Source organism: Rhinolophus sinicus, chromosome 14 (genome assembly GCF_057876585.1).
Source record: "Rhinolophus sinicus isolate RSI-liver-muscle chromosome 14, RSI-T2T, whole genome shotgun sequence".
Lineage (NCBI taxonomy): Eukaryota > Metazoa > Chordata > Mammalia > Chiroptera > Rhinolophidae > Rhinolophus > Rhinolophus sinicus.
The window spans coordinates 185,594,740-186,163,942 of record NC_142514.1 but is presented as its reverse complement, the minus strand read 5'-3'; the positions used below and the strand labels follow the sequence as shown (position 1 = coordinate 186,163,942).

The following is a 569,203-nucleotide window of genomic DNA, read 5'->3' as shown; positions in this document are numbered from 1 at the left end:
CCCTGGGATGTCCTGCCTGACAGCAGTGTCTGTTTGCCTGGGGCTTTGGCCGCCGGACAGTCTGACAACGCGGTGTGGGCCACGCCATATCCATTTTGACCTCTGGAAGCGACAAGTCAGTCATTTTGACAAGTCAGTCAAATGACCAGGTGGAGCTGGCGATGGAAGGTCAGCCCAGTGGCAGTGCATGGTCGACCCCAGTAGAAACTGTGATGCCAGACTCAGGGAGCTTACCTGTTGGGGTACCGCCCATGTGTATTGTCAGTCGTTGCCAGGGGAGCCTGTCCTGGTGTCAGGGAGACATCGGGTATTCCGTGTCTGGACCCCTGCAATCTGCCCCACCCGTCTCTGCCCCTGGCTGGTTTTCAGCCTTATCCTTTCCTGGAATAAACTGTAACCATGAGTAGAAGAGCTCTCCCTGAGCTCCGTGAGCGCTTCTTGCAAATCACTGACACTGAGGGTGCTCTGGAGGACCCCCGAGCTTGCCACTGGTGTCAGAGGTGAGGGCTGTCTTGTGGGGACTGTGCTAAACTCGCAAGGACCCATCCCTCCCCTTGTAAGCCAGCGTGTGCTGACACCCGCGGGTCCGTGGGCAGCGTCCCGTCAGCTATGCCTTCTTCCTTCCCCTCATGTGGGCGTTAGACCAGGCGCTGACCACAGTGAGGCTGGGACCCATGGGCCAACAAGCAGATACATACAGCGTTCCGGATGGCGTAGTTACCAGAACTGACCCGAGGGGTGTGAGCATGAGCGCAGGGCCCAGAGGGGTCTCTCTGGGAAGGGAGAGGGGGGCAGCCCCTCCAGGCAGAGGGAACAGCCTGGGCAAGGCCTCAAGGCACAGAAAGCGGCCCTGGGCACGTTCTGGGAGCCCAGAGAGCCCCGGGGTGGGGCTGACCGCTGAAGGGGTGGTAGAGGAAGCCTGGGACCCGAGTTGCACTTTGGAGGTGACAGAGGGGTCAGCAGGAGAGTCGGCCGGCTTGGGCAGCAAGCACAGGGACTTGGTGGGCGGGTGGTGGGGAGGACGGGTCTGGAGGGAGGGCGCCCAGGGTTTGCCAATGGCTCTGAACTGCGGGGTGAAAAGAGGATGAGGCTGACCCCTTGGGTTTGGCCTTGAGCGGCTGGTGGATGGAGAGCCTGCTGAGGTGTGAAGGCCCGGCCAGGACAGGTCGGGGACGCACTCAGCTCAGTTCTCAGGCTGTGTGGTCCCAGGTGCTTCCTGGGCACCAGGTGAGGTGGAGTGAAGGCGTCCAGAGGACAGCGAGTCGGGCGTCCTGGCGGCCAGGCAGCCGGGGGATAAGCTGACTGGAGGTGCGGGCAGGGTGGGGAGGTCACGTCCGCCACGGGAGGCAGCAGGTGAGGGGCCCCTGGGATGACCCAGTGTCACATGGGGCAAAAGGACAGTGGCTGGAAGCGAGAGAGGATCGTGGGAGCAGTGGGGACGGCGACCTGAGAGGAGGGCGGAGGAATGTGGGGGGGCCACTCTTCGACTGTCTCTGTGGAAGAGACCAGACGCGGGGCTGGGAGGGAGGGGGAACTGAGGCGGCCTCTCCTGCACCTGTGGGGCTGCTCATTCTCTGCTGGAGGGGAGTCCGCACAGCGCGGGGTACTGAGCGCCACCCTGGCTGCCGCCCGCCAGAAGCCAGTCGCACCTCCTGGTCGTGACCACCAGCAACGTCTCCAGACCGTGCAAACGTCCCCTGGGGGCGTGCGGGGGGGTGGCCCCGACTGAGGACCACCGTATTAAGGGAAAGATGGTTGGACGTTCTGCTGTGTTTAAGCCGGCTGGTGGCCACAGGGGCATTTATTTGAGAGGCAAGAATGGATGGCTGAGGAAGAACGGGTGAGCAGGTGAAGGCAGGAGGGAACGTTACTGCCCTGGGTGAGGGCGCCATGTGGCCAGCAGACCTAGAGGCACTGCCCCTGTCACCCGGATGCATGGGACCGAGGGGGCCGGCCACCTAGCTGAAAGCTTCTCTCCCATCTGTGCCCACCTCCCTGAGACTAGGCCTGGGAAATAAGATCACACGAGTGACATGCCAGCCCGTCCTCCTCACACCCCACCCAACCCCTGCCACATCCATCCATCAGCTCTCAGTAAACGCCCCCAGCCTCAGCCCCTCCTAAAGCCTGGAAGATAGTCCCAGGGCTTCTGGGCAAGCGGTGACTGTCCCCCCTGTCCCCGTCTCCACAGGACATGCCAGGGTCTCCTGCTCAAGGTCACCACAGTCAAAATCACCCCACCCCACGTTCAGGTAACAGTCCTCTGGTTCCACTTCTGGGGATGTCTTGCCCATTCTTGCTGGCAGGTCCTGCCTCATGCCCCCTCGGGACCAAGGCTGGGGACCGGACCCCCAGGTCCCTAGCATGGCACAGCAGTGCCTCCCTCACACCCAGCCTGGCTCTCGCCTGTCTGGGAGGAGTCGGGAGGCTGAGGAGAGGCCCAGGGCCTCTAATTCTCTCACTTGTCAGTCTGGAGCAACCCTTCCAGTAGAATTTTCAGGAAGTGTCCCATCTGCCAGGTTTGGTGCCACTGGCCACACATGGCTGTTGACCCCTTAAAATGTAGCCCATGTGACTGAAGAACTGAACTTTTCATTGTATTTCATTTTAATTTGAATATAAGTAGCCAGAGGCAGCTAGGGCTACCGTACGGGACCTTCCATTAGTGAGGTCACCGTCCACTCAGAAAACGGAGCTGAGAAGAGTTTCCAGTTGGTTCTCCTGTTCCTTCCTTCCACCAGTCACCTGTCACTGGCCACACCCTCGCCGGGGCTGCCCACAGTGCGGTAATAAATAAACAAGATGACGCTCCACAAGGCAGATGCTGTGGACTGACCGGGTGTAGGCTGGCGGGGAAGGTCAGGGTCGTGTCTCCCAGGAGGTCACCCGGGAGCTCGGAGCTGAGAAGCCCGAGGCTGGGATCCCCCCCCCGGCCCCCCTCCCGGCGGAGGGAGCCGCTCCCAGAAAAGCCCAGAGGTGGAGACTGGCAGGGACCTTGAGGGGCAGAAGGTCCAAGCATGGGGACTGAGGTGGGAGGGTCGGGAGGCAGGCACAGATGCGCCCCATCCCCCCAAGGATGTGGTGAGGAATTCAGATTTTACTTACATGGGGACAAGGCTTTGCGGCAGGCAGTGCCACGTGGTGTGTGGGTGTGCATTTCAGCTTGTCTGACTCCAAAGGAAAGAATGGATCGGAGGGTGTGATGGGCTAGCTCGCATCCCCCCAGAACTCATGGCCACCAGGAACCTCTTTTGGAAATCGGGTCTTTGCAGACGTAATTACTTAAGGGACTTGAGATAAAATGATCCCGGGTTAGGGTGGACTCTGAATCCAGTGACAGGTGTCCTCATAAGGAGAGTCAGGACGCGGGGAGAAGGCCAAGTGCAGACACTGGAGGGACGCGTCTACACAAGGTGGACGCCACGGAACCCAGGGGTTGCCGGCAGCCCCAGAAGCTGGGGCAGAGGTTGGAACAGAGCCGCAGGCTTGATGGTGGACTTCTGGCCTCCAGACGGTGAGAGACTAGGTTTCTGTTGTTGGAAGCCACCCGGTTTGTGATCATTTGTTACGGCAGCCCCGGACGCTCATACAAAGAGCCAGGAAGACCCTCAAAAAGCTGTTTCCACATCCAAATGCTGGGGTGAGAGAAAGAATCAGTCTGAGGGCCCATTCCGAGGGTAAAACTCACAGATGAGGGGAACTTCTGGTTTTTTCACACAGCGAGGCGGCCGTGGGGTCTTCGGGGACTTGGGGTGGGCGTGGGTTTGGAGTGGGAGACGCGGCATCCCACCATGTCCTGTTGGGTTGAGATGCCCAACAGACATCCTGCTGGTGCTGGATGGAGCCGGAAGGTGCCTTGGAGCCAGCTGCTCTCGTCAGGTCACCCACTGCCCCAGTGACACGCCTTCACCCTGTCCCGTCTGGGAAGAGCCCCATAGGGTGAGCCACGGCCCCTGTTTGGAGGAACCAGGCTCAGCTCGGAAAGCTCCCGCCATGGTGTGGACAGAACCAGCTCAGAGATCCGAGTCCAGAAGCCGGTCTTCTCCTGTGCTGAGGGAAGGGGCAGCAGGTGGCCTGAGGCGTGGTGTCCCAGACCTCAAGTTCCTTCCACCGTCCCCAGTGGGGCCTGCAGCCTCCTATCTGCAGAAAGGCTCAGTGTGCTCCTCAGGCCTAGGGACAGACGTGACTCCCGTTGGTGGAAGCTATCAGTCACACTTTATGGAGTTACGCCATGAAATCATGTGTTTCTTGGCTGTTTTATGGGTGTCACCGAGGAAGAGTGGCAGTAATGGTCCTCATCCACCTCCACCCGACCTCTTAAATCCTCCTCTTCTGCTCCAGTAAAGTCTCCTCCGTCTGCGACAGTCACCAGCCTGGGTTGTTTCAGGGACATTGCACTCCCAACTGGTCTAGGCCCCTGGAGCCGGAAGGCGTGGGTTTGAATCCCAGTCCTTCACTGTCATCTTGGGCGAGTTACGTGGCAGCTCCTGCCTCAGTTTCTTCCTCTGTAAAATGGGGGCTAGGACAGGGGGTCGTTGTGAGGGTGTCAGTATGAGTAAGCATCTAGAACCCCTGTGGACACACAGAGCCCCAGAAATGGGGCCATCCTGGGAGGTCACGGGCAGACTGGGCAGCGAGTTCCCATGGACCACTGTCATTTCTGTGAACACATAGAAATGAAATCAGGCTGTTTAATACCCCTGCAGCCTTGGGGACAGGTGCTGTTGCCGTCCCCTTTTATAGATGGGGAAACAGGCCTGGTGGGTGTCACACCTGCCACCACAAATGTCTCAGTCAGCTCAGACCACCATAACAAAATACCGGGGGCTTAAACAACAGACATTGATTTCTCACAGTTCTGGACGCCAGAAATCCGAGATGGACACTGAGTGGGCTCCCGGTGAGGGCTCCCTTCCTGGTTTGCAGACGGCTGCCTTCTCACTGCCCTCAGGTGATGGAGAGAGGACAGGCACGCTCTGGTGTCTCTCCGTATGAGGTCCCCACCCTCATGCCCTCATGTAACCTTAATCACCTCCATAAAGGTTCCGTCTCCAAATAGTCACCTTAGGGGTTGGGGCTTCAACATAGGAATTTGGGGGACACAAACATTCAGTCCATAATAACAAACTTTGCACTTGGCCTGGGGGCAAGACAGGCGTGAATGAAAAAGCCCAGGTAGTTATTTCGGAGCAGATGGGGAAGAAGGCCCCCGGTAGAGTCTCCAGGTAAGGAGGTAGGGGTGCCAGGGAGGGGCCTCACCCCTCTGTGCTCGCCGGCGGCAGCATTGCTGTAGAACACGCAGCTCTCCGGGTTTCTGCAAAGCCGATGGGGTTACCCGTTCTGCCTAATTAAGTGCTTCACGGACAGCCACCCAAATCTGCGTTTCTCCCAGCCCAGCAGAGGCTTCCTAGGGGCAGAGCAATTACGTTTCATTCCGATGAGGCCCCAGCAGGGTAATGATGCTTCTGCTGTGGGAAAGCTAGGAACTGGCAAGTCTGTGGGGAGATCCTCCCCGCGTCTCAGTTAGGTTGGCTCACGTTTATTCGGGTGGCTAATATTGATTCCAGCTTCTGAGGTACCAGGCGCTGTGGGAAGAGCGTAAGTGGCATTCTCCTGAAGTCCCAGAACCACCCCTATTTCACCTATGGGGAAACTGAGGCACCGAGAGGCGAGTGTGGGGTGAGTGCACCTTTGCCCTGCTCAGCTAGTAAATGCCAGAACTGTGGCCTGCTCCCACCAAGCATGGATACCAGAGCACCGGGCAGTGAAGCCACACGTCTGCTGTGGAACAGCCCGGGCTCAGGTGCTCAGTGGGGCAGGTGGCATCCAGACCTCAGCCACACCAAGTCGAGATGTCTGCACAAGTGCCCACGGTGGTTCAGAGTCTTCAGCGTCCTTCCCCTGCCACGTAGAAGAAGGAGTGATGATGGAGGCGGGGGATACAGGCTCCCTGGGGCCCACACCCCGTGTTGACTGTGATGGAAGGCCCCCAGGCCCTTGGACCGGTGGGTCCTGGAGACCTCAAGTTATCAGCCACTCCTTTCGCCCCAGCCCTGAAGCCCCGCCTCCAACCCCATTTTCACTGTGGTATTACTCTCGTTTCTCACACTTAAAGATGCCCTGAGGTCATGCAATGCCCGAGGGTGACTTTACAAGTGGTCCAACCAGACAATGCCCTGACCTTGAGGGCTTGGTAGTTTCTGAAGTTGCTGGGGCAGCTTGTTCGTTGTCCATCCTGGTCGCTGAAGGCCCCGACCCCTGGACCCGAGCAAGCCCAGCAGGCAGGCTGGATGCTATTGTGCCATCTGTCACTCAGTCGCTCCCCGCATCTTTAGGGAGAGCTGCCTTCCTGGGAGAGGAAGGGCCGCTCCTCCGGGCACGCTCGCCCAGGGTGGTCCTGGCTGCCGCGGTGTCAGGGCTGTACCCAGTTTCCAGCTCTGTTAACTGAGGCCTAGGGCATCAGGAAGAGTGAGTTTTAAAGGAGCCACAAAATAACCAGAAGCTTAAATGAGAATTTTGAGGGTGACATTCAAGACTGGAGCAGAATGTCTGTGAAAGATGAGGACAGAAAACGTGAATCGAGGGGCCCCAGTGGGGTCCCTGGGCTGGGTATCCCCTTGGAGCCCTCTCTCCTGCTAAAAGAATGGCAGTGTCTCTCTGTGGTCAGCTGAAGAGTGGTCCCCAAGACGTCGTTCCCCCCAACCTGTCACTATGTGACCTGCCATGGCAGAAGGCACTTTGCAGATGTGATGACATTTTGGATCTTGAGATGGGGACATTACCTGGGATTATACAGATGGGCCCAATGGCATCACCAGAGTCCTAAGGGGGAGATGTGATTACGGAAGAGGGGCAGGCAGAGCTTGGGGGCAGTGGCCACAAACCAAGGAACACTGGTGGCCCCCGGGAGCTGGAAGAGGCAAGGAAGGACCCTCCTCTAGCGCCTCCAGAAGGAGCCAGACTTGCCCACACCTGGTTTCAGCCCGGTGAGACCGTGTCAGATCTACGGAAATGTAAGCCGAGTTTGTGTTGTTTTAAGCCACTGAATTTGTGGCAATCTGTTAAAGCCGCAGTGAGAATCTAGTACACTCCCCTCTGGGTTGTAAAGCTTAAGATTAATACACAGGAAGTGCTTAGAACAGGCCCTGGGCTGGGGGCTAGGGGCTTCCTCCTCTGAGGCATGGCCGTGGAGAAAGCTGGGGGTCCTGGAAGGGGTTCCCAGGCTGCAGGCGGGGAGAAGGTGGAGGGTGATGGATAATGGGCAAGTGGTGAATAGCGGCGGCAGTGATTCACCCCCATCCGTCTCCTGGCTGCCTGCGGGGTGTCGCCGGCCCCCACAAAGCTCACCACCCTGGACACACCTCTCCAGATTGGGCGATCCGTTCCTTTTTACCTTGCAGGTCCTGGAGAGCCGGCCTCGGGGACACTGCCAGCCCTTTCCGAGGGTGTCCCTGCCCAGTTTTCCAGTCCTGGGTTTATTTTAACCACGCGCAATGAAAAGTGTTCTGCGTGGTGTCAGCGTTTCGATGTGGGCTGATGTCGCCCGGGGTTTGGTGTCACCCTGCGAGTCAGTGTCCTTTACCCCGGATTCCTGTGTTCATAAGCCGCAGGCCTGGTCAGTGTGCTCTGAGCAGCCAGACTTGTGTCCCGTGACCTAGTCCCTGAGTCCCAGGCCTGCACCTCACCTGCAGGGCAGGCACAGCCTGGGGTGGGGTTGCTGGCCGGGCCCCCGCTGCACGGCACCCTGGAGAGTTCGGCGGGATGCGAGTGCCAGCTAACGTGGGACTTTGGTCCTGAGGTCCGAGAACATTTCTCCCTCCCAGTGGTTTCATTCTTACCTTGCGCAGTGGCCTCCTCCGTGCATCATGCAGGTAACACTGAGCTACAATCACCCCGTCATCTGCCAAATCAAACTTAAACGTGCCTGACCTGGTAGGCGTTCATATTCTGTGAAGTCTCTTTGAAGCTTTGGCCACGTGAGCTAGCGGCGGAGCCCACCTTGACAGTGAAACCTTCCCTCTTTACTCCTGCGCCGTCTTCTCCCAGCATTCATTCTGAACCGCCCCGGGGTCCGTGGGTCCTGGAAACCTGTGAGGGCTACTGTTGCCTCTGGTTCTAGCTGCAGCCCTCACCTTGCCCCTGGGAAGCCCAGAACCAAATCTGCGTCTTCACCAGAGTGGCTGTGTCATTTGTTCTGACATTCCCTCGTTTTGGCAGTCGCTCTGACTTAGGGTCTCCTAGCTCCAGCTTTTTAACATTCTCTTCTTTCACAGCAGAGTTTGGCAAACGATGGCTAATGGGCCAAATTCAACCCCACTAACTGTTTTGGTGCATCCTGCAAGCTAAGAAAGGATTTTACAGTTGTGCAGGATTATGAAAAGAGAAAGAGGGAGAGAGAATATGTGGCTCTAAACTCTGGCTCTGCAGGTCACATTTGCCACCCTTTTTCCTGAGGGCACCAGTGATACCGACTTTCCCTCCAGGTGGGCGTTCAGGAGGCCAGCTGCTCACCTGTGGGCCACGTTAGGGGCCGGCTTGGCAGAGGCTCACCTGGGACACAGCCGGGCCCTGGGCCTCCCCAGGCCTGGAAATGCATCCCAACATGCATTGCAAAGCCCCAGCCCCACCCCCTCCTCGGATCTAACCTCTTTACCTGGAAGGACTTGTCCAGGACCCAGAGCTAGGCACTGGGTCCCCGTCCTGGGCCCTCCCCACCCCCATGGCCTGGTCCTGCTGCCGCCCCTTCTTCCTGCACCTCTGCTCCCGCCCCCCCACCAGCCTCTCACCTTGGACACACTGGTATTTGAATATTAACCCTCTGCTTCGCTCCCCACCCCCTGGCCTGGGGAGGGCCTCCTCTCAGGGACCCCCAGGCTGGTGGTCCCCAAGTATCTGAGGGCGTTGGCCCCGTGTGGGGTCACCAAGGGCCTGCCTGCCACTGTGGATGGGGCGGGGCCTCAATAAATATTTGTTGGAGCAGAAACGATTGATCAAAGGGTCTGCTAAGTTGAACCTTATCAGACTGCCAATATTTCATCGTTTCTGACCTAGAAAAATGGCACTTTCCATGGCTGCACCCAGAGAAAGGCTGAAGGGCTGGAGTCTGGGGAGGGGGCCCTGGTTGGTCACCAAGACAAAGGCTGGGCCAGGGAAGGACGGACAGCACTGCATGTATCCGTTTCTTAGGGCTACTTTCATCGAGGGCCACAAACTGGGGGCTTCAGACAACAGAAAGATATGGTCATCGTCTGGATGCTGGAAATCTGAGATCAAGGTGTCATGGGGGCCACACTCCCACTGAGGCGTGTGGGGAGGGTCCCTCCTGCCTCCTCCAGCTTCTGGGGGCCGCTGGTGCTCCACGACACCCTTCGTTTACAGCTGCATCTCTCCAGTCCCTGCCTCTGCTGTCACACGGTGTCACATGGTGTCTGTGTCCCAATGTCCCCCCCAAGCCAGTATGACCTCATCTTAACTTACATCGTAATCACATCTGCAAGGATCCTATTTCCAAATACGGCCACATTCACAGACGCCAGGGCTTGGGGCTGCTTCATCAGCCTGCTGGGGGACACATCGCCACCCTAGCACGGCCACACAGCGCCAGACCTTTCACAACCCTTTCAGGTTGATGCGCTTTGTTTCAAAAAAGAAAAATACAGGGAAAAGACCCCACCTGCAACCTCTTGGAGAACAGGTGTCATTATCCACTGCGATGGAAGGTACATCTCCTGTGAGCGCCAGCAGGCCACTGTGTGGCACACACACCACTGACAAGTCTCACACGTGTGCCCGGTGACACACGCGAGAAGATTCCTAGTGTTCACGGCACCAAGCGAGACTCCGTTCACATGCAGTGACCAGGAGACGGGGGTGTGTTCATATAGTCGTCGTGTCAGCGGGGGACCAGTCCGTGCGTGTCAGCCACGCACTTCCACTCGGCTCCGTGCAGTGAAAATGGAAGCCGGAGCCTGAGGCCAGGGAACCGGGTGTGGGATTCTGCAGAGGGCACCCCGGAAGCAAGCCTGGGAGTGACCTAAGGGGCGAGGGGGGCACACCTCAGGATGTCCTGAGGGCAGGAGTGAGGGGCGGGCGCCCAGGGCTGTGGCAGCCCCAGGATCGGAGGCCCTGGCTGCTCTCAGCAGCACCCTGCAGCCTACCGGCCTCCCCTGCTCTGGGCTTAGCCAGTGCTCGGTGAGAAGGCAGCCTTCCAAACCCTGGGTACTCGCGCCTGAAGCCCTACCTGGACATATCTGTGCACAGCTTACTGGGTGGCTGGCCCGCTGGTCCTACGGCAGTCTTGACTTGTGCCACCAATCAGCGCTGGGGCTATGGGTGGCTTCCTTTGTTCTGTGTGTTGCCCTCATCGGCCTGACCTTGCCTGTTCTTGCACTCAGAGCCCGTGAGCTCCGGCAGCCAGCTGTGGGGCACCTTCACAGCCCTTATTAAAATGCACACCTTTACAGGTGACACTCGAGGCTCCTCCCATCCCAGCACCGAGCCCTGTGGTCCCAGGCGGGAGTAACAAAGGGCTTCCCCGTCACCCCACCTCTCCACCCTGGCACCCGTGTCACACCCAGCTGCCACCTCCTGCTCAGGTTATGAGCAGGACGCTGTCCTACTGAGGCACAGCCGCAGTATTCACGCCCCCCCCCCGCCCCCCACAGTGAGCTTCCATCGTTAGCAGCGTGCAGGTAAATTTGGAACGAGGCTTTTCTTCCCTTTCAACAGCAGCCCAGTTTCATGCTCCTTAGTGCCTTGGGAGAACAACTGAAAATGGCCCTTTTTTTTCTCCAGTCTCAGTAGAAGTGAAGACAGTTTTCTAAATTCCCCATTCATCCTGGAAGGCCCATTCTGAGTGCCCAGTGACTAGAAATTTTGCCTTCCAAAGCGAAAGGAATGCAGGATTCCCAGCTGCCACCTCCCCGAGAACACCCTCCTGCTTGCCCCCTGGCCAGTGGGTCCCCTCTCTCTGTGTATTTTTAACCTTTCCAAAACTAGGGCTGACATAAAGGACGGGAAGATAAACAAATGTGGAAACAGCCTTCAGGCTGGCAACCCTGTCCCTCTCCCATGTCGCTCTGCCCTAGACCACAGCCCAGGGGCCAGGGGATCCGTGAAGGATGGATCCGGGTGGTGGGGTGGTAACCAAGGGTCCGCGGCTGCTGGGGACCAACGCAGGGAAGATAGGTGCCCAGGCGGGAGGCAGCGAGGGGTTCCGGTTGGACTGTTGAGTGGGGGGTGATGATGCCGGTGTGGACCTCCCTGGCCTGCCTCCCTGTGCCCTGGGAGAGCAGGACCAAAGCCAACCAGTGCCTGTGAACTTGCCCTTTGCAACATGAGTCAGTTTTCCATCGAGCCCTCTCTGCACTGCTTTAGCACCAGCCTGGGAAATGGCACTTCCCACTTCATTTGGGAACCTTGAGCTCTCATCTAAAGGACGCCGCTCCCATCAAATTCTGAAGCCTCGCGTTTGTGCACAAGCAGCTTTGGGGTTGTAAAAATTTGGAAACCCTCAGTTTGCCTCCTAATCACCGTGGCAACAGGCTCAGCTGCCTCCCTAGGGTGCCCAGGGGTTCCGTTCAGAAGGAGCGCTCCTCTTAAAGGACCGCATGGGTTTCTCAGAGTCGGGGATTGTAAGTTGGGAAAGACTTGAGTAATTCTCGGCATGAGTCCTGTGGATCCCATGGGTCCTCGGGTCCTCGCATGCTGTCCCTGGGATCTGGGCACAGCTCCAAATCGCAAAGCCTGAGGAAGCTGGAAGGGTAGCCCTGGAGCCCCATGAAGGCCAGCACAGCGTCGTGTTTTCTGCTCCAGGTAGAAATTTTCCAGACCTGTTCCATCCACTGCTGCCAGTCAGCAGCTCTGGCTGGCAGTGACATTTACTTCTAATTACTCTAAAGTGGGGAATTACGTACTGCTTCACGAATGCAGCCTGCTTGGGAAGCCATCCTCCTTGGGGTGGCAGATGGGAACAGAGGGGTCCGTCCGAGGGGAGGGTGGGCCTGTTTGAAGCCTCTGCATTTGCACTTGAGCAGCCTGAGGCTGTGAGAGGTGCAGGGACCCGCCTGAGGTCACAGCGCATGACTTGTGCCACCCGACAGACCCCTGGCCATGTGCAGAGGGCCTCATAATAGCTGGCTCGGACGTGAATTCCTTCTTCGTGCAGCAGGAAGGGTCTTGCACGGCCATCTGTATAAGAGGCGACCGCGTCCGCCGTCCACATCTAAGAAGGGGCCTGCTGACCGAATTGCAAGGCCATCGAAGCTCCCTCTCAGGCCCCTGTTGGCCCATAACTGTTTATTTTTGTAATTGTGGCAAAATACATATCACATAAAATTTACTATTTGAGTTATTTAAAGGTGAACAGTTCAGTTCAGTGCATGTAAAGTGCTGTGCAGCCGTCCCCCCACCTTTTAGCTGCAGAGCGTTTTGATCACCCCAAAAGGAAACCCTGTCCCCACTAGCGGTCCCCCTTTACCCCCCCCCCCCACTCCTGGCAACCACCAGTCTACTTCCCGTCTCTGTGGACTTACCTGTTTTGGACATTCTTACACATGGACTCGTACAGTTTGTGTCCTTTTGTGTCTGGCTTCCCTCGCTTAGCAGAATGTTGTCACGGGTCATCCACATTGTAAGCTGTGTCCGCGCTCCGTCCTTTTTGAGGGCCAAGTAATATTCTACTTTGTGCGGAGACCACGTTTGGTTTATCCGTTCAGCCACTGATGGGCACTTGGGCTGTTTCCCACTTTGGGCCACTGTGAACAGTGCAGCTACGAACCTGTGTGAACAAGTAATTAGACACCGGTTTTCAGTTCTTCAGGGGCTGATACCCTGGGGGTGGAATTACGGCTGTCGTTGTCATCCGGTAGTAACTGTGATTAACTGACTGAGAAGTGCCACACTGTTTCCATGGCCTGTGGCTGGGTTTCCACACCCCCCGGTGGCGCCTCTCATAGGGTCTCTGGCCTGAATAGATGCAGCCGCCTTCTGGAACTCTCGGCCCCTCTGAAGCAGAGTCCTCCAGGTTTCTCTTCTTTCATCCTGCAAATACCTGCCTTTTAAGATGGTCTGAGTATCCTTCCATTTTGTTTTCTTTTGTTTGGCAAACACTCTGAGTCTCACCTCTGCCTGGGGCATAGGAGGATTGAGAAGTGAGCAGACAACCACCCTGCTCAGGAGGAGAGGTGAGCAAACAGAAGCACCCTCCTGGCGTTTCCTCTGCGGGGCCAGGTCCTCACGTGACCTGACCGTGTTTGCCTGGATGAGCCTCCCGTGTCCTCAGGGTTTTCTCGATTGCGTCCCACTGATCACAGCATTCTCTCTGAGCAGTGGCATTAATTAGCATCCGTTTGTGTTTCCAGTCTCTCGTCATCCCAAACCTCGCAGCATCCTTCCAGAGAATTCCTGGGGACTGCTTTGGGAGGGCTATTTGCAGCCATGGGGTGAGCCTTCACGTAACAGTCCGTTAGCTGAGAGGTTTGCCATGGGAGATCAAGCGCTATGCACTGCTGTAAACAGACGAGATTAAACGGGATCGACTCAATTGTGAACAGGTCTCTGCAGGCCCCTGGTGTTCGTCCCCAGCCCAGGTGGGTTGTGCAGGGAGCAGAGTCCTGCAGAGAGAGGGCGGGGCAGAGTGATGCCCGTCGCTGACCAAGGGCAGACATGGCCGCCAGGAAGAGAGAGGGCAGCCTCACGGGCTCTGCTGCCAAGCTCAGGGGGAGAGTGCGCCTGGCCCATCCTGTAAGGCCCTTACATCACCCCATTCTACAGATGAAGAAACTGAGGCTAAAGAAAGGTTGGAGACTCGCCCGAGCTCCCAGTACTCAGAGAAACAGAGCTGTGATTGAAGAGCTGCCTCCCAAGTCCGTGGATTCCTCCCCAGGAGCTGAGGTTTTCAGAGAGAATTTGTCACTGTCCCCAGATGGCCTCGAGGGGTCCCCCTCTCAAGACCTGTCTGAGTAAGCAGGTGCTCATGCAGCTGTCAGCGGCTGCAAAACTAGCTCTCTTTACAAAGAGAAGCAAGCAAAAGACCCTTGCACATTAGGGTAAGATTTCCAGCCAAAGCATCTGGGAAATTTACTTTGTTTCTGTGGACAGTGCGGTGGGAAGTGGTCAGGAGACCTGGTGCTGCCTGCCCTGTGTGACCCTGGGTGAGTCACTTGCCCTCTCTGATCAGAATCGAGCAGAGAACAAGCAGCTGCTCACCCTGCCCCATGAGGACAGAACTGGAAATAGATTCTTCTTTCTAAGGGGGCAGGTGGAAGGGGCAAAACCACTGTCCGACAGAAGGAACCCTCCATGACTTCCTCCTGGCCTCTCACCCTTGATCCTGACCCTCGCTCTCCAGAGTGACGTGTGGACTTTCATACTGGACTGGCCACACCAGAATCAGGCAGAGCTGCTGCTTCCCAACAAAGTAGGCTGGCCAGCGCCTGGTCACAGGTGGCGGTGGCAGGTTGAGCGGGCGGGCCTGAGGGGCAGGGAGTCCACAGTTGCCATTTCCCCTTGAACAGGCCAGGTACAGAGACACCAGCCCTTCTCCAGGCCAAGCCATTCGGTCCCCTGGTGTCTGTAGGCTTTTTCTGAGAAGTCTCTGGACCAGTGGGCCCAGGGAGGGAATGCTGGCCAGCAGGTCCCAGAGCCGTGGGGGGAGGACACAAATGGGAGCACCGGAAGGGGGTCCTATGGTGACCAGGTCCTCGGGTCCTGAGCATCTGCCGAGTGGTTCCCTCTGACCTTCCAGGGAGGCCTGGCCCAGAGTTTAGCCCAGAAACCACCTTATCCAAGAAAGCACCCCAGGGCCCTTGGTGTGTGACCTGGGTTACTTGTGTTCAGGTTGGAGGAAGACACATGTCCCGTTGGTGCCAGGAGCTGAGACTGGAGGGTCCCAGCGGAAGGTCTCCCTTTGCCGGGCCTCAGATCCCTGTGTGGGTTTGGGGTCCCCACTGACTCCAGCTCCTCACTAGCCCCAGCCCCGCCCACTCCACCCAGGCACCTTGTCCGCGAGCTCAGTGTGGACATTGTGGCTTCGTGGTGCGGACAAGAAGTTGTGAGCAGAGGCTGAGCCACACCCTCACCAGGCATGAGAACCTTCCAAGAACAAAGCCCTCCGAGATACTGTCCAGCCTCCTCCCTCCCCGCAGCTCCTGCTGCTGCCTGACCCAGTAACGGGGATCAGGCTGTGGCGGGGGGGGGGAGGCCGAGGCGCTAAGAACAGATGTCTGCTCCACTTGACTCCGCACTTGGGCACCTCATAGCCCTGGGCTGGATCCTTGAGCCTGGGCCCTCAAGGACATGGCAATCCTGGGGGTACCCAGGGTATCGTGGGCGGTCGGGGTGCAGTGTGGTCGGCATGAGGATGTTTGCAGACAGGTCAGTGGAAGAATGGAGCAGCCAGGGCTCTAGAAGCTCCAGCTCCAAGCACGGCCCCACACCAGCTGCCTCAGCATCTCCTGGGAGCCTGTTAGAAATGCAGGGCTCCGCTCCACCCCGATCCTGCTCGCTCAGACTGAATTCTAACAAGGTCCCAGGCGATTTGCCTGTATGTTAAGGTTGTAAATGCAAGCTAGGATTTTCAGAGTGGGTAGGAGTGAGTGTCTTAGATGGAAAAGGTGTGGGGGAGGGTGTTCAGGAGAGTCAGTATAGCATGTGCAAAGGCCCTGAAGCAGGAAGTAGCTAGACTCTCTAAAGCCCAGCTATTTCCTGGCAGTGGAGCTCTGAGAAGTAGTCCCAATTCAATATGGTCTGTTTGGGGACCCTCCAGCCCTCTGTTGGTTTTTTCTCAGAATTCCTGAATGATGATGTTCACAGCACCTTCTTATCCCAGGGAGAGAGAAAACAATCAATTATTTCCAAGGCCTTGTTTAAATCTTTCATTTCCTCCTGATGGCTTTCACAAAGCATGCTTCCTGCAGGGGAAGTCGGGGGAGGCGAAGTCACTGAAGCAATGGCTACGTTTCTCCTAAATCCAGCTCGAAGCAGGAATGTGGCTTTGGTGCCAGGCTTACAGCGCGACTGCCGCGGTGGCCGTGGGCCAGAGCCTGCCTGCCTGCTGTCGTGGGGCTGACCGCCATCAAATTACCCCAGGTTCCCTTTGCTCTGGCTCCAGGAGAAAAATGTCAAGAAATGGGTTGGAAGTCTGCATCTGTAGCTCAATGTTTGTGCATTGAATCCAGGGGACCGACCGTTGGGGCCAGTTTTGTATCCCTCACCGCCATCCGCCCCTTTGGGAGAAAGTATGATATGGAAAAGTTCCCGATATGTCTATGCTTTCACTGAGCAGTAATTGGAGTGGAAATTGCTAAAAATAAGATCAGTGTAGGCCGAGGGCCATTAAGAACTCCGCAGGAGTTCACGCTGGGCCTGGCTCTTTGGTCCCAACGTGCTAATAGCCGAGGGTGAGAGACGAGATGCATTAGGAAAACTCGTTTGACCTAAAAAGGAGTGCTTGTCCGGGGGCCCCTTCAGGGCTCCGTGGCAGGCACACAGAAGCACCCCCGGGCTGTGCCAGCTCGGCTCCTGCCTGCCCTTGTGGCTTGGCTTCTCACCATGGTGTTCCCACCCCCAAGATGTGCGACCATGTGACAGGGCCACCCTGAGCAAGCACATCTTCCCAAAGAATCATCCTTATATAAGACTTGGAGTGGCCGGGAGGGCATTTTTATGTACAAAGAAAAGTGGCTCGGTTGGCAAGTGCTTAATTAAATGAATTCTTGAGTGTCAGTTTCTTGGAGAGCTGCTGCAGGCCCCGCCCCTGGCTGTCCGGCCCCGCCCCTAGATGCCCGGCCCCGCCCCGCCCCTGGATGCCCCGCCCCGCCCCATGGCCCATCTGGACTCCTGCTGAATCAAGGGTTTGCTGCTGCAGGTGGTGCGGGCAGCTCATCCCCGAAACCACGGAGCCTGCTCTGAAGCCCCATTGCCTCCCACTCTTGTATACACACGCACTTCCCTAGGCCCGCCACCCTCTGTGTCACATTGTGGACAGGGATTAGGCAACCGGGCCCGAGCCAGACCTCCTGGTTTGAATCCCACCTGTACCTGTGCCAGCACGTACGTCCCTTAGGCTCTCTGGACCTCACTTTGTCATCTGTACAGTGGGGATGATGATGGCGTGACCCACCTCAGGGGCTGTTGTGAGAACTCAGGGGTCAGTATATAAGGCACATGGACCTGCTTTGTACCTGTGTTAATATTGCTGTACTTTGTATCTGTGTATGTGTCCATGTGTAATAGCTAATATGTCATATACAAGGTCACATCATCTTCCTTACATAGTGCCCGCTCATTACCCTCCCAGGCTGAGGGTCCCTGTCCACACGTTGGGCGCACTCATGGTGCCCACCCCACCCCAGCCCAGGCCACCCTGTGGGCCCAGGGCGCTCCTGGACTTACTGTGCAAACCATCCAGAGGGCAGAGGGGCCCGCGGTGCCTGAGCATCTGTGTGCAGACAGGGCAGAGGTGCTGGGACGGTGCAGGGGCCAAGGGGCAGGCGGGTGGTGGCACCACCTGGTGGACCACGTGCTTGAGCCCCTGGCCCTCTCCCTGAGCCTCGTGAGATCATGTGCACCTTTCAGTAACAGCCCATTGCTCCGTCCTGGGGAAGTGACCGCTGCCCTCAGGCCAGGCAGAACGTGCTCTGGGGACCCCACCCATCCCCACGAGCCTTAGGTCAGCCAAGGTCACAGTTGCGTGTCTGCTAGAGTCACTCTTGTCTGGCTGCAGTTGAGCCCCCCCCCCCCCAGTCATGGATGGGAGAGCTGTAGGGTGACCTTTATGAAGGAGGGAGCAGAAGGGAGACTGTACGTGAGAGCAGGGACACTGCAGAGAGGTCCCTCGGGCTGGGAGGTCGGGGGCCGCACTCCTTCACTCTGGCTCCGCCTCCTCCTGGGCACCTGCACTGCCCGTGCCCTTAGATTTTATTTGTGTATTGCACGGTACCACAGTTAAAATATTTGCATAAGTAAATTAACTGGGTCATTTGGCTTTCCTGCCCCTCTCTGCTGGGCGCTGACCACCACCTTCTCAGCATTGCTGCAGCCTCCAGCGTCCGGGTGGGTCATTGGGTGTCCCCTGGGAGGATAGGCTCCCTGTGAGCAGAGGACACCCCCTCACCTGCCAGTCAGGCTGCCAAGGGGGTGATGAGGGATGCAGCCGGCACCCGCCCTGAGCTGCCCTGAGTTCTTCCAGTGAAAGCACCAAAGCTTAAAGGGGGAGGGCATGTCTGGCTTAGCATGGAGAAGGCATCTCCCATGGATCTCAGCTCTGCCTTACTAGCTGTGTGGCCTTAAGGAAGTTTCTCAACCTCTCTGTTCCCTGGTGTCATTATCATCATTACTATGACTCATCTGCTCAAGAACGATTTGTGCTCCCACTGAGTAAAGGCTCTGCTGGACTCTGGGTTTACAGCAGTGACAAAAATAGAAATATTTCCCATTGCTAATGAGCTTATCGTTTAAGGAGAGAAAATAAATAAGGAGGGAACACTGTCTACAAATTGTGAGAATGCCACACTCGGGCAGCTGGCGGGAAGGGGGCTCCCTGTACGGAACAGTGAAGGGTGTGGCTATGTGGATAGTGGTGAGCTCAGGGTGACGCCAACAGCCCCCCTTTTCTCTCCTCCCCTCCCCCCCCCGCCTGTGTGGCCTGAGCTTGGGCTCACTTGTCCTGGCCTGGACTCATCTGATGGACATTGCCCATCAGTGACAGGGTCTGTCCCACGCTCCCATGACCTGGAGACATCAGGGAGGTACTGGCCTGAGCCAAGGGACACTTTGAGGGGACAGCAGGGCCCTTGGGAGCCACTGCCTGTCCCATCTCCCAGATGTTTCACTACCTGTGTTCGCATCACTAAGCAGGGCTCACTTTGCCGGCTTCCCAACTTGACATGAAAGAAACACTTCCATGTAGGTTGTTTGATGGCCCACTTCTTTGGCTCAGCACTATGCTTTTGAGGTTTATCCTGATAGCTATGTTTCCCCGTCTGTAGAGGCTCCATCGTTGGACCGGACAGGTCCTTAGTCCCTCATCCAGAGCCCATGGGGCCAGGTGCATTTCAGAACAAAGGTGACACATCGCGCATGTACTTATTTTAGATTATACTATAAACTAAATTTTGTAAAACCTTAAATTCTGTGTATTTTGTGTGATCCCTACCGAGTGGCACCATGCAATCATGCCCAATGATTTTTCTGCATCCAGTGTCAGGATAGTCACGCTAAGTGGGACAAAACAGATGCCTAATGCCCTTGCATCTGCTCCGGCCAGGTTTCACCACCAGTCAAATTACCCCCAAAAAAGGGAGAAACGCATTTTGCTTTTCGAGCCTTTGTGATTTGGGACTTTGGGGCACGGCATCGTGCTGCTGACAGACAGTGGCGGCCCTCTGGGTTTTGTGGCCGTCAACGGCACACGTCTGAGTGCTCATGCACGTGTCTGCCGACATCCGTCGAGGGACATAGAGAACAGGTGCTAGCTCACGGGACCTCTGAATATTCAGCTTTCTCAGGTGGTGGCAGAAAGCTTCCCGCAGTGACCCTCCTGCCACACTAGCAATCAGCATGGCACCTGCAGTTTTGCCAGTCTAGGAACATTGAGTGACTTTGCACTGCTGTGTCCACTTACGTGGCCTGATTGCTAAGGACTCGACCGTCTTTCCAAATGTTTATAGACGGTGTGGTGCTCCTTTTCTGTGAAATGCTTGTTTTCATCTTTTGCCCAGTTTCCTGTGGGGTTATCTTTTATTTACTGATTTGCGGTCCTTACGTAGTCTGTTGACTAACCCTTAGCTTGCTTTCTCAAATCTTTTTGTGACAAGCAATTCTTGATGTAATTGTAGATGAATTTGATCAAACTTTGCCTTTAGGATTTATGCCCTTTTTGTGTCTTATTTAAGACATTCTCTTCTACCAAGAGGTCCTAAAGGTATTTTCCAGGGTTACTTTCCAGGAATTTAATAAGTTTGGCTTTCGTGTATAAGTCTTTAACCCAGGAAATCATTTTATTTTGTATGTGTGTGGTGTGAGGTAGGGATCCAGTTTCATTTTCCTCCCATGTGGATAGCCCATGCTTCCAGCACCACGGTGTGTAGAAAATAATTTTCCCCAGGTTCCACGGCACTGACTTGGTCATCAGCCAAGCCAACCACATGGGTGCAGGCCATTGTCTGCTGTCACCGTCTCTCTCAGCATCGTCTTAACTGCGTCTGAGAAAGGTTCCCCTCCCCCACTCCACTCACCTTGCCCATCTTCAGGGTTATTTCAGCTATTCACTTTTCCATATACATTTTTTTTAATTAGTTTCAGGTGTAGAAAACAATGTACTAGTTAGACATTTCACCCCTCACAAAGTGATAACCCCACCCCCAATCTACTACCCCTCTGACATTGTATATAGCTGTTACAATTCCATTGACTCTATTCCCTCTGCTGTATTCCATATCTCATGACTACATGTGTATTTAATTATAGTTGACATTCAATATTATTCAGCTTCAGGTGTGCAGCGCAGTGGTGAGACATCTACACAAGTCCATGAAGTGGTCTCCTTAATAAGACAAGTCCATATACATTTTTAAATCAGCTTATCAAGTTACACACACACACACACACACACACACACACACACACACACGTCCCTGTTGATTAGACTTGCACTGACCCATTTGGGGGAGAATTAACACAACTGCATATTGTTTTCCCACCCAAAAACATGATCTATTTCTCTGTTTATTTAGGTCATCTGTAACGTCTTTCAAACAGATTTTATAATTGTCACCATCAAAATCTTCTGCGTTTTTTTAGATTTATTCCTAGGTAGTTTAAATTTTGTTGTTTCATGGTGTTTCTTTCAAAATGTCTTTTGCTGATTGTTGCTGGAATGTAGAAATCAGCTGACTTAGATATATTGATTTTTTTTTTTTTTAAATCAGCCACCTTGCTAAACTCTCTCACGAATTCTCATCTTTTGTCTGTTGGTTATGTCTTGTATTCTTTTTGTTCTCTACTAGCAAGGACTTGCCCTCAATAAAATGTTGAATAAAAGTGGTGATAGGGCCTGCCCGGTGGCTCAGGCGGTTAGAGCTCCATGCTCCTAACTCCGAAGGCTGCCGTTTCCATTCCCACATGGGCCAGTGGGCTCTCAACCACAAGGTTGCCAGTTCAACTCCTCGAGTCCCGCAAGGGATGGTGGGCAGCGCCCCCTGCAACTAAGATTGAACACGGCACCTTGAGCTGAGCTGCCTCCTGGATGGCTCAGTTGGTTGGAGCGTGGGCTCTCAACCACAAGGTTGCCAGTTCAATTCCTCGACTCCCGCAAGGGATGGTGGGCTCTGCCCCCTGCAACTAGAAAACGGCAACTGGACCTGGAGCTGAGCTGCACCCTCCACAACTAAGACTGAAAGGACAACAACTTGACTTGGATAAAAAGTCCTGGAAGTACACGCTATTCCCCAATAAAGTCCTGTTCCCCTTCCCCAATAATTAATAAATAAATAAATAAATAAATAAATAAATAAATAAATAAATAAATAAAATAAAATGAAATTAATGATGCGTTTAAAAAAAAAAGTGGTGATAATGGTCACACTTGTCTTGCTCCTGATCTTACAGAAATGCTTTCCAAATTTCTTTTGATTTCAGTATTTTTTTCAACATGCAGTCTCTCAGGTTAAGTAAAGCTTTCCATTCTCTTCCTAGTGTGCCGAGGGGTTTTGACTTAATTGCAAATGGATATCACAGTTTATCAAGGGCTTTTGTACATCACTTGGGAATTTCATGTGGTTTTTCTCTTTTGCTAATTAATTATGTTGATTTTCTAGTAGAGTCGTCCTAGGTTCCTAGCATTACGCAACTTATAATGTAGTAATCTTTTTAATATGTTGCTAAATTCCATTTGCTAATATTTCATTGAGGATTTTTGCATCTAAGTTCATGAATGAGATTTGCCTATAATTCTGCTTTCTTATACTATTCTTTTCTGATCTGAGAACTGACCTTATGCCAGTCTCACAAAGCAAACTGGGAAGCGTTCTCTCTTTTTCCTCTGGAAGACATTTTTGGGGTTAGGATTATTTGTTCCTTCCATGACAGGTCGACCCCGCTCAGAAAGCATCTGGGCCTCCTGTGTTCCTTCCTTGTGGAAGGAGTCGTATCTCCTGGTGCAGTTTCTTTCATGCTTACAGGGCTTTCCGGTTTTAATTTCTTCTTCAGTCACTGTGCGAGCTGTGGTTCCATTCTAAACTCCTTCCCAGTTATTCAAGGCCCCCAAGCCTGTATATCCAGCCTCTTCCTCCTCTGCCTCAAACACCCAACAGTCTACCTAACAAATCTGCATAGTCTACACGTCATTCATCCAACACACATTAAATGTCTGATGGAACCTTTCTGCCCCTCACCCACAGCTGGAAGTGGGCTCGCTGGCCCTCCCTGGGACCCTGGCCGCAGTGCATCTCCCTGCTGGCTTTGGACTCCACTGGGGGGGGGGGGGGGGCGGATCACTGCTGGGTTCCAGGCAGGCCCTGCCTGTGCCCAGCACGTGGCAGGAGTTCTGAAGGGTATCCAGAGGGTCAGCTGTGCAGCGGGAGTGCATGGGCTTCGGGGACAGCTGCCCTCAGGCCCTCCTGGATGGGGTGCCAGGAGGTGACATCTACTGCAGGACCTACAGGGGGAATGGGGACTTTGCCAGATGAAGGAGACTCTCGTCCCCACTGGTGCTGCACAGGCTGCCACTCATGTGGCTCTTCCAACAAGCCCTGAGCTCACAGCGTGGTCAGGAGAAAACTTTCTCTCAAGCTCCTTCCAGCTTCCTGTGCTGACTAAGGATTGCAGCCCTCCCATTTCCCAGGCTCGAGTCCCTGGAGTCGTGGGGACCTGGGCCCCTGCACTGTGCTGTGGAGGGAACGAGCTCAGAGGAGGCGGAGGGCCAGAGTGGAGAGCGAACAGGAGACAGGGCAGGGGCCGGAGCCCTTGTGCCTGTTACGTGCCCCAGCCCGTCCACCCCACCTGAGCCTGGAGGGAGGAACATCACACATGGGCACCAGGTGTGTTTCGGGCTCAGCTCTCTTCAGAGGGCCTGGGGATGTCAGTCTGGCCTTCTGAATGGACAGAAAATACCAATGTAGACACACCTCAGTCATGGGGATAAAAACAGCTTAGATCAGTACACGGCCATAGAAAGACTGAAATGAAGTAAACAGCATCCGAACAGGCTGCAGTGGCTGAATGGTAGCCCCTCAATTTCATGTCTACCCAGAACCTGTGATGTGACCTCATTTAGAGAAAAGGTCTTGGCAGGTGTCCTTAAGTGGAGGACCCCGAGACAAAAGCATCCTGGGCTACCCAGGAGGGTCCTACATCCAGTCAGCAGTTGGCGTCCTTAGAAGAGACAGGAGAGGGACACAGAGAAGGCAACGCGACCACTGAGGCAGAGACTGGGGTGGTGCGGCCACATGCCCAGGGACGCCTAGAGCCCCCTGAAGCCAGAAGGGGCAGGAAGGAGGCTCTCTTGGGGCCTCTGGAGGGAGCACGGCCCTGTGACACCTGGATTTCTGACTTCTGGTCTCCAGAACTTAGTGGAAATAAATACCTGTTGTTTTAAGCCTCCAGTTAGAGGCAATTTGTTACGGCCGCCCCAAGACACCGATATACAGGGCTGTCTCTGGCAGTGGCGTTGCGTGACTTGGCTTCATATCAGTGACATGTCCTGAGACAAGCCTCACCCTCCACTGCCCCGGATCCCTCCTGTCCTCGACACCGCTGGTCATTCCCTTTAGACTCATGACCAGCTTTGAGCGTAGGCGTGGCTTCCCATTTTACAGGTGGGAAAACTGAGGCTCAGTGCATTTCGGTGGCCAGAATTACAGTAAATGAGTGGCAGGGCCAGGATTTGAACCCAAGACAGTCGGTTGGATAGTGGCGGCTCCTGGGACAACTGAGATGGTAGATCCTAGGGTCACGACAACCTCTGAGCACCCTCCCCCACCCCACCCCTTCCCAGTAGGTCCTCATAAAGCTATTTTCACTTGTCCCTTCACAGATGAGTCTGGTCTCCCCCAGAAAGACCCTCAGTGAAAGGGCCATGCCCTCCCCCGGGTACACCATCCGGTGGCAGCCTCAATACATGTGGCAGAGGTCAGCAGTTAGTGTCGCATGTAGGCTGCACGGCGGGGAGAGGACAGACACCCCTGTCCACTGCCCCCAGGATGAACCCCGGTGCCCGCAGTGGCCCCATGTCTCCTCCAGTCTTCTCTCAGCTGCACCAACCGCACCCCAGGCCCTTCACCTGCAGGCCTCTGCCCATGCCGTGCCCTCTGCCCGACACACCATCCCCAGCCCCCTGTTAGCCTTCAGGTTACAGCTTGGACGCCACTTCCTCTGAGAAGCATCCGTGATTTTCTTAGCGTGGGTGAGGGCCCAGCTCCAGACGCCCCCCCAGCCCCTCAGGGCCCTGGGCGTGCTATCAGAGGACCCATGACCCCAGGCCAAGACGAACTGTCTGGGGGTCCAGACGGTACCTTGCAGGAGGTGCAGAGGGAATGCGGGAGTGGAGAAGCAGCGGGGTGGGTGGGGTGGGAATGCCCGGCCCCTGTGAAGCACCGGCCCAGCTGGCCCGGGCAGTGCCTGCCAGACCCCCGCACCCACATGTGATTCTGCTCTGGGCATTTCTCGTTTCAGCTCTGCGGTGCTTTGGGCATAGCGAGGCCGGGGGTCGCATACCAGGACCCAGGCTGTGTCTGTGGACTGTGGTGTTTCCCATGGGCCCAGAACCTTAAAACGCCTGGGGGGGCAGGGACCTGGGAGGTTCTCCCCCTCGCCCTGCCCGACTGCAGCCCATCCCTCAGAAGCACCTGAAAGTGCCCCCCCACCCACCCACGTGGCCTGTGGTTTTTCTGAAACCACCTGGCAGACATGCCACTTCCTTTTGGTTCCCAGTAACAAGGTGGGCTGGAGGGAAATGCAGTGGGTCCGAGGCCTGCAGGCACCCCTCAGGCCTCTACAGATGTGTGGCGAGCACCTGCTGTGTGCCAGGTGCTTCTCAGAGCTCGCTGGGGAGCACACTCACTTGGGGGTGAAGGACATGGGGTGGCCGTAACTAAAGACCACACGTTAGCTTAAAACAACACAAATGTATCCTCTCCATCCGGAGACCAGAATTCCAAACTCGAGGTGTCGGGAGGGTTGGTTGTCTCGGAGGCTGCAGGCGATGGTCATTCCTGCCTCTTCTGGCTTCTGGGGGCTCCAGGAGTCCCTGGGCTGGGGGCCACATCCCCCCAACCTCTGCCTCCGTCATCACACGGGCTTCTCCCCTTCATGTCTGTGCGTTCTCCCTTCGTACAGGGGCACCACTCATTAGACTGGGGGCCCACCCTACTCCAGCGTGACCTCAGCGTCACAGATCACATCTGCAGAGACCGTATGTCCACATAAGGTCCCATTCTGAGGTTCTGGGTGCACATGTCTCACGGGGGACACCACTTAACCCAGTACAGGGAGGCCCCTTGGCCCAGGAAAGGCCTATGGTTGTCATCTTTTCCTCACCTCTCCCTCACTAGGGGGTGTAAGCTGGGTGCCTTCCTGGAGCTGTGGTTCGGGGGCTGCTGGGCTGCAGAGCAAGTGGCCCCGGGCGGAGGGAGGGCACCGAGCCAGGTGAGTGTGGCTCCCTCTGGGCCACGGAAGCCCCATCTCCTGGATAAAAGCTCGTCTTTAAAACAAGCCTCAGTCACATTATAAATAAATGTATGGAATTCCACGTTGCTGCAGATGGCACTATGTATTTTTAACAAGCGCAAGCAGACTCAGGAGGCTGGGAGGGAGCCTGGGGAGGGTGGAGCTGGCACCGGGGCGTCAGGGGTGGCCAGGCTGCAGCCCTCCACCCGCCCGCAGGGGCCAGGAAGGATCCCTGCTCAGAACCCGGGGCCAGGGTGACGACGGCCTGCAGTTTTGGCACAGAGCAAGCGTCTGGGCGCCCTGGCCGTGGGAGGATGGAGGGGGGCCCCGGAGGCTGCAGAAACCATGGCTGTGGCAGCCAGGCACTTCCTGAGCCCCGCCTGTCACTGCTGCTGAGCGTTCAGCCCATGGAGGGGCCTGCCGCCCGCATCCCCAGCCGCACCGGAAGCAAGAAGTGTCAGATGAGTGTGGCCACGTGCGGCCTCCGTAAGGAAATGGGCTCCAGGAAGAGAACCCCCCTCCCCAGGCTGGAAGCCCTTCTTGGTCATCATGTGTTCAAGTTCACTTTTTAAATTCTTACTGAAAGGGAAATGAGCCATTTTGCAGTGTGCAATCAGTGGCCTTTTGTGAGTCCACGGTAACGTGCAGTCACCCCTCTAACAAGTCCCCAGACGTTTTCATGACCCCAAACTATAACCCTGTACTTACCAGTTGTCATTGCCCAGTGCCTCCCCGACAGCCTGGCACCCGCTCGTGGATTTTCCGTCTCTGTGGGTTTGCCTGTCCTGGGCGTTTTGTGCCCATGGAATCAATGTGATGTGTGGCCTTTTGCGTGGGCACTTTCTCTGAGCACGTTGTACAGGGTCACCCACATCTGTAGCGTGTTGGGGCTTCACGCCTCTTTATGGCTGAGTAATATCCTGCTGCGTGGATGGACGTTCGTGTTTTGTTCGTCTGTCCATCCATCGAGGGACCTTTGATGGGTGTGGAGCTCATCTTTAAAAAGGACCTATTTTTCTATTGGCACAAACCACCCGTGGCCCTGAATGTTCTCCCTGTCTTCGTGGACAGGGAGGCGGGGCCCGTGAGGACAAGGGGATTCAGGTGGGACAGTGGCCATGGCCAGGGCAGTCTGGGGAGGGCGCAGTGTGGCCGCTGTCTCCCTGGGAGATCCATCCTGGCCCCTCCTTGTCTGGTGGCCCTGGGCTAGGTGGCTACAGAGCAGCCCTTGGTCACTGTCCCCACAAGTGGGTCTACGCCATGCCTGACACCACAGGCCCTGTGTCTTTTTCACTCATCATTGCGTCAGAGAGGCCCAGAATGGTGTCCGGTGTGTACTTGCTGAATGAGTGAATGAATGAATGAACAAATGCAGGAACAAGCGATAATAGCTGCACAGACCCCTCAGCCCCGGCCTGCCCAACTGACACCCGCAGCACGCCAGCTCTTGGTCTCGGCCCCTCACCCTTCTTACGTGGGCAGTGGCTTAGGGCTTCGAGGCCCTGGGGGCCTGCCCACGACCAGGAGGTGGACGGGCCGTCCTACAGACGCCTGTCATGGGCACAGGTGCGGCCCGTTTGCACTTTGGTCGTCCTGTTCTTTTCTTCTTGCAGCCGGAGCCGGGAGAATGCACACTCCCGTCTGTCACACAGAGATGTAGGCTCTTGGCCTGTCGGGCATCTTGTGAAAGAAGTTCCCGTTCAAACGGCCCTTTTGTCTATGGAGGATTGGAGAGGGGACCCCAGTGCCCCCCCACAATCTCCACCTGTCTCCTGGGGTCCATTCCCAGCTAATGTCCTGTTGAACCACCCGGGCACCTCCCAACAGCCAGGGGCACCAGCCGGCAGACTCAAGGGACAACATTTTCCTTTTGTCGCCCAAGAAGGTGGTATATTTCACATGGCCACAAAGACCCCCACACCAGGCTTCCTGGCACTTAATGTCCATCACTCATTCATGCATTCATTCGTTCACCGAGCTAGTTGTGGACGACGGCCACATGGGATATTGGAGGAAGTGCTTTCTGAGCACTTTGGTGTTTGCCAGCTTTCTTCCTCGGAAATTCCGTGAGGCAGTTCTAATTAGACCTGCCCAGCAGAGGAAACAGGAGCTCAGGTTGGTGAAACGGCAATGGTGAACCTCCAGGACCCCTTTGGGGTTCATTAGCTTTCCGAGAACCAAAGAGCCTAGAAAAGACATTTTAAGGCTCTAGAATTCTCTAAAATGGTAATGGAGTCATTTAAATTACTAAATATTTAATAACGGGACACAAACGTCATTCGCGGTTAAATCAAATTTTCATCGTAAACTAATTCAAAGGTTAGATGGTCTCACACTTGGCCAGAGGCTCAGGGAGGCACGTGACCACTGAGCGTCTGGCCCATCCTCAGTCCGGCCGCCCCAGCCCACGCACCTGCAGGAGCAGAAGTACACAGGTGTCTTCCAAACGTTTTCCAGCCAAAGAATCGCACTGGCTGGGAGTATATGCATCCGTGTTTGAAATGGCATCTAGAGATCACCAGAGCAGCAGACGGGGCCTCGGGCCTGCCCTGAGCGGGGGGGGGGGGGGGGGGCTCCACCCATCGTCCTGGGCAAGAGCCGTGTGCAGTGTGGGGTGAGGCCCCCACCCCCTCATGGCGCCGCCCCAGGGAGCTGCTGGCTTCTGGCGGGAGTCTTTCTTCCTTTTAGTGGTGAGTGTTCACTGAATGACTTCTGCGTGGCAGCCTTGGTGGCAAGCTTGGGGGCAAATGGCCTGAAGCCTCCCCGGCCACCCCATGTGAGCTGGAGGTGCCTGGGCTTCACGGTGTGGGAGGCTGCAGCCCCGAAGGGCGGGGGTGGGCGGCAGGACTGGCCGACCACGTGTGTGACTCATGTGTGGCACCTGCAGGCATGTAGGGAGTGCTTGGCACACAAATGTCAGCTGGTAGTTGGATGATGGGGGAAATGTGGGGCCAGGGAAAGGGCGTGAGGCTGTCCGGGAGCCTCGGCCTGGGTGCCGATAGCTTGCAGCTGAAGAGGGTCGATTCCCAGCTGCGGGGCTATCCCCAGCTGCTGGAGAACGCGGGCTGTGCCCACATGCGCACGTGTGACACACACGCTGTCACGCTCCACCAGGCACAGCGCTCTGCTCTGTCATCGGCCCAGGCCTGGTCCACGTCGAGTCAGCAGAGGCCAGTGCCCCACGGTCCCACTTTTCACGAGGCAGCTGAATAGCAGGGTGGCCTGCAGACAACGGGAGCGGCCGCCCACCCACATCCCAGCAGACTTGCACTGGTGTCCCATGGCCTGTGCGCAGGGCCGAGGTGGAGGATGAAGTCCAACCCCACAGTGGGGGGCAGAGGGACAAGCCACGAGCACAGGACAGTGTCTTAGGGAGAGAACATGTGATGGGACCGAAGGAAGGTCAGCTCTGATGAGGTCTGTGGTGGACTGAATGGCGTCCCCCTAACTTCCTGCGTTGCAGCCCTAACCCCGATGGGAGGGCATTTGGAGGTGGGGCGTTTGGGTGGGTGGGGGGGGCCAGAGCCCTCTCTCTGCCCCGTGAGGTCACGGGGGAAACCGCTGTCTCCGGAAAGAGAGCTCTCACCAGGGACCTGGCCGTGCTGACACCTGACCTTGGCCTCCCAGCCTCCGGATGGCGAGGCAGTAAATTCCATGTTTTAAGTCCCCGGTCTGTGGTATCGTGTTGTGGCCTGAGGCTGGACATCTGAGCGAACTGCCTTCGGAGACCCCGGCATAGCTCTCCGCAGAACACTGCGTGGCCATGAGTAACGATGCCAGAAATCGGGGTGTCCTGGCCAAGACAGCCATGCCGCGTCCTAAGTGATAAGAGCAGGAGGGAGGGGTCACAGACTCGAGAGTGACCGCATTTTATGAAAAAGGACACCTATGTGTTTCGGTGTTCATACAAGTACCAGAGATGCACAGGGAAATTCTGAATAATACGCGTTTGCCGTCGCCCCTGGGAACGGGCCTGAGACTGGGGGAGGCGAAAGGTGGGACTTCTGCTTCTCTGCATTCCTTGTGTAGTCAGTAGCAGTGCATTCTGGGACAACGTTTTTAAGCACCGCCCACTCTGGAAGGTGGGGCTCTCACCTGTCCCAGATATTGGTCACCTGCAGGACACCCGCCCACGATCGGCATTGGCTGCAAGCTGTGCTTCCCTCGCCATTCTCCTAGGAGAAGCAGCCCAGAGAAAGAAAGGAGAGGAAGGACATTCCTTTTTCAAAGTTTCAGATGTCTTGTGACCAGTCTTGCCAGTTGGTTTCCATGGAGATGTTGCTGCAGCCCAGGGATCGACGCTGACGGTACACGCACGCTCCCCCCACGTGCCACTTGGCTGGCCACACAGGTGCCGCCACCAGATCCCCATGGAGCTCCGGGAGCCCACGCGGCCCGCGTGAGCGGGCAGCAAGCCTCAGGGCCACCTGTGCGCTGGTTCCGGCTCTGCCTTAAGAGCAGCAAAACCAATAAATGAACGCAGCGGCGTCCTGCCAGCATTCCCACCCCCTGGCACCTCCCTCGCATCCACCTGCCACATCTGCCTGCAGGGGTCTCCCTACGATGCAAAGCTCATTGTGCCCCCATTTCCAAATATGCCCCAGATGCTCCCGTGGGGTGAGCTCTCTTGCCTCTGGGGTTCGGCCCTTCCTGGCCGACCTGGGCACTGGCCAGGCCTGATGGTCTCATGCTCAGAGAAGCCTCCCCTGACCGCCCTCCGTTAGAATGACCCCCACTGGGGCACACATCCCCAGGGCAGCACTTGTGCCCTCCAAGAACCTGCACCACACTGAGGTTACTTGTTCATTCGTTGTTGCCAGAGGCTGGGAGCTCCACAGGGCAAGGGTCAAATCCTGTCTCCCTCTGGGAGGTGCTCGTAGTTCAAATAGCTGTTGGATGGATGTTGGATGGATGGATGGATGGGTTGATGGATAGAATCTGTCCCTGTTCTTAGAAACAAAGAACAGAGACCGATTCTGGCTGACTCTTTTTAATGACAGTTGGGGGGTATTGTAAGGCAGTGTGGCCTGGGAATCAAAGCCGTGGGGACCCCGGGCAGCTCGGCAGAATGGCCGCTTTCCCGGCCCCTCCTCACGCTACCCCAGCTTCTCTCTGCTGGTCGTTTCCCTTGTCACTGGCCCTGAAATCTCTGATTCCAAAAGCAGCCAGGCCATCTGGCTCTACCAGTCATCTCTGCCCCATCGGCAGTGCCCTTTGCACCAGGTCCTGGCACCGGCCCGTGGCCAGCCCCTGGAAGAGCCCCCGCCCGGGCCAGGAACCTCTCTGGGGTCAGTCATGCTGCCTGTGCACAGTGCACGGTGCTGTTTCCCTAAGCTGGGGGGCGGGTGCTGTGGCCTGAGCGGTCCCATCTGTCACATGCAACATCCACTGCAACCTCTACGGCACCCAGATCAAGCCTTGGCACCGACGCTGCCGGGGTCGTTGCAGTGGAGCCTGGGGCCGGCCTGTCCCCTGTGCTGCCCCTCAGGCCAGGTGCCAGCTCTCGCAGGGAGAGTGACTGGTCTCAGATGTGACCAGGTGACGAGCACTCCAGGAAATGACAGGCAGGTAAGGGGTGGGGGCAGTATTAGCAGTAGGTCAGGGGACTTCGGTGTGAAGAGTGGGGGCGCCGTGCGGACCGGGGAGAACGTCGGGCCAGCCCCCGGGCAGCTGGAGGACAGTGGGGAGGCCCGTGGGCTGGCTGAGTGAGCAGGGAGAGCGGCAGGTGGTGAGGAAGAGGTGTGGCCACGACCTCATACGCCTGCGTGTGGGGTTGGCTTTTACTCCCAGTGGAATGGTTCGTGCCGTGGGCAGGAAGACCTTCGGCCACTGGGTTGCGAATAAACTGCAGAGGGGCGAAGGCAGCCGTGGGGAACCAGTTAGGAGGTCCCTGCCTGGATCCGAGCATGAGGGGCCTGACAATGGGCATGTCGGTGGGCAGACTCAGGGGACTTTGAAGGCGGTGCCCAGCTGGTTTGCTCGTGGCTCGGGGTGGGGGAGTGAGAGGAGAGGACTCCAGCCTTTTTCCTGAGCAGCTCAGAAGAGAGGGAGCTAGGCCTGGGGACCTGGGGATGCGGTTACCAGAGCATCTGTGCCCTGCACCGTCTGGTGAGGCCTCCTGGCACTGCCCCGTCTGTAGCGCAGAAGTTAGCCGGCCCTTGCAATAGCGTGAGCTAATGAAAGTGAAGCCTGCCGGTATTTGCCAAGCAGTCACTAGGTTGTCAGCACTGGATGTGACTTAAGTGGTTCCGCCCACACAGCTACCGGGTGCTCTGAGTACTGACGTCCAGCTGGCCCTTGTCCCTCGCGGCCTGCCAGCCCCCAGCCCTCCCGTGTTCCTGCCTGCAAGCCTTCCTCCCACCCCTGCGTCAGTCAGGGAGACACTGCTGGACCACCCAGAGTCCACTTGGGGTCCCCTGTACATGGAGCACCACGCACCCCTCCCCTGGGACCAGGCAGACTCCCCCCGAATCTCCCACTGTGCCCGTCAGCCAGCCAGCCAGGTTCACGCCCAGCACCAGCCCCGGCTGTCAGGTCACTTCCTGGCACCAGGCTTCATCCTGTCCATACAGTGGCAGCTTGGGCAGAGTGAGGTCCTGCGTGTGCGAGCTCTGTAAATGGTTCCCCAAGTGTCCCCTGTTTGTTCAACACAGAGACCCCACTCACAGACCCAGCGATTCAGACTGTGCGGGGAACGGGGCCAGGGTTCCCCACTTTTCCAGACTCCCCCAGCTGGTTCTGCAGATTGCCAGATTCCTGCCCGGCATCACAGCAGCGCCTCTGAGCGTCCGTTCTTTGGCTGTGATGCTGGGTGACGCCCTTCCAGAGACTCACACTGCGTCAGAAGCCACTTGCAACATCCGACCTCAGACTGGGTGTCCTGAGCCCCATGTCATCTGGGAGCCACATTTGACTAAGCAGGAATTCAGGGACACGTTTGCCCAGGCCCCAGACAGCCCTGCCTGCACCACCTCGTCAGGCCAAAGTGGGCTCCTCTGTATTGTCACATGTTGTCTGCTGCGTGTACACGGAGGCCACGGGGCTCCCAGATGAGAAGCAAAAGCGAACGGGTCCTCTCTGATAAGCATCTGAGCAGACAGAGTTTTGCCCCGGCGCCCCTTGTGCTGTTCAGACCCGTGTTACTAAGCTGATTGGATCTGGGGCCGGGCTTTGCTGCTCCACACACAGTCAGTCGGCACTAATGGAATTAGGGGGCTCGGAGGGACAGCGTGCTGGCAGGGGGCATTTAGGCGGTCCTCCCGCTGACTTCTTCCCCTGGCCCGGCCCGGCGTCACACAGACACTTGGCCCCTCAGAAGGGTGGTGTTTCCTTCTGTGCTCTGCTCGAGTCTCCGGGAGTCTCATGAAGCAGGCACAGGCCCCCCTTGATGGCGCCCATCTCCATCTGCTCTCTCCTTCGGCCGAGGCCTCCCCAACTCCCCACTCTGGCTGGGAGGGGAGGCTGGATCTGGCCAAGGATCTGTCCCCACTCAGCAACCAGAGAGCCGCAGGGCCTCTGTGGGCCTGTGGGGCAGGCCAGACCTGGGGCAGACATTGCAGCCTCGCCCACGGCACCAGGTGCTTCTCTGGACTCGAGGTGAAACGGAAGCCCAGAGAGGTCGAGCAGCTTCCCAGGTGTCACACAGCTCAGAGCAAGAATGGAGACAGGCTCCTTCCATGAAAGTGCAGGCTCACTATGCCCCCACGTGCTGGCCTGGGCGCCAGTCTCCAAATTTGTCCTTTCTTCTCAATTAGCTTAAAAGATACAGTGAAGATATGGTGTCGGTTAGAATTGAAACAGTAAAATACGATAAAATACATAAAAACAAAGTCCCAAACAACCCTAAAGTGAAGCAGAATATGTTCTCCACGTGGAAAGACTGCCGCTTTGGAGAACACTTTCCTAGTCTGGTGGAAAGGCTGACCACACTTGTGCTTTATTTCCGTGACCACAAAAGCTTTTCCTCTCTGACTCCCCCAGTCCCTGCCCACCCCCTGAGTCCTCGCGGGTGGCCCTGCTACGGCAAACGGAGCCTATTATATCTCCAATCCAGGCACTTCCTGTCTCCATCCAGCATCTTCCGTCCCCGGTTACGTCACTGAGGCTGTCTAACCAGGACACTATGTCCTGATGGCAGAAGGACCGGAGCTTCGAGGGTCCCCTGGCCATGCTGGGCTCCATGACAAGCAGAGCAGTGGAAGGGGAGGGCCCTGGGGTCACAGGGAGGACAGGGAGCCAGCACACCCGCCCCCACAGCCCTGCCGGCCTCCGGTGGCTCAAGCCCCACAGGCCTAGGGGTCTCGCTGTTTCTGCCTGTCCCAGCCTTGGCCGAGTCCAGGTTCTCTGTGGCTTTCTCCCTCAGGGAAGCCAGGCCGGGCAGCCACTGGTGGGGACAGAGGCTGGAAGCAAACTCGGAAGAGGCTTCGTATGTCTCCACGTGAGCCCCTGCCAAGGAGCCGTCCTGGTCCTGACAGAGACCGGCTCCCTTGCCTTCCCTTGCGAGCCCCATGGGCGCGTCCAGCTGCCTGGCGTCTTCCAGCTGGTGACAATGAGCAGACCCCAGATTGCCCAGGGTGAGGCTGTGTCACCAGCAGCACGTCAGAGACTCAATTCCATTGTGAAAGTGGGTGATGGATGCGGTTGAGTGTTCTGGAGGCCCACGAGGTGTGTGATAATGCGGGGGCGTTCGGAGACGGCCTGCCGGTGGGCGCGTGGGCGCCGGGGCCGCTGTAGGGTGCGGGGCTGAGCGGAGGGGTACTCAAGCACAGAAGGGAGCCAGCCATCTCACACATCACCCCCACCAGCCGTCCCCACCAGCCCCCACCCCTGTTAGCAACCGAAAGGGGAGGAGCTGGTCTGCGAAGACCCTTCTGTCTGCCCTCAGCCGTGACCTTCACAGCTTGCTCTTGGCTTTTGTGGACGTCGCTGTGCCGCTGTCTGAGGTTCCCTGGTGGCAGTAACAGGTGACCCCACACGTGGTGGCCTACACATCGCACATTTATTATCTTGCAGTTCTCGAGATGGGGAGAACGGGGCTTACAAAATCAAGGCATCGCAGGGCTGTGTTCCTTCTCGAAGCTTGAGGGGAGAATCCATCCTTTGCCTCTTCCGCCCACCTGCCAGAGGCCCCCCGCACTCCTTGGCTCGTGGCCCTGTGTCACCCCAGCCTCTGTGTCATTGTCACATCTCCCTCTCTGACTCTGACCTTCCTACCTCCCTCTTACAAGGACACTTGTGGTTTTAGAGCCCAGAACATCCAGGATGACCTTGCATCTCCAGATCCTTGACTCGGTCACATCCACACCGTCCCTCTTGTCCTGTAAGGTCACGTAGCCTCAAGTCCCGGGGATGAGGACATGGGCAGCTTGGGGCGGGGCAGGGGGAGGCATTATTACTGATGCTGGCCTGCAGAGGACAGGATCGGGGCTGCCCATGGCCCTGGCCTCCAGCCCTGGAGACGCCACCAGGGCCCAGGGAGCCCCGCTCCTCCACAGCCTCTCAGATCTGTCTGTTGTGCAGCCTGGGGCCTTGCGGCACAGGGGCCTGCCAGCCCCCTTTCCCAGAGAGGATGGAGGGGAGGGACACGCTGGGACCACAGGCTTTCCCGGCTGCACTCACCTTCCCACCAGCTCAGGCTCAGTGCCTCTGAGTCGTTTGGTTCTGCCCTGCCAAGCCCGGCCAGGCCCTCCTCCCCAGGGAGGCCTTCTAAGTTCCCTCTGTTTCACCTCCTGTCAGGAAGTGAGGGCCCCCGCCCCCTGCAGCTCCCCACGTGGCCGCCTCCCACAGCCCCACCCCCTCCGCTATGCTCTGCTCTCCCAGCCCTGCCAGCTCTATCCAGGGGCTGGGCTCTCCCAGGAGCCTGGTCAGACCTCCACGAGGTTCACGTCTCTGGGCTCCAGAGTCCAGGGAAACCCTTTTGTCAGGGTCACTGGGTTTTAGGGGAGGAGATTGTGGGGGAGCCGTCGGCACAGAGGGAGCCCAATAGGTCTCAGCCAGTGCTTGCTCTCCCGCCCCCAAAATTCCACCCGCACCCCAGAATCCCGGGTGCCCCTCCTTCCCCAGTGCTGGTGCCCTTTCCCCCTGACCCTCACCCTTATTACGAAGTACGTGTGACTATCCTTCCTGCCACAGATGACAGTGTCTGTCTCGTTCTCCGCCATGTCCCCACAAGCACACGACTGGTGCCGACAGACTCAAGGAAAAGTATGCAGGTGACATCGGAGGGTCCTGGCCCAGGGGGCAGGCTGGGGAGATTGCTGTCACCTTGCACTCGAAGCCTGTGGGTATTTGTAGGCAGGTCTCCTCTGCCTGGCACAGTCAGGGGCTGGTTGTAAGGTTTGGCCACGAGAGCTGTGGTACCCAGTGTAAGCTTCCCCTAGGGCACGAGGTGTCGCCTAGACCTTCCACACAGGACCATCAATTGACTCAGTGGCAGATCCTTGTCACCACCACACAGCACGGGTGAAGGGCCAGCATGGGCTGCCACACGGGGATGGAGGGTCTTTGTGACAGGTGGCCAGTGCCACTCAAGCACCGTGCCACGAGCAGGGCGATGGCATTTGAGTTTACAGCCCTGGGCTGGGCACCGAGCCTACAGAGACCAGCTCCTTCCCTGCAGGCCTCTGCAGGGAACTTTCCTGTCTTACAAACATGGGCCTGGGTCCCCAGGGGCCCCGTTGAGGAAGACGTGTTTAAACCCCTGCCCCAACCTTGAGCACAGGGGAGCCAGGTCCCACCCCGCCGTCCTCTCCAGGCCGCTCCAGCAGCCACAGACACTCATGGGGGCGATCCTGGAGCCAGGTCCCACCGCCTGCCCGTCACGGGACCCCACGCCGGGGCCCTCCCTCTGGTTTGTCAGGAAGTCGCACCCTTGTTTTTTATTTAGCTGCTCGGTCATGGCTAACACGCTCACGGGCTTCAAATGCAGCTCTTGAAAAGTATGACGGCTCCAGCACAGCCGGCAGAGTGAGCCGGGCTGGGGTGGCATCCCCGCCCTCAGCATCCTCACATACATACCAGGCCTGGCTGGGGCGCAGGTTCAAGAAGGCCTGCTTTCTGTAAGTCGGAGTCAGGCCAAGGATGCTCAGGCTCACCTGTAGGCAGCAAAGGGCTCACACTCACCTGCATTCACACTCACCTGCATTCACTCTCACCTGCACTCACACTCACCTGTCTTTTGGCCCCCGTTTATGATGCACCTTAGAGTCTGGGAGATTGGGTGACCTTCCTGAGCCCAGAAGGCTGCCGGGGGGCTGAGCCATGCCTGTCCAACCCCAGCCTGAGGGCGGGTGGCTGTCCCCAGGGACCGGCACAGAGCTGTACCTGCAGTGGGGTCCCCCTCACCCACAGCCTGTTTCAGTCACTCCCCTGATCCTGGGTCTGCTGAGACTGTCACCACCCAGCCCAGAGTTCAGGTGTCTGAGATATTGACAGCACCGTCATTGTGCTTTAAAATGTCAGTGTCACCAAAGGCATGGCTTTGAGTCACTCTTCCTTCTTCTAACTGGTGGGGATTGCTAGTCCCCTGGGAGCTCTGGGTTCTGCGGTGTCATGTCTGTGTCACAGTTTCCAGACTGAGGGGAGAGGGTGGCGCCAGGCCCCCGGGGTTCTCGGGGATGTGGGAAATGGGGCCGGGGGTGGGCGTGGAGGACGTCCCTGGGAGGGCAGGAGGAAGGCGCAGCCATGGGTCTGAGACCTTGCAGGCATGGCAGTTCCCTAGTAGTGTTTTCGGGCACCCGACACGTCCCGCAGGGTATCTTGAGACCTGTGTATAATGAGCAGCCTTCGTTTCCAAGGCTGCATGACTATTGTCATTTCCAGGAGGCTGACCCTCACTGGGCGTTCACCGGCTGCAGGCTCTGTCTCCAGTGTGACAGTGACCACACCCGTGCCTCTGGGATGGCAGCTCCGCTGCCCGACTTCCCAGGGGAGGACAGAGAGGCCTAAGGGGACGATGGCTCACAGGGGTGTCCTCAGGGACCTGTGCTGGGCCTCACAGCGTCTTAGGCAGCCCCACCTTATAAACGGGAAAACTGAGGCCCTGGGAAGGCCCCTCGTTCAAGCCTCTGCTAAGGTCAGAGTTAGGACTGGGGGTGGGGTTTCTTGGCTCTGAGGTGCAGGGGCCGACTCGGCCACCCTCTTTCCCTGGCAGCCAGGGCTCACCACTCCGTTGCCTGAAGCTGCCCTGTCCCCCAGCCCCCAGCCCGCCACCCCTCAGTGGGGCTCCCCTCCTGTCCTGAGCTGGGTCACAGCGCCCGGAAGGACAAAGGGCACCTGAGAAGTACTGAGTCACAGACGCACTCGCGGTGGGCACGGTGGGCACGGCCGGCTCGCCGATCACGGACGCCACTGGTCTGCTTCCCAGAGTGCACGCCCCGGGGACACAGTGCCACTTGCTCTCCAGGGTTCGACCTCAGTGCCTGAGGTCAGCAATGACTGAGCACTGACACGTGTCAGGCTGCGTGTGCAGAGCCCTGGGGACAATGCCCAGAAAGGAACTCAGGGCCCAGCTCTGAGGAGCCGAGCCCCTGGGAACTCACTTCCCAGCCCCCAGACCTCTCCGCCTGTCACCCAGCCGCGGGTCAGGGCTTCTCGGAACACACGTCAGGAAGTGCTCTGCAGCCCCACGTGTGTATATTTGCACGCTGTAAATCGTGCACACCTTATAACACGTGAGTGGAGTCACTGTGACAGTTGTCACACTTCTGGGTTCCCGCCCCAGTGGGTTGTCCTGTGTCTCCACTTTGGGGCTGACTCTGTGTCTGTGGCTGTGTTTGCAGTGTGACGCGACCTCTGCTGATGGATGTCCATCTGCCCACAAGGGCCTTGGCCGCAGAGTCTCTGTCCCTCCCCCATTTGCTGCGCAGTCCTGGCTCCCAGCACAGGGCAGGGACAGCGGCGGGGATGGAGCATGGGGCTGGCTCTGCGGTGGGGTCCTGGGGAAACTTGTTCTGCCTGGGAGTACAGCTGGGGCAGTGGCGGGGGCCCACGAAGATCAGGATTTGCTGAGATGAGGGTTTTGAAACAGAAAGTGCCCTTTGTGTTTGCTGCTGTCTATCATCAAAAGAGGTGTGGCCTGCGCCCCCTACAACTCAGGATGTCGCAGCAACAGGGAAAGAAAGGAATGGAAAAGGCGGGGAGGGAATTCACTGACTAGTGAGGTGTCGGGGTGTGTGTGCTCTCAGGCTGCCAGCCACACGAGCTGGAGAGCAGCTATCATTTCTGGGTTCTCCCGCGCACCAGGCATTGTGGTAGCTTTGTAATGTAAGTGTCCTGGGGATACAACCGCCCAATTCAGACCTGTGAACTGAGACCCTGAGACGAAGCTCGTGTCTACAGGATGCCTGTGTCCTCTGCGCTTGCCGCCTTGCAGGCAGGACACTGGATGGATCCCTCAGATCCAGCCCCCAGGCTGGGGCCCAGGACTGGGTGCCTAGTGGGGGAAGGGATGGTGACCTTCAGGCCAAGCCCTCCTTGTGGGCAGAGGGGCAATCAAGGCATCAGAAAGCCCCTGTCAGAGAGCAAAGTGGGAACATGGGAGGAGCCACGGGCCAGGAGTCAAATGTTGGATGGATGGAAGGATGGATAGATGGATGGATGGATGGATGATGGATGGATGGAAGGATGGATGGATGGATGGATGGATGGATGGATGGATGGAAGGATGGATGGATGGATGGAAGGATGGATGGATGGATGGATGGATGGATGGAAGGATGGAAGGATGGATGGATGGATGGATGGATGGATGGAAGGATGGATGGATGGATGGAAGGATGGATGGAAGGATGGATGGATGGGAGACGTTAGGTGACCAGTCAACAGTTGCAATATCAGGATCGGGACAGAGGTGGGCATCAAGCTGTCCTGTTCTCCTTCCTCCAAAGAACCCACACCCTGTGGTGTGAGCCCCCCAGCAGGATATGTATGGAACACCCAGCCTTGTACACCAGCACCTTCCCAAAAGGCCGGACAGCCTGGGATGGGTGACAATGTCCCAGCAGAAAGGCCCCAAACAAAGCTCGTGCTAGAGATTGATGATCCGGGGTAAACTGAGACAGGACCTTGAAGGATTGGGCAGGGGGCCGCTGTGAGCGCCGTGGGCCGTGAAGTCACAGACAGGAGGGGCTGGCTGGGTTCTCCAGCAGCGCCAAGCTGGGGGCATGGCTGTGCCGGGGGACTGTGCCAGGGGACTGGACTTGTCAGACTGTCGAGGTCTGGGCTGGGGGCTGAGGTGTGAGACAGGGCAGAGCCTAGGGAGGGCTGGTAGCTGGGAAAAGCCCGGCAGGGTGGAGTCAGCAGCGGGGAGGGTGCAGAGACCAAGGCTCTGCCAGACACCCTACAATGCTGGCCCAGGCGCTGCAGCAGCCTCCTGTCACCAGGGTGGGCGTGTGTCCCCAAGTTCTGTGACTGAGAAGGACTTTGCGGACACTAAGACAAAAATGCAAAAAAAAAAAAACACAGTCCTTCCTGAACTGATGTGAGGGGTTAAGGGCAGAAGTATCACAGTCCTATTTCCTGCCCTCAAGGCACATGCGGCAGGGCTGGCAAGGGACCAGGGCTCAGCCCTGAGTCCCAGAATTTTGAAACTGGATTCGGTGAACGTTGAAAGGGCCCTGAGGAGGTCATGTTCATGTCTCGGTGCCGCTCTCATGTGTTTTCTCCGCACGGAGGGCCCCTTGCCCGGAACTGACGCAGGGCAGCCCCTCTGGTGGTCTCCTGGGGAAAGCTCTATACAGAGAGCTTTGTGAGGTACGATTGACGTACAGTAAATTTCACATGTTTAAAGTGTCCAGTTTAAGTGTCCAGGGTGTGTGTACGCCCTCGTGAGACCATCACCAAGTTCAAGACAATCAATTCATCCATTGCCCCAAAGGCTTCCCGTGCTCCTGGGGGACCCCACCTCCTGCTCCCCCCATCCCCACAGCACCTGTCACTCAGCTTTCAGCTGCTACAGAACAATCGGCATTTCCTAGAATTTCCCATAAATGAACTCACACTCTGCTCTTTTTTGGTCCGGTTTCTTTCACTCAGTGTCATTATTTCACAGTGTGTGTATATCGACCCTTCGTTCCTTTGTGTTTGAGAGCTGCCGGCTGTGGGTGTGCAGTGATGGGGTTGACCCCTCCCCTGTTCCACGCGAAGGTGCTGCGTGCGAACACTCTCACAGGTGTGCAGTGGTGTCTCCTTGCGGTTTGAATTTGCGTTTCTCTTATGACTCATGGTGCTAAGTGTCTTTTGGTGTCCTTATGGGCCATCACTATGTCTTCTGTGAAACCAGAACTAGAAAGCAGTGGGAAACACTTGTGTGGTCTCCTTATCTCTCTCTCTGTCTCTCTCTCTGTCTCTCTCTCTCTCTGTCTCTCTCTCTCTCTCCCCCCCCCCTCCTCTTCTCTGGCTTGGGGTCCACTCACAGGACCTACGTCTTCCATTGTGTGACAAGCAAGGTCTTTGTCCCTGGAATCACACTGATTGCTCCAAAAGCGGAGCTGCATTTCAGGCCCTGGTGGGTGTGGGGCCCTGCGGCTTAGTGTCACTGGTTTCTGGGTCATCTCGGCAGCCTGCTCCCCTCTCCAGGACTCCCCATGTCCCTCGGCTGAGGGCGCCCCTTCGGCACTCCCTCTCAAGAAGCCAGCCCGGCCAAAGTGATGGGGGAAGGGGGCGCTGCCTGAGCAGCATCAGCCTGCCAGCTGAGCAGGAGCCAGCCCTGCCCACAGAGAAACGCAGGGAGCAGGCTGTTCGGAGCCCCTTCCAGGGCGAAGCCCCCATGGGAACCTGGTGATGGGACAGGGTCCTGGTCCCCAGAAGCACACGGGGGGTGCCCTCGACCATGACTTCTAATGAGAGCCACGGCCACCTAGAGAGCGTTCCCCAGGGAGGCGCTGGGATCTGAGGCTCTACCATGAGGAATTTGAAATGCAGTTTTTAAAAATCTCATCCTCTAGGACAGAAGCACTGGGCCCCTCGTGAACCTAAGATCTAAAAGAGTGACGGACTTCAAAGGGCAGGGCCAGGGAGGCTCTGGATCCATTCTTACTCAGGGCTCTTCCAGCTGCGGGAGCTAGAAACCCCCTCACCATCCAGCGGAACCATACGAAGCTGTCATTTTTATAGGTCACAAAACAATCAGATAGAGGCCGCTCGTAAGATCCAAACAAGAGCTAAAGCGTCATGGGCAACTGACGTGCAGGTGACTAAACAATGTGGGTGTTGATCCCCCAGGTCCACAGCGGGGCTTCTCCCCACCCCCATCTGTCTCCCTGTCTCTTTTGTCTCCTCTCTATCTTTCTATCTCTCTCTCTCTCTCTCTCTCCTTCTCTCTGTCTTTCTGTCTCTCTGTGTCTCTGTGTCTTGATCTCTCTATCTCTGTCTCCCCTCACTGACTTGCCACCGTCCTGCTGCTGGCCTGTCTCCCCCACTGCTGAGAAGCTCCCTTCCTGCTCAGTGTTCCAGCCCAGGAAAGACAGGAGACTGTCTTCCCCAGGAGATGTGGCAGAAAAACCCAGGCAGGATTCTGATTGGCCTGACTTGGGTCACATGACCGTCCCTAACTCAATCACTGTGGCCTGGGAAGTGGGAAGCTCTGATTGGCTAGGATTGGGTCATGTGGGTGCTCCCACGACTAGAGAGGGTGTGTCTTCCCATTGACAGTATCCAGGGACCACCTGGGGAGCCCGCAGAAAGAAAAGGTCTGTAGTTACCAGCAGAAGAGAGATGGGAGCTGCTGGACAAACAGAACCCAGGCCCCTGTCACCACCATCACCACCACCTGGACCTCTTCTCCCTCCCGGGGTCTCACCCCTGTGTCAGCCCATGATCCACCCCTGCCAAAGGCAGGGACCTGGGCATTTCCTCCTGTGCCCTCACACACATCCACCCTCTGTAGCTCTGGGACCAATGAGACCAAATTCACTGCCACGCTGTGTCTGGAAACCAGGGCAGGGGACGTTCCAACCAGGGAACGAGCAGAGGAAAACCCAGATGCAGCCCCTGAGCGCCACCACCCAGGAACCCCACAGCCGTCCATCACGCAGGCTACAGCGCTTGGCCCTGATGTCTGCTCAGAGGATAGGGATGTTAAGTCTGGCCTTGTTTCCTCGGGTGCCATCACTCTAAGTTGAAAGGAGGGAATGGGGAGCCCGTGCGCTGTGTGCTCCAAGCTGGTGAAAGGGCCAGTTGGTGGCTTCAAACATCCTCGGAATGGGAGCCACTGCTGGCCATGGCTTCCGGTCACTTATCACCCAGCTCTACTCTAGACACACAGCTGGGCTTCCCAGATGGCTCGTGAGCAGCTGCGGTGTGGTGTCAGGGGCAGGAGTCCCCAGTCAGGAAGGCAGGAGGGGGCTCTCCAGAGAGGGTGCATAAGAACGAAAGCCTGGAAGGCCACACCTGCAAACCGGCTCGATCTGCTTAGTTTAATTAAGAACCAGCACACCCAGATGGCCCACACCTAGCCTGCTCGCTCTGCCCGGTACCCACTGCTTCCCCGAAAAGAACAAACCCCTCTCCATCCAGGAGAAGTGGGCAGGCTGGCAAAAACCTGCTGCCCACACCGGGAGGAGGTGCTGAGTGGGTTCATCCAGGAGGAACAATCGCTGTCTTCACAGCCAACCGGCGTTGGGGAAATTCAAGTGTTCGCTCCAGCAGAAGGTTCTACCCAGGATAAGAAGTCCCCCAGTTCCGCGGAGCTCTGCGGGTTTCAGCCGCCTCCAAGAACCCATTACATGCATTCCTTGGAATCATTTTGAGTATTTTTTCTAGGTTAGTAAACTGAGAGCTCCCAGTGAAGAGCTTCAGGGAGCCAAGGGGGAGGGCAGGGCTGTTCGTGCCTCCTTCTTGGCACTCCTTTTTCCTGAGTTCTCTCCTGAAGCTCAGGGCCAGGGGATTTTCAAAGAGGGAGTCAGGACCCATCCTGGGCTGGAGACAGCTCTTCCCGCAGGACGCCTACCGCCCTCCTCAGGACGCATGTGCCGTGGAAATGGAAGCAGCTGCAGTGCCCATGGAAACTGATTTCTAGGTGCCACCTGTTGGCAGGTCTCCTCTGTCCCCTCAGCAGAAACCGTCCCAGCCAGGAAGGATGGGGTGTCCCTGCCCCCGTCCCTGGAATGCACCCCCAGCCTGCAGTTCACCTGGACCCTCTCACTCTTGTCTCATTGTTCACTCTTTTGTGGGCTTCTCCTCATGAGTCTCAGCTTGAATAGCCTGTCCATGTTGAGCTGCTTGGGTTGGAAAACACACGCTCGCATCTGCAGCCTCCCTGCCAAGCAGAGCTTGGTACCCGAGCCTACGTGGGCTGCCCTAGCAAAACCACAGAATCTCTAAAAACAGGCACGTCCTGAGGTTCTGGGGGTCAGGACCTAACATAAGAATGGGGGGGGGCACAATTCAGCCCATAGGAGTACCCAGCCCGGCTTTTTATCAGTTGCAGCCAAGTATGTTTGACATAGGGGTGGGGGGATGGACAGCGCCCTTGCTGACGGAAGTGGCACTCAGCAGCCCCTCAGAACATTCTAGCAGCATTCTGCTATCAGTGATGGGAAGCAGTACGTCTGGCTCACCAAGCAACCCACCGACGCCAGGCAGGTTCTTCGATCATGCTTAGCAGACATGTGGCCGAGTAGAGCTTTCTGTCCAGGTGCTTAAGGAGGGACGTCCAAGGCTTGCGGCTTTCCTGCTCAAATCAGTTATTCAGATGGACGCACCCAGAGGTCTCCAGAGAGGCAGTAGAGAGGATTGCCAAGCGGTCGTGATAGAGACTAAATGGATTACTTGTTACCAGCCCACGTCTGGTCTCACAGCGTCTGTATAAGCGGGGATAGCGGCTAGGTGTGTGCTACTCACAAACGCTGTCTGGGAAGCGGGGCCAGGGTGAGGACGGCCTCTCAGTACACCAGCCAGCTCTCCCTTTTCCAAGACCCATGATCGCCTGTGTCTGTCAGTTGTGATTTCGGACCTCAGAGTGAGTCTAAGTGAATAGTCCTGGCATTCATTCTGGCATTCGGGCCGTGGGAGCCACCTCACACCCAGTGAGCCTGGGGGGTGGGGCTGTGAGTCTTCTCAGCCTTGGGCTGGGAGTAGGGGGTGACCAGTCCCTAACATGGGACAGCTGGCCATGCCGCTTTTGCACTCCCACTCGGGGTCAGCTCTAACAGCACCGTGAGAAACAAGGTCGTGTGGAGTGAAGGCAGGGAGCATGATTTTGTCTGAGTAAGAGCAATGCTACAAAATGGAAGAGTGTGGACGTCTCAGGAATGGTTGTGGGGTTCATTGTGGTACTGCTCTTTACTTGTGTTGGTGTCTGCAATTTTTCATAGAAAAAGGAAACCTAGACTTTTTTTTTTTAAACGCCTGCTTCTGCTACTTCTATTTGTGGCCATTGATAGCGAAACAAACACTGGCTTTACCTTCCGTAGGCAACAACCGAAACTCAGACAAAATGTACGAAACAATAGATTTCGAAGCCTGGGTACCGGGCCACAAGTGACAGTGATTGCTGAAAGATGGGAAACAAATGAGATGAGCCCTGCGGCTGCCCTGGCAGCCTGCATCGAGCGTTTCCAGGCTCAGCACAGGGAGACAGAACCCAAGAAGAGTCTAGAAAGACCCTAGCATAGAAGAAGTGGAATTGAGGGTCTGGGGAGACCACAGCAGCTACAGTTTGCAGGATGACGTGCCAGAGAGGAAACAGCTGCACAAAGGGACCCCATGAGTACTCTGCGTGCTGATCCGTGCATGTATGTGAGGAAACCACCGAAGCTGGAGGAAGTATCACCAGAGGATTAGAGAACCGTGCCTGGAACTCACAGAGTGGGGAGCTAGTGTCTCTTCCCACCCACCAGGCTGAACAAAAAACAGAACAGATCAAAGAACCCTCGTAACTCATGGAGCCTGGGGAAGGGCACTCAGAAGAGTCTTGCGTCCATGCTGGAGAAGACGTAGCCTCAGGCTAATCAAGGCCCCAGTCTCACCTAATGAATCTGAAAGCCAAGACCTGAAAGAGTCAGACTCTTCCCAGGTAACTTAGCTACACCCAGAACAAAGCTCAGGAATATTTATAAGAATACAGAAGTATCCAGCACCCAACAAAGTGAAATTTGCAACGTCTAGCATTCGGAGACTCCCAGGCATGCAAAGAGACAGGAAAATACAACTCACAAGGAGGAGAAAAATCTGTTACTCAAGACTGATGAGGGATTGACACACTAGCATTTGCAGTGTCAGATACTGGAGAATATTAATATTGGATATTAAGGAATATTAAAATCAGATATTAAAGAATCATTATAGCTGTATTCCATAGCTCAGAAAGTTAATAGAGACATGGAAGATATTTTTTAACTCACTGAATAAATGGTTAAGATGTCAAATTTTATGTAATATGTTTGACCACAATTAAAAAATTTTTAAAACTTTAACTTAAATCAAACTTCCAGGGATGAAAACTGCAATGTCTGAGATGAAAAGTACAAAGGATGGGATTAACGGAGAATCAGACATTGCAGAAGAGAAGAGTGGTGACCTTGAAGAAGCAGCATTAGAAATTATCCCAAAGGAAACAGAGAGAAAAAGGAATCTTTTTTTTTTTTTAAAGATTTAATTGGGGAACAGGACTTTATTGGGGAAAGTGTGTACTTCCAGGATTTTTTCCAAGTCCAGTTGTTGTCCTTTCAATCTTAGTTGTGGAGGGTGCAGTTCAGCTCCAGGTCCAGTTGCCGTTGCTAGTTGCAGGGGGCACAGCCCACCATCCCTTGCGGGACTCGAGGAATTGAACTGGCAACCTTGTGGTTGAGAGCCCACTGGCCCATGTGGGAACCGAACCGGCAGCCTTCGGAGTTAGGAGCATGGAGCTCTAACCACCTGAGCCACCGGGCCGGCCTGGAATCACTTTCTTTTTTTCTTTTTTTTAAATAAAAAGAAAGCAGAGCATCAGTTGGACAATTTCCAGACCTATCGTGTCAGTATGAGTCCCTGAAGTGAAGATGGTTGTGGTGGAGAGAGTGGCAAACAAAAAAACTCTTAAAGAAATAATGACAGAAACTTTTCTGAAGTTAAGCTATGAAGTCACAGGTCCAAGAAACTCAATGAATCCCAAGCATGAGACACACTGGGAAAAAATGATACACCAAGGCACATGGTTTTCAGATTGCTCAAAACCAGAGATAAAGATAAAAATCTTAAAAGCCACCAGAGGGGGAAAACAATGCATCACATACGAAGAACAGAGACGAGGGTGAAAGCAGATGCATAGTCAGAAACAATGCCAATGAGAAGATGGGGGAATGTCTTTAAAGTTCTAAAAGGAAAGGAAAAAACAGATTAGTTAAAAAAAAAAAAAAAAATGAAGGTAAGGGGCGGCCGGATGGCTCAGTTGGTTAGAGTGCGAGCTCTTAACAACAAGGTTGCTGGTTCAATTCCCACATAGGATGGTGGGCTGTGCCCCCTGCAACTAAAGATTGAAAAACGGCGACTGGACTTGGAGCTGAGCTGCGCCCTCCACAACTTGATTGAAGGACAACGACTTGGAGCTGATGGGCCCTGGAGACACACAATGTTCCCCAATATTTGCCAATAAAAATTTTTTAAAAAGAGAAACCAAGGTGAAATAGAGCCTTCTTCAACATACAAAGGCTGTAGCACTTCGTCACTGGCAGGCCACACTGTAAGAAATGTTCAAGGATGTTTCAGGAAAAGGGAGAGTGACACGAGATGGAAATACTCAAAGGAATGAAGGACGCCAGAAATGGTAACTGTGGACATATAGCAAGACATTTCCTTACTAATTAGATCCCTTTAAAAGTCCTTGGTTTTAAACAGAAAGAACAAAGTAGTTTGGGGTTATAACATGGGAAGGTAACACGTGTGCTAAATGTATCACAAAGGCCGAAAGGCAAGGAACGTAAGTGTAGTGTGAAGGTTCTCTTGACGTGGTGGAGTATCACTTGGTTGCAAGGGAAGGGTGTATGCCATAAACCCTGCTGCTACAATGACAAAACAAAGAACTGCAGCTAATAAGCTGACAAAGGAGACGAAAGGGAATCATAAAAATGCTCAATCAAAAGAAGAAAAAAAGGAAACAGAGGACAAAATACATGTGGGACAAGCAAATGGAAGAGAAACAGTTAAATCTAGCCAATCAATAATCACATTAAATGTAAATGGTATTAAACATCCCCAATTAAACGCAGAATTCTCAAGTTGGATGAAAAGGCGAGCTCCTTGCCTCCAGGAATTATAACGACACAAATACACATATGTTAAGAAGGTGGAAAGGATATACCACCTTAACGCTAACCAAGGAAAACGAATGCCTGTGTGAGTGTCAAGGTCGATTTCTGGACAAAGATTGTTACCAGAATGAAAGAATGTCATTTCATAGTGGTAAAAGGGTTTGTTCTGTACAAGGACGTAAGAACCCTCACGTTTATGCACCTAATAACAGAGTTTCAAAATACAGGAAGGAAACCTGACAAAGTCACAAATTACATTCAGACACTTCAACGTCCCTCTTTCAGTAACTGTCAGAACAAATAGAAAATCGTAAGAAAACTGAAAATTTGAGCACCACCACCAACCAGCTTGGCTTAATTGGCATTTATAGAACTCTCTGTGCTTTCTTTTCAAGTGCGTTTGGAACCGTCGTCAAGATAAACCCTATTCTGGTTCATAAAACAAGTCTCAATAAACTCAAAATTATTCAAGTCATACAAATGTGTTCTCTAACCACAGTGGACTCATATTATGAGCCAATGAGAGAAAGATCTCTGGAAAATCCCCAACTACTTGGAAACTAAAGAATATTGTTCTAAATACTGGTCAAAGTAGAAATCAACTGGGGAATTAGAAAGTATTTGAGCGAAACAAAAATGCAAGCACAACGTATCAAAATGTGTAATGTAAAGCACAAAATGCCTCCGTGAGAAGAGAAAGCACTCAAATCAGTGCCCTCAGCTTCCACTCTCAGAAGCGAACAGAAGCAGAGTACATTAAAGCCCAAGTGAGCAGGAAAAAGGAAACGAAGATCGCAACCATCAAGGAAATCGAGAATGGAAAAATAATAGGGCAAATGATGTCACCAAATGCTCTTTGAGAACATAAATAAAATTGGTGTCAATGAGCTCTAGCCAGGCTTATCCAGGAAAAAGGGGGCATCCCCTACCAGTAGCAGAAATGAGAGTGGGGACATCACTACACATCCTTTCTCCACTGAGTGGCCTTTGCGCTTGGTCAAAACCCAGCAGCTCCCAGGGCACGGGGCCGGGTCTGAGCCCGCTTACCGATGTGGCCATCTCGGCAGTGGTGTCGTGTTGCTGCATCTCCGTAGTGAGTCTTTACTTGAGTCCTTTCTCCAACTTAGTTCTTCTTTCTCCAAGTGTTTTCGGCTGTTCCAGATGTTTTGCCTTTCCATCTGAACTTAACCCTCAGCTGTCTCCTCAAATCCTGCAGGGACGTGGGCTGGGAGTGCTCCAACCACAGGCCAGGTCAAGGAGAACTGACGTCTCCAAAGACGGTGTCGCGTCTCCCACGTGACTGGGGGGGTCTCTGCACTGGGTCAGGTCTCACTGCTCTCGGCAGCGTTTTTCCTGTCCAGGTCTTGCCCATCTTTGGCCACGTTTACCCCTAACCATTTTGTATTCTTTGAAAATATTACACAGGTATTCTTTTAAGTGTCTCTTTGTGGTGGTTTGTCGCTATACAGAATTACAACTGCTGCGGGGCCAGTGGTCTCTGCCGGATCCCATAGGTCACTGGGGGTACAGCCCTGTGTGTGCACTGCAGCCGAGGTGGGGAGCGACCAGGCTATTCTGTCTCCCGACTTTTTACATCAGATTATCTGCCCCTCGGGCAGGGTTGGGGCAGGCGAGGGGCGCTATCTTACTTTTGGGGGAGACGTGATGTGGGCAGGTGCACCCAGGAGGGTGTTAGATAATCCACGGAGCCCCCAGGCAGGGGCGCGGCGTCCTGCTGGGGTGATTTCCCGCGTAAATGATTTGAAATGAGAGAAGCAAGGAGCCCAGCGTGTCCACGCGTCGCTCTCAGTGCAGGGAGAGTGAAGTGATGTGCTGCCTGGAACTCGCTGTACTTCATGCGCTACTTTTCTGTAAACTTAAAACTGATCTAGAAAATAGTCCATTGTATTTAAGAAAAAAGCAGTCACTCGTCTGTACTGAGATGCACAGACTCGGGGGCCGAGTCCGAGGGGAAGCTGTGTGCCTTTGTTCCCGTTTACCTTCACATCCCCCAGGGAACCAGGGCCCTCTGTGTTCTCATCATGTCTGTCTGCCCGTCTCCCACTCGGGACAGCGGTGGCCAGTCTGTGTCGCGTTCGGCTCACTCACCCACGCCTAGCTAGCACGTAGCTCGCTGCAGAACTGCGGGGGTCTCCAGGAGAGAGGTTGTGACCCAGGCACACACCCAGAGCCCAGCCCTGGGCTAAGTACTTTCCAGAAGGTTCTCATGACCCATCTCATATCCCGGGGAGGGGCAGAGGGGGCACGGATATTGTTCACCAAGGCACAGAGGGTAAGTCACTTGTCTCAGGTTGCCCAGCTGAGGGTGGCAGAGCTGGGATTTGAAACAGGCAGGCTGCTCAAGCCCGAGCTCTGAACCCCTGCCCAGGCAGCAGCTTTCTGACAGTGACAGGAGTCCACTGTGCTGTGCTGGGCATGTGTGCAGAGTGAGGCCGATGCTGGCTCAGAGGCGACCCCTGCCGCACCTGCCCGCCAGGAGCCCCCGTGCCGTTGTCCAGAGGGCAGGAATGAACGTCCCCCCGACACTGAGCTAGCGAGGCTGGGTGTGAGGCCTACCCTTGGGAGCCGCTGCACGGCGGGCTTTGGATGGAAACGCCCCTCCAGGGACCCCAGAAAGACCCAGGCCCCCTTGGCAGCGGCCACGCCCATGCCGTGTGAGTGCCAGAGGGACTGGACGCCCGGCCCCCACCCCAGCGGTTCTGCCTCACTTCCCAGCTCCATGTGACGTTTCTTTGCTTAAAAGATGAAGGATGATCACAGTCCCTGGTGGCTTTTATTCTCAATTGTATTTAATATACTTGCCAAGACTGTCATTTTGAAGGGGGAACATGTTCAAATAGTAGCAGTGACTCAGACCCCAGCATGGCGCCCTTGTCAGCTGGCCTGCACCCCTCGGCTGTGGGTGAGGGGCACCGGGACGTCCTCGCCCCACCCTGGGGGCGCCCGCAGCAGGGAGCCCAGTGCCGGGTCCAGGCTGGGCTCTGCTTCCTGGGAACCACTGTTCAGTGGGGTGACCCCGGAAAACTGCTTGCCTATCAGGGAATTTCCAGGCCTGGCTCTCTCAGTCTCTAGGGATCTCAGGCCAGGGGGCCCGTGCTGGGGGGGAGGGGCGAGTGGGGCTTTCCGCTTGTTTTTCAGACCTATAATGAGTGGCGGGCATGGCCAAGCGCGTGGGATCCAGGGTGGGGCATGGCCGTGAAAGCAGGGGCTCCCCATCACACCTGCGCTCCCCCACCAGCTCCCCACACCTTGCCGCTGCCTGGCCTCTCCCCCAGACGTGCTTGTCAGCACTGAGCCTCCTGGGGCCACCTTGGGCCTCAAAGCCAGGGCCGATGCCTCAGTCCAGGATGCTCTCACCCACTGCTCCTCCAGAACACGCTTCCAGAAGCTTCCACGCACAGCCCCTGCCATGTCAGTCCCTCTTTTCAGGGTTAGAAGCAGGGACTTGAGGGTGAGCGGGCCTGGGTTCAGCCCTTGCTTGGGAACTCACTATGTGATAACATGTTTGTTTGCACGCATGCTTTTTGTTTGTAATTCATGAGAGCATGAGACCAGCTGGCGGCTCGGCCCCCAGCCCCTCGCACAGACCTGCGTGCAGGAAGCAAACAGTAAATGTGGGGTGAAGGAAGAACGCTTTCAGTGCAGTGCTTGGTGTGCAGTGAGCACGGGAAACGTGGACGCTGGGAGTCACAGCCCTGCTCCCACGTCACAGGCCTTGGCTGTGTGAGAATAGCAGCAGGGGCCACATGAGTGCTTATGGCAGCTTTCTTCATGATTGTCAAAACCTGGAAGCAACCAAGATGTCCTCCAGGAGGGGAATGGATGCCCAATGATAAAAAGATACGAGCTATCCAGCCATAAGAAGACATGGAGGAAATGTAAATGCATGTTACCAAGTGAGAGAAGCCAGTCTGAAAAGGCCACACACTGTGTGATTCCCACTCTCTGACATTCTGGAAAAGGCAAAACTATGGAAACAGTAAAAGGATCAAGGGTTGCCAGGAGTTGGGGAGATGAGGGGTGACTAGACGGAGCCCAGAGGATTCTTGGAGCAGTGAAACTATTCTGTATAATACAAGGGTAGAGACTGTCCTTATACAGTTGTGCAAACCCACAGAATGTATAGCACCAAGAGCGGACCCTCACGTAAACCGTGGACTTGCGTTAATAATAATGTTTCAGTGTTGATTCATCAATTGTAACAAATGTAGCGCAAGACGTGCATAACGGGACCAAGTGTGATGGGGGAGGGGCGTATGGGAACTCTGCTTGATTTTCCTATGTACCTAAACATGTGCCCAAATATAAAATTGTAATTAAAGTAAGATGTCATCAGGCACATCCGCTCAAGCTCCTATTCCTGGCAGAGCGTAGGATTCTTAGGGAACCCATCACCCAGAGGGAAAAAAAGAGCAGTTCCAGAACTTTCTGCAGAACTTCACAGGGGGTAATTATCAGTGTGTCCCTGACCTTTGCTTCTGTCTGAGGAGGATTCCCTTTGGATCCTCTCAGAGCCGAGGTCCCAGGAGGAAAGTGGGGCGTTTTAGAAGTGCTGGTGGGTTAGGGAGGTGTCTGTAATTTCTAATGAGGATTGGAGGGGGGGTTACAGATTTGGTGTTTCCTCTCCCCAGGCAGCTTGGGGGAGGTGCCGTGGACCCAGGAGTTCCTGGCATGCTAGCACAGGCTGCTAATGCCATCTGCTTCTCTCCCAAGGAGAAGTCATTCTGAGGCTGTCACCCACGCTAGGAACTTCCTGCAGCCAGCAGGCCCCATCCTCTCAGTGGCCCCACCCTGTTTCAGGTTCTCTTTCACAACTTTATTCAAGTTGCAATTTCCCTGCCCACACTGGCTTGCTGTCCACCCGGCCCACCACCTCTTCCTCTGTGGCACACGGCTCGGCACCGATGCCCAGAGGCCCATGCCCTGCAGTGAGGTGCCCCAGCTGTGGCCCTGGAATGGGAATGTGGCCTGTTCTAAACCTCCATGAGCCACCTCCAACTCTCCCTCCAGCCATCCCGTGGATGCAGACAGGTCCCAAACCCAGAAGCTCTGTGTTGAAAGTGGCAGCACCTGGAGCCCTGAGTCACCTCTTGGAAGCGAGCTGCCACTTCTTGGGGCCTCAGCTGGATGAGAACTAACTGCCAATGTGACTGAGCTCTTCTTCGCCGGGGGCTCTGGGTTTAGCAGTCGGTGTTAAGTAATACGTCATCCTGACTGTGAACCCATGTCACCCGGATAATCGCTTGACACCAGGAGAGTAGTGGCAAAAGGGACCTTTCACATTGCCCAGTTCAGCCCACTCGTCTCCCCCGGGGAGGGGACATGTCTTGCCAAATTCTCAAAGCCATGTGTAAAAGGCCCCAGTTCACTGCCCTTCCCCACACGTCACATGGGCTTGACGTCCAGTGACAAAAGAGTCAGGAGGGGAGCTTGGGTGAGAGGTCAGGATGAGAAAGAGAATGGTAGGAGATCATCGTGGCTGAACTGTATCCCCCCAAAATTCATATACTGAAGCCATACCCCCAGTTCCTCAGAACGTGACCATATTTGGAGATGGGGCCTTTACAGAGGTGATTAAGGTGAAATGAGGTCACACGGGTGGGGCCCTAACCCAGTGAGACCAGTGTCCTCATAAGCAGAGATCAGGACACAGACACACATAGAGGGACGACCGTGTGGGGACACGGGGAGAAGACGGCCGTCTACACGCTGAGGAGAGAGGCCTCAGAACCAGCCCTGCCGACACCTGGCTCTTGGACTCCAGCCTCCAGGGCTGGGGACAGTGAGTGTCTGTGGTTCAAGCCGCCCCGTGTGTGTCTTTGTTAGAGTAGCCCAGGCAGAGGCAGGGGGACCCCAGATCATCCAGGTGGACTTGGCTGGCCCGTCTTGCTTGTCTTGTGTTACGAGTGGTGCAGCACATCCAGTGGAGAACCTTTGGGCCACAGGTTTAACTGATGCCCAGCGAGGAGCCATGGCTGCTGCCCAAGGTGACCCACTCTTTGCCCAGCGGCCGTCTCCACCCTCATCGGCCCAGGTGGAAAGTGACAAATTGGCTTCAGGGCCACATGCCTGGAGATAGGTGCCTCGGAAATGAGGCATCACATCCCCTTGGAGAGTTAATCATTTGCTTTGGGGATTAATTTTTCAGTTGTTGCCTTTGAGTTGAAGCACTTGATAAATTACTTGTCATAATGTGGGACATGCAGGAGCTAAATTGAGCTATAAATCTCCCCAAGCTTGGTGTTAAAAGCCGAGCCTCAGCCCACGTTCACTCCGGGGGGGCTCACACGCTCTTGGCGGGGAGACCAGCAGATCAATGATGGCTCTCGGGGCCCCAGAGGGCCAGAACCCAGGCCGTCCTAAGGCCTGGCCTGGCCTGGAGGCCCTGCCAGTGGGTTTGAGTACATTCTGTTGTCCAGGAAAGGCCAGCCCACTGCTCGCTTGTCTGTGTGTCTGTCCCCAGTCAGAACTCTGCTCTCTGGACACGCCCTTCTCCCCTCCCAGCCGTCTGCTCATCCAGGACCTGTCACCGTCCAAAGCTGAAGTCGAGGCCACTCTCCCTATAATCACCCTGTCCTCGGGCTTCTTTCCCCACAAAATGTGACCTCAAATGCTGCCCCGAATTATTCATTTCACCTGGGTTTGTCTGCTGCGTCCAGTAGCTGTGCAGACCCCACGAGGGAAAGCCCGTGCACCATGGACTCCTTGTGCTGGGAAGGTTCCCAGCACAGGTGTGGTGAGTGGAGGGTCCCCGGGGTCGCTCGGCCATCTGCCAGCCTCCATGCAGCACTGACTGGGGTCCCAAGACCCAGCTCCCATCTGGTCACGTTCTCAGTAGGAGAACTTGGAGTCCAGTGCCCGAGCCCCACCCCTGGCACTTAGCATCCTGCATGCCAAGAGCCAGGTGGATGAGCACCGTGACATGTCCCCAGTTCCCCCACGTGCCCCTGTGGTTCTCAGGTGACCCTGGGAGGTCAGGGCCCACTGAGGGCATGTGCTCATTTTACAGTGAACCACAGACACGCCACCAGTGGTCGTCATAGCACCGGGCTCTGTTCACGCTACTGCTTAGGGGAGGCGAGGTTATTCGAGTTCAAACCGGAATCGATCGAAAGAAATAATAATATATATGGAACCCAGGCAGGGGCCCAAAAGCATGATGGTGGTACCCAAATGCTAAAGTTTGGCGGAAATTGCTTTGTGGAAACATGATTACTACCAAAACTGGGCCTAAATCAGGGACAGCACCCTAAATGGAGTATGTTTGGAGCATTCTGTCCACAAACTTAAAGTAAGAGGTGGTAACCCCCTTGCCTGTCTGCGTCCCTCAGGGTCGGACTGGCCATGGTGGGCTCAAGGTTGGGCGTGAAGCAGCCCTGGGGTTACGGTGCCGGCTGGAGGGCTGGGGGCTGGAGACAGCCTCAGGATTTCCTCCCCAGGCCGCAGGACAGAACCTGCAATGCCTTGGGGCTTGAAAGAGCCAGTTGTAGACAAAGAAAAGGGAAGGTTTCTTTGTTGTTCCCCAACAAGAACACTTGATACCCGCAAACACTGGAGTGAGTACAAGTCAGAAATGCCAGCCCAGCAGCTTTATCAGTCGCCGGCTGAAGCCCCCGGGAGTGAGGCTGGGGACACAGCCGGGTCCTCGGAGGCTGAGGTCGGGGAGGGTGGTGGCAGGAGGAAGGGCTGGCACTGCGACCCTCTCCCCTGAACCCCCAGGCCGTCCAGGACCCTCCCGGGCAGCGGCTGGTCTTCTGAATGGTGTGGGTTTGTGTCCACACAGGTCTCCACATAGGACTGAGTGACTGGGCCTTTCATTCTCCTGTCCAGCCACAAATATTCCCCGGTGCCTCTGGCCTGCCCATGGCGGCCCTGAATGGTTAGGGCTGGGGCACTGGGGGCGCTGAGTGCAAGACCCCCGTTTCTGCCCACTGCGGGCCCTCCTGGAGCTCACCTGCCCTGAGGCCAGGGAAGGCTTGGAGCTGAGGGGGATCCCAGGGCTGGGAGTTCCTCCAGGCCCTGGTGAGGGCCGTCACCTTTGTTCAATTCTCAGGCTGTATTCAGTGCCTCCTGTCCCCACCCTCACCCGTCAGGGCCTCCGCATGCGATTGGCCCTGTCCCACAGCCACTACAGGCCCCTGGATCCGCTGCTCAGGGACCCCCATGCTGTCCTTGCACCCCTCTACCACCCTGCAGCCCAGCCTGCTCTGTGAGGGAGCCACTTGCAGCAGTGCCTCTGGGAGGGGACAGATCCCTGCTGCCAACACCACTTCGGCCCCTCCTAGAGCCCCTCCCCCATGGCATTCAGGCAAAAGGAGTTTCTGGAGACGTGGTGGGGCCTGAGCGCCTCTTGTCCTGGGATGGTGGGCGAGAGCAGGTGTCTGTGCACAGCTGGCCTCCGAGCGGGTGCCCCCTTCCCACCCGTGGGCCCGCCGGGGTGGGTCAGTCTCCAGTCTTTGGTGAATGCTGCATTTCCCGTCATGGACCCCCCATTTCTCCACACTTTACCGGGGTCCTGCTCCTAAAGACAGCAGGTATTCTCCACTGCTGGGGCTGCAAGTCTGCGTGGACCTTAGGGCACAGCAGCCGTAGGGAGAGACCGGTGAAGGGGGCAGGGCACAGGTCCTGGCAGAGAGCCCCCCTCCTGGGCTGAGGGGTGGTCCCGGGGAGGGAGCTGTGGCCGTGGATGGCTGGGGAAGGTCGCGGTCTGAGTCTGAGGCTTGTCCCAGGAAGACCGTAGCTCGCCCTGGACTGGGTCCGCTCGGGCACGGAGCTCAGGCGTCTGCTTTCAGTGCCTTAAATTCTCCGTTTTCATTGTGATTGTCTGTTAAACCATTACGGGGACTAAGTGTCCCTTTCACAGAGATTGTTTGTGCTTGGAAGACTGTCATCTGGAACAAGCACTGTCTTTCAAGTCCGGCATGCGAGCTGGAGTCACTGAATTGTTTTTCTTTTCCAAGTGGCCCGTTTCTTCCTCAGGGCTGAGAGATGGCGGTAGTGGGACGTGGCCTTAGGCCCGATGTGGGAATTGCTGTGGCGGGATTCCACCAGAAGGTTCCATAGCTGGAGGGAGTTCAGGGCCTGCTCCGCTGGGGCCACAGGAGCCGTGGACACTGCTTGCTTCACCAACCAGGGGGGCCGTAGAGGCCAGCAGAGCAGGGGGCACGCAGCCTGCTCGGGGACCAACCAGCCGGGCCCAGGGAGCAGCTCGGGTAGGGTCAGGCAGAGTGAGAACCCCAACATGGGCTGCAGGGAGGGGCTGTTCCCAAGGATGGTGCAGGAGGAGGCAGGGCACCTGGGCAGATGACAGCTGGGGCATGATAGGAAACAAATGTTTGTCTTTGTCCTCAGTCCCTGGCACAGAGCTCCCCAAACCCTGATATTTACTGTCTTTTGGGTGCTAATGAGATAACTCAGGGGGGACCTAGTAGCTTCAGGATGGGGGCTGGTCAACAGTAAAACCAACTTTCAGCCCCACCCCCACCTCCCTCTGGGTCTGATGGGGGAGGGGAGCTGGAGGTCCAGTTCACTCCCATTGGCCAGTCGGCCAGTCATTCACGCGATCGATCTTAGGTGCCTGCAGAATGAAACTCTCTTTGAAACTCGGTGGTAGCAAGGGTGGGGAGACGGGGTGCTGGGGTGCTCACCCTCTATACCTCGCCCTGTGCATCTCTTTTACTTGGCTCTTCCTGAGTCGTGTCCTTTAGAATAAACTGATAATTGTAAGTAAAGCACTTTGTTGAATTCTGTGAACTATCCTAGCAAATTATCAAACCCGGGACATAGGTCTTGGGAACCCCATTCCTGGCCGGTTGGTCAGAAGTACGGTGGCTTGGACCTGCGATGTCAGAAGTGGGGCAGCCTTGTGGGACGGAACCGTTCACCTGTGGGGTCTGCGCTGCTGCCAGCATTGAAGTGTAGCCCCCCCCCAAGCTGGTATGGGACAGATTGGTGTTGGAATGACGGATTTGGTGTCAGACAGAAACTCACCACGCTAGCTGTGTACTGGGTATTGAACACCGTGTGTGGACTGCATGCGTCACCCCATCTAGTCACCTGGCAGCCTTGAGGCGACGGTCACGCAGCCACTCGGTAGGAAACTGACACCTAGAGGTTAGGACTCACCTCTGTGGTGGGCTTCCAGGCAGATGCTGTCACAGGGGAGCGGGCAGGGGCTTCCCAGGTGCGTCTCTGCGGGCCACCTGCGTGTGCCCACCTCCTGGCCAGTAAAGGCTGCAGGTGAGCAGAGGCCGGCCTGGGTCTCGGGAGAAGTGGAGGCCGGGCGGCGGGAGTGGCCAGCTCCTTATGATGAGATGCACAGAAAAAAGCTGACTAACCCCGTGGGGCGACACTAGACAGCCAGGTGAGTCGTTCAGACAAAAGGAGACGTGGCCCAGGGCGGGGCTGTGGTCGCTGACCAGGAGACAAAGCACCATTCATCAGGCGGGTATGTGGACAGGTGGTGTGGGTCACCCCCAGGCTCTCCTCGCCCTCCACCCTCCTGGCTGTGGTCCACGCTTGGCCTTTTCTGCGCATGAACTGGAGTGTGCTGGGCACGCTCCCCCGGCCGCGGGGCCGCCCCGTCCGAATGCAGACCCGGCAGCTCCACAGCACCGGCCGGCGGCCACACGGCCTGGGATGCCTGTGACTGCTCTCCCTGGTCTGTGTTCTCAGAAGGACCCAGTCCCAGCAGGGCTTCTGGGCAGGGGCACGGGCAACAGCAGTGCCGGGGCGTAGCTGGGGCCCTCCCGTGGTCGCCCCACAGGCTCCCCTCCCCACCTCGCAGCTCGAGGGTTCCCCTTCTAGACTTGGAAGCCGGTGGGGGTTCGTGTTCCAGGGAGCATCCGGTGATTGCTTAGAGTGGACGTGTGGGAGAGGACTGTCACAGACACTGCTAAGGGGGGCTGCAGGCTCAGGAGTCCTGCCGGTCTGGGGCTCGCTGGAGGCCGCCTGTGAGTCTGTAGGAGTGTCCGGGGCGGCTGTAACAAAGGGCCACCACCTGGTGGCTTCAGACCATGGAAATCCATTCTCTCGTAGTCTGGAGGCCGAGAGCTCCGAAATCAAAGTGCCCGAGGCCACACTCCCTCCAAGAGCCCGGGGAGGGACCTGCCCGCCTCTTCTGATTTCCGGGGGCCCAGGCCTCCTGTCTTCTGGCCACTTCCCTCCAGTCTGTGCCTTAACACCGCCTCCTCTGTCTGTGTCTCTTCTGAGGACACTGTCACTAGATTCAGGGCCCACCCAAGTCATCTACAGTCATCTCAGCGCCAGAGCTTTCACTTAAACACATCTGCAAAGACCCTATTTCCAGATAAGGTCACCTTCATAGGTTCCAGGCTTAATGTACTATAAGGGAGCAATTAGGAATGGTGTCACCCTTCTCACCCCAACTTCACAGAAGACAGTGGGGCCCACAGTCTGAGCACAGCAGGGCTGGCCTTGGTGTCTCTGGTGCCACAACCCGGTCGTGCCCTTCTGCCACCCAGCAGAGCCATTCCCCAAGGCCAAGGTGGCCTCCTGCCAGTCTCATTCTCGTTCTTGCCAAAATGGACGAGACCAGCCCTGCCCTCGGGAGGAGGGGTATAAAACAAGCATGTCCACAATTCACTGCTGTGGATGAATTGTGTCCCCCCGAATTCATATGGCAGAGTCCTAACCCCCCAGATACAGCTTTGTTTGGATGTGATTTCAGACATGGTTAGTTAAGATGAGGTCGTTGCGTGAGCCCTGGCAGGGAGAACGCCACACGGATACGAGGGCAGAAGAGGAGGCACCAAGGAGTGGCAAGGGTCACTGCCAGGGAAGAGGCGGGGGACCAGTCAGCCACGCTGTTAGAACTGTGTGTAAAGTAAGAGCACAGACGCCAAGGGAGACATGGGCTCGGTCGCTCTGCAAGCAAAGCGTGGCCACGTGGGCTTGTGACACTGGCTGGACCCTCAGGAGCTCCCTTGGCTGACGGCGGAGGAACTCATTATGGGGGGTGTGGGGCCCTGAAACGGCACCCAGGAGGCCCCACACTCAGGTGGATGGTTATCACCACGTGAGCTCAGTCTCTCTGCGTGGGAGCCAGGCCTCGCCCTGGAGGCTGGCTCTGCCCATGGGGCAATTCTGATGAGGTGCTGTCAGATCTCGTCCCCACGGGTCCCCTCCATTGCTGGAATGGAAGTGACTTGTTTTCCTGCTCCTTATTTGTTTCCTGCTTTGGAAACATCACCCTGGATCCCTCCTTCTGTCCTGGCTCCATACTGACCGGGGCCAGGACGCTGATCGGATTGTTTTACAGGGACGGCAGGGGCCACCTCCCAAGTATCCACTCAGGGCCGGGCCGGCTCCTCCAGACCCCATGTGAGCCATCCGCTGTGACCGTGCCCCATCCTGGGCCTGGCTCGGATCACAGCTGAGCCGTCTCTGGGAAGGACCTGGCGAGGCCATTTGGAGGATGGACGTTCCCAGGGTCCCTGTGGGCTCCGCTGGCTGTGTGTGCTGGCAGAGTTGCCAAATCTCATGGCGCGGGGGTCACACCAGACCCCAGCCCGTGTGCAGGCCTCAACCCCGTGGAGCTGACGGTGACACCTGACCCCACTCTTCCCCCACCTCCATGCTCCCTGCTGTCCCCGCCGTGGGTGTGCTGGACCCGGGACCAGGTGGCTGAGCAAGAGCAAGCCTGAAGCTCCAAGTCAATGAGCTTCACCGTGACTCAGCCACGTTGAACCCTTTCCGGAATCTGTGGAGCCGATGGCTTGCCCTCTAAATTTAAGTCCTAACCTGAGAATGACATGGGGCAAGTGCCCATCCAGTGGCCCTGGACACAGGCTGTCGGCTACACCAGCCCTGCTCCCCCCACCCCATCCCTGCTGCCAAGGGTGCCACCAGGGTCCCCGGAGCTGGCCGTGGCCTCTGCAGGACCAGGCAGTAGCAGTACGTGAGTGTCCTTGGGCGACCACAATAAATGACCACAAGCTGGGCAGCTTAAAACAACAGGAGTTTATTGTCTCACAGTCCTGGAGGCCACATGTCCAGATCAGTTTCCCTGGGCTGAAATCAAGGGGTTGCAGGACCACACTGCCTCCAGGGGCCCCAGGGGAAGGTGCTTCCTGCCTCCCAGCTTCTGGGGCTCCAGGTGCTCGTGGGCTGTGGCCACACCTCCCAGCCTTCGCCTCTATCTTGACACGGCCTCCTCCCCCTGTGTCTCTTACAAGGACACCTGTCATTGGATTTAGGTCCTGCCTTCAATTCGGGGTCATCTTAAGATCCTTACCTTAGGTGGTTACATCTGCAAAGACTCGTCTTCCAAGTATAGTCTCATTCACAGGTTCCAGAGTTAGGGTGTGGACATGTGCTGGGGGGCACCTTCCTCGGCCCATCAGGCCTGAATTCTGGCTGGTGTTGGGGAGACCCTTGCAGGGGCTCCAGAGGAGGGATGCTTGAGACAACAGGGGCAGACTGTCCCGCCGCTGAGGCTGTGGACTTTGGACGGGCAGGAAGCCCAGGAAGCCTGCTGCTTCCTCTGCTGGACTCCTGCGACCATCCCAGCTTCATTCTCCCTCCTCAGGTCCCGCCACTTACTCGTTCTGCTGTCGCCCTGTCTGCTCTGCAAATCCTCCCGCTCTGCCCACCACCCACAGGACGAGGTCCCAGGCTCCTTACCCATCAGCCTCCATGAGTCCTTGCTGCCCTGGTGCCACCGTTCCGGCCTTGCTCAGGCTGTCCCCTTCACTCAGAATGCTTCCCCACCCTCCCCAGCACGGCCCCCGCCTCCCTGCCAGGCCCCCTCTGACCCTCTGTGTCTGCATCGCCTTCCCCTGGCATCAGGCCGTTTGGGCACATCTCTCGTCTGTGTGCTCCCTGTACCAGGCTGAAAGCAGGTCTTTCCTGGGCCAGCTGGCACTCACTTAGCAAATGTATTCAGTGGGGCGTGCCCAAGCCCAGCTGTGCCAGCCTATTCCTGGGGCCTGAAGAGAAGGGAACTGCGTCCACACAGGGCCATCGCTTGGCTCGCCCAGTGGGAAAGACTGGCCCCGGCTTAGACTTCATTTTCCCCCACGTGTCCTAGAAGGCTGGATTTCTTCTCCTGGCAGAGGAGAGGACTTGGACCCAGCCTTCCAGAAGAGCGAGGGTTTGTTAGGGGTTCTGACTCCTTATCAGGGGTGCGGGCCTAATGGTGTGAGAGAGCAAGCCCCAGGGGCGTGGGCACGTGCACCCTCGGAGCGGGGCAGAACCTTACGGAGTGTAGCAGTGAGGACTGACTTCCACGTCAGAGGTAACTGCAGGAAACAGCAGCTTTAGAACAGGTGGCAGGTGATTTGCTGTTTAACGCAAGAGATCGGTAGGCATTGCTTCAGCAGGTCGGGGAGCCACACTTAAGTCCTCTGGCCATCACCCCAGTGGCACAAGATGGCTGCTGAAGGTCCAGCCCTAGCATCCACATTCCAGGCAAGAAGGCCAAAGGAAGTGACAGACTGGCACCCATGTTAGAAAAGCTGAACTTTCCTAGAAATTCCCGGGAGATTCCCATGTGCATCTCATTGGCTACACGTCTCCCCCCAGTTTCACGGGCGGCCAGGAAATTGTTTATTTTAGAATCTGGAAGTGCTGCTGCCCCAAACAACATCAGGATTGTAGCAGGATGGAAGCAGCAGAGGGTAGCTGTTGGTTGGACGCCTGGCAGTGCCTGCCCCACCGGGCTCCTGGCGACATTTTCCAACTGTGTCCCTCAGCACCCCAGGGCCTGGGTGCCCCCGAGGGAAGGAGAAGAGACCGACACTCCAGCGCCCGCCTTAGCCTCCTCCGGGGAGCAGCACAGAGCCCGGCACATGAAGGGGCCCAGGGGACGCCATGTTTGTCTCCTTGGAGGAGAAGGTGTCCCCCGCTTTGTTGTGCCCATGGCTCCCTGGCAGCAGAAGTCAGAGTGGGATCGGGGTGCCTGGCCCCCAAGCCACCCTGAGACGCATCAGCGAGCCTCAACCCCAAGCAGTCATGGGGGGCGCTGGGTATGGGTAGTGGGTCCTGTGTCCACCGTCAGACACAGCCTGTGGGCTTGAGACTGGCTTCTTGGCCCTCAGTCTCCCAGGAGGTGGCAGTTGGGCTCCTGGGCAGCTCGGGGCCTGGGAGGTGACAGCCCCGGCCACAGGCAGCACCTCGCCCCCAGGCCCGCCGCCGTGGAGCCGGCCTCCAGCCGCAGAAGCAGCCCACACGCTGACGCAGCTTGGTTTTATTTTAGACCAAGCCTCATGCTCAGCACCGTCCAACAGACTGAACTTTAACAGAAAAAGAAACAGCAGGACGAGCCCAGCCGCACCCTGGCACTTACAGCTGGCCCAGCCCCCCACCCCCTGCTTCCGGCCACGTGGGGCTGGCTCAGCGCCAAGCTGGGCAGAGGCAGCGGGGGCCCGGGAGGGGTGGTGATGTCTGCTGGCCTGTACCTGGGGTTGCCGTGTGTGTCCTCGTGGCCCGGGAGGGTGTGTGTCTGCAGTCGGGCCCCGCCTTCGCCCAGCCCACCTCGGTCATGTGACCCTTTCCTGGGGACCCCAGCCAGTATCTGTGTCCTCCCCTGGCTGTGCAGGGGCCCTGAGCTGCCCACCTGCACCTCCTGACAGCACAGGGAACTCCCACAGCCCTGCTGTGTGGACAACCCAGCTGCGCTGGCCCAGGCTCCCCCAGTCGGCCCTCCTCCTGCTCAGCTGTGCCCCTGAGAAACAGGGCATTATGCTCGTGCATTATGTCTTTCCCAGTGTCTGGCTCAGTGCCCTTACAGAGGTGGCCTAACCGACACCAGAGGGACCAGTGAACGGAAGGATGGGTGGGTGGGTGGACGGACGGATGGAAGGATGGACGGACAGACGGACCGATGGATGGATGGATCAGTGGATGGATGGATGGATAGATGTGTGGACAGATGGGTGGGTAGATGGACAGATGGAAGGATGAACAGACAGGCTAGTGGATAGATGGACGGATGGATGGATAATTGGTGGGAGGGAGACAGGAATTGCATCTATAGGAACTTCCTCTGGCTGTGAGCACAGCTCTGTGCCCTGAAGCTGGCCTGCCCTCCTGTGCCAGCCTGCCCCATTCAGCGTGGATGGGACAGGTGTCTGTAACAGCCGGGACCACCCTGCTCAGGGCACTGGAATTACGTCCCCTCTGTCAGTGTGTTTTCAGCCAGGGACACTTATCCACGTGTCGTCCTCTCCCTGGCCCCTTGCGTGGGTACCCGGCACCCCTTTCTGTAGGTGTAACACCTGGCGGTGTCGGCCCTGGTTAGTCTGGAGCCCGGGAGCAGCAGCCCCCGCCCCCATCTTCTCCTCCCGACTCAGCCTGAGCGTCACCTGGTCATTCCTGTTCAGCTGCACGTACTATACCTGACAGGAGGAAATGACACTCCACAGTGAGCGCCCCAATGTCAGGCCCTCCCAGCAGTCTTAGGACGAGGTCCTCGCTCGTCCAGCTGACATTTGTCGGAAGCCAGTCTGGCACAGTGGTGACAGCATGGACCCCAGAGCCAGACGCTGGGTCGAATCCTGGCCTGGCCCCTCTATATCGGCTTCCAGCCGTGAACAGGGACAGTAACAGGACCTGCCTCCCTGATCCAGCGAGGATCCAGTCCTGCCCTCGTGGGTAACGCCCGGCACTCTTATCCTTCCTTCCCAAAGAGACAGAGCCGGGCAGGAGTCCGGGAGGCGGGCAGGCCGTGCACTGGGCTCCCACAGAAAGTTCGTGGGGTCCGATGCAGTGAAATATTACTCAGCTGTAAAGAGGGACAGAGCAGTGACACACACTGCAGTGGGGAACGAACCTCCAAAGATTAGGCCAAGTAAAAGGAGACAGATACGAAAGCTCGGCCCCCGAGGGAGGAGGCAGACGGGGGCTCACACCAGGCACCCACACCCTCTCTGGGGGGCCTAAGTCGAGGGGTCCTGAGGGCAGTAGTGGAGCTTTCTGAAGAGTCTGGTCTCTGAAGGAAAGCGCTGTGTCACGCATGTGGTCTCGGTGCCCCCTGCCCTGCCCCAGGCCATGCCGGAGGGAGAGGAAGCCAGGCCAGGCTGAGGAGGGGTCGGGAGCATCACATGGAGAAGCATTGGGGGACCTGGGGCGTCTGGTCTGCAGCCCAGGAGACTGCGTGGCTGGCACACCCCTCTGAGGGGAACAGGGTGCTGCTGGAGTGGGGGGCAGCATGGGGTGGGGCAGGGAGGTGAGCTGGGGCCCACATGGGCTCACACAGGAAGGAGGGAATCCCCATCACCACGGCTGATCTGAAGGTGGGGGTCCTCTTGTCCCAGGGGGCCAGCCTCCCTGGGAGACCACAGCCAGCCTCTGGGGCAACAGCTTGTCCCTGGACCAGATGCCCTCTCTTCCTCCTCCCTCCACCCCTCACTGACCCCACACCCGGGCTGGCACACACCAAGGCTGGGTGTGGACATTTATTTCGTAATGTTCTCAAGCTGGGCCGAGACAGAGACCCCTTCCACACAGGAACCCGGCTGGGGCCCAAGGGGAGGCAGCCAAGGCCCCTTCCTGAGAGGGACCAGTGGGCCAGCTGTCTGTGCCCAGGCTGTGGAGATACGGTGGGGACTTCATCGGAAGAACAGGGGGCCCCTGAGGGCAGAGGAGAGGCTTCCGGAAGCAGCACGTCCCCACCTTCGTGCCGACAAAACCAAAGGACCTCACCCTGGGGGCTGGGGCACGGAGCCCGGGCCCACATCCTGGCCGGTGGCTGCTGGCCCTGCCCTGGGCTGAGTGTGTGCTCACCCGGCAGCAGTGAAGCCCCCCCCTCCTGGCCCCGTCCTGGGGACCTGTGTGCTCTCGCTCCGTCTCCACCAACGCCTTCACTTCGCCAGATGCTGCTCCCTCTGGCACTTATCTCAGTACGTCTGATGCTCTGGGAGAAGGATGAGGAGGGGCACAGCCCTCTGCCCTGCAGACCCGCGGCTGGGCTCCCAGATGGGGGCGAGCGGGCCTGGGAGCTGGGTGGTGCTGTGCCTAGCTTCCGGGTCTGGGGTCAGTGGCTTTGCTGAGTTCAGGGCTGGTGGCAGAGCTCACCACAGCAGTGTGAGAAAATGGCTGGATGTTGGCAGGACACGCCAGCGCTCTGGCCTCAACCCCGCAAGGCCATAGCCAACCAGGAGGCATTTCTCACAGGCGGGGGGTTATCTGCAGAGGGCCCAGGTCGGTATCCTGGAGCCCTGCACTGAGATGGTGCTGCCGGGCGTGCCAGAGGCTCCAAGCAGCATCCCTTTGCCATGGAAACTTCTAGCGTCGTGGAGTCTGCTGGATGACGAGGTCGAGGGGCAGGGTGGCCGGCACTGCAGCCTGGAACTTGCTGGAGACCATCCACACTCCCGCCGTGGCCCCCACTCAATGCGGGAGCCTCACAGAGGGCTCTGGATGGGCTGGGGACACATGCTCAAATGTGGCGCGTCTTAACCTCTGCGTCCCAGAAGGGGCGACGGCGCACCATGCTGGGCGTGCGTGCGTGCGTGCGTGCGTGCGAGCAACAGCAGTCACTGCCCTTTGGAGGGCAGATTCTGACACGTCCCAGACCCCCGAGCCCCCAGAAGCATCGCTGTCTGCCAGGCCCGTGCGTTTCGTGGGATTTTTCTCAGCGACTTGATGCTCTGTGTGGCTGCTGCTGGCACAGCATTCCCAGGACTTCACGACATAAGCATGTAAAGGCCTTAGCACAGGACACACCCTGGCTGCCCACTGAACAGTCTCTCTTGCTGTTACTTTGCGAGTCAACTCTCCACATGGGCCAGGCCTCCTCTGTCACCCCAGGGATTAAGCTTGGGCCCTGACGACTCACGTGGGGCTTTGACACTGGCCCGCCCTGGCTGTGCAGAGCAAGGACAGTGAGGAAGGGGCCAGCTTTGGGAAAGGCGGGGATAAAGGTTGCTGTCACGTAAAGCCACCCTGGCTTGTCATTCCGGCCTCCGTGTAACACTTTTCCGCTGCTTTGAACAGAAATGATGGCTGTTCACCTGGAGAATGACAGCATCAGTGGCTGAGAGCACCCCCAAAGCCCCCGTGTGTGCCCGGTTCAGCCCCAGCTGGAGGGCTTTACCACCGACATAGGAAGTGATGAACGCCTGCCCAGGGCGGGCTGCTGGCAGAGGGGGACGCTGCTGGAACAGCGAGAGGGCGGAAGAGCTGGAGACGAGCCTGCTCAGATTAGAAAGGCCAGCCTGCGAGCCCACACCAGCTGAGAAGAGCTTCGGGGCGTGTGGGGTGCGGGGGCCCCTCCTTAGCTCAGCAGAGCCTACGCTAATGTCACACTGTCCTCACTGCATTGTCCCCGTGCAGTGGAGCTGCCGGGTCTCAAAGCCCCCCGTCCAATGTCACTCGCTTGGAAAGTGGGGAGCTGGGACTTGAACCCAGGCAGCCCGAGCCCCGGCGTTTTTCCACAGTTCCAGAGAGAACCGCTTGACCAGTATGCATTGAGCACCTGCCTGCTTTTTTGCAGGAAAGACCAGGGACCCACATGTGTGACCCTGATGCACGCTGAGAGTGAGGCCAGCGCCTGACGCCCTCTGTGTCCCCACAGCCACACAGCCAGCCCGGTGACCGTCAAGTGCCTCACTGCTGGGGGTGGGAGGTGAGCAGGAAGAAAGCCACCACCCCTCTGTGCCCCCACCAGGGTGGGGGGCTCGTGGGTTTGCCGGTGCAGGGAAGCCCTCGGCTTGTGACCTGCTGGCGTGAGCACCTTTGAGGGGGGGTGCAGAGTGGAGCTGCAGGGCTGGAGGGAGCCCCAATGAAGGCAGCCCACCCACTGTGCATGTTGCCAGGAGCAACCGAGGCTGTGAGCCAGGAGCTGCAGCATTTGGGGGCCAAAGCGCCTGGCAGGAGCCGCGGGAGTGAGGCCTCCTGTTGGGCTTAAGCTGGGGGCTAATTTGGAGCTGGGGATGGTGGCTTTTTCTCTGCTCTCTGCCCCTCTGATGCCTTGTAGCTGTGGGAACAACCACGCTCGTTGGTGACAAGGGCAGACTAAGGGCATCCGTGAAAGAACTTGGTGTGAGCAGGTGGCCGGCCAACCTGTCCAAGGAGCTGGAGCTGGCTGAGGGGCCTGCTGTCACCGACCCAGGTCTCCAGGGACTAATGTCCCTGGGAAGGGTGTGAGTTGGCACAGGCACGCCATCAGAGAGCTTTCTAATCAGCAGAGATAAGATCGGGGTGTGACTGAACCGTGGCTGGAGAAGAGCTAAGAATTAATTACGACCCGTCCTTCAGCTGTGTTCACATAGCTCCCAGGGCCATGTAGCGGCTGCCTGCGGGGGGACAGCAGCGCCCGGGTCACAGAGGCGGGAATGTTCCCCTTTGGTCCCTTTTGAGTCGTGTCCCGTGTGTATTTTTTACGTAGTAAATGAGCTTTGGGAGATTTGATTAGCCGTCAGTCAGACAGCAGCGTGATGCCGTGCGTTTGGACTGGCTTCGTCCTGGAGCCCAGCAAGCAGCGGGAGAGCCGTCGCCAAGGGGCAGAAACCATGGGTGATGATGACAACAGCAACAGGAGACAGTAGAGGAGCCTGGGGCACGTGGAGTTAGAGACCTCAGGAAGCTGGATCCTAGGTTGCAGTGGGGAAAGCAGGAAGGGGCAGCGACCTCATAGGACCCCCCAGGCTGTGACCTCGCAGCTCCTGCTTCCTCCGGAGGTGGAGGTAACCTGGGGCCAGGCCAGGGCTTGTACCCTAGTCATGGGAGGGTGCCCTGAAGACACACGGAGAAACCTGGGGGAGGGGCGCATGGCCACTCGCTGCTGCTCTGTCTGTGATGGTGGAAGATGGGAAGTTCCACCAGGCCCTGAAGGACACGGCTGAGCACACCTGGAGCGGCCCCCACTGCAGGACCAGGGCTGTGGCCGGACAGAGGGACATCTCTGTGCCACCACGACGCCATCTCCAGGTGCATTGTTAAGTAGAAAAGACCGGGGTGAGAAAAGTCATTAGTACACCACCATCTGTGCAAGGAAGCTGGGGAGTGGGCACACACACATTCACACAGGCTTACACATGCGTACGTGCACATATACTCACACGGGCATGCACACACAGGGGCTTACACACGCAGGCACACACATACACACTTGCACATAAACAGGCATACACACACCTGCACTTACACACATGCACACACACAGGTATTTGCTCATCTCTGCTTTTCAATGGAAAGATAATCCACACACAAAAGTTTCCTTTACTGTTGTCTTGGGACTAGGGTACAGTAAGAGAAAGGCTTTCCTGAATATAAATTTTGTAGGTTAGATTTTTGAAATTGCGTAAATAATTCACATGATTACAAAACAATTAAATCAACATTTTTCTTAAATCTCTAAAAATCAAAAGCAAAATAATTTAAATGAACATAGTACAAATTAAAATGCTGACATTAACAGGGGCTGCCGGATGGCTCAGGCGGTTAAAACATGAGCTTTTGGCGGCAGGGTTGCCGGTTCAATTCCCTCATGGGATGGTGGGCTGCGCCCCCAACAACTTGATGGAAAACAGCGACTGGACGTGGAGCTGAGCTGTGCCCTCCACAACTAACAACTAGATTGAAGGACAATGACTTGACTTGGAGCTGATGGGCCCTGGAGAAACACACTGTTCCCCAATTTTTAAAAAAAAAATTTTTTAATAAATAAATGGCATTAACAGAGAAATTATTTCAAGTGAGAATCTGTGTATCACTACAAACCAAAAAGAAATCTTAAGTTCTTTTCAGTAGTTTATGATTAGAAATGCTACTGGTGTCGTAAGCCTGAAAGTACCCGATACTGGTAATGATGGTTGATTAACAGCTGATGGTTAAGAGGATGAGCGAATGAGACATTACCTGAATGTCCGTCATTAGAAACCCAGATTTTTAGCAAAAAGAAGAAGATACAACTATAAAATCAAAGAGGTAAAAACCCTGCTATTCTAAGTTTCAGCAGAAATTATCAGTATAAACTCACGAGGAGCCCACATCGTGTCTCCCCAGCAAGCAGGAAAAGCATTGAAGATGCAGTCCCGTAAGAAGGGCTCAGGAGTGAGCATCAGGGGACGCCCCTGAGCAAACATGGACCCGGGAACCATGCGGAGAGCAGCCCAGAGCTTCCAGTGGTGCCAGGAAGTCAGGAAGTGGTGACAACACAAAAGAGCGGGGGCAGCGCCCAGTGGCTGAAGCTGGCACATTTGAGTGACAAAATAAACACAATCATATTGGGTTACAGTCCGAAGTATACATACAATACATGTCTGTGAGTTCTACCAATAGAAACAACCGAGTAAATAGGGAGGAGGAGAGACAGATCTTCCCCACGGAGATCCTACAATTTATGTGGCTGCCTCGCCCTCAGAAAAAGGGTCATAACTGCCCAGCCCTGGGTGTGCCTGTGTGAAGTGACTTCCTTCCAAAGAGGACAGTTGGGATTCAGAGGACAGAGGGACATGATACACAAAACCGAGGGGGTGTGGTGACTTTGTCTCTTCAGCAAATGAATGAATTGCAAGTGGACAAAAGAGGAACGAGGAAACCTGTAATTTAAAAGACAGAAGGCACAAGCCAACCAGATGGAACGCCGAGATCTCGCTCAGCTCATGGTTCCAAGAAGCCAGCTGTGCGCTTGGGGACAGTGAGGAGACAGTGGGGGAAATCTCAGCCATGACGGGTATTTGATATGATATGAGGAAGTAGTTGCCTTTAGGTGTCATCATGGGATGGTGGTTATGTGTTTAGTGTGAGGCTTGTCTTTTAATAACAGCCATGCTGAGCTGCTTTGGGGCAGGGTAATAGGAAGCTGGACTCTGCTTCACGGAATGGGGAGCAGGGGGTGGCATGGAGGCGTGAAGACGCCTGAGTTAGTGATTGGTGGTGCTGGCTTACCAGGCTGCAGGGCTTCAGTACAATCGTCTCGCTGCTCTTGTATCCTTATGGGGCATTTTGCCCTAATAAAAAATTGTAGAAATGAGCTTCTTTTAATGAATGGATTTCATTTTTTAGCCAATTTAATTTACTGAAGCAAATGGAAGGCAAAGTACAGAGAGTTCCCATATATGCCTCACCCTCCCCACCCTCCCATTTCCCGTTTCTTAACAGCTTGCTCTTGGGTCCTACATTTGTCAGAATGGATAAACCAACATTGCTACCTTATTGTTAACTCCAGTCCACAGTTTATACTAGGGCTCCCGCTTGGTGGTGTACATTCTGTGGGTTTAGACACATGTCTCAGTATACGTACCCACCATGACAGTATCACACAGAATAGTTCACGGCTTAAAAATCCGGTGACCCACCTGCTCATCCTTCCCTCCCCCCAACCCTGGCAGCCACTGATCTTTCTCTTGTCGCCATAATTTTGCCTTTTGCAGAATAACATAGTTGGCACCATACAGTATGTGGCCTTTTCAGACTGGCTTCATTCACTGAGCAAGATGCATGTCTTTTTGTGCCTTGATAAGCTTGTTTCTTTTCATCACTGAATAGTATTTCTTCGTTTGGATGGATCACTTTCCTATTAAAAACATCTGGGTGTGTCCGAGTTCTGTTAATTATGGATTGAGCTGCCATAGACATCCACGTGCAGGTTTTTGTCTGGACATCGGTTTTCAGCTTATTTAGGTAAATACCAAGGAGCGTGACTGCTGCATTGTGTGGTGAGTCTGTTTGGCTTTGTGAGAAACTGCCAGACTATCTCCCAAACTGCACCCTTATGCATTCCCACCAGCTGTGTATGAGAATTCCTGTTGCTCCACGTCCTCGCCAGCATTTGACAATGTCAGTGTTTTGGATTTTGGCTATTCTAACAGGTGTGTGTAGAGGTATGTTATTGTGCTTTTAGTTTGCAATCCCCAAATCACTTATGATGTGGTGCACATTTGTATATGCTTATGTGACATCTGTAAGTCTTCTTTGGTGAGATGTCTTTTCATATATTTTGCCCATTGTTTAATTGGGGTTTTTTTTCTTATTGTTGCGTTTTAACAGTTCTTTATGTATTGTGGGTGCCAGTTTATCTGATAAGTGTTTTGTGAAGATTTTCCCCCAGTCCATGATTTCTCCTAGTCTCTTGACACAGGACATTTTGCAGAGCAGTGTTTAATTTTCATGAAGTGTACTTATCAAGTTTTTTCTTTTATGGGTTGTGGTTTTGCTATTGTATCTAAGAAGTCACTGCCAAACTCAAGGTAACCTAGATGTTCTCTTACATTAAGTTTTAGGAGTTTTATAGTTTCACATTTTACATTTAGGTCCATGATCCATTTTGGGTTAATTTTTGTGAAAGGTATAAGGTCTGTGTCTAGATTTTTTTTTTTTTTGCATGTGGGTGTCCTGTTTTTCCAGCACCATCTGTTGAAAAGACTATCTTTTCTCCACTGAATTGCCTTTGCTCCTTTGTCAAAGAGCAGTTGACTGTATTTGTGTGGTTCTATTTCTGGGCTCTCTGTTCTGTCCCGTTGATCTATTTGTCTATTCTTCCTCCACTACTTGATTACTGCAGCTTTCCAGGAAGTCCTAAAGTTGGATAACGTCAGTCATCTGACTTTGTTCTCCTTCAATAATATGTTGGCTATTTTGGGTCTTCTACCTGTCCATATAAAGTTTAGTAAAGTATTGTAAAGTTTATAAAGTATTCGTAAAATAACTGGCTGAGATAGAATTCAGCTTGCTTGGGGTCACTCTTAAATATGAGCAGCCTGCCCTGGAGCACCAGGCATTGGAAGAATCAGTGTCAGAGCAGGAGCCCTAAACAAATGTACCGTGAAAAAATCGAGGAAACAAATTTAAAAAAAAAATAGTGTCCATATACGCAGTGAGACAAAAGAAGAGAGGACATCCTTGAGGTAAGAACAGAAATGCTCTTTTTTAAAGCAGAGAACAAAATAAGACCACTTGAATTTAAAAGCATCGCAGCAGATGCCAAGATTTTGATAAATACATTGAAAGGTAAAATTGAAAGGAATCGCCCAGAAAGAGAAAGACGTGAAAATTTGAAGATGAAAGGTAATGCAATTAGAGGACCAGTCCAGAAGGTCCGCCATGTGCCAAATAAGGATGCCTCAAAGAGAAAATGCAAGAAAGGAAATGTTCAAGACATAATTGAAGGAAACGTTTTAGAACTAGGACATGAGGTTCCTGATGGAAAAGAAGTCACAAGTACCCAGTATAAGAGATGAAAACAGAGCCACACCAACACACATCAACAAATTTCAGAAAGCTCGAATGAAGAAATCATCTTCAGGTTCTCCAGTTTGGAGGACAGTCGGCAGCGGAGGGGGCTGGGGGTGTCTGTACAAAGTATTGAAACATGAATGATACCAGATTGCTCAATAACAAACCCAGAAACTAAAATAAATTAAGCACAACATTCAAATTTTGAGAGGAAAGTTATGTGCACCCTAGCATTTTGTGGCCTGGCATGTCATCTGTCTTGGTGGAAGTCCCATATGCACTTGGAGAGAACATACATTCTGTAGCTGTTGGGTATAGTGTTCTGTACGTATCAATTAGGTCAAGGTGTTTGCTCAGACCATCTGTCTTTATTCAATTTTTTGTCCAGCTGTTCTATCGGTTCCTGCTATGTTTGCAGAGTTGTCTATTTCTTTAATTCTGTTGAATTTTGCTTTATTATGTTGAGGCTCAGTTATTAGGTACATAAATATTTACTACTGTTATGTCCTCCTTATAAATTACCCCTTGTATAATTATGAAACGTCCCTCTTTATTTCTGGTAATGCCCTTTTCCTGAAGTCTTTTTTTAATGACTTTATTGAGATATAGTTCACATACCATAAAACTCAACCTTTCAGAGTATACAATCCAGAGGGTTTCAGTGTATTCACAGTTGTGCAACCACGGGCACAGTGTAATTTTAGAACATTTTGTCACTCCAAAAAGAAATCTCGTACCCGTTACAATCATGCCCATTCCTCCCACCCCACATTTTTGCCATTATGAATAATGCCGCTATGAACTTTTGTGTACAGGGATTTCTGTGAACAAATGTTTTCACTTCTCTTGAATATACCCAGGAGTGGAGTTCTGGGTCACGTCATAATTCTATGTTTAACATTTTGAGGAAATGCCGAACTGTTTTCCAAAGTGATTGAAGTTTCTTTTGTCAGATATTAATATAGCATTCTACCCGTGGAGTATCTTTCCCCATTTATCTACTTTCAACTTGTCTGCATCTTTGTATTTAAAATACACAGACAACATAGTTAGGTCTTTCTTTTTAATCCACTTTTATAATATCTGCTCTTTAACTGGAGTGTTATCCCATTAACACTTAATATAATTATTGATGCTGTTTAATGTAGATCTACCAGGTTATTTGTTTTCTGTTTATCTCTTCTGTTTTCCTCTCCTCCGCTTTTCTGCTTTATCTTGGATTATTTGAGTATTTTTAGAACTTCATTTTAATTTATCGGCTTTTAGCTGTACTTCCTTACATTCTTTGTACTGGTGGCTCTGGGATTATAAATCCTTAACTGCTCACAGTCTACTTAGAATTCTTATTGCACACTTCACATGAGCTATAAAAACTTTGCAACTCTATGGATATATCTACCTCACTCCTGCCTTCCTTTATGCAGCAATTGTTGTAGGTATTACATCTACTTACACTGTAAACCCCACAAAACAGTATTATTTTACCTCAAACAGTTATATCTATTTTTTAATAAGAGAAAAAATAATCTTTTATATTTTACCTAAGTTTTTTTTTACCATTTCTGATATCCATTATGTCTTCTGAAGACTTAGTACCATTCCCCTCCAGCTTGAGGACTTTCCTTTCTCATTTGTTATAGTGCAGGTCTGCTGGCGATATATTCTCTTGGTTTTTGTTTATCTATCAATGTCTATTTTGCTTTCACTCTTTAAAGATATTTTCACTGGATATAGAATTCTAGGTTGTTGTTTTAAGATGGTCTTCCACACGCTTCTTATCTCCATAGTTTCTAATGTGAAGTCCACAGTCATTCAAATATTTTTTCTGACCCATTTTCTTTCTCTATTCTGGGACTCGAATGTTCTCACTTTGTGGGATTCTAAGTATCCTTATGTTAGATCGTTTGACATTGTCCCACAAATCCTTAAGTCTTGGTTCACTTTTGAAAATCTTTTCTCTCTGTTTTACATATTGAATAAGCTCTACTGATGCATTTTCAAGTTCACTCTTTACTCATTCATATCCATTCAGTTATTAAGCCCATCCAGTGCATTTTTAAATTTTACATATTGTATTTTAGTTCTAAAATTTCCACTTAATTCTTTTTACATTTCTCTTTTGTTCTTTTTTTTTTTTTTTTTTTTGCTGAGATTTCCTATCTTTTATGCGTTATGAGTATATTTTCCTTAACCTAATTGAATATTGTTGTAAGAGCTGCTTAGAAGTCCTTGTCTGAGAATTTCATCATTGAGGTCATCTCTGGGTTCATCAAGTAAGTTTGTGTTGTAGTCTGAATATTGTGACTGTTGTATCGTGGCCACTCTGGAGTCTGTTACATTTCTTGGATAAGTGTCGATCCAAGACTGACATTTTCGCTGATAATTACCTTGGTTAGACTCAAATCGCAAACTGTCTGGCTTGCAGTAGCAACAGCTCAAATTTCAGTTCCGGCATTTTAGCCTTATCAGCAAGCTGTTTTGAGCAGCCCTGTGCTTGTACAGTTCAGATATCCACCAGAGATTTGGGGGAAGTTTGCACACAGAACATGAAACTACTCTTCTCTGGTTCTCTTTTCTGGGATTCTTCCCCACTTTGGCAGCTGTGGCCACCTTCAGCTCTGTCCTCTGATTTCTCAAGCCCAGAAAAGTTGGAGTTTTCTATCATCAGGTGACCTACACCACACTCTGTCCATGGCCCAAAGCTTCCAATTTCCCCTCCTGTCCAAAATCTGCCTTCCTTTGTTCATCCTCCAGAGCTTTCAGGGAACTGTGTTTGTTTGGGTTTAGGGGTGCAGGGGTATATTTTGTCCAGACTTTATAGTTGTTACCTGTAGAAGGGTCAGTCCTAAGAGCTTACTTTACCTTACCCTCCAACCTCAAATTTTGTACCCAGCCAAACTACCATTTAAGTATGTAAATAAAGCCGTTTTTCAAATAGGCAATGTCTCTAATAATAATAATAATAATAATAATATCCCAAAGTCCTTTTATTGGGAAACTACTGGAGAATAGCCTCTACCAATATAATGAGGTTTTGAACCAAATATATATATACATGGAGTCTAGGAGTCAGGAGATCCAACACAAGAAAAAAATCAGAAGGAATCCTGAGGGTGACAGCAATGGGGACACGGGCCTGGAGAACACAGAGCCACATTGTCCAGAGCAGAGTCTTCAGGAGCAATTTCTTCAAGAAGGCAAACAAAATACCCAATGTATTTGAAGATTTTTGAAAGAGACTTACATAATTAGGAAGTGTTTGGATTTGAATTACTGTTAAGTACACAGAAAATTAAACCAATAAACAAGCAACAGGAAATTATTTCACTCCAGGGAAAACAAAATGTATGGGGAAAAGAGAGTAATCATAGTATACTATGTCGTTTAGCTATGAATAGATATTGCATAGTAATGATGTAAATCTAGAATGTTGATATAGTTAAAATTATGATAGAACTGTAACTGGGGGATGGAAGCATTGGAAAAATGGTGGGGGGGAGGGGGGATGAAATAAAAAGCAAAATTAGTGGCTCGCAACTGAGGGTGACTTGACTCCCAGAGGACATTTGGGGCAATGCTTGGAAACACTTTTGGTTGTCACATTTAGGAGGAAGGGGATGTTGTCGTAAATGGGTGGAACCCAAGGATACTGCTAAACATCCTATAATGCACACCCACAGCAGAGCATTCATTGTTCCAAATTTGCAATAGTGCCGCTGTTGAGAAACCCTGAGCTAAGTCATCATTTTCCATAGCGGTGTGTCAGTAGATAATATCTACAATGTAAGCAAACATCAAGTAGCAATAGTATAAGCAGGTTTAGGGACGCAGTGATAAGTACCAAAAGAATGGCTGAAGGCTTTGGGAGTGACAAGTGGGGTGAGGTGGTAGGTCCTGTTGGTTTTGTCCCAAGCCTGTAGAATTCTTTAAACCACGGGCACATACAAGTTTGATATTTTAAATAACAAGTGGAAGAAGAGAATTATTTAGAAAGGTACAAAAGTGTGCTGAGGACAGCCTGTACCCCCACTGTTCACAGAAGTTCCCTGAATCGTGGTGGGGGCCAGGCTTGGGTTTTTGCCCTCTGTCAGCACATGGCCCATGGTTTCCTCCCTCCGTAACCACTCCACATCTGTATGGAAGGACGATGCATGGAGAAGTATGGTACTCCTTCACACAGAGAACTGGATCTGTGCCTTGTGAACAGTTTCTCTATTGCAAGGCTGTAACCCCAGGTGCCCCAGCACTTGGCTCAGCCTTCCGTAAATGTGGCAGGTGATCGAGGCACACACCTCCTCCTGGTGGCAGCATGCCAGAATTGCAGGTCCAGGTTTTTTGAGGGACACCGGAACCCCGTGAATGTTCAAGATGCCAACCTGGGCAGCTGAGGAAACAGCAAGCATTTCATCTAGTCAATCTCTGAGGTTTCCATCGCCACATGAGCAGTTTCCAGCATCGGTTTTAAGGACAGTGGCTGGTCCCAAAGCCCCATTGCAGGCTAAATACACTGAATTTTCAGTTTGTTTAAAGGCTGGGCAATTCAAAGCTCTGCTCTTTGCTGCTATGTCCCGCCCACACTAGGAAGGAGAATGTAGCTGAGTGTTCCCATCCCGCCTCAGTCAGTCCTGCTCTTGTCTACTCAAGGTTGCGGTGTGTCACCTTGTGCCTTTGCCTGCTCTTCCCATGGAAGGATATTTATAGGTATCGCAGCACACGCCAGTTGGCACCTCTGTGCCCACCTGCACACCAGCAGCTGATCCGCGAAAACCTACACTGCCTGCGGCCCTGACCTTGGCATGGTTTTTGCTTTTGGGGAAAGACTCCATTCAAAGCTTATTTACTTTGCAAAGCAGGATGAGAATTTAAGGTGGGCGTGCTGAGGGGAGGATGAGGGGGAGAGGAGGAGGGTGAGGCCCGTGGTCAGAGCGGGCTCTGTGGCGGGGCTGTCGCCCCCTATGTGGGCTGGAGAGGCTGGTCCTCTGTCCAGGAATCAGCACCACCCTGTCTTCACGGGGAAGGGGAGGCAGCGGGAGTGTGGCTCCCAGCTGTGCGTGCCCCGCCCAGGGACACATGACACTCCTGAGGCAGGTGCTCCCCTGCAGGTAAGGAAGGGGGGAACTTGGACCCTGCCCCAGCACCCCATCCTGGAGGGTACCCCTCTTCCTGCAGAAGGGGCTCCCTCAGGACAGAGGACAGAGGAGGAGGAAGACAGGACCTGAGTCCAGTGGTGGCAATGGGGGAGCCTAGAAAGACAGCGTCTTCTTAGTGAGCTCAGCGAGCCACGTTCCGGGTGCAGTGAGGGCCCCACTGAAAGGGGACGGTTTCTGATAGGACCTCTGTGGGGTGGGGGAGGGGAGGCATTCTGTACAAACACATCCTTGGGCCAAAGGGCTCCTGCCAGTGCAGCCTGTCCCCACCCGGGCTCCTGCTTTCATTTGCCCTCGGTATTCCCTCTCCCTGCCGCCAGAATCCCACCCGCGACACTCACCCCGGCTTTGGTGCTGGATCTGCGGCAGCGGCGTCGGGCTGTGGCTCTCGCCAGCTGGAGTGCGTGCCCCACCTCTGTAGGTCTGGGGGTACCACAGCCCCAGGACCTGCGCCTTCAGCCCCTTTAACCAAACCAGTCATTCTGAGTCACCTGCTGGCTCCACCCCGCCTGCCTGGGGGCAAGAGATGTCACTGCACAGGCTGGAGGATAGTGGGCTGATCGGCAGAGGCCCCAGGGAGGGGCTGGGGCAGGTTCCTGGCAAGTGGGCACGGCTGCAGTTTGTCACATGAGGTGTCAGCTTCAGGTAGTGGCCGCCTGTCTGGCCAGGAAAGTGGCCTGGGTTTGAAGGAGAGGGAGGCAGAATGAGCCCATATACCCGGCTGTGTGAGAAAGGAGTCGTGTCACTGTCACCACGCTCACAGAGGCCCCAGCCCTGCAGGGCCTGGGAGGGAGTGGTTTCCAAGAAGGAGGGACACTGCTGCTGAGGCCGCAGGTGTCAAGGCCACCCGCTCGAGCAAGGCAAGGATGTTGTAGCAAAGCACCGGCTGGGCGGCTTACACAAGACACTCACTCCCAGTCCTGGGAGCCGGAAGTCAGGCGCGGGGGTGGCAGGGCTGGGTCCCCCAAGGCGAGGCCGTGAGGCAGCGTCTGGTCTGGGCACTCCCCGGCTCCCAGGGTTGCTGGCGCTCTGCCGCTCCTCGGCCTGTAGAGCCATCAGCCCGTCTCTGCTTCATCTTCTCATGGCGTTTCCGTGGACGTGTCCTTTATAAGGACACAGTCATTTAGGGTCAGGCACCCTAGCGACCTCACCTTAACTTGGCCATCTGCAAGGACCCCATTTCTAAACAGTCGCATCCTAAGGTGATGTCAGCATATGAATCTGGGGGGACGCAGCACGGCCCCTAACAGGTGTGTCTGGGGACGTGAGGAGACCCCCCAGGGCAGGTTGGGGGGCAGGATCCAGCCAGCCCTGGACTTAGTCCTGATGACCGACCCTTGAGGGCGGTTGGAGTGGAGGTTATGGGGCATTGGCGGGGGGGGGGGTGATCAGAGGAAAGGGCTGGTGTGGGCAGTGGGTCGGGATGGATCCTCTGTGCCCGGCCAGGCAGGCAGCTGGGTCACCGGGCACCATCGCTCCTGAGACCAGGACCCTGGCACCCCCCAGCCCCCAGCCCCAGTGTCCTGGGCGGCACAGGCTGTGCAGTGCAGTCAGGTTCCCTGTCAGGGCTGCTTCCTGCCGGGTCCTGCTGTGTGCTCTCAGCGTCTGCGTTGGCAGATCTCAGGGGCCCAAGGGGAGTCCGATGGCCAAGACTCCTGACCCCCCGCTCAGCCCCAGGCCGAGCCAGTCAAGCCCCTTTGTCATCAGGTTTTCTGAGAAGGCCAAGTAGCGTTTCCAGGGACTGTCAAGCATGTTTCCTCGAGCTCTCACCAGCACTTCCTGCCACGGCTGGGGTCATGCCCACAGGGCTGGGAGTGAGACATCGCTTCCCATGCCCATCACCCCTGGTCAGTCATCAGGAGCTCAGTGGGGGACAGCGGCTTCTCAGAAAGGCTGGGCCAGGGCCCCTCAGATATGGAGGTGCCAGGCTTGGGACAAGGAAGCTGCACGGGGGGGGCAGCCCTGGGATGAGGTAACCCAGGAGGCAGGACCTGCGTCACCCACATTTCATGGGCCAGGCAGCGGGAGCACAGAGAGGTTGTGTGGTCACCCAGCACGTAGGGGATGCCGTCACGTGAGCTGGGGCCTGAAGGACGGGGATGGTGCTGGAGTCACTGAGGTCCTGAGAATCCACCACTAGCAACTCTTTCCTTTGGGAGAACCTTTCACAAAACAGTCCCTACATCACCGTTTCTGATACTTCAGACAAAAGGGATTCTCCAGTCGCTTGTGCCCAGCTTCTCCCCAGTGTGGCCCAGGCCCGGGTATCGGAGGGCAGCATCCAGCTGCCAAAACACGAAGACACAGAAGGTTCCAGAGAACCTGGGTTCTAGGGAGTCAGGCCCAAGGCTGCGGGGTCAGCAGGCCGCAGTGGGGCTGGTTGCGCAATGGCTGGACTGAGGTCAGAGGCCAGAGGTCAGGTCCCCAGTGGGCCTCCCTGCTGAGTGCCCTCCTGCCCCCCAGCCACGAGAGCCTGACTCCCCCATTTACCAGCGACTCGGCCTCGTGTCTCCCCGAGCGTCAGAATGCTGTGTGGCAGGATTAAATAAGGTGACACTGGCTTTCTTTGAGCCCCGCCCTGCCCTTGAGACCGTCCTGAGTCAGGCAGCTGGTCCCCACCTGACGACAGCAGGGTCACGTCCTCGCCTGTCCCCACAGCCTCGCACAGGGCTGACCGGGAAGGCTCTGCAGATGGGCCTCTGGAGGCTGTTTGCTGCTGGGTCATCTCCCCAGGGCCTCAGGCCGCTCCCTGTGCTGTGCTCCCCGTGTCTGCGTGGTACCCCACACTCACAGCTGCTCGGGGAGGGGGGGATCCTGGCGGTGCCTTGTCCCAGCATTCCCTGTCCCCCCCCCGTGGAGCCACCGGTGGTTCCAGCCCTGGTCCTGGTCTCCCCACCTCTCCGGCCCCCCGCACCCTACTGCCCACCGTGCCCAGCACAGTCTGCCCTCCGGCTGCAGGGCCTGAGTGTGCCCCACGCGAGTCCTCCCGCCGGGCACCGAGCCTGGAAGAGCCATCAGAACAGACCCGCTCACCTGTGGGGAGCGGCCACCTTGTGCTTCTCACTGGGGTCTGATTAGACAGGGGTTCGGTGTGTGGAAGTGCACCGAGCCTGTGACACTGTCTGTGGGTACGCTGGACTTGAACCGTTTTTAAGGAATCCACAGCCGGAGAAAGTACAACAAGAGGGACTGGTACTGCTGCGTCTTCATTCCTTACAATCGGGGTGGTTTCCTTTCTTCAGAGACGGTGCCTGGAGTGTCATGAACTGGGAGCTGTGGGGGCGGCAGGTCCAGAGCCCCCTGGAGATGGTCTGTCCTGTGGGCCAAACACCTGTAACCGAGGGAGGCTGGGCTCAGGGTGAAGCGCTCTTCTCCCCAGTCTCTGTGCCCCTGCCCCCGCTCCCTCGTTGTTGCTCTGATTTAATGGTGGGGGTGGGGTGGGATGGGGGACAGAGCAGGTCTGCAGCTGGACAAGCTTTGTGAGCTGCAAGGGGCGAGGCACTGGGCTTCGAGGACCAGCCCCGCCCCTACCTGCAGATGTCACCTTGGGTCCATTTCTGCTTCTGTACCATGTGCATTCGTTACAGGGGGTACGAATGGAGGTGAAGGGGAGGGAACAGGATCCGAAAGGTGCTGAGAACTCCCAAACGCCACTGCGGAGGCAGCGTGGGGGTTCCCTGCAGCACAGTGCGCTCCCCCCACACCCCACACCATGAGCAGGGCAGAGGACTCACTGCTCTTGGCGCCTTGTTTCATGCCTTCTCTGGGGTCCAAGGTGGGAGAGGGGGAGGGTGGGTGCACCCAGAGGAAATAGGCCGTGTCAGTGTGATATGCAGCCCGAAATATGTGAGAAGCAATTAAGTGTGTGTTTCCTCCTGACTATGAAAAGAGAAAGCTTTTCACACGTAGCTGGTGGCCAGGACAATGCCCCTGGGTCTGCCCAAGTGAGCACCTAAGAACGCATGGGTGCCCGCGCAGCTGCCACAGAGCGCAAGCTGGCTCAGTGGGACAGTGCCCTGTGCCAGGGGAGTTGCCCGGGCCCCTCCCAGGCTCCCTAGCCGCCTAACCATGGTGACACTGCCAGCGGTTTCCTTCCAATTTCTTGCCAGTTTCCCTGAGAGCACCTTTGGTTCCAAAACCACGCAAGTCTCAGATGGCAGCCTGCCCTTGCCCCTTGGAGGGCGCTGCGTCTCCTGTGTCACGTGTGCACTTCACGGGGTGCTGCGTCTCCTGTCTGGGCTGATGACCCTTGGGGGGCGCTGCGTCTCGTCAGGGGTGCACTTCAGGGGCCGCTGCGTGTCCTGTCTCATGGCCGCCGTCTTCCTGCAGGTTAACAGTGAGAACGTGGTGAAGGTGGGCCACCGGCAGGTGGTGAACATGATCCGGCAGGGAGGGAATCACCTCGTCCTCAAGGTGGTCACAGTGACCAGGAATCTCGACCCAGACGACACCGCCAGGAAGAAAGGTGCCTGCTCCATGCCGCCCACCCCTCCCCCACTGGCCCAGCCATGAGCCCTGGCCTGGGAGGGAAGGGCTGGGGGTGGGTTTGGGTGTTTTCAGGTGTGTCCCCCATCTCCTCCCACTGGGGCGTCCGGGCCCCCTGAGAGCAGGAAAAGAAGCCAGAAGGGAGGTTAGGAGATGACTGTGGAGCTTGCCCATGGAGCAGTGGTGGCCTCAGGCAAGGGCTGTGCTCAGCAGAGGGGGACCTGGGGGGCTCCTGCTCCAACCTGACTGCATTGGTGACTGGCGATGGGTCTCGGCCACACTCAGCCTGTACCCATAGAAGGGCGAGGTCCACCCGTCCTCTCTACAGAGCTTGCTGCACCCCCGCGGTGACTCCGGCCCACCCTCCTTCCTGAGGGGTCGTAGCTGGGGGATACAGGAGCAGGGAGCAGGCACCCCCAGGTCCCCTTGGCAGGGAAGAGACTGGAGTAGCAGTTAGTTCTTCCAGCATCCCCGCATTTGTTTAACAAGAGCAAGGGTGGCCCCTCCCACCCAGCCCATCAGGAGCCCTCAGCCTGAGCTTGGGAGAGAGAGCAGGTGGCACAGCCAGGGAGGGCTGCCTGGAGGAGGGGCCGTGAGCTGTGGACAGGGGAGCCTGTGGGTGAAGGAGTGAGGAGAGCTGCTTGAGGGGCTGCAGGAGGGCAGCTCCCAGGCTTTGCTCAAAAGGGCCGAGGGACGCCTCGGAGGCCTGGGCGGCACAGGCTGCCGGATCCATCAGTCCCCACTGGTCGTTGGCACTGGACCAGCCCCCTCTGCAGGGTCCACACCGACAAGAGGGCAGGGACCCCGAGTGCCTGGTGTGGCCGGGGGCCTGTCCAGGTCCATCTGAGCTCCCTGCTTGGTCCCAAGCCATCACGGCCTGAGTGGAAGCAGCAGACACTGCCAGCTTCCCCACATCTGTCTGCCTTCCAGGCAGAGCCCCACCAGCCCGGGCCGCCCGCCGCCCAGGTGGTCCTGGAAGGTGGGTTGGGGTGGGTGGCATTGCAGCCAGGGTCGGCCTCACACTTGTCTCTCCTGTCTGCCTACAGCTCCCCCTCCCCCCAAGCGCGCCCCGACCACAGCGCTCACGCTGCGCTCCAAGTCCATGACGTCGGAGCTGGAGGAGCTCGGTAAGAGTCCCCGGCCGGGAAGCTCCCCCCCAACCCGCATGGCCCTGTGCACACTCGCCTGCCCCCCTCCCAGGCCCCACTTTGCTCTCTCCATGGGCACCTGCCAGCTTCGGGTGGGGCTACTAGTTTTGCCTCTTTCTCTTCTTGGTTCATCTAACATTGTTTTGTTTTCAATTTTTGGGCCTCTCACTAGTGGATAAAGGTAAGCTGCCCCATGGTGTCCCCCAGACAGCCCCCCCCCACTGACGAGGGCACCCCTTTGAAGCCCACCTCACCAGCCCTCCCTGCACACAGCTCAGACCAACTAGCAACGCCTGGGGCCTGGGGGACTTGACGCCAGTAGCGGAGCGATTGGCGGGCTTGGTGGGCCGCTCACCGAGCTTAGGGAGCTCCTGGCACCTTCTCGAAAGGTCTGCCAGGAGTAGAAGCACTCCGGCCATCGGACCCCATCGTGGGGGTGAGGACACGATCAGAGCAGCGTGGCCCTGGGTCCAGTGGCCCATGTGTCTGTTAAAGAGGGATGATGCCCCCGGAGCTGGTCAAATGTCATATTGGGGGGTCGCCATGGAGCCCAGGGACACTTTGGGAAGGACGATGACTGTGACCCACACAGAGGTGACGAGTGGGTTGAAATGCTTGCTCCACTGAGAGCACGAGAGTGCTGGTTAGGCCAGGGGGTTGGGCACCAATGAGCTCAGTGCCGGGCAGGTCACCTGGCACTCGCCCTGAGCCCAACACCCACGGTCAGGCCCAGCCGGCCCCAGGGGTTGGAATCTGGGCACCCCTAATGGGTGTTTGCCTAGCCTGAGTTCCCACCTGGTCCCGCCTTCACTGGGAGGTTTGGCCCTCCCCTCCTCCACCCCCCCAAAAAGGTACGGGGTGGCCTTTCTTCCTGCAGCTCCTCTGGGAGGATTCTCATACTCTCTGTCCACAGTGGACACGGTGGAGTGGGCAGCCGGCCCTCCCCCGCAGGCTGCCTCCTGGCAAGCACCCCTCACCATCACTATTCTGGGGCTGAATCTGCGGGTAGGCGCCCAGGCCCAGGCCTTCTAGGAAAGAGCACCCCTGCTGTGGTGCAGCCCAACCGCCAGAGTCAGCGCTTCCCCGCCAGCCCCTCTCCTGCTGGCCCGTCCTTGACAAGACTCACCAGGAAAACGCCACTGTCCCCCTGCGCCTGGTGTGGTACCTGATGGGGTGACAGTGAATTACTGCACGTCCTCTTCTGAAATGAGACAGCTTGGGCCACACTAGCTCCCTGAAGGGCCAGCGGCGAGCATCCCCGAGGGGAACTGGTGGGCAGCTCACCTTTAAAGGGGGGCTCCAGTGGGGTCGGCTTGGACAAGCAGGTGCTGCCCGGTCGGTCCCCAGAGTCCTCAGCCTCCGTCAGGCCCTCTCGCCGTGCGGGGCCTTCTTAGTTGGAAATCACCCTTCAGCTCGCACTTGCCCTAGTGGGATCCACTTCCCACTTGGCGGGGTGCTGGGAGGGGCGGGGGCCGAGAGGGAAGAAAAGCCCAGGGGAGCAGAATTAACCAGCCAGGCATGTGGGAAACGGAAGGTCCCTGGGAGGTGGCTTCCCGGGAAAGCATAGATGGTACCTCCTGCTCCCAGACGCCCCACTTACCTGTCACACTGAGGGCCGGGGTGGTCCAGCCCCAGGACACATGTGGGTGAGCGCTGCCAGCATGGGACTCACGCTCCCCTTTCTGTTTGCAAGCCTCCGTCCGGAAGAAGAAGGGTAAGAGGACAGCCCCGTGTCTGCTTCCTGCCCACACACACCCTGTGGAAGAGACACCTCTGTGCCGTCCGCGTGGCGTCTCGAATGTGCCGTGACCTTGTATTGTCTCTCCCTGTGCCGGCTCCTGCGAAGGGGCCCCAGCGCCAGGACACGTCCCCTTTCAGTCTGTTGCGTCTGCTTCACTTCTCCCGTCTGTGGTCCCCCCAACATGTTCTGCGTTTCCCACCCAGACGTGTCCTCATCATCATGACGGAAGCCCACGGGCTGGTCAGGGTGCAGGCAGGCGGCGCCCCTGGCGTGTGGATGGGGGCCTGACCGCTGGCCCCTCTGCCGTGGGCGGGGTGGTCCCTGGAATTCCCAGAAAGCCCCTCGCTCTGCAGGAGGCCTGCGGGAGCCGTGTCCTTGAGCTTGAGCCAGGAGGGAGCTGTCAGGCCACGCCTGTCCCTGCCCCTCCCCGGGGCCGCTGGGGTGGGAGGGCCGTTGTCACTGCGCTGTGAGCAGCAAAGGCCAGCCCCCCCTGTGCCTCCCACACACTCGGGCTCCTCCTTCAGCAGCACCCACATTTTGGGGTGTTTCTTGCCTGGCTGCTCGAGACAACTATCCCAACAGTGAAAAGAAACACTTTCAAGTCAAAACTGCTTTTCCAGTGGGGGGCGGTGGGAGCGGTCCCTGCCCCCCACCCTGGGCACTGACGCTAAAGCACAGCGCAGTGTCCAAAACACTGACACTTGGGTCCAGCGCGGCGACATCTGGGGCCAAGCCGTGGGTCCATGAGCACCGAGGCAGGAGCGCCTCCTGTCGCCCCCGATGGTGTCCCCAGGTGCAGGCTGGTCCTGGTGGCCTTTCCTCTCAATGGTCCTGGGCCCCCAAATCCCCAGGGGCTGCCAGGGCACTCCCAGCATCAGCCATGTGGTGGGTACCCAGGACCCAGAAAATGCCCTAAGATTCGGCTCCTCTCTGAGCCCCCCTTCAGTCCCAGCCAACCCCCAGGTGGCAGGAATGGCCCCTCTGTCCGTTCCACGGGCTTCCAGGACTCATTCCTGTAACAGAGCTGGCCCAGAAAGCCCGTTGGCAAGGAGAGCCTCAGGGGCCTGCGGCCTGCCCTCGGCCACCCCCCCACCTTCCCCCGGGGACACCTCCAGCAGCCAGATACCCCAAACTGGGTCCAGGGCACAACCCACACAGCAGACAGGCAGAGTCCTGAGAGGCCCATATTCCCTGACCCCCGCTGGAACTGGAGGCGGGTCCGTGGGCAAGGAGACCCCCAGTTCCTGCAGGGGCACGCGGCAGGGCCCGGGGGCTGTGGGGTCCAGTGCCCCGCAGCACATAGTAGGTGTGCAGTAACTCTCCAGGCCCTGTTACGCTGCCTCCACCAGTATCTCCTGGAGGATTGGCCTAACATCCTAAGAAGCGTTCATCACACTCCAGAAAAGCCGTGTGGAATTGGAGAAAATTGGCCTTTATAGATGTGCTGGTTGAAGAGTATCCCCCAAAGTTCATGTCCACCCAGAACCTGTGAAAGAGACCTTATTTGGAAAAAGCTCTTTGCGGATGTCATCAGAATGAGGTCATACTGGAGTAGGTTGGGCCCTGACCCGATGACGGGTGTCCTCACAAGAGGAGAGGAAACCACAGACACACAGGAGAGGCACGCAGAGGCCACGTGAAGACAGACAGGCTGGAGGGATGCACACAGAAGCCGGAGAGGCAGGAAGCACCTCCCCTGGAGCCTCCTGACCCCTTGGTTTCAGAATCCCAGCCTCCGGACTATGTGAGAAGGAACTTGTCTCTCTAAAGCACCCAGTTAGTCATGATACGCGGCAGTTCTGGGCAACAGATGCAGCCGTACAACGGCCTCAGATCGCCGCTGGGAGCTGCCTCTTGCTTCCTGACAGCAGGCAAGTGACAACGTCCGTGAGTTTTCATTTCCTCGTCTCAAGCCCCTCCGCTGAGTCCTGGAGCACCCTGAGGACCTTCTCTAGTCCCCAGACCAGTGCTCTCGGGCCTGAGGGGGAACAGGACACGACAGCCACATGCCCTGGGCGGCTCGGGGCGGACGCCAGGCCGGCGGTGGTGGACCAGCATCATTGTGGCCTCCAGGCCACCAGCACCTCTGGCTGCAGCCCAGGCCCGTCCCTGGGAGGACGTGAGACTTCTCAGAGCCCGAGGGCCGGGCCCTGCTGGGCTCCCAGCACCACTCCCCACCGCATGGCTGCCTCCTGGGACGATGAGCCGCGGGCCGGCTGCCCAAGTGCTGCTTCCGCGTGCGGCCTGGCGTGACATCTGCTGCTGTTGACGCGTGTTTTCCTCTGGGAAGCTGTGCTTCGGGGGGAATCCCGCTCCGAGCCCTCTCACCCCGACGTCGGCGCACTGGGTGACGGTGTTTACCTCGGCCTGCGGGGGAGGGTGAACCACGAGCTGGGGGACTCGGGTGATGGGCAAGACACTGCCCTGCTCTGGTTCCCGAGAGACCTGGCCGCATGCGACCCAGCCGCACTGGACAGACCCCCCACCTCCCCCAGAGGGCGTTCGTCCCAATGCCAGGCCGTTTGCAGCTCAGGGACAGTGGGCATCCCGCCTGTCTTCCAGATGCGGGTAACTTCTAGAGCATTTTCATCAACTCACTACCCGATTGTAAGATTTGGCAGTTCTCACGTGTGTCTGCAGGGTTGTTTTCAGTCCCTGCGTCCCTCGTTTAAAGACTGCAGGGGGCTGGATCACTAATGCTCTCTACCCAGAGTCCCTGAATAGAGACCCAGCTCCGGGCTTTTATAAACGAGTCATAATGACCCTCACAAGCCTAGAATGAGAAGCAGGAAGCCACAGGGCAATGCTTTTCTTAAAAGCCAGCAAACACTCTCAGGGGCAGGGCTGAGCAGAGCCTCAGTCCGGCCACCAGGCTCCCTTTGAGCCAAGAGTGGGACAGGACCCAGGCCCCCATGGGGAAGCGATGCGGGGTGTCCCTCTTTTCATTTGAATCACACAGACCACACTCACTGAAAAGGGAACACGAGCAACATTACTCCCCCTACAAACGAGTGCCCTTGTATGCTTTGCTTCACAAGAACATTTGGGTGGGGTGGAGGCAGGAGGGCCAGGGCCTAAACCAAGGAGACAGGCTATCCACGTCCAAGATGGCCCCGGCTTAAGGCACACACCCTCAGCTACACCCCAAACCTGCCCCTCCATGCAGTGTGACTGGTGCAGACACTGCCCCGCTTTATGCACCGCCCCCTGCTTTCCAATCAGCTGCCCCTGGCAGACCACTCTGACAGTAACTGCCGCCCAGGACTCAGCATCCTGGCCCGAGGTGGGGGCGCCGAGACTGGGGAACCCAACTCTCACCCACACTCCCACCTGGTCCCAGACCTGAAGCATCTCTGAGCCCCAGCTGTTCTCTCCGCAAAATGGGACTCGCCCCCTGCCCGGCCCCACAGCCGGGTTCTTGTCAGGATGAGACGTGGGACAAAGGCCTTACAATGTCCACCAGGCTGGGACCCTTGTGATTACCCACCATGCCTCTGCCTCGCCTGGCACGCCCATCTTGTGAGCCAAGTGGTCAGGGTGCCTGCCACATGCCCCAGGGCCAGAGTCACAGGCTGCTGCCTGCTCATTCCAGGCATGAGAAGGTTCCAGGTGGCACTCTGGGATGCCACCCAAGGGGCCCTCGGCGTGCCAGTGGGGGGTGAATCACCCCATCTGCTCGGGGAGGTTTAGCACCAAAGACACGGACTCTGAGTGCCCAGCTGGAAACGAGCCTCTGGAAGATCCAGCCAGTTGAACTCCGTCACAGGAGAGCGTCCCATCGGGGCCCCTCGCCGATTGGAAGGCCCAGACGTGGCCACACAGCAGAGCTGTCCATCTGCAGTGCCTCTCCCGGGTATCTTCCCGGGCGTCAGTCACTCTGTTCCCTCCAGGTGGGTCCAAGTTCCCGGACGCCCCAGGGGAGCCAGGCTGGGCTGCGCCTGGGGACAAACTCCCAGCACCCAGGAGACCCCACTCCCTGCCCTGCGCTCGGCTGAAGCAAGGCCGGCAGCCACTTCAAGGGGCTCGGCTTCCAGGGACGGGCCATGGGGACCCTTGGGTCCCCCTCACCTTACCAAGCAGGTCAACAGAGTGCCACTTGAGCCACTGCCGTGAGAGGACCCCAAGCCGTGCAGCGGTCAAGGGGAGCGAGGCCTGGCTGATGGGGTGGGGCAGGGAGCTGGGGTAGTGACCACAGCTGGAGGTGTCCCCACTGCAAGTGACAGCAGAGAGGTGGGTGTTTCTAACCAATTCCCTGAGAGGCGGAAAGGGCCAGGAGAGCTGTGACCAGCAGCACGGGGAGGAAGCCGGCGTGGGGGGTCTGCTCATCTTTAGCCCTGAAGGATCTGAGTGTAACACGTGTGTCACAGGGGAGCGCCTTCTGGATGCGCCTTCTGAGTAACAGCATTTCCTGGGCAGGTGAACTGGGACTTTGGCATTTCAGACTTTGCGGGTCACACGCGCTCTGTTGCACATTCTCTTTCCTGTCCTTTCAATGTCCGTTAAAAATGCAAACAGTGTCCTCAGACCGAGGACCAAACAAGAACAGGTGTGGCCCACGGCCGCAGTTTGCCAACCCCTGGAGCAGGACGGGACTGGAGGCAGCTCTCGTTAGGGATTCGGCAGGAAATCGCTTCCACGGATGTCAGTCCTACCTGTGGGTGCCCCACGAGGTTGGGGTGGCCCTGGAGGGCGCCTGCCTGGTCCCCAGCCCGGCTCACCCCCTCCCCATCCCGAGTTCCTCTTGTTGGTACCTCTGGTCTTGGTGACTCAGAGGCTGCTGTGGCTCTGGGGGCTCCTCCGGGGAGTCACAAGTGGCCGTCACGGTTCTTGGGACACCTTTCGGCCCAGAGCTCTTGGGCGCTGATGGCCTCTCCTGCCAGCCTTGCAGCAGGGCGTCTGGGCGACACCCCAGAGGCCTGGCCCTTTCTGACAGCGTGAGCTTCACAGGGAGTCACCAGACCCCGAAATGGGTCAAGGCTGCCTAGAAGTAGTCCTCACGCTTGAGGACAGAATGTTCTGGATGACCCGGGGGCCAGGGGAAGGGAGCACTGTGCTTGCAAGGTCCTAAGTGGATATTCCTGCTGAAACCTGGTGGCACCTCAGCGGAGGGGTCGGAGGCGGGTACGTGGCCAGCCCCCCTGAGGACTCGCTCTGGGGGTCTCCGTTTCAGCAGCTCCCACGGGCCCTCCGGTACCTGGACTTGGGCGTCCTACAGACACAGCCAGGGTGTTGGGTGGCTCGAGGCACGGCTTCCGTTTTCACATTCTCAAACGAATGTAATGTTTCCGATTTCAATTTTTAAAACAAATTTTCTCAATTTGTAGGGATCACTAATAACTAACACTTGGCTTTCTTTGTCACAAAGAAATGAGAATATTCTACTACTGGGGGAATGGTGGGGACTTGGCCACACAGCCCAGGCTCGATGTCCGCCGGGCTACTTCACACCCACGCCGCCTAGTGGCCTCCAGCTTTGGGTGCTGGGCCGTTAGGCCCTGGCACCTGCGTCTGGTCACAAAGGGATCACACCTCTGAGCTCTTAAGTCCAAGCGTTGGCTTAGTGGACACTTAATTGAGTGCCATCAGTATGAATGCAATGACTCCACGGACGACACGACTTTTAGGGCGTTCCAGGCCTCAGTGGCTGAGGGCCATCTTGTCCACGTATCTCCTCCTGGGCTGAGGGTTTGGGGAACGGGATCGTGTCGCTGTGAATGCATGTGACACAGAAGCATGCGTGCTCCACCCACGGTGCCCAGCACCCGTCCGCATGATTTTGGAGGCTGGGCTGTTAAATGCCAGGTTAACACACAGGAGGCCCTTTGGCATTTTCTGATTGACTGTGTTCTGGGGGCTTTGGTCACTGATGCCTGTTTCTGTCATCGTGTTCACGCTGCAGATAAGCCCGAGGAGATAGTCCCCGCCCCCAAGCCATCCCGCACGGCAGAGAACATGGCCATGGAGTCCAGGGTGGCCACCATCAAGCAGCGGCCCACCAGCCGGTGCTTTCCACCCGTCTCGGACATGAACGTGAGTGGCTGTGCCCTGGGGACCGGGGAAGTAGGCAGGACTCCCCGCTCAGCTGCACGGAGATGGCCGTCCTTGTAGTTTGGGGTCACACACCCTGTGCTGTCCGTACGCGGAGCCCAAATCCGGGCCCCACAAGAGGAGGAGGGTGCATCTTTCCGGGGTCTCAGGCCACAGCTGTTCCTTGGGGCTGGGAGCACAGGCACAGCTCAGGCCCCAGTGGGACACCTGGGTGCCCCATGGAAGCCACATGACAGGTGCCCACTGCCCGCCCAGTGCTTCTGTGCCGCCCTGTGGGCCTGGCCGCTGTGGGTGGGGCTGGTCCAGGCGCATCTCACCCCAGCCCTCTGGTTTGCAGTCCGTGTACGAACGCCAGGGGATCGCCGTGATGACGCCCACCGTTCCCGGGAGCCCGAAAGGCCCATTTCTGGGCCTCCCTCGAGGTACGATGCGAAGGCAGAAATCAATAGGTAAGAAGCGTGGCCACCCGCAGAGGTTGCCCTTGGCTCTCAGAGCCCACCCTAACCATCCCCCAGGCTCGCCCACTAGATGGCGGGCACCCTGCCAGCCTCCCCCGCCAGGGAGCCCTCTGTATGTCTCGGCGGTCTGAAATGTTTCTTCCCCCCGGACACAACATCCAGGGCGGCTTCTCCCGCCTTGCAAGCCAAGCTGTCCGAGAGAAGCCAGGGGAGGGGCCACAGGGCGGGAGGGAGACGGTGGGACGGGTGGTCCAGGACGCCCCCTCCTTGCGCTTCCGGTCAGAGTGGCAGCTGGAGTGAGTCCTATGTCACTGTGTCCCCCACCCCCTGCATTGCCAGCCACCACCTTTTGTAGGGTGAGCTCAGTGGACACACTTCTGAGGGTGGTTGGGTCAGGTTGTCGAATTCTAATAGAGTTGTCCTTACCGTGTGTCGTAGAAAACTCGTTACCTCTCCTGTTAATGTCACTGATCCCTACTGACTGTTAAGGCAGGGTAACCGTGACCCTCACGCAGTCCCCTTGTGAGATTACCCAGCACTGTCTTTACCATGGAAACTCTGAGAGGTCAAGGCCACTGCCAGACACCAGTGGACCCTTGCCATGTAGACAGAGGCGTGTGAGTGGCAGCCGCCCCGGGAGCCTGTCTGCCCTGGAGGACATCACTCTGTATGTTGTGGAAACGCCTCCTGGCACTGCTTCTTGGAGGCGTGGCTTCCTGGTCACTAGTTTGAGGCAGTAACTGAATAATCCGTGATTGCGGGGCTGCGTCTACTGTTCCCAAGACTCTCCCTTCCTGGTGCTCGGCCACGCCGAGTAGCACAGACGCCGTGTTGTGTCACTGGCTCTTTAACTGGTTAATAACAATTGATTTCCTCCTGTCAGACAGCAGAATCTTTCTATCAGGTTAGTGAACCTTATGGTTTGGAATCTATAATTGGAATGTAACCCAGTTTACTCTATAAGGTGTATTCTTAAATCATTACTCCTTGGGAACGTAGCTGTCAGGCAACCAACATGTGAAATGGTCAGGGATGGCCTGTCAGCAGCCCATCTTTGCAATGCCGCAATGCCCTCCTCCCACAAGGAGTAGCTGGATTTGGAATACCCTTATCGAATGGGAATTCTCATTGGAATAAGTTGTAGTTGCCTCTAGGAGTCTTTTTGATTCAAAGTGATTCCTTTGTCACCTCCCTGAAATACCTGCATGCTTCCGACGGGACATACGTGACTTCACGTCTGTCAGCGTCCGTGTCTGAGTGTTGCTCCCCATCTCCTGGAGTGCGTTCTGTTGATGCTTTTATATCTTGGACTGTTAGAAACAGTCCAAAAAGGTCACCTACTCAACACACACACAGAACTGCTGGGGCCGACGTAGCTGGGACGCCCGCCTGGCACACCCACTGTCACCACCACAGGCCCTCGTCTGGCATCCACGGGTTGCATTGGCTCATGTCCTGGAACACGACTTGACTTCATGCCACACCAGCCGGGCTCTGGCCCTGGTTCACCATGGCTGTGGTAATGGCCGCAGCCCTCAGCCCAGCCCACAGGCTCTTAGCTCCCTCCCCCCAATAATTCTGGCATCCTCCTGAGGGCCCAGAGAGCTCCAGAACCCTCAAGCCCTCAGGTGGCCTGCAGAAGTCAGGCCACAAAATGGGTTCCCGCCACATGGGCGAGACCACCCCAGGGTGACGGGTGGCAGGCTGAAGGGTGGCAGGCCTCCCTGCACACCTGGGCAGGACGACGGCACTCTGATGCTCCTTGCACTGCACACAGTGGCACCTGTCATGTCACATCAGCCAACGCAGCAGTGCCCTCAACCCGTGCGCCCTTTGCCTTGTTTAGATGGGCAGCGTGGCAGCCTCAGCCCCCAGACCCTGAAACACCCCCAGGGGCCCTGACAACCCTAAAAGGACGGATGGATGCTTCCTGATTCCTCCCAGCTCCCGCCCCCACACGTGCACACACACACGGACACACGCACGCTCATGCACGCACGCACACACGTGGCCCGAGGAGGCGGGGTGCCCGGCGCTCTGGGCAGCACAAGCGGAACACGTCAGCAGCACGCACTCCACATCTGGTGCCTTTCCCCTTCGTTCTTCCCTTTTCCCTGTTCCCTTTTCCCTTTTCCCTTTCCCGGCTTGGAACCTCTTGGCATTGTGCAGTGCGGCCTGTGCTGCGTCCCGTGAGCAAGCGTGCATCGTGGTCATCTCTGGTGTGCACAACCCGAGGCGCAGAGCGGGGTGCTCGTCACGGTCCTGGTTCCAGACTGACCTGTCTTGTCCTTGCAGGAATCACGGAGGAAGAGCGGCAGTTCCTGGCTCCTCCGATGCTGAAGTTCACCAGAAGCCTGTCCATGCCGGACACCTCCGAGGACATCCCGCCCCCCCCGCAGTCCGTGCCCCCGTCCCCACCACCGCCCTCTCCCACTGCCTACAACTGCCCCAAGTCCCCGACTCCGCGAGTCTACGGGACGATTAAGCCCACGTTCACTCAGAATCCCGCCGCCAAGGTGTCCGCCGCGGCGCGCTCTGACACGGTGGCCACCATGATGAGGGAGAAGGGGATGTACTACCGCAGGGAGCTGGACCGCTACTCGCTGGACTCCGACGACCTGTACAGCCGCGCCCCCACGGCCCCAGCCAACGTCCGCAGCAGGCGGGGCCAGATGCCCGAAAACCCGTACTCGGAGGTGGGCAAGATCGCGAGCAAGGCCGTGTACGTGCCCGCCAAGCCCGCGCGGCGGAAGGGCGTGCTGGTGAAGCAGTCCAACGTGGAGGACAGCCCCGAGAAGACGTGCTCCATCGCCATCCCCACCATCATCGTCAAGGAGCCCTCCACCAGCAGCAGCGGCAAGAGCAGCCAGGGCAGCAGCGTGGAGACCGACCCGCAGGCCCCGGAGCCGCCGGGCCAGCTGCGGCCCGATGACGGCCTCACCGTCAGCAGCCCCTTCGCCGCTGCCATCGCCGGGGCCGTGCGCGACCGGGAGAAGCGGCTTGAAGCCAGGAGGAACTCGCCGGCCTTCCTCTCCACAGACCTGGGCGACGAGGACGTGGGTCTGGGGCCGCCTGCCCCCCGAATGCGGCCCTCGAAGTTCACCGAGGAGGGCGGCTTCGGCGAGGAGGAGGGCACCGAGCAGCTGTCGTCGCCCACGACACCCGGGGCGCCGCCCAGGGAGTCTGAGAGCCATTTTGTGGGTGGTGGCGATGCCGGAGCTCAGGGTGATGCCGGCAGGCCACCAAATTCCACGTCCAAAGCCAAGGGGCCTGAGAGCAGCCCTGCAGTGCCCCCCAAGAGCGGTGGCGTGGCTGGCCCCGAGAACTACGTCCACCCACTCACGGGGAGGCCGCTGGACCCCAGCTCCCCGCTGGCCCTGGCACTTTCCGCGAGGGACCGAGCCATGAAGGAGTCCCAGCTGGGCCCCAAGGGGGAGGCCCCCAAGGCCGACCTCAACAAACCTCTCTATATCGATACCAAAATGCGGCCCAGCGTGGAGGCCGGCTTCCTTACGGGCACGAGGCAGAACACACGGGGGCCCCTGAGGCGGCAAGAGACCGAGAACAAGTACGAGAGCGACCTGGGCAAGGACCGGAGGGGCGATGACAAGAAGAACATGCTGATCAACATCGTGGACACGTCCCAGCAGAAGTCGGCCGGTCTGCTGATGGTTCACACTGTGGACGCTGCCAAGCCGGAAGACTTCCTGGAGGAAGAGGATGAGAAAGCGGATGTGGAAATGAAGCCGGACAACTCGCCGCCTGAGGTGCCAGAAAGTGTTCCCAAAACCGAAGGTGCTTTACAGATCTCCGCCGGCCCCGAGCCCGCCACCACCACCGCCGGCAGGACCATGGTGACGGCGGGCTCCATGGAGGAGGCGGTGATCTTGCCATTCCGCATCCCTCCCCCCCCTCTGGCCTCCGTGGACCTGGATGAGGATTTTGTTTTTACAGAGCCATTGCCTCCTCCCCTGGAGTTCGCAAACAGTTTTGATATCCCTGACGACCGCCTTGCTTCTGTCCCCGCTCTCACAGACTTGGTCAAGCAGAAAAAAAATGACGCCTCCCCGTCCCCTTCGTTGAACTCCAGCCAACCAACCAACTCTGCAGACAGCAAGAAGCCGGCTGGCCTTTCCAACTGTCTGCCCGCCTCATTCCTGCCACCGCCCGAAAGCTTTGACACCGTCACGGACTCCGGGATCGAGGAGGTGGACAGCCGGAGCAGCAGCGACCACCACCTGGAGACCACCAGCACCATCTCCACGGTGTCCAGCATCTCCACGCTGTCCTCTGAAGGCGGGGAGAATGTGGATACCTGCACCGTCTATGCAGATGGACAGGCACTGATGGCTGACAAGCCCCCTGTCCCTCCCAAGCCGAAGATGAAGCCCCTCATCCCCAAGAGCAATGCACTTCACCAGGACGCGCTCATGGAAGAGGACGTGGACAGCTTTGTCATCCCCCCACCCGCACCCCCACCGCCACCTGGCAGTGCCCAGCCCTTGACCGTGAAGGGGATCCAGCCAAGGACCTCCAAGTTGTGGGGCGACGTCCCGGAGGTCAAGAGTCCCATTCTCTCAGGCCCAAAAGCAAACGTGATCAGCGAATTGAACTCGATCCTGCAGCAAATGAACCGAGATAAATCGGCCAAGCCGGGGGAAGGACTAGACTCGCCGACGGGGACCAAGCCGGCTGGCCTCGCTCCAAGGTAAGTCCCGCACTTGGTCAGACGCAGCCTCTCCACGCCGGGCATCCCTCTGCCCCGTCTGGGCAGTGTGACCAGGAAATGCCTGGGGAGCAGCCACAGCGGCCGTGAAGAGGGGGTTCATGGAGCCTCTTGCGTCGCGCTTCTTTCTCGTTCTCCTGGACTCTGGTGCAGCTGAGCACAGACCCCAGCCCTCCTGGCAGGACGGGCACTCCCAAGTGCAGACTCATGGTCAAGTGCAGCTGTGCAAGCCAGCCCCACGTGGGCTTCCAGAGTGTGGCTCTGATGTCTCCCGTCCTGTGTCCTCCACATCTCAGCCAGGACCCCCCGAAGGGCCTCTGGAGGCCGGCAGGAGCCAAAACCAAGTCCCGCCGCGGTGGTCCGGGAGGGCAGCCATGCCGGCTGGGCTGGGAGCGGGTGGTGGTGTGGCGGGGATGTGAACGTGTGCGTGGGCCTTCTTCCTCCTCCCCTCGGTCACTGGTTGAGGGCTGGGGAGGTGCTGGCTTCTGGCTTCACCAGTGAATTCCGGGCAAACGTCATGGGAGGAATGCTTCCATGTCCGCGGGTCGCCAATCAGTAACCCCCAGTTTAGGTTATTGCTCTTGGAACTGAGGGTAGACTAGGAGGGGTCATTTCTAAACCCGACCAGCAGGCTCTGCCGAGGTGGCCACACTCGACAAGCCCCTCGACCGTCTGCTACAGCTTCTGGGGAATTCTCACCAGAGCTTTTTCGCTCCCTGATTCTTCCTGGTTGTCGGTTTTCTAACCCGTGACACGCACCATTTGGCTGGTCCCAGACAGCAGTGTTCGTCAGTTTCTCCCACGATGTTTACGCTCCGGTGTCACCGCCCTGACTAATGACGTCCAGGCCCCGCACAAACACCCAAGTCCATTAATCAGTGACATCACTGTACGGTCGGTTCTTGAGACATGGCCGGGCACCAGTTTTCCCAGTGAGCCTCCGTGCGGATGTAAACCAGTTACTTGGACGGCTCCCCAGGGAAATGCCGATAGGCCAGCCTCGGGAGGGAGAAGCAAGTTGAGATACCGGCTCCTAATAGGTCACCCACCACTAAGTGTGACGTTCAGACAGTAACTCCACTTGCAGGGGAAGTCCTTAAAGGGCCCATTTCCGGTGGACGTATGTACGCACATACCCACACAGATCACGTACTCACACGTCTCACGGAAATCTGAACGCACTGGATTAGCCCTTTCTCCTTATGTAATAATATACTTCTTTAGTTGTAGTGAAGGTACAACAATTAAGATGCTTTATGTCAAGTGTTTCATGTTTTACAAAATGCTTCCACACGCTGACTCACCTTCATGACAGCTGGGGAGCAGGGGAGCAGGTACTGAGTATCCCCATTTTTCAGGGATACAGAGAGAGGCCAAGTGGCTTGTCCCTGGGCCATACCAGCAGGAGACCCGGCCAGGACACAGGCAGTTTTCTGACTGGCGCGTCCCCTCGTTAGCAATACCCGAATATGAATCTTGCTGAAGGGGGTGATTCTAGGGCTGTTGAGGCCTGAGGGGCAGCTGGCACCGAGCTGTGCTCCCCTGAGCAACCCCATCAGCAGGAGTGCACCCCGGGGCCTCTCTGAACAGCGTCTGGGTTTCTCTCCATCTCTACTCCTCCCGACTGGATGAGCTCCCGGGGGCTCTAGAAGAGTGGGTTTCCGAGGCACACGTCCCTCTAGGGCTTCCCTGCCCTCATCCCCAAGGTGGGCGGGACCTCAGAGCCCGCATCACCTGGCAGCATCCTGTTGGATCCTTCAGAGCAGCTGCAGAACCACCTCCAACTCATGCACGGTTGCTGCGAACAGCCACCTGGTCCGTTCTGTTACTTAAAACCCAGTCCAGCCGACATCTGTTAAGCACTCACTCCATGGGCACCATCGAGGCAGGGCCTGTAGCTGTTCACACTGCGCAGAGGAGCGAGCTGGGAGCCAGCGGTCAGGCCCTCGGCCGGAGCTCAGGTGCTCAGCCGGAGGACATAGGCCAGCCCTCCACCCGGGAGCTGTCAGGCTTCCGCTGCCGGCCTCTGGCTGCACCAGGGACGAACCTGGAGGGGCAGCTCCCTGACTGTGCCACAGCGCTGAGCTCACCGGGGGCAGGGCTGATAGCAGGCAAGGTCAGTCACCAGGCAGTCATGGCCAACTAGGAATAGGATGGCCCTGAAGCCCCAGGACAGAGGAAGGCCGCTGACCGCGGGAAATGACTGCCTTGGCTTTTCTGACCTCACAGCCTCACCAGACTAAGCCCTGTATGGATAGGGGCTGCAGCCACGTGGCGTACTGGATAAGCCAGGGTGGGCCTACTGGGCAGAGCTACCCAGTTGTGACACAGCTCGTCCTCATGTGAACAGGCAGCAACCTGCGTGTTCCCTCCCCCACAGACACACCCGCAGGGACGAGCCTCTCCAGTGCCCTGATGGGCTGGCTAGTTACCCATTTGGAGAGCAGATTAAGCCCAGAACTCTCAGCCTGGGCCCCCTGCCTGGGCGGCTCCCTGCCATTTTTAAATGCATCAAAATTAAGAGCTGTGCCTGGCCCTGGGCAAAACAAAGCACAAAATTGGATGAAGAGAATTCCTACTGAGGGAAGAGAAATGAGGTTTTCTAGGGAAAACTGAAAAGTGGCCCTGCTCTTTGAAGATACACAAGCAGCACTGCCGAAATCCCACTGCCCTGGAAAGACTTTTTGGTCGCCTAAGAAAGGGACAGTTTTCAGAGCTGCCCACAGCTGTTCGATCACTAAAGGGACTGGAGCACCACTGAAACTGCCCCTTGTAAAGTCGCTTTCTCCCTCGGGTTCTCGCTTAACACAACTGGGTGAGACCACGCCCACTCATTGCGGGAACTGGGTCTGATGGGAAGAAGAGAGAGACCAGACCAGTGCTTACCTGGGGACCTTTGATTAACTTGGCCGTGACTGAGCTGCTGCTGCTGATGGCTGTTCCCGGAAATTGGAACGACATGAGATGTGGAGGTGATTACAAATACAGTGACAAAAAGAGGACGGAGCCGTGCGCTTTCCACACAGTGTTAGAGGCATCTCCTCAGGCCTGGTGTGGAAACACCCGCTAAGATGGGAGCCGCCGGGCACTCCTGGGCACAGTGCTCCCAGGAAGCTATCTCAGCTTTGAAGAGAGCGTCAGACTAGAGCCACGTGAAGGAAGCTATGGTCTGAGGGGAGCGCAAGTCTCTGTGATGAGCTGGCTGGTTCTCCCATTTGGTGGAACCCCAAAGCGAACCCATAGGGTTCCCCACCACATCCGTGCCACTGGCTGGAGGCTCCAGCCCAGGACCGGGCACTCTGCAGGCCCTGGCCCTTTGAAGCTTGGAGCCAGGACAACGACTGTCGGTGTCGGCGACAGCACACTCAACGTGTGCACAGGCGTGATCGGCGATTACAAGATTTCCTTTCAAAGCCCTTTGGTCAGGAACCTGCAACACCTGTGGTTTTCACAGCATCGGAGGTGTCAGTGACCGGCGGCATTCTCGTGTTAGAGCACTCGATGTCTTCCTCAAAGGTGCAGTGCTGGGGAGCCAACGAGACACTCGGTCCTTGGGCCTGGAACCAGCCCAGCCCGTGGCCTGAGTTCATAGGTCAGTTCTTCAGGGGCCCAGTGCCCAACCTGGGGTGGACGACAGGAGGGGTGCCCAGCTGTTAGGCACATTTTACTCAGCAGGGAGTTACTGGTCTGACAATTAACTTCACGAACTCATCGTAGGAAAAAGTGCTACTCACCTCATTGCTCAATATCACTACGGTCACCTTCGAAGGACTCCCCTTGGGAAGCTGTGCACCAACGCCAGCACCTAGTCCACCCTTCAAAGCAATTTTGAACTTTTTCTAGAATGGCCATCAGAGCTGTCGTTGTGTTACCCTTTACGTCCTGAATGTCATCAAAATGTCTTCCTTTCAATATGTCCTTTATCTTCAGGTCATTGGGGGAAAGAAAGAAGTCATTGGGGGCCAGATCAGGTGAGTAGGGAGGGTGTTCCAATACAGTTATTTGTTTACTGGCTAAAAACTCCCTCACAGACAGTGCCGTGTGAGCTGGTGCATTGTCTTGATGCAAGAGCCATGAATTGTTGACGAAAAGTTCAGGTGGTCTAACTTTTTCACACAGCCTTCTCAGCACTTCCAAATAGTAAACTTGGTTAACTGTGTGTCCAGTTGGTACAAATTCGTAATGAAGAATCCCTCTGACATCAAAAAAGGTTAGCAACATTGACTCTTGGACTGACGGAACATTTTTGGTCATGGAGAATTGGCTGACTTCCATTGTGCACTTTGATGCTTTGTTTCAGGGTCGTATTGGTACACCCATGTTTTACCGTTGGTGATAACACGGCCCAAAACATCATCTTGCCTCTCCAAAAGGTCGTGGCAAACTTCTCTCTCCTTTGTTTTTGTTCATCGGTGAGCTCCTTCGGGACCATTTTTGCACATACCTTTCTCATGCTAAGATTTTCCTGTTTTTCTATCGATGTTTACTTGCTCTGCTGTGCTTCTCACAGTCAGCCAACAATTTTGACACACTATTTGATGAATTTTTGCAATGTTTTCATCAATTCTGCACGTTACTGGCCGCCCTGACTTCTCTTCATCAGTGACACGTTCTCTCCCCTCAGACAAATGTTTAATCCATTTGTACACAGCCGTTTTCTTCATGGCATTATCCCCATAAACTTGGACTAACAAGTCCCTGATTTCATTTCCACTCTTGCCAACTTTAACAAGAAACTTAATGTCTGTTCGTTGCTCTAATTCAAGCTCAGACATTCTCGCGATGGGACACAAAAACACGCAACAACAATAATGAATGCCACTCAGCAAGACAGCGCCACATGTCGACACGAACACAGCTGTGAGGCACTGATATACCAAGGTTATGAAACCTCACCGAGCTGTTTGTACAGTGCTGCCCAAGTAAGCGCACGGTGGCAAGTTTGTGAACTTAACTGTCAGCCTCGTATGTGCCAGGCCCCTGCCATCCCCAGGATTAATTGCTGAACAAGAATATATGCAAGGTCTGTCCTCCCGTGGGGCGCTGCCTTCTTGAGGGAGGAAATGGACAACAAATGACAAACGAGACAAACACGAAGCGTGCCGAGAGCTGCAGAGGAACAAGGACAAGTCAGGCTGACCATGTGCCAGGAAGAAGACACTCAAGGAAGTGACATCTGAACAGACCTGAAACACAAGAACCCAGCAATGCAGAAAACCAGACCTGGAGCACATCGAGCGCAAAGCCCAGAGGCCAGAAAGTGCTTCCGTGCTGAAGAGACTGTGGCCGGACGGGAGGCTGGCTGCCGCGGGGCCAGGCACAAGACCAGGGCCTGCGCTCCGTGGACAAGCCAGGAACCCACCAAAACATGGCGGCGTGCCTGACTCACCCATTTGGCACAAAGCAATGGGGCCACGACCCAGGACACTAGGCATCATTTTCACAGCACGATAAAACTGTTCCTTGTCACACGTGTGTGGGGGTGGAAAGGCACCATCACGTTCACTCTGTCTGGGGGCACAGAGCAGAGACACTGTAAGCATGTGGTATCGTCCTTTGGCTTCCATCCAGAGGGCATGGTTGGGTCCCCCAGGAGCCCCTCTAGGTCACCTCTGAGTCCACAGGTGAATTGAGTCCACCGGTGACTCGCCTGCACCTCTCGGAGGCACAGATGGGCTGGGGGGAGCGTCATCCCATGGACCCCCATGTCCCAGAGGCCCCTGAGGGGTCCGGGCTGCCTGGGGGTGTGAGCACAGCCAGTTCTCAGGAAAGTCACTCTCCGGCCTCTGGCTGCCCTCCCGAGGCCCCCCCCCACCTTGCTGGTACCTCCAGCTCTTCCCCCGTCTCCACAGTATAAACCTGAAGGCCTCTTGATTGTGATGTGAATCGTTGGGAGTTGTTAAAGACCACCTCTGCCCAGCGGGGCCCAGAGCAGACTTCACATAGTACAAGTGGCATTCTGCGACCTCAAGCCTAACAGTGGCTTTATCATTTCAGGCCCCGATGGAAATGTTACGGTAATGTCAGTGAATGTAGATAATTAGAGGGATCGTGGAATTCACTTTTAGTGTGTTTCCTCGTGGACTGGTACTCGAAGGGGTTATTCTAGTCCGGCCTCAGCGTTTTATCATTGCTCATCAAACAGCCGATTTCAGGTCCGATTCTCATATTCTCACTTCCCAGTCTGGACCGTAGGACCATTCAGCAAAAGCGATTCCGGGGTGAACACTTCTCCCCGAAAACTGGGCAGCTTCTGGATCTGCTCAGATGTGAACATTCCCGCGGGAGGACCCGTGTGCCCCCGCACTCCCAGGTCTGGCGGTAACGTCGGTCAGGCCGGGAAATGAGCTTAGTAATATCCACCCTCCACCCATTCAATGGTTCCTGATGAACAGCGTGTGGGCCAGGCCCTGGGGGCTGCAGACAGAGCAGTGTCCCGCATGGGCTCACAGCCCGGAGGCAACTGTGAGGGCTCAGTGGGTAGACGCCAGCATAGAACAAGTGCCTGCACGGGCCTTGGGCGGCTTGTTGACGACAGTGCCCCTCCCCCTTCTGTCTCTTAACGCCCCACCTATGGAGATGCTGTAAAGACAGAATAACTTAAGAGGGCAGTTTGGACATAAGTGCCATTTTATGTGCAAGACAGCAGTTCATCACAGAGACTAGTTACTAAAATGCAGAGGTGCGACTGCGCGGGCTGAGGAGACTCGTGCTGTCGGGGTTCGGATCCCGGGCCCCAGCTCATGAGGGACAGAATAAACAGACAGAGCAGCCTCTGGCCCAAACCCGGTCATCCTTCAAGAGCCAAACTGAGTTTGTAAACATGATGGCAAGACCACTTGAAAATTACGCCACCCGTTAACTTGTGCTGACTGGTGAATAATGCGTCTCTGAGTGTCAATAGCTGATTTTTGTTCTAATTCCGTGCTGCCACATGGATTGGATTTAAAAGGCAGGAGAGAGTGATCATCCAAGAGAGGGTGTGTGTGTGCGTGCGCGAGTGTGTATGCGTCTGTTCTAAATCAGGACAGCAGATTCCGAGTGTTCCACCCAGGAACCCAGTGGTTGCCTAGCAACGTAATGATCTCGGCAGCCAGGAGGACCCGTGAAGAATATGAGTGTGATTAACCCGGAGTAAATCAAGCGACCGAGGAGGAGGGCAGGACAGGCCGGCCCAGGGCAGGCCTCCTTCTGCTTCGCAAACTGCGGCTTTTGCACAGCGACATCCAGCGGGAATGTGGACAGGCCCCAAGCTCGGGCCAGTTCGGACGGCCCCCATTAGCAGCTGCTGGGCTCTGTCTGGTGGTGTAGACTCGAAGCAGAGTAAGCACAGGTGGAGGCCCTCCCCAGCAGGAACGCTGGCTCACCCTTCCAAAGCTGCAGAAGGTAAAGGCGGCTCCGCCAGGGCCAGGGTACCAGCTGGTGGTCAGAGGGCTTTGAGCAGCGGCCATCATCACTCCCATGATGCTGTTTTTTCCTAACAACTTTTTCCTGGATACTTTTCTTCACTATATTCACAGTATCCCCGACCGGAAAGGGCATGGTCTTGACATTCCCGTTCTAAATAGGAAAGGGATGCCCGTATTGGTTTTCTATGTGGGCAGTTTGGGGACTGCCCGCTGTCCCTCCCTCCTTGGCCGGGAGGGGACCAGCATGGATAGCTTCTCAGCCGGTGTCCGTATGTACCACCGCTCGTATTCCATCCATCGAAATATGCGTCTTTTTAAATTAATTTTTCAGTGTTGTCTCAAGCCATTCCATTTTGTCCTTTTCATTTGCTCCCATGATGGGTGTTAACAGAAGAGGGTCGTGCTGAACAGACGTAAGTGCCGCCTGCAGGAGTGCTCTTGACCTCTAGTGTGCTGTCTCTCCTTCCCGCTGCCCACCGATGTGTTTGGAGAGCCTTCTCTCGGCTTCTGACAACAAACACAGCCCTGCAGAGCCTGCCTTTGAACCGTCCCAGCTCCCCAGGAATGGTTGGGGTTTTTCCAAAGGAGGGTGGCGCTGTCACCGGTCTGGGGCTCAAAGGAGCCCACTGTTAAGTGCTGCCCAGTTTAAAACAGCCGCTGTCCCCCTGGAGGGCTCCCCAGGGTCACCGGCACAGTCAGCATGCAAGGTCACCGTTAGAGAAAGCACATGGGACTGTGAGTGCGAGGCAGGACTCGGCTGGGCAGACGTGCTCTCGCAGGCTGTGTAACCACTGTACAGAAGGCCTCTGTCCCCAAAGGGCCTCAGCCCTCATTAACAACTCAGGACACCTCTAAGTGGAGTGGCTTTACACTTAGGATTTTACTTCAACTATCTCAGCTTAACTACCAAAGGGGAACAAATGAGCCTTCCCCGAAACAGATGTTGCGCACAGCTGTGCGGCAGACGGGGCTTTGGAGGACACTGCACTGCAGACCCTACGTTTTAGCTTCTCCCCAGTCGGCCCTGGGGTGGGTCTTCTGGTCCTTCCTGGGCACCAGTGCGCAGGCTTCTTGCCCTGGCTGTGTCCACAGCCCACCTCTCTCGCACCTGATACTAGAGGAGCAGCCCCTGCCTGAGCAGCCCCGGAGCCGGAGCCCAGCCGGGCGCGTTCTGATTCTCAATAACTGAGCCCAGCAGCAGTGGAATCGTTCCTCAGTCTCACCTGGGGCTGCCTCTGGACCTTTACCTGGTGGTGTAACCAAGACGACCACGAGCCAATACCCCACCCCCATTCTGGACGGGGCTCTCTTGTAACAGATGCCACCCTGGCCCCTCAGACCCCCAGAAAACTGTATATGGACGCTCTGTGGGTGGATGGGTGTCCCCGGCCCAGTGTGCAGCCACCTGGCCATGTTGCACTGCTGCTCCTTATGACACGATCAAAGCGTGAATCCTGCACAGGTCCCTCTGCAGATCTGCTGCTTCCTCACGTGGCATGTTCCATACATGAAGGGACAATGTCTACCGTCAAGTGGGGGTGTGTCACAAGGCTTAGGGGCACCCAGGTAACCAGTTGGTGGTTTCACCCCATTGCTTATCAGTGGCAGAGAAAACTAACAGCCACAAAAGACAGGACAGACCAGGAGCAGGCAGACGGGGCCGTCTCCAGCTCACTCCTCTCCTGACCTTGTCCCTCAGACTCTGCAGCTGACACAGCCACCCCGCGGTCTCTCCACTGGGGGCAGGGGGAGCCCATCTTGGACATAGAGACATGGCGACCCACAGGCTAAAACGTGCCACACTGCTAGTTGGCGGATGCAGGATTCCAACACAGCCCTCAAGTCCAGATTCGGAGGAAGGACCCCTGGTAGGATGGATCCTTCCAGAAGGGGGCAGATCTGTCCACATTCATGTGGGTGAGCCCCAAAGGCCAGACACACCCCTACTCTTGCCCCTCCCCAGTGGCTGTGGCTTTGTCAGGTTGTAGGATGGCCATGCCTTCAGTCTGGGGACAGCAGAGACGAGCACGTGCCAGGGCCCAAAGGAGCGGGTGTCGTCCTCTCAGTGTGGCTGGAAAGCCTGCCGTGGGCCCTGGCCAAAAGCTGTGAGGGTGCTGGATATAAAAAGGCCATCTCCGCGCAGCTGAGTACGAAGACCAGAGATTTGTCTGGCACTGAGGCGACCTCCTGCCTCAGAGCCATCCAGCCATCTCACTGCGGCCAGGAGGGGTTGAACCTAGAGCTGAGTATGTCCCCCCTCCAGCCCCAAGAGCAGGAGGGACACAAGGACTCCCGTGGCCACCACTGGCAGAGTGGGATTGCTTTCAGGTTTTCGGTAAGGATTATGCATCCCGAGCCCCTCACACGATCTTCGGTGGGGCTCCAGAAAGCTGTGTGACCCAGCTCATTCTGGACCGCAATGGCCCAGCCGACGCTGGACAGCGTCACTGAGGAGCCGGCCCTGCTTTTACGCTGGGTCAGTACAGGCTGAACTTGGGCGAATCCCTCCTTGTTCTCTGGTGGTGTGGGTTTCTTCAAACCCTGAGTGCCCCAAGTAGCTGTGGGGCTCCCACTTCCTGAAACAGGGCCAGCCCTCGCGGCACCCCGCCCTGGACGGTCTTTTTCAGCCGCAAAGCTGAGGCCTGACAGGCAGTTAAGAGGGCCAGCTCTCCTCCTATGTGCTGACTCGGAGGCCAGAGGTGTCCTTTCCTCCAACATATTGCTGATGTCACCAGACACGCCACCAGGTGCAGGACTCCCTTCTGGCCCCGTCTTCAAGTGAGCCCTTAAGCACCTCTCCGGCCACACTCACTGCCCCTCGTGCTCTGCCTGCACAGGCCGACCCGTCCAGCGCCCCAGCCTGGGGTCGGGTGGGTGGGCTGCCGTGTGATTTGGTGTCTCCTCACACTCCGCCTGCCTCCTGCCCGTCTCCCTGTCCCAGTCCTGGCATGGCACATCACATGCTCACTGCCAGCGCAGCTGTCACTCGACGCTCGCTCTTGTGTGCTTTGGGTGTCTGCCTCCTGCTGACCTGCTCTGTCACCTGGCTTGTGACAGTTTTCTCTCTTGTTGCTGTTTCAGAAGCCCAGAGGTCCTGAGCACCGTCTCAGGTACACGGAGCACGACGGTTACCTTCACCGTTCGCCCTGGGACCTCCCAGCCCATCACCCTGCAGAGCCGGCCCCCTGACTATGACAGTAGGACCTCAGGAACAAGACGTGCCCCAAGCCCTGTGGTCTCGCCAACAGAGATGAGCAAAGAGATTCTGCCTGGGCCCCTGTGTGCTGCCGTCGCATCTCCTGCCCCCTCTCTCTCCGATGTCTTCAGCCTTCCGAGCCAGCCCCCTTCCGGGGACCTGTTTGGCTTGAACCCAGCGGGACGTAGCAGGTCACCATCTCCCTCGATACTGCAACAGCCAATCTCAAATAAGCCTTTTACAACTAAACCTGTCCACCTGTGGACTAAACCAGATGTGGCGGATTGGCTGGAAAGTCTAAACTTGGGTGAACATAAGGAGACCTTCATGGACAATGAGATCGATGGCAGTCATTTACCAAACCTGCAGAAGGAAGACCTAATAGATCTCGGGGTGACTCGAGTCGGACACAGAATGAACATAGAAAGGGCTTTGAAACAGCTGCTGGACAGATAAGGGTGGCTGCTCTTGACCTTCACAGACTTCTTGTTATAAGTAGAGATGGGCTTACACTGAAATGTTTGGAAGGCCAAGCAAGGTCTGGGAGCTCCACCCCCATTCCACGGGTGTCTCCTGGGACCCAAAGAAATGCTGGGTGTGCCCATGACGTGGCTGAACGAAGGCCCTGAAACTCGCCTACTCTCTCTCTGGGGGCGGGTTTCTTGGGCTGTTCTGTCCACCGGGACAAGGGGGGGAGCTTTTCTAACTTGGGAAGAAATTCACAGCTTGCCTCCCAGCATGCAGGTGACCTCACTTTGGCAGGCCCCGGAGACTCCCGTCCATGAGCTCGGGGCCCTGGCTCTTGCAGGCAGACACCATGTACTCCAGATACCTCCTGAGACCTCCCTCCTCCGCTCTCGGGGCAGCTGCGGCTCCCCAGGCCCCGCACGGGCCCGCCTCAGGCTGGGGCCCCTCGGATGGCGCTCAGCGCTCACGCTCTTTCTTCCCTGTCCTTTGCTGTGCAGTGGGACACCCCCACGTGTTTGTCCGGTGCCCTTTCCGGGCCTGAATTGTAGAGGAACTGTTTCCCTGTAGGAACTGTTGGGCCGCCCCTTCCTGCGATGTGCGTCCACGGTTCTTGGCCACGAGGGTCTTGGCAGTGGTGGGAGTTTGAATGGGATCGTGCCAGCTTTGCTTAGCTTTCTTTCTTTATTTCTGCAAATCTCTTAGCATAATTCCAAAGTGGCCAAACAGATGTCACGTGGAGTTAGTCAAAGCACAAAGTCACGATTCCAAGCAGGAGAGGAGACCTGGCCATGGGAACCAACCAGCATGCAGCTGCCTGGGTCCTAAGTCTCCTCGAGGACGAGAGCAGCTGTCTGCCAGGAGTGTCCTTCCAGGACTGAGGACGGGGCTCCCCACCAGTCCGAATCGGTTTAAAATCGAAAGTGTGTTCAATGCTGCGCAGATCAGAGCAGGCGAGCTCCCGTTCCGACACGAAGGACGAGACACCAGGTTGGCGTGGCGGTCTGTGCCACTGCCAGCCGGCTGCTCTCTCTGCCGGGAGCTGGGTGGGCACAGTGACCTCCGTTCCAAGTCCGGCCAAGGGTAAGTCAGCACCTCAGCCTCTCTGAGCAGCCCTTTTGCTCCGAGGCCAGGGAAGGTGGTACTTCAGGGGTCTTCCCCTTTCCCTCTAGCGTCCAGGAACTCCCCAGCTTGTCTTACTAGTACAGCAGGTTTTTGGAGAACCCAGCGGGTATGGCAGGACCCGAACTTGAGAAGAAAAGGTGGGCCGCAGAGCAGATAAATGGAGACAAAGCAGGGAGGTCTCCTGTACAGCTAGTCGGGCCTCTCTAGCCAGGCTTTCTGGAGCCCTGCCCCATTCTTTTCCCTGGAGTGCCCTGTCTCCTGTACCAATACCTCTAATTTCCCAGGGAGGTCACCAATTGCACATGGGCCGCAAAACATCCAGTCACGCTTCCAGCACATTCTGTCACATTTGGAAGAAACTAGAATGTCAGATTTTTGGCTTTTATTATGATTTCAGAACTAGCCTAGCCCATCTCTAATTATAAAAACATGATTTTTTTTCCCTTTTTTTCTTTATGCTCACAATCAAAGTGTCTGATTAGGTCTGGAACAGCTCTAGAATGAACACGTAAAATTTAGCAATTTAAAATCTCTCTTTCCTGCAAGTTTAAATAGTTGTACAGATAGTTTATAAGCACAATATTTTAAGGAGAAAAAAACAGTGGCTGGTCTACTAGGCAGCCTTTGTGCCACTTCAGTGCTAGAAAGTTAAAGAAAAACAACTTTTGTGATTTAATAATACTATTTCTGTGGAATAATTCTAAAAGTATGACCTTTTTAAATCAACCTTATTTGGACACACCTGAACCTGAACCAGCAGAGCTGTGTTATATTTTATATCTTTGCTAGAACTTCATCACTGAAGGACAGTTATTTCCTCAAAAGTGGTTACAACTCACAATGCAGCAGTTTCTCCAAAACATACACACAACACACACACACACACACAAATTTCCCAGCCACATGCCCCTGAATTGAAAACTGAGTTTCGGACCTTTCTCTCTGTCCCAAAACCTTTTACACATCAATCTTTGTCTTTGATCCAATCCAGCCTGAAATCAATTGAATATTAAGGCGCGGTACTTCCATGTCCTTTCAATTTTTGCATCACGAGATGAATATTACTCTAAAGAAACGTCAAGCCAAGATGCAGTCGGTGGCCCACCGAGGCTGCCCGGTAGCTCGGAACACGTCACAATGGTGGTTTGGCCATTATTCGTCTTCCATTTGGTAACAGGCAAAAGCTCGTCAGTTCACCACTGCACCATGGTGGCGTTCTTCTCCTTTCCCTCCCGTTGGCGTTACCTCTATGCTCAGTGTCAGGCGAACGGCTAAGTAGAATGGGAGTCAAGGAAACCACTGGGAGATCGTAACCGATTGCAATGGTGGCTTTAGGTTTCCTGAGCGTAGGTAGCCAGTCGGTGCGAGCTGGCTAACTCCCCTTCCTCATACGTCAAGTCACCTGCGGCCGACCAGGCTCCAGCAGGCTGAAAGACCACAGGGCTGATGAGGTCGTTGATTTTCACATTGTCTTATAGCACCGGAACAGAACCCATCAGACCCTGCCTGACCAACAAAATACACATGGCCAAAATGGGCCAGTCCGCTCCACCTGTGGATTTCATTACACAAAGCAATAGTTCCCCATCTGAACCGCCACCCACTCACTGTTCTCCTCCTCGGGACACGTTAGGACAAGGCCCTAGTCCACAAACCCTCTTTAATGGTGGAACAAATGTTAAACTGCTCACATAAAGACCATGTTAATACTACTCCAGGTTTTCAGATCAACTTTTGTTATATACTGTAATTTAAATAAATTGCATTTCATTCCTACTTTCTGTAATATTGTGTATACAAACCAAAATCTCTCGAGATGTAAATTATGTATACCGGCCAAGATACCTTCTCCAGGGTGTCTGTGCATTTTAAGGTAACACATAATATAAAAATGACTCAATGTGACTGTTGATTTGCCGAACTTTACATGTCACAAAGTGAATTATTTGTGGTACTTTAGTTAATAAAATGGTGATTTTTTTTTTTCCTGAGTTATTGAGCAAGCAAGCATTACCCAGTTGATCTGGCAATGACTTTTTTTGTGTGGGCCACAAATAACTGATTTTTTCCCATTAGCAAATTTTTTTTTTTGTTTTTTAGAAACTAATGTTTCACACTATAGTTTTTGTAATGTGTTCGCATTATCTATGTTTCTGTTACTTTTGTGCTTTTATTTTTTGACTTTATTAAAGACAGAAAACAAGCTCCTGTAATTTGCACTTTCTCCCAATCCTTAAATCTCTTGTATGGCAACCAAAATTACTGTAAAAAAAAATAAATATACTATTGCACTAAGGTTGTGGTTCTGATTGCAAACAGTGATAACTGAATTAAACAAAAAGTTGCCAAACTTGCAATCTAATGTAGGTTATTTGAACATCATAGCCTCTTTACCTCTGTCAAATTGACCAGGTGATCTTTCCGCAAAGAGTAAAAATTCCCCTTTCATTGAGCTGATTTGCATTGGTTCCATTTTCCTTCACGGATTCCCAATGTGTGGGGTGGAAACAGGCGGCTTAGCGCAGAACGTGGCTGTCTGTGAATACTGCTGTCAGAGGGTAGCTGAAGCTTGGTTTGCCTTTGGTTTGGGGATGGAGGCAGGGGAGTCATGGAGGGTGAGCCAAGTTGGCTCTTTCTCCGGGGAGTACAGGTCTCCCACACACCCACAACTTGTCTTCTTGCTGTCAGGCCATGAGGGTGCAGAACCGGGCAGCCTGCCTGGCCGAGGTAAAGCTAACGGTGTCTTGATAAGCAAGTGCGCACTGAGGCTAGGGGCAAGAGAACGCGTGTCTTTTGGAAAAGAGCTGAGTCGGGAAGACATGGGCTCCCCTCCCGCTGCAGGAAGGCGTATTTTAAACTTCAAATTGAACCCCTTCTTTGGCCTCTTCAGTGAAAACTTGTCATTAGTTGCCAACAATCTCTTCTATTGGGTACATTCTCCATTTAAACAGCAGCCACTATGTTTCAATGTTCATGAAAAATTCCAATCCTCACACCTTTTGTAGTTCCCCTCAGGTGCCTCCCCCACCATCCAGTGGTTTCTCCCACATCTTAACACCCCCGCCAGCTTCACCTCCCAATGATTTCCCTCTAGAGCTCTTTTCCTAGATAAATGCATCAGTTTGTCTTGTTAAGATACAAATATTGTTGGAGACTTTTTTCTTTTACTTGTACTTTGAGGCATTTTGATAACCGGGGAACTGGAATGTCATTCCGTATTTGTAGACATCCACGTACACACCCAGGTGGGTGGAAATCCCACAGTGGCTGGGTGAGCACAGCCACTGCGTGGACACAGGACGGCCTGCACGTGCTTTGCGGGGAAGCGGGTAATTTCCAACCTTGTTTCTCAGACTTCAGCAGCTCTGATCCCTTTGGTTTTTTAATCCACGCTGTATCAGTGATTTTGTTTATTGTTCCTGTAAATGTTTCTACGTTTCACAGTCTTTACCGTTTTATGTTTAAAATTACAACAATCACTGTCCACTGCTTCTACTCTGGAACTCTTTGTCTATAGCAATTCTGGAACTTTAATATGAGCCTTCAAATAAATACAGAAACAAAAAAAAACAGAAAAAAATAAAGTGTGTGCCTTGGGTGTTTTGAACCTGATCTGCATAAAACCATATTGTATTCAAATGCTGTATATTTAATGAAAGGATAAATATATCTTCAATGTATTGATGTAGCTGATAAAATAGTTATAGTGCCTTGTTTTCTGAACTGAGAAGCCCATATCAATGCACAACGTAAAGTCAAAAACAACTCGAGAAATGAAATGTTGAGAAGACCTAGACGTGGTCCTGGAGCCTTTCTCATCACAGGACTGTGGAATAAACAGTCATTTAAGTTAAAAAATAAAAAGAAAATTGAAATAAGATTGTGTTATCAGTTACTTTTCCGTTACAAATGCTCTCTATCATTTTCAGTATTTTCATTTAGTTCAGATACAAAACGTGTTTGAGATTTCCACCGAAAAGCCAAAGGGCGTTCCGTCCCAGCCTCCTGGGCTTTCAGACCGGCCTCGCCTTGTGTTGTCTCGCCCCCTGGTGGTCCTTGCTGGTAATGCTGACTCAAGTCAGCAGTACTGATCATTTTCACATTTTGTTAAAAATCAAGTATTTATTTTTAGTGATTGAGGCCACTCATCCCAGAACGATTTCCATTTTTCGTAAGTTAAAGGAGTGGCAATACAGTGTGTTTTCCTTTTAAGAAAGAAAACGATGTAAGAAGAACACCAGTCTAACTCTCATCTCCACGCGGTCATGCTCCATTCACTGGAAGTTAAATGTCAGTCTCCCTGAGCAGCCTGTGGCATCGTACATGCGTCTGGAGTGCAGTCAGTGTGTCAGGAACTGCCGCTCTGCCTGTGGGACTAGACCTCTCACAGCGGTAGTGCAGGTCTGGGACGGCTCCGCCAGCTCAGAGCAGTGGCTGCCCCATCTTGGGACCCCTCCACCAGCAGGCCACTGACCTACCCAGGGGGCAGACGCCACGTGCTATTCCATCGGCACGTCTTTGGGCTCCTCTGCTAACCACACATCTCGGGAAGCAGGAGCTACACCCTGCGCCTGCTGGCCACACAGACAATCGCCAGGGCCCCGTTTGCCAAGCCAAAGCCAAGTGCATATCCGATGTGTTCATTTCAGGCAACAAGTGCTGCTAATAATCTGAGAATCAAACGCGGTGCTTTGGGAGAGCCTGGGGTTTCTTGAGGGCCCCCATTCCAATGCTTCTGCCTCTGCTGGGAATACATACGTGTCCAGGAGTCACAGGTGAGCCAGACTACTGACCGTGGCCATGAGGTAAGACAGACGGGCGGCCAAGCCCTGGGCCTGTGTGGGATGCAGAGCAGGGAGCTGGCTGGCGGGTCCCCAGTGCAGCCAGGTTAGTGTGACAGTGGGGCCGGCTGATCCCTTGCCTGCGCTGGTGCTCTGACGTGCCGAGCCCTCCTGCCACCGCCCACTCCTCGTCTTCCTCACCAAGTGACTTCAATGTGTTCTATGAACCCCAGAATCCAGAGCAGCAGGAGAACACAGCCCCCAAAGATCCAGGCAGGTCTCATTTCTGTGTGTGGTCCCAGGCGCTAGTAGTACAGGCTGGAAATAACAGTAAATCTATGGGGTGCTCTTCCGCCAGGCGCCACTCAGAGCGCTGCACCCACTAGTGTTGCACAGTCCCGTGAAGTAGAAACGAATAGCCCCCATTTTACAGATGAGGAAACCAAGTCTTGCCAAGGTCCACAGCGAGTGTAGAACCAGGATTTACTGTAGAACGTCCGTGGCCAAGTCCATCTGTCAGAAAGAAAAGCCCCAGCAGACGCCCCGCAAATCCTGCTGGTGTCAGGATCTACCAGGTGACAAGGACACATCCCTCTCTGCTCCCCTCCAGTCATTTGTCCCCTCCAGGCCAGGGCCTAGGAGGCCAGGCAAGGCAGCAGCTCCTCCCAGCAGAACCACCTCAGGTGGTGAAAAACGGAGGCAGGCCGGTCGCCATACTTCCCCCGACCAGAGCGAGCCAGGACCTAGGGACCCCAGGGTGTCAGAGCAGACTTGATACTTGTAAAAGGCCCCACGGCTTTGAGATGTGTGACACGTGGCACCTGCTTTAAATGTCCCAAGAATCCCACAAGGTAAGTATCACACAGGTGATCATCCCCTTTACTGATGAGGAAACAAGCTCAGAGAAACAAGCTGCCGTCTCCCGCGGCCCACGGGCAGCTGCAGACAGTCCACACTGCGGGAGCACGGCTGCCACGGGCACATCCTCCCCAGGCCTCCCAGGCGCGGAGCTACCCACAGTCCTCCCAACGCACCCCCTGTGGTCTATCAGCCAGAGCCGTGGCCGCTGCAGCAGGATTCCTGGGTGCCAGCTCCTGAGCCCAACAGCAGTGGGTTTCCTCCTACACCCTAACTGCCTTCTGCGCTAGAATTGGGAGGCCCCTTCCTCTTCCCTCACTATCACTGTCAGTGGCCGAGGAGAAAGGCCACACGAGTGAGAGATGAGGTAAGGAGTCACGTGGCTGCAGGATGAGTTTGAAAATGATTCTAACAGCCCCACAGCTTTGAGACTTTCCATAAAGCCAAAGGCAGGGAGAGCGGCAGCCTCCCGCGTCGCCCTTGGAGCCTGCCATCTGGGCAAGCTGAAAGTCCAAGCAAGTCTGTCAATGTGATCACAAAGGCCCCGATAAAGGGGCCTGGGAACAGGCCTGGCAACCGCATGGCCGGAAGCCTTTAGCAGCCGCAGGCGTGCCAGGACGGCCAGCGCCACTCGCCCACAGGCACTGGGAACCAGCCTTTCCTGGTAGCAGCCAAGAGGACTAGGTGGAGTGTGGTGGCTCTTTCTGGGAGGAGGGAAGGAGACCATAAAGAGACACTGGGTGTACATGAAGCGCAGGCCGTGCTGTCGTTGCAGCAGCGACCCAGAAACAGCCCTGCCGATCCCAGTTGGGGTCCACCTCGTCCTGAGCACTTTGACACCCACTCACCCCTCCAAGCTTTTCGTCCTTGCTCACCTTGCTCCAGCCACACTCCCACCTGGGGGCCTCCTCTCCCTTCTCCTGGTATCTGGAATGTTCTTCCCTTGTGTCTGCATGGCTTCCTGGACCACTGGATTTAGAGCCGAGCTCACCCCAATCAGATGCTCACATCTCCCGTGTGTGTGTGTGTGTGTGTGTGTGTGTGTGTGTGTGTGTCACTTATCACTACCTCATGTTGGCTTATGAATGTGCTTACTGATGACCCACACACACACCTCTGGAAGATAAGCCCCCCGAGGACAAGAGCTCTGCCTACGTCACACTCTGCTGCCCCCGCACACACGGCCTGCAGAGCAGCCCCTCCTTCATCCACGGGCGCCATGGCCACCCTTTAGCCTCAGCCCCACTGCAGCTCCTGCAGCTTCCACCTGGTCCTCGAGGGACAGAGATGTCCCTAGAGCCTCCAGGGACCCCTCCTGGGCACAGCCTGCCCCTGTACTGACCTCCTTGTGCCCTGGCCTGGAAAGTTGCTGGGAATCCTCCCCTTGTGCCATCCATTCCTCTGCGGCTCTAACCGTCTGTGGCCACTGCTCCCTCCTCCATGAAACCAGGCACCGCTGCTATGCAGAGCTGCACACCTCACAGGTTCTGCCCCAGGAGGTGCTGCTGGAGCAGGACCTGGAGCCATTCCCGGGGGGGGGGGGGGGGGGGGGGGGGGCAGCTCCCCAGGGAGCCGGCGGTTCCCAGGTGGGAAGGAAACGCTTCCCAAATTCCTCTCCAGCGGCCAGTGGCCTGAGCAAGCCGTGTCCGGGGCAGGGCCTGGGCTCGGCCTCTCCTGGCCTCTCCTGGCCTCTCCCTCGCCCGCCCGGCCGCCCGCTGCCACAGAACCGTGGGGGCTCAGGGGGTTGCGGGGAGGCGGGCGCTGGGGCACGTGGGGCCTCCACGAGGCTGGGCTGGGACGGCAGCGACGCTCCCAGGACTGGCGTTCGGGGTAACTTACCTCAATTCCCAGCTGCTGCAACAGGGCCCTCGGGCCTCTGCGAGCAGCTGTACGGACGACAGAGGTGCGCTCGCGAGGGCGCGGCCTTCCCCGCCTTGTCACCCGCCGCCCGGCGCCTTCGCCAGGGCCCTGAAGGCATAAGGCCGGGAACCAGGGCGCACGTGACCCAGGGACCTGCCGGGCGTGGCGGGGCCTCGCGCTCGCAGCCTCCGGCGCCATCTTGGCCGCGGCCCGCACCCCTGCTGGCCCTGGGCACTGCCAACGCCAGGACTAGGCCCCTGCGCCATTTCGGACTCGGTCAACGCCCAAAGGCACAGTCGGCGTGGCCGTGCCAACGACCCAGCACCAGGCGGAACCCACAGCCTGCGCTCACCTCCACCGCGCGCTCCCACTTAGCGCTCGAGCACGCAGGGAATGCTGGGCCCGCTGGTCACGTGCCCCGCATAGACCAATCGTGAATGGCCAAGAAGCCTAGTCGTCACGTGACCCACGTGGCCCAATCCTGACCGGGATAGGGGTGCAAACCCATGACTGGCCCGGATGGAGCAGACAGGGCAGATTTGGGCCAATCCCTGGGGCCAGGAGGCGGTCCATGGACTAGGCCCCGCCCACCTGCATCTGTGGCTCACCGGTGGGTGTCGCGGGTTTCACTGGGCCACGGGTGTTCCCAGGAAGCTGGCCATCGAGGAAACGGTGGGAACTCCGCCCTGGGTCCCTTTCCTTGCAGAAGCCATGGTCTCAGCTGGGACCCGGCCGTGGGGACCGTGGGAAGCAGGCTCCACAAGGCCGTGTCCGCCTCCAACCTGCTGCCACGCCCGTTCCTCAGTCGTCCCACGGGGGTGGGGGGCTCCGTGGGCCCGAGGTCTCTCGCCTCTGTCGTGCGGCCCCGCAGCGAAGCGATTTCGCTTTCCCACAGGGGGGCACACGCTGGAGGGTCATCGTCCTAGTAGTTGTTCTGCGGCGTTTTGTCGCCTCCCACGCACGTTAAGTGCACACTGAGCAACGGAGACTTACCCGCGGTCCTGCCAGCGACCTGTTTCAGCATCTCGGCCTACAGAACGCTTTCCTCTTTTAACACCCACCTTCTCTTACCGCGAGTGGAATCGTAACGCATTTGCTCCGTCTCCAGCTTTGCTTCCCTTCATGCCCGGTCTTCGTGGCGGTGCCCCCAGCTCTTCACGGTCATGGCGGTGTGACACCCCACTGAGCGGCATTTCTTGACGGGCCTCTTCGTTGGGCATTAAGGGTAATTTCCGACTTCCCTATTACAGCCTTGCCTTGCGTCCAGCTCGCTGAGGGCGTGGTCTCAGGTCGCCACCGTGCGGCTGGCACACGCCTCAGCCCTGGGGACAGACAGACACGGGCAGCTCCTGTGCAGACGGGTCGGGAGCATATCAGTAAGACTGTGAGAAATAGAGTCTGGGGTCCAGTCTCAGGCCACTCGTGCCACATCCCAGCTCAGGGGCTTGTTGGCTATACGGCCGGGACAGCTTAATGCTGCTGGGAATATCACTCTTCTCCCTGAGCGCAGACCGATTTAAATTGTAGTTGGATACTGTCTTTGGCTGCAAATAACACAAACCCCACTTAAGAGCAGCTTAAACAAATGGTGCTTTATTCCTTTCATGTGATACCAAAATGTAAGCTCCAGCAGTGCAGGAATTGTGTCTGTCTTGTTTGCTGCCCCAGCACCTAGAACAGAATGTTCTCAAATAAGTATATGGTGGAGAAGTGGATGGAAGACAGGACACTACGTGGGGGGTCCCTGGCTGTGGTCTGACAGCTCAATATTGTCAAATCTGAGATTCTCCAGCCCTGCCCTCAAACTCATCAGCCTCAGGGCAACAAAAGGCTGCTGCCACTCCACACACCACATTCTCTTCCAAGGCAGGAAGAAGAGGGGAAGACCATGTCAGCCGTGTCTGTCCCCCTTTAACAAGGAAGCCAACACTTTCCCAGAAACGTCTACCAACGTATCATCAACCATAATGGTGCCTATAGCCATCCCTAGAAACGAGGCAGACTGGGACGAGGCGCCGTTAGCCTGGCAGTGCTGCCAGGAACAAAATTGGGGCTGTGTTAAAAGGCAGAAGGTAAGTGGAGAATGGGTGGGTAAGTGACAGATGCAGTCACAAGTGTCTGGGTAGTGTCCTCCCTGAGCATTTTCAAGTGCACAATCCAGTGGCATTAAATTTACTCCCAATGTTGTACAACCATCACCCCAAACAGAAACCCCATCCCCATTAGCACTCACTCCCATTTCCCCACTGTGCCCCGCCCCAGGCCACCGCTAACCTACTTTCTGTCTGTACGGATTGGCCTATTCTGGGCATTTCATACAGAGTCCTCCAATAGGTGGCCTTTTGGGTCTGGTTTCTTTCACTTGGCAGAATGTTTTCAAGTGTCCTCCATGTTGTAGCTGCAACCCTCTGATGGCTGAATAATATTCTATGATATGGCTAGATCACACTTTGTTTAGCCATTTGTCACTCGATGGACATGGGGTTGTCGCCACCTTCTGGTGATTGTGAGTAGTGCTGCTATGCACGTGGGCAGACAGGTATTTATTTGAGTCCCAGTCTTGTTCTTTTGGGCATATACCCTGTGAGAGGAATTGCTGGGTCACATGGTAGCTCTCTGTTGAACTTGTGGAGGAAGCACCAGACTGATTCCGTGATGGCTGTGCCATTTTACATTCCCAGTAGCAGCACGTGAGGTCCCCCTGGAGACTTTTGCGGGCTCCCATTTCTGTAGGCTGCACCTCCCTGGGGGACAGGTCTGAAGCTGGAAGGAGCTGAGCTCTATCTCACATTTCCACGTAAGGCCCAGGCCCCTGGGGACAGGTGAGGGTTCAAAGACTGCATGTCCAACCAGCCCCGGTGCCGCTGGTGACTCAGGTCTGCAGGCTGCCTCTCACCCCGCTGAGGTCAGCGGGACTGTCTGTGAGCAGGCAGATGACCAGGCTTCCTCCAGGGCATCCAGGTTCAGCAGGAAGTAGCAAAACACAGCGAGCTTTATTCATCTGAGAACTTTGTGAAGGAGAAACAAACTGTTCTGGAACATGGAGACTGCCAACCTGAGAGGGCTACACAGCTCAGGGTCATGCATGTTGTTACAGGACGGCTTAGAAAGAGAATGCTTGGTTCTTCCAGTGGGGGTGTCCAGATGCCAGGGGACTGGCTCAAATGGTTACCTTACACCATTTCGGGAAGACGCTTTGGCTTCATTGAAGGTTATCAGAGGCACTCACGATAAATAAGCCACGTTTCGCTTCCTTTCATGAAATAAGCTAGATTAGGTTTTGCTTACACGGCTGAACTGGCTTTGTCTGGCCGGAATCTTCAAGCCAGATCTGCATTTTAACAGAAGGAAGCCTGGGAATCCAATCTGTGTAGCTAACACACTCCCAGCTGGGTCTTGAGGGAAGTTTGAGAAACTGCCTCATGCAACCATTATCCACAGTCGACCAGGGCGGGCGAGGGGTGGGTGACAGACAACCATGCTAAGGCCACCACTCTCCAGAAGGCAGCCGGAGCACAGGTGGCTTCCACCGCAGGGGCAGTTTGTGTATCTGCTGTCTGGAATCACCGGTCAGGATGGTCCCCTAGCTCCATCAGTCCACAGTTTATAGAAGGGGACGCTCTAAGGCAGTGGTTCCCAGAGACCAGCAGCATCAGGGTCATCTGGGACCTCGTTAGAGATACAAGTTCTGGGTCAACAAGCCTTCCAGGTGACCCCCACTCCTGCTGAAGTCTGAGAGCCCCTCCTCTTAAGCAACCCCCAACCCTCCAGCTGTAGAGCATTTGGGGACAGCTAAAGTGCCACCGTGTCCCATGTGGCACTGCGTACATGCCCCACTCTCCTAGAGGCCGTGGTCCTGCAGGTCACCATGCTGTATGTGTGGACACCTCTGAGGGCAGCTCCTGTGGCCATGCTGAATGCCAAGAGGGAGGGCACTGTTGCCTGAGGCCACTTCCTCCCTGTGCCCAGGAGCCGGAGGCTTTGCCCTGGGTGACCCACCTGCCGAGCCTCACTGTCCAGGGGGACAAACACATCTGGGACGCAGCCGCCCAGTTCCGCCCACACCAGCAACCAGTCAACGAACCCAGCAACGACTGGGCTCCTCTGTGTTCTCATCTGAAATATGAGCTGGCGGCTGCTGTGCCCCAAGACCTTTGTGGGGATAAACGGGGGCCTGCGTGGGAAATTGCTTGGCAGCACAAAAGGGAAGGCACAAATACAGGTTGGACTATGTTTTTAATCAAGAGGTGAAAATACATGTAGTACAGAATTCAGAAATTACCAGGAAAGTGTGTCTCCTGCCCTCCCCTGCCCCCCGGGGCTCCCCAGACCCCGGGCCTCTCCTAAAGCTCATGCCTGTTTCAGATTCCTTGTGGCTCTTTCCTGGCCTGTGCAGACATCTACAAGCATATGCGTAGGAATCATTTAAAAACCCAAATACAGCTCACACTACCCAGTGTTCAGTATTAGACTAGCTCTTTTAAAAGTTGTTATGAAATCAACCGGGCACACCTCAAGTCCAGGGAAGAAGGAACACCCATGGCCACCACCCAGCTTAAGACATCCAACGTCACAGGTGCACTGAAATCCCTCCCACCCCTCCTGACTCCAGAGGTTGCCGCGGCCCTGAACTTGGTGTTTATCATTTCTGTGCATGTTTTTATACATTCACTGCTGCTGTGTGCCCGTGCACAGTATGTAGTTGTATTGCGCCATTTTAAAACCTTATATAATGCACGACAAATTAACAATCCTCGTGAAGAGAACAGCGCCCAGCACTCAGTCCCCACTCAGTTCAGCGTTGGCTGCCGTCATCGTGGATGGTACGATAATACTGGCGTCCGTGTTCTGCAGCTGGCTTGTTCGGCTCAGTATCACCTTCAAGAGTCATCGAAGGTGACAGATGTGGCTCTAAATCATTCGTGTTCACGGTTGAATCGTATTTCATTCTATGAATATATCAAACGTATTTATCCATTCAGCTGTTGATTGATCTTTAGATTATTTCCAGTTTTGTTTTTCTTTTGCTCTAAAAACAATGTGTTGAAAAACAGTGTTGAAAAGCATAAGCATTCCCTTATGACTGGCTAAGTGAAAGGAGCCAGTCATAAATTACCACATAGTGGAGGATTCCATTTATATGAAATTTCCAGAAGAGACTAATCCATAGACACGGAAAGTAGGTTAGTGAGTGGCTGCCGAGGCTGGGGGAGGGGAGGACAGCGTGTGACTGCTAACAGGTATGGGGTTGCTTTCTGGGGTGATGGGAATGTTCTGGAATTAGGTAGTGGGGATGTTTGCATAACTCTGCACTAAGAGCCACTGAATTGTACACTCTTAACAGGTGAATTATATGGCGGGCAAATTAGATTTCAGTACAACCAGGTTTTTTTGTTTTGTTTTGTTTTTAGAAAAAACCCTTTTCTAAATGTAACGAGGGATTCCAGATTGGATCCTGAGACAGAAAAAGGGCGTTCATGGGAAATTTTATGAAATCCAAATAGCCTGTCATTTAGGTACAGTGTGGTGCCAATGTTAATTTCTCAGTCTTAATAAGTGGACTCTGGGTAAGTCCGGTTACTCTTAGGGGAAACCGGTTAGAGGTATACAAGAATTCTCTGTATTAAACTCACAACTTTCCTATGAATCTAAAATAATTTGAAGATTAAAAGTTTCTTGGGGGAAAAAAAAGCAGTGCGCTGTGAATGCCACTTGTGTGAGGGCCCCAGGGGGGCCTGGGACCGCTGAGTGGTAGGGCGTGTATGTGCGTCTCCCACACTGCTGGCTCCCACGCGGCCGATCGCGGCTGCTCCCAGGGGCGCGTGTTCTCTGTAAGCTGCCCGTTCCTTTGCGCCGATGGAGTCACTGTATCTAACAGACCCAGGGATGGACATTCAGGTTCTGTCCTCGATCACACATCCAGGCTCGATCCTTGCAAGTATTTAAGGATTGTCTACGTTAAAGGGTATTTTGTACATTTTGATAAATGTTTGCAGGGGCACGCCGGACAGCATAGCAACATTTTCTAAGAGAGAGCCCATGCCTGTGCTTTGCTGGATTCAAATAAGAAATTAAATTGTCTCCAATGGTTACATTTTGCTTCCTTAAAAATTCCCCCAAACTCAGTGGCCTAAAGTAGCAATAAACATTGATTATCTCACGCTGTTTCTGGGGTCAGGAATTTGGAGCAGCTCAGCTGAGCGGTCTGGTTCAGTCTCTCGTGAAATTTCAATAGGGGTGTTGGCTGGTATTTGTTGGGGATGGAGGGTTCGTTTCCAGGGTGACACATCCACAGGCTGTTGGCAGGAGGCCCCACTCGTGCCACCCTGACCTCTCCATAGGGCTGTTGGAGCTTCCTTACGACAGGCTGCTGGCTTCTCTCAGAGCAAATGATCTAAGAGAGCAAGACAGAAACTGCAGTGTCTCAGGACCCACGTTTGGAAGTGCCACGGCTCTTTTCACAGTATCGTGTGGTTGTGGAGGTTGGCCCTATTCCGTGTGGGAGGGAGCTCACAGGGTGCTCCCTGTGAGGAGGCAAGGACCACTGGAAGCCATCTTTAGGTGGGCTGTGACAACATCACAGTTTAACGATGGAGGTGGGAGTAGAGGAAATCTTTAAGTCGATACTAATATATAGGGGGAGGGTGACAGTCTGTAAGAGGCTACAGGAGGGTTGACCTCCCGTTTAATAAAGAGCATCTACACAAAACCTACAGGTAACACTCTACTTAATGGTGAAAGACGGAACGCTTTCCTCCTAAGACGGGAACAAGGGTGTCTGCTCTTACGCAGCCTGGTGTCTGGCAGATGTCGTGGCCCATGCGGTACAGCAAGAAAAGGAGAGAAAAGGCACACAGATCAGATGGAAGAAATAGAACTGTCCCGTTTTGAAGAGGATCCGATTGTCTATGTAGAAAATACCAAGAAACCTACCCAGAAAAAGCTTTCGAAAACTTACAGGGAGCTCAGCAAGGTTTCAGGACACAAGCTAAACGCACAACAATCAGCTGCACTTCTGCAGACTAGTAATGAATATGTGTACACTGAAAATGACAATGCGGGTCACAATGGCTAAAATATGTGAACTACTTAGATGTAGACCTAACAAAACACACAAAGACTGGGACCCTGAAAACTACAACATGCGGATGAAATAAATGAAAGAACATCTAAATAAATGGAGAGAAATACCATGTTTATGTATGGAAGTCTCTACATAGTGAAAATGTCAACTGTCCTCAAATTGATATACAGGTTTAACGCATTTCTCATTGAAATCCCAGCAAGATTTTCTGCAGATACAAACAAGATTATTCTAAAACGTATAAGGGAAAGCAAGGGAACTGTAATAGCTAAAACAATTTTGAAAAAGAAGAAACGAGTGGGAGAAGTCAGTCTACCCAATTTCAACACTTCCACAGCCACAGTAATCAAGACTGTGCTATTGGTGGAAAGACAGACACACAGACGACTGGCACAGAGGAGAGAACCCAGAGACAGACTGACTTTTGATGAAGGTGCAAACGCAGTTCCACAGAGGCATGACTGCCTTTCCAACCAATGGTGCCGGAGCAAGTGGCCATCAATAGACTAAAAATGAATTTTGACCTCAGTCTGACCCCTTATGCAAAAATTAACTCAAAATGGATGACAGGCTTAAATGTAAAACGCAAAACTATAAAATCTAAACAAAAAATAGAGGAGTAAAGTCTTTAGGATCTAGGGCTAGCCAGAGTTCTTAAACTTGACACCAAAATCGCAATCTGAAAAAAGGAACAACTGGTCAATTGGACTTGACCACAATTTAAAACATTTGCTCTCTAGTAGCTCCGGTCAAGATGAAAACACAAGCTACAGACCGGGAGAGAATATTTACAAACCAAGGATGCGACGAAGGACTACTGTCTACAGCATATCAGGAAATCTCAACACTCAACAGTAAAAAAAATGATCCAACTAGACGTGGGCAAGAGACATGGACATGTCACAGAAGAGGACACACAGATGACAATGTCAGGCGCTCAGTGGAGTCACTAACCACCAGGGAAAGGCAAATCCAAAGCTCAGTGAGATGCCTCTGAGCCTCAGAATCAGCGGGAAGTTCCCGCTGTGCCATCAGCAGGAAACTGCCTTTCTCTGCAAATGTCATCAAATGAAACTAGTTTTGGAACTTAACCCTTTCTGTTCCAAGGGTCATTACCTTCCCCCCTGTGTGCTCTCACAGGGAGAAAAGCCTCACTTCATTTATTGAAAGCTGGGGGGGGGGGGGGGGCCCACATTACTATTTATGTGTTGTTGTTTTTAAACCCACTTTCCATTGGTGGGAATGAGGCTGGAGTTGATACTGGTGGGGGGTCTCAGCCAAGCTCCGACCATTTATATCCCTCAGAATGCGAAGGAAAGTCTGGACTGTCACAGCTGGCCACACGCAAAGCAACTCCCGGGCCTTATGAAAACATGAAAATATAACCAAACACGACTGTCCCAACACAATGGAGAGGACCTCCGGTCTCTGCCTGCCCATCACACGTCCCCCCTCCTGCTAAGGCCACCTTGCTTTTCTTGGCAGGAGCCCCTCCACCTCCACACTCAGGCCCCCCTTTTATGAGTGGCCCACACACCAGGCCTGGTCAGTCAGTGTATTCCATCCCCGGCTAGAGATTCATTTGGGAATGGGCACACGACCAAAGTCAAATCAATAAGGCCACATTCTGAGGTGTGTGCTGGGACCGTTGGGCTGAGAGGTACTCTTGCCAATGGGGCTGCCGTGCCGTGAGGACATGAGCCGGGCCACTAGAAACTGCTTGTCCCTGTCTTAGAATACAGCAGCACGGAGCAAAGCAGACCTATGAGAGAGAGAGAGAGACACCAAGGCCTGAGGACACCAGAGAGAGCCTGGATCCAGCCCTACCTGACACCGCAGTGTACCTCTGGCTTTCCAGTTCATGAGCCAATACATTACCTTCTTTGCTTCAGCCCGTTTCCCTGGAATTCTGGGACTTGCCTTCTGTCTGGTGCAGGAGGTTGAGCCCCCCGCCGTGTGCGTCAGCCTGAGGCTGCAGCGATGCTCGCAGGAGAGGAGCAGTGAATGTGATGACGGTCAGATGCCAGACGGCCGGCCCCGCTCCACCAGGGCCACTGAGCACCAGCTTAGCTGCCACTTGTTAGGTGACACAGATGGCCATTTGTAGGGTCTCCCACAGCAGCCATCTTGGTTATGCCACTGAGCGAGCGTATCCTAGCCGACATCTGGGCTACACGTCACCCCCTACTCTGCCACCCAGCTACATCCTGAGTCCCAGTGACATCAGAAACACTACACAACCGTACACGCATGTCATTATAAATGTACGATGTCATTATAAATGTACGATGTCATTATAAATGTACGATGTCATTATAAATGTACGAAGTACTCCTGGAACTAATACGCGATTATAGCAAAGTTGCAAGATACGAGTCTGACGTACAAACGTCAGCAATGAACAGGTAGAGTATGAGATTATTTATAAAATAAAACCCCAACAGTATCTTGGCCGCCACGTGCCCCATACGACACCCCCGGGGTCCTGCAGGGCCTCCCAATAGGACCGTTCCGTCTTTGGGCTTTGCAAACCTTCCACGTCAGTGCCCGAAGGATCCTTCCAGAAAACAGGTCGGATCGCGTCGGGGCTCAAAAGTCTCAAGAACGCTTCGCCACACTTGGACTACCACACACCTTCTTTGTTGGCCTAAAGCCCTTTCTGATCTGGCCCTGCCTGTATCTAGCCTCAGCGGTTCCCATCCTCGCCCTGCCCCTGAGGTTTCGGGGACACCCAATTCCTGGTCCACACAGTCTCTGCCCTGCTTCTCCCGGTTTCCTTGGAAACTCAGCTCAAGCCTGACGTCACCCCGGAACCTTACTGGCTCTGCCCACACACCTGTCCTCCTCTGGCTGCCCATGGCACCTGTGTCTTTCACACGGTACCAAGGTCTCCTGTTCCTACACCCACAGACCTCAGGATTGAGACTCCCTCTCTTTTTAAACCGTTCACTCTCAGTGTACAATTTAACGGCAGTGTGTTCAGTGTTGTGCAGCCACCAGCTCTAGGTCTAGAACATTCCCATCGCCCCGCAGCCATGAGCAGTCACTCCACCCCCAGCCCCCAGCCCCTGGCAACCACTAGCAGAGAGGCAAGGATGTAGGAAATGATTTGCTGAGAGGGCAACCAAGCTGTGCTGTGTTGATGGCACCACCTCGGGGCTCATCTGGGGAATGTCTCGCGTCACCTCTTGCCCTGCTCATTCTCTCCACGCCCTTTAGGGGATCCTGGCAAGCCTGCCATCTCCACTGCCTTTCACTGCTGTCAATCTCCTTTAGGCAAAATCTTGACCAGATATCACACATCATGGTTTTCCCACCCACATCGGAGGACTGGACACACACGTCACTATACCTCTTTGCCAAAAGGCAGATGTCATCTCCCACCCGAGGCAATGTCCCGCTCAGGCCCCAGCCTTCATCAGTCCTGTTCCAGCTGTTCCAGCTGTGCACTGCGCTGGGGCTAAGCCTCAAGTCCTGGGCCCGTGTGCCCAGCAACCCCGCGGCTCCAGGTCCCATGTCCTGCAAACAGAGGGCCTCGTGGCAATGAGGACTTGGGGTGTCTGCCTGACTGCCTCTTCTGTTTTGGCCCCTGAACGTGCTCTTTACCTCCCGACCAGCCAAACTTGACACTTACAAGATGTTGGTTACAGTTTATCTAACATTTGTGGTGCTTTCTAGCAAGAGGGTTTTCATAATGTCTAGTCCCAAATACAGTCGTACCTCGGTTTTCGAACGTAACATGTTCCAGAAGACCGTTTGAGTTCTGAAACATACGAAAACAGCCGACAGCTCGGCCTCAGGATCTTGCACTCAGCGGAAGCCACGTGACATGTTAGACTTCTGAGGCGTGTTTGAAAACTGAAGCACTTACTTCTGGGTTACGGCGTTCGTAAACTGAAATGTTCGTCAACGGAGACGTTCGAAAACTGAGGCACTGTATTTCCACAATTGAAAGTCCTCGTTTGAGTTTTCACCGTGCGCATATAGGATGCCACTCATGCATTTGTAAGACAGGAAACAAACATGACAAAAAGGAGAGAAGGGAGGACAGCAGGGGCCAATCACTGGAGCTAAAATTAAACATAAGCAACAAAAATATGCATTTTCACTTATTAGATTGTCCGATTTAAGACTTTTAAAATACTCGAACTCGGCAAGTGTGAGAAGAAACACGCTCTCCTGTGTAAGCTAGGGCAGACCTTTTGAGAGGGAAATTTCATATTCAGTGACCCAGGGAGCCCGTCCCCCACCTTTCCCAGCTTCTAGAGGCTCCCACGTTCTGTGGCGCGTGGCCCCTCCCTCCACTTGCAGGACCAGCCAGGGTGGGTCTGTCCTGCCACTCCATCACTTGGATCCCTTCTCCGGCCTCCCTTCCACTTTGAAGCCCTCTTGGGATGACACTGGGCCCTTGGGGAATCCCAAATAGTCTCCCTGGTTGGTGACCTGACACCCCCTGCCATGTAGGGTGACACAGTCCCAGGTTCCCGGGACCTTTGGGAGGTAGCTGTTCTGCCCACTGAGGGTTACCAGCCCACTCGGAAGGCAGTGTTACAGTATTTCCCAGGAAGTTTAAGTAACACCAAGTATTGACAGACATTAAATCTCGAGGGGGCTTCCATTAGTGGGAAATCTCACAGCTCACCAACGACAATTCCCCCAGGTGGCATTAAACATTAACTGAATAAGCAATATTACAACAATGGTAGTGGGTAGGAAAGAAACTTAACGTGTTTCCCCGAAAATAAGACCTAGCCAGACCATCAGCTCTAATGCGTCTTTTGGAGCAAACATCAACATAAAACCCGGTGTTGTGTTGTGTTGTGTTGTGTTGACCTAGTCTTATAGTAAAATAAGACCAGGTCTTATGTTAATTTTTGCTCCAAAAGACGCATTAGAGCTGATGGTCTGTCTAGGTCTTATTTTCACGGAAACATGGTAGCATTCAGCCTATCTTTATTTGTCAACATTCCTTTCCATGTGTCATTTTCACAGTCTTCCCAGGGGAGAACAAACAGGTCAGAAGAAATAACCAAAAGGATAACGGGAAAAGAACAAAAGCAGAATTTAAATCACGGGACTGAGATTGTAAGATTAGGGCAGCCTAGTGTTTTCAAGGAAAATAAGTATGAATCCCTGAAACGCACTGTTGAAATACAGTTTAGTCCGTCAGCTCACTAAAGCGCATCCAGGCAAAACATTTCCAAAAAATCAAGTGGGAACGACTGCTGCAAGTACCTAACCAGGAAGGGGAGGTTAGATTTATTCTTTCTCAGAGGGAGACGCCGAGCCTAACGTCAGCCAAGCAGTGCCAGGTATCAAAATGTGCGCCCCACGCGTGTCCAACGGGCCTCTGGAGAAGCGGAACGGGGCTCCTTCTGAGCTGGGCTCCCTGATGTGCCCACCCGTCTCCGGGGTCACACCTATCGGTCATATCCTCGGATGTGGCACCACTCCCCCGTGGGAATAAAACACAATGACACGCTCATTCCCTGCATCCAGGCTCAGGTAGCACTGGCCCTTCCAGAAGCAAATGCACTTGCCCGACCAGGCACACCCCACTGCAGGGGCACATACGAGCTGCCCAGAGGCTGCCCCCTGCAGGCCACAGTCACCTCCCCATCTGGAGCGTCAGCAGAGAAGCTGTCCCCTGGATCGCCCTCACACCAGAGGGGCCCAGGGATGATGGTGACCTCCACACAGGAGGTGGAGGGTCGAGTTTAAAACCACCAATCTGAAAGGAAAGTGGGTAAGATTAAGAGGGGGTGACTGAGGTGACAGGCCGCCTGGCCATGCTTGGTCAGTAGCACACACACAGATGCGGCCAAAATGTGTCCGTCCCTGTTGAGCTTCTGGCACGCCCTCATCCCACCGTGGTCACAGGCAGGGCCCGAGCAGGCACTGAGCCAGCAAGGGCTTCCTGTCCCATCCTGTACCCACCCCACCATGGGGAAGCTCCTTGCCCCAATTCCTCAGGACCAGCGTCGCCCACAGGAGGCTGCAATGGCACCCGCTGGGCAGCACCTGCTCCCACCCGCGTAACTGCAGGACACTCCCGACTTGCATCCCGGGGCCTCCTGTTGGGCCCCCACACCTCAAGCATGGGGCGTGTGCCATTGTCGTGGGAGGCGCGCAGGGGTGCTCTCAGGCATGGCATCCTGTGCGCACAGATGGCACAGTGTCGTATAGGGAGGGTGCAGTGTCCGGGGGACACCGGGGATCTGTTGTCCCCAGGCTTGAAGGGGCCCCGGGTGGGGCACAAGTCAGCACAGCCAGAAGGCTCGTGGGGGGTCCTGGCAGGCAGGGGATGACCCCAGGGAACCCAGGCCCCCTGCCCTGATCCCCGCTGCTGTAGACGAGCCCAGGTGGCCACGGAGCCACCGGTCAGCTCCCGCCAGCATGGGGAGCAGGCCTGCAGAGGCAGAGGGGCCACAGCCAGTGCCGACTTGATTCCTGAATTTGAAGGGGACAGCGCCTCTGTCACCCTGGCTGACCCCTGCCTGAGTCGCTGTGGACACTCCCTCAGCTTTACCTTGACAAGGATGCAGCCACACCTACCTGAGTATGTAGGCCGCCCCCAGGCAAGGGCCAAAGCCAGGGGGCCAAAGCCAGGCCCAGAGGGGCCCAGCTCGCCTGGGAGGGTCGGCTCGGCCCCGGGAGCTGCGAGACCACCCACAGGACACAGCTAGCAGGGTGTCGAGAAGAACCCCCCAGGATCAGGAAGAGCAGTGGCCGCAGCTGGGACTTGGGGTGTGTCCCTGTCCCTACAATTACCTGTGGTGGCCGTGGGTGACCCCTAGCTCCTGTGAAGGGAAGGGCAGTCATTTGGAGTGTCTGTGATCTGCACTGTCCCATACCTTCTGGGGACGGGGAGAGCAGCTTTTCCAGAAGCCTCCACATCCTCGCTCTGCCACACGACGCCCATGAGAAGCCTGCCCCTCACCATGGAAACTGGGACAACACCTGGTCCCTCCGGCGTCTGGGGGGCTCCAAAGCAGGAACCTGCCATGACCAGGAGCGGCGACCACTCAGCCCGTGGCGGCCCTGCCAGCGCCCCCCATCCCGCATCTGCTTCCTGCTCGTCTAACCAGCCAGCGGGTGGCCCGCCCAGGGCAGGTCCAGGAGCCGGGGTGCAGGCCTCCGAGCCCACCAAAGCCCCTGCTCAGAGCTGCTATTTCCCTCCATGTTCCTTCCTGCATCCCAAGGAAAACACTGCTTTTGGCTCCAGTGCAACCACCTGGGGATTTAGTTTGAGGATGGTAACTCAGAAATGACTTTAATACTTTTTTCCCCCTTCTTCCTCTCCTCCCCCTCCAGTTCGAGCCGTTGTTTCTCAGTCTAGTTGTGTAGGACGCAGCTCCTTGGCCCATGGGATTATGAGCCTTGCGCTCCCCTCCCCGCCCCCCCGGGCTGAGGCAGTGGGTCGCCGGTCATTGGTCAGCTGCTCACAGCATCTCATGGCAGCTCTCGTCTGCCGGCCACTCACCGCGTCACACGGCAGCACATGGCAGCACACAGCAGCCCACCGCAGCCCACACCGACCTCCGGCTGCTCAGGGCAGCCCAGCTGCAGGGAGCCGTTGTTCACAATCTTAGCTGCAGAGGGCGCAGCTCACTGGCCCATGTGGGAATCGGCGGCCTTGGCGTTAGGAGCGCGGCGCTCCTACCACCTGAGCCACTGGGCCGGCCCTCAGAAATGATTTTAAATAGAGCATTTCCTATTCTGCGTGGAACACTTGTCCAAAAAACTGACGATGTGTGAGAGTAATACATTCCACCTCATAAAGATCGCCTTTTAGGGAGCATGCCGTTAGTGGGCTCCGTTAGTTGGTCGTAGCTCACAGAGGGGAGATGCTACCACTGGGGTCGGGGGCCAGCAAGCAGCGTGGGGCTGCCAGTAAAGCCGCCTTCTACCTCGTCAACCAAAGGCCAGAGCGGGTGAGCAGCCAGTGGATCAAAAAGATTTTATTTTGAATATTTAATTTAAAAAATCATACCTATGACGTGTGCTACAGAAATTTACATACGGTGATTGCATATAAACCCGACCAAATTGTGGGAAAGCGAGGATGACACAACTGCCCCTCAGGGAAGAAAACGCCCGCCAGTCACTGTCCCAGACGCCGGGAGAACCGCTCCTGCTCGCTTCCTGTTTTCAGCAAGTCAGTCACATCTTACTGTCACTCAACATGATGCTTTGGCAAAACAGCACGGCTCCCTCGCTGGGAAGGCGTTCCTGGCAGTTTACGAGAAGGAAGGCACCTGTGTCCGGCAGCAAAGTGGCCTATTTTCCGTCCAACAGATACGTGTCCGAGTGACATCAGCCACGTGTAGGCCCCCAAATCCCGGAGACGGAGAAAACAGCGGGGGCAGCCTTGAAGGGACTGGGTGACACTGCACGCGGGGCAGGGGCTCAGCAGCCCCGGGTGGCAGGGGCGTCAGGGGAGCTGAGGGACCGACAAGAAGGGACACGCAGGACAAAGCGCAGGGTCGCTGCTGAACTCGTCTGTGGGATTTCAGAGAATGAAAGCTTCCCACCTGGCGTTAAAGCTCGCCTACCTTCTAGCAATTTCCTCGATTCGGACTGTCGTGCCCTTCCCTCCTCCTCCCAACACTGAGACTCGAGGGACTTCCTTCCGGGGACAGTGATCCTGGCCTAACAGCCACAAGGCCGTCGTCGGAGCGGCAGGATGAAGTGAAAGATGGTGAGTTTGTCACGGGCCCCCCCGCTGGCCACGGGGTGCACTCAGGAGAACTAAGCGTCCCTGAAGTGGCTCCACGTGACACTCAATTTGGCAACAAAAGAAAACACCTTAAATGCATAAAAACAATTCCCCAAGTCCTCCTAAGGAACACGATTACAATATATTAGCAAATTCTGTGGCATAAACATTTTCAAAAGCATCGGCGAGAGTATTAAATACAAACGCAGGACGTGCACGCCCCTCCCCGCCCAGAGGGCCGCGGCGCCCGGCGCCTACTGCCGCAGCTCCACGTAGTTGGCCGGGAAGAGGCCGAACCTGCCCTTGCACAGGCCGCGCCACCAGCCGTCATCGATCATCTCGATGTTGGTGATGACATCGTCAGGGTCGAAGGAGATTTCATCATCGCCCGCTAAGGAAGAGGCACAGAGAGACGGTGACCTTCAGCATGTCCTGCCCTGCCAGGAGGAGGCCCACCGGCCCACAGGAGCCAGCGGCATCCACCACAAGCTGGTCTGCGCTGGGGCAAGGGCATAGTCTGCCACACACCCAGCGGTACGGCCAAGATGCCGCAGAGCCCTTCCCATGCTTCGAGCACTGAGCCCACCCTCTCTCAGGCCTGAAACGGTGTGCGGGGCAGGGAAGTGAGCGTGCCCACTCCTGACAGCCAGGCTTCTCGCTGCAGACGGGCACTGCGGAAGAAGCCGAGGCTGGCATGGGGAGAGCAGGGCAACTGGTGATGTTTGAAAAATGATGTCGCCCCCTAAATCTCCCAGAATCCACTCACGTATAAATAAATGTACATGTACGTACATACATGGGGTGGGGGGTGCCAGCCACCAAGACAGGAGGCAGGACGGGAGTGGAGAAGCACCCCAGCAGGGCTGGGGCTGCCAGTCTGAGGTGAAAGGACGTAGGGAGGCCACCAGCCTCATCAGCTGCAAAGGGAGAAACGGGGCCTGTGCGGGAGCGTTTGGCCGACACCCGTGGACCAGGTGACAGTGCATAGCACTGTGTGGGACGGAAGGAGGGGTGACAGGTGTCGTGGGCCCCGGTGCTGCAGGGTGCAGAGGACAAAGCATGTCTGGGGCCTCCCTGCCAGGAGAGCAGGGCCTCAGCTGGGCCGTGGGTCACCCCAGAGTGACAGGTGCCAAGGACCTGAAGGGCAGGCAGAGGCTACGGGCTACTGCAGGTGGACGGGACCAGGGGTGACAGGGAAATGCAGGGAACTGGCCCAAACGGGACAAGAGGTGGTGTTGGGACAGCCAATAAAATGTGACCAGTCTGTAGATGTGTTTCAATGGTGACTTTCTCACCTGGAGGCTGCAGTGTCCTTTTACGGGGCACAGTGTCCTGTTTGGGGGAATTCTCACTAGGGTCTTAGGGGGCATTGGGCATCCCTACAACTGTAGCTGCAGATGGTTCAGAAAATGACCAAAGGTAACGGGTGTGTGTACGTGCATGTATACGTGTGTGTGCGTGTGTGTCTACAGAGAGAGGGGACTTCTGTAACTCTGAAATTATTTCAAAATAAATTATTTTTTTTTAATTGTAAGTTATCATTTAAAAAACTGTAGTAACGCTCTAAGTCAGATGCTTACGCGACGAGCTCCTGGGAAAGGAGCGTTAAGGTGGGAAACGGCGCTGAGCCCCCTCGCCCGTGCCGCCGTGGGTCCCTCACCTGCTTGGTAGTCATAGAGCGCGATGGCTGTGATCCCGAGGTCATTTTCATACTCATCATAGGTGTTCTCCTCTAAAGAGAAACCGACACAAGACCTGAGACGTCGACAGAGTTGCATGCAGCCGTTCTCACTGTCAGAGCCCTGCCCACGGGCGGGTCAGGAAGCGTCAGGAGACACGTGGCTGGGAGCGCTGGGAGCTACTGGGGACAGTGGGCTGTGGGGCGTCAGGCACCTTCCAGCCACAGGACTCCAGGTGTAAGGAGCACACCCGTTCCCAGCGCTGACACCCCCCGGTGACACCGTTATCGTGACAGGTATCGAGACAGCTTCCAGGGTGTGGTTTTTAAATTTTTAAGGTGTAGCACTTTCAGGAAGGGCATATCATGGAAAGTAAATGGCCAGCGGGAGGCAGAGCTGATCAGACGCCTCCCGCCCCCTCGGGGAAAAGGTCCTGGCTCTGCTGATCCCAGTTCTCCTGTTACTCCCGGTGGGTGAGGGGCCTGGTTAAGTCTGGCGGAACACATTACAGGAAAGCTTGCCTTTGAAAATAAGAGGCCGAGTGTACTGTTCACCCACCTAGACTACCTGTGAGGATTCAGAGGGCACGGAAACCACCTTTGAGGACGCCAGGACCCTCGGGCCGCCTAGGGCTGGGCTCTCTGCTCTGGAACATGCTCAACAGCAGAAGCCCCTTCCTCCTTCACACCCACGTCTACCCAGCACCCCCAACACAAGCAGGGAGCTTCCTGGAACCCCCACAGGAGGCCGTACCAAGCCCCCTGAGGTCTAGGGGGGCAGGTTAGTCAACGGGGACGTGAGACCATGTTTACAGAGGAACTTAACGGGCACCCCTCCCCCGGGATCAGCGCAGGAGACCCCCATACCTCCTTGGTAGTGGCCCGGGGCCTCCGTGGTTTCGTAGACAGCCTCGGGGGCGTAGGCCAGGCCCTGCTGGCTGCCAGCCTCTCGGTAGTCGGTGGGACCCTGGCTGTACTCAGGCTCAGGCTGGCTCACGGGGCCTCTGCTGCTCGGCTCGGCCTTGAACGGGACCGCATCCTGGGGGAAGAGTCAGGGAGACTGTTCACGTGACCTGTGCTGGGTCTCTGACACATGGACCTCTAAGGCCCAGGCGGGACTGAGAAAACAGGCTCAGGAGCCACTATCAGCTCGGATTCTAATCGTGCACAGTACTGTCGGGAAGACCATGCGCACTTCCTCCTGAAAAACCCCTCCTCACACCCCAACACCCCGAAGTCCTGCAGGAACTAGGCCCACACGCCTGCCAGGAACCAATGCCTGCGTCACAGCGGCCGTTTCCAGGCCCCCCAAAGCAGCGGAGGGCCAGCCGGCCAGCCCTCCTTCCTCTCACAGCAGCTTCACAGCGTCACCCTTCGCGCTGCCTGCCCAGAGCAGCCCAGCGCGCAGGCGGCAGGACTGTCCTAACCGAACCCCCAAGTGGAGGGTGTGACCAACGGGCTACCTACAAGTGCAGAGGAAATCCACAGCACTGACCGCTCACCATGACTTCTGAGCCCTAACCGAAGTTCTGAGCTATCTGTCATCAACAGTGGCTTCAGGCAGCCTTTTTGACCAGAGTCCATCTGAAGGCACCCCGGTGGCTCGGACAAAGCGAGGCCTACACGGAGAGGCCCCAGTAAGAGCCAGTGTCAGGCACAGGCTTCTCACGGAGGCCAGAGAGCAAGGGGACGCCACCTCCGGGCCAATGAACGGTTAAACTGCTAGGAAGTGACAGGCCCCTGAGTCTCCTCTGGGCGAAGGGAAGACTGGACGTTAGAAGCCAGTCATGGCGTGGGGCGACATCAAAAGGACCATGGTGTGGGGACATCGCCCTCCTCCACCTTCTGGCAACAGCCCTGCCCTCTGCACATCACGTGACCCGCCAGGGCTGCCGATCACAGGACGCACCTCCCTCCACGCTAAGGACAGCATGTCATCCGGACTTCTCAAAGGAACAGCTTCTCAGTGACTGGCCCAGCAGTGGAACATGACGAGGACGGACGGCTCAAGGCCGCCCTTTCCACTGGATGAGAGCTACCAGGCCACGTCCACACCTGCCCAGCAGGCCGGAGGACACAGCTGCCACACAGAGGACGCAGCAGCTCAAGGAGAAGACCCCAGTGGTGACGAGGCCGCGGCCCCCCCCTCGCAGGCCCCCCAGGCCCCCTGCCCCGGCCCCGAGCTCTCCACAGCCCCCGTCCCTCTTATGGCTCAGGTGAGCTGAGTTAGTTTTCGTCCCTTGTGACTCAACGACCTCTGAGTGATGACATCCAGGTGAAAGAAGACAGGTGTGTGAACCAGGACAGTGGCTGCGGGGACAGAGAGGGGACAGGATTCAGGTCTCGACCGGGCGTGGTTATAGACGGTGGTGGCAGAGGGGCTCCTGGGAGAGGCAGGTGCACATACAGCCCGTGCAGGAGGCTAGAGACTGAGGTGGAGTGAGGGAGGGAGGGTGGGAGGCCGCTGGTCACAAGGCTCTGACGACAGGACAGAAGAGAAAGGGCCGAGGACAGTCTCCGGGCGAAGGAGACGAGGGAGCTGGAGGGGCAGCCAGTGAAGGGAGGTCTCATGGGAAAGCAGCAGCTCAGTGCTGGGTGTGGGTTCTAGAAGGGAGTGTGGTCAGTGTCACAACAGCAGAGGAAGAGAGACCAGAAATCGTGACCCCGTGGCATCAGGAGACCTCACTGGGGGACAGCAGCTGGGGGAAGTGGGGGGGCCCAGCTGGGGGCCGCGGGGGGTGAGAGGCGTGCCGTGCGCTCCCCAACACCGAGGGCCACTCTCCAGGCCGCCCTCTCAGGACAGGCAAAGCAGAGCGGTGCAGGGGATCCCTCTGTCCACGCGGCACGAGCTGGGAAGCGTGTCTGCGGAGTCGGAATGGTGACACCAACCTCATAGATGGGGCTCGAAGGCGGCCTCTCCTGGGCGGGCTGTGGAGTGGGGGACGCAGGTGGGGTTTGCTTCTGGGCTCTGGCTTGCTCCTGTAACAGAAAGACAAGCAGCCGTCAGAACACTGCCGGGTCCCCTGGATCACTGACAGTGGCCAGGAGATGGGCACCCCGATCAGGGCACATTCACTCCCAGAGGAAAGAGCAGATCCCCGCATGGAGCTGAAGTACCCGGGGGTATAAGTGTAACTGCTTTGCGTGAAGGTCATGCCGTCAGCCAAGCGCTGCCAACAGAGCCTCAGGGGCCCACAGGCCTCCTGCCACCACCATGTAAACAGATTTATGTGGCTCAGTCAGAAGGCAAGCGTGCTGTCACCAAGCTGTGACTGTGTCCCCCCATTCCTGACTCGGCTGATTTAGATGAGATCTGGGGCTTTGAGCTGATGCTGTAATGCACCGAGGCTTTGGGGACCTTTCAAGTGGGGTGAATGTATTTTGCACATAGGAGAATGTATTTTGCACATAGGACGGACGGACATGAACCTTTGGGGGCCAGAGGCAGACTGTGGTGGACAGAATACTGGCCCCTCAAAGATGTCGACGACCCAATCCCAGATCCTGTGAGTACGTGACCTCACGTGGCAAAAGGGAATGCAGACGAGAGGAAGTGAAGCTCAGGAAAAGTGCTGATGAACGCAGAGGCGGGAAGGGGCCACAGCCGGGACTGGGGGCGCCTCTAGCGACTGGGAAGGCAGGGAACGGACTATCCCTAGAGCCTCCGCAGGAACGCGACATCTGTCAGAACCACGTGTTGTTTTAACCAAGTTGTGGTCATGAGATGCAGCAGCCACATGGTTCTGGAGCTGACGGCCAGAGGGTTGGCTTCTCCTCCATGTTACAGTTGGGGAAACTAAGGTGCAAGAGCGGTGAGTGGCGCGCCCGGGACACCCACCAGGGAGCAGCAGCAGGCCCCTTGGCCAAGCTGCCTCGGGAACAGGGACTACGGAAGTGCTGTCTCGTAATGAACATCATCGGGCACAGCTCTCCACCCGGGGGACCCTGCCTGATGGCACCACCAGCAGTCACAAATCTGTCATCACTCGGAACCATCAAACACGGGAGGCAGGAGAGTGTTTTCCTGAAGGGCCTGCGCCAGGACGGGGCGGGGGTGGGGGGGCTTCCAGAGAGGCCGCCCGTTTACACCTGAGTCACCTGGACAAGAGTCTGTGACAGCCCCGGCTGGTACGGAGACACTCCTTCTTGGGGGCAGGCTACCGAGCCTGAGTCACGCCCATGGGGCCCATGTTGGTGTCCCACATGCCAGGGCTACTCAGACGTGTGCCACTGGCAATCCTACTTGTGGAGCGTCTTCCCACAACCACGAGGGTCCTGGGTAAGCAGTGCTCTGCTGGGCGGGGAGACGCTGGTGACAGGCTGGAAACAGGACAACACAGCAGAAGGGACAGCAAGGGAAGCGTGCAAGGAAAGTGGCTGGATAGTGACCGAAGCCGCCTTCTCAAGCAGCCGATCCTGTGCATCGTTTGGATGCTGAAGGGACTTGGGGGCAGGGGTTCCAACACCAAGGTACAGAATGAGGAACACATCAAAAACACGACCAGGATTTCAGGAAAACGTGACTTAGAGTGTCTATCTGTGTGTTAAACAACAAAGAAACACCAACAAACATCTTACTAAAGACCACAAAGGACAGAGATCTTTAAGTTTCTAGCAATTTAAGGACTGATAAATGGTAACTATACAAATTCATTATTCCAACTTCTGTGCGCGTAACCAGTCACGAGCCAGCCCAGATGACAGGTGTGCCACGCAGCCCAGGGGTGCGGTGTGGCTACCCATGCAGGTGCGTGCACGTGCCCTCTGCGGTGCCCGCACCCCACATCGCCTACGACACGCTTCTCAGAGCGCGTCGCTGTGGTTAAGCGGCACAAGAGTGTACATCCGGGCTTATTTCATTCACTTCCTGCCTGTTGCACTTTAGTTTTCTCAACCCTCCACTCTCCTCAATGGCGTTTTCAGAGGCTCAGCCACTGACTGATCTGGGGAACGAAACGCCCACCAGGTTAAGTAGGGCTTTCCAGTTTACCAAACAACTGCGTGTCGTTATTTCAGATTCTATGTCTTAACTACCCCAGCGAGAGTTGTGCAAGTGTTTCCACCCACATTTTACAGATCAGTGAGCTGACCTGCCACCAATAGTGGCTGCCCAGTTAGTAGGAAAGCGTGAGAACCAGAGCCATCAGCTATCAGCAATCCAGACCATCAGGGAAGCTCCAGGAAGGCCAAAGCCCACGCTGTCCTGCGTACTTCCTCCTCTCCCACCCTACGTTCTCTAGTGGACAACAGTACGGAGCCCTACGAAGCAGTAGCTGGCCAGGTGACAGGAGCAAGGGCTGCAAAGGAGACCACGCTGCTTCTAATGGGGACCTCTCTTCTGTCCCCAACTTCCTCTGGGAAAGAGCGCGGGCTGCAAGGCGACGGGGGAGGACAGGGGCTGCTGGAGACACCGGGACAGGAGCTCAGTGCAGGGAGAGGGCAACAGCGAGAGCCAGACACGAAGGCTGACAGCTGGGAAAGACGCGCGGGCCACGGCACACAGAACAGCAAGCTCAGCTGTCTACTAGTACCTGGTGGCCCCCAGACTCGATAGCGCGGCTACAAGTTCAAGGTTCTAAGAGCACAGCCTTAAGCGGGAGTTCAAAGTGCTTCCTAGTGAAACCCTTGGGCCCACAGAGAGAGGAGCCCAAGCCGAGGCCCAGGGCAGGCGCACGCACGCTCACAGGAGCCCGGCCCGCCGCCTCTCACTCACCTCCAGCTGCCGACGGGCCTCCTCCTGCTCCCGCCGCTCCTTCGCCATCCTCTGCGCCCTCTCCGCTTCCGCCTTCCGCCTGTCTTCTTGTTCTTTCTCCTTCGCGAGGTTTTCAAAGTTAGCTCTGATGTTGCTGGTTTTGCTGTTGACTAGAGGGGAGGGGAGGAGAGATTTCCATCTGACATCAACACCACCGTCTCCCCGGACCAACGCCACTCACGGGGTGACCACCCGTGGGAACAACAGCAAAGGGAGACGTCCCCGGATGCCGGCCCAGCCCAGCCACCACAAACCAGCCCTGTGCCTTTCTGTCCACTGCAGTCAGGGGGATGGACGAATAGCACGAGCCTGGTATTCGGGGCACTTTTATATTCCAAACGGCGCTGTATTCACCACCACCACACACTCAGGAAAACCAACCCAACTTCCCGTAGTGATGCCCTTGATACGACAGCAGAAAGTACTGACGCTGACCGAATCCCAGCCCTTCAGCACCTGGCTCTGGATCTTTACAGTGACAAATGGGAGGGCACACACACTACTGCTGCTCAGCGGGGACCCTCGGCACTTGGCACAAGGAAAACCGTGTGGACGGTCTGAGCAGCAAGTTGAACTCACGGACTCATGTCCGCTTGTTTCTGTGGCAGATATTTTTTCCAAAATGAACGAACAGAAAAGCCACAGCAGTAACTGCTGTCAATGGGACAATTCAGTTTTCAAGCCCCATCTGGAAAACGTGGACCTGCCACCATGAGCATGGCCATCTCCCAATTTTACTTAAAGACTTTCTGATACGATTGGCGGTAACCTTAATGAATGTAGTTTTTTGGATACTGTATAATGAACTGAAATTCACCATTGGGCGATCACAGAAGTCAGTGATCCAGTATTTCCCGAATGACCAGTACGGGTTACAAACCACGCTGTGAGGGAACCACTCAGGCACTGCCTGGGTGACCTCAAAGGAGAGCGCCCACAGGACCCAAGGAGCCTATGGTGACACCCTTCTCTTTCGCAGCGGCAGATCGGGATGAGTCCGTATTTTCTTCCTGAACAACCTGATTTGTCACAGCAACAACAGCTGTCAAAATCCAACTGTCTCGTATGAAGGACATTTACAGAAATGCAAAACGGTACCATCCTCCTCCGTGTTCTGTTTTGAAAATGTAGTTCTTTCCTCGTGAACAGTGTTAACACGTGACGGTTTTATCACTTTGAATTAATAGAACTTGAGCACCTTCTGTTTACATCCTAGTCCATTAAAGACGAGCAGACACAACCCACGGCCACAGCTTCTCTCTGGGCTCCTCTATGCCCCACGCAAGCCCCTGTCCTGACCACTGAGTCTGAGCACCGCTGCCCTGGGCACCCAGCTGACAACGGTGACTTTCTTCCTACTTTCGGTTTATCACCACTTTCAATCACGGGTAACGTTTTCTCCGGCTAACCATACCGTGGAGGGCAGGGCCCCGTGATGGGACTGTGTGCCCCGCAGGCGCCTTTACACGCAGCCGTCCCCTCAAGGTCGGACCACAAGCAGCCTGGCGCTGGGCCCATGAGTGGGGACAGGAGAGCTCGTCCCCGTCAGCGCGGGCGTCAGGGCACAGGCATCCGGTCCTGGCCGCGGCTGACAGGCGCACTGGCTGGCGGGGACTGTAGGGCACAGGACCCTCACAGAACCTGGTCCCCGGCAGTCAGGAGGCGACTGCGGATGTGCCAGGGACCAGCTCTGCTTCGGGAAGCACCCCCCAGAACAGACCCTACCGCCAGGGAGCTGCCACACGCTGTGTCTGAAAGGCGCGCTGACCCTCCGCGACACCTTCCATCAAAAGGGTCACCAAGACTCTCCTGAAGCTACGCTCCCATCAATGCTCCACCTCGCCCGCTCCCATCTGCCAATGACCCTCTGTCGTCGGCGTTTTCCCGGGAACAACCCCCAGCATGGAATTTCCTCCTGGGAAAACCGTAGTGTTGTTGGGGGTCTGCTAGGACTTACCTGCTTCCACGGGGACCGTCTTCTGGTAAGTGGAGGTTACCTTGGTGACATCCTCAAAGGTGGAAGCATTCTACCAAGATAGGAAAGGCAGATCAGGGGGGCGCTTTCTCTCCTCTTCACACGCCGTGACCCATACCTCCCGCCCAGAGGCAGGTGGTTCCCTCTATCATGGTTAACAGGAGCCACACTAACCGCCACACACAGGCCTCTCAACCTCCTGCCCGAGGCCACCTCCCAGGGACCCCACGCTCCTCGTGTCCCCCCCCGGGGTCTCCCTACACATCCCCAAGATGCTCTGGTCTCTTCCAACTTAAAGCAGCACCCCCCCATTTGGGCAACCACTGCGCAGCTTACCTGGAGCACAGGGTGAAGGAGGCCGAAAGCGGCCGACTCCGTGGCTCCAATCCCCACACAGCCCAGACCCCTCCAAGCTCCCCCTCCAGGCCTCCAAAAACGCCCTCTCCAGGACTCGAAGGGCCACCGCATCACTCACCCAGACATGACCACACCCGCAGAACCAATGCAGGGTGACCCCTCAGACCAGCACCGCCGGCCCCGCGGGTGCCCCCATCTCACTGGGCGCCCTTCCCAGTCTCCTGCCACCAGCCCCCACTCCACACCTGTACACACACCTGTCTGGCTGCACTGTCCTCACCTACATGTCTGACCGGCAGCACCACAGCCCATCTTCCAGCAACCAGACCTCGCCGCACCCACACCTGCTCCTCTACCGCCCCCCTGCGGTGGCCCTGCCTTTCTCCCCTTCACCCATAAAGCCCGCCGGCCACGCCACCCATGCTGCTGAGGTCAGGGCTTCATTTCCACTGCTCCAACCCCGGCCTGAGCCGTCACCGCACCCAGTTAAACCACAGAAGCCACCTTCCAACTGGGGCCCCAGCCTCACAGGTCTGCTCTCCCCCAATCCAATGCCACACTACAGCCAGGAGCTTCTAAATTGGGTCCCATTCATGTCACTTGCCTACCAAACCTTTGCGGGCCACTCAGAGCTCGCTATGAAGTGGAAACCTCACAGGGTCTGGTCTGCAGGCTCCGGGGAGGGATCCCTAGCAGCGCCTCACTCCTGCCGTCCTCTGCAGTGCACCCCTAACAAGCTTCTCTTAGACCTTCATATCTGCAATGCCCCCCACCCGTCCCACCATGAGCCTCTGCTCCCATCTCCCAGCCCCACTTCTCTGGCAACCTCCCCCCACCCCCCACAATTGAACTCACACTCACTTCCTGAGGATCTTCCCAGACTGAGCCGGAGCCCCGTGCCCTGCCACATGCTCCCGGGGCCCACACAGGGTCAAGTGGGGGTGTCCCTGAATGACAGCTGTCTGTGTGGGCAGCTCCGAACCCAATGGGAGCGGAGCTCCATGAGGACCAGCTCTGCTGTCCGTGACCTTGGGCCAGGCAGAGGACTGAGCAGGGGCCTGCGTCTCTGTTCAGCTGAAATGACAGGAGATGGAAGCCACACCCACTCCCAAGTCTGATACTCGGACATGGCTGCACTGGAGTCTAGAACAATCATCTGACGTGCTGAAGACCAGCCGATTGGGACACTGGGACCAGTCGGAAGTGACAAGCCCAGCAGAGGAGCCCCTGCTGAAGGAAACAAGTGTTTCCACGGAGCAGCTGCAAGAGGCAGCCGAGGGGTTAGGACCCGGCTTCTAGGCGGACGCTATCCAAGGACGCAAATGTGCTGGGTCTGCGCGCGTCCATCGTGTGTGGTACTGAGCTCTCCGGACATGGCCAGTGTGGCCAGGAACTTCCTCTCCAACATGGTTTACAGCTTACGACTTTGAATTCAAATAGCCACGGGTCCTAGAGGCTCCTGTGTTGACCCTTGAGCAGAAGTGCCTGGCTTGCAATGGCGGCCCCGCCCCCACCACTGGGCCTGCCTGGCAGGGACTGACTGAAATGGGACAGGAATAGGACCTGCCTCACAGAGGCCGGCACACGTGGAAGCTACCTCAGCACCACGGCGATGACACAGCCCCGGGCGGCACGCCTACCTTGTCCATGCGATCCTTCTGTACCCCGTACTTCCCGCCGAAGCCTCTGGCATAGTCTGGAAGGTGGCACAACACAGCACTTACGTCTCAGGCTGAGGCAAGCACGGCGCCAACGGCACACGCATGCACACAGTCCACAAACAGCCCTGAAGACGCCCCCCGAGCCAGAAGAAATGACAAGCCCCAAATGCTGCGCGAGTGTGTGCTTGCAGGTCGGACAGGGCGTTTCGTTTCTCCTGGCAGCCCTCAGGCGGTGAGGCAGGAGAGGCGTGTGCATGCTTTCCGCGTCCTCCAGGGGGTTCGGGGGGGGGGGGGGGGCAGCATGAGCCAAGGGGACGCGCGCGGGCCCCGCAGCGAGCCACTTCCCAGCACAGTCTTCCCCCAGCCCCGGCCTCGGCCTGCCCTCCCCCCACCCTGCCTCTGTGGGGCGCTAAAAAGGGGGCTCAACCAGGTTTTCTCTTGCTTTTTCAAAAAACAATTCCACAGGAAATTCTACCAGCCAAATACTTATGTGGTAGCCACACAGATCTATCTACGTGACAGTCACTGTCACGCAGAGTTAACGCCACGTGGGGCCGAGGCCATCGCCACGCGGTCTCCTTCCCCCGCCCGAACACTGATGCGTGTCTCTGACACTGTGACCGAAAGCCTGAATTCTGCCCTGTACTCGTTTTCCCATCACGTGTCCAGGTTCTAAAACCCAAGTCCAAATTTTGACAGTAATTGTAATAAATAGTTGCTCTAAGGAAAATTGCGTTTGCCATTTGGACAATCAACCAATATATACACCCTGAAACATCTGTCTCCTTCTAGCTTGTGTACATACTACTTGGCTCTGTGTGAACTATACATAGACGGTGTCACCGAAAAACAAAATAAACAAAAAACAAAAACACCCCTCACTCTGAGCCAAAAAAACAAAAAAAAAAAACCACCACCACAAATCACACACAGAAACCACATGGAACACGCCTGCCACCGAGCCTGCGGTGGGAGCCCGTGGTCTGGGTGAACCGAACACATTCTCCTTGTCTCGGAGGCAATAAGGCGGCTTCCTCAGTTACTCACAGAAGTCACGGTCACAGCAAGAGCTCCTGTAGGAGGCTGCTAGGACACCCCACGCCAGAAACTAGTCACGTTACGAGGTTGGGACAACATAACCTGGAAACTACGATCACGTTTTACCACAGATCCCAAAGGTTACAGGGAGAATGGGGGCAGAAGGGCTGCGAGTCAGTATCGCTGCACATAGAGCTGGGCCTAAAATGCCCATGTGCCCCAACAAGGGACAGTGGGTGGCTCGGAGGGCTGAGCCCTGAAGTCTGTGCTGGAAGTGGCTGCACTGCAGGGGTGGGACGCGGGGTGGGGGTGGGGGGCTGATGAGCACTGTGCCTTGCTGGGACTCGTGCTTGGCCAGTCTCTCCTTGTAATCAAACCCCACAGCACTGGAGTCCTGCCTCTCGGACTGAACACCAAATCTGCCTCCGAAACCAGTCTTATAATCTGAAAATCCACAAGTGACAGTGGAGAAAACACCGAGAGAGGAAACACAGTTTGGTTAAAATCGCATGAGCTGGTTTAGAGAAAGCAGAAGCTCTCCCGAGGTCGGTGCTGAAGAGCCAGCTCCCAGGGTCATGGTCCAAAGTGACTTCAAAAGATTCCAGAATAAACTTAACATCTGAACACTTCAGCCCAGATCTGTATTTGAAATGACTCAGTAAAGCCACTCCACGTTCGAGGTCTTTCTAGGGCCCTACCACGCTGCAGACAAGAGAATGCGTCTCTGTGCACGTGAAGAGACATCACACGCGGTCTTACACAGCAGCATCACGAGCCCCACTCCTGACTGTGCTGGGTAAAGGCTGGGGGGACGTCTGGGTCCCACGTGACATCTTCCCCCCAAGGGACCAGGTTCCGTTATGGTGAGCAAGTACTTCCGGGTAGAGAGAAAGGTCTCCTTTCACCAACTGCTGCACTTGATCAACAAGAGTTCACGGGCTGGGGACACTGTCGCCCCTTCAGCTGAACAAGGGCAGGAAACAGCAGTCCCAGAACGCACCGGCGGGACTGGCTTCCTAAGGAGGTGACCACCCCGCCTTTCCACCAGCAGCTCTCCCGCTCGGGAGGGGATGGTGAATCCTACACTGGCTGAAGGGTTTTCTCAAAACTGTGGGAGGCCCAGGACATCCCCAAACATTAGGACAAAACACTGCACAGAAATACAGCGAGAACACAGCATGTCAAGACCAGTGACTGACAACCAGCCAACCTCCGAAAGGGCCCCGAGAACAAGTGTGAACATGGACGTACCTTTCTGGGAGTCATGCAGCTGCAGCTTCTCCTGGTGGTCCCAGCCCAGGGCACACTTGTCTTGTCTGTCTGTCTGCACACCAAACTTGCCTCCGAACCCTTTCACATAGTCTACACGGACGAGACAAGGCCATGACCCAGGGTTAGTGGCAGCGCGGGTAACAGGCAGAAGGCAGGTTGTCAATGCAGCGAATACGGACCACTGGCTACCTGTGTCCTCTCTCTCAGATCTTTGCTAAAACTCTGGATGATGTTAAAAGGACTTCCTACAGGATGTCCGGGAGAAAACCTCACCTCTAATCTGTTTTGTGAGGAAACACAGGTGGGGCCCCACCTCAGAAGCTCCAAGGCATGCGGCTTCAGCCAGCACTAATGGGCCACCACGGCGTCACCATTTACAAACAGACGTGCGACCCACGGCTGTCAGCACAAGCGACACTCCTGGGCTGCTGCATGCCCCCAAACGTGTGAGGATTTGTCTCTTATTTAACAGCTGTGTTTTGGGATTTGCTGTTTGAAACTGAATATTTAATTAGAGAGAGACAGCCTGTCTGGGGTTGCTGGCGAGTTCCGGCTTCCATTTCTGCTCTGGTTACCACCCCGCCCCGTAAAGCTGCCGGCCGGGGAGTAAGAGCGAAGCACCTTTCTGGGACTCGTGCTTCTCCGTTTTGCCTTGATATTCAAAGCCGACGGCGCTTTTGTCCACCTTGTCTTTGTCGACGCCGTACTTGCCCCCGAAGCCTCTGGAGTAATCTGCAAACCAGAAGAGCACGTTTACACGGCAGCGACAAAACCCGTGCGCACGCGCGGTCTCAGCAGGCCCTGGGACGTCTAGCACTCAGCTGAGCAAAACGGAACAGAACTGTCTTAGGCTCACGATACAGTCACTGAGGAACACGGAAACCCGCAGAGGTACGACCTCTGAGGAACACCAGAAACACGAAGAGCAGCAGCCATGGCAGATTAACAGCTGAGCGCCCTTTGCCTGAAGACGGCACCAAATACTGGGTCATTACGGAGTCTGAGGTCAGGAGCCGTCAGTGTGGCTCAAAGGTGACGGTGCCTCTAGAACGAAAGCGAGCAGAAGCGTGCCCGCCCGGGAGCGCCTTCAAAGAAACAGGAGAGACATGGAGCATCTTCCAGAAACAGCAGTGCTGCTCAGCGCTAAGTCATTTAAATAGTTCCCGTGACACTAAAGCACAGACACGTTAATGAAACAGGATGCGAAGATCAAGTCCTTCCCGGAGGGCCTGGGGCTGAGGAGGGGACTGAGGCGCCAGGGCACACTGGCTGGGCTCCGGGCTTCCCAGAGGTCACGGGGACGGGGATGGACAGCGGGACCTGACACGCGGTGCGCGACTGGGCAAAGGAGTACAGGTTCCAGTAAAGCAGGTGAAGCCAGCGAAGACAGAGCAACCAGGGTTTAAAGTAACCCCGCGCAGCAGGCAGAGGGTGCAAACCAAGTGCCAAGAAAGGGCCGTGTGGCCTACGGGCCGGTGTGCCGGCAAGTGACAGCAAGTGACGTCCGCAGCACATCAGGCTGAGCGGTCCCTCGGGCCCACCGGCCTTTCCAGGGGAAATGCCAAGCCAGTGGTGTTTCCAGAGTTGGTTTTGGTTTGTTTTTAAAAGAAACCTGGGTTTTTCCAATATGCAAGCTATTTTTCAATGTTGACAATTATTTTTTTAAAATTTAAATGTGCAGGCGGACGAAACAAACACTGCAAAGGACCAACAAACGTGACCTCTGTAGTGGGTGGCGAATCTTGCAGACATCCTCCACGACACCCCTCCCAGGGCCAAATGGACCAAGGCTCAAAACTGATCGCCCAGAGGACCGCGCCGTGAAGGGAAGCGTCAGCAGGCTCGAGGGACAGTGGCCCATCGACATTTTAAATTCGGTGTCTTTGAACTCAGCAATGCCGTTTCTAGGAACGTGTCATTTGAATATTCGCTTATGTATGTAAGACACAGGTACAAAAACATCCTCTGCACTTGAAACACTAAAGAACTGGAAATAACCTATATTCTACATTCAAAAGAGGAATGATTAAATGGATTACAGAATTGTCACACAATGGAGGACCGAGCCATCATTAGAAATGACAAACCCGCCACACTGACCTGAAAAGAACTCGGGCGTCCAAACATCTTAAGTTCAAAATACTTCAGGTTAAGTGTAAGTGGTAAGTAACCCTATCCGTACCACGGGAGAAATTCCTAGGTGTTTGTGTGTGAATGAGCGACGCGACGGGAAGGGGCACCCATGGGTGAGTGCAGGAGCCGCGTGGACTGGACTGACCTCTCTGCGACTCGTGCTTCTCCGTCTTGCCCTGGTAGTCGAAGCCCACGGCGCTCTTGTCCACCCGGTCAGCCTGCACGCCATACTTGCCGCCGAAGCCACTCGAGTAGTCTGCGGGGACAGGGCGGCAGGCGGTGAGGGAGCCCGATGACAGACACGCCGTGGCTTTGGTGAAACTAAGTCGGCATGCGTCTCACCAAGACACCAAGCACACACGTTAAGACACACGAGAAGCCACCCACTGTCACACAGGAGTGACACAGGACACCAGGCCATCAGGGGGCACCTCTGTCACGACCGCAGGATGAAGCTGCACTCCCACTTGGGAAACTAACATTCGGATGAAGGTCAGTGGGTAAAGAAAGCTACGCAGCGAGACTTTCCAGAAAAGGCCCCACCCCTCCCACACGCCCATGCCGGGCTGACGGGGCCAGAGTGCTCACAGACTGAGCGCTTGTCCCTGGGTCACGCAATGACACACAGAGTCAGGAGTAAAGAAAGAAGCTTACAAAACAAACAAAAATATACCTCAAGTGCTTTGAGGAAGGGATATGCTTGCATTTTCAAAAATGGCTTTCTGAGACCAACGTGACCTAACAAAGGCCAGCCAACATCATGTAAAGACTGGGGGGACATATTGGCCTGCTTTCTAACCCGGGGGGATGTTAGCTTTTAACCAACCAAGTCAGAGCATGAGCTTTGCGGGGGCAATACAGCTCGGAGGAAGGGAAGGCGGCTTCTGCAGCCACGTCGGAGGTACCACGATGACAGCAGAAGCCAGAGCTTCACGAGCTGGTGACGGGGATGCACTGTCACTACACCAGGTGACCCAGACACTTACGGAGGGGCAGAGTCCTCCGTGATACCCCGTCACCATCTGCCTGCTCCGCATCTTACCTTTCTGGGAGGCGTGCTTCTCGGTTTTCCCCTGGTATTCGAAGCCTACAGCAGACTGCAGGGACAAGATAAGTGAAATGCATTTTTAAACGCCTCCACAACACGGACGCAATTCTTAAAGACACAGACCACATTATCTTTCTCACTTTGGTTTCCCGAGCCAGGTGCAGGGTCTAATGAACACCAAGAACGCTGGCTTTGGAAGCTGCAGGCCACACCCCATCTAACAAAGCCCGGGCTGCCCAGGGGAGGCCGCGTCCCAGCCAGCCTGTGCCAGTTATGCTCGTGGGTCTCAGCCACCTCCATCCTCCAGGTCGATCCCCTACGGCCAAAGAGACACTCGCTTTTCAGATGACATTAGTGGACCCAACGCTGTGGGGGTGTCCTCGAGCACAGCTCCAGGGGATGGGCCCTGTCACCCCACTTTACAGACAGGGAAGTGTGAACCACGGCTGGCCAGCAGGTAGCCAGGCCAGAAGGTGGACTGAGGTCAGACTCCAAACCCAGGCTCTTGACTGAGTCAGGCCGAGGCCCAGCCGCCACACAGCATCTAGGCGTAAGCGCAGCACTGGAAATGGCGTGTGCGCCACGCTCTGCCGTATGGGCTCTGAACCTCGCTCCGTCACAGTGACAGCCATGCAGGAGGGTGGACAGAAATGGCCTCCGCTGGCACATTCCTGGGCATATCTAAGCTGTGCCTGGTCCGTCTGATGAGCAGATACCGACACGGCGACTCTGCAGCCAACACGGAGAAGGCCTTCCTACTGTCCTGTCCTCGTGTCTTAGAGCAGTCACCTCGGAGCAGCTCAGAGACAGGGCCACCTTCGTGCCCCCTCCAGAGGCCCAGAGGACACACCGGGCAGCACATCAAGGCTGGCAGTCGGCTCTGAGCTACAGGGAGTGGTCCCCTGCTGGTCCCCAGGGCACATCACTCACCTGGTCAACTCTGTCCAGCTGGACCCCGAACTTGCCCCCGAAGCCGCGGACGGAGTCGACCTGCGAGCAGTGCTTGGAAAGGCTGGCCTGGTACTCATGGCCGACGGCAGACTGCACAGGACAGACAGACAGTCAGGCGCCCGCTGCGGTGCAGGGTCTGCAGGGTGCTCCTTCAACACCCTCAGCACGAAGTCGGCAAGGGGCTGCTGATTCCCGGGACACCGCCCCACCCCGGCCTGTGCAGGCAGTCACTGCGCTCCCGCGGCCTTGGTCCCAGGAGGCCACCCAAGAACCCTGGCCACGTGGGGCTTCTAACACGACTGGGTGTGAAGAAAGGACCAGGAGGCCAATCCCCGCCCAGAAACCACAGAACCAGCAGCCGGCAACACAACACCAAAGGTCCGTTCACAGGATAACAGTTGGCGATCTGGCTACTCGGCCAAAGTGAGACATTTTCATACCACGTGACCCAGGAATCGGGACCAAGAATACTTACTTTGCTAACAAACTGAAATAGACATGTGCTTTCGTTACAATATGTATTCAGAGTCAACACCTACTGAGCATATGCCCCACCCAGGAATGGAGCGGGCCTGTCACCCATGGGCTCATCCAATGTCCCAACTCTGTCATCCCCACTGGCAGACGGAAGCAGGTTCAGCCACCTTCTGCTCAAGGTGTCATGTCTACCGAACAGTAAACCCTGGGCTTCCCACACTCTTCCCGCCAGACGGAGTGAGCCCCCCGGCATGTGGGCCACACCCACACCTCAGCCCTTTGTGAGTCAAGCTTTTGGGAACCCAGCCACATCTGTCATTCACGCAATGTCTACGGCCGCGTCGGTGATTCGACCATCCGGGTCAGTAGTCACGTCAGAGACCCGAGGGCCCACAAGCTGAAAATAGTCCTACCCAAACTCAGGGGCCCTCGGCCCTGCCCAGCCTCACGGGACCCCCGCTGGCTCCCGGGTCAGAGTGGACAGTGGTCACGGACCCCTCCAGGGCAGTGAGGACATGACTGACACGTGACCCAGCGCGGGGCGTGGAGAAGGCACATGCAAACCTTTGGTCTCACTCAGCAAGTCACCACCGCCTGGGAAGTGCCCCCCACCCCCCACCACAGCTGCCTCCTACAGTTAGGGGCCTGCGGGCCCCACCATAAACACGCTTCCGGTCTGTTCATCTCCAACTTCACCGCCTGGGTTTGGGGTCAGAGTAAAGCAGGGTCAACACGCAACTCAGTGTCCATTCTTCCCGTGTCCCAGGGAAAAAGCAGGTTTTACTCTGAACTTCGGAGCTGTGTTACTTTCTTTTCTTCCCGGGTTCCAACGTCTGTAGCCAACTGCCGATGTGTGGGGCCCCACGGCGTCTGAAAACCTCTGTGGCGGACACTGCCCACCATGGCCTCCAGGGTCACATGTGAAAAACATCAACAAAGCAACACCCACAGGCGGTGTGCCAAAGGGCTCCCAGCACGACTAATCCGAAAGAACTTGGAAGAAAATGGTTCCATAACTATGGCCAGAGTGACAGCTTGGCAATTCTTCCAGCTTTTTGATTGACACAGATTACCCCCAAATTGCCTGTGACCTTATACTGACAACACTCCGTCTATAACTAGACAGTCAGCACGGGGCAGGGCGCTGAATGGACTCTGGGTCTCGGATGTGGCTGACACGAGGGAGGGTGCCCACGCCATGCAGCACGGCCACCTCTGGTCCTGGAGGCTGCAAGTGCCCAGACTGCAGTGCAGACAGGACCTGACAGCGGCTCCGCCTCCTGTCCACATGCCCCTCACAAACAGGCGTTCGCCGAGGTGGGTTTGTTCTGGAAGTCTCCATCACACTGTCCTCAAGTCTCAACAGACCTCCGGGTTGTTTTCAATTTCTGGACAGGACAAGTTAGATAACTTAAGCCACTTATGTTTGGGTTTGAATCTTAGCTATTTCTGACAACAGGTTGGTCCAACCGTGCTCACAGAGTTGACAGCTAACCTTCCCTCATGCGCTGAGGCACTGAGGGACTAACCTTTGGGGAGCACGGCCCAACTCGCCCACTGGGAAGGACAGAGCACGTCTCTGAGCCGTCTAGGTACCAATGACGCATCGGCCAGAGACAGCAGCTCTGGGCACCCAAGAGATGTCCATTCAGAGCCGTCACGGTGCCAGGCCGGGGACGATGAGTCTCAGCCCCTAAGAGCCTCCATGGAGAGGACAGCACGATGTGGCAGCACGGATGAGAGAGAGAAGCCGAGGGTGGCAGGAGTGGGCACAGGGAGAGGCAGCCGCAGGCTCGTGGGAGGGCGGAGGGGGAAAAGGGGACCCTTCAGAGAAGCTCGGGACTAGACAGGCCCAAGGCGAGGTGCTACGAGTGACATGGTCCCAGCACCAACAGAGAAGCAGGAAGTCACAGCGCTGTGGCTGCTGTTCTCCAGCTCTTCCTTGATAGATTTTCCCCAACGTGCCATCTTTCCAACCCGGAGTTGGGGGTGCAAACTTCTACTGAATTTCTCTTTAACTCCCCACAATCCCGCGAGCACAAGCTTCACTGGGGTGGGAAAGGCTTCCACTTACTTGGTTCTCTCACTGCCCTAAACACAGGGAGTTTTGTCTGTTTGCACCACTAAAAGCTACCATATTTTTTTTTAGAATGCAAAGATAATTCTGCCCCCCCCCTTTCCCTGTTTCAGTGTTAAGACGTCTCCACGAGTGACAGCCACACTGTGAAAAGTCCCTGTCTCTTTCCTGCAGCTCGCTTTTTATCTGATTCCAGCTCCGGGCTAATTCTGGACACAGTCTGTGGTGCCCACAGGCCCCCACATATCTCCTGTGTGGTGACAGTGTGGGGCAGTGCAGTGTGACGCAGACGTGACAGCTCAGACGCTGAATCCGATCCATGCGCGAGGGGCCAGGTGTGGAATTACAGACCAGAACCCAACACCAGCGGATACTTGCACACAGAAGGCAGGCAGACCTCTGCTGGGTCAGAACCTCCCTGCGCGGCTCAGGGACATTCGCAGAATGCAAAGGTCAGCCTGACTGGGAAGCTAACCCACAACAGTCCACTGTCTTCGCTCCAGGAGAGGGGGCGGGGAGAGGGATTCAGGCCTGTACGTCAAAGGCTGATGCATTCAGCCAGCACTTCCATTGCTGTTGTACTTGGACTTGGTTGGGGGGCAGTGACGTCACGCCGAGTACCGGGCTGCTCTCTGAAGGTCAGTAAATACGTGGAGGCTGCATGTTCACACCCATGACGTGGAACATGGGGCCCACAGACCTGGTTCTGGTCCGTGGATGGGCACGCGCAAGTCGGGCAGTGCTGACACCAACACTGCTGACACCACATGCTTCTGGAGTCCCGTCCTGGTCCCAGCGCTGGCCCCGGGGCTGACCTCCCGCTCTGGGCCTCCCTGCGCATCCGCCGCGCTCCAGCATCTGAGGGTCTTACACAGGCGTCTACACAGCAGGAGTATTTCACGAGCGTGGCCAATCAGCAGAGGACCAGTCTGGGCAAATCTCGCCCTCAACCAATCAGCTCAAAGCTTAACCTGAGGAACAGGCTGGCGTGGCTCCTGTGCTGACCGCGGGCGAGCGCAGGGCACGCGGGAGCCTGCAGCGAAGCGCACTTACTTTGTCCATTCTGTCCCGCTCCACGCCGAACTTCCCTCCGTAGCCGTGCGAGGCTTTCGGCCCTGTCTGCAGCTCCCTCTCCTTGAGGGTCTGGTGTTCCTGGAAAACGTTCTCTCGCAGCTTGTGCACGCTGGAGGCAGGAAAGGAAACGGGCAAAGCTGTCAGACACCTGCGCCGCCCTTCCTTCCGGCTCAGGGAAGGACAGGAGACGGCATCTTGGTACATGTGCAGGTGGCGCCATCTGGGGCCCCCCAAACTCTGCCTTCCCCGCACTTTCTCACGGTCCTGCCAGCTGGCCCACCTGTTCCTGTTCTCAGAGGCAAATGCAAGTCCATTTAGGGGACACAGATCTGAATCCGCACAGTGAGGCCCCCAGGTCACCCTAAGACAGCTGCCTTGACATGTGAACTCCCCGTATTTATTTCACATGGAGAAAAGCGTCTCCATCTTATTATATAACCGAGTTAGGAGAGCTGGCTCTGTCAATGTCACCCCTGAGGCAGAGGGGGAAACAAAGTCAGACGTCCCTTCCCCAGGTATTGCTAGGACACCGGTCGAAACATTTGATCAGCTTCTCCTTACCTGGAGTACTCCAGCTTTTTATATACTCAAAGGCTTTCAGGATCTACAACCTAAAGGCCATGATTTGCTTTAAACACCTGGGATAGTGAAAGCGATCCCAAATGTGGCTAAACGCTGGCAGGCCAGGAAGCCTCTACAGCCGTCACCACCAGGAGACCCCGGGGAGCCCAGGGGACACCTTCAGTATCTGCATAACAATCCCAGAAGTGCTGCCAGGAAGCAAGACCAACTGGGAGACCGCCCAACCCCCACAAGCAGGGGACACCACTCCCCAAATCCTGGAGGGCCCACAGGTCCCAGGAACGGTCCCATTCCCCTTGTGGGCTCTGAATTCCAGCCAACCCAGAAGCTGCCTGCTTACACCAGAGTTCTTTTGTTCTCCAATCTGCCCTCTCCTGCATGTGTCCAGGCCATGGGGACAGAAATGACAAAGGGAACGGGTGATTGAACCAGTTTGGGAGTTAGCCCAACGCCACAGCCAATAACCCAGGCAGCGCTAGACCCCCGGCGGCCCCCAGGCCCAGCTCCTCTCTGCAGACCCAGGGCCCTTTACGGCCTCCAGTGGCTTCTGTGCTGGGTGGGGGCGCAGGGGGTGGGGGGCTCAAACACTTGTGTCTGAAATGGCCACACTGCAGACTCCCCTTCTCTGGATGACTTCCTGTAACGCTCTCAGACGAGAACAGCCTCTTCCTCCCGGGGCCGAGGAAGGTCCCCTGGTCAGTGACGGCGCCCTCACGATTGGGAAACGGGAGGGGACGCCCGAATCCAGGTGGCCGAAAAAAAGTCTGAGCACATTTTCTAAGTCCCTCTTATCTACACTTCCTGACAAGAGGACAAACTACCCCAGAAATGGCAGTTTACGACACTGCCAAGGCAGGGACAATGCCACACTTCTCAGTTCTCCTATTCAGGGCCTTTTGTGAGGACACAATGCTGGGAATTCAGCTCACAGTACCCAATGGACAATGATAACATCACAAAACTGTAATAAAATAATAAAAATTAAGGAGGGGTGTTTAAAGTCGAAGGTAGTCAAACACATCTCCTATGTCAGAAACGGCCCCATGTAGGAAGAGTTTAGGTGAGTACGTCCTTGATAAAAACCACAACATTGAAAAGCAGACGCTCTAGAATTCTAAGCACACATACACATGTATGTGCGCGCACACACACACACACACGTCTCATGCTCATCGGTAAGACTGTTAGGATACAGACACGTATGCACACACACAAGCATACACATCGTGTCCTGTCTCCACCTACTGCACAACTATCAGGTCATCAGATAAAACAAAGGCAATTCCAACATGCCAGGCCATCCCATGGACCAGCCAGACATATAAATGTATTTCTTCATCTTTCAGAACACCCTTTTCACACCGATACTGAGAAAGCCTCTTACTTGATGTGTTCCTGGTGTCCAGAGCCTTGCACGGTTTTGGCCCCCCATCTTTGTTCCTTTTCACTTACATCATTCTGAAAGGAAAAGTCAGTGATGAGTCAATTCCACAGCCCGCCTGTAACACAAACAGTGACCCCCAACAAAACGCCCGGAAAGTCACTGTCAGGAGAACCAGCACCGAGGAGGCTGGTGCTCGTACCACAAAGTCAGGGTCGGTCTCCCAGTCATCAGCGCCCCCGTCGTCCTGCGTGATGGTCACGGCGTGGCCTGCCGACGCTTTCCACATCTGAAAGAGCAGCCAGAGGGTTACGGAGACCTGGGGAGCCGTCCTCAGACGCCAGCAGATGTGTCCTTTGGCCCAAAGTACCCACACTCTAAGACAACACAGGGAGAGCTGGGGAGCTTACGATCAAACGGTCATCAAAATGCCGGTGCTTGAATGACATGGCAGGAACAAAAGAAACGTCCTGTTCAAGTTTTAACACTGTTGGCACCAGAAACACACCAGAAATACTCTGGCTTCAGCTCAAGAAAATGTTCTGGAAAATAGCTGATGTGTGCACTTACTTCATTTATTAGAAATACATCCCTAGTCCACTAAGTCTTATGACAAAAGTGTGGTCCATGAGAAAAGCACCCATTTTGGGTTGTCCAACACACGAATGCAGTAAATGTCACCAAAGGTAAAACTTCCTGTTACATGTACTTCATCATTTTTTTTTTAAAAGCACCCATTTTGACTTCAAATACTTACTGGAACTGTAACAGTGACTTTTTTAACTCAGACTGACAATTCAGTGGGTATTTCAAGGAATTAATTAAAGGGTTGCTTTACCATCTGTGTAGGGAAACACCCAGTATGTCACATGCCAACTTTTCCTGTGTCAGACAATTCTCCACATGGGCCACCACCTTGCTCCCTCAGCACCTGAACTCTGCAAGGTTTTACCTGGTACAGAGAACAGTGACACAGATTGACACCTGAGCAAGCGCATTCTGCGCGAAACCGCAAGGGTAAAATCCAACCTTTAAGTGTCTCAAGAGAAAACCACGTATGAGAATGGGTTCGGCTTCCACAGAAGTACTAATCCATTTTCACACAGGTCGGGAAGCAACTGAAAGATCCGTTTAATTCAATCAACCAGAAGCTCCAGCCAGGTGTCTGAAGGGAGGACGTCCAAGTCTCACCCGGGACGGCGCCACACTGGTGCTTTTGTGCTTGAATTAAGACAGGACAAAAGCTCCTCACAGCTTGAGACTCTCCCATCTAGATACGCCCCCTCCAGCTCTGTTGGGTCTCAAGTCCAAATTCAAGGTGGTATCGAACGTGAATCAGGGCACAGTGCTCTCAGATTTCCAGATTCGACTCCTACCACAGTCACCTGGGTGGACCGTCTGCGGCTGGGTGGAGCAGGGCCAGCAATGCCCCTTCCGGGCCACCTCGAACCTCATTCCCTCTGTCTAGGTGTCCCAAAGCAAGAACGTCCCAGATGTGATCTGCTACTGACACAATTTTAGAGAGCAAACAGACTTCCAATCTCAACCTGGGAAGCACTGCCAGCCAGTCTCGCCCCAGTGAGCCCAAACGAACGCCACCAACGAAGCAACAGCTGCCTGAAAGTGAACTGACTGCCCACAGCCTCTGCCTCCCCAAGCCACGTCTGCCCCAGACAGGCTCACATCCCCCACGGCAAAGGTGAAAGCAGATGTCTTTGCCTGATACTTTTTCAGATTCATCAGGAAGACAGGAGCAGAGCCCAAGCTTCCCGGATCTTTCTGGATGCCTGCTTCACCAGTGGGCGGGGTGAGCAGACCGGCAGGCCTCGTGGCTCCTCCCGCCTTCCACAGAGCAGGTGGAGGAGGCCAGGCCGCTCCTCTGGGAGGACAGAGGTGCTTCCTGTTCCTCCAGCCGAGTTTTCTGGAACCCCCTCATTTTTCTAAAGCACAGGCAGAAATTTCCTCCCAGAAAATGACTGCCCCTATCTCTGCCAACCCAGTGGGAGAACACCCCCCCCCCCCCCCCCGCCCTCGTATAGGGAGGGGTTCACCCTGACCATCCAAAGGGAGAGAACAAACCTTTCTTTCCGGCTGAAGATGAAACGCTGTTCACAAAAGTCTGTTTAAAACACAGCAATCCAATGAGGGATTTCCAGGCATTTGGGAATGATTCTGTCTGTAAAAAGATTAAGGGCGAACAGCTCAGAAGATGTCTGTTGACAGGTGCTCTGGGCAAATCCTTACGTGTGGAGATCCCTTTAGAATACCTCTGAAACCTTCCCAAACAACCAGGTTTTATAAAGAAATCTGAGAGGAGGATGGGCAATTGGCATTTCACTCACCAAAAAGCTCAACCGCTTTTCAGACACATTGAGAGACTACAGAAAATCAGAAGTTTCAAAGTTTTACAACCGTATGAAGTGTCTTCTTAACGCAAACAGAAATTATTGCCTGAATTGGTGGCACACACATTCCCTGTTTGCTACCATCCCGGTAAATTTCCATTTTTGGTTCATTCTAATTCATGACATTGCTAAAAATAATAAAATTCTAATACTGTGAGTTTTAAAAAACAATAATGTAAGGAAAAGACTCCGTGAAGGGGTCATAATGTATGTGTGTGGGGGAGGGGGGAAGGGGCAGATGCGATTACTGCCCGAGATCAAGACGCAGCTCCCGAAGCCACAAGCTCCCCATGCCACCAACGCACGACCTCTCCCACAGGACGACACCCCAGCCTCGCCTGCAGGCTCTACTGCTGGACAGTGCACAGCAGACGACTCAAATCCCCTTGTTCCTGGGACAGCCGTCACAGGCTGGAGCCCCTTAGGTCGGCAGCAGCTTGTCAGGAATTCGGAACTGGACGGAAGGATCTCTATTGGCCCTTCCTGTGCGCAACTACCCAACAGCTCCCCAACCCACTGTTCGCGCCTTCCATCCATCCCCTCAGGCCGCTCAGTGCTCTCACTTGTGCAGGTTGCTCAGTACAAGTCTGGGTACGGCAGTCATCGCTGTAATCAGCATCTATAAAGCTACCCAAGAGCCACCAGTGATAGGCTCAAATCTAACATCACTTATTATCCTCTCAATATTTTAAATCAAAAAAAAGATAATACCCCTAGCTGCCATTAATAGTGCATTGATAGTAAACCTTCCTTGCAAACGTCACCCGTACAAATCAAGCTGCACAAGTGTGAAGTAATCCTGCACTTCCACATAAACAGAGTGAAAAAGTCCTCCAGCCAGGAATGCATCAAGTGCAGAACTGACTTTCCATTAAGCTCACTATCTGGGGTAGCAGAAAACCAACAGCCAGAGCACGAGGCCATTCCCTACACCAGTCACTCAGAGGAAACGCCTCCCTGTGCCCCGCTCAGTTTACTCAAAGTACCTGCCTGCACCCTGACAACTGAAAGGCAGGACCTCTGACAGGCACTTCCCAGCTCCAGACTGGCCCAGGACACAGGCTGTCGCAATACCAGGCAGGCGGTCCCAGCGCTCAGTGACTCACTCAGCCGTGCACTTTGAGCACCTACCATGTTTCCCTGAAAATACGACCCAGCCAGACAACCAGCTCTAATGGAGCAAAAATTAATATAAGACCCGGTCTAATATTAATTTTTGCTCCAAAAGACGCATTAGAGCTGGTTGTCTGGCTGGGTCGTATTTTCGGGGAAACAGGGTACTGCACACAGCCTGGACCAACGGTCTGACTCACCAATTCCCATCACTTCAAAGTGATTTAAAGATAAGTTCATCGAAATGCTTTAACTAAGTCAGCTGTAGTCGGGGGTAAACTCCAGTTACTGGGGGAGAGCATCAAAACACCACCCTGCACGACCCTGGCTCTTCCTACTGGGGTCTGAAAGTCGCCTTTGGGGCGCTTCCTTGCTCCTTGCTCCCGGAGTGTGTGGCGCAGGTTCCTCCCCAGGACTGCCTCAGGGCCTGGTGACTCACCGCGGTCTAACACAGGAATGGGGGTAGGGGCAGGACCCACAGCCCTTCCAGCCCTAGGCCGGCCCGGCTACTACGCTGGATCACGAGGTCTGGATCCAGCTGGATCTAGCCCCCTGACAAAGCCAGAGAGGGGGAGGGAGCAAGTGAACTCAGAGCCCAATGCGTCACCCCGGAGCGAGCGATCATTCCCAGCGGCTCCAGAGCTGTGACCAGAGGAAGATGGAGGTTCCCCGGGAGGCCGACAGGTCCTCAGATCCCAGTGGGAGGAAGCCTGTCCCCTCTTCACCTGAGATGCTCCAGCAGGAGAGCAAGCTCCCATCGGAACATTCAGGCGACAGAAACACAACAGAAAAACCAAAAGCACCTTTCTGGTGACTTCCAACACACCCAGTGGAGGGGCTGTTCCAAATTTAGAGCCGCTCAACGAGCTGCAGCTCCGCGTGTCCATGCATTTCCATTGACCTGATTGCAAAACCTCCCTGTAGGTGTGGCCCCTCCCAGGCGGACGGCGACCCCTCCGTCTCCAGTGCCACTCGATCCGAAACCGACCCTTAGAGGCCCCAGCACCTTCCCCCTCGGCTTTCCACGCCTTTCCCCTAAACCCCGGGGTGCTGGGCCCCGTCCCCCGCCCCGTCCCAGAACCCCCTCCCCGTGGGCCCGTCCCCCACCTCCGCCCGCTCAGACCTCCGGCCTCTTCCCCGGTGGACACTAAGCCTCTCCCCATCTGACCCCGCTCCTCCCCGCTTCCTCCAGCAGACCCGCCCCTGCCTGCGGGCGCCGGCCCCCTCCCTCCGACCCCGCTCCTTCCCTCGGAACCCCGCTCCTTCCCTCCGACCCCGGCCCCCTCCCCGCGCCCCCGGCCCCCTCCCCGCGCCCCCGTCCCCCTCCCCGCGCCCCCGTCCCCCTCCCCGCGCCCCCGGCCCCCTCCCCGCGCCCCCGGCCCCCTCCCCGCGCCCCCAGCCCCCTCCCTCCGACCCCGGCCCCCTTCCCCGCGCCCCCGGCCCCCTCCCCGCGCCCCCGGCCCCCTCCCCGCGCCCCCGGCCCCCTCCCCGCGCCCCCGGCCCCCTCCCCGCGCCCCCGGCCCCCTCCCCGCGCCCCCGGCCCCCTCCCCGCGCCCCGAGACCCATCCCCGCGCCCCCAGCCCCCTCCCTCCGACCCCGGCCCCCTCCCCGCGCCCCCAGTTCCCACAGTCCCGCCCCCTCCCTCCGACCCCAGCCCCCTTCCCCGCGCCCCCGGCCCCCTTCCCCGCCCCCTCCCTCCGACCCCAGCCCGCCCCCGGTCGGGGAAGCCTCGCCCGCGCTCCCCCCACGCCCGAAACCGCGAGCGGAAGAGCGGCGAGACCGCGGCGGCCGCCGCTTCCTTCCCGTTTCGGGGCCTGGCGGCGCCCCGGGACCACAAGAGAAGAACCGGCCCTCCCCGCCCGGCGGAAGCCGCACTCGCTTACCGCCGCCTGGGGTCGGTCCGGCCCGGCTCGGCCCTGGCTTCGCTACACCCGCCGCTCCCAAGCTCCAGCTCCACTTCCGGTTCCGCGGGCGGGGGCGGGGCCGCGGCCGCATCCGGGTCCCGGCGAGGCTCCGCCCCCGCCCGGCACGCCCCCCCTGCCTTCGGGTCCGCAGCTGCGGGATCCCTGGTGACTGCGCGGCAGCCGCCGCAGCTGTCGGGCCCAGGCTTCCTGGCGGCGCGGCTCCCTGCCGCCTCCCTGGGCCACGTGGCACGCCCACCGCCAGCGCAAGCGCGAACCCCGCCTGGTGCGAGCCTGCAAAGCATGCTTTAAAACGAAGTGCTTATTTCTGCAGCGTAAATTTACAGAGCTCCCGTCCTGTGCAGACAATCGAGGTGGTATTCCAGCACTGCCCTGGGTGAGAAAGGGAAAGTGAGCCAAGCGTAGGGTCAATGCAAGTGCCTTGAGCCCTGAGGACTCACTCACAGGTGACTTCATCCTCCATGCGTCTTTCCATCCATCACCCACACATCCATCCATCCATCCACCCTCCAAAACCCACTCTTCCATCCATCCATCCATCCATCCATCCATCCATCCATCCACCATCAGTCACACATCCATCCATCCATCCATCCACCCTCCATTCACCCACTCTTCCATCCATCCATCCATCCATCCACCATCAGTCACACATCCATCCATCCATCCATCCACCCTCCATTGTGACGGGCCAGCCGTCACGAGTCGATGGGTTCCCGAATGGGGGAGTGGGAATGAATAAAAGACACTCTCACATATGATGGCGATCGCGGAACTTCAGTGATCCTGAAGACACTAAGTTTATTTTACTGCTCCCATATAAGCAGTTTGAGCACGTGCAAGTGTGTATTAACATAACAAATGTAAATTCTTTAGCTTTCACATAGAGGATACAAAATTCACCGAAACTCACAAGTAATTATCTTATCAATTGCCCTGATAGGCATCAGCCTTCTGTGTCTGGGAACTGGCCGCTCCCACCAAATTCCTCAGCAGCTTACAAGCTCAAGCTCCCCTCAGGTGCAGGCAGAGACAATTGCCTCAGGGGGAGGAAACAGGTAGCATAAACCGAGCCATTCTGCAAAGCTCAGAGTTTCCTGTAACCATGGCTCCCCACACTCCATTCACCCACTCTTCCATCCATCCATCCATCCATCCATCCACCATCAGTCACACATCCATCCATCCATCCATCCACCCTCCATTCACCCACTCTTCCATCCATCCATCCATCAGTCACACATCCATCCATCCATCCACCCTCCATTCATCACCCACCCATGCATCCATTAATCATCCATTCATCCATCCATCCACCCATCCATCCATCCATCAGTCACACATCCATCCATCCATCCACCCTCCATTCACCCACTCTTCCATCCACCCATCCATCCATCAGTCACACATCCATCCATCCATCCACCCTCCATTCACCCACTCTTCCATCCACCCACCCATCCATCCAAAAAGGGCCAGCTATATGTTAGGGATAGAAGGTCAGCAGAACAAAATGGGCCTTTTCCTCACAGCCCTTGCAGCCTAGAAGAGAACTAAGGCATTAATCGCATAGATATATAATTAGAAAACAAGGTAAATGCTATGACGAAGTCTAAGATGTCATGAAATCATACTGAAGAGAAGGTAGGACCTGAACTCCTCCTGGAGATCAGAGGTTGCTTTGAGCAATTAAATTAACATTTGCGTGAACATCTAAAGACCCAATGGGAATGAACATAGGAAGAAGAGAAGAATTTTCCAGGCAGGAAACGTCTTGCCACAGAGGAACTGAAGGAAGGTCAGTGTAACGGAAGTGTGGCGATGAAGCAGGGCAGTGCAGTGCGATGGGGCCAGGTCATGTAGAGGTTGGCAGGGCGCAGCAAGGACTTTGGCTTTTATTTTTAAAGAAATGGGAAGTCCTTGGAGGAAGTTAAGTAGAGGAGAGAGCTCATCAAGTGTATTGTAATAAGATTCCTCTGGCTGCTGAGCCGGGAATGGATGGGAAGAGGGCCAGGTAGGAGGGGCCTAGTACAACCAATTCAGGCAAACTGTCGGTAGCAGGTGAGATGGAGAGAAGTGAGGAGACACAGGAGACATTTAAAAAGTTAAGTTGTCACACTTGAGAATGGATTGGGGGTGTGGAGTGGGGAAGGAGATGTCAGGTGTCAAAGGATAATTTTTTTAAAAAGATAAAGTCACAATTTTCATACACATATAAAATGAACACGTCAAAGATTTATGAAGTCTGACAATTAAGTTCGCAAATTTGTTGCAATGATGTTGCTAACCTCTTTTTTATATCAGAGAGATTGTTCATTATTAATTTAACTAGACAGTTAACCAAGTTTACTATTGGGAAGTGCTGAAAAGGCTGCATGAAAAAGTTAGACAACCTGAACTTCTTGCCAACAATTCATGGCTCTTGCATCACGACAATGCACCAGCTCACACTGCACTGTCTGTGAGGGAGTTTTTAGCCAGTAAACAAATGACTGTATTGGAACACCCTCCCTACTCACCTGATATGATGACTTCTTTCTTTATGCAAAGATAATGGAAATAGTGAAAGGAATACAGTTTGATGACATTCAGGACATCAAAGGTAATACGACAGCTCTGATGGCCATTCCAGAAAAAGAGTTCCAAAACTGCTTTGAAGGATGGACTAGGTGCTGGCGTCGGTGCATAGCTTCCCAAGGGGAGACCTTCAAAGGTGACTGTAGTGATATTCAGCAATGGGGTATGTTACAGTTTTTCTAGGATGAGTTCACGAACTTCATTATCAGACCTCGTAATAATGAGTGAAGCAATAAGGTGTTAACAACTTCTTCAAAGGAAGTCAAAGGAATGCTGAAATGAATTTGCAAAAACTGATCTACCCATAGGGCACTATTCCATTGTATTTCACTAGACCCAGCTAATTTGCATGTCTGTGGACAAGAATTATTTGCAGTGCTGTCTGTTTTCTACAGGTTGACTGTTACCTCTACTGAGGTATGAGACCCTCTAGGCGAAAACAAAGGCAGGCATCCTATAGAATCAGCTGGTTGTCAGAGGCTCCAGCATTTTCGAAGGAATGTCCAAAAATCAGTTACCATTCTAAAGTCTGAAATTTTTCCTTACACAAGGATGACTCCTAGCATCTGAGTCACTTCTCAGACAAGGAAAGTTAGGGGCAGGGGGAGACGCCGTAAGATAGAGGGGAGAGAGTGAGAATACAGTTTTGGACTCGGTACATTGATGGGCCTGTGGCACATCAAGGTGTGGTCCTCGAAGTGATGCTGGAGAGAAGGCTTTTCAGCTGGGGCGTTAAGAGTAAGTAGGGTTAGGACATAAAAGGTAGGACGGGGCTCCCAGGAAGAGGGAGAAATTCAAGCAAAGGCACAGAGGTGGCAAAGAATGGCGTGTGCACGGGGGCACAAGGCCAGACAGAAAGAACTTAAGTATTTTCACATCCACCATTATTACCGGCAGTGCAGTGGTGTGTGCAGCCAAGCAAAAGGCAAGACTCGCTTTCAGTGACAACTTGCATGGAGCACTTTACTCACTGCATGAAGACAGGAACAGGTGCTGTGCACAAAGGCTCTGGAGGCTGAGCACCTGCCTGAAAACCCCAGCTCCACCGCCTACTAGCTGTGCGACAGTGGAGTCTCACTGCCTTTCCGTGCTTCAGTTTCGCTACCTGTGCAGCTAGCACCTGCATCCTGGAGTTGTAATATGAAGAGCACATGTCGTTTGGTTAGCACAGGGCCTGGCGTGCAGAAATGCCCAGTAAGGGTTGGCCTTTAGCTATAACAGGAAGGGAAAGCCCTGGCAAGCCTGGCAAGGTATCTTCATTTCACTTGAGGCGCTGGAGATCAGAGAGGCTGGATGCCACACAGCAAGTGGGTGAGACCTGTTGTGACCCACACCTGTGGCCTGGGATCAATTATTCAGAACACCCTCTTTCACTTGGGAGATTGTGGCTACCTCAGTTCGGCCCCCGGGGTCCCCCACCTCCAGGTACAACTTGTGGAGGGGGCCTCCTCTGGTCTCCAAGGCGCTGCCCACGACCCAGGCCTCAGCCAATCAGCACACTGCACTCCTCTAGCGCTGATTGGCTCAGGGATGGGCACGTGCTCCAACTTGGTCCAATGGGACATAGTTGAGGCTTCCTGGAGACAGGAGACAGGCCCCATCACACACACCGAGGGAAGAGAGAAAAGGCAAAACAGAATACTTTCCACTTAAAATGAGCCTACAAGATAAATGCCAAAGCAAATTCTAAGAACTAACATTAAACAAGAAAACCAATACAATGAACAATGAGAATGTGAATTATTAAAGTTGAATTTTATGTTGTAGCACAATATGGGTATGATTTAAAAATATTAATGTTTTGACAAGGAACACATACAATAGTCAAAACTAATAAACAAAGACAGGCAGTTATGAAAAATTATTTAAAATCTCACACATGTGCTACAGCTTCGATTGTGTCCCCCACTCAAATTCACAGGTTGAAGCACTAGCCTTCAGTGTGATGGCATTTGGAAGTGGGGCCCTTAGGAGGTAACTATGTTAGATGAGGTCACGAGGGTGGGGCCTCCATGCTGAGATTTGTACCCTTGTAAGAGACACCAGAGAGCTTGCTTCCTGTCTCCATGTGAAGTCACAGCAAGAAAGTGGCCATCTGCAAGCCTGGAAGGGAGCCCCTCACGAGGGAACCCAATCGGTCGGCACCTTCGACTTAGCCTCCAGCATCGTGGGAAATAAATTCCCATTGTTTAAGCCACCCAGCCTGTGGCATTGTGTTACAGCAGCCTCAGCCGACTAATACAATATGGAAAATACGGTTATTGAAACGAAAAACTCGATAGAGTATGTGAACTCTAGATTTACATGGTTAAGGAGAAACTTGGTGATTTGGAAGATATTACCAAGGGATAGCACAGAATAAAAAACAGATTCAAAGCAATAAAAACAATAATAAGACACAGCATGTACATCACATGGAAGAGTGAGAGACTATAATCTGTATTGAACAGAGTTCCAAGAGCAGAGAATGATAGAATGCAGAAGTGATAGCTGGGGAAATGATAGGTGAGAAACGTCTGTAATCAAAGACAGATGAGAGCATTCACACCAAAAGTGCTCTCCAATTGAAAGGATGATATTTATAATAAAAATGAAAATACACCTAGAAACATGATAGTAAAACTGCAAACTCTCCAGGAAAGTCATAAAAGCCACCAGAATGTAAAGACAGATGGTTTGCCAAAGAATGACGGTTAGCCTCACTACACACTTGCCCTATGCCCACTGGGTATCAGAAGACCGTGGACTAATAATATCCAAGAGAAAATAACTGTCAACCTGAAAGGTGAGAAACAGGGTTTCCAACAGTGTGTCATAGATTGCCATGATAATGGCCCTGATTATGTACTGAATTGTGTCCCTGACCCCCAGAACCTCAGAATGTACCGTGTTTGGAGACAGGGGCCTTTTCAGAGGTGATGAAGGTTAAATTAGGTCCCAAGAGTGGGGCCGTGATCCAATATGACCAGTGTCCTTATTACGAAGAGGAAGAGTTACCAGGGATGTGTATGCATAGAGGAAATTTCGTGTGAAGACACAGGGAGGAGACGGCTGCCTGCAAGCCAGGAAAAGAGGCCTCAGGAGAAACCAGCCCTGCCGACACTTTGGCCTTGGAATTTCCAGCCTCCAGGACTGTGAGGACATAAATATCTGTTTTTTGAAGTCACCCAGTCTGTGGTATTTGTTGTGGTAGAACGAACTGACTGCTACAGCCCTCAGTGGACCGTTCTCCCGTGTCCACGCCTCTTTGATATGCGACCGTCCTAGTCAGTTCAGCCTCCTATAATACTATAGACTAGATGGCTTATAAACAACAGAAATGTACTTTCACAGTTCTAGACACGGGAAGTCCAAGATCAAGGTGTCAGCAGATTCAGTGTCTGGCCTTCTGGTTCAGATGGCCAACTTCTCATCATATCCTCACGTGGTGCAGGGGGTCTTTTCTACAAGAACATGAATCCCGTTCATGAGGTCCCCACCCTCAGGACCTAAGCACGCCCCACGGCCCCATGTCTTGAGCGTTAGGTTTCAGCGTACGGATATGGACACACTGAGTCCATAGCAGTGAACAGCTGTTCCTCCCATAAAGAGATGAGTAGGGTCTATTTCTCCATCCTCTTGAATCTGGGCCGGCCCTGTGAGCTACTCTGGTCCATAGGATGCAGCAGACATGACACTGGGGTCGGTCTGTTAAGATCCATCTCACAGCTTCTCATGCTGTTCTCTCGGAGCTGAAGCTGAGGTTACAGAGGTGTGAGGAAGCCCCGTGTAGAGAGTGAGAGAGAGGCCCCAGGAAGGAGAACTGAGGCCCCCAGCCAACAGCCGGCACTAGTGGCAGGCACTTGACTGAAGCCACCTCAGACCTTCCAGCCCCCATGTAGCCATTACATGAGCGATTCCAAGAAAGACCAGGAGGAGAACCACCCAGGTTGCTAATTCACCACACAGAGAGAGAAAAATATCAGTAAATCATGGCTGTTTTTTACCACTAAGTCTTGGGGTGCATTTTTACACAGCAGCAGATAAGCCATGGCAGATGGTGATCTTTTAGTGGATTGTGAAATCAATTTGCTGGGGGGAAAAACAGTCTAAAAAACAAGAAGAAGACAGAATAGAAAATGTAAGAGTACATTTCCTACTTAAGAGTTCCAATTATCTATTGCTGTGTAATAAACTGCCCCAAACGTCGGTGGTAAAAACCCCCGCCATTTCATCATGCAGACAGTTTTGTGGGTCAAAAGTCTGGACAGGGCACAGCCGGCATGGCTCATCTTTGTTTTCAACGGAGCTTCATTGGTGGTCTCTCAAATGGTGGCCCACGGCTGGGGCAAGGTACCTGCGCCTGGTCCTGCCTGTCAGGTCAGCATCTCACTTCTCCCCACCACGTTCTGGGACTGGAATGTCCAAACTGGCTGCTTCACTTACGTGTCCGGCACCTACAGTTGGATGGCAGGAGCATGTGGGACCTCCCGCCCCACAGTCTTTCCATGTGGGGAGCTTGGGGTTCCTTACAGCATGGTGGTCTCAGGACTTCTTATTTGGGGGCTGGTTTCTTTCAGAGCAAGAATGCCACAAAGGCCAGGTGGTATCTGCATGATTTGATGACCTTGTTTCAGAGGTCCCCAAACATGACATCTGTCACATTCATTTGGTCCACCAAGTCACGGAGGCCGGCCCAGGCTTATGGGTGAGGGTTAGAGCCCACCCTCAATGGGAGGGGCAGCAAAGAGTCTGCAGCTCACGTGATGTTTTGTCATGTGCTGTGTTTCGCCAAGTCTAAGATGTCATTGCTTGGAAGATGCATCCCGATGCCACAGATATCAAAATGTGAAACAGTGTTCAAGACAGAATTGATGAAATGTAGCGTGTACATGCTGGGTGGTGGTAATCAAATATGGTTCTGCTGCGGATTGCAGTTCAAGTTCAAAACTGGGCTAGATGACATTCCAAAGTGAGGGCCAAGTTGCAATATTTCCAGATGGCTAAAGACTAAGTTTATCACACACAGGGTCTCCCTAAAATAAGTATTAATGTTTATAATAGAAAATTTCACACAAGTGCAAAAGTAGGTAACATAATAAACCCTCACAAAGCCCGCCATCTTCAGCAATTGTCAACCCACGCAGTCAAGTTTGTTTGAGCCACCTTCTGACCTAGCCTGCCCCGGACACTGCATCACTTCATCTGTAAATCCTGTGGAACAGTTTTACCAGGGGTCCTTTTTATTGTAATTGTAGTAATCCACTTGGCTCAGCAATACTTAATATTTATACTCTTGCTCATGAAAACAGTGGACATTGATTGAATTCTGTTGGGAGATTGGGAGAGGGAAAGAGGTACAGAAATGCTATGATTCCCATCTCCACAGAGATGCCAGAAGGCAACCTCTAAACTGGATGAGCCGAGAGAGCGCGCTGAGCACGCACGGAGTGGGAGTAAGGAAGCAGGCAGAGGACAGTTAAAGCAGGTCCACCTGCACTTGGGAGGGGCAGAGAGTGAGGACCAGCTGCTGGTGTCTTCTGTGATGTGCATGTTGTTACTCTAAAACAAAAAATTATAAAGGAAGTAGGTATTGGAGAATTGACGATTGAAGTCTTCTGCAATAGCACAATTCCCGTTACATTGCTTTTATTTAAAAGCATTCGTAAAAATTTATTTACCTGGCTTTTATAATTAAAATTTGTCCGGAGGGCAGCCGGTTAGCTCAGTAGGTTAGAGCGCGGTGCTCTTAACACCAAGGTCGCCGGTTTGCTCCCCAAAGGGGCCACTGTGAACTGCGCCCTCCACAACTAGATGGAACAACTACTTGACTTAGAGCTGACGGGTCCTGAAAAAACGCTTAAATAGAAGTTAAAAAAAAATTTGTTCTGAAATTGCTTTAAATGTATGAGAGCATTTTGTGCCTCCTGAAGACTATATAGTTGACACCAGGAAGCCATGCTTGTCAACTGTCTGCCATCAAGAGTGAAGAGCTGTATCTGGTTGGCTTCTGAAGATGATGTGATAAAAAAAAAAATACGGTGAATGTCTAAATAAAAAAAATTATTACAGTGAAAGACCCATTGCCATGAATCCCCCTCAAAATACTCCCCTCGCTTCAAACACACTCACCCCATCGTTCCTGCCACTTTCTGAAGCAGTTCTGGAAGTCCTCTTTCGTGAGTGTTTACTTCATCCTTCATCATGACAACACTCTGGGTCACACATTGCTCCTGGGATACGGCAATTTCTGTCCAATAAAAACATTACGGTGTGTCCTCAACCACCTTATTCCCTGGATCTGGCACCGTGAGACTTCTGGCTCTTCCCAAAGTCAAACTGACCATGAAAGGTAAACATTTTGAATTGATTCAGGACATCGGGGCAGCCACGACAGCACAAATAAAGACAACTCACGAAAGAAGACTTCCAGAACCGCTTCAGAAAGTGGCAAGAACAATGGGATGTGTTCAAAGCGAGAGGGAGTATTTTGAGGGGGGTTAATGGTAATGTGTCTTTTACTGCAACACATTTTTTAAATTTAAACATGCACAGTATTGTTTGATCACACGCATATTTAAACTGCTCGGGAGTCGCCTCACAGGAGTGACTGCACAGAGCAGCCACATGGAGAGTGAGGGTAGCATCTAACAGGCGGATTTGCACTGATGTCCCTTGAAACCGTTTGGGTGCAGGACACGTGTACTCTTCATAGTAGGTGGGGTGTATGTCGTGTGAACAGGGACAAAATCCTCAGGCGCCCCTCACTCCACTGCGGCCCCCGAGGTGGGCAGTTACAAGTGTCCTTACCAGGAGGGTGGGGTCATTGGTCTTACCTGTGTGCCCAGCACCTCCATGTGCCTGGGGCTTCAGGAAGCAATGGTCACATTGCTTCTCAATAGAGCAGCCCCCTCACCCCCACCTGCTAGGTGGTGCTCTGTACACTCACGTTTATGACGTTCTAGAAGTCAAACCAGTTTGCACGCCAAGGGGCGTCTTATTGATTTTAAAATGTCTTCCACTGTCTCCTTGGTCAGCCTCTGCCCCCACCCCACGGTGTCACTGCGAATGGGTCTGGAACACTCCTCTTCCCCAGGATCCCAGCACGGGCACGTGACCTTGGCTCAGTGCCCTTTATGACATTGGGAGTCCTGTTCCTACAGGCTGGGTCCCTTGGGGGTAGGGCCCATTGTACCCGTCATCTCCAGGGCAGGGCAGGTCCTCTCCAGAAACAGAGTGGTGTTGTGGGGCAAGTGGTGGCCCCAAAAGGTGTATCTATGTCCAAATCTGTGGGACCAGTGAATGGGACTCTATTTGGAAAAGGGGTCTTTGTAGATGTAATTAAGTGAAGCACCTTGAGATGACGTCATCCTGGGTTAGCTTTAGCTGGGTGGGCCGATGACCAGTGTTCTCATGAGACAGACGATAACACACAGAGAGGAGAGGCCACATGCACACAGAGGCAGAGATTGGAGGGATGGGCCACAGCCAAAGAAGCCAGCAACCGCCAAAAGTTGGACAGGCACATGGTTCCTCCAAGAGGAGGAACCCCACCTTCTTCCCACCATGTTACTGCTCTGCCTGGGAGCCAGGCACGAAGAGCTGGCCTCCAACAGCAGGACTTGCAAAGGTGCACGAGAAGCTAGGTCACGAAATCGCAGAATCACTGGCCAGTTGGCCTCACCCAGGGATGAGGCTAAGGAAACACAAGTCCCTGAGGTATTTAGAAGTGCACCAACCAGTGTTTGGGGAGATGGTAGCAGCTGGATGTCCACCTACCTGTCTGCCAAAGAACAGAAGACGGGACTTAGGTAGAAAAAGCAAAGAACACAACCCAAACCCCACAATTACCTTAAAATGCATGATGCGAAACGTGACAAGAGGAAGCTAAGGGCCGCAATTCTGAGGCTACAGTAGCCTTAACGGAGTTTTTAGTGAAGGGAGGAGCCAAGACAGTCTTTATCGTGACCACACCTGTGCCCCCTGCTTCGGGCAAGCCCTGGGACATTCAATGTGAGCCAAACAGACCTAAGCGGGACAGCTAACAGGCTTTCTTAGAAAGGCAACACTACGAAACATCTTACCACTTCCTTTGGGTGGTTCTCCACTGACTTTTTCAAAAGGCATAAACCAAGTTTTAAGAAAACACCTGCAAGTTAACGAATCAGTGCTAACTTGGTTTGTTTCCGGAAGCTTTAAGGTACCCAAGGCGTGACTGGGTTTGGTCAGGCATAAGAAAGCCAGGACGCCCTAGTGTTTTAAATCTCACACTTGTTAACCCCACGACCTAGGAAATGCAGAAAATAAGGCTACCCGTACATCAAATTGGAAGACCCGCGAGCACAGGTCCTAAACAGGAAAACGGTTACCTGGGAGCTAAGCCCTCACAGAAATGAGCTGGAATGTGTTAATCCACGGACAGAAAACACGCACCATTCAGGAGTCCGTCAGCCCTGGAGGGACACACAGAAAAATGAAAACCCAGGTGACTGCAGCAGAGCCACCCAACACGGCCTTGGTGGGGGGTGGGGATGTGTCAGCCACGGGCCTTGTGCGTCCCCAGACCTGATGACACTGTGTGGAGGGAGGGAAACACTACCCAGCAGGCTGAGGTTGGAGCTGCCACCCACTCGCGCGGGCTCCCCGGCCATGTCTGGGTGTGGCCCTGCCCACCTGCCTGAGCCACTTGGCATGTTTCCTCCCCTGTGCCAGCTGGGCTGCTACGTGACTCAGGGCTTGGTCTGAGCTATCAGAGAAGTAGCTCCCTGGTTCCCAGGGGCCATGAAAATGGGAGGACACATCTCGGGGTGCCGCCGTGTGATCACGTGGCGAGGACAGCAAGGAAGGAAGCTGAGAAACAGCACGTGCACGCAGCGCGTGCGCACGCTGACACACACACTCTGTCACTCCCCCTCACCCTCCTACTCCCCGCACCATTTGAGCCCGAGGTCAAGGGCCCCGTTTACATGAGCCTACACACTTCCACTTCTGCTTGACGGTCAGTTGCCTCCTGGGCCTCTGGTTCTCTCAGGGCCCGGTTCCCCGTAGGTGTCGATGAGGCAGAGTGTCTGGGCCTCCAGAACCAAGGGCAGGAACCACCTGGGCCTCCTCTGAATGACACCCAAGCCTACACTTCCATCCTCCAGATTCTTTATTGTCTCAGTTGACTTCTAGGACAGAATATCCACCTTATGACACTGCTGCCACCGTGGGCCTAGAGCCCGACCCAGAGCAGCAGCAGGAAACTTGCAATGGGCTACAGCTTACTTTCAGGTTCATTACTGGCAGTGGGAAATGCTTCAGCACTTTATTGAGAGAAAGCAATAAATAACACTGTGATAAAAAGAGTTCAAAAGTAGACTGTACATACTTTGTTACATAATCAGGAAATTCACAAAAGATTAATAGAAAAACAGAACGGAAACAGTGACTGGTACAAATCCAAAGCAGAAACCAAATGTAAGGACATGCCATCCACCTGTGCACCGGCTGCATAATAAATAACGCTCCTTGATCTGAACACATTTCCTGCTGGCTTTTTAATATGCCATTTACAAAGTAAAAGTTACGGCGGCTACTCAGACAATCCAAAATGGCTATATCATCAAAATCTAAAAATGTAAGACTAGGTCCATTCTTTAAACATGTTTACAAACAAATGTAAAAAGATGATTTACCTAAGAAAAATAAGGCCTTTGTTAGAGTCGCACTACATAATTTTCAGGATCCCTCGCTGCCGTCTCCTCTGCACCACCGGCTTTGCGATGAGAGCACGGCGCCCGTGATTGGTCCTCTGAGTGGTTGTGTGGGCGCCCTGCCACCCTGGTTCCCAGGGGAGAGCGCGGGAAGCCGGCCCCAGGCCCCTCACCCGAGTCTTTCTCTTCTGGCTGAGAACGGTCCCCAGCGCATGGCTTCTGTCAGTCACTGCAGACAAGCGAAGCCCGCAGAGTCAAGGCTGTGAAAGTGTGACAGGTCCTAAGAAATTGTCTAGTGTTCTGCTAATCCTTTCAGTCCGAGTTTTATCAGCAGCTCATAGCTAACACCAGGTACTTTTAATCTGTTCACATCGCAGAACAAAGCATTTCGTGCTAGAAAAAGTACTGTAAGGTTAGTCATTAAAATACAACAATATTGCCTGACATCAGGTCTGCTTATTTCAAAGTGATTGTAGTGAGCTCGGGAACGTTCGTCAAGGATGATCGCTGTGTCTCGATGATTTCACAAACGCAGTAAAATCCTTTTCTCTGTCGTGGTTTATTATTACAAAATTAAACAATGATAATTACAAGAAATGCATAATTTACAAAAGCCCTATATCTGTTCATAAGATTTATACATACAAGCATTACAGTACATTCATTTCAAAGACTAAAATTAGATAAAGAACATGAATTGATTTGAAAGGATATTTATAGCCTGGATATACATGAAAAAGTAAGTAACTATATAAATGAAGGCATAAGTTTACATAAATATAAGAAACATTAAATTCTAAAATATTTTCTCTATGGTATTCATGAATTTTTCACTAATTAAAAACTCTGTAATAAAATATCTCAGGGTCCATATAACAAGTATTAACAGATTAAGGATTCCATTGAATTCTAAAATGCAGTCTTTGCTGGATTCAAAACGCTGCAGAGTCACCGGTAGAAGTAGTGTGGATAAACTGGAAAATAAAAACAGACAAAAAGCAGGTTTGAGCGTCGCCACACCGGGACGGGCTGCCCGCTCCGGTGCCCCCCCACCCCATCGCGGGCACCCACGCCTCCCTGACACCTCGATTCAGCCCCTTTGAGAATTTAGAATAAACATCAAGGACTACACATATCGAGGAGAGAATGCCTTCACTGACTTCCATTTGGCCTATGTCTAAAAGTCAATTAAAAAAAAGACAAAACCAATCAAAGATTCCAGCTGAGGTCTGAAAGCAGAGCAGAGCAGAACAGGGCCCCTCCCCCAGGGCCCCACACCACTACCTCCATGGGGGGCGGGGTCCCTCAGGCACTGATCCCTGGGGTGGCAATGCAGTTTTGTTTTGAAAAGCCAATCTCTAAGTGGAAAGGTTATTAGTGTCACACGACGGTAGAGTCGCATGGAACTCATACTTGGGGGCTTCTCTCACTCCAGAACGTGTTTACACAAAGCGAGCTCGCACCGCCCACTCGGGAATCACACGGATGCCCCTCCAGGTGTCAGAGCGGGGGGCTTGCCAGGTGCTCTCAACTCCGGGGGCAGCTGGCTCAGGGCTGAGTTCATGTTCTCTTCTGCCCAGTTCTGCTTTCCTGCCTCCCCACCCCCAAAAGAACATTGACAGACACTTCAAATGAGGCGGCAGTTTTAGGTTTAAGGACAAAGTGGAAATCCATGTTTTCTCCTTAAATACCAGGACACACTAACGTCTGTAGGACAAATTGGAAGCATCCAGCATGCCAAAATCCCCCTAACAGGTGCGGAAAGGCTGGTGTGTCTGCACTTTTTAAGCCCCTGCACTAGCTAGAGCGGGCTCCCGGCCCGAGCACATGTGCACACACCAGGGACCGCCATCGTCCTACTCACCACAGGAGGCCTCAGCAGGAGTAAGTCCTGACTGTAGCAGAATCCAACCTCTGCGTTCCTGACACGTTGCCTGTTCCGACAACCAGGAGAGGCGTGCAAACACAGCATGCAGTTAGTCTTGGAAGTCACACCAGGGCACAGGCACACACACACATTTTCACACCTACAACAGCTCCTACTGAGGGCTCCAAGGGAAACTTCTAGAGTGGGACTGGGTGAGCCAGACGGAGAATCGAAGTGGCACCAAGTGGGGTTTCACCCAGTGTCTCTTCATCTCCCAACAGCCCTGGGAGTCACGGGAAGTTCATTCCAAAACAGCAGCGACACATCAGATGATATAAAATCAATTTCGTGACGTCCATGTACACACACGACGCCTGCTCAATGTGATAAACTCTAGATGAACAGAGCAACTGGACTACTTCCCTGTCAGCCTGAAATACTGTACCTGCAGGAATGGCCTCATGGGAAACCCAGCAGTAACGCGAGCCGGCCCAGCCCACTGAGGGCGAGGGCGAGACTTCAGCAGGCGTGTGGCTTGAGGGAAGGGGAGGACACCTCACGGCAGGTAAGAGACCCCAGGGCGTGGTTTCAGGGGTGGCCAGAGGACAATGATTTGTCGAAGAAAACCGAAGCCCAACCTCAGTTTCTCCCGGGAACAATGTTCACCACTGATTTTCTCTGGTTAAGCAATACAGCGCATGGCCCAACAGATAAGCCCCCATTCCTCGCTGCGAACTGGACTAAGACACTTTAAGAAAATCTGTAGCAGATATTCGCTGTTCCCAGTTACACATTTTCTGGTTTCCACCAGGAACACATTTTATTAATATTCTGCCGTGGTTCCAGAAAGGATGTTAAGACAGCTGGTGCTGCCGGAGAGAAAGGGGAAGCTTTATAAATCTTTCTGATTCTGAGAGCCCAGGAAACCTGCTGCAAGTGACCTCACACTCCCTTATTCAAAAAGCCATTAAAATAATCAAGTTTTACCAGGTTTATGCCTTAGCTATCATACAGGGGAAGTTACCTTCTATGTAACATGCTCCCCATGCCCTTTTCTAGCATTAGTTTTAATTTATCTAAATTCTAATCTCAATATTCTGCTAACATTTAACAGGAAAATGTGATTTGTAATGACGAAAATAGGAATGAAGCTATGAGGAAATAAGAAAGCACTCTGATTATTTAATAATTCAAAGGCCAAATTACAGTTAAAATTTATAAGAAATTATCTGCATGCTTCTTAAAAGAAAAATGCTACTTTTAAAAAGTTACTGGCTTTTCCTCCCATTGGGCATATTATTAAACTCTGGCAGGCAGATGTGGCTTTTTAATAAAAGTGCTGCCTTGTAAGCCATTTTCATTAGGTATTCAGCTTAGCAAAGGCTTTGTATAAATGACTGTCTCTGATTTTTACACAGACAAGTGAGAGCTAAACTTATAAACCTGCTTATGGGGAGGGCTAATAACTGGAAAGCTAGTAAAACCACCACAGTGCATTGGAAAACCGCTCCCGTTCCTAGAGCGCACCCGACTGTGCCAGAAGAGAAGGAAGTCATCTGTAACTGCAGGGCGGCTCCAGCGGGCCGGCCCAGCTGACACGCACAAGGACGCGCGGCAAGCGACACTTTGTGAGTCAGCTTGTGGGACCGAGTCCTGGACCAGCAGCAGCAGCAGCAAAGGAGGAAACCAGGGTGACGGTGGAACAGCCAGGAGCTGAGGCGTAGCGCTCAAGGGCGGCACCTCCTCAGTGGGGACGCTCACAGCCAGGGGCCCGGCAGTAACGCAGGGCAGACTCTAAGGAGAATGTACGCAAAGCACCGTGTTGTCAAGGGAGGGTCACAGGCGCAATGTGAAACCGCCACGGCAGAGCTGCCAGAGCCGACAGGACCGGCTGCCCTGCAGTGAGGACTCCCAGCGTTGCCTCCTTGCTTCTCTCCATCCCTTTGTGACACAGAGGGACAAGGACAAATCACAGCAGGGACAGAGGGAAGAAAGGAAAGGCGGAGCTCACAGAGGTAGCAACCATGTCATTTAAAATGGACTGAGTCACCTTTCCAGTGTGGAGAGCGGTCCTGGGGCTAAGTACGCAGTGTGAAAGCTACTGCACTGGTGGAAGCTTCTCGTGCCGCCTGGTGCGCGCACACACACACCCACTCACACACACACCCACCTGGCACACGCACACCCACCTGGCACACGCACACACCTGGCACACGCACACTCACACATACCACACACACGCACTCACACACAGCACACGCATACACACACTCACACACACACACACTCACACACACCCCCACCTGGCACACGCACACCCACCTGGCACACGCACACACACCTGGCACACGCACACACCTGGCACACGCACACTCACACATACCACACACACGCACTCACACACAGCACACGCATACACACACTCACACACACCCCCACTCACACACACCCCCACCTGGCACACGCATACCCACCTGGCACACGCACACCCACCTGGCACACACACACACACACCTGGCACACGCACATACCTGGCACACGCACACTCACACATACCACACACACGCACTCACACAGCACACGCATACACACACTCACACACACACCCACTCACACACACACACAGCACACGCATACACACACACACACCACACATACACACACACCACACACACCACAGACACACACACCGCACGTACACACACACCACACACACACACACATACCCTTACAAGTTGGAGGTCAATCCAACACTCTGAGAACACGCAGTGCTTACCTTCACTAGCTGGAAGAATAGGCATATTCAACCAGACAAGAACTTAAAAAAAAAAAATCTGTATTATCGTTAATCTTTTATCAACAGATGTTAGGACTGATTTTAAAACATGGAAACCTGGGCATGCGCAGTCCTCAGCTGCCTCTAACCTATTAAACCGGCCATTCTAGACGAGCACCACCGTGCCAGCCAAAACGCTGCTCGTGCTGCCTACAGGCGGCGGGCTGGCCTGGCCGTCACGTACCATCCAGCTGCATCTTCTTTGGCTGCATAGGGGGTGAGGACAGAGAGGAGGTGACCCGGAAGTTTGCGGGGAGAGTCTCTGCTGACCCGGCAGCTAAACCACGAACGTCCTTTGGTCTAAATTTTTTTCTCCAAGAAGGTGCTCTCCTAAAGCTTTTATCATCATCCTGGTAAGTTAAAGGGCAGAAAACAAAACTGATTTTAAAATAAAGGACAAAAACATAAAATTACCAGCCCTTCAACATTTCTTTTGAACTTGTCACTGCATTTCTGTTCACCTGTATCCAGCCCTGTTCTTGACAACCGTGTGATTTATGACCAAACCGGGAGCTTCTGAGAGTGCAGGGAGGCCTGGCAACACTTATGCTGGGATGTGTCTGGGCAAACAGGGTGGTCCTGGGCAAGGGGGGGTGTGCTCCGCCTCTCACCGTGCTCCACTTCTCACCTTGCAAACACCACCTTCTTACTGTATAATGTTTTTTATTTGTACTAAAAACCGTTTCAAGCTGTCAATAATTCCATCTTACGCTGAGCTAAAGCCAGCAAGTGCCTCTGTAGGGAACCTATTCTTTGTCCAACTCAGCTTTTCTAAGATCCAATCAAGAGAATAATGAATGACAGTGTGGGAATAAATGAGTCGTGGTTTTGTACAAGAGGACGTAACATTTTGTGCTTTTGAATATGCTTCTGAAACATTCCCCCAAAGCACCGGGCTCTGGGTGGGGAAAGACACCCAGGTGTCCCCAAAACAACTAACAGACAGACTCCATTCCTAGGCTGCAACCAGTGTTTCGTGATGTGGAAAACACTTCTGAGGGGTATCAAAAATGACAACGGCAACAACAAAAACCCCTATCTTATTGAAAATATTAGTTTCTTAATAGATGACTTGCTAATAAAATGTAAGAGCGATGTATAACTTGTAATGTAAAATTATTTCCACATTTAGAAGAGGTACCTGACTAAACAGTTCATACAAGTGTGACAAAATAATTCACATTTAAGGGAAATTTCAGAATCGTTAGGCTGAAAGCTTACTTCATCGAACCGTCTGTCAGTTCCCATGACCAAAAGGTTGTTAAACTCTCTTTCCAAGACAGCACGAGCCTGAAATGAGAACAGAACAACAGGCTGACATTTTCATCACTCTAATCTGAAGGCTGTCAGCACATCACAACTGTTCCTCAAACCAACTTTTAAAAACCTGTTTGAAAGGCGATGAGAGCCTTGAACCACGACTGTTCTAAATCCAGAAAAGTGGAGTCTGTGGATGCGCTTCTGTGAACAGGGATCCACAGTCTCTTGGAAATTAAACTCTGTGCTGTGTGGGCTGGTGCATGTGGGAAGGTCAGGGGTACTGGCGAAAGATACACCCTCTTCTGTCACATGAAACATTTCCTGATCCTCTAATAAGCCCATGAATCAAAAAGAGGTACACAGGGCAATTACCCACTGACACACAACTAATAGCCTCCACCTGGCATACCTACGAACATTTCTCTTTCCACATAAGAATTAAATATGTCACTCGTATGAGCATACGCACTTGAAGCTCCCCCTTATTTTATTGAAGACTCTCAGGCTTGTGATAGAAAATGGAAAGAGGACAGGCCGAAGTACTGAAGAACGAAGCGCTGCTGACTGGAACTGTGATTACGGATTCAGTGTGGAGACAGACTGCTGGTTGTCTGAGCTTCCGTACGCCTGGTCTCCATTCGGACACTGGCTCAGTGTCTCAGCAGGAGAACCGCCTGAGCGCGGGCGGTGAAGGCCCGGCGGCTCGGTGTTACCTGTGTGTTCTGCGTGGGAATCTGTAACAGCAGGGCCAGCGCGCTGAAGTCGAAGGTCTCATCTAAGGCCAGCAGGGCGCCATGCACGCCGCTCTCCAGCAGGTTGTTCGCGTACTCTTTAAGGCCAATCGACAGGATCCAGCGAATCACTCGATCGTTGCTCCAAACAAGCACATCTGCAGGTGAGTAAGAACAATGGTAAACGTGGCTCTGGAAAGCTGCCTTCATCACGCACGTGCTGTGACAAGGGCCAAGGGTCCTACACGGTCCTGGCCCTTCAGTTCCCGACAAGACAGGCTCCACGGGAGCTGGGGCACAGTGCTGCGCTTAGACATGGACGCCTCGGCCCTTGTCTAGTCTTGGAAACCTTCCACTAGGACTCGTTCTTCTAGTGAACCCGAAAGGAATAGAGTTATGTCCATTCGGTGTCTAGAGAGCAGGCAATGAGAAGGATGCAGGGCCGGAAAGCAGCAGCGCAGACAGGGATGGGAATGCACGCCAGGTGCCCACACAGACTTCAGAGCACTGGAAACACTTGCTTCCCACCACGGGGTGGGCACCAACTCGGGCACCTTGCACCATTCAATGCAAACCTCTCCCTTAGAGTCCTGAAGCCTTTGTTGTCGTCTCATTGTAAACAGAGAGACACTTAAAGATATTCTCAGCATACCAGAGACTTTGGGGGAAGAGCTTGTATTACGCAAAGCAGTGAACGATTACGTTTGCTCTAGAAGAGATCTGAAAATAGTCTCTTTGTAAAATACGGACAGATGATCACCAATTACTTTCAAAGGCAGCTTTTGTCAACTTTAAAGATTTAAAATGGACACAGAAAACAAATGAGAGTTTTACAAATTTCATTTCCAATATCCTTTTCTGGATAAAGGGTGTGCACGCACACACACATGCACAGTAAGCGCTGGCCATCGGTTTTCCTCGTGACTCACAGTAACTCAAGTCTGACTAGACTATCCTTCCAATGGGCCATTGCCCCGACCACATTTTCATATTCCATTCCTTTCTTAGGAAGAACTGGGGGTGAAAGCGGCACTCACAGGCTTGTGGTAAGAATTAAATGAATCCACCTATGAAAGTTCTTGGAGTTGTTCAGTAAGTTCTTTCTCTTATTATCACAGTTAGTAGTGGTACCTTATCACCACTGCTAGTGATTTCTGTATGTTCTGAGCATTCTGAGAGATCTGACGTCGAGCTCAATCGCCAGCACCTCACTTCAAAGCACACTGCTGTCCCCGATCAGTCAGAGGCGCTGCGAGAGGCTCCCCGTCGGAGAAGAGCAGCCTTGTCTCGGGCTGAACACCCAGGCCCTCTGACACGCCCGCCCGCTTTCTAACTGAAAGGCCTCTGCCTTCTTCCTGCTGCAAGGAGCTCCCACTCCATCTCAAGGCCCAGCTGACATGTAAACCCTGGGAGCAGAAGCAGCGTTGTCAGTCTGTGCTTCTGAAGTCCTTGCACGAACGGCCAGAGCCTTCCTCCTCACACTTCAACTGAGTAGCCGCAGCAGGGCCTGTTCGTCCGTGTGCGTGGCAGCACTGTCAGGGACAGGCCCATGTTCTCACAACAGGAAATCACTGACGTTGTCGGGAAATGCTCACCTGGACACGGTCAGCCTACACACTGATGGGAACACGAGAAAACAGGCAGAAGCTCTGGCCACACGGGAAGAGCTGAGCAGCACTCCCTCTACCCGGGATCCCCCCTCCGTGATCACGGCAGACTCGTCTTCTCCACTTAAAGGCTTTCCTCGTTTTTAAAAACTAGGAAATCACTGAAGCTGTGAATATACTGGGAAGCAGACATATGCTGAAGCAATAAACATCATGTACTAGCCTTTTATTTCATTTTGGCTTTCTTCTCTTCTTCTTTCCAGTTCTTTTCTATCATAATTTAACCTTCTCAGGCACATAATTCCGCACTGGAAACTGTTTCTATTTCCAAAAGAAAAAAAAAAAAAAAATCAGAGATGGCAACAGGCACAGGTCTCTCCGCCAACTAGTAAGGAGTGCTCGCAGTGCTTTACCTGTGAAAACTGTCCACCATCTTCAGCTGCCCTCGCAGGTCTTTCTTCGTCAGGTGGTCCAGCATGCGGGCGTCCACCAGACACTCCATGAAGTAGCTGCGGTACTGCGGGAGCCCCAGGCTGGGCAGCCACTCGTTGCCGATCCACTCGTGGTTCATGTCCCCGTAGGCCAGCGTCTGCTCGCAGTAATGAAGCATCATCAGTGCAGAGAACACTTGTGGAAGAGGTCACAAGAGCAGTTTAAATAATCTCTAACTGGAATTCAAATCTATTACATATTTTCAAAGGCTAAACTAACTAATGGCAACACTGTTCATTACAATTTCAAAATAACCTGCTCTTATTAACTACCTTTGAAATGTGCTAGTAAAATTGTATGCAAAAGGAATTATACTCTTAAAAACCTGTGACTGGTTGTTTATAAATTTAACCTATTAACCAAACCACAATAAAACTGTAACTGACTACACATTATCTTTCTGCAATAGTTTTATGTATAATAACATAACACCAAAGAATGACCACGGCTCATGAACAAGTTTGAAGGATCAATCTAATGCTACTTATTAAAATGTCTCTGGCTGGTTTTAACTTTACTTTTAATACTTCATTTTCCAAATTTCCTTAATAAAACGTGTTAATTCCAAAATCAGTTAAACTGAATTAAAAAATAGTTTTAAAAGAAGAGATAAACAACAACTGATGGGACTGAAAAGAGAAACAGAGAGACGCACAACTGGTCAGAAGACCTCAACCCTCCTCTCTCAGTAAGTCAACCATGGATGGAACAAGGAAGCCCAAATAAACAACCTCAGAAGGGGTGGGAGCCCTAAACAACACTGTCAACCAACCTGACTTGACATTTTATAGATCACTCTACTCCATAATAGCAGAATACATTCTTTTCAAGTACGCATGGAACATTCTCCACGATAGACAAATCTCAACATACATCGAGAGGCTGAAATCATACAAATTATGTTCTTTTATCTCAAAGAATTAAATTAGAAATCAATAATAAAAAGGTATCTGGAAAACTGCTAAATATTTGGAACTCGGCATACTTCTAATAACCCATGTGTCAAAGAAGAAATTACAAGGGAAATGAGAAAATATTTCTAATTGAATGAGTGAAACACAATATATTCAAAAATTGTGGGACGCAGCTAAAGCAGTGTCTTGAGTGAAACTTATAGTATTATATAATATTAGATGCTTATGTTATAAATGGAGAAAGGTCACAAATCAAGACTTTATCATTCTATGTTAAAAAACTTGAAAAAGAAGAGCAAATGAAATCTACAGCAAGGAGAAGAAAGAAAATAAAAGAGCAGAAACCAATGAAACAGAAACCGGAAAAACAACAGAAAATAAAATAATGAAACTAAAACCTGATTCATCAATAAAATTGACTAACCCCTCACCAAAGTAATCCAGAAAAAAAAGACGTTACCAATATCAAGAATGAAAGAGGGGGCATAAATACCGATCCTACAGACATTGAAAGGCTAATAAGGGAAAACTGTGGACAACTGCTAAGCAACTTAAATAAAATGGGCATATTTCTTGAAAGACATTGTCTACAAAAGCCACTCAGTAAGAAACTGATAACCTGTATCTACTAGAATTCTAATTTATACTTATAAAACTTCTCACACATAAAATCATACTAAATGGCTTTACTGGTGAATCCTACCAAACGTTTATGAAAAAAAAAAAAGCAATTCTACACAAACTATTCCAAAACAGTGAAGAAGAAATGCCTAAATCATTCTATAAGGCCAGCATCAGTCTGATAACAAACTAGACAAACGTGTTACAAGAAAACTACAGACCAATATCCCTCATAGACACAGATGCAAAATTCCTTACAAAACATTAGCAAATCAAATCAGTAATATATTAAAGGGATAAGATGTCATGACAAGTAGCGTTTCTCTCAGGAACGAACGTAAAGTTGGGTCAACATTTGAGAAAAAAAATCCATGAAATTCACCATATCAACGGATTGAAAAGAAAAACCACGATATCATCTCAAAATATGAGGAAAAGGCATTTGACAAAATTCATCATTCATTTACGGAAATCTCAGTATTTTTGGAATGGAAGAAAACTGCCTCAATCTGATAAAGGGCATCTACAAACAACGGAATGCTGACACCATCTGTAATGGCGAAAGACTAGGTATTTCTCCCTAAGCTCAGGAGCAAAGTAAGGATGTCTGCTCTCAGCACTTTTACTCAGCAATACTGGAGCTCCTGGCCACTGTAGTAATAAGGCAAGAAAAATAAATCAAAAGCATATGAATTGGTAAAGAAAAAAACTGTGCTTATTTGCGGATGACCAGATGATCAATGTAGAAAGTGCATCTACAGAACAGCTGTCAGAACTAAAGTGAATTTAGTCAAGTTGCAGGGTATAAGGTCAATATATTAAAAGGAACTGTATTTCCAAATACTAGAAATGAACTGGAAATTGAAATTTTAAAAATACCATTTACAATGTCATCAAAAACTCTGAAACCCTTAGGGTTAAATCTAACAGAATACATGCAAGCTGTGTACAATGAAACAGAAATAAGCACATTATATGTATAAACATACATATCAAAGAAAGGGAAGATGACGAAGCCACGTTCACAGGAATTCTGTCCACTATGGAGTCCTTGGGAACAGGAACTCTCACCTACCACCATGTTGTGTTGAAAATACGGCCTCGAATCTAATTTATTATTTATACCAACCAAGCTGGAAGGAACGGCTCAAACGCCAACAAAAGTGCTCAGATTCTAATGGGGGGAAAAAAAGTTTCACTATTTGCTCTAAACAACCATGACTGAGAAAAACAGCAAGCTTTTTGGGGGCTTCACCACAGTATCATGTTTTTTCACTCTTGCAAACCTTACTCTCATCTTGCAGGCCTGCCACCCACAGCATGACTGTCTGCTGTTGTCTAAACACGTATTTCCAGGGAAGCAGGACCCTCCTCATTTTTGTTTCCTCACTGTCTGCTCTACTCACGCGTCTTCAACGGTCAGTAACGTGAGCTCCTGGGAGGGCCAGGCCCACCAATCCCAGGGAGAACCACGTCTCCTCGGCGGCCATGACAGCCTTCTGGAAAGAGCGCGTGCCAGGGCTCTCATGGGCTACAAGGGGCAGCCACGGCACAGGCTCTGTAAACGACTACAAGTACAACTCCGTGTTCTGAACTCTACAGTGTGATACGGCAGACACTGGCTGCTCTGTTCAGCCCGGTGTTTCTGCAAGCGGCAGTCTCGCACAGAGAGCGAGCGTGCTGGCGCTACGCGCTCAGTGGAAGCCCCCATGGCCTGGAACACACTGATGTGTTCTTCCCCTGAGCACCCAAGGGCATCTCACACTTCCCCTGGGCTTGCAAGCTGGCCACCGCGCGGCAGCACGCAAAGGCGCAGGTGTGCCTCCTGCGCTTGGCAGCACCTGGCAGTTACAGATCCCGGGAAGCCATCGTCCTCGCTTCTGCCGAAGATCGAACATTGGCTAATGCTAGCACCATCGGCACGGCTCGTCCTTGGTTCTATTTCCATTGCAAAGAGCAAATGTTCAGTTGATTTAATTTACACTTCACATCCCAGTGCAGGGAATTTCATAATAAGGTGCTGACAACGCTCTGCTTCTCAGTGTAAAATATACTGACATTTAAGTAATTATGAAATGTACCCTTTTAATTCACTAATGGTCCTTACTGGCCCTGGAAAGAGATGTCTGACTAGGTTAAGTAATTAATGGGGACATTTATCTGGAGTAGTGGCACATAAATGGGGGAGCTCAGAGAATCACATTATAGCTCCTCTCTACTTCCATTAAGAAAAGAAAAAACACGGTACAACTGGCTTTGCTTTAGAAGCACAGAGAGAGGGAAACAGGTGTTTCAACTAGCAACTTGTAATCAGGAAAACTCTGATTGAAAATTGTTGTGGTTTTCTTCAGGTACACAATTAATCTCGAGTCCTGTACACAATGCCACTAACGAGAGCCTCAGGGGACGTTGCCTGTCCACACCTTGCAGCCTTCGGTCTGTCGCTGAAACGGACAGCATGGCACACGGCGGGGCTGGTGGAATCACAGGTAGGAACGCCACTGTTTTGAGGTGGGTTGTCTGAAAGTAAGGCTGCAGAACAGTCAGGACAAAGCTTTTTGTGAGTTGAGGAACTGGGAAGCTGAAAACTCAGAAGGACATTAGCGAGAAGAGGCTTCATTTCTGAGAATTCCGTTAGGAGGAAAGTCTTTAGTTCACACAGCATTTAGGACAGTTCTTAGTAAAATACTGACTCGAGGACCTACTGATGTATTGGAAACGTGTGAGAACACAGTTTTCCCATCCGCAGATCTCATAACTAAAGTTTACCACTGGGATTGACATATATAATCTCAGGCAGGAGCTGCCGAAGCCACATGACTTTATATATAAGACCGTACATTAAACAAAGCGATCCACGTTAATTAGAATGAACTACCATGGCTCCACACGAGAAATGCTGACGAGTCTTCAAAATTGTCCATGAGACGTACTCTTTGTAGTCTTTGTTCCTATGCTTTGCTCTGACTAACGCTTTCACGTCATTAACAATATTCTGAATATAGTGAGATATTAAAAATGCCAAGAAAAGAAAATTACAAGGTTTCATACTCCAATTCTTTTTGTTGCTGTACATATAGTGAAGAATATATTATAGAGAGTCTCCAACCTGAGCCCAGCTTCCCTCCTCATCCTCCTGATGTTACGTGGTTAGGGATGCAAAAGAACACAACCATTAGTATTGGTGAGCTTAGTCACGCACACAGATTAACTTGGGAGGGAGGGTGCAGCTGAACTGAGTGAAAAGTTCAAAAAATCAAAAGCATCATGCAAAACTCATGCAAAACCAACAATTCCAATGTCTCATGCAAGGAGCCGACGCCCCACGACAAGCATGTCCATAAAAGGAGAGAGCTAGGGCCAGACCGTCCCAATGGGGGCTATTCTGAGGGCGCTCCTGGCTCAATCTACTCTGAACGGGGCCCGCCTACCATCTTTAAGCTCCTGAACAAAACCTGACGTAAGATCAAATGCGAATTCGATTTTACACATTTCACTAGGACCTAAGGGAAGTACTTATCCGGAACAATTTAATGTGATATGAGATTTTGTTTCTGCTGCGCGGCTCTTAAGTGGGTGCGCACGGAGGGGAAGGTGAGCCTGGGCCGTGACTGACCGTTTGTGGCGTGGCTGTGAGCGTCTCCATCTCCTCGTGCGTTAACCAGACATTTCCTGTGGTCTAGGGTGACCCCAGTGACCAAGCACATCCAGGGCAAGGGAAGCAGTGACAAAGAGGAAAGGTGGCAGACACGTAAGCCATGGGCACGTAGAGGAACAGTGGAGGCAAAGCTTCCGTTAGATGCCCACACAGAAAACAGAGCATTAGCACAAGCTCGTAACCACATCTTATTAACCCCACGTTGTCAGTAACAAGGAGAACACGATTTCTAGAGCTGTCAGGCTTACCACCTGAGGTATGTGACACACAGAGAGAAGAGAACACATTTCTTACTTCTGCAAATTGTGCTTCTCAGGTAACTCTTCATTCGGTGTGTTTCATACAGTCTTACCCAAACAAAGCCTCGCTCTGGCTGGGCTATCAGAACATGGTTTCTGGGAGGCCCCGTCACTCGCGGCCCGGGGGAAATGAAGGGGCAGGGAGCCGGAGGGCTAAGTGTGTCCAAAAGAATGCTGAACACGTTCAGTGTGCCAAATAACAGCACCACCGACCCATCACACCAGAGGGACGCAGGCTGTGTGGTCACTGAGCAGGCCTCCGAGCAAGGTGCACCCTGTGTCTTAACTGTAAGGTGCACTCTGCATCACTGCCCGTCAAGAACTGCCTTTATCAGGACAGTTTACAAAACCTTTGGGAAAACCACCCCAGAACCTTCATTTCTAGAAAGGCCACGCTGATGGGAAACTACTGGGGAACACGGACCACATCAACACTGCGATACTGTGGCCGAACCTGCCACTGGGCCAAGAGCTATCTGTGTAGTAGGTGAGAGCACAGCATCACTGCCCATCACCACAGGCCGTTCACCAAGAAACAAAATAAAACAAATAGAAATACTCTTAACACTTACTGTGTGGAGTAACTGAGCCTGGAATCGGGCCCTGACCTGCTACGCAGAGAAGTGTGTCTGTGAGGCTCTGGGTTTCTCAGCCAGAGTTCTTCTCTCCAGAATAGACCAAAAGCAGAAGTGGAAAGAGCCCACCCTGTCTCCCAATTACCATTAATGTGTTCCTTAGTTTCGTTTTTAACTTTTTCAACGAGGAGGACCCTTTATAAGGACTTTCCAGGTCTTCCCATGGGAAGCAGACTGTCTGAGCACAGATGTACACAGATGTGACGCTTGGTACACACGTGCAGGTTTGCGGACTGCTTAAAACCCTGAGCTCCCCAAATGGAAAGCACCAGTAGGCCAAACAAATCAACAGAGCAAAACACTGGCTACAGTGCAACTGGGGATCTAAGCCTCTCCCCTTCACTTTTCATACATTTATATTTAAATGCGATCATTTCTTTTCCACATTTTCAAAAACTCCTAGTTCTATATTACAGTGCCTCTGTAGTCAAGCTATTATAACAGCATTGAATAAAGTATATTTTAAGCACCCAATTGTCACAGATTAAAAGTTGTAATGTTTTGGGGCAGCCGGGTAGCTCAGTTGGTTAGAGCGTGGGCTCTGAACAACAGGGTTGCCAGCTCAATTCCCGCATGGGATGGTGGGCTGCGACCCTGCAACTAAAGATTGAAAATGGCAACGGGGCTTGGAGCTGAGCTGTGCCCTCCACAACTAGATTGAAGGACAATGACTTGGAGCTGAGACGGGCCCTGGAGAAACACACTGTTCCCCAATAAAAATTTAAAGAAAAAAAAAAAGTTGTAATGTTTTGAATGCTACAATTTTAATTTGGACACTGGATGTATTGAGAAGCAACACAAACAGACAATGCTTCCTGTAAAGGCATTTTCCTTCTTCCAAAGAAGCGACTCTTGGGACGGACACGTACCGTTCTGGACGTGGGAGGGGCTGACGGGCTGGTGAGGGACATGATTTCCTGAATGGCCAGCCGCAGCTTCAGCCTGTGCAGGGGGTTGCTGATGCCGATCTCCCGCTGGATCTCCGTGTCTGACAGGGCCGACATGATGGCCCCGCTTTTCACGTTGGCTCGGCAGGCGGCCACATACCAGGCTGGCATCCCAACCCAGAGCTGGAGACAGGGAGTGCCAAGGTCAGAGGTCAGGCTCAGGGGACGCCAATGGACTACAGCGTCACATGTGTAACCCACTCAACCCAGGGTTAAAAGGAGGTACCTCCAGCCAGACGACAACAGTGGGCCCATCCCATTGTGCAAAAGGTAAACCTTGCCTCCGGGCTTCCTCAAGCAACTCATGCCTGCAAACAACAAGACAGTCAAAATTAAAGAATCCCTATTACATGCACAGGTAAAACAATACTCATTGTTAACTTCACAAGTGTTAAGAGCATCTCATCATTTCCTGTTCATCTTCTACACTATCTGCCGAAAGCTGCTTTGGTCCATAGCACAAGGAATGCCTGACGGATGGAATGCTGACTAACTCCACGATTCTCTATACAAGCATCTGCTTGCAGAATTAAAGTTATTACCAATTTTCAAAAATCCCAGCAGTCTTCATATCCAAGGTAGGATGCCCAAGGGAAAACATAATCACTTCCCTTTTCTAAACAATGAGGAGAAATATGGAGGAAGAGGAAACTAGACCTGGGTTTGCCTCTGAGAGCTTCAAAAATCTTCAGTTTTTACACCACAAAGAACAATGCAGATTTTCAACACTTAAAAATGGTCCAATGGAGCAAGCAAGTGATCGACTGGATTTTGGCTGTTTCTTCTATTCTCTACTATTTAGCTAACTGGGTATTTGCTAAATTATGACATTGCATCATCTCGTGGTTTAACCCACAGGCTTCATATCCAGAAAATATCAATCCCAACCACTTCTCCCACGCACACAGGGTGGGTCGTGAACGTAAGAGACTGACGCACCACAGGGGCTAAGGGTCCTCGGCCTCTTGTGGGCCTGATTTTAAAACAGCCAAACCACAATTTTACCATATTAACATCTTGAAACATGACCCTACTGCTAACATAGTTATGTAAGAGATAACACAATAAGCTTTATGAAGCTTATCTCACATTATCGGTGTTGTCTACTTACAAAGCTTTCTAAAAGACACTAACTCTTTTTAAAAATGAAAAGCCTAGAAGAGGCAATGGGATCAGCAGAAGACAGGCCCATTTAGCTCACATGCCCGGAGATCACTGAGACGTTTTTAAATTCCTTGGTCAGTTTTAGTCAGTTATTTTCTGTAATCATTCCTGCAGAACATACCACTAAATGTTTTCATTTCTAAACATACATATCAGATCTTCAATATATTTAAACAGTATCCCACTTTTCTTAAGACTGTCAAGTCTATGTACAATTAAAGCTCAAAGTGTTCACATAAGATTGCAAATGAGTGTTCCTTAAGTCACCCTCAGGTTTCCTGGGAATAATAAATATGGTCATTATCTAGGAATAAATATACTGAGATTGTAACACACATCTTAACAGATCGAGAATAAAAAAAAGGCAAACTTTTCCAATTAAAATAAGTAAAGCTACTTATAAATAAAGAAGACACTGAGCCCACCCAGAATCGAGCTCGTGGGACAACAATGCTGGAGGGAGGGCAGAACGGCCTGGCGAGTGAACGAACCATCCTTGCGCTGAATTAAATGCCCCTTTGTTTCCTAAGGACAAATTCTGCTCAGATAAGGCTGTGTCGGTGCCAGCACTCACAGAAAGAAGGCTTCTGAGCCACAGGAGCAGCACAAGTGAGTCCCTGGCAGGTGGACAGGACCTGACAGCACGATCACGTGCTCCGTCCCCAACAGCCCGGCCTGCCCGCCCAGAGGGTGTCCAGACCCCCTGACTCTGAAGTGCACTGCACCAGAGACTTCATGTTTCATCTGAAACAAGGGATATCGCGTGTGAGTCAGTCCTTTAATTGCAGCAGTGGAGACTGGGGCACCTTCCCCGACCACCTGCAGTGGGCGCTCCGTCTCACAGGACGCCTTGTCTAGTAGGGACGGACTTCTGGGTCCTGACCATGCAGCTAGGAGATGCGGGAAGTTAGCGAGGAGGTCGAGGAGACACCAGCGGGGCGGCTGGCCGGTCTGTGGGCTTCCTGCCCCTTCTCCCCCCGCCCCCAATCAAGCCAGTCCATGACCTAGAAGACCAAACTCGGGACCTTACCCCTGGGCTATCACCCCAGGTGGGAACACTAGCACCCCTTTCTTCTCTGGGGGTGACTGTTCCCAATCATGTGAAGAGGTCCCTGCGCCACAGGGGTGAGATGGGGTCACCTGGGAGCTGTGGGGAGGGGCGGCTGAGACCACACCTGGAGATGCGAGGCCAGCTCCACTCCGGCCCTTTCTGTCACTTGGTTTCATGAACAAATACGTTCCTTTCTCACTTGATCTAGGAACTGCGTGTCTTTTACTTGCTACTGAGAAAGGCCTAACGCAGGCAGCCCGTTTCCTTCACCTGCGACTGGTGTAAATGAAATGGCGACCACAACTCACAGCCCACCCACCGATCCCTTTCTAATGATCACTGGAACCATCTACTTTCCTACTTTACGAAAACTCCCGAAATACACGTGACAGCATTTATTTAATCCTCAGCAACAGTTAACCGGAAGGGAACGAGGTGTGCTTTTACAGGTCAATTTTCCAGCAAACAAGAACTCTTCCGGCCATTAGCTCCAAAGCCTAACGGGCGAGAACGAAGGTGACGGACTCCAGGAGCCTGCCACCTGAGTCTCCCCAGAGCCGCTAACACTGTCCTGCGGAATCGGAGTGACAAGCCCACATCCTGGGGCACGAGGCATACACCGTTTCCCCGATGCCACAGCCCCAAAAGCAAATGGAGGCCTGATTTGGTTTTGCTGTCATTTCCTCCCTCTCCTGGAAGAGGCTGCACTGTCTCTGCTGTCGCTCTGTCCCACTGCTAGGAACGGTGACCTAGCTTTCAGCCTCCTCGCGGAGTAGAATGGATGAGCGCTGTGACCGCCATGGTCAGGACTTGATCTTCTCCCTCGAGGATCAATTCTAGACCCAGGGCTGACTGATAAAATACCTGCTCTGGCAGCAAACCGAGGCACATGCTCCCTAGGCTTAACATTACATTCGGAGGACGAAGACATTTAGAAATGCACTCACTTCTCTGGGGCACAGCACACGTATGAGGAAGGTGGCGTCGCCTGTGAGCAGTGAGGGCCCAGGGTAAAGCTCTTTCCTAAGGAGAAGCCCGTGTGAGCTTTTGCGGTCACACACCGGGTAGGTGCTGCCGTCCCCAGGACAGCCCCGGCCCCCTTTCTCTGAGGCGGGCACTCTCAACACTGTGGCGACCTGTCCGAAGATGTACCAGCTCAACTCCACAAGCACGGCTCTGCGGCGGCAAAGCACTACCCAGCCCCACGGCCACGGCACGCTGGGAAAGCACGGGCGAGCGGACTGAGGCACGATATCCCATCTAAGTCTGCGAGGCGGCGAGGGTGGGGTAGGGACGCGCTGTTTGGCACCCATACGGCGCCGCAGGTTTCCGAGCAAACCAGGGAACCACCGCAGGAAGGGACCCCACACGCACTAGTCATCCTTGGGGAGAGAGCATTTAAAATACAGGTTAAAGAGGCTGTGCTCAAACAGTAGGGGGACTCTGCAGACATCACAGAAACACCATCAAGTGTGACAACGGTTAGTGACAGCTCGTTCACCACAGCTGTGCCCTCCAGGCTTTCACTAAGCATGTCAAGCACCAAGCGTGCCCACCACACCATTTTAAGTAGCTTCATAAAATCTCAACATCGCCACCAAACTCACCAAGTTCTAGAAAATTCTCTAAAAGTGAATGCATTTATTAACCCCTGATTTACCTCAAAGTGTGCCTTAAACTGCTAAACTTTAAGGCACACTATGAGATAAATCAGGGGTTAATAAAAAGACTATTTCTGAGAAAAGTATTTTGATTCTTACATCTATCACGCCATAAAGGTTAAACTGTATTCAAACAAAGCTCGTTTTGGATAACTCAAACATTTTTCACATTTATAAATAAAGCATTTTCCTGAAGTCAATTTTATCTCTGGTTAACTGACAACTAAAATTACCCACTGTAGTCAGACAAATACCCTTCGTACTTAAAATTTTCCCCTATTAACCTACTCGCACATTCTAGAACTTGCCCTGCATGATCACAGGGTTCAGCCAACAATCCACTCTTAAGACACTCACAGCTATGGTAACACAGAGCTACAAGTTCAGAGCCAATGCCACCAATTTGAACATCAGAGCCACACAGAAACCTACCTACCACCAACACTTACACGAACGCACATCTACACGTACACACCCCAGTGTGAAATGTAATCACACATTGGGGCAACTGACTCAATAAAGGGTGTCCTCACACAGCCAAGTAAGTAATCAAGCATGCATACCTCCCGAGAATACAAAATTAATTTTAAAAAGAGACATTTTTACTTCCGGGAGCAGGGGGTGGGAGGACCACGGTGCCGCCACAAATCTTACTGTTTTTTATTACAGTAAGAATGAGGATGTAACATGAAACACAGCAGCAAAATCTAAGCGACAAAGATTTCCTAGCCCGGTTCCAGGAGGCAAAGGCCTGGCTGTGCCATTAAGCTTCACAGAGCCAATGGCAGTCACCCAAGTTCTATCACGTTTTTATACAGTCCCCAGGCAGCAACTTCAAATCAGCATTGCCATTACGTGGTTTCTACACATTTCCACTTACGCTTCCTGTGGTCCTGTGAGCAATGATAGAGACAACAGCCCTTCACTGAAGTTGAGTCAATAGTGTGCCAGTCAAGACAACTACAATGAGTTTTGAAAAGAGCGCAGCAACTGGGCGTATTTCACAAAGAAAAAGCAACCGGCAACTCCAGGGGCTGACGGCAGAGGGGCCTCAAGTGGAGAGGGTCCCCATGGGCTCAAATGCGACGGGGACCATGCCTTGAGGCCTGGGTTCCTGACCAGCGTGGGTTTCTCAGGGTACTCGAGGGTGGACCGTGACCTTGCCCCCATCAGGTTCCTCACAGAACCCACCAGGTTTCAGCCCATCTCTAGCACTGTCTCACCACCAGTCCTCACGGTCTTCCGGTTCCCAAGGCCACGGCTGACCTCTCGGGCTATAAACCGCCTCTTATTGTAGATGAGGGCTTGGTTTTATTTTTCAGTTGTCAGTTCACTGGGCTATTGTTTCAACCCCTCTAGCTCATCTGCTAACCTTTGGTCTGGATATGGCCCACCCACCAACACGTGACCTGTTCCGGGTCGGGAAAGACCCAGAGGGCTGTGCTCCTACAACTCCCTCGTGCCCCCTCCTGGGGTGACACAAGGCCTGGGCTCTCTGTAGAAAACTAGTCCCACGTGGGGCGGCCGGTTGGCTCAGTTGGTTAGGGCGTGGTGCTGGTAACATGAAGATTGCCAGTTCAATCCCTGCATGGGCCACTGTGAGCTGTGCCCTCCTTAAAAAACTAAAATAAAACAAAAATAAAATAAAATAAAATGGAGAATGTTTAAATAAAAAGAAAACTAGTCCCACTGTTATTACTTATTTTCAGAAGCAAGGCAATTCAGAATGAAAATTTAGTAATAAACAGATTACAAAACAGAGAGTCTATTTAAGGTAAAAACCAACATCTAGTGGAGGAGGGAAGAAGGGCAAAGCCATGGCTACTTCCTGACAGGTCACTGTATGAACAGCCCATTCTGAGTGCTGGTGAGTCCCAAGTGGCTGCAGCTGCGCATGCAGTCACACACACCTCCCGCGTGTGGCGCTGTCTGAAGGGCTTCCTGTGTACTTCTGCAGATGCGCTCGCACTGCTACGGCTCAAGAGCCATGAGGGGCGGACTGCTACTACTCCCATGTCACAGAGGACAACACGGAAGCACCGGAATGCCAAGGAACTTTCCTAACGCCTCAGAGCTCTGTGTGTGGAGCCAGGATTCACATTCAAGTGCTCTGAGGCCTCTCGACCACCTTCCACCCTCACGTCCTTGTGAGACAACTTTCTAAGGTGGGCCGGGAGCCCATGTGTGAGCCCTTTCAGAATTTCATAAATGCTGTCAGTCCTCCAGGAAACAGAGTTTAATAAAGGCTCCAGATTAATCACTTCAGAAGATAATATACACACACAGCTAGATAGGCCATTTAATAAATAAACGTTAGGTAAAAATCAGACACAGCTGAAAACGGTTCAGTGAGCTGGACAAATAGAAATCTTACTTTTTTTGAAGTTTACGATTTTTTTCAGCCTGTCCTCCCAATTTGCTGAGTCCCAAGGCATCTTGAGATGAGTTTTCTGTCTCTGACACACCAGCTAGGAGGAAGCAGAATGAAAACACTGAGCAAGTTCACCACGGCCAGGTTAAGTGTTTCCATGAGAGGTGGCAGAGTTTGCAGGGAGAGTGAAAAACCCTGCAGGCTGAGCTGCTGACTGGACCAGCACCACGTGAGGACGCTCGAGGCGGCCAGCCCGCAAGCACCAGGCCGTTACTGACGGCACACGACTGCTAACCATGGCTCTTGGGTTCGTATGTGCGCCCACTGAGAAACGTGGCCCTCCGTGGCTTCTGCCCAACAACACCCACGGGTGTGACAGGCCCCAGCGGGAAGGACTGGGGGCACACAGCAGGCACGCACACGGCCATTCCCCCTCCCCGACCGCCCCCACCAACCTTGTCCCAGCGCCTCCTTGCCGCCGAGCCCAGGGCGGCCCTTTTCTTTCTTGCCGAACAAGCGGCCGATGGAGGACTTGATGCCCTTCTTCTTGGGGGCTTTGTGCAGCGAGTCCTGGCTGCTGTTACTGCTGCTGGGGTTGCTCACCGGGCCATCCTGGGAGCCTGTCGAGCTTCGGGACAAAAAAGGACCTTTAACATGCGCCTGCATCACAACAAAACGTTTCATTCCAATGAACTAGAAATCTGCACATTTTTAACACCCGCTCTTCAAATTTCACAACAAACGTTGCAAGTCTCCTGTATGGCACCTTCGTCACCAAACGTGCTCCCAGTGACACCACTGGAGCAGTGCTCGTGGGAGGCTGGGGTTGTCTGACCTGGAGTCTCCCTCCGAGGAAGGCCCTGACTCCAAATCCTGCCGCAGAGGGCTCTACTGACCGTGCCTCAGGGTTCCCTCAGCTAGTGGAGACGCGCCCACAAAACCGGAGCTGCCCCACTCTCAGAGCTTCGACAACCCCCCGCCCCAAGGCTGACTGTTGTCGGCCTGGCAATGAGAGTGCGAGTAGCTAGCTGCAGGGTGGCTGTCAAGGTGAACACGATGCCCTCCAGACCACTGCCTGGTGCAGACAAACACGACAGGCAGCAGGTCTGGGAAGGATGGCATTAGGCACAGCAGAGCTGGCGGGCTTCCTGCAGGAGGCACTCTGAGAGCCAAGGATGTGGAGAGCTCAACAGCGGAAAGGCACAAGGGCACTCGCGCGGCACTGACTGGCCCACTGGGACGCAACCATCGGAAACATGCCAGGTGTTCGGCAAATGCTCCATCAAGAACAGAAACAAAGTTCTCAAATAGTCAATCTGTGGAATCTCAAGAAATGCTGAAGAAACGATGGTTTTTCTAAAACTGCTGATACCATTTCACTCCTTTCTTTCCAAACTAACTTTCCTCAGATACGCATCTTTTGCTGGATTTTGCTGCGGCTCAAGGTCAGTGGCAAGCATCCCAAGAATGTCATTTAAATAAATGCAAATGAATTAACTGTATTTCTTTAAAATCATTGTTTTGACTTTCTTTTTCAAGAAAAGATTATTGGGTTTCTTTTTCTTTCTTTCTTCTTTTTTTTTTTTTTTAAGATTTTATTGGGGAAGGGGAACAGGACTTTATTGGGGAACTGTTTGTACTTCCGGGACTTTTTCCCAAGTCAAGTTGTTGTCCTTTCAGTCTTAGTTGTGGAGGGTGCAGCTCAGCTCTAGGTCCAGTTGCCGTTGCTAGTTGCAGGGTGCACAGCCCACCATCCTTTGCGGGAGTTGAACTGGCAACCTTGTGGTTGAGAAGACGCGCTCCAACCAACTGAGCCATCTGGGAGCTCAGCGGCAGCTCAGCTCAAGGTGCCATGTTCAATCTTAGTTGCAGAGGGCACTGCCCACCATCCCTTGCGGGACTCGAGGAATCAAACCGGCAACCTTGTGGTTGAGAGCCCACTGGCCCATGTGGGAATCGAACCGGCAGCCTTCGGAGTTAGGAGCATGGAGCTCTAACCGCCTGAGCCACCGGGCTGGCCCTATTGGGTTTCTTAAGGCTGAAAATGGAAAGACAAGCATGTTTCTAAGTGGGGCTACAGGCCGCCCAGCCGCATCCTTACTTTCTGACGTCCCTGACGTCCTCGTGGCTGACCGTGTGCAGAGCCCCTTTGTGCAGCCTGTCCAATCGAAGGGACCTCGGGGAGGGCGGGGGAGAGGTTTCACATTTGATCGTTGTCTTGTCATCTCGTACCTCTTCTCGGGAAGCTGGCAACTGAGTGGTCGAGATAGCGTAAAATTAGTTAACAATAAACTTGATAAAAACAACAAAAATCACACAGGCTTTCAACTACAACCACAAACTGGTGTGAAATCTATCTGTTATGCTTTGCTGAGTATACCACGTGTTTGGTCCCGTGCGCTTTCCCAGGGTGGCTTGTTTAGGACACACAGGACCACGGGGCAGGGCAGGGACAGCGCAGAGCCCGGCTCCTAGGCCGCCTGGGCAGGACCCAGTGACGCTCCTCTTCCGGGGTGTCCTCGCAGCCAAGGGGTCGCCCTCCCTGGAGTCCCAGGACCCTGTGAGGACAGCCACTGAGGGGGCAGCAGACATCTGCATGCGGCACTACAGGCCGCAGGCCGCACGCGCGCTACCGATGATGGGCAGGGGAGGACGGTGCGGATGTCCTGCGACCATTCAAAACCAACAGCAACGAAAACAGACCCCTCCTGGCACACGTGTCCAGGCCTTTCGGGGTGGGGGAGGGGGAGAAACAGCTTGTACCTCGACCCAGGTCGTCTTTAACAATCATGCAAATTACTGGGCTCTGTAACAACAGTTACAGGGGAAAAGGCGGCTGACCCGCCACCCCGAACCCCCACGTCTGGCTTGTGTCTCTCGATCACACTTAGTTAGATGGGGTGTTTGAAATTGAAGTCTCAGTTGCGGTTTAAAAACATCGTGCTCTCACTACGCTTAGATAAAGTAATCCCAGGCTTGCATGAAAGAGGATCTCTTCAGGTCCCCAGCTTGTCTGCAAGGATGAGAGGATGGGGAACAGATGAACCCCTTCAGCACTTACTTGCAAACTTGGGTTGTGCCGTTAGGGTAAGGCTGGATTTCATGAAACATGCATGGCTAGCATGTGAGGGAATGAGACTTAGCAGCCAACTTGTGCTTTTTTTAGCGGGATGGCGTAAGGAGGCCCGAGCCACTGTGGGGCCACAGTGATTCGTGCAAAATGAAGCTGAACTTATTCAAGACACAACCTCAGCAACAGCTGGATACCCGCATCGTCTCCTGATTTCTACTTACAATCGTCAGGCAACTAAAGGCTGTCACAGCCAGAAATTATCAATGTGAAACTTAGGGACAGATTTCAAATTCAAGTTGAAACAATGATTTATTAAAAAAAAAAAACCCGAACCAAATCAAAAAGGACAGCATGGGGAGTGACAGCCGTGCCTGAAATTAATAAACAGTGGAGACGAGCAGCTCCCCGAGCCAAGACCCGCCCCCCTTCAAAGCCGCCCGGCTGCCCGCCCGCCCCCTCCACTTTCCTCCAGGAAGGGCACCCCACCCAGACGTGTGCCTACATGCCATTCCAGACTCAACTAGACGGGGAGCTGCATGAGGCTGAAAGTCATCTGGGCGCACGGCCATGACACTGATAGGAAGAGGGTGACCGCGCACGCACACGCTGGCCGTGTCTGCACGGACGCCTGGTTCCATCCTCAAGCCGCCCTGAGCAAGGCCAATCAGCGAGTTCAGGTTCCCGCCAAGAACAGAACCAGGCTATCCTGTGGATATAACGCGACACACTACTTCCTTCACTGAGGCAGTCTTGCAACAGGAAAATGCAAACACAAGTCGCAGGACAGACGGGGGGGGGGGGCGGGGCGCTGTGCCACGGCCGTGCAGGCCCCTCATCCCCTTGAGGATCGTGCAGACAGGCACCGCCCAGGGTCCCCTGAGGAATGGGATTCTATTGGTGTTTTCACCTCCCGGGAGGGCAAGCCAGGGCTCAAAGAGGGTGAGTAGCACACGCAGGTCACAATCTGACAGCGCTGGGACCCGAGCCCAAGTTTGGCTAGATGACCATACTGCTCTGGGCCGTGGAGGGACCCACACGGCTGTGGCCCAGCTCACGTGCCCCCTGACCAGTGCACACCAGGCAGGTGTGGGGAGGGGCCACAGCCTGGGCCGGGCCGTGAAAGTGCTGAGGAAGGCATCTGGGTCAACAGCTCTGTTCCCTAACGCACTGTACTTCCTCGGAGACACGGGGCCCGGTTCCTGGTCATCTCTAAGGAGAAGAGGCCCTGATCGCCTCCTTCTGTTGGGGAAGCTGGAAAGGCGCTAAGAGCATCTGAAGAAAAGGCAGGCGGGGTGGGGAAGTGGCTCCGTGTCCGGGCTTGGAAACCAGACAGATCCGTACTGCACTGTTTACTGGCTGCGACCTTGCGCAGAGTGTGGCTCTCTAAGCCTCAGTTTCCACATCTGTAAAATGCGGTAACAGTACCCTGTAAGGGTGTTTGAGGGTCAGACAACAGATTCATAAAGCACTCAGCACAGGCCAGAGCTTACTATAGGCTGCCAGCTTTGAGTCTTAAAATTGGTGTTTTCCAAAGTTTCAAACTATGGCTCTGCTTCAATAAATCCACATTTTTAAAGTTGCTATGTCTATTGTAATAAGAATGCGACAACTAGAAGGCAAACAGGTAGGAGAAAGGCAAATTCTTCTGCGTGTCCCAATGTTCTGCGCACACCACCAATGGCCTGCGTCCAGCAGCACAATCGCTACTGACATGCCGCACGCGTGCCAACACTTCCATCAAAGCTCCAGTCACTCGTTCTCACACAGCTTCACAGCGTCCGTTGGTATAAAACGGTGAGTACCCTTCAGTACTTCACAGGGGAACAGGTACATGAAACTACTAAATAGTTTACCTTTCTGCGATGTTTCCTTAAATCACTAGGCTGATAGACGCATGCAAAGAAATGAAGAGAAACCAGATTTACTGCACACTTGGAAGGTAAAAATCCAACAATCCGTACAGGCAAATATGTTAAACAGAGAACGACAGGACACATAGAAGTGAGGCAAGATTTAGAGAAAACGTCACCGGAAATAAAACTTTTTCAACCACAAAATTTAAACACAGATTTACTAGAGAAACACTACAAATTATTACTCAGGGAGATAAAATTCTATTACAACATATGCAATTTACGTGGTAGGCATTCTACATAACAAAGGGCCCTAATAGTTGTCTGTTCTAAGCCAAACCTCTCTATCACTTAGTTTTCCTTAGTGGAAAACATTATACTTTAAAATATCAATCTAATTGATGAGGACATTACTGTAATACCTATTATAAAACGGGAACAAACCTACTTTTGGTTAATCACCTACTGTACATTAACGTAAAATCCTTACTCAGAATTTGATTTAAATCTTCTCAAAAATAAATTTATTGCTTAAAGCAAGATACCCTGTGAAAATATGTAAGAATTAAAGTAGCAGTACACCTGAGACGAATATAAAACAAGGCTGGATGGCAACTGTAATTTAAAATTGTTTTAAACAAATAAAAGCCCACACGATAGCAGGTGGAATCTTTACATTCCATAACTCACGTGGTATTTTAATTAAAATAGTCTATTAAAGGCATTAATTACGCATGCTCAGTAAGTTGATGAGATTTATGGTTTTGAATATAAACACCAGAACTGAAGGCATATTGTCTGTGTCAAGATGTCATTAATTCTACACTGAGCGGATTACTTCTTTATGCAAGAAGCACTTCATTAGGAATCACACACATCCTACATCGTTTTGAGTAAAACCACTCCGATCCATCTACAGCATGCCTGTATCCACATCAACGATACAGTGACAGCTAAAAGTATCGCTATTCGATGAGAAATGAAGCTAGAGCAGAAACCCCACTGAGCGGTGATGGCACGTGCGCGCGCACACACACTGCAGACAGCACTGAGGCTGTTACCTGAGCATGCTGTGGAGGGGTGTGAAATGTGGATGGAGAGGGGAGGGCAGCTGGACGGATAAACTACAGACTGGGGGAGCTGAGGTCTGGAGTCACAGTAACTAAACAAACAAAAGGATGACACAGGAAATCAAAACCAAATGAGGAAGCAGCATGCAGCCAGCATGCAGAATTACAAAAACAAGGGGAAGATATACAGAACTGTTTTTCACAAATCCTCTGAAAGGAAATAAGCATGACACCACAAATAAAATAGTTCAAAATACTAGGTATTAGCTAACGATGTGCATTATAAAAAGAGTACATCAAATACTTCAAAATGGACCAGTTACCACTTACTTACAAATGGACCATCTGCCACTAAGATGATTCACAGTTGATTTAATTACATGCTGGCTAACGATGCAAGTAAAAATGAAAATGGATGGTAACAGGAAAAATAATAACACAAGTACAATTAAAAAGCAGAATGTTTTCAGTGTGTGTGAAGCAATGCTCTCCTAAAACCTAAACTAAATCCATGAGCAAGTTATAAAACATTCTTCAGAGCTGCACACTGTGTCACTGCATTTCCAGATGCTTCCCTAGGAAGCCACAAAGAACTTGGCTTTCAAGCGACGTAATCCTGGTTTCACATGCAGAGCTGTGCTGAGCAGGCCACGGAGTGTGAGACGAGGTGGCCCGGTCTAGCTTTCGTTGTTTTGCTTTGTGATGCTGGCCCTAAACGCTCCAGTTAGGCATCCACAGTGTAAAGCACAACGGCATGGACTGCACATTTTTCAATGTGCTAGGAAGGCTCCCTACACTTCCTTTCGTTAAACCGTCTATTCCTAGGAAATGAAAACACTTCCCCTTCTAGCTGCCTGTGCCCAAAGTTACACAAGCAAAAGCTTCTGATGAATTCATGATGACATGCTAAACTGGTCCTCCAAACATTAAAATTAACTTGCCACTGGGCTATTGTTGAATGATTAAATACTCGCTGGTTTTCAAAATCTTGAACCTCTAAGCTGAACAAACGCAAAGCAAAGTCCCTGATTTCTTAGGGATAAAAGAACAAAAAGCACATTCGTCCAGTTCGGGACTTAACTTGGGTGTGATGGGGGAGGGGGTTGGCAGGGAGCAAAGGCCAGTACTTACTAGAGTCATGATACCTAGTCTGTCCACTTCCCGGGCTGGACTGTGTGGGATCCTTCGTGGGGTGGACCGCCCGCTGTTAGGGGGTGAGGAGCCAGCGAGCGAGGAAGCAGGGTACGGGGGGATGGAGCTCATTGATCTAAAACGACCAAGGTTGTCTAAGCTTCCGCTGCCGACGCGACTCTCAATCTCCTCGGCCCGCTGCTCCGTGCTCTCCTTTTCTTCCTGTATCAACCTGCAATGAACAAGGCCCCTTGACTTGACCAGCAGACACGTTACCGTTTTTGGATAGAAAGTCTGTGCAGCATTCTGTATTACAGTAAGTACACTCCAGCAGTGGTTGCTGCAACAATGAACACTTCGGCAAAAATGTTCTGTTTTTCAGTTTTTCAATCTGCTCAATTTTAGAACAACATGAAGGAAATCTTCCACTGAGTCTTACAGAGTTGCGTCTGATAACTCGTGTCCGATTTTCCTTAGTGGCACTGTAATTCCGATGGGCTTCCTCAGCCCTTACGCCCCCCATTCTTACAGCAAAGCTGCACACTTCTCTGCCACTTTTTTCAACTGGAAACCGGGAACTTGGACACTACAAAGCAATCCACAAAGCAATTAGGAGCCCCTGAACACTTAGGTCTCTAGGCTAGATGAGAATGTTGAGCTGATTTTTTTTTTAAGGATGAATTCGAACGGAAGTTATCAGTTGATGGAATCCTCTCCCAGCCTCATCTGAAGTCCTGGCTTCGTGTCAGCTGGAATGCAGGATTAATGCCCTTCTCCCTTAAGGAGCAGTTTTAGTTTGTGACTATGCAAATAATTATTCTAATGTTCACATACAGGACCCTTGTAGTAACCTTTCTAATTAAAGTTCCACTTACATCCCCTGAAAGTATTTCTTTGTCATTGATTCAGTGGATAGAATGTACCATTTGTATCAGGTCGACTTGTCGCATGAAGAAAAACCACTTGTACCTAACAATACCCTGCGAGGGAGAGAAGCTGACGGATGGAATCCTTCCTCATTTCCCACGATGAGGGGAAAGACAGTGTCTCGGAGCGCTTCCGTGATTAAACACGGCTCATGAAAAGTCAGCTTATAAAGTCAAAAAGGTAGGCAGCACAACTTCCTCTTACTTCAAAGCCTCAGCTCTTTTCGATGTAGATTCCAACCTTTCTTTCCCTCCTGCCTGTGGTAACTTTACAAGCATAAGATTTGGGCAGCAGCTCTACCGGGACCCACCGGGGACCCACGGGGGTCACTGGCACGTGGATGGCCTTCAGTGGCCTCAGGCGAGGGGTGGCACCGGGAGGGCCTGGGGTCCCCGCTAGTCACCACCTGGACAATTCTTTGGATTCCACCCTACAGCGGGCCCATCGTTTTGTAAATTTACACCATAGTTGCTGAGGTTTCTAAAGAAAACACCCTGAAAATGCTGATGAGGCAAAAAAGATTCAAACACACATCCTTTACCCACTCACGGTCCTACAATGAACCAACCTCCACCTGAGGGATAATTTAATTCAGCAAAATACAAGTGTGACCAGTTGTTGTCCAGCCATAAAACCTCAGCTTTTCCGTCCAGGCGGCCGTGTGACACACCGGAAAACGTGAGGCTCCCAAGGCCACACACTGGTTCTCTTCAGGGCTGGGGGATGCCCACTCTGGGGGTCAGGGCTGGGGGACACTCAGGCTGGCAGGGGGGTGACAAGGGGCCCTCCCTCAACTGCCCACTGACACTCACCCTTGCTTGCCCATGGGCTGAGCTGACACCTCGCCTAGTAAGTCACTGGAATCCTGGGCTTCTTACTCCCAAGCGTGCGGCCAGGGGAGGGGGGTGCTGGTGGACCTTTCCCTGCCTCTCAGAGTGCCAGCCCACGCACACCTCTCCTCTGCACCCCGGATTAGGGAGACGCACTCCAATGCATTCTCAGCTCTCTGCAGCCCAGCCGCTTTGCTGCTGGAAGCCCCGTCTGCTCCAGGCAGTGGCACAGGTGGGCACAGTTGAGCTGTCAGCAGAGCTCTCCAGCTGTGTCCTCTGCTCTCTGGGGAGGGGATGGAATGCCTGTCACCCTTTCACAGTACCTTCCACCAACGTGCCGAGACCACAGTTGTGGAGAGAATGCCCTGGCTGACCCAATATTATAACCAAGGGCAACTGCAGAGCTTCAAGTTCTTAAAGTAAGTTACTACTGTAGAACATTTAGGAAACATTCGTCATATGTGTTCCAGATGTTTCTGAGTAGCATACAGTTCCCCAGAGGCACTCCCGTCTCCGGTGCGTGTATCATCACGCGTACCTGATCTCTTTGTTTATGGCGTCCAGCTGCTCCTGAAGCATCATGGCCAGCGTCTGGGCATCGGCCTGCCCACTGGGGGACAACAGAGCAGCTGAGCTGAAGAGAGTGTCCCGGTCATCCTCGCCATCAGACACGTCGACATCACTCTCAAATGCTTGTGCCACGTTTGCCAGGACACTGGCTTGCTGGGCCCGTTCCCAATCCTGCTCATTAAGAGTCTGTACCTATAAACAAGAAAACCGTGTTTCAGCAGAGCCGGAAAAGAACAGCCCTCGTTACAGCGACGTAAAAGAAACCTATCAGAAGGTTACAAAACTGTTAAATGGAAGCCCAAAGAATTTGGAAAAAGGGGTCATGTGTATAAGCTGCTGGCATCCATTAAGCGAGCAGCATTTCAGAAACGGAAGGAGACACATCTGTCAGACGGCCCCGTGACAGCCACGTCTCAGCGTGATGTGAGGCATTTCTATGACATCACGCACCATGGGTATACGGCCGAGTCAGAGACGCAAACGGAACATTAAGGCACTACAGTCACACCACAACCAGCCATGCTGATGGGGAGAGAAAGAATTCCTCCCTCAGCTCAGAGCAGTTGGGCTCACCTGAGGGGCGTCACACGTCCTGTGTTCTAAGCAACACACAACCCGCGTCACTGGACGGCCCAAGCTCCCATGTCTACAGCTGATGGCAACAAGCACACAGAGAAGCAAGAAGGGGCAGCAGAGCCAAAGGCGGGCTGGCAGGCCCTTCTGAGGGGTCCCCTCAGTGCCAGGGAGTAACCACGTTTTCTGGGGAGTGCTGCTCACGGAGAAAGGCGCCTCGACGCTGAGTCAAAGCCTTCTGGGAACGCGGGAAGCACACCATGTGTAATTGTGTGCGTGTTGGGGGCTCGGGGGTCCCTCCTGTGTGCTCATTTCATGCCCCACCCCCACCCCAGCGAGGGTCCTGCCTCCCAGCTCACTGATGCACCATAAGAGCCAGGAGGGAGCCCTTCTAGACGCCTGAGCACTGGTGTCCCCTGCCAGCCCCACCTAAGGCTCACCCCTGCGGCTTACTCCAGGATCGCCTACCATTCCTCCCCCTTGGGATAATCCACTTTCCACTGGTTCATTCCCATCACCTAAGAACGCTTTCTCCCTTCTCCCTCCTTAAAACACTACAAGAGCAACCACAAATCTTTACGCCACGTCTCCTTCCAGCTACCACTGCATTTCTGTTCCCAATTAGAGTCCAAGTTCTCCAAGGAGCTGCCTCTATTGTTTCCATGTCCCTTCCTCCCAGTGTGTCAAACATGCTGCCAGCAGGCTCTGCACAGTCGTCCCTCCAGCAGCACCACCGTCCTTGACCTTCACCTGGTCTGGCCCACTGACCGGCCGGCTCACTTGGCTCCACGCCCCACCCTCCAGGTCCCCGCCGACCTCACTCCTCGGGCTCCTGCTGTCCCTTGTCAATCTCCACCCCTGGAAAACTGCAGTGCCCCATGGCTCTATCACCTCCTCTATCAACAGGCACCCACTTGGTGACTTCGTCTTGTCCCCTGCCTTACATACCACCTGTGTGCTCACGACCTCAAGTCTTTCTCTCTAGCTGACACCTCTGTCTTCGTTCCAAGCTGGAACACCCAGCGTCTATCTGCCACGTGCCCTTGGCTGTCTGACAGGCCTGCCAACCTGACCACCACCACGGCCCAGCACCGTGTCCCCTGCCGCAGTGTCCCCATCTCAGGAGACAGACCCCATCCTTCAGCTGCTGCAGCAGACGTCGCAGTCCTCTCTACCCACTCGTCTCTCCCACTCTACCCACTGGAGCAACCTGCTGACATGACCGTGCGGCTCCAAACGGCTACTTCTCTTCCCTCCTCCAGGTGTTTGCTCAAATGTCACCTCCTGGTGACACCTCACTGGTCACCCTATTTAAAATTATTATTCCCCTCGTCATGCTCCAACGCCGGGTACCCCCGATTTCCTTTCCCTGCTTGTTACCACCTGACATACTGTGGTGGTTTAAACTATGTCCATGAATTCTCCACTCCTCCTCCCTTGGAGAGGTGGAGGCTAATTCCTCCCACCCGCCGTGGGTGGGGCACGAGTTAATGATTCACCCTACGAGGTAGCACACGTGGATGTGAAGGGGTGCAGTGTCCAAGACTCGGGCATCACAGGCTCCGGGGCTCTCTCCTTGCTCTCTCAGAATGAGTTCTGAGGGTAGCTGCCCCCGTGTCGTGAGGACACTCACACGAAAGGAACTGAGCCCTCCAGCCCACTGCCCGGTGAGTGAGCCGGCCGCGTACCCTCCGGCCACTGCACCCTCTGGCCAGCTGAGCCTTCCGAGGGCTGCAGCCCAGGAGGCATCGAGGCAGAATCACCCTGCCGACAGGCTCCTGGCTCCTGCGGTCACACAACTATGAAGTAGTCATGTCCATCATCAAGCAATTAAGCGTGATAGTAATGTGTTGCCATAGCAATAGATAATTAACACACATACCATATTTTACTTTTTACTCACTGCGATGTGTGCACCGGGGGTACAGGCATTCTGTCTGCTTTTTATTTACTGCTGTAACCCTGAGGGTTTAATGACGCCTGGCCCAAACTAGTTGTTCAATGAACACAGGGGCTCAGGATATAGAAGTGTATATAAAAACACATGCTGTTAAATAGACAAAAGTATGATGGTACTTAAACTGCCAAGTGTGAATTCTTCTCACTGAAAGATGAATGCTGCTGATCCTTGAGCGACACGGGGTTAGGGACGTCTGAGAAGTCAAACGTCGACATGACTTCTGACTTAACCACTAGTACTCTACTGTTGACCAGAAGCCTTACTATAACACGAACTGTCGATTAGCACATATCCTGTATGTTGTAAGTAGGCTAGAGAAAAGAAAATGTCATTAAGAAAATCAGAAGGAAGAGAAAATCCACTTACGGCCCTGTGCGTATTCATTGCTACCATAAGTTCACGTCGTCGTCTGTCCACAAGCTGAAAACTCCCACGTATATGTGGACCTGCACAGTTCACACCTGTCTTGGTCATGGTCAACTGCACCTGTATTCACTTACCCCCCCCCCCGCCCAATTTCTTTTGCCTTCCCTTCCCCCTACTCCAGTACAAGCCATTGTTTCTCAGTCTAGTTGTGTAGCACACAGCTCCCTGGCCCATGCTGGGATTATGAGCCTTGCGCTCCCCAGGCTGAGGCAGTCTGTCGCTGGTCGTCGGTCGGCCACTCACAGCAACTCATGGCAGCTCTCGCCGGCTGCCGGTCACTCACGATGGCTGCTGCCCACTCAGAATGGCTGGCGGCCATTCACACTGGCCACTGGCCACTCAAGGCAGCACACAGCAGCCCTCGGCAGCTCACTCCAACCTCTGGCTGCTCACAGCAGCCCAGCTCCAGGGAGAGCTGTTGTTCACAGTCTTAGCTGTAGAGGGCGCAGCTCACTGGTCCACATGGGAATCGAACCAGTGACCTCAGCATTAAGAGCACGGGGCTCCAACCACCTGAGCCACCGGGCCGGCCCTCACTTCCGCTTAATTACTACTTCAAAGCTGTACTCGTTAGCACTGAGCTGTGTTTAAGAGGTCACATTTTATCAGAATTTCCATTCTTTAAAAACTTTGAAGAAAAGTACACTCTAAAAGTAAACGCTTAGCCAGAGGAAGGAAAATGGGAGGCGGAGAGAGAGAGAGAGAGAGAGAGAGTGAAGTATCAGCACTTTCATCCAAACCAGTGGCACAGCCTACAGCACACAGGGGTGGGGGCAGGTGCCGGCCAGGGAGGCCGGGAGGCAGGGGGGTCAGGGAGGCAGGGGTGTCAGGGAGGCAGGGGGGTCAGGGAGGCAAGGGGAGGCAGGGAGGCCCTTGCCTTGGAGGGCTCATCTCGCAGCGCTGCCAGGCGGCCTTTCTGGGGGCGCCGTAACACGGCACTGCTGCTGTAGGAATCTGTGGGACCGTCGGCCACGGGGAACCTGAAATCCGGGACACTGCCCAAGTGGGGTCGGCTGAAACATGAAAAAAAAAAAAAAGGTCGTTATTAGAAGAAAAGTGAACTAACTTTGTTAGTCAAGCCAGAACGAGTCCACTTGGGAAATAAATCATTTCACAGACAAAGGTCACCACGGAGGGCACGTCTTCCACTCCCCACCAACATTTATTGCTCCAGCCCCACCAGGAGGAAAACCAAAGCGGACGCTACAGACATGAAGAGGAGATGGAGTCCAGCCGCCTGGGACCATCTCAGAACTCTCCCTCCCTCAGGTGGAGGCCCCCTTGGCTGACTGGGACGCACACCGACATGTCACTTCCGGCCTTCACCTGCTGTATTTCCCCGTGTGCCTGGTCCTCACGCCCCCCCATCTGAGGTTGCAGGAGCCCTTGAACCACAGCTGGAGCTTACAGAAACGGATCTGGCAGCTTGCTTTCATGTTTCTGAACAGCAAACGCGCAGATCTGCGTGCACGCAGGCTGACAGACAGACGCCTTGGCTGAAGTCCACAGAACACGTGGTCGGGGCCTGAGCACCCATGATGGAGACGCCGCAGTGAGCCGTTAGCAGTTCACCTCAGGAAAGGCCCTGCAGGGGACCCGCCTTAGCTGTGGGCACACCCCACACTGTAATCTAACAGGTCCCTGCTCTCTGGGAAACAAGGGTGGCTGCCTTCATTTTCAGAAGTCCTTAAGATCTGGGGCGACAAAACCCACGCATCTGGTAACAGTTAGAGGGTCTCCTCCTGCTTGTCCACACCTCTGCACACAGGGCCAGTGTGACACGCCGCCTCACCTACTTCTGGTTCACTCACCTGTGCAGTCATTAGAAAAATGGCGTTTTGAAGCGCTGCATACGATTTTATTACTAGTTTATAAAATATCCCAGTCTGGAATTTCCCTGTCGTTGTACTTCCTCTATCCCCTTATTCCTGAAGACACTGCTCAGTCTGTTTCAGCCGGACGTGTAGCAGTGGCTTTGGGGCGATGACGCATTTCAAAAGCAGATGAAAGCTACACATACAGCACCTCCTGCACGTCATGTTGGAGCTTCATGGAGTCTCTGCAGTCCACAAGTGCCTCCTAATTCTGATACCTTTCCAGGCTTGCTTTCCTCCCAAACCCACTGCCACTCTGCAGCCAGTCACTTCCAGACCCACGGCCCTTTCCTGTACTATATGCCCAATCTATTTATGGAAGCCCGTCCATCAGCTTGGCTTCCACTCCTCAAGCTGGGCTATCTTTTTTGCTGGAGAAGATCAGAAAACCAAGCTGACTGACTGCACTGTGAAGTCACGCCAAGTAAACTGAGCTACTCGGCCGGCTGCTTTTCACGCCTCCCCACCCGACGCCTCAGCCCACGCCCACTCTGACTCCTCACAACTGCTCTTCTAGGCCCCCTGACAGGAGACCTCTAGATCTCATTGCTCCTTGAAGCAAACCCCGTCCTCCGTGCCCTGCCTCTCCTGCCCACTGTCTCCGGACCACACAGCCATGTGTGACCTTGGCCAGGACTGGATCCCGCACCGGCTCGGCTCCCTTCCTCACTCAAACTCCCCAGAGAGTAATATACACTGTGTCCACTGCTCCTTCCTCCATTTACCGGCAAATCAAACCCACATCTCATCTTCTTTAATCCCTTAGCAGGGGGCCTGCCTCTGCCACACTGATTACACTGGCCTTTCACCTTCGATGACCTTAATGGGCAAATCAATGATCTTTGTCCTGATTTGCCTCCCGTGTCCCTCTCTGGAAGCATAATACGCTCTTCCATGAAGTCCTACCCCAGTGGTTCCGGAGACAGGGAAAGTCCTGGATCTGCATCGCTGTGCCCATCTTCGCTGATCTCTCGTTTTCTAGAAGTAGGTCCAGTAGGGACAGCCCTAAGATCCCCCAGACCTCCCTGGTGCCCTAAGTTCGCAAATGCACAGGCTCTGAGCTTCCTCCTAAATGCTATTTCCAGCAGGAGTCTGTTTCCTGCAGCCTCACGAATGTCGGCATCGCCAGTTAACCAGGAAATAACTTCTGCTGAAGTTTAACTCCCACTTGATGACCAGTTGCCAAAAAGAATCAAAAGAAGATTTTAAACGCCTTAACGGGAATGACTGCTCTATAACGATGAGTAAGAAGAAAACCCGGATGCTGGGCAGTCATTCAAAGCCGGGGGGTTCACCCCCACAGCAGCCAGCTCAGTCAGGTTTCAATAGATTTTAAAATGACTCCATGTCATTAAGCTTCAGAGTCTCTTAAGAAATATAAAAAAGGGTAAGTACTGCACTGAACACACGGATTTCAGGGACTCCCTCCCATCCCTGCGGTGCAGTCGCCCCCTTGGTGACCCCAGTGTCCTGTAGACGTGGCTGTCACTCCCAGGTACACGGTGCGTCACCCGGTGCCTTGGGCTCCGTCCTCCTCCCCACACGGCCAATCCCTCAGTGAACACACCCAGCCATGACCTGATCAGCCCACCTTCCAAACGTCCTCCTGTGTTTGGGTTCTGTCACTGACATGACTCCCACTGCCGGAGGCACCAAACCTGACCTCTGGAGTGACATCCTCTGCCGCTCGCCTGCTAGTAAGCTCCAAGCGCCCTGGGGCCGGACCACGAGCTCTGTCCAGTGACACTGCCCACAGGCCAAGGACATGCCCTGTGCACACACGCCAGGTGCCGAGATGGATCGGTCATTGGTGAATATCGTACCCGTGATGAAGGGAAGCACCTCTTAGCCTCATCTGGTCCAGCTCAGCCCTCAAAGCTTCGATGTTTAGTACGAGCTGATCCTACAAAACAGCAAATGACACAGTGCAGCTATCTCATGATTTAGAATTATTTGCATCAAGTGTGCTCAAGTGTTGAACCTCACCACAGTGGGTTAAATTAGCAGTTATACATATCAAACATTTCAATTCTGAGACAGTTTTCTCCAGGAGTCCTAAACAGAAACACTCAGAGCTGCAAACTAACTTTAGAAGCCCTAATCGTAAAGACACATCTCAGTCACAGAAGCTTTCAGAGGAGAAACACCAAGCCACTAACTGATAACTGTAAAGGGAAGCAGAGTTTTTTTTTTGGGGGGGGAGTGTGTGTGTGAACGACGCTCCCTTTCCCCTGCCCAGCTCTCCCCGTTTGTCTCACATGCAGCGCACACACACACACACACACACACACACACACACACACACACACAGAGTATCGGAAGGTATCTGTATCGTCTGTATGCTCCACCTCACTCTGTCCAGAGCACAGCAACAGTAAGACTGACAAGCGCTTTTAAAGTCACCCAGAAAGCTGGGGGTCCACGCTGTCCCACACAGGAGCCGCTGGCCACATGCGGCTACGGAGCACCCCAAAGGGGGCCGCTCCACAGTGGGATGTGCTGAGACTGGAGAACTCACAGTGGATTTCAAAGACTTAGAATGAGAAAAAGACTGTAAAGTAGCTCATTAATTTTTATATGAATTACACGACAAAGTAACATTCTGACTGCATTGGGTTAAAGTTAATTGCACCTGTTTCTTTTTACTGTTTAAAACGTGGCTACTAGAAAATTTTAGATTGCCTACATGGCTCACATTCTCTTTCTGTTGGACAGAATTGTACTACATGAAAGGTTCGTCAGTGTTTCAGATTTCAAACGAACCCAGAAAGGAATCACAACTCTGAACCACACACACCGCCACGCTCCAAATCCACAGGAGTGCTAGAAATCCTACAGCCGCGGCCTAGGCGTAAGGAAAGGCTAACGCAGCGTCTGCCCTGCATCTCTAGTGATTACAGTAACGACGAACTCCACTCGATTCAGCTCGGAACGCGTTTCCAAATGATTCAGAGGTTTAAATACCTTATCATGTTGAGTTTCTTCTAACTGCTTTTTTGCATTTTCAACTTCTCGTAATAGAGAATTCTGAAAAAGATACAGATAGTCCTTTAGTGTTGACTCTTGAAGACATTCCATGTAATACCATGTGGCTACGTTTCTGTTTAAACTAAAAAGTACACCTCAGAAAAGGAATGGACCATATGAACGTACTAATGGGCAGTACCACACTCCCAGAGGGAAATGCTGACGATGAGGCCAGAATAACTTGTAATAATAATTTGTACATACTAAATTTTCTTCTCTGATCGATTTTCAAAATGTTAGGTTATGTCAAGTTCATGGTGTAAGTTCGTTTTAATCAGTTAAACTGGTTTGTACTAGCTCCTGCAATTCACTGGTCACGGGGAAACCTGACACAAGTTTCAAATGCATAATTCAAATCTCAGATAAAAATATTCCTTCCTACCTTAGGTTGGCCCACTGATCCAGGATGACGTGAGATAACTGAGCTATGTGGTTGGTCTCTTAATAATGCATCTCATAATGGGCATTGTGTAAACGTCTCATATAAATCATAGTGGCAACTGGTCTCCCTCAACGAGCATGACCCCAGGTAACACCTCAGGGAAGGCTCTGGGCCTCCTCTCGAGGCACACTGGTGACGTGAGGCCGGGTCTTATCGAATCTGAACCCCACTGGCCCCATTCGAGCTTCTCTGATACAGATTCTAGGCCACCTCTGCTCTCTGGTTACACCTAGAATATTCCATGATGACAGGAGCACAAGTCTGGGCTGAGACGTTTTCCAAACCAAAGGAAAAGAGAGAAGGCAGGAGATGGAATGTGAAGCTGTTTGTTTTCAGTTGATTACATCCTCTCTATTCCACCAGACTCCTATGATGTTATGTTTATAAATGAGACAGAAATTAACTTCCAATGCAAGACCAACAAAGGGGTGATGAGGGTTGGCCCCCAAAAGGATTCTAGTGCAGGGACTGGCAAATGAGGGCCTGTGGGCCAAACTTGGCCCACGGCCTCTCGCAGCAAATAAAATGTTACTGAACGCAGCCACACCGATTCATTTACATATTGTCTACGGCTGCTTTGTGTTCATTATTAATTAGCATGACATTATTTCAGTCATCAACATTTACTACCTGCTCCTTTAGGGAACAGTTTACTGACTCCTGTTCTAGAGAATAAGAAGGATAAATAATTTTCTGTGTACATGAACTGTGCAGGGCATGACAAACGGTAAGGCAATTCAGTGAGTGGCTAACAGCTGTATTCTCCCACTTTAAAGGATACTTTATGTTCTTTCTAACGGTTAAGTACTGCCGAACACTGGTCCCCACGCGTCTGTCAGCGGGGGGGAAGCGTCAGTGGCGTGGGGACCCCCACCTTATCTTCTAGGGCAGCCATCCTCTCCTTAAGGTGAAGCTGAAGCCTCTCGTTAGATTCTGAAAGAAGCTTGTCAACAGTGTCTGACAACCGTTTATTGTGTTCTTCATTCATTTTTTCTCTCTGCCTTGCCTAAAATAAGAGAAACAAAACCTTAGCAGCTTCAAGCAAAGGCATGGGAATCACTTCCCAAGTGCCAAGGGCGAGTGCCGGGAGTGGCACGTGCTGGCATTCCCGAGGTCGTGCCTCCCACTGCCCTCACAGTGGACTCTGCACGGTTACCAGGATGGACACGGGCACAGGGAAACGCTGGGACACGTCTCAACGAGCTCGCTAATGGGAAGGTCCCACTGCTTCTGTTCAGAGGGACACTGATGTGGCCGCAGGAACGTCGCCCATCAGTAACAGGCAGGCGGACCCAGGAGGCAGCCTTACATGCAGAAAAGAGCGTATTTTTATGGGGATCAGCTTATCTACATGCTGGCGGAGGAATTTCCCCACGTGTCAATAGGAGCTTGGGTCTGGATTCGGGCAGTGGGAGGAAGAATTTAATCTACAAAGCAAAAGGTAAAAAAGTTCACTTCGGGAAAAAAAACCGGTGGAAACAGAGGCTTTCGCCTGTTTTTCTTTATACGCCTACATCCCTTGAGTTTTTGTAATGAAAATTTGTATTAAAAAGTTACAAATAATTACCTCAAGTCATTTTAAAATGTAGAAACAAAGTTGGTAAGTCTATGTTTTACAAAACTACCATTAATTTCATGGATTAAAAAGCTTGTTTTCGTCCCCAATCCTGCAGGAACACAAAAGACAAGTGGAGGGGACAGGCAGGGCGATCAGGCAGCCACACCCGTCAGGAGGGGTGGCCTGAGCCCAGCCTGCGATGGTGGGCGTGGTGGGCAGGGCTCGGGGCTCCTCCTGGGCGGAGGGCAGCGTGGCCAGGCGGAGACGCGCGCTGCAGCCCAGGCAGGAGGAGCGAGCGCACAAGGATCCGCCGTGGGACTGGGCACTGCAGTCATCCCTGCACTTCGGTCTCCTCACCTGTAAAGTGTGGGTGCCAGAGCCCCCCTTTTTTCATGGCGTAAGGATTAAACAGAAAGCACTCAGAATCGAGGTCCCAGCTCGAGGTCACATACCCGCTGCAGTTCCTGATTCTTCTCCTCCAGCTGCGCCTCCATTTGGCGTAGCCTCTCCTCAATGTTGCCATGTCTCTCCTCCGCCTGTCAGCAAACACAGTGTAAGTTCAGCCGCCGACGCACACCCGCGGAGCGCATGCGCACTGCCGGGTAGGACATGCACCACATGCTCGCGGGGCCACTTCCAGCCACGCAGGTCACACGGCCAACGTCCTCCGTGGCCTGGGGCGCACGCACTCTCGTGTGGGTGGTCTGGGGCATGGCTGGTGCGGGTGATGAGCTTGGTGCGAGTGTGCTTGCCCCGCCCCGTGCCCGGTGTCCGTGTCTTCCCATGTCCCCCATCCTCAGTCCACGGAGAGCGGGAAGCGGCAAGCGCACGACAGCCATGGGCGCGGTCTACCTTCCTAAGCTGGGAAGTGAGCTCGCACAGTTTAGCTTCCTTAGCAGCAGAGCTTCCAGAAGACAAAAGGTCAGACTACAAGGCCAACCAGGGACAGGAGAGATGCCAGGGAGAAAAGAAACCGAGACTTTAAACGCAGATCACGACGGAAGACGAGAGGCTCTGTCACTGCTGTCAGCAACGAGCCAGCTCTAAGGAAGGTCGGACAGCTGCACCATCTGACCGACCAACGTCAGCCTGCACGAGAGCGGCCTGTCCCTGCCCTAGGCGCACTGATCTGAGCCAGGTCAAGTGGCAGAGGTGCCCCTAGGGGCTCCCCGGCCCGGGGCATGCTCCTTTGTCCGGCTGGCGCCGACTGGCACTGCAGGGCTGCCGCTGCTAAGCCCAGGAGGGCTGGCTGTGGCTGTGTACCACCTCCCGTGCAGACCAGCCAGTCCCAATTATTCTGAAACGCCTGGTCACCTGCAGGCCGCCGCTGCACGGGGGGCACAGGGAGGCCGGCACTGTGTCTTGCACATGTCCAAGCAATATTTTTTTAAATAAGTGAATGAATAAATTACTTTAAAATCTGTTTATTACGAATTTACTTTGCTTGTCTTGAGAAGAGAATGGTCTTTTCCTATTTGAGAAAAACTCTATCCTTCTTTTACATAAAGCTTCTAGTTTTTGCTTTGAGTTGCTGACTTAACTCTACCGTGTTTCCCCGAAAATAAGACCTAACCAGAAAATTAGCCCTAGCATGATTTTTCAGGATGACAGCCCCTGAACATAAGCCCTAATGTGCCTTTTGGAGCAAAACTTAATGTAAGATCCAGTCTTATTTTTGGGGAAACACAGTAAGAAGCAGTGACTCTTAGATCAAGCACACTGGGGACAAACAGAACAGATCTGACATACTGGAGGAAAATTAATTTAGGGACAACAAAGAGGGTAATGCCTGACATTTAAAAAGTGCACCAATCTCAAACAGAATGACATTAAAAAGAAGGCTGAGCTATTTCATAGACTGAGGCGAGCAGACACAAGAACAAGGATCACAAACAAACCACCACCACCACCACCACCACAACCCCATGCGTTGCCCGAGGGGACCCAGGGCAGCACCTTGGAGAGCGCCGCCACCCTCTGGGCCAGCTCAGCCTCCACCTCAGGGAGTGTCTCCGCTTTCCGCAGAGTCTGCTGCAACTTCTGCTCCGCCAGCTCTAGCCGTTCTTGTAGCTGCCGGTTTTTATCCTCAGTCTGTGAAGAGAGCACAGCATCAACTGTAGCAAATCCAGCTATTTCTGTTTTTAATAAATTAGAACAAAATCTTCATGCAGACACTGAAATGAGTTCCGCGGGAAGCACTGCTGTTCAGGTGGCAGCTCCCAGCGACACTTTTCTCCCTGTGAGGACACACCCAATTTCTTGGGCCTGATGTCAATGTGCAAAACACCTCCTGCCAAAGTGTTTGCTTTTCCTAAATATCTTTAAAGAAGTCTTCCAAAGAAAAGTTCCTATACATTAGAGAAAATCCATTTTCTGTAGGAACTGACTCATTCTTATCGACAAGTTCAGGAAAGAAGGGGTCAGCACTAACCCTTCTTAAAGGGAATCAGACCCATCCTCACAGAAGGGAGCCACACCACGGCTCCCATCTCCTCTGAAAAACTGACCCTCCAAGAGTGTGCCTCATCAAATGCCACTCCAGTTATTTTTGTAAACATGTGATTATTCTTTTTAAAAAATCCTTACTCTAGAAAAACTTCAATGTAGAAAATGTAGCCAAAAGATTTTTTTTTTTAAAGAAAATTTAGAAATCATCTGTAAGTTCAGGCTCCTGAGAGGTTAGTATTTGTTTATATGCAGCTTTCTCCTTGTTCCTGTGTGCATATAACTGTGTATAAACGTCACACAACATGCTATGCCTTAAACCCCTCAGAAAATGTCGTACGTAGAAGTTTGTGAGCTGCCTTTTAACGTCACCACTGTGCGCATCTTACCTGCCCTTAAACATCCTTCCACAACGTAATTACAACAGCTTCCTAGTATTTTATTTTTCATTTTTCTTTTGGGTCTAACGATACACTCTATACCCTAACAGACAAACTCACTGCATTTTCAAGAAGCTGGATCTGGTTTTCCCACGTGACTCGGGATTAGCTGAGACGGCAGAGAAAGCGCTGCAGTGATGGCTTACCACAGATCGCGTTTCTGCGTTTTCCTCTAATTACACTGAGCCCAGCTATTAACAAGTAGCCAGCCAACTGCCTTGAAGTTCTCTGCTACTCTCTGCTCACTTGGTAAAAAAGTTGACAAGCAACAAATTAACGTTCAGTTAAAACAAAACAAAACACAAGAAAGAATCAAGGAGTGTAGCTCCACAAAATGGTTATAGAAAATGCTACATGATTAAAACTTGTCCGTTGAAGTAACCCCCACTTTCAAATATAACCGTTTAACATCATACAAACTTTACATTTGGACTTGATTTCCACCATGAAAATCACAGGAAAAAGGTCTTTAACTGTATCAGTCAAAGCCTGACAAAGTTCCATAAGAACCACTACCTGTCGATGCATGGAGTCTTTATTAGCAATTTCATTTTCAAGTTTATCATTAAGGTCGTGCACAGAGGTGGCTTCACGCTGTGCTGCGAGGTAGCGTTTCTCAAGGGTAGTGATTCTCTCCTCCATGTCTTCCTTCTGGGCCATGGCCTACGTTAGGTATTTCAGAGGGAAAAAAGGTAAATAATATAGAACACTTTAGTATACTTAAGAGAGAAAAAAACTGGACTAAATCCTAGTTTTCAAATCCAATATAAAATTAGTGTTCCCAAAACTACGCTGCTAGAGAGGCCAATGTTCTCCAGTGTGAACGAAACACGCCTGCCTCGCACATAAATATGCACCGAAATACTATTAGCAAAGACTCATCTGTCTTAATACTATGTCTGGCCACAGTTAACCAAGCTTGGCCTTTTCTACATAATACAGTCGTATTATGTTTTCGAACGTGATCCATTCCGGAAGACCGTTCGAGTTCTGAAACATTCGAAGACAGCCGACAGCTCGGCCTCAGGATCTTGCACTCAGCGGAAGCCGCATGACACGTTTGACTTCTGAGGCGTGTTTGAAAACTGAAGCACTTACTTCTGGGTTACGGCGTTCGTAAACTGAAATGTTCGTCAACGGAGACGTTCGAAAACTGAGGTACAACTGTATTTTAAAAACTGTGTATAATAAAATAGCCCAGCGCTGCTAGAATTCCACGTGAAGGTCTTTGCAACGAAGATGCCACTGTTGGCGTCACGATACAAGCAGATTCACACAGGACAGGGCGTGGCCCCTCAAGGGACACAATAGTGGAACCTCACTGTCTTTTTCTTGGATAACAGTTGGATGAAATCTTATCCAATTACCACAAAATTAAAGTGATAATACTAACAATGGAAACCGAAGTCAAAGTTTGACCTCCTAAAGCCTAATTTCGTAACAAAGTTATATCACATAGTATCAAACACTGAAACCAGCCAAGTGCACCTCCCTGTTTACTAAGTAACTAATGCTAGAGAAGTCTTAATATTAAAAGGGATGTGTCCTGTATCACTTTGTGAGGGGTATAAACATCTAACTAGTACATTATTTTGTACACCTAAAACTAATTAAAAACTATAAAAAAAACTTAAAAAAAAATAAAACCTGCGAAGTTACGGCTGCATTTCGGATAAACAAGTAATTCTGTAGTTATCTCATGCAATATTTGGGACATACTTATACTAAAAAAAAAAATCTGTTGTTTATCTGAAATTCAAGTTTAACTGGGTGCTTTGTGTTCTGACGCCAAAAAAAAAAAAAAAAAAGTGATGGGTCTTAAAACAAGAATTTCAAAATTCTCTGCATATTAAACTTTGCCATATAAATAATCTCCTCTTGCCAAAGAATCATGTAACTAAACAGGTTTTACTATACATGCAAATATTGTGCTTTGTTTTGAATTCTTACACAAATCAGCCTCACTGAGCTACTAAACAGAAAGCACACCTGGTCCACGTACACGCTCAAGGTCTGAAAGGGTCTTCCTGAGAGGTTCTGTCTGACATGGTCTCATGGGGGAGGGCGTTGGGGGGTGTTTTGTTTTGTTTACAGTGGACAGGTTAACGCGACAGGAGGAGGTGCCACAGAAAAGTATCAGCTGTCATTGGTTTTCATGACAGTTACAGAGTTGCTCATACATCCTTATAGATACACATCGTGTGCCAGAAATGAGTGCATTTCTACATTTTTTTTCAGCGTGACCCTGACGACCCAAGAGTGAGCAAACTCCACTCCACTATTTGTGTGACCACCAATATTCAATATCATTATTAATTCCTTCAAGGAGTAGGACGTCAGAAGACTAGACCACCAATGACGCTCGCTCCCTGAACGGTCAATGGACGGTGGTCACACCACTTTAACTGAACTAGCAGACAACAGATGTCAACACTGCCTTGCTTAAGTGTGCAGGAGACGGAAATCTGAGCATACGAAGCATAAACTCAGACAGCCGAGAACTCATAGGAACGAGGAATCCACAAAGCAGGGAGGGCATGACAGTCACACAGCAGCTCAGCCAGAAAGGTGGCTGCATGTCCATTCTGTGGCCGCCAGTCCGAGGGACCAGCAGGACCAGGTGTCCACCTTTAAAGACCTCGGGGAAGGGAGACTGCGCCACAAAATGGGAGGTGGCCTGTCAGTCTCACAGCACTATTCCATTTTGCTGTTAACTTACACGATCTCGCAAAGGTTGAAAGCAACTGAGGGAGTCAGGGACAAAATGAGCAAAACCATCAGACCAAAACACCCCAAACATTCAACTCAGTGACAGCACTGCAGCTGCTCTTCTCACTCACTTCACGAACATCTCGCTGCAGTTTTGTGTTCACTTCCTCAGATTTGATGAGGTCTTTCCTCGCGGTGTCCAGGTCTTCTTCCAGCTCGGTCACACGACCGGAGAGGGCAGCCAGACGCTCCTTCATCTGGCTCTGCTCCCGTGACTGCTTATCAATGACCTCCTGTAGCTCGATGACTTTGGCGAGGTCTTCCTCGTGGCTTAACGAACCATCCGAAGATCTCTGATGGGGAAACACATTCTTAAACAGCTGTTTGGGGGGCTAGGAAAGAAGGCACTTCTGGGAAACAGGGAGAATCAAAATTAATTGGTGCAATCTTTTGGACGACACACAGTCATGACCACTCGAGGTCCAAACAGGCTGTGGCAAGTTTCCCAGACAGTCGCGCACGTGGACTGTGGACCCAGGAATTAGAAAAAGAGGGAGAAAGGACTTGCCTTTCCATTCGTGCTCGGCGTATTTTCTTGTTCATGGTTTATGTCCAGCACCCCATCTGTCAGTGTTTTTTTCTGATTATTCTGTTCTTTAAGAATCATTAGCTAAAACCAAAAAGTCGAGTATGAGAGTCAAGAAATAAGACAGCAAAACTCCTTTTGGAAAAACATAACTGTAAACATAGCATAAGAAGAATCTATATAGTGATGTTATCCATCCTGAATATAACCAGGTTATTAAAATCAGAATTTATTATCTATTGGACAAATGGGGACTTAAGAGATTCTGCGACTTGCAAATGAAAGTCTAGTTTACTAGTCATTAAAATGACCCAGCGGAGTGTGTCCTACATCAGAAAGACAAATAACAGCTGATAATCCACTACTACAGCCTCCATAATTTTTTTTAAATTAATGGATAAAATTAAAAACCCTCAATTCAAACTATATGATGATTTATTGAGCTTACCTCTTTGTGTGTGGCACCTAATTCTTCTTCTAACAAACTACACCTTTCAAGTGCTACTCGTAGCCGCTCTCTCACCTGAAAATAAAAGGGCTGAGTCTGTATATGTGTTTATTTAGTTCTTACCGTACAGCCACCCTAATACACCACCAGTGTAACAAAACAGAACCTCACTGTCTTTCACTGATGCTAATGTCAAGAACATGCTTGTTCATAGCTTTAAATCTTAAGTTTGAGAACAATCTTCCCCCTAAATAGATTATATCACCCAATGCTTAATGACAAATCAATTTACAGAATATAATAAATTGTAAGACATTTATGCCAACTACTACTTTTACCTATACAGAACTCTGTCTTCTTACAGGAAAAATTTCTTTATAAGAATTCAAAAAGCTACTAAAAGTAAACTAAAGCTGCACCAACAAACTTGACGCCCGCCCAGCAACACGGCCCATGTTCCAACCCAGAGCGACTCCGTGGCACCGGCACCTTTTCATCCAGAGCTTTGTGGTGCTCGAATAACGACTTGAGAGCTTTCAGTACTTCCACCTCGCTGGACACGCCCGCTGGGGACTGCGCCTGCCTCTTCACCACTGTCATCCTGAGAGACCGCTCGTGCCTGGACACGAGGCATTCCAAATGTTCTAACAGCAGCTGCAAGGAAAGGGAGAACACGTTTACGGGACACTTTCCCTTGCACATGTGATTCTGGGGCAAACAACTGCCTTCCATCTCACGCTGAAAGCAGTCTGACTCCCTTTCAGTCTAGAGTTTCAGAACCCACCACCCCTAATGTTAAAATATCACTCATTCTCACCATGAATTTCAAGCAAGGTATGAGAACGCTCAACTGATCAGTCACAGTCGAGTCAGTGGGAAAACGCTGCAATTGTGTTTAAAACCAGAGTGGATGGTCTCTTGAGTTTAAAGACGGCCGGCAACACTGACCCCAACAGTGACCCCGAGGAAACGTCAAACGACAAAAATGCACCAACTAACCCTGGTGTTGTTTCTTTCTGCTTTCAGTTCAGCAATTTCTTCTTCCCTTTCAAGGAGCTGTTCCCGGCATACATTGAGTTCTTTAGTAAGTGCTGCGAATTCCTAGAAAACAGAACAGAGAAAGATCCCTTAGGACAGACTCTCATCAGGCCTCTTCCGCCCTGACACAAAGGCACCCGCAGCTGTAGAGGCCTCTGACCCTGCAGAGAAAGGAGGGCGAGCCACCAGCCTAAGACCACCTGCTACCTTAACTCAGACCACCTGCCCCCCGCCACCTGAGCCCTGACACATGGCCAGCCCGCCTTCTCAGGATCCAGGGAAGTTCTAGGCATTCTTCTGAACGTGGATCCTGACGCCAAGTGGATAAAGACATTTTCAGCTGACTAGCAGACATGTGACCTAGAAGCACTGGAGAGAGCAAACTAAGAGTCCGAGAAGGCCACAACCCTGTACGCAGCCTCCTTCTCTGACTAAGCTGATTCTCCTCGGGGGAGGTCCGCAAGGCTATGGGGCGCCCCGGGAAAAGGCTGCTGGTACCCCCAGGCCAACCTGTTAGCCTGAGTAATTGGTTCAAAGTCAACTACATAAAATGGGCTTTTCACAAATGCTAAGCCTTCTGTAGAAAGGGGAAGCTTGAGAAGACTTATTTCTTTAGCCAAGTGGGAAAGCCTCCAGAGGACATCACCGAGCAGAGTGAAGCCAGACCCGCAGCCCCACTCTGGGCTCGTCCTGACTGCAATGTGACGGCCGCACATGAACACGGCCATGAGCTGCGTCACAGGAAATGGACTGTTCTCCTGCCTCCTGTCAGGTTTCAACGGCGCAAAACCCTTCTGAAACGACTGAAATCATCTGCCACCGTTTCACCGTAAGCTTTTCTCTTTAGAGGACAAAGGAAGGGATACAGGTACACTTCAGAAATAATCAAGCTGACATTCAAAATAAGAAAAGTGGCTGATGTAGGTAATGCTAGAAAATCAGTTTATAAACAGGTGGTGTATGAAAGTTCATTCGTAAACTAACCCTTTGCAAGCCCAAGTTAACTTCACCACGTATCAGAATCTGACTTCCCAGGCTTAGAAAGCCTATGTGAGCCATTACAGAATCGGAACACTCGGCCGTGGTGATCAGAAGCAGCAGTGGAAGAGAGTAAAATTCAAATACGTATTTTTCCCTGAATGTTCTCATTTTGGGGGAAGCAGATAATTTACAGAGATCTTAAAGGACACTTGAAAACACTGACACGGATAGAGGAAGCTAATGGTCACTTCATCGAATTTCTCTTCTAAACTAGTATTTCCTCCTCAAGAATCCTCGATTGTGGGTGATCAACTTCCAGCTGACAGCATGAGGACCTCGGCTAACCCCAGTGAAACTGGTGAAAACTACATTTTAAAAAACTCACAACTATTCAAAGCCTCTGACGATCCTAAGAGCAAACAACAAATGAAGAAACACCTATTCAAGAAAATCTGTGAAGGCTGATAAGGGCAAAAGGCTGTGGTATCTGAACCAAGACGGCCCCCTCGCACCCACCCGCACGCCAGCTCAGGCAGGTGGGGCTCTACTCCAGAGGCAGAGGCTGCAGCCGGGAACAGGTTCCCCTCACCTTACCCCGCAACAAGAACACAGGGCCCCTGGGCACCCCCCCCCCCCCGAACCCAGGCAGAGGGTCTCTTCCTGGGAGGAGCAGGACCGCAGCAGGTGTCATCTTGGTCCCCTGGTGGAGAGGTGGGGGCTCGCTGGGCAGCCCAACCCCCATCAAGAAACGGAAGCTCCGGAGCGCTGATCGTCCGCCCCTGCTCCCTACGGCAGTGATTCCCCGGCTGCAGAGGACCCCCAGCTGCTGCTGCCCACCCCACCCCCACCCTCACCGAGGGCTCAGCTCCTAGAGCAGGGGTGTCACTCAGAGGAGCTGGCCCTTGTCCCTACCCCAGCTCCAGAGCCCTGTTTTAGAGAAGCGCCTGATCTCTTCCCAAAGGAACCGACTTCAGGGCCAAGTGGATGCTAAGGACGCGCTCTCAGGAACAGTGGAGGCTGCGGGGAAGGGCAGCTGGGAGGAAACTTATTGACCGAAAGAGGACGCGGTCTACACTGCAGGCTGGCCAGTCTGCAGGAAAGAACCCCAGAGGAAGGCAGCTCCGTGGACCCTTCCAGGATCAGAACAAATTTCCAGCACTCACCTCGGCCACAACTCCTGACAGGATTCTTTGTACAGAAATGTGTACCCCAGGGCATTGTTGAAGACAGCGGAGCACTTGGCTGGCAATCAGTGGGGTTTAACAGCGGGTGTGGTCAGGGAAGGAGTGGGAGAGCCCTACCAGTGCAGTGTCACTGTCACTCGGGTAACGGGGCATGCCCAGAGCTGCACCACCCTGGGGAGCCGCGTCACAGGCTGATGGGGTCACGCAGCCACTCAATACTCTGTTTTAAAGGGTAACTGTTACGTTAGGATACAGCTGACCGCCGAACAACATGGTTTGAACTGTGCAGGCCCACTCATATGTGGACTATTTCACCTGACCCGTTCAGTTCAGACCTTGTTGCTCAAGGGCCGGCTGTAGTCGCCTGGAGATTGAACTGTGAGGGTGGTCGGCAGCCCAACTCCTGTGCTGTTCAGGGATCAACTGTATTTTACCACAATTTACACACACACACACAAGGCTGCTCCCGAGAGCATAAGATTAGCTCAAGACTAAGGACGACGCTTTGCTCCGGGGTTTCCGTGCAGACCTGCAAACACAAACAGATTCCAGTAACACTAATGGAAACAATCCCAGTGTGTCTAAAACCTGACAAAGATCCTGTCAAGTGTGAACCATCTTCAGAGCCCAAGCAGGCAGCATTCAGAAATGGGCTTCCCGGAACACGTCTCCTTTCTGTGTTCTCCCATCCAATTCATTTTCCTTCCTGACGTTCAGAGATTTCTTTCCTGTGTGACAATATTAATCACACTGAACTCTCTAATACGCATCTCCTCTGGGAAGTAACTTGCGTGGACGCTCGATCACCGAATGCCTAACATTAACGACAGATTGGCGTCTCATTATGGATCTCGTACCAGAAAATATTGTCTGCTGCAGGTGAAAGAAACCTGCCTGCAACTAGCCCAAGTGGAAAGGCAGCTTTGACGCACGTGACGGGTGGCGGGGGGCTGGCCCCAGGCATCCAGGGCCTGACTCACCTGATCACTCTGTCCCCCTTGTGTTGCCATCTGGGTCAGTTCTATGAGGAAACCGCCAACTCACTGATTGTGTCCAGTCCCAAGTTTATCATGCTGGCCAGTATCTTTCTCATTCACTAGATTTCAGACTGTGTGTGTCATGCCTTCCTGCTCAACTCCTGTCTGTCCTGTTGTACGATGCCTTGCTCGTTTGAACGCTTACACTGACAGCTGCCCCAGACTATACACAAGGAGCAGACCGACCGGTAAACGTTCTCTGAGGTGAGGACTGTACCCTGGGCGACGGCTCTGTGTGACCAATCTCCAGATGGGGGCCAGGCTCCCGGCTCTTCCTGACTAGGTTTTGTGGTTGGCACTCCCCCCTCCTAGTGTCCCACGGTCGCCCCCGAAGGCCTCAGGCCAGAACTAGGTTCCCACGGGGACTCAGGGCTCCTGCTGCCTGGTTCCACGGCAGATCCTGGTAAGAGAGCCACCTCGGTGGTGTGTCCTGGCCTCCCCAGGCCCACACTTCCCAGAAAGCCCCAATGTATGGGGGACAGAGGCCTTAGGCGACGGACGTTCCTCCAACCCCAGCTTCAAAGAGGGAGTTCTAACTGCACTGAACACGTCAGGCCCTATCCGCGGACCTACGGAGCCTCACCCACGCCTGCTTATCACGGTCCTCTCGTTTCTGTGCTGAAGGGCTCTGTTTTCCTTCTCTTTTCAGGGCCTGGCTCTGCTCTATGATTTGGTGTATTTGCTTCCCTGTTTAAATTCTATCTTTCATGCTGCGTGAGGAAAAGCAATGCAGCGAAGCATCAGTTTACGCCGCCGTCCTGACTGAAGTCAGCTCACTCAGGCAGCAGCTGCACAAGCCGTAGGGCTGGGGCCAAGGAGAGCCTGGCCGCCCTCGGGGCGCTCCCACAGGGCAGCCCGACAAGCCGGCCATGACCCCAGGGTGCTCAGTGCGCTCGGGAGGTACTGCCAGGGGAGCGGAGGTGAGCGCGCTGACCCAGATTCACCCACGGAGATGGCCCCTGGGGTGAATCCCGAAGAGGAACCGGCCATCTGCACAAAAGCCTGAAGGCATGTGCTCAGGGAGCCGGCACGAGCGGCGGGGGCAGGGCCATGTGCAGGAAGGACAGCGAGGCTGGCAGTGAGGGGCAGGACCGTACTGCCGTGTGCACCAGTGGGGAGCCCGACAGCATCCTGAAGGCTCTGGGGGTTTCTATCTACAGACGCTGAGAGGCCTGACCAGGGAGCGCACAGAACTGCAAGTCCCAGGCAGTGCCGGGTACAAATATGTGCTCGAAGTGGGTCCGCGGGACACACGAAAGGCCCTGGGGCGCCGCCGACGCTGGGCTGGAGAGGGGAGCAAGAGAGCCAGCGACGAGTCTACAGCGATAACCCCAGGGAGGAGTAGGGTCTGAATTAAGACCAGTACTAGGAGCTGGAGACCAAGAAAGCGTTCTCAAAACCCGAGCGCCCACTACGCGCCACCCCCCGGGCTGAGACCGTCATCGGTCGCAGAAGGCCGCCCTGCACACTGTGCTCAGAAGAGCCTGTCCGAGGGTGAGGCCCGAAGCGGGAGGCCGGCCAGGTGCTGCATGAAGCCGGCAAGCCCAGGGCAGCTTCTGCACGTGTGTGACAGCAAGTGGAGCCAACAGGATCTGCGGACAGGCTGAGCAGATCCGAGAACAAGGCCAGGACGACGCTGGGGATACTGGCAGGAAGGAGCGAGTGAAGGATGGAGTCACCGTTTTCTGAGAAGGGCGCGACAGCGGGAAGAACACATTTTGAAGGGAGATCTAAAAGCCCAGTTCTGAACACACTTAATTTGAGACATTATTAGACATTCAAGCCGCAGTATCAAGTAGACAACTGCAGTTCCCAGGCTGGAGTTCTTGGGAATGCCGGCGGAAGTCGGGGATCAGCTCTACTCCACGCCAGGCAACGAGGCCCTGATGCAGAGAGGAAGACACGAGGTACAGGCCCGGTGGCGAGGTAACGCTGGGCGGCTGGGGGACGAGGGCACAGGACAGGAGCCTGGGGTGGGCGGCAGGCAGGAGCACATCGTGGCAGGACGACCAAGCACATCACATGACGCCAGTGAACGAAGTCAGCTGACATGGCGGTCAGCGGGGACCGTGACAACCCCAGGGAGCAGTGCTGGGGCCAAAAGGCTGACTACGCAGTTCAGTAGAGAATGGGGTGGGGGGGGGGAGAATGGGAGGAGCAGGCGTAGAGCAGTGAGTGATTGCACAGAAATTCTTCCCAGAAACTGTGCAGTAAAAGCAGGAAGGGAACCAGGGCAGCAGCTACAGCAGACATGGGCCAAGAAGCACCTTCTGTAGGAGGAGACACGTCTGCACGCTGAGGGCGAGAAGCCGGGGCAGAGGTGGCAACCGACAGTCACCGCTGTGAGTGGCTGAGAGCGCCTACCTAACGGGGTCCGTGCAGAGGGGCCTTTCCCGGAAGCACATGGTTCGCCCACAGGAGGAGAAAAGGCAGCCAAACGCCGGCACGGATACAGACACACGTAGGTAGACGTGCGGTGGGAATTTATGGAAGTCCGCTCCCGGTTCCTTCCATGTCACTGAGAAAACAAAGGACTCTGCATTCGGTTGGGGACGGGCTTGGGGACAGGCGAGGAACACTGGGGAGGGGGACGAGAAGGAATGAAAAAGCCATCCGAAGACAGGGGTGGTGGGAGGCCAGCCAGTCACACCACGGTGCCAGCGTGCGGGTCCACTTCAGGTCACTCGGTCACGAACGTGGACGGAGAATGGACTCACTCACTGGGTACCGGTTTCCGCAGATACGTCTGATGGTGGAAAGAGGCGAGGAAGCTGAAGGGCTTGCAAGGCTGTGGCGATCACGGACCAGGGAACTTCAGGGGGGTGAGGAAGTAGGGGAGACATGAGAAGGGTAGGGTCGCAGGACTGAAGGTCCCGGAAGGTTGAGTATCAGTGTTGTGTTTTTAAGAGCCTTACCACCTGCCGGGAACACATTTCACTGCCTTTACTTGAAGTACCAGCCAGAGCATAATGAGGTGAACACTTGGGGGCGGGGGGCGCCGTGCATCCTCACTCACACACACTAGCAACAAGGAGTTAGTTATTACACTCACATCTTGGAAACAGAAAGGATCCCCGTGGAGCCCCATTTTCACTTACAAGCCCCTTATTCCATATTCCCATTGCCTTGATTTTCCTTTAACCCTTTCATCACCAGAAGCAATGTCTTTCTCAACAGTTCCTTTAAGTTTTTCTAAACAGTCCAAACCATCTTCATATACCAATGAAAAAAGTATATTTCATTCCCATCATTTTGGTCAACTCTAAGTGTTTCTGACAATAAATGTAACAGCCCAAAACATTCTATGATATCCTACACTGGCTTTGGTAGAAAACAAATTTATAGAACTTAACAATTATTTTTACTCCTTAAAGAAAAACCTCTCTTTGCTCAAAAGAATTCAACAACTGAAAAGTATCAAAGTAAATTTAAACTGAGGAGTTTAGATAAACATTAGACAGGAAATTCCAAAGTTTAAGATTCCAAAAGCATGTTCGAATGTGTACTGTGTTTGTATTATTATTGCAAAAAAACCCAGTACAGCCTGAACAACACCCAAATATGTACAATGATCTACTCTATTACCATCACAGGAATCTAAGTGTCAGCATCTAAATTTTTTCCTCCTTAGGAAAAAGTGTTTGCTTAAAAGATACCGTAAGCTAAATATACTACTTGTGTAAAGTGACATTCTATTTACTATAATTAAAGTTTGAAGTCCTTTTTGAAAATGAATAGCTACAATCATCATTGAAATATTTTCATTTTAAAGTGTAAGTCCGAGCAATACAGGTTTGTGTTTCTGTTTGACATTTTCTAGGACTGAGACGAGGGAAAATAACATTTAACCATTAAAATCAGTTCAAGAACTTAGTTTCACATAATGCTTAAAAATGTCAATATTTACCATTTCTGGACAAAAGCTTCCATCTGGATAAAAGGTTCAGAGTATACAAAGCAGACACTATGGATCAAAACCCGCCATCAGGCAAATTTTAAGCTAATCCTGTGGTTCCATCCGCTCCTCTCCTCGCAGCTCCCAGCAGGTCCCCCCCTCGCATGCTCCCGACCTGTCCCTTCTCCTGCCTCTTCCTCTTCTCTCCTTAGTCATCCCACAGTACATTTCTACATCTTTTATTCCCTAGAATCTCCATCAGTAGTTCTGTTTTATTCTTAAATTACTTTTCATTATCTTCACTAACCTGCTGCTGAAACGGGAATAAAGCTTCACTGGAGGCAAAAAGCCTGTGCTCTTAGTGTAGGGACATGGAGTGTGACAGAGCAATGGAAACGGTCCAATTTTTAGCAAACCAAGGTGTCCTTCGAGCAGGTGAGTGGATCAATAGATTGTGGTCCATCCAGACAGTGGAAACTATTCAGCGCTAAAAAGAGCTCCCAAGCCATGGAGAGACATGGAGGCAACGTAAATGCATGTGACTAAGTGAGAGGAGCCAGTCTAAAAGGGCCACATACGTGTGACTAACTCAGGGGCATGCTGGAAAAGGCGAAACTGTGGAGACAGTGAAAAGCTCAGTGGTTGCTAAGGGTTGGGGGAGGGGTGAACACGTGGGGCGCAGAGAATTCCTGGGGCCGTGAGATACACAGTGCAGGACACTGTCATAGTGGATACGTGTCCTCAGACAATTGTCCAAACACACAGAATGTCCAACACCAAGATGTGACCTCGTGTAAACTGTGGGCTCCGGGTGACAATGACGTGTCAGTGCAGGCCATCGACTGCAACACATGTCCCAGCTGGGAGGGGCGGGGTACCTGGGAAATCTTGGCACCTTCCCCTCAATTTTGCTGTGAAACCAAAACTGCTCCAAAAAATAAACTCTATTTAAAAACAAACAAACAAACAAAGACCCTGTGCCTCTTTGTGAAGTTTTGGCCTAGCAACTAAGGAGGGTGCACTTTGTGTGTGTCCAGTTCCAAACCAGCGTCATTTAAGGCTGAACCTGAAAACCTTACTGTAGGACGTGGTCTGTTCACCAGTCATAAGGGCACTGCCAGGTGGTAGTAACAGAAACACAACTGACAATTAACCTGGCCTGCCCACTCTGAAATTTGGTCATTTTGACAATTTAACTTTTTTTTATTCTTGCGAGAACTGCATTAGCTCAGAATAACTGAAATATTCATGTGAATATTTTACAAAACTATTTTAAATTAACGTCATTCAAATTCATAAAAAACGAGACCACCCTGCTTTTCTTTCATTTTTAAAATACTTACCGAGATAAGTCACTAGCATAACATCCACTGTCTCAACCATTTTCAAGTGTACAATTCAGTGGTTTGTAGTATAGTCACAGTGTTGTGTTACCATCACCACTGCCTAATTTCAGAACATTTTGGACACCCCCTCCCAAAAGAAACCCTGACCCATTAGCAGTCACTCTCCGTTACCCTGCCCCCACCCGTGGCAGGCATCCATCTGCTCTGTCTCTATGGATTTGCTTATTCTAGACATTTCATATAAATGATATCATGCAACATTTGTCCTTCTGTGTCTGGATTTTTCCCCCCAGCGTGATGTTTACCAGGTTCGTCCCTGTTGCAGCACGTGCCAGCTTCATTCTTTTTTACAGCTGAGTAATATTCCACTCCACATTTTGTCTATCTGTTCATCAGTGACGGACACTTGGGTAGCTTCCCCTTCCAGCCGGGGGGAATAACGCTGCTGTGAACATTCCTGCACAAGTTTCTTACGTGGATTTAGGCTTTCTTTCCTTTTGGGCATACCCAGGAGTAGCTTCACAACATACACGAGCGAAGCGTTCCATTCCTGTTGCTAACTCCAATCTAAGTGTCCGGCTCTGAGCTGGTATGCCTTCCTTCTTGGGAAGGCTTTTCCTTTACGCAAAAACTGGGATTTTCTCCCGGGCAGTATGTTTAAGTTTTGCTTCACATATTTTTATCTTTCTGCTAAAGAGCAAACTTAATTGGTTCTGGTTGTCGTTAGAATTTCAGTAAACACAAATTCTTACAATTAGTCAAGACAATCTAAAATATGAATGCACATGTATATTTCAAAACAACTTGAAATTTTAGTATGAATGTATAGTTCATACATTTCATAAGTAAGTGTATATGTAGTATTAGTGAAATATTCGCAGGCAACAACATTCTAATTAAACATTTTTTTTTTTTTTTAAGATTTTATTGGGGAGGGGGAACAGGACTTTATTGGAGAACAGTGTGTACTTCCAGGACTTTTTTCCAAGTCAAGTTGTTGTCCTTTCAATCTTAGTTGTGGAGGGTGCTGTTCAGCTTCAAGTTGTTGTCCTTTCAGTCTTAGTTGTGGAGGGCGCAGCTCAGCTCCAGGTCCAGTTGCCGTTTTCTAGTTGCAGGGGGCACAGCCCACCATCCCTTGCGGGAGTCGAACTGGCAACCTTGTGGTTGAGAGGATGCACTCCAACCAACTGAACCATCTGGGAGCTCAGTGGCAGCTCAGCTCAAGGTGCTGTGTTCAATCTTAGTTGCAGGGGGCGGAGCCCACCATCCCTTGTGGGACTCGAGGAGTTGAACTGGCAGCCTTGTGGTTGAGAGCCCACTCGCCCATGTGGGAATCGAACCGGCAGCCTTCGGAGTTAGGAGCACGGAGCTCTAACCGCCTGAGCCACTGGGCCGGCCCCTAATTAAACATTTTAAACTGAGCCTGGCGTGGGGGAGAATCAAACCAATGAAATAAAAAAATCAAAGGCAGAAATCCTTTATTCAAATAGGAATGATGCATTCTAGAATCTTCTAGGTAGGGTTTTTTTTAACATTACAATATTAGCTTAAAAGAGTTTCAGATAAATTAAAAATGTTACATAATAATAAAATGAAAACAATATAAAGTACATTAATGTCCAGTTTATATTTATACTATGTTTCAAACTTCCCAATAAAGTATGTGATTTCTGGCATGACTCATTCTTGCTGGAGTAAAAAATATTTTCGTTTTCAAGTATTTCATTTCCTAGATGCATACATGTGACAAGAAATTACTGAATCATGAAGAAACTATCCCTAAAGTATGAGACCAGAAACCGCCTGTCTGACGCTGATAGTCCAAAGCCATCATCAGGAATAGGGTAAAATCTGTACTTCCAAGGAGATGTTTTAGCCATAACAAACTTTTAAAAAACAGTAAGGGTGGCAGCAACGGAAAGGGGCTTGGGACAGAGCTTTCCCCCCAAGCCTTTTAAAGATTGTTTTTAAAAACGGTAATAAAGGTACATAGACAATTCTCCTGTGCTTCCTCACAACAGGTAACTAAGTTACGGGTTTCCTGTTCACCCAGCTTTTTATGCATATACGGGGGGGAGGGGGGGTGGCAAAAAAATGTACACAAGTGGACACTCTGGTCAGCGTTGCTCAAGCCGTAGTTCGTTGTCATCAGAAGTGTCCGGACAGTGATGGGAACCACTTTGAGCACCTCTTGTCATTGCAGAAGTCAAACGTGACTTGTATTCATCTTTTGCTATCGGTATATGTTATTACAATTTTGATAGCTTTCCTTTCTTAAAATGTGTGTACATTTTTTGGCACCCTCTGTATAAACCCATAAATAAATTCATTTGCACTTGCTTTTCCTCAGTTAAGGATACAACCGGAAGACATTTCTGTATCAGTTCATAATGTCCTCTCCCTTTTTTAATAGTAGCTGCATTGAGTGCATCTGTAACACAACAGCCGTCATTTCTTTATCATTCACTTATGACGGATATTTACGTTTGTGCTTCTAATCTTTTGCTGTAACAACTTGGCAACAAATAACCTTGTACGTGCCTGTACCTGCAGGATAAAAATCTTAGAATTTCTGAGGCAAAGGACAGCTGTAATTTTAATAGATACTGCTAAGTCATCCCTCAGGGGCCAGCAATCCACGGAAACGCCTATCTCCTTATACCGAGCCCTGCCCTCCTGGTGTGCTACTAAACTTGGGTGTTGATTTTTCTTTTTAGTATCCATCCTCCATTCCCTTATCGTACATGTGCCTCCAAAATCTTTTTTTTTTAAAAGATTTTATTGGGAAAGGGGAACAGGACTTTATTGGGGAACAGTGTGTACTTCCAGGACTTCTTTTTTCAAAGTCAAGTTGTTGTCCTTTCAATCTTAGTTGTGGAGGGTACCATTCAGCTTCAAGTTGTTGTCCTTTCAGTCTTAGTTGTGAAGGGCGCAGCTCAGCTCCAGGTCCAGTTGCCGTTGCTAGTTGCAGGGGGCACAACCCACCATCCCTTGTGGGAATTGAACCGGCAGCCTTGTGGTTGAGAGGACGCACTCCAAACAACTGAGCCATCCGGGAGCTCAGTGGTAGCTCAGCTCAAGGTGCTGTGTTCAATTTTAGTTGCAGGGGGCGCTGCCCACCATCCCTTGCGGGACTCAAGGAATTGAACTGGCAACCTTGTGGTTGAGAGGATGCACTCCAACCAACTGAGCCATCCGGGAGGCAGCTCAGCTCAAGGTGCCGTGTTCAATCTTAGTTGCAGGGGACAGAGCCCACCATCCCTTGCAGGACTCGAGGAATTGAACCGGCAACCTTGTGGTTGAGAGCCCACTGGCCCATGTGGGAATCAAACCGGCAGCCTTTGGAGTTAAGAGCACGGAGCTCTAACCGTCTGAGCCACCGGGCCGGCCCCTCCAAAATCTTTTTATATGCTGAAGACGGAATGCACGCCTGGGTACTTGGTGAGAGTTCAAAAGGCAGTATGTTCTCTGCAACACGCTGTCACTCCCCCAGCCCTCTCCGACCAAGGGAATTAAATTATTCCGACATTTCACTTGCAAAGCAGGCTGAGTTCATTTGTGAAAATATGCTTCCTCATTTCTCCACTTGACAGTCTGTAATAGGAATGGCGTGCTAGCCTTCTTTCGGTTCCAGTTACTTCTTTTTCTCTCACCAAGTACCAATAAGACTGGTCTGTTTTCACTTATCCTAACATATTTTTATACAGTGGCCACCTCTTCTTCTATGTTCCTGTATATTTCCATAGAATGCCTTCTGACCAGCTACTCTTAAACTCACTCACTCACCAGCAGCAGGTACAACATCTGCTTAGGTCTTCTAGCGTAGTCATGCCCAAATATTTACATAACAAAATATTTTACTGTAAACTAACTTCATTTTTTATTTTATAATGAGGGTATTGTATTGATTTTCTAAAATCATGTGTTTAGGTAGTTTTTAATGAATATCATTTTATGATATCAAAGACTGTAATTTAAAATATTACAAAAAGGACGTACTGGATTGCTCTAAGGTATACACCTAGAAACGGGACCTGCTGGGTCAAAGGGTTATGTGATTTAATTCTCAGTGCGTCTGATGTTATAAATTACGGCGTACTAAATAAATATTAGTTTTACTGCTTTTGTCATTTCCTCCTATATTTATAATTTACAGTAAGAGAGTTTTTAATGTCCTGACCAACAAAAACGCAAAGCTCACAGCCAACCATAATTATCTCCACTGATGAAAACACTGCTTGGCACCATCTCATTTGCACGGTCATTTTCACAGATCTGTATCAACTGAGGGCTGCCTTACCACTTTTTAAACATAATATGTTACTTGTAAAAAAAAAAAGCATTTCTTTTGTTCAAATATCACCACAATTTTTCCATTTAGAATCTTTGTCTTCTTAACCTACCCACAGCAATAAGGGACAAGTTAAAATATTATCCTACTATACGCGTATATAACAGTAAAAATAATCGTAAACCTGTAATTACTTACCTTGATAGCCAAATTATTAATTTTATGTAAACATTACATACATACTGTATATGCCCAAATAAAAGGCCATTTTAAGTAAAAATCAATTCCCCCACTTTCCTATTAAGGCAACTGCCAAAAGCTTTTTGGCCATTTTAATATACACTTTTAGGAATGTGATTAAACAGTAACTCTGACTCGGACTTAGCCCTACATATTCATTAAAAATAAACAGACAGATACAACTTTATTCTAGTTGCATGCTAAGGCCCTATACACACGCACTTATTTCCCACCCAGTTACGTCACCTGGTTTTAAACCATCCCGACCCACTCCGCTGCTTTCGCTCACCCTGTCACCAGCCACTGGGACTCGTGTGACACCAGCCACCATGTGGGCATCCCCATCTGCCTACGTTAAAAAACCAAACCAGTGTCCTTAGCGGTGGGACAGCAGTGGATCACTGCTCCGCCACTCACTGCCACGTTCCAGAACTGGTGGCCTTAGGATGTGATGGCATCACTCCTGGCAACAATGGCTCCCGGAGAGTGGGAACAGATAATGTACGGAAGTGAGGGGAGGGTGCCGGTGCTCGAGGCACCCCGACTTTGAGAAGGGAGCCCATGCCACACTGAGGGAAGGCCAGGAAACCTGAGCAGCGTCCCACTGCTCTAGTAAAATTAGCGAGTCTTCTGGAAAGGCTTCTCTGATTTAGTTACAACTTCAGCATTATTCAGACTTGTCATCAGTTCATATTAGCACTTCAATCTGCATAGAAAGCCACAATCAACTCTGACAACGTGATTCGGGGCTCTGTGAAATTATGCCGTGACTCTGACTAAATCAGAACGAGCGTTCCGACACCACCTTCCGGGCCCTCGGAGGTACGGCCAGGCACAACTGGACAGAAAAGGCTGCACCGGTGACAGGAACAGAAGTTTCAAACCAGACCCCTGCAGGTCCTGCTGAGAGCAGCAGTAGCCCGACTGGGGTCTGGAGCCACAGTGCAGCGCAGAAGGAGCTCAGGAAGCCGCAATGGGGAGCCCTGGCCAGCATCCATCCTCACACAGACGGGGACCCGACGGCCCACTCCGCCTCAGCACCCAGCGAGCCGAGGACAGCAGCGCAGGCTGCTTTCGTTTCAGTCTCCTGAACACACCAGCCTGAAGGCGGACATGTCAGAAAGCACCAAAGGTCTACGAGGTGGGAAACTGCAACTGGAAATGCTTCTTGGGGCTTTCCTCTCGGGGCTCTGTGGTGCTGGGGCAACGGAACACGAGTTTAAGAATGAGGGCTCCAGGGGACCGCCGGCTCCATTTACAGCACCTGTGACACTGCAGACAAGTCCAAGCCACAGAGGCGGCCGTGCTTCAGGCCACACAGCTACGGCTGAAAGAACAACGGCATCGGAAAAAGCCTCTGTTCTCTCTCGGGCAGTTTTCATCACAAGAATGACACTGCCTCTGAGCAAACTACGGAGCTGACTGGTGGAAACGACAAAGAAAGGGCTTTACTGTCACCAAAGGAAGCGTCTCTGCCGGCCGCAGCGCCCGCCCGTTGCCTGTCCAGGCGCCACCCGTCGATCACCATCCTCCATGAGAAGCGCTGTCAGAGGACTGACTGCAGCCCCTGGGAACCACTTTCCTGGGAGCTCACACCCTCCGTGCCCACACTGCCTCTCTGTCAGCCATTCTCCTCCCACCCCTCCGGGCGAAACACCAGCCTCCCATGGACCAACCAGCTGATGCTGGCGAGTCCGCCAGCGGCTTCACAGCCGCACACCTGTGCTTCTCCACCTGCTGGCCCAGCCCCACGACCGTCTGAACGCTGAACATCGCAGGTGAGTGCAGCCCTCGCACCTCTCCGTGAAGCCTCTCCAGCGCCCAGGGGAGATGGGACGTGCCTTCCATTCTCCCCCACTCAGTTCCTGCCAACACGTCACTGTGTCACTGCACGTCCCCAAGTCTATTCAGGGGACAGACCTGCTTCCCCACTGTGAAAACCCCAAGTCCTGGCCAAGAACCTAGCGAAGTGTAAGTGTTCACACAACAGGTCTGTATGAAACCAAACCAGCATCACTCTCCCGCAGACAGTGACTATGACTGCTCTGTGATCTTCTCAAACTTTCATGGTGCTGTGTATTCATGTCTGACAGGAGCCCTCGGTTACAGTTGCACCCTGATTTAACAGAAGCTACCTCAGAATGAGCCAAAGGTCTAGGTACAAAGCCGTACCTGAATGTGCTTTATCAGGGATCTCCTCTCGTGGTTCCATTAAGTTCAGCAGATAGAACACACGCTTAAGAGTGAGCACCCTACTAATTCAGACAAACACTTTCCTGAACCAACAATTTCTGAGGCACTAAGCTAAGTACTCACAAGATATAAAAATTAATTGCGGTAACTGTATATTTGTCTAATACTTTATGGTTTTCAAAGTATTTTCATATGTTTGATCCCAGTTCATTCTCAGCCACCCAGAAAGGCACACATAATTACCTCACTTTATAAATTAGAACACAGGCCCAGGCAGGGTAGTGGTGTGCAAAGGTCGCTCGGTTAATAAGTGGCTTGGGACTCAGAACTCAATACAGACGTTACCTTCAGGGGCCGATCCCACGGAAGCAGCAGGAGCCAGCGCTCGCGTGGGCTGCGGGCGCCCAGCCCAGCCAAGTGTGTTGGGGACGGTGTTAAAGGCTCCGAGGACGGCTGCCTCGCACCTAATGAACACCTACCTTGTGCAGGTACTGGGCTAGGTGTTTAGTTCAGTTCTCACTAAATCTGCCCATAACGTTGGGAAACACATAGGATCTCTATTTTAGGTAATAAAAGTCTCAGAGGTGAAATATCTTGGCCAAGATCAGAAAGTTAGCAAGCAGAGGATCCAAGACTTGAGACAGGTGTGGAGGGGGAGGGAGAGGAGGAGGCTGTGTGGGAAAGAACAGAAAACCATCAGCAGTTAGTGGAAAAGAAGGGGCTGTGACACAGGCAGCCAATAACCCAACCCGCCATCCCCGTTACGTGGGAGGGAAGAGGCTGGTCACCTGCCCCCCCTCCCCCCCACGCCGGTGTCTCTCTGTGACTCTTTCTGCCTCAAGGATGACGTTGAGCTCCACTTGATCCTCCTACTCCACCTGTGGTTTTCTGAAAGCTGGTGGTATTTTTTAAGCTAGAGAAAAGACGAAAGGAATGAGAAGGAAAGCAGCCGCGGCATCAGACCCCGACTCCGCACAGGAGCTGGAGGAGACCCGGGCAGGCCTCACAGGGCTGAGCCACCTCGGCCTGGAGACACCGGACGGGTCTGTGAAGGGCAGTGGCCAGGCATTTCAGGAGAAGGGAACTGTGCAGGCCAAGGTGGAAGGGAAGGGAGCCAAGTGCACGGACTGGTTTGGCCAGAACAGGGGTATGTACAGAGGGAGCCGGTGTGGGCAAGCTGAACACAGCCCGAGTGTGGAGCAGCGTGTGCCACACTAAGGGCGCTAGCTCCTGCCCCTGCTACACGGAGGCACCGCAACAAACCTCCCACAGCAACGGGCAGGTCACGTGGGGCACGGCGTGCGGGTGGACTGGAAGACCAGAGGTGCGGCAAAGCCTCCTCGTGTAGGCACGAGCGTGAAGGGCCACACGAAGACGCAGGAACATGAAAGTGACGTCAAGAAAGAAAAATGGACAGAAACTGCGCTGAGCCGTCCTGGGGGAGAGGCAGGCAAGAGGACGCTGGATAAAGCCCGGAGGGGACGCTGGGGACACAGAGGCTGACTGAGGAGGGATAAGCACATGTCAGGATGTGAGATGTAGCAGGAGATCTATCCACAGGCCGCGTGTGAAGGACACAGAACAAAGCGTGGGGCTGGCGCCCGAAAGGGGCACCACAAACACGGGCTGAGCACACACACTGCGATCATCTTCCAAGACGTCCCCACGGAAGTGAACGAATCCCTGACACGACGACTACTGACGAGAGCACAGGGCTAGGGTTTGAATGTATTTCCGAGTTGTGGCGCGACACTTCTGCTCAAATGAAAACACTCACCCAAACATCTTTGCATAACACATGCTTCCTGTCCACGGAGGAAAACCTCCCCTGCCGGTGAGCACAGCAAATCCACACAGACGTGAGGAGGAGCACCGCGCCCTCTACCTGCCTGACACTTCCCACGTCACCTTCCCTCAGTATTACGGGTGGCAGGATCTTGACGTGCTGCTTCTGCAGAGCTCCCCATAAGGATCTTAAGACGAGCAGTGTTTCAAAGCACAGGAAAACCCGCCCTGGAAGTCAAGACCCCTCAGGGTTCTTCACTGAGGGCCACGAGCCCCGGGCACACTGCCGTTTCCAGGCTGGTGCCAGGGGATGTGCCAGCCTGCGGGTCACTTAACACACGGGTACTATGCGAACACTTTCAGGTCCTCTAGAGGACGCCCACTGCCAGGCAGCACCTGACCCTTTTAACCACCATCCATGATACTGAAAACTCAGTTGGGAAACACGAAGAGGAAAGCCCTGCACATTTAAGGGTTTGTGCACAGCACGGAGAAGCCGTCAACAGGAATGTGCTTTCAAGCCATCTCTGAATTCACTGTTCAACTTTTCTGAGAAGTATTTCTATGGTTTGCGTAAGAAAACTGTGGAATGTATTCTCTCCAACTTCACCCCTTTGCTCTAACCACGCACGCCTTCCTCCCGCACGGGCCTTTCCGCCACGCGGGGAGGCAGGCGCCAGAAAGGCTGTGCTGCCGGTCTGTGAAACCTTCTTGGACCTCCTCCTTGAAATGGAGTCGAGCACCAGGAACAGGAATACAAATACCACAGGGCAGTGATGGAACAGAGCGGTCGACGGGGGGAAGCTTATCCAAACACCTACTTTAAATCTTCATTTCATGTGTGTTCTTTTTTCTTTCCAGGGAGAAGTCGGGGCAATTGTTCCCGAAAATCCCAGCCAGATGTGGCACTGCCATCTGCTATATAAATGCTAAACTGCTTTCTTCAGTTTCACAGGCACAACTGTCACTGATTTCAGTCACGTTGTTGCCATATGTCATCGACACTGACCACCCAGCCTCTGCACCCCCTCCCAAGGCGGGCGACGGTCCCCTGGCCCAGAGGAGGGGCTGAGAGACGCGCACCAGCCACTTGCTCTCCCGGCCTCTCCTGTCCCTGGGCTCAGTGCGGGATGGGCCAAGGCTCGCTTGGAGCCCAGCCTTGGAGTGGGAAGAACTGAGCAGCATCCGGAAGTGGTCACCTAACCTGCAGCGCCCGGGCCAGTGACATGGGCAAGGCAGGTGCGGTTTCCGGGCCGAAGGGCTTCACCTCCTAGAGCAGGCCCGGGCTCGGGGCCTCCAGCTCCAGGCCTGATTCTCCCACCTTCCCAGAGACACTGGGAACTACTCAGAGTCCCTGCGACAGGTTATTTTCTGCATGGCTCACTCAGGCAGCTTGCACCTCAGCCCGACGCAGAACACTTATTTGACGCACTCCTTAGATTCTCACAACGTAGAACTGCATCCATTTTCCTCACCATAAAGTACGAGCCCACACTAAACACCACTGCCCTCCAGAGAAGACCCACCTGGACATACTGGGTGGGGCTCTGGAGAGACCGTGCATTACTCAGCTCCACACTGTTAGCACTTGTTTTGTTCATTTCCCTCCTTTTCTCCCCTGCGGGTCACGGTTAACTTCGGGAACCATGCTCTGCCATAACCAAACGTCCTATGCCACGCAGTAACGACCGACAGGACATACAGCGTCTCCCGAGGGCTTCGTGGAGCGCCCGTCCTTCTCGCCGCCGCCGGCGAGGCAGCTCAGCGTGCACCCGGCCCCAGCCCACGCTCTTAGGCACGACCTCCAAGTCATGCTGCATGGAAATGCATCATACCCCCCACAAATCGCAAAAACAAATGCAATTTGGAAAATCCTTGCGATTTCCTTTATATCATTTGACTTCTTGCCCTTCTCACAAAACCTCTATTCTTACACTCAGGGGAGGCATGAGGTCCCCATTCAAATACACCAAGAGCCTGTTTCCGTCGAGTGGCTGGAGGACAGGGACGTGCCCCTACAACAGAAACGCGCCAGGAGAGGGCAGACCACCGCTTGCTTCCGGTACCCCACCCACCCAGCAGCACCTCACTTCTCCGGCCACTCACGCAGGTCTTCTTTCTGCAGGTGAATACTTTCCCTACCACTTGCAGAGAAGAACTGTGCAGGGACCACAGAAACGTATGGAATCCCAGCGCTGACAGGGGTGTTCAAAACCATCTAGTCCCCAGGGCTTTCCAACCGTCCTCCTAGGGCCCCTTCAAGGCCCAGGGGTCCCAGCACATGAGGCCCCAGGCAGCTCTGCACCCGCTGGTGAACTGGCCCCTCACAGACCCGAGCGTCCCCTGAACCACAGGGCCCAGTCCCCCCTTTATTCTACAGAGAAGTGACCTGAGGCTCCTAGAGGCTTCCTGGCAACAGCCCCCAACAGCCCCCGCCCCAGGGCTGAGCCCCATGCCGCCACACTCTGCCATGCTGTCACCCTGTGCACGCGTGTCAGAGGCAGGGGACTGAGGACAGGCCTCACCACCGTGACATGCAAACTGCCAACTGACTTGTCACATCCCAAAGCCACAGCCTTTTCTTTATGTACCGTTCCAGTAATTTGTCTAGTTATCTTAAAAGTACTGATGCAATCGCAGGTTACTGAATTTTAATTTTACGATGCGTCAAGCGTTGACTGTTGGGAAAGAAAAATAATAGTGTGACACACATTTGCTGTGAAACACACTTAACCCCCTTGTTATACGGGCGGGGGGAGTTTCTAGGAAAAGCAACAAAGGAGAGAAATTCTAAATGTCCCGCGTGAATCAGGTAAAAGAGCTGAAAGAAGAGCGAAAAACAGAATTTGACATCTTTAAAAGAGTCTGGGCAGCAGAGAAACCAGCTGAAGATGTTAGGAAATCATTTAATTCGTCCCGTGACGCTGTACTGGGTGCCAGGCTCTCGGCTACGCACCAGGGCCCGAGCAGCAGGCCGGCTCTATGGGGACACAGTGTGGGGACATCACTCAGACTCAGGTTCCCAAGTCAAGTGCAGCTGCCCTGACACGAGAACCACCTGCTCAGAGGGGGGGCTCAGTGGGACACAGAGGTGGGAGACCAACCCCCACGTCCAGGACCCCCTGGGGCCCTCTGAGGGCGAAGTGCTGTGCCCCATCCTTCCCTGCAGGGGCAGGGGGGCTCTGGGGGAGCTCCCAAACCTCTCTGTGCCTCAGTTTCTTCATCTATAAAACAGGGTATATACAGTACCCTGCTCTCTAGTACTGCCGATAGTATAAAGTGTACTTTATAGGACTGTTACGAGCTTTCTATGGGATAATTCATATAAAGAGGCACCAAGGCAGTAATACATGTTGGCTATAATCTCGTTCAATCCCCCAAACATCCATCTACCCAGCCTTTGGTCAGTGCCTAACCCCTGGCAGATGCTTAATAAATATTTGGTAAATAAAATGAACACTGTAGTTACTGTCCCTAATTGACTGATGAGAGCACTGAAGGCTCAGAGATGAGGGGAAGGACGGGGTATGAGTCCCCCAACTCCTGAACAGGCTGCTTTCCTTGAAAACAGACCCACCTTGACCTGGGGAGCTGGGGGCGGGAGAAGGTTCGGTGGAATCTACCTGCAGCCTGCGTGTAAATTATTCGTTTAAGTCAATTTGCTTGCTCGAGAAGGGAGATGCACTTATTATTTTTGTAAAATGCCTTTGAACAGCACAAGGAAGAAATACGCTTTGCTGAGTATCTCTTCCGTGAGAGTCGGCTGGAGGTAAATGAGCTGCCACAGAACCGCAAAGTAAATCTATACAGAATTTCTTTAACCCTGTGCATCAACTGGGTTTCACGTTTGGTCACAAATGAAGCCCTTTATATTTTAATTTGCACAAAAATAAATACCACTATCCAAATTAATACTCAGACCGTTCAAAATAATCTCCTCTTGCCACATGTTTCTATTTTAGGGTGCACAGAATACCATGCCCTTACCTGCCTGTCATTCGTGGTTTCCCAATTATTTCGAGGGTGGAAGAAAGAGCGTGCCCTAGCTTCTTAACAGCACCTCAAGATTTCAAGAGCTCAATGCTCAGAAGTATCAATTAGTCTCAAGCAGAACTTTAACCTTTACATACATGACCCAACAACTCCAGCATGCTGCTACACGAAATCAATTTTTATATCACTACTGGCAAAGGTTTAAAACTACACAGGCAGCAGGGAGAATAGGCCCATTTGCAAAGCAGAAAAACTTGGATATGCAAGATATGCTCCAAGCTTCCAGATTTATTTTCAGAGCGAAATGAAATTTCCTCCGGAATAAGAATGAGCCTCTGAGAGCCAGGCGAGCCCTCCACGGCTGGACCTTCCCTGCCAAGTCTGCCGAATTCAGCCAAGAGCTTACTTCTAGCTACAGGGAAAAAGCCTACAAAGTGGAAACATTTTGTCCACCTCCCTAAATTAGCATCAGCAAGTGCCAACAAAGCCTTCCTGTGCTTCATCTCGGAGTGCAAGGGGCCAATTCCGAACTGCTTCAGGATAACGAGCAAACACCAGGCCTGGCACATGCAAACCGGGACAGGTGGTCACCCCGCCTACAAAGGGCGTGGGCAGGCACAGGAGGAGCAACACTTCTGAGTATGCCTGATTCTTGAACCTTATAAATGATTCATGTATTTAAAAAAATAATTAGAAAAGATACAAACCCTAAAATTAAGAATAAACAAAAACAAGTGGACGTAATTGTATATCAAATTTTTACGGGGTTATGTTACTTACTTCACATTGCTTTAAAACCCATTACTCTAAGTACACTTGACCCTGGAACAATGGGAATCTTAGGGGCGTTGACACCCCCAGTCGAAAATCTGCATATAACTTGTGACTCCACTCAAACTTAACTACTAATAGCCTTCTGCTAACTGGAGGCCTTACCAGTAACATAAACAGCAGATTAACACATATTTTGTATGTTATATTACATACGTAATATATTCTTACAATAAAGTAAGCTAGAGAAAAAATGTTAAGAAAATCATAAAGAGGAGAAAATAAATTTATAGGACTGCATGTATTTATTGAAAGAAATCCATGTATAAGTGGACCCATGCAGTTCAAACCCGTGTTGTTCAAGGGCCAACTTGCCTATATTCTTAAGATATATTTATTCTGAGACCCAAAAGGATCGCAAGAAAAAAATCTAAAACTTCTCTCAGTAGGATGATTCTAACAATATGGTACAAAAACTTTGAAACTATTTTATGACTATCATAGGATTTAAAAAAAGCTAATATCATTAGTCAGCAAAACTGTCCATGTAAGACAAGCAAAATAAAATAAACTAAGGGGTAAAACTGAGTTTTAATTTGTGAAGGAAACAGCGACGTGCGATCAGGTTTTTCCTGTTAGGAACGTGTCTGTGGAGCTCTGTCCCCCGAAAGGGCCTAAAAGAAGCCACCCCCAGATAATGATTCCTAAATGTCATCCCCCACCAAAAGAAACCAGGGCTCCTCAGAGGAATGATTTCAGATGAGGCAGGAAAAACACCAAGTGGGCCTAGGACAAATTTTTGTGCCAGAAAACAATGGTGTATTCAGACAACTAGGGCCTTGGCCAAAGGACACAGGAGCCAGTCTGAGGGGGACAACATGAGCATCCAAGGGATGACGATGATAATTGATTGCGATACACTGAATACATACAGATCCAAGAGTCCGCAGTGGCTAAGAGAGAGAAAGCACAGCAGGAGATGCTCTACAGAGGGGCAGCACCAGTGAGCAAGTGAAGGACTGAAAGGTGGGACAGTCACCACTTGGCGCCTCCCGATGTCAGCACAACCAGGGCAAGAACCGCGAGGGACGCCGGCACGAGTAGAAGTGCCCCAGTGACGAGGAAGGTCTCGGGGGCATAGGCTCCCCACGGCCCTCCGCAGATTCCCTACCACGAGGAGGGGACCACTGGAAATCGTGTCCCTCCCGAAGTGATGCCAAGAACAGGGAAATGAGGTATGGCTGGGAGGCAGAGGTGTTAAACCCGTGACGTGGGAACTGCACATTATTTATATTTTAACACGGCACGTGTTACTCTCACAAATTTCTAACTAATAAAAAGTGTCAATATAGCAAGCAGCTAGTGACCATTGTTATGCATAAAATTCCCTCCAGATAAGAACCATTTCCTGAGCAGAAGTAAAACCGCTGGGTCAGAATGTGAGCAGTTTTGAGGATCTTTACACACTGGTTCTCCAAAAGTCAGCAGATTACTCAGTGGTAGCTAGTCCAGACGGGTAACTCAGAAAGCCTTCCCTGAGAGCAGCTCTTCACAGAGAAGTGAGGGGCTGCCCACAACTCAGCACCGGCGGGGCAGAGGGACAGGCCGAAGGACAAAAAGGGTCCAGATCTCACCAGCAGACCTGGGAGGTGGCCTCTCAGACAGGAAAGGTCCTCTCCACAGGACCTGGAGACTAGCAGGACGAGGCAGGTGCAGAAAAGATGCCAAGCTGTCTCTGGATTCTACCACCTGACTAGGTAGAACACTAAACCGCTCACAGCAGGAGGGGCTGTGGTGGGGAAAAGATGGTTTGGGCCCAAGCTGAATTTAAGGAGCCTAAAGTGCACCCACATGGAGGGATGCAACATGGGGCTCAGGAAGGTGGCTGCAGAAAGAGCAGTGAGAGCGGAGGAGCTGAGCGGGCAGCTGAGCTGAAACTAGCGAGGACCCCCACCCGCCCTGCCCGGCCCCGCCAGGCCCTGCCCACACAGAGGAAAAAAACGGCCCCTGCTCTGCAGCTGCACCGTCCATGCATTTAATTTGCTCAAACTGAACCGCGCAGTCTTTCATGCTTGTTTCTCTTTGCACAACTAAAGGCACATTTGGGCTGCGTACCCCTGACTACACAGTGGACGTTCAGCACCTAGAACAGTGCCTGGCCCGGAGCACGCACTTCTACGTACACGGATACATTAACGCACACGGACGCCTAGACACATAAACACTACGCACAGGGCATCAAATAGCTTGTGTTTCTGTACATAACGTAAAAGTGCAGACTGTTCCGTGCTTTATGGGATGGGTCATGTTAAAGTTTTCCATTTTTGCCTAAAGCACTAACTTGATAGCTCACCTGTGCAGAAGTGACTACTCTAACCCCCAGTTTCTACCCTGCGGCCATTCTTGCCCCACCCCCAACCCATTCTCCAAGCAGCATCAGTACGATCTCGCAAAAATTTCAACCAAATCACGTCAGTCCCTCCCCGCTGAGGCCACAATGCCTGCGGGCCCTCGACCGTACTTACAACAAAAACCCCACCTCCGCCAGTAAGGCTCCATCGGACCGGCCCTGCCCACGTGGCCACCTGTTCCACTCTCCCCTTCCTCCAGGAACAATGGCCCCACTTCCAGGGCTGGAAGGAAGGCCAAGTCCTTCCTTGCCTCCGGCCTTAGCCCCGCAGCCACAGCGCTGGGAAAGCTGTCTCACAGGTGGCTCCTTGCCTCAGTCTTCTGATCTCAGCTCCAATGTAAGGCCTTTCCTGGATCTGGGCAGGCCAGCAGGCACCGCCCCACACAACCCTGGCCCTGCTTTTCCGCTTAACTCCTCACTGGCCAGGCTGCGCCTCACAAGCTGTATAGGCTAAGGAGGGGTATGTGAGTTATGTCAGCTCTCTGAGGACAGGGACCCTGCCTGCCTTGCCCACTGTCTCCAGGGAGCATGGAACCCGGAACTTGAAACCTGGAAGAGTATAAAGTCCCAGAGGGGCTCAACCAAGAGTGGAAGACTGTCCCGCGCAGACAATTAAAGGTCAGAGAGTGGAAGACAAGGAGGTTGGGCTGCTTTCAGAAAGATGGCAGGCTGAGTATGCGCAAAAGAGAGAGAAGATGCAAATGGGCCAGTGCTACTTTGAAAGGACATGGTTAATTGTCCGTGAGGCACAAACAAAGGCAACAAGCACAGTCTTCTAAGAGGGGTTCTGCCAACTCCTGCTACAAAGGCCGTCAGCAGGCACACGGCAGGGGCACCATGGGAACTCCCGGCTCTCAGCGGAACTGACCCTCAGCAGCGTCCACTGCCTCATGTCAGCCCATCCTGACTATGAGCGAAGTTGCCCTGATCTCCTCACTCACTGCAGCTCGGCAAGGACGTGCGTGACAGAACCCCACTCAGAGCACCAGCACTGCACTACGGCGGCGGAGTACGTACGCGGCACTCGGGATCACACGTTTGGGAAAGGCTTGTGCTGCTTTCCACCAGGGCTCCTCCACCTGGGCCCCAGCGGCAGGTAATTCCTTGCCTGTAGAATGCTCAGGAGCATCCCTGCCCCACTCCTGTCTCCCTGTCTCCCCAGCATCCGAGCTCCCCCTGCTCTCGCATCCACCTTCTTGCCTTTCCAATGCACCCAGCACACTTTACACTGCTGTCAGCTCACCTAAACCTCTGCTGTGACAATCCACACACTTGACCCAGGTAGACTTACTTTTCACCAAGTTGGAATTTTCAGACCTTATTGCCTCAGGTGTTCCGGGTCCGACATATAGCACGGACCCAGTGATTAGCAGACTCTGGGAGCGACATGGACAAAGTCTGGGGCCCCACCCACAATTCAACCTAAACAGATACTGTTTTCTTGGTTTCATATACTGCAGTTCTCTGCATGTGACATCTTTAAAAAATCTCGTTTGTTGCTTTCAAACAGACTTGATCTAACTGATATACAGAAAACACTGTATTCCCATCAATGACATTCTTTTCAAGTGCCCGAGGAATATTTCACAAAAAAATGAATATATGCTGGGCCATTAGGAAAGCTGAACACATCTCTAACGAATGAAATAATGCAGAGTATATTTAGGAATTGCTGTAGATTGACAGTTTATGTTCCCCCCCCCCCACCAAATTCATTACCCCCAAGGTGATGGTATTAAGAGGCAGGGACTTTGATAGGTGATTAGGTCCTGAGTGGAGAGAGCTCCTTCACCCCTGCCATCATGTGAGGACAGTGAGGAGCTGGTTGTCTATGAACCAGGAAACAGACCCTCACCCAACATCGATTCTGCTGACACCTTGACCTTGGACTTCCCAGCCCCCGGAACTGTGAGAAATAAATATCTGTCGCTTATAAGACAGCTCGTCTATAGTATTTTGTTATAGCAGCCCAAAAGAGTTATCTTCATGAAATTAAACTAGAAATCAACAAAAAGATAACTAGAAAATCCACCCAAACACTGGGAAGTTAAGTGATACATTTTTTAAAAACTTTATGAATAAAAAATGATACAACAGAAAAATTTAAATATGTTTACCTAAAAGAAGAAAAATTTGGCTTATCAAAACTTAAGAATGCAACTAAAGCTGTGCTTAGAGGGAAATTTATAGCCTTAAATGCATATACTAGAAAAGAAGAAAGGCTAAAAATTAAGCATCTATCTCAAGAAACTAGAAACAAGTACAGCAAACAGAACACAAAGTGGATGAAAGAAAAAAGAGCAAAAATTAATGAAATTGAAAACAAATGTTAAATAGAAAAAAAATCAATAAAGCCAAAAGTTGGTTCTTTGGAAGCACTAATAAAAGTGATAAACCTCTAGCAAGAATGATAAGAAACAGACGAAGCACAAGTTACCAATATAAAAAAAAATTTAAAGGGGACATTACAACAGAGCTTTCAGATAATAAGGCTATTATGAACCACTTTACATGCATTAACTGGAAAGTTTGGGTGGCCTGAACAAATTCCTAGAGAAAAAAAATGCCTTACCTAAACAGATATAAGATTAAATAGAAAATCAGAAAAATCCTATTTCTACATAAAAAGTGTATCTGAATTTAAAGCCTCTCACAAAGAAAACCCTACACTAGCTGGCTTTGCCAACCAAGTCTTCCAAAAATCTAAGGAAGGAAACACCAGTCTCACAAGAACCGTTCCGGGAATAAACAAGGAACACTCTCCACCTTGTTTTATGAGACCAGAATAACCTTGATACCAAACCCAACAAAGACAATACAAGAAAGTAAAATTACAGACCCACCTCTCTCATGAAGGCAGATTTAAGAATCCTCAACAAAATAGTAACCAAAGAATCCAGTGAAAGAAGACTATACTGAAATCAGGTTGGGATTATTCTAGAATTACAAATTAAAAAAAAAAAAAAAGTAAAATCACCACATAAAAGAAAAATCAGGGCAGGCCCGTTGGCTCCGGTGGTTGGAGCCCCGTGCTCCTAATGCCGAGGTCGCCGGTTCGATTCCCACATGGGCCAGTGAGCTGCGCCCTCTACAGCTAAGATTGTGAACAACAGCTCTCCCTGGAGCTGGGCTGCCATGAGCAGCCGGAGGTCAGCGTGAGCTGCTGTGAGCTGCTACGGGCTGCTGTATGCTGCCAGGAGTGGCTGGTGGCCAGTGTGAGTGGCCGGCAGCCAGTGTGAGTGGCTGTGGGCTGCTGTGTGCTGCCGTGGGCTACCATGTGCTGCCATGAGCGGCCAGTGGCCAGCGTGAGTGGCCGGCAGCCAGCGTGAGTGGCCGGCAGCCAGCATGAGTGGCCGGCAGCCATTGTGAGCAGCCGGCAGCCAGCAAGTGAGAGGCCGACCATGCTGTGAGTGGCCGACCAATGACTGGGGACTGACTTGGGGGCTGGGGGGTAGAGCGCAAGGCTCATAACACCAACACGGGCCAGGGAGCTGTGTCCTACACAACTAGACTGAGAAACAACGGCTTGAACTGGAGTTTGGGGGCGGGTGGCAGAAGGGGGGGGACGAAAAAGAAAAATCAGTTGGTTGTCTCTGAAGATGCAGAAAACACTTCTAAGTTAATATATACAGAGAACAAATCGATGGTAGCCAGATGGGAGAGGGGTTGGGAGGTGGGTGAAAAAGGTGAAGGGATTAAGAAGTACAAGCTGACGGTTACAAAACAGTCACGCAGGAGAATGTAAAGTACAGCATAGGAAATATAGTCGATAATATCGTAATAACTCTGCGGTGCTAGGCAGGTTCCAGTCTTATCAGGGGATCACTTTGTAAGTTATACAAATGTCTAACCACTATTCTGTACACCTGAAACTAATATAATATTGAACGTCAACTGTAATTGAAAAAGAAAAAGAAAAAATTTTAAAGGAAAATTAATATAATAATTTAACTCATGTTTTTTAAAAAACTCTTAGCAAACTAAGAATAAAAAAGTTATACTTTGATAAAAATATCTACAAAGAGGCTACATCAAATATATGTGAAATACTGAAAGCTTTCCCTCTGATATTGGGAACAACACAAGGCTACCTAGTTTCACCACTTCTATTCCACACTGTATTGGAGATCCTAGCCTGTACAATACGGTAAGAAAAGAAAAATGGTTACAGCACTGGGAAAGAAAAAAAAAAAGAAACTGTCATTTGCAGACATAATTGTACACATAGAAAATACAAGAATTATTATTAGAAATAAATGGATTTAGCAAGTGGATACACAAAAATCAATTTTATCTCTATATACTAGTAATACACAATTTATAAAGATATAATTTTTAATGACATCAAAACATCAAATACCTATGAATAAATTAAACATGTATAAGGTATATATAGATATGTATATATAACTGCAAAATATTAAGAAAAATTAAAGATCTAAATAAATGAAAGGCTATACTGTGTTCATGGATTATAAAAGCAGTATTAAAAAGATGTCACTTCTCCCACACTGATCTACAGATTAAATGCAACCTCAATTAAAATCCCACCATAGTTTCTGGGGAGAAATTGCCATACAAATCCTAAAATTTATCTGAAAATACAAAGAGTCAAGAGTAGCCAGGTAATCGTGAATAAGAGCAAAGCTGGAGGACTTACATCACCAGATACCAAGACTGGCTTAATCTACAGTAATTCAGACACTGTGGCATTTGTGCAAAGATAAGAGAAAGATCAATGGAACAGAGGGGAGTGCAGAAACAGATCCATACATCTACAGTCGCGTGATGTATGACAGAGATGACACTGCAGTGCACTCGGGAAACGATGGTCTTTTTAATAAATTACTGTATTTTGCCGTGTATGATGTGTACTTTTTTTGCCCAGATTTGTGAGGGGGAAATAAGGATGCACGTTATACATGGGTAGTACTAATTCCGTACCTACATAATGTTTTTAATTCTTTCAGTTATGCTTATGAGTTAAAAGTGTAACTAGAAATCAACAGCGATATCCATATGCAAAATAATATCCTGGAATATGATAATCGATTTTGGACTTATGACAATCTTCCAACGATGAAGAGTTCTTGGCCTTCTATGATGCGTTAAGTTTGTTACTGTACACAAAATTTCTTGTACCTCTATCTGTTCTTGTGATTTGTAATTATTTGTTACATAAAATTTCTTGTACCATAATATGCTAAAAAATAAATGTTAAAATTCCTTTATAATACAAAAAACAAGTACCTAAATGTAAACAGATAAAAATTTGAATTAAAATATAAAAACAAAAGATTTTTTCCCTGAAAGTTTGTGCCAAAAACGTGGGTGCTCATTATACGTGGGAGCGCACTACACACGGCAAAATACGGTGTGTGAGGTCAACTGGATATCCACATATTTAAGAGAAAAAAAAGGAATATTGGCCCCTATCTTACACCATAAACAAAAATCAATTTCAGATAGATTACAGATCTAAATGTGACAGGTAAAAAAATAAAGCTTTTACAGGATAGTATCTTGATGAACTTCATGACACTGAACAAAGAGTATCAAGGAGGCTACACTAAAATTAAAACTTCTGTTTATCAAGACCAGTGCAAGAGTGAAAAGGCAAACATACAAGAATGCAAAAAAAACCAAACTGCCATACATATATGTACTCAATATATAAAAAGAACTCCTTCAAATGAGTAAGAAACAAAACAACCCAATCCAAAAATGAGCAAAAGGCAATCATCTCCCAGGAGGAGACACCCAATGGCCGACAAACACACGCCGGGCAGGTCTGCCTCCGCATGTCGGGAGCTGCAAGTTCCCACCTTACGGAGGTCTTTCCACTCAACACCGACAGCGAGAGGGAAAGAACTGACAAAACCAAGTCCTAGAGAATTGACTGCTCACACTCTGCTGGTGCTGGTACAAACTGGCACCACCACCACCACTTTGGGCAGTGCCTACTGAGGCTGACCACGTGCACACTCCATCACTCGGCAACGTCACTCCTTTGAACACACCTAGTAAAAATGGTTACATATCTGCACCAAAACAGAAAAAAACAAAAACCAAAAAAACAAGCAAGGATATTCAGGGCAGCACTTGCAAAAACTAGCAACAACCCAAGTACCCCCAAACAGTAGAAAGAATAAATGATGGTACGCCCATGCATACACTGGCCTCCTAGACTGCAGATGACAATGAACAAGTGACATGAGACAACATGGATGGAGCTCACAAACATACCACTGAATCAAAGAATCAAGAAACAAAATACACGTCTTACTTTATTTCATTTATATAAAGTTGACAGCACAAACCAATATAATAATCTGACAAAATAATCTGACAAAAGTCAAGAGCGTGGTTAGCATTGGGGGACAATTACTGGGAGTGGAGAGGAGGGGCTTCTGGGAAGCTTGGTAATGTTCTACTCCTTGTTCTAGGTGGTGGTTACGAGCGTGTGTTCATTTTGGGAAGCATTCAGAGATGAACATTTATGATTTGTGAATTTTTCTGATGTATATTATAGCTACAGTTTTTAAAGTATATTATTACTTGGCTACATAATGTGCCAGAAGTACAAATGCACTTACTTTACTCATGTGTCTGTCTGGTTACACTACTGGCCACTGAACATGAGACAAAGAAAAGGGAAGGGTCCAAAACACGTTTACCTAATGGTTCCTGTTTCTGCAATGCTGGACTCACGTGCTCAGGCCATGATGTGAACAGGTGACATCACCGCATTCTCTACTCAATGAGGCATTTCCAGGTTACCACACTGAGCAGTAGCTAGAAACAAATCATTGAGCAACTGTCTCACCCCACTGGTGTGACACCCTGTACCGCGTGAGACCGTAGTGTAGAAAACGCCTGTCCCTTCCTTGTTATGTCCTGTGCTCCTTCTTTCAAAAAACTACCTTATCAAATACCTATTTGATTATACTTGAGTACATGTTCCTTGAATTACGTTAAAACAAATACAATCACACACACACACACACAGAAAAGATTTACAAACACAATTAAATCCAGGTAAAAGATAATTTGGCCAATCCTTTTAAGCTTCTTGTAATAAAATGTGACCTAAACAAACTTGGTAATTTAGAAAATAAGAATGAGAAAAATCTTAATGATTCTCTGATCCAAAAAAGGAAACATTACTGCATTGACATCAAATTATTGTTGCTAAAAAGGAAATCCAAATGCTTGGCTTATCAATCTTTCACGAGGACTGACTAAAGCCAAGAAACGCATTAAGGCTAGTAATTATTCATTTACTAATTTACCACTGCAGCCCCACCATGAGACTATCAATGTATGCTTATTCAGGTCTACCTGGAAGCAAAGAGGCACCTCTTATGAATAAGTAACACAGCACCTAGACAGCTCATAAACACCCAAGTACCCTTCCTGTCTCCCACTATGCTCTGTGCCATTAACCTTACATTTCAGTTGACACTTTCTCCCTTCACCTCTCATTAAATCCTCACTCAGCTCCATAAGAAAAGGCTTTGAAACACTGGGCCAAATGTAATATACTTAGATGAACAACTCCAGTGTGATTCTAAGCTTTATAATTCTCATCTGCCAAGGAGAACGCTACAAAGGAATCCATCTCCAGTATTCTAGTCCCTAAAACAAATTTGATTTACAAAATGCAGGTGTTCTGATAAAGGTAGGCTGTAAAAATAGTTTTCCTGTGAAACCAATCCTATTTGTCCATTGAATGTCATTAGGAAACTGGAAATACAAGATACAATCCATGGGAAATACATATTTAGCACCAAATGCCTTAAGACAACAATCGAAAGGCACCACATAGCTGCTTCATGGCCCATTTTCAAAAACTTTGGAGAACCATCCCAAATCTAGGCAGTTCCTTCTGCGGCCTCGAAGAAAGGAACGCGAGTCATGAGGTGTTTTCACACAACTTAGAGGACCACAGAGTTTGTTCCCCCTAAGTGTAATCCTCAGGACCTTCATGTATACGTGACTGACTTACAAATGCCAGAACCATTTCACAAATGATTATGTAAAATACTCATCTAAAATATCAACACCAAAGAAAATGACACCGTAAAAAAAAAATTAGTGAAAAACAATGTGTAAAGCTGCCCGTGAAAAGCATCCATACCTGTGGAAGTGCAGTGTTGAGCTGCCTCTGCAAGGAATCTCTTTCATGACCAACCTCGTGTAATTTCCCCTGGGTTAATGCCAGCGTTTCTTGAGTCTCTCTCAGCGTGTCAAGAAGACGGTCCCTCTCCTCCAGCATGGAGACCATCAACTGTTCAAAATGTGAGTCTGCATCTGGCTGCGAAGGGGAACCGGACCCATGGCCCCCACTTCCTCCTGGGGGGCCTTCTGCTTCACTGATGGTCGGCATCACCTCGCACATCATCTTGAAATGAAAGACCCAGACTACAGTTACTAAGTGCCTCTCCCACAAATCTGCAAATTTACACCCATCTGTAGCTAAAAAAATGAAAGGTTGACGACCTCTTCATTCTCAGGTCTGACAATTATGCCCTGAACATCAACAACCTGGGAAAACATACACACGCAAATCCTAAGCGATGGGACACACAAGATAAAGGAAGACACAAATAGACAATAATTCAAGGAAGGGGTAAAGACCAAAGACTACCCCTCACATAAAGAACAAACCCTTGGTATTTCGTTTGCAAGGCTGTACTTCCAGTGGTTGAAAACAAGTGTGCTTCTGTAACCTATTTTTTTTCCTATTTCCCGGTGGGGGAGAGAAAGTCAAAACACATGCCACCCAATCACTTTTCAGGAAAAGCACAGAAGGAGCATACAGCCAGTAAAACTGACAAGTACAAAACCCATCAGGCATCTTACAGGAATGTGTGCAGTCAGCTCCTGGGAAGAACTGACGGCTCCCTGAATTCCGGGCTGGGTTTGGGGCGCCCCAAAAGGGCTGGATTCGTTAAGGGTTGGGAGAGGAGTTTTTCAACGGCTTTCGTGGTTGGTCAGACAACCTAACTTATGTAAGTTAACAGGCAAAAAAAAAAAAAATTCCACAGTGGAAATACAGCAGGTCGATGCAGCCGAGGACGGCTGGAAGGAAGGAAAAGTGAAAGATGAGATTACGCGAGGCTACTAAGTGTCTCAAACACAACGGTGGGGCGAGGAGCGAGGGAGCGGTTCCCGAGGCTGCGGCGCATCCCGGGCTTGGCGAAGCCCCGAGGGAGATGCCCACGACCGCGCACCTGACGCCGAGAACCTCCAGCCCACTCCCACCCGCCCTGGTGCTGCAGGGACCCCAGAGCCCCGCCGGGATGGTGAGAACCACCGACAGCAGCAGCGCTGCCTACGTGAGGCTCCCAGCGGCCACAGGTGCTCGCCCCCGGCGCTGGGGGCAGCCGGGCGCTGCGGTCAGGGCTGGGGGCAGCGAGCGGTCCCGACAGCCCGTCCCTGAGGGCAGGGGCGCGTCCCCCGGGAGTCCGCGGGCGCTCGCAGGGCGCTCCCGCCGGGCCCGGCGCCGCGGGCCTCGTCCCCGGCCCCCGCCCGCCACCCGCCGCAGGGCACCCTTCACCCCGGGCGGACACTAATCGGCCGCGCAGCCGCCGCGGGGAGGGCCGGCGCCCGGGGCTCCGCTCCGCCCCGAACCTGCCTCAGTCTCCCGCTCCCTTACCTTGCTCGCCGGCGGGAGCGGGCGAGAAGGCTCCGCGGCGGCTCGCGGGCGGCCGCTCGCTCCGGGCGAGCTCGGAGCCCGACGAAGGCAGCCCGCGCCCGCGCCCGCCGCCCGCCCCGCGCCCGCGGCCCCGGGCCCGCTGCCCCCAGTCACTAAGGCCGGCCCGCGGCCGGACACTGGAGGAGTGCAGGAGCGGGCCCGGCTGCGCGACGCCGGCGTCAACGTGCCCGACGTCGGGCGCGACGGCACAGCGTCAGCGCCGAGCGCCGCCGCCCCGCCCCGCCCCCCAGGAGGGGCGACGGGGAAGCGCCGCGGCGGCCGACTGCGCAAGCGCCGCCTCCCCAGGTGGGTGGGCTGCGCCTCCCGGGCGCCGATTGGATGGGCGCGGCCGGAGCCCCGCCCCTCCGGGCCCCACCTGTATGGGGTCGCCCCGGCCCAGCGGTGGCTTCGGGCCCTGGTCCTCGCGCCCCATCAGCATCTTCCACCTCTGGGCTTCCCCAAACTCTCCAACTACGGCGCGGGGACGCCAAAGCCATTACTGAGCGTCTACTGTGCATCAGGTTCTGAGCCAGACACCTGCCCAACGTCACGTCTACACACCTTGCGGGAGAGCGCGCCCGGGCGGAAGTCACCGGCTGGCAACAGGTCGGAGCCCGCGGTGTCACCTCCAGAGCCTCCTGGGAACTGAGCCTTCAGGACTCGGAAGGACGCGGTTTCTACGCGAGACCCACTGGCCGCGCTTCACCTGCTGGGCGGCAGAGACGGCCGCGTTTGGTGTTGGGGCTTCTGGGGCCGTGTCGAGAGGCAGGCCTTGGGGCAGGCACGCCGGGTGCAACTCCCAGCACATACTTCTCCCTGCGGTGTGCGCCTGGGCCACTCAGGGGAATTCGTCTGGGACTCACCTCGTTTCTAGGATGGGAAAGTGATGCAGACCTACCCCAGGGCTGGTAGAAAAAATAGAACATATGCAAAGAGCAAGGAGTGGAGAACCTGGCTGGGGAGGCGCTCTGGAATGGTAGTCATTTTTATCCGTCTCAGACATTTCTACACATATTCATACTTATCCTTATGCAAACTTTTGAAAACATGAGCCATGTGCCAGTCCTGTGCTGGATCCCGCAGATACGGAGATTAACAAATACAGCCTTAATAAATAAAAACAGGTGCTCCCCCCTCAGGATCTGACTCCTGGAGCACAAACTTTTCACCAACCAGCCAGGGAATTGTTGCCAGGCACCACTGGGCACCGTCCAGCTGTCCGTGGTGGGGCAGCCAGCAGCCCCTGAACTAATCACGTTTAAGTAAAGGCTGCTTGGAAGGGTGGGTGAACCCTTTGGATTCCTTGATTCTCCTTTGTGAGCCCAGCAAGTCGAGATGCTACCTCTGATTGGCTTTCTCGCCTCCCAGAGTCCAGGACCACACCTTTTTCATTCATGTCTATTCACTCAATATTTAGTGAGTGACTACACATACATACGAATTTGCACCCCTGAGCCAAGGTCTGAAACAGAGGAAAGTTTCCGGCTCTCCAAATACGTACCAGCTGAATTCATCCCGCTCATATTTGCACCATGCTCCTAAAGTACCTGTCTCTTAAGAAATCGACAAAATACCAAAATTTAGTTCAACAGGGCAGAATGTTCGTTTACATCTGAATGTTTGTAGGGCACTATGAGCCAGGCATGGCCTAGGTTTGGGGAGGACAGAATTAAGGCATCACTTCCCCCCAGTTCACAGCCTGGAAGAGAGAAGAGAAACAGACTATTGCAATGTTTGTCCTATGAACACTGTGTGACTGGTGCTGTGGGACCTTAGAATAAGAAGGAGCAAACTCTCCAGCTAGCATCACCAGGGCTTCGCAGAGGAGAAAACATTTTAGCTGGTTCTCGAAGGATGAGCAGTTTCCCCAGCAGGGAAGGGAGAAGCCCGTTTGGTATACCTCCAGGGAAATGCGATCCCAGATTTCACTTTTCATTCATTCATTCATTTATCCCTCCCCGCCCCCAATTGCAAAATCAGTAAGAGGAAAATGGTAAACAACCTAAATGGCCAACAATAAGAGATTGGTTAAATCACTGCACTTCCAAATGACAGAAAGCTTGGTGACGTTCACAATTATATTTTAGATAACTAGCTAATGACAGGCAAAATTCTGTATCTTGATTGTGGTGGTGGTTACAAGACTATATGCATTTATGGAAACCACAGAATTCTACATTAACATGTAAAATGTGTCCTATTTGTTAAAAATGGGAAAAAAACTTTTTTAAAAACAGCAAGTTACAAACAAGTATACAAGGTGTGATCAGACAACACAGTGAATGTTTAAATTTTAAAAAATTATTACAGTAAAAGACACATTGACATTAATCCCCCTCAAAACACTCCCCCTCACTTCAAACACACTTATCCCATGTTCTTGCCACTTTCTGAAGCAGTTCTGGAAGTCCTCTTTCATGAGTGTCTTTAGTTGCGCTGTCGTGGCTGCCCCGATGTCCTGAATCGATTCAGACATTTTCCTTTCATGGTCATTTTGACTTGGGAAGAGCCAGATGCCACATGGTGCCACATCCAGTGAATAAGGTGGATGAGGACACACTATAATGTTTTTTTTTTTTTTTTTTTTAAATTAAATTTATTGCGGTGACAATTGTCAGTAAAATTACATAGATTTCAGGTGTACAATTCTGCATCACATCATCTATAAATCCCATTGTGTGTTCTTCACCCAGATTCAGTTCTCCTTCCATCACCATATATTCCACTATAATGTTTTTATTTGACAGAAATTGTCTTATTCCAGAAGCGATATGTGACAGAACGTTGTCATGATGGAGGATGATTTATGGCACACTTTAAAACACACCTTCTCTTAACCGTAGCTCACATCTGACTGATTACACCGAACAAGTTGAAACTTGCCACACACTGTTCCTAAGTTTCAATGTGCCATTTCCCGTATTTCTGGCTCTGCCCCAAAGTCAAAATGATTCAGGACATCGAGGCAGCCATGACAGCACAACTAAAGACACTCACTAAAGAGGACTTCCAGAACTGCTTCAGAAAGTGGCAAGAATGATGGGATAAGTGTGTTTGAAGCGAGGGGGAGTATTTTGAAGGGGATTAATGGCAATATGTATTTTACTATAATATTTTTTTTTATTTAGACATTCACCATATTGTTTGGTCACACCTTGTATACAATGAGCCCAAATTCAAAAAAGAAAGCAGTCTGTGTTTAGATGAAGCATGTATTATGTAAAATTTACTTTGTACATTAAAAACTCTAGAATGTTGTTAATCAAAATAATAGAATTTTCAGAAAATGAGTTTTACATGAAATGAAATATTCTTGAAAGTGAAATTAAATTTTAAGTCTCAAATTTGTAAAAAGAAAAACATACATCTATATGTGAAGATATTGTTACTATATGCAATTAGTGTTTTATGTTTCTCTGTATAAACATATATTTTCTTGGAAAGAGATACATCAGGATGTTGGCACTGGTTGCCTTTGGGTGGGATCGTGGGTAGTTTTCATGTCCTTCTTTGTGCTGCTCTGTACTTTCTAGATACTTTATGGCGAATGTGCATTGTTTTTATTATTGGGGGGGGAAGCCTACAAGTGGTACTTTAATAAAAACTAGGCAAGAATGAACCATGGAGAATTGCTCAGGAAGCTAAAATGACTTTTCGGTGTCGTTGTGTATACCACCCAGCTAAACTACCTCCCAGAAGTATTTATCTGAACAACACTGCAGAGATTGGGAGGCTTCCGTATAAGCTTCAGTAGGGAAGACAATGAACATGGAAAAAAACCAGAAGAAAATCTAGTTCTTCTGTTAAAGTTTTGGTACAGAAAATAAGGTAATATGGGTGGTGAGGGGTAGAATTTATTACTATGCCTAGGGTTGTATCTTCACAAATGTGCTGCCAGCCTCGGCTCTGGATGATGTAGTCGGTTGTCAACTTTGGGTATGACCCGGGCCACCTCTCCTTTCTAGAGAGGTAGGCAACTCACAGAGGAGGGTTCCTGTGAGATCAGAGTGTGTCACAGAGATGTGGATGTGTCTCAAGTTTATCTAGATTATGTAAGCAACCTAATGATGGTGGCGTGACAATGCCATTCGGGGAAGTTCTGAGCTGGGAGAGCAGTGTGGGGGTGGATGGTGGGAGATGTGGTCCTCCCTGTAGGAGGAAGAGACTGAAACCAGAGAGGCAAAAGGGACTTGCCCATAGGCACTGGTTTGGGGTAGAGATGGGACTGGAGCCTGGAGTGAACCGAGGGCTCCTAGTTCCTGAGTCCACCCCACTTGGGTTTGCTGTGTACCCTGCTAAGGTGGGGGGTCGGGAAATGAGGGGAAAGGGAAAGAGAGCTACCATTTTACTTATTAATCTCATTTAATTCTCAAAATAATTCCCCACGTGGGTTCCTGTATCTTTCCATTTCGCAGATGAGGAAACAGGTCTGAGTGGCCACTAAGCAGGGGAGGTCATCAGCCTGAGTATTCCAGTTTCCAAGGCAGTTCTATGTCTCATGGTCAATCAGTTAACTGAAATTTTGGACCATCAATGAGCCTGTTGGGAGTGTGCTTGGTGTGTGTCAATCCCCAAGAACATGGATGAGAAAATCACATTTGCAGAGCATTTTACAGAAAAGCCCTTACCCGTATAACCTCACTCAATTCCACATCCTTTTGTGGAGAACACTGAGACTTGCAGAGAGGAGATAATCTGCCCAACACCCCGCAGCCTATGATTTGGTAGAAGCTGGGGCTTGAACCCAAGACTGGCTCCAGAGCCAGGGGTCGTGATGCTACATCCAAAGGTGTCCCCAGACCCCCAAGGCTGGGACAGAACCCCTGGACCTGTGCCGGGCCCCCAAGGGACTGGCCCCCGATGCCCACTGAGAGTCTGTGCTGCCTCCCGGCCGCCCCATTGTCCCAGCACAGTACCCGTATCCCGTCCGAGAGCGTCTCACAGCCTCCCATACACGGGGGATGATTTCTGTCCCTTTCATTTATATAATTATGTTTCAAAAGCAAGTCATAAGCTTCCTGAAACTTGCTTCTCTGGACGATTTCATTGCATTCATCAGACGGGACAATCTAATAAAAATGCCCAGCTATTGTGGGGAGAAGGGCCCAGAGGCAGTTCAAATTTCCTGAGGGCTGAGCCGAGCCCCAGCTCTTCCCTTAACCTTGACTCAGGCAAGGTATGTAAACCATACGAAGACTCAATCTCCTCATCTCTCAGATGGGGATAATAAACACTAACTACCACTCTGGGACATTAAAATGAAAGGGGACAGCCCTGGCACCCCACCCCTGTGGTCCGGTCACCATGTCCCTCTTTGAAAGTCACTTTCACACAGTAGTTATAAAGGTAGACTCTGGAGCTGGGGGGCCTGCTTCACATCTTGGCTCTGCTTCTTTTGGCCGTGGCTGTGTACTCTTAGGTAAGTTGGTTGACCTCTCTGTGCCTCAGTTTCCTCATTCCTAAAGTGTGGATGATAGTACTCATACACTGGCCGTGAGGGCTAAGTGTCTGCAGAACGTCTGTACAGTATGACTGATGGCTATTGTCACCCACAGAAATACCTTTTATTTGGGCGGTGCCCATCTCCCCTGAAGAGAATTGGGATTGGTCTGCGTCTGCTGGCATCTTGTACACCTGTGTCCCGATAGGCTAAGAGAGGGCCTGGGGCCGAGTTCCCATTAATGCCACATAAGGGACAGTGTGCAGGGTCTTCTGGGGTTTTCCTCTGATAAAAGAGAGAGTGGTATGGGAGAAAGCCCTGTGGCCCCCATCCTTTCTGTCCTATTTGCAGCCTGCACTCGAGGATGTGTGGCTAGGAGCTGTGACAACTGTCTTGAGGCCACAAGAAGAGGCACTGCCCACCGTGTTTCCAGGCCAGAATTCCTTCCTGCCATGTTTCAGAAAACTTATGTTTTTCCCAATTCCAAAGAGCGAGAAAAATCGGTCAAGAAATCGAGAAAAAGAGAGAAGCATTATACGTAATTCTCTTTGGAGATTTAAACTTAGCAATCAACAGAAGTGGTTACTGGTTGGAAGGAATCCATTGATCAAGTCCAAAGCAAGGGCAGGAAACGCTGTCACGTGCAGCTGAAGGATGAGGTTGACATTTTGGGAATGGGACGGAAGCACGTGGGACCCAACTGCCACCAAGGGACCAGTCAGTCTTGCGTGTGGCTGCATGCGGCTGGTTGTAAGTGCTTGCTCTTGGCCTTGCCCTGCCAATGGTGAGTCATCCTTGCAAGTCAAATAAATATTAATGAGTTTATACACACAATGTACTTCATACAAACCCTACGAGTGGTGTTCTAAGGAATAAGCAAAGGAAGCACTTAAACTGGCCACTTCAATGTGTGATTCTGTGCAGAGCTATTAAGGTTGCTAAGAGATCTAAATGTTACACTATTTGAATCCCACTCAATAATACTTGCCGGCATTTTCCAGTGTTTGAATATTCACTGGAGGCTATGGTTTTTGGGGAAGCAGATAAAATAGTTTCATCATGGAAAAAGTAACCTCGTGGATAAAGCTTGAGGACATTATGCTCAGTGAAATGAGCCAGCCACAAAATTCCACTCAAAGGAGGTCCCTAAAGTAGTTCAATTCATAGAGACTGGAAGTGGGATGGGGGCGGGGGTGGGGTGGGCTGGGGAGGGACTGAGCGTCTCATGGGGACCGAGTTTCAGTTTGGGAAGATGAAAAAGTTCTGGAGGTGATGGTGGTGACTACGGCAAACGTGCTCAATGCCACTGAGCTGTGCACTTACAATGGTTAAGACGGGAAATTTCATGCTATATATATATATATATATATATATACACACAGATACACACACATATTCCCACAACGGTGAAAAACAACCTGTCGCCCAACTCAGAGAAGCTTTGGACAGACTCCTAAAAACGTGATCAACATCAATGCCAAATAAAAGACATTTTTCTACGTCTGGAATATTTGTCATGAAACAAAGTACGTATAAGATTATCGGAAGGGGCAATGAATGCTTTAAATATGAGATATTTGTGGAATTATCCTTACATTTTCAAAATGATTTTTATTTGGCATTTATTTTTGTTAATCCCTTCTTTTGATGTTTTCTATTCTCATGTGTCTATGTCAGACAGAGGCCATTTTCATGTTATTAAAATATGGAATATTATCAAAATATATTGATTTATAATAAGAAGCCATGCGTTTACATTACTTTTTACTGAAAACCTCTGAACATGCTTCTTGTGGTCACCCATTATTTAAAAACATGTAAACATGGTGTTTGAAAAACACTGAATAATAAGGGTTTGGGGGTATTCCGATTTCTCGCTCCCACTTCTCGAAGATAAACACCTGTTAGAAACGTGGAAAACATGGCTGCTGACATACTGCGGAAAGAAGGTCATGCTGAGAGGCCGTGTCAACGAGCACCCCCCCCCCATGAGGCTGGTTGAGCAGAACAGTAAATGAGTGTGTTGTTTGAGTGTTTAGTTCAATGACCTTTGGCACGTGGGTAATAGCAGTACAACTTGGAAAGACTTTGTCTTTCCTCCTGACTCGTCCTTAAAATCACTTTAACTTTTCCAGATGACATGACCACTGTTAGGTGTTGCAATTTTTATACATTTATACAATGAACATTACCTGTTTTTGTTCATTTATTCAGCAGACACTATAGGGTTGAGTCACTTTCTGCCCGGCACTGGAAATCCATCAGTAAATCAAGACGTCAGAATCCATTGTCTAAGCAGGGAAATAGACACATAAGTAAAAAAAATGGCACCTGCTTTGGAGCAAGTACTATGTGCTGTCGCCAGTGATGGCTCTTCCGATGGGCTCATATCACCTGGACCCCCTAAGTCAAGAGGGAGAGGTGAGGCCACCCATGGCCACAAGGTCCTTTCAGCCCTTCTGCTCTCTGATTACATGGGAAAGGAACTGAGGTTTTCCGGGAGGAGCCAGAGAGAGGTGGACAGACGTGCACTCACAATGGATTAACTGGTGAATCCATTTGTCAAGCTAAGAGCTCTTGCGTGCAATTTGGATCTTTGTGTTGGAGTCTGGTTGTCAACCTTCACTGCCAACACCAAGTTAGCGTGGAATCAAAGTTTTAGCATTTCATGTAAAAAAACTGAAAACGCTGAAAAACTTTTTGTTTGAGATTGGCATGTGTATTAACCTGCTAGGGTGGCTGTCACACAGTCCCCCAGACTGAGGGGCTTAAACCATAGACATTCACTGTCCCCGGTCCTGGAGCCCAAGAGCCAGGTGTCAACAGGGCTGGTTGTCTGAGGCCTCTCTCCTCAGCGTGTAGACGGCCGTCTTCTCCCCATGTCCCCACACGGTGGCCCCTCTGTGTGTGTGTGTCCTGATCTCCTCTTCTTAAAGGACCCCAGTCACAGTGGATGAGGGCCCACCCTAGTGACCTCATTTCACCTTAATCACCCTTTAAAGACCCAGCTCCACACATAGCCACATTCTGAGGTCCTGGGGGTCAGGACTCCAACCTATGAATTTGGGGGATGCAGTACAGCCCATCCCAGGCTCCCTGGGCAGTGTGCTTGGCTGTCTGGGTGCAAATACAGTGTTAGCTGCTTATCTGCCACATGTCCATTTCCAAGGAGTGACAGCTGACTGACCTAAGCTGGAATGGCCGGGCGCACTCAAGGATCACAGAATGCAGCTTACTTCACTGAGAGACTTGTTTTAGAAACGAACCTGAAAACACTCGAGCTGGGAGTCGCCTCTTTCATCTCCGTGTTAAAGTATATTTTCACCACCATGCCCATTTCTTCACGCCACATCAGGGGAGCTGTGAGTTGTCAGGGACAGGAGGCCTTTTTGTGTAACTGGCAGCACAGATCCCTTTACCCTGGCCCTTGGCTTTCTCTAATTGTGTGTATGCGTACCGTGTTCAGGGAGGAACCTGTGGGTTCTCGTGCTTTATAGGTTTTCACACATCGATGCTTAGGACAAGTTCCTTCTTGATGTAGCGTGTGAGTGTAGGTCAGAATAGTTGGGTGGGTCAGAGAGAATGTGAAAAGAAAAATGTTCCCACGCACGAGGGGAGCTTATGTTCCAAGCATGGAGCTTGGCCTGCTCTAGCCATCCCACGTCGGCACCCTCCGCCCTCTTCACCTGCCCCGGGTGCCCTGCTGCCTGCTGCCCTCTCTTGCTGTACCTTCTCCTGGCCCTGGGATGATGAATGGCAGCTCACCGCGTGGCCGGGACGGGATGAGAACGTTGTCACTGGCCCCTCCAGCCCAGCCTTCTCAGAGCCCACTGGTTGTGACTCAGAGCAAAGGAGGGGAAAAGGGGCCTGTTTCTTGGGGAGTGGGGTTTTTTAAATTTGAATTGAAATATTTGGCTCTGAGTAATGCTATCCTTGAAGCAGGCCAGGTGGCAGCAGCCGCTGAGGATCCTGATGAGGCCAAGAAGGCCTGAGGCAGGGCGTGGGGCGCAGCTCGGAGAAGCAGGGCAGTGAAGGAGTTTCCATCTCCTGGGAGAAGCAAGGGTCCCGTCATGTCAAGTGACCAGCCCACACCAATCCAGAGACAGTTCCGACTGCAACACAAAAAAACCACAATTGTGCTGGGAGTGCTGCCACGAGGGATGGATTCCCAGGAACCGATCGACACAGAAGGGCCAGGCCACTCGAAGCCCGGGGTCTGGGAGCCCAGGGTCACAGCCTGTTCATGTTAGTTCACGGTGCTTGGGAGTTTGGCCTTTTCACAGCAGGCAGCATGAGAACGTGTGCAGTCTTTTTACGGGGATCCCCCACAGGTGTCCCGTGGGAAGTCGCAGAGCAGAGCCTTCCCACTGCAGACCAGAACAGGCCCTTCCCCAAGTCTGAGCACAGACAGGGTTCCAGCAGGTGTGGGGGCGGGCGAGGCCGGGAGGCAGGACCCTTCCCTCGGCTGTGGGCGCGGCCGGGGAGCAGTCTGTCCTACTGTCTGTCTCCAGGTGCTCAGGCATCATTTGTGGGGCACTTTCTGCCTACGGAGCCTCCTAGCTGCCCTGTCAAGGTGGCAAGGCCGGAGATAGTGACAGCGCTGCCGCTCTCAACTGCTGTAAGAAGTGAGAAAGGTCTCCATGAGACCAGGTGGAGTAATTCCTTCTTCCTAGCCTGGTTGAGAGCCGCCCTGTGACCCAGACCACCCTGCGGGCTCCTTTGGACCAGGACAAGAAGGGGCTATAGCACCCTTGCAGGACCTCATTCTTTCAGCCCACTATCTCTGGAGGGCCAACAGGAAAGAAGGAACAGGACAGGCAGGTCTTGGGGAGGCGATAAGCCAAGTAATTACCCGCCATTTCTTTAATTGCAAGGTGAGACATGCCCCAGAGGAAAGGACAGGGTGCCAGGAGAACTGACAGCAGTGGCAAACCACACTGGACCAGAGCTAGTCTGATGCGGGAGGGTGGCGGGCCGCAGCGGGGTGCTGTGGGTGGCAGGTGGGGTGGGTGGGGGTGAGGACTGACTGCCCCTACAGGCTCAGCTGCTTCTTAACAGACCTGCACAGGCTCCTGAGGAAGCTTCCAGAAGCCTGGATGAGACCCCTTTTCCTCCATCACATTGAGCAGCAGGGAGAGGCACTGCCAGAAGCACCCCCACTCTTAGGGGGCCCCAAACTTTGGATCGAGCACCCCGATCACTAAGTAACTTTTGAGCACCTTCCTCTCCGTAGTGGGGGAAGTGGCCCCCAAAAGATACGTCCATGTCCTAACCTCTGGGGCCTGGGGCTGCCATCTTTTTTAGATAAGGGTCTTTGCAGATGTGAGGAAGGAACGCAAGGATGTCAAGGGCCCTTCACAGAATGACTGTGTCCTTAGAAAGAGGAGAGACAGACACGGGGAGAGGGCCGTGTGACACAGAGGCAGAGACTATAGTGACGCAGCCATGGGCCCAGGGACACCCAGGCTTTGGGCAACCACAAGAAGCTGGGAGAGGGGACATGGACGCATTCTCCCTCGGAGCCTCTGGAAGGAACCAGCCCTGCCCACACCTTGATTTCGGACTCCTGGCCTCACAGAAATGTGAGACGATGCATTTTGGGTGTTTTAAGAGATCGGTTTGTTTGTTACAGGAAAGCAATACACTCTAATACTCATGTATTTATATATTTATCCATTAAACGTAACAACGCATGTTAATACTCTCTGTACACTCTAAAATCATAAAGCAGCTGGCACGAAGCAAGCGGCGCACAGGAAGAGGGAGCATGAAGACAAAACCTGGGGTCCTGGTTCCCTGCGGGTGGGGTGGCAGGAGGGGCAATTAGTCCTGACGTGATATGTATGAGGTCAGACAATGAAGTTCGTGAACTCACCCTAGAAAAAGTGCTACATACCTCACTGCTGAATATCACTATGGTCACCTTCACAGTACTCTCCTTGGGAAGCTATGCACCGACGCCACACCTAGTCCACCCTTCAAAGCAATTGTGGAACTCTTTCTCTGGAATGGCCATCAGAGCTGTCGTCGTATTACCCTTGATGTCCTGAGTGTCATCAAAATGTCTTCCTTTCAATATTTCCTTTATCTTTGGGTAAAGAAAGAAGTCATTGGGGTCCAGATCAGGTGAGTAGGAAGGGTGTTCCAATACAGTTGTTTGTTTACTGGCTAAAAACTCCCTCACAGACAGTGCCGTGTGAGCTGGTGCATTGTCGTGATGCAAGAGCCATGAATTGTTGGCGAAAAGTTCAGGTCGTCTTTGTCTTTTTCACGCAGCCTTTTCAGCTCTTCCCAATAGTAAACTTGGTTACCTGTTTGTCCCGCTGGTACAAATTCATAATGAATAATCCCTCTGATACCAAAAAAGGTGAGCAACATCGTTGCAGCAAGTTCGCGACCTCAATTGTCAGACCTCGTATTTCCCAAGTGGGCGGTGGTATGTGGATGTCCATTTATTAATATCTTATTATTTTCACCTCTATTCTTTTGTGTGAATGAACTGTTTCATAAAAAAAGGTGTTTTTTTTTTTTAAGGGCACAGGACTCGGGGTCACAGTCTGCACGTCCTGGCGTGTGGCTGGGGGAGGTCTCCCAAGCCTGTGAGCCTCAGTTTGTTCATGTGGTTTTGCAGGGGTAGGTGATGGCGCCACCTCACAGAGGTGGAGACATGGGAGTGCGTGGCGGAGGTGGGTATGACGTGTTGGTCACCCAGGGCCAGGGCTGGGACCCCAGCCAGGAGGGTGGCATCCAGACATGCAGCTGGTCCCTACAGCAGTTCAGTTCTTTTCCAATAAGATACAAAAAGAACGGTCCTTTTGGTCACATAACTTAATACCGTTTTACAATATAACTTACACCTTTGTGTACGCGTAAACCCAGCCACACTGCTTTGGCTTAAAGTTGAGAACGCCAATTGCGCCACTGTCTCCATCCCTGTGGGTGTCTGAGAAGCAGGTTTTCTCCAGCCTCCGACCTGTTTCACACCAGGTGACATTAACTGTAGGAACCGGAAGGTGAGTCGAGCTCTGTGTCCCCGCCCACAGGACGCTTTCTTCCTCACTGTGCTTTCTGTGACTATCTGCAGGTTATGGCCATCGTCTGCAGGATGGCGAAGGCGGCTGGGGCCAGAGAGGCCTTGCACCCACCATGATCCCCCTCCCCCCAGCCCTGTCCGTCAGCCTGCCCTACGTCAGGAAAGCCTGCCCACAGGCATGCTGGCTGAGTCAGGTTGTGTTGTTCCCCGGCTTTCAACACACCTGGAATAAAATGTACAGCTCACTCAGCTCTACTCCTACTGGCCTTCAAACCTGCCAAGCTGGTTCCTGCCTCAGGGCCTTTGCACTGGTTGCTCCTCCTTGCCCAGAACACGGACCTGGCTCTTCACCTGGCTGACATCTCCCAGTCACTGAGTTCTCACGCCATAAAGTCACCTCTTCCGGAGGCCACCCTGCCAGGGAGCCCCATTGGTCCAGCTTGCCTCTTCTGCTCCCTCTGCACAGGAGCTGTGTGCCCTGCTCCTGGCTGGCCTTGGTCCCAGTGGGCAAGGGAGAAGCCAGGAGCCTCAGGCAGTAAAGCTAGGTCCTGGCAGAGGAAGCAGGGAGACAGAACCAGCCCATATCCCCTTCCAGCTACTGCAAGACTCTGGTGTTCTGTGAGGTCAGGTGTGAGCACACAGGGTGGGAAGAAGGCACCATCCCGAGCCTAGGGAAAGCAGGGCGGCTTCCTGGAAGAAGCAACATTAAAGGTAGGACAGAAAAAATGAGTAGGACTGTCACGTGAGGAGAGTGAGGGAAGAAGGTCCAGGCAGAGGGACAAGCCAGGACAAAGGCTCAGGAGGCCATGCAGCCCTTCGACCCAAAGATCCGGGGAACTCAGATTTGCTCTGCCCGAGGGAAGGGGAGCTCTGCAGAAGGAAGAAGGGGGCTCTTCCCTACCAGCCCCTCCTCTGCAGAGGGGCCTCTCCTGCCCCCTTTCCCACGCCCAGTGGTGCCATCGCAGCCCCAGGGGAGAGTGGGAGAGGGCCAGATGCTGCGGCTGCCACCCACCAGCCAAGCAGCAACCTGCCTGGAGATAACAAGCGTCAGTCACTCGTGAGAAAGGTAATGAAGACCGCTAATAAAAACTGAGAAAACCAAACCAGACCAGACCAGAACACCTCACTGCTGGCACCGGTGAGCCAGGAAGAGCTGGCAATGGTTTCTCCTGGGCTTTCGGCTGAACAAAGGCTGTCTGAGACACCAGGTGGAGAGAGAAGAGCTGGGTAGGCTGCTCCTGCTCACAGGGCCCAAGTCCCAGGTCTGGGGGACTCTGCTGGGAGAACACAGAACCGTCGCAGCCACACTGAGGTCTGGAAGCGCCTGTTCTTCTGAGCCTGGAGCTGAGGCTCCTGTCTTGTGCTCTCAGGCGCCCAGGGAGCCCCTGGGCCAGATCCACAGGCCCGGCCAAGACAGCTTCCACAGTCCCCCTGAAATCAGCTGGTGACATTCCAGCCCCTTCGGAGACAAGTGGTCGCAGTCAGTCCAAAGCCGAACACTCTGGGATGCACTGACTCTCTGGAGCTGGACCAGCCAGGTCTGGGTCCTGGCTCTCCAACTTCCTGTGTGACCTTGGCGAGGCGACTTCGCCTCTCTGTGCCTGGTCTCTTTTGCAGGGTAGGGGTGACAACAGTACTCCTGCAGTACTATTACTGCTCCAGTACCCCAGTACTCCTACAGGTGGCCATACGATTCAATTAGGGGGTCCACAGGGGTGAGGTGTGCAGGGTAGCGCCTGGCACGCAGTAAGGGGTCACTCGTCACCAGCAGCAATAGGTGCCTTCCACCCCTTCTGGGCACAGGTGGTGGCCGTTGGGGACAGACGCTCTAAGGCTGCCAGGGCTATGAGTGCCACCGCCCACGGGGGCTGAGTGCCCTGCAGGCCCAGCCTGGGATTTTCAGAAGGGGCCCCGCTAATGTGGCTGAGAATCAGAAGAGACTTTGGGGACCAGGGGTCTTGCCAAGTGAAAATGGAAGTGAAGGAACAGAAATGAAAGCCACAGACGGGAGCAGGCGGCCATCGTCCCCCACGTGGTGTCACTCAGCTGCCTCTGCTCTGTGCCTGGGTCCCTGAGTTGAGAGCTCCCTCCTGGAGGTGTCATTAGTATTGTCATTAGTATTGTCGTTGCTGTTATTCTGGCTTAGTCTTCCTCAAGCAATAGGAAAGAGCAAAGGGGGAGCAGGTAGAGGGAGGGATAGGTTTTGCCCCCCAATGTCTCCACATGCTCCCTCATCATAGGGATGGAAAATGAGGGGGACTAGTATCGGGGTGAACAGCGAGAAGGGGGGCCCCTTTTCCAACACTCGGGACCTTGGACACATCCCACGCCCGCGCTGGCCAGGAGGCCAGACCCCAGTCATCGTTCACTTCACATTCACGCACCGAGTGTCCGCTACCTGCCGGACACTGTCCTGGGGGTGGCAGGTGTCACGGTGAACAAACTCAGGGGAGTGTCCCAAACCTGGAGGGGCTTCCAGTCCTGTGGGAAGAGCTGACAGCATCAGCAAAACTAATACATAAAAACCATGACTTACTCCACTTGCCTGAAAGACGTCTCCGAGGCCAGTGTGTGAAACTTACGAACGAAATTCCGTGCGGCCTGGGTTTTCCCCAAGCATCCCCCCAAAACCACTCTCTTCCTGAAAAGCAGGGCACCCAGCTCAGCACCCGTCTTACTTAACACCCCACAGCATTGACCCTGCCCTCCCAGCTGTGACCAAACCCCTGGCTCCGTTTTAGGGCTCCTCGCCCTGTGGGGACCCCGTAAGCACTAGGACGCCTTAGGGCTCCGTCCGAGGCCCCGTCTCCTCTTCATCTGTACCCCCTGTGCACGCTCATCCTTTCCTGGGGGGTCACTTACCATCTAGAAGCTGACAGCCCCCAAACTAGGTTGCACTGTGTTGTCCCAAATTCATGTCCATGTGGCACCTCGGGATGTGAGCACATTTGGAAGTGGGGTCTCTGCAGATGGAATTAGGCAAAATGAAGTCACACTGGAGGAGGGTGGGGCCTAAAGCCAATGACCAGTGTCCTTATAAGAGGACCGTGTGAGGACACCAGGGAGGCGGCCACGGGCCCCGAGGAGGCAGGGGGTGGATGTCTCCTGAACTTCACACCACGGGCCCCGAGGAGGCAGGGGGTGGATGACGCAGCTGCAAGCTACAGACCCCCAGGATTGCTGGAAACTGCCAAAGCTGGAAGAGGCCGGCGCGACTCTTTCCTTGCACCTGTCCGACTTTGGTCTCCAGAACGGGGGGAGAATAACCATCTGTTGTTTAAGGCGCCCAGTTTGTGGGCGTTTGTTATGGCAGCCCCAGGACAATGTCTCCCATCATGACCTGTCTCCTGAACTTCACACCTGTCTTCTCACCTGCCTGCCAGGCAGCTCCTCTCTCGTGAGATCTGTTCCCACTCTGGGACCCCTCAGCTGGGGGACTGCACCCCTGGCTGCCCAAGTCAGAGCCCAGCGGTCACCCGGGACCCTCCCCGACCCCACCCTGCCACTGCCACCCAATGACTCAGCCGTCTCTGAGCATTCCACCTTCTCACTGGTTTCTGGACACCGAACAGATGCAACCAAGGGCGGCCCTGCAAACTTGATGGGACAGTGGCTGCCCGAACAAACAAAACCCATCTATGAAAGGCATTCCTGGAATAATGGGGGAAACCTGAACGCAGATGGCGCAGCCAATGCCGAGGCTGCTGAACTTCTGCTTAAGGAGGGAACTGTCTTTATTCAGGGAGGTGCAGTGGAAGGGCTCGGGGACAAAGTGTCTCCGTGTCTGCAACTTACTTTCAAACGGTTCAGAAAAGGGGAAGCTGTCTGTCTTGCTGTCCATCTAATGAGAGAATACAAAAGGGGAAATACATTAATGACTGTTGAACCAAGGTGGGCACAGTGTTCACCAGCCGTTCCTTCAACTTTTGGGCAGGGTGGAGAGCTTTCTAATAAAAAGTTCGGGGTGGAATCTTCTGATCCACCCATCCTCCTGGGCCCACTGCCTGCGTACGGCCCTAGACTCCACCCCCTCTCCCGCCTAGGTCATCGCTGCTCCAGCTTTCTAGCTGGCTTCCTGGCACCGTTACTGCTCCCCCTCACCTCCCTCCCACTCCAAGCCATTGTCCACACTGCAGCCAACTGATCTCTCCCAAACCAGAAACTTACCATGACCAGCCTGCTCTTGGGACAAAGTTCAAATTCCTTCAGTGGCCTACGAGGTGCTTTGTTAGCCCTCCAGGCCCGCTCTCCTCTCCACATCAAGGTGAACGCTCCATCTGCATTCCATCACTTCCCTTCCTACCTCCTCTCCTTTACAGGGAACGTCCTTCCCATCTTCACCTGCGTCTTCTGCCTTCAGGGCTCAACTTAGATGCCTCTTTTCTGCAAGGCACATGCCTGCACCATGTGCTCTGGGGTGCACATTTACTCTGTACATGATCTACCAAAGCTAGGATGCTGTACAGTCAGTTCTTTCTGCTGGCATCTGTCCCCCACCTGACAGTGATCTCCACGACAGGAAGGACGGGGACTGTATTGTCATTACCTCCTACCCATCTGGCAGGGGATCTGGCACATTGTGGGTATGCAATAAATAATGGGTGAGTGGATGACTGTATTGGGGCTGGACATGTGGAGGGATGGGTCGATGATGGTGGATGGATGGATGGATGGATGATGGATGGTGGGTAGATAGATGGATAAATGGATGGATAGATGGGTGGGTGGATAAGTGGAAGCACAGATGGGTAGATGGGTCGTTGGCTGGCTGGCTGGGTAATGGGTGGATAAATGGAAGGGTAGAGGCGTAGATGTGTGGATGGATGGATGATGGATGGATGATGGATGATGATGGATGGACAGCCGGGTGGCCGGGTGGATGGATGGATGGTTGGATGGATGAATGGACAGCTGGGTGGCTGGGTGGATGGATGGATGGATGGATGGATGATGGATGATGATGGATGGACAGCCGGGTGGCTGGGTGGATGGATGGATGGTTGGATGGATGAATGGACAGCTGGGTGGCTGGGTGGGTAGGTGGATGGATGGATGGATGGATGGATGGATGGATGGATGGATGGATGGATGATGGATGATGATGGATGGACAGCCGGGTGGCTGGGTGGATGGATGGATGGATGAATGGATGATGGATGATGGATGATGATGGATGGACAGCCGGGTGGCTGGGTGGATGGATGGATGGATGGATGGATGGATGGATGGATGGATGGATGATGGATGATGGATGATATGGATGGACAGCCGGGTGGCTGGGTGGATGGATGGATGGATGGATGGATGGATGGATGATGGATGATATGGATGGACAGCCGGGTGGCTGGGTGGATGGATGGATGGATGGATGGATGGATGATGGATGATGGAAGATGATGGATGGACAGCCGGGTGGCCGGGTGGATGGATGGATGGATGGATGGATGGATGGATGGATGGATGGATGACGGATGATGATGGATGGACAGCCGGGTGGCTGGGTGGATGGATGGATGGATGGATGGATGATGGATGATGGATGATGATGGATGGACAGCCGGGTGGCCGGGTGGATGGGTGGGTGGATGGATGGATGGATGGATGGATGGATGGATGGATGGATGACGGATGATGATGGATGGACAGCCGGGTGGCTGGGTGGATGGATGGATGGATGGATGATGGATGATGGATGATGATGGATGGACAGCCGGGTGGCTGGGTGGATGGATGGATGGATGGATGGATGGATGGATGATGGATGATGGATGATATGGATGGACAGCCGGGTGGCTGGGTGGATGGATGGATGGATGGATGGATGGATGATGGATGATGGATGATGATGGATGGACAGCCAGGTGGCCGGGTGGATGGATGGATGGATGGATGGATGGATGACGGATGATGATGGATGGACAGCCGGGTGGCTGCGTGGCTGGATGGATGGATGGATGGATGGATGGATGGATGGATGATGGATGATGGATGATGATGGATGGACAGCCGGGTGGCTGGGTGGATGGATGGATGGATGGATGGATGGATGGACAGCTGGGTGGATGGATGAAATAGTACAAAGTGCCATGAGGAAACTGGGGTCAGGTTTAACCGCAGGAGGCTTATTCGAGGAGCTGAGGGGGGTAGCGTTTCGGCGATAGCTGCAGTTTAATGAGCGCCTCCTCCTTGCTGGGCCCGACCTGACATTCTCCATTTGTTACCTCCCTTCACCCTCCTGGCCGCCCTTGACTGAGACATCTTCCCCTTTTCTAAGTCTCGCCTCATTGGTTAATATTATTTTAACAACAAAAAAATTAAATAAGCAACCCTTGCATTTGAAACAGCATTTAAAAGGTACGACAGTGTAGACAGTAATAAAAACACACGCTTTCCCCACTGCCGACACCCCAGACCACCGTGGACACAGCAGGAGCTCAGCAAAACGCACTCACCTATTTCACACGAGGAGAAACTGAAGCTCAGAGTTTAAGAACACGCCCAACGTCTCACAGTCTGGACGTCAGCGTGCGTGGTCAGGACGTCTGCGTGCGTGGTCAGGGCGTCAGTGTGCGTGGCCAGGACGTCAGCGTGCGTGGTCAGGGCGTCACCGTGCCTGGTCAGGGCGTCTGCGTGCGTGGTCAGGACGTCTGCGTGCGTGGTCAGGACGTCACCGTGCGTGGCCAGGGCGTCAGCGTGTGTGGTCAGGACGTCTGCGCCCCGTGGCCAGGACGTCTGCGTGCGTGGTCAGGCTCCTCCCACCACAACCGGCCCTGTCACCCAGGGAGCAGGAGTGGGGGGAGGGGGGCAGGCATGGGTGGGCCGGTGGGCGATGGCCCACGAGGCTCAGGGACAGGAAAGTCATGGCGTGTTCCGGGGACGGGATGAACCTGGCCAGTGTGGAGGACGGTGTCAGGGAGCGGGAGCTGACGCTGGCACCGAGGCCTGGGAGGCCAGGCTGGGGAGCAGGCACCGGCCGGCCGGGCCGAGCGGAAGGGCCGCTGTGGTCTCTTCAGAGCCGGGAAGGCAGGGGCTGGTGTCGAAGCCGGGGAGCCGGGTGCTGCCGAGCAGAGCCCCGGCCTCGCAGCCTCAGCTGGGGCGTCTGCGGGGGCGCCCCGGCCTTCCTCACCGACTGCGCGTTGTCACCTCCAGGCCCGCGGGAAGAACCGTCTGCTGCTGGCCGCTGGGCCCCTTGGCGGGCTGAGCTGCTGGCTCGGGGGCAGCGGCCGGAAGGCTGGGCCCGGGCTCGCAGTGGGGCTGCCCACGGGGCGCCGGGAGCAGGCTGTGTCCCGGCGCGGCGCCTCCGGCCTGCGGGGACTGTGGGGCCTGGCACCGCACGGCACTGAGCGACGTGCTGAGATCGTCCTTCCCTTTTCAGTGTCCATCGGTCCTGAGCAAACTGAGATTCAGCCTCAGGCCAACGACGCCTCGTGGGTGGTGGGTTTTTGTTGTTGTTTTTTACCATTTCTCCAAACAAAAAGAGCAGCTTTCAGGTTCAGAGCCTTGAAGGGCAGGGGACTCGATCAATAGTCTCAGAAAATTACTTTTTCACGGCCTTCGTTGTTATAACCACCTCTGCTTACTCCGCGTGATGGTGTTTCGGTCAGTACTTGGCTCGTGGGAAGCCTGTGACATCCCCGGAGCACAGAGGCTTCCGCGACAGCAGCTCATTTCTCTCCCACAAACGCAGCTGCGAGGGAAGCCTGTCAGGGCTGGTAGCGGCTCCGTGGCCCGGGCTCCTTTGATCCTGTCGCCTTCCTCCGCTCGTCATGGTCCCAAATGGCTGCCAGGGCTCCAGCCGTCGCGCTTGCGTTTCAGCCGGAAGGAAGAAGGCGCTGACGTGCACAGCCCTCTCCCTTTACACTTCCAGGAAGTTCCAAATGCCACTTGTGCTCACACGCAGAACTTCATCCAACGGCCACCCCACTTCAAGGGAGGTTGGGAAGCACAGCCTGGATTCTGGGCAGCCGCGCGCTCCGCCAAACATTAGGGGTCTCACGTGAAGCGAGGTGTGAACAGGCACTGGGGGGCTCTAGCCATGTCTGCTTCAGGCTGCTTTCCTCCCCTGACGGAGACATCCACTCTCCTATTTAAAGGTGAGGAAAGAGTCACTAAGGACAAAGCTAAGGAAATGAAAGAACAGGTGGGACATGGCTAAGGCAGAAGCAGCCAGGCTGGCCCTGGGCCCACTGATTCAGGAAGCGAGCTGTGAACACAGAAAAACAAAAGAGGTAACGGAAGCAGCAGGGCGGGGGCAGGTTTCATTTTCAGGATGAGCTCTCAGGCCCAGGTGTGGAGGGGCCTGGAGCAAGAGATGGGAGGCAGGAGCCCGGGAGGACGGAGGACGTCAGTGCTGGTTCCAGAAGAGACAGACAGGGTCCGAGTCAGGCAGGGGAGCTGGGAGCCTGACGCAGGTGGGGCGAGGGGGAAGGCGCATGGCTGTCACGGGGTCTGCTGAGCAAAGCCCACAGGTGATCCTGAGCGAGTGAACAAAGCACTGACTAGGGCGGCACGTGGGGTGAGGGCTCACGTGCCCACCACTGACCTCAGCGCATCCTCCCAGCATGGAAAACCTGTCCCCATCATACAGTGAGAGGAAGCGTCCCCCATGGTGTCCGGCTTGTAAACAGCGGAGCAGAGCCACACGAAGTCCGGCTGCTTCCTGCACCTTTCTGGGCCGTCCTCAGGGCTGTGCCCGATGCCCAGCACAGTGCCAGGCACATGAAGGTTAGCTCGACCGGTGTGCTGCTGAGTGAGTGAGTGAGTGAGTGAGGCTTCTGTGCCCAAACATTCTCCAGCAAGAGTCTCCTGGGACAATACCACCCCTCCCTTCGGCAGGGAGCCCTGGTGGTGGTGGTGGTGGGGCGTTTGATTTTTCCCAAAATAAAAGGGTGTGGGGACCGGAAGTGTGGCTCTCTGTGCTCCACCCCGACTTCTCTGGGCGGGAAGCCAGCAGCCGGGTTTATTTCCAGCGGCAGCCAATGCTTTCAGCAGAGTATTTTTGGAGCACACACAGGCCTTATTTTAGCTCTCGGGGTTGTTCTGTGCTGGCCAGAGATGCCTGGCCACCCATATGCTACCTGTGACTGCCTGCCTGCGGTGAGCTGGGACAATGGCCGTGGGGCAGCGTTCCCTGGGAGCCCCAGGACAGGACGCAAGCGGGCTGGGATGGGCTTCTCCCCACACCAAGCTGGGCCACTTTCTGGGCCCGCTCTGCCTGTCTAGGACTAGAAGATTCTGCAGGGTAGGCCAGCTCTCAGTCTGGCAGTGACGGAAGACTTCTTTCTTCCACCTCCTACCGCGAAGCCCCGGGCCAGTCACCGAACCCCTCGGCACCTGTCTGTTCTTAGCTGTCAAAAGGGGAAAACCACCTCCCTTAACTACAGTTCGAGGTTCCTGGGAGGCTAACACAAAGCACTTTGACAAAAATGGAGCTGCTCTACGCCTTATCAGACACCACATTCTTCCTAAGTGATAACACGGAAGCGGTGAGTGCTTACGAGCGAGGCGTCCCTGCTCAGAATGGGTCCCGGCACTGGGTGCACAGGGCCCTAAGGACTCGGAGCCCAGCTGCAGGGGGGACTCGGGGTGTCACACATAGCCCCAGGCCGTCCTCCTCAGGAGGCTGTGAGCACTGCGCCGCCTTCCAGAGCCCAGACAGGGAACGAGGAAGGTCAATCACACCCCCTCCGTTTATTTTACAAACTGGATGGCGGAGCCTCTTAGATTAACCTGAAAACAGAAAGAAAACCCCAAAACACCAAAAGTCACTCCCAGCCTGGAGGAAGGTGGGGTTTAAATCTAGGGCTCAGCTATCGCATCCAAGCATTCCGTTCGCCCTGGCGGTGACTACCCGCCTTCTTGGGGAAACACCCTCCCTGTCCCCTAAGCTCAGAGTTTGCAGCGTGTGTGTGTGTGTGTGTGTGTGTGTGTGTGTCTGGATTGTCATCTGGGGGCCAGAACCTCATGAGGCCACTGGGAGACTCTGCCACATCCACATGAAAGACAGTCAAGATGGTTCCAGCCTGTCCTAAGCAATTAGATTGGGAGGAACGGGCAATTAGTGACACTTAACAGTTGGGATGGAAGAGTCATCCTGCCTGGGGGGCGGGGGGGGCAATGCCAGGGCTCCACCCAGGACTGACTCACACTCTCTGGGGGCGGGGCCTGGGCTTCTGCAGTTTGAACACATTTCCAGAAGCTTCTTCCTTGGGGGCAAGGTGCTCTGATTCTCCCCCTGGCCAGCTGGCACCCACTCTGTTATCAATCCAGCTCCGTGGACACACCTCCTCGCCCACTGGACACCTTCCACAGACACCAAGGGCCCCCCATTCAAGGTCATCAGAACCGAGCATCCCTTTGTGGGCTGGCCCTGCCCACACCCAGCCCTTGGGTCCCCTTCTCAGGGTGCCACCCCCTCCCCTGGCACCTCCCAGCGCTGCCCCCTCTCTCTTGCCCCACGCACATTTCAGGCCCCAAATACCCTGGAATCTATTCCTGCTGTTCCTGGCATCACCACACACCATCCCAAGCCAGCCGCCACCGTCCCCTACCCTCTCCCCCAGCCTGTTTGCACCCTCTCCCACTAGTCCGTCCACCTCAGCCTGAGCAGCACCTGGGGGATGCCAGTCTGATGTCAGCCTCCACTCTCTGCCTGGACCTCTTCAGAGCCCTCCCCTTGCTCCTGGGACAAAATCACAGTCATGACAGTTTCCAGCTGCAAAACAAAGAAAACAAACTGCAGCCAGGGTTGGCATGGTTGGCGCAGCAAAGCAAGCTGTTCAAAAACAGAGGGTGGCTTGTGGGCCTCAGGGGGACAAGTGCCCCAGGACTCGTGCGCAGGGGCTCCAGGGAACCTTCAAGCTGGCAGTGCCACCAAAAGCCACGAGACCTCTGCTGTGCTGCTCTAGCCCATGCAATGGGCTCGCTTGTGTCACCAGCGTGTGACTCAATGCCCCATCGGGTCCCGGGCCAACTCTGAGCTGCCGGGAGGCAGAGGCTTGGCAGGTGCCTCCGCTCGAGGACAAGTCTCTCAGGTACGTGTTGGCTCAGTGACAGGAGCCTGGAGGCAGAGCGAGTCAATTCAGCCACTCACGATGGTCATCGCTGGGCTCTACTGTCAGCCACACAAATGTCACTGTGAACGTGAGGTAGTGCCAGGAACGAGGCGGACGCGGCTTCACTTGTGTCCTTACCGTCTGCTCTATGAGCAAGTCACCGAATCCTCATGGCACCTTGGAGGTGGGGGCCGGAAGAATCCATTTGCAGACGAGTTCCTTTGCCAACGGCACGTAGCTGCCAAGTGGCAGAGCTGGGATTTGAACCTGGGCGGTCGGCTCCAGAGCCAGGCCTCTGGGATGCCACGCCCGCAGTGGCACTGGTCACTGTCCCTGTTAGTTCTGCCTACTGTTACCCTGTCACTACAGGGTCCCCTTTCTTGGCCACCCGAGCTTGGATCTGTGCTGGAAACGATGAGTTGGTCTCCCAGTCTTGTCAATCCACGTACACTGATTTTTCCCCCCATGGTCTTTGTTTTATGACCTGGGCTACGGACACCATCAGTGGGGTCAGATGACAGAAGTCCCATTTCGTGCCAACAGGACTGGGTGGGCAGCCTGGGTTACACGCTCCCACGTGAGAGATCCAGGGCTGGTTCCCCTGGCAACATCCAGGACCTCAGAAGGTCTCCGGGAACAATCACGTGATCTGAGAGTTTATACCCAGGCAAGCCGTAGAGGTGTAAAGGCAAGTCATAGGAAACATGCAGTGACTTAGGAATAAACAATGACATTTAGTGACTTTACCGTGTGCCACTCTCAAGACACCACACATCTCCCTGAATCTCTCAGCAACCCTGGGAGAGGGAGGGTCCTATCAGGTGAGAAAGGGAGGTTGTGGAGGAGAGGCTGCATTGTGGGGTCCCCCAGCCAGAGGAGGTGAAGTGGGCCGCCCCAGGCTGAGCGCTTTGCTAAGAATCTCCTGAATGAAAGAAAGGGCGGGTGGATGAATGGAGCCTACAGCTCAGAGCGACCAGAGCTAAGAGGTGTGTCCTTTGCACAGGGTATCGACTTTGCCTGGGGAGGGGGACCCAGGGAGACTTGTGGCGATTCAGGGGCTGGGGGCGCCTCCCTGGCTGACCTGCTGGGACCAGGGGCTGTGTCTTGGTCACCGCAGGGCACTCTGGCTGGGGGCCTGGGTGTCGGCGATGGCCTGCCACACCCACCCTGGCACGAACTCCACAGCCTGACTGGCTCGAGTCCAGGGAAAGCGAAGTCCACTGGGGAATCCAAACACCTCAGATGACAAACTTTCGTGCCTGCAGGTAACTCCGGTCCCCACGGGAGCCCTGGGCCCGGCCCTTATTATTGCAGTTTATTCATTCATTCGTTCAGCAAACCCACCGTCAGCCCGGACTCCCAAAGCCTGTGGATGGACAGTGCTGGAAGCAGCAGTAAAGAGGAAGCCGGGGGGTAGGGGGTGGGGGACCACTGTGAGCTGCACCCCCAACTAGATTGAACCAGCTACTTGACTTGGAGCTGACGGGGCCTGGAAAAACACAAATAAATCAAAGTTTAAAACAAAAAAGAGGAAGCCAGGGGTGGGGGCCCTTAGGGCATGAGCCTGCTGGGGGGGGCGGGGGGGGGCGGACCGGCTGCGGGTAGTGGGGTAGGGGGGTCGGGCAAGGCTGCCCTCGGACTGGGGTGGAGGGCCGAGAAGCCGCTTGGGCAGGCTGCTGGGCACCCCTCCTGGGCCTCATGAAGCTGCGGGTCAGGGCTGACCCTGAGGGGCCTGGGCTCCCTGGGAACCCGGTCTCTCCAGCCAGAGATCCCTCTGGGAGAGTCACACACTTACGTTACTTCCACACACACAAATGTAAGGCCCGATCTAAGCTTAGGCTTGTAGGCCTCGTAAGCTGTAAAACATCAGTAAACATACAAATGAGGGAGATACTCCTACAAAATGGATAAGACTTCAATTAATAACGTAATCAAACGGTTTAGTGTTAAGTATGGTTTTTTAATGGGGGTTAAGACATATGTAAGATTTACCCTTTTTTCCATTTTCGTGTCACTGAGCACATTCAGTGTCATGTGACCACCACCACCACCCATCACCGCTCACCTTCCCACACAATAGCTCTGTCCCATCAAACGTGATGATGATGTCATGTGTCTACACTGTCATCAGGCAGGTTTGGGAGGTCAGGAGGCCGTGCACCCGCCTGGAGTCTGGGGTGACTCAAACGGCCCACATTTTTCTATTCAACCCTTTCCAGGAAAGCTGTACCCACATGTCACATGGCTCTCACTCCATGATGACCCCATTCACCCCCTGAATAGGCCTCTGTTCCTTGGTGACAATTAATGTGGTTGGAATACATGTGTGACTCTTGCCACAGTATCTTTAGTCAGACTTAAACACTGAGAGCTTCTTTGATGAAAACGGGTTTCAACTGAAAATTTTCCTGTAGAAGACACGTTCTTCCTTTGCACTAGCAGACGGTTGGTGACAGGCATTTTCACAGAAGCACACGCGACCCCGGCACGCTCGCCTTGCGGGTTCCAGACGCAAGGCACACAGTGATCCCGCGGTTAGAAAGCAGCCAGCAAGACAACTCAGAGTAGTTATCGTGGAAATAAAAACACAACCCCTCAAAATACGTATAGCTTGTGGTTTCTAAGAATCCAGTAGGGGTCTGCAGATGGGGGATGGGTTAGTGGGGGTGGGAGGGGCAGGGAAGAGCAGAGCTGAGGGGAAGGGGTGAGGCTCATTGCGGGGAGAAGGGTGGGGAAGGAGACATGCTGTGAGGTACCCCAGGAGCTGGTGGGTTCCCGTTAGGTTAAGATTAAGTATGGGAGGGCAGGAGGGGCCAGGCAGGGAACTGGGCAGGGATGCCTGCCCCCACAGTGCCCACGTCCTAACCCCAGAAGCTGTGAGCTTGTTTCCTTGTGTGGCAAAAGGTGCTGCCCCTCAGTGCTGACAATACGGGTCTGGGTGCCTCGGGGCGATGTGAGGCACCAGGGACCTGAGAGAGGGGGCCGAGGCCCTGTGCTCCCTGGTGGTTCAGAGAGGAGGGATGTGGACGGGTGCTGGGAGAGGCTGTGCCGGAGTGGCCGGGCGGGCGGGAAGGAAAACCGGGACAGAATTTCATGGAGAGAACAGTCAAGCGGTGTCCAAGGCCCTGAGGTCAAAGAGAAAGGTCAGGAGGTGTCAAGGCCCTGAGGTCAAAGAGAAAGGTCAGGAGGTGTCCAAGGCCCTGAGGTCAAAGAGAAAGGTCAGGAGGTGTCCAAGGCCCTGAGGTCAAAGAGAAAGGTCAGGAGGTGTCCAAGGCCCTGAGGTCAAAGAGAAAGGTCAGGAGGTGTCCAAGGCCCTGAGGTCAAAGAGAAAGGTCAGGAGGTGTCTAAGGCCCCGAGGTTGAACAAGACAGAACAAACGTGTGCACAATGGGCTTGGCAACCTGCAACCTCAGCTAGTGCAGACTGGGGGGTGGTGGTGGGGGTGCTCGGGAGGAAGAGGCAGTGGGTGCAGAACGGTGAGTGAACGGGATGGAGAGGACCTGCCATGACCCCACCCACCCAGTGCTCAGCGACCCTGCAGGTGGGTGACCGCCAGATCCCCGTGTGCGCGTGTCCAGGGAGCGGGGCTGGATAGCGTGGGGCGGGGTGTGAAACTGGGTAACTTGTGGGGGGCAAAAGGCAGGGGGGCTGACCCTTTGGTCCAGGAAACACTTCATCAAACTCCTCTTTATTGGCCTGAAATCTGCACAACACTCTCTCAGAGGAAAAGGGAGTGAGAGCAACACGCGGCCTTAACTCCACCTTTCAAGTAAATCACATGACTTGTCTGCACCTTTACCAGAAACATAAATTTTACATGATTGCAAAACAAACAAAAAACAAAAAGGAACAAGGATTTCCTGTAAAATTGCTATGAGAAATCCTTGGCCAAAACTTAGAGCAGCCCCTACTGAGGGCCTGTTAATTGATCCTGTCCTCGGGGCTCAGCACCCATTATGTGGCAATTGTATCTGTCCCAGGAGAGGTTATGAAAAGCTCCAGAACACTCCGCCTTGAAGTAGCGGTAGGGAAATGCTGTGTGCAGGTCAGTTCAGAAGTGAGAGGAGGAAGGGACATCTCAGGACCACAGGCTCAAGCGTTCTGAGGCCATAGAGAGCAGCCTTCTGACAGACCTCGGGTGGCATTGCACTGCTTGCTGTTAAGGAACCTGAGAAGCCAGTTACCACAGATTTGGGCAAACACTTATAATGGCCCCTGTGCAAGGTGGCAGAGCCACAGGGAGCGGCCCAAGATTCGAACCCAGGTCAGACTCGAAAGCCACATGCTCCACTGCTCTAGGGACACTCCCCGCACAACAGTCCAGGTTACCAAAAACCCCACCATAGAAGACGTGGCGAGTGCAGAGTATAAACAACCGCCGTAAGAGTGATGGTTCTCAAACGCTCGCTGTGTGTACTTCCACATCTAGTGCCCATATAAGCATTTGGGCTGTTGGTACACCCTGTGTGCACATTTAATATGCGTTCCCTTGTTTCACAAAGCTGGGGACACTGCTTCCAGAGGCCAGGCCGCCTGGACAGGTGGATGCGGCTATCGGGCTCCGACCCCCATCTCCTGGGGGCAGTTTCTCCTGCAAGTTGACCCCACACTCCAGCTTTAAGCTGGTGGCACTCCTCACCCACTCCGGGCCCTGGAAGTAGACACCTGCCGGGCCCAGCACAGGATGGGGGCACTTCCTCACTCATCTCCTTTCCTGGGTCTTGTAACCCAAGGTCTAGGCTTGTGCCGGTGAGATGAGGTCACACGGCAGGTCACGGTCACGGGAGGCTGCTCCCAGGTCCCGGCTCCTCCCTGCTCAGCACACGGCAGCATCTGCTCTCTGCAAGTCCTGGGATGGCAGTGCCTGAGCAGGCCGTGCCTCACCACACATGGGAGTGATGGGGTGCAGGGTGAGCAGGCACAGCTGGGGACCGAGCCCTGGCTAATTCCGGGCACAGTGTTGTCAAAGCCTGTCAGAGCACCTGCTGTGATGGAGGGTCAGGGGTCTCTCCAGCTATGACCAGCATGCAGGGGGAGGTTGGGTGCTGTCAGGATGTTAGGTAGTCCCAGGTTAGCAGCTTTTGCCATAAACCATAAGGGAATGGCAGACATCTGAATTCTGCCCCTGCTCAAAAAATACGGACGTTTCCCAGAAGACCTACTTCCCGAAGCTACCCATCCACCAAGCCACTCACGTTTATAGATGGTGGGGAAGTGTCTCATCCACAGAACGAGCCCCGACCCGAGGCTTGAAGAGGCAGGTGCTTCTGGCCGGCGGGGGCCCTGCAGTGCGTCGGGCCACAGCATCGGGCCTGAACGCGGCCTAGGCTGGCACCGCCTGGAACCTGTGATGAACCAGTTAACACTGTGCTCCAGCCAGGCTTTCGGGGTCTCCAGGACAGTGCCACCTCTGTCCCGTGTGCTGCCCCGGCCCCGGCTCCCAGCAGTTCCCCGCATCAGGAAGTCTATCTGCAAAGGTGCAGCGGGGCTCAAAGGCCGGCTCCACAGCTTCGCGGGGACAGTGCGGCTAGAATCTTAGCAACCCAAGGTCAAGACAGTGTGGCAGGACATCCCAGCACGTGTGGCTTTCCCAAGGCCACAGCTGGAAGGCCGGGAAAGGGGCAGACACTTGGTTCCCTGCTTCTTGGTGGCCACGGCCCAAGCTGGCACAAGCTGCCCTGGCAGATGGGTGTGCTGAGGTCACCTCCCCCGCTGGAAGTCAGTGCAGCAGCAGGAAACCCCCCACCCATGATGAGCTGCACCAGAGACTGAAATCACCTGCCAGGGGACTTCTGAGAATATGTGCACTGGAACCATCGACGGGAATGGAAAATTCTGTAATATGGAGGGCTGTGCTGGAGAGGCGTTTGCTTTGCCAAGGTTACCTTAGAAGCTGGAAGGAAGGCTGCTTTTTCAAATTACAGGATTTAGCTCCTGTGCCAATTCTGTTATCACAGAGAGTTTGACACAAGATAGGAACAAACTGTGGAATCACAGGAATTATAACACGTTCAGCAACTGACACTTCCAGAGGGCACTTCTGAGCATTTGACAGGCATTACCTTGGAGGAGACCTAACTCACTCAGGGCCGAGGGCTGGGGCATGGGTGTGGCAGGCCCCCAAGGCCAGGTCAGGGCTCTTCTCACCCCGCGCCACGTGCCTTGGCCAACTGCAGCCTCTGACCAACTGTGGGGGTGGCAGAACGACCCAGTGTGGGCTCTGGGGCCAGAGAGCGTTTGCTTCCAAGCCCAGCTCTGCTATTTGTATCCCACTTTCCCTCCAGCTCCTTAACTGTGCTCTTTTCCTCCCCTGTAGGATCGTAATGGTAAGAACTGCTCATTTTCACAGATTTCTTCTGCGTGCTGACATGGTTCTGAAACGTCCTCCCGTAGGAACTCATTTAATGGGGACACGACCATCCGGACAGAGGTCACCATGAGGAATGAACGGAGGCATGTGCAGGATGCCCAAGCCCCGCCTGGCACAGAGAGTCGCCGCCTACATGCCAGCTTTCACAGAGAAGTCAGTCTGGCCGAGCGCTGGGGTCCCTCCCCCAGGCTCACAAAGGGCTGGCACCGGAAGGCACCCGGTCAACCTCAGTGGATGGAACCAACATTCCAACTGCGCCGATGCCCTCGGTCCCCCAGGAGAGCAGCCGGGGCATCAGAAGGCTGTCGAGGAGGGCACATCTGAGGCCCACGACATCTGGGACAGACTGCTGCTCCCAGTGTGCCCGCTGCTCTGGAGGGCCCGGGCCTGCTGACGCTCCTCCACGAGGTCTGCCACCAGGTTCAGCTGGCACGCCCTGAGCACCGCCACCAGGTGTGACACTGTCGCGTCCTCTCGCTGGGCGTTCTTCCAGACTCGCAGCGACTCCCTCACCTGTTCTGTCAGGTTTCGGGGATACTTCACCTCGATGGCATCGATCTTGCTGTCTGACACTCTGAGCTGACGAGCCAGCCTTCTCCAGTCCCTCCCCACATGTTCAGAGATGACGTCAAACGCTGCCTGCAGGTCTGGGGACGGAAAGAACACAATGATTTACCAGGTTTGGAGGCTCTCTAGGAGCCAGGTACCCCCATATTCTCCGACGGGCTTCTCCGTGCTGACCCAAGTGCTGCGTACACAGAGGTCCTCTTGCAGAGGCTGAAATCACCCGTAGCAGAGGGGCTGGGAGGTCACAGAAGGATCAAGAGTGGCCTCTAACCCTACCCCAGCCAACCCCAGCCCAAAACACTACCCAAGAGCTGGGCCTGCTGAAGACTGATGGCTGCGGAGGCTGTAGTGGGGGCTGAGGGACGGGCTGGGAGTTTCCAGAAGGACACAGGTTGCTCCCCTGCCATCCTGAATGGTGGTCACTAAAAGGATGTGTCCGTGCCGAATCCTGGACCGTGAATGTTAACTTGCTTAGAAAAGGGTCTCTGAAGATGTGATAAAGCTGAGGATCTGGAGATGAGGTCATTCTGCGTTATCCAAAGGTCCCCGAACTAGTGACAAGTGTCTTTAGGAGACAGACACTCACAGAGAGGCCGTGTGACCATGGAGGCAGAGACTGGAGGGGTGTGACCACAGCCCAGGGACACCTGGCACCCCAGAAGCCAGAAGAGCCTCCGGAAGAAGCGTGGCCCTGTGACACCTGGATTTCTGAAGGTGGTTCCAGAACAGTCAATCAACTTCCGTTGCTTTAAGCCTCCAAGTCTGTGGATGGCAGCCCCGGAACCTAACACATACCCCGATTCTCATTTTGGAAGCTGCCCTGACTGACCAGCAGTCTTTGGCCCATGGCGACCATGTCCTCATCTGCTGAAATCACCACTGAGATGAGCGATCTGGGCACTACAGACCATGAAAAGCTGTTTCTGGAATGCGAAGAGGAGAAAGGACAAACGCTGCTTGGAGGTCTCCTGCAAATGTGTATCTCCAGCTACAAACCCCCGAGACACATGTCAGCCTGGGTGCCATCCCCGCCAGCCCTGACAGCCCTGTGAGGTGGTCACTTGTCATTATGACCATTGGCACAGGTGAGGAAACTGAGGCATACAGCTGGGCAATGGCAGACCACGATGGGAAACCCTGACGTGTGATGCCAGAGCCCTTCTAACCGTAATGTGAAATTGTCTTCTGTAAAAGAGTGACACACATTGCTCCGTATCAAGCCACACACACCTGCTGTTCACCTTCCGGTGTACTTTCCTCCAACATACAGTAACTACATAAATAAAAACACGCACAGCACATACAAATCTAAACTGCTATCTATAATTTGTGGACTGCCTTTTAAAAGTATATTTTTATATCAGCGTTCTCCCCCAGTGAATAGCCCCGAAAATGTGATTTTCCTATGTTCCGTCTATAGTTTGTCTAGCACTGTGTGTGTGTGTGTGTGTGCGTGTGTGTCTGCTTTCAGGCGGAGCTGCGCTGTCCAGCTTGCCACCAAGAAACACCCGCCCTTATGGAGTGGTACCTGTGGTGTCACGTTTATATCCTCTTTGGTTCAGTGACTGAACGACCATTTCCAGGCCACAGCCTGAAGCCTGTGACGGGTGCCCCCAAAGCACTTCCCAGCCCCCTCCCCAGGCTCTGAGAACACAGGGGTGTGGCTGGGAAACGCTGCTGTACTCAGGTCTCCCTTTTACTCCTGGAAGCCTCTGCAAGCCACAGGCTAGGGTGGAAGCCGGGGGTGCCGGAGAGGAGGGTAGGAAGCCAGTACAGAGTGGATTTGATGAGGGGGGCAGTTTAGTGGCTAAAACCACCCCCCCAAGGCCACACTGCCTGGGTTCAATCCGAGCTCCGTTAGTTACTGACTATGCGAGTCACTTAACATCCCTCTGAGCCACGGTCCTCTCATCGTCAAGAGTGAAATAGTAACAGACAACAGTATGTAACTAACGGGGTTACTGTGCGGAGAAGACAGGCCGCGCGCTCACACAGCAGCGGGCACCGCGCCCAGGACGCCTTCTCACTGTCTGTCCTCGCGCTGTGGTGTGAAGGGCGCAGGCCGGACACACTCCCGGAGGCACAAGGGCACCTTCCGCCCCACCTTCCGCGCCCACCCTGCCCCACCCAGGGGTAGTTTCTAATTTACGTGTGGGGAGTGGGGTGGTGGAGAAAACACTGAGGGGGGGGGTGTCCATGTTCTGTCATCGAGGGAGAGTTAATGTTCTGAGTTTTGATTCTCCCACCTGCAGAGTGGGCAGGCCACCTGTCTCCCAGGGTTGTTTAGGGGAAACTCACGCAAACGACACCTGGGCAAGGTTTGCTACCCGGCAGACTGGCTCTGCCTTCCTGGGGCCCCCGCCCCCGACTCCTGCCCCCGTCTCGGGCCCTGGCCCCGTTCTGTCCCCGACCCACCTCTCCCCACCGCCGTGCTCCGCTCTGGCCCCTGGCCCGCGCCCACCTTGCTCCTCGGGCGCGGCCCCGCTCGTGGCGCCCGCGTCGAAGTCGTCCAGGAGCCGCAGCAGGTCTTGGCGCCGCAGGGAGGCGAGCAGCTCGCGCAGCAGCTCGGTGCGCTCGGGGTCCAGCTCGTTCTGCTCCAGCAGCACCGAGAAGAGGTCGAGGCCGCTCTGCACGCGCTCCAGCTTCCTCTTGCTCACGCGACGCTGGCACAGAAACTTGAGGTCGGTGAGCTCGCTGCTCGACAGGCCGGCCGACACCGAGTGCAGCAGCACCAGGAACGGGTCCATGGCGCAGGGCGACGGCGACCTGCGCGCGCGGCGGGACCCGGGCCAAGCCTTCCGCGCGCGCCCCCCGCCCCGGCCCGCCGCCCGCTCAGCAGCCCGTGCCCCCGGGACCCCACAGCCCCGGTTTCCTCCTTATGCGCCCCGGACCTAGGCCCCACTACCGGAAGTCCACTCAGGGGCCCATTCGTCCGGCATCTCGCGACAACTCCGGGTCCCGCGCATGCGCTCCGAGTCCGACCGTTGCCGTTTCCGCCCGGGAGGCGCGGAGCCGCCGCCAGGGGGCGCCTCAGACAGGCCGGCGGCGCGGGGCTGGAATGGCCTCTGCGCCTGCGCCCCGCGCTCCCTCGTGGTGGGAACGTCTGGCCTTGAGGGGTCCCGAGATCCCTAAGCGCCGGCTGGGACTGCGGGCCTGCGTTTCCTGTGGAATGTTGCACAGCGGATGTCGATAATAAATGCACTTCTGATTAACATTTGTGATAATGCATGTCCTTTAGTGCCCCCTGTACACCTGTTTGTGGAGAAAAAATACTCAAGAGTTTTATTTAGGTATTAATGTTTAATATTTGATTTTTAAAGTTGTAGTCATTGATACTTTGAACACTTTAGCATTTATTGAGCGCCTACTGTGTACCAGGCCTACTGCTGGTGCTGAGGACAGATTCGGGAACACATTGGGGAAGTCCCGGCCTGCCAGAGCTTAGTTTTCAGTACACAAGCTCACAAAACACAGGTGAACTGCAGTGTGCTGGCAGTCTACACAGCCAGGGCCAGGAGGATAGGGCACGGGGGTGCGTGGAGATAAGGGCCCCCCACGTTTAGCAGTGTGGTCAGAGCAGGCCTCCTGTTGCAGGTGCAGGGGGTGAGGGGCAGATATGTGGGGGGGGAGGGGTCGTGGACCGTGCTGGGTAGGGCACAGCGAGAGGAGAGCAGGGGCACAGAGAAAGCCCAGGTTCCAGGAGGGGGTGGGGGGTGGGGGGAGTGTGGGGGCAGAGCCCCAGAAAGCAGTTTCCAGGCTCTCGGCCTCACGTGGAAAGGTGCTGGCTCAGGTAGTAAATGGCCATCAACTGTGATTGGATGGCCATCAGCTGTGGCTAGTTGGCCTTCAGCTGTAACCAGTGAGCCATTGGCCACTAATATAACTGCTGTGGCTACGCTAGGAGAGAGAGAAAAATGGGGGCTAGCAAGATGGTGGCTGGGCTGGCAAGCGTGGATGGCGGTTTGCGGACAATGTGGATCCAGCCTCCAGTGAGAGTATAGTGCCGCCAGAGAGAATATAGTGGTATGACTCCCCTACCTATGGCTCCGTGGGTGTTCCTTTTTGGCCTCACCATGTCCTGCGTTCTTGTGTGGGGAGCGGGAGCAGAGACCCCGCAGGCCGCCCCGCACGACACATGGCGCAGCGAGCAGGGTCCCCCACAGGACAGGGAGATGTGTGTGTGTGTGTGGGGGGGGGCAGCAGGTCTGCAGCAGAGGGGAGGCAGTGAGAGGTCAGGGAGGGGAGGGGCAGCTTAGGAGGACCTCACAGGCCACATAACAACCCCGCTTTTCTGCCCCTGGGGTGGAGCCCCTGGAGGAGAGAGAAACCGAGTTACTTTTTAAAAATTATATATAAATTATATATCTATTTGAGAGATAATTCATATTCCATATAACTCACCCTTTTAAAGTGTACAATTCAGTGGTTTTTAGTACCATGTTCCGCCAAAAATGAGACGTAGCTGGACCATCAGACCGGGTCTTATATTAATTTTTGTTCCAAAAGACGCATTAGAGCTGATGGTCCAGCTAGGTCTCATTTTCGGGGAAACAAAGTATATCCATAAGGTTGTACAACCCTCAATTAATTAATTTTTAAACATTTTTATCACCCCAAGTAGGAACCTGGTAACCATTAGCCGTCACTTCCTTCTCCCTCCTCCCCCCATTGCCTGGCAACTGCTAATTTACTCTCTTTGGATTTGACTGTTGTGGACATTTCCTATAGATGGAACCAAACACTACGTGTCTTTTTGTGCCTGGTTTCTTTCACTGAGCAGAATATTGTAGCTTGTAAGCAGAGTGTTGTAGTTTGTGACAGTGCTTTGTTTATGCCTTTTTTTTCCCCCCTTCTTCCGCTTCGCACCCCACCCACCCAGTTCAAGCCATTGTTTCTCAGTCTAGTTGTGTAGGACACAGCTCCCTGGCCCGTGCTGGTATTGTGAGCCTTGCACTTCCCCGGCTGAGGCAATTGGTCACCTGTCTACAGTCAGCCGCTCACGGTAGCTCTTGCCGGCAGCTCTCGCCAGCCGGCCGCTCACAGCTGCACACAGTAGCCCATGGCAGCTCACGCTGACATCTGGCTGCTCACGGCAGCCCAGCTCCAGGGAGAGCCGTCGTTCACAATCTTACCTGTAGAGGGCACAGCTCACTAGCCCATGTGGGAATCGAACTGGCGACTTCGGCGTTAGGAGCACGCTGCTCCAACCACCTGAGCCACCAGGCCAGCCCACTTTATGCCTTTTTATGGGTCAACAATAGTATTCCATCGATGGATGGACCATATCTGTTAATCCAGCCATCAGCTGATGGACATTTCGGTGGTTCCCACCTTTTGGCCATTATGAACGATGAACTCTGAGTTACATTTTTAAGGAAGCACTCTGTCCCTGGGCAGAAGCCAGGGGACTCTGTGACGATGAAAGGAGGGCACCTGGACTGAGTGCAGCAGGCGGGGTGAGAAGGAAGCAGCCTCCTTTGGATTTGGGGGTGAACATGAAGGAGCTGAGGATGGGTGTCCATTGACTGACCCGGGGAAGGTGCGGGTGGGTGGGTTTAGGAGAGGACCTAGCAGAAATGTGGTCGGGAAAATGGGACGCACAGGCTAGGGTTTGGACAGAGACCTGGGTGGGTGATGTGAATCTGGGAGTATTCTGCAGATAGATGGGGTTTGTGATGGTAACTTTTGCACATCAACTTGACTGGGCTGCTGGGATAGCTGGTAAAACATATTTCTGGGTGTGTCCGTGAAGATGCTTCTGGAAGAGATCAGCGTTTGAATCGGTATACTGAGTCACGCAGAGGGCGCACGTGGGCCTCGTCCAATCTGTCGAGGATCCAAATAGAACAAAAAGGTGAGGAAGGGCGAATTCACTGTCTGTGCTGGAGCTGGGCCCGTCATCCTCTCCTGCCTTCGGACAATGGTGCTCCTGGTTCTTGGGTTTTGGGACTCAGTCATGTAGGGACTCACGCGAGGTCTCTGGTCCCGGTCCCCACATAAGAACACAGGATACGGTGAGGCCAAAAAGGAACACCCACGGAGCTATAGATAGGGGCGTCATACCGTTATATTCTTGCTGGCAGCTGAGATGGAGACACAGGAAGCAGGATCCACACGGTCCGTAGTCTGCCATTCACCCTTCTGCCTGCCACCCAACCAACCAATCAGAACAGTCCAGCAGTTACATCAGTGGGGAGCCGGAGCTGAGACCCCGCATGAGTCCCTGCGTGACAGACTCACACCATTGACATCTTCTCCCCCCCACCCTCCCCACTCCCTGGTTGACAGGCCTGTGGACTCAGACTGAACTACACCATTGGCTTTCCTGCTTCCCCAGCTCGCAGACAGCAGATGGTGGGATGTCCTGGCCTCCATAACAGTGTGAGCCAATTCCTATAACAAATGTCATGTATGTGTGCACATTTACTGTTGGTTCTATTTCCCTGGAACACCTTGACTAATATGGTATTTAGGGCATCCTCAGAATACGGGCACCTATGGAGAGCAAAAAGAAAAGGGGACCAATGACTGAGCCCCAGGGGTGTCCATTCGTATGTTTTCTCTGCAGAAATGTCTATTCAAGTCCTCTGCCCATTTTCAGTTGGGGTGGTTGTCCTTTTGCTGTTGAGTTGAAGGAGTTCATATCAGATATGAATCCCTTATCAGAAATATGATTTGCAAAAATTTTCTCCCATTTTGTGAATTGCCGTTTCACTCTGTTGATTATGTCCTTTGATGTACAAACGTTTTAAATTTTGATGAAGTCCAGTTTATGTTTTTTTCATTCACTTGGCATTGTGTCTTAAAAAAAAGAAAGAAAAAGCATCTTTTACTGGTTTCATGGATGCAAATTGATCTTTATTTGTGTGGATGATGAGCAGAATTATTTTCCTTTCTTTCCTTGTGTTGTCTTGGTGTCCCCTGGGTTCTTTTCTTTTCCTTTTTCTGTTTGTTTTGGTCTCTCTTATTTTTTATTAAATCTTTTTTTTCTTTTTAAAAATTGCATTGGGGAATATTGGGGAACAGTGTGTTTCTCCAGGGCCCATCAGCTCCAAGTTGTTGTCCTTCAATCTAGTTGTGGAGGGCGCAGCTCAGCTCCAAGTCCAGTTGCCATTTTCCATCTTTAGTTGCAGGAGGTGTAGCCCATCATCCCATGCGGGAATCGAACCAGAAACCCTGTTGCTCAGAGCTCGCACTCTAACCAACTGAGCCATCCGGTGGCCCCCTGGTCTCTCTCATTCATGTTGACATCTTTCCTCGAATATCTGTGGACTCTGGGCTTTGCTGGGGGTAGTTATTCTTTTCTAAAGAAAAAGCCTCCATCCTGGGGGACAGGGGTGTGTGGCGGCCGGAATAATGGTTCCTTAAGATGCCCACATCCTAATCCCCAGACCTGGGAATACATCAGTTTACATGGCCGAAGCGGCTTTGCAGATGTGATGAAGATGAAGGACTTTGAGATGGGAGGTTATCCTGGATTATTCCGGGGGACCCAATCTCATGATGAGTCCTCATCAATGAAGGACTAGAGACAGCCTGAGAGGGAGGGCCCGCCATTGCTGGCTTGAAGATTGCGTAAGGGATCCAGCCTGCTGACACCTTGATTTCGGCCCAGGGAGGCCTGTGTCAGACGTCTCACCTGCAGAACTGTAAGTGAATGAATGTGTGTTGTTTTAAGCCACTAAATTTGCCATGGCAGGAAATAAAACGAAACCAGCCCCCACGTGCCGGGTCTTCCTCACCGAGTGCAGCTCCCACAGGCGGCCAGCAGAGGGCAGCAGCCACCAACAGGGAAAACCAGGGACCGGGCTCTTCCGCTGCGGGAAATCAGGACAGTGTGTCAAGACCCCGTGACAGTTAGATGAGGAGGGGTGACCAGAAGGGAGCACCAAGGGAGGCTTCGGAGGTGCAGTGTCATTCTATTTCTGAGTCCTGGCTACAGAGGTGTGTGGTTTTTGTGCAAGTTGATTGACTTAAGATATGTGCACTTTTCTGTACGTTATTCTTCATTAAAAATGTGTGGAGAGAGGGAGAGAAGGGGGCAGAGATAGGAGGACAAAGAGGAGGGGAGAGTGAGAATGGAGCACCGTAAATGAGTCACTTGGCAGAGCGGAAGAGCTCAGACCTCAGTGTCTGCACGGGTGCCTCTCTTCAGGGTGCGTCCCCAGCGGGTCCTTGCAAGGGCAGCACACACACCAACCTGGCTGAGGGAGCAGGGCCAAGATGTCTGTGCTGGTCCAAGTCAGCGTTCCAGGTGTAAGCCCATCTCCCCAAGGCTGTGTGAGTGAGCAGCTGTGGGCATATCGTGGGCGGCAGACCTAACCTCCAACAATCCCACTTACCTCTTCCACCAGTACCCTTGCCAGCTTGATTCCAAAGTCCACTCAGCTCAAAGGCAGAAAAACCCAGTTGTCAGTCTATTTACCTGCCATCCATCCATCCATCCATCCACCATCCATCCATCCATCCACCATCCATCCATCCATCCACCATCCATCCATCCATCCATCCATCCTTCATCCATCCATCCATCCATCCATCATCCATCCACCATCCATCCACCATCCATCCATCCTTCATCCATCCATCCATCCATCCATCCATCCATCCATCCATCCATCCATCCATAAAGTGGTATGGGGCCACTTTAAGGGGCATGCAAATGGCTGCTGGGTACCTGCAGATAGACTGTGTGGGAGGTGGTCATGTGGGTGCCTTGGGGCAGTTCTGAGTCACCCTGGAGTGGAGACAAGCCTATCTCAGGCACTCACCTTGGCCACGCTCCATTCCAGGGCCTCCCACAGCTGGTCCTGCATCTAGGGGAGAGAACGGCCCCAAGGCTGATCTAGAAAAGCCAGTGTCTCCAGGAGCCACAGTCTCAGCTGCCCCCTTGACCAATGGGTAGGCACATCTGGGAGGGTGGGAAGGCGGACTGTGATGGGTGGCAAGGGCACGCACCATCTAAAGAGGGGCGGCCACCACTGGGCTCCAGTCCCATGTCAGAATGTACATGGTGAAAAATGGGGCTGTGTAGTCAGATGGTGTGATTTTTCAAGAGAACATGCAAACCTGGGGTTTTATTTGGATTTAACTGGTTTTTATGTATTAACTAAAAAAAAAAAAATCAACAGATACTGAACCTATCAAAGGGAGATTGCCTTGGGCTGGATGCAGCTTGCACCAGCCTCCACTGTCGGGGGAGGGCAGCAGACACCAGTAGGAGTGCCTGCCCCATTCCCACCACACTACTCCTGGGACCAGTAAAAAAAATGTTGGGCCCTAGCTGCCACAGGGCCAGTTTGCTGTGTGACCACAGCAGAGTCCTGACCCTCTGGGCCTCCTTGTGCCTGTCTGTGAAATAATGGTGGCGGCTGACCAGCTGAGGGAATGCCTGCATTGTGAGCTTGCAGGTCTTTTTGACATTATCTGTTGCTTTTTTCCCACAACCTCTGCCACTCTTGTCCAAGCCCCCATCAATATCCTCAGTATCCTCTCTGGCTTCCCACCCAATGGCTGAAGTGACCTCAAAATGTCAATCAGATCCATCACTGCCCTGGTGAAAACCACCCAGCCTCTGTTGTGGCCCTTGGCACCAAGCTTGCAGTCCTCACATGGCTGGGGAGCCCTGCGTGAGTGGGTTGCGGCTGCCTCCCTTTCCCTCTGCTCCTGCCACCCTGTCCTCGGTGCTCCTGGGGCTCACCCAGCATGTTCCTGCTTCAGGACATTTGCATGTACCGTTCTATCTGCCTGAACCATGCTGCCTTCCTCCAGGATTTTATGTTCTGGCTCCATTGCTCAGGTCGCCAGGGGTTTCTCTGACCAACTCAGTGACTCTCCGTCGTACCCTGTTAGATTTCCATCAGCACCCTTTTCTTCCTCTGAAGTTATCTGGTTCTGGGGTTCACTTTCTGGTTCAGCATCTGACGCCCTCTACAAGAATTCATCCCTGTGTGTGTGTGTGGGGGGGTTCACTGCTCTCTTCTTGAACGTTGCATGGATGAATGTCTGTAAGGTCTGGGTGTCAGTCTCTGTAAGGCCTCGGCTTAGGTGCTCAACAGGCTGTAATCTCGGATAAGTCACCTTCCCTCTGCTGAGCCTGTGTCCTCATCTATCAAATGGGGCTGAGGGTCCCGCGTGAGCCCTCATGGGCTGCTGGGATGATCCATGGAGGGGGAGGGACTCCTGTGACGCCGACTTGTGTGCTGCCCTTGTTACAGGACTAAGGACATGGCTCCAAAGCTTTAGGAGGACGTTCTGGACCGAAGGCAGCCAGGACATCATGGGCTTGTGGTCTGCTGAGATTTTCGGGGGCGCCCGAGGCTTGGGCTGTGCTGCTCTGCTGATGTTCACTGTTACAAATGCTCCTTCTTTCACGAGATGATGGTGATTCTCCAGGTGGTTTAAAAACAGGTGGCCCCACTTGGCCAGATGAAAACACTGATAACCCTAGATTGGTCCCCAAAAGCGTGGGGGGAAATTTTAGGGCCATGAAATCCTAAAGACTATTCTGCTGGGTTGGTGGGACCAGGGGTCAGGATTTGGGGCTCATGGGAGAGGCTGCTGGGAAGGTGTGACAACTCCCATCTCAACACACATGGATACACAAGCACATATGCACACGTGCATACAGACACAAGCGCACATATAAACATATGCACACATGTACACACAAAGCACATACACACACATGCGCACACACACGCACAGACAGATGAAGTCCCAAGAACATCTAGAACAATTCATGTGTCTATCAGCAAAGGAAATGGGTGCCTGTAAATCCGTCTTGAATTTGCAGCTCAACCATGGGGTTTGGGTACATTGGGGATGGCCTCTGGAGCTTCCTCGGGCAAATGTCACCAGACAGCATTCAGTGAGGAAAGTGTCATGTATCCACATTTATTCAGATGAATGTTCAGCCACGGCCGTCTGTGGATTTGTGTACATTCACTTAAAAATAAAAAAAGGTTTCCGTAAAAGGATTTTTGGTAATCACCTAATTTTTAATATAATATTTATATACAAAACTCCCATTTCAAACGACTTACTGTACAAGAGAAAACAGAAGCATCAGATTGCATGATTTTAGCAAATAATGAACGTCTACAATGCTTATAGACTCTGATCAGAATTGGAGGCTTCCGGGAATGTCAACATCACACCAACCACGTGTTCAACAAAACGCGTTTGTTTCCTTCCCTCCCTTTGGTGAAACATTTCTTTTCATGTTTCTCTAGGCGCTTGAGAAATTTCAGATGAGAAGTTCAGGCTAGACTGATCAATGCAAGCTTAGATCACCCATATCACCTATGAGACCTGTTTTTTTAACAAGCTTTTAAAATCATAATTGTCCAACAGTAATGTTCCTGTAAGTAAAAATATAGAGAAGTGTTACCAAAATAGAAAGCTTTATTAATAAAAATCTTTGGTAGTAACAGTATTTTAAATTCCTCTCAATGATATTTGGTTAACTAATAAAATAAATTCCTTCCACCTTTGGGCTACAGGAAAAAAAAAAAAAACACCCTCAAATCCACCGTGGAATCGATTTGGAAAAAAAAGGAAAAAAAAACACTCAGTAAATATCTTAAAGCTGCGGATGTTCCCGGGAGGCTTTAAGATTCCGTGAAACCCCTACGCCATCGTTAGAAACACCTCCGAGGTCATCTCTCTCTCACTACCCGTCGCCCTGGCTTTGTCCCACAAAGAGGACGAACATTTGTGAGGTCAGTTCACTGCACTGCGGGGAGGCGTGTGGCTGACGGTGGAGACCCCAAAGGTGTTGGTGACCTGCTTACTCAGGGTCACCTGCACCCCGCTAGCTCTCCAGGAGTAAACCTGACGCGCGCACGCCCTCTGGTGGACCGGCCAGGCCACCTCTCTTTTTGGCCCGAGTGTCCGATTCTGAACCTACAGAAGGAAGAGGATGCAAAGTCGGCTGGCTCCCGTCGCGGACCCAGAGGCAGGCGGCCCCTTGGATCCGGGCTCAGCATCGTTCATTCCTCCTCCGCGTCTTGGATCTCCCTTCAGCACCGGCACTGGCCCGGTGCCTTGGGCCGCCCTCGCATCTCTCTCTGGGCACCAGGAGGATAAACGGAGGTGATTTCCGGACGCCTCTGCTCACCTTCCACTGCCGACGACAGCCCAGGCTTCCAAGCACTGCTTCTGCGCAGCGCCGGCCGGCGTCCTCCGTGGGTCACCACCCTGTCCCCAGCAATCATCTGATTCACCTTGAATGTTAAAGATTAAAAAATTCCCTGCATAACGGTTTTGTGCAAAAACAAGGAAGAAAAGGAAACCAGAAAAATAGACCAAAAAATGTCCTATTAGAAGGTGGCCGTCCAGGTTTGCGACAAACACAGGAGCCACTGGGCCTGTGGGGGCGAGACGCCGCCCGCCCGGGAGAGGGCGCCCGCGCCACTACAGGGCGCCGCCGCCGGGGTGCGCGGGGCTGTCCAGGCCGGCCCGCGGGCTGTGGCTGTTGTGCGGCCCGTCGTCCTTCCGGTCCTTCTCCATCCACGTGTCCAGCAGCCGCCGCTTGCCCTGCTCCTCCCGCATGAAGAGCTCCACCATGAGCACCTTCTCCTTGACAATCTGCTGGCTGATGTCCTTGGGAATGTCCGGGATGATCCAGTCCACAAAGTCGCTCATGAACATGACCAGGTTCTGGGGGGGACAGTGCATGCGGTGGGAGGAGGGCCCCGGGGAGCGGGAGCGCCCCCCACCTCTACCTGCCTGTCCCCCGCCCCCCTGGGAGCTCCCGCGGCCTCGGTTTCCAAAAGGCACCAGCGAGGCAGGAAGGCGGGCAGCAGGCCATCCGGAAGTGTCGGCCAGCTTCTTGAAAGAGCAGGACAAATAGGCAAAGACTCTGAAGGGTTCGGAATTCATTGGCTGGGAGGCTTAAGAAATGACCCGGCTGGTCACGTGTCACCCACTATGAAAAGGACTAAGGCTTTCTAGAAAATACCGGGGGTGCCAAAAAAGTGTATACACATGGACACTTTGGTCAGCGTTGCTCAAGCAGTAGCTCGCCGTCATCAGCAGTGTCTGGACGCTGATGGCAACCACTTTGAGCACCTCTTGTCATGGCAGAAGTCAAACGTGACTTGTATTCATCTTTCGTTATCAGTAGATATTATTACAATTTTAATCGTTTTTTTTCTGTTCTTAAAATGTGCATACATTTCTTTAGCACCCTCTGTCATTAAAAAACAGCAGAAAAAGGTATGGAACTGAACCCACTGCGCTGATGCTGCGGGCCCTTCGGCAGTTTGCAAGGCCTCGCCCGAGCACCCTCAACGACGGTCGCCCCTGAAGCTTTCTCACTAGAGAAATTTCTGGTTCATAGAATGCAAATGAGTCGCTTTTACAGAATAACCGAACCTGCTGGCTTGTTGTGGGTGCTAATGGTGGCCCAAACCCCTATTCCCAGTCGGGGCTCCCAACCCCCCCACTGTGGCCAGGGTTGGCTGCTAATGCTCACAGCTGCCCCTTCTCCAGGGAACTGCTCCCTCCTGCCCCCGTCTTCCCCTCCACCACAGCCCACAGTCAATGAAAGGCCAACGTGGGCGGGCGGACAAAGGGCCCTCTCTTGCCTCAAGGTGGGCCCAGGGCTCCAGGGCTCTCTGCAGTCTCAGGCCAGACCATCTCTAGCCCAGACGCCCTCCTGGCTGAGCTCCCTCCCTGTGCTGGGATCTCCCTTCAATAACCCATTTGCAACAATGCATCTGCTTTTGGGGAGCCCGGCCCGGACACTTGTGACTGCTGTGTTCTGGAAAGCTGACAGAGGCGGCAGCGGAGCCTCGAGGCTGGATGTCCTGCCTGATGCCACCTGTGTGTCAGGGCAGCTGGACTTGACCCAGTTTTGGGGACACCTGTGCATGGAGCCCCAGCAGGGCCCACATGGCTGGGACCCCAGCCCCGTGGGTACCAGACGGGTCCCCAGTCTCGGGTCCTGTCCACTGGGAATCACTCTGGCCTCAGCCCACCCCACTCCCTAGAGATGGGCTGGGCAAGGCTGCGTTCCCTGGCTGCTGGCGGGGCCTGGGGTCCGTCGGGAGCCCACTGCCCTCCTATGCAGTGGAGGACAGTGGGGAGGGGAGGGGAGAGGAGAAACCCAGGTGGATCCCTTATCCTGAACTACGCCTGCTTTCCCCAGTGTCCAAGTCCTTCACCAGTGCTGGTCCGCCACTCAGTTACTCATGGGGTTCTCCAGGGACCTGGCCTTGCACAGGCCTGGGCGGCCAGGCTCCGTGGGGCAGTCAGAACAAGCTCTCCAGGCCCTGAACCCCAATTCCAGCCGGCTGGCTCCTGCCTTCCTAACCCTGTTCTGAGCACAGAGCTTCCTCAGGGCCCCAGTTCGCAAACTCCTGGGATAGGGACCCATCGTCGTACCTGGAAGACGATGACGAAGGCCAGCCGTGCTGCCAGGACGGCCCAGAAGTCCTTGGAGATGTCATACTTGTGCTCAGACCACGGGGGCTCCCGGTAGTCTTTGTACCTGCAGGAGACGGTGGGGCTCAAGGTGGGTCTGCAAGAGGAACCTGGGGTCCTGCCCGGGGCGTGTAGCTCCTGAGAGAACGTCAGGAATGTCTCAGCCGGGCGGGCAGCCCTCTCTGGGGGGAGACGCCCCAGGCAAGCCAGCCCAGGGGGACAGTGAGTCTCTCTCCACGTTGGAGCAGGCTGGCTGGGACCCATCCTGGGCTGGGAAGGGCCCGAGGGGCTGCATGGAAAATGCAGACCCCAGGAAGTGTCCCCGTAGGCCCAGCTGTGGGCCCACAGATGTGGGCTCTGGGACCATCTGGTGAAGGAAGCCAACTTTTCCCACAAGAAGTCCCACCTGAGACCCCAGTAGGTCACACTAAGCAAGTGGGGTCTCCCTGGTTGGGTGGCGTGAGGTTCCCTAAGGTTGGACGCCCCTAACCTCAACCCAATCACCATCATCCACAAACTCCAGGCAGAGTTCCACTTGGAAAAGCACCTGTCCAGCCTTTCCCCTCTTTGCGGGTCAAATTATTGGAAAAAATGAACCATTTTCTCCAAGTAGTCTGTGTAGGACATTAAACATACAATGGGCTGGGTTGGGACCTGCCGGGCAACTGTCCCCACGGGGCCCAGCGCCCAAGGACACCTCCTCCCTGTCTTCCAGCTGCAGCCTCGTTACCTCGTCATCTCTCCATAACACCTGTCCCTTTGTCCTTGTTCTCAGTGTTAGACACTGCCTATTGACCTACTGCTCGGAGGGGAGGCTCCTTCGCCCCGTTTTGTGAGCACGATCTTTATTTCTCGTCCGTCTGTTCCTCCACCAGCGGGTAAAATGGGCACGTCCCGTGCTTCACGTCTGCCCATTCCCTTCCTCTTTCTCACGGAGGCCCAGAGATGCCCAGGGTGAAAATCGGGCATCCTGTCTCCACCTACGCCTCCTCCTGCTCCCTGAGCTTGGGGGATGTTTGGGTTTTATGGAGCTGACACCATTCTGCATTGAAAAACCATCAGGAAAAGCCTGTGGCAAGGGCACTTTCCAGGTGCTGGGCCACAGGTGTGTTCCTACTGATTCTGAAAAGCTGAGTTCCTGTGGGGGACACCAGGAGAGGTGGCACCTGGCTCTGTGGGCATAGCCCTGGCCTGGACCCAGAACCAGCTACAGCTTTGCCTTGCTGTGTGTCCCAGTGCAATGCTTGGCCTCTCTGGGCCTCAGTCTAGCATTCCCTCATTAAGTCACATTGCAAGCATTTATTGAGCAGCTGCCATGTGCCAGTCCCATTCTGGGGTGCAGATTCAGAGGGGAACATGACGGGCAGGGCCCTTCACCCACAGAGCGGAATGTCTGGAAGGAGCTGGATGGGAGTCTCTGAGGGCTGTTCAGCACTGTGCTGCCAACCTGAGAGACAGGATTGGGCTGGGAACACGTGCTTTGGTGCCAGCTGCCGAGCGACACAGAAATTGCACAACCTGACCTCTGATGGGAACAGGCAGCCCCTGTTCTCCCAGAGTCAGAAGCCGCACGATCTATTCCTCCCTCTTCTTTCTGTGCTCAAGGCCAGCTGCATCGGGAGGCTGGGAGACCAGGTATTTGGGTCACCTGGAAAACTCCTATGCAACCCTCAACGCCCACTCACAGACCTGTCCAGATGCCACCTCCCCCCACCAGCACTGACCTCTATCAGAGATAATGTTATTTTTTGCCTTGCTTAGCTCTTGTTTGCAGCCTGCCAGCCCCCCCCCCCCCCCGGGGGAGAATAATAATGCCCTCTCTAGGGGTGGCTGTGACCATTAAATGAGACAATGCCTGTTTAGCAGGAATACATGGTAGCCAGCAGTGAGCACAGCTCTCAGCTCTGCTATGCTGCCTCTCCCACACCCGCCTCCCCAGGCTGGGCTGGGTGCTGGGCCTCCTGCCACCAGCTCTTGTGGGAGGCGGCCTGACAGGCGTAGCCGGTAGTGGCTGGGAGCATGTAGCACCTGCAGCCCATGGTCATGGCCAATGGATGGGGGAGGCCCTGGCTGAAACCTGAATCCTAAGGAGCAGGGACGTCTTCTGCCTCCATGTAAAAGCAACAAGACGCTTACAAAATGGGTCTTTGCCCTGTCTTCTTGGCCTCTCCCCCACGCGGCCAGGACACCCCAACGACACAGGAGCCGGGGGGCTGCTTCCTTAACCAATGCCTGCGACCCGATGCCTGATTCTTAAAAGCTGAGGCTCACCCATGAGTCCGCACGGCCACCTCTGAGGGGAGTGCTAATGAAAGGACCACCTATCTCCCTGCCTTCTTTGTCCTGTCATTCTGCCTCTAAAATTCACTTTTAGTGAACAGGTCAAGCTTGAGTGTGTGCTGGGTCACGACGTTCGAATAATACAAAGGTGCTGGTGCTGCCCGACTCGTGGGAGAGCCCTGACTAGAAGCTGGGAGGTTGGTTCTGCCTGCGGGTGCCTGGAGCAGTGCCAGCGGGAGGACGGCAGGGAATAGCTCTGCAGCCCCTCCCCCGGCTCCCAGCTCCGCAACGCCGCGTACTGCGCCTGGGGACCACGTGGGGGGAGAGCCCATCATCCCAGGCCCTCCTCGTGACTTATGTACACGCTGACGTGTACACTGAAACGTGCAGCAGGGGCGGGGGGGGATTCTGTAAACCGGGAACGGTGTTGTTTTGCTGTCTGTGTGTCACCTGCCCTCTCTAGTTGGCACACCTGGCTGTAGCTGGTCCTTCACTGCTGACCCGGGTCCCAGAGCAGGTGCGGTCCCCTCCCTGGCAGAGAACACTGGGGCACTGTGTCACTGTTCTCTGATGACTCCGGGCCACCTGGGAGCGTCTGCCCTATCAGCAGCGCCTATGCTGTGGAGGTCGGCCTGCCTTCCCAGTGTCCTGTCTCTGCTGTTTTTCTAGTTCTTGAGCCTGTTTTTTTTCTGCAGTGAAATGCCACTTGTTGCTGTCACTGCCCTGGACCCTAGCAATCTTTTCACTCCCTGCTGCTTGGTCAAGGGTGACAGAGACAAGGTGACATAAGCTTACAAGAACTATGTGTAAAGTAAGAGGAACCAGCGCCCCGTGTGAAAGGGCCGAGCTTCACTGCGTGGCTGTGGGACATGTGTGCTGGCCCTGACGTCGTTTGAGTTCTAGCTGGCGGTGACAGTCGGACTGTCACCGGATGTTGAGCACGCTGTGATCACACTGTCTGGACTCTGCTTCCCTGCCCTCAGCCTCATTTCAAAGCTACACGGGACACTCCATCCCTCATGCTCCTTCAGTCTTGTCGGCCCGTGTCCCTCTACACTTCATGCTCTAGGAGAAGGGATCACGCTGCAGTCTCCCTCCCACAGACACACCCATCTCAGCTCGGCTCTTACCTGCGTCTGTGGTCCCCTGGAATGCCCCCCACTGCCTCTACCCTTCACCTGGGCTTCCAGCTACTATCACCCCTTCACACTGATCTGCTTATGCTTCTGTCGTCCCCCTGCATGAGGTCCTTGGATAGTGGGGATCATGCCACCTAGTCCCTAGCCCCAAACCCAGGCTGCCACATGGAAGATACACAGCGAATGGCCAGGTCCCACCTCCGTGTTTCCTGGGGGCTCCCTGCACGTCCCGAGCGTCTGGACAGCTGATGGGGCCCCACAGGTCTGGCTAGCTCAGACATCTGTTGCTTCTGCCTGTCTAGTATCCATCACCCGTTCTTCCCATCACAGCACCCCAGTTTTCCTTGGGTTCCCCCGATTCCCCACACCCCGCTACATAACCCAGGCCTAGCCAATAAGAGCCCTCTACCCTCTGGCAATAGGATAGGTCAGGGCCTGGCCTGTGACCCACGTCAGGCCAGCGAGACTCCATCCTGAGACGGTTGCTGACTATTGGGAAGAGACTTTCTTCCCACCGGGGCGGCTGGGCAGAGAGGCTGCAAAGCAGGAGCTGCTGGGGTCCTTCTGCCTGCTAGGAAACGGTGCCAGCACGCAGGAAAGCAACATCGGACACAGGGCCCAGTGGGGCCAGCTGGCACGCTGTAGTGCCTGCATCCAGCTGTGCCTGAGGCTGCCCTGAACTTCTGAATGCCCTCCTACCCTCACCCCAGGGGTACTTTCTTTTTCCTTGAAGCAAGATTGAACTGTTCCGTGACTCGCCCCTGAGAGAATCCCGGCTCGAACCGGGGGTTTCCCGGCAACCCAGCAAGTGTGGCTCGTCAGCGAGAGTTGGCGAGAGCGGTACCTGCAGATCTGCACCTTGTAGCCCAGGTCCAGGGGGTCATTGGGGGCAGTGCCATTCTGGAAGTCGCTGACGTCAAAGGATGAGAGGGTGTGGTTGACGAAGCCGTGCATGGTCCCATCCTTGCTGTACATGTACAGGTACACCAGCCGCGGGATGAAGTCAGACGTGAAGGAGATCACGAACGCCTGGGCCGGGAACAGTGGGGTGAGCGCGGCCCAGCTGGCAGGGACAGGATGCCCCGCAGCCCGGGGCCTGGCCAGGGGACACTCTGCCCACGACTTGGAAATGTGACTGAAACGTCCAGTGAGCAAATGAAGGGTGGGGGCACTCCTGTCAGCCCCTCCGGCAGCCTGAAGAGCAGTCTGTCACTGGCTGTGTGGCCTCGGGCAAATTACCTGACCTCTCTGTGCCTCGGTTGTCTCACCTCTTAGATGGGGTGATAAGGCCCTGCCACTGAGGGCTGTGTGTCCAATAATCAGTGGGTGCACTGAAGGAGGTTAGAAGGGCCTGGAACATTTTAGATGCTCCATAAACAGTAGCTGCCATTATTATTCCCACCCAGATGTCACTGCAACGTCTCCATATGACCAAGAGACACTTCTAAAGAGGACACAGACGGTCCGGCAAGCTGGGGCCACACCCAGGTTGGAGGCAGAGACCTGCCCAGCTCCCCTGGAAGGGGTCCCCGTCTGGGGGCGGTTCAGCCTGGGCTTCTATTGGTCGAGGTCCCGAGGTCACTTACGTTGATAATGACCGCAAGCTTCCCGACGCCTCTGAGAATATTGTACCAGATTCCTGGGGGAAAGAGAAGCACAGTGTGAAAGACCATCCTACAGCTGGCTCTGTCACTCCAGCTGGCAAGGGCCGCATGGATCCTCTGCTGGGGTGCCTTCGGACCTGTGGTAATGGGGAGTTGTTCGCGGGAGGACCTGGGGGAGCCGGGCTGATGCCCATGGCTGTGGCACTCATCAGCTGTTTGTAAGCAAATCGTAGCTTCTGAAAGAGGTGCTTAAAAACGGCTGGTGCCTAAGTGGCGCTGAAAATCTTCCGTGAACCTGTTCATACACTAACTGGCTTAGATGATGCCTTTTTTCTTAGGAGACAAAGATTCATTTGGGGACAGCTCCTGCCCCATAGAGCCGACGTAACAGTAACTGGAGACCAAACCCATGAGGCTGGCTGTCCTGGAAGGGTCTCGTAGCTCCAGCACTAGGGTAACTGTACTTAGGGACAGGCCAGAGGTAGCACGGGGTCAGAGAGCAAAGCCAGGGCTCTCCGCTGGGGAGGCCGGGTCATGTCCTGGGTAAAAATGATAAAATGACCTGACAGCAGTGAGGTGCAAACCGTTTCCTGTCTAGACGCCCCTTTGCTTATCACCCCACGGCACACCGTTGCACCCGCTCCCAGGTAAGTAAAGGATCACTGCACTGCACCTGGAAAAACATGTGTTCCTCCATTGGCCTCCCCAGCAGACGTGAGAAATGGCCGGGCCCAGGGAGGAAGCGTCTTACCCAAGGGCCCAGGGCAGGCCCTGCTTATTAGGGCCTCGATGTTGTGACTCATGGAAAGGGGCCCAGCGCTGCTGGCCTGGCCTCCACCCCTCTCTAACCAAGTCCTATCAGGCCAGGACCCTGCCCCAGGGGCTCTCCCTCCCCGCCCTGAGCCAGATCTGAGGTGGCGATTACCAGCACTTCTCAGAAAGGGCGGGAGGGGACAAAGCCTGTCACTGGGTATTGTCATCACAGAGGAATGTGGTGGGCTGAGCTTTCTCTGTCCAGGCCAGGAGAGCGATGAGCGCATGGGGGCGCCACTTAGGCCCCGTTTTGGGGGTACATGCTGCTGGTCTGCAAAAACATGTGGCCCAGAGGCTGCAAGCCACAGGCCTGGAGGCAGCGCCCTAGGTCAGCGCACGAGGAGCAGGATCTCTCGCTCCCCAGCCCCGGATGGTGACAATTCTGTGACAGCAAGCATTTGGTGTCCTTGCAGACCCACTTCTGCTGGCCCTTCCTGAGTCCTGTGCTGGCGTGGTGCGAGCTATGACCTCATCCGAGATGGCAAGTTTACGGCGCTCTCTTTGGTCTTCCCCACGGGAGCGGGAAAATGGTGACAACCACACAGCTCCAGGGCTGTGAGAACATTCCCTGTGCAGACGGTTCACTCACTCATGCAGCCCACCTGGCCCTGTGGGGCCTGAGCTTGAGACCTCCCAGTTGGGGTGCTGGGGCACAGGGGAGCCTGGGCAAGTTGAAGTCTCTGGGCAGGGAGCTCCCACGGGAAGCAGCACGGGAGCTCAGCATGAGTGACAGGTCTGTGGCTGGCCCCAGTGACCGGCCCAATGAGCCAAGAAAGGTGACAGAGGACAACGAGGGGGGTCAGGGAGAGTCTGCAGAGCCGGGACCTAAGCCTGTCTTTATATCCAGACGGATGGTCCTCTGCATGATCCCCCCACCAGAATCGGGGTCGGGTTTGAAAAATGCAAAACCAGGACTCCAGCCCCGGCCTGCGGAACCACCCTCTCTTGCAGTCTTGACCTTCTTCTTCCAGTTATTTGGATGCACACTGCAGCGTGAGAACCACTGCTCTGATGGTCTCCAGGAAAAAGGGGATGATGCTCTTTGGAAAAATCTATGGGCTTCCTGCAGAAAATCTCGCAGGGGGACGGGGAAGTTGCCCTCTTCTTCAAGGCGCTTCTGTCCCTCCAGGGACGCTGAGCCCCTTTTTCAAGAACACGGAAAAGGAGGTGTTTCATCAGCCCTGACCATGCAGTGCCCAGGAGCTGAATGCAGGCAGAAGTTTGTGGCTGAGACACGGAAGGAGGAGGGTAAGAGCAGGAAGCTTGTTAATCTGGCCTCAAAGGTCAGGGCTCGGAAGCTGAAGCCGGTCCCACTTGCACAGGGCTGGTGTGGCCAGCAACTGGCCACGCCCCCTCTCCTCGCCAGGCAGGGAGATCAAGGCACATGTGCTTGGTGATAGAGCTTCTGCCCTATGGGTACAGGGCATGGGGGCCACTGGGGCCCTCTGTCCCCTGGGGCCCCGCAGGGATCGCAGGAGGAATACAAAAGCCTCTTCAAGGCAAGGCGATTGTGAGGGAGCGCATAAATACCGTGTGAAAGAAGAGCAGATTATGCCTTCACCCAGCCAGGCAGAAACAGGAAGTGAGCTCTGACCCAGAAGAAGTGGGACAAAATGAGGACTCCTGAGCAACAATCCCAAAGACATGCATCCAAGCCTTGCTCGTGGCGGGCACCACGGCCACAGTGGGCCGTGGAGGCGGGGAGGCTGTCCCAGGCGCTCTCACCCCAGTGGGTTTTGCAAGTTTTAGGATGTGGCCGCAGGGGATGGCCAGGGCTCTGCCAAGCAAAGGCGCCAAAGCAAACACACGCCACTGTGGACTCGCCCGGGGCCTCTGCGCACCTGAGAATCGGGGCTTTGTAAGGAACTAGTGACAGGGAGGCCACACTCTCTACTGTTATTGGATACAGAGCTCCAGAATTCCCAAGGACTGTCCAGGGTGTGCCTGGCGGGCTGGTCCATCCGCCCCTTCCTTCTGAGGCCTTTGCTGTGCCATGGAAGCTTTTCAAGGCAAACCCTCTTCTTAGGGGGGTACACGAGGCGAGGAGGGGATGGCGGGGAGAGGGAGACTGCTCCGGGAGGGGCCGAGGGCTTGGTGTTCTCTGGTTCCACCTCAGCTGTTAATCACCTGACCTCAGTCTCCCCATCCAGAAAGTGGGACCAAGCTCCTCAGAGGACCTGGCAGCGAACACCCCAGGAGACGTTCAATACCAGGCACCGCTCTCTGGGCTCCGACCTCCGAGCAGGCGTGGTGTCCTTACTTACAGGAAGCCTGGTGCAGTGTCACCTTGGTCTCCAGAGGGAATCTGCAAACCCAGCCTGTGGCCTGTGTTTGGATGGCCCACGGGTGAAGAATCGCTTCTTACATTTTGAAGTGTGAGATGAAGGAAACACGGGCGACGTGGCCTTTCTGTGAAAATGGTTGTCCTGGCTCAAGGATGTGACCTCTGGGTCCACAGAGCCCAAAACGTTGACTCGGTGGCCCTTCCCGGAAACTGTGTGCTGAGCGCCGCCCCGTGTGAGGATGAGGCACCAAGGATGAGGCAGAATCTGTGGCCAGAAGGGACTTCAGAAGGCCAGCTAGTTCAGGGGCCTTAATGACCGTTTCAAATCGTACCCAGGTCTTACAGGAAGTCCAGTGGGGAGGTGTCTGCTTGCAGAGTCTTCACTGATGGCTAAAGCGCCGCGTCACAGGGCAGTGACAGCTATACTTGGTCCTGGCTCCACATCCCTCCCCACAGAACGCCCCTCTCACAGGAGGTCCCACCGCAGGTCTCACCATGGATCCCGCTGCACAAGTGGGGGGCGCACTGGATGAAATCACTGACACATGGCCATGTCTGAGCTGTGCAAATGTCCAGGTCATGCAGTTTAACCTAGGAGGCTGCCTGTGCAGAAGCCAGAGTTCATGCCATCTTGGAGGTGGATGGCGGAGAGCAGTGGGCACCCACAGAGCCTGCGGCCCCAGCGGGGCCCCTGCTGGAATGGGATGGCCCCAGGGGCATTTCCAACGAGGACCACCCAATGCCAAGGGCTGGAGAAGCTCCTGGAAGGAGCCCCCGCAGGTTAGCAAGATCACGTCTGGGCTACGGAAGTCCCACCTGGAGGTATGCTAGCACGCTGCTCTCCAATCCTAATTTTGATAAAATCACAAATAACACTTCTAACATGCAATTCAATCTGCTTACTCCAAAAAGTAGCCCAGAAGTGCTGTTCTCACTCACCGTGTGGTAAGTGGGAGATAAAATTAATACAATTTTGTAATTTTCTATCTCATTTCAGAATAAAATCCCAATAAAGACTTTTTTATTTTCAGCCTGAACACCGGGTTTCAGGTTTGAGTTGATTCACTTTAAGATGAGATGGGCCTGGTCCTTGTAGGTGTGGGCCGGCTTTGGCCGAGGCTTGCGTGGGGCTCTGAGCCCTGCCCGGAGTGGGCACACATCCCTTACAACTTCCGGACAGACGGGTACCCACATCTGCTTGAATGCCTCTGGTGACAGGGAGCTCAGCACTCCACAAGGAAGTCGGCTCCGTTTCTGACATCTCTATTAGAAAGTTATTCCTTATGCTGACATTACATGGGCCATTCCCCACGGCCCAGCCCCTCCATCACATGGATGAGGAGCCCCTTAGTGACTTGGGGTTAAAAAGCTCAGCCCTGACCCCTACGGGCAATGTTCTTCCTTCATCAGTGGAAGGGAGCTCTCCCCACCCTCCTTCCCTCCCTCCTTTCCTCCTTCCTTTCTTTTCTGTGAACATGAAATGATTAAATGATACACTATGTGGGAAGGTACTTGCTAAGCAGCTAATATGAGCTTTCCCATTGGTCCATCTCTGTGCTCTGGGGATGGGGGGCACACAAACACCCCTTGTGAGGAGGGGTGTTGAGGACCACCTGAGAGAAAGCACCTGGTGGACTGTCTGGGGCAGTGGACTGGTGACAGATACCTGGGCTAACTCTTCCAGCGGCCAATATGTCTCAGGAGTTAGGAGGTCGGAGTGGCATGTGAAGGAGCCTTGGGGCCTTGCCTCACCCCCGCCCAAGTCTCTGAGTCTCCACGCAGGCAAGGCGCAGCAAGGAGCCTGTGGGGACCTAGACCTGGCCCCATTTTGCCCACTCAGGCTCTAGCTTCCGGAGAGCAGGAGCCCTTCCCCCAACCCAACCCATGCGCAGAAGCCACTCCCATGGGTTACTCACCGATGTCTTTGGCTCTGACGGCCACCGGCCTTCGCAGCTCAGTGACGAACTTTTTGGCATCCAGGCGGATCTCAATGATATTATTCAGCAGTGCAAACAGCGGGGCCAGGGGGAAGGACGCGACGAACAAGGTGACAAAGCCAAACTGGATGACTGCAAAGAGAATGGGGGTCAGCACACGTCGCGCCCCGCCTCCCACACGGTGGGTCCCCACTACCTCCCAAGCCCTATGAGCTGAATGGCTCTGGGTCTGGCTGGGGCCCTGCCTCCCATGTGCTCTCTGCACATGTAGGGTGACCCCAGGCTAGGAAGGGGCAGGGGGAGGGTTCCACATTTTGCTCTGCACCTCAGTGTTGCTTCCTGAACAATGGGCGTGTACTCACTTATTATATCTCATCTTTAAAAATCACAAATAGTGGGGAAAAGGCCACCATGAGCACGAAGGCCCAGCCTCAGCCATCCACGTCCCGGCTGGGAAGGGCCCCAGTGCTCCCATCAGCTAGATGGTGTTGGACCTGGGGGGCCTGCCAGCAACACTGCGTCCCCTCCCATCGGGCCTCGGGAGCCACTGAGGACAATCTCAGCCCTGCCTCACGGTCCTCCCTCTCACTCCTCCTTCTCATCCTCAGCAGGCCAGCCCTGGGGCTTCTCTGCCTGGACCACAGCAGCCAGCACACGGCTGGCCGGCTCCCCCGAGGGTCAGGAAAAGGCTGCTGAGCAGAAGAACCGTGGGAGCAGCTGGAACAGGAAGTGCACAGCAGCACCCATCCAAGGCGCCCGGGCCAGGTGGTAAACAAGGACGCAGCACCAGGTCACCCTGTGCCTGGCCATTAGCACGGCAGGTGGGGGGCGCCACATGGCCTCTGGGTCCTAGGGTGCTTCTGTGGACACTGGTCTCATTTGAAGGCTCTGGGGGTACTGGGGGCCCTCGAACAAGCTCGGTGTGCAGGCTCTGCGTGTGGGCTGGGGCTGCTGAAGCTGAGGCTGTGGGTCCGCTCTCCCTTACACTGATGGCCCAGGAGGAAAGCTGGAGCCTCCATGGGGCTGGGGTGGGACATGCCTGGCTGGGCCTTTTCTTCCCGTCTGTGAACACCTGCGTGCTCTAGGTGCCCAGCTGGAGCTGGCCTCCAGACCGGGTGGGTGTGGCAGGGTGAAAGCCAGCGGGTGGCAGGGTGTGGCATGGGCGTGGGTGGGCCGTTCCTGGGTGGGCAGGAGGAGCCCGTCCTGGGATCTACTTCCATCAGACCCGAAAGGAACATGGGACTCAACCTCTGGCCTTCACATAAATTCAAGTCTGGGAAATGACCTCCGGTCTCTCAGCCTGTCACAGGTTGCCTCTCTCGATGTCCAGCCTCCCACAGTGGCCGGCAGGGGAGGCCCTCCTCCCAGAGCCCACACTGAGTGTAAACAGCCCACCTGCCTCTGGTTCAGCTGGGATTTTACTTCAGGAGAAAACAGAGAATGTCATCCAAACACAACACCGTTTCCTCATTTTAGTCTCAGGTTCTTTTCTGTCCGAGCCAAAGGCAAGTGCTCCCTGCACACTCACCTGGGAAGCTGGGAGTGACTTATATGGATTGGCTGGGCCAACAGGAGGGCAGGGGAGGCTCGCGGTGCCATGAGACAGACACCTCCCAACCCAAGGTCATGCTGCCGCTCCCCGCTGCACCATGGCAGAGCAGCCCTTGGCTGCGTTTGCCCAGGGGGTCGTTAAAAAATACAGAGTCCCAGGTCTCATCCTGCACAGACCAGGGATGGGCCAGGGAACCAGCATTTTAAATAAGCTCTCCATGGTGGCCAGGGGGCCCTACATCTGGGACCCCTCTGTATGAGTCTTCCTAGCCTCCTTCACTCATCCATGTATTCAGCAAACACACATTGAGCACCCACTGTATACCTGGGTCTGTTCTAGGTGCGGGGGGACGGCAGTGAAGAGAAAAATGAAAAGGTCCTGCTTTCACAGACTTTGGCTTCTACCGGGACAGACAGCAGGAAAAGGAATGAGCAGGGCTGACGATGAGAGGGTGATGGGGAACAGGAAGCAGGGGGAGGGCAGAGCTTAGGGGCTGTGCCTGGGAGGGGCTGCCCCTTTTCAACACTGGGGCCAGGAAAACTCCTGTGGTGGGGACATTGGGAGCAGGACCCTGGGGAAGGGAGAGGGGACTCATGCAGGTGTTAGGGGGACAGTGTTCCGGGCAGAGCACAGCTAGGGCAAGCGCCAGCAGCAGGCCTGTGTCCGGGTGACAGCGGGAGGCCAGTGTGGCCGGAGCAGAGGGAGGCAGGTGGGGAGGGGAAGATGGGGTCAGGAGGCTCCAGGTGGCTGCCATGCTGGCCACACCTGGTCTCATCCCATCTCTCCCCGACCCCTGAGAGTTATGTGCCACGTCTGGTCATCCTCTTCCCATCCAGTGACATGACTGCAGGTGACAAGGCTCTGTCCCTAAGTGTGTGCTGCTCGCCTGCTGTGTGTCAGGGGCCCAGCGAGCCCAGGGCAGCTGCGGCCGCATGTGTCCCGCCCGTCCCCCCACGGCCCCCACGCTCACTCATCTCCATGTACTCGGGGGTGAGGCCCGCGAACGGCTCCAGCGTGAAGTCTGCCTCGTACCGCTGCTTCCTCTTCACATGCTCGTCGTGGTCAGAGAGGCTCTGGCGCTTCAGCCGCAGGTAGCGAATGAATTTCTTCATCTTCCTGAAAGGAACGTGGTGGCGTCACCTGCCAGGCTGCCGGCAGGGTGGGTGTTGGGGGCCTCGGGCCTGCACCTCGGGTTGTGTTCCTACTCCTCTGAGCTGTGCGTTTCGCGCCGTGTTTGCCGTGACTTCTGTCCACGACCCCGTTTGCCCTTTCCCCCGAGACAGGGGTCAAGTGTCACCGCTTTGCTTTGTTGGCGACATAAGGAAACAGGTGCACAGAGGGCAACTGGCCACCACAAAGCACGGGGAGACCCTGAAGGTGCAGGGGTCGGGCTGTGCCCAAGCGGACACCAGGGGCGGGGGAAGTCGTGGGGGAGGAGGCGGGCCTGGGGAGAGGAAGTGGATCATGGAAAACTGTGGAAAATGTCCCCGCCTGCAGAGGGCCAGCTGCCTTGGGGAGGGAACGGGCCACGATTCCTGAAGGGCACCAGGTAAGGAGGCACAGCCTCCACCTGCCAGCCGCAGAAGTGGGCAGGTGGGTCGGTTCCCCCCATCCTCAGCTTGTCTGGGGACAGTCACTGGCTCCTTCCTCTCCCCGTCCACCATGGGGTGGCTCCTGATCCGTCCTCCCTCGTCCTCACCACCTCCCTGTCTCACGCCCCCGTCCAGGCCCAGGCCCCACATCGCCAGTCACCCTGGTCACCCCCGCGGCCCCAGATCCCCTGCGCATGCGCCCGGAGGTACTCACGGGATGCCAATCTCGAACAGGTTGTTCTGGATGAGCTGCTTGCCCAGCATGATGATACTGAGCTGGATGCACAGCTCCATCAGGCAGCCGCCGGGGGCGCACTGAGGGCAGAGAGCAGGCACTTGAGCCCCGCCCCGCCCGGTCTGACGGACAGCGGCATCAGGCAGCCCCGCCCCCCGGGGCACGCAGTGGGCGGAGAGCCAGGACGTGAGCCCCGCCCCTCCTGGGCTGATGGACAGCTCCATCAGGCAACCTGGAGGGTGGGCCGCACTGGAGCAGAGAGCGGAAGCGTGAGCCCCGCCCCAATCGGTGTGGGCCCTGGCAAAGAGAACCGCAGCCCCCACGGAGGGGAGCGCACCCCTACTGGGATGGGTTGGATTGCATTCTCCACGAAGAGGTCCGTGTCCCAACCCCGGAACCTCAGAATGGGGTCTTATTTGGAAATAGGGTTTTGCAGATGTGACCAAGCTAACATGAGGTCACACTGGAGGAGAGTGGGCTGTGATCCAGTGACTGGTGTCCTTATAAGAGGAACATAGACACACAGAGGAGAGGTTGTGTGAAGATGGAGGCAGAGATAGGAGTGATGTGTCCACGTGCAGGGGAGTGCCACGGATTGCCAGCAGCCACCAGAAGGCGGGGGAGAGGCCTGGAAGAACCCTGCCTAGGACCTTCGCACGGAGTGCAGCCCTGTTGACACCTTGGTTTTGGACGCCTGCCCTCCAGAACCGTGAGAGAATGAACTTCTGTTGTTGAGCCGCCCCGGAAGCTAACGCACCTGGCCTGCAGGCTGCTGGGGTGCAGTCAGGCTGGAGAGGGGGCACACTGCCAGGGAGGGGGCAGCGGTGGGCTGGACCTTGGGGCTCCTCCTGCTCCCCAAGTCAGTGCCCGGTGCCTGGCACCAGCTGCCTGTTCACAAGCCCCGCACACCCACAGCAGTCGGGCCCCTGTAGTGGGGAAGCCACATGGGGAGGCAGCAGGCCACCCCATCCGAGGCCTCATGCCCGTCCTCAGTGGGCTTTGCTGCCTTAGCCTGGGAGCCCGGCAGGCACGTGATGGGTGAGAAGCTTACCTTGTCCTAGCAAAGAGAACTCAAGGGACGCTGGGTGACCCCCCCTGGGTGCCACTGACTCCTCTGAGTCCCTAGCAACACTTTTTATACTGTTATCAAAAAATGTATCTTGGAGAGCCATCATTTCATTAAAAAATAAATAAATAAAAGAGGATGTCCTTTGCTTTATTCTGTCCTACAAAGGCACATCCCCAACGTCTCCAAACATTAGAGTTCGACAGGGTGCCATTTAAGTAAAGGCCGTGTCATAACGGGGCTTTTCGCAAACATGCGTCACTGTGAATGACGCCCACATCCGGGGATGTTCAGGGGCCAGCACTCGGGTGGTCAGACGTGTAGGCTGCACCCCAGGCGTCCAGGTCCCCTGCCCAACGCGCACCCTGGCCCTCTCCGCCCTGCTTTGCGGGGTGTTTATCAGGAAGACCTAGTCCCTTATTTTCCCGTAAGATGAATTATTCTGGGAGTTGGAATACTCTGAGGCCTGAACCACTGAGTGGCCCTGCAGCCCTGGCTTGGTCTGATGAGCCAGGACTCAGCTACTGCACTAACCAGACCTGCGGTGGCCTGAGCACTCACTGAGCAGAAGCCAAAGGTCACCAGCATTGAGTGTGGGAAGAGAAGTGGGCATTTCAATAGGAAAGTAAAGAAAAGTAGCTGAGTTCTCTGTTCCCCTCATTAATTCATCTTAACCAAAGAGAAAAACATTCAAGGTCTTATGAAAAAAGAAAGAAAACATTGGTGTAACTTTTTCATTCCACTGACTCTGAAGAGACTTTTAGGGCAATCCTGTTTGGACACACTAATAAGATCAAAGCCCGCCACAATGCTGGAGGAGAGAAGAGGGTTCTCAGGAAAAGGAAGGAAGCTCTCGCCTGACAAGGAATCGTTTGCTGTAGGACAAAGCCAGGAGAGTGGAATCAGAGGGTGCAGGAAATATCCAGCTCAGTTACCTCCTCCATGCGGAACGAACGGAAAATGTACACGTAGTCGCCCGGGCGTCCGACGAACCTGCAATGGTTTGAGGGGCATTAGAGAGCAGAGACCAGCCCAGGGAGAGCCCGGGTGGGGCCCCAGCTGAGCTGTGATTCCTGAAGTTGGAGCCTTGAGTGTATTTACGGGCTTCTTCCCTGCCTGTTTCATCAGCTAAAAAACAAGCACAGGGTTTTCTGTTGGTAGGGTGTTGATGTGATTTCCAAACCCACATGGGGGTAAGAAATGCAACTTCAACAGGAAAGCAAGGGGCTGAGGGACAGATGGAGGGAGCCAGCCCAGGACGGGACTAAGGCCAAGCTGTGTGAGCACAGACCGTGGCACTTGCCGCTACCACCATCACCGCAGTACCCCGGAACCCCCAAGGACTTCGAACACTGGGGTAAGGGTGGTCCCTGAGGCCGTCTCTCAGCTTCCTGTGGGATGTGTGGGGTAAGGGGTCTTCTGAGGGCCTGCTGTATTGTTATAGATATTCTCAGGGGGCCTGGACCCCTTGGCTGGGCTCTGGGACCCTGGGGTGGGAGGGCAGCCGTAGGTCTTGTAAATCACATAATGCTGAAGAGCGTTCGGGCAGGGTTCTGGGGTCAGACCCTGTGAGCCCCAGCAGGATGGTTGGTGGGGAGTTTTTGCGGGGGGGGGGGGGCACAGGCCCCTCTAAGCCCAGAACAGCTCTAGAGAGTCCAGGCATGGGGTTCACCCGGCCACCAGCCCGGAACACCAAGGTGACCTTCTGTGGCACTCGCCCATTTGAGTCACGCCTACCCACTGTGGGAGCACCTGGAGCTCGCTGCCTGGGGTCCTTGCTATCTGCGGTCAGTCCTGCTGCCCAGAGTTCCCACTGCCCAGCGCCCCTGCTACCCGGGGCCCCTGCTGCCTGGGGTCCCTGTGGCCTGGGGGGGTCCCTGTGGCCTGGGGTACCTGTGGTTCGGGGTCCCTGTGGCCTGGGGGTCCCTGTGGCCTGGGTCCCTGTGGTTCGGGGTCCCTGTGGCACAGAGTCCCTGCTGGCCAGGGTCCCTGTGGTCTGGGGTCTCTGTGGTCTTGGGTCCCTGTGGTCTGGGGTCCCTGAGGCCTGGGGTCCCTGTGGTCTGGGTCCCTGTGGCCTGGGGTCCCTATGGTCCAGGTCCCTCTGGCCTGGGGTACCTGTGGCACAGGGTCCCTACTGCCTGAGGTCCCTAATGCCCAGGGTCCCTGCTGCCTGGCGTCCCTACTGCCTGGGGTCCTTGTGGCCTGGGGTCCCTGTGGCCTGGGGTCCCCACTGCCCGGGGCCCCCGCTGCCTCGTACCCAATAGCTGCCAGGCTTCTCTCTGAACTCGGTGGCAGTGGAACCACACTGACTGCTCTGCCCTGGGCCCAGGTGCCTCCCACCTGCAGGACACGGGAGGGGAGCCTCCCATCTGGATTGGGAGGGGCAAGTGGGGCAAAGAAAGGCAGTGAGTTTCAGTAGCTGAAGAAGTCCTTACCGGCCTTTGAAGAAAGCCACGTAAAAGATGGGGGTGTAGGAATTGACGAACTTCAGCAGGAAAGCCTTGAAGATCAGCCTCTCTTCAAAGCTCTTCTCGGTCTTGGGCACCTCTGGAAGGAGCGAGATGCACACTGCTGAGGGTCCAGGCTGACCGCTCCACTCAGCTCTCGTGGGAGGGGGCTCAGCGGACGGCAGTGACCGGGGGACGCAGGGCTGCCTGCTCCCGGGCTCGGCCCGGGCCACTCACCAATCTTGGTGAGCCACCTGGCTATGCAGCCGTACACCTCGTCTAGGAGGATGATGACCACCAGGTTGATAATGACCGCAGTGGCCGTGACCGTGACCCGGATGTTGGATCGCACGGAGGGCGAGGAGTTCATGGCTAAGGCGGCGGCCGTGGAGATTCTGTAGATGATGACACCCAGGACGATGGCGAAGGTCACCGCAACCTGCACAGGAGAGAGGGGAGGGGACGCCTTAGCTGGCCCCCCGGGTCTCATAGGGCTCCCTCAGCCCAGCTCTCCCTTCACCCCCTAGCTCTTCAGCTTCAAAACAAACAGGGACATTTCTTGTCACCCACCACTTGCCATGGGCCTTATGGCATTAACGTCACAGACAGATGACAAGGGACTGGTTTCTGTTTTACAGAAGAGGAGACTGAAGTTCAGAGAGGTCAGGTAACCAGACCAGGTCACCCAGCGCATGAGCTGGGATTTACAAACCCTGGCTTGTGGGACAGCAGCCTGACCACTGGGTGGGAGCTTCTCCCCACAACTTGGTGACTTTGAGCGGAAGCAGTGACATCTAGGGTGGAGTGCTGTTTAATGGAGATGGGTGGGGCGTGGGCGGTCCGATCCCAGTGGGCAGTGCTGCAGGCCTGGCTGAGACAGTCATATTGGGACCCTTCTCTCAACCTCCCAGGAGCCACCAACACGCTTCTGGCTCGTCCTGGAGAGCGAGCCCCTCGTCTTGCCAAACCCACTGTTGGACTAGAACATTCCATAAAACTCGAGCTGGCGGTTGCCTGAGAGATGGTTGGGAGCTGGCTGTGATGACAAGTTTGTTCTGTGTGCAGCTGTCTTTCTGCCTGGGTTCCCTTTGCTTTTCCTCAAAGACCCTAACTCAACTGGGAAGACCCTTGTCCTCACCCTGTCCTGCCCGAGGGGTGAGGCCACTGGTCAACTGCAACCCAGAGGACAGCTCCAGGCTATCCGCCAGGCCGACCCCTGTGTGTCCCATTAAAGGTGTGGAGGGCAGGCTGTCCTCCCTGCTAGGACAGTCCCTGTGGCTCCCAGGAGGGTCCTGGAGAGGCACGGGGCTGTGTATGCTGTGTCTTTGCAGCTTGAAAGTCTGTGGTTGGTTCACCCCAGAGGGAGACCGCGGCCATGAGAAATCTCCTAGGAGAGCTCTTATTTTGAACTTTGGGCCAGTGACTCCCCTCCTGCACACATCTGCTAGTGACTAAAGGGTGACTACACCCTACCCAGGAAAACTGTCCAGGGCCACACCACACCCTGATGAAGGGGAGGCCCCACTGTGAGGTGTGGGTACCCCTCCCAGCCAGCTCTGGGAATGAGGGCTTTCCTCGGAAAATCCCTGACCCCTGCCAAGAGGGCCCTCCTGGGGGAAGGCACCGCCCAGGCCTTGGAGACGTGCCTGCGTGGGGGAGGGGGGGCCGGGCCTGTAGGGTGACTCAGCAAGGTGCCCCCCTTTCCCAGCCAACGGGCTGGCAGTTCCCCATGGTACACAAGCCCTACAAGCAGTGTCCCTTTCTGGGTGCAATGCCCCTCTGGAAGGCAAGGGCCCCCAGGGCCCGGCTGTGGCTGGGGGTTCACCCCAGGACCTATGACCCCGAGCACTGGGCACATAGAAGGTACTCAGCCACAAGCTGTTCACTGAATGGAGTTCCTGAGTGTGGGACAAAGCTGACTGATTCACCGAGGGCCAGCTCTTTCCCTCCCCACAACACCGCCTTGGCTGGGAGCCCCAGTGCGCGCATTCCTCAGGCAGCTGGGGAGGACGAGGAGGGGGGTACGTGAAACAGTCTGACCAGTGGGAAGTAGAGGCTGTGGGCTGGCCTTCTGGAAAGCACCTTCAGAGAGGGGCTGCCTGCACTGGCATCGTCCCCTTCCCCTTGGCCCTTCCCTTCCTCCTGCCTGGAAAGTGGAGGTGATGTTGGAGGAGGGGTAGCCATGTTGTGACCAAGAGGGGACAGAGGCACAGGACGGGTGAGGAGGTCAGAGAAGCCTGATGGCATCACGGAGTTGCTGGCCAATCCAACACTGCCCACCTCCCTGCGTCTGATCACACAAGGAACTTAAAGTTCCACGAAGACCATCTAAGGAGGTGACGTGGAGCCCCGGGCTCTTGTGCCAGATCCCTGCTGTGGTCAGGAGAAGGGTGCGGCCAGCTTTGCACCTCCGCCCCCCACATTGCTCCTTCTGCGGTGACACTACTGAGTGGCTCCATGGTCTTGGGGTCCCCACCACAGGTTCCTTTACATGAACTAAGGTCCCTCTTACTGTGTGTGAGAGCGTGAGGGGAAACTGAGGCCTGACTCTGCTTCTAATTACTCAGATTAGGGAACCCTGGCCCCCTTCCAACCTGGAAAACCAAGACAAGCCTTTGGCTCCATGTCTCCAAGTTCACACAGGACAGCGGGCTCTCAGGGCAGAGGGCCCGGCTGGCATCTGGCTCCATCACCTACTGGCTGGTGGCCTGGGAGAGGGGCCAGACCTTCGGGCCTCAGTTTCCTCCTCAGCAGGAGGGGACAGTATTGGGACAGGCAGATGGTGAAGACTAATGAGATGCTTCCGGCCGGGTGGGCACACGCTCAGCCCTCTGCCCACAGCAGCCCACCCGGGGCTTCTGGCGGTCAGGCCACACGGTGGGGGGGGCCATACAGGACTCTAACGTAAAGCTCCAGGGCGGGACACGGGGACAGTCATTTGTACAGTGACCACAGGTGGCCCTGACCTCTTGGGAAGGATGACAGCACAGCGAGCCAGGGGCAGAGGCTTTCCCGGCAGGAGGCTGACTGTGGGATTAAAACCCCTACATGCTGAGGCGGTGGCTGAGCATTCAAATCAGCAACACTGACCAGCCCGGAATCACAGCCCCTGGTCACCTGAGAAGCGCCGTCTGACTTTTGTCCTGTGCAAATTTAACGGTTTTCTTTAAAAAACAACAACAACTCCTCAGTTTTGTCTTCAACGTGTCTGTGAAATCCTGGGGCTGAATGACTAGTTACTTAAATGTGTCCCTGTCAGAATGAAAGAGCTCATCCCACTGGGCCCGGGCGCAAGCAGCCCCTTTAGGGGCCACTGAGGAGCCCTGGCCCCTTCCCATTTGAGGGGCAGTGGTGGACTCTCTCCCACCCCCACCACCTCCCGCGAATGCACCTGCCATGGTGACAGCTGACCCCCGTCCAGGGCGCTGCACCGCTCCCTGCAGGTTCCCTGATGTCCTCCCACCTTAGCCTTCCAGAACTTACCATGAAGACAATGGAGACCAAGTTGGTCAAGTAGGCTGGGAACCGGTCTCTCCAGGTCAGCTTCACCTTGTCCGTCTACAACATAAAACAATGCTGGGTCAGCCGTGGGGACCATCACAGCCGGGGGGAGGTGTGTGTGTGCCCGTGTGTGTGTGTGTGTGTGTGTGTGTGTGTGTGTGAACTTGGACAACAGAAATACTCAGAAACACCTTTAAAAAAATGTGCAGGTGATGAGCGCATGTAAACATCTAGTATTCAAAGAAACATCTGGGGTCTCATTACCTATGAAATGATGTCACATAGGTAATAGAGATAACAGTCATTTAAACGTGATTCATCCACGCATGGGGCATAATAGTGCCACACGCTTTTCTAAATGAGACGATTAAATCCACGTCGGGGAGAAGCCCGTATCTAGAATCCATTGCTTTGGCTGAAAGTCTTACTCCTAAGGTGGGTTTGCCCTTGGCCACCCAGACCATAATAGTTATTTTTCCTTTGCAGAGCAAGTTGAAACAAGCAACTAGCACGACAAGTTCAAACGCTGTTTGCCACGTAGCAACGTGGACCTTGGTGACATACGGCCTGAAGGCTTTCTTGGTCCTGAGGAACCTAAAGTAGAAGCTTGTCTCTAACCTGGGATGTTTCAAGAATCGGGGTGGATTTTTCAATGGGAGAATGCATGGATTGGGTCAATGAGTGCTGCTGACATGACACTGGAAGCCACTTGTTCTGGGGCGGGTCGCATGCATGTTAACAAGAAGACCGAGAACCGCTGGCAGGCAGTGGTGACAGGCACGTTTCACAAGCTCCAAATAAAGCAGAGCCCCCCCACCCTACGAACCCAGTGTAGCCATGCAGCAGTGACATCTCAACACGCGTCACAGCTCGCTGGGTGTGGCAAGAAGGGAAGGAAACATGGATGTGATGTTAACAAAAATACAGAGTTTGTTGAGCAAAAAAAACACACAACAAAAATGGACTTTGGTCGTCTGCAAACAGTCAAGGCTCGCGTTGCCCCCGAAATAGAAAAGTACCAATTTCACCCCCGCCATGGCTGTCTTAACCCTCTGCTTCCATTTGTTTGTTGACTCCTCTGGAATATTCCGGTGCTTCTGAGGGTGGGGGAGGGAACAAGAGAGCACCGTGGGGTGAGGGATGAGGAGGTGCTGGCAGACGGTGGGGCCCAGGTCACCACTGACCCCTCGTGTGCTTGTTGCCAAGGCTGATCCAGGTTCTGGGTGTTTTACACCAGTGAGAGATGGCAGAGACCCATGCTCTTAACAGAAAGGCTGCCACACAGGTAGTGAAGCAGCAGACAGGCTTCCAACACCAAGACTCCAGCGCAGAAGCCCGCTCACCAGCCAGCCGCCGCTGTAATGTAGACGGTCTGTTTACGCAGACGTGGAGTGGCCGCCAACACAAAGGAAGCCACACTCAGAATCGAACGTTAACCAATTAAGGAGTGGATTTTTTTTTAAAAATGAATCTGGTGCCATAGCTGGGGGTGGAAATGAAAACTATAAAGTGGCCGCTGGGAGCCAGTGAAATGGAGGAGAAAATAAAGGGTTGGCCCGCCATCCAGGGCCTGGGTCTGCATCATGGCCTGCAAAACCGACCCCCGTACCTTGTTGCTGTCATGTGACAAAGACCTTGGGTCCCAGCCAGAAGACGAGTCCCTAGGAGTCTGAAGGGCACTTGTGGCACAGCTGCCCAGACCCACTGCTGGGGCTTGGTTAGGTCCCTTGATGTAAACGGATGTGACGTGTGCCACTAAGCCTCTTTGTCGCGTAGGAAGGGATGAAGGACCCATCCACGCTCACGCTAAGAGGTGCCACTGTGAAGCCACGCGTGGACTCTCCTGGGGCCGTCATCTCAACACAGGCTTGGGGCGGAGGCTGCTGCACTGAGCATGGGTCTTAGCGGCCCCCGTGGAGGCCTATGGGGCTTCAGAGCCATTGGCATCCACGCCTGTCCCTTTAGGAGGGGGAAACAGGGCACAGAGGGGTAATGGAGCCATTCAAGGCCACAGGGTGACTGCTCAGAAGGCAGCCTGCACTGGGACAGGCGGAACTTCTGATTTGTTACATTGAGAAAAGACAGTGTCCTGACCAGGGGACCACTCACGCGTCCGTGGTTATTTTCTTTGCAGCCTTGAGTCCTACTCAGACTCTAAGAGGGTGTATGGAGAAGTGCAACTCCTTTCTGGCTGCAGCAGGACTAAGCTGTATTTTTGCTGTGTTACGGGAAGTGGGACCCGAGAGGGGGCTTTTGGTGCACCCACTTCACCCCCTAGATGCGATGTCAGCCATTGCGACCCCTGGCCACTTTGAACCAGCAAACTCTGTCCACGTGACACATGACAAGGAAAGATAAGCCCTGGCTTTTATCCTGATCGGCCCAGAGGCTAAGTGTGCCAAGGGGAGAGCAAACACTGGCGCCCAGACACGCATCCTTTAACGGTCCCCCATCCCTTCGAGAACTGATGCAAACTTCCCCAGCTGCAGTTTGGTGCCAAGGGCCCAGGCGCTCTGTGCTTGTCCCAGGTCATGTATAAAACCTATTTAAAAAACAGCCAAGCACCTCTGGAGGTTTGTGAGAACTCAGGTTGCCTATGTAAGACCGCCAATTCAAATGAGAGGATTGGGGAGAAAGAAAGGCATTTATTATAAAAAGATGATGGCCTCAAGAACATCACAAAAGGAACACTCCTCTCTCCCATTGTTATTGTCTGTGAGTAAAACAAGGAATTTGCCATTTGCTCAGGGGCCCTGGTTAGGCAAACCCTTGCTTTTCATCCTTCAACACAGAACACAGAGCAGTAGACACAACGAAATGTCTAGTGTACTGTGAAGCAGTTGCAAAGCTGCCCAGTTCTTGATGTTGAAATGTTGGCTGAAGTTTGAGATCTCCCTCAGGATAGATCAAGAAGGTAGATCTATATAGCAGGTTGGACAAACTACAGCCTCTGACCAAATCTGGCCCCCTGCTTGTCTTTATAAATAAAGTTTTATTGGAACACAAGCCAGCCCCACCCCTCCTTTTTTTTCCCCCAACCTGTTGCCTATGGCTGCCTTTGAGCTACAATGGCAGAATTGAGTAGTTGTGACAGGCCTGCAGAGTCTAATTATTTACTATCTGGCCCTTGTCTGGGGGCTAGCCCCTGGTCTATACTGTTGAACATACAGCATTTGCTGACCCACGGTCTACACTGCTGATGAATATACACTGTTTTCCTGCTGGGAAAGCCACCAGCAGTGGCCACCATACCTCTTTGTTCTTGGATTCTTTCCTAAGTGACTTCTCCAAAACTCTGGCTTCATATTCAGCTCTGGGATGGTCCTGTGAGAGAAACCAAGTGGGCACAGAGACTTGTGAATTGTGAATTTGAGACCCTCACCATGAGCACGCATGGCAAGTGCAGTCCCTACATTCATCCTGGACACCCTTTGGGGCCAGTTCGTAGCTGGCTGTTTATACCATTTCTAATTTAGGACTCCCCATACGCGGCCCGCCCAGGATTCCCCCCCTTTTTGGGAACCCCACCCCATTGGGAAGATCACAGAGCCTGGCTGTGCCCTGCACCCCACTTTCTCATTGTGAACACCCAGCCATGAACCGGCCCCGAGAACGTTCTATCAGGAGCTGTGGGGGTCGGAAGAGACGGCAGTAAGTGTCAGCAAGCGCGGGCAGACCAGAGGCGCCAGGCCTCGGGGGAGCCCAGAGCAGGTCAGTGAAGGCACTGGAACAGAAGAATGGGGTTAAGGAGAGACTCGGAGGTGGGGGAGAAAGCGGAGACCCCCAGCCACGGTGGAAGCGCTGCAGGGAGCTGCACGGTAGAAACAGACGGATCAGGTGCCCGAAAAGATCCCTCTCCCAGGGAGAGGCTATGGGAAGATAGAAGAGTGACAAAAAAATTCCAAACCTTGATGGCCTCCTTCAGGGAACCAGAAACGTGAAAACAAAACAAAAAGATTTCATTACTTGTGTTGTTTTTTAAAGAAACAGGGCACATCCTCTAAAGGTCATTTACTCAAGAACCAGGACGAAGGTAAAGGATTGGGGTGGACAGGAAACCTCAGGGAATCCGAGATCCGCTGACGGCCACGGCTGCTTTAGGATTAACCGTGGGTGTGGATGCTTTTGTAGTTCTCGTGGTTTTGGAAATTCCCAAGGGAGTGCTGGAGTGCACTGTCTCAGATTCAGCTAAGGGGCACACGGGCCCAGTGGCTACAGGCTTCTCCTGCTCCCAGTGCCAACACCTGGGGTTCACCTCACATGATAAACTCCCAGAAGAGGCCCTGGCCAGCCATGGAGCGGGGAGGCAGACTCGCCTTAGGGGACTCAGTCAGGACCCTTGGGCCCCTGCCCAATGGCTCCAATCGCCACCCCAAAACCAAGTACTGGGCATCAGGGTGAAGAGATTATGCAATGGACCCCAAGGGGTTGAACAAACGGGACTGGCCCTCCTCCCCCCAACTTCCCCCACCCCAGGGACATCATGAAAAGGACATTCTAAAGCTCCTTCTAGAATATGACATAGTCTGCTCTTTGTTGTATTACAATCTTTCTAATTGAAACAATAACAAGGAAAGAACACGCCCAGGTAACTGCTGTCTGCCACAGGGCACAGAGGGTTCCATGCCCAGCTCTGTCCCTAAAGAGCCGCGCGTTGGTGAACAGTTGCATCTGTCTCGGTGCCACCATGTATGAAACGGGACAATGAGACCCGCTGTGGAAGAGGGTTGAGCCTAGAGGCGGCTAGCCAGGTGACAGGGCACCTCCTGCTCTAAGCGTTTTCTATCTGACCCACTGAGACCCCTCAGTGAGGGCTATTCCCATTCCCCGTGAGAAAGGAGGACACTGAGACACAGAGATGTGAAACAACTGGCCCGGGTCACACAGTGTAGGCAGTGCCTGGTCAGGGTGGGAGCCAGGCAGCCTGGCTGCAGAGGGCGAGCCGTCACCACGAGGCTGCCACGCCTCCTCCAGCAGACCCTGGTCCCTGGCCCGCGGACAGCCTGTTAGCATGGAGCCCGCACACCAGCTTCTCGGACTGGACGGAACACTTGGCTCAAGACTGACCAACAGACTCAGCCTCAGGAGGGAGCATGTTGTGTGGGGAATATTACAAAATCCAGACACTAGAAATGTTAAAAAAAAATAACGGAGACATTTCCACATTACAGTGAGAATGCAGGAGAGCTTTCTCTTTTAAAAAATGAGCGCAGTGTTTTATAAAATTAAGTCACGGTCAGCGTGGTCACACCTTACAGCTCTGCTCTTTTCACGCTACTTGTGGGCACCGGTTTTCCTTTTCATTCCCACTCCTCCCATGGGGAATTCTGGCTGGAGCTGCCCACTCAGGGTTCCCCCGAGGAATCCCGGGGAGAGGATTCCCCACCACCCCAGAGCCCATTCGATCCTGAACGCCCCTCTCTTGGGAACACAAAGACGCCCAGCCAGCATCTGGTTTTCCCTCTTAGGAAAAGCTCTGCTCCCACTTCTCAGCCACGCCCGCCGGCTGGCTCTGTGGAGTGCGGCCTTGGCACCTAGGGCAAAGGCTCATGGCTGCTTTTGGGGACTTCGATTCCCTCCCAGACCCGCCCGGCCTCCCCCAGCCACGATGAGGTCAGTGTGGTGAGCCGTGGCGAGTGTCCCTGACCACACTGGTGGGTGGTGCACCCATGTGAGCCCTGAGATGAGTAACACTCCACTGGACATCAAACGGTCGCCCTGGCAACCACAGGCAACTCTTATACCAAAGAATAGGCGGGGAGCAGCCTTGCCTGGACACCACGACCCTCCTGGGCTTCCCTGTGAGTCCCTAGGAAGTAATGGGACCGGGGTGGGGCAGAAGGACACGACAGAGGGTATGGGGGTGCAGTGCCAAAGCCACTCACCTCCTCCTCCTCGAAGCCTGTGAGGTCCCAGCGGTAATTGAGCCGCATCTGTTTCCGCTTCCAGTGCTCCATGAAGGTGGCAGCTGCAGTCAGGGAGGGGACAACCAGAAGGTCAGGGGCCAAGAAGCCCTCAAATCACTGGTGACAGAGACAGTCTCTTCTTCTGCACCATTTGGTGAGTGAGGGCGACAACATACTGGACTAAGAACTTCACACAAATTGACCCGTTCAGCCCTCTCACCCACCTGTGAGGCAGAGACTGGATCACTTTCCTATTTTACAGATGAAGAAACTGAGGCACAGGTAAATCAACTCATAGCCAGCCAGTGAGAGGCGAGGCAGGCTGGTCCAAGAGCCTGTGCTCTTAACCATCCTGGGGACCCCAGGTCACAGGAGGAGTCCCTGTGGGCCAAGGCCACTCCCTCAAGCTTCAAACCCACACAGGGGGTCTGACTGCTGAGCTGCACTCTTAGCTGCTACATCCTGCTTTGTATTCCCAACAGACTAGAGTTCAAAGGCCACCTCCTCCAGGAAGCCTCTGAAAATCCTCCTCAGTGTCAGAAAGAAATCAACTCCTCTTGGGACCAGAGGTATCTGTGGGTTGACCAGGACCAAGACTGGACCCTGCGGGGGAGGAGTGGAGACAGTGGCTTGTTTGGCTTGGCTGTATTTAAGACACAAAGACATTTGAGATAAAATTATGACTTTCCTACCTCTGCTTTAAAAATCGGAAGCATTGGCACCAGAAGACTGGAAGTGAGAAGTGACCATCCCCGTTCGGCATACCTTCCCTACCTGGCCACAGACCCCACTGTGCCCTTCTGCCTGGACTCTGTGGTACTGAACTTGCCATGTCTGCTTTGGAGCGAAAAGGTGGAGTTGTGGAGGGGGGAGGGGAGATGTGAAGGTTCACGCAGAGCCCAGGGCAGTGCCTGTCTCAGCTCAGAGCCGGGCACTATGAGCAGTGTGGTCCTCCACCTTCTACTGGGCTGGGCAAAGGCGGGGAGAAAACCGAGTGTCCAGCCTTTGCAACTGTGCTCCTGCAGCCCTCCCTCTTACACCAGCCACGAGAACAGCAGTGAACCTTCCCTTTCAGGTTCCCAATGATGGTTTTCCTTGTCGACATGCCAACTGCATCATATGAGTGTTATACAGCATCTGGCTGACACCAGGCCCCAGCGTGGTGCCTTTGCACGCCCAGTGGCTACATCCCACCCCCAAGCCCTCAATGCGAGTATAACGCACTCCTTTTACAGATGGGTAAACTGAGGAGTCAAGTGACTGGTTAATAAACCTGGCAGAAACCTGGACCTAGGACTGAAGAGCAGTCGGGGTCGGGGCGATGGCTTCCCACCCACCTGAGGACAAGCTGTGTGCCCAGCTCCATCAGTGGCACAAAGAGATGGACAAGTGGCCTTGACCTCAACAGCCATACAAAGGGGCCAGAGAGACAAGCCTATCCCCCTGAAATCCAGAGCCCAGCAGACACGACAGCACACAGACGCAGAGGGGAAGGGAGACCAGCCCAGGGCAGGAGCAGGTGGCTAAGCTATTGTCCTTCAGTCCTCAAACATTTGCTTAATGACACGATGTTAGACAAACACATACTTGTGCAGGAGCCCAGAGGTGGCAGGTGAGTGACGGTGTCTGGATGTATCCTGGGTCAAGTCCACGTGGGAGCGCAGGCAGGTGACCACCCGCCTCGGCCAGCCTCAGTCCCCAGGTATGTACAGTGGGCTTGAGAACAGTGCCAACTGGGGGACTCCATGGCTCAGCCCCCAGCAGTGCTTAGGGCCACCAAGGGGCGTGCTCACCTGGCAGGGTCGCCACCGTGTCTCCTTAAGAGGCTGGTCATAGAACAAAAGGCCACCTATTGGATGATGCCCTTTCTAGGAAACATCTGGAATATTTACAGGGAAATCCACAGAGACAGGAAGCAGACTGGCGGATGCCAGGGGCAGGGGGTGGGCAGGGAGAACGGGACTGCCTGCTCCTTGGGTCTGGGTTCCCATCTGGGCTGAAGATGTTGTAGAACTAGATGGTGGCAGTGGCCGCACAACACGGTCAATGTACTAAATGCCGCTGAACTGTGCACTTAAAATGGTGAGTTTACGTGAGTGAATTTCACCTCGATACCAGAAATCAAACCGCAGAACAATGGGGACGGAGGCTCTGTGTGTTCACCTGCCGTATGCTAGAAGCTCAGAGAAAACGGCAATTGCCCATTTTCCTCCAGGGTTTCTCAGAGTTTGGGCATGGGATCTCCCAGGGAGCTTGTTAGTATAGAGATTCCTGGGCTCCACGCCTGGGCACCACAGACTCTGCGTTTTCAACAAGCTGTGCAGGTCGCCCTTCTCCACACGAGGCATCTAGAAGCACCGATTTATCCACTGTCGGTCTGTCTTTCCTTCCATCCATCTCTACCCATCAGATTAGCTGGTGGCCGATCCTCCCTGCACTCACCTCTCCCTTCCCCTGCCCCCCCCCCCGCCCCCACCACACCCACCCTACCCACCTCGGGCCCTGTCTTGACCCGCCTCACACCTAGGCCTCACTCCAGTCTCCCTAATTCTGGATGCCTCCTCGGCTAGTGCTGAACCCCCTTCCTGAAACCCCCTCCCCTAAAATGCTTCCACACTTCATTAGATGCCCGTGGTTCGGCTGCCAGCTGGATGTCGGACTCTCAGACCTTACGTCAGAGTCGCAGAGGCCACAGGGGCAAGGCTCTGACAGATGCGGGCACTTCTGCAGCTGCCCACAGAGCAGCCCCGAGTCCCCAGTGAGGTCCAAGCTCCTGGGAACTGGGGTCTTGTCTCCCAGACCTCTGCCACCCCCTCCTGAGCCGGAGGGTCCTGGGGGCGGGCAGGGCTCAGCCGCTCAGACACCATCACAATGCGCCCCCCGAGAGTAGAGACCAGCTTCAAGGAAAGCTGGCTCACAGCTCCGTCAAACGTTTGCTCAACACACACCCCATTTTCTCACAGTGGAGAGCAGACCCGTCTCCTTGGGAGGCACAGGCTGGATCCCGCCTGTCAGCACACGGTGAACACCAGGTTCAGGCACAAAGGCGTCCAGCCCTTCATTTTCTCCCTGAGTCACCAGGCACCCTACTTATTTATGCTCTGAACACGTGTTAGCTCGAGAACCCGCCACTGGCCGTTTAATTCCAGCAGAGAATCACAGTGGAACTCTCCCTACGTCCCCACCTGGCTCAGGGGTGACTCAGCCAGTGACTTGTCGACTCCATTCAGCCCCAGGGGAAGGGGTTTCAATTGCGCCCCTGCCATTTCATTAAAGCTGGGACCATCTTTCTCCAGCTTCTTGCGGGCCCGGCTCACATGCGATAACCTTTGTTCTGTACGAAACTGACAAGCAGTTAAACCCCGTTATTATGCCACAATTTCAGAAAATTGATCCCGCAGAACGGCTAAATGGGCTCCAAGTTGCTTCATGTGACACCTGATTTGAGGCTTTGAAATGTTGTAAGTCCCAAGGAGCAGTGAGCGGAGGACCAGAGTGGCAGTCCCGGGGGAAGCCGGACCCCAAGGCAGAGAGAAGCAAGACTGCAACAGCAGCTGGAGGCAATTCCTCCGGGGCCGACAGCCTGGCTCTGTCATTGTGGGAGCAGAAACGGTAACAGCTGGAGGAGAGGAGAAGAAAGGACCCAGTGGGAGAAGAAACACCAGCCGGAGGATGCTCCCTTAGTGGGTAATGAAAAAATAATTGAGTAATGGATTAAAAAACCCCACGACGGGGAGATCTCTGCTAACTACCCCTGACAGCAAGTGTGAAATGGCGGGGACAGAGGGGCTGTCTCCCTCCCTCGCCCTTTGAAGGGGGCGGAGTCCGCATACCCCTCTCAGGCCCAGCAGGCTCTGTCCTGTTGCTTCTGTCTGATTTATAATCAACGCTCCCTTTTCTTAAGTAACTGCTTCATAGGAGTGGTTTGGCTTTTGTGTTCTTTTTCTCCACGTGGGAGGCATAGACTGAATCTGCACTTGACTCTGTTTGACAGGTACATTTGTCGTCTCCCACAGTGGAACTGGAGCTGGAGGAGGCGTGGGGCAAATAGCGGAATACAGACTTGCCTCTTTCCCTCCGTCTCTGTCTCGGGGGACATAACCATGTTTCAGTCCCAAGAATGGGGCGGCTGGTAAGGGCTGGCCAACACCTTTGGAGGTGTGAAGTGGCTTGCACATAGTAGGTGCTTAATAAAGAAGTGTGAAATGAACAAGTTGGCTTCATGGACCGGGATGCACTGGATTGAATAAATTTAATCAAATCCCTGACGTCCTGGCTGGCTGAACAGTATTACTGCCTGTGTGTCTCTCACTTCCAGCTTTGGGTAAATCTCTGCTCCCTCAAGAGGGCACAGGGCAGAGCTTGGAGGGTGTCTGGATGGAGAGGTGTGGCCAGGGCACGGATCTGTCATGTCTGTTATGAATCTGTTAGCTGTGTGATCACTTAACCTCTCTGTGCTTCAGTGTCCTCATCAGAGAATACTGACAGAGCCTCCCTCTGCTGTGGGCTGTTGTGGGGTCACTGAGATAAGCTGTGCAGAGCTCTTACCCCAGGGTGGGGCACAGTCAGCCCTCAGTGTAAGTTCTGGAGGAGAAGGGAGGAGTATCTGGAGACAGATGAGGAACCGATTCCAGGTGAGAATAAATGCGAGGTCATCCCATCAGGAATAAGCCAGGCAGGTGTTCAGCGTGGGTTTCAGCCAGAGCCCATCAGGGAGTGGGGCCCAGGGGTAGAGTATTTGGGGTGGGGAATCAGATGCAGAGTTCTTGTCTTGCCCCTGCCTCTTATTAGTGGTATCAGCTTGGGAAACTTGCCTCTGTGTTCGTCTGCCAAATGGAGTCATGAAGATATTCACCTCCTAGAACCATTGGAGGAATGAATGAGCCACCACATGTCACAAGCTTAGAACAGTGCCTGGCACAGAGTGGGGGGCCCAGCTCACTGAAGCTAGTGTTCTTTTCTAGAGGAGATGAAGTGATGTAATTCACAGAGGCCCCAAGCATAGGTGAGAGGTTAGGTTTGAGCTCCAGTTTCCTGGGGTCCAGGCTGTTTTCACATTTTCAAAAGCAAGTGCTCACTGAATTGATGTAGCAGCTAGTACAACATACCAGCTAGCACGACGTGACAAGCAGCACCAGGCACAGAGAGAACGTCACAAGCAGTGACTCATTCCAGGTTCCCCCAACCCCGAGGTGGTGCTATTGCTAGCTCAATTTTACAGATGGGAAACCTTGGGGACCAGAGACTAGAAGCAACTTGCTTGAGGTCCCACAGCTGGTAGGTGACACAGCTGGGAATTGAACTTGAGTTTGGCCCAGGACCTGGCACCACCCTGGCACACAGCCAGCCCAGCTGAGTTGTCCGACTGGAGCAGACTGTTAAGCGGGCAGTCGGTGCAGCTGAGCTCCACCACGGGGCTGTGCAGGCCAGGTGAGCCTTCCCAGTTCGGGCAGGGGAAGCAGGAGGCCTCAGCTGGAGCTTCCTGGGCCCAGATGAGGGACGGGGAGCTGACCAGTGCTGAGGTCTTGAAAAAGGCCAGACAGGCTGGGATGAGTTGCTGAGGGGGGTGGAGGGGTGTCGGTGGGATGGTTCCCATGCATGCAGGGTCCAGAGAGGCGGGGTGGTCAGTGGAGGGAGCACAGTCTCAGGCAGATGAGGGCTCAGTTCCTGGCCCTGACAGTTCAATCCTTGCCTTGCCCGCTCAGGAGCTCAGTAACCCTGGGCACCCCACATTAACTCTCAGGGCCTCAGCTTCCTTACCTGTAAAATGGGCATGTTGGAGCCTACAGGTATGCTACAAGGATCTAATGAGAGACGTGCCCTGGGCCAGCCCAGGTCAGGCCCTCCCTGCTGGAAAAAAGCTGCCTTCCTGGGCCAACAGATCCTGGTCCCATGAAAGAGGACCTGTTCTAAGAGCAAATCACCCTCCTCGGCTTTTCACAGGGGCTCCTGGCTGGCTCAGAACAACTTGTCTGCAACTGCGACACAGCACAGATCCTGGGAACCCACAGACAAAGTGGGGGCTTATTTCCACCTCCCTCCCTCTGTGTTCATTCCCAGCACACGTGGCCTGTGGATACTCCTAAGAAGAAGGAAATTAGGGACCCACCCCAAATCGCCTCTGCGGCCTCCAAGGGCCTGGCGGCACAGGTACTCTGCTTACCCCAGAGGGCCATGAAGACAGAGAAAAAGACAGTGGCGGGGTTGTCGAAGAGGTGGCTGGCCCGGGCCGTGGCACACGCCGAGCTCATCTTCCAGTAGCTGCAGGTCTTGTCACACAGCGGACACATGGTGATGTTGTGTCTCTGGTCACACATCTCCATGCTGGAAGAGAGGGGCTGCCGAGAGTGCTGGGCCGGAACGTGCAGGGCCTCCTCTGGCCCACGTGGACCAGACGTGTCCTGGGAGCCACAGTGGGGTGGGGGAAGTGCTGGGCCCGAGCTGGGGGTTGGTGAGGGCCCCTTGGTCCTGCCATAGTGGACACCGGGAAGGCACACCAACCAGCTGCCAGTGCCACGTCCCTCCTCTCCATCGAGGTCTTGCTTCAGAGATGTGAGACAGGCGCTGTCACACAGGCCCCGCACTCAAGAGGGCCCTGCACTCTGGGTTTCATGCTTGGCTGTTCCCACCTTAAAATTCTTTATGACTTTGTAATAAGAGTGCCGCATTTTCATTCTGCATGGGGCCACAACTGCTGGAGCTGACAACTTCTGGGTTCTGTGGACTCCCACCCAGACTTGCTGCGTGGTCACCTCTGGGGGTACCCTTGGTTGGCGGCACCCACGGCCTGCGCTGGAGCTACCTCCAGGAGAAGCCGAGCTTCCCCAGCCAGCTTCCCTCTAATAACTGGGTGCTGTCAAGGCTTGTGCTAATAGTGGACGCTATCCAGGTCTTTACATGTTAAGTCCCTGGAAACTGAAAGAGGAATAGGGTGAAACCACAAGAACACCGCGCCCTTCCTGAGACCTGGCCACGTGCCAGGCACCGTGCAGGTCTCCATGAGTCCTCGTGGGGACGCTGTGAAGAGGGACACATCCACCAGCTGCTGGGGTTGGGTGAGACCCACCCCACAGGGTACGCTCAGGAAATGACGGGTGTCTGGCCAGGATGGTGGGTTCTGCTCAGTGTAGGCTTTTGCTCTGCTGAGCAGACACAAAGTCTGGGGCAAGCACTCAGCCGCTACAGTAGGACGGGAGAGGGGAGCTGTGTAAACCCCAGCAGCCTTCCTCCTCCACCCTGCCCACCAGCATGCGAGCTCTCTGAAAAACACCAATATTTAAAGGTCGTCAGCTGTACAAGCAGGAGCTTGCACAGAGTGTCCACCTGGCCCACAGCAGCTTTGGGGACTAGCTCAAGCCTGCCTTCACAGATGAGGAAAGGAGCCCAGAAGGGGAAGTGACTTGCTCAGGGCCACACAGCAGAGTGGGGACTGAGCCCTGGTCTCTGTAACTGCAAAGTTGGTGGCCTGCATGGCTCATCGGCTGCCCAGAGACCACAGGAGGGCCCCCTGCTGAGACCCCCTGGTTGGGGCGTGCTCAGCTATGCCTGCCTCTGTGTCACTGCCCAGGTGTTTTCACCTCAGACTTACTTTCTCCTTCTGGAACATGAGGGGAGGGGCCAGAATAAGGCCCTTCCAGCTCTGGCCTGCCCTGCCCATCTCCTCCCCACCAGCTTGGACAAGACTTTGAGCTATAAATAGACACAGCTGGAGTGTTCACTCAGGGATGAGCCGGTTACCTGCAAGCAGGCTGAAAAGGCAAGGGTGCCGTTTTGGGTTTCTTTGCTTTTAATTTCTGATGCACCTGAATTTATGCACAGAATCATGCCTGGCCCACAGCGGTCAGTGTTTAAACATCAGCTGAAGGGCTCTGATGGATCTTCCTCTGCCCAGCTCAGTGGGCATTCTGGCTCAATTCTCTGGTACTCACCAAATGTTTATTAAAAAACTGCACATGCCATAGGTACCAGGCACTGTGTTGGACACAGGAGATGGAATGACCAACGGTGGCCAGCGTCACGGGCTTGAAGCACCCGGGAAAGTGAGCACCGATGGGTGTGACAGGCGGGTACATGCAGGCGGTCAGGCAGCGTGCAGCCGGAGCTGGGATGTGAATCTCAGCTCTAGCACTCGGGATCAGTGTGGCCTCGGGCAGGTTACTTGAACTCTCTGGGTCTCAGTTTCCCCATCTGTAGACTGGGGATGCTGAGAATGAAGAGCGCCCATGTGACTGGGTTGTCAAGAGGGTTAAACAGAGAACGCAGCATGTGAATCGTGGGCCACCCTTCTGTTCTCATTATTATTGTCATGGGCATAACCAGGCACCAGGCAGCTACAGTGGTTTTAAAAGGAGGTGCAGGAGCCGTCTTGAGGCGTCCATCTCTTGCCCTCTCTGAGCTTCCTGCGTTCTGGGGGCCTCTCCTGGGAGGCAGAAGAGGCCAGTGTGTGGGGCAGTACATGACCCGAGCCCCTCTCAGGGGAACAGCCCATAGAAGACCCCCCCACTCCCCGCCACCGTTAGCATGCCTCCTGAGGTCACAGTGACTGCCTGGCCCGAAGGTCAGGGGCCTGGAGCCCTGAGGTGGGCAGGGCCAGGGAGGGCCAGGGCCCCACATGTCAGACTGCTGTGAGCCCCATGGCTGCCCCAGCCCTCTGCCCTGCCAGCACCAACACCAGCCAGACAAAAAGCCTTTTTCTGCCAATTTTAAACCCTGTGCCTCTCCCTTCGCCACCTTCAGCCAAAGTAAAGACAAGGAACTGGAAGGCCTGGTGTTTGGAGCGGGTGCAGGGGTGGGTCAGCCTCCAAGGGAAACAAGACCTCCCACTTCCTCCAAAGCCCCAACCAGGCCAAGGCCCAGGTCGGACAGGCCTCAGGGATCCCCTCTAAGTGCTGTGTGCCTCTCTGGCCGTGTGACAGGAGGCTGTGGTGCTGGCCTAGCCTAGGGAGCTCAGCGCCCTTGTTGGGGCGTCCATGCCTGCCTGAGCAGAGCCTTCCGGCCGAGGCAGCTGGCAGGGCCATGAGGACGGAAGGTGGAGCAGTCCCCAGCTGCCTCCCAGGGGACCATGAGGGCTCCACTGACCTCATCCTTCCGGGGTTTGGAGTTCAATCTCTACCAGGTCTAGGCTACTTTGATCTTCACCACAGTCAAACCCCAGCACAGGGACCTCCTGTCATACTATTAGCAAACAAAGGGACAAGCTTTCTCCTGCCTAAGCCCAAAATAACTCTGGAGGAGACATAAGCCAGATTCCTTTAATGTTTGATTCTGGGTAGGGGGAATATTTTAGGTGTTATTCATGTAGTAAAATGTAATTTACACAAAAATGTACCGGCTACGGCCTTTCTGTGCCAAGGGTCCTAACAGGCCAGTTTCCTCGCCAGGTAAAGGCCCACTTGCTCTTTACTGCCTGGAACGTCTGGTGTATTTTCCAAGCCATAGCTCTGCTTTAGAGATACTGGGCTGAGTCGTAAGAGATGTAACCGATTAATGTTGTGGGACTTTTCCCGAGACCGTGAGCTCCTGGGAGACAGGGCCAGCGGGCAGTCAGCTTTCTAAACACCGGTTTGCCCATCAGCACAGTGGCCTGTGGGCCTAACACGCAACAAAGTTGTCTTGGGGTCATTGCTAGCAGGCCTAGGAAATAGCTAGAAAGGACGGGAGACTTCTACGCATGTGAGGACGGCGTCCGCCAAGCTCATAAGGCTTCCCTTCTGTTCTGGCTGCCATTCTGGGAAAGGCTCAGCCCCGCAGAAGGCCGGCCTGTCTCTTGGGTCCTGGCCTTCATCCCAGAGCCCCCACACCTGCCTGAACTCTTGGTCAACAGCAGAAGGAGCATGAGCTCCGCGATCCGAGGCCTGGGTCTGCGGTTCCTGCCATACATCCCAGAGCCCTGAGGACCAGGGGAGCTGCGTGGAGAGACTGACAGGCTGGGTATCCTGCCCTGAGGCCTCTGAACATCATCTGTCTCATTTCCTGACCTCAAGAGGAAGAAGTGCATGATCCTGTCACACAGTGACTAACAACTAAAAGGGGAGGGGAGAAAAGAAGTGAAAAGGAGCTGCATATTTGTTTTCTGTGTCCTTTCAACAATAAAACGTCTCCTAGGGCATATACACCTGAGAAGGATGCCTGGTCTTCGATGCCAATTACAGCCCTTGCACAGCGCCTCTCGTCCCGACGGTGTGTGGCCTGGCATGCCCTGTCCGGGGCTGGGTGTGTGTGGGGGGCGGGCTGAGAGCCCCAGTGCAAGGCTCGGGAACGTGGCTCCTTCCTAAGGAGAGTGGCCACCTACCTGGGGATGTTTTCATTGACAGTGGCGCATCCGTAGAGGAAAACGATGACCCCGACCACGGAGGCGGGGATGAGCATCTGGGTATACACGCCCAGCCAGGCGAAGTACAGGCCAATCTTCTCCCCGAAATACTTCCTGCACCGTGAGGCAAAGCCAAACGTAGACAAGCTGATTCTCATTCTGTACCAGTGAGGAGACATGTCACGTCCCCTCCCCAGCCCAATTCAGGGTCACTAATTCTCTAGACCAAGAAGTAGGGAGTGGGTGGGGCTCTGAGCGAGGCCATCAGGTTTGGGGGTGCTCTCTGCTTTTCCTCTGCCCGCCCCTCTTTTCTGTACCCCCAGGAAGGTGGGAACATTTCCGTCTGGGACGCCCACACGGGTGGATGGGACGGATGGCCCAGGGAAGCTGCCAGCTCCATTTCAAGTCCTGTTCAGCTAAGAACTGGAATGAACTCTGGCCTGGAGGCATCAGGAGAACCAACAGCTCATCATTAAGCATTTTGGCACCTTGATGGGTTTAAATTAATTTTCATGGGCTGAATACTGGTCTACATGTTCCCACAGGACACACATGGCTTAGTCCAGTCTGCCCCACTTCCTGCCTTTGGGACAGAGGTCTCCTTGGGAGAGGACGAATTGTGAGGCAGCTCTTCTGTTCCTCCCCACACAGCAATGCAAGAAACCCCCACCAGCTGCCCAACTGCTGGGCTCTGAATGCAGGAGGAGGCGGTGAATGTGATGGGAGAAACCATCCTTCAGTGCGTTCGAATAAACTGCTGAAACTAAGGCTGGCCCAGGCTTCTGGTCCCGCTAGAGACCTTGGGCCTTCTGCACAAGCTCTTCAAGTTCAAACAGGTTCCTAGATACTGAATACTCAGTGCAGTTGAAACCTATGGGGACATTTATCCAACTGACATTCACGTAGGGACTCACCTCCTACAACCTCTGCCTGAGGGGCCAGGCCTGCTCTGGGGGTTCCTCTTACCTGACCAGGTCGATGGGCTGGTACTTATAAAAGACCCCGTAACTCGCCCACTCTTCGTACAGGAGCTGGGAGAGAGAAAACAGTGAGGGGCCGGTGAGAATGGGATATTCCCAGTTCACTCCCCAGGACACAGAACTACCAGGACGCTGATGAATTCGTGGTCTCAGTTAATAGCTACATCATTCATTCATTCATTCATTCATTCATTCATTCACTCACTCACTCAGAGTTGGCCATGTGCCAAGTACCCTGCTTCCAAAGGGGAGTTTGGTAAACACAGTCCTGAGCCCTGAATTCCCATTCTGGCAGGGGAGACGGATATGAAAAAGTGGATCACACCTTTCAGCTCTGGTAAGGATCCCTGACAACCCCCCGCCTGAGCTGAGCTGGTACTGGAGGCCGGCAGTGGGGTGCGGGCACTCCCCGAGAAAGAATGAGCCTACATTTCTAGGTGAAGGTGGGGATGGGAAAGAGGCTTCGGGCATCATTATGAAATCCTCACTCTTCCTAATTTGATTCAGATTTCATCTAAAATGGTCGGATGCTGTATGGCTTTTCCGTGTAGGTTTCCTGGTCATACCTGTCACACACCAAACCATCTTTATGAAGGACAAAATCCACCAGTCTCTGGAACAGAGAAATACAAGTGGCAAGATTTTTAAGTCTCATGGGATGCAAAGAGCTCGACATTTATCTCCTGAGATGGGTTGTCTGATTAACATGCTTAGTGAAATAAATGAAATCTACACACACCCCATTATCCCCCAGGCTTTGGGCAGGGACAGTAATGAGTGTGACAGATCGGAAGCCTTGTATGAACACGTAGAGGGTGTCCTAGGAAAGACTCCATGTCAGGACTGCTGGTTCTAAGAAAGAAATCCCACGCATGTGGGTAATTAGTGCTTTACCGACCATAACTCAACGCCTAAGGTCAGACAGCGGGGTGGAGGGGAGCTGGGACCCTCCTGGGACCTTCTGTGCCTCGGCCACCTGTCTGCTGGATCAGACGAGAAATGGGCAGGAGGCAGGCAGGGGCACGCCCGTGAGGCCTCGCCAGTCCTCTTCTGTACACTGCAGCTTGCCTTGGGTCCTTTTTCCTTTTCTTAACACCAAACTGAAACATATTTTTTGGGGGGTCGCCTATATTCAGATTCGGCTGTGGCCCCATGAAAACACGGACCATCTTGTCATCCCAAACATGCTATGCTATGAGCGGAACATTTGTGTCCCCAAAATTCATATTGAAGCCCGAACCCCCACTGTGCCTGCATTTGGAGATGGGGTCTTTATGGAAGGAAGTGGGGTTTTGATCTGAGAGGGCTGGTGTCCTTACAAGGAGACATCTGAGCTTTCTTTCTCCATGCACACACACGGAGGAAAGGCCACGTGAGGACACAGCGAGAAGGTGGCCGTCTGCAAGCCAGAAAGACAGCCTTCACCAGAAGTCAACACTGCCAGCACCTTGATCTTGGACTTCCAGCCTCCAGAAGTGAGAGAAATAAACGTCTGTTGCTCTGTTACCAGCCTGAGCTAATGCATTCTCCCCCACTGACTTTGTGCATTTCTGTGCACAAAGATATCTTCAAGGAAGTCTTTGAAACTTAAAAATGTGTAGGAGGCTCGCTGGGTGGGTTCCACAGACCAGGGAGTCAGGGGTCCCTAGCAGTGGCCCTCTAGTGAATGGATCCATTTCCTCAGGCTCCTTCTGCACGTCTGAGAAAAAACACTCAGGAGAGTACAAGTGCTGTTTTCCATCAAATTTCAACACACATGCCTCTGAAAAGCAGGAGGGAAGTAGCTTAGAAAAGCAAAACACATTCTTAATACATTAAAAGTGACCCTTGCTGTCAGAATCCTGGGTTTTGCCTGCTCTGATCTTTATAAGAGTAGCTGTCTTTAGGTTTTCAGTCCTTCTCTAAGTGGTACAAACAGGATGTATTCAGCAGGATTCCGAGTTCTGACAGACGGACGCAAGGCTTGCTGCTAGCAGGTGAGCCTTTGCAGCTTCCCGTAAGGAACCGGGATGCACGGGGCCTCCCCCGTTGTCTCAGAGGGGAAAGCGTCCAGGAATGAGAGCTGTGCTCCTGGGCTGGGACGTTGGCTCTGCCGAGTGTGGAGTGGGCAGACTCTCCCTCTCTGAGCCCCTAGTGGTGGTCCTGGGCAGGCCCCACTGGGAGTCCTGCGTGGTCACCTGGGCAGGCCCTCCGCTCTGAGCCCCACTGTCTCCTTCGTACTGAAGGGTGCTGTTCTTCCTGCCAGTCACTGAGTGAGCCCAGACGGGCTCGTGCCTGTCAGAGCGCTTTCTAAAGGCAGAGTGCTGGTGGTTCCGATGTCTCACTCTCCTGGCAATGCAGCAAATGACGAAAAGCCTACACTTTCACTCTGCAAATAGGGAGGTCTAAGCCAGCAAACCTTGATGAGATTGCACAGCATTTTGGGAAAAGCAAAGTGGCCAACACTCCTGGGCAGCTTCCTCCCCTTTGCTGAAATCAAGTCGCTGATTTATACCACAGATGGACTGAAACTGGGAGATGCATCAGAGGCAGGGAGGGAGGGAGGGAGGGAGGGAGGGAGGGAGGGAGGGAGGGAGGGAGGGAGAGAGGGAGGGAGAGAGGGAGGGAAGGAGGGAAGGAGGGAGGGGACAGGGAGAGAGTGAAGGCACGAGGGGAGAAGCCATGACAGAGCTTCTGGAAGGCATGGTCACGTCACACTGGTCACTCTGCTCACAGGCCTGCCCACAGCAGGCTGGCTACCATCCACTGACAATTGTGACAGTTGGGGGCACACCCAGCCTGCTCCATAAGCCATTTTACCTCTGGGATTTTCTACCTGTCAAGAAGCGAACATCTATCACGGCAGCCATCAGCATAAAGAAATCTGACTTTAGATTTTCCTGTTACCAGTGGCAGAATTCTCAGGCTGCATCTCAGCCTTGTGAGCAGGGTGGGGGCGCTGGGGCCCTGGGTGTGCTTATAGGGGCTGCTGGCTCCAGTCACAGTGACCCGGAACCTTCCAGCACACAGACCTCGGAGGGATCGCAGCCCAACCCGCCAGCATTCCTCCTGCCCAGACCTCCCAGCTGGGCCTCCACACCGGGCAGGCCCATCACGGCGCTGCCGTCTCCTTAGTGACTGAGACTTGCCCCTTCCCATCTGCCCCCATAATGCAGGTCCCAGGAGGACAGCTCTGCCTGGTCTGTGTCATCCCCACCACCGCGAACGAGGCCTGGGGCAGATAACAGGTTTCCAGTGAGTAACTGCTGAATGAATGAATGAATGAATGAATGAATGAATGAAGAGTCAGGCCCTGTGCCTCCCAGTCCAGCAGAGGATGGAGCAACCTCAGCCCACATCTGGAGGAGGGGAGCCCCCGCCCCCGTTACAGCCATGCCTGCCTCTTCCTTGAACTTTCCTACCTGTGCCCCTGCCCCTCCAGCTCAGTACAACGCAATGGCCTTGGCTCGGCTGTGTCTCCCTTTCTGTCCTGTGAGGCACCTGGGGAGAGGCACCCGGGGTGCCTGCACTGATAGGATGCCACAGATGCTGTCATTGGAAAGACAAAATACTTAGAACCAGGTCATTTAAGGTGGGGTCACCATGGCAGAGTAAGTTCTCCAAGGTTCGAGTTAGGACCCAAACTTATCTGAGGCATCCTCCCTCCCTCGATTTTTTCCCTTAATCCATCCACCCACTCATCTGTCTGTCCACCCATCCATCCATCCATCCGTCCATCCATCCATCCATCCATCCACCCATCCATCCATCCATCCGTCCATCCATCTGTATACCCACCCATCCACCTATCCAAGACTCCCTGACTACCCCCATGGCCAGGCCTTGTGTCCATTGCTGGTACATGAAAAGGGGGTGGGCAGAGGGTGGGCAGCATGCCAGGCAAAGAGCAGATGGGTCTGGATAAACCTGGGGCTGTGTTTGCTGGGCCTGGCACACAGTCGTGCCCAGTCAATAGTGCCTGAAAAAGTAACTGGATGAGATCGTCTTGGCACTGACGTGACCACGGGCTGAGTTGTCTTCAGATTAGCAAGGCGGCCGGCCAGTGTGGCTGGAGCAAGGGGAGGCGGGTAGGGGATCGGGGTGGAGGGGCCGCTATGGCCTGGAGCACTGAATTAGGCGAGCGGGGGTCGCTGGTACCCATGAGGGAGGGCTTCAGCGAGTGGCAGAGGGGTGCAGAGGGCGACACGCTGACCAGAGTTGTCCGGGCAGGCCGTGCAAGGATGGGGGAGTGCTGTAAGTCGTGGGGTCTCAGACGAATGCCAGATGTTCCACTAAAAATAACCAAATATGTAATTTTTGTGCTAACTCAGATAGCATCTTCAGCTGGATTCCTGAGCGGGCAAGTTGTGTCAAGTACCAAAAGTTTAAAAACACGTATGGGGGGCTGGACAGAGGCACGAATGGAGAACATTCCAGACACAGAGGTTCCCGGCCCCTGCGATTTGGGACAAGGCTACCATTGTGAAGTTCTCAGGGAAGCGTCTCCACCCACCACCTCAGAAGGATGCCCTCTCGGGGCAAGAGGCAGGACAAGGGGGGCTGAGATGGATACAGGTACAGGGGGGCTGCTCCCCGAGGTGAGGGAGGTTTGTGCTCATTTGGGGAACCAACAGGGACTGACGTGGAAGTGGGGACCAAGGCTAGTACCCAGGCGTGGGGACGTGTGTGGGGGGCAGGAAAGAACCTTCTTGAGCGTGGAGGGGCGGATGAGAAACGGCTGTGGTGGGGGAGACGCTCATGTGGGCGTGGGGTGGAGGAAAACAGATTCCAGGAAAAGCCACGCTGAGGAGGAAGGGGGTCACTCAGTGTTTCCCAAACAGCGTCCCACGGAACACTAACTCAATAACTTTTCCATTAGAAAGGGCTCCAGGTCAAGTAAGTTTGAGAAACACTGGGTTCAACACCATCCAACAAATGTCCCCAGGGTGCTGCTGGGGGTGTGGCTCTCTGTGTGGCTGGCCACAGTGGTTCCCAAACTTATTTGCCCAGGAGCAGGGCAGGATTAGGCCAGGTGTCAGCAAAGGTGGCTGGAGGTTGGTTACCCCGGTTACGACACAGGTTTGAGCCTGGTCAGGTCCGGTGGAGGGAGAGCAAAGAGGACAGGGCAGTCTCTGAGGAGTACACCCTTTCTTTCACACATTCACCAGAAACGGCCACGGACACTTCTGAGAATCAGAAAGAGCACAGCGAACCGACGAACCGGAAGTCACCAATGTTCTCCCTCAGATGTGGGAGGAGAAGCGTGGTTCCCGCGATGGCCACTACGCACCCTGGCGGGAGCGCCCTGACCCTCCCGCGGGCCCCGGGGTCCCTCCAGGCCCCGACCGAGCACGTTCCGCTCCGAGTCTTCAACTTACCTTTCTGTCATTGAACTCCACGTTCTCACCTTCATAGTCTCCCTGTTCAAAAAGAGAAAAGGGACATTCTTATCATCCAAGGGAGCTTTCGAGTAGCTCAGACTCCTCATTTTTCCGGACGAACTTCACACCCCCTCACTGATACGGTGAAGATAATCCTAGCACAAAACTTCACACAGAATGGAAGACAGACCAGGCCTCCTTCCCCGATGCAAAGTGCTCTGTGTGTCCCGTGGCTGCTGGGCGTCACCAGCCACCAGCGGGAAAGCCCAAACCACCCCCAAGACCGACACAAAGTCCAGGAAAGGACCCATGGTCAGGACCTCGGAACTGGTAACACAAAAGAAAGGGGGCTTCTGGGGCTGGAGGAGTCGTATCAATAGGGTGAACATACGTCCCACGCTGTGTCTTGTTCCCAGTGCCCTGTCCCGGTGGTGCCCCCTTTCACGTTCAGTGTCCCAGGAAGGATGGTAAATAATGTGGTCCCTGTACATAGACATCAGAGCCCAACACTCCCATTTTATAGATGGAAACATTGAGTCTCAGAGAAGCAAACTGACTTTCCTGAGGACAGATGGCTGAATTTCGTCAGACCTGGGACTCAGATCTAGTCTCCAAGTCCAATGGAAGAGAGGGAGGGTCTAAAAGTCAAAAGTGAGCCCCGTGTACCAGCAGTTGACACGAGTGACTAAGCAAGAGCCACAACAGAGGCGCTGTGAGCCAGCCCCGGCATGGCGGGCATGACCGCTGGTCCAGAGGCTCGCCAGGCAGATAAGGCTGAGGCCTCGTGGAGGTGCCTGCTGCCTGTTGCAGGTCCTTGCCTGACTCCCGCCAGCCCTGCCAGCCCCTCCAGGCGGGGGGGACTTGACCACCAGGCCGGCAACCCCACGCCCTGCTCTTTGAATGGAGACCCTCAGAGCAGTTTAACCAGTTTCCTCCAAAGTTTTCAGGGACCCCCCCCCCCCCGCCCACGCCCAACCTTGTAGCATTTCCCACGTTTCTCCTCAGGGGAAACAGCCACACGATCCCAGCAGCACCTCATTGATCCAGAGGTCAGTTAGCTGGTGACCTCCAGGGGGGTAGATGCCAAACGTGAAGGAAGGTCAAAAGCCGCTGAGTGGCCAGCTGAAATGTCAAAGTCCTTTCTCTGTGTTTGACACACTAGTTACAGGAGACCCCCTGGGGTCTCCCTCAGAGCAGAGCACGCTTCCTCCACACATGATTCCAGTAGGTTGTTATCTGCCTGGCACCAGCACCCTGTATCCTGCTCACAGACACTCTCATCGAATGAAATAATGCAGTAAGCAAGGCACTGGAGGGGGTGGCGATGCCATGGGCCATGCATGGAGGGCAGCGAGCAGTGACGTCAGACAACTTAGTGGTGAGGGAGACAGATGATGAAAACTTTCGAGCCAGAACTGCCGAGCACACAGAGGCCAAGTTCCCGGCGGGCAGTGTTCTGTTGGAGAGCATGGGGTGTACTTGGCCCCAGTCAGAGTGATGTAGTTCCCTAAATGTCTGAACACAGCTTAGGTACTTAAGGAGGTGGGTACCCTTCAAGTGCGTGGAAAATTCACGGATATAAAATTCTATATTCCCTCAAGATGCCTCAAGTCCATCATCCAGCTGGAAAGGACCCTGGAAGGAGAGCCAGAGGGCCTGGGCTTCTCGGGAGGAGCCGGGAGTGACAGCCAGGGTCTGCGGGGCCTGAACCCTGTCCTTGAAACATTGTCCAGCAACAGGTTGCTCACCAAGGCCACTTGAGAAGATCCAACCCAAATCAACACCGCACTTATGGAGCACCCACTAGGAACGAGCGTGGGGCTTTCATGAGCTACACTTACAAGGAATGGTGCCCAAACAGTGGTGTCTTTGTGGGACAGGGAGCATCAGAAGCCCAGAGGAGGAAGGAAGAGATCAACTGTGCCGGAGAAGGGAGGACAAGGAAAAGCTTGGAGCGGATGTGATGCTGAGTCTGCCCTGGGGAGTGGAGAGGCGCTGTCTAGGCAGAGGCGGCGAGGAAGAGCATTGCAGGCAGAAGGAACGGCAAACAGGAAGTTACAAAGGTGGGAGAGCTGGTCAGTCGACCCCAGATTCCTACAGTGAGTGACGAGGGGATGGGCAGCCGGTCATGGTCCAGGGGGTGGCCCTCTGCTGTGCTGGCCCCCTCTGTTTGTCCAGTCTAGTGTTACTGAAAACCCTTTCATTTCTGTATTCCCTCTGACACCCGCTGCGACCCTGGCCATGGGACAGGGCAGGTATCATTCCTGACTCACAGGTGGGGACGCTGGGACTCAGAGGCAACAAGGGAATGCCTCCATTCAAGGATGCAGAGTGAGTGGCCAGGACTAGAATCTGGGTCCCCGGCCCCCAGGCCCGCCCTCTCTTTCCAGCTTCTTGGCTCCTAGTCTTTGCAGTAACACAATTTGGAAAGTTCCAGAGATCCTGTCCGGGCTTCCCACACTGCTCGAGCCTCACAGCCCATTCCCAGTGCCCTGCTGAACTCTAGTCCCTGTTTCCATAGAGATAATAAGAAGAAAATCATCCCGCTCTCTCTACCCCGAGCCAAGACAACACGCGGCCATGGCCACAGGCTATATTTGTCAGGAGGATCCCAGTGGGATTTGGAGATTCAGCTCAGGAAGCTGGCCACTTGCTCTGAGGAGACAGAGACATACAGAGCCCTGGTCGTTGGCCAACCCGGAGGGGCCAGGGACGACATTTCATGCCCAGCTGGCCGCAGCGTTTCTGCCACAAACGTCCCTGTTTGAGTGGAACCGTTCTGCAAGAAACGGTGGGCCCGCGTGTGACTTCTCAGTCCCCACCTGGGGGAACAGAGAAGGCCTGCGCACAATTGACATTTAAGGGAGAACCAAAGCAGGAAGCCAGACCACAGGATAATTACAGCTCCCTGGGTGGGGGCGGGGTGGCCCGTGGGGATGTGAGGAGGCAAACAACGCAGACATCAGTTGTGGGTCCAGGTCACTTACGTCGTGTAGGGGGTAGGCCGCTGAGTAAACGCCATTGGCCAGCAGGCTTGTGATACCTTAAAAATAAAGGCAGAGAGAGGATTATGGACCAGGCACATCCCCTGCTGCTCCTCCGTCAGAGCGGTCCCACGACTGTCTCAATCACCGAGAATTTTCTCAAAGCGAACCACACCTGGCTGCACAGAGCCCGGCAACCTTCCTGGGGTTTCCTCCCCAGGTTCGACTAGATGACAAAAACATGCTCTATTGGCAGAATTAGGAAGACACAGAGGAAACCCCAAGAGGAAGTTACGTCGGGGAGGAAGGAGGAACCCCCAAACCTGCAATTCACCAACTACCCCGCCTGCTTGAGGGCAAGCCTGCAGATCAGAAAGACGGATTTTAAGTGGTTAGAAAAGCTGAATCATGAGAAAAATATGATGGGAAAATTGATGGTGTCAGAAACACACATACAATTTGGAATTAGATTTTAGGTTGATTGGAAAAGCCAAAGAGGAGGCCTGTGGGCCCCGTGCTGGGGCAGAGGCACTTACCGTATTTACCACATTTTCGCCTTTTACTTAAAAGGGCAGAGTCCTTCTTTCTTCCCTCTCCTTGCCCTGTTTATACATCGGCTATTAGTTACATGCAAAAGGGCCTGAAAGGATCAAAGCTGCATTTGGGGGAGAAAGTGCACTGTGGTCCAGTGCTCCGGGGGCAGCGGGATGAGAGCCGGGCCGTTATTTGCAGACCCCAGGCCCTGCACCTCCTGGACTCTGAAGGTGTGGATTCGGGCATAAGGCAGATGGGGCAGTGCCTGGGGACGGGGTTCCTGGGAGTCTGGTCTTGCTCCACACACATCCTTGGGGGCCAGCCCTGCTGAGAAGTTTCCATGAAGCCCCTGTTAGTCACGGAACCCTCTGCCTAGCCCAAGAGGCTTTCTAGGTAATAAGTGAGTCAGATTTTTCAGGGGCTTGGCTGGCCCACTCTCTGCTACTGTGAAAGTGGTGGGAGAGTGACTTCCTGAAGTCCGCTGAAAAACAGACCACTTCCTTGGTTAGTGATCTGGATGGTCAGGGCACCTGAGAGATGCTGAGAGAGAGGTGGGAGCACATGGCCAAAGCCACACGTGAGCGAGACGTTCATCTGCAGTAAAAGATGGACATGGGGTCCAGTCCAGGTAGACTCCTCCTTCCTGTTCTCCCAGGAGCTGCCAGTGTGCGGCTGCTTCCCCTGTCTGCAGGGCTCGCCCCTCACCGTCTTCCGGTCTAGGCCTTTTCTAACCACTGCTTCTAATCCCCCAAGCGATCCCCACCCCCTTCAACTGCAAGTTATGTTCTGGTTTATCTGATTATTTACTATGTGTTTTCATCCCGGAATACAGACCCCCTGAGGGCAGGGAGCTCCTGAGAAGAGGCTGGGTGTGTGACAGAATCCATCACTTGCTGCAAATGGAATGAATGATTCGGAGGCCCGCACGGCCTAGGCAAGGCAGTAACATGAAATGGGGGTACAGAGAAGGCCCCTCGATCCATCTGCTCTGTCACCAGGCACTGGGAACCAGCCCTCCCAGACAACCGGCAGGCACAGAGCGCCCACCCCCAGGGAGCACCCCGAGCAGGGTTCAGTTCCCGAGATCAGCCCTCAGACCCTGGAGTCTGCAAACCCTCACAGCAACCACGGCAGTTTCCTCGCAGAGGGACTCAAGGGGCCCCACGGGGACGCTGAGGTCTGGACACAGCATGGGACTAGGACCACGCTTCCTCCCCACTCTGGTGACCTGGGCCATTCTGGAGGCTCTCCCTCGGTCGGAGGTGGGCCAGGCCTATGGGGACAGTTTTCCTGGGCTCCTCTTGACCCCTGGATGAGACCCTCCACTCCCACTGTCTCAGGATACAGCTTAGAAATATCAGGCCTGGAAGGGTGTCCCTGTGACCGGCCAGAAGCCATACCAGCTAGGGGACATGCAGCCCACCTGACCGTGGAGGGTTCATCCTCTCCACCCTGTATCCTGGGCTTGTCCCCGGGCCTTCAGCTGCTGAGCGTTTTACTCCTTCTCCTGTTCTCCATTTCCCCGCCCATGGCGTCTTTCCCTCCACAGGAAGACAGATGCGTGTGGAAGGACCCTCTCCCTGCGGCCCTGCGGCCACAGCCCTGGAACCTGAGACGCCCCTGATGGCACTGTTAGCACAGTGCTCGTCCGGCCATAACACAGCTCAAGGAGAAGAGGGGAAAGGCGAGAAAGGCATTCCTTTGCTCTGAAATGTGCCACATTATCAAACACCCGCGTGGGGGCGGTTCCCGTCCACAGGCTTTAATCAGAAAGGTTTTGCATCTGTGGCTTCAGGTGTTCTGTAAACTGGGACCTGAGGAGCCTGGCTGGGGTGGTCCTGTGGCAGCTTCCGGAATCAGGGCGTGTGTCGAGGGGAGTGCCTTCCAGCAAGGCCTGCTGTGGGGCTGCATGGGCCCGCGGGGCGCCCTCCACTCTGCCGTGAGACAGCCTGGCTGCATCCGGCCTGGGGTGCTGCTTTGGGCCATCGCCCCGGCTGGAGCCCTAACGACTCCCTGCTGGACTGTGAGGGACAAGAGAGGGTTAAGACACCTGGTTCCCCTACAGCTTCCAGAAGCCAGGATTTACTGCGCGTGTCTGTCTCCACGCACCACCACAAATGCCTCAAGACAAAGAGACGCAGACCAGGGTGTAAAAAGTGCCAGGCTTTGGTAAAACAGCCCCTCGGTCCCGGAACGGCTCTCCTGTCTGAAACTGTCACACAGGCTTAAATCAAAACCCTCTAAGAAACCCCAAGGGGGCCGCCCACCCCCCACAGAGATGATTCTGAGGCAAGATTACTACTGGGAAAACCAGCGCTGATGTCAAGCCCCAAAAATGTCCTTACCCATGCTGTACTTGGCTTTGGTACACGTTGTTCTTTTCAGAATTTCATAGACCTAGTGTGGAGACAAAAAGGGGCGGACTGTCACTCAGGCTGCAATGGCACGCAGCAGCTGCCGTGCGATCGCCGAGAAGGGACGTGGTCCAGTGTGACTAGTGATGACCTCCCACCCCTCTCCAGGGACAGTGGCAGACTTTTCTGAGGATGCTTGGTCAGCAGCTTCAGGGGCTCGATGTTCTCAGGGACAAGTAAGTATATCTCGATACTTCCCTTCGTGCAGCACCGACTCTGTGTCACACTGCCGTTCAGGGTTAGGAGTTGTCCCATGTGCCCTGCTTGATGGGCTATTGTTCCTATGGCTGAGAGGTGAGTTGGAATTCGGAGGTACAAGGACACAGCCAATAGGACAACTCCCAGGTACAGCCCTGAATGTTCTAGAAACCCAGGCGCAAGTCTCAGGATTCCATTCCATACTGTGTGAGGAGGCAGCAGAGTGTGGGGTGTCTGGCAGAAGCCCCCCTGAACAGCCACACAGCCCCCCAGTTCCATGCCCTCTTCACTAATGACACATTTAGCTTGGAGGCCTCAGGAGTCCCCGCTGGGGAGTCTACCTGCCTGGGTCTGAGTTCTGGCTCCACCACTTGTAGCTGTGTGGTCTTGGGCAAACTATCTCACCGCCCTGTGCCTCAGTTTCCCCACCTGCCAAATGGGATGAAAATAATCGGCCCTACACTATAGAGACGCGGGTCAGAGCACACCAATCCCCCTCAGAACCCTCTGTGCTCCCACTCACTTGGATTTTTCCCCTGCTGTTCCCAACTCCTAGCTACTGGCACACTGGGCGACCCTGGTGCCAGGAGCTCAGGGAAGGAGGCCGGAGGGGCTGTCGCATTTCAATACCTTTGCCTATAACGAACTCACCCCAAGCTTTCTTGCGGATCACGGACTGAACTCAACTTTATAGCAGATCCCCAATGAGATGGGGACTAGAGTTTTCAATTCACATATGTTCCCCCGCCTCCCACCTCGGCCACCTCCCTGATAGCAAGCACCTGGCCTGTGCTTCTGGGGAGCATTTGGCAGCCTCAGATAATGTAAAAAGATGGGGTGGACATGCATATTGGAACACGGGCACATGACTCAGTGAATTCAGTTGGCCATTGTCTTGTATCTCACACCAGCACAGGAAAGGGAAACCATCGAGGTTAAACTGGGGCTGGTTCTCCCACATCTGAGGGACAGGATCACCTCTTGTGGACATGGCCACCCCAAGCTACATCAGGCGGCTGATGATTTTGCATAAACAAGTTCCTTATGGTTTATAATTATTCTATGTAATTGCTCAAATTAATCAGCAACACGGTCAATAATAAAAATCACAGCAGCAGCTCTGTTCCTGGAACTGCGTCCTGGTCACCCTCAGTGGGGGACACGGCCGCCCTTTGAACAGAAAGCCAGGGTCAGCCTTGATCAGGTGCCGGCTCAGTGACTCCCGAGGTCATGAGGCTGGCAGGGAATGAACGGTGACGGTACCCGGATCTGCCCGTCCTGGCAGCGGCCTTGAGCCCCTCACGCCAATGGGACCTGCACCACTCTCTCACCTGGCCACCTGCCAGTCTCAGGATGTGGTCATGAGAGGCACTTATTTACTCAAGGTCAAGCTCTGCACCTCTCCCCACCAGGCTGGGCTTTCGGGGCAGGGAGGAGAGAGCAGCAACAACGGCTTGGCTGCGAGGTTCATTTCTTGTTTAGATAAAAGCTGGGTCCTGAGCCGTGCACAGCCCAGCCTGGCTAGCGGACAAGTTGGCAGCCAATGGATAAACATTCAACCAATACCTTGACTAGGGTAGGGTGGCCTGATCAGGTTTCAAACCTCAGTCAGCTCGCCTGGCAAAGCCCCCGATATCTACCCCAACCCTACCGCCACTGCCCCTTCACTCCTGCCAGGCCTGCCTGCTGGGCACCCTCAGGGTCTGGGGCCCGACAGCTGGGAGCATACAAGGTGGGAGGCAAGGAGGCCGGGGAGGTGGGTGGGGAGCGGCCAAGACTGGACCCCGCGGAAATCACCCAAGGAACCCCTCTGCCTCTTTCCTGCTGTATCTCCTCTCCTCCTCCCCGGCCTGGGCTGGGCCATCCCCTGGGCCCCTCGCAGCCCTCCTGGTTATATTATTCTAATTATTTCAGTCACAGACAATTAGAGCCTCTTCCACCCGGAGGAATTTCTCTGAAATGAAATTATCATCGGTTTCCCCGGGGCCACCTTGCTGGTGACGAGCAAATCCCTCCATGACACTTACTATTGTGCTCCGGGTTTTGCTGTCGAAAAAGGAATCCTTGTCAGACAGGTCAAATCTGTTGAAATACCGGGAAGAAAAAGAGACACAGATCACGGGAGTCAGCTCTCCAGGTTTCTAAGGCCTCGGGGACCACGCTGTCCCCATGAGCAGCAACTGTGAGATCGGTGAAACTGCGGGCCAGGTGTGATGCAACCTGGGCACTTGGAACAGTCTGTTTCGTCTGCCCTCACCCCTCCGGGAGGCTGGGAGACCTACAGAGATGGGAGCGACCCTAATGGCCAGTGTGCTCAGACCTCCCCCTCAAGGGTCCCGTCTCCTCCTGATGATAAAATTAGTGGCCAGTTTTTGGTCTCTGTCTCACTACTGCTGGGTGTGGCGATGGTATCACTTCACCATCACACTTCCAATATTTAAGAAAATCTCATGGGCCGGGCGGATGGCTCAGGTGGTTAGAGCGCAAGCTCTGAGCAACGGGGTTGCTGGTTCAATTCCCACATGGGCCAATGAGCTGCGCCCTCTACAACTAGATTGAAGGACAACGACTTGGAGCTGATGGGCCCTGGAAAAACACACTGTCCCCCAATACTCCCCAATAAAATTTTTTGAAAAAGGAAAATCTCCCTGTGACTTCCAAACGGCTTTGGTCCTGAGGTCTGGGGGCTGCACGGACATCACCTGTGGCTTTCTGAGGGCACAGGGACATCTGTGGGAAAGGTCACCCACTCCCCAAGGTAGAGTTGGGGAAGGTGGCTGTGGGGGGGGGGGCTGTGTCCCCATGGAACCTGGAGGTGAGCCTGCCTTGCCAGGCCAGGGGGTCCAAGGGACTTGTCCAAGGCAGAGCGAGGGAGGCCAGGCCATGGGGATCTGGAGGGCGGGGTGTCCTTCTAATGTCCGGGAATTCTGTCCTGGAGTTGGTGACAGGAGCAGGGCTGGATGCACTGTCTTATCCCTATTGCTTATCCCAGTAGGATCAGGACACACAGCGGAGTGACACACGTGGCCTCTGCGCTGCGACTTACACATTTGCCAGGCAGAGGCCCCAGTTCTGAGCCTAAGCACAGCTCTCCACATCCCGTGAGGCCAGGCTGTGCAGGAACTCCCCATCAAAGTCCACCGTGTTCCCAGAGCCCAAGCCTTCTCTTCCCACCCCTGCTCATGCTCTAGCTCTGCCCAGCAGCCAGCGACCCAGGTGGCTACGCCCCACTGCCCCGAGGGAGTGAGGGAAGAGGGAAGGTTCTAGACAGGTGCAGACACTGCCAGGCAACCTGGCTGGCTGCGAGTCCCCGAGGCCTCAGGATTCCAGCTGGGGCTGCTTTTCAGCTCCTGCATCCTGGAGCCTCCGGGAGGCCACTAACCAGACCCAAGAGGCACAGAGCTGGGTTGGAGCGAGGGGGGCCCAGACCACTGCTTTGGGGCTCTGACCCAAGGCCCGTGCCTTCCCTCGCCCGTGCATACACGAGCTTTCCTCAGTGTCACCTGGAAAAACGACAAGACTATCTGCCCCCTCACTCTCTCAGTTAACAGTGACCTCGGAAAGCATTTTCAGGGCCTCTTCTGTGCGCGACAACTACAAGCTTTTATGAAAACAGGCTCCAAGGGCTGAAAGGACCACTTCTCCAGGGAACGGAGAAGTCCCTTTGGCCTTCAGAGGACTTCATCCCACAACCTGCATTTCTCATGGCATGTACGCTGCACAGGGGAGGTCACCACACAGCAGGGTCCTCCAGGGAGGGACTGGGGGTCGCCACTTACAGGTGCTGCTTCTCCCTGGAGAAGGGGTAGGACAGCCTCTTCATGGTCTGGGGTCTGTGCTCCGCCACCTTGGGCTGGATGGGGTCCGTGATTTTCTGGAGCACGGAGTTGATCTTTTTCAGGAGGCCACGGGTCTCGTTAATGTGATACAGCTGCAGACGAGACCCGAAGGAGGCATCCACGTCATCTGCTGAGCTGTGACCCTTGGGATCTATCCTCAGATGGTCCCCGAACTGTCCCCCCCCACCGGGGTGGCACATCCTGGGAACAGCATGCCGGATGGGCCAGGATGTCCCTGTCCACCCCTGGGTTCCAGATAAACCCTGAAAGCCTGCAGTTTCAGGAGAGCCCAGCCAAAAGTACAATTATAATACATTCCAGAAAACTTCCCCCAAACTTTATTTTTGTTTCAAAAGAGATAATCCAAAGGATTCCAGTGGATTTGAGGAGCGGGGCTGACTTACTCTGGGCACAGCCTCCCCCCACTTTCCTCTTCGTGCCCAGCTAAGCTTCGGGGGCTCCCAGTCAGACAGCGTCTGAGCTGTAACATTTTCAGAGATTAAAAAGAAAATGCCAGCCAGCTAGGAAATGCAATGACAATGAGTCTGACGAGCTAGCAGAGACGCCACAAGTATGAAACTCCTGAGCGGGAAGTCTACTTGTATTTGTGTTCACAGCACGCCCCTCCGGGTGGGTTTGGTCTGGGGTCTAGTGCCCTCCCTGGGTGTCACTGAGCTCACTGGCTTTCATGACAACTCAGAGCCTCCTGACGGCCTCTGCCTGTGGTGTCTGTGTGGCACTGGGACCCGGGGACCCGCTCAGAGCAGACGCGTCGCCACCAACCTTCTTGGTCGGCATCTTTAGTTTCAAAAACTCAGCCTCTCTGCACAGCACGTTCCAGGGCGCGTGGATCTTGACAAACCCAACCCCGTGGATCTTAGTCTGGAAAAAGGAGACAAGTTCTCAGTCAGCCTGGGCTGGCGCTTGGGTTGAAAACCGTTCTCACCTTCGGGCGCAACTACAGTTTGTCAGGAGCCACTGCACAGGGCGGCTCCCACCTGTCACCTCCCCGGCTCCTCTTGATGGCGCTTTGAGGCTCTGTTAGAATCCTCTCCTTGCGGATGTCACTAGGGAGCTTGGGGTTGAGCCTCATGGGGACGGTGAAGAACCAGAGGGCCTGCAGGGGGGGCCCAGACTTCACAACCCCTGGGAAGTTTTCAGGGGGCTTAGCCGAGGGCCCCAGAGCAGCCCCTCCACAAAGGGGAGCTTTCACAGCACAGGGCCCAGGCCCTTTGGCCTCCACCTGGGGGCCCTGTTGTCACCGAGCAGGGACAAGGAGGTGATGGTGAAGATGGCCCCTCTGGGCATCTTCCCTCTGTGGGGACAAGCCACACACCTAGCATCTTGCAGCTAGCAGGTGTGGGAGCCCACATTGAAATGCAGGCCATGAGGCCCTGTCTGCACTCTTCATCACGAATGAGATCCAAGACGCCCCTAACGACTCTACTTTCCCATTTTTCTCTACCCGCCCCCACCCTCAGCCTCGGATCTCATGTTTAGGAGATTCCCTTTATCAAGTGACCGGCGTCAATGCAGCAATCACACGTTTCCCCACCAAAGGCATGTGCAACATCAACAGACACTCCAGTCACCCTAAGATAACTGGGGGGCCCCGTGGCGTTGATGGCATTACAACAAAAAGCAAACGAAACACAAGGCTTCTCGGAGCCAGAGCTGCCCTCCGGCAGTGCAGTCCGTGGGATCCACCAGACTTCAAGGGGACCCCAGGGGCTGGGAGCCCAGGCTGGCCCCCAGGCTGGCCTGCCTCTGCCTCTCCTCCCAACAGTGCTGAGGCTGAAGGAACTGAGTGGGCGTCTTGGCCAAAGGGGACCTGGCTAGGGAAGGGAGGGTACGGCCGGTACGGGGACACTCTCGGGACCCACGGAGCCAGGCCAAACCAAGGCCAGCCACTCTCTTCCAGGTCCCACGTCACGTCACCAGCCTGAGAGTACAGGCACCGCATGTGGGATCTTTGCAGGTTTTTTAAGAAACGGAGCAGAGCCAAAGTCACTGGGGATGGCTTTTAAGGAAAAAAAAGTCAAGTGGGCCAAATACAATCACCCAGCACGATCCCGAGCTGAAGCCCATGAAAGCGACATTCACAGGAACCCAGGGGACCCCGGGTGGTCGGGCCCTGCTGGGGATGGGTCCCTCCCTGACGCTGAGCTCCACTGGGGCTTCCTCCTCCTCCCAAGGGAAGGGCAAGCTCACACCTCCTGGGTGAATCCCAGCTGATTGCGCCTCTATGGACACTGACACCGAGGCCCTATGTCACCCCAGGGAGCAGGGAACCCCAGCTTTGGTGTCCCTCCACAGGCCTCCCTGTGCAGCCCCGGCTCAGGGACCCACTGCCAAATGGGTGGGCAAAAGCCGATGGTAATGGTGATCATGGTGGGGGCTACCTGCCAGCCTCTGCTTTACACATTCACAGACATTAACTCACTTAACCCCCACAACAGCCTGTGAGGCTGACCCTTCCACCGTCCTCATTCTGGATGGAGCTGAGGAAACTGAGGCACAGAGGTGCAGTGTGCAAGCTCCTCACAGGAGTTTCCTGGGGCTGCTGTCACACACGGCCACACGCTGGGCGGCCTAAACACAGTCATTCTCTTCCAGTTCTGGAGCCAGAAGTCCGAGATCAAGGTGTCAGGAGGACCGAGCACCCACCTGGGGCTCTAGGGAGGCTCCTTCCTGCCTCCTCCAGCTTTTGGGGGCTCCAGGCTTCCCTGGGCTGTGGCCACATCCCTCCATCTCTGCCTCAGTCTTCACTCGGCCCCTCCCCTCTATGTATCTCTGTGTCAAATCTCCCCCTGCTTTCTCTTCTAAGGACTCCTATCCTTGGATCTGGGGCCCACCCTAAATCCAGGATGATCCGGTCCAGAGATCCTTAACTTACATATGCAAAGACACTTCTTCCAAATAAAGTCACGTTAGAAGGTTCCGGAAGCACACAGCTACACCAGTCACGGAGCTGCAGCTCAAGCCCCACAGGTGTCTGTGCACAGGGCTGTCTGGCTAAGCCGTCCAGAAGCTTCAGGGAAGCATGGGCCCGGAAGCTGGGGCTGGAGGCTGCTCCAGGACACAGCCAGGAATAGAGAGCTCAGGCACCAGGACCCGATGGGCAAGGACTCGGAAGTGTGACGGTGCGGGGCCGCCTGTGGGGAGCCGGAGCCCTGACACAGCAGCCCCGGGCTGGGGGACTCGGGGTAGGGGGGCACTGGGCCAGGCCACATGACTTAGGGTCCTTAGGTCGAGCAAATAACTCACCCTCTCTGAGTCCCCACATCATCATCTGCCAATCAGGGCAACACAGAACTTGCTTCCCATTTGGGGGAGCCCCTGGCACCCAGCCTCTCAGCTGGTGGGAGAGGTCAGACAATGAGGGGCTGCTGCCGCTGCTCAGGACCGTCTTCCCCCCCGCCCCCCCAGCCATGAGGCAGCAGAGACCAGAGTTACTAGGAGGACAAACTCCTTTGGCCAAGAAGCTTGAAGCCGCCTCCCCAGGCCTGGGAAGCTCTGGCGGGCCCCGAGGCACGAGCCCTCCTCGTGGGGCACCCCTGAGCAGAGAGAAGCGACCATGGACAGCCCACGTGCGGCAGAGCCCGTCTCTTCCTGTTGCAGACCAGGTTTATTTCTAGCACTGCTCATCTGCACGCAAAGACCCAAAATACATCCTTCCGAGTCCATGGAGATTTCTCTTGATGGTGGTCAAGGAGCTGGTGCCGCGGCCGGCCTCCCTGGGAAAACACGCTCCTCTGTTTACGTGAGCAACGGGGTCTCTCCCAGGAAAACATCTGGTGGATTTAGGAAAAGGGTCATGGGACCAGTTCAGCGAGAGCCCACATGGGATGTTTGCAAACGTGGTGCCCGGCTTGATGGCAGCCCACCCCCGCAGGAAGACACCGTGAGACACAGGGTCCCCTTTTCCACCAGCCAGAGGTCCCAGAGCACCATCTGTCCTGACTCTGGCCCTCGTACTGGGGGGAATTTGGAGGTCACAGACCAGCCAGGGCCAGGAGCCATGGCAGGGGGCTCCCTGAGGGGACAGTCAGGGCCCTGACATGGCCCCCAACCAGAGGGGAGGGCGGGAGGGTGGAGAGAGCTGTTCCCCTCTGTGCAGAACTCTCCCAGCACAAACTAAATACATATAAACCTCCATTCCAAGCCCATCTCACAAAGGGTGATCTCACCAGAACTCTTTCCAGCATTTTCCTTTCAGAAGGAAGAAGAAAATCACAAACCAAACAAACAAGACACCCTCGTGGTGCATTCGTGGTAGCTAAAGACGCTAAGGGGTCCCCTCTATACCCCCTGGACCTTCTAAATCACAGGCTGGACCACAGGCTCCACCATCCATTCATGGCTATCTACTGTGGCGGAAGCATGGGCTCAGAAATTGCTGGAAGGTTTGCACCACTAAGAGCCAAGTGTGGCCGTTTCTGGTGGCCCCTGGCTCCCTGAGGGCTCTGCGGCACGACCCCTTCAGCCCCGCCCTCACCCCACAGGCCACCTCACACCCCGAAGGGCACCTTTCACTGTAGATGCACAGTCCTGAAATCAGAGAATTAGGGATCCCCGGGTCCTGGTGCCACTAGCCGGGGTCACCCTGGACAGCGTCCTGTGTGTGTGACTCTGTCCTAGCTATGGTCATGTGGGAGCCCTGGGGTGCATGCTACAGACACAGCAGGGAGACAAAGACCCTCCCTGAGGCAGGTGGCCAGCAGGCCAGGAGGGGCTCAGGCACCACGGGGGCCTGGGCAAATTCCAGGCTCTCTCCATCTGTCCTCAGCTCCCAGGGGGACAGTACCACCCCCGTGGGCATTGGAGGCCCAAGCGGGAGGGCGCAGTCCTCTCCTGGACCCTGCCCTCTGGGAGGGTTCAAGTTTCCTGCAGCAAATAGGCTTTTAAGGCATGTGATGCCCAGTGCCGCATCCCCTCTTGGTCCCTTATGACGAGGCATGTTTTCGGTGGCACTGACATCTGCCTGCTGTTTCTGTTCACACTGGCTTCCCACATGGATGTGAGCTACAACGCTGCTTCTGGGGGCTGTATTTGTCTGTCTAAGTGACCGATGTGTCCTTACGATGGAGACAGAGCCTGGCATGGAGTAGGTGCTCAATAGTGTTTACTGAGTGAGCCGTGAAGGAAGAGGGGACAGTCCCTGCTGAGGACCTACTGTGCGCCAGCCGAGGGCAGCCCTGGCATTTGGACCTCCCCCCAGCCTCCTGACAGGAAACCGGTGCCCACTCTAATACACAAGGACAAGGGCCTGAGAAAGGCCTATAGTCCGACCCTGGGGTTGGCCCTGAAAAGCTCCCGACTGCCGTCTGCCCAGATGGCTCCCTGGAGAGGGCAGGAGATGCTCAGTCAGGGGTGTGGTTCTGTGTGGCGAGGCCGCCCACTAACTGGCACTTCCTAGGTTGCAGTTACGCTGACCGTGTCTGCACTGCCCAGGAGGAGTGGCTTTGACCACTTGGGCACCATCACACCGTCACTGGTGCGACCACGCATTCCCAGAGTCGTGGTGTCCTTTCAACGTGCATCAAGCGACTCAGGGATCCAGCAAGTGCTGTCTCTGTGGGAGTCCGGGAGCTCACACAGGGGCCGGCCGGGGGCGCCTTTCCCCGCCCTCCACTCAGCGTCTGGCCTCCACGGCCTGTCTGGTTGAAGAAACAAATGGTGGGTAAATCAGCAGAAAATACTCGTTCACAGGCCTGCTCTGCGACAGGCAGGTGGATCACTCAGACCCACCTTCCCATGGAAAATGATAAAAAAAAATTCTGGATAAAATAAAGTGAAGTGAAGTGAAATGAAATGTTGTGGCCTTCAAGATGCTGAAGAGGTGAGACGACAACAGGGCACTGCCAGGCCCAGGGGAGTTCCCCGGGGGCATGTGTTGACACAGCCACTTGGCCTGTGGGGGAGGGGGGAGGCAGAAGTTTTAGTCCCAGACCCGTCAAGGTAGGGAGTCTAACAGGAGACACCATGGAACTGGGTCCCCTGGAGACGACACTTCCAGGTGACCCAGGGAATTGCAAAGACAGCAGCCCCGGTGCGAAAGGAGCAGAAGGGAAGGGACAGGAGGTGATGACAACCACCGGTAAATCAAGGCCCCAAAGGCCACAGCCATCGTGGGCCTGGGGACTTCAGCCATGACCTTGGTTCAAAGTGGTTCCATCTATAATGCCCTCGGATGTGTGACGGCCATAGCCCCAGGTCTCTCTGGACAAAAGCACCTTCCTCCCAGGCCTTGGGGACCCCGCCATGGGTTATGTAGGGTGGTGACCAGTGGACAGGACAGCCAGGCCCACCAGGCCGGAAGATGGCTGGGGGAGAACCCCAGAAGCGAGCCCTCAACCTTGGGGTTCTAAAGGGACTATATGGATAAGAAATCAGCTGTGATTACCTCACTTACAGAGACACACCTCTAGATAGAAAGGTTCTGTAAAGGACAGGAAACTATTAAAACAACACAGCCAATGTGGAAAAGAACCTAACAAAACTTCCAGAAATAGAGTGTCATAACGTGAATTAAAAACTCAACAGACATGTTTGAAAATAGTTAACCCCTCTGAGGAAAGGAAGACAAAGAGGAAGAGCAAGGAGATGCTGGTAACCTGGCTTTCCAGAGAGACTACAAAACAAACAAACAAACAAACAACTGGTCCTGACCTGCAGCTGTAGCTCTGCCCATTTCCATGGTGTAAATACTCCTGCCACGGCCTACTGCGCGCTACCGAAAGGTTAGCAACTGGCTGGCAGATTCCTGAAGAGCCAGAAAGAGCCTATGCTGGCACGCCAGGGCCTGGGACACACGAGGACATCAGAACTACAGCCAGAGTGGCACAGATTTCACCTTAACCACCTGTCACCAAGGCAGAGCCGTGCAACCATCTTTGGGAGACTTCAAAGACTTTGCTTTAAAAAAAAAAATGTCCAGAATTCACTTTAAAAGAAGTGTGTTTCCACAAACCAAGACAGGCCCAAAGGAAGTCAGGCGGGTGTATAAAAGCTGTAGCAGAAGACTTAAGAGACTTTAGTGCCAAACAAATGAATGTGTAATGGTGGAATTATGAATCGAGAAATGGTAGCTTCAGAACTAGACCAGAGCCCTTAACATCCCATCACGTGAGATGCCCACGGCGGGGGCACTCGCCTGGGAATGGAGGTGGGGAGCTAGGACCGCATGGTTCAGGGCAAACAACACGAGGAGCCAGGACTCAAGTTCAAGGGCTAGTCCTGACCCCCTCAGGTCCTATGGGCTCTGTCTCCTTGCCCACCTCTCAGAGCCTCAGTTTCTTTCTTTCCATCTGTACAGGGATCTGATTCCTGCACAACCTACTCATGGTGGGGTTAGGGAGCCCACACGGGGTGGGGTGGGGGCTGCGTCCACATCAACAGTCCCCTGAGAACGTGTGTCGCTCATTTGTGCTTACATATGGAGATGTTGGGATTAGACCTCAGGTTCCTCAAAGTCAAAGACCCTCCACCCTCAGTGTCCAGGGCTGTGAGGAGGGGCCGCCCCCACCCCCTCCAATGCTAAGGGCCAAGCTCATCCCCACAGGTAGCCGAACCCCAGGACTGCTGGGGATACCCGCCCAGCCCCCAGGCCCTCCCTGTGACCATGGCCACAGCAGCCCTGCCACCACCACCACCCCATCACCTAGCGGTGTCTCCACAGGCAAGGAGACCCTTCCTTTCCTGGATTTGCCTTCTGATTCCCAACTGGCAGGAAGACGGGCAGGAGCTGTGAAGGGGCGTCTGGGCCCGAGGGCTGCGGGAGAGGGTTGTTAACGCTCCTCTCAGCTCTTGCCCACCATTCCTTGAGGAAGCAAATGCCGTCACCTCCATTTCACAGATGGAAAAACTGAGGTCCAGCCTTTGCCTGAGGTTGCTCAGCCAGGAAGTGGCCGAGGGGATCTAAATCTGCACGGGGAGCTCCGAGCCCACGTCTCCACCGGCCCACGACGCACCCCGCACCCTGAAGCTGACCAGCCATTCTCCCACAGTCAGTTCCTCACTCCTTTCTCAAAAGGAACACTCACAATAACGAAGATGGGAAGCAGATACGCTGAGGGAGCCCAGGCTCCGTGGGAGGGGTGCCCAGGAACGAGCCAGCCAGCTGCGGCGCACGGCGAGCCCCAGATGGCAGCATGAAAGCAGACCGACTTTATAGGGTTCTAGTGTCCGTGGCCCTCATGATGCTGCTAAAGCTGGGGTCAGGTTCAACCTCAGGGCAGTGGGGGCCTCGGCCACCCCCAGCACACACAGCCGGGATTTTAGTGTGTGGCCTTCTCGGCAATGACCCGTGGACATAAATAATGTCCAGCGGCCTTTGAGGTTGGACTTGAAAAATGCTGATGGGTTTCAGTTGTTGGCTCAAAGCGCTCTTGTCCATTTGATGGGAACCCTGAACGCTGAGCCCACTGCTGTCAGAGGGATGGGGGAGGTAAAGGGGGGACTTTCCTTGAGAAGGAAGGCTGGGCCTCTGCCTCAATGACCCTTTTCTTCCCGTCATTTCCTATCATGCGTGACGTCCTAGGGGGTCTCTAATGGGACCCCTCTTAGACCCCCTCATGTGTGAAATCTTCTTTTAGGGCCGTCCTCTGAATAAGGCGCCAGAGCCTATCGTGACACCCAGGGTAGGTCTCCGTCTTCCAGGTGTCCTGGGGAGCAGTTTTCAAATTAGGTTCCTCTGAGCACACAGTGCCTGGGTGAGGGTAGTGGGGAGGGGGAGAATGGGGGAACCGTAGTCACAGCCTGTTGGCCAGGCTCAACCTTGATCTGTCCTATGCGGGGAAGAGGGGGGATAGGAGCAGAGTATCATCCCTTAAGCTGCCAGCATGCTTCTCAGACACCCATCCGCCCCCCTCCACAGGCTCTCAGCCCAGCATGGCCAGTGTTGGGGGCTCTGTCCGGGGCTACCTTTGGGGTGCCAAGCAGTGGATCGGGGGCTTAAACGTTGGGTGCCCTTCTCTGAGGATGCCTCTGCTGGCATGTGGGGAAGAAGGCTTGTATGCTCCTCACGCCTCAAAGTGTGGTTCCGGACCAGCAGCCTCCACGCGCCCTGTGAGCAGGTCAGAAATTCAGTCCTGGGCCCACCCCAGGCCTGCTGAGTCAGAGCCCGCATTCGACAGGACAACAGGGAGTTCCTGTGCACATTCAGGGCCCTGCGGCCAAGGCTGGACCCCTTTCCCCAGACCCCCTGCTGTGCTCTGCCACCACCCCCATCCAATCATGAGCCACGTCTCCCTGACCCACTGGGGTCCCTCTGTGAGTCCCCCCCCCCCAAGATCATCACTCCAGTGCACAGTCTCAGCTGTTGTGGTGGGGTGAATGGGGTCTCCCCAAAAGAGATGTACATGTCCTAACGGCCCGTCTCTGTGACTGAATGGGACCTTATTTGGAAGTAGGGTCTTTGCAGATGTCATTAGGTTAAGATAAAGTCATACTAGGTTAGGTGGGGCCCTACATCCAATGGCTGGTGACCTTATAAGAAGAGGAGAGACCACAAAGATACACATAGGAGGCCATGTGAAGGCGGAGGCAGAGGCTGGAGTGCCGCAGCCACGGCCAGGACTGCCTGGAGCCCCAGAAGCCGGAAGGGGCAGGAAGGACCCTCCCCTGGGGTCTTGGGGCGGGGGGAGGCAGGGCCCTGTGGACACGCTGATCACAGACTCCTGGCCTCCAGAAATGAAAAAAAAGGTACTTGTGTTGTTTCAGCCACCCAGTTTGTGGCCATTTGTTGTGGCAGCGCCAGGAAACTAACCATTATATGTCCCTACGAACTGGCCCCCACTGTGCCTTCAGCCGGACTGGCCTTCCATATGTCAGCACGGATGTCACAAAAATAAACCTCCTGACTTGGGGGAAAGGGCAAGCACAGAGGGGCCCCAACTGTGTGGGGCTCATAGCCCATTCTGCCGAGAGCGGCACAGCATAAACACACGCGCTGGCCCCTCTGGGAGCAAAGGCAGGTCACATCTGTGCCACTGGTGACCTCCACACGAAGGCTGGGCCAGCAGACGGTTCAGGAGGGGGCTGCCAGGAGGCCTTATTTATTTGTCCCCTGTGCCTCTCTCCTTAGCTTCCTCTTTTCCTTTTGTCCCCTCATCCAGTCATTAAAGCAGGGCTTCTCAATGTTGCGCCGCAGGTGACATTTAGCAATCTCTGGGGACATTTTTGGTGGCATGACATGGGGATGCTCCTGGCCAGAGAGAGGCGAGGGGTGCTGCTAAATATCACATGCCAACAGCACCGAGGCTGAGAAGCCCTGGTTTAAAGCAACGATCCCTCATCTTTTGGGGTCACTGAGCATTTGAGTATCTACTGGATGGTTCTCCCCAGGAAAGTGCACATAAGCCCCCAATTTTGCATCAAATGGGGTAAGACTGTGCAACTGGGCTTTCTGGGAGCTATCTTGTTTCCAGAACTGCAAAGCCTTTCACTCCCTGTAATCTGAGTATACATACCCCGGGGCCAGCTCACTCACAGGGGCAGCTCTCCCCCTGAAATAAATATGGCAGCCACTGTCCGCTAATCACACTGGCAGGGGCCTACACACACCTCCTAAGAGGCATGCGCCCAAGCGGCCTTTGAATGGACTCTGGTCCTGCTGGTCTGGGGAGAGCAGGGGAGATCTCTGGGCCGGCTGCAGCGGATGAAGGCTTCCCCACCCACCCTGGGCCTGGCTCACTGCGGTGAGAGCTCCGGAATTACAGGTGCCCTTCTACAACGTGGTATATAATGGAGACTTTACTGGGAGATGGCACACATCAACTGCAGCTGCCTGGCAAACTCGAACCATCCAGTCTACACCACCGTAGCATTTTTATTTAAAAATGGCCCAATCCACGGCTGATTAGCTACAGAGCCAAATTATCAATGAAGTTTTCGGTCCCTTCTAGGGAGCACTAGATCTTTTCTTGGTGACAGTAACTAACGCCTTGACGTTTGCTTGTTATGTCTAAGTCATAATGGAGAATATAAAGTTTTTGAAAAGATACGGCTCTCTTCTCCTTCCCGGGCACTGCTATTCCCACTTTCGTATGAGCAGTAATATCTGATATAATATTAACATCACTCAGGAAGAATTTGCTGTGTGCCAGATTCCAAGGTAAGCACTTTGCACTTTACTCACGATAACCCAGTGATGTAAACTGTTATTTCCACTTGACACACAGGGAAACTGAGGCCTGCATAGCTCGATACCTTGCAAAGGACAGATAGTCTGGGATCGGGCCAGGGTAGTGTGAACGACCAGACCTCGGAGGTCCTTTCAAGCCTCGTGAGGCTGCATAATTGTAGCCAGGAAAGAACGACAGAGACAGACAGTAAATCCCTTGGTCAACAGACAAAGCACACATCGCACTGAGCTCAAGGCCACAGCTCTGAAAGCCCCCTCCCGCGAGACGCCTCTCCTGCCTCGGATGGAGCCCGTCTGTCCCTCCAGTTATACAACGACATGCGGAAGGCAGGTCTGCATAGTAGCAGCATTGTTCCCGCAAAAAGTCGTAGGGCTGGCCGGACACAACAATGCAAAAGGTCAGTAAGAATCTCCTGCTCTCCTCTGAGCGGCCCCAGCTCAAGCCACAGAAATGCCAACACACACCTGCCTGCAGCTGCTGCCTGCAGCTGCTGCCCCGAGTCAGGCACAGAGGCTCTCTGTAACCTCGTCAGGACCGAATCTTTGCTTCTAGATCGTCAGCGTGTTTTTAGGCCCCTCACACACCCTTGAAACTCCAAAGTTCCTGCGGCAGAAGTCACCACCCTGCTAGGCAGGCAGCCCCACCTCCAAAGGTGAACGGGACCCAGAGAGGTGCTCCGTGGGGAACACACGGTCCCTCGACCACAAGCTCAAGGTAGAAAGACGCCCCACCGTGCATGTCTATTGCTTTCAGGGGAAGTCCTCCGAACGGCATGAAATAGACTTCACACCCCAGGCTCCCTAACTGACCCTCAAAGGTATTCGTTATTTAAGGACACGGTGGGTCTCATCAGTGGAATAGCAAATCAGTACCAGCTTTTACTTTACACACTCACGGGTGACTGCTGACCTTCTCGGTTAGCCTGCTGACCCCTTGTTCTGCTCTTAGAGCGTTGGACAGACTTTCGCTGATTCTCAGTTAACACGCACAGGGAGGGCTCGCTGGGCTGGGGGCCTGTCCCCCAGTGCTCATGGAAGGCAGGCCCCCCATGCACAGAGTGGCTCAGGGGGTGGTGGGGAAGCAACAGCAAAGCAAGGGCTGCCGAAGTCCTTCTGTCCATCACCAGGGCAGCCCTGCTCACCAGGGTGTCGGCTTTCTGCTCTCCCCCGAAATCCTTCCCTTAGAAAGGTTCTCAGGCTTTGCCAGGGAACGGAGGTCCAGAAAACAGTGTTACTGTTGAGGGGTTTCAGCGCCCGAGGGCCCCAGCGATCAGTCAGACCCACCTCCTCATTTGACAGATGGAGAAACTGAGGCCCTGAGAAGGGCCAAGGTCGACTGCCAGGAAGCCTCCCAGGGGAGTCAGTTGGTCCTCTGCCCCTCTGACCAGGGAAGGAACTGACCAGAGCAGGAAATGCCTTGACCCCACAAGTCATCATTGCTAGGTCAGCCCCTTCCCTGGAGCACACGTGGCCCGGAGGGGGCTGGCCGGGGGCCCTCCAAAGCCGCCCGGGAGCAACTTGTGCCCAACCTCAACCAGAGCAGCATTGCCCTCCGCCATCTCTAAGCCCAGCTTAGAGCGAGGACAGACCCTGCGCTGCACGGCCCGCGCCAGCCACCCCGCCGCACCCGTGCCCACGAGAAGCAGGATACTTACGTCCTCGTCGTGCTCCAGCTCCAGGCCGGCCTCCCGCAGGTTCCCCTCGTACTCCTCCCTGCGGAACCGCTTGTCGTCCTCGTGGAAGTCTGCTGGGGGCTGCGGCTCGCCCGCTCCCACGGGGCCCCCCTTGCCGGGCAGCGGCTGGTCCTGCCGGAGGCTGCGGGCGGCCAGCGCCGTGTCGTTGTGTGGGACCCTCCTGGCCAGAGTGCGGTTGCCCGAGGGCCTCTTGTGATGGTACACCAGGACGTAGTCCACCTTGCGCTTCCCGTCCCTGAAGTACAGGCCATACTTGCACTCGGCGTCAGGGTCCACGGACAAAGAGTTCAGCAGCTGAGGGGGAAGAAAAGGCAAAGCCACTCACCGTCACGTTGTCCGCGACGGGTCTTCACGGGGCACGTGCTTCAAAGAGAACCACTTTGGCCACTCGCTCCTGCAGTCACTCAACAAACAGCAAATGCCCACCAAGGGCCGAGGCAGCGTGAACACAGCACACAGGCCCTGCCTTCAGGCTGCTGCCATTCCAGAAAGGACATGTGCTGCGAGTGACACATGAAGATGTCACACATGCCAGGCATTCCCCCCCTCGGATCCAGAGCGGGCCGGCCATGAGGGACTGGGCAGCTCGCGAAAGGCCACGGCAAACCTGAGGGGTTGATGCCCAGAAAGTGCTGCTCACACACGGCGACAGGGTGGCAGGCAGACCAGAGCCTGCACGTCTCACCGTCTGGAGGCCAGCGTGTGCACAAGGTCGTGCCGAGGTGGCCGCAGGACCGTGACGGTGCCTGGGCCGGCTCAGCCTCTCACCAGCTCAGTGGTCGAGAAGGCCAGGCACTCCCTGCGTTCATTTGGGTTCTCTCAAAAGCAGACCCCCAGGTGAGTGGTGGGGCTCAGCTGTTTATGTGGGAGGCGGTCTCAGGGGCCAGAGTGAAGATCAGGGGCCAGAGGTGGGGAACAGAGAGGGTCACTGCATGTATAGCCCTGCCTCGGTTTCCTTATCTGCCTGGGCAGCTCTGGGGGCCAATGAGGTAGGGACAGCAGGTGAAAAAGCAAGACCGCCACGCAGCTGCAGTGACGTCAGCTTCTGCTAATGTTAAACTCGAGTTTCTAGACCTCCCGTGGGACTTTGCTGGTTATGGAGGGCACGTGGGTTCATCGCAGGCTGGTCTTCAGAACTAAGAGAAGATAAATAAATCCATGCTGAGAAGTAGCCTGAGGGTGACTCCACACCGGGACCGTCCTCAGAGCTGAGCCCCAGCCCTACCCCGGCCCTCCTGGCTCCCTCACCACACACCAACACACACACTTCCCCTTCCTGCTGTCTGTCCTCAAGAAGCATGGAGTATGAGGCTGGCAGGTGGCTGAAGGCAGGCTCCCAACCCCGGTGGCCTGAGGACGGAGCTGTGCTGGGACTTCGCTGGCCTGGAGAGTCTCCCCACAGGCTCACTGGAGCCCAGATCAGAGATCGGGGTGGGGAGGGGTTTCCCTGCTGCACGAGGCCACAAAGGGCTGTGCATTTGTTCAGGAGAAGCAAGAGTCCCTCACTCCAGTAGTTAGTGGCAGGCTGTGCTGGCCAAAAGTGCCACCAGAACACCTGGAGGTGGGTCCCCACGTGATCAGGGTTAAAACTGTCAAGCATTCAGGGCAGCCAGAAGACAGGAGAGGAAGGAGACTGGGCGATGGTGGCGGCTGCACGGGGAAGGAGGAAGAAGGGGCGTTTGGGCAGGGCCTGGTGGCTGAGGTCTGCCCTGCCTTTTAGGGGTCAGGATGCTTTCACTCCTGGTTAGGGAGGACGCTGCCTCCTGGAGACTGGGTACTGCTCACAGCCTGGCAGGGCATGGCCAGCATCTGGAGCCTGCAGGGGGTAGACATAAGCAATCAACTTCGATGCACTGTAACACACGGCTCAGCACCGTCTTGGTGGTCTTCACAGGACCCGATACTGTGGACGCCTGGCTGGCCTGCTCCCACATGTCTCCCAGTCCAGAGACTGCCTGGTGCTTAGGGGCTAGGACCACACCCTTGAGGGTGGGCGACACTGGGAGGGCTCAGGGGGCAGGGAGTCCCAGCGTGGCCAGGGCAGCATTCGTGGAAGACCCCAGTATCTTTGGTGGGTCATATTTCGGGAGAGGTGGGAAAGAGTTGTTCTTCTCAATGCGTCAGGGAGGAAACTGAGGCCCAGTGAGGTGAAGGGCACCCGAGGTTACAGCCCAGCCTTGAATCCCATCTACACCCCTGAGGCACTCTGCCCCTCAATAGTAATGGGGACTCGGGGTGGTGCTGTTCCTTAGCACAGAGTAAGGACAGGACTGCGAAGGGCAGCAGCCGAGCCCAAGGCCCTGCATTCAGCCAGACCTGGCTCTCCGTTTGCGCTTGGTCCCTCTGCATCAACAAGGCCTCTACTGCTTTGGGCCTCAGTGTCCGCCTCTGTGAAATGGGAGGATAATGTACGTGGCCCCACTAGCGGCCAGGAGGGTTAACCAAGTCAAAGCATGCCAGTGCTGGGCAGACTCTCCATCTAATTCCTGGGACAGGTGCATGGGGGTCATCCCGGCACCGTGCCCTCGATCCCGGTGCCAATGTCAGAGGTTCATTGTCCTCCATATCTCAGGAATGTCAGAGAATTGCAGAGTCACGGTGAGTTGGCGGCTAGAGGTGGTTTCTCTCCTCCCAGTGCAGCGGGCAGAGGAGACAGACGTGTGGGCTGCCCAGGGAAGCCACCGGCCGGCACTCAGGAAATGAAGGTGCTGCCAGGCAGGGCAAGAGCGTGGGAGGCGGTCAGGCCATGGGGGACTCTCGGTCTCTGGTCAGGGCAGGGTGCGAGGGCACACCACCTGCTGCCAGCATCCTGGGCACTCCACACTCCAGCATCTCTACGAGAGGCTCATCTCTATTTTCCAAATGAAGACCTGCGATCTTCCGAGCTGAGCCATGTACAGCTTCCACGGGCTGAATGTCCACCTCGTGTCCTGCCTGCACCGCCCCCTGCTTCCTCCCCTGCCTCCTGCCACCTGGGGCTACACTGGAGTCAGGACATCCTCCTCGCTTTGCACGGGCTGCGTTCCTTACCTGCATGTCCTTCCTTCCTTCTCTGTGCTTTGTAATTTTATCCAGCTTCCAGGGCACGGGACAAACCTCCCTGACCACTCCAGTCGGGCAGGTCTCATGTGCTGGGACTGCCTCGGAACCTTCCACACATGAGCTCCTAACTCACAGGGGCCACTAAGCTGGGTGACAGGATCCCTGAGGCCTGACACACCTCCATCCAGAAACTGCTATGCACATGGCGGGCTCGCCACCTGGCCCCATCGATGCCCCTGGTTGGCTGGCGTAATGGCTAATACTGAACAAAGTAGGACAAACAACCCCTTAGAGAATGGGGAGGAAATTCAGAGAGACCCATCAAGCCAGAGAGCAGGGGAATCATCGTAGGGAGCAGCCCCAAACTCCCCACCAGCACGAGACAGGAAGTCGTTACCAAGTTCAACACTGAACGATGACTGTGCACTGGGGCCTGATTGAGGACACTCAGGCCTGACAGTCTGGGGAGCACGGAAACATCCCCTCAACATCTCCTCCCACCTGAGCAGCAGCACAGACGCCTGATCAAGAGTGGGTGTCCTCCTGCCTGGTTCGAAGACCAGCTCTGCCACTGTATGTCTTCCCAGACATACATGACAATGTCACTGTCCTCTGGATCCAGCCCTCTTTGTAAAATGAGGGCCAGGGGAATAACAGACCCCCCTCATCGGCTATGACTTCCCTTATACGGTTGTTGGAAGGATTGAACTTGTTAATATGAAGGCCTGACAATTAAGTTTGTGAACTCGTTGCAACACTGTTGCTAACCTTTTTTGATATCAAAGGGATTATTCATTATGCATTTGTACCAACTGGACAAACAGTTAACCAAGTTTACTATTTAGAAGCGCTGAAAAGGCTGCGTGAAAAAGTTAGACGACCTCAACTTTTCGCCAACAATTCACGGCTCTTGCATCACGACAATGCACCAGCTCACACAGCACTGTCTGTGAGGGAGTTTTCAGCCAGTAAACAAATAACTGTATTGGAACACCCTCCCTACCCACCTGATCTGGCCCCAACGACTTCTTTCTTTACCTGAAGATAAAAGAAATATCAAAAGGAAGACATTTTGATGACACTCAGGACATCAAGGGTAATATGACGACAGCTCTGATGGCCATTCCAGAAAAAGAGTTCCAAAACTGCTTTGAAGGGTGGACTAGGCGCTGGCGTTGGTGCATAGCTTCCCAAGGGGAGTACTTCGAAGGTGACCATTGTGATATTCAGCAATGAGGTATGAGGCACATTTTCTAGGATAGTTCACAAACTTAATTGTCAGACCTCATATGTGTAGCATTTACCATAGGGCCTGGCATATGGTGAACCCTCAACAGCAGTTTGATCTAATTGGGATCTGAGACACAGCACAAAGAACTAGGGGAGGACAGGGGAAAACAATCTCATGGTCAAAATGGACCACAAGTGAAAGATGGTGGCAGTGCCAAACTTAGATTTTAAAGTTACAGAAAGGGAGCTGGATGCATTGCCGGGATCAGCAGGAGGCAGAACCAAGCACTGATATGAGAGTCCCCAATCTAACCCCTAACACACACACATATACACATACACACACACACACACACACACCCCTGGCCCTGTCACTGATTTGTTGCACAATCCCAAGCAAGTTGCTTTGTGTTTTTAGTGTTGGCTTTATAAAATGGGGATAATCCTGCCTGACTAAGTGTAAGGGGAAGTTAGCAACCTTTGAACAGAAAGTATGGACTCTCTTCTTACCCTACTAGACATGGGCTGGGAGTTCCTCAGGGTCTGGAGAGAAATTCTGAGCGGGCTTAGAGGGGGTGGGGAGGTAGCCACACCATGAGGACCACAGAGGTCGCCGTGGAGGCCATGTGACCTTACGGACCCTCCCACGGAACAGTGGAGTGGGTACTTTTCCTATGGCGGACAGGACGAAAGTGCAGATTTAACTTGCAGTGGGATGATGTGGGTTAGACTGCATGCATAACTTCCCACCTCAAAGCTTGAGAAAGCTTTAGAATGTTCTCCTTTCTTGTCCTTAAGAAAGAGGCAGGCAACCCCACAGGGCACCGTGCTTGTGGAATGAATGAATGCATGTGAGTGAATGACAGAGGCTTGGCTTTTGCACACTGTTACTGGTGGGGGCCCCCAGATCAAGGATACAGAAGCTGAGACCCAGCCAGACCAGCAACTTAAACATGATTCTCCCCAGCGCTGAGCCTCAGTTTTTCTCATATCGGTGAGATGGGGACAAAACGGCTCCTGGACATAGGTCACCGATTCTTGTGAGGGCTAAGAGTGAGGGGAGTTCTGGAAGTATTTGAAGATTAGCCCCCGGAATATTTGGGTGGAAGTGCTCCTGGATAGAGCTTCCCGGGGGAACAGAAAAATGGTGGAAGAGAAATAGCTCCCTGAGGTCCTGTGGGACGATGGCAGGGGACAAAGGTCCTACCACAAACAGGGAGAGGGCAGCCTACATATGTCTGATCCACACCTGCCTGTCCAAACTCTTTCCCTTAACCTGGAGAACAGGGCGGAAGAGGGGACCGAAGCCCTGTGTCCACCTGAGATGCTGGACTGGGACCCCATGCATTCGTTTATTTGGCTTCTGACCTGGAGTTGGCACTCCAGGAGCTGAATTCACACATTCTTGTGACATAGCCAAAGTTGGGTAAGTCTCAATGACCATTCCTGGGGAACCTCCTACACTTGCTTTTTCTGAAAGGGGGGAAATGAAATCAGTGACCTGCACATTTTCTTTTGGTTTTGATTTCAGATCTGAGGGCTACATCCCTCTTAGACTTCATTTTATGCCCCCAATGTTTCAATTAAGTCACTAGCACTACATCACAATTTCTGATGATCGGGCCAATTCCGTAACCTATCAACACATCGCCTGCAGTTGCAGATAAGCAGGGAAGCGCTCTTATCTCGCAGGCAGGCAGTTCCCAGCAGGTGCCTGGCTGGGGTGTCTGGACTTGTCAGGCACACAGGTCCCGGGCCACTGACACATGTCAATTTGAAGGAAGAAAGTGGAAACACTCAAAGATGAACAAAGGACACTTAATAAAATAAATTGCATCCAACCTGGCCTCTGGCTTTTGAGTCATTTCTTACACCTCTTTGTACAGAAACGATGAAGTGACTTTTACCCCTGAACTTGGGAATGGCAGAGAGGAGAGGCACAGAGACATGAGTGGGGAACCACAGCCTGCATGGGATAGGCTTATTCTGACAGCCGATTTAAATCACGTCGTATTTGGGGTGCCTGTCTGGAACCCTGCGCATATGGGGTGCCTGTCTGGGAACCTGTAGGAACTTTCTGAAATGCAGCCCACGCCCTCTGGCCTTTACATGCACAGAACCGCTGTCACTGGGTGACTCAAAATAACGACTGAGCAATAATTATTGGCTTCGGCTGTGGCAGGGATGCCCTGGGAGGTTCTCCCGTCATGCTGCCTGCCTGCACAGACAGGCCCCCGGCTCCGGGAACTGCTGCTTCCAGCCTGTTACAGCCACTGCTCCTTCTGCAGTCAGTGCCACAATTCACAGCCCTTCAAGCCTGTGAGACCTGAAACCTGTGTGTGCACAATAAGAGTCTCATCTGGGCTTGTCTGCGTGTTTCCAGACTGTGAAGACCTTGAAGGAAGGGCCCAGTTGCAGGCTTTGTGGCCCTCACTAGGGTTTGGGGGAGGCAGTTTCGGGATCCGGATAAACACGAGGTCCCGGAACTAAGACTCCAGAGCAAAGGGCCATTGGTGAAGATCTCCATTTCTTATTTCAGGTTGAATAGGACCTACCTCTGGAATGCCCATTTCTCTCCATGTCCTTGGCTGCCACCATTATCTCAGGCCTCCTAACTGGTGTCCCATGTTCCTACCTCTGGGTCTTCGCATGTTCAAGTTCTTTGTCAGAACCCCCACCACCCCAGCACGAGTATAACTAGCCCCTTCTCCACAATGTCCATTCCTCTGGCAGGCTGCCGATGGCCACCTCCTTTTGTGTCTTGGTCCCTCCTACCTCTCTTCCCAGCTGATGGGTGACTGGGAACAGGTCATCTGTCCCTTCTTGGTTCCAGTTTCCTCATCTGTAGTAAGAGCACCTACCCCATACAGTTGTTCTGAGAATTAAATGAGCTAATATGCAGTGACTGGCCCAGCGCTATGGAAGTGTCCCTTGCCACTCTCCTGGGTAAGGTCCCATCACTGCTCCTTAAGCCCCAGATGGGCACAGCTTCCCTGTCTCAACGCCTGTGGGGTGCCCAGTGTCCAGTACGGCCTGGCACATAGCAGGCACTCCGTGTTGTTGAAATGATGCCCCTGAACTTCTCACGCCTAACAGTATTTCTCTTAGGCAGACACCCTCTCCATCAGTGCTGCTTCCCGACGCTCCCTGCACCTCTGTGCAAGTCCAGCTGCAGAAGAGCCCCCAAATGCCCACAAGGAGTCCCAGTTGTGACCCCAGAGTGGGAGGAGGCCTGCCGGTCTCTGCCCTGCATCGGTCCCACCCTGCAGGCACTTCCCTGGATGCCCATGTCCAGCCCTGAGGTTAGAGCAGCAGGGTAGGGCAATCCTCTGCTTGGTCAGCCTGAGCAAAGGGCTGGGGTGTTGGCATCGCCTGGGCGGGGGCCTTGGCAGTGGCTGTAGGGGGATGGGGAGTCTGTTCTCTGGTCCCAGAGGAGCAGATGTGGGTTCCCCCAGCTGAGGGTTCTGGTCTCAGCCTGTCCCTCTTTGGGGCAAACCTTGTTCTAACATTAAGCCAAATCCCTTATGAGAGAATTCTGCCCTCTAGGTATCCCTACCACAACTGGGAGAGGCCGCAGGGAGAATGGTGGGGGCAGCGGGGGACCCCTACTCCCCAGCCGCGTGGCCGGCTCGAGGCTGGCCCACGTGCCCCGGGTACCACCCGGATGGGGTGTGGGCGCAGGGTTGGGTCGGGACCAGCGCGTAAAGAAGTCTGACAGGCCAGCGCCCCCCTGCTGCCCTGGGCGTTGGGAACTCCATACCGGGCCCCACGCTCTGGGAACTCCCCACACCCCGGGCAGGTGAGGGAGACACCAGCGGGTCGAGCCCCAGAGGGTCGCAGCTGTCGCCAGAGGGTGGCGGCGCGGAGGGGCCTAGAGGCTGCCACCCTCCCCCGGCGATGCGGCTCCCCCCAACCCCCACCTCGGCTGCCCCAATGGGCACCAACGGGAAGGGAGTGTCCCACCCAGGGCCCAAGCCACGCGCTAGGGCTAGGACTCCCGGCCCCGGGCAAAGCGGCGGCGAGGCGAGCCAGGACGCGGAGCCCAGCGGCCGGTCAGGGACGCCGCGGTGACCCGGTGGGCGCCGCGCCTCGGACGCGTAGAGCGCAGACCGTGTGCTTGTCGGCCGCCAGTTCCCACGTGCGCGAGTGGAAGCCCCCCCCACGTCCCGCGCCCCGCGAGGCGCGGCCATCCCCGTGCTGCTTTCCCCGGGCGCGGCGCAGGTGCGCGGCCCTCCTGCCCGGTCGCGGCCGCCCGCACTCACCGTGCCCTCGGACGGCAGGTAGCCGATGTCCTCGATGGCGCAGATGTTGATGATATGGACGCTGCGGTCCTCGGCCGGGAGCGTCGAGTACTTCTCGTTGACCCTCATCGTGGCCGCCTGTGCGCCGGGACCGCCGGGCGGCGCGCCCTCCCCATCCACGGCCCCGGCGGCCTCTGCAAGCGGACACGGCAGCGTTCGCGGCGGGCGCGCTCGCTCGCTCCCTCGCAGGGGGCCGGGCCTCCCGCTCCGCCCGCCGCCCTCGGCCTCCCGCGGCCCCGCACCCCGTGCGCCCACCCTGCCGGGCAGCCCGCCCGACTCCTTTCCTTAAAGATACAAGCGCTCTGCGCCCGCTCGGGGCCCGGGCGGCGGCCGCGGGTCAGATTTTCCGTAGAAATTTAAACACAGGAAGAAAGTATTACGTTCCTGCGGGCCCCCTCCAAGTTTTATTTTTATCCGGGGAAGGAGCCCCTTGGATTTTTTTGAGGGTGGCCAAGGTTTCATACTTGGGAGGAAACTTCCTGCAGCCCCCACCTTAAATAAAAGTCTCCAAAACTCTCACTTCTGTGTGGAGTCGGCTTGCAGGGGAGAGCCGCTTCTGAGAATGTAGTCAGGAATGTTCTCCCTGCCCCTTCCCCCTCCACCCGCTGGCGTACTCCTGCTGTCACTCAGTCTCACCTCCTCCGAGGAGCCTCCCCTGCTTTCTTCAGGCCCGCCCTCCCCAGCTTGTCCTGGCCCCTTGCGCGGCCTTAGCATCTATCCAGGACCCCTCAGGTTGCCGGCAGCCCCCACGTATGGAATGATTAGAAATCTGTGAGCAGGCACGACCAGAATCCTTACACAGCTCATCTCATTTAACCCCACACCTGGTCCTTATTTTGTAGAAGGGGATGGGGGCTTCCAAGGCCAAGGAAAGGGTGGGGTTCATGCCCAGTTGCCTGTGAGTACTCCTTGAACGACTCGCTACTGCCTCCCTGAGGGAGGGATGGTGCGTTTGAACGCTCTCCTCCCAGGATCAGCAGGGGCCTGGCACACAGTAGGTACTCCTCAGGACGGGTTTTTAATCCTCCGCCCTGGCACAGGGTGGGTGAAAGTCTCCAGGGGCAGCCACACCAGGTTTAGCCCCCAGGGACCACACTGGCAATGCTGCCCAGTGGGAATTGTCTCCCTTTCCTCTGACTCTCTGTATCCTGTTAGTTCGTCAAAGTGTGTGCCAAATGCCACCTCCTCCAGGAAGCCGTCCTGGATTTCCCTTTACCCAAGCACTCAGGCCCAAGAACCTGCCTGCACTTCAACTACAGTACTTCCTTTATGCTACCTCATTTTACAGAGGGTTCATACAGTTGGTGTTCAATAACTGCTTGTTGGATGGCCGCTGAGGAACAGTCAGGGCCTACAGAGCCCTGAATGTTACAAAACTGCCTTCCAAGGTCATGATGTCATCAGCATGCCGTGGTTCCAAGGGTGGATTCTGGAATTAGGCTGGGGTGGGGGCAATGGGATGGAGCCTGGTTCCAGCTCTGGCACTTCCCAGCCCTGTGACCTTGGGAGAGTCTCCTTAGCCTCACAGAGCCTCTGCCTTCTCCCCCACAGCCTCCAGGGTGTGTCTGGCTGCAGCTCCACACCCAACACAAGGGGAAGCTGGGCAGTGGTGGCCACTGTTACTACTGCTGTCATCCTGTCACTGTCATGGTCTCCCCTCCCCCCTCTGCCTCTCATGCAGGTTCAAGTTTGTGAATTTCTTGAACTTGGAGAGATGCAGGAAGGTTAGCCCGTCCTTGGGCTGGCCTTGCCAAGAGGCGCTGCATGGCCCTAAAGGACCCTTTGTCTGCACCTTGGACAGCGAGAGCAGCGTTGGAGACATGCGCTAGGCGGGCCAAGTCCCCGCCGGAAACAGCTGTCCACGGTCTCTGCCATGCCAGGGAGACCCGGTCCCTAAAAGTTCAAGTTTTCAGGACAGGGAAGAATCACACACACACACACACACACACACACACACACACACACACAGTATTATATAACTTCATTGTCTTATCCTTGCTGGTAAAGAACAAAGATTGTGTAGCTGTAATATCGTCTTTCTAAATTTATTTTCAAGTCGCAAAGGGTTTTGCAGAAATCTACAACGTATAATTTGTGAAAAAGAGTAAATATAATTCCTTAGTTCTGGGTACATTGGCATTCCCAAATGTTTAGGAAGTGACACTTGACTTCTGACCCTGAGAGGGCTCTGGGGCTTCGTGTTTGGGCCATTTTGGGCGCTACAGGGTGGGCGACAGTCTCTTAGGCATCGCAGCTCCCTGCTTCCTCCTGGGGCAGTGACTGTATGGCTTTGCCCAAGAAATTGTTTCACTTCTTGTTTCCATAATTTATGTTGTAGCCAGGTATTCAGCACATCTGCTTGCTGTAAAGCATCATTTCCTTGGCCGTATCTCAGTCGACTCCCTTGCTTTGGCCCTCTCCTGCCGTCTGCTTCCCTTCGCCCCTCCCCCAGTCTTCCCAGGTGGACAGTGTGGAATTGCTTCAGCAAGGGGAGGGGAGATGCAGGCAGGGTGGCCTCTGCACAGGACAGGTGAGAGGATGGGCCAGAAAGGACCAATTCTGTCCCCAGGCCACTTATAGCCAGGCCAGGAGTTCTTGGATGTCGGGATTTCAGGGACAAACAAAAAATAAAAACGACATGCCCCCAAAATCGTGGAGGAGGAATGAGATTCTTCTACGTTATTTCCCAACTTAGAGGACTTGAAAGAGTTCGTTTCATTCTGGTGGTGGTTTCGGCTGTCTCACGTGGGCTACCTTTTGGGATTCTGTCTTTACTCCGAGTCTCTGACTGCTTATAAACAGGCCCTATAGATCAACTGTTGCATTAATACGGAATGTTCTGCTTTTTGACTCAATGATTCTCATCATTAAAAATCCAAAGGGACAGATTTTACCAGTAGAATTAATTCCTGGCTCATGAATTAGTAAAAACCAGTCTCATTAGTTTAAATGCTATATTTGATTAAGGGAAGTTCTGGGCTGTTGTTTTGCCACCCGTTGCCCTTCCGTGTCACTGGGATCTCACCCACTGTTAGCCATTTACGTCTTTGCTGACATTTCAATACTCACCATGAGTACAGGCACAGAGTGACAGGGACATAGGAGACAACTGAGCAAATGTCGGGAGAATGTCACCCTTGTTAGCGGCCCTTTCCAGCAGTGTTTTATTTTCAACATCAGTTTCTCCTCCTTGGCTGCCCACAAGAAAGAACATCTTGCTCTCTGCCTCGCGGCACACGTCTGAGCACTCCCCAGGCCATCTCCATCTTAGTGAAAAGGTGACCAAACCACGCTCTGCAAAGCGTGGCAGAACCATACCCTCTGCCTTGCCTGGCCGGGGGACCTGGGTCAGGCGTTACTTCAGCGGTGGTCTCTTCTAATATGGAGGTCTGGGGCTTCTCAAGCTCGGCACTGCCGCAAGTGAGGCCGGAGAGGCCTTTGTCTTAGGGGCCGGCCTGTGTCCTGTGGCATGTGGAGCTGGTAGCACCTTCCCCTCCCAGGGTGACAGCCAAAAATGTTTCCAGACATTGTTACATGTCCTCTAGGGGCATGCACCCTCAGGGAAGACCTGGGGGAGGGGGAGAAGGGGATGATCTGCTTATCCTATATTTGTCAGATGAGAATGCGCAGGCCTGGGGAGGTGACGTGCTGGGCTTGAGGTCACAGTCCAGAAAGCTTTGGCCTTAAATCTAGGTCTCCTCACCACCCCCTCTGCGCCGCCAAACTAGGGCTCTTTCCTTGAAGTGAACACACACACACACACACACACACACACACACACACACACGGAATTAGAGAGGTGGGGATTTGGTTTGTTCTGCCCTCCGTTGGTGGAGGGGTGGTACCATGTCCAGGGGGCTCTGTCCCTTGGCCCTGGCCACCCCTGCACAGGACAGCTTTGTCCCCAGCACAGATCTCTGCACTCAGAGGTGCTAAATAAATGCTACTGACTCACCACCAGTCCAGGGTGGGGAAGGAGCATGGAAGAAGTGATCGGCTCATGACTCAGGGCTACTGTGAGCACCAACGGTCACCATCCAGCTCCCGCGCTGGCTCTGTGCCCCTTTAGAGCTTCCGGTAGGCAACCCATGTAGGAAAGCAACAAACCCCAAACAGGTATGTGACTTAATGCGCTAAAAGTGACTGGGGATGTAATTACACCCGGGGAAGACGTGCCTGGGGAATTTATAACAGAGATGGTGGGCGGGAGACCGGACCGCTGTCATTTCCTTCCCTCGCATGATGTCAGAACCCCCGAGCCGAGAACTGCAAGCTGAGCTGGACGGGGAGGCTCTGTGGGCACAGAAACTGCCAGCCCAGCGTCCTGGAACGCAGCCCAAGCATGAAGTTCTGTCTGGGGGATTTTTTTCCCCCAACAGAATCCATGGGTGTTGTTTCCATCCCAGGGTTTTCAGAAGCTTTATGTGTTTCCTTAACCCAAGGCCCGCCTTCTGAGAATTCCTAAGAACTCTAAAAGCACACCCTGGTTAGGTTAGAACCCACCAGCTCAGCCGGCCGCCACCTCCTCCTGGAAGCCTACCTGGTCCCGTCCACTCAGTTGCATTACTCGCGTTTGTTCTGCTGGCTCCGCTTGGGGCTCTGTCCAGGCACTCCGGCCCGTTTCTGGCCCCCCACCCTCATGTCTCCTTCGTAATTTCTGCACTCAGCACCCCTTCCCGTCCTGGTCCTGGCACACTACAGATGTCCCGTTTGTGTTTATTTTACAAGCAGTGGTACGGGGCTTCCTGCTCAGCACTGTGCTAAGCTGTCTACAAATACTCAGGTTCTTAGGCGAATACCCCGTCTGCAAGTGGCTTCACACAGAGGCCCCCAGCCCGGAGGGGGGGTCCCTGCCTTGGAGGTGTGGGGAGAAGTCAGACTGTCTCAATAGCTCCTTCCTCCCGAGTGACCCTGCGGGAATCACAGCATTAACTCCATGAGGACAGACACCTCGCCTCCCTTAAGCATCCCGGCCAGTGGGGGATGGGGGTGAGGGTGGGGGACTGGAGCACCCTCCCTGCAGCAGAACAAGGCTGAGCCAGCAGCTGGACCACTCTGCCCAGCAGAGTGTGGAAACTCCACGTCACGGCTCGCTGACTCCACGCTTCTCAAAAGGAAAGTCTTGTCCGCTGGTTAATTCCTCTTCTAGGCTCTTGAAAGAATAAAAGAACTTCAGACTGCCCTGCTCTGAGTAACAGCGATCGCCTTTCTTTCTTTATTTCATGGAGGCCCCCAAGAGAACAAAGGACGTCCGTGTCCCAGGCAGAAGGAATCTCCTTCTGAGCTTGACCCACTCTGCAGAGGCAGGGCCTTCCTCCCGAGATGTGCGGTCTCCCCAGCCCCACGAGCCTCTGACGGGTCAGGACCAGGTCCGCTGGCTGAAGGCTGCTTGAGGCCCCTAGGCTGGGAGCCAGGATGGAACTGGAGGTGCTGCCCTGCGGAGAGTGTGTGCACACAACTGAAGTGGCTCTTGTCACACAGCCCCACTGTCCTGCATCTTGTACTGGGTGCTGGGGCAGGGGTGGGGGTGGGGGCACCATACCTCGTCACTGCTCCCCTGGGGTCAGTGACTCTGAGCAGCTTCCCTAAAGATCCATTTCTAGGGAGGCCGGACCCTGTGTCACAGGTACTGGCTGCAGCCTGTCTTGCTCCAGAGGGGACCCTCCTGGACCAGTGTGGCTTCATGCAGCTTTCCCAAAGACCAAGCAAAGCTGAGCTCCCTGGACAGACAGAGGACGAGGCTTAGGTGTCTGTATGGGACGATCCGGATGCTTTCCTGTGAGACCCCAAAAGCGGAATAAAAGATCTTCCGAGTTTCTGTGGGGCCACGGATGGTCTTTCCCTGGAAGCCTTGGCCTCCATCTGTGCCTTCATGTGCCTATGACTTGGGGCCAGTTCTGTTTTGTGTCAGGGCCGCCGCTAGGTCTAGGGTCTCCGTCCTGCCGCTGAGTGGGCCGCGGGCGTCTGTGGGGCGGTGGGGGGGACACTCCGCGCCCTGTATTCCCAGGGCCTGCCTGCTGGGTACCCAGCCCAAAGCAGTGGCCCAGTGTTTGCGGGAGACATGAAGGAGCCAATGAACCAGGCGCCTCAGCAGCACGGCTACCGACCTCCTGACCCTACACTGCGGATCAGAATCTTGAACCTCCACCAGGTTCCACTCAGGAATCATCCCCTCAAGGGAACTTTTCAGTGTCCTCGCGGAGGGCGTGCCCGGGCCCTACAGCATGTCACTGTCCAACAGGAACGTGACAGGAGACACACAGGTAATGGAGATATTCCAGCAGCCCCGTTATAGAGTAAAAGTAATCAGGTGAGATTAATAAAAAAACATGCATGTAGCCTAGTCTATAAAAATATTATCTTTTCAGCATATAATCAACATAAAAAGTATCAATGAGGCATTCGACCTTCTTCGTCCCCCGGTGTGTATTTTACACTCACAGCACACCCTGGTTCAGACAAGCCATGTGTCAAGGGCTCAAAGCCACGCGTGACCAGGGACAGCTTAGCCACAGAGCCTCTTCCTATTACTGACGGAAAACCAATTGATGGCTTTTAATTTCTGCTTTCTGTTTCTCTCTGTTTTCTAAGATTTCTGCAATGAACACAGATTGGTTTTATCATCAGGAAAAGGGTGACTATTATTGAAAACACTGATGTGCTGTGTACCCTGCAGGCTTACACCAGACCCTGTTATTGTTTAAGGAAAAATGGCCAATGTATCGGATTTTTATCTGTACAGCACCAATTTAGAGAAAACCACTTCTGCCTAAGGGCCAGTTGGCCGCACATTCCTGAAACATTTTGACAGAGTAGTGTTCAGTTTCAAAACATATCTGATTACACAGCTGGTCACCTGGGCTTTCCGTGGAGGAGGTGAGCGAGCTCTCTGTGTCGAGACCAAGAGAAGTCCACCTGGCCCCCTAAGGGTTCCCGTGCTAAGTGTCTGCAGCACGGATCAGCTGTGCGCCTCCCCGTGAAGGGAACCAATGCTGCAGCGGGGTGCGGACAGCGGTGTGGGGGGGCAGGCTGGCTGAAAGGACAGGCCAAGTGCCCGAGGTAGGGTTGTCTGACCAAGCCGCCTCCCCGAGGACTCCTGGGCACGGGGGTCCGGCCAGTGCTCAAGCAGGTAGGTGCCCGAGAAGGAGACAGCCCAGGCGCCTGTGCCCTGGTTCTTTTGATCGCACCACGATGGCTGGCTGGGGGTTCATTCATTCTCTCACCCGTGATTTACTCACTCATTCATTAACTCATTCATCCAATTCATCTGCTTACCCATCATTTGTTCATTGATCCACTCACTTACGCGCGCATCCCCCGGCTCATGCGTTCACTCACTCACCCATCAGTCGTTCGCTCACACGTTAGTGGGCTCACCCACTCACTCTCACGCACTCGCTGTCTTACTACCCCGCCCCCCCGTCCCCTTCCCAGCTTCACTCTTCTCCATAGACTTTACCGCCTTCTATCTACCGCATAAGTCACTTCATGATCTTGTTTGTTCTCTGCCCACCCCCCACGTCAGATCCAGGCTATTTTGTCATGATTTAATGGCTCCAGATTCTAGCCTGAAAATGACACCAGAAGTGTCCTCTAGGAGCCTAGGGAAAAGGCACAGAGTTGGGCCAGTTATTCAACGAGTTTTCCTCTTAAGCATATTTACTAAGGTCCGACTATGTGCAACCCCTGGGCTGTGAGCCATGGCCACTGAGGGAAAGACAGACCTGCCTGCACAGGGCTTACTGTCGCCTGGGAAAGTCAGACAACTGGCGGGCTACAGAAGTACAGAAGGGCCTGAGAAAGAAAGGTCATGGGAGGTTCTGGAAGGTTCCCCAGAGGGAGTGGCTTCACAGCTGAGCCCTAACGTGTCCCCGGGAGCCAGGAAGATGAAGAGGAGGGGATAGCGGCTCCGAGAAGGGAGAAGGCCTGGGACGAGAGTGCCTGGGCCTGGAGGGGACTCGGGTGGCGGCTGGGGGGCGGGGAGATGGAGGGGCGAGAGGGGAGGGCAGCTGGGAAGGGGCCATATGTACATCCCTCCGATCGTTGCCCCTGCGGCATTGCCATCACGTGACACAACGTGACACAGATGACACAGCACTTAGAAGGCTGTAACAGTCGCACTGGAGCAGGGCACAGGGGACCGAAAGTACCCGGAATGGCCAACGTGGACGGTGCCTATCATCAGCCCGGATGCCAGCAGCAAATGGCCTCTGCGTTGTCGGGTTGTCGGACGGCCTTTCCTCGCTTCGGGAGCCTCGGCATGTTGTTCACAGGTGGGCGGGTGTTTCCTGGCTGACCTAACAGTGTCTGTGGGCCCAGGGCTGAACGTATCTCTGTGATGTTGGTGCTCCCTCCCTTCGTGTGCCTGGGTAGCCGTTGGGGTCCTTCCATCCACAGTGCAATGTCGCAGTGACGGGCCAGCCTGTATCCCCGGGCCAGGAAGTATTTCAGACTCCTTGGGACAGAAGTCTTCTCTGTGCCATTACCAGGAGAGCCCAAAGTTGGGCTGCCCCTGCACTGCCGCCCATCACCAAGGAAAGGAAGATGCAACATGCCTTTGGACCTGACAAATAGCAGGTGCTCAACAGGTGCTCGTGGAAGAGCTGGTCCCAGAGGACTCATAAAAGTCTCTACCTATCAGAATAGAGCTTTCCAGAGAATCCAATGATGGTGCCAGGCGTCAGCCATCTCTTTCTGGGTCCCTGCATGTGTCACAGGTGGCCTTGGACAAATTATGTAGCATCTGGGGCCTGTTTCCTCCTTGGTCCCAATACTAGACAGGCTGCTGGGGTGCTAGACCCAGAGCACCCAGCACGGGTCCCCCACGTAAAGCAAGCTCAGCACTTGGACACCAGTGGTCACCACTGTGATGACCCGAGAAGCTGGCATCTGGCTGTCTGCTTGTAATAGCTGTTTATTATGACAATTATTACAGGTGCAGAGGGGCTGAACAGAGGGAACCCTCAGCCACCTGGGCCAGCAACTCCCACACCTGGCCGCTCAGCCATTCATTTGTTCACACAATGGACATTCATTCATTCATTCATTCACTGAACACGTCTAAGAGCCAGGCCCAGAGCAGGTGCTGGAGACACAAAGTGAACACTGCCGATGAGTCCCTGTTCCCACAGGCTTCCCTTCCCATGGGGGGAGGCAGACAGGGAACAAGCAAACAAACAGGTAAACAAGTATCAGAGGGGGATGGCTGCTATGGGGGAGGTCACTCAGGATGGCAGGCTATCAAACGTGGGGGTGGGGCAGGATGGGTGGGAACTGGGATGTGTATTTTAGCCAAGGGCTGCCAAGTACCTGGTCCGGCACAACTCCTGACAACATGCAAGGCCTCTCCTCTAGTGACAGCTGACCCTAAGAGAGCCTACCCTCTGTGACAGAGACCTCACTGCCTCGGGGGGCGGGGGCAGCTCTGCCTGTCTCAGAGGGAAGCTGTTCTACAAAATCAGCCCTGCTTCTACGCTTCACACAAAATCACTTCTTCAGAAGAATAACCTAAGCGATTTAGTGTTCGCTGTCTTAGGCCGCTCCCGGGATCTCCTCTTTGCCCAGTTCTCTCTATGCTCTGTCCCTGCTGATGCCACAAATCACTCTCAGATGGTGAGAGTGATTTTCAAAGTCCGTTGTCCATGGACAGTGCAAAGTAAGGGAGGTATTAGGGGTAGCAGCTTGCGTGTGTAAGTACCTGGGCTCTGGCTATGACCTTCCTCAGCCTCCCCCCACCCCGCACTCCTGTTCTCCTATAGCTGCCCCAACTGTCTATATGGCAGCCCTAAACTTTTCCTTGACTTAGAGCACAAATAACCTGAGAAAAGGCAAATTAGTCAGCTAATTCATACTAAGGTGTAAATGACTTTCTTTTCCCAAATAATTCTGATAGGTGAACAGGGTTACCAGCATGAGGCCAGCAGACATCTGGAGACGGGGGAAGTGGAGAAAGGGGAAGAACTTCCCACAGCTAAGGGAAAGGGAAGAAGGAAGAGGTCTGGGGGGAGGGGGACAAGGGAAACCTTTATTTCCTGCTGGCCTGGCCTGGACTGGCTCAGGCCTTCCCTGCCCACCACCTTAACAGTGGAGGCCAGCACAGCCAGGGAGAGGATCGGCATCTGTCTGATCTCCGGGGGCAATTTTAAGCTCCCTTCAGTCTGAAAAATCTCTGCAGAGCAAAACTAGGACCCAGAACAAAGGAGAAAATGGTTCAGAGCAACAGAGGGCTAGGTGGGGACTGAGAAACCTGTTTCTCAGATAAGCATCTGGCCTTTGGAGACATTTTCCTTTTCATTTGTGGGGCTGAGGCCAGAGAACCAGCCCTGGTGGGGGCAGGCGGGGGCAGGGGGAGTGAAGGAGCGATGTGGGGCTCTTCCCAACAGACGACAGGTGTGCCTGCATGCAAGATGCAGAGGCTGAGTGGTCACCAGGCTCCAGCTGGGCACAGGCTGCGTGACCCCCACCCTGGGCCCAGATCTACCTCTGTGGGCAGGTTTTCCAAGACATCGACATGCTAGACGGGGCCCCAACAGCAGCAGGAAGGACCCCGCCTGGTATTTCACTGTCCTTCCCTCAACAAGCCATGAATCTGCTGGCCTGGAATGAGAACCCTCTCAGCTGGACCCATCCTGAAACCACCTGCATGCTGGGAAAAGTGACGAGGGAAGGCTGCACCCTCCCTCCTGTAGTCACCCGTCCACTTTCAAAGTGTGAAGACTTTTCTTTACCAGATAAAGAAGAAGAATCAAATTAGGAAAGGGAAGAGAAAAGAAAGGAATGAGAACAAGGGGAATGAAGACAGAGCAAGATTCGCAGAGAGACCTGGGTCTCTGAGAAAGGATGGTCCCTAAGGGGCCGATTCAGAACCCTCAATGTCATATCTCGGTACCGGCGGTGCCCTGATTTTGATTCATCAAAAAATGAACAAAAGGGTGGGGGGTTAATGAAGACTTGATATGACCGGGTCCTATTTCTACAGAACAAATGGGGTTCTGAAGGCCGGGGTGGGTGGGGTCCGGAACACCCATTCTTCAGAAAATCACGGTGATGTTCTCAGGTTAATGGCATTTTCCTTATCACGGGTAAGGAGACACTAAGAAAGCAGCAGGTGAGGCACTTGGGGAAGGCTGCATTTCCCAGCATAGTAAGACCTGCATTAATATAAATGTAGTCTTATCTCTAAGAAAGGCAGGAATTACTCAGCTAAAATGCCAGCTCCTGCTGCAAGGCCCACCACAGAGGAGCTGGGCTTGTTCTGATAGGATGAGAGGCTCTGGGCCCCAGGCCCACTGATGTTACCTGCCACTCCCCTCCCCTCCCTGCTTGCAATCCTCCCCTCCCCTCCCCTGCCTGCTTCCAACCCTCCCCTCCCCTCCCCTCCCTGCTTCCAACTCTCCCCTCCCCTCCCCTCCCTGCTTCCAACCCTCCCCTCCCTTCCTCTCCCTGCTTCCAACTCTCCCCTCCCCTCCCCTGCCTGCTTCCAACCCTCCCCTCCCCTCCCCTTCTCGCCTTCATTCAACCAGGCCCACTCTGGCCTCTGGTGGTTTCCTAGTCCAAGGAAGCTGAATATCTTGGCCAGTGTCTCGGACAGTCCCTGCTTCACCTGGGAACTTTAAAAAATGTGGGGCTTCACATTCAGAGATTTTCAACTGTCCCCAGGGGCTCCAAGGGCAGTCAGGTTTGGGACTAGTCTCATGCATGCACGCAGGAGGACACACATACACATGGGTGACTGTGGCACCGTGGGACCAGTAGACCCTTATCGAGACAGGCTGGGAGTCCAATGGAAGCCCCGAGAAGGGAACGCTGGGCAAGGCTCCCGAGAAAAGCCAGCTTCCGGGCCATTCGCCCGCCTCGCTCCACCTGACCTTTCAGAACGTGCGGCCCTAGTGCACATTCTGTTGTTCTGCTTCTGCTCCGTGAGATTCAGCTCATCGGGAAAGTGTGTTTGGTGTCTTGTGGAAGATGGGCCCCCTGGGAAAGGTTTCCTGGAGCACTCGCCACCCCTTGCAGATTATTCGTAAATGTCTATCAAGGGTTTGGTAACTTCGCACAGCAAAAGGCTCTTGTTCTGACTCTGTCCCTTTATTTGGGGCCCACGGCATCTTCTTTATGAAACAAAAAAGTCACTTCTTCATTCTCCCAGTACACTGGGCTGCATTCCCCATGGTTCATCCTCACACAAAGTCTATGACACACACAGCACAGGTCACATTAGACCCACTTTGCAGAGGAGAAAACTAAGGCCCTGACAGATCCAGCAGCTTCCTCAAGGTCATGCAGTTGGAAGCAACAGAGGTAGGGACCCTCCCCTAACTAGTAGACCCCCAAGAGCTGTCAATCTGAGGCTCCAACTCTCACAGCCACTCTGTGTGTCCACCTCTCAGGCATAAAAGAGTCTGCAGGGGGCAGATATTAAGACACATAATGGGAACTCTGCTTCCAACCACATAGAGTAGTGACTGTGTCCAGGGTATTCTTTCAGCTAAGAACAACCATAGAAGTTGGATAAAAACAAAAACAGAAAAACCTAGGTGTGGAAAAGACTTGGAGGATAGCCAAGGCAGCCAGGACTCAAGGGTTAAGATCCCAGAGAGAAGGGAACCACAGAGAAATGAGCTCAACATTTTGCTCAGTTGATTTCAGCAGCCTCTTGATCCTGGGGAAGCAAAAGTTGGAGTTCAGGGCCTACCAAGGAGGTGGGGGTCCTGGTAAATGCTTCAGCTTTCAATCAAGAACCCTGAAAGGCTATGTCCCAGAAAGAGACACAAAATCATGAAGTGTAGCCTCGAACCATGTCCGACCCTGACAACAGCGAGCTGATCCATCCGTGTTCCATGTACCAAAGGAACAAACATCCCCTTTGGAAGAAATGAGCATCATCCAGATATTCACACACAATATCCAAGAGTCAATGAAAAATTACCACAAGTGCCAGGAAGCAGGGTCAAACAATTAAAAATCAAGCAAAACAAACAAAAAAACAAACAAACAAATGACAATAGAAACAGACCAACAGCAGACCCAAATACTGGGGGTTATCAGAAACATGCATTCATATGTTGAAGAAAATAAATGAAAAGATGGAGAATTTCACCAGAGAACAGGAACCTACAAATAGAATCGAATGGCTCTCAAGTCAGAAACAAGAATTCAAAAGGTGGTTAGAACAGCAGAGAAGAATACGTGGAAGAGATCAGTAAACAGGAAGCTAGGTTAGCAGAAAATACTTGATTTGAAGCACACAGAGAAAAAAAGGACGTAAAACAGAAAAGACCAAGGACGGCAAGTTTGGGTGAACGTGCCTGACATAAGTGCAGTGGGAGTTCCAGAGAAAGACAAGAGAGAGAAAGGGGTCAGAAGCAATATTTGAAGAGAGTTTGATCAAGAATTTCCCACAACTGGGGAAACGTGCCAGGTCATGTTTAATTATGGATATCAGGCGCTCTGTAACAGCTCAAGTGGAGACATACAAAGGAAAACCACATGTAGGTACACCACAGTGAAACTGGTGAAAACAAAGGAGAAGGAAAAAATCGTAAAAGCAGCAAAAAGGGGAAAAATACTATTTTCAAAAGGTCAATAATAAGGCTAATTAATGGCTGAAATTTCCACAGAAACAATGGAAGCCAAAGACAATAGAACTGTCTATTTAAGCTGCTGGAGGAAAACACTGACCAACTTAGGATTCTATACCTAGAGAAAGTATCTTTCAAAAATGAAAGAGTAACTATGTGGGAAAATCCAAATGCATATTGATTGTCTAGGATGGCGTGTGGGAATTAAGATATAAATGGAATTAATACATAACAACAGGTAAGAGAGGTCAATGAAGTGAAAGACATTTAAGGTTTCTTGCACCGTCCAAAGTGGTAAAAGAACTATTTTGAGATACATCCCAAAAAGCCAGGGGTGCATTTGATAATTTCTAGTGCAACCACTGGAAGAAGAATAAAGGAATGGATAACTAACCAGACAATAAAAGAGAAATTGGAATTTAAAAAATAATTAATAAAAAAGAAGTTAAAAATGTCCAAAACACAATTGAGACAAATAGAAATGAAGAGAAAGGTGGTGGGTATAAACCCAGATATATAAAAATAATTATATTAAATATAAATGGGCTATAAAAATTCCAAAATATTTGGAAATCAAGTGTAACTGTTCTCAGTAATCTATAGGTAGGGAACAAATCACAATGAAAATCTGAAGATATTTTGAACTGGACATAATAAAGATACGCTGTCTCATACCATATTATATTATCATACGCAGGGAAATCTGTGCTTGAAGATAATTGCAGAGACTTAGATGTACATATCAAAAAGAAAAAAGGCTGAGAATCAATGATTTAAGTGCTCATATCAAGAAGCAAGGGGGGAAAAACCAGCAAGTCGAACCCAAAGTGGAAGGAAGCAAATAATAAAGATAAAAACATACATCCGTGACTTAGAAAACAAATGTATCATGGAGAAATTAACAGAAATAAAAGCTAGTTCTTTGAAAAGACTCAATATTGATAAACCTCTATCAAGACTCACAAGCGTAGACCATATGCCCTATTTCCAATACTTAAGTTATAAAGCTAACAAACTATTAAATATTTTCTATCCTCCTACTTTAAGAGCTACACCTTCACACAACAGAGAAGGTTCAATGTCAGAGGTCACAAACTACTTGGAGCTCTGTGCCGGAAAATGGGGTGATGGGGTATGGTGCCTGCCCCCTCCACTCCTGCCACTTTGGCACCATCTCATACCATGAGGTCTGCACCTCCCCACTCTGACCACAAGCCCACAGACAGCTGCCCACGTGCTCTGTGCCATTGAGAGGGGCAGGGAGGAGGCCATGCAAGCTCTGGGCATGGGCCAGGGGTATTGGGGTGGGATCTTGGGATCCCAAGCGGCCAAGCACGGTCTCAGAAGTTACCAGAGTGTAGTATGTGCAAGGACTGGTAAATGGACAAATGCAGCAAAGCAGAGTCCAGAGACAGACCTACACATATACTCTTATTTCATTTACTGTAAGATCACCACTGGGGGAAAAGGCTCACCTTTCCCATAAATGGAGTGGAATCAATCAATGGTGTGGACAGCCGTAGGGAGAAAGAGGAACCTTGACCTCTTCCCTTACACCGTACACAAGCCAGTCCCAGATAAGGAAAGTAAAACAACAAAGCTTCTAGAAGATACCATAGGAGGCTATCTTTGTGACCGCAGGATGGACAAACATCTCTTAAACAGGACACAGGAAACAGTAACCACAAAGGAAAACATTACACATTAGACTCCATTAAAGTTTAGAACGTCTGTTGATCAGAAGCCATCACCAAGTCAGTGAAAAGAATCAAGAAGCAGGAGAAGATATTTGCAATACATGTACCTCCAAGGACTTGTATTTAAAATATACTTAAAAAACAAAAACAAAACAAAACAACAAACCTCCTACAAAGGAAGAGGCTCTTCCTTCCCCCAAAAAGGCTCTCCCAATGGCCCATGCATCAGTAACATGGTGATCGCCACCATCGGTGCTCAGAGAGATGCAAATTAAAACCACAGTGAGATTCCACTGTACACTCACCAGATGGGCTCGAAGCGAAGCAAAACATAATGGAAAACCCCGAACCTCAGTCCCACATGTCGGGAGGGTGTGGGGTTCCTGGACATCTCATGGTGCTGACACAAGTTTTGATTGGTACGACCACCTTGGAAAACTGGCAGTAATGACGAAAGCCGAATACCGGCGTGTCTGATGACTCAGCAATTCCGCTCCCAGGCGGGAGCCCAACGGAAAGCATGCAGACACTCACTAAAAGACCAGTGCAAGCGTTCACAGCAGCAATGTTCATCACAGCCCCCGCCTGGAAACAGCTCAGATGCCCACTAGCAGGAGAACTGGGTGTGTTTACACAACGGAACATTCGAGAGAGATGAGAATGAACGGCCGCCATAGTCAACAGCATGGCTGAATCTCTCAGACCTAATACTGAGCAAAAGCCAGAGTCCACTGAGTTCCATAGCAGGTGAACTGAACACACAGTGATGGGTGGGGAGGCGAGCACTGGGGCATCCTGAAGGGGGTTTCTGGGGAGCTGAGAGCTTCTTAGCCTGGTCTGGGTGGTACTTACCAGGTGCATGAGTTTGTACAAACGCATCAACTATGAACTTAGGATCTGGGCATGTTTATAACCATCTGCTTCACTTCAATAGAAAATGTTTCCCCCAAGACAAAAGCCTGCAGAAGACAGTGGTAGGTTCTCGGAGCACAAAGGGGTCCAGTTAATGCTGGCAACAGTTACCAGCCAGGGATTACTTTTCTATCCTTCTAAGAACTTCCAAAGACGTCCCCTCTCTTAGTTTTCCCCTAGCCCTGCTAGTATCCCCATTTTACAGATCAGGAGCGTGTGGTCAGAGACGTGAAGGAACTTGCCCAAGGTCACACAGCTAGGGATGGCAGAGCAGGATTCGAACCTAGGCCTTTCACCTTCAAATACCCTGTCCTCTCTGCCTTTCTAAAGTGAACCACCCCTGAGGAGAGACAGAGCTGTGAGCCTCAGGCAAGTATTAATTTGTTAATTTAAGCACTAGCCATCGGTGAGACACCCATGGGGTGCACTGTTCTTAATGTTCCTGAAGAAGAAAGGTGGCAAGTGTGGGGCCGGCCCTGAGGCGCTCCGAGACCACCAGGAGAGAAGACCCAGGCCCCACAGTGGGGCAGCAGTGCCCAGGCAAGGTGCAGACGTGGGCACCAGGGCACCTTGGTGGGGAACAAGGGCCAAGGTCTCCAGAGAAAGGGGAGAAGCACAGGGGGTGAGGAGAGTCAGAGAAGGCTCTGGAAGGAGGAGGCACGGGACTGGGCTCCGGGTGGACTGGGGACCAGAAGAAGGGGGCTCCGTGCAAGGGACAAGCAGGAGACATGTCCCCGGATGTGGACTAAGGGGGTGGCCTGCAGCTGCACTGGGAGCTGTCCCCTGTGGGGAGGACCCAGGCCACCTACTTCACGAGGCTGTGCTTCCCAGTTCTTCTCTGTCAACAGTCATACAATTCCGACACCACCTGTCGCAGGTACAGAAAGAGCTGTGTTATCACAGCTGCTATGGATTCTCCAGGATTAGGCTACTTTTGTCATTATGTAACTTGTACCACAAGGTGGATACTGGTTTCCATGTTAAGGGACTGGGGCCAGGAGGACAATCTCCAGGTAACGTTCAAGTGATTTTCCCAGAATGCAGTCTGTCTTCTGCAAGGATGGAAGAATCACTTCCGAAATGGTCCAGGTGCCGTGTCTGTTGCTTTAAACACAGGTAGCACATGTATTTGTAGGAGACGAGGGGCGTATATTCTCATTCATTCATTCATTCACTTATTCACTCACTCCCTGGGAGAGTTATCCTGACTATTACCTTTCAGCACTTGTCCAATGAGGTAAAGTCAAGACTAATATTTATAAAATCCGGCCCCAGTGCCCATAACAGTGCCTGGAACATAGTAGGTGCTCAAAGCACCACCTGCTGAATGAGTGAACCAACTACCATTTATTTAGTACCTACTATGTGACAGGCACTGTACTTTATATCCTTTGCTTTGGTCATCTTTGAGAAAATCATTAGGCAGGACTCTTATCCCCACTTGACAGATGAAACTGAGGCACAGAGAGGCAGAGTAACCTGGCCAAGGCCACCGGCTGTAAACAGCCAAGTCAGGGCTTGAAACTACAAAGGTCACGAGGCTGCCAGGATGCCTGCTGCCCCCACTGGGTGACATGGGGAGCAGCGGGAGTACAGGTCGTGGGGCTGAGGTGCCTGATCCTGTTTCATGCCAGGTCATGGCTTTCTCTGCTGAGCTGGGCTTTTGGCACCTTGTTGGACCTTGGATTTTTACTTGCCAGGTGTTGCAGCCAGCTCCCAACGTAAGCCACCCAAAAGTACAGTGGCAACTGCTGTGAACAACAGCCATGGTTCGGGAAGAAAGCACATCCTGCTGGTCCGGGAAGCTTACATCCAGGTGCTCACAGGACACACACAAACCCAAAGAAACAAGGCATAGCCCTTGACATTCAAGAAGAACCTGTTTCTGCTGGCAAACACAGCGCCCAGAACCCTGTCCGTCCACTTTCTGCTGTGGCAGCGAGGCCCCAGGTATACCATTTCCTGACGAGCAGAAACCAACTGCCAATTTGGAGGTCTCTAGTATGCACTAAACAGCACCTAGTGGCCTGAAAGGTAACTGTGTCTATCTATGCCTACCTCTGAGGACAGGACAGAGAGGGGAGAGAAGGGGCCAGGAGAGGAGGTGAGAGGAGAGAGAGGGGAGGGGGGGAAGAGAGGGAGAGAGAGAGAGGAAAGAGAGGGAGAGAGGGAGGTAGGGAGAGGGTGGGAAGGAGAGAGGGAGAGAGAGAAGGATGGGTGGATGGATGGATGGGGGGAGAGAGAGAAAGAGAGAGGGAGAAAGAGAGGGGGAGAGGGAGAGACAACAAAAACCAAGGACATAGTTTATTTCCAGTCTTGGATTTCCTGACGTTCAATCTTACATCTAGTCAATAACCGCCCCCCACCACTGCCTAACCTCAAACACTGGATTAAACACGAGCAGAGACGGTGTCTAGAACCATTTTTGAAGCAAGATGGGGAGAAAAGAATACAAACTCATCTTTAAAACATATTCTGCATGAACCTTAAACTTTATTCAACCTTAAAAGAAGCAAAACATCTAATAAATTGATACAGTTTAGAGAAACTAGATAGATTATTAAATAGAAAAATGTTTACTATGCTTCAAAAATTCAAATCCACCCGTTCATCCATTGGGTAAATGTTTAGCTAAAAGTTCAGGGGCAAAGTTAAACAGTTGAAATAAAATGGAATTAAGCCTTAATATTTTGTTTTACTTGCGTACAGATGGAAGACAAAAATAATGTCTCATAAAACGGAAAGTTTCTATTTTCACCAAAATATTTGGAAAAGTGATTTTATTTTTAATTTGGATACCTAGATTCAATGTAACTTTTGCAAGGGGGGGGTTTCTGTTGAATCCTGTGAGCTGGAGTGTATCTGGAAACTGGCTTTGGATATTATTTAAAATATTCATTCCACAAAGATACAATTTGTTTCAAAAAGTGTCAGACCAGCCAGAAACTGCCTGTAAAAGCAGCCTTGTAAAATCCTGATGACTCCAGGGGAAATTTCACCCTCCCCTTCTTTCATTTGACCTTATCTCAGGTAAAAAGGCAGGTCCTGGGTCTTTACATCTAAGGCTCTATTGGGTCAAGTCCCTCGTTTCTGAGTTTCTCCTGGGTCTTTTTATGATGACGATTTTATAGGCAATCATCAAAATTATTTTCAAGAGTGTCATTGGCAATGCTGAAAAACAAGAAAAGGTGATTATAATTCAAAGAACTGCACAGAAAACTTTGTTCTCAGGTGAGAAGAAAGTCGTCAGAGACCCAGAAAGCAAACAGAAGTTATTCTTAACAGAGTCCTTCTTTGATCTTTTTTCCCCTCTAACCCAATTGCAGAAAGAGTTCTTTGCTCTGTTTTTCTGTCTTTATCCTCCATCAAGCCTCGGCCTCACACGTTAGCTGTCTCTCTGATCATTCAAAAATTCTTATAGCTTTGATAGGTTTCAATCTATTGTGGCCATTATTCTTATTTTCCCATAGAATTAAAAATTGTAATTCTTAGCTTTATGGAAAAATTGAGGAGATGGTACAGAGTTCCCATCTCCCCAGCACCCGATTTCTCATGACAAACAGCTTATATTAGGATTAGCTACTTGTAACAAATGTCTACAATTAATGAACCCATATTGATACATTTTTATTAAAGTCAATACTTCATTCAGATTTTCTTAGTTTTTACTTAATGTCCCATTTCTGTTCCAGGGCCCCACCCAGGACACCACATAACATCATTATTTTTTCTGATGCTCCAGTGTCTTCCTCTCTGGCCAGTGAGGGCCCCTGTGACCTCCTGACCCATCCACTAAACTGTGAGCTGTGAGCACACAACCAGCGGCCCCTGGCTTATTTGGGTCCTTTCTCACCCTGGCACCTGGAATCAGCCATTTCACACAGGATCCCGGGTGTTTTCATTTACCTTAAATTGCCATATTCCTGGAAAAGCTGCAAGTAACAACCAGCTGTCTTCCCAACGTGGAATCTGCTTTTGTGACATTCTTAGCCTGTTCTGGACCAGGTAAGGTCTGCTAAACTCTCTGGAACACAGACGACCCCGAGCCGCATGCATTGTTAAAAGACTCCCAGAGATGTCAAGTGACAAACAGTTATTGTGTGTGCCACCCTTAGGCTTTGCGTGCTGACACGCGAGTAAATAAAGAGAAACCTGTATGTGCTCCCACGTCACTTAAAAGAACAGGAAGTGGGCATGCAACACACGCAGGCACTGGGGGGTTCACGCGGAGTCTGAAGAGCTCCCTGCTCTCGTCACGGTCCCCCACCACCCCTTTCTCGTGCCTCAGTCCTTCTGCTTTTCCCTGTGTTCGCTGGCACTATGGCCAGGCTCACTCAAAGACGGGGTCCCAGTGACCTGGGGACCAAGCGCCCTGTCCTTCTCCTGCACCTGGGCCCCAAACACAATCATCTAAGCCGACATCACATATTCCAGACAAGAAAAGACTGGAGGGCGGACTGACAGGCATTCCTTTCTCTCTGAGGCCCAGATTCCAAATGCAGGAAAACCTCACACCTGGCCTCCACATCTGGCCAGCTGTCTGGTGTCGCACACAGGGAGCCCTCCTTCCCATACGGTCACTTGGTGTCCCAGCTCTGTGCTTTTGCTCCCCTGGTGGGAGAGCTTATCCTGGAATGCCTTGTCACATGGATGGGAGGGGGAGGGGTGAGGTCGTGGGAAAGTAACGCTTCGTCCCTCTTATATGACACGGAAAACATCCACTGTGTAAGTCTGGTTCAACTTCACACCCTGGTAAATTGATTAACTGATTGAACGTTGTTCCTGGCGGCCTGGCCTGGAATGTTCGCTGATTCTTTTGCTGGTGTTTGTCTAGAGTGTCCCAATCATGACATTTGAGGACCCACTGGAGGACCATGGGCTACCGTTTGTTCTAAAACAGCCTTATTCGTCAGGTTTGCTTTCTTGCTACATGAATGCAGCTTCTTGACATCCAGCCAGGCCCAGAAATTCTGCGATCAGACTGCATTTGGAATGAACTGCCACTTTTGAATAAAGGAAGCGTTGGATTTTTGTGCTTGTCTTTTTTATTTTGGGGAAAAGAATTAATATTGAATAATTTCAATTTTGCAGAGAAGTTGCAAGGATGGGACAAGGAACAGCTGTCTACCTTTTACCCAGATTCATAGATCACCACTTACGTTTTGCCCCATTTTCTTTCCCATTCCCTCCATCTTCCCATAGACCCTCTCTATTTCTATCTCTAGGGCCACGTGTGTATATCTACAAGTTATTTCTTTTCTGAACCACTGGAAAGTCAGGTGGAAACAAAACACTTCTGTGTGTGTTTCCTAAGTGTAACGACATCCTCTTACATAACCACGGTACGGTGATCAAAGTGGGGACACTGTACACTGAGACAATGCTACTACCTACCCCACAGCCCACGTTCAAATTTCATCACCGTCCCAACGTCCACTCCCTCAGATCTGGAATTCGACCTAAGACCAAGTATTGCATTTAGCTGTCACTTCTCTGTAGTCCCTTTCAATCTGGATCAGTTCCCCAGTCTTTCTTCGTCGTTCCTGATCTTAACAGCTTTCAAGCCTACAGGCCAGTCACTATTTTTTCCTTTTTATCAGTAAGACATTTGTAAGGAGACACCTTATGACTGTGCAAGAGCTCGGCTCCTCATCAAACATGCACCATCAATAGTAGCTTTCACTGCTCACACTTCTGTATTTACAACTGGGTGTTCAATTGTAAGAAAAATCTGCCCCATCTTTCTCTCTTTCTCTCCCCCCGATAAACTCTCTATTGTACTCAGTGGATCATAATTGTTATTATATTACTTATTTTGATGCTCTAATCGTTCTAGAATTGGCCAGTGAGAGCCCCTTCAAGCTGGGTCATAGTTTCCTGCTTCTTTGTTTGCCTGGTAATTTTTGATTAGATGCCAGATATTGTGATTTTATGTGGCTGGGTGCAAGATTTTGCTGCTTATTCCTTTAAGTAGTGTTTGCCTCTGTTCTGGCCATCAAGTTGGTTCGCTTCTGCTGCTGCCTTTCAAAGTTTGCGCCTACACTTTTGATAGTGCAGGGGGCACCCTTGGAGGACGTGGCTCTGTGGTGCCTCATGTGTTATGGAATCCCCACTTCAGCGGGTGGGCACATGAGCTATTTCCAGCCATGTGTGAGTCCTCAGAGGTGTCTCGTCTACTGCTTTCTGATGGTTCCCCCCCCGCCTCAGGTAGTTTGCACTCATGCCTGGGCAGGTCAGTAGTCGGACAAAGACTCAAGGGCACTCTGCAGATCTCTCCTTTCTGAGTGAATAAATATTGTAGTGAGGAGTAAACCCGGGTTTGTTACTCAGGGGTCGAGGTCGACCCTGAGTGTTGATCTGCTTGCACTCTCACTGTTGCAACTGCAACATAGCACTCACAAAACCCCATGTTTTTTACAGTCAAATTGAAATGTGATGTGAATGCAAATGTTGCTTGTGATGCAGCATCTGGGGTGGGCAGCCCCTCCTCCACGATGCGCTGTGTGGGGGGCAGGCCAAGCACACAGCTCCGTGGAGTCTCAGGGCTGTGAGGGAACCGACAGCCCACCTACGTGAAGGCTTTAGTCAATGCCAGGCCCCCACCAACCTGCTGGAACATCTCCCCCGACAGAGCCCCTCGAGCTGTGATGTTTAGAAAGTTCTTTCTTGGTTCAATTCAACGTTCGCTGACGGCTTCTTTCTAACGTGGGCCTGCTGCTCCGTGTGCTGCTTTCTGGAGCCCCGTGGACACCTGCACCTTCACAGAACTGCCCTCTCATGGCTTCACAGCCTCCCTCACTGAGACTCTGTCCACGTCTACTGACCAGTTTTCGTGGGACATGGTTCCAAATCCTCCCGCATCTGAACAGCCTCATCCAATGGTCCCATTTTCATCCTGATTCTCACACGCCTATTCCTTTGCCACACAAGGACCATTTGCTGTGTTCTCCTTGGTTTGCATCCATAACTCCCACACACAACAAGCTCTGTGACCCAGACATGGTTCTGACCTGCTCTCACTGCCTCAGTTTCCCCATCTGCAAATGGACGTGACTGTGCTCAACCAGAGCTGGTGTGAATTAGGAGGTAGTAACGTCTCTGCAGAGCCAGCCCCTAGCAAGCAGTCAGCACACATCAGCTGGTGCTGTGGGCTACCTTAGCTGGAGGCTGTTTCACTATGTGCTGTGGGTATATTCTTTCAAGTCTTCAAACAGCCTTGTCAGAAGTTATGATAGGCTCAGAGAGGCTGGGTAACCTCCCCAAGGTCCCACAGCTAACATGCTGTGCTGAAACTCTTTTTTCTGTGTACAGTTTGGAAAGAATGTCTGCTCCCTGCTCATCTTCTCAAGGTTTTTTGTTTTGTTTTGTTTTTCCTTCTGATGTGTCCAGTTTATCCAGTCTGTCCTTACGAGCAGGGCCGCAGGCAGTGAGACCACCCCAGCTGGTGGCTGCCACAGCAGCTGAAACGCCAGGGGAGGGGAACAGAAATCAATGCGTAATTGCTCTCTTTTCCTTTCACGATGAATAATTTACGTTGGTTTTGGACACTGCATTTGATCAGGAAAGTCGACTCTCCCTCCTGGCCCGGTGGTGCCCAGCTGACCTGTGGTCAGTGCCCATCTGCTTCCCCACAGCCCCCAAGCTCTGGCCAGCTGTAGGCACCAAGGGCTAGAGAGCTTTCTGGGTCGCTGGGCCAGGAGGGGTTTTTCTGCCCTCCAAGCTCCTGAGACAACATGCCTGCCCCTTCCAAACGGCATGTGACACTCTCTACCTTGAATTTGTCATGAGCCGGGTGCTTGTCTTATTTTCCAGACCAGGCGTTGGCCACCATTTTCTGTAAAGGACCAGATAGTACATATTTTAGGCATGGGCTCCCCTGGCGAGGATAAAGGAAGACTGGATGGGAGAAGCCAGCTTTGAGCACAGAGCTGACACCTGGCACACACCACCTGAGTCTCCTTCCTCCCCTGGGCCCAGCACCCGGCAGCCCTGAGGAAAGCGTGCTGGGCTTGGGCATAAAAGGAGGTGGCATTAAAGGGACTTGGCTTATATTTGTACATCCACAGAGAAAAGTCTGGAAGACAGCAGTCTGCACTGTGTGCTGTGGTCTTTTCTCTCCTGTAACGGTTGAGTTTCTCTGCCTCCCTTCCTCCATTCATCCTTTTTCCTTCCATCTTTTCATCCCCCTACCCCTCCCTCTCTCCCTTCGGTTGTCCTTTTTTCTTTTTCTTACCACGAGCATGCATCCCCATTCTGAGTTGAAAAAACAAAAGCCAGCCCTCTTTCATTCCCACATGAATAGATTGGGTTGAGATACATGCACAAGGATCCCGGAACTGTTCCTTCTTTTTCCAGTAAAAGCAGAAGCTGCAGAGGCAGCCAGACTTCTCTCAGTAAATAGCACCACCGACCAGAAACTGGGAAACTACCGTGGACGCCTCCTCTCCGCCCCCACCCGGTGGGTTCTGTGGATTAGACCCTCAGAGGTGCCCCGGATCCACCCACCTCCTTCACGACCACTGGCCTCTCCCACCTCCCCTGACCCCACTTCCTGCCAGGCTCCTGACTCCCTCCCACCTCAACCCCCTCCCACCCAGAGTGACCTTTCAAGACACAATTGTTGAACTAAGTAACGTCCAAACCTGTAGATAATTTTTATGAGTTTATTTGAGCCAAACGGATGACAATTGCCGGGAAGCAGGATCTCAACGGATTGAGAAAATGCCTTGGAGAATGGCAGCTTTGCAGCTTATTTTATACATTACAGCTGGGATTATGCATTAGCATCAAAGGAGGAGGCGTAAGGAGGGCTACATGAACTCCATTGGTTAAGGGGACAGGAGGAAGCGAAGTGGGGAAATCTCTGGGATTGGATAAAAGAAGTAAAACGGAGAGACACATACTTTTACACTGGTGGGTGCAGGACAGTAAATAACCATTTACGGCGCACAGAGATGGTATTTGGGGAGCAAGATAACAATGAGGGGTCCTGTGGTCTCTGCTCTGGTGGGAGGTTGTGCCCTGAGGGGTGTGGAAAAAGAGATGACTGACATTTCAACGGTATGTTATCTTAGACGCAAAAAGAGAACAGACGGGCTCACTTAAGGTAAAGACTGACCTTTGTCAAGGAAGCTACAGGCTAGGACGTGACTACCCACCATGAGCGCTTATAGTCTGGAATTTTTATGTTCAGACCATCCTGTGTGGTTACTTTCAGTCTCTGGCTTTGTAGCCCCCCCCCATGCAGCCCCTCCCCCTCTCCCCCCCAGTTTATCAGGTTTTTCGTCCTTACAATCAGGTCTGGTCCTTCTGCTGCTTTAAAAGTCCGGGCTTCCCACTGCCTCAGCAGTAGCGGCCCAGCTTCTCAGAGGGCAGCACACCCACCTCCTTCTCCGCCTCCACCCTCTTCCTGACAAGTGCTCTCCTGTCACGAGGCCTCTTTTCTGGTCCTCAGACTTGCCAGCCCTTCCTCGGCCCGTGCTGCTCCACTGGGCTCCCTCCTTCCTCCGAGCCTTCCTGACCTCTGACTCAGGGCAACCCCAGCATCCTCGCCTCAGCCCCATGTTCACACCCGTCACGCATGGACCACGTCGGAACTGTCCTAGTTGGCTGGGTCCTTCCCTGACCTCTCACTCACACACTGCCCACTCCAAGGGGTAGAACCACATGCGTCTGGCTCTTCTCTGAGCTTCTGGAGCCAAGCAGAGAGCCTAGCGTGTGGTCAGCCCTCAATAAACATTACTGAGTGAATGAATGAGCAAATGAACGGACAGTGGGTGAGGGGGTGAGTCGGGTGGGGGTGAGTGGACGAGGTGCTGCTTAGATTCCCTGGGAGTCTAAGGTGCTTCCGTAGGCAGAAAGGAAGCCCCACAAGGGCTCCGGACCCCCAAGGAGTCCTCTCGGGCGGCAGGGGCACGAGTCCGAAGCTTCCTGGGCTGTCACACCTGGGGACGCGATGGCTGAGCATCAGTGGGGCGGCCTGACCAGAGCTTGTCAGGTCCACGCTGCTCCCGTACCTGTGATGACGGCCATGGTGACCGAGGGCGCTGAAGGGTCTTCGCAGGGTCTCCTGCTCACCGCTTCAACCCCGGCTGTCTTTGTCCTCCCACCTTAAACACGAGACCCCTCCCTCCCCCACTCCCACCAATCTCTTGGTCTCCTGGGATCTCGCCACTCTGGCTCTCAATGGCTCCTCTCACAGGGGCCTTTCTCCTCTATGCCTCCTTCTTCTGCCCCAGCGGGTCCCTTGCAGCTGGAACACTGGCTGCAGCCAGCGGGTGATGGCCGTCCTAATCCCGTGGATTTGTGAATATGTCACCTTACATGGCAATGGCATTTAGCAGATGTGAGGGATTTAAGGCTCTTGGAAGGGACAGATTATCCTGGATTATCTGGGTGGGGCCTAAAAGCCATCACGTGTGTCCTTGTAAGAAGGATGCAGAGGGGCATTTGACTACAGACCAAGGCAGAGGCTGGAGAGATGTGGCCACCAGCCCAGGGATGCCTGGAGCCCCCAGAAGCTGGAAGAGGCAGGAAGGAGCCGTCCCTGGACTTCCGGCCTCCAGACTGTGAGAGAATCAGTGCTGTTGTCGGAAGCCATCGGTTTGTGGTCGTTTGTTGCAGTGGCCACAGGAAGCCAGTTGTACTCTCAGCAGGAGCACCAGGGAGCCCTCAGAGGCCTGGGCCTGACCCCTGACCTTCACAGCTTTGACCCTTCCTGGCTGCGTCACAAATCACTGCCGCGGTCGGGACTGCTTGCTGGGAGAGACCATGGAGGCCGTCTGCAGAGGAAGCCCCGCCCTGGCAGCAGCTCCAGTGGGTTCTTGGTTCTGGGAAGCCCTGACAAGGGTGTTGGGGCCCCGAGCCCCAGGGGCGGCTGAATACCCGGGCCTCCCTGCTGCTGGGCCACAGGGCGTCTCGCCTCCTCCTACCTTCAAGGGGAGGCCGACCCTCATGATGGTCCCTCGTCTGCTTAAGCTGTGGGGGGCAGGGGAGGGCACACCCGTTGAATTTGAAGGAGTGGGGAGCATCGCGCACCTCGGGTGCTCCACGCGCAGCACCCCCCACCCCGAAACAGGCAGCACCACCTTCCGCACATCAAGTCTTCTGGTCCAGCGCCCACGGAGCCAGCGCTCCTGCCTACAGGAAACTTGGAGCCCGAAAGGCCCTGGACCCCCAGCTTGTCTTCCTCTGACTGGGAAACAAAACGAAATACCCTACAACCAGCCTGTTCCTTGGAATGTTGTCATTGCACCAGTGGAAGATTTTCAACATGACTAAATTCTGGATCCTATTATATTTTGCAAGCATATAAAACAACGCCAACTAAGGCAAAGACATTGGGGGGGGGGGGGGCCCTGATGGGTTCCAGCCACCCTGGGACACGGAGGCTCTCCACACACAGTCCCATGCGCATGGACTCAGGGCACGCACGCCTGCCCCTCACCTTAGCTCAGCATTCTGGAAGCGAGAGGAAGATGATGGCTGGAGGAGGAGACTACACCTAACAGGCACCCCTACGATCAACTCTACAACCCCAGGCAGGGCCTGTTGGTTACCCAAGTATTAGGGCTTCAGCGTGACACACCTGTCTTTAAAAACACCTCATTCTTATAAAAACGTATCAAGCTCTTAAAACATATCATCCTCTCTTTGGTAAACAGGGTCGCTGTTTATTCAGACAGACTTCTTCTGAGAAAAGTAAGTAGTACCTTAGCTTTTAATGAAATAATCTGCTTTTTAAAGAAAATAAAAAATACTTTCGACTTTTAAAAAAAAACAAACACAAAAAAACCCAAGAATGCATTGAGCTCAATTATGTTACATAAAATTGAAAACCACGGAAGTTCAAGACCCAGATGACTTAGAACAACACAAATGCCCAAACGACATTACGCAGAGACTGGGATTTTCACGGTGCACTTGGGACAGCGCTTTAAAAATGTGCAACAATGGTGGGAGTTTCCACAGTTTCAGCTAAAGAGGAGCACGAGTCACACCTTCCCAGCCCTGGGAAGTCCACCCCCTGCAGCAAGGACCACAATGGCACTTCCTGTCAGGTCGTCTGTGTCCTGTTTCCAGGTTAAGACGCAGGCAGCTGCTATGGATTCAAGCACAGACTGCAGCCTACCACAGGTGAGGCACTGTTCCAGGTCCCGGGGACAGGGTCCTCACCTCCCTGTGGCTAACGAGTTAGTGGCGGAGACAGACAATAAATCACACATTTCTTCTGAGAAAAATTAGTAAGTAGTACCTTAATTTTTAATGAAATAATCTGCTTTTTTAAGAAAATAAAAATAACTTTCTACTTAAAAAAACAAAACACCCAAGAATGCACTGAGCTCAATTATGTTACATACAAATGTCTGGAAGTGGGAGGGCTGCGGAGAAAAGCAAAGCAGAAAACGCACCTGGAAAGTTATGATGGGGTGCGAATTGGGGGCTTCTGTCACACCTGGAGGTGTCAGGGGACATTTGGGCAGAGACCTGAAGGAGGGCAGGACATGAGCCACGTGGGAAACTTGAGGAAAGGTGTTGCCGGCAGAGGGAAAAGCAAGTGTGAAGGTCTGAGGTGGAAACACACCAGGGGTGTCTGAGGGGCCTGTTGATGAGGGGTGGACCCTGCACCCTGTGTGAGAACCCCCTGCCCAGCTTCCTAGAGGAATCACCACTGTCCCCTCCCAACCAACATGGTTCCAGGGCACCGGGTCCCCCAGGCTCCAGGAGTGGCTGTGGGGTCTGCTTCTGGCCAATCACAACTTAGCATCCCAGCCATGGTGACTCACTTAGGGATGGTCACAGACCCAAGTCGGGACAAGTAGAGCTGACCTTGGAACTCACGCTCAAGGGCCCAGGAGACAAGCGTTCTCAGTCCCCTGGGGCTGCCCAGGGTGGAGGCCAGAAGGTATGCTGAGGGTAGACCCAACCCAAAGAACAGCAAAGTCCAGAAGAGATGGAGAAAGATGAAACTTTGGCGATGTGGAGTCCTGGATCCAGCTATGCCTGAAGCTGGCTTGGGTTTTCTGTCACTTACAACCCAAACACTCCTGACCCATAGGGAAGGGTGACACCAAACCACCTCCGTTCTCTTGTTTAGTGTCTGTGTGACGAACTCCCTAGATTTAAAGCACAAACTTTAATTGCCGGCTAGTTTTCTTTATTGTCTTCCTTCCAACCCCCCACAGACAGCCTAGAGACACACACTCCTATGCAGATTCTAGAAGTAAAGTTCTACATGAATTCACTAACAGAGAGTCATGCGGGGTCTCTGGTCCCGCTCCCCACACAAGAACGCAGGATATAGTGAGGCCAAAAAGGAACACCAACGGAGCCATAGATACGGGAGTCATACCACTATATTCTCGCTGGTGGCTGGTCGGAGATATAGGAAGCAGGAGCCACACGATCCACAATCCTCCACCCACGTTTCTAACCACACTTGCTAGCCGCAATCCACCGTCCACTTCTCTGCCAACCAACTAACCGCCTAGCGGAGCCACAGCAGTTATATTAGTAACTAATGGCTAACCGGTAACAGTTGATGGCCACCCAGCCACAGTGGATGGTGATCTGATTACAGCTGACGGCCATCTAATAACTGAGCCAGCACTTTTCTACGTGAGGCCGAGAGCCTGGACACTGCTCTCTGGGACTCTGTCCCCACACAGAGCCTTTATTATTATAAGCCATCTAGTGATGGTTTAAATCTTTGGCATTTCTTAAAATAAACTGAAATCTTCCTAGATGGGTCGTCTTGTTGTTTGGGTGTAAGGATGTGACTCTAAAACCAGGACAGAATAAAAGCCAATCACCCCATGCCCTGATGTTGGCAGCAGCTGGGCCACCTCAGGGTGGGTCCAACTTCACCCCTGGAGGAAAACCAAGTGAGCCCTGCTCCCACCCAAAGGTGGCTGGGACCATCTGCATTTGGGAAAGGCTGCACTCTGCCTCTTCCTCGTGGGCCTTTCTCGCGGACGTCAGCAATGAGAAGACACATAATGGAGACATCGACTGCACGTGGTTGGATCTGGGCTCCCCCAAGCTGGTCTGCTCCTGAGGGCAGGGATGTGTCGGCCATAGTCCTGGTCCACGAAACAGCAGAAGTACGGAGCCTGGAAGCTCCTCTCCCCTCAACTGATGATGTAGCTTAAAATAACACACATTTACTGTCTTCCAGTGTTGGAAGCCAGAAGTCAGAAATTGGCTGAAATCAAGGCATGAGCAGGGGGTTCCTTCTGGAGGCTCTAAGGGAATATCCAGTCCCTGACCTTTTCCAGCCTCTAGAGGCACCTGCATTCCTTGGCTCGTGGCCCCTTTTCCCTCCTTCAAAGCTACCAGATCCTCACTGCAGCTCCCGCTTCCAGGTCACGTCTCCTCTGAGTCTGACCCCTCTGCCACCTTTGAGGACCCTACGATTCCATGAGACCCGCCTACATCATCCAGGCTCATCTCCCCATGTCAAGGTCAGCTGCTTCGCAGCCCTTAGTCCATCTGCCACCTTAACTCCTCACTGACTGTAAAGGAAGCTGTTCCCAGGTTCCAGGGATTAGCACGGGGCATCTTTGGGGGCTGTCTTCTGCCCGCCACACCTACCAAAACTTGGAGAAAAAGAGAAACGAACAGAGGGGGTCGAAGGCCATTCATTCAATAAGTATTTGTGGAGTGCTTCTCGTGTGCCAGGCCCTGATGGGTACGGGGTTTACAGCAGGAGGAAGCCAGCCCAAGTCCCGACACTTGTGGGGTCTTTCAGTAGAAATAGAGGGGCTAAAAGAGACAATTCTGAATACACAGGAGAGGGCCGGCTGCTGTCTCGCCCAGCCCTGAAGCTGTCCATGGACCCGTCTCAGAAATCCTTGTTTTCCTCTGGAATCCTTGTTTTTCTGCCTCTCAGCATGATGTCAGAGGGCCAGGAAGTGGAGGGGGTGAGGGGAGGGGACACCGTTCTGAGGAAAAGCAGCGTTTTCTCAGTTTGGGTTGCTAAGCACACAGCCCAGCCCACCTGTCCTTGGTTTTGTCTCCTGGTTTCTTCTGACATTCTGGTCTTTTGGGGGAAGAAGCTCTCCTGTGAGGGCACCGCGGGTTTAAGCCGCTCGCGGCCCTCCTTGGTTCGGTTCACACGCTCCTGACTTGGGAAGTCAGCGCGGTGGAAGCAGAGGGGCCACGTGTAGGGCTCAGGGTCAGGGTTTTACGGGCTCTCTCTTCACGTCTCTGGAGCCTTCCTGGGTAAGAGCCCGGATCCGGAGGCCTGGGCCAGCCATTGGCCAATGTTTAATACATCTCATCACTGGGCTTTCTCAGACAATTAACATGGGAAAAACGGAGGGGCGAGCGGGCTGAGGAAGTGGGTGCAATAAAAATAATAAAGCTGCTTTAAACGGACACCGGTTCCAGGGAGAATGTGCACCAAGCCGCTGGTTTATTTTAGAATACACTTTATTTTCCATTCTGTCTCTGTTTAATCTCTTCTGATAGAGCTAAGGAAAAAAAAACCCTCCTTCTTCTAAAAACTGACATTTATATATAGCTTGAAAAAGAAAAAGGGGGGTTTAAATATAGGTCAAAACAGCACCCACAACAACCATGTTTCTCTCAGCACAATGGAGCCGAATAAATAAATATTCGTCAGAACAAGGAGAAAATTGCTCCTTGAAGTTTACAATGAAGCCCAGACTCCTGGTCCCTACATGGGATGACGGCATTGGGCACATTTGAAAGTTCCATCCGGTTCTTTGATCTTTTTTCAGATCCGTAGTTTTCCTTTTCTAGATAATTCTATGGTGATACGGTGAGGATAAGCTCTAACTTTGGAATCAGGGAGATCGGGGTTCGAGTCCTGCTCTCCCTTAGCAGCCCAATGAGCTGGGGCAAGTCTTTTTACTTCTCTGAGAAATAAATGCGAATTCTCACAGGTAGGTCCTGGTGCCAACACACGACGTGTTTGGGAAGGAAGCACCCGGCACCCCGCCCGGCTCAGAGTAACTGCGCAGTAAATACAGTTACAACTGCCATCAGGAATCATGCCATGAAAGTAATAACAATAACCCAGCCTGTTTTTCTAATAAAGATAGCTCCTGGCCTCTGAACAGTCAAGTCTTTTAACGCACAAAGAATAATCTGCTTTTGTGCCTCGCTCTGATTTAGACTAACAAACGGCTCCTGCTCGGACAGACACCAGGGGACCAGCACCGCGTAGAACACTGCCCCGTCCTCAAAGGTGTCGCAGGGCTGAAGTGCCAATGAGCAGGAACAGAGGACTTCTTGGGGGACAGCTGTCTGAGTGAGGAGGTGCTCGCCCTCGCCTGAGACTGGGGGAGACTCCAGGAGACGCCTGGGGGGGCTTGGCTCAGGTCCCTGGGGTTGGGGCAGTGCTGACCATGGGGGGAATCGGGGGGAGGAGGGCAAGGGTATCAGGGAGCGTCCTAAAAACCAGAAATGAGCCTTTGGAGGGAGGCGGCAGGAGTGAAGAGACCCCTGTATCGCTATTAGTTGCAGATGCTCAGGTGGGGTTGGAGGTCCAAGTGGGATGTTTCCATCACACCACGGTCTAAAAAATCCACAAAAGGATTCTCGAAGGAGTAGCATCAAACACCCTCCCCAGTTGGGAGATAGAAGCCCACCGAGCTGGTGCCCCCTGCCCATCCAGCCTCCACCCCCTCACCCCTGTCCTGGAGGGTCTGAGGGCTCAAACTGTGGTGGCAGGCGGAGGAGAAGCATGGCACAGAAATGACAGAAGGGGCAGCACCCCCAAGTTGCGGCCTCAGCCTGAAATTGCTGGGCTGGTGGAGAGAGAAAAGGTTGTTTTCAGGTGAAATCTCACATGGGACTGGACGTTTTAATTCTGCTTATGAGAACTCATGCTTTTGTGACTAAACATGGCTGGGAAAGCTTTTATTATGACAGTGATTAGAAAGTCATGAGGCCGACCCTAGCATTACCCAGGGGCTGGGAAGAAGCAGCTCCAGACAGTGGTGGGTGGGTCGGCTGGTTCTTAGAAACAAACAAATCAGACCTGATTTACAGTGTTTGCTGATTACGTGGTATAAATACTCCCACCATGGTGATTTCAGGCTACCAGCGTGATGTCACCAAAAGCAGAGCTGGGAAGAGATACACACAGTTGGCTCTTGTGGTTGGGTGTGAGCCAGTGTGAGCCTATGTGAGCTGGTGTGAGCCGGTGTGAGCTGGTGTGAGCCTGTGTGAACTGGTGTGAGCTGCTGAGCTGGTGTGAGCCTGTGTGAGCTGGTGTGAGCCGGTGTGAGCTGGTGTGAGCCTGTGTGAACTGGTGTGAGCCAGTGTGAGCTGGTGTGAGCTGCTGAGCTGGTGTGAGCCTGTGTGAGCTGGTGTGAGCCAGTGAGCTGGTGTGAGCTGCTGAGCTGGTGTGAGCCTGTGTGAGCTGGTGTGAGCTGCTGAGCTGGTGTGAGCCGGTGTGAGCTGGTGTGAGCTGCTGAGCTGGTGTGAGCCTGTGTGAACTGGTGTGAGCCAGTGTGAGCTGGTGTGAGCTGCTGAGCTGGTGTGAGCCTGTGTGAGCTGGTGTGAGCTGGCTCCAGCACACCCAGGGAGCAGTGCGGAAAGCGTGGGACCTTTCCTGCTGTGCCCTCTGGAGTCCTGATCCTTTAATGTCATGACTTGTCTGCTTTACTTCCCTTCAGAACGCTCCTCCACGCCTCATGTTTTGCGCATGTGTGTGTGTGTGTGTGGGGGGGGTCTACTTTCTCTCCCCTGCACCCTGAGGTACATGAGAGCAGGCACACTGTTTTGATTACTGCTAACCCCCCTGCATAGGCTGCGTAGGTCTGGCTCCAAGCAGGCTCTCGGTGTTTGTTGAATGAATACATAAATGAATGAATGGGGCACCTCCTCCAAGCCCTCCGGACCTGGGACAGGTCTCCCTGCCACACATTCACACAAGGCCATGCACTTTGCAGCAGATGACACAGCAGCGTTTAGCAATCTGTGGGCTCCAGATGTGTACGTCAGCTGGAAGCAAAGCCCCGTCAGGCCGGGGCCACAGCTGCCTGACTGACGGCCACATCCCAAGCTCTCGCTCTGAGCCCAGCACTTAGCCGACCCTCAGTAAATATTCCTGAACAGATGAACACATGCATAATCAACGTCTGGTCTCTCGCTGGTGCAAACACAGGCATAGGCTCCGGTGTGAGCCCACAGATCCCCTCCGCCTGTGGTCACACTGGGCTGCCTGTCAGATAGGCAGGTTCTGCTCAAGGAACAAACAAGGCCCAGCTCTCAGGACTTCGGACGGTACTTTATTTCTTGCTTCCAACCCAGGCTGGAAGGGGCTGTGCTTGCTGGAGTCATGCAGGGTCCGGGCAGAGGGGGCAGCCACCACCCCAAACATTGCCAGAGGGATGAGGACTTGGGAGAGTAGGGAAACAGCCAAGAAACACTCCCGCCCAGAAAAGACCCACTGCCACCTCCACTCAATCCTTGACAGTCAGGCTAGTCCACAGCCCTCCACCAAGGAGGGGTCAGGAGACCCAGTCCCCATGTCCCGGAAGGAGGGAGACCTGGCAGTGCTTGGCGAACACAGATCCCTGCCTGCAGTAACTAGCATCCTAGTGAAAGGAAGGACCAGGAAAAGAAGACGGGGGACAGGTAGGATGTACCCTGTGAAAGGCAGCGGTTGCGCGGGGGCAGGGCATTGCAGGGGGCAGAGGGCTGCCATCTGGGATGGGTGCCCAGCAAATGGCCCGATCATTGATGGCACGCGGCAGACACTGGACACACTGGCTCCTTCCGTTTCTCCTTTGCCCACAATGTCCCGGGTGCAGCCAGCTGAAGCTCACAGCCGTGCCCAGGCCAGGCCTGCTCCGCGACCCCTTCAGTCCCTCCACAGGCCCGACAGCCTAGACAGAAAATCATGCAGGAAGACAAGTGGACGTGCCGCCCAAAGTGTCCGCCCCACACCCCCCGGAGTCCCCAGGCTCAGAGCAGCAGCGGGGCAGGGCCCTGACAACGTCCCTCTTCTGCCCCCATGCAATTTCTGTCCTCAGCATCTGGGCATCACTCCATCCTTCGATCCAAATCCAATGACCGGGGTGGGGCAGGAGGATGGGGGCTCGGTCCACCTTGTCCTCTCTTTGCCTCCAAACTGAAGGTGAAAGGCACAAACTGTGGCGGTTTTCCATCGTCCTTTTGGCTCCCACCGCACTCGCCTTAACTGTATCTCGTTTTTGCTAACATGCACATTACAAAAGCTGAGAAACAGAGCCGTGCATCCTGTGTGTCATTATTTCTAGAGCAGCTCACTCAGCGGTACATCCTTTTACCCTCCTGCCATCTCACAAGAAGAGACGGCTTAGAATGTGTCCTTGGAAGCTGTGCAGCCCTGGATGAGTCTCCTGACGTCTGTGGGGTCGTGTGGTCCCTGCCTTACTCCCTCTCCCGTCCTCCTGTGTCCTGGCCCCCTAGGGGCTGCGGGATGATGCAGACCCCAGGACATCACAAGCCGTTGCTCCGCTCTGGTGCTGAGCAGGTGGCAGAGGCAGCGCGCTCTGAACCAGTTCAGCACAGCTCAATGTGCAGCACTGGGAAGACGGAGCAAACACGGCTGGTTGCATGGCCGAGTTAGCGACGTGGGACGCTGCGGCCGGCGGCGCCAGGAGCCAGTGTCACGGCAGCTGAGCAGACGCAGCCACGAGGAGCGAGGTCCCCTCCATCCTTGGAAGGGCCGAGAAGGCCGTCTCCTTGATACTCCCCAGCCAGCGTCCCGCTCCCTCAAAGTCAGTAAGTGATACACACAGAGATGATGCTCAACTTTTGGGGGGACACATCCTGGCGCCCCTTGGGATTATAACCCCGCTGAGGGCAGGGGGCATATTTTAATCCCCTGGATTAAAAAAAAAAGCCCAGCACACAATAGGTCCTCAATAAATTAATATCTAGTTATAGGGAAATGACTCACTGGTTTTTAACCTGCTTTGCTCCTTGGTTTGAGGGTTTTAAGACTTTAAGAAAATAATCACAACAATGAAAAGTCAACAAAGGCTCTGAGAGTGGAACAATGAAAAGACAGAAGAAACGGAGACTAGCCCCCAAACTTAGTAAATAAAAGGGGCAGCTGGGCCTCTTATGAAATAAGGCACCGCAGAGCCCTGGGCAAGAGGCTTACACGCGTCAGTGGCCCACGTGTCCAGGTCTCCTGGGCCACGCCCTCCTCTCCTCTGGGTTCCCAGAAAAGCCCCACTCTGGTCCCACCTCAGCTGCCTGATTGCCACACGCCACAGGGTAGCCAAAGGGACCTCCTAGAGAGGGAAATTGGAGGTGAGGCCCTGGAGCCCCCGGAACCCCCTCACGGTGCTGGGCAGAGCGTCACTTGGTACAGGGACTTCAGAACATGGTGAAGTATCATCTACTCGAGTGCCACCTGTATGCCCCTGGGACCTGGCAGTTCTACTCCCTGACCGGGACCTGACGGCACTGTACCCGCGTGTTTGCCAACAGACTTGCATCAGAATGAGCAGAGCTGCGCTGTTCCCAGTACCCCCACACCGGGTGCCCGGCGGCACAGGGCGCGTCAGGATGTGTGGTGGGTACAGAGGCGGTGGCAGGAATGCAGTGAGTAAACTAAACGGCACCGAGGAGCACTGATGCATCCCGCGTGCTGGCACGCAGCGAGGGAACGCCTGACACGCACAAACGTTCTGTTGGTATACAGTTCAAAACTGGCATGAGAGTAGTGAGGGGGGTGCGGGGTAGGGAACGGGGCCGGGGAGGTGACTGGAAGAAGCCATGAGGAGGCTCGATGGGGGATCACATCCTTTTTCTCTGTTTGGGTGCTTGTTACATGGGTGTGTTCGCGCTGCGAAAATCCATTGGGTTGTCTGTTACCGACTGAATCGTGTCCCCTACCCTCACCCCCAATCCACATGCTGAAGCCTTATTCCTCAGTGTGAGTGAGTGTGGAGACGAGACCTTTACAGAACGAATTAAGGTGGAATGAGGTCATAAAGGAGAGACCTGATTCCCGTAGGGCTAGCGTCTTATACAGGAAAGAGACACCAGAGAGCTCGCTCTGCACGAGCTAACTAATCTCTATATGCTAGGATGTGTGCATTTTTCTCTATGTGTAACGTATCCAATTAAAAGTTGATTTTAAAAGGCAGACATGCTCATAGTCCTCCTCCGTTTGAGATTCCTGACTTCTCATCTGCTCTGATCAAGTCAGAATTCAGTGTGGTCTGCAGACCCCGCCTGACCAAGCCCCCATTGGCCTCTCCAGCGGGGGCTACGTGGCTGCAGCCACTCTGACTTTGTCTTAGTTGTCTGAACGCACCAACACTCACCTGCCTCAGGGCCTTTGCACTTGCTGGTCCCTCTGCCTGAAACACTTTCTCCACCTTTTTGCCTGGCAAACTCCTACCCATCCTTCAGGTCTGGCTTCAACATGTTTTCCTGACCCCAAGCTAGGTCAGATCCCTCAGGTGTAAACTCTTGAAGCAGCTGCCTTTTCCTTCATTGGAAATAAATGAAATATTGCTGCCTCTTGTCTGTCTTCCCCATGAGACTGTGAACTCCCCGAGGGCAGGGGCTGATCTTGTTCTCCAGTGAGACCACAGTGCCCACTGTGAATGAAAGCATGGATGAAGAGATGGACAAATGAGTGGATGGATGGATGGATGGATGGATGGATGGATGGATGGATGGATGGAGAGATGGATGGATGGATGGATGGATGGATGGATGGATGGATGGATGGACAAATGGCTGGATGGATGGACAAATGGATGGATGATGGATGGTGGATAGATGGATGAATGGATAATTGAATAGATGGACAGATGGATGGATGGATATCAATCCCCAGTAAAAATATTTCCAACAGACCACAATTCTGTTTACAACTGTGATTCTAGCCATCTACTGAACCTCTGAGTTGTGTGGACACTGCAAAAATGAATCAGCAGTCTGCACTCTGCTGATTTTTAAGAAGTGATCTAAGAATACATCTCGGAGGCTTTCATCGATGAGGCAAATGGTGGATGTCTTTAAATATTTATGTTTCTAAAGTGCTAAAGTTTGGAAACACCTAAAAAATACTCCCAACTGTGATGTATTGCCTTAGAATGCCTACTCGAGGCCATCCAGCTCTATGGAAAGGGGGGAAAAGAATGTTTTGTGAGTGGACGGGGGACATTTTCCCAGCACCGTGGGGGAATGTGAGAAGATTCTTGTCCCCAGTTGTGTGGGCAGCGGGCACATTCCAGGGCGGTGGCTGCTGTGGTTATCAGAATCCCAAGGGGTGGTGCTCTAAGAACTGCAAGGTCAGACAGGCAGAGGTAGGGCTGGAGCGGAGGTGGGGGTAGTCTTAGACCCAGCTTACAAGGCACTGAATGTTCTGATACCTGCATAACCTCCGAAGGTCACTTTCCACCCTCCATCCCACCCTCACATGCCCTACTTCAGCCAAACGCCTTGTCTTTTATTTCCTCCATCCTGCTCTCTCTCCCTTCCAGGCCTTCGCATGTACGTTCCCTCTGCTTAGAACACCCTTCCTGCATCTTCCTGCCTGACTAACTCCTACTCATCCTGTACGTTGTCAGCAGAAAGGTCACTCCCTCCAGGAGGCCCTTCTGAGATGCCCCCCAACACATTACATCAGGCTCTCCTCCCACTGCTCCGTGGCACCTGGCACTTCCCCTGTACATTCACTCCACACTCGCAGAGCACCTACTGTGTGCAGGCGCGTGTCAAGGCACTGGGAGTGAGGTAGTGAGCAAGACAGCCCCTACCCCCAGGGAACTTATGTCCTAGCGGAGGAAATAATAACAGCCACTGCATGCTGTGAACAAAATCAAACAGGCTGGGAACCCGGCCAGGTAGGTGGTCAGGAAGGTGTCTGAGCATGTGCAGTGCGGAGTACACCTCAGTCCCAGGCAGGAAGGACAGCAAGGACCAGGGTCCAAGGTGGGAGCGGCGATGAGGCCCGTGGGCCCCTTCCACCTGCTTCTAGTGTCGCTTGGGTGTCTGTCTGTCTCTGTCACCTCGGGGCCTCCTGCTGCCCCTGCTCTCAGAGCAGCTTCTGGCAGCTTCAGTGTGGGCTGTGCTGGGCTGCCAGCCCCTCGCCTGCACATGCAGGCCCGCCTGGCCCTTTCCAAGAGTTTCTCCAGTCCCCTGAACTGTACCCTGGGAGGATGGAAAAGCTCAGGCCTAGAGGAGGAAGCTGCTTTCTGTGGTCAGATATTACCAGCAGTAGCCGCAGGAGAATCTGGCGATGCCTGCAGAAACCCCAAATGTGTGTTCACCCCCAACCGCAGGCCCCAAGGGGCAACCTGGGGTAAGTGGGCGCAAAGATGCTGGGTTCGTGGGTGAATGTGTGGATGCCTTGGCTGAGCGGCTGAAACGAGAGCTCTCTTAGGGCTGAGTTGTGTCTCCTCAAAAGTCCTATGCTGGAGTCCTGACCCCCAGCACCTCAGAATGGGACTGTGTGTGGAGCTGGGTCTTTAAAGAGGTGATTAAGGTGAAATGAGGTCACTGGGGTGGGGCCTCATCCACTGTGACTGGGGTCCTTATAAGATGAGGAGGTCAGGACACAGACACGCACAGAGGACGACCTGGGAAGAAGACGGTCATCTACACACCAAGAAGAGAGGCCTCAGACAACCAGCCCTGCCGATTCCTTGACTTTGGATTTCTAGCCTCTGGGGCTGGGGACAGTAAGTGTCTGTTTAAACCGTCCTGGCTGTGGGGCTTCGTTATGGCTGCTGAGCAGATTCATACATTTCCCTTTAAAGGACAAAATGAACGCGAAATGCAAGGTGCCCAGATTTCTGTGACGTGTAAGGAAACAACCTAAGGCTTGAACCTGTGGGCAGCCCGAACTGCAGAGATGGTTCCCAGCTCTCCTTCTGGGTGGCCTGTGAGTGAGAGAGCGCTTTCCATTGTTCTGGGGAAAATAATCACATATAAGCAGAGGTTTGTGGAGGCTGCTTTCCTGCACTTCCTACGCAGCCCTCCACGAGGGGCCTCTCCAACCCCATCTCACACCTCAGGAGACGGCGCACAGGGAGGGAGTAATTGCGGGTCCTTGCTATCCCAATCTCAGGCCCAGCCACTTCCCTAGGTGTGGCCTGTGTCCCGCCTGGAGCGTCCCCAACGTCTGCAAAGACTTTCTCACAACTCTCGTGGCGGGGGTGTTACTTTCCCCTGTGGAAGAGCTGCTTGGCTCACACGCTGACATCCAGGGCTGCTAGAAATGACTGGCAGGACGTGCCCACCCCAAAGGCTCCGACAAATCCAGACCCTCCCCTATCAGTGGGTCCTGCTTGTCATGACTCAAGCTCAGTGGCACAGGGAAGTCATTCAATCATGCTTTCTGTCCTTTGGTCCCCAATTGGCATAAATTCTGCTGGGTGTTACGAGGAGGAAATAATAAAACCTGCCAGGACCAGGTCATCATTCCCAGACGTCTGGGGGCACGTGTGGGAAAGGCCTGTGGCGTCTGGCCCCAAGAGGACTGTCTGGGCGCCTGGGTGCATGGCTAATCGCCTACGGAATGTGACTTTGTCTCGCTGGAGACTTTGGCTGGGCCACACTCATCCCTCAACATCTTGATGACTCCCCACTGAGACGTGTGGGACAGGATGCTGAGTGCTGCACTCACGTGGGCTTCCTGGAAGTGGTATTCCTGCTCTCAGGCAGGGGAGGCTGGGACATGGTCCACCACGGACAGTGACCCAGACACCACTCAGGACAGTTTCCCTTTGTAAGGTCTCTGCGGCCGTAACCCGCTACGAAGTCTAAAGGGTGCTTGCTTTGTTCAAAGTTGGAGAACAAGTGGAAGCACATGTTGCAAAGATGAAGGGAAACACCACACCTTTCACAAAGAGCTCATAGCTCACAAACGGTGTGGCAGCAGCATAGACACAGACACACAGCCCCGTGGCACAGACGAGAGAGAACAGAAAGAATCCTTGTGTATACAATCAAATCATATTCGACAGTAATCCAAGACCATTCAGTGGGGACAGGATAGTCTTTTCATCAAATGGTGGTGGGAGACCTGGACATCCACATGCCAGAGAGTGAACTTGGACCCTTACCTCACGCCACATACAAAAATTAATGCAAAATGGGAGGTCCGAGATGGCGGAATAGATAAAACACTATGCCTGCCTCCTCCTGTGAACACATTCAAGTTACAACTAAATTATAGAACAGTCAACCTGAAGAACCATCTGAAGTCGAGCTGAACATAAGTTTTATAACTAAGGATATAAAGAAGAAGCCAGGTCGAGACTGATAGGAGGGGTGGAGACGTGAAACCGGTCGGCCCCACACCTACGTGTAGCAGTTGAGAATCAGGTGGGATATCTCAGCTGCGGAGGTTCCCCCTGGAGGAACAAGAGACCCCAGCCCCACACCAGCCTCCCCAGCCCAGAGCACTGGTGCTGAGAAGAGGAGCCCCCACAACATCTGGCTGTGAAAAACAGTGGGGATTCCGACCTTCCGGGTGGGATGGAAGCTGCGGGAAACCAGGCGTCCTCTTAAAGGAACCGCACACAGACTCACAGGCTCGCAGGCACTCACCTTGGGCTCCAGCGGAGGGAAGGTGACTCAGGGAGCCTCGGAGACATATGGGGGCATACTGAGGTGTCTGGCTTCGAGGGCAGGGCTGGAGGACAGTCACCATTTTCTGTGTGGGGTCCTCCTTCCGAGCAGCCAGCAGGCAGGCGCCATCTTTCTTGTGTTGAGCCCGCCCCCTACGCTTACGGCCAAATCTGAATCTGATTGGCCTGATGAGTTCTGCAGCTCCACCCTGCTGACTCACTGAGGCCCCCCCCCAACTCCCCACTTTCTCCTGAGCAGCCAGCCCTGCCCACATTGCACTCTTTCTCAGAAAACTATCAGGGTCTGCAGGCCCAAGCAGGTGGTGAGTGTCCTCGGTGAGCTCTGAGACTTTTGCTGAGTAGCTTCAGGCTCAGCCCCGGCACCAAACCAGAGTCTACATTAACCTGATGACCATACTCTTTCCACTCTAGTGACTCCCTGAGACCCTGCCTCACCTAACTTGCTTACCACACGAGGCTTTACAGGTGGCTGAACCTTAAGGCAGCTGGCAGGTAGCAGCTGGCCTCGGGGTGTCCTGGCTTTTTGCGGAGCCACCCCAGGCCTGGTACTGGTGACAGACGTCCTCGGTTTGCAGCGTGGCCTCTTCCACATGCCTCCAATTTTAGCACAGGCAGGGAACAACTGTGGATCGCTCACTTTATATAGCTCCTACCAGTTAGTCCCCGGCCAGTCACAGGCAGTGGCTGACCTGGGCCTGCACCAGAGTCCCTCCCAAGAGGCCCCAGAACCAACATACATGGAGGTTGGCTTCAGATCACAGCACAGCACCACCCAATTAGCCCACAAGTGGCATATCCAAAGGGTGGTCTCAACAGGCACCAGAGCCCTCTGGGGAAAATCCCATTCAGTGGGGTAAGCCCCTCACACAGCAGCCTGTTAGCTGTGGATGTGGCCAAACCCCACAGCCAGTCAGCCTGAGGGTCAATCCCACCCACTGTTGTGCCAATAGCAATCAAGGCTCAACTATAGCAGGAGGGCACATACAACCCACACAAGGGACACTCCTGGAGCACCTGGAGAAGGTGACCAGGGAGACTGAGCCAGGGCCCCACAGGGCACCTACTACATAAGGCCACCCAGCCAAGACTGGGAGACATACAGATCTACCTAATACATAGGGGGAAAAAACCAGAGAGACAGCCAAAATGAGGAAACAAAGAAATGTGTCCCAAATGAAAGAACAGGAGAAAACTCCAGAAAAAGAACTAAATGAAATGAAGGCAAGCAACCTACCAGAGACAGAATTTAAAACACTGGTTATAAGGATGCTCAAGGAACTTAGTGAGAACTTCAACAAAGAGAGAGCAAGCATAAAGAGGACATAGAAACCATAAAAAGCAAGAACCAGTCAGAAGTAAAGAATACAGTAACTGAAATGAAGAATGCACTAGAAGGAATCACCAGCAGACCAGAAGCAGAGGATCAGATCAGCGATTTGAAAGACAAGGCAGCAGAAAACACCCAGTGGGAACAGCAAAAAGAAGAAAGAATCCAAAAAAAATGAGGATAGTGTAAGAGACCTCTGGGACATCAAGCGTAATAACATTGACATCATAGGGGTTCCAGAAGGGGAGGGAGAAAGCAAAGGATTGAGAACCTATTTGACGAAATAATATAATAACTGAAAACTTTCCTAACCTGGCAAAGGAAATAGACATAGAAGCCCAGGAAGCACAGAGGGTTCCCCTCAAAAATGAACCCCAATAAGCCCACACCAAGACACATTACAATTAGAGAGAATCTTAAAAGCAGCAAGAAAAAGGCAACTAGTAACTTATAAGGGAGCCCTCATAAGATTGTCAGCTGATTTCTCCATAGAAACTTTGCAGGCCAGAAGGGATTGGCACAAAACACTCAGTGATGAAAAGCAAGGACCTACAACCAAGGATACTCTACACAGAAAGGCTATCGTTTAAAATCAAAGAACAGATAAAGAGCTTCAAACTTAAAATCTTTCGTGTGTCAAAGGAAACCATCAACAGAGTGACAGGCAACCCACGCAATGGGAGAAAATATTTGCAAACTATTTATCTGACAATTGGTTAATATTTAGATTACATAAGAAACTTCTACAATGCAACAACAGAAAGAATCCGATTTAAAAAAATAGGTGGAGGACTTGAATAGACATTTCTTCAAATAAGATATATAAATGACCGACAAGCACATGAAAAATTGCTCAACATCACTAATCATCAAGGAAACGCAAATAAAAAGCACAACGAGATACCACCTCACACCCGTTACAATGGCTCCCATCACAAAAAAACAAACAAACAGAATATAATGGGTGGCGAGTAGGTAGAGAAATTGAAGCTTTGGGCACTACTGGTGGGAATGTAAAATGGGGCAGCCGCTCTGGAAAACAGGATGGAGGTTCCTCAAAGAATTAAACAAAACTGCCGTACGACCCAGTGATCCCACTGGTGGGTATTTATACAAAAAAACTGAAGGCAGCATCCCGAAGAGATATTTGTATCCCCACATTCATAGATGCATTATTCACAGTAGCCACGAGGAGGTAGCAACTCGAGCAAGGATCCTCGACAGATGAACGGATACAGAACGCGTGGTCCATCCACACAATGAAATATTATTCAGCCTTGAAAAGGAAGGAAACCCTGACACATGCGACAACGTGGATGGACCTTGAAGACATGCTGAAATAAGCCCGTCACAGAGGGACATGTGCTGTGTGATTCTGCTTTACAGGCGGTGTCTAAAGTAGGCAAACTATTGAAACAAAAAGTAGCACGGTGGTGGCCAGGGGCTGGGATGGGGTGGGGGGCGGGGGAGGGATAGGGAGAAGCTTCTGCTGCTGCATGGGGACAGTTTCAGTTTCGCAGAATGAACGAGGTCTAGCGGCAAACTGAACGACAGTGCCCACGGTTAACCGTGCTGTGCTGCCTGCTTACACATGGTCAAGACGGTACATTTTATGTCCTGATCCTTCGCAGGATCAGAATTTGCAGGAGAGGGTGGTGCATGGGGGTTAGGGACAGAGAGCAGAGCTGAGGAGAGCTAGGCGGGCAAGCACGAGGCACGCCGAGGTGGCATGCGCCCAGCTAACCCAGGCTCTCCTTGTACTTGGCAAGTTCGCTAAACAGAGTTGGGGTCAGACAAGGTTTTGAGTTAATACAGGGAAGACACAGGTAGGCAGGCAGGAAGCCACAGGGATAAAGTGTGGTGATGGGAGGGAGGGGACAAGGTTGGCAATTGGGACAGAGGCTTGGATGGGAGAAAGTCTGGGTATTAAATCGGATGCAAACTCCTGGAGCACCTGCTATGTGCTGGGTTGTGGACACAAGTGGAGATGAGATAACTCAGGGGACAGGTAGACAGAATTAGGCACCAGGCCTTGTCTCCAAGTGCACGCACGTAGTCTTGAAAGGGTCCTCTTCCCAGGAACGTCATCTTTGGTTTCGTGAACAATGGCAATGCCAGCCGAGAGCTACTACAATTGTCCCCACTAACGTTTGTTGGGAGTCTGCATGTGACCTTCAATGGCCGAGGTTTCAAGGGGGCCTCGGGTGCCCGGTACCGGGAGGGGAACCCCTTCTGGGCTTGCTCGGATCCTCGGAGACCAGGAACTCAGAGCAGTGCAAATCTTGGGGTGTCGGTGCTCTGTGACCCCACATTGGCACAGACTGTCTTACAAACTGAGAAACGGAAGCAGATGTACCTCTTGATCCAGCACTGTTTCCAATTCAAAAAGCGGATTGCTTTCCGTGGAAAGAGCAACTGTCCTTAACTGGTAGGCCCTTCACGTAACTAGCGTTACAAATGATAGAAGTGCACTGCTGACAGGACGGACCCACGCTCTCCCAAGGCACCTAACGCCACCTCCGGGTGCTCTCTCAAGATGCAGACTGTCCCTTCTCCGTTACTCACGGGAACTTTCCATTTTGAGTTCTCTGGAACTGGTACACTCACTTGATTGGTCCATTCATTTGTGAATCATGCACAGGAAGTAAAATGAGGGGGGAGGGGAAAGCCATGGCTTTATTTATAGAAAACTCATTTTTGCTATTCATCAAAAAAAATAAATAAACACAACCCACCTCACACTAAAAATATGCATCTGAAGATCAACAATGAGGCCATGTTTGGCTGACTCCACAGAGAAGTGGAGATTTCAAACCCTAGGAATTTCTCACAGACGTTCCTAGAATAATCCAGAATAGTGTGCCAACAAGCCCGTTTTTTTTTTTTCTCATTGACATTTTGAGCAACATGTCACCTCCTCCCTGAGGCTGGCAAAGAAAAGCCTCATGCGCTGATATATTAGTACAAGCTGTGTGACCTTTGCTAAGTTACTTAACCTCTCTGAACTGCAGTTTCTTTGTAGAATGGGGTTAATCATAGCTACTTTTCAGGGATGCTGTGAGGAGTAAATGAGAAAATAAACCCATAACAAAGTCTGGACACAAAAGAGATGCTCAATAACCAGTAGTGACAAGCATCATGCATGCACGGCAGGAATTTCTGTGGAATTCTAATTCCAGCAGTCAAGGGCCATTCTCAGCCATGCTGGTAAAGTCAGCCTTATGTGGGGCCACCATGTTGCACCTCGCCTAGCTGCACTGAAAGATTGTTTGCTGAGTCTAAAAGAAACCTAGGCAGTTATGAAAAGGACAGCCTATGCTCCATGGTGTATTTAGAAGACAGAGCAATGGAGGGGTCTGTGGTTACAAGCCCTAAAGACAGAGGGTGCCACACAATGTCTTGATGGATTTTTATCCTGAGCATCCATCCCATGGTGGCCTGGAGTGCTGCCAAGTGCATGGTCCCGCGTGTGGATATGAACCCTGACCCCACCCCTTCCTAACCCTGCGACCTTCACTGTTCCCTCATGTGTGAAGGGGGAAGGAGCAGCACCTCCATGGTCAAGTTCAATGACAAACGATGAGATGACCCATGGAAAGTGCACACAGCAGCACCTATAAATTTTAGCCACCGTAATTGTTAATAGTGATAGCATTTTATAATCTATTCTCTCTCTCTCTCTCTCTCTCTCTCCACTTAACTGTGTTCCAGGCCACGTCTGTTTTATTCACCATTGTAACCCCCACCCCTAGCACACTCCAGATGGGTGCTCAACAAACATCTTGCCAACACGGCAGGAACACGCCCTGCCCGCATGCAGATGAAGCCTAGTGAGGTGGGGGTGATGAGTAAGGCGGATGTGGGGGGGGGCATGATGAGCTTCAGGGGTCAGGAAGGTGTGAGGAGGGAAGAGCAGGTACTGCCCCTTGTGAGGTGTCCCAGGTAATCACACATCCCGCATTGTGAACACCTAGGGGGTTTCCTGTTTTTCACTGTTCTATGCAAAATATCCATTGCCCACCGCCTGCTCAATTAATTCCTTAGGATGTGTTTCTAGGATTGGAGTGATTGGATCAAGTGTAAACACCTGTTTTATTCATTCCATCGTTCATCCATCACCCATCCATCCATCCATCCACCCACCCACCCACCCACCAACCACTTATTAAGCCCCTATTACATCTGGAGACAGAGGGTGAGAAGGCCCAGCTGACCACTGCCCTCCTAGCACATAGCAAGTTTCCTGATGCCTGGAGAGGGCTATAGAAGGGAAGGTTTTTCATATAAGAGCACCTGGCACATAGTAGGTCTGCAGTAAATCTGTGGAAATGAATAGTCACAGCAGTCACTGTCAGGCTGCTGTGAGATGCCGGGACCATGTCAGAGTCAAGAGTTGTTTGGGAAGGAGCTAGTTTTCTACAGGCTCAGCCAGTGGGATTCTGACCAACATGGCCAAAAAAGGACAACTCGGATGCTGTAATTTGCATTTCCCGGATTACTAGGAAAGCTGTCTTTTCTAGAAATTCAGCCTTTTAGGGGTAAGTTGCCTATTTTGGTCTTGTGCTAATTTTCCTATTGCGGTCTTTTTTTTAATTAATCTGTAAATACTTCTATTTTAGAGTGACAAAAGCAATTCTTTACCAGTACTCAGCAAATAATTATCCCAAGCTTATTTTTTTATATTTGTTTATATTCATTTTTTCCTTAATCTGTAAAAGTTAATTTTTTTTCCTTTATAGTTTTTGGGTTTAGTATTGTGCTTAGAAAATCTTTCCCCAAGATCTCATAAATGTCAATCTTATTTTCTTCTAGAATATTTATGATTTTTTTTTTTTTTACACTTAAGTCTTCAATGCATCTGGAATTCATTTTGGTGTATTTCGGGTTTTGGTGTAAGACAGGAATCAGATTTGCTTTTTCTTCAGTGGTTGTTGGTTATTGCCAATCGATGAAGGGCTAGGGCCTCTCTCTGTCCTCAACTTCATACAAAGTTTCTTTAAAACTATTTCCTTACTTGTATCTTCCAGTTGTTTGGGAATTTGAAAATAATTTAAACACCCCTTCAGAAACTGAACATTTTATTGGAATTACGTTTCACTTATGGATCATCTTAGAAATAATTTGTGTCTTTACAATATTGATTGTCTCATTCAGGCATGAAGTGTGACTCTCCATTTATTTGAATTTTGGGGGATTTCTTGTTTGGTTGTTTTTTTTTTGTTGTTGTTGTTTTTGTCCCTCAATACAACTTCGCACTTTTGTTCATATTAGTATTCTATTCCTCTTAAGTTTATTGCGAGACAGTTTTTTTCCCCTGCTCTTCGGAATTGGATCTTTACCCATTATAATTTCTAGTAGTTTCACCTGTTCAGGCCACCGATTGACTCTGGAGAGTTATTTAGAACTTGACTTGGTTACTGAGCTCTCCTGTGAGTTCTCACCATGTTTCAGCTGATACGTCTGGATTTTTCAGGTAGGCCATCATACCATCTTCAATCAGGGATCACTTTATTTCCCTCTTTCAGTGAGTATAATTATTATTGGATTTTCTTGCCCCGTAGCACATTCTAGAACTTCCTAGAACTAACACAGCTGATCACAGCATCCTTGATTTGTCCCCAACTTTAATGAGACTGCTTTTACCATGTCACTATTCAGTGTGGTGATATTGGCCCTTGCCTTGAAATAGATAATTTAATCCCATTACAAAGGTGTCCTTTTTGCTTTTTAAAAGAGTTTTGAATGGGCAGAGGTGCTGAGTTCTATCAAATGTCTTTTTTGGCATCAAGTCAAGGTCACAAGGGTAGTGGATTGCAGAAAGGCCACAGTTCTCCGACCTGACCTTGTCTACACCCTTTGCCACATCACTTTGCAGTGCCTTCCATCAAGAGGCAGGGGTATTTCTGTACTTTGAGTCTGGGATGGCCTTGTGACTTGCCTTGGCCAATAGAATGAGGCAAAGTCACAGACAGGCCTCTTGAGGTCTGTGTGCGTTGATTCTCCATCTGGGATCAAGCCACTACCATGTGAATAAGCCCAGGCCAGCCTTCTAGAGGATGAGAGCCATATGGCCCAGTCACCCATCATCTTAGCCAACAGCCAGCTCACCTGCCACTGCCGTGTGAACTAACCCGGGCCAGCCTGCTGGAGGATGAGAGCCACATCACCACCGTCACCCCAGCCAACAGCCAGCTTGTCTATCATTAACTACAGCCGACCATAGAACAGCCCATCCCAGCTGACCTGCCAGCTGACTGTGGATGCAGGAGCGAGCCCAGCTGAGAACAACCAAGCCCGGCCCAAAGCAGCCCTCTGACCCACAGCCTGATGAGCGATGACACATGGTTGTTGTTTGAAGCTACTCCGTTTTGGGCTGGTCATTGTGCAACAATAGAAAACTATACGATGCCTCCTATCTGACCTACCCTGTTTCCCCAAAAATATGACCTAGCCAGACAATCAGCTCTAATGCGTCTTTTGGAGCAAAAATTAATATAAGACCCGGTCTTACTTTACTGTAAGATAGGGTATAACGTAACGTAACATAACGTAACATAAAACATAACACAACATAACACTGGGTCTTATTTTAATTTTTGCTCCAAAAGACGCATTAGAGCTGATTGTCTGGCTACGTCTTATTTTCGGGGAAACATGTTATCTAACACAAACTGAGGCTCCTGTGGTGTCCTGGAAGTCACAGGATGAGTCCGCACATGTGATGGTGCCCAGTCCTTCTAGCAAATTGTTGAGTTGCCAAAACCTAAGCAGGTGTGACCAGGCACTCTGTCAGAATTGGCTATCTGAGACCTCATGAAATTTAAGGCTCATTTATAAATGTCTTGTTGCCTGCCCCCCCATGACCCTACAATCAACTCGTGGGAAAGGACAGGTGTGGTTTCTGGATTTGCCCACTAGCCTGGCTTCTGGCTGTGCCACGTGAGAGGACAGTGAGCATAATGTCCCCAATGAGGACATGGTGTTGACACCTAGGTCCCCTGAGGCCCCACAGACACAGGCCAGCTGAGGCCACTTTCTGAAGGGGCCTAGGGACCATTGGTTCCCTTCCACTGCTGGTCACAGAATCTAAGCTGAACAGAGCCCCCAGAATACTGCTGTCCCTGGAGCTTTGCTGTGTTTTAAAATATGTCCACCAATTCAGAGACTCTTTTATTCAGAAAGCAGAGCCTAATCTCCCTTGGAGTGTGGGCTGGACTTAGTGACTCACTTCTAACAGAGTAAGATAGCAGTGAGAGTGTGTGACATTGAAACTGGGTCATGACAGGCCTGTCAGCCTCTTTCTCGCGCTCTCTGGGACCACCGCTCTGGGGGATGCCAGCCGCCATGTTGTGGGGACACTCCAGCGGCCCTGTGGGGGGGCCATGTGGTGAGGCACCAAGGCCTCTTGTCACAGCCCGACAGCCGCACAAGCGTGACGTCTTGGCCCCAGGCCGGCCTTCAGGTGCCAGCAGCCCTGGCTGACACCCTGACTGCAACCTCCTGGGAGACCCTTAGCCAGAATCACCCAACGAAGTCATTCTTGAATTTGTGACCCACAGAAAGAAACTGAGATATTAAATATGTACTGTGTTAAGCCACTAGGTTTTAAGGTAGTTTGTTACATGGCGCCAGATAAATGGCACCTTTTTATGGTGGCTCTGAGTGGTGAGCTCATCCTTGTCAGCTTGCTCTCAGTCACCAACTCAAGTACTTGGCGCTGTCTTCTCGGCTCTAACCTCCCACTAGTGGAGACTTCTTACTTTTCTAGACACTCTGCCTAAAATGCATGCGGCAGGTTGCTTGGCGAGGAGCAGGCCTGGGTTTCTGGAACCAGTGCTGCACAGGAGAAGCAAGAGGTCTCTGAGCACTTCTACAGACCACTGCAGGGAAAGCTGCCCCAACATTTGTTCCAACTGCCCTTTGCATTGGCCTCTCACCCCCTTTGCAGTGATTGGCGGTAGGCGGAGCCCCCCACAGAGCTGGGGGTACCTGCGTGCAGGCAGAACCACCCCCACTCCGTAATTCCACAGAGGGAGTTGGCCCGAAAGGACGCTGTTCTGTAGAGCTGCTTCCGGTGGCTCAAAGCAGGGGTGGCTTCTGGCAGTGCCCTCTCCATGCTTCTTAAAAACATGTCATGGAAGTATCGCACACGTACCAGAAAATGTGCAGCTTGGAAACTTCTCGCTAACTAAACACACATCTGCGCCAGCCCCCAGACGAGTCGCCTTCCTTACCCCAGAGGGAAACCACTGTCCCAACTCCTGCGACACCGATGGTGATGCACGTTTTATAAACAGGACCATGAAGTGTGCGCCTTTGTTCTGGCCCTTTGCGCATCAGGACTTTTGAGATTCTCTCCCCAAGGTGGGGGCAGTTGGGGGCGATGCACCCCTGTGGCTGTATAGGGCCAGCCATGGTGGGAATGGACTCCATATGTGTCCCTCCTCGTGTTGGTGTACATTCGGGGAGCTTCCAGTTTGGGGCTATTGTGGATGGTGCGGTGAGGAACGCCCACCATCTTTGGATGAGCAAGTGTGTGATTCCAGGGGAGAGTTTGCCCACGAGTGGCTATAGAGTCTGCATTTATTTTACAAAGGAAATGCCGCCTATTGATTTTCCAGAGTGGTTTCAGCTCACATTTCCTGAAGGCGAGTGTACTTGAGTGCCTTTTCATATGCTTATTAGGTCCTATCTTTTAAAATGCTTTCTAATGACCTGCCCTGATTTTCCTGATTAATGGGATTCTCTCTCTCTCTCTCTCAGCTTTCCCCTATAAGCAGGCAACACATTTCCTTTTCTGCCTTTGTGAGGAGCCCAAACACAGGAATGAAACTGCTAGCTAATTATTGACAGAAAGAAGGCTTATCAGACAAATATTTTCCCCCAAGGGCTCACTTTGCAAAGCTCTGTTCCGGCTTTAATCCCACCATTCAACAAGTAATCTCATTTAGTTACAGTTACGAAAGTTTTCTCATGAGAAGTCCCCTGGGGGTTCTCTGTAAGTGCCGTCCTGAGACCTCACTCGGCACAGGTGAGCATCTGGTTACACCTGACTCAACCTTTTCAGCACACAACAGTGCAGGCCATGCTGTGGGGAGGACACACAGGGCTTCCCTGGCCTTTTGTCCTGGAGGAAACCCTTAGCACTGTCATCAGACACTCCCAGGCTGCCTCTGAGTGGACATGGGACCAGCCTGCTCCAGCTCCCACTATCTCCGCTTTTCACAAAAGGACGTGGGTCCCTGGGCAACTAGAAGCAGAAAACAGGCTAAAGTACAGGGATTTCCTTCATTTGGCAAACGTGTACCGAGCACCTGCCACGTGCCTGGTACTGAGCTGGGCACTCAAGATTCAGGACGTGCAAGAGACTCAATCAATCCTTGAACACCTGGCGGTTACCTCAGGGAAAGGGGCGGGGCACAATAGTAAATAAGTCCGGTAAACAAAAACCCAATTGCGAGTCTCAGACACTGTGGGGGCGGGGGGAGGGTGCCGAAGCTCTTTGGCCAACTGTTTGGCAGTTTCTGAAATAATAAACACACTTCTATCCTATGACCCAGATTCCAGATGTAGGCATTTATCAGAGAAAGGAAAACATATGTCCATCAAAAGCTGTGTTCCTTGCAGTTTTATTCATAATGGCTCCAAACTGCAAACAAGCAATCTTTCTAAGAGGATGCATAGGCAGACTGTGGTCCGTCCACACCATGGGACAGACTCAGCAAGAAACCCACTACGGGCGTGCACGAAATGTCATGTTGAACACCAGAAACTGGACGCGAGAGAGTGCACAGGTAGGCTTTTATGTCTATGAAGTTTAGAACAGGCGGAATTATCCCATGGTGATGGGGATGGGGGCAGAATGGAAATGGGCACGAGGCCCCTTTCTGGGGGTGATGGGAATAACCTATGTCTGAATGGAGTGTGAGTTACACAGATGGATGAATCTGTGTGAAAACTGATGGAACCATGCACCTAAGATCTGGCCCTTTCCTGTATGTAGATTACACCACAATTTAAAACATCTAATTACGAAGCATGATCAGAGTTATAAAGGAGACGGGCCGGTGTCGAAAGCGCAGCTAATGGGCACTCCCAGTTAGATGGAGTGGACGGGAAGGTCTCTCTGTCAGAAGACGTCTTAGGTAAGAAGGTGAGAAGCAGACAGAACGCAAAGCGTCCCAGGGGACGGGGCTACTTGTACAGACTCCTTGTGGCTGCCATTCACGGGGCTGGAGACAGCCTTTCCGGAGCCACCGGTTGATTTTCATTTCATGGCCCGGTGGCCTGTGTGACCAGCAGGTCCGGCTTCTCAGAGCCCAGGTGAGCACTGCCTGCCATGGGCCTCGGCTCACGCCTGGCCCTTCTCTGTCCCCACCCTTTGCTTCCTTCATTGTGTTGTTTTTTTTCACCCTGGTGTTAATGTACGCTATTTTCTTATATTTTATCCACATGTATAAGCAGATTATAATCTTTTATTTGGAAGATGAGGGGACAAAGCAGGCTCTTTTTTTTTCCTTTTTTTAAAGCCAGAGTTAAGTGTAAAATGTGAATCAGCCCCGGTATGCTTTGGGGGCCATGCATATTCCCCTTGTGGGTACAGTGAACTCATAGAGATTCAAGTAAACTGGCTGGTCCCCGCCCCCAAGAAAAGAACCGTGACAAGAGCAAACATTTAAATACTGTAGGTGGTTCCACCCACCACCCACTTTCCAGGGAGGGAGCATCCTGGGGGAGCCTCGTTGAGAGAAGTGAACTTGGCGTCCCTTGTTCAGGGCTTATGCCTTCATACCTTTCAGTATGTGGGCATCGTCCACTCCCTCGGATCCCAGCCCCCTAGGAGCTTCCTGCATTTTCAGAACTAGCTGCCCTCCAAAGCCAAGCTGAACTTTAGCTGGCATTCAGCTGGAAGAGACAGACGTGTTTCCGGTGGCAGGAAACAGGTGGCACTAGACTGAACTTAAAGGTTGGTTCCCAGTGTAGCCTTCTAAAGGGCCTTTCAAGTGTCACTGTCCTTACCCTCAAACCTCCTCATCAGATTCAGGAGATGGGGAGACAGCACCAGCCGTGGATAAGCACACGTGTGCTCTAGTCCCATCTCTGCCACCAAACTGCTCTGTGATCTTAGGAATATGACTCAACTTCTCTGAGCCCCCGTTTCCTTCTGTAACTAGGAAAGTAAGGGAGTTGGACCTGGCTTTCTCATTCCAGGGTCTCTGGAGGAAATCTGGGACATTCATTACCTCTGTAAGGGGCAGAAAAGGACCTGTCCTGAGGAATAGTTATTAAAATCCATGACGTAATTATTTAAAGATTTCCTTTTGAAATGGAAGTTCGAGAGCCTCTGTGTACAAATGAGGGGTCAGTTGAGGTCAAGACTCAATTTGTCGCCCAGCTGAACCCTTCTGACTACTCTGGAACTGTGGTCCGGCGAGAGTTTTAAATGGTTTGTATTCTTCATCATCTATTGTTTAATTTATAACCATATGAACTGTCGGCCGTGTTTAAGGAATGCTGACGTTACAATATTCGTTAAGGAAGAGTGTGACAGCAACTCAGCAAAGTCAGTTCAGGAGGTTTCCGTAAGTCGATGGCTCTGATCTAAAACCTTCTATGGCCCATTAATAAATCTCCAGAACTGCAAACACGGGAGTTCAAAAGAGAAACAAGCAACCACAGGGGAGAAGCCTGCCAAGCATACCTCCGCCAGGTGAGCAAGGTCAGCGCCCCAGGGAGAGGTCATGTTGAGAGCGTGCGCCCAGATGTGACGGGATGAGAAGGCACCTCACCTCTGCGGTCCCCCTACGCCCACACCCACAGCCCCGTCTAATCGTGAGAAAAAAGTTCCTATTAAGGGACATTCCACAAAAGACTGCACAGTCCTCTTCCAAACTGTCAAGGTCATCCAAACCAAAGGCAGTCTGAGAAGCCGTCACAGCCACGAGGAGCCTGAAGAGACACGACGATGAAAGGCAACATCATTGATGGGTGGGGGCCTGGGACAGACAAGGACGTTAGGCAAAAGCCAAGGAAATCTGCAGAAAGGACAGACTTCCGTGAATCCTACGTGCACCTGTGTCGGTTCATTACTTGTGACAATACACCACATTGACATAAGATGTTAACAGCAGGGAAACCTGGTGTGTGGTATTTGGGAACGTTCTGTGCTATCTTTGCAATAATTCAGTAAATCTAAAACTGTTCTAAAAGCAAAAGTTTATTTAAACAAAAACAGAGTAACGATGGTGACAATTATCCAATTATGACCGCTGGGACTGAGCCCTGCTTTCGCCTGCCGTGTGCCCCGGTGGGAAGAGCTTCGGAGAAGCAGTCTGAACCCACCCCTCCCTCTTAGCTTACCAGCCGGAAACATACAAAACTGGCTGGCTGGTTTCTAAAACGCATCATGTCAGATGATAAAAGTAGTTTGGAGCTATTTTTTTAATGTGACAACATATCCCCCAAATCAGTCATATTGATCACAAATTTTAATTTATATATAAATATATATATATATGTGTATATATATATATATATATATATATATATATATATATAGAGAGAGAGAGAGAGAGAGAGAGAGAGAGAAAGAGAGAGAGAGAGATTATATATGTTACACAAAATCATGATATAGAGATCTAACTACCTATGTCCACCCATCCATCCATTTATCTGTCTATCCAGGAAGCGGAAACCTTTCCATACTATATCGAAATCCAAAATGAAATATTTTTCACTTAAAATCACTTCTTTCTTATACGGCTCACAAACGAAGCACGCTGGTGTGCCTAACTCCCAGAAGCCCTTCGGAGACTGAGGACACTGAAAGGGTGGGTGACACCCAGCAAGAAGGGGATCCAGAGAGGCAGGAGCTCCACCTGCAGGGAGGAAAGGAGGAAGGGGCGGGGCGAGGTGGACAGCCAGCCAGGGTGGAGGCGGCAGTGAACGTGAGGTGACAGGTGTGGGAAGCAGTGGGCACTGTGACACATGTGTAGGAACTGCCATTAACCGAGCCAGGCAAAGGGTGGAATGTGGGGGCAAAGTGCAAATGGGGACAAAACACCACTCACAGCTGCTCACAGCTTTGTGACTTCCGTAAGGCCCACGTGGAGGCAGGAGGGGTCTGAGCCCCCTCACGCAGAGGAGAGAGCCGGGACGAGGAACTAAACACTCCAAGCTCCAGCACAGGGCCACCTCCACAGACCCACCTCCACAGAATGTGCAAATAGGGACCCGGGCACAGTCCTGGGCCCTCTGCCCACCCCCTTTGCCCCACACCCCCAATCGGCTCCGGGCAGGGGCTGTTCACTGTCCAGGGAACACATTGCAGGAAAAATTATGGCCGATTACGCCTCCTCTCTGACAGCTCACATGAATAGCTCCATTTCCACCACAAACAGTGTGTTCAGACTTTTGCACTGAAAAGTGCCATGTCAATGCATTAAAAATTCATTATATACCCGAGGCCCTACGTGGGCAGAAGTCATTCCAGTTAGTGTGAAAGGGGAAGGATTCAATCTTGGGTGTTAACGGTAATGTTTGCATACCATGCCCAGAGGCAAACAGGGGTGCAGCTGGAGATAGGAGATCTCTCGGGAGGCAGAGACGGCCACCGGAACGTCTGGGGCCTGGGGGTTTGGTTGTGTGGGAACCCGGAGCCCAGCCCAGTCTCTGTGAAAGGCGCAGAGGGGAGCTAAGTGTCCCCCTGGGCTGCAACAAGAACACAGGCTCGTTGCAGCCCCCTCTGAGGGCTAAGTGCATGAAACTAATAATTTGTCTACCTAATGGCCACGTGACATTGTCAAATGGGTTTCAGAGGATCAGAAGGCGTTTAATACTTCATTAAGCAGCATGGAGACCCTGACACGTGCTGGTGCTGACGGCTGAGGGCCGTGACTGACAGATGTTCAGTGGGAACCAACACGCCAGGCAAAGCTCTCCTGAGCCACCAGGGTCCCTGCTGGAGCTCCAGCAGCAGTGAGGCCCCCCACAGGGGACTGCCTTCTCCCTGGACAGCTGGGCAAGAGCTGACTTGGGGAGGACCCTGGGGGGGGAGGGCTAGGGGCCCAGTTCCAGTCCTCACCTGGTTGCCCCGAATTCTGGTCTGAATATCAGGGTCTCCATTCCCTCCCCCCGTGCCCCCCCGCAGCCCCAGCACAATCAGGTATGGCCCATCTACCTCCATGGATTCACAGGGAACTCTTGACTGTGTGAGTGTGGGCACGTTACTTGGTTTTTTGGGTGCCTTGGTTTCTTCATCTGTCAAAAGGGGTTCATAATATTACCAATTGAACAAATGGGCATTAAAGGATGTGACATATATAAAGGGTTTGCAACAGTGCAAGGAACATAATGAGTTGGCAAAACTGTCAGCTACCATCCATCCATCCATCCATCCACCCATGGAGCCCTGCCATGTCAGGCCCTGTGCTAGGGCTAGAAAAATAAGTCCATCAGGGGAGGCAGACATGATAGACCTGCTGTGTGCTTTAAGGGAAGTGACAGCTGAGCCCCCATGGCAGCAGGGAATGGCTTGAGATGAGGAGGTGGGGCTGTCAGGTTGGACCCCTCCCTCAGCACACAGAGCTTACTTAGCCAGAATCAGGAACACGCACAAGGTAAACGACAGCATACAGCTACAGAGGCTGTGAACTCCACGATAGCAAGGACCGCAGTCACCCTGCAGCTCCAGCTCCTGACACGGTAACTGGCTCAAAATGGAGATTCGTCTGTTTAAGTTGAATTGAATCGTGCATCAAACTGCAGTGGTACAAGACAGCTTCCTCAGTTTGTCACATCACAGCATAGAAATACATTGTATGTGTGAGTACATCAAACAGAATTATCGAGAAAGTGAAAAGACAAGCTACAGTTTGGGAGGAAATATTTGCAAATCATATAACTGGGAAGGGTTTACTATCAAGAATATATAAAAAGCTCCTACAATTCAACAACCAAAAAGCAACCCATAAAAACCAAGCAAAGGAACTGAACATATACAAACAGCCAATAAGCACACAGTAAACATGCCGGACATTAAGAGTTGTCAGACAAACGTAAATCAAGCCCACTACCAGCTACCATTCCACACCTGGGAGGATGGCTGCAATAAAACAACAACAACAGCAACAACAAAAACCCATAAGATAGCAAGTGTTGGTTAGGATGTGGAGAAACTGGAACCCTGGTACCAACCAGGAACGTAAATGATGGGACTCCAGCCCATAAAATGGCGTGGTCGCTGTGGAAACAATTTAGTGGTTCCTCAGAGAGTTACAGATACGACGCAGCGAACTGAAAACAGGAACTCAAACACGTATCTGTAATGCAAACGTCCATTGTATCATTATAAACAACAGCCAAAAGGTGGAAATAACTCAAGTGTCCATGGACAGGTGAATGGATAAACAAAATGTGGTCTCTACATACGATGGAATACTATTCGGCCTTAAAAAAAAAAGGCATGCTACAACATGGATGAACCTTGAAAACATGTGAAGTGTAATAGGCCAGACACAGATGGACAAATAATGTGTGGTTCCACTTACATAAAGTCCCTAGAATAGTCAAATTCATGGAGGCAGAAAGTAGACTAGAGGTTCCCAGGGGCTGGGGGCAGGGGAGGCAAATGGCATTATTGCTTACCGGGTCCAAACTTTCTGTTTGGGAAAAAACAAACAAACACAAAAGTTTTAGAAATCGGTGGTGGTGGTGGTTTCATAACGTTGTGAATGGACTTAATGCCACTGAATTGTACACTTAAAAATGATTAAAATGTTATGATATATATATATATATATACACACATACATACACTCAACCTCAATTTAAAAGAACAAAAACAAAACACCAAAAGTCAACCTCTCACCTAACCCACCGAACTCTTTGTCCTGATCCATCCAGAACTCTTGGCGTTGTTCTTGACGCCTCTCTGACCCGCACACCCCACATGCAGTGTGTGAGCAATTCCTGTCTGCTCAGATTTTCAACATACAGCCAGAACCTGACCTCCACCTCTCCCCCCACCCACGTCTCCAGCATCTCTCACCTGCGTTATTCCAAGAGCCTCTGAAGCCACTTCTGCCCTTGCCCGCTCAGCCTGTTCTTTGAGGAGCAGCCAAAGGGATCCTGCCCAAACCTGTCAGCTCCCGCTGCTCTCTGCTCGAGACCCTTCCTTGAGCTCTTGCCTCGCCCAGCCCAAGTCCTTACAGTGAGCAGAGGTCCCTCACGATCTGCTCACACCTCCTGCTCCCTCCCTCTCTCCATTCTCCCCAGTCTCCATGAACCCATCTGGCGTGTCTCAGTCACTGCAGTGCAGGGCTTTGCACTGGCTGTTCCCTCTGCCCAGAATGCTCTTCCCTCACTTCCTCTGGGTGTGTGTTTCCATACTGCCCATCAGTGAGTGCTTCCCTGGCCACCCTATTTAGAATTGCCCCAGTTCCTGTTTCACTTTTCTTTGTGATGAGACACATTGCTAAGCCAACATATTAGAGTCTTCTACATGGTCAAGAAAGCTTCAGGAGGGCCAGGCCTTGGTCTGCTCTGTCCCCTGCTGTGTCCCAAGCCCCAGGGACACAGTGCCAGGTGCCCAGCAGGCGCTCCATAACTGTTCATTGAACAGCTGAATGCATGAAAGATTCAGGAGAGACAGCTCCCCCGTCCCCACTGAGGGGGTAGAACAGCACAGCCCGCCTGGGCTTCAGATCCTGCCTCTGCCACTTGTCAGCTATCTGACCTTGAGTAATCAGTCCATGCCTCAGTCTCCTCATCCATAAATAGGGAAAACAATGGGGCCCACCTTGTAGAGTGAGTGAGGACCGCAAGTGATGATACAGTAAGAGGACTTCCACATGCCTGCCCACAGTGACCTGCTCAGCCAGTTAGCTCTCTGTACTCTGCCTCCCTCCCTCCCTTCCTCTTTTCTTCCTTCCTCCCTCCCGTCCTTCCTCCCTCCATACCCAGGGTGCCATCGGTGTACACAGGCACATGGGACATTGCAATAGGGTTTTGAGGGATGAGCAGGAGTGCGTTGGGCAATGGAACTACCCACCTCCACCTCACCCTACCTCTCCACCTGCCCTTGCAGGAGGTATAGACCATGTACATGGGTTTATGAACAAAGAGCTTCTTAACAAATAATGAGGCAGCTGGTGAAGAAGCCAGTATGGGAGGCGGCATCTGCAACCATCAATTGCCCAGGGAAGTGAGAATGAGCAGGTCCTAGGATTCGCCACAGAACGTCGGGTATGACCTCACATCTGGGTCTCACAGACCAGGCTTATTTCGAGGAAGCCACTCGTGAAAGCAGGACAGTTTGGCCAGGCCCTCCAGGCTGACTTCCCAAGCCACCCCTTCCCTCCTGTGCCCAGCTGTTGCCTTCCCACTTTGGCTGGCACAGACCCTCTCTCTTCCTCCTGGGCCCTTAACTTGATGAGTGCACAGTCACTTCTAGAAAGAAGTCAAATTGGGCCGTTTAAGCAGATGTCAAGATAAGCTTTTCCTTGGAAATCCAAAAAGAAAAAACGGGGGGTGGGGAGGAGTGAGGGAGAAAGACAGAACAAAAAGGAGGGCTTCCCATGCTATAGTTAGCAGCTCCCAGTCCGAGGTGGCGTCCTGATTGCAGGGCACAGAGTCCTAACCAGGGCGCTCCAGGAGGGTGGAACGCAGCTGTATAATTAAATCAAGGGAGTGCGGGCTGCAGCCCCTCGTCACTGTCCCGCTCACTCCCGGGTTTATTTAATAACCTCTGAACTGGGAGGGGGGAAATCATCCAGGAAACATTGCTTGGGTCATTTATTTTAAAGTTATTGGTATAAAAATATCCAGGGTCGTGATTTATGTGCAGGGAGGGGCCCAGGAAGTGAGGGACACCCCCTCCCAGCCTCATTTATCCACCCCCCCAGTTCCTCTGCAGTTTCCATTATGACTTCAAGCCATAGTAGTAACTTTATATCGCAAATAAATCTCCAGAATAGCACGGAAATATTATGTGTATTAATAGCGCCTGTAAAAACATCCGAAATCCTTCCATCCGCCTGGCGGTGGACGGGGCAAGGCTGGGGGATGCTCTCCCGGGACTGGGGAACCGCTGGGCGCCCTGGCAGTGCCCACAGGGGGGCGCGGCCACCCCCAGCCCCAACCCAGCTCCATCCTGGCCCCAACCCAGCCCGCGGTCTGTCTGCTGTCTGTCCCTCCGTGGGTGCCCCCAATGACCTGCGGCCGACAAAGTATCCCTCCTCACCAGGGAACAGCGCGGGGGCGGTCCTCCGACACCGAGACAGGGGTCCCTGTCTCCTGCCCCTTGTGTGCCCCTCTGTCCCCGAGAAGCCGCCATCCCCCGGCGTCCCCGACGCCGCTGCGGCCGGGCTGGGGGGACCCTCCCCACCCTGCGCCGCCCCTGGATACTCACGGGCCGCGGGGTCTTCCTTGGGGGACAACCCCTCGAGACCGATGTCTCCCTCCAGCATGGCGCAGCTCGTGCGGGGCTCCGGTGAGCCGGGCGCACGGGATCCAGGAGAGGGGGGGACTTCGGCTTGTCGACTCCAAGGGCCGGGGTCCAGCGCGGGAGGGGACAGTCCCCCTCCTCCTCCCCAGACGCAGGACGCGAAGCCGCGCGCGCGCGCCGGGAGCCAAACTTGGCTGCCCTGGCGCACCACCGCGCCGCTCCTCCCCCTCGGCTTTTTGGGCTGGGGGTCCCGGGCCGGCCTCTTGCCCCCGGGGCTACCTGCGGACACCGCCCTCGCCCCGCCCCGCGGTCACCCCGACACAGAGCGAGCGCGCGGGACACTAGAGACTAACAGCCGCCGTGCTCGGCCCGCGGGTCCCGCCTGCGCCTCGCCTCCCCTCTGCGGTCGCGTCTCCACCGGCTCCGGACCGTCTTATCAGTCGGGTTGGCCAGTGGGGCCCTGAGCGGCGGTGCGCAGCGCGCCCCTAGTCAGGGCCCCAGGGAAGGGTGCCCACTGAGAGGAGGGGGGTAGCGACCCAGCACTGAGAGACTGGCTCAGCGTGGGGTGATTCCGTGGGTGGCCCGTCCAGCGTCAGTGAGCGCACTCCAGCCCCCTCCTCCAAGCGGCAGGACCCTAATTCATCACTCAATTTGTCGGAGGAGGAGAAGGTGAAGCCGTTGCATGGCAAGGAGAGCTGAGGTCACAGGTCAAGTGCCAGCCAGGACTTGAACCCCAGCCTATGCAGAACTTGGGGTCTTAGTAAAGGGAGCACTGCCCCCCAAATAGGAGAAAAATCCTGTTACTTTAGGACTCCAGTTAAGTGAGGCTAAGAGAACTTGACTGGCATTGCGGCAGGGGCGTCTGACTCACGTCCTGCAGCCCTGCTTGGGGCTGGGAGCTGGACTTGCCGTGCTCCAGCCCTGTCGCTGTTTAGAAGGCCAGGTCTGGACAATTCAGCATCCTTGCAGACAGCAGAGATGTGGGCACCAGGAGAGTGCTGAGAGCCTCAGGGAAGGCACCTCCTGTGTCTGCAAACCTCAGGCCCATGACACCTCAAATAAATACAATAAATTCTGAGCAGAACTGCCTTCAACAAAACACTAATTTAAGCTGGTCTCTGACCACAACACAGCGGTGGCAGGACAGGAGCAGCCTGCCTGACCTTTTGAAAGGTCATCTCCCACTTTCTGCACCCCAAGGAGCTAGGCTGGGAGCCCTCCCATGCCAGGGCCCCCTGGGTCACATGCCAAGTTAACATGCCACAAGCCACTGGCTTTGGAGACATACCCAGCACTCTGAGGGGACAGTTCACATTCACAAGAACTCGTGGGTGCCAGTCCTCCCTGATGCAGCCAGGCCTGCCAAGTTGGTACCCACATGCCCAGCTCTGGGCAGAAATGCTCCTACTCGCAGCAAAACCACAAAGAAATGTCTCCGGTTGGGAATGTTCTACCCTGCTCCCCACCCAAAGTGCTGTCTGTGCACAGAGGGGAGAGTCAAGCCTCCTTCCTCCCAAGGAGTCAGGGAGAAAGGTGACCTGCCACTGTCTTTAGTATTTATCTTGTTCCAGTCTCGACTAAGAAATTGGGAGACGAGGCATCTGGTGGGCCTTATTCTGCGTAGACGAAGTCTCACTCGAGAAGGGTCTGCTTAGAAGCCCTGGGGCGTGAGCTGTGTACCCCAGATACCTGCCCCAGGAGGGCAGAGCGGCCTGTGCTGGGGCCACATGCATTTCTCAGAGCTTTTCCACCTGACCCAAACCATTGTTGTGCGGGAATCGAGATCAAAACTCATTTTTCTTGGAAGGGCCTGATAGCCAACATGATACATAGCAATAGCTCAGTTGTGTAAATACACAGAGAAAATTTTAGAATTCTAACCCCTGGAATGATGAACTATAAACCAAAAAGACTCAGGGGGAAAGAAATGTAAATACCTACTGGGGCTATTTTTAACCATCATTGTTTACCTTTTTGGGATAGGGATGGGCTATTGTGTTAAGCCAGCTTCGAAATGCACATTATTTAATGCATTGTTATTAGCAGAAATATGTTAAACAGCCATTAATAGATGTTGATTCATTCCGATTGAAGCCATTTTTTTTCCTTTTCACTTTCTTGGCTCCAATTAAGTTGTGTTCTGATGAAACCCTTCAGCCGAGTCCAACATATGCAAAAGAGCTGATTGTAGATGGAGACCATTTAAGAAGCTATTTAATTCTATCCAGTTTAAAAAGATATTTTGGTAAATACCCGAAACAGCTCATTTTTACGAAGATTAGTTTCGGCTGCTATTTTGGTCAATGTTGCCGAGTGAGGAAGGATATGAGGCTGGCGGGACGTTGGGCTGCCGTGTGGCCTGAACGGGGAGACAGCGCCCCGGGAGAAGGCGACGGAACGCCCGGAGCCCCCCAACCCATATTCCAGGGAGCCCCGTGAGGCAGTCAGGAACAGCATGCATACGTCAGGAATATGTTTATGTCAAAAGCAGAGTGGGGCAAGTGGACTGGCGCAGGGAGGTGGCACGCCTGTCATCACTGCCAGAGCCATCATTATAGGATACAGCAATCACGCCGTACAATGCTTATAATTATGGGAAATGGTTTCCTTTTTTGGGGAGGCAGCGAGGGAGGAGAGAAAGCAGCTCCTGGCGAGCTCTGGCCCTGGGGTTGGCCCAGGTTTAAAATAGGCATTGCAGGGTGAGGCCAGCCCAGCTGGGTGGGACAGGCTCAGCCCTCCCAGGCTCTGGGGCCTTATCAGATGCTTGGGCCTCATACAGACTCTGAACTTGTGCATGATTCAAGGCCTCCAGCAACAGTACCCAAGTCTCCGCTGCTGCCCACTGCAGCTCAGAGGCCAGAGCTGACGCTGCAAGCAGAGTGTCACCATGCGTGCCCAAAGCCACCCTGTCTGTAGCCCTCTCAGTGCATCACCTACAGTAACCCAGCCCCTCCCATAAACCAGGAGAGGCCCAGAGTGTCATATACACCCTGCCCCCACTGTCGTTTGTTCTCAGAACAGCTACAGGGTCACAGGTCATTTCAATACTGATTCCTTGTCGTCTCAGGGAATCTGTATTCAGTTCAACCTGGTTCTTTGAGCACCTGCTGTGGGTAGGGCCCCAACTCAGGGTTGGCAGGGGGTGAGGGTGCAAATAAGCAAGATGAGGCCCCAGCCCCCCACAGCTGGCATACGGTGGGAGGAGATAAGCCAGAGCCCCGCAGTGAAAGACAGGAGATAAATCGGGGACAAGTTGCCTTTCGCACCTGGCTTTGTGCATCCACAAAAGAGGCCTTCGCTGCCTCGTGGGGTTTTGTGAACCGGGAAAGAGAATCCAGCTTCCAACCCAGGAGCTGGCTCTCGTAAGCACTGGGCTAGCGGTGTTACTACTCTGTGTGTCACCCTCAGGTCAGGCAGGGCCTGGGTGGAGGCCTCTCCCAGCCGAGCAGCGGGAAGCCGGCAGTGGCCCCTGACCTGGGGGTCAGAGTGAGGGGCGGTTCTCTAGGTTGAGAGTGGTTTAGGGCAGAGGCAAGGAGAAGGCACAAGGTGGGGCAGTGGGCAGGTGTTAGGAGTACAGTGAGTGGTGAGGCGGAAGGCAGTGGGGGTCAGACCTGGGGCCCCAGGCAGCTGCGCTGAGCAGGATTCAAGGGTTTTTTTTGAAAATTAAAAAAAAATTGTATTGAGGTGAAAGTCACATAACATAAAATTAACCATTTTAAAGTAATAATTCAGTGGCTTAAAGTACATTCACGGTGTCGTGCAGCCATAGACACTGTCTAGTTCCAGAACATTTCTGTCACCCCGGAGTAACACCCAGAACCCTAGAGCTGTCACTGTCCATACCCCGCCCCACCCCCACTCCAGCCTCTGGCAACAACCCATCTGCTTCCTGTCTCTGTGGATTTATCTCTTTTGGACATTTCCTATACATGGACTCATACAGTATATGGTCTTTTGTGCCCTGCTTCTTTCACCGTGTTTTTCTTTTTTCATAATTCAGAATGTTCTTGACGCTCATCCATATTATAGCATGTATCACAACTTAATTTCTTTTTGTGGCTGAGTCATAGTCCATGCTCTGGCTATGCCACATTTGGTTATCCATTCCTCCATGGACGGTCTTTTGGGCTGTTCCCAAAGGGTCCCATCAAGGAGCTTGCAGGGGTGGGGGTTCCTCGATGGCCCGAGGTTCCCTGACAAGGCCAGGCAGAGGGCTCAGCAACTGTACCAGAAGAGGGGGACCAGGGAGCAAGCAGGGAGCTGGGGAGAAACCAACCCAGCTTTCCTGGCAGCTGGAGACACGAGGCAGCTGCTCATTGCTGATTCTGCGGGCTCCAGACTGGCACGCAGTTGCTGGAGTGAGCCCTGGGCCCCACACCCAAGTAGACGACCCACTTCATCTCCGTGGGCTTCACCTGCAAGGGGCCCCGCAGATGAGGCTGGCCACTGGCTGGGCTTCCCCTTGGAGCCTGTGGATTTAACAAGCACTTAGCGACACCTACTACTGTGCCCGGCCCTGTTCCAAGCATTTTATAAAACCAGCTCTCTACCATTCATGCTAGGATCACTCCCAGTTACAGGTGAGGAAACTGAGGCTCAGAGAGGTGACATCACACAGCGGCACGTGTGAGAGCTGGGACTCAGTGCAGCCAGCCTGGCTCCGGAGTCTGTGCCTGAACTGATGTGCGCTAAGGTAGAAATCCAGACTTTCCCAAACATCGGTCATCCAAGTCCCACGGCCCTGGTTTGAGCCTGAGCTGGGATCCCCCTGGGCTCTAATGTACTTCATGTTTCTTTTTAATGCAGTTCACTTTTCCAAACTTTTTTTGGTTAGTTTTATTTTTTTTAATTGTGGTAAAATGTATGTGACATAAAATGTACTGTTTTAACCATTTTTAGGTGTACTGTTCTGTGGTATCAAGCACATTCACGTACTGTTGTGCAACCGTCATCCATCCTCAGGACTTTCCATCATCCCAAACTGAAACTCTGTCCCAATGGAACACTCAAACTGTCTCCATGGAACACTCCCCTCCCCTCCCCCAGCCCTGGCACCACCATCTACTTCCTGTCTCTGTGAATCTGACTCCTCTAGGGACCTCCCTCGTGTGATGGGGTCACACGGGATTTGTCCTGCTGTGACTGGCTCATTTCACTCAGCAGTGTCCGCCAGGTTCATCCACGTTACAGTGGGTGCCAGCATTTCCTTCTTTTTTTTTCTTTCTTTTTTTTTTAAGGCTCATCAAACTTTATTTTTAAAGAACCCAGTATCGCTATTGGAAATGGAAAACTAGAACCACTGGCCATAAACAGAAGGTGATGGTTTAATAAAGCACAATAAAAATACAGCAATGTTTGCTGCTACCTGGCAGTTGTCGGGGCCTGAGCCTGGATGGTGCCACTGACAAGGAGACTGGAGTGAGAGAGAGGTGACAGACCTCCTGACCCTAAGCCGAGACTCTCTCCTTGACATACTTGAAAAGGCTGTAGGAGAAGTGAAAACTGAACCTCATTCTCACCACGTGCTGCCAGCCCTCTGTCCCCGAGTCTTCGTGCCACCTGAAATTGGTTCCCTTTGCATTGAAAGTAGGTTTGCAGCACACCAGGGACTGGGGTGCCGCATTGAGAGAAATTTTAAAAATAGCAACAATCACTTCTGTGCATTACACAGGTTTTGTGAGCTGACACTGCGGCCCCATCACATTCACTGTCTTCCCTTTTAGACGTAAGAGGGGGCCGCGGGCTCGGAGACCACAGGCAGCACATTGTCACCGGAATTAAATATTCACGCTATTATTTGTATCTGTTACCTCAACCACACGCGGTATGAGTTATTATTCCCACTTACAGCTGAGGAAACTGCCACCCAGAGAGGAGGAATGACTTGCCCAAGTCCACACAGCCGGTAAGCGGCAGAACTGGGAATCAAATCCAAGTGCAACCGATTCTAGAACTTTCTAGTTAATTCCAGAATTCTTCCCACCACACCATACCAACCATCTGCTTGTTTCTCTAGAGTTTGGAATTAGCATGGATAGGCCCAGCACATCAGATGCAGCACATCATTATGGAAACAATAAGAAGGTTGTGGAAACAATAGGAAAAACGCTTGTTTAGTCCCTTTAATTTGCTATGTCCAAAATCCGGGCTTGGGGCAGCTTGGCCTCTCCTTCACCTTCCGCCTGTTTGTTGGTTTGCAGGAGAACAGGGCAGAGGCCCTACAGGAAGACACTCAGCTCGCAGTCTTCCAGGTATGACTAACATCTCATGGCCCTGTTTACCCTTCGAGGCTGCTCATATGGCTTGAGTTTTTGGAATTAAATGGACTCTAATTAATGGTGCAAATATTTACGCTCAAAGCTCCATCAAAGAAAACACAGCCTGTTTTTTTCAGAGTAAATATCACAGATGCCAAGGCTGTTGGCAACAGGCCAGAGGCGAGATCGCGGACTCTAGGTAAGTGTTCAAGCTGAGGATGGTAGGTTTCTAGAGAAAGTCCCTTCTGTAATTCAACACACCTGGCGGGTTTTGTCCCCAAATGGCCAAAGTTCTATTCAGGCGGCCCTCAGCGAAGACATCAGGCTTTCATTCAGGAGTCGGTGGTGAAATGCCTCAGTGGCCAAGGATCACTTTACACTGCGTTTAGTTACAAATACAGCAATCGAGCGAGCGGTCTGTAGTCACCCGGGACCTGCTTCTTAAGGCTGGGCCTTTTTCAGGTGCATTTGCCAATGAAAACTTTAGACATTGCCATCTGATCGCAGGGGCTTGCCTGGCGAAACGGCCCATCAGACGGCGTGGGGTGCTGGCCCCTGCTAAGAGCTGGAGGGCAAGCCTTAGTGTCACTTGGGGTCTTTTGCACAAGGGAGCCGTTTTGTCCCAAATGCCTCACCCTCTTCTTCATCATGGGTTGGGGGTGATGATTTCCAGGAAAGGAGAACAAGGAGTCACCCGCTGCCCGCCTCCGCTCTGAGGGCCCTTGAGCAAGGCTCCTCGAGTGTCCCCTGGGGGCTTTCCTTCCCCCTTTCAGTCACAGTATACAAGACAGAGAAGGCTGTGCACAAACGTTCCTCTCGGGCGAGATAACGCTTTCCCAGACATTCAGAGGGAACCTGAGAAGGGAAAGCAGAACTGACTCCATTTATCTCCAAAGGGCTGGGGGCCGCGGCGACACTGAGCCCACGGCACCCTGGGCCCTGGGGTGCACAAAGCCACGGTCTTCTCGGGGAACAGCCTGATGAGGAGTCAGTGTCCTTTGTCCTTGAAAAGCAGAGGGGAAGGCATGTCCCCAGGCCACCTTAAGCCGCCATTTATGACACATTGGACTGAAAAATCTCACACTCAGAATACCAACCAATGTCCACCCTAAGCCCAGGGCCAGGCAGGCTGGCCTGGCGGTCGAGTCCACTGTGACAGCGGCATGGACCATGGCGTAACCCTGCCACCCACCCTGCCAGCCCTGGGACTGTCAGTAGTTGTGCCTAAAGCGCAGGGGGCCTTCCTGGGCTCTGAACCGTCAGGCCACCGTGCACGGGCTCCGGAGGCTGGGGGCAGGACCATCCATCCACAGCCACGACGTGTGTTTGGAACAACATCTAACTGTCAGCACCCCGTTTCCTGTTTCTGTGGTCTCTGAGCGTGGCATTGTTTGGGAGTAGAATGAGCTTTTCTGGATGCTACTGTGCACGCAGGTGGGACTCCCCTGGGCCAGGGTTGGTTTGACAAGTAGGTTGCTCCCAGAGCTGTGTTCTGTCGCCTCTGTTTACTTCAGCCTAAAGGATTTAGTGCCTCTGTGGGCCTCCCACTGGGGATGATGAGTCCTGTCACACTCTGAGACGCAGGAGTCAGCAGGGTGCGGGTGGGACCACCTGGGCCCACGTCCGGTCTGTGCTGCTCACCACGGCACCCTTCAAAGCCTTCTCAAAAGGAGCACCCTTCTCAAATGGAGGGGTTGAGCATGAAGAACCCATGAGGGGAGCCCCTGGTCCAGGCGCGTTTAAGCCCACCGTACATCTGAGCTGTCGCGAGACCGTTGTGGAGTGCGCCAGTCAGCACCCGGCCGCAAACAGATGGCTCCCTCCAGGCGGGTGTGAATGAGACAGCCCACAACAAATGCCACGGAGTAGGGGCTCACACACAGACACTCACTGTCCCCAGTCCTGGAGGCTGGAGTCCGAGAGCCAGGTGTCGGCAGGGCTGGCTCTGAGGCCTCTCTCCTCGGCGTGTGGACGGCCGTCTCCTCCCCGTGTCCCCACAGGGTCGTCCCTCTGTGCATGTCCGTGTCCTGACCTCTGCTTATGAGGACCCCTGTCACAGTGGATGAGGGCCCACCCCAGTGACCTCATTTCACCTTAATTACCTCCTTAAAGGCCCAGCTCCCCACACAGTCACATTCTGAGGTGCTGGGGTTAGGATTCCAACACATGAATTTGGGGGGACACTATTCAGCCCATGACAAGGTGTAATAAAAGGGTAGTTTACAGAAGCAGAGGACAGGTTAGGGGAAATTGACAAGGAGGGATGAGACACTGGGCCCCTAGCAGCAGTGGGGAACCAACACCCGAAGGGCCCTTAAGAGAGAGGGTTAGAGCAGGACCAGAGGGCTGCCTGGGGGGCACTGTGTGCTTCAGGAAAGGGACCTCAGCCTGGCAGGAGTGGCCAGAAAGGTAGGCCCCCAGGTCCTCTGGTCCTGATGGCTGAGTGTTCAGAATCCAGAGGGTGGTGGGGACAAGCGGACACAGTCCACAAAGCCCTCACCCCCAGCACCGAGCAGAGCAGGGTGGCAAGGGAGCGGGGGCCACAGAGCTGTGGCACTGTGTCCGAATGCTTGACCCCAACTGTGTGGACAGCTTAAGAAACCAAACAAACCAGAGCAAACTAAAACAAGCAAACTGGTCACCCCCCCCCCCCCCGGGCCTGCCAGCGCCAGGGTGTGAATGAACCACCCTAAGGGACAGTCACCCCACCCAGTCGAGGTCCTCCAGCTTCTCACTGGCTCACGGGAAGGACATTGGTTCTGGGACCAGGGTGGCTGTTGGGAAAGCCCTGGGCCCAGAGACGGAGCCCACAGCTGTCACGAGCACGATGAACCCCGTACAGATGCTTCTGCACGTTTCTGAGGACCAGAAGAGGGGCTGTCCCTTTCGGGCCCTAATCACCCACAAGTCTCTATGCTACAGGAGCCCAAGTCACCCCTGAAGGGGGATCGTGGACCTGCGCTCAGGCCCACTCAGCTCCCTGCGCTCAGAGGCCTCCTTTCCACAGAAAGGCAACCCTCTTACCACCAGCTTCTCACTTAGAATCTGTGCTTCTCAGTGGAGCACTGTCGTGGAGGCGTCTGCAGGGAGGTGGGGGTGAGCTTTGGTCATTCTGGGCAGGGGGCTGCCCAGCACCTAACTCTCCTTCCAATCAGAGGGTCCCCCAGGTGTGATACTGGTAGATACAGAGCCCACACCTATGTAAGGGGTTGTGAAATCTTCCAGCTCCAAATCCCTGGCAACTGGGCCACAGACATGTGACCCAGGCTTGGCCAATCAGACGCACCAGTGAGTGGCTCGGCCTCTGGACCAGAGAGGGCAGTGTTAGGGTTCTCTCAGGACAGCGTGGCACTGTCCAGGGGCTATGGCAGCCGTGTGCAGTGGCAGGGGTCCTGCAGCAGCATGGGGGTGGAACACTTGCCCCTCCTGCTCACGGCTCTCGCAGGCTGTCTTCATTCCTGCGTCTCCTAGGGCCTCCCCTCATGTTCTTTTCCACATAGGGAACCAGACTTGGTGTCTGTTACTTATAGCCAGGAACTTGACCCATGGAAAGTGAAACGTGCACTCATACCCAGAAGCCCGCTGGTCTCTGACATCTTCCTTCCAAGCTCCTGGTGTGGTCTTATTTCGTGGACACTGTGGATTGTACAGTGGCTCTTGTTTCCTCTTAGAACTGGCTGCTGGGAGGCTCTGAGATGACTTGGGGAGGTGCTCTGAGCAGGTGCTTAGAACTCTGTGTCACCTGCACCTGGATCCAAGCATCAGGGCCGTCTTGGGCGAAGAGATGACTGATCCACACCCGCCTGCCCTCTGCCAGCTCAGCGAGCTTGGGCAAGTGCCTTTTTCTTCCCGTGCCTCAGTTTCCTTATCTGTAACATGGGGGTCCAGTGCCTCCCCCCAGCATGACTTGTCGTCATGGACAGTAAGTGAGCAAAACAGTTAAAACACTCCATGTCTTGCGCACAGAAACCATTCGGTAAGTGTTGACGATTATTTTTAACCATCTTACTTCTAGAACCTTATTTTCCCTATGCCCCTTTTTCCCTACAAACTTCTGAATTATTTTACTTCTTGGGGAATATTAAAGATCTTGGGAAGCTCCTTTCACGCCCTATTAGAACAAGATGGAATCTAAAAGCATATGCTCCAGTAAAGCGCACACTCTGACGTCTTGTACCACCTGAGAAGAACAAGCCGTGAGAATTGCCAACCCAGGGAATTAAAAGCATCTTTCATCTTTAATAGAGTCTTGAAGGACCAACAGGAAATATTTAGGAAAGTGGAAGACTTCAAACAATGAATATTTATTGAGCAGCTCATATTGTCCTGGCACTGGTCTAAGGGCTGAGGATATAGGGCTTTGAAAAAGTCTTGCCGCTTTGGAAATTATATTCCTATGTGGGAGAAAGAGAATAAGCAAATAATGTCTTTGCTGGAGAGCAAGGGAGGGGGTTGAAGAAAAAAGCAGCCAGCTGAGGGGATAGAAAATAACAAGATACCATAGACGTGGGTCAGGGAGGAGACTTGTGCGTGGAGGTCTCCGTAAAGGAGGGGAAGGAGTCCGCAGGCGCCTGGAGACGGACTTTCCAGGCCCAGGGACCAGCCGTGGAAAGGCCCTGCGGGCAGCCGTCTGTTACTTTTACAACATGCTTAACTGTCCTCACAGTGCTGGTGTAGAGGAAGGACATAGAATCCTCCTGGATTTAGGAACACGTCTTCGGGCACAATCCCAGGCAGATATTGACACAGCCTATTTACCCAGAACTATCTTATCACACTACAGTGCGAAAGTGACAAAAAAAATCCCGCTGGTCACAGATTGTTTTACAGCTCCAGGAAGATTACACATATGATGTTAATTACAGCATTTTACAGTTTCCAACACGAGGAAGTAACACAGACATGTATGTAAAACCTTCCCAGGAAATAAGCAGCCCAGTTGTGCGTGAGGCAGTTGTCTCATAATTGATTCAGTGCCAGCCGCCTATGCACTTGAAAGAATGCTCACATTTTACCGGGACTGAAAAATACTTATCCAAGGGACTATGTCCCCACCTGACAAAAAAATGTCTAGGCTTGCATGGCTCACCCTGTACATGGGAGCGTGAGATAACGCCGGCATTTCCAAACATGGCCTAGTGGTCAAATACCCCAGCGGTTTCTCTGAACTCGCTTTTCTTTCCAATGGAGTCATTTATCCGAAGCAGAGGCCGTGGGGGTCACCCACCCCATTTTACAGATGACAGACCAAGGCTCAGAGGGAGGAGGGGAACCCAGGTCCCTGGCCAGCTGACGGTCCGTCAGCACCAGGACTAGAAATTGTCCTGAACTTGTGCCACAGACTGCCAGTTGCCCCACCCCTCTATATTTATTCTTTGTCTTTTTCCTAGTGAAAGAACTCCTAGTTTTCAACTTGTACGTGACTACCCAGAACAAAGGCTGCGTGTCCTCGTCTTCCTTGCAGCTCAGTGTGGGACCAAGTTCAGGCCCGTGGGAATGAGTGAAAGCGTGAGGGCAACTTTCAGGGCGGGACCGTGCCCTTCTTTGCCTTTTCTCTTTCCTGTACTGGAATGCTGATTTGATGGCTTGAGCTCAGGCAGTCATTTTGGGCCATGAGGTGGATGCCTTTGCTGAACAGGGCAGAACAGACTGAGAGAAGGACCCTCCCTGGGTCTCTGATGACGTCGGGAAACCCCTCACCAGCCTGGAACCCTGAAATGCCCACCTCTGGACTTCTCTTCTATGACAGGAAATCACTTCCACCTTTTTCAAGACAGTTTTTTTGTCCCTCGCTGCTGAACCAACATAGGCCTTCCCTGGGTCTCCTCTCCCTGCAATGCGGCTGTTTGTGCAAGATGAAGAAACAGTCCCAGGGAGGGGGGTGTGAAACAATTGCTAAAGCAAACAGCCCCTGCCTCCAGGGTGGGGGCTGAGACTGAGGCCTGGGGCGCATTCGCAGCAGGACTAATCAGTGAGGCTCACGACACAGTGGAGGCCTTGGCCACCGTGGCTGCTGTCAGCCCAGCCGTGCCCTGCCCTCCCTGAGGACACACTGCAGGGGCTCTGAGAAAACACTTCCCTCAAAGGTCCCTCGAGGCTCAGCATTGGGGACAGTTGGGTGCACCGATCCATTGAGCTCTGGTCAGGCTTCGGATGTGCAGCCATCCTGGGTTCCCTCGGGAGCTAACGTTCCTTCAGGCCTCCCTCACCCCCCTTCCTATCTGCCCACACTTCCTACCTCCTCCTAAGGACCTGATTGGCGAGGAGTGACCAATCAACCTGTCACGTTCCTGCCATGGGGTCTCACAGAGCCCCCGAGCTGTCTCCTCTCCTTGCCCTGAGAGTAGGGTTTCCAGGCGGGAATTCCCACCCATTTTCAGGATTTTTTTCGCTTTCCTGTTCCCGAATCCCAAGAAAAGTTGGTCAGGAAATCGCAAAAATCAACTCCTTGAACCCAGTAATACCCACAATGGGAAATAAGCGTACTACTCACAATGTATCTCTTAGACATTTTTTCTATTTATCGCTAGGGTTTCCTGATGGGAATTTCCACCCGTTCTCGGGAATTCTTTTCGCTATTCCGTTCCCGAATCCTGAGAAAAGTTGGTTGGGAAATTGGGAAAATCGGCTCCTCGAACCCAGGTCATTTGTAGTATTGGCTGTCACTTTGTGGAAACAATTCATCACGGAGAACAGAAAACGGTTTATATTTCGGGATTCGGGAACGGGAAAGCGAAAAAATCACTGAGAACGGGCGGGAATTCCCACCTGGAAACCCCACCTGAGAGCCCACAGTGGCGCTTCACAACTCCTCTGGGCGAGGAGAGAGGCACAGGCTCTCAGTGGGGTCGGATACTGAAGAGGAAATAGAGGCAGCAGCCAGAGAGAGGCACTTTCCAGCTCCAGTATCAGACAATGAACAGGAAAAATGTTGCCACATGCATCCTGTTCTTCTAGGAGCTCTCTGGGAGGGGCCTTGGGAGAACAGGCCCATTTTACAGAAGAGGAAGCTGAGAACTGGGAGATTCATTTGCCCCAGCGAGGCAGTCCCAGCACCCAGATCTAGCCCTGCCTCAGACCAGAGCCTGGGGTCTCCTTACCACCCTTTCCGGCCTCCATCCTGGGAGGAAAGGGAAACCCTGGATCTTAGGTGACGCCTGGAGGAGAGCAGCTTCTCACTGCCTGCCATGTACCCCCATCCCTTGCCAAGGACTCCCCCACGGTCTCTGCAACCCATGCTGTCCCATGGATGCCCAACACCCTCATCCATTAAGCAGCAGTCACCAGGAAAGTCTTGTGCTAACCTCATTTGTGGTAGGGTGTGACTGATTGATACATGTCTGTTTCCCTTTGGAGATGCTGGAATTATGATCAAGGGCTCTGAGAACCTAGCGCTTAATGACAAAGGAAAGACGGAAAGATGCAGATTCCAACGGTAGAACAACAGGTCTTTTCAGGGGACTCTCGCTCAAGTTACAGCCCTGTGCTGCCAGTAGGGTGGTACTTAAAGCCAAGTCAGAGGACCGTGGGCTGTGCAGTTGGCACAGGAGTATCATCTACTCTGCAGTTCCTGGTCAGAAATCCCAGCCAGGAAATGTTCCTGGGAGAAGTGGAGGCTGGCATCCGAGGCTGGAGGTCTACGGCCTTATCCCCTCCAGATACAGATGGCACAGACCACTGCATCCCAGCCCTTCCCTGAAAGGACCCCAGGACAGCCCCTCTGTTCCTGCTTTCCTTCTCTATTAAAGGGCTCACGTGTTTGCTCTAAGATTTGGCATTTCCCAGAATCCTTAGCCCGGATTCCCTGCCTCCTCTGCATCAGGCTGGCCCCTCCCACCTGGACTCTGCCTTATGGATGATGATGACAGCGATGCCACCATGCCTCTTGGCTGGCCAGCCGAAGAGGAAACAGGTCCTCGGACAATCTCAGTGTAGGGATCTCAAAAATTTGGCAACGCTTTGTAGCTATTTGAGGGCTCCGCTGTAAACATTTGATTGCTCAATTTGCATTCTTCCGCCCTCTGTCTTGACTCTCAGGCACTTTGAGATCAAGCCAAAAATAAAAATTAGTTGTTTTCCAGCTAATTCGCTCATTTTTGCAAATCCTCACTCTGTCCCCCTCTGCCCTTGGAACTTGTCTCCCAAAGGAGGCCAGAGGGCCCAGGAGACAGAGAGTCATCCTGGGGGCTGTTCCAGCTTTAAGGGAGTCTCTGGGAAGACAGCTACCCCCAGGACTCTGAATTCTGACCTCTGACCTCTGAGGAGGAAGCGGAGTGGGGGCCACTGAGAACCACCTCCTGCCCCCTCTGTCCTGCAGGAGAGGATGCCCCAGCTCCTGTCTTGAAGTTCCCACTGTGGGGCCAGAGGAGGTGAGTCAGCTTCCTCATTCATTCATTCATTCATTCATTCACTCACTCACTCAATCACTCGTAGGTGGAGTGATGTCATTCATTCATTCACTAGTCAAAGGACAGAGGGTGGGGCTGGTCAGATGGAACCAAGTCTTGGACGTGGTGGCTGGATTCCTGTGAGACAAGAGAGGGCTCTGCTTTCAGACACGCCCTCCACCCTGGCCCGAAGCATCCCCAGCTGGTCCCTGATGCCAGGAGGGCCCTCAGGTCCCCCGCTTCCCAAGCAGGGCCCTCCCTCTAGGGATCGCAGGCAGGACATTACTGGCTGGGAGAGCAGAGCGAGTTGTTGTTCCTTTTTGAGCTTCCTGGTCTTACCCACCTGGCGGGGAGGGTGTGAGAGATGCCGCCTGCCTCACCAGGACGACCATAACCACTCCACACGTGTTGCTCAGAATGGAATCTGCTCGTCGTGCTGGAGGCCGAAGCCTGGAGTCAGGTCTCAGGCTGCCCGTGCCCCATGGTGAGGAGAGGGTGGGGCTGGGACCAGGCCCCAGTCTCTGAATTCTCAGCCCCCCTTTATGGTCCCCTCTTCCTACATGAGGGGCGGCTTAGTGGTTACAGGAGGAGTCTCTGGAGAGAGGCAGTCACTCACAGCCCTAACACCACATGCTCTGTGACCCTCGGGGATGACTTCATCTCTCTGGGCCTCAGCTTTACCATTATGTGAAATGGGATCATAACAGCACTTTAGGTACCAGACCCTGTGCTTACAGCCCTTAACACATTGTAACTCAAGTCTTTCCCCACCCTAGAGTGCTGTGGGATGGACACTATTATTAGCCCCATTTTACTGATGAGTACACCAAGGCACAGAGAGGTGAAGCAACTTGCTCTAGGCAGCACAGCTGGGAAACAAGAGAGCGGAGGTCTCACACAGGGCCTGGCCCCAAAGCTTTGGCATTGGGCGACCTCACAGGGTCCCGGGAGGCCCCAGTACATTGCGGCCTGAAGGCTCACCTGGATGTCCAGTACACAGTTAGCACTCAATGCAGATAGTAGGTGGTTCTCAGTGGATGGAGGTGGGATTGTGCCTTCAAGGGACATTGGGCAATGTCTGGAGACATTTTGGGTTGTCACGCCACACAGAAGGTGGCCTCTAATGGGTGGGAGCCAGAGATGAGGCTCCATACGCCACAGAGCACAGGACCGCCCTCCCCCTCGCCCCCAACGACAAGAACAAGCCAGCCCACATGTCAACAAAGCCAAGGCTGAGAAGCCGGGAGTTGTCATCTAGAAGGGTCTTGCCATCCAGAAGGCGACTTCACCGACCCACTGATGAGCCTCCCCACACCAGGGAGGGCGGGAGGGCGCTTTCCCCAGCCCCGCTGGTCTGGGCACCCCTAGAAGCCTCATTCCCTGGGTCCTCCCTGCAGGCTTCCAGGGTCCCAGAGGGCAGACTGGGTGTCCAGCCTGGGCTGGCTGGGCTGGCAGCAAGCGGCGTTCCCCTGGCCCCCACCCCTGTGGACCCCGCATGCTCCTTACTCGCCAGCAGAGGGTCCAGAGCCGTCTCCTCCATTGGAGCACCTCCCGTGCCCTGGTCTCCGGTGGGCGCCGGGCTCTTGCAGCCAGGCTGCATGACACCTCTGCCCCGGAATCTCAGGCAAGGTGACAGAGGCGGCCCTTGAGGGTGAGCAGAGTTTGCAAAGTGAGTCAGCAGGACAGAGTGTTCACAGCCAGGTGTTGCCTGGGGGTTGATTATTAACATGCAGCTCAGACACTCCCCCAGGATCCCCCTGCATGGCATGTGCCAGCCTTAATCGTGGTCCGGAGTGACACACACAGTCAGGGCCCTGATTATCTACTGAAGGGGAGGGGTGGTGCCCAGGGACCCTCTTCCCTTCACCTACAGGGCTTCAGTTCTGAAAAGTCAGGGTCGCTGAAGGAGAGTGGTCCCATTTCATAGCCGGCACTAACCCCCTGGTCAGCAGTGGTCCCTTCAGATCACCCTGCTGCCCTTTCATAAGCACCTTTTCTGTTCCCCATGCTGTGCCAGGCACTCGGCATATGTCATCTCCTTGAATATTCTCTCCACCTTGCAAATGAAGGTTTGGGCATCTCTGTGTCACAGGTCAAGTGAAGCAAGGCCCAGGCAGGTCGCTGTCCAGCAACAGGTCTGGTGATGAGCAAGGAAGAAGAAGAGCAAATCATTTCTTCTCTTGGGGTCTCTGTTTTCTTAACTGATAAATGAGCTCACAGTATTGCCTGCACCGCAGGGCTATTGTGAGGGTTAAATGCAGGAGAAAAGCTGAGCCTGGATGTCTGAGCACACAGTGGGTGCTCAATAAATGTTGGCTGTTTATTATGTCACTGGGCCATGTCTCGAGACCAAGGATCCTTGCCTTCTCTGCTCACTGGTGTGTCAGCACATGGCAGGTATTGGATGAATGGTTATGTCAGGTGACCTGGCCCAGGCCACAGGGCAGGACAGAGTCTCCACCCAGGAGGGTCTGACTCCATTCAGGCCCCAAGATATCATTCATCACTTGGGAAAGTGAATCACACTTCCTTTAGGTAGGAGGTTTGAAAGCAGCAGCTCTAGGCGTGTCCGCAGGCTGGTCCACATGGGCCCCAGGCCAGGAAACTGCCTGACATTCCACCATTGGTGCAGATGATAGCAGAGCCCTGGCTCTGGTGACAGTGTGGCTGCTCAGCACTCACTCCTGTGGCTCTCCTGATTGGAGGAGACTCTGAGGGTGTGGACCAGGGTGGTGGCTTGGTGAAGGAATGTGGGGAGACCTCCCTTGTGCGAGTGGGGGAAGCTCGGAGGGCAGGGGACTCTTGAGGGCGGCAGGGCAGGGGAGCTGAGAACACATTGCATTGTTGTCCTCCCTGAAAGTCCACTCTGGGCGCAAGCATTTCATTCCAAAGCTGGCCCTGGCTCTCTCAGCCACGGCAGCCCCATCCTACAGGACCTCAAGTGAGACTCAAGGAAGGTAAGTCAGAGGCTGCCATTGGAGAGATGCAATGATATATCCAATTCACTCATTCCCTCACTCACTCACTCCCTCATTCATTCCACTGTTCACGCTTCTCTCCAGAAAGCGTTTTCTGAGCTCCCATGATGTCTGGAAAGGATGTTTTGGGGTAAAGAGCAGGGATGAAAGTAGGCACGTTCCTGCTATCAAGCAGTGCCTGGGGTGGTCTCGCAGGGAGAAAGCCAGGTTACGACATTCCATTTTGAAGGTGAAATAGATGCCCTCCTGTTGTCCCCCTTTTATAAGATTAGTGCCCTCATCCTGGGCGCTAGATGTGGTCTACACAGACAGCACTGGGTCATGCCGAAGCTGCAGAATCCCCCAGGGTCAGAATTTTCTTAGCTGTAGGTGAGGTTAGTCCAGAGGGACGGTGCAAATGCCAGGCAGTTGAAGTTTTGTTTGGCATTTAAAGCCTCCTAATGGGTTTTCAACATTTACACTTGTCTTATTATTAATAATCCCAATTACTAAGGCTTGGCCCTGCCAACTGCATATCGTTTTATAAATACTGTCGGGACAGGAAGGTCATCCACAGCTCTTTGCAGCAGCAGCAACGGTCCTATGGGTGAAAGAAAGTTTGAAATAAATTCTCAGGGCAGAAAAAGTCACCTCCCAAATGGAGGGCTGAGGTTTGCCCTTTAAGAAGTGCCTCTGTTTTCACTCAGGTGCTAGAGTAAAACTTTTAGGGGCTCTCCTGACCTTTAAATCATGCATGTGGACGTTCAAAGCCAGGCTCTGCAGGGCCCCGGCTGCCTGAGGGCGAGACTGGGCCACCTCTTGGGTTTGTATTTAAAAAGTGACAAATGGTCAGAGTTACTGGTGCGGGGAATGGAAAGACTGGGGAACTGCACTTCTCCGGGTGCCCTCTGAGCCGCTGGCTTCGTGTGAGCCGGGCGGGCGTTGTAAACAGTGAAATGTAATATTGCCTTATTTGGTCACAGAGGCAAGTTATCACTTGCCGAGGCCTCTTTGGCTTTGACTGTGTGAGCCAGGACCAGGCAGTGGGAGTGTGGGGGCTGCCGGGCGGGGCTCCAGGACCCCCCATTTGGACGGAGCCCCTGGGGTCTGGCATTGACAGGCTGCTTATGCTGGGGCACTGCCGGAGTTAGGGGGTGTCTGCGGGGCCCCTGGCTGGCTTTGCAGTAGACTAGGAGTCTAGTGCAGGGGACTAGGTGTTAGAACCGCCTTCTACTTCTCTGTGGTTTGTATGGCACCCACACAGAGTTGAAACAACAAAACCGATCGTCTCGGAGCAGAGCGGGGTTGAGACATGGCAGGGGCCCCTGGATTTCAGGGGTGCCAAGGAAAGGAAGAGCCAGGGGTCACTGTAGTGGGGGTCACTGGGGTGCAACGCTCGCGACTCAGCACCTGCCACGTGTCCTGAACACTGAAGTGCTTGACTTCTGTTGGAGGGACAGATGGCTGGGGTCCTGGTGCTTGAGCCGGAGCCTGGTGACAGCCACAGAGAGGACAGTCCCTCTCTCCAGGAGCTGCCCGCAGGCTGCCCAGAGATAGCCCAGTGGATACCCCCTTGGTCCAGGGACAGGAGCGCGCCACATACCCCTCTGGGAGATGATGGCCGCCATGGGAAAGGCAGCCGCCTGCTTAGTCACCACTCTCCATGCCTGGGCATTGCCTCTGAGGGGTGACCTGGGGAGGACTGGACAGCATGAGTCACAGGAAACAAAGAGGAAACACAAAGGGGCCATGACTCACAGATTGCCCAGAGTGGAGAGGAAAGGCCAGTGCACAAAGTGGTGGGTGGGGTGTTGGAGCCGTGGCCTGGCATCAGAGGAGCTTGGGCTCAGGGCACCCAGGCAGCGCCACACAGGCCACGGGGTGGAGTTTGGCATGTTTCAGGTGAAAAGGCAACTTCTGCTGAATCTTGATGGCCTTGAGCAGCCTTCCAACTTCACCCTGGCCCAAGTCTGGACCTCTTCCCCGTCTACTGGATGGTTAGTTCCAGGTGAGCAGACATAGCTGTCTGGAGCACCCGTTTCTTGTCCTGGAACCTGCTGTCTCGAACAGGTGGGACATGGGCTCATTGGGGCGCAGCCCTGCACTGGGGAAGAGTTCGCCGGGGTCCCCCATAGCTCAAGGGGCCATCCCCTGGGCAAGTTTTACTTCCCTGGACACTGGTGTCCTTATCTGTCGAATGGAGAGGTGTGATGGTTCTTCTAGGGACATTGTCACGTCCAAAGCAGTAGAAAGCCTGAGGACACAGTTTGTGCCGAGCTGGCCCAGGTGAGCAGCAGAAGAGGCAGAGCGGCTGGAGGCGGCCCCACGTGGGGCGATCTTAGTGTGGACACCCGTGACCTCAGCCTCTGCATCTGGAAAACCAGTGAGGCTCGATGACGGCCAAGATGGTGGATGGTAGATTTCTGTGAGCTTCCCAATGGGTCTGGCCCATTTTAAACCTCATCGTCTCATCAGGTGATTAAACCCATTGCACCAATTTGGCTGCTGAGAGAGCTGACACCTGAAGAAATGAAGCAACTTGGCTGAAGTCACTAAGACCTGGATGCTGGTCTCTGGGCTTGTCCTGTGGCACCGAAACCCTGCGGGGTGTCTGAGCTGGGGAGGCCCAAGACCATCGGCCCCCTACCAGCGAGGCTGGGCTCCTTCTGGGTAAGGAGAGGAGGTTGGGTCTCCAGAAACATCTCTTTGGAAAGTTTTAAAAATTCCCATCATGAAACAATTCAGTTTGGGGGTGTGGGGGGGAGCAGGCACGATGTGAACGTCTAATCTGAGAGTTGTTCCTCCTCCAAATATCCTTCCAATAACTAAGAATAGTGGATTCTGTTCTGACCATTAAACTTGAACCCCACTTATCATTTTCCGACACGTTATGCCATTATTTTGAATTGTCGGCAAGAGCGCCTGGAGCTGCAGGGGTTGGCGGGCGTCCCGTTAGGCGCTTTTGTTTGGGCCTAGAGATAGGATTGCAGCTGTCTTATAAAGAGAGATGTGAGGAAAGGAGAAGAGTGGCTTTTTTTTTTTCCCTCCCCCTTCTGAGATATGTTCTGAGTTCTGCCTTCTGGGCTGGGTTCCTGGGGAAATGCATAGGAGGCCTTATTTGGGATTATTGAGTTCCTTGGATTTTATGGGCATTAAATACTTGCTCTCAGCACCGTGTCTGAGCTTCAGTTTCTGCGGTGGGCGATGGTGGTCTTGTGGGAGGCTGCGTGTGACGGCGAGAAGCTGGCGGACCCAGTCACCAAAGTTGCTCGACTGAGCCATCTGCTCTCCTGCACGGTGGCAATGATGACAGCCCCAGATGCAGGATGAGATGAGATGCTGTGTGTGTGTGTGTGTGTGTGTGTGTGTGTGTGTGTGTGTGTGTAGGGGGTGCGGAGTGCATGTGGCAGCCTCTAGGGCCAAGCCTGCGTTGCATGGTGGGCTGAGAATAAAGAGTAGAGGTTTGCCGAGCGCTCACTGTGGCCCCAGAGCTGATAGAGGCACAGCAATGCTCAGTGAACCCTGTTGGATGGATGAGGAAAGTAAGGCTCAGACAGGTTTAGTTACTCTCTCAAGGGCACACAGCCTGTGAGTGGTCACACCAGAGTTTGAGTCTAGATCAGTACTCGTACAGATTGTCCTTTCTCTCTCTGCTCTCTATCAAATGCCCACAGGTGCCAGAGACGTGGACCCATTGCTGGTGGTCTCCCTGCGACATTATAAGCCAGGCTTTTCAAAAAGACCCAAAACCTTTTGGGAATGGAAAATGGTGCAGCCGTTGCAGAAAACAGTTTGATTCCTCACTAAGTTAAACATAGAATAGTCCCATGACCTAGCACTTCCACTCCTGGGTAGACACCCCAAAGAATTGAAAATGGGGTCGAACAAAAGATGGTACACTAATGTTCACAGCAGCGTTATTCACAACAGCCCAAAGGGGGACACAACCCACGCCCATCGACAGATGATGGGTAAAGCAAACATGGTCCATCCACACAATGGAATGCTACTCAGCCGTGAACAGGAATGAAGCACGGGCACGCTACAACACAGACGGACCTTGAGGACATTATGCTGAGTGAAAAAGCTGATCAAAAAGACCTCAAAATGTACGTTTCCATTTATATGCAATTCCAGAATAGTCGAACCTATAGGACAGAAAGCAAGTTGGTGGCTGCCAGGGGCTGGGGGGGGGGGGGGCAGTGGGGAGTGATGGCCAATGGACATGGGTTTCCTTTTGGGGTGATGACGATATTCTGGGACTAGATGGTGGCTATAGTTCTATAACATGATGAAGGCACGAAATGCCACTGAACTGTGCACCTTATAGTTAAATATGCTGAATGGGTCAGAGTCGGTATGTGGGGTCCCCAGGGGATGTGTGGCTTCTGCTTCCTGGCAGCCTGTCCTCCCTCTGAAACAGGGCCCCCACTTTCCCTGGGGCCACCGTCCCCACTCTGGTCATGAGAATAAGAAGGGGCCGACCCCTCTGTCCAGCTTTAGGGTGGCCTATGACCCGGGCTGGCCTTGAGCTCTGCCAGTCCTGGGCCACAGTGATAGGTCCGGGGATGGCCGTGCGGCTCAGACTGGTCTAGTGGAAGTTAGTCCTGGGAGTTTTGCTGGAATCTGGATAAGACAGAAGCCTGGAGCTGCTGGTGGCATCTTCACCACCCCTTGGGGACAGCACAGGGGTAGCAGAGCTAAAAGCTGAAGGCAGTCCTACCCTGGGTCCACCTGGGCCCCGTTAGTGGACACTTGACTGTCCAGAAATGTGACCTGATCATTATTCCGTTGTCTAAGTGTCCGTTCGGTTTCTGTCTCTTGCAGACAGGGCATCCTGAGGAATGCAGGAGGGGTGCAAATTTCAGCTGCCCCTCAGGCTGGGGGTGGGAGCCGTTTGGATTAGCACTAGCTGACTGACCAGGAGGGCACTGGGTCCTGTCCTGCTAAAGAAAGGGTATGTGGCAGGGCCCCCGGACAGGGCAGCGTGGGGCCACCCCCTCCCTCACTGCGCCTTTGGGGCCCACGCCTCCTCAGAGGGCCAGCCTTCCCGCCACACAGCTGGGAAGAAGTCCTGGCTTTGGCTTCAGGCACCTGCGTGTGGCGCCTCCCAGCCACCTGCCAACCGTGTGACCTTGCGCTGGACTCTTGTCCTTACGGCCTCAGTGTCCTCACCTGCAAGTTGGGGATCATGATGTCCACCCCAGGTACCACGCCCTGAGTGCCACCTCGGTCTCTGGGCAGCCTGGCCAGATCCTGGCTCCATCATGTGCCCCCGCCTGCCTCCATTTCCCCATCGGTCACCTAGGAGGAATGAGCTGTCTCCTTCCGGGGCTGCTGCCCAGCAGAAGAATCTGTGAGTATAAATGCTCAAAACAGTGGCTGGGTGACACTTGGTGAACATTGCTAGCCCCGGGCCGGGCTATGGTGAAGAGTAAGGGGACAATCTGGGAAGGGCACGGGTCCCCCTGTTCACCCCGCTCCCAAGCCGTTCCAAGCATTAGAGTGGCTGCAGCTGGCCTCTCTCCAGAGTGGGCTGATCTGTCACCCAGTGACAGCTGTGCCTGCACCCTTGCCCGGTCCTTAGCTGTGATGCCAGCGTCCAGGAATGCCCCGGCCCACAGCCTTCAGTCTCTTCTCTGGGAGCTCATGCATTACGGCTGCAAAAATAAATAAATGCCGTAAGCTGCCCTCCGGCTGCCTACCCGCTGATGTGGCCTCTGCAAATACAGGGTGCCACCAGCCACACGCTGGTGCCACACAATGGATCTGACTGCTCCATGTTCAAATGGGGTGTGAAGGAGGCCCAGGGAGGGCCTGGTGGCTCCCTCCTTTATCCTGGTGGGTGGGGCACTGGCCTGACCCAGACTGACCCTGACCTGGTGTGACACTGGCTCATCTCTCTGCCCTACACCTGCCCCCAGACCCCCTTCCTAACCCACCCTCTAAGTCTCCCCCCTGCTTCTCTTCTCGCTTCTTCCCTGCCCCTCTCCCTCTGTCCTCTGTCTCTCCCCCACCCCACTCTCGGTTACACCAAAGCTCCCTGGAGACTTGGGCTGGCAGCAGGTTCCGTGGTGGCTGAGGGAGAGAGAAGGACAGAAAATTCTCCTGCTGGTCTCTGGGGATTTGGAGAAAGGCAGATTTGAATTAAAATGAGACCTGACTAGATCTAGAAACCTTGATGTCAGAAAGAAAAAAAGGACAGGAAGACGCTGCATTAAGTCTGTGGCCCTAATTGTACCCCAGCGGGAAGAAACTGTACTCATTAACAAGGAACGTATCACTTATAAGATTTTTGACCTAGATAGACTCCAAAGGCACTCGGATCCCCAATAAATCCACTGCACTGAGTACAGGCCAAGGGTTCCAGGCGACGGTGGGGAAAATGCCTGTTTCAGAGCCAGGTTCCAGGCAGCGACCCCCACAGTCACACAGAGCCCCACGCTTGGTTTAATGTTCTGCTGTCCCCGTCCTACTATCCTGAACTGTTTTATCTTTGAACTTGTATTTTTAGATGAAGTCCTATGGGGCATGTGTCTGAGCAGGGAGCCAGGTGAGGCTCTCCCTGCCGTGCTGCCCTTTCCAGAACACACCTGAGCACTGAGTTCTGAGGCAAGGTAAGCGGGTTCCGTCCAGACCCAGACATACTTCAGTGTCAGAGAGAAGGCACTGCCATCCTAGGAACTCACCCGGTTCTCCCTTCCCCACGTCAGCCCCCTATTCCAGCCAGGCACACCGCCACTGACAGAGTGGAAGGAAAGGGACAGATGTGATGGAAACACAGCTGAGACAGGTGTGCAGTCTTCCCGCTGCTCTGGTTAGACACAGAAATGCACCTGTGTGTGTGAGCGACGAAATGTGAGTGGTGTAATTTTGGTGGCTCTGCACGCGTGTTCGGTGCTCTTGCATTTGCATTCCCCTCCTCCCCTCCCCCACTTCACACTCAGGGTCCCCTCTCAGGACGGGATTCCCACAGTTACGGCCAGCAGCAGAATCCAGCGCCACCTGGCAGGCGGGTGTCAGATAGATGAAGCGTCACGTTTTTGTCCTTGTTAAGGCTGAGAAGGGCTACCTGTTTTTCTGACCATGTGATAGAGAGGGTCTGGCGCATGCGCTTGGGGGCAGGGGGGTAAAAGGACCCTTTGTGGCTGGACCAGCTCTCCCTCCGGTGCTCTTAGGGAGGAGATGGACACACCTGTCCAGGGAGCAGGATTTCCTGGGCAAGGGGATGGAATCCCGGGCCTCTGGAGACACTCTCGGATGGGAATGGCTCCAGCTAAGGCCATGGACAAAAGAGGGCCCCGGTTCTCAAGGGGACCCCCACCTGCTGGCTTCATAGCCGAGTCTAAGGTTGAGGGAGCTGGTCCTGCCAAGCTGGGGCTCCTGATGGGGAACAGTCACAGCCTTTCAATCCATAGGCCCGTTGGGACACGTGGAGGACCTGAGTGGGCCTCCCCATACACAGCGGGGTGCGCGGGACCGGTGTTCCACAGCGCCACCTTGTGGAGGCAATGGGAGCCATCAGTCCAACTTGGGCTCTGGGGCCCATGGAGCCCCCTCAGCCTCCCATTGGAGAAAGACCATAGCCTTCCGGCTATGAAATCTCCCAAGGTCCTCAGACAATTCACGGCGGTGGAGGAAGTTTCCCGAGGAAAATGCTCGACTTCCAGCTAAGGTGGGCAATGTCAGAATGCACAGAGAATTGGAAGACTACAAAGGGAGCCGGTTTCTGTGTCTGGGTGGGTTCTAGGCACGCAGGTCGCAGCGTCATGGGTGACACCAGCCTGGTGTGTGCAGGGTGGGCCTGGGCTTCAGCAGCAGTTTGGCACAGAAACAGAAATGCATTTTCCTGCCGGAGCAAACAGTCCTCTCCCAGTGAGCTGTGCCCCTCAGTCAGCCCCCTCCAGGGCTCAGGACCTTCTGCTCTCTGACAAGGCCCCTTTCACTCACCTGCCTCACTGGTGCGAACTGTGGGCTGACAAGCCCGCTGCCCTGCCTCCACCCGGCTCCCCTGGGGATCACTGTGGGCACCCCCTCTGCTCTGAAGCACCCAGATTGGAGCCCAGTCGTGTCTAAGGCGAGGACTTCCCTAGACTTGCACTTGGAAGGGAAACCGGTTGGTTCTCAAGAATGTCAGCCCGGGTGTCTCATTCTTCTGCCCAGGTTTGTCCTTCAAAGACCTGCCCCCTCTCCAGGAGAGGGTTGGCCTGCTTGAGTCCCCGGGAAGTCCCCAGTGGGGTGCCTGAACCTCAGCCGTGGGGGCAGCTGTCACTTAACATGTCCAAACTGACGGGCAAGACCTGATCGTCAAGTGCACAGGTGGCGTCACACCCCTGGAGCCAGATCCTGGGCAGGCGTCCTGCATCTTGCACCCACAGGAACAGGACTTGGCTTGCCCCAAATTCTTTCCTCCAGCAGACATGACAGGTCACTGAGACCCACACCCGTCCTGGGGCAGGGGTGGGTCAGAAACCGTCTGGTGTCCCTCAGAGCCACCTTTCACCAGCCCAGTGTCCTGGGGGGCTGACATACACAGGCAGCCTGTGGCCCTCGTGTCGTTGCCCTCTGGCTTTCACTCGGGTTGGCCGATAGCCTGGCAATAGCAGGGGAGGGAGAGGTTGGGGAATTTGTCCCTAGTTCCTCCCCTGCAGTGGCTGAGCTCCTCTAGCAGAGGTGGCAGCATTGTTGGGTGGCCCACCCACAGCCACAGCTTCGTCCTGTTCTGATAACACTAGCCCCTGGCGCTTTCAGTCTGGGGACACATGGGCTACCCACCTACTGCTGCCAGCAGGGGACCCTGGGTACCCCCCCATCGTTGGTTTCTCTTCTCTCTGTTCACACCTTTAAAAAGTTCCATTCATTAAACGCTCTTGGACTCCCCTTCTGAGAGGGATGTGTCATCTCTCTTCATTTGAGCACTTCTGGAGAGGGTTTCGGCCCTTGGAGAGGCAGAGGTGGGGGCTGGGCAGGGCAGGCTAGGGGACGGTCTTCTATGTCTAAAATTGTCCCGTGTAACAGCCACTCCTCATCTTGAGGACTGACCAGCTCCCTCTGCTCTCTCTGCCATGAGTCAGTCCTGCAGATGGCGGGAGCCAGCCGTGCTGTCCCCTTCCATCTCTTTCCCTACAGCCTGGAGGTTCCGGCCCCTCCCTTTCCCCGTCTTTGTTCTCCACTCACACCCAGTGACTCAGGGTCCTCTTGACAAGCAGGCCCAGACGTGAACTTGTGCCCTGCTGTCTGATGCCAGGTGATGTGGGGCACAGATGTATAGGGAAAGCCCAGGCCTTGGAGACAGGGCGAGGTGCGGTGTTAGGGGACGCCCCTCCTTTTCATCTCTTTGCAAGCCCAGAGGGGCAAGTCCAGGGGGCCTCCCGTCTCAGTTGTCCAGGGGAGGACGCTGGTCTGGCAGCCAGGAGGCCCTGCAGCCGCCCTGGGGTGGCCCAGCCCCAGCTGTGAATCGGAATCACCTGGAGAGTTTTTAAAAGCACAGATGCCCAGGACGGTCCACAGTTACACAGAACCAGACTCACCGAGGATTTCAAGGAAACACCTGGGGGCTGGGGACATGCCTGGGCGAGGCCGGTCGGCTCAGGGAGGACGGTGGGATGGGCCGAGGCAGGGCAGTTTCTCTGTGCCAGGAACTCCCGGGTCAACAGGAATGGTTATTACTCAGAAACACAAGCTGCTGCCTGGGGATATTTCCATGAACTGTGATGTTTAGAGCATCAGGGACTGGGGTTTCCGGAATGTCCAGTGTGCCTGTGGGGACCACAAACCACAGTGGGGTTTCACCCCTTTTTTTAAATAATTGTAGAAACGTGGAAATGTTGGGATCTGGATGTACAGCTGTCCCCTTGTCCACGCGGCTGGGCTCTGCCTTGGGTGGCCTCTAGCCGTGGGGCAGCTTCACGCAAAATCAGGTTGAGGTGCCCCTTTTACCTGACAGAGAACTGCACAGACGTTCGTCTGCAAGGTCTATGCGGCAAGAGACGTCCCCGAGGGGCCACGCCCTCATGCAGCACAGACAGGGAACAATGCCACGGCCACTGAATGCCACAGAAGTCCCAACCTGGTCGTTTCATTTTTAGACTATATGGGTAATTTATTTCCTTCCTTCCTTCCTTCCTTCCTTCCTTCCTTCCTTCCTTCCTTCCTTCCTTCCTTCCTTCCTTCCAGTAAATAGTTGCTGAGCACCTGCCGTCTCTACTACCCCTGATCAGTGTCTCCTAAAAAACGAGTCTTTCTTGATTGAGGCCTTGATTGAGGCCCATAGAAGCCAAACACCAGCCCCCAGGACGGCCTCACAGGAGCAGCAGGTTACACGGGCGGGCCCCACTCCCTGACTCCCATGGATTCTGCTTTGGGATTGTTTTCTCCTGACTTGCTTTCGTTAAATTCTGGAGGGCAATAGCCCAGCCTCACGGGAGTCCCAGCTATTGAAATTGTGGTTAGTCCAAGTTTAATCTGTTACTCAGTTTCCATCAAGTGAGTGGAGCCAGCTGGATTCTGGGTAGGAAATGACACCTGAGGTGGGGGGGAGAGGTGTCCCAGGAGAAGACGCGGGTGGGCAAGGAGGGGGTGCCTCCATTTTGCCAGACGGGGGCCTCCCTTCTGTTCCAGGAGCAGGACGCCCCACAGAGAACAGGCAGGGGGTCCTGAGAGTATATTCCTCCATGGTCTGGGGGTGCAGTCTCTTCCCAGCCCCAGGCCCATCTGACCAGAGGAGGCCAGACCCAGAGCCCTGGCCCCTGTGGGTGGTGCCGCCACGGGTCAACTCAGCAAGAACCTTGGCCACCTGTCATGCAGGGTCTCTAGTCCCGCTCCCCACATAAGAACGCAGGATATGGTGAGGCCAAAAAGGAACAGCCACGGAGCCATAGGTAGGGGAGTCAGACCACTATATTCTCGCTGGCGACCGGGTTAGAGACATAGGAAGCAGACTCCACATGATGTGCAATCCGCCGTCTGCTTCTCTGCCAACCGACCCCACTTGCTAACTGCAATCCGCTTGCTAGCTCAGCCACGGCAGTTATATCAGTGGCTAATGGCTAACCGGTAACAGCTGATGGCCAACTAGTCACAGCCGATGGCCATCTACTACCCAAGCCAGCACCTTTCCATGTGAGGCCAAGAGCCTGGAAACTGCTCTCTGGCTCTGTCCCCACACCACCTACGCCCTGGAAGGTGGCAGTCCTTCAGAAACCTCCACTGTGCACGCTCATTCTGCTCACTGGGCTTCTGCCTTAGTTTCCCTCAGTGCTGAATGGCCACACCTCCCACCCTGGCTGGGAACCACTCCCGAACCCTGTCCAGCTTACCTGGGGTCCTCCTGCAGCCCTTTCCATCCCAGGCACTGCTGTGGCTCTGGCATGTGACCCTCTTGCCCTGTCCACCGAGCTCAGGCCCCTGAGCAGAAACAGTGCCAAGGAGAATTAAAAGGAGGGCCCATGCTTTGATGAGAGCCCACAGCTTAAATCAGCACTCAGTGTTTCCGGGGAAATGCTTGTTCATTGGGAGGTGGAAACACACCAGGTGACCATTCCCAACCATCTTTGCTTCACGAGGCATGATTAGATTCCTCTCTACGGATGGATTTCAGCCCTGGCCATGCAGGAAGGACGTCACAGTTCTGTGTGGTCACTCACCCCTTTGCTGACCTGGAAGAACTCAGAAGGCCGCTCACCTGGTGCCCTTAAAAATGACTGACATTTTGGGGGCCAGCCTTAGAGGAGAAGCAGGGTACCCGAGTAATGGGTCCCCGATGGGGATTGAGTTTCTCAAGTCTTCCAGTGACAAGCCCACAGGTATGAAATCAGAGGGGCCTTGCTGGGTCCTGAAACCAAGACCTGGAGAGGAGCCCGGTGGCCCTTCCAGGGCAGGACCCCCTCCCTGCCAGCGCCGCCCTGTGGTACAGATTGGCCGTCAAGGAGGACGTCCCAAAGCCTCTCAGCGGGAGTCTTCCGCTGCTGCCGCCGCTGCTCTCTCAGGGCCCCTCCTGGGGAGCTTCCCAGCGCTGGCTTCCGGGTTTGGCCTAGGTCAGTCCCTGTAATAGCTTCCCCGTGGGAAGGAGGCGGCGGCGTGGGAAATGGCCGGGTTGGCCACAGGGCACAGTCTGATGCAGACCCCCACCTCCCTCTGGCCTGGTCCCCATGGGAGGAGGGAGGGACGCCTGGCAGAGCAAGCTTTCTGTCCTCGAAGACTTTTGTATGTGCAGTGGGATTGTCCTATCCCCACGGCTATTTCCACGGGCCACTCGGCTTCCTCCGGACCCACACTCAGGAGGAATTCCACAGGCAAAGTTCTCCTCTTTCAGGGTCCCTTTTAGGCCCTGCTTCCCGCCTGCGAGACCGGCCTCTCCCAAGGGCCACAAGGTCTTAGCAGTGACTGAACTCGCCTGGTGTCCTTGTGGCCAGCAGTGTCCTGTCCGCCTCTGGGGTAGGTCCTTTGTGGGGTCAGGGCTCATCCTCAGCCCCTTCCTTACACCCCTGGAAACTGCCAGGCTGCCAGTCGGTCTTTGCCCTCCAACCCTGGCCTGTGGGAGCCTCTATAGGTCACCAGCAGGCTTGGTTTCATCCTCTAGGGTAGAAGCCGCTTGCGGGGCCAGTGGCTGGGCTAGGCAGCACCCTGATGCCACCCCATCTGGAGTTCTGTCTTCTGCCACCAGGCGAGAGGCAGCCTGCAGCAGTGTTGGTGTCGTTCATTCCTTTATCCACCAGTTATTGTGTCCCGCCTGCTGTTAGGTACACACCCAGTCCTACCCTCTCGGGGACTCAGCTCTGATGGAGGAGATGGACACTGATCAATGAAAACTGGCATCTTGGACTCACAGTGATGGGGAGGTCCCTGGTGCCATGAGACTGTGCCCCACGGAAATTGGTCCTTGCCAGGGAGACCAGAGGACACCTCCCGTACACGATCACACATGGGCTGAGATCTGAAAACTGTGGAGGAGGATGGGAGCGAGCCGCTCACTGAAGCCTTGACACCAGGGCGAAGCCGGTTTGCTTTTTGAATGGAGCATGGATTGGGGGGGGGGGGGTTTCACGTGGAGGTAGGGAGAACAGTCAGGGAGCAGGGAAGCTGTCCAGGTGAGAAGCGACGGGTCCCGGGTGGTATGGATGCAGAGGGCAGAAATGGGCACAACTGTAGTTTTGCAACCACTTTCTCTTCTACCATGTTTCACCGAAAATAAGACCTAGCCGGACAATCAGCTCTAATGCATCTTTTGGAGCAAAAATTAATATAAGACCCGGTCTTATTTTACTATAATATGAGACTGGGTCTTATATAATGTAATGTAATTTAATGTAATATAATATAATACCAGGTCTTATATTAATTTTCGTTCTAAAAAATGCAGTAGAGCTGATTGTCCGGCTAGGTCTTATTTTCGGGGAAACAGGTAGGATGGACCAAGCCATCGCAGCCACTGGTGGAGCTCTAGTCCCCAGTGCAGTGCAGCCTGGCCCCACCTGTGGCTCCCCACTCCCTCGCCACCTGGGCCATCACTCCACTGGCTTCTCAAGGGTCTTCTTTGTGTGGATTTGGACTTGGGAGAAAACCGCTGCTTTTCCCCCATGAGCTCACCGATGCCGCCCACTTGGTGGTCCTGAGGAGCCTGGCACCTGCCGTGGTTTTGTTTGGTGGGCCCATCCTGCATCTGGCTCCTTTGTTCCTCTTTGTGGTAAAGGCCTTCTATTGTCTGAGTGATTTTGTCTGAGGTGTCCCTTTGCAGACCCACAGAGGGAGATCCAAGGTCCCGGGTAGGTGGGATCAGGGCCAGATTCACACCTGCTCCCAACGCCTGCCCCTGGCCTGGCTGGCCGCACCTGCCCCATGTGCACTGAGCTCCCCTTCCTGTCGAGTGGAGAGGAAAGAGGCGGCCAGTCCTGGGCATGGGGAGGCCAAGCTTGACATCAGGACCGACCCTCGTTCTCAATGGGATCAGGTGGGGTTGGAGGAAGGGGACAGGGATTTTGCCCCCCAGGGGACACTTGGTGATGTCTGGAGACATTTTTGGCTGCCACAGGTGGGAGTGGGGTGCTAGTGGCATAGAGTGGGTGGAGCCTGGAGTGATGCTTAACACCCTATAGAGCACAGGACAACCCCCACTCCAAGCAAAGAGTGTTCTGGCCCAAACGTCAGTCGTGCTGAGGGGAAGGACTCCTCCCCTGGGGGAAGCCCATCCCAGCCTCCGTGATGGGTTGACTTTGGGGTTCCTGGCACTCACTCTGCCCCCTGTGGGCTGAGAGCGCTGGCCCTGTGTTTTTCCATCTTTAATAAAGATTTGCTGTGGGTACTGGGTTATACTATTGAAATAGAATAGAGAGTAAGAATTGGGACACAGCCCATGTCACCAGGGGCAGAGGCCAGCACAGGGGCAGTTACAGCTCAGGGTGGTCCCTGCCCTTGTGGGGGTGGTGGAGGGCAGCCTCCTGAACAAGGAAGGGGCTGGATCTGCCCCAGGGATGTGGCTTTGGGATGGGCCAGGACAAACCAGGCCAAAGGACATAGCATGCGCAAAGGCCCTGAGGCATGGCCCCTCCACAGGTTAAAACTCATCTGTCTGAGCTGAGAAGTTGGAAGGCAGAAAGGTCCTCCCTGGGGCCTTGTCCCTCCTGGGTGCCCTGGGTCCCCAACCCACGTTTATCCAGCCTTTTTACTTCCCTATCTCTGGGGGAAGAATGCTGATGGCAGCCAAACCATCAACATGGACTTTCAACATGAAAGAAAGGGCAAATCCCAGGACTGCCACCCCTGTGACAGGGAGAGGACATCCCCCACTCCTGCACTGTGGCCGGAAATACAGCCCAGGATGGCTACGCGAAGCAAGTCTTGGAGCCGACCCAGTGCCCTGGCCTTGGCCATCCCACAGTCTCTCCCAGGACTGAGTCACCCATTCTGACAGCACACAGGACCAGGAGGGGCTGTTCACCCAGGATCTGGCAGCCAACTGACCCTGGTCGTCAGGGAAGCTATGCCCGCCACGTCCTCCTGCGGGCACACCGGGGAGGGCTGGCTGGGAGGACCGGCTTTCATTGTTTGCAGATATGTCCACTTTCTCTGTTCGCAGCCACGCTGTTGGTCTTCAAACTTGGCAGATGAACTTCCCGGCGGAGATAATATCCTAGCAACGTCCTGGGTAACCCGGACACCCGTGGTTAGAGCTGCAAAGTTGTTTACATTGCGTTTAATGGCATTTGAGAGAACTCGGCTGTTTTGAAGCCTGGAGCATGGCCCTTCAGAACTTCCAAAAGTCGATCCTAGGGCAGCGAGGTCTAAAAACAGATGGGCTGACTTTGTAGGACGGTGAACTCTAAACTTCAAACACAGCCCTGGGCGTTTGGAGGCTGCTGGGCTGGGAGAGTCTGTGTGTCCTCTGTGGAGCCGCGTCTCCTGTGAGAGCCTCCCGTGCTGTGGATGTGGGCTCAGGGCTGCTGGTCTCAGCTGGAAATGTGTATGTGTGTCTAGGGGCGGGGTAGGGTGACGGGGGGGTGGATCAGAAAAAGACGTGAAAGATTCCACAAACTTAATAAGAATAACGTCTAACTTTAAGTGTACTTTTAATAATGATGACGATTATGCCATTGTGGTGACTGTTCTTTTACTGTTATTAGTGTGTTGAAGAGATCCAGTGACAAGGTAAAAAAACAAACAAAGAAGACAACAACCCACAAATAAATAAGAAAAAGAATAAGTTCCTGGAAGAAGAATCGCTGGTTCAAGTGGACGGCTATTGTTCAGTGACATCTGTAGAGCAGATTTAGACTCCGGGCAGCAATACTGAGAGTTTTCCCCAAACCCTCCCCAGCCCTGTGCACTATCCACCTTTTCCATCTTTGATCGGTAAAGACGTGTAGTTTTCTTCTGCAAATCTTGATTTCAACTGAAGTTGCCCTTTCTTTCACACACGTAAGAGTGATTTTTATTACTTTTCTGCGAGGTCTCTGTGCACCCTTTGCCCATTTTCCCCTGGGCATTTGGTCTTTTCCTATGACCCTCACAAATGCTCCTTGCCAAACAGTTTCAGTTCATGTCACATCGAGAATGTGGTTAAGCCACACTTTCTAGCCATGTGGTGAGTACGGGGCCATATGTTGTTACAAAAGGAAGTTCCTGCATTACTACCAGCATCTGATCGCTAGTTTGAGGCCCTCAGAACTCTCCTTCCTGCCTGGCAATGCAGACTGGCAACATCTGAGGTGTTCCCTGAGTAACTAAGAGGAGACCAGGATGTCCACACACGCTAGCTGGACGTGTCTCATGAGCTAGACATAAACCATGGTCGTTTTAGGCCATGACAATTTGGGGATTGTTTTGTTCCTGAAGCATAACCTGTCCTAGATTGACTAATACATTTTCTTATTGATTCATAAAAGCTGTTTATTCATTAAGGAAATTAACTCTTAGTCTATGGTACGAATGACAAATATTTTATATAGGTTTTTTTTTTACATTCAGAGATTACAAGTTTTGTATGATCAACCTTATTAATCTTTTTCTCACGGATTGTTTTTTTCACCTATAAGAAGGCCTTTTCTATTCCAAAAACCTTTTTTTTTAAATCCTCCCTGTTTCCTTTTTCCTTTTTCTTTTTATGACTTTATTAAGAGATAATTCAAATACCATAAAAGCTACCCATTTAAAGTGTATATTCACAGAGTTGTACAAATCAACCACAATCTAATTTTAGAATATTTTCATCCCCTCCCCAAAGAGAAACCTAGTCCCAACTAGTAGTCATTTCCGATTCCTAACATAGCCCCAACCTCAGGCAAACACTGATTCACTTTCTGGCTCTATACATTTTCTGAATCAGATGGAATCATCTAATTTGTGGTCTTTTGAGACTGGCTTCTTTCACTTAGCATACTTATTTTGAGTTTCATCAATACTGTAGCATATATCAGTACTCCATTCCTTTTTATGACTGAATAATATTCCATTTTATCAGTTGTTGGACATTTGGGTTGTTTCTGATTTGGGGCTATTATAAATAATGCTGTTATGAACATGCACGTACAAGTTTTTTCATAGATATATGTTTTCATTTCTCTTGGGTATTGGAATTTCTGGGTCATATGGTAACTCTATGTTTAGTATTTTGAGGAACTGCTAAAATGTTTTCCAAAGCAGTTGCACCATTTTACATTCCCACCAGCCACGTATGAGGGTTCCAGTTTCTCTACGTCCTCACCAACATTTGATATTGTCTGTTTTTTAAATCTGAGCCATCCAAGTAAGTGTGAAGTTGTTTCTCATTGTGGTTTTGATTAACATTTATCTAATGACTCATATTCAGAATCTTTTTATATGCTTATCGACCATTTGTATATCTTCTTTGGAGAAATGTCTATTCAAATACTGTGCCCATTTCCAAATTGGATTATTTGTTGTTATTTTGAGTTTTAAGAAATTTTTATATGATTCACAAATCTTTTTCTCCCATTCTGTAGGTTGTGTTTCCAATTTCTTGACATTATTGTTTGCAACACAAAAGGTTTTGATTTTGATGATGTCCAATTTATCTATTCTTTCTTTTGTTGCTTGTGCTTTTGGTATTATATCCAAGAAGGCTTTGTCTAACTCAAGGTTGTAAAGATTTAGTCCTATATTTTCTTCTAGGGGTTTTATAATTTTAGCTCTTGCGTATAGCTCTGTGGTCCATGTTTAGTTAATTTTTGTATATGGTGTGAGGAAGGGATCCAAAGTCATCCATTTGCATGTAGATATCCAGTTATGCCAGCACCAAGTGTTGAAAAGATGATTCCCACCCCCCCACCCCCCTACCCCACTGAATGGTGCCTTTGTCAAAAATCAAATGACTGTACATGTGAGGGTCTATTTCAGGACTCTCTTCTATTCCGTTGATCCCTAACTCTATCCCTATGCCACTGCCACCACTCTGCCTTACTACTGTAGCTTTACTGAAATTAGGAAGTGTGAGTCCCCCAACTTTGTCCTTCTTTTTCAAGATTGTTTTGGCTATTCTGGGTCCATATGAATATTAGGATCAGTTTGTCAATTTGCAAAAAACGAAAAACAAAACCTAGCTTGCATTTCAACTGCATTGAATCTGTAAATCAATTAGGGGAATATTGCCATCTCAACAATACTGAATCTTCTGATGCATAAACATGGAATGTCTTCCCATTTATTTAGATCTTCTTTAAGTTCTTACATTTCAACAATGTTGTATAGTTTTCAGTGTATACTAAGTCTTGCACTTCTTTTGTTAAATATCTTCCTAAGTGTTTTATTTTTCTTGCTGCTATTATATAATAAATGGGGTTGTTTTCCTACTTCTATTTTCAGATTGTTCATTTCTGGTATATAGAAATGCAAATGACTTTTTGTATACTGATCTTGTCTCCTGCTACATTGATGCACTAGATTATTAGTTCAAATAATTTTCTTAGTGCTTTCCTTCCTATTTTCTACATACAAGATCTGGATGCCTTTTATGTCTTTTCTGCCTGGAATCTCCAGTATAATCTTGAGTCAAAGTGGTGAGGGCAGACATCTTTGTCTTGTTCCCGATTGTAAGGGGAAAGCAGCCAGTATTTCACTGTTAAATGTGAGTTTTTCATAGATACCTTATCGGGCTGAGGAAGTTCTGTTCCTAGTTTGTTGCGTGTTTTCATCACGAAAGAGTGATTTATATTGTTAAATGCTTTTCCCACATGTATCGAGATGAACTTGTGGTTTTTATCTTTCATTCTGACAACATGGTGTATTACACTGATTGATTTTCATACGTCAGACCAACATGGCATCCTGGGACTCATGCCATGTGGTCATGGTATACAATCTTTTAAATGTTTCTGGATTTGGTTTGCTAGTATTTCCTTGAGGGTTTTTGCACCTGTATTCACAAGGATTTTATAATGCTTGCTAATATTCCATTTCAGGTTTTCGCATTAATATTCTAGAGATTGGCCTGTGGTTTTCAAAATTTTGTTCTATCATTTTTGAATTTGGTATCAGTGTTGCACTAGCTTTTTCTAAAGATTTTTGAAACTTTTCTACTTTTTCCAAGCCTTGAAACAGTGCAAATGGTCTCGGAATGACCTGTTCCCTAAAATTGTGTTAGAATTCCCATGTGAAGTCACATAACTTGGTACCATCTGGGCACAGGACAGAGGCATCTACTTAAGGACTTTATGTTATTTTTTTTTTAATGGTATTTGGGTCATTTTTTTTTTCTGTCTCTTCTGGGGTTAAGTTTTATAATTTACATTTTCTTAGAAAGGATCTGTTTCATCCAAGTTTACAAATTTATTTGCACAGAGTTGATCAAAGCATTCTCTGTGGTTCTGTTCCTTTTCTGTCTGCTGGTACTTCTCTGTTTGTATTTTCTTATTCTGTATATTTGTGCGCACGAGTATTCCCTTTTTCCTTAATGAATTTAGCAAGTGTAACTGCCTTTTGCCCTCCAAAGGGCCAGCTTGGCTGACCTTTCCTTGGAACGATGCTGCAGTTGGAGACTCATCCTGCACAGACAGTCCTATCTTACCTCTCTCCTTCCACAGGTGACAGCCCTGCACTGTGGTCTGAAGGCTCTTCGTACTTTCTCCTACTTCCCCCTCTGTAAATCTCTCCAATGTCAAATCTTGTCTTTGGATCTGGCTCTTGGCAGACCCAAACAAGCCCCAAGCATTCCCTGCTGCAGTGTGGAGAATGAACTAGAAGGGGCAGAATGGAGGAGGAGGCCGTCTGCCTGGCTGTTGCAGTGGTCTGGGAGCCCAACCTCGGCCCCATCCCAGAAGGTGGGGAGTGGGAGGGAGTGTACCGTCAGGATGAGCCTGAGCTCTTTGGGATCAACAGGACGTGGGGGTCAAAACGCACAGCTGACATGTTACCATTTATTGCTTTAAACGTTCCTCCCCAGGCTGATAGGAGTCAGGCAAAACTACCAAACCGAAAACAGACTTGAAATGTTTATTCACAATTTCTCAACTTTGCCTTCAACCCCTCGTCATATCTCAACGAGATCTTGCACAAGAAGGAAAGAGACGTGGCTCTCAAGGTGACTGCGAATGTTATTAAACAGCCTGGAAGGGGCAGAGCACCCAGAGGACCCCGCCTGCCCTGCACACAGGGGCTGGGGGGCACTGGTTGGCTGGGGAGGGTCCAGCAAGCTCTGGCGAGGCCTGGACAAGGTATCTGGACCCAGGGCATCAACGTGGGAGGGCTGGTGGCCAGCAGCCCACCTTCCCCCAAATGCTAAACGAAGGAAAAATCCAGCAAAACCTAGCACTTTCCAGGTGGGTTTGTGTCATTTGTCTAGTTTTTTCGGCCATCCTGTACATTGTCTCTGTTTGGAAATAGAATGTTCTGGTGAAAGGAGACCTTAGAGACCATCTTAATTCCTTGGTCTTCAAGCCGCTCAGCAGAGAAGAGACAAGGGGGGGCAGCTGGGGGTCTTCCTGCCACCCAGTGCCCCCCACCTGCAACTCCAGCTTACCCTATGGTCTGCACTGGACCCCCCTCCCGCACGGATGGGCAGGCGTTTGCCCCGAAAGCAGACACAGCACCCCAAGCAGGTGCATGTATCCCCAGTGTTAAGGTTCACCAGGCTAAATTAAGCCACAGAGGTTGAGCCCGTTGCACACAAAATGCCTTGTGCGTGACCGACAGCCCTCAGGGCCAGCTGGTGGACTGGAGACCTCCCAGCGACTCCCCAAGGGGCGCCTGTGCCCCAGGGCCCCTCCCACAGGATTGCTGCCCAGCTCGTCTCCTCCCTCACTGCTCCCTTCATTTCCTGTTCCTGCAGCCGCTGCATGTAGCCGGGGTCAGGCCTGAACCAGCTGCCGGTCATCTGGGTGAAGGCGCTCACAGTCAAGGGCCAGCGAGACCCAGAACCTGAGTGCACTCAGGTGAGGGTCCCCCAGATGCGGGGGCGGGGGCGCACTGGGGATTCACACAGTAGTCATCTCCTGGGTACTTTCCGTGTGCCGGTTCCGATAAAGGTAGATCAGGGCTGGGAGCACCAAGAAAGATGACGGGTGAAGGGTCTGTGGGGCCTGGCAAAGTGAGCGCTGTCAGTCATTGTCACCTCCAGACCGGCTTTGAGCTCCCCAAGGGAAGCTACTAGGGACAGCTTGGACTTCACAGGGTTTCCCACATTGGCTCCTCCCCTGAACTTAGAGATTTTTCTTCTTGGTTAATATGTACAGAGGGTGCCAAAAATATACACATTTTAAGCAAGGAAAACTGTATTAAACTTATAATATACCGATAACAAAAGGTGAATACACGTCACACTTGACTTCTGCAATGACAAGAGGTGCTCAAAGTGCTTACCATCAGCGTCCAGACACTTCTGATTACGGCGAACTACTGCTGGAGCAACGCTGACCAAAGTGTCCACTTGTGTACATTTTTTTGGCGCCCCCGGTATATGTTACCAGCTGCCTCTTTTAAATCCCTTCATCCTATTATGCCTTTGTGGGAAGGCACCAGACATTCTTTTATATGTGTGTGTGTGTGTGTGTGTGTGTGTGTGTGTGTGTGTGTGTGTGTGTATGAAACTTGTCAGGTTTGGGTTTTTAATATATATACATATAAAAACCCAAACCTGACAAGTTTCTTAAATAGCATTCTTTTTTTACGCCTGATTTCCAGTAGGATTGCTCCTGTTGGGGCTAAGGATGGGTGCTGCTGGCTGGTAAGGAGTTGAAAGCAATCCTCAAACAGAGTCTCCCAGAGGCCTGGGGTCTGCTGCACCTGCAGCCAGCCCAGGTGACAGAACGCAAGCTGTCTGCAAGCTAAAGCCCAAGCAAATGCCTTGTCCCCTCCAGTCCCCTTTTCCACGCCCCGCTGACAGGGCAGAGGGCAGAAGGTTCCTGAACCTGGCTGTCCATTCAGGTTAGAGGCACTTGCTAGAAGGCATAGCTCTAGGCCCCACCTTAGATGCACCCACGCTCAAGGTCGGGCAAGGGAGCTGAGGAACCTGAGTTTTTAGCAGGTGGGCCTGCGGGATGCTGATGCAGTCTGTCCACGGCCTGGCATTTGGGAAGCCTGGCTACAGGGGAGAGTGAGGCGAGACAGACACGGCCCTATCTCTGGGAAGCTGGCCGTCTGGCAGGGAGGGTAAGACATGGACCCACCTGAGTCACATACATCATCCCGGGAAAAAGGTGGTGACAGTCTGGCCCCGGCGCCACGTGCTGTCTGGCACTGAGTCTGTGGGTTCCATGTAGAGATGGGGAGATGGAGAGCTCCTCAAGTACAGTCATCTGGCCCAGTTACCGTGCGCTATGGGGCCGGGTTCGAGTCCCGAAGTACCTCCACTCGTGGCCTTGGAACTCGGACCGTAGGATGTGTGAAAAGAGGGGCTGCCCTTGAAGGTGGCGATCTGCGTGTCTCCACCTGGGCTACCTGCCTGAGTTGAGAAGCCAGGTGTCCCTATGCAGGTCCCTCCCAGAGGCCCCGCTGTTCCCTAAACACACTTAAAAGAAAAAATTGAAGGGAAATTCACATAACATAAAATTAACCATTTTAAGGTGAACAATTCGGTGGCAGTTAGTACGTTCACAGTGTTGTATGACCACCCCCCTCCATCAAGTCCTAAACATTTTTGTCACCCCAAAAGGAAACCCTGTACCCATGAAGCAACCACTCCCATTCCCCCCACTCCAAACTCTGGCAATCACCAATCTGCGTCATCCCCCTGGGTTTGCCTGTTCAAGACATTTCCTATCAATGGGATCGAGTGACATGTGGCCTTTTGAGTCTGGCTACTTTCACTGAGCGTGATGGTTTCAAGGGTCATCCGTGTGGTAGCGTCCGTCACTGCTCTATTCCTTGCCAGGATTCCCACACATACTCTTGTGCCCTCCATTGCAGAGCAGGGAGCAAGGGCCCAGCAAAACAGCAGGCTGGACTCAGCTCGGGAGGAGGGAGGTCTCCTGAAGATCAGGCCTCTCTCCTGCCTTCTGCCCAAACCCTGCCCCTCCTACACCCGCAGGCGAGCACGGGGACAGGAAACCTCAAATGCATCTCGGGTGTTGAGGACAGATGGAGGCAGCAGGTGACCACTGCGAGCCCAAGCTGGGGGTCCACCCCCTTCCTCTCCTCCAGCCCTGAGGCCTGCATCTGCCGGTAGAGTGGCATTTTATAAATAACCTCCTTTGGACTTTGCTTAAAAGGACTGTTGGGTGGATTGCTCCAGGCCCTGCTTGTCCTTTAAACTAATTTCCTTCTGAAATTGCCCCGGGGCCGAGCGGCCATGCGTGTGTGATGTGGGGTGATCCTCTTCCCACCAGACTGGGCACAAGGACTTCAACCACAGCCAGTCCTGGGGAGAGGGAAGCCCTGAGACAAAGCTGGACCCTGGCTTCCAAAAGGAGGGCCACACCAGCCTCCTGCTGGTGGACTGGGCAAGCGGCTTCCTGCCCAGCTCCTCTCCTTCTAGAATCCAGCCTGTCTTGGGAGGCCCTTGAATCCCACAGCCCCTGGTTGGGCAGGATGTCATAGCTGTTTCCCCCCATCCCCTCTGTGTCTTCTTCCTGTATTATGAGACTCGTGGGGGGTCTGGAGTGAGATAAGTGACATCCTGGTGCCTGGAGACGGCAGGATTGGAGGACCTCTGAGGTAGGAGCCTCGTTCTGCCTCTGCTCTTCCCCGAGGCCTCGGATGGGCCACAGGTTCCCGCCAGTCATGAGGCGTGACCCCCCCACACACACACATACACGCACACACACACTGGTGGCAGGAGGAAACCATTTATCATCACGGAAGGATCTGGCTGCTAGTATGTTTATTTAGAGGAAGGAAATGAACTCTTTTCATCTCCTCCAAGTGGCGTCTGGACCGCTCGAAGCCCTATCTGTCAGCCCGGGGAATTTTAAATAACGCGTCTCACATTTGTCAGTACCTGTTTTGTGTCTCCCACAGAGCTGTCTGCTCATCACTCCTGGGGTGTCACACTTTATTGCTCCTTCCTCCTTTAAATAAACTTTCTCATAAATTTCATTCTTGTTGGAGCCGAGTTTAGAAGTCTGTCCCAGCCACATGGGCCAGCAGGCAAGGCTGTCTTCTTGGCCAGTGTCCACCATGGACTGCCCAAGACACCTGGGGGCCCGCGGGGTGCGAGCTGCGATGCCTGCATTGGTCTGGGAGGCTGCTATCCTTCAGGCTCAAGGATAACACTTGTTTTTCCAGATTTCCAAGCCAAGGAATGAGTAGTAAAAAAGAAAAATCTCACCTGGCAACTGGCATGGAAATTGCTGAAGTGCAAGGGCACAAACCCAGCAGCCTGCACCAGACCGGAGACTGCTGGGCAATAGGATCATTCAGCTAAGAGTGCCTTGCAATTAACAACCATGGCATGTGCTCATCTCCTCCAAGGCAAAGTGACACTACAGTGAGACCCTAGGGCAAGCAGCTTCCCATCCATCCATCATCCTCCATCCATCATCCATCCATCCACCCACCCACCCACCCATCCATTTATTCATCATCCATCCACCTATCGAAGGAGTGAGGGGGGTTGTTTCAAAGAACAGATGTCTTTCTGCCCCCACCCCACTTGCTATCACAGGTCTGGGGTAACTAGAGTTAATGGTGGGTTCTCCACATCTGTTGCATTAGTGTCTAGGGGCTGACAGGACAAAGTATCACAAACAGAATGGTTTAAACAACAGAAACTTCTTCTTTGATGGTTATTGAGGTCAAGGTGTCAGCAGGGCCACGCTCCCCTTGAAGGCACCTCGGAAGGCCTGTCCAGGACCTCTGCTGACTTCTGGCTTGTGGCAGCTTGACTCCAGCCTTCACGTGCTGCTCTCCCTGTGTGGGCATCTGTCCCTGTTTCTCCTGTTATACACCAGTCAGACTGGATCAGAGGCCACCCTACTCCAGTGTGACATCACCTTGACTGATCACCTCTGCAATGACTCTGTCTGCAAATAAGGCCACATTCATGGATTAGGACATCGACGTAGGAATTTGGGGTGTGGGGGACACAATTCAGCCCATAGCTTGCTGAGGCTAAAATCCCTTTTAGGAAAAGGACCCTGGAGAACCACCACCCTCTGTTATCTGACAGTCCTCACACTAGAGCCTCCGGGGAGCCAGCTCTCGGTCACAGCATTGCTGAGCTTCCTTCCTACTGTCTCCCAGCACTCACGACCAGCGGGGTCAGGGCACCCAGAGCCCGTGGGGGTTAGGCTGGGCTCCCTGCGGAGCCCAGGGACCTCTTGCAGGGAAGGTGTCAGACCAGACTCAGGGTACCCTTCCACCGCCCACCTGTCCACTCGCTGCCTCCCACAGGTTATTCCCAGCAGCCTCGGGTCCCCCTGGCCCTTCCGGTGTCCCGAGTTCCCAGAACTAACCCAAGGGTGCTGTTCCCGGGCCACACTCTGCCCAATCTCAGGTGCCCTGACCTGAGGCAGCTCCAGGAGGCCGTGGCGCTCTAGGAGCTTGGAGGGTCCGGAGCTACGTCCAGAGCCACTAGTTGGCCTGAGGCCCCTCTTGGCCTCTCAGAGAAACTGAGTGGGGGAAGGAGGACAGCTGATGAAGCCACATAGAAGAGATGCCAGGGGCCCGGCAGTTAACAGTCCCTCTCATCGTGAATCACCTCCTTCCACCTTCTGCGAAGGGCAGCAAGCTCACACCAAGCCCTCACAATGAAGACTCTGCTTTCCACACGCCCATTGTCTAGAAAGAATTATTCCAGGTGGGCGTGGGGACAGGACACACTCTTCCTGCCTCACCCACCTGCTCCTGATCCCTGGGCACGCCTGGAACTTTCCAGTCTGTCCCTGCTGTGCTCGGCCTGCAGCTAAGCTCTGCCCATCAGGGAGCCCCGGGGTCCCCAGGCCCCACAAGCCGGCACATGCAGGCTCCATAGAAGCTGGCTGGGGTGGGGGGATTAGAGAAGGACGCCAGGCAGGGGGACTCACCAGGGAGCCTCCAGGAGTCCCTGGGGAGAGGTGACTCCTGGGGCGGCTGGTGACAGCACAGAGAGGACCCTGCCCTAGAAGACTGGAGGAGTGTGGTGTGTCACTGTGTGCATGCGTGAGTGTGTGTGTGGGCACAAGTATGTGTGTGCGAGTGTTAGTGTGACTTTGTGTGTACAAAAGTGTGTGTGGCATGTAATCAAGTGTACATGCATGTGTGCTCGTGCATTTCTGTGTGTGCACGTGTGTGTGCGCGTGCTCATGAACATGTGTGAGTGCAGGTGTGAGGACACGTGTGTGTGAGAGTTTCTGTACCTGAGTGAGCACTGCGTATGCACTCACATAGAAGGGGATCTATATGTGTATGGGTGGCCATGTGTGCATGCACGTGTAGGTATGTGTGTGCAGGCATGTGCATGAGTGTGTGTGTGAGTGCACATACATGTGTGTTAGTGTGCTGCACGTGTGCACGTGTGATTGCGCCGCACCTGTGTGGAGTTAAGGAGCTCTGAGGCCCTCCGACGTTCCAACACCCTGTCGGTGACAGGTGTAAAAAGGGGACAGTGGCCTAGGGGAGGAGGGAAACCAGGACTCAGGGAAGGAGGTGGGTCCTGACTCCAGGCTGCTGCGGGGGCGGGGAGCACAGAACCCAGGAGCATCGGTGGGATTCCCAGTGGGACCCAGGTGGGGAGGACCGTCCACCCTGGCCTTTCATGAGAGTGTACTCTTGGGAGCCACTCCTTAGGTTTACAGGAACAGGGAAATGGGGTGTGGGTAGGGCCAGGCCGGCTTTCACCGCCCACGCTCTATAAACCCGGGACCTCTGCCCTTCTAGGGAGTGGGGGAGGCGGACAGCGCTCCCTACGGAAGACTCCGTGGTGGGAACCGATGCTGCCCCCTGGTGGTGGGTGAGCCTCCATCCTGCCGTTCGTAAGTTTAAAATTCCCATTGCACCCTGGGAGGCTGAGGTAGAGAGAGATGCGTTATACACTAGACCTTCTGGGCGAGGCTGAATGATCCAGTGGCCTCGAGATGTGAGACGGTGGGGGGGCATCACTACTATTTATCCCCTGACACCCTCTAAGGCCAGGGCAGTGGGCCTGTTTACCAGCCAGTGCTGGTGACTCTGCCAATAGCCAACAAATCCAGACTTGAACCCCAATCTTTCCACCTGATCCCATAGCCCTATCCTTCACATTTAATAGCATGGGAAACTGAGGCTCACAGGGTGGAGTGGCCATCCCAAATACCAGCACTGGGAGGTCACCCTGCCCCTAAGCTGTTCACCCCAATGGTCCAGAGCCCTGGGGTTCTGGGGTGAGGGACCACGCTGCATGGGGGAGGGGGGCAGAGATCGTTCCCTACAGTGGAAAGCCTGAGGTAAGTCCCTGCTCGCTGAGCACTTGGGTTCCTGTGGCCGAAAGCCCTGGCCTTGCTGAGCGTGTGTCCACTGGGATCGGGAAACCACACCTGCCGCCCCAAACTGGAGTCCAGATAGAAATCCCCAGGAGAGGGAGCCCTAGTATGCAGTTGGTGCTCAATGCTCTAATCCAGGGGCGTCCAAACTGCGGCTCGCGGGCCAACTGTGGTCCGCAATCCATTTTTAATTGGCTCACAGCAAATTCCAAAAATATATTTAGTTTACTTAAATAAACCAGGTGAGGCAATACGTACTTCACCTCGAGTGAGTGGCCCGGCTGTTTGTGTATTTTACCGCATATGGCCCTTGGTGAAAAACGTTAAAAACGTTTGGACACCCCGCTCTAATCAGTCCTTTGAGCCCCAAGTGTGTTCAGAGTCTATGGTAGCCCGAAAACAATGGATACCCGCCGCCAAGGTAATCCATATCTTAGTGCACAGAACCTGTGAATGCGGCCGTACGTGGCAAAGGGCCACAGTACAGATGTGATCCTGAGTTAAAGAGCCTGAGACAGAGATTATCCCAAGTGATCTGGGTGGCCTGATGTCATCGCAAAGGTCCGCATAAGATGGACGCAGCAAGGTCAGAGTCAGAGAAAAGACGTGACCATGAAGCAGAGGCCAGAGGGAGGGAAGAAGGTTGGAAAATGCTGCACTGCTGACCTTGCAGACGGAAGGGGGGCTCCACGAGCTGAGGACTGTGGGTGCCTCTGGACGCTGGAAAAAGCAGGGAATGGATTCTCCCCTGGAATCCCCGAAAGGAACCAGCCCTGTGACCCCTTGATTTTAGCCCATCAGACTTCTGACCTCCAGACCGGTAGAGAGCAAATCAGTGTGGTTTCAAGCCAGTAAATTTGTGGTGATTTATTATTACAGCCGTGATAGGAAACTAAGTCAGGTGCCATTCTAGGATGTGATTTAGTGAACTGTGAATGAAAGAGGTCACTTGGGCTTATTCCACAGTACTCACGTCATGCCCGTGCCCCTTGGGAGGGACTCCAGTCCCGCTCTGCCCAGACCCCAAAGCTGGGGGGAGGCAGCTGGACGGCCTCACAGGGTGCTGGAGCAGCCTCCGTTCTCCCGGGAAAGCAGGCAGCTGAGCACTGCTCTCGTTGATCTGTCGGAGGCCAGGAATCGGAGCTGAGATCTCAGAGCCCCCAAAGAGCTCTCACTAGCGAGACGGCTTCACCACAGCCAGAGCCTGCCAAGAGCCACCCCGCGGGAAATAGTAGAACATTCCTTGTGGACGTGTTTTCTCCTATTTTTAAATTGTTGGTTTTTCCCCATACCTTTTTGAATACTGAAAAGGGCCAGGAGTGAAGCTATCTGGTCTATCTGAAATGATCTCGGGTGGCATAGAGTCCTGACCCATCACATCCACTGCCTCCCCAGCCAGCGCATCCCACCCAGCACTTTGATTCTTAGCCCCACTTTATGGAGGGGAACACTGAGGCTCGGGAGCGGAAGTGACTCAGCCAGTGTCACTCAGCTAGTGAAGCAAGCCGGGGCTGGATCCAGACCCACGTCCCCTGAAGCCAGCACCTTTTTCCCACGACACCATGCTGCCCCCCAGAGGTGACTCTGCTTTTCCAGAGAGTGCTAAGCAGTGTGATGCCTATGGGCGTCCCTCTTCAGCTCCCACTGTCAGATCTATAGCTGGACATGACATGATGGGCTAATCAGGGAATATGGTTTGTGTTGCTCAAACACAGCCGGTCTCAATGGGGAATGACTGGGAGCTGGCACCCCCTGTGTGGGGAAACAGGGCACAAGCAGAGTGAAAGCCCAGGAGTCTGGGAACTGGGCTGCAGTTTATGTCCATCTGGGGCCTTAAATATATAACAATGCGTGCTTTGTATCTTTGCTCAATGAAAAGGTATTGAGTCCTACTATGTGATGGGCCTGCACATACAGCAGAGAATGGCCTCACTGTAATGGAAAGACTCCAGATCCAGTGTCATGGAGACTGAGAGGCAGAGGGTGACATTTAAGCGAAGACCGGCTTTGGAGGAAAAGCAAGTGCAAAGGTCCTGAAGCAAGAAAGAGCCAGCCATGTTGGAGGACCAGCAAGAAAGCCTGGATGGCCGGTGCAGGGTGGGGGCACATTGCGGGGGTGTGAGGTAATGCAGAGGTGGGCAGGGGCTGGAGTGTATGGGGGGGGTGCTTGGAGGCCATGGTGAAGAGTTGGGCGGTGAGTGGGGCTCTACAGGATGTGGCCATGCAGTCTCTCTAGAGCCGCACGCTCTCTGGGATGTTAAGATTTGGGCAGTTCTGGTGAATGCAGTCATTTTCTTTGACCTTGCAAAAGTGGGCTTATTGCTGCAACTCCTGCCTGTAGTACTGAGATTCCCATGAGAAGAATACAATACTTTTCCAACCTGACCTGCAGCCACTTGCCTCTGTCTCCCCTTGAAAGCAGGTTTTCAGTTGATGCAGTCTGATAACGCAGGATTTCCTTACAGAGAAGCTCTGCTCTGGCACAACGGGCACCTTTAATAGTTTATGCATCCGTGTGCCTCCTGCCCCTCCCCCCAGCCACAGAGCCTGGCTGAGCCCCTCCATCGGTGGGTGTCTCCTGGATTCCCCAAGGATGTGGACTGGAGGAGGGTCAGCCCACTCACCCAGGCTGACGTCCACCCCACACAGCTCTCTTTACTCCCCTAAACCTTCCTGACACAGGGCTGTAAGCCTCTATCGGTCCTGAAGGTTTGGGGAGAACAGAAAGGAAGAAGAGAGCGGGATGGGAGAAAATTCAAATTCACCGTCAGACACCTGTATCCCCAGAAACAGAGTCGACTCACGCTTACTGTGCACTTGCCACACCCCAGACCCCAACCTAAGTACTATGCCTGTATTACCGTACAGAATCCTCACAGCGGCTTCTTACAGACGAGGGAACCGAGGCACAGAGAGATTAATGATTGGCCGAAGTCCTGCCACAGGTGGTGCCCGGAAGTCTGGGTGGAGAGACACGTTCTCCCTTGGCCTCTCGGATGGCGGGGGTCACACCCCTCCAGGTACCCCCCGGATGGGGTGGGGTCACACCTCTCCAGGGCCCGGCTCCTCACCTCTCGCCTCCCTTCCCTGCCCTGGCTGAGTGCCCCGGCCCTGGTCCCAACTGCTCACACCTTCATCTCTGTTGCGGGCCCAGCGTCTTGTGCTCTTGTTCCAGACGTGCCTGGAACCTTGGCTCCCCCAGGCACAAGAAGCAGTGGTATCAAATGTTTGATGATATGTAATTGTTTTTCTTTGTGTTATTTGTTTACTGTCATCTTCCTCCAAGATGGTTAGGTACCCAAGGGTAGAGACCATGCCTGTCTTGCTGACCACTATCTCCCCAGCACCTAGCACAGGCCTAGCACATAGTAGGTGCTCAGTGAGTGTTTGCTGAATGTAAGGTTGTATGAACAAACACGCAGGGGCACACACACATATCACCTGCCATGAAATGTGTCATTTGCTCGGTCTCATTCTTTTGGAAGAAGGTTCACGCCAGGGAAGGATGTTGGGAGTAAGGATCAGTGAAACAACTTCTGGGGAATGTTCTAGGCGCCGTGCATCACACTAGTCTCCTGTACCACCTCCCCCTTTCGTCAACGGCTTTCCCTTTTGCCTTGGCTGCTAGAAAGCTCTGACCAGCTTGTGTAACCAAGGATTAAATGATCTCCCTCAGACCCTGGAGAACTTCCCCCCTTCTCCTCCCTCCCCTGCTTTCTTTCTGCTTTCCTTTCTAACTCCCCTTCATGACTTGCCACCTCCAATGCTGCAGAGAGCAGGCCGGTGACAGTGACGAACAGGGCAAGACGGAAAGGCATCTAGGGAAGCAGTGCTGGGGCAAGGAGACAGAGGCTGGGTCCTGAGGCAGGAGGTCCCACCCCCTGGGCCAGTCCGGACGTGCTGACTCCCCAGCTGGGCCTCCTGTACCTGCAGGGGCCAGCTCCAGAATCCACAAGGACACAGATAAGATCTCAGCAGATAAGGATCTGTTGACCCCGGGGGCATGAAGGAAACAGCAGGGCCTCAGAGCTTTAACCACATCTCCTGGCATCAGACTCATATGGGATTAAAATATCAGGTGAGGGTGGGTGTGGAACCTCTGGAGAGACTTCCCAGCCTGGCACCACCCTGCCAGGGTCACCACACAAAGGTGAGGAGCAACAGGAAATTCCAAACGTGGCCCCACCCAGCAGGAGAGGCCTGCCACCGGCCTGTGAATGCCCGCTGTGACCTTAAACAGCTGCCTGGCCTCCTTGGGCCTCGGTTTCCTCATCTGAAAAATGGAGCCACAAGCAGCCCCTGCCCCAGGTGGGTGTGAGGCTCAGAGGAGAGAGCCCACGGGAGGTGCCTTGTAAACTGTGGAGCGCTGTGCTCCTGCCTCGGGCCTGGGTTGCTCTCTGAGGACCCTCTGCTTGGAGCAGCCTCTCTAAGGTGATCACCCCTCTCCACAGCTGCCGGGTCCTGGACCAGCAGCAAATGGGGAGGGCTCCCCGGCTCAAGGTGACTCCTGGGTGCTGCCCCAAGGGCTCCGGAGGTCAGCTGATGGGCGCAGTTATCCTCAGTTTGAGACCATCTTGTTCCCAGGGAGGGGACTCATAGGGCCAAGCTGCAAAGCTGAGCCCAGCCTGGATGCTGTGCCCCGATTCCGGAAGCCGGGCGGGAGAAGGGGCTGATGTTCACAGAGACGCAGGGTTCAGACTCATGCCGGGCACCACCCTCTCTGCCGCGTGGGTGGGCGTGTTCTGTCCGCTGGGCCTGGGTTCGAGAAGGGGGAGCCTGCTTGAGCTCAGGCCTGGGTCCGAGTGCGCGAGCACAGGTGCGAATCCTGCCCCGTCCCCACACCTGAGCAGGTCCCCAGGGCGCAGCCCCACGGCTTCCCACTCAGCAGGTGTGGGTGGCCAGGCTGCGGCACTGCGGGAGGTGCGCTCAGGGAGAGGGTGCTGCTCTGTACCCCTCTGCCTGGCCCAGTACTGGGCACACAGGGCAGGTGAGCAGATGCTCTTTGCCTGTGCATGAAGGATGCTGCTTGGGTACTTCCCCATGACCTTGGGGGCCCTGTCCCAGAGAGGGCACTCTTGGAGTCCCAGGAGGCCTGAGGAATCCCGCTGGCAGGTGAACGGGCCTTGAGTGCCGCCTGGGAGTATCTTGGGCAGCGGTTGACACCTCCACCCCCAGGAAACAGAGATCCCAGAGGCTTCCTGCTTGGACGGGAGCCCCTGGGGAGCATTCTGTTTGCATCAGCAGACTCCTTCCTGCCCTGAGCTGGCCTGGAGCCAAGCCGCTGCTCACACAGTTCCAAGATTGCCGTCCAGGGGGCAGTGCCTGCCTGGGGACCGGTCCTCCAGAGGACAGGGCTCCTCTTCCCTCCCTCCGTCCCTCCCTCCCACTCTCTGACTCTTCTGGAATCTCACATCGGGCTGGAGCCTCAGGAACAGGCTAACAGCCTCTGCACCAGCATGGAGGAGCTGGGAGACACGTCCAAAGGGAAGTGCCCAGAGCCAAAGGGACTGGAAGCTCAGAGGGTGGCACCCCCTCTCCCCACTCCCAGGCTTGGGGACAGCTCTGAGGGCGAGGGCTCCTAACCCGTGCTCAGGTCCTGTCTGCTGAGGGGCTCTCTCAGAATCAAGCCCACCCTCCGAGCTCTGCTTCCCACTGGCCCCTGTGGCCTCGGCTGCACTGTCCTCTGTCCTCTCCTTGTCTCCCTGGCTCATGCTCACACCTGCCAGTCTGTCTTCTTGACCCACTTGAGGCCCCAGAGGAGATGCCGTCACTCAGCTGTTCCAGCTCCTGGGACCCTTGTCATGTTGTTGGGACAGAAGGAGAGGACCGGGGGTCTCCTGGCTCCCCTGCTCCTTGAGATGTGACCTCTGTCCCACCGGCCCTTCAGTGTTGTCCAGAGGGTGGTGACGTGGTGACGTCCAGTCTCCCTGGACCTGCTCCATCTCACTCCCCACGCCAAGGAGGGCAGGGGACACGTGCTCTATCTGTAGCCCCATCACACCGCTATTGTGATTCGAAGCCCCTTTGTGGGGGGCGGGGGGGTGCACATGTGGAGATGGAGGACAGATGGATGGTCCCTCTGGCTTTGCCATATCATGCTGAGTGCCCTGGGCCAGGCCATGGCGGACCGCCGTCCTACCAGCAGCACTCTGTGTAGCCTCATGTGGGGCGGGTGCCATCCTCACCCCCACTATGCAGAGTGGGAACAGAGGCCTCTCCCCCCTCAGTCCCCAGAGCAGAGGGAGGGGCCGTCAGCATCACTGGGGACAGCAGGGACCCCCATGGGGGTGGCAGTAGGAATGGGGGAGGGAGAGAAGCAGGAGAAGAGTGGGAGACCGCCACAGAGGGGGCTGTCTGCAGTAGACGCTGCAGCCCCAGGTTGGCTGCCCTGGGGACTGAGGAGAAGCACTTTCTTTGGTCCACCTTCTGAATCGAGGGGTGGGGATGAGGACAGGCTGGGCCACCATGCCCTTTCCTGCTCCTGGGCGGGAGACTGTATTGCTCAGACTGTGGGTGGCCACAGCTGCAGCCTCGGACTGAACTGGACGCTGACTCTTCCCCAACCCTCTCTGAATACACCCCAGCTAGAAGACGGCCCTGGCCTGACTCAGGAGAAGCCCAGATGTGAGTCCTTGATCCAGGTCCCAGCTGGCCCTCGCTGCTCCAGGAGGTATGTCCTCTGTCCAGCCACGGCAGGCCAGCACCCCCACCCCGGACTGTAGGGAGAGCAGAGCACGCCATTTGTCATGCGTGCCTGTGAGCCCCAGGTCCCACCTGGGAAGCTGCAGCCTCTGGCTCAGGGCCAGAAGCCCCTGGTGGCTGGGTGCCTGCCACCTGCTGCTGGGTCTCACTCCCGGAGCCTACCTTCGGGACCCTCTGGAAGAGGCTCGGGGTTGCCCAGCCTCTCTGCTCCCAGACAGAACCCCATCCAGGCTCTCTCCTGGACAACTGCACCTGAGGCCACTTCTGTCATTGACTGGCAAATTCTTCATATTTCATGCCTCAGTTTCCTGCTCTGTTAAATGGGGGTAGTGACAATACCTGCCTCCTGGGGGTTTTGTGACGACTACCTTAGTATCTGTAGGTCAAGCACTTGGCATGGCACCATGCACACAGTTGGTGCTTACTAATTAGCATCGTCATTCGGCTGAGCCACGAGCACCTTGGAGCATTAACTCAGCCAGCACCACCACGTGCCCGTACCACGGTTCCTTCCCCTGGGACTCCTGAGCCAGTCAGATTTTTCGGAAGCGGAGGCAGCGGCTCAGGGAGATTACTCAATCTGCGCAGGTCACATAGCACGTTGGGGACAGACCTGGGGTCTGCCCAGGCTGGGGGATTCTAAGCCCAGGTTGCCTCTTCCTTACCTGGGCACCAGGCTACCTGCTGCCCACCTGACCCGCTATCTGTGTCTTATAAGGACACTTGTCGTTGGATTTAGGGTCACCCTGACCCAGGATGATCTCATCTCGAGACCTGACCTTAGTTACATCTGCCAAGAGTCTTGCGTCAAATAAAGTCACATTCGTTCTGAGGGTGAAGACGTGTACAGGTGTGCCATTTTTTATCTTTTATACTGTATTTTGCTGAACCTTTCCTGTATTTAGTCACACAAATACTCACCATCGTGTAACAGTTGGTTACAGTATTTAGTGCAGTAACACGCTGTCCAGGTGTATAGCCCAGGAGCACCAGGCTGCCCCATCTAGGTGTGCGGAAGTGCCTTCTGTGATGTTCGCACAACAACGAAATTGCCGACAACGCATTTCTCAGAAAGGATCCCCTTCGTGAGGCAGCACGTGACCATAACTTGTGAGGAAGAGAAGGGTATGACTCACCACTACAGCCCCTCATATGAAACCCGGGATAAAAACAAGGTCACATGACTAACTCAGTTCCAGGGACGTCTGTCTGTATGCGTGTTATGTGTATTTTAAAAACAACAAAAACAAAATACACTTTTTAAAATACTTTCTGTTCTCATCTTTGTCTTTCTCACCCATCCCCTCTCTTGCACGTGCGGCCTGTTGAACACCTTTGCACCACGCGTGCAGGTCGCAGAGTGGGCCAACCATGACATAGAGACAGGCCTGTGAGACACACAGCACTTACCTGGCACATGGTTTTAAAGGAAACTAAGGTCGCCCGGAGGTCATTGTCAGGTATGGAGCAACGTGGGGCTGAGGGGGTCCAGGAAAAGGATGGCTGAAGGGGCAGGGACCCAGACCTGACCTCAGGTCCTTCAGTATGTCCGGCTGCCAACTTGCCCGCGTCATTAGTTAACACCAGTCTCTTCCTCTCACACCATGTCCCAGCTTGCGCAATAACTGCCATTGGAGTTGGCAAACTGGGCCTTGGGTGGAACCCGCCCACCACCTGTTTCGGTCCAGCCAGTGAGCGAAGAACAGCTCTTACGTTTTCAAATGCGTGAGAAAAATCAAAGAGAGAATGCTATTTCACGACACATGAAAATGATACGATCTTCAAAGTCAGTGGCCGTCCTTCCGTGAGTCTTCTGGGCACTCAGCCACCCGTTCACGGACTCTTGTCTGTGGCTGCTTTCCTGCTACAAGGCGGGAAACTGAGTAGATGCCACAGGACCATGGAGGCCGCAAAGCCAAAAATCTTCCCTCCCTGGCCCTTTACAGACCATTTTCAGGGCCCTGACCTGGTGGTCGTCCACATGGGGAAATGGGGGGCTCTGTGTGGATTGTTGCCAACGTCCCTGCATCTTAACACGAGATATGGACAAAAATACCACCAGTGGGTAAGGTCTGCTCAGCAAGGGGGCACCACCCTAATCATTGTGCACAGCTGGGGTGGCCTTGTGGTTAAGGGCACAGGCTCTGTAGCCCCTCTGTGCCTCAGTGTCCCCATCCTGAAAGTGAAATAATTGCACCGCTTTGGGAGAAAGGATTCTGTGAGTCAAGGGCCCATGAAATGCTTAGAACGATGCTGCTCCCTGGTGAGGAGGGCTCGATGCCGTGCTCACCTCCAGGTCTCACCCCGCTCCCCGCCGCTCCCCACCCTCACCCCACTGCTGTGCTCATACAGCAGCAAACCCCACTCCACCCTCCATGGAGACCAGCATGCAGCCCCTCCCACCACCTCTGGCTACCACGGGCCTCAGTGCCACCCACTCTCCCCTGGATGATGCAAGAGTCCACTAGCTGGGCTCCTGCTTCTGTCCTGCCCCTCCGTCTCCTGACCACTCAGCAGTGAGTGAATCTTTCAAAAAGCAGAAAGATCATTATGTCTCCTGGGCTCAAAATGTCCCAGGTTCCATTCCACTCAAAGTCAAAGCCAAGTCCATGTACTGGCCTTTTACCTCCCTGCTTCCTCTCCTGACCTTCTCACTGATCCCTCCCCTGCAGCCCCCCGGCGATTCTCTGCACACGCCAGCCTCCTGCCCGGGGCCTTTGCACAGGCTGTGACCTCTGCCTAGACCACGCTTCCCGGATCACCATGTCTCACTTCCTCATCTCCTTCGGGTCTCAACTCAGATGTCCCCTGCCTTCCCTGGCCACACAACTGAAAGCTGAGGCTCTGTGCCCGCCCTAGACGTACTTGTCTCCACTCCCTCCGGAAGTTTCCTGTTTGGCTCTCATCACCATGTGACAGACCATGCATTCTATTTAGCTGTCACTCCCACAGCTAAGTAGATCGTCTGTTTACTCCCGCCCACTGGAGTCTAGGGGCTGTGTCTGTTTTGGCCCCTGCTGTGTCCCCAGCTTCCCTGCATGCCACATAGGAGATGCTCAACAGGGATTTCCTGAACAAAGGAATCCAGGGAACTGGAGTTAGAAACTCTCACCTGACGGAACACACATCCCGGGGGCTCAGCCTGACCTTGAACATCCTGTGGGGAGAGGTCAGGGATCAGACTTCTACAACCTTCCCTGAAGGATGCCACGTGGGTTGGACCACTCTGGCTGGTTTCTAGGACCCGGGATGCTGCCACCTCCGTGCTTCCCCACAGCCACCCTGCAGGTGGGGGCCCTACGTCTTATGCTCATTTTACAGGTGAGGAAATTGAGGCTGGGAGGACAGTGGAGGCACCAGTGCAGGGAGGGGGAGACCCGGCTCCTGGGATCCAAGTGTGCTGTGAAGGACAGGAGATCAAAGGGGGCAGAAGAAGAGGCGTGGGACACAGGAACACCACGGGGTCTCCCTCCCAGGGGCCCCTCTTCCTGTCACCTCCCTGGCTCTGCTCCCACTTCAGGGCTGGTGAGCCTGGGTCATCCTTGCCCTTCCTGGCCTCTGCTCTGCTTCCCCCACCCCCCCATGCAAGGTTTCTTTAGGGCCCACGCAGCCAGCCGCTGAGCCAGGGCTGGCACAGGGCCCACTGCTTTATAAGGAAGAAATCTTGCCCGTCCCCCGCCCCCCAACTAGGCACTTTTGAAGATCGCTCCTACTTCCCCAGAAGAAGCAAACTGCCCTCGTAAAAGCATAAACCAGTGACTGGCAGTGAATGGTGGCTGGAGATAAGACAGACCTTTATGATCAAATAAGCTGACAATAGCGTCTAGTCCCCGAAATTTGGTCTAGCACCAGGCACAGGGTGGAGCTAAGGCCCAGCTGGGCTTGTAAAAGATAAGAGGACAGAGGTGGGCTTCCTGGGCTGACCCCTTCCCTGGGGGCAGGGACAGGGACAGGGGACCGAGGGGCCAACAGCGGAACCTCTGCATAGGGGCTCGGCTGGGGAACAGGCCACTTGAAAGCAGGTGACATTTGGGGTAAGTTCTCTAGGTGGAGGGCTCTGGGCCCAGTGAACCTTGTGCTTGGGGGTTTGTTTTGTTTTTCTGTCTTGGTTGCGAATGAAGAAACCCCTTAAAATGGCGTGGAGGGCATCTGGGCCCTGTAGCTCCACCGTGTGACTTGGGTCTGCCTGGTCTCTGCGGTCATTCTGAAGCAGCGGCCCCTTCCCATCACCCCACGTGAAGGCCCCAGTAACTCTAGGCTGGCATTTCCCACCTTCACGTCCTGGGGAAGGAGAGCATGTCTCCCTCACATTTCCACAAAGGCCCCTAGAAGGAGACCCCCCACTGACCTCAAGGTCAGGCATGCACCCCACCCCATGGCATGCCTGGGCACAGGACGTGTGCTAGAGCAGGGGGCAGGGTGTGGCCAGCCACACATCACATTGATGGGGAGGGGGCGGGTGGTTCTCCATAAGAAAGTCAGACAGGGTGGGGGTGGCCCCTGTGGTGCTGAGCAAGCTGACCTCAGGTTGAAGGTGAGAGATGCCCCACAGAAGTCAGAGGTGTGGGCGTAGCTAGGGGTGGGGGGCCTGGCATGGCCGCTCTCCCAGGACCCCGGCCCTGGGCTAGAGGTGACTGTGGGTCGGTGCTTGCCAGGCAGCACTGGGTAAGGGTCATTGTCCTGTCTGAGACAATTCATCACTCGTAGCTTGCTTCGTCTTACAGCCTGGGAGGTGGTTCTCAAACTAGTGTGCCTTGGAACCCCCAGGCTCTCATCGTGCAGCTGACTCAGGGTTTCACCCCTACAGTTTTGGATTCTGTGAGGCTGAGGTGAGGCCTCTGATTCGCAGCACCGCAGGGATACCCTTGACCCACCTTGAGGGGCTCTGCCCTGGCCATTTCTCTCTCTGTATTTGCTTTCCAAAGGGGAAGTGGACAAATAAGATGACGTGGTCAGGGAGGCAGCATCCCACTGGGCCCCCATGTGACAAGTCCGCTACAAGGCCCACAGGACTTAGGCCACGGCTCCAGGGCGGCTGTGGCCACCACTGCCTGGCCCCTGCAGCGCACAGGACAGAGGGTGAGGCCTTCTTCCAACACCCTGGGAGGCAGGAGTCACGTCCCCACTTTGACGAGAGGAAATTGGGGCCAGAGAGGAAGGGGACTTGCCCTGGTTGGTATGGGGTGCACCTGGGATTGCTCCCCAGGCCCTGCGCACTTGGAACCTGCTCAGGCATCGACCCTGCACATCCGAAGCCCCCCCTCTTTAAAGTCCCCCCCCCCCCCCAATAGCTCCACTACAGAAAAGAAAGCCCTTCACGGGGCTGCTTGCCCATTTACCTGGCTCGCTGTTGCTCCGTGAGATAACCTGGATCCTGTTCGCAACGGCTCCCCCTAGAGGAGGCTGAGGGAACGGTATCGCTGGAGGCGAGGCTTTCCAGAGGGACCTCCCTGAGCTCCACAGATGTCATCCCATGATTTATGGGAAGAAAATACATTAAAAAAAAAAAAAAAAGACTAGAAATAAATAAGCTAACAGGTTAAAAGTGACTAATTCTAGGTGGGAATATAAATGGTTGCTACTTTTTAGTTGGTTCCTTTCTGAGGTAGTCAGGTTTTAAAATATATTGTAATAACTCCCCACCCCCTTTCTCTGCCACTGGAGGTGGCATGGGCATGTGTGGCAGCCTCCAGGTCTGGGCTCCCCGGGGCTGGAACTGGCAGGTGATTTATTACCCAAACCACCCAAAACAGGGAAGCTAGCCAGGAGAAGGGGTCTGCTTGTAGTTTGGCCCAGTGACTCAACAGGGGCTTCCAGACCCCCCAGTGCTGGCCAGGGATTGCCTTACAGGTCAGCGATCCCTGCCAGCCTCCCCGGAGCTCGCTGTCCTCTCACAGCTACCTTGGGAACCGGTCCCAGCTCTGACCCAGCTCTGCACGGTGGCCCTGGCATCGCCGTGGTTATCGCCATCTGGCCGGGGGATGGCATGGGGTGTGGTGGTGGCCGGGACCCAGGCAGGATGGCATAGCATTCTCCCCTTTCCTTGCCCAGGACTGATGAATAATTGATAATAGAAATGAGCTGGGAGCCACAGGCAATATTAAATTTTATACTCACCACATTAAGAAAAAAAAGTAAAACACAACAGATGAAGTTAATTTTGATAATATATTCTATTTAGTCCAATATATCCAACATGTTCTGATTTCAACATACAATCAACAATAAAACATTGTGAGAGAGCTATTTTACATTCTTACTTTCACGCTAAGTCTTTAAGATCTGGCGTGGGTCACACTCAGAACACATCTCAATTCGAACTTGCCACAGTTCAGGGCTCCACAGGCACAGGTGGACCAGTGGCCACCATTGTGGTCCCCACAGGTGTCGCTGTCCTGGCCTGAGGTGACCACTAACACCTTTCAGATAAAGCAATCAGAAATGGTTATGGCAACAGGGGAGATCCAGGCCACCTCCCCCGGCTCTCTCCTTGGTTAGAAGGCGTGTGCACGTCTGATGTCTGATTTGGCAGGTCTGACACCTGGGCAAGGGGGCACCGGCCCGGTGTCAATCCCTGGGGAAGTGAACAGCTGAGACATGGCAGGTGCACATCTAGAGTCTCCATACCTGTGACATGGAGGCTCTTAAACATGCAGCACTCGTAAAAAAAGGTGGGGTTCAGAGTTGAGACAAAGCACTGCCTGTGTTGACCTCTTAGTTTTGTAAGATTGGGTTATGTGAGATGTTAGCATTTCGGGTAAACTGAGTGAAGGGCATATGAGGACTCTCTCAGACCATCTTAGCCACTTTTCAGTAACTCCAAAATTATTCCAAAACAAAACGTTTATTTAAAAGACAGCACTCTATCAAAAGTGATGAACTGAGTGAAATCTATGACAAAATCTCGTTCACATCAGTTAAGAATATACATGATCCCGTCTGCTGTTGGCTACGGGAGAGTAATAGGGGTTGGATTTACACTCCTGTCAAGAACCCAGATAAAATGTAGAGACCATAGTTCTCAAAACGCTGACTATCAGGCAACAAAAGACAGTGATTCCTAAGAGATGGTGATTTCCTTCACTTGCAGCCTTGAAAGTTTCCAGGATTTTTTACAGGGTAGAGGGCTCCCCAAGTTGAGACAAAGCTCAGAGTTTAGGGAGACAGGATCTGCAGAGGGCTTCCCATTAGTATTCAGCAAAGAACATACCACCGTGTGTGTGAAGAAATTACCCAGAGTCAAGGAAAGAACTAGCCAAAAGAATACATGAGAAATAATGCCTGTTTTCCCCAGATAGACTGGAAAACCTCATAATTTATAAGGTTTTGGGTTGAGTATTTAGAAAGGCTTTGCTTCCTTAGCTCTGGCCCATCTAAAAAAAATTAAGGCAAGACCCCAAATGATCAAACATAACTACATACGAGTAACTTAACTACACCCCAAACTCAAAGAATATTTATAGAAAAAAAAATACCCAGCACCTAACAACATAAAATTCACAGTGTCAGGTATCCAACCCAAAATTGCCAGCCATGCAAAGATGGACAATATGACACATAATGAGAAGGAAAAGAACAACAAAATGAAACTGACCCAGATTGGACACAGATGTTAGATTTAGCAGATAAGGGCATGCAAATGGTTGCTATGACTCTATTCCATATGCCCAAAAGGCTCTAGGAAAGATTGAACGTGTCAAGTAGAGATATGGAAGATAGAGCAAAGACTGCTTTGGTTATCCATTGCTGTAGAATAAATTATCCCAAGCCTTAGTGGCTTCGATGTTGAATATGTTTTTTGTGGGGCAGGAATCTGGGTGTGGCTTAGCTGAGGCCTCTGACTCGGGGTCATTGACCAGGCTGCAGTCAGGGTGTCAGCTGGGGCTGCAGCTATCTCAAGGCTGACTGGGGAACATGGGTCCCAAACTCCCTTGTGTAGCTGTTGCGGCCCTCAGGTCATCAGTGGCTATTGCCCGGAGACAGCAGTGCCTTGGCTTCTTGCCAAGGAGCCTCTCCATGGGGCAGCTCACAATATGGCACCTTGATTTCCCCAAAGTGATGACTCCAGGAGAAACAGTGCAAGAAAGGGCAAACAAGATAGAAGGTATAGTCTTTTCGAAACCTAATCTTGAAAGTGACTGTTCATCACTTTGTCATATTTTATTCGCTAGAAGACACTATTCAAAGGGAAGGACTTGCCAACAGGGTGCATACCAGGAGGCGGGATCATTGAGGGCTATTCTGGACACTGCCTACCCCAAACACCCAAATCAAACTTTCAGAGATGAAAACGATAATGTCTGCGATGAATAATGCACTTGATGGCATTAACAGATTAGACGTGAAAGAAAAGGTTAGTGAACTTGGAGGTATGACAATAGAAACTGTCGAAAATGAAACAGAGAATAAAAGGGAAAAAAAGAACCAAGAATTAGTGGGCCATGGGACTACTACATATATTATACGTGTGTGTGTGTGTGTGTGTGTGTGTGTGTGTGTGTGTGTAATTGGAATCCCCTAAAACAACGAAAGAAAGGGAGTAAAGGGGGAAAAACTAAAAACCTGACGACCGAACATTTTTCTAAAGTGATAAAAAATATAAACTCACAGATCCAAGAAGCTTGATGAACCCCAAGCATAAGAGAAATAAAGAAAACTATACCAAAGCACGTCATAATAAAATTGCTCAAAACTAGTGATAAAGAGAACATTTTTAAATTGACAGAGAAAAAAAGATATGTTCAGAGAAACAAAGATAAGAATGACAGCAGATTTCTTTTCAGAAACAATTTGAGTGAGAGAACAGTGCACCAACATCTTGAAAGCACAGAAAGAAAAGTCTGTCAACCTGGAATTTTCTACCTAGTGAAAATATTTTTCAAAAATGGAAGTGAAAGAGAGAGTTTCTCAGATATACAAAAACTGAAAGAATTAATCACCAGCAGACCCACCCTCCCACAAATGTTTAAAGATAGGTTTTTAGGCAGAAAGAAAGTGATACCTGATAGATTTCTGAATCTGCATAAAGAAATGTGAGCATCAGAAATGATAACCATATGAGACAATGTACAACTTGTTTCTTACTATTTAAATACCTTTAAGAGATAATTAAGTATATAAGCAAAAATAACAACATAATGTAGGGTTATAACACAGGTATAAGTAAGATGTATGACAACAGGAGCAGAAGGGGAGAAATAGAATAGAAATATACTATTGGAAGATTCTTATATTAATGAAGTGATATGCTATCACTTGAAAGTAGATCACGATAAGTTTAAGATACATACAATAAGCTATAAATCAACCACTAAAATTACAAAACAAGGTGTTAGAGCTAATAAAGCAACAAAGGAGATAAAACCAAGTCATACAAAGTACTCAATTAATCAAAAATATAGCAGAAAAAGAGGGAAAAGGGAACCAAGCACAGATGGGACAAATAGAAAACAACAGGAAGATGGTAGATGAAAACCCAACCATATCGATGATTACATTAAATGTAAATTATCCAAATACCTCAGTTAAATGGCAGAGACTTCAGCATGAGTAAAAAACCCAAACCCAACTGTATACTGTGTACAAGAAACTCATTTTAGACATACGGGTATAAATAGGTTAAAAAGTAAAAGGATGGAAAAAGATATATCGTGCTACACTAATCATAATACAGCTGAAGCGGTTAGGTTAATATCAGAACAGACAGATATACAACACTATCAACCAACTTGACGTCAGTTACATTTACACAATACTCTACCCCATTCCCCCCCTAAAAAAAAAAACACTAAAGAAAACAAACAAACAAACAAACAAAAAAACAGGATATACGAACATTATTCTGGTCTGGGTGCAGAAACTCTGATGGCAGGATGTTCGTCAGGCCCCACCATCAGACCATCAGACGGCATGCTTCATGGGGCAGGGACTAGGTCTGTGCTATTCACCAACAGAGCTCCATGCCTGGCACCGACACAGAGAAAGATTTATTTTAAGAAATTGGCTCACGCAATTGTGGGGGCTGGCGTGTGTGAGACTTGTGGGGCCGGCCGGCAGACTGGAGACTTGGGCAGGCTTTCTCCGTTACAGTCTGAAGGCAGAATTCCTACTTCTCTGGGAAACCTCAGGTTTTCACCTTAAAGCCTCCAACTGACTGGGTGAAGCTCATTGAGATTAATTTCCTTTACTTAAAGCCAACTGATTGCAACTGTTAATCACATGTACAAAACACCTTCACAGCAACCCCTGGACTAATGTTTGACCAAACAATTGGGCACTGTGGCCTGCCCAACTGACACATGAAATGAACCATCACAATAGATGAGCCATGTTGGGTGGTGGGGCTGAGGGTGGAGGAAGGCATTCCGATGTCTCACTCTGATGGACAGACCCCGTGAGGCCCTGCTGTGGGCCCCCTCCCCCACCCAGGGGCCAGGCTTGGAACCTAGGGTCTGCGAGCCTTGAGATTATAGATAAAAATATGGTGTCTATGCACAAACCTCCTTCCCTATTTTGAGTAGAGGTTTTCTAGCTTTCATCAGATTCTCAAAAGGACTCATGACCCTCGAAGGGTAAGGACCATAGCTGTCTGGGATCCATGGGACCGGAACCAGGTCAAAAGCCCCTGGATAGGGTGGTTGTCACGACCTCCAGCTCTAAGATTGATCGGAGCATCTCTGAAATGGCTGTGCCATCTTGGTAGGACTGTTCTGAAATCTTCAAACATTCAATTTGCCCTCTGCCTGATGGCCGGAAGCACCCCTGACCATCAGCATAACAAATAAGGACAAACCCCATCCTGCAAAAATGGGTCTATGAGCAGCTTTTCCAGCTGGAGGCAACAGAGGGGACATTCTGGAATCTTATTTCTGATTGCTATTCAGCACTGAGGAGGAACGTCGGGCTGAGAGGTGGTCAGCGCTCTAGTCCCCGGGACACGGGCTGCACCATCTTGCACCAGCCGATCTCCTTTGAGGGCCATCCCAGAGGCTGGCTGGCTTCCTGGGCCAGACTGCAGCTCCTGCCACTTGCTGACTGTCACATTCCTACTCCCGAAGGGGTTGACTCATTGCACACAGAGCCCTGCTTCAGAAGGTCAAGGAGAGGCTATCCGCCTCCACTGAAGTCCTGGCCTTCCTCCCGAGGCCGATGACCCCACCTGTCCACACATGCCCTGGGCAGGGAGCTTGCCCTGCCTGAGGGATGAGAGGGCCAGACCCAGGACCTGTTTGCCCACGAGGCTCCGGCCTCCCCAGGCCCAGACCCAGAGCCCTCCTTGGCTGCAGAACTTGGGGTGTGCCAGAGGGGCGGCCCCAGGCGCAGGAGGGCCCCTAGGCCTACCTAGGGCTGCGCTGGCTATTCTCTGCTGGCTCCCCAGGTCCAGCTTCCTAGCCTCTGGGTTCCAGTTGGGTTCAGCCAGTGGGAGGAGCCAGTGACAGATCAGAGTGTGGAAGGAGAGGGGCTGGTGGCTTTCTTGCTGGGCCATGGGGGCAGCTGGTGCCCTCTCTACCCAAGGCCACAGCTCCTATTGGCACCTCCCACAGCCCCTCTCTCGCCGGGTTCCGTAACCACTTGGGAAAGTAACCAGGTAGGTATTCTACCTTCCTTCACCATCGATTCCCACTCACAGTGGGCCGTCTGCTTCTGCCAGGACCCTGATGGACACAAGTGTTGTTGGAACAAATAATAACAACAATAATAACAATAATTGCCACCCCTTGCAGGGCCCTTTATTTAATCCTCTGAGCAGTGTGGGGAGTAGGTACTCTTGTTAGCTTTACAAATGGTGAAGCTGAGGCCCTGGGGGGGCAGAGTAGCAGGCTCAGCATCCAAGTCAAGGACTTCAGGGCCGGGAGGAGGCAGGGTTTCCTCTCCGAAATGTGGGTGTGGGGGTCACACCCAACCTTGCGTGAAATGTCGGGTGGTCAGCCCTGGAACTCATGCAGGGGTCCTGTTTGGGTTCACAGGCCCCAGGTTTGACACCACTGGGTGGGACAGTGCTGTGAACTGCTTCCCCCTCCAGGCTCAGACCAGCGCTGGGTCCCTGGAGGGACACCTTGGTCCTGGCCTCTGGCCAGGCCTGGGTCCGCTCACACACCCATGCCCTCAAGGGCTGAGTGCCATTTGCCAACTGTGGCAGGCTTGTCACGGGCAGAAGCTTGACCTCGGTGGCCCAAGCATTGCCCGAAAGTTACCCCGGTGTTCAAGTGGCAAGCGTGTTGCTCTCGGTTTCCTTTCTATTCAAATAGAGCATTAAAAAGGAAAGGCAGCGATCCCAAGGTGAAAGTACAAGCTAAAAATACTCCCCATAAACAAACAGAGCAGGTCAGTGATCAACGATTCCGGATGCTCAAAGGCCGCCGTTTATGGCTACACATCTGAGGGGGTTGCCCAAAGAATGCCGTGCCCGAGATAATGGCAGGCAGTGCCCCACTGGGTAAGCACGCCCACATGAAGTCATTAACCTCTGCCAGAGGCGTCACCTTCCCAGGCTGCAATGCCTTCCCCAGGCCTTCCTGGAAAGGGCACTGGGCCCCTGACCCAGAGGGGATGCGGCTGCCGCTGGGCATTGAACCAAGATGGAGACACATCTGGTCCGGTGGTTTATTATCCGTGACAGACAGAACAGTTAGGGAGCCGCTGTGATGTGATGACTCTCGGCGTGTTATCAGTGTGAACTCTTGGGGACAGAGCTACACTGTGTGCCAAGGAGCCAGGACTAGTCACCAGGGAGGGCCCTCTCCGCACACTGCCCCGTGGGGCCCAGGGCATGGGTGCCCGACTGCAGGACTAAGGGCGGGGCAACTATTTTGGTCTTCAATATCAGGGTTTTAACCAAAAAGAAATGCATCGGTTACCATTTCAGCGGGTTGATCCTCAATAGCCTCCGGAAAGCTGTCAAAGCTTTCAGAGCCTCCATTTCTGTCAAATAGGGGTGATAACAGAGCCTGTTCCCTTGGTGTATTGAGAACATTCCAGGGGATCCCGTAGGATAAAGTGCCTGCACAGTGCCTGGGCACAGGACGTGCCTGGTGAGGGACACTTGCGTCTGTGATTGCTATGGCTATCGTTTGGCTAATTTCACAGACTTCAGAAATCAGGATGGAACACAAAGGTCTCTGCCCCGTGGGTTCCCCGGGGAAAGCTAAGATGGTCGTGTTCCCTGCTTTATTTCTCAGGCCTTCCCTCTCATTAGTCTGCATAATGAGCTGGGACTGCTTCTCCTTGGCAATTAGGCATGCTCGCTCCCTGGGGACCCCGCATCTCTGGAGGGGGCTGCCACGGCTGAGTGGGGGGATGACGCAGGTGCCAAGAGGGACGGGGGCTGTCAGGGAGGGGCCTCAGATTCCCCTTGGAGCCAAGCCAGGCATGGCCGGTGCCTGTGGGGGCGATGGTGGGGCTGCCCGGACTGAGGGAGGGGCGCTGAGCACCGGTGCTGTGGTCACCCCACCTGGGCACACCCCCAGATCTGCAAGTAATGGGCGTCCACTGTGTGTCCAGCTCACAGCAGGGACATTGTATTTGGGAGAGGGCCAAGGGGCAACAGTCTGGGTGGTGAACTAGGGAAATTGTCAGAAAGTGGCGGTGAGCCCTTTTCACTCCAATTGTGTTTGTTCAGAGCTGCAGGTGGGGACTGGGGGAGCTAAGGCCACCATCATGGCCACCAGAGAACCCCGTAAGGCTGCCAGACCATCTTCTGTGGATGCGGGCACGCATGCTCTGCCCCAGGACTGCCCGTGCCCTGGGCCTGCCGTGCTACCTGGTCTGCACTTGATGTCCTGGGTGCATTGTCACTGCAGTTACTGCTGGAAGTTGCCAGAAGAGTTCGAAGCCTGACTTGAGTGCAGCTTCGGCCGGCACGGCCAGCGTCCTCTACACTTTGCATTGTCACCAGGATGTGGGAGTCGGTTAGAGGCCAGGCTGTTCCCCCTGATTCCTAAATAGGGGAAGGAGCCTGGAATCTCTACATGGGGCACCCCAGGGCACAGTCTGGTGGTGGGGAGGGACAGGAGGATGGGTCTTGCAGAGCGAGCCCCCCGAGCCCCCATTCCTGTTATTTGGCAGTTTACTTGGGGGTGGGGTGGAGGCTGATGGGCCACAGTAACCCCCAAACATCCCACAGCTTGGCCTTTCAAAGCGCTCCCATTGGAAGGATGTGGCTGCTGGGGCTGGCCCAGCTTTTCTACACCAAACACTTGACACTCGAGTGCTTTTAAAAGCCAAGTTTGCACACGACCTCAGAGCTTCGGCTTGGAGGTTTTGTCTTGACTGTGTGTCCACCAAGCCCCCAGAAGGCAGACCATGGGGCAGGCCTCCTTTGGGGATCCTTGTGGGGAGGTTTGGATGTAGGGCTCTGAGACCCATAAAACTGATTCTGCACGTCCTTTGACAAAGGAGAGCCTTCAGCCAAAAGCCAGCGGCTGGGAGCTGGGGCAGGTGGACCACCAGGAAGGCTGAGGCCCTCATCTCCCAGATTCCCGGGTAGAGAAGGGTCGTGCCCTCAGTTACCCAGCCGGTTTTCAGCAGAGGTGACTTTAGAACACAAGCTGCCCAGTTCTGATTTTTGCTTTTTGTTTCTCTTCTTAGATCCAAGAAGGATTCAGACCAACAGCAAAGTATCATGTGCCCATCGCTGTATCTTCGGCCAGGAAACCAGAGCAGGCTGAGCAGACGGCAACTTGTTTTCAAGCGTCTCAGGGCTCACATTAGTGCTCGATTGGCAATTAGCAAATGTCGCAACCCCTCCTCTCTGTGCGAAGGCTGTTTCAGATGTCAGATTCCTGCCAAGCTTCACGTCTTGTTCTAAAACCTCTTTCCAGGGGGACTCGGGGGAAATTAACATTATGCCAGACAGGAGAAAGCCCCTCAGAGCCTGAGCATGTCACGTTCTCCCAGGGAGGGAATTCAGGCGCCGCAGGACAAACGTTCGTTCCCATCGACAGTGAAAGATTAATTGGTGTGGAGCGAATTATGGAAATGCACAAAGCTATTCCCACCTCCGATGCCTTTGAAACCGGGTCCACGGTCATGACACCGCACACGCCAGGTCCACGGTGGGGCTGCAGAAGTCCCAGCCTCCTCCTTTTGTCCCTCCGAGAGGCCTGTCCCCAAGACTCTGGGGATGAAGCCCAAAGTGAAATGTGTTAGAACTGGGGAGGGGACTTGAGCAAGGGTGTGAAGCCAGCACCACCTCCGTGCCTAACACTTACCGAGCACTTGCTGTAGGCCACGTGCTGGGCCGAGCACTTTGAATGAAATAAATTGCATTTACTCCTTCCAACAGCTCTGTAAGTTCTGTGGTTGTTCCCAGTACAGACGAAGGCTCTAATGCACAGAGACATTTACCCACCTGGTGAGTGAGTGACAGAACCGGGAGTCACCCAGGCAGCGTAAGCAAAGCTGAGTGCTTCCCCCTCACTGCCAGGCGAGTGTGGGGAAGGGCAGGTGGGACAGATGCCATGCCTCCTGGTCCACCATTCAGGCTTCAGGGTCACTTGTTCAATGAATAGTTACGAGCTCTCGTCCCTGCAGGTACAGGGCTGGGGACGGGGATAGGGAACAGAGCCCCTGCCTCAGAACTCGGGGTATCCTGGGGGCAGGGAATGCCCAGAGGAGGTGAGGGGTGCTGAAGGGTATTCTGGGGCTGTTGCCCAAATTCCCTGCCATCAGATTGTCTGGGTGGGGCCCAACATCCTGCATTTCTCACAAGCTCCCAGGGGGCCTGCAGAGGAGAAAGGGGGCCCCTGGTGCCGATTCCCAGCTAATCTCTAACATCCAGGTGGAGACCCCCAGGCAGTCTCGGCTTCAGGCCTCATGTAAGAAGGCAGCCCAGTCTATTCACAGAGGTCCCAGAGCAGGATAGGAGGCTCTAGATACAGGTGAGCATGTGTAATGGTCCCATTTCACAGATGAGGCAAGTGAAGTCCAAGGGGAGAAAAGGCTTCCTAAAACCCCCAGAGCAGGACTCAGTGCCCAAGTGACCCCAGGCCCATCAGGAGCCAGTGTGGGAGGGATGGGGTGTGGCTCCAAACCAGAGCACCCCACCACTCCCAAATAAAAGGGTGCCTGAGCGCCTGCCCCCGGCTCCCATCCCCTCTTCCCCTGGGGAAAAAGGGGTGGTTACAATTGATGTCAGCCCACCTCAGAAGTGGCTCTAGGCAAAACCATTCCCCAAGGAAAGAGGCTGCCCACTTCTTGCCTTGTCCAGCTGCCACCACAAGATGGTGCTGTTCTGTGGGGTTTGTGGTTTTTGTCTCGTTTATTTGCAACCTAAAAGTGACCACCACCCCAGGGATCTTCCCCAGGTTAGATGAGGTTCTCAGGCTTACGGGACTGAAGGTAATTCTATCATCCCGCTGCAGAGCACAAAAGACACTTTCCTGTGTGTGCACACGTGTGAGTATGTGGACTTCTGCATCGTGTGCACACATCCACGTGTGGGTCCCTTTGCATGCATGGTGTCCGTTCTTGTCCATTTGTGCATGCATACATGTGTGTGCACCTGTGTGTGTACCTACATATGTGTGCTTGCATGTGTGGCCTCGTCTGTGTGTGCACATCTGCCTGCGCCTGTGTGCTTCTGTTTGCAGATGTACGTGTGTGGATATTCACATGCTTGGTGCATACTCATCTGTGCACACGTGTATTGTGTTTTTGTGTGAATGAATAAGTGTGTGCATACATGCATGTGTGTTTGTGTGCACGGTGATTTCCTGTCTTGTGCACACATGTGTTCAGGTGTACGCGTGTGTATATTTGTATGCATGGGGTACACTCAATTCTACTGGCCTGTGCGTGTGTACATGTGTGTGCATGTTAGTGTGGTATACAGTCGTGTCTGTGTGTGTGTCTGCATGTGTGTGTTGGAAGCAGTGAGGCCTGTCACCTTTCCTTAGCTGCCCTTCTCCTCTTCTACTCCGGCTAGTACCACTTATTCTTCAAGACTCTACTCAGAGACCAGGTCCCCGGGAGAGAGCCCACCCGGATGCCAGGGGCTGGGTGGGGACTTCTCATTGTTACAGGTACCACGTATGGGCGTCTTCTCTTACTATGCCCAGAGCTCGGTGAGGCTCAGGTCTGGGTGGTTTCAAAGGGCTCCCAGATTTGGGCCTGGGACCTGGCCTCCAGTAAGCACCGTCTTCTCGAGGCCAATAGATGCTGAATACTGAGTGGCGCTTCCTCTCTGCCAGGCCCTGCTCTGAGCAGTCTCTGAGTTGCATTTATTCTTCCAACAACCCTCTGAGGCAAGTTCTGTGACAACCCATCTTATGATGAGAAACAGGTCCACAGAGGTTTCGGGTGAGTCACCCGAAACCACCAGCTGAGAAGTGGAGGGCTGGCATCTCACCCAAGATCAGAGTAGGTTGGTTTACGGGGTGAAGTGAATTAACGATTCCACTGGCCGGAACACGTTTTTGGTCAGGATGCTTCACCAGTATCTTATCGCCACAGGGAGCTTCACCGCTGTGTCCACGGAGCAGGAGGCCACGGGCAGTCCTTCTCAAGTGCTCTTTCCTTCAAGAAGGTTCTTGACTTCATCAGAGTGAGTCCCGGCCTCCCCTGTGTGCCCACAGCCTGTGGAGGTCCAGCTGGTGGTCCTGGGGCTGGAAGCCAGGGGCTTGGGGAATGACTGACCCCTTTGAGATTCTGAAGAGACCTGTGGAAAGCCCTGTACGCTGGGATAATATAGGGGCCCAGGTAATTGCCCCTGGTCTTAGGGGCTTCACTAATGACACTCTCTCAAAACACCCAGGCTGGATGCCGACTGCGGGGCCTCTCCCAAAGGGAAGTCGTCCCAGGGGCGCTGCACTGCCAGCACCCGTCTGGGGTCAGCCGAATCCTGCACTCAGTTTCTTTATCTGTAAAATGGGAGCTGCAGTCGTCGTAACCCCCACACTGTGCGCTGACTGGACCAGGGGCTCCACGGTACTGGAGTGACTGGCCCTGCTTGTTCTGTGTGCAGGATGAAAGTAGCCGAGTGCGAGAGTGTGAGCTGTGAGATGAGGAAGCAGCTGACCGCCTGCCGCCTGGAGGTGAAATCAAAGGGGAGCTTCACCCTGTGCTTTGTGGAAAACGGAGAAAGAAAAAAATTCCTCCCGCAGAGAACGCATGCACGAAAAGCCCTCCAGGATCTCTCTCCAGTGACCTCTGATCTCAGCCCGGGGCTGGCGTGGCATCATCCGCCCCCATGCCCTGGCTGCCCCTCCTCCCACTGGCCTTTTGCCGCTGCCATCGCCCTCACATCGTGTCACCCCACTTTCCCCTGCACTTCCTGTGTCCCTGCCCGCTGGTTATCTTCACCTGGAGCCCACCCAACCTGAGATGCTCTCGCTCCCCAGGGCTCAGACACTGTACACCCCTGCAGATTTGGACATCGCTGTGCCTTCTCCTTTAGGACACACGCTGCCCGCTCCGGGATCTACCTAGTACTTGGCAGACAGTTGGTGCTCAATAAATGTGTGCTGATTGAACGAAATTTGCATTTGAAAAAAACCTCTGGAAACCCAGAACATTCTGCACCCTGTCGTCTCCAGGCCCCACCTGGGAAAAGGACCGGGCTATGGGCAGAATCCTGCCAGAGCGGGAGGCGCTTGGGTGGAGGTCCCAGGGATTAATCGCGGCTGGTGGAGAACTCTGCGAAGTCCTATTTGGTGACTGCTCCGGCCCTTGGAATGTCCCGGTTGGTATAAATTAATGGTTTGGAGGTCCCGAGTGCTGTGAGGTCTGCGTCTGGATGCACGGAAAGAGGCGAGCTCCACTGAGATGCATTCTGACCCCGGACTCAGAGGCATTAATTACTTAAATGAATAAGTATTAAATCAAAGGCCTGGCTTCAAAAATTAAACTCAGATTAGCCCCTTGCTCTGCTTCCTGTAAAATCAAAACCATTTGGTTGAAGAATGGACACCCGGGAGGGGAGTGCTGAGAAGAAAGGCCTGGTGGCCGGCCTTGTCTCCCGAGGCAGGGCCGTGGGTGCCTTCCAGGGAGGGGCTGCTATTCCCCCCCCACCCCCACCCCCGCCGCCTCCCACACCCAAGGCCTTGAATGAAAACCCCAGGCTCTGGAGAAGTCGGTTCACCGCAATGGTCTCTCCTCCCTGTGCTCCTGCATCCAGCCACGTCTGGGGCTCCAAGTTTCTGGAATACCGAGGAGGCGCAATCCCAGCCAGGCTGCCAGGTCTAACTTGGTGGCTCAGGTGAATTCTTGGGCATGCAGTCTCTGTCTTGGTGTCACTTAGGTACCAGGCTGCTCTAGGGGCCACATGCCACCTGAGCTGGCCCTGCGGTGGCCGGGGCAGCCCTGGTGACCACAGCAAATGGGAACAGATTGTTTCTGGGGCCCTGAGAGAGCGCACCCTTGCCCCATGGTGGGTCTGAAGGCAAATCTGCCCTGAGCCAGCTGCCTGGTTGGGAGTGATTGGGCTCACAGTGCCACGTGGGTGGGCCACAGGGACCCACACAGACACCTTCTGATGCCTCTGAGGAAAACCTGGGGCTGCAGGAGCACCGTCCTGAGATCTGGCCAGAAGAGTCGTCCGTCCGGGGGCTGGAGGGCTGGCATGGCTCCATCGGTGGGACTTGAAGGCTGAGGGCAAGGGGCAGCGGGCAGGGCCATGCTCTACGGGGCTGCCGTGGGAGGTGGATTGTTGGGGAGCCCAAGGGGCTTTCAGTAGGAGGCTAAGGTGGGTAAGGATGGGCCTGGATGGGGCAGGGAGTAATTTCAGTTCAAAACCGCCCTGCCCGTAGCCCACTTCCCTTCCTGCAGAGTCCACGGGGTCGACGAGAGGCCCCCAAGAGAGAGGAGGGGCAATACATGGTAGGGATGGGGAAGGACCCGATTGTCCCATCTGTGCAATGGGCAAGGACCGACCCTGCTCACCCACCTCATGGCATCCGAGATGCCCAGGAAAGGACTGGGTCAGTCCGGCTTCCACTAAACAGATGAAGTGTTATGCTGAGGGCAGGAACGAGGTCCAGGACCCTGACCCCCGACTTCAAGAGCCAGGGGTGCTCTGGGAACCTCAGCTCCCTGGCTTCTCCTGAGACCCTAGAAAAGGCCTCGAGATGCATCACCGTCGGGTTATTTATTTTTTAAATTTTATTGGGGAATATTGGAGAACAGTGTGTTTCTCCAGGGCCCATCAGCTCCAAGTCGTTGTCCTTCAATCTAGTTGTGGAGGGCGCCGCTCAGCTCCAAGTCCATTCCCATTTTCAATTTTTAGTTGCAAGGGGCACAGCCCACCATCCCATGCAGGAACTGAACCAGCAACCTTATTGAGAGCTCGCGCTCTAACCAACTGATCCATCCGGCTGGCCATTTTTTTATTTTTTTTTAAATTTTATTGGGGAAGGGGAACAGGACTTTATTGGGGAACAGTGTGTACTTCCAGGACTTTTTTTTTTTTCCAAGTCAAGTTGTTCTCCTTTCAGTCTTAGTTGTGGAGGGCGCAGCTCAGCTCCAGGTCCAGTTGCCGTTGCTAGTTGCAGGGGCGCAGCCCACCATCCCTTGCAGGAGTTGAACCGGCAACCTTGTGGTTGAGAGGACACGCTCCAACCAACTGAGCCATCTGGGAGCTCAGCGGCAGCTCAGCTCAAGGTGCCGTGTTCAATCTTAGTTGCAGGGGGTGGAGCCCACCATCCCTTGCGGGATTCAAGGAATTGAACTGACCACCGTGTGATTGAGAGCCCACTGGCCCATGTGGGAATCGAACCGGCAGCCTTCGGAGTTAGCACAGAGCTCCAACCGTCTGAGCCACCGGCTGGCCCCCGGCTGCCCATTTTTTTTAAGAAACATTTTGGTCCTGTGAGCATGCCTGCCCATTCTCTTTTAAAGCCCCACCCTCAGGGAAGGCAGACCCTAATCTCTGTGCCCTGTGAGGGGCTAGGCCTGGCAGCCAAGCCCCTGCTCTTGGAAGAGGCCCGGTCAGGTTGCTGCCTTGGGTGGAGCAGGAGGGGACAGGAGGCTCATAAAAGAAACCCTTCTCACCCCTTCTAGGAATTGAGTCTCCACAGGACACTGTGCCTGGGGTTGTATCCAATGCCTCCCCCAAACACAAACAAAAAAAAGATACCATGCCATTTGGCTCATCAAAGCCATTTTGTCCCTGGCTGGGCCCAATTCGCACCTGGTCACAGGTCATTGAACAGGCAGGGGTGGGGGGGTAAGTGTAGCTGGAATGGGTTTATGATGGGCAGGGCGGGCCACACAGCCTTCAGCTGGGGGTCCTGGCCCCGGGAAGCTGCAGAGCTCACACCTTTTGGGGGCCCCACGTTGGGATCTGTCTCCCCTGCAGGTCCCCACCCCGCCCCAGAACCAGCAGGTCTAGGAAGTGGCCGGCCAGGTGGGGTGGCAGGCCCCACCCCTACAGGGACAGGGGCGGCCCCTGGGTGTGCACCTCTGTACATGGCAGCCAGCGTGGTGTTTCCAAAAGCAGACTGGGTCACAACACCCCCAGCTTATAGCCTTCCAGAGCTTTCTATCCGGCAGAGTCCTGCTGCCCCCTCCCCCAGCTCACAGGGCCCTGCTCTGTCCCTTCCAGCCTCATGCCAGAAACACCCTCCCCAGCTCAATTATCACGTCCCCAGGTAGGTGTTCCCATATCTTCCTGCAGTCACCCCCTCCTAAGGACCTCACAGCCCAGATTCCATGATGAGATCAACAGCTGTCTTCCCAGCTGAACTCGGGGCTCCCTGGGGGAGAGGCCCCACTGCTGTTTGCTTACCTCTGTGTCCCCAACCCCATAACAAGCCTTGGGACAGAGTGGGATCCCCAGAAATGTGTGTGGGTGAAATGAGGATGGTGGAGGGTGTTTGCAAGTGTCCTGGATGAGCACGTGGGGGACCTGCTGGGCTCTGACAGGCCGAGAGGACCCAGCTTTTCCTCCCCTTGTCCTGGTGAGAGGGGCTGGGGCTGCTGAGGCCCAAGGAGAGGAGACCTCAATCGGCTCAGGACTCTGGTGGCCCCGCCTGAGCAGAGCTCTGGGTCCAGCTTGAGAGCCTCCTCCAATCCTGCCCACACGGGGGCAGGGAGCCAGGGCACTGGCCCAGCTGGCGTGACGAGGGAGAGGTGCTTTACAGCTTACACAGCACCCCGAGGGCCCCCGCAAGGAGACTGGCTCTGCGCGTGTCCCCGTCAGACACAAGTTGGAGAGGAGAGGCCCAGGGCACCTCTTAGCTATCATGCCTCTTATTCCCCTCTCCTCCCAGCCCCAGGCACCACTTGTCCACCTTCCGTCTGCGGATTTGCCTGTTCTGGGCATTTCATAGGGATAGAATCACACAACATGAGGCCTTTCGTGCCTGGCTCCTGTGACTTAGCAGAACGTCTTCAAGGTTCATCCGCGCTATAGTGTCAGCACTTCCTTCCTTTCTGTGGCTGAGTAATATTCCATTGCACGGCTAGAGCACATTTTGCTTGTCCTTTGTTAGCTGATGGACACCTGGGTTGTGTCTACTTTGGGGCTATCTTGAATATTGCTGCTATGAGCATTCGTGTACACATTTCTGTGGGGACCTATGTTTTTATGTCTAGGAAGGGAATTGCTGGGCCCTCATAGTCACTCTTGATTTAAGCATTTGGGAGTTTTCAGGCTGTTTTCCAAAGCAGCTGCGCCTTTTTCCATCCCATCCAGGAATGTACGAGGCTCTGAGTTCCCTACATCCTCACCAACCCTTGGTATTATCTGACTTTTTTATTCTAGCCGTCCTGGTGGGAGTGGGTGCAAGACCTCACCCTTGCCTGGACGTGTAGGTTCCAACCCTGACAGGGCCCCTTGGAGGGCAGAGTTTCTCTCCAGCACGGGGCAGGACTGGGGTCACCTCCCCACAGCCCGGGCTGGGTCTAGGACTACCTGGCTGCCTGGCCAACAGCCCCAGCAGCACCTCCTTGATTTTCAGTGAGCTGCTCATCAGAGGCTGTCTCAAAAGACTTTGGTTTCCAAACAGGAGCGAGAAACTCAGCACCTATTGACTGAGCACCAGCGGTATACCCAGCGATGTCCGAGAATCTAGCAATTCCGGATGAACAGGGAGGTGACGGCGGAGATGAACTGGACCCCACATTCTGGAGGGACAGACACATAGACACGAGAGACCAGTTCAAATTGTGGAAAGTGCCTCCCAGCCAGCAGGGGGCAATGTACAGAGGATGTCCAGACCTGGGACGGCCCCGGTGGGTTGCTGGAGAGCAGGCTTGCTCAGTGCTGTATGGCCACGCTGGTGTCCATGGAAGCACCATCAGTAACATCAGTAGCGCAGGTGAGGATACAGGGCATGGATTTTTAGGCAAAAATGGCCTTTTCAGTGGCAGCCAGGCCTGCGAGCCTCGGACCACAAATTCCTGGGCCTGGACCTTCAAGCTGTGTGTCCGAGCGAGGAGGTGGGTTGGTGGAACTTTTAATCAGGCCGAAATTACGCCAGCTGCCTCCGGGACGCACACAAGAGGAGCCGCGAGGCTGGCCCAGCCATTACTTCCAGTTTGAGCTGGTTTAATAAATAGCTAAATAAAGCAACTGAGAACACTTCACAATTAGCCTGGATTCCTTGCTAAGTGGTAGGTGGTTTCCCGTTTTCCTAAAATAAGTTCTTTCCATTGCTTGGTGGCGAGGCAGTCAGAGTCCCCTGTAGGACGAAAGCCCGTCCTGGCTGCTGGGATACAGCTTTGGGACAGAAAAGTTCCCTGCAGTTGAAGCAAATGACCGAGTCCTTGGAGTTGAACACACACCCAGCGGTGCTGAGCCCAGCATCTCCTCAGGCAACGCAAAGACCCCCCGACCCTGCCAATCTGTCAACCTTGAACCGCTTCCCAGGTGCCGGGGTCCCTGTCCCTATGAGACCCCTGCAGAGCAGACCTCCCTCCCCTTGAGAATCTCCCTGGCAAATCACACGGGCAACGTAGGCCAGAGCCCAGGAAAGCCACTCGCCAGCAGCCCGGAAACCCTGGGAATGGCACTTAGCCTCTGAGCCTGGGCTGTCTGCTCTGTAAAACGGGGCCTCTCCTGCGGGGTTCAAAGGAGACAGCCCCTGAGGCACTCTGGGTGGCATTTGGTACACTCCAACTCCCAAAATCTGCTCTCTGGACACCTTAGTGGTTCTCTGGCTCAGAACTGTCAAGGTGGAAGGAGGTTGGGAAGGGGCCAGCTTGGCCCTGGTGACCGCAGGTCTCCAGCCTCGGGCTGGGGTTTTCCAGATGCTAATCTCCCGCCTCCTCTGGGCAGTCCAGGGTCTGCACCTTTATAAAAACCCGGTGAGGCCCACACGAGCCTCTGTCCCTTCTCAGATGTGGACATGGGCAGAAAGCAATCAGGGCCATGCGGCAACTTGGCAGGCCCTATGCATTCCGCTTTCTTCTCTGCGGCATCCTTACCCCCACGGTCATGCGGGGTCTCAGCTCCCGCTCCCCGCATGAGAACGCAGGACAAGGTGAGGCCAAAAAGGAACACCCACGGAGCCATGGATGGGGGGTTCCACTATAGTCTCGCTGGCGGCTGGGTTGGGGACACAGGAAACAGGAGCCACACGATCCGCAACCCACCGTCCACTTCTCTGCCAACCGACCCCACTTGCTAACTGCAATCCGCACTTGTTAGCATAGCCACGGCAGTTATATTAGTGGCTAATGGCTAACTTGTTACAGCTGACGGCCAACGAATTACAGTTCAAGACATGTCCCAGGGGGTGTCCCTCGATGTCTACGATGTCTACCTACTTTCTGGGCACAGCCAGGGTTTTTCAAGGTACCACCAGTCTTTCTGGGCACAGCCAGGGTTCTCAGGGTACCGTGCTGGAACAATAGTGGCTCATCGCCAAGGTCATTACATATTCTCGATGGTGGCCGGTCAAGACACAGGAAGCAAACATCCACCAGTACCCCAACATGGTGGTACGTTCCCAAGCAAACAGTCAAGCTGTCCAGTCAAAACAGGGATGGAAGGCAATTCCCCATAGTCCACAGTCATTTGCCAGGGCTGTGCGTTGGCCTCTGTCATGCAGGGTGTCATGCGGGGTCTCTGGTCCTGCTCCCCACATAAGAACACAGGATATGGTGAGGCCCAAAAAGGAACACCCACGGAGCCATAGACAGGGGAGTCATAGCACTATAGTCTCACTGGCGGCTGGGTTGGAGACATAGGAAGCAGGAGCCACACTATGCGCAACCTGCCGTCCATTTCTCTCTGTCAACCAACCCCACTTGCTAGCTGCAATCCGCCATGCTAACTGCAATCTGCCCTTGCTAGCTCAGCCACCATCTTCTTGATAGCCCCCATTTGCTGCCAGCATAGCCACAGCAGTTATATTTGTGGCCAATGGCTCACTGGTTACAGCTGACGGCCATCCAATCACAGTTGATGGCCATTTACCACCAGAGTGAGCACCTTTCCACGTGAGGCTGAGAGCCTGGAAACTGAACTCCTGGCTCTGTCTTCACGCTCCACCCCTACAGGCTCTCGCCTCACAATCTACGCGACAAGCATCTTCCGCATGGGGCCCTGTGCGAGGAGCCTGGAGGTGAATGCAATATCCTGGACACAGCCAGGGTTTATGGGCACAGCCAGGGTTTCTCAGGGCACCACCAGTCCTTCTGGGCACAACCAGACTTCCTGGGCTTCTTAGGGCCCCACCAGTCTTCTCGGGCACAGCCAGGGCCTCTCAGGGCACTGCCACTCTCTCTGGGCACAGCCAGACTTCCTGGACACAGCCAGGGTCTCTCAGGGTACCTCCAGTCTTCCTGGGCACCGCCAGTCTTTCTGGGCACAGCCAGGGTTCTCACATATTCTCGACGGCGGCCGGTCGAGACACAAAAGCAAACATCTATCAGTTCCACTACATGGTGGTAGGTTCCCAAGCAAACAGTCAAGCGGTCCATTAAACTAGTGATGGAGCCAATTCCCCATAGTCCATAGTCATTCGCCAGGGCTGTGCACCAGCCCCACAATGTGTGCCCTCTCCGCAGGGCGAGGGCTCCAAGTCCTCCCCAACCTGGGGGTGAGGGACGACCTTGACCTCACCCGCATCTCCCACTGAGGACTCAGCAAACATTTCCTCCTGGGACTACAAGTCCCGCAATGCGGGCCGCCTCAGCAAGCACTTCTCAGCCCACACGGCCACAACGACCTTCGCTTTCTCTGGCCTATGCTGGTTGGAGAACCGTCCACGTCTTCCCACCCCTCCACAGGGGTCCAGCTCTCCGACAACTGCACGGCTCTTTCTATGCGGGTTGGAGAACCATCCAGATCTTTCCACCTCTCCACGGAGGTCCGGCTCATGAGAACAGCGGCCACCAGGCACCACACACTGTGTGGGGGCCACCTGTCCTCCTGCCCAGAGTTAGACTCCATTCCTACCTGGCCTGAATCCTGCTCACTGCGCCAGGCATCCGATTGGGTGGAGGGCTTGGTGTAAGATGCCCACAACCCTCGGAGCCTACAGCAGCAGCGGACCACCAAAAGGAAGGAAGGTGACGCCTGCCACGGCCAACAGGGTGGTGTGCCATCCGGAGGCTTGAGAGGACCACCGATTCACCGAGGGGTCACGTTTCTCCCAGGCAGATTGCGTTTCCTGTTCCCAGCGCCGCTCCTCGCGGGCTTCCCGAAGCTGAGCTTTCACACATATAAACTGCTCCATTACCCCTTTGAAAATTCTGGCCAGCACCATACCCTGCTCGCTGCGCCATGTGTCATGTGGGGACTCTGGTCCCACTCCCCACATAAGAACGCAGGACATGGAGAGGCCAAAAAGGAACACCCACGGAGCCATGGATGGGGGGGTTCCACTATAGTCTCGCTGGCGGCTGGGCTGGAGACACAGGAAGCAGGAGCCACACGATGCACAATCCGCCGTCCACTTCTCTACCAACCAACCCACTCCACTTGCTAGCTGCAAACTGCAGTTATATCAGTGGCTAATGGCTCACTGGTTACAGCTGATGGCCAACTAGTCACAGCTGATGGCCGTCTACTAGCCCAGCCAGCACCTTTCCACGTGAGGCCAAGAGCCTGGAATCTGCTCCCTGGGACGCTGTCCCCACCCCCACTCTAGGACGGAGCCTCACAGGAGCTCCCATCCCTCCCCCCACCTGGGCTCCCGTCTCAGCTGCTCACCATCATCCTCTGCATGGGGTCAGGTCTGTGGGCACCTCCTAGGAATTCACTAATGTTACGGGCCCCAAATTCCTCTGTTGGAGTCCTGACCCCCAGAACTCCAGAATGTGATGTATTTGGAGCTGGGGTCTTTACAGGGGTGATTAAGTTAAAAGGAGGTCACTGGGGTAGGGCCCTCATCCACTGTGACTGGGGTCCTTATAACAGGAGGAGATCAGGACACAGACATGCACACGGGGCGACCGTGTGGGGACACAGGGAGAAGACGGCCGTCTACACACCAAGGACCGAGGCCTCAGAACCAGCCCTGCCGACACCTGGCTCTCGGATTCCAGCCTCCAGGGCTGGGGACAGTGAGTGTCTGTGGTTTAAACCCCCAGGCTGTGGGACTTTGTTGTGGTGGGTTTCTCCTTGCCAACTCCAACATGGGCTGTCAAAAAAGACCCTTGTTGGGGGTGCTGGTTGGCTCAGTTGGTTAGAGCCTGGCGCTAATAACACCAAGGCTGCTGGTTCGATCCGTCTATGGGCCACTGTGAGCTGTGCCCTCCTTAAAAAAAAAACAAAACACCACGTGTTATTAAGTTCTCGAGATGTGCTGACCACATGCTCTCCCCATTAACCCTGTGATCCAGGGGCCACCTTTTAAATAAGACCTGAGCACAGAGAGGCTGAGCAATGGCCTAGCCTCACACAGCATCAGAGCCCTGCTTCTAGCCTCTCGCCTCCGAGCTGCCCGGGGCTGCAGAGCAGGGCAGGGTGAGACAGGCCGACTATCTCCTGGCCAGGGAGGGCCTGGGCCCCCATGATGTCTTACAGAAACCGCTCTTGGTGCCCATCTGTCGGAGCGTCTGTGCCTTGATGCCAGTGGGCACGGGGACACTAAGGTGAGGCCGGCCTGAGGCAAAATTGGGGCTGGAAGTTTCTGGAAACTCGCTCCAGCCACCCCAGCATTAGCAGGTACCCCAGCAACGTGCCCACACGTTGTTTGTTGATAAGCTACTGAAATGGGGAGGAACTGTGATAATTAATGCTATTAAGTGACAGGTGTTGAGGTGTGTGGAGTTGCCCACGTGAACTTGGCTAAGAATCAGAAAGCCAGCAGCTGCGGCCAGAGTTTGGCTGTAAATGGGCCTGGGCCTGGGTGGGGGGGTCCTCCGCTTCCTACATCAAGCTTCTGCCTCTTCCAGGCCCAGATTCTCTGCACCATCTTTTTTCAATTGGTTGGTTTGTTTTTAAACTATTAATAGACAATTTTTAATACAGTTTTAGATGTACAGGGCAATTGAGCTGCCCCCCACCCCACCGTCCTCCTCTATGGTTAACATCTCACATTAGTGTGACACGCTTGTTACAACTCATGGAGCAATACTGATACATTGTCGCCAGCTGAAGTCTGCAGTTTACATGAGGGTTCGCTCCCTGTGTGGTACTGTCACGCCCCGTGGGTTTGCCAAATGTGAGACGAAGTGCCCTGTAGGACAGAATATTTCTCCCCTATATTTCCCGCTTCACACCGTCCTTAATGTGGGCAGAAAGCCAGACTCCCAGGTGACAGGAGAGCCAGGTGGGTGCACGTCAGCACCTGGTCGGAATGATCCTGATACACAAGGGCCGGGGTCTGGGGGAGCGTGAGGGGACCAGGCGACCAGAGTCCAGTTTTCTCTCCCTGTACTTTTCTCATTTAACGTGGTTAGATGTAGATGGCCAGGGCTGCGTCTTACTGTTGTATCCATTCGGACCTCTTCCGCCTTTTATTTGGGGCATTTAGACCATTCAAGTTTAGTGTGAGATGGTTGAGCCAATGTCTGCCTCTGTCTCTGTTCTCTGTCTCGCTTTCCTCTCCCTCTGCCTTCCCGTGAATTAATTGAGCATTTATGATTCCATTCTACTTCCTCCATTTGCTCATTAGCTTTACGTCTTTGTTTTGTTTTTGTTTAGCGCTTGCTTTGACGGTTACGTGTCACAACCTGCCATCACGTCATACACATGTCACACACATAGAATATTACTATGATACCCCTCCCTACCTCTCGTGCTCTGCTGTCATACGTTTACTCGTACATATTTTGTAAACCCCAGAATAAGCCATTTTTATAATTCCTTTAAACTAGACACCCAATGATATTTTAAGGAGATTTTCAAAAATAAAAGGAAAAAGTTGTTTATTTCACTTCATGAAAGGATCTGTTACCCCAGTGTCTTGCTAATTCTGGGTAGTGTGACTTCTTTGGAGGGTAGGGGAGGCTGCAAAAACTGTAGTATTAATAGGCAGTCCTTTGATTATAGAGCACTGTGTGTTTTATATTTTGTATAGAAATAATGTTTAACATTTACTGTGCATTCTCCGTGCATTGGGGTCTCTGCCATTGCTTTATGGCAAAGAAGTCGTCCATTCGCTAAAACAACTCAGTGACGTGGATTCTGTTATTATGTTGGTATAGATGAGGAAACTGAGGCAGGAGAGGATCACTGCTCTGGCCCTTCCTTCCCCACACGGGCCAGACCAGCCAGGGCACACAGACCCACATCCTGGCCATCTTCCCTGTCTCAGGGACTGTTTCTTGGCCACTGGTGGGACCCGCAGCAAAATGAAAATGCAAGCCCCTTGTTTAAAAACGATTAAAAGTATCCAGAATACGTAAAGAACTTTCCAACTCAACAACAGAAAAAACAAAAACTCATCCAAAAAATGGGCAAAGGACTTGAATAGATACCTCTCCAAAGAAGACACACACCTGCATGTGAAAAGACATTCGACATCATTAGTCACTAGGGAAATGCAGATCAAACCCACAGTGAGACACCACCTCACACCCACTGGGGTGGCAATAATCAAAAACAGAAAATAACAAGTGTTGGTGAGGATGTGGAAAAATTGGGCCCCGCATGCATGGCCAGTGGGAGTATAAAATGGTACACACGTTGTGGGAAACAGTCTAGCAGTCCACAAAAAATTAAACATAGAATGAGCATTTGACCCAGCAATTCTACTTCTGGGTATAGACCCAAAAGAATTAACACAGGGACTCACACAAGTACAAGCACACGCGTGTTGACAGCAGCATTATTCACATGGCCAAACGGCAGAAACGGCCCAAATGTCCATCAAAGGATGAACGGGTAGACAAATTGGGGTCCATCCGTACAACAAATACTATTCAGCCGTAAAAAGGAGTGACTCACTGACTCACGCGACCACATGGATGAACCTTAAAAACCTTACACTCAGTGGAAGCAGCCAGGCACAAAAGGTTCCATTTATATGAAATGTCCACCTGTGCAGGTGAGCTGACCCGTTGGGTTCATGAACAGGTGACTTTGAAGGCAGCCATCATGCACCTGGGGTGAGGCTACAGGACAGAGGACGGGACAGTCTCAGAGCCCACAGGTCTGGGGTGACATAGCCCTGGGTGCCAGCAGCAGCTCTAACTTTCATGGTCCCTGTGGCCTTGGGCCAGTCACTCCATCTCTTTAAGCCTCAGTTACTTCATCTGCAAAGTGAGGAGAGTATCCACGCTCCCCTTATTCCATCGGTGGGGGAGACGATGGGACCTGTGGGAAGGTCTTGATTCTCTCCAAACACAAGCACAGGTGGCAGAATCCGGCGGGCGTCACTTGGAGAAGAGAAAGTAGCTGTTGGTTTTGTGTTTTTTTCATGGAGAAGTGGCCAGGCAGGCAGTGCTGGGCAGTAGTCAGCGCCTTGGGCCAGGACCTGCTCTTCTGTCCACATCGCAGAGTGAGTGAGGCAGGAACCCAGGCGGCAGACGTCTGGGCAGCAGTCTGCCCAGCGCTGACCTGCTTCTTGCCAGAGTCCTGGACCATCAGAGCCTGAGAGAATATCTGTGTTTCTCGTTTGCCTGGACACTGGGGAACATGAGAGTGAGGAGGCAGCCACAGCCTGGTGCGGTGGGCACCCAGACCTTCCTGCCCACAGCGTATCTCGTTTTCTCTGCTTTATTTGCAGTTGCTGTGTTTCATTTGGTAACCGGCCCTCCTGCTAAAGCAACACTTTTTTTTTTAATTAAAATAATGTATTTTAGAAGTAATCTTCTTGTTGGCGGGAGGTGGGGGAACAGGACTTTATTGGGGAACAGTGTGTACTTCCAGGACTTTTTCCAAGTCAAGTTGTTGTCCTTTCAATCTTAGTTGTGGAGGGCACAGCTCAGCTCCAGGTCCAGTTGCCATTGCTAGTTACAGGGGGCGCAGCCCACCATTCCTTGTGGGACTCGAGGAATTGAACCGGCAACCTTGTGGTTGAGAGCCCACTGGCCCATGTGGGAATTGAATCTGCAGCCTTTGGCATTAGGAGCACGGAGCTCTAACCGCCTGAGCCACCGGGCTGGGCCCAAAGCAACACTTTTAAACGGTCGGTCACTTGCAACCGCGTTTTAAAGCGCTTGTCTTAAAGAAGGAAAGAGTGAGTCTCAAGGAAGGGAAGTGGCCCATCCAGGGCTCTGAAGGGCTCACGCTCAGTGAGAAGCTGTGTCTCAGAGCCGTGCTGATCGTCTTGTCCGGGTGCCCTGACGCCCAGTTACCCCACCCAGGGAAGCCGACAGCACTCGGTGAAGCAGACCCTGCAGTGACTGGCACTCAGACTGATCTCCCTGCCACAGGAAGCCTTGGGGTCCACATTCCACCCCCCAGAACCCACTGTGTTCCTCCTTGTCCAGTGCGGGAGATCCAGGGTCCCTCTCTGGTAAGGGAACCGTCTTTGCATCACTTAACCATGCCTGTCAGATCTCAGGGACCTTCCTGCGAGTTCCCCTCCTGCCCAAACTGCAGGCCACCTCTCCTTGTACACAGAGGTACTCAGCACCCACATACCTGGGACTTCCTAAGAGAAGCTGAGGCCTGGGCTCAGCACGGCAGAGTGGGCATTTGGAAACGGAGCCCTGATACATGCCCCATCCAGCTAAGAACCCACCCCTAGGCCAGGGACCAAAACCCTCTGTGGTCGCCCTGCCTCCTGCTGTGCTCAGCCCTCAGCTTTCGCCTCTCCAGTCTGGCCTCCAGTTGTGGCCACACTCTGCTGCCACTGGACCTTTGCACATGCTGGCCTCTTAGTTTAGAGAGATCCTGCCTCTCCTCACCCGGCTAGCACCCTTCCTTCAGTTAGGCCAGGCTGCTGTGTGTTTTGTGTCCTGTCCTCCAGGGCTCTTCTCTCACCCAAGTCTGTCTTTATCTCGTCTCCCTCATCAGACGTGAGTTGATGTGTGAGGACTGAGGCAGGGGTTGCCTGTCATTGGGTCCCCAGGAGTGGATGAAGCTAGCCAAGGGGACATCAGTGCTACTCAAATGGCCTCAGGAGGTAAGCAGCCTGGAACAGGGGGCCGTCACTAGCCGGACCACCTGGCGCTGTGTGTGCCCCTCGTCACCCGGCCATTGTGTGGATGTTGGTAAGTCAGGAGCTAGTTGTCACTCTTGAATGACAAGCGTCTTTCTGTTGCCAGCCTGTGAGCAATCGTAGAGAACAGGTAGGGAGCATGTCCATGGCCAAGGCACTTGACCTCCCTGAGCCTCAGTTTCCCCATCTATAAAATGGGGATCATGATTCTCGTCCCACTTGACAGGGTTGGTAAATAGAGGCATCTAGGTGAAGGGTTCATGCCTGGTGTTGGGAGCATTCAGTAAATGTGTCCCCAGTTTAATACAGGGTCCGGACCCACTGGGAATAGGACCGCACAAGGTACTAACCACAGACCCCAGTGTCGCCTGCCCACACCACTCAGGACAGCAAAGACCCCCAAGGGGTGGGGGTCTAATGCTGAGGCTTTGGTGTCACTTCAGCGCTGTGATGGCCCCTTTGAAGGTGCCGAGACTGATGGCCCCTTTTTTGGCCTATGTGGAGCTTGGCCTGGGAGCTGGCACCCTGTCACTGGGGCGTGACCAGGGGAGAGGGCCTCCCCTCTGAGGCCTGGGGCTTTTTGCTGGCCGGCCGTGTGCTGGCTGGGCGGCCGGAGACAATGGGGGGCTGCGGCCAGCAGGGCTGGCATAGCGGGCTGGCAGGGAAGCGGAACCTTCCTGTACCTCCGCCCTCGCGAGAGAAACCTAATCCGGGGGGAGCAGGGCCGCAGCCCGGGGTGGGGGCGCCCCTTCAGCCTTCAGGCTGCAGTGTGTGTTCACGGTAATTTGAGGGCTTCCACTGGGGGGTTCCCAATCATTTGATGTGGCAATTAGCGAGGGGACTTTTGTCGTCCGGAAAGACACAGCCGCCCACTTCAATCACCCTGTTTATGCCCCACAGAAGCCAAACAGCCCCGGCGCAGATAACGGGTGGACTTCAAACGGCCCCAGGTCGGTGGCTTCTGGAACTGCCAGGCTGCACTGCGCCCTCCGCCTTTTATGCAGCCAAAGCGTTACTTTTCCCATGAGAAGTTCCGGCCCTAATGGCATCGGATGACATAGGCAGGCGCTCGCCCACCCAAGCCCTTTTTATGTGGGTACCTGGCTCTGGAGGTGGGTGGGGGAAGGGCTAAGTCCTTTCTCCCTGATTCAAAGGGTGTGTTGTCCCCCCCAAGTGGGGCAGGACAGGTGTCCCCTGGATGCCCACGAGGGCCTGGGTCCCTGTCCCTGTGCAAGGGTGGCAGCTCAAGCTTTCCCGCATGCTCATAGGGGGTCCTCCTTTCAGAGCAAGTTCTACTGTGGCTCAGACGACGATGACGACGATGACATTATCAGCCTCAACTGTTTCAGAGCCCAGTGGGTGGTGCCAGGTCCCATGCCAGCATGGCACCTGAGCCTCAGCCTGGAGACAACCTGTCCCCAACACCTGCTGGTTTACAGACCCATCTGGGGAAGGTTTCGGGATTTGCCTGAGGTCACACGTCATCTGGCAGCTGGAGCAGCTGAGCCCAGGGAAGGGAGGCCCGTGCGAGCCCATGGACGGGCACACAGCCTGCCTGCTGCCCTGGCTCCTGAGGCTGAGGATAAGTCGAGGCCCTGCTCAACCTCGTCACGGGGAAAACAGACCTTCTTCCCAAACCTTGACCATAGCTAGAGCACGAGGGTGTTTTGAGGGTCGAGCAGAGAAAGGCCTCAGCCCAAGCTCAAGTTCAGCAGTTAGCACAGCTCTGTCACTGTCCGTCTGGGAGTCAGTTCCCTCCCCTGGGAGTTGGAGCACCAGAGGGAGAAGAGATGCAAAATGCCCAGTTTGATGCCCGCTGGGGCTTACACCATGTCAGTCTTACCCTGCGCTCCGCACTCTCCTAGGCCGGCCTCTGACGTCTAACCCCAGGCCCCTCACAGGCTGCCATGAGCAGGACTGGATAGGTGGGGGAAGAAACCAGCTGCCGGGACATCTGTGCCCACCTTGTCCTAGCCAGGTGCCGCCTGAGGGCTCATGCAACAGACACAGACACGCCCTGATTGATTGGTGGAATCCATTCACCTGTTCATCCATTGATGGATTCATTCCTTCTAGGCCACCCAGGGTGCCACGCTGCTGGGGACAGGTTGGTGACAAGACAGAAGAGGGAGCTACTCTGCCAGAAGTCATACTTGGAGGGGGCGATTGCAGGCGACTTCTGAGTAGAGGCCTGGAGGAAACTGGGCCCACCCCCTACCCCTGGGGCCATGGTGCAGCAGTAGAGGTAACAAAATAAACAGGGGAGCTCGCTGGAGCACCAGCTGGCGGGCTTCCTGGAGGAGGTCATTGTGGTCTCTTGGACTTTCGTGGATGGTCATCTGCAGTAGGCCGAGGCCTCTGCCTGGACACACAGACAGGGCTGCTCTCCCCGGGCCTCAGTCGGCTCTGGTCCTGGTTTCTTTATTCAACATCCTCAGCCACGTTGGGCAGCTTGAGTGTCAGCCCAGGGGCTCGAGTTCCTTATCCACAGGCAGCAGCTGTGTGCTGAGCCCCCACGCTGTGTCATGGTCTGGGAAGGAGACAGGAAACAGGGGTGGGGACCCAGCTCTGTGACTTGCTTGCTGTGTGACCCTGGGTAGGAAGCCACCCTTCTCTGGGCTGGCAATTTCTCTCTTCCTGACACCCAGAGAACAAATTGTCAGTGAATGAGGAGGTGGGTGCTAATCTGGGGCTGTGACCCCAAAGCCCAGGCACTTTTCCCTCCCTCCCCTGCCCGCCCTGTGTGGCAGCCCCTCGCCAGCCCTCCCCATCCCCCACAGCCCCTTGCCAGGTGCAAGGGCTCAGTCCCACCACAGGGAACTGGTGCCCAGCCAGTCCTGTTCTCTGCCCCAGCAGGAGCCTCTGCCTTCCTCGCTCTGCACCCCACCCAGCCACTCCCACGCACGCTGGTTTCTTCCAACATTTAGGCCTCAACCAGAAGTCACCTGCTCAGAGCAGTTCTTCCCTGACCTAACGTCACCCTGTCCACCCCATCCGCCGGGTCTAACTCCTCATTCCTTGTGCATGGCGCCCACTTGAAACCAACTCTCACTCGTGGGACGGGGTTGGAGGGGACCTTGCGAGTCAGTCAGGCACCTCCAGCCCTCAGAACACACCCAGCGAGATGCGAGATGCGAGCGTGACACGGATTGACAGGTCATGCCCCAAGGGGGACAGCGTGGGGAATGTTTTTGGAGGGGATTTGATCCTGTCCCTGAGCTCGGAAAAGCAGAAAGGCGGGCACTTTTCAGCTTGTACAGAAGATAGCCAAAGGTGGGCAGGCCACTCACAAACCGCAGGCTCGTGAATTTCAGCTCCTTCCCTGCTCGGGCAACACGATCACACTTGGGAGTCGAAAGGTGGTTTTGAATGTTTTGTTAAGGCCTGTGAGAGACCTGAGCAATGACAGACCTCCCAGCCTGCAGCTGGGGACGGAAAGGAGACACCACGGCACAACCTGCCGGGGGCCCATCGCCTTTTCCACAGCTCTGCCCACCTCTGTCTATGTGATCCCACCCCAGAGCCCAGTGAGGCATGAGGCCAGGGCCGGTGATGCCACCATGCTCCTGGCCCCAGGCACACGAGCCCCAGCCCAGACTGACCACTCGCCAAGGGGAGTGTCCCTCCCTAATTTCAACATTGCCAAAAGGTGGGGCCTGGGCCCCAGCCCTGCCCGGCCTGCCCCCAAGGAGACCTGAAGACCCTGCCTGGGAGGGTGGCCCTGGCAGGAAGGACTAGGAGGAGAGTTGGAGGAAAGGCCCTGCCATCCACACATCCGCTGGGTGAGTCCACAAGGGTCAGGGGTCACCCCAGGGGACGTGGGGCCGGGCAGGATGCTGGTGTCTTCTCGGTCTGGGTGGTGATTTATTTCGTGGGTGACATCTCACAACTCATCATTAACTGGTCCAAGCGAGTGAACGGGTGCCTGGGCTCCTGGTGGGTCCAGAGCTGGCTCTGCCCCTTGCTCTGTGTTGGGGCAGCTCACTAACGGCTCCCTTTCTCATTTGGGAAATGGGAAGATGGCACTACTTCCCTCCTGGGTGGTCGTGAGGATCCCACGGGTGGTGTTTACGGAGAACAGGGGACAGAATGAACAGAGCTGCTGCCCACACCCCACCCCCTACCGTCGTCATTGGTGTCACATCAAATGCCAGCAAAGGGCTTGGCCTCGGCTCTGCTGGGCTGCCACTGAGGTTCTGTTGCTTGAAGGGGAAGAGGAGGCCTTCTCAGCTGACCACAGCCCGGGTATGGAGGACAGGAAGGTGACAGGCCAGGGAGGTGCCCAGAGGTACAGCTTGGCCGGCTGGATCTCTTAAAGCCAACTCTGAAGTTAGCAAGGATTCGGGGCCTCAGGTACCCTGGGGGGTGTTGGATACCGCTGGTTCGATGCCGTAGGGCAGTAACAGGGCCCCTGCAGCCCAACCCCCAGGACACCAGGGAGGTGCTGGTAGCTGCTGCAGCTTCTTTATTGATCAGTAAAGTCTTCTGCATTCTGCCCCCACAGAAAGGCTCCCGGGAGGGGACGTCCCCCAGGGACAGGCCTTTGACACCTTGGGCAGCGCTGAAGTGCTGGCCTTTGAGCATGTCTCTAAGACAGCAATTTGTCACTTCATTATGAGTTTGATGGATGAGCATGGGTGGGACAGTCATCCCCTTGGAGGAGCAGCAGCTCCTGGCCCACCCGCCTGAGGCTGGAAAAAGGCCGCTGCCCTCATGACAGAACGTTTTCTTACCGCCCGCCCGCAGGGTGCCTGTGACACGTCCCCTCAAAGGAAATGCAGTCACTGCAGAAGCGCTTCACCATCGGTCTTTTTGTGGCGCTGAGATCGGCTTTTATTTGGCGGTTGAAGAAAGGGCCACCGGCTCCTTGTTGTCTCTGGGAATGCCGTCCCCGTGGGCCACCAGCTGCCCAGCCAGCACGCACGAGGCCACTCTTCATTTTGATGAGGTTTCAAAAAGCCCTGGCTGCAGCCGGGGACCGCCACCTCACCCCGGTCCCACACCCAGGGCTGCGCTTGATTCTGGAAGACAGGAAGAGGCTCCTGCATCACAGCAGTGACCCAAAAGAGCACCAGGTCCCCAAAGTGCCCTATGCCCACCCCATGGTAATCGAGTAATGAATTGGATCATTGGTCGATTGGCATCTTGCTCCTGCTAAAATGTAACCTCCACGTGGGCTGTTCCTATTGGCATTTGGTTCCAGCCATCGTCCCCCACCCCCCTTTAGGTTTGCTTTGCTGGGAAGACCCGACCAGGCTCCGAATGCTCCACGAGGGCTGGGCGCACAAGTCGACACATTTGCCAAAATCCACAGGACTGGACACCACAGAGTGAATTGTACTGTGTGTAAATTTAAAGAATGGTTACCTCTATTGTGGAAGGAGGCAGGGATGGAAGCCAGAGTTCTCTGAACATACCTCCTGTGGTAGATGAAATAAAGCCCCCAAAGATGCCCGCATCCTAACCCCCAGAACCCAGGAATATGTGGGGACGGCAATAGGGACTTTGCAAGTGTAATTGAGTTGAAGATGCTGAGATGCGAGATTGTTCTGGATTCCCCGGGTGGGGCCAGTGTCATCACAGGTCCTTATAAGAGGGAGGTAGGAGGGTCGGAGTGAGAGGAGCTGTGACAACAGGGGCAGAGGTCGGAGTGATTTGGGAAAGGGCCACGAACCAAGGGTGCTGGCAGCCTCGAGAAGGAAACACATTGTTTTCTGGAGACTCCAGGAGGAGCCGACCCTGAGAGCTTGGTTTTAGGACCTCTGATCTCCAGAACTGTGCTGTTTTAAGCCACCAAATTTGTGGTCTCTTGTTTCAAGAGCCATAGGAAATGCATATGACCTTGTTTGGTAAATCTGACTTTGGAACCAACGACATATTCCATGAAAATAACAAAACAAAACAAAAAAAACACCCAGATTGAATTACAAAAGGAGTCCCTGAAAGTCAAAAATAAAGTGGAAAAGCAAAGGTCGCTGTAGGCACCAAGCTCGCCTGCAGCAGACCCTGATGTGGGAATAGCTGCTGTCTGGTCCCAGGGCTGAGCCCACGCTCACCACATTCAAGGCACCTGATGACCCAGGCACTGCACCGAAATCCCCTCACAAGTAAGGAAACAGGCAGGATGAGCGTGGGGCCACCCACCTGGAGACTTTGTCCTGGAGACTTTGTCCCACCTCCCTATGCCTACTCCTGGCAGCTCAGTGGGATTTTACAGACTTGATTTGCAAATGCAACCAAGTCCCCTTCTGAGTCCCCTTCTTGACAGAGGGTCTTATGGGACAGCTGTGACCTGCTGCATGGTGGGGGTTGCCCAGAAGGTGGGGGTTTCCCTGTCCAAAGCCAGGCTCCAGCTCCCGCACTTCCCAGAGCAGACCACTCACTCCACGGGCCTTGGGTGCTGCTGTGAGCAGGACACACGGAGCTGGTGGGCACATATCCCAGAGGGGACATGGGTGAAGTGTTTGGTGTGACCAGTGCCAGGGGCAGGCAGTGCGTGGGCTTGCTGCTCCCACTGGGTGGTCGGGAAAGCTTCTCTGAGGCAGTGATGACGTGTGATAAAACTCTCCCTGCCTCTCTCTTGTAAGGACATCTGTCGTTATCTTTAGGGTCCGCCTGGGTAATCCAGGATAATGTCCCATCTCAATATGTTTAACTTCATCATATCTGCAAAGTCCCTTTCCCTATAGGCGGCCACATTCACAGGTTTCAGAGATTTGGTCCTGGATGCTTTGGGGGCCTTAACTCAGCTGACCGCAGCTCGGTTATGGGCCGCCACACGTCAGGAGGTAACCTCCGTGAAGGCAGGGATTCCATTTTTTCTTTAGGTACGGTAAATGCACAGATGATGAGGGCACACCTTGCTGATTTTCAAACTGAACACATTTGTGTTCGAGAATCAGAATGTTCCAGTACCAGAGGCCTCCCTCAGGAAGCAGGGTTTCACATGTGTGTCTGTTATGTTTGCTACAATATTCTTGGAACAGGGCCGGGCCCCAAGCAGCATTCAGTGAATACTTGGAAAGTAAGATGGATTCGGAGTCTGGGGGAGGCAGCGTGATGTGAGGACAGGCTGACATGAGTCCACGCAAGTGTCCATCTCTCTGAGCCTCAGCTTTCTCAAGTGGAGGTTATCATAGCTCCTGTTGTACAAGATATGGGCAGAATTAAGAGATATGAAACATGCAAAGCCCTGGCACAGAGCCTGGCACACAGTAGGTGTTCAGCATGTGTGACCATGAGTGTTCTCCTTCCACTGGTGAGCGCTGAAGGGACCCAAGAAGAGGGAATCTGAGCGCAGTGTGGGGTGGTGTGTCATGGAGAAGGTGGCTTGGATGTTGACACATAGGGCGTGGCTGAGAGCAGTCTGGGCCATGGGGGAGCTCTTGCGTGCCCTTAAAAGCTCCCCCACTATAAGGAGTACAGCAGCCATGTTGTTGAGGTGTAGGGCAGCTGCCAGGCTCTGCAGGGCTTCTCTCAACCCCTTAGCTGGACGTCCCAGGGGCTCTCCCTGTCTTGATGGGCTGATTTTCTCCCCCGCTTGGGTGGCCCAAGGAAAGTCCTCTTGCACGCACAGCCCAGGGTTACCTGAATACTACACTTGCCTTGAGTCACTGCTCACCTAGAGCCAGGAATTGGGCAGGTGAAGAGCAGACAAGAGGTGATGTGATGTGAGGAAAGGTGGACAAGGGAAGAGGCAGGAACTTGGAGAAAAAGTGGTTTCCTCTACAAACTAAGTTTAGGTGAGGTAGATTTGCCTCCTCACCCAGCTGCAAAGGTCTCTGATTTCACTTGATTGACAAGAGCACTTACCTGTGGATTCTGTGTCTCACAGTTGGTCTTTGTCCCATGTAACTCCCATTGGTGACTGTGCCTCGTGTGTTCCTGAGGGTCAGTGTGGGGACAGAGCCCCAGAAAGAAGTTTCCAGGCTCTCGGCCTCACATAGACAGGTGCCTGGCTCAGGTAGTAAATGGCCATCAACTGTGATTGCATGGCCATCAGCTGTGGCTGTGCCCAGGAAGTCGGGCTGTGCCCAAAGAGAGTGGCAGTGCGCTGAGAGCCCTGGCTGAGTCCAGGAAGTCTGGCTGAGTCCAGAGAGAGTGGCAGTACCCTAAGAAGTCCAGGAAGTCTGGCTGTGCTTAGAAGTACTGGTGGTGCCCTGAGAAACCCTAGCTGTGCCCAGAGAGCCTGGCTATGTCCAGGATATTGCATTCACCTCCAGGCTCCTCACACAGGGCCCTTCACAGAAGACGCTTGTCACGTAGATTGTGAGGCGAGAGCCTGTAGGGGTGGAGTGTGGGGACAGAGCCCCAGAAAGAAGTTTCCAGGCTCTCGGCCTCACATAGACAGGTGCCTGGCTCAGGTAGTAAATGGCCATCAATGTGATTGCATGGCCATCAGCTGTGGCTAGTTAGCCGTCAGCTGTAACCAGTGAGCCATTGGCCACTAATACAACTGCTGTGGCTACGCTAGAGAAGAGAGAGAGAAGAATGGGGGCTAGCAAGAAGATGGCGGCTGGGCTGGCAAGCGTGGATGGCGGTTTGTGGACAGTGTGGATCCAGCCTCCAGTGAGAGTATAGTGCTGCCAGAGAGAATATAGTGGTATGACTCCCCTACCTATGGCTCCGTGGGTGTTCCTTTCTGGCCTCACCATATCCTGCGTTCTTATGTGGGGAGCGGGAGCAGAGACACCACAGGCTGCCCTGCACGACAGTCAGCTAAGCCCAGCATCTGTTGTCACCTGATGGAAGGCTGCTGGTTGAAATCTACTAAGCCACCCTCTCCCCTTTCTCCTCCTCTGCCTCAGTCCACTGGAAGTCGCTGACCCACCTGTACATTGGTGTAAAAACAATTGGCTGTTTCCATTTTGTCCTTCAAAGAATCGTTCAAAGAAAGGGAAGTAATTTTTTTATAGGAAAACATCACACCCAGTTTTCTAAATATTTACACACAACCTGTGTCTCTGCCCTTAGAGCACATGGTCTCTTGTTTTCCATTAAAAACACATCTGGTCGGTTTGGCTGGTCAGGCGCCCAGCCAGGCCCTTCTCCTGCCCCCAGAGCACTCGGAACACCTAATGCCACTGCCACATTACACGTCAGGTAGCCCCTGGGCAGGGCTCCGCGAGGCCAGGAACAGCCTCTCATATCTGGATGAGACGTCCTCCGATGGCTTCTCTTCACACCGGGAATAGTATGCAGAGTCCTCAAGGTGGCTTACGAGGTCCTATGTGATTGCCCCCCACCTCAGTCTCATACCTCAGCACCACCACTCACTCCCGTATTGGTTTCTTGTGGCTGCTGTAACAAATGACCATAAACTCAGTGGCTTAAAACAGTAAGAATTTATCCTCTCACAAGCGAATGCCACAATTTCAAATCCAAGGTGTTGGCAGGGCTGTGCTCCCTGCAAAGGCTCCAGGGGAGGATCCTTTATTGTCTCTTCCAGCCCTTGGCTTGTGGCCCCATCACTCCAATCGCTCCCTCCATGGTCACGTGGCCTCCTGTTCCTCTGTCTCTCCTCCGTGTGTCTCTCTTCTAAGGACATGTGTGATTGCACTCAGGGCCCAGCCAGATAATCCAGGATAAATCCTCACCTCACGATCCTTAACTTCATCACACTTTTTTTGCCATATAAGGGATTCTCACAGGTTCCAGGAACTAGGACGTGGACATATCTTTGGGTGGGGGCACATCTACTCCACACACACCCCAATGTTCACACAACCCCACCTCCCTGACCCCTGGCGTTCCTCAAACACATGAAGCACACTTCCAAGGTCCTCCTCCCCTCTGATGGACTGCCCCTCCCCACGCCCACCCCAAGTGGCTTGCTCTAGCCCTTTAGGCAGGACTTAAAGGTCACCTCCACTCTTTCTAAAGCAGAAATACCTCCTTTCTCCACCCCTTTTCTTGGGTTTATTATATCCTGACTTGGTCATATTTGCTTGTTTATTTTTTAATTTCTTGTCTCCCTCAACCAGCATGCATGTTCCACGGGGCAGGGGCTTCATTTCTGCAGCACAGGTGAGCATTCTGGCACTAGAGTGATGGTGCATGCCCATCAGGGACCCTGGCCCTTTCTATCTTTCTGCTCCTCCTTCCTCAGCATGCGACTTCCTTTCTTGTGGTCTCATGATCCAAGATGGCTGCTCTAGCTCCATCTATCGTGTTGCCATCCCAGGCAGGGGAAGAAAGAGCAAAAGGAATTTTCTGAAAAACCCCATCCAGTAACTTCTGCTCAGATCCCATGGGCTCTATCATCCCACAAGGCTTCTGTTACTAAAGACAGGGAGGAGGCGTGGAGGAGGCAACTGGCAGACTGCACTCATCTGGGGATCGAAGCCCAAGTCATCTAATTCTGAGCACCCATGAATCTCAGGAATCTAACCAAGGACTAGACCAGTTGCTTCAATTCAAGGTGGTATCAAGGGATGTGGGGTCAGAGGAAAGAGCACAAGAATGGGAGCCAGGAGCCTGGGATGCCAGTTTGGACTCTACCACTCATTGCTTTGTCACTTTGGGTTAGTCCCTCCCGTTTCTATGCTTGTAAAGAGGGAAATGGAAAAGATCTTGAGCAGTAGGTGGACCTTAATCTTCACCATCTTCACCATCATCATCTTCACCGTCATTGTCTTAACATCATCATCGCCTTTCTCAGCAGCAGCATCTCCACCACCTTCACTGATACCATTATCTGCTCCCCCCATCAATCAGCCACCACCATCGTCACCTTCTTCACATCACTAGCATTATCCTTTGTCATTATCCCCTGTTGGTCTTCACAGCCATCATACCTTCGTCAGCATCTTCACCACCACTGTCTCCATCATTATCGCCACCATCATCACCCCGCCCCTCCTGGGCACCTCCTGTATACCAGGCCTTGTACAAGTCATCTCACTTAATTCTCACTGTAATGGTGCCAGGAGGTACAAGTTTCTACCACCACTTCCGCTTTTAAAATGAGGACACTGTGTCTCACGAAGGATGAGACCTGCCACAGGCATGTGGCTGGGAAGTGCCAGAGCCAAAATGCAAACCAAATCTGTGTGTCTCCAAATGCCCAGTGCAGTGTTCCCTCCGTGAGGTTCCATCCTCAGCTGCCATCCACCCCGTGACCCGTGACCCGTGACCTGGGGGACCTTGGAGCCCTGACCTTACCCAAGTGCTGACTGAGCCACCATGCGAATTGCTTCATAGCCAGATAGACCTTCCCCCTCCCACTCCTTTGCCTCCCAAGGCTTGAGACAGGAGCCCATTCCTTTCTTGCAGTTTGGACGAGAGGGCTCCCTGCTTCAAAGTCAGCCTCCCCATGCAGGGCCTGCCTATTGATGACGCCAAATTATCAAAGGGCCACATCAAAGCCTGCCAACGTGGCTTTCAAAAAGGCAATTTACAAAACAAAAAAGGAAGCCTGGGCTGTGGGGAGTGGTGGGGCCAGGTTGGTGAAGCCCTGCTCAAAAATGTTGGCTAAGCAGTTGGTTTTGGGCTCAAGGTGAGAGGTCACAGAGCCACTCCCCAGGCAAGCATAATCAGCACCTTCAGACTTGGGAACTTGACTCTAGGCTGCTCCTGCCCACATGGGACTCTAGGTACTGGGAAGGGGAGCCTCTGGTTCTGTGGGAGCTGGGGAACCGAGTAAGATGCAAAGCCTGCTCCTCCTCTGAATTCCGAGGTGGCTATGGCTCCCTTGGCCCAGCTTCAATTGACCTTGGGTACAAGTGGCCCGGGAGTCCCTAGAACTAAGGGCCTAGGCCTATGGCTCTTTGCAGTTGCCATTGCAGTGCTACAGGGTGGCTCCTAAACTTTCCATCTCCTTCTAGATCACTGCTGGGCCAACAAAGCCCACCTGGCCCCTTCTGGTGAGGAGCCAGCTGCTGCTAAGTGCAGCACCAGAACTGGGCTCCTCGCGGGGTCCCCCCACCCTGAAAGTCAGGCTGTCCTGTAGCCCACCTTCTACTTGCCACTGCCAGCAGGTATAGTTTTCTGAGAGCTTAAAATAGGCTAAACACTGGAATTATCATTGTGACCATCATCCTCACCGTTATCACCACCACCATCACCACCACCATCACCACCATCATCATCATCACCACCATCACCATCACCACCATCATCATCACCACCATCACCACCATCACCATCATCCATCATCACCATCATCATCACCACCATCACCACCATCAGCATCACCATCACCATTCTCTTATTGTTGTTAGCTAAGATCATGTGTGCTCTCTGCCAACACTATTATGTGGATTAAGTCATTGATCCTGTCAACAGCCCTGCAAGGTGGGTGCCTTTATCATGACACCCATTTTATAGATGGGGAACTGAGGCCCAGATTGGGTAAATAGCCGGGCCCAAACCACTCAGCTGGTAAGTGGCAGAGCCAGGACTGGAACTCAAGTCTGTCTAACTCCAAACATCTGCTCTGTGGTTTTTGGATTCTGCCTAATGCAGGGCTGACCACCTCAGACATGGCCATGCTGGACTTCACTCTGGATGGGAAGTTGGTGCGATGAGTAAGAATATGAAGGCTTCTGTAGAACTGTCCTCTCTTACCCTGAAAGGACAGAGCCAAAGCACCTGGCTGAGGACATGGACCTGGGACTTCCTGGGGCATTATGGGGGCTGCCTCTTGGTGAGTATGAGAAATGTTGCAAAGCAGCAAAAGCATCCATTGGTCACCAGGCTGGGAGCTATAGCCTGGGAACCCATCTGTTCAGGGGTTGTGTGTTGATCACGGAGAAAAATGATTATGCTAATAACCCATACACAGAGGGTGCCAAAAAAAATGTATATGCATTTTAAGAAAGGAAAAAACTGTATTAAAATGGTAATACTCAATATAAACCAAAAACAAAAGTTTAATACAAATCATGTTTGACTTTTGCAATTAGAATCTTTTGACCGAACGTCATTCTACACACTGCCACCGTAATTCAATTCAACTTCAGAAAGTAATACATAGATAACATCTCTTAAAATGTGTACATTTTTATGGCACCCTCTGTATATGGGTTAATTATATATATGTATATATAATTATATATATAATCATATATATATATTATATATATACAGATATATAGATATATATATCAAGGATAAATCAAGGATATCTATATATTTATATATCCATGAATACATATATATTTATATATCTACAAATGTATGTATATTCGTAAATATGTAAATATATACATATCCTTGATTTACTCAAGGAATTGTCTCCTGTGATTGTGGGGCTAGCAGGTCTGAAATCCATAAGGCCAGCAGCTGGAGGGTCTCAGATTGTTCCTACATGGGAGATCACGTTGGAACACTTCTGTAAGAGTCCATCTCCTGGACAGATATCCTGTTGGCCCTGGAGGGGTAGTGGTGGGTGTGCACTGGGCAGAGGCTTGGGGTTACTCTGCTGGAGGGTATGGCCTCCTTTGCATACTGGACCCTCCTGGCTCACTCTCTTGGGAGGCAGCCTGGTAGCCTGGTTTGGCCACAGGCTCTGGAATCAGCTCCCCTGTGATCAGACTCTAGGTGCCCGACCTCGCAGCTGAGGGCACTGTCCTCAACCTCTCCAGCATCCTCATCTGTAAAATGGGAATTATGACAACAGCATCGCTCTCTGGAGGGACTGTCTTGAGTCGGGTGTTCAGAGGAGAGCCTGGCACAGAGCAAATGCGTCTTCAGTGCTGGCTGCCCTCTGCCCACATGATTTTTGTTTGGATTTTGTTTGGACTTTGTTTGGATTCACGCATTCAATTCTGACAACAGCCCTGCGAGGCAGGCACCACTGTCATTGCCCCTATTTTACAGACGAGGGGCCAGGGTTGTGTTGTTCCTGCTGCTACCGGTGCTGCTGCTGGTGGTGGTACTGCTGGTGCTGGCGGTGTTACTGGTGGTGCTACTGGTGGTGCTGGTGGTGCTGGTGGTGGTAGTGCTGCTGTTGCCCTTTGTTGGTGGTGATGCTGGTGGTTTTTCTGCTGCTGCTGCTGGTGTTGCTACTGTTGATGTTGGTCTTGTTTTGGGTGTTGTTGCTGCTGTTGGTGTTGCTGTTGCTGTCGGTACTGCTATTGTTGCTGGCTTTCGTGCTGTTGCTGTTGCTATGAGTGTTGCTCTCCTGTTTTGCTGCTGTGGTGGTGGTGGTGGTGGTGGTGGTGGTGGTGTCAGTTCCTGGTAGGAGGCTGGTGGCCGGCTGCCCATGAGCATTTCATTCACATCTGCTGTCAGGCTCCAGAGGGTGCCTCCGCTTGGCTCCATGTGACCCCACCCGGCCCTGCTCTTCCTCCCACTGCAGAGGTTCTGGAAAAGCCCAGGGCTGCCAGGGAGGCAGTGGAGGAGGGGCTGCCTCTGCCAGTGGGCGCTGTGGGCCGGCCTGGCATGCCGGGCTGTTCAAGGTGCGCCAGACTGCAGCTGGCCCCCCGCCCCCGGCCCTTTCTTCTCTCTCTTTTTTGTTCAGGCCCTTTTGATTTGGGAACAAGGCCCCTTTATGTGGCGCTGGGCCTGGCTAGGCCTCTCCGTCCCACCCAGGGCTGGGGATTTCCTTTTCATCTGGTGCTAGGAGCCCCAAGCTCGGAGCGAGACAGCAGGAGGGGTTTGGTGGTGTCACAAAACCTGGGTGACTCAGCTTTCAGTGGGGCATTGTGGCCCCGCAGCTTTGATATTTTAAGTGGGAATGGCAACAAAGGGGAGCCAGGGGTAGCGGGAAGGTAATGCTGCTCGCGAGGCCTCTTAATGGCACGGCCTTCTCAGGCTCGTCCGCTGAAAGGAGACTCCTCTCCCAGGAGGACTATTCCATTTCGGTGGGAGGACTGGCCTGTGACCCCAGCCTCTTAAGGACGACATTGAGTAGGGCTGCCGTCTCGGGGTTGAGGGGGTCAGCCGCCAGCTCCTTGCCCCCACCCAGCCAGCTCCTCACCTGCCCTTAGTTCCCGGAGCTTCCCACAGGGCACAGCAGCAGGCTGCTCTGGCCAGAAGTTTCCAGGCAGAGAGGTGCTTGGTGGGCCTCTAGCCTCAGTTCAGTGAGTCAGCCTGGAGGGATGGAAGCTCCAGGCCCCCAGCAGCTCGGGAGCCTGACCAGACAGAAGGAACCTGGAGGGAGGTGGCCAGTGTGGACTCGGAGACATCATGTCCACACAAGGCAGAGAGGACAGAACCCTTTCCCCTTGTTGTCACACTTGCCTATCAGTGGTGCAGGGCCAGGGCGGAAATTAACATGGATGGGACCTTTAGATTCTCTGGCCTCAGTTTCCTCATCTGCAGAATGGAGATCCTAGGAGATCCTAGTCTCAACAGGGCGCTGTGAGGGTGAATGATTAAAGCCCGCGCAGTGCTTAGAAAACCACGTGATAAGTCGACAGCACAAATGGACTAGTTTTTGGGTGGTGATTCTGCATTTTTAAATCATCCCGTCTGCCTGCTTGCTGGACGTCGTGCAGGATGGCTTAGTTATGAACAACACAAGCCCAAGCAGTGCAGGTGCAAACCGCGCCCAGGAGCCTCAGGCTGCAGAGCCCGGCTCCATGTCAGGTCCCTTCTCTGCTGAGGGGACGTGGTGACCGGATCGACCCAGTCACGTTGTTGAAGGACCCAGTGGGATATTCTGCCGCGAGGGTTTGCTGCCTTGCCTGGCCCACAGGTGCTGTTCCCGTGACGATGGTTTTGCTCTGTGCCCGGAGGGCTGTGGGTGGACTTAAGGTTGGCGGGAGGCAGGAGAGCCCAGTGGCTATGAGCGCTGGCTTCAGCGTCACCCTCTCAGCTTCAGACCCTGGGGCTTCCTTTCCGCCGCTGAGTGACCTTGGGCAGGTCACTTTGCATCTCTGTAAAATGGAGGTGCTGACACGTGCAGCAATGCGTGCATTGCTGCGGGACTCAATGTGATCGCACGCGGTGCCTGAGGCTCTCAAGACCAGGCGAAGCATGTTGTCACTGTAGGGAAGGGTGTGGAGATCCAGAGAATCCTGGGCACACTGTCTGGGAGGCAAAGGTCCTTCTGTTAAGTCAACGGAGACTCTTTGAGGCAGACACCTTGTTCCAAAGAAGGTTATGGATTCAGGACATATGGAAGACCACGGGAAGGGTCCAGGAAATGCCGGAAGTCTGATCTTTCTGACGATGATAACAGCTGATGTTTGTCACGTGCTTGCTGTGTCCCAGGCCATGTGCTGAGCAGCTCACTTACATGACCCCTGAACCCTCCCCCAGAGGGAAGAAGGGTCATTATCTCCATGTAACCAACGAAGCAACTGAAGCCTCCCTGTGAGCTGTGAGTTACAGCGCGGGCTTCGCAGGGACCCCGTGTCTGTGCGTAACTAGGGAAGACAGCGCTGTGTGGCCACTCTGCGCACCACGCGGTCTGTCCTGAGTGGGCAAGGATGCCCCACTGCCCCCACCCACCAGGCTGAGTGAGGGAGCACCCCAGGGCTGGGAACACTGAGACCCCGCCTGCTGGAAGGGCAGGGACAGGGAGCCTCGGGATGCCCTGTGAACCAGTGGTCGTGGCATAGGAGGCTCTCTGGTCCCTGGGCATCTGGGAAGCCCCTCCATTGGGACCCATCACCCTGGCAGGATCCTGCTGAGTGGGTGTGGCTCCCTGGAGGCTTTAAAAACACTGCAAGGTCTTTGACACCCTCCCATCAGGAGACGGGGTCTATGCCCCCTCACCTTGGATCTGGGGAGCTTGTGCCCACCAGTAAAACGCAGTGGGAGTGATGCTGTCTGACTGCGCGGTGAGGGCAGAAATTGCGCTACGTCAAAGGGTGCACATTGCAGGTATACGAATAAGTTCTGAGAATCTAATGTATGACTGACTGTCGTTAATAACACCGTGTTGTATATAGAAAGTTGCTGGGAGTGAATCTGAAGTGTCCTCACCACAACATTAAAACAAAAAAAAAGTTAACTATGTGAGGTGATGGATGGATTGGTTGTGCTGATCTTGCAAATTAATCCACAATGTACATGTCTACCACTTTACACACACACAATTATATTTGTCAATTATTCCACAGTAAAGTTTTTCGAGGTGGGGGTACTGCTGCATTTCCTGCCTCGTTCTCCGTGGGTGCTGCTCCGGGAACGCCCTCCAGAACCCAGTGGCCATGTTGAGAGCAGCTCAAGCCACACAGCGAGCCACACACAAGCACTCCATCAGCCGACCCAGTGAGTCACCCCCACCCAGGTGCTAGAAAATTCCAAGGGCCCAGCCATCCAGCTGCCCTCGGCCTTCTGGTCTCCCCAGCTGAGACCCCAGACACTGGGAGGAAGGGACAAGCCACCTCCACTCTGTCCAGTACAGGTTCCTGTCTCATAGACTCTGAGAGCACAGTAAAATGACTGATATGTGCCATTGAGTGTCGGGGCTGTTTGTTACGCAGCACGGAAGCCGGGATAATCTTCCACTGCGAAGAAGAGACTTAACACCAGGCCCTTAGCTTGGGCTTTCCAACAGCCCCTTGATTCCTGCAGCCCGGAGGGGGCTTGCAGTGTAAATGGGGGTTCCATGGATGGACCAGAAACAAGCGTGTGTGAACACACTGCAATTACACCCAAAACACTGTGTGCACATATACCTGGGTGTTTGGGTGAGGCAGGTCCACAGCGTCCTTCATATTCTCAGGAGGGTGTATGGGATGGATGGTGTACAAAGGAGCAGCTGTGATTCCTCTGTCCCTGTAGCCACACCCCATTGCCATGTGACTGAAGCTCCTCCCACAAGAGGTGGAGCCTATTTCCTCGTCCCACTCCTGAATCTGGTCAGGCCTTTGACTTATTTCTACCAGCAGAATGTGCCAAAGGGACAATGAGTAGTTTTGGAGGCTAGATATTAAGGAGGCTTGCAGCTTCCACTTGTCATCTTGGAATGTGGCTCTGAGACCATGTGAGGCCTTGAGGCCGTGAGAAAGTCAGGGCTGGCTGTGGAGGAAGAGGCCTCCTAGAGAACCCAGGGGCCCCAGCCAAGAGCCAGCACTGACCACCCACGTGGTGGTGACGCGGGCTGGGCTCCCCAGCCCCAGTTGAACTGTCAGATGAATGCAGCCACAGGAGAGGCCCAAGCCAAACTCACCCAGATTGCCAACACCCAGAATTATAAGAAATAATGAATTGTGGTGGGTTTATGTTTATTTTTTTTTAGTGTTACATTGTTTGTAAACCACTGAATTTCAGGGTGGTTTGTTACACAGCCAGAGACAACCAAGATGGTGCGTGATCTTGACTCTGGCCTGTTTTGCCCTCCCAACCCCTCTGTGAGGCAGATGGAGCAGAACAAAAGTAATAATCGAAACCTGGAGGCAACGGGGGTGGGGGGGTGGGAGGGTGTCAAACATATGTTGATGGAAGGAGATTTGATTTTGGGTGCTGAACACACAATGCAATATATAGATGATATCTTATAGAAATGTACACTTGAAACCTATGTAATTTTATTAACTAGTGTCATCCCAATACATTTAATTTAAAAATAATTTTTAAGAAACCAAACCAACCAACCTGTGGAAGGCCCTTCCTGTGGGCCAGGCACTGTTCTGAACTCTTAGCCTGAGGGTACCCTTTAATCTTCAGGCAACCCTACCAGGAAGGTGTTATAGTGGTCTCTATTTTACAGAGCAGAGGCCAAGGCACAGGGAGGTTAAGGAAGCTGCCTGAGGCCACACAGCCAGCAAGCACAGTGCTGGAACTCGAATGCTGGTTGTCAGGTCTCCTAGAGATCTTACCCCCATGCCGCAACATACCAGCGCAAGAAAATAGTGGGCTTGCCTCACTCGCGGTCAGGCAGCTAGGAGGAAAGCCTCCTTCCTCTCCTCTCACCCCATGGCTGCCCACTGATGGGGAGTGACAGGGGTGTGGACACGTGTGTTTAGTGTTTTGCAGGTGGAAGTTATGCCTGAGATGGGGCCAAATTGCATTTTTTGGTTTGTGACGTTCACCTTTATGAATTCATAACTCATTCCATCCACCACGACTAAGAGCTCTACTGGCTGGGATGCAGTGTGGTGTGGTGGGCAGTGCCCAGGGCATGGGCTAGCGAGTCGGAGCAGGGCTCTGAGGCTTGGCTTCTTCTTCTGTAAAATTGGAACAATAATCATAATGACAATATGTTTCCCTTGCAGGGCGACTGCATGGAAAAGGTTCCCTGCAGTGATGCCTGTGAGAGGATTGGCTACCATGGACATCATATAATAGTGTGGGATAGAATGGTGCCCCCCAAAAGATTTCTCCAAGTCCCAAATCCCAAACGTGTGACTGGGACCTTGTTTGGAAAGAGGGTCTGTGCAGATGGAATCAAGTCGAGATGAGGTCACACTGGAATAGAGCGGCCCTAATCCAATGACTGGTATCCTTAGGTGCAGACACATGCAGGACAGAAGGCCATGTGATGATGGAGGCGGAGACTGGGTGTTGCAGCTCCCAGCTGAGGACCGCCCAGAGCCCCCAGAAGCTGAAAGAGACAAGAAAGGATTCTCTCCCGGAGCCTCCGGTGGGAGCCTTTGCCTGCTGACACCTTAATTTCAGACGTTCAGCCTCCAGAACTGCAAGAAAAGGAATTTCTGTTGTCTTAAGCCCCCCAATGTATGGTGCTTTGTTACAGCGGCCCCAGGAAACTAAGACAGAAAGTTAATTGTTGCTATTACGGCCCCATCCCAGCAGGCACCCCAGGACAGTTGCTGTCCACTCAGGAGCCCACGCCCGGTGGGTCTCTCCAAAGCCGCCGAATGTCTGACGTGGGGCTGTGAACACTGCTTAGCAGGACTGTTGTGGGGACACAGTGGCAGCTGCCGCCCTCCGACCCTCCCGAGACTTGACCAGCTCCTCCAGTTACAGCACTCACAATGCCAGCGGCTCCTTGAAAGTGGCCACCGGGCTCCAATTAGTCATCATTTCAGGTACTTAAGCAAAGTTCTCCCAGCCACTCACAAGGCCCGCTCGGCCCCTCCAGAGCCTTTTCTCTTCCAGCTTTGAAGGTGAATGAATGTTAAAGACTACAGTATCCCTTTAAAACCAGACAAGTGGGGGCAGGGAGGTTGGAGTCCAGAATGTTCTAAAGAAGGCCAGAGCTGGGCTCGGCTGATCCTGTTCCTGCCCCATAGGGCCCCCCACCCCCAGGAGTGCGGGCCAAGGGAGAACACGAGCTAGGGGGTTGGGCCTGGGTCCAAGGCCTGGACCCCACTTCCTGGTATTGAGACTCTGAGCATGTCACTCCACCCTCTGAGCCCATCTCCACCTGTGCCCCGGTTTGAGGGGATTAGATATGACCATAATGCAGCTAAGGTTGTTGCTGCCACCATCGCTAAGTACAGAACCCAGCTTGGAGGAGTAGGGGAGGCTTGAGACCCTCGGGTCCCTTTGCTCACTGTGTGACTTTCCTAAGTCTCTTGCCCTCTCTGGGCCTCTGGCTTCGAAGGTAAATAAGGAAGCAGTGGAGGTGGTAAAGGAAAACACTGCCTAGAAGGGAGGTGGGAGGGGCAGCAGGAGCTCCCCCCCCCCCAGGGCCCTCTCCCTTGTGGAAGGGCAGCCTCCGGGGGACATGGGGGCCGTGCCCACTGGGGATTCCTCAGGCCAGTGACTCAGACACTTGGAACACTTTCCACTCTCCCGTACCAGCTGGTAGGCGCATCGAAGGCATGAGGAAGAAGCTGGCTGTGGGACGGGGCTCCGCGGGACCAAGGACAGCTCTTCTGGAGCCTGGGACAGGGGCGTGCAATGGGGTGCTCCCTCCAGTCTCTTCTCTTCCAAGTTTTCTGAATCGCAGTCCACCTTTGCCCTCCCCCCATCACCTGCTGCTCCCCTCTCTACACAGCAAGAGCAGGTGCCCCTGTCCTGCCTGGGGTTAGTTCGAACTGAATACCGCCCTTTTGTTGAACTTATTTTTATAGTTACATTTTAATTAGGTAAGTGACGCTGGTCTCTATTCTGCAGAAGGGTGTGCAGTTTCCTTGGAAGTACGAGTAAATTTAAATAAAAAATAAAAATAAATCCTTTTGTTCTTTGCAGATGTTTTCATTGTCGCAGTGTCTGGTGGGTTGTTTTTCACCATGAGCTCTATGGGGTGTGCCCACGGCACCCCAGGACCTGGGATCTGGCGATGATCATAGGGAGGTGGTCTGAATCCAGGGACGGTCCAAACACACCTAAAGCTGCGGCCCAGTGACCTTGGGCCGGTTACTTACTTTCTCTGCACTTGCATTCCTTAGCTGCGAAGGATGGTTGACCAGAAGGCACCTCAGGGGGGTGTTGTAAGGATTATAAAGTCATAGCTTTGACATTGTTCTAATTCTCACTACCTGTGGGACCACTCTAAGGGGTCTGTCATCACAAAAGCCCTATGAAGTAAGTGCTATTATGTGTCCATTTTACAGATGAGAAAACTGAGGCATTGAGTGGTTAGCTCACAGAACGAGTCGGTCTGAGCCCAGAGGCTGATTTCTGAGCTGGTGTGCTGTGTAAACCATGTTAAGACTCACGTGGGCATGTGGGTGTTCACCTGTGGCAGTAAGGTAGCTTTCCATGTGCGACCCCATGCCGTGCACTGCAGCTATGACAGAGGTGTTCCCAAATCCTTCAAACCCATATAAACAGCGCCGGTGGCTGCAGCCTCTTCATAGACTGGCCCTGCAGAATGTCTGGGGGTTCCCATTGTATGGAGGCCCAGCCTCAACTTCCTTGGCACCCACAGCTGCCTGCCTGTCCCCTCCCCAAAGCAGGTCCTCAGGGAACATTTGAGTTTAGTGCAGTTTGCCTGGTAGGTTTAGGGGTGGGGAAATGCCCGGTGGAATTACTCCAGGTGAAACTGGAGTCTGCTGGAGCCGGGAGCTCAGAGGCTCATCACCCGGGGTCTGGTTACCTTGGATGTCCCGGGGTGCCCATTGCAATGACATGTTTCTTTCAGGGGATGCGCTCTGAGCAGCATCAAAGCCCAGCAAGGGTGGGACTCTGGTCCCTGGGTCCTGGGCCCGGATAATGGGCCCCTTCCTCCCATTCCTGGCACCTGAGTGAGCCTGGAGAATCCGAAAGGAATTTTGAAGTGACACTTTAAAGAAACCCATTCATGGGGAAATGAGTTATTTTTGTTGTAAAGACAATGGGGTGGTCGGAAGGAGAGGAAATAGAGAAAAAGACCCCTCTCAGCCCCATTCCTCCACGCTAATCACTCTTAACTCTTGTGTTTTTGTGTCTGCCCCCTGCCAGGACCTGAGCCCAGGTAACAGACCAATAGTGTGTGTTTTTTATATAAAATAGGGGTATATTTTTCTCCCATTTGTGAACAAAATATGCGTACAATGTTGAACGCTACCTTTTCATTTATTTTATCACCAGCGTTTCTCCATGCAGCACATATTCTTAGTAGGATCCTTAACGGGGTGCTGTAAACCATCCTGAGAGAGGAGCCTGGATGGTCCGGCACAAACTCCGGAGCTGGTTCCCTGCCGAGGCATCCTGGCTCAGCCCCTTTGCTACTGAGCACCTGCAGGCCAGTGGCTTGGCCTCTCTGTGTCTCTGTTCTCTTATCTTTGAAATGAGGCTACTCATAGCTCCTACCCACTAGGGCTGTGATGGGGATTAAATGAGTTAATATTTATAACATGCTTAGGAGGGCACGTTATGTGTAGCAAGCTCTATATGAACATCGGGCAAGTAGGTGTTCACCTTTCGTCAGCCTCTGGGTGTGCCCAGCCCCACTGGCTACAAATCCCAAGCAGAAGAGCATTGTCTGGTTTCCTTTCTGGTTGATGGTACTCATCCACTCACCGCAGTGAGCACACCCATTACTTTCTGGGCCTCAGTTTCCTCGTCTGTGAAATGGAGCAGCTACTCTCTACACTGTCTGTTGCACTGAACTTGGACGCGAGTAAACAGAGAGTGGGCAGGAAAAGGAAGGCACGGCCCAAACATGGAACAATTTGGGGGAAAATGACAGTTGAGAGACCTGGAGTATCGGGGGACCCACCATGCTTGCTGAATGGTTAAGTGAAGGTCCAAAGCTGGCCAGCACGAGGGGAGCAGGGCTGCTTCCTGACCCTGCCCAAGCCCATGTGGCCTGGATGCGTCACTCACCTTTGTCACCCACATTTTCCCTGGTTGTAGCTGTTTGTTGGGTCTCCACACCCCCACCTTTCCCCAGGAAAGCAATGAGTCCTGCTCATCACCGCGTCCTCAGCTCACAGCCTGGCACGAAGCCGGACCTCAAAACGTGGCTGAATGAATGAGTGAGTATGTGCACGAACGACAGCATTTTAACAGAGGAACTCTCAGGCTGTAGTTTGGTCTCACAGATGGTCTAAGATGGCAATTCCCATACCTGGTAGGTGTCAGATTGGCCTGGGGAATCTTCTTAGACCCTTGGAAGCAGCTGAAGCCAGGGCACTTGTCATGAAGATGGCAGTGGCTCCTCAAACCATGTGCCTTCGGAGGACCCTGCGATAAGTGCGGTCTCCAGGTGGTGTCAGTGGCCTCAAGGTCTGCTCTGTCTGATTTCAATTACACAGTTGAGTCACCAGTGGTTTGAACAAACACTCCTGAGGCTATTTTAACAGGTGGCACCCTGCAGAGTCATCCCAGGAAGATGGGCAGAGACAGGTGCTGACTGGCTCTGCACAAACTCTCTTTAGGGAAGGAATTAAGGTCCGATGTGTTGAGGACACATTTACAGAGGTTTGTGATGAGAAAGGCAGTTCCTTCCCGGGCGTCCTCCCAGATGGTCCTGCGCCTTCCAGGCATGTGGGGACAGGTCCTGGGATCTGGGTCCTCACACACCAGTCCAGCTTCTGGCTCCTCTGGCTTTCCTGTCCTTTCCCCATCCCAAGGCCCGCAGTGGGGTTACATCTCAGAACAGAGATGGCCTGTGGGAAGCTAAGGCCACTCCCTGCATCCAACAGCGGATTGAAAGCAGAAAGTAAAAATCAGAGAGATAAAAGTGCATGAGGGTGGTCTAGTTGCAAGTTGGAGAAGCCGGCCCTTCTACAGGGTGGGGTCCCCCTTCTCCTCCCCCTGGTCTGTCAGGCGTCCATCACAAAAGGTTCTGAGCTCCTCTGGGGCCAGTGAGGGCCTGTGGTTGCTCTCTGCCTCTTGTCTATAAGGGCTAGGAATGAGGACGGCTTGTAAGGTCTGCATCCCAGACTCTAGATGTAAAACCAACCTGGCAACCTGAAACTTGTGGGTGGGAAGGCAGAAGGAGGGAGGCAGAGAGGTGGAGGGAAGCAGGAGGGACATCTGGAGATGTCGGTGGTTTTCCAAGGCACAGGGCCAATGAATTTTGGCCCTCCGGTTGGTTTCGCTCTGGGAAAGGTGGATTTGTAGAGTCCCAACCTCAGCAGATGCTGGAGTGGCACTGGGGCAGCTGGGAGACAGAAGCCATAGAGAAGCTCCCGGCTTCCCTGGGCGTGGGGCGGTGCCGGCGGGTCTGACAGTCACAGCCGTGGCTCACACAGTACAGTTATGTTAGAGGCAATGTGGCTGCAGTGAGAGGCGACCAACGCTGAAAGGTGAGGGGAGAGAGGGAAAAGGAAACCAGAGCAGAGAGAGCAGGTGCTTGCTGAGTGCCTCCCCAGCGCTGCAATTCTAACAACAGCCTCACGAGGGCGCTGCTGATGTGCCCATTTTTCAGATGCGAACACTGGGTGAAGGTTTCCTCATTTCCCAGCTTCTGGATTTGGAAAGAGGAGGTGCTGGGGAATGTGGGCAGGGGGACAGAAGAAGAGGCTCCTTGCGTCTGGGACAACAACCTGGACTCCTGGCCTAAGCCTGCTGAGGAGGGAGCCCAGCTGTGGGCAGAGCACAGATGTGAGAATAAGGTGATGGAAGTCCACCCCGGTTCGGGCGCAGGGCAGGCAGGGACTCTTACTGTGCTCACTATTAGGACTATTTCTGTGCTTTCCTTTGGAATTCAGCCAGCCTGGCCTGAAATGGCCAGCCCCGCCCTAAAGGTCTCTGACCAGACCACTGTTTTTCAGGGTCTAGTGCAAAAGAAGTGGCCAAAATGCCACTTGTCTCCATACCAGGCGGGCCCTGGGGCCCTGCCACCCTACTGCCTGCCACCTGTGAGTGGCTCATAGGTGCTAAGATGGGAAGGGGAGCGTCCCCTTTCTTTGTTTCAAGACTAGGTTTGGCCTGTCACAGAAGACCACCTATCGTGTTGTCCATTTCTATAAAATTTGCAGAACAGGCAAATCCATACAGGTAGGAAATAGATGAGTGGTGACTGGTGGCCGGAGAATTTAGGAGAAAAGGAAGTGACTGCTCACGGGTGGAGGGCGTTTGAGGGGTGAATAAAATGTTCTAATGTTGATGCGATAGCTGCATGCACTGAACACCCTAAACCCACCAAATCGCACACCATAAATGGGTGAACGGTGTGGTATCTGAGTTACAGCTCAATAAAGGTGCTATAAAAACAAATGGGGCTGTGTGTCGGCACCGTGGCAAGTGCCAGGTATTGGCCGGAGAGTCCCATGCCTGCCCCAGCAAGGACCGGGCAAGGTGTGCAGCCCCTTCAGACCACCCCCCAGACGCTGGCCAAGGCACCAGATAGAGCAGGGGGAACCTGTGTCTCTCTTTGCTGCGGTGCCAAGTTGTCAAAATTTGGCTTTGTCTGGGTACAAGGCAGATTGTATTTAAAAGCTCATCAGCGGTGATGAAAACGCAGCTGAGTAAATCGCAGTTTTGCAAATGAGGCTACAAAGCCGCCAGGGAAAGACGGAAGCCACCGGAGGGGTGCACCGCTGTGGGACAAAGTGTTTCCTCTTCTGCCTTTACCAGGAGATCTGTTTTAGGGGATCCGTGCTCCCCAAACCCTCCTGTGAACCCCACACTCGTATGGGAAGCAGTGGGAAGAGGCTTAGGACTCTGGGCAGAATTCTTTCCTAGATCTGGTTTGATGGGGCCCAGAGTTCCCCACCCCATGCCATGACCCCAGCACCCTGGAGGCGGCTTTGGGGCGGGCCTTGCCAGTCAGGGAAAGGGGTGTCTGGGGGGCAATTGCTGCCAATTTGCAGGCTAATGGGGAGAGGGCAGTTCTTCCCCGTGACAGGCAGGTGAGATCAAAAGCTGCAGGGACAAAAGGGACCAAACGCAGGAGGGCTGGGAGAGCAGTGCAGCCCAACCCAGGCCCAGAGCCCAAAAGAGCCTCTCCCTGGGGACAAGTGCTGCGTGCGGGGCAAAGGTCAGGGGTGTTTGACTTTGATTCTGGTGCCTGCTTTTCACCTAGAGCAAGAGAGCCGAAGAGCAGACTAAGAACCTTCTGGATCGTGGGCCCTGAGCCCAGGGAAAGGCTCCTTTGTGAGGGCAGCCGTAATGAAAATGCCACTGTGGCTCAGAGATCTTCTTACATCTGCATGCACGTCCCCAGGACAGGCACACAGCACCACCAAATAACCCAGTAAAGGGGCTTGCCCAGCCATGGCCCAGCCTGCGCTTCCCGCCAGCCTAATGGCGCTCCCGTGAACTCGGCCCATTGTCCCATAATCTGTTGCTAAAAGGATTTAAAATTCAAGAGAGAAAAATGTTGAGGCCAATTAGCTGCATTGTTCAGGCTTCAAACAGACAGTGGCCATGGCTACGTGGAACCCGACTTCCCCTCTTAAGTCAAGTGGGGGCTTTACTTAAGCCCGTCCCTCTGTCCACCGGCTGTCGAGTTGGGTCCAATTCCATCTTGCAGCGTCAGTTTTTTGTGTGCAAGATGGGAGAGCAGGTCTGGGGCCTGGGGTCTCCAAGGAGTCTGCCTGCCCTGTCAGTTCTACACAAGCGTCATTATTCCAAGGCTGTGGGGCGGGGGGGGGGGGGGGGGCAGGTGGGCACATGTTTATGCTGAGATGTCCACCTAAGGTCGTTCGTGCCACCTGGCCTTCTACGAGTCGTAGCCTCCGTACAGCGGAGCTGCTGTCAGAGGAAAAAGAGCGTGTCCAGTGCACAGGGCGGGAAGTCACTGCCCCCATCCGCTTCCTTCCGTCTCATCTCTGCAGGTGGATGGACGTTGGTCCTGGTCGTCGTCCTGGCGCCTCTGCCCCAGCTGGAGGGTGTCCCTGATGAACCCCCAAAGCAATACACACAGGCAGTAAAATTCAAAACAACAACGAAGTGTAGAAGGGAAAATTCCTTTTCACCCCTTCGGTGTACCTCCTTCCCCAGGTAGCAAGTGGCGCAATCTAGACGGGAACCCAGCAGGTCACACAAGGGGTTGCCCTCTCCACACTGTTGCTGCCTTGCCGTTTCCCTTCCAGGCCACCCAACAACCATGGCGACGGCTGCATGCTATTGTGTGACCACAGCATTTGAGTTTTGCCAAATGAAAATGTTCCAGAAATTCTTCTCCATCCCTGTTGAAAACAGGGACTCTACATGGGCCACCCCACCGGGCCAGGTGGTGAGAAGGGATGTTGCTGTTTTGTCCTCTGCTCCCCATATACCAGCAGCGTCAGGACCCACATTAGGACCTGCTTTTCTCCATTTTTTTAATTCAAATGACCAACATTATCAGGTCAAGGGATCGTAGGAAGATGTCATTCATTCATTCATTCATTCATTCACCATTCATAATCTACAAGGGATTGGCTCAGGCCAAGCTGGGGGCGGGGCAAGGGGGGCACTGAAGAAACAGAGAAAAGCAGAGCCGTCCTGCCTCCTTGGGAGCTCACGGCTCAGAAGTGAGATGGACACAGAGAGCCAGGAGAGGGACCCCTGACCCAGCTGGGTAGTGTGGGAAGGGAGGGGGTGCAGGGACACCCCCTTTACACCCCCTTTGAGGAGGGACTGTCTCAGCTGGATAGCCAAAAACAATGTAGACAAGCCCAAAATGGGAGCAGGGGAGGGGACAGGGCGCTGTGAGCAGTGGGGACAAGCAATGCAGAGGCCCCAACATGGGGCACACTCCACGGGTTCTGTGATGACTTCACTTTGATGGTCAAGGGCCTGCATGCTGTGTGGGGGAGAAGCAGCCGGACAGGTGGGCAGGAGCCAGACCATGTCCAAGGGCAAGCGAGGGGCGTGGCCTTCACCCCACAGGTGACGGGGTGCAGCACAGGTCAAGAATGGAGTCTACAGCAGGCTTGACAGCAATACTGGCATTGGCTTGGCAGCTGGCAGTGATGGAGGTGGAGGCAGGAAACCCCTGGGAACCTGTCTTGCTCTGTTGATGAGGGCAGCTGGACGGGCGGGTGAGGAAGGCCATCAGCTGAGTCTGTGGGAGGTGAGCAGTCTCTTCGGTTTCTCCGGCCTCTTGAAGTGGGGGAATGAGAACCGTTTCTTATTAACAAAAGCAAGCGTGTGCCCAGCCAGCTGCTTCCTGACCTGGCCCCCTAACCCCTTTGCTGGCCTGGGGCTTCCGGCCACAGGGTTGCATCCTAGGGCAGCCAGGTGGCTGAACAGCTTCCCTCACAGTCACAGTCATGAAATCAAGGGGGCGCTTGGGGCAGCCACATCTGAAGGGCTTGCCTCTGGTTTGTGGGGTGGGAGGAGCTGGGCCTGACACAGAGTGAGAAGACGGAAGTGCACCCCTGGTCAACGATGTGGTCCGAGGTTGGTCCACCCAATTGGCCGGGCCAGCATCCTCAGACCTCATCAAGAGAAGCGGAGGGAACACCAGCCCCTGCAGCCTGAGTGCCTATGGCTGGTCACAGGGATGCAGGCCACTCCAGGTCACATGGCCCAGCAGGGCCCGGACAGCCCTTTGGCCCTGGCTGTCCTCCCTGGAACCAACACATCTGGGGTACGGATGGCACGCGGGGGGAGGGGGAGACTCCTTGGCCTGGGGAGGTGGGAGCTTCCAGGTGTGATGCATTGGGTCTTGCAGGAACAGCAGGAGTTTCTAGAAGGAAAGGGCCAAGGGTACCCCAGGTGGAGTGACGGGAATGTGTAAAGGCTGGGCTGGGGACGGGGGGCAGGGGTGATTTTGTGAGGGTGGGTTTGCTTCCGTAGCTCTTATGAAGCTCTGCCGTGCCACAATCGAGGGGGGTGCAAACCGCAGCCCCAGCCCCCACCCCACCCCATCTGCAGGCCTGAGGCACATTGTTAGCACTTATTATGGGCTGAGTTGTGTCCCCCCACCCCAATTCTTATATTCAAGTCATAACCCCCAGGACCTCAGAATGTGACCGTATTTGGAGAGAGGATCTTTAAAGCGGTAAATAAGTTAAAATGAGGTCACTGGGGTGGGCCCTACTCCCATATGACTGGGGTCCTTATAACAAGAGAGCAGGACACAGACACGCACAGAGGGACCGCCGTCTACAGGCTGAGGACAGAGGCCTCAGAACCAGCCCTGCCGACACCTGGCCCTCGGACTCCAGCCTCCAGGACTGGGGACAGTGAGTGTCGGTGGTTTACACCCCACACTGTGGCATTTGTTACAGCAGCTGAGCTGACTCGTGTAGCCCTCACCACATCCTGCCCTTCCCCCCACATTTCAAGATGGTCTGGAGATGCCGGCTCCTGCCCGGGGCCGTAGTCACTGAGGGTGAGTCGACTGCTTCCCGCAGGCCCTGATCTGTGTGCTCACTCCTCGAATCCTCAGACCCAGGACGAGCAGTGGGATTTACTGTCACTCCTGTCCCAGGTGAGGACATTGAGGCACACAGAGGTCTGGCCACGTGCCAAAGGTCAAAGTCACAGGCCACCATCTCCAGGGTCCACACTGCTGGTCATGTCTGCTAGTCCATGCATGGCCTAATGCCAGGCACCAAGGGGAGGGCAGAGAGGCTGAAGGCTGCCCTTGGACTTGCGGGGAGGAAGGAGGGCAGCTCGAGATTTGTGTCCCTGTCCCCTCCGCCCCCCCAATCCTGAGTGTTCCTCCTCCTCCTGTAAGACTCAGCCTGGAGCCAAATAGTAGGGAAAACCCAAAGGTCCATCAGCAGATGGATGGATATACAAAGTATGGTCCATCCACTCAGTGGAACTTTACTCGGCCATGAAAAGGAAAGAAGCTCCGACACACCTGCTGCAACATGGATGAACCTCCAAACATGCTGAGTGAAGGAAGCCGGACACAAAGGACACATATTGTGTGCTTCCATCTGTATGGAATGCCCAGACCAGGAAAATCCATAGAGTCAGAAAGTAAATAGTATTGCTTCGGGCTGAGGGGGAACGAGTGGGGAGAGATAGCTAAAGGGTAGAGGCTTCTTTTCCGGGGGATTTAAAGGTTGCCAAATTATGAAAGGTGATGGCTGCACAGTCTGTGAATACATTAAAAGCCATTGAATTTGTACACTTTAAACGAGTGAATTATATTCACGTATATTATATCTCAGTAAAGCTCTTTAAAATTTAAAACATACAGTGAACACACAATGTGATATACAGATGATGTATTACAGAATTGTACACCTGAAATCTATGTAACTTTACTAACAATTGTCACCCCAATAAGCTTTAATTAAAAAACAATTGTTTTTAACATACAAATAAATATAATTTTAAAAAGCCTCAGCTTAGGTGGTCACACCCTTAGGCCCTCAGATTGCAAGACACCCTTCTGGGTGTCTCATTTGCCCTCTCGGTGAACCACTGTGCACTTGGGGTACTCCTGGCCTGCAATGTCAGATCTAGAGCTGGACCCAACCCAAGCTCCTCTGGCATCTAGGATAAGGGGGTCCCCACTCCTCTCCGGGCCTAGCAGCCCTCACTCTCCTTGGGTACAGGCAGTGTTCAAGTCCCCACAGGAGCCAGCGGCCCTACCCCCTCTCTGGCCCAGGGTTCCTGGGACATTTGGCACTAAGGAAGCCGCTAGCTGGGTGCCGTTCAGGAGCACCCCACGAGGGAACTGTGCCCCCACAACCAGTAAGCTCCTGTCTGGTGATGAAACCGGGCTCTGCCCTTAGGAGTGGGGTGGACTTGTCTGGGGAGGGTGGCCAGACAAGGTCTACCCAGAGGCACCATCTACCAAGAGGAGAACTGGCTGGCCTCTGCCTGGAAATCCTGCCTTCAGGTCCCATGCCTGTGGCTTGAGGCTTCTAACGTTGCCTGAAGCAAAAGCAGAGGCTGAGAGCAAAGATTCTCTGCTTAGGCTCTGGACCCCACAGCTTTTCAGGGTCAAAGGACCAGGTGGCCAAGCTGAGGCAGAGACAGCCCTCCCAGGTGCCTTGCCTCACCTGCCAGCTGTGTGCATGCACCTCTCTGGGCCTCCCTTTCTCCTCTGTAAGGTGGGGCTGGGCAGAGCTGCCCATAGGATTTCAGGGCTGATGGCTCCGGGCTGGCACACTGTGGGCCTGGGCTCTCTCCTGGGCTGCTCTTGGGAGCGCAATTAGAGTAACTTTGGGGCCTGGAGCCAGCACCACATCTGATAGTCACCCCTGGTGGCAGGCTGGGACCACATCACAGGACACTGTTCTCTGTCCTGTCCCCTTCCCTGGCTCCCTCTCCAGGGGAAGGGGCTGGAGGTGTGAGGCCTGGACCTGAGGGCGGGGTCACAGGGTGTCACCCAGGTACCTGATAAGTCTGGAAGGGGATTTGGGGGTGGGGGCACCCAGAGCAGAGGTCTCAGGACTGCTGGTGAGGCGGGCTGGGGCCAGGCCCGGGGGTGTCCAGGCCAGGGTCTGGAAGAGACCAATTAGTCAAATGGTTACAGTGACCATTTGGAAGCAATTAAGAGGGTCCGCTATTACCACATTACACCCCCCCACCTGGTTCCGTGCTGGGGGGAGGGGTGGAGGTCACCGGGGTGTGGGTTGTGTGGGTGCCTCAGCCCAGCCCAGCCAAGCAGGGCTTCGTGAATGAGATTCCCTGCCCTGCCAGGAAGATGCCAGGAAATTAGGTACCCCTCCCTCAGCTGAGACCAAACCTCTGAGGCCTGGCAGCCCAGCAATGTCCGATGTCCGGAGCCAAGCCCAGGCCCTGGGGGGTGGGGGGCAGGGGCCTTCCTGGGTCAGGGAAGATTGGGGGTCAGAGAGAGTTAGGTGAAGATGAGGGCCTCAGTGGGTGGGTGAACAGAGGACTGGAGCCTTGGAAGGAGAGCTTGTGGGTAGTGGACTACGGGTAGGGGGGTGGGCGAGTGCTCCCCAACACCAGCAAAGGCTGGGGCTGCCGCAGGGCCTGGTGTAGGGTGGGAGGGAAGGCAGCTTTGGGTTTTAGACAACACCCCCTGATTTCAGGGTGGCCCACAGGGGAGAAGAACCCACAGCCCAGGGAGTTTTGCTGCCTCGGAAAACACACACTGGAAGGGACCTGAAGCCATGGGTGCCCACTGTCCCAGCGTAACTGTTAATAGTGCCCTAGTTCACTCTCAAAGGCATCGCAGTTTGCACAGTAAACAGTGGTCCCCTATTGTTGGGCCTGTTCTGCGCTGACAGGCGTCAGGGACCTTTGCTGCGGTAACTTTACTGAGACTGTCTCACTATATTTGAGGCATTTTATACATGAGGAGCCAGCATCTCAGCAGAGCAATGCTACGTGGCCAAAGCCACATGGCAAGGAAGTGGCTGAGCCGTTCATTCATTCATTCATTCATTCATTCATTCATTCATTCATTCATTCCAGGAGTAGGTACTGAGGGGGTACTGTGTGCTAGGCACTGTCTAGGAACTGAGGGTACAACAGTGAACTAAGCCAGTAGACCCCCTGCCCTCCTGGCTTCCCGCCGTTCTCAGAGCCTGCTGTACGGCTGCTCCTCTCCCAGTCCCAGGGACAAGCAGACCTGGAGGCGGGCACAGGCTGGCCCACAGTGGGCAGCATCAAAAGTTATCCTAGGGCACCACTGGAGCACAAGAAGGCTGCAAACCCAGAGTTTCTTCCATAGGATTCTTCTGGTCTTCCCAAAAGGACATCAGGGAAGGAGGCTGAGGCCTATACACAAAGGGGGTCCGAAACCCTGTGCTTCCCTGACCCAGCAGATCGCGCGTGCTCCCACACTCTCTCTAAAATTTATTCTCTCTCCTCTCCCCCCTCCCCCTGAATTCCTTGCTCACTCTCCCTCTGGAACACTGCATCTCTTTTTGACCCCCCCTCAGGAGGTACCTACCTGACTCCCAGAAGCAGAGCTATTGGCGTTTAGGGATTGACAGCCCTCATTGTGTCCCTCTGTGCTTTCTAAGGAGTTCAAATGCCAGCAGTCCCAGGCCAGGTCTGTGGGTGGAGCCGCAGTGGGCAAGTTCCTCTCTTGGCTCTGTCCCTGGGGGGCTGGGCTCTGTCCTCAGTAAAGCAGGCTCCATCCTTGAGAGTCTAGGGCTCTAGCAATGGGTGGTCCAGTCTCTAGAACATTCACAGCCTCTGATGGCCAGGAGCTACCTTCCTAGGGACTAAGGTACTGGGCGATGCCCCGGGGGTGCCCCCCACCCCGGGACCGCAGGCACTGAGCCTGCTGGGGTGGGCTCATTGAGGACACACTGGCCTGTTTGTGTTAGGCCAGGGTGGTGAGAAACGTCCCGATGGGGTGTCCTAGCTCCTACTGCTCAAAGGAGTCCCCTATGCCCTGTATACCTGCCCCACCCCGAGGAAGGACCAATTCTAAATCCTGATGCAGGTAGAAGAGATGAAGGACACCAGCCCCCCCCCCCCCCCCCCCCCCGCTCATCCCAGAGCCCCTGAGATTAGAGCCAAGCCTCTGCCCTAGACCTGGACCCCACAGGGCCCATCCCGTCCCTGATCTGTCCCCTGTCCCAACCCCCTTGCCATGGGACAAGCCCACTTGCTTGAGTCTGTGTCAGTACCTTCTGGCTGCTGCTGGGGGGCGGGGGTGGGGGGTGGGCTGCTGCTGGGGCGCAGAGGCCGGGGACCCAGAGAAGGGAGTGAGGATGTGGCTTTTCCAACACTCTCCAGAGCCCCTCTTCCCTGGGGCCCCTAGGGGACAGGGCCCTGCCCCTGTCCATGGGCCATCCAGGGACGTCTACACTGCTGCTCCTGACCCACCGGCAGGGCTGCCACACACCCCTGGCTCCTCTCGCCACTTGTCTCTTCTCTCCTCTCCCTTCTCTGTGGCCACCAGACTCCCCTGCTTTGCTCTGGGCATCACTCCCTGTTGTCTTGGTCTCCATTTCTGCTTCTTGTTCTCTCTGTCATTCTCTCTTTCTGCCTGTCTTTCTCTCTGTGCCGGTTTCTCCTGCTCTCTGGGACTGTCTGTCGCTGTGCCCCTTTCTCTGGCTCTCCAGTCTCCCTCTACAGCACCCTCTCTGGCCAGTCGCTAGGAGGGACCCTCCGAGGCCCCCGACGTGCATAGAACCTTGCACTTCCGGATATGCGAGGTCGGGGTTCGAGGACAGGATAAATAAAGCACTTCGTGGCAGGTCCCACCTCACCTGGGCTGCGGAAGACAGCGCCCAGGCTCCAGCAGGGACCTCTGGTCGCAGACACAACCCCAGGGTCCCCCACGCGCGCCCGCGCCCCAGACCCTCCCCTCCACCATCCTCTGTGGCCCCTTCATTATGCGCCGCCTCTAATGGGCGTTTGTCAGCGCGACTTCCCCGCAAGTTGTTTTCGCGGACATCAGTCATCGGCGGCGTCCCATTGTGCCGGGGGATTGATGGGGGGCGGGAGGGGGTGACAGGGCCTGGGGCGGCCGCCTCGAGGCCTCGGTCTATAATTTTCGGAAGCATAATTGGTCTGGGGGAGGAGGCGGGGGAGGGGCGGGGAGGGACCTTTCAGAGCCAGGAGGGCGCGCGGGGGCGCGGGGCGCGCGGCGAAGCGGAGCCGCGGCTCGACGGCGGTGTGCGCGGGCGGCGCCGGCCGGATCCCCACTGCTGCCGGGCTCCCCACCCGCCCGGGCTCCCGCCCCTCCCGCGCCTCCGCCTGGGGACCACGTCGGCCTTTTGTTGCTGAACCGTCTTTTCTTTCAGCGCTTTGCTCAGCAACAGAAATTTCACCCGATCCTGGGTGAAAATTAGAAATCTCTCTCTCTCTCTCTCTCTCTCTCTCTCTCTCTCTCTCTCTCTCTCTCTCCCCCCCCACCCCCCGCCCCGTTTCTCTCCTCCCCTCCCCCCCTTTCTGCGGAGCCGGAGTCGGCACCGCCAGGCGCGGGAGCCGGCTCCACGCGCCTCGCCTGGCTCCGCTGCCGCCCCTTCCATGGGCGCCACGCTCGCCTGCAGCCGCCGCCGCCGCGGAGCGGGCGCGATGCCACGATGGGCCTGATTTGGCTTCTGCTGCTAAGCCTGCTGGAGCCCGGCTGGCCCGCGGGCCCCGGGGCGAGGCTGCGGCGCGATGCGGGCGGCCGCGGCGGCGTCTATGAACACCTCGGCGGGGCGCCCCGGCGCCGCAAGCTCTACTGCGCCACCAAGTACCACCTCCAGCTGCACCCGAGCGGCCGCGTCAACGGCAGCCTGGAAAACAGCGCCTACAGTGAGTGTCCGGTCCCGCGGCGCCGCGGCTCGGGTCCCCGGGGAGGAGCGGTGCCCAGGAGGGGTCGGTACTCGAAGGGTGCCGGGGAAAGCGGACCACTCCTCGCGGCCGGAGGGAAGCAGCCGGGGTCCCCGGGTTTCCCTCCACGTCTAGGAGAAGAGCGCGAGAGGAGCTGGGATGGGGTAGGGCTCACGTCCGCAGGGGGCGCGGGCAGCCACTGGCCGCTGTCCCAGCGAGTTGGCCTGGCGGAGTCTGCATGCCCCCCCCCGCCCCTCCCGCTGGTCAGAAGGGGCGCGCGGTAAGCGGCTCTGGGCTCCCCACTCGGCTGAGTTCGGTCGCCCTGACAAGTTTGAGCCCTTTGAGGTTTTTGGAGAAAAGGCACCGGACAAGGCATTTATCATCCTCTTTATTATTTTGACGACTTCTCCTCCTGCCAACCCCGGGGCGCCCCGCCGTCCCCTCTGCCCCCCTGCTCTCGGCCGCCCAGGTGGCCGCCCCGCGCCTCTGCGTCCGCGTGGAAGATGCTCGCCCCGGCAGAGCCGGGATCCCCGGCCGCGGCTGCCACCTATAAGACCGCCATTTCCACGGGCAGAACACGCAGCCCTCCCTCATCCGCCCTTGGCCGCTGAGCGACCACCAGGGTGGGTGCCCCCGCCGCCGGGTGGGGGCCTCGGGATAGGAGTTAGGAGTACCGAGAGTCGTCCGCTTGGGCCTGGGGGCACAGAGACACCCTCACCCCGTCCCGCAGCCAGGACCCGCGGCCTGGACTGTATTTGAGCCGAAGTACCGCAAGGCTCCCGCGTTTGGCTCCTCCGGCCCCCGGCACCCAAGCTTGTGCCTGAGCCTCCCTCCTGCGAGAAGCGCAGAGCGAGGGGGACTCGATGCGGCTCCTATCGCTGGAGAGCAGGAGACCCGAGCTCCGGGCCTGGCAGGACTGCAGTGGGGAGCGTGGGAGTATGGCCGGGGCCTCGGGGGTCTTCCGATGAGATGCGCGGCGCTTGGCCTCCGCCCTGGTGCAGGAAGCTGTGCGGTGGATTCAAGGCATTGGCGAGAAACCGCTCCTTCCTCGAGGAAAGCCTCAGCCTTGCGAGGGCGTTTTCGGAGGGCGCCTCTGGAGCCGCACGGTGGAGACCAGCTGTCGCCAAGGCGTCCCAGTGCGCAGGGCCCAGCCACGGAAGCGCCCGCGCTAGACTCGCAGGGACACCCGGCTTCTCTCTGAATCCAGTCTCCCCCTGGAGTCGCAGAGCATCAAAATTCTTAGGGCAACCAAAGCTGGGAGCACGGAGACGGAGTAGGGCGCGCACCTGCAGCCGCTCGCGTCCCGTATACGCTTCTCTGGTCCGCCGGCGGGCGCTGTGGAATCCTCCGAGCCTGCGTGGGTCCCGGGGACACAGGCTGCACCCTCGCACCCTGGGCCAAGCCTCCAGCGGCCGGCATCTGAGCTCTGTGATCACTGCCGTGCTGGGGGCCAGGCAGGGGAGAAGCATACCCTGGAGAGTTCCCCTGTGCCCCAGTTCCCCTTGGAGCAGTTCTCAGGGGACAATGGCCCCACCCCAGCCTTTGTTGCAGGTCCCCGTGAAAAAGTGCTCTTGTGTCCAGAAGGAAAGGCGTTAGGGGAGATTTAAACTTTCTTACCCCCCGAGTGGGGAGTGGGTGAGCCCTGCCCACTTCCCTTTGTGAGTTGCAGGGTCTAACCTGGCCTCCTGCCAACGGGGTGTATCCCTCCCACATCACTGGGTAATTATCTCCCGCGCAGGTCCAATGCCAGCGGGTTTGGGTGACACCCTCAAGGTGCTGTATATGGGTTATATTATCAACCTGCTTCAATCAGGGCCCCCAGCTTTCCCTACTCGCGTATTCCATGGGCACCGGAGAACTGGCAGTTCAGCCTGGTGTCTGCAGCCCTGCCTTGAATCCCAGCTCAAACACGCGTGCGGGCTTGGGCAAGTCACTCGATGTCAGCAGTTTCATGAAAACTCTCTGGCAAAGCTGTTGAAAGTCTCCAATGAGCTCCATGGCCTGCAAAACCAGGGTACCTGGCACCAAGTCAGCATGTAGAAATGTTAGCTGTGTTATACCCCCGCCCCATTTTGGATTTTTCTCCTTGGAGAAGCCTTTCCTGATGCTCCACCTCCTTCACCTCCTGTCCGGTAATTTCTTTTTCCCCTGAATTTCCGAAGTCACCCCTCTTGGGAGTGTGTTTCAGCTTTGGACAGGGCCCGTGGGCGCTCAGCCCTGTCCCTTGTGCTCTAGGAAGCTGAGGGAGTGATATGCATTCCCAACTCTTCCCAGGTATCCTGGAGATAACGGCCGTGGAGGTGGGCGTTGTGGCCATCAAGGGGCTGTTCTCCGGACGGTACCTGGCCATGAACAAGAGGGGACGGCTCTACGCTTCGGTAAGTCCAGTCTTTCTGTGGGCAGGCACGGATGGAGCAGCCAGCTCCCCTGGACGTCACATCAGGGGACAAAGGGCCCATGGGCAGTACAGTGCTTTGCCCAGGGACGTGGAGGACATGAGCCAGCCCCGGGGACTCCACACCTAGGGCTCTTTGGGCAGCTTTTGGCAGAGGCAGCTGCCAGCTTGAGTGACTTGGAGCACATTCCACAGGGAGGTTCACACTGGGAGTTAGACATGTCTTCCGTTGTCCAGTGCTGTTGATTTGAAAATGTTTCTCCAAACATTTTGTGGTCACCGCTATTGCTCTTCCCTCAAGGTAGCAGAGGATAGTGGAGAGAGTGTCCCTCAAGTTTCCACTGAAATAAGTGGGCCCAAGCAAACCAAGGGTGTGTACTGCACAAGAGCTCCCCTGTGGGCTCACCCATAGCTCTCCTGGGAGCGAGGAGAGAATGAAGCAAGGGGAGGCATGGCCAGTTCTCCCCAAGGGCAGAAAGTTCTTAGGCGGGACCCAGAGGAAGGGAGACGGGACATGTCGCCGGCAGGCAGGCTTGGAACCCAGTCTATCCACCGCCTGGGCTTCCACAGCAAAAAGGGGGTCTCGTGACTCTGTGGGCGTGTTCCCCAAGGGTAGGGGCGGGGACTACATGGAGTAAAATACATAGAATTAGGAAATGTGCTGCCTCCAACTAGTCATTACATGCAATTCAGCTGATACCTTCTTGGGCCATGAAAAGTCTTCCATCCACACATAACCTCGACGACGCAGCCCAAGGACCATCTTCCCACAGTTACGTCCCTCCGTTCAGTGTTTGCAGGGGAAACACACCGCCATCTCCCTGCCCCCTTTGCAGTCAGGCAAAGCGTGATCAAGAAGAGTTGCAGAAAAACTTGCCTTATGCGCGTTACTTCATCGCAGATTATTTTGCTAAAGGAAATGCAAAAGTTGGAGGGCACCTCTGACCCCGGGGCCATGTGATCCACGCTGTGTCTGAGAGGAGGACCCACTGGGGCCCAGCCTCCTCTGTATGTGCTTCTAGCATCTCCAAACACCAATTGTGGTTTATAAGGACATGCCCTCGGCCCAGGGTTCGGTCTGAGTTTTTCTTTTCTTTTTTTTAACTTTTAAAAATTTATTTCAAGTGTGTTTTTCCAGGACCCATCAGCTCCAAGTCAAGTAGTTTCAATCTAGTTGTGGAGGGCGCAGCTCACAGTGGCCCATGTCGGGATCGAACTGGCAACTTTGTTGTTAAGAGCACCATGCTCTAACCAACTGAGCTAACCGGCCACCCCCGAGTTTTTCTTGTGGTGGCCTGTGGCTTTCCAGACCTGCTGGCCCTGTCCTCCTGGTGCCGAATGAGCAAAGCTGACTTTCTAGTCTTAAAATGGCCTCAGACTTGTCCCTTATGCAGAGGGGACATCCAGGGAGGAGGTCTCGTTGGCTTGTGGTGATGGACAGGTCTTACTGACCACAGAGGGCCTCTCGCCCATACTGGGGACACTCACAGTGGGGCAGGGAGGACTGAAACGAGAGGAGAAACCTAAGTACTCTCACATCTCTTCCATGGGGGACCCAGGCCCAGGGCTTTGGGACACAGAACAAAGAAAGCATTACCTGAGCCATCCCAACGGGTCAGAGTCCACCTGCGGCTTCTGTCCCTGAGAGCTGGTGGCGCTGGCTTTGGGGAAGGAGGAAGAGAAATTCCAGCCTCACTGGGGGTACCAGGAGGTCTAGCTTGATGGCATGGAACTTTTCAGAGCATCCATCGGGCAAGGTCTCACTGCCCTGCAGGAACCTGGGAGGTAAGGCTGTCCAGTGCCACCCTGTCACTGCCACCCGTGCCCCCATCCTAGGCAACTTGCTTGCGAGTGCAGTTCCCACGGCCCTGCCTCTTGGCTGTGTGAGGTCCCTAGTCTTTGCTGTCAGCCTGCATCTCACCTCCCAGGCCAGCTCATCCACTGCACCCTGGCAGCTCCCAACTCCAGCCCTGACCTCCCTTCTGAGTTATAGATCACTCCTTGAAAGTCCCGATGGCTCGGAGACTCCTGACAGAGGGCAGCACACCCCAGCTGAACACAGTGGTGCCCCTAACCCCCGCCTGAAATATTGCCCCACCAGCCATTCACTCAAGCTCAAGGTCAGCTAAAAGTCATGATGGACACCTCCTTCTCTCTCAGTCCATCTCTAAGTCCTAGACTCTACCTCTTGAATCTCCTCTTCTATCCACACCCCTCACCTCTCTCGCCTTATCCTCTTGGCCAGTGCCTTATAACTCAGGCCCTCATCACCTCCCACCTGGACCATCACAACAACCTTGGGACCAGACTACAGGCCTCCAGTATCTCCCTCCTCCAGTCTGTCCATCCATCCATCTACCTATCTGCCTTCCTTCCTTCCTCCCTCCCTTTCTCCTTCCTCCCTTCCTCCCTTCCTCCCTCCCTCCCTCCCTCCCTCCCTCCCTCCCTCCCTTCCTTCTTTCTTTCTTTCCTTCCTTCTTTCCATCCATCCGCCCGTCCATCATTCATCGATGTCCTGGGCACTTACCATATGTTACACTATATGCTAGGTACATGCTGGGGGGTCTCCTAAAATGCAAACCCACTTCTGTCATGGCCTCCAGGAAGTCTCCATCACCCACAGATTATCACCCAGGTGCCTTAGCTCAGCGCACGGAGCAGCGGCCGAGACTGCCTTCTGCTTCCACCTCCCGTCCTGGCTCTGTAACTTGGGACCCCTCACGAGGCCCTGAGCCCTTTGCTTTTCGAGGCCCACAGGACTGTGTCCCTTCAATTGCCCCCAAGTGTCCCTGCAAAGAGAAAGCCCAGCCTGTTGGATGGGCCTCAGCCCTGGAAGACATGTCCTCTCCAGGACAGAGGGGCCTAGAACACGTCTCACGTAGAGTGTGCCTGGTGTGGGGGTGGGCAAGTCTGCCTGAGCCCACCCACTCACCTCAGGTGGCCCCTGAGCCCACGCCACGCAGGGGTCTAGCACAGGTCAGAACAGCATCATATCTCTCTGCGATTTGGGGCCCGGCACCACCCTGGGCCTCAGTTTCCCCATCTCTAAAGTGCAGAGGTTGGTCTTGGGCATCCAATCTCTGAGCCACTGCTGAGTGGTGGGAGAACAGAAGAGGGATTGGGCTTATGGGGCGAGGCAGCCCCCACCCCGATTCAGCCAGAGGGCTCCCCCCACACCCTCAGCCCTCACTTCTGGATTTCCATGCCACTGGGAAACAGGTGTTCTGTGCTTAAACGTCTTCCTTGCTGGTTCTTCCAGTCACACATTGCCCAATTCATGGGTCTGGCCCCTGCCAGCCTGTGACCTCTGAGAATGGACCTGTGACCTCTGAGAATGACCCTGTGGCCCTGTGGGCCACCTGTACTCAGAGACAAACCCCGGGGGTCTCTTCCTCCTGCCCTGGGGCCAGTCCTGGGAAGGAGGCCAAATCCATCTGCCCACCTTTCCCTGGCCCCAGCCCAGCCCCTTGGCATGTTGCCAGGAGTGAAACACTGTGGGGGTGGCCCTTGGCATACCCACCCACCTACGGTTGGGATGGAAACCACACCTGGGTCAGCCTAAGGCATACCCCCTCTTTATCACCCCTGACCAGGAGACCCCACAGGGGTCCCTGTGAGGAAAGCTCTTTCAGTTCCAAGTTTTCACCTCTGTCCTTCCAGAGCCCTCCCCACAGAGGGCAGGGACCCACATCCCCCACCCTGTCCCAGGGTGACAGACGTTCCATTCATCCCCAATGACGACCTCAACCTCCTGTACCTCTGCTGGTGGCGGGACCACTGACGCCACAGCGTGCTCAGAGCAGGGTCTGCGCCATGTACCAGCTCGAGTCCAGCCGGGCGCCTGGCTCTCTTCCATGCGGCTCCGTCCGTCCTTCAACCTGGGGTGCCGGGACCGCGAGGCCCCAACTGACTCCCTGAGTTCAAAGCCCAGAGCTGGGACCCAAACTCGACCTGTAACAGGCTCGTTAAAAACGTGGCTGTGTTACCCTTCCTTCCACTTTTGATGTTCTTTTTCCTTCTCGTTTATGCGATTTCTTCTGGGGAGCCATCCACTTCCTTTGTCCAAATGTCCAGTCCTGCTGACATCCATACTGCCAGCACTTAGGGCACCTGGGTCGGGCAGGCCCTGTGTCTGTTGTCCCTGTGCTGGGGACATTCTCCAAAGTACCCATGGAGGAGGGTGGGAGGCTGGGGGACCAGAGATGGGAGACAGGGCGAGCCAGGCTTCCCAAGGTGCTCAGGAAACATCAGAGGAAGAAACACTTGAGCTGAATCTCAAAGGCCAAGTTCACCAGACACGGGTGGGAGGAAGCACAACACCCGGCAGAGGGCACGGCCTGGGCAAGGGTGTGGAGGGTGAGCGTGCACGTGTCTGGGCAGGATATGCAGCCAGACTGGGCAGGAGCAAAGGAGGAAGGGAGGTGTTGAGAAGGAGAGGTCCCTGTGCCCCTTGCCCCCTCTGTGTGGCCTCCCGGGCCCGCTGCTGACCCACTGACCACAGCGTCTTGCCCTGCACCCGCAGGAGAACTACAACGCCGAGTGCGAGTTTGTGGAGCGGATCCACGAGCTGGGTTATAACACATACGCCTCCCGGCTGTACCCGACGGTGCCCAGCGGGCCAGGGGCCCGGCGCCAGCCCAGCGCCGAGAGACTGTGGTACGTGTCCGTCAACGGTAAGGGCCGGCCCCGCAGGGGCTTCAAGACGCGCCGCACACAGAAGTCCTCGCTCTTCCTGCCCCGTGTGCTGGACCACAAGGACCATGAGATGGTGCGGCTGCTCCAGAGCGCGGCTGGGCTCCGCGGGGGCCTGCCCAGGCCACCGGGCAAGGGTGCCCAGCCACGGCGGCAGGCTCAGCGGCAGAGGAGACGGGGAGGCCATGCTTAGCCCCGGCCCAGGGGAGCAGAGGCCTCACGCTTTCCAGACCCATGGCTGGCCCGGCAGTGTGGACCGGCCGCTGGCCGAGCCTCCACTCTCATAGCTGACCGTCACAGCATGGCAGGTTTCCAAAGCTGACTCTCCCCTCGTCCCTGCCCCCTTTCCTGCTGCTGGGCTGATGCTCTTTCCAGGGCCAACAGAACACATCCCCAGCTCTTCCTGATTCTCTCAAACAAGGGTCCATCAAACTGAAACTGGGGGCCAAGCCAGGAGTGGGAGGAAGTGCCGCTTTAAAGGAAGACACTTGTGGGTTTGCGCTGGCCAGGGGCCCCCGGCGGCCCACAGGGGAGACCAGCTGAAGTTTGGGATCCTAGCCAACCGGGGAGCCTCCCTGCAGCACAGCTGGGGGACCACGTGGGGGTTTGAGTAATTGAAACATTAAAGTATTTTATTCTACGTTGTTATTTAATAGATTATAATGCAGCCTGAAGAAAAAGAAACACTTGCAGTTTTTACTTGAACGTATTTGCTTGTGATGAAAGCAGAGTCTGTGCCGAATCACTGTTTTAAGTTGTAAGACTGTATTCTGAGAAATTGGGCTAAACATGCATTTAATCTCCTGGTTTTGAAAGTTGTTATTTTTTTAAACCAATAGATGGTCCACGTGATGGAAAGAACAGGCTGATGCATGTGGGAGCGCGTGTGTGTGCGTGTGCACGTGTGTGAATTCCTGTGTCTGTAGGCATCAGTATGTGTGTGTTCCTGTGTGTGTCCCTGTGTACATGCATGAGTGTGTGCGTGTCTGTGTTCCTGGGTATATCTGTATTGTGCATGTGTGTGCATGCACACAGGTGTAGAGAGAGAGAGAGAGAGAGAGAGGCTTACTCTGTTTAAAACTCCAAAAAGCTCTCTCCATTGTGAAGCTGTGTGCTTCTCCATGGACCATTTGAGCACCTGTGCTGTGTGCCAGGTACGGCTCTCCCAGGACCCCTTTATCCTTGCAACCTGCCATCGGGGCCTTGAGCATTTCTGTCTTTGCCTAAGAAAGCGAGGCTCAGAGAGGCAACATTTGCTGGAGTCCATAGCCAGTAGGGCGCCAAGCTCATCTTGGACCACGTGCCATCCCTGCCCCCTCACCTGCTCCCCAGCACTGGTGGTGGGCGGGGCCACCTGGGGCAGGCCCAGGTGAGAGCCAAAGGGTAGGGCAGAGTGCTCACCCTTACTACACTTTGCAGGAGGCAGCCGTCCCTGGTGGGCCAGCCCAGGAGAGGGCTGTGGCCTGGGTCTCTGCTCCCCCACCCCTGGCTGGGGTCTCAGCACCAACACCTGTGCAATAAATGTGAAAATCTTGGGGAAGACATGCTGGGGCAGTGGGGTGTCGGGGGATCGGCAAGTCAGATTCCCAGGAATTGTCCCCCTGCATGAAGGAACATTTGTGGTGATGATCAGGAGCTGAGCTTTGGCAGCGGATTCCGTCATTTATCTGGAATGAGAAGGAGCAGGTGCTACCATCACGCCCATTCTGCAGGTGAGGAAACTGAGGCTCGGGGTGAACATGCCCGGGGCATGTAGTTAGAGGAGTGCAGCAGCGTCCCATCCACGCCTGCACTCAATGCCACATGATCAACAGATGATCCGTGAAGAAGGTAGACAGTGGCATTTAGGGCTCTTGGTTAATATGTAAGAGATTTGACAAGACAACCTCTGTTTTCTGACCCCCTCTGCAGGCCAAGCAGCTTCATTTCGGGCATGGGTTAGGAGAGAGTGACGGGTTCAATTGTGTCCCCCAAGATTCATATGTTGGAGTCCTAAGACCCCCAGTGCCTCAGACTGTGGCCTTATTTGGAAATAAGGTTGTTGCAGATATCATCAAGTTAAGATGAGGTCATAGTGGAGAAGGGGGGCCCTAACCCAGTATGGCTGTGTCCTTGTAAGAAGGGGAAGTTTGAAGACAGACTCGCACACAGAGAGAACACCATGAAAGCATAGATGATGGGGAGATGCTTCTACAAGCCACGTACCACCAGCAATCCCCAGGAGCTGGGGGGGACGCCTGGCCCAGATTGTCCCTCATGGTCTCAGGGGAACTGGCCCTGCTGATACCTAGATCTCGGACTTACAGCCCCCAGGACAGGCAGAACATAGCACAGCAAGTGCCCACCTCATAGCCGGGGAAACTGAGGCCCAGGAGGAGGCGGGACTTGCTAGGCACGCAGCTCCTGGGTGGTCTGACCCTGGACACCCACGGGTGCCTGCTGCAGGCGGCAGAGTGAGGGCCTGTGCCAAGTCAGGTTCACAGGGAAGGTGGCATTGCCACTGGTACCCCTTCTGGGCGAGGCACTGCTCCTCCCACACAGGGAGCCAGGCCCACCCGCCCCAGGCCTCCCCCTGTCCAGTCCGCATGTTTGCAGGACACCAAGCTGGCAGGGTTCTCCTCTGGAAGAGGCCCTGGTCCGGCACCCCCAGGTCGTCCTTGTCCACACCCAGAGCTTTATCCCCCCTCCCATCTTCTCTCACTGCCCCCCCCCCCCACAGCCTAAGGCTGAGTCAGAGGGAGGTCATCTATGCAAGGGACACTGAGGAGACCCCAGAAGCCAGTGCACCTCCCCCCAGACTGCAACGTGCCTCCTAGCCCACCTTCAAGGCCTGCGTTAATCACTGTCTTCTCTCCTTTGGGGAATGGCAAGTCCCCAAAGAGCCCTTGTGGGGACGGGCAGTGGGCTGCATGCATGGGGGGACAGGAGCAGGTAGGATCCCCCAGAAAAAGAAATTGGGACCAGGGGGGCTCCATGAACCCCTCCATGAGCAGATGCCATCTGCGCCAGGACAGGGCATCCCAGAGGCTCCAGAGACGGCAGACTCCCTCCTTCCCCGAACCTGCCTAATGGGATGGGGACGGAGGGGGAGGAAGAGAGGTGGAGGGTGTGGGGCAGGCCCCTGGACATCAAGGGTCTGTGGGACTTTGGGTCAAAAATCTGCAAGAATGGGAATGCAAAATGGGACAGCTGCTGTGGAAAACGGGGCAGTGGTCCCTCAAAGAGTTAAACAGAGTAAGCATGTGACCCAGCAGTTTCCACCTCTGTGAATATCCCCCAAAGGAAGCGAAAGCAGGGCTTCCTACCGATATGTGATAGCAGCGCTAGTCACAGTCACCAAAAGGTAGAAATAACCCATGTGTCCATGATGGATGAACGGCTCCACGAAATGCGGTCCATCCAGACAATGAAATATCACTCAGCCTTAAAAAGGGAGGGCATGCTGACACCTGCTACAACATGCACAAACCTTAAGGACAAGTTGCTACGTTAGATCAGCCTGTCACAAAAGGGCAAATCCTATACGATTCCACTTAGATGAGGCCCCCTAGTGTCTTCAAATTCACGCAGACAGGAAGTAGAATAGAGGTAACTAGGAGTGGGGGTAGGGAGTTGGGAAGTGAGTGTTTCATGGGGAGAGTTTCTGTCTGGGAAGATGGAAAGTTCTGGAAATGGATTGGAGTGACGGTTAGCAAGACTGTGAGTGTGCTTAAAGCCATGAATTGGTACACTAAAAAATGGATAAAATGGTAAAAAGAACATCAGAAAACACTGCAATGCCTTAATTGTGGGAGTCATGGGCCCTCCCCACCAAACGCAGAGAAGTGGATGGGGCGGCTGGTTAGCTCGGTTGGTTAGAGCGTGGTGCTGATAACACCAAGGTTGCCGGTTCAATCCCCGCATGGGCCCCTGTGAGCTGCGCCCTCCTTAAAAAAACAAAAACAAAAACAAACACACAAACAAAAAACATAGAGGGGTGGGAGCATCAAAGATGCTCAATAAACAATGCTGAGTACATTTTTTTTAAAAAGGAAAAGAACCTCTTGGGAGTGGCCAGCCAGTCGCCCTTCCTGCACGGAGCTGACAGGAGAGGCAGCCAGCTGGCTTTGGAAGCTGTGGGCCACTCTGCTCACCCAGGCCTGGTCCACCCCCTACCTGTCCCGGGGAAAAGGCAGCCCTGCCTGTGTGAAGCCAACAGACCAGGACCTACCGCCCGGCCCCTGAGCTCCAGCCCTGGGCCCTTTCTGAGGGGGAGGCAGGAAGGGCCCTGGGTGACTGAGCTTCAGCTGCTCCAAGCGGGCCTTTGAACCCCTCAGCGGGTTCAGAGGCCACCCGCTTCCCTGGGGGTTGAAGGACTCAAAAAGGTGAGCAAGCACGTCTATAATTAGCGCCCACCCATCGGAGGGCAACATTGCCGGGGCCACATTCCAGGGCCCAGCCAGATATAGCCCCAGAGCTGACCCGTCCCCTCTGAGGCTGCAACAGCTGGACTAGCAGGGTGGCCCACGCTGTGCCTGAGGGCCCGCCGGGCTATGTGTCCACACCTCAGAATGGGATCTGGGGAGCGGGGCTGCTGCGTGGGAAAAGGGGCATTACAGTGCTGGATTCAGACGTGGCTGCGGCCACTTCTGCTGTGTCACGAGCCATCGTGAGAGCCCAGGATCAGCCTCGGTCTCGCCCCTGCCTCGGTCTCCCCAACCATCAACGGGCTCCCACAGTGGTCCTTGGGCTCCTCTGAGGAGATGCAGATCGTAACTGGTCTATGAATAAGAATTGGTCTATGAATAATAGCTGACAGGACAGCGGAGAAGGCTGGACCCTGCTCTTTCCAGAAAGATCTGGGAGCTGTACCAGGAACAGTGTTCCTCCCCCAAGGTACCTGCTCTGCAGCACCTTGTTTGATGAGCTCAAAGGTGGAAGGACTGGAAAGTCTCGTGGGCAGGGCTGATGGCCAGCTGAGAATTCCTGGGAAATCCCATGCCTTTCGCAGGCTAATTTCAAGTTAGAAATTTCAAAATTCATTTATTGTCACTGACAAAATAAATGCATTTATCTGCCTTTTGTATAGTTCAGAAGAATAGCATCATAATTCTCCATCCATCCATCCGTCCATCTATCCACCTCTCCATCCAGCCAGCCAGCCATCCATCCATCCTTCATCCACCCACCCACCCACCAGCCACCTACTGCTCTAACATCCGTCCATTGAGCATAGGCCAGCCAAATAAATGCCAGACCTTCTGCTGGGCAGGGCAGCCACACAGGTAAAAGCAGCTTATCCTGGTCTGTCAGGAGATTGCAGCCTCATGGAGGCCAGAGGCACAGCTCTAAAATAGCAGGTTGGGAGCAGTGACCTGGAGAAATTCAAGAAAAGCTGGGGGAGCTCCCTGTTGGTGAGGACGATGGGAGACACCACCAGTCAGGACCCTGTTCTTCAGAGCCGGTGCCTTGTGGCCAGTCAGATACCATCTAGATGACAATCTGACATCCTCATCTGCCCTCAGAGCTGCACTGGGACATGGAAGCGTCCAGATAGAAGGGCGGGGTGCAGAGTGAGGGGAGATGAGGCAGAGAAAAAACT

The 569,203-nt window shown here is 53.6% G+C and overlaps 6 protein-coding genes and 2 long non-coding RNA genes across 59 annotated transcripts in view; 3 read left to right on the top strand and 5 right to left on the bottom strand.

Annotated features, from left to right (window-relative positions):
• The window catches only part of SHANK2 (SH3 and multiple ankyrin repeat domains 2), a 459,770-nt gene extending 346,892 nt beyond the window's left edge, over positions 1–112,878 (top strand). For 5 of the 23 annotated variants that reach the window (XM_074336881.2, XM_074336888.2, XM_074336879.2 and 2 more), the window contains 9 exons: positions 82,529–82,664; positions 83,731–83,812; positions 83,994–84,013; positions 85,526–85,546; positions 91,473–91,603; positions 91,959–92,070; positions 92,963–92,983; positions 94,375–96,787; positions 107,296–112,878. In XM_074336881.2, the coding sequence (XP_074192982.2) occupies positions 82,529–82,664; positions 83,731–83,812; positions 83,994–84,013; positions 85,526–85,546; positions 91,473–91,603; positions 91,959–92,070; positions 92,963–92,983; positions 94,375–96,787; positions 107,296–107,866 (3,507 nt within the window). In that variant the 3' untranslated portion in view covers positions 107,867–112,878. Of the gene's footprint in view, positions 1–82,528; positions 82,665–83,730; positions 83,813–83,993; positions 84,014–85,525; positions 85,547–91,472; positions 91,604–91,958; positions 92,071–92,962; positions 92,984–94,374; positions 96,788–104,605; positions 104,628–107,295 lie in introns of all 23 variants that reach the window. The other 18 variants (XM_088789779.1, XM_074336890.2, XM_074336886.2 and 15 more) reach the window with 11 other exon arrangements.
• On the bottom strand, positions 76,022–85,567 carry LOC141572300 (uncharacterized). Of its 5 annotated transcripts, none has more exons than XR_016018437.1 (6): positions 85,433–85,567; positions 84,959–85,288; positions 82,324–82,522; positions 81,233–81,530; positions 78,541–79,302; positions 76,022–77,436 (listed from the first exon to the last, which is right to left on the bottom strand). It is a non-coding gene; the product is annotated as an uncharacterized LOC141572300 (long non-coding RNA). The 5 variants fall into 5 exon arrangements; XR_016018436.1 differs by having other exon boundaries at positions 78,541–78,876; positions 79,099–79,302; positions 84,959–85,550; XR_012497672.1 differs by having other exon boundaries at positions 78,541–78,876; positions 79,112–79,302; positions 84,959–85,550.
• Positions 112,879–131,526: 18,648 nt separating the features above from the next.
• Positions 131,527–161,405, bottom strand: CTTN (cortactin). 3 transcript variants are annotated; one of them, XM_074336876.2, is made up of 18 exons: positions 161,160–161,405; positions 157,838–157,934; positions 155,961–156,047; positions 155,762–155,835; positions 153,775–153,904; positions 150,147–150,257; positions 149,211–149,265; positions 148,314–148,424; positions 146,657–146,767; positions 146,015–146,125; positions 145,097–145,207; positions 143,705–143,760; positions 141,690–141,759; positions 139,694–139,842; positions 136,870–136,959; positions 134,848–135,019; positions 133,963–134,034; positions 131,527–132,693 (listed from the first exon to the last, which is right to left on the bottom strand). In XM_074336876.2, exons 3-18 carry the CDS (start codon positions 156,045–156,047, stop codon positions 132,557–132,559), a joined length of 1,647 nt encoding a protein of 548 aa, XP_074192977.2. In that variant the 5' UTR covers positions 157,838–157,934; positions 161,160–161,405; the 3' UTR covers positions 131,527–132,556. The 3 variants fall into 3 exon arrangements, with proteins under 3 accessions (XP_074192977.2, XP_088645901.1, XP_074192978.2); XM_088789775.1 differs by lacking the exon at positions 161,160–161,405 and adding an exon at positions 160,080–160,099; XM_074336877.2 differs by lacking the exon at positions 145,097–145,207 and having other exon boundaries at positions 161,160–161,379.
• Positions 161,406–173,036: 11,631 nt separating this feature from the next.
• Positions 173,037–256,949, bottom strand: PPFIA1 (PPFI scaffold protein A1). Of its 11 annotated transcripts, none has more exons than XM_088789771.1 (32): positions 256,931–256,949; positions 254,810–255,073; positions 222,505–222,606; positions 221,995–222,159; positions 221,506–221,580; positions 221,040–221,141; positions 220,603–220,824; positions 218,279–218,425; positions 216,834–216,968; positions 215,730–215,804; positions 215,330–215,413; positions 214,194–214,325; positions 212,815–212,877; positions 211,674–211,753; positions 208,854–208,989; positions 204,986–205,209; positions 202,691–202,922; positions 200,490–200,519; positions 197,665–197,816; positions 196,019–196,191; positions 195,567–195,660; positions 189,543–189,624; positions 189,239–189,439; positions 187,394–187,456; positions 186,887–186,913; positions 182,164–182,339; positions 181,974–182,071; positions 180,126–180,301; positions 179,374–179,442; positions 178,337–178,502; positions 175,314–175,383; positions 173,037–174,423 (listed from the first exon to the last, which is right to left on the bottom strand). In XM_088789771.1, exons 2-31 carry the CDS (start codon positions 255,071–255,073, stop codon positions 175,325–175,327), a joined length of 3,804 nt encoding a protein of 1,267 aa, XP_088645897.1. In that variant the 5' UTR covers positions 256,931–256,949; the 3' UTR covers positions 173,037–174,423; positions 175,314–175,324. The 11 variants fall into 11 exon arrangements, 9 of the variants coding, with proteins under 9 accessions (XP_088645897.1, XP_074192970.1, XP_074192972.1 ...); XM_074336869.2 differs by lacking the exon at positions 256,931–256,949 and adding an exon at positions 256,331–256,495; XR_016018427.1 differs by lacking the exon at positions 256,931–256,949 and having other exon boundaries at positions 175,314–177,505; positions 177,620–178,502.
• Positions 256,950–262,333: 5,384 nt separating this feature from the next.
• FADD (Fas associated via death domain) lies at positions 262,334–289,770 on the bottom strand. 5 transcript variants are annotated; one of them, XR_016018428.1, is made up of 10 exons: positions 289,295–289,716; positions 285,092–286,913; positions 279,455–279,556; positions 277,385–278,869; positions 275,295–276,925; positions 272,638–272,683; positions 271,227–271,805; positions 265,076–265,921; positions 264,002–264,100; positions 262,334–262,603 (listed from the first exon to the last, which is right to left on the bottom strand). XR_016018428.1 is itself a non-coding variant. In XM_088789774.1 (4 exons), the coding sequence occupies exon 4, from the start codon at positions 275,054–275,056 to the stop codon at positions 273,392–273,394; it is 1,665 nt and encodes a 554-aa protein (XP_088645900.1). In that variant the 5' UTR covers positions 275,057–276,925; positions 277,385–278,869; positions 279,455–279,556; positions 285,092–286,562; the 3' UTR covers positions 272,690–273,391. The 5 variants fall into 5 exon arrangements, 2 of the variants coding, with proteins under 2 accessions (XP_088645900.1, XP_019611173.2); XR_016018429.1 differs by having other exon boundaries at positions 265,539–265,921; XR_016018430.1 differs by lacking the exon at positions 265,076–265,921 and having other exon boundaries at positions 271,705–271,805.
• A 7,935-nt stretch (positions 289,771–297,705) lies between these two features.
• ANO1 (anoctamin 1) lies at positions 297,706–453,506 on the bottom strand. Of its 10 annotated transcripts, none has more exons than XM_019755675.3 (28): positions 453,348–453,506; positions 375,615–375,787; positions 367,042–367,374; positions 355,024–355,122; positions 354,181–354,332; positions 352,429–352,483; positions 350,135–350,186; positions 347,792–347,857; positions 347,259–347,314; positions 344,269–344,310; positions 338,898–338,962; positions 337,911–338,045; positions 333,783–333,943; positions 327,599–327,681; positions 325,621–325,632; positions 324,966–325,037; positions 322,733–322,810; positions 321,696–321,770; positions 318,450–318,651; positions 318,201–318,312; positions 316,701–316,758; positions 314,679–314,779; positions 313,843–313,988; positions 311,300–311,452; positions 306,269–306,321; positions 305,527–305,711; positions 301,225–301,330; positions 297,706–299,496 (listed from the first exon to the last, which is right to left on the bottom strand). In XM_019755675.3, exons 1-28 carry the CDS (start codon positions 453,439–453,441, stop codon positions 299,251–299,253), a joined length of 3,165 nt encoding a protein of 1,054 aa, XP_019611234.2. In that variant the 5' UTR covers positions 453,442–453,506; the 3' UTR covers positions 297,706–299,250. The 10 variants fall into 10 exon arrangements, with proteins under 10 accessions (XP_019611234.2, XP_019611236.1, XP_019611240.1 ...); XM_019755677.3 differs by lacking the exon at positions 453,348–453,506 and adding an exon at positions 437,162–437,597; XM_019755681.3 differs by lacking the exon at positions 453,348–453,506 and adding an exon at positions 376,146–376,269.
• On the top strand, positions 393,391–397,059 carry LOC148755992 (uncharacterized). The gene is made up of 3 exons (XR_016018498.1): positions 393,391–393,873; positions 395,532–395,844; positions 396,674–397,059. It is a non-coding gene; the product is annotated as an uncharacterized LOC148755992 (long non-coding RNA).
• Positions 453,507–556,179: 102,673 nt separating the features above from the next.
• FGF3 (fibroblast growth factor 3) lies at positions 556,180–564,357 on the top strand. The gene is made up of 3 exons (XM_019755612.3): positions 556,180–556,517; positions 558,810–558,913; positions 563,453–564,357. Exons 1-3 carry the CDS (start codon positions 556,301–556,303, stop codon positions 563,813–563,815), a joined length of 684 nt encoding a protein of 227 aa, XP_019611171.1. The 5' UTR covers positions 556,180–556,300; the 3' UTR covers positions 563,816–564,357.
• Positions 564,358–569,203: the final 4,846 nt, after the last annotated feature.

What these genes read in the sequence shown, in the direction of transcription:
- ANO1 (XM_019755675.3), bottom strand. Translation starts at nt 453,441, where the DNA reads ATGCAGCCTGGCTGCAAGAGCCCGGCGCCCACCGGAGACCAGGGCACG. An exon ending in CGTCAGAGCCAAAGACATCG is followed by an intron (nt 306,322 to 311,299) that starts GTGAGTAACCCA and finishes TCTTTCCCCCAG; the next exon opens with GAATCTGGTACAATATTCTC. An exon ending in CCTTCGTCATCGTCTTCCAG is followed by an intron (nt 299,497 to 301,224) that starts GTACGACGATGG and finishes TGTCCCCCCCAG; the next exon opens with AACCTGGTCATGTTCATGAG.
- PPFIA1 (XM_088789771.1), bottom strand. Translation starts at nt 255,073, where the DNA reads ATGATGTGCGAGGTGATGCCGACCATCAGTGAAGCAGAAGGCCCCCCA. An exon ending in ACAAAGCTCTGGATGAAAAG is followed by an intron (nt 221,581 to 221,994) that starts GTGCCGGTGCCA and finishes TTTTATTTTCAG; the next exon opens with GTGAGAGAGCGGCTACGAGT. An exon ending in TGCGAGATGAGCCCTCCAAG is followed by an intron (nt 205,210 to 208,853) that starts GCAAGGGCCTCC and finishes TCTTGTTTATAG; the next exon opens with GTACAGACTCTTAATGAGCA.
- CTTN (XM_074336876.2), bottom strand. Translation starts at nt 156,047, where the DNA reads ATGTGGAAAGCGTCGGCAGGCCACGCCGTGACCATCACGCAGGACGAC. An exon ending in CCCGGGCCACTACCAAGGAG is followed by an intron (nt 134,035 to 134,847) that starts GTATGGGGGTCT and finishes GTTTCTCTTTAG; the next exon opens with AGGAGAACACCTATGATGAG. An exon ending in GCTCTATGACTACCAAGCAG is followed by an intron (nt 132,694 to 133,962) that starts GTGAGGGACCCA and finishes CCTCTTCCTTAG; the next exon opens with CGGGCGATGATGAAATCTCC.
- FADD (XM_088789774.1), bottom strand. Translation starts at nt 275,056, where the DNA reads ATGGAGAATGTCAGGTCGGGCCCAGCAAGGAGGAGGCGCTCATTAAAC.
- FGF3 (XM_019755612.3), top strand. Translation starts at nt 556,301, where the DNA reads ATGGGCCTGATTTGGCTTCTGCTGCTAAGCCTGCTGGAGCCCGGCTGG. An exon ending in CCTGGAAAACAGCGCCTACA is followed by an intron (nt 556,518 to 558,809) that starts GTGAGTGTCCGG and finishes AACTCTTCCCAG; the next exon opens with GTATCCTGGAGATAACGGCC. An exon ending in GGGGACGGCTCTACGCTTCG is followed by an intron (nt 558,914 to 563,452) that starts GTAAGTCCAGTC and finishes CTGCACCCGCAG; the next exon opens with GAGAACTACAACGCCGAGTG.